The sequence below is a fragment of the Hyperolius riggenbachi genome, chromosome 1 (assembly GCF_040937935.1).
Source record: "Hyperolius riggenbachi isolate aHypRig1 chromosome 1, aHypRig1.pri, whole genome shotgun sequence".
In the NCBI taxonomy this organism is placed as follows: domain Eukaryota; kingdom Metazoa; phylum Chordata; class Amphibia; order Anura; family Hyperoliidae; genus Hyperolius; species Hyperolius riggenbachi.
The window spans coordinates 230,629,984-231,135,334 of record NC_090646.1 but is presented as its reverse complement, the minus strand read 5'-3'; the positions used below and the strand labels follow the sequence as shown (position 1 = coordinate 231,135,334).

General features: G+C 42.0%; 3 protein-coding genes across 11 annotated transcripts; 1 reads left to right on the top strand and 2 right to left on the bottom strand.

Moving 5' to 3' along the window:
• Positions 1-53,307: 53,307 nt before the first annotated feature.
• Positions 53,308-383,874, bottom strand: TBCK (TBC1 domain containing kinase). 5 transcript variants are annotated; one of them, XM_068231246.1, is made up of 27 exons: positions 383,734-383,874; positions 383,447-383,520; positions 381,569-381,795; positions 361,560-361,632; positions 328,294-328,408; positions 322,926-322,999; positions 318,885-319,026; positions 314,717-314,777; positions 309,781-309,842; positions 306,442-306,503; positions 303,727-303,875; positions 303,498-303,636; positions 299,260-299,359; positions 291,176-291,225; positions 289,913-290,039; positions 287,747-287,845; positions 284,373-284,435; positions 281,412-281,538; positions 277,399-277,449; positions 274,710-274,793; positions 273,301-273,386; positions 217,380-217,416; positions 185,902-186,063; positions 157,952-158,127; positions 103,762-103,937; positions 90,707-90,866; positions 53,308-53,673 (listed from the first exon to the last, which is right to left on the bottom strand). In XM_068231246.1, the coding sequence occupies exons 3-27, from the start codon at positions 381,762-381,764 to the stop codon at positions 53,563-53,565; spliced, it is 2,682 nt and encodes an 893-aa protein (XP_068087347.1). In that variant the 5' UTR covers positions 381,765-381,795; positions 383,447-383,520; positions 383,734-383,874; the 3' UTR covers positions 53,308-53,562. The 5 variants fall into 5 exon arrangements, with proteins under 5 accessions (XP_068087347.1, XP_068087356.1, XP_068087365.1 ...); XM_068231255.1 differs by having other exon boundaries at positions 383,745-383,874; XM_068231264.1 differs by lacking the exon at positions 383,447-383,520.
• Positions 383,875-385,038: 1,164 nt separating this feature from the next.
• Positions 385,039-479,438, top strand: AIMP1 (aminoacyl tRNA synthetase complex interacting multifunctional protein 1). 5 transcript variants are annotated; one of them, XM_068270644.1, is made up of 8 exons: positions 385,094-385,135; positions 391,054-391,106; positions 419,468-419,598; positions 424,861-424,974; positions 426,682-426,834; positions 450,552-450,757; positions 466,735-466,903; positions 479,165-479,438. In XM_068270644.1, coding segments are annotated over exons 2-8 (942 nt in total). In that variant the 5' UTR covers positions 385,094-385,135; positions 391,054-391,104; the 3' UTR covers positions 479,332-479,438. The 5 variants fall into 5 exon arrangements, with proteins under 5 accessions (XP_068126764.1, XP_068126745.1, XP_068126783.1 ...); XM_068270682.1 differs by having other exon boundaries at positions 385,121-385,135; positions 391,054-391,086; XM_068270663.1 differs by lacking the exon at positions 391,054-391,106 and having other exon boundaries at positions 385,039-385,135.
• Positions 479,439-485,090: 5,652 nt separating this feature from the next.
• GIMD1 (GIMAP family P-loop NTPase domain containing 1) lies at positions 485,091-499,388 on the bottom strand. The gene is made up of 2 exons (XM_068278839.1): positions 499,002-499,388; positions 485,091-485,369 (listed from the first exon to the last, which is right to left on the bottom strand). The coding sequence occupies exons 1-2, from the start codon at positions 499,386-499,388 to the stop codon at positions 485,091-485,093; spliced, it is 666 nt and encodes a 221-aa protein (XP_068134940.1).
• Positions 499,389-505,351: the final 5,963 nt, after the last annotated feature.

Sequence of the window (505,351 nt, the reverse complement as noted above, 5' to 3'; positions counted from 1 at the left end):
CACATCGCGCCCTCAAGCCTCGTACAGCTGATAATGACCTACCTCGTGATATAATATGCTGCCTGGCCTCATTCCCAACAAAAGAGGAAATTATGCGTGCTGCCAGAAGTCAGGATGAAATCCTCTTTAATGAGACTCAAATTCATTTATACCAAGACCTTTCCAACATCACCTTAGCTAAAAGGAGGGCCCTGAAGCCACTTTTAAAAGCCATTAAACACAAGGGCCTTACATACCGCTGGCGCTTCCCCTTCGCTTTGACGGTCTTCACTGGAGGCAAGATGTTCGCACTCAGAGACAACGCCGGCCTAAAAGACTTCTGCCTGGACTTAGAGATTCCTGTCCTCAAGATTCCTAACTGGGATGGCATGTCGCAGACCCCCACTGTGGGTCCCCGGGACACGCGTAAGCCGAGTGATTTGACGCCAATAGATGCTTCCTGTTCTAATGCCATGACAGAAGTAGATAGGAATGCCGTGCTGTCGTCGGAGCAACAACTGGATCTATCTGACGAGGATTGACTACCTTCTAAGAATTGTGGCTTGTCCTGATCCGGGTGAGACATTTCTGATCCTGATATACTCTCCCCGGGTGACCTGAGACTGGATGGTAAAATGCTCCCTATGCTGTTTGTCACTTCACTTCCCGCTTCCCACCCCCCACCCCTTCCCGTTACTATTTTAGCTCTTTTTCCAGCTGTCACCTTATCTGCCACCATGCTTAAAGCCCCCATTCCTTGGGGATAGCTTCAACATCGAGACTGATAAATACGCAAAGGTGAGACTGACCTACTACACCTCCTCCCGATGTATCCCGGATCTGATGCCAGGCTTACCCCCTCTACGCCCATGTTCCTCTAGCTTAGTCTCCCCTCTCAGGAGAGAGCACAATGATGACTTACTTAAGCTGTGGATGGGGATGATTCTGTTCTTATATGAATGGGGACTGCCGCATTATGTTTGTACTGTACACACTGGGATGCTTGGTAATTAGCCTGGAGCTCTCAAGTGACCTCCTCAGTTCATTGCTCATTGGGACTTCTTCCGCTCCGCACTGTATCTGGCCTTATTGTTCCGGGTAGTGGGCGGAGCGAGATCTCACAATCAGCGTTCCTTGTATGCTTCAACGTGGGGGTGCATCGACGGGTTTCAGGGGGGGGGGGGGGAGGTTATATAGCCATACTGGTTCACAATGTTGTTCTTATATATATGCATGCTTGCTGATCGCTGCCTGGTGACTTATGCTGGGTGCTGCCAATGGTTGGGCTTGGTTTCTGTTTTTCTGTTATTTGTTTCTCTCTTTTACTCTGGCCCGGAGCTGTGGCACATAGAAGCTGATACAGTGGGTGGGGAAGGGTTCGTGTTCGGTCTTTGGTACCACCTCTAGCTGTTATCTGGTTAACCCCCCACACAGTGTGGAGATATTCACACTGACGAGACATACCACATTGGTTTCGGGTATACTCATCCATAGTATATCCGAGTGGTTGCTTTATCCTTCCTCTGTTGTGTCCCTTAAACGCAAGAGCCACACACCGCTACCCAACTTCTGTGGACTGTCCCTGTGGCTATCCATGAACCGGATCTCTTCCTTCTTCTTCTTTTTTCTTCCTCTTATTCCTCTTTCTACACCTTTCCTACGGTCACCTGACCCTCTTCCCCACTTTACTGCTCCATTTAAAGTGGGAAAGTACCTTACCTACACAATGTCTCATCCCCAACAAGACACCTCCAAAACCTCGAGTGGCCCAGTTGCCTTCAAGTTTATGTCACTAAATGTAAATGGCTTAAACACCCCTGAGAAACGGTCAATGGTCTTTGACTCGGCCCGTAGAGATAGGGTGCACATAGCCTTTATGCAGGAGACCCACCTACGCACTAATCACATTTCCACTAGATTCTCTCGAGACTTCCCAATGGCGTTCCACTCCACGTCCCCAACCTCTAAATCTAAGGGAGTTTCTATTTTCTTCCATAGAAGTGTTCCCTTTGTAGTGGAAGACTTGGAGAGGGATCCGGAGGGTAGATACTTGTTTGTGAAGGGTAAGATTGGCGAGAATTGTGTCACACTCGCTTCACTCTACGCCCCAAACAAACAGCAGACGTCATTTATCAGTGCCGTAATCTCTAGACTTACGACATTTTACAAAGGTATACTCCTGCTAGGAGGCGATTTCAATATCCCCCTTAACCCACTGTTGGACTGCTCGGACGGTTCCTCCTCTCTCTCCTACAAAACTCTTCGCAATGTGAAGACCAAATTACAAAGCCTGACGTGCATGGATGCATGGCGGGTGGGTCACCCACGGGACAAGGACTACACTTTTTTCTCCTCACTACATAATAAACATACCAGAATTGATTACTTCTTTGTTGCCCAAAGAGACCTTGGTCTCGTGTGTGACTCATCCATAGGCTTCAAATCATTCTCTGACCACGCCCCGATTTTTCTCACCCTACGTTTTCCAGATAAACAGTCCAAAACTTGGTGTTGGAGATTACATCCAGGGCTTTTAGCCGAAAAACATAGAACTGAGACAATTTCACGTGCCCTGGAGAGTTATTTCCACACTAACAAGAACTCAGAGGTTTCCAATCTCACCATCTGGGAAGCACATAAACCAGTCATTAGGGGTCAACTCATTGAAATGGGATCCAAATTAAAAAGAGAGAGAGAGGAGGGTATCCAGACACTCTCCACAGAGATTATGAGATTGGAATCGCTTCATAAACAATCTCTCGCCAATCAGACCCTAGAAGAATTGACAACTGCCCGCCAAAAGTTAGACTTTCTTTTGACCTCTGAGGCTAGGAGGAAGGTGATGGTGGGAAAGAAAAGAGTCTGCCAACAAAAGTGGGAAGTATTTGGCCAAAGCACTTAGGAAGCAGTCGCTTCAATCCCACATTCCCTCCCTTGTCAATAAGAACCAGCATAAACTTCTTAAATCTGAGGATATAGTCGAGGAATTTCGGGCTTACTACGAATCCCTGTACAATCTTAAACATACTCCTACCAACATCGAGCAATCCAATGATAGAGACTCTCTACTGACTGATTTCTTGGCAAGACACTCTACCCCCTTTCGCCTTTCGGATTCAGATAAGGAGGATCTAGAAGCCCCTATCACCCCAGATGAGTTTCTGACGGCGGTTAAATCACTAAAACCTGGGAAAGCTCCTGGCCCTGACGGGTTCACAGCACAATACTATAAATATTTCAGCTCTATACTGGCCCCAGCCTTCGTGTTGGCCTTTAACTCTATCTCTCCCTTGCAAAACCCCTCCAAACAATTTTTAGAAGCATATATCTCGGTTATTCCCAAGGAAGGGAAAGATCCCCAGTGTTGCTCCAACTACAGGCCAATCTCCCTTTTAAACCTTGACGCCAAATTACTAGCAAAAATTCTGGCCAACAGACTACTCTCCTTTGTACCTGATCACATCTGCCCTGACCAGGCTGGTTTTGTACCAGGTAGAGAGGCCAAGGACAATGTGATGCGTACAGTGAATATGATTGCTTATACCAAAAAAAGATCAATTAGGGCCTTCCTTCTCTCTACTGACGCTGAAAATGCCTTTGACAGGGTGGCGTGGGACTATATCCGTGCCACCCTGTCAAGTCTAGGCCTTGGTGACTCAATGAAAAACTGGATTGGTCTCCTGTATTCTAATCCCTCAGCAAGGGTCAGAGCAAATGGCTTACTCTCAGAGCCATTTACAATCTCTAATGGAACCAGACAGGGCTGCCCCCTGTCCCCTTTGATTTACATACTCACCCTGGAACCCTTCCTAAATGCGGTGAGAGCGGATAGCTCTATTAAGGGGATAAAGGTGGGCAATTCTTGCCAACTTATCTCGGCATTTGCGGATGATCTCCTCTTTTACCTCCAGGATCCTCTGACCTCGCTTCCCAATCTAATTCATCATTTTGAAGAGTTTGGGAAAATATCCAACCTAAAAATTAATCTCCACAAATCTGTCGCCATGAATATCCTCCTACCGGAGGACTTAGTAACTGCATGCAAAAATACCTTTAAATTTTTATGGGCTCCCACCTCGCTTCGTTACTTAGGGATCAACATCACCCGTAACCTAAACGACCTTTTTTCATCTAACTTTGGGCCTCTTGGAGAAACATTGGGGACAGACCTCTCGAACTGGGGACAGCAGAGAAACCTTTCTTGGTTTGGCAGAATGGCATCTGTTAAGATGAACATCCTGCCACGTTTTCTATATATTAGCCAATGCATCCCTATAATCCTCCCACCTTCTTTTCTTAAAAACCTCCAGGCCCAAATCAATAAATTCATCTGGGGCCACAAACCTCCTCGCATTAAACGAACAACTTTATTGCTGCCTAAAGACTCAGGGGGCACAGGATTACCAGACCTGTTCAATTACCATCTGGCTTCACAATTATGCAGAGTGGTGGAGTGGTCTCAAATGAAAACCCCTAAAAACTGGGTAATCATTGAACAAGAAACTGCTGCATGTGCATCCTATGCCTTGGGCTGGGCAGACAGACCCACAAAGACGATCAAATCATGGGAAAATCCCATCATGTTGGCAACTGTGAAAAACATGAGGAAATTCCTGCCTGCTCTGGCCCTGGCCTCGTTGCCTGGCAAACTTTCCCCACTAACTGATAATCCACAATTTCCTGCCGGCAATGAGATACCTTTTCTCCAAAATTGGCCAAAGGGGGGCGGGCCTAGAGTCAGAGACTTCATTTCCCATGGGAGAGTCATATCATTCACTGAAATGGCTGCATTGAGAGAGGACATTCCCCTGGCGCTTTGGCAATTTTTTCAAATCCGACATTTCCTCAACTCCCTGAAATCCCAAACTAGTTGGTCAAAACAACTCACCACTTTCGAATCGTTGATTGTTAGTGAAGGACCAAACAGGCATCTTGTGTCACAGCTCTACCAGATGATTTTGGTAGCACCCTCACCAGCTAAACTCAAGTTCCAGATTGATTGGGAAAAAGACCTAGGTATCTCCCTTGATGATGAGCAATGGGGCAAAATTTTTCTCATCAACCACAAAGGCTCCTTAACCACTTGAGGACCTAGGGCTTTCTACCCCTTAAGGACCGGCCACTTTTTTTCCATTCAGACCACTGCAGCTTTCACGGTTTATTGCTCGCTCATACAACCTACCACCTAAATGAATTTTGGCTCCTTTTCTTGTCACTAATAAAGCTTTCTTTTAGTGCTATTTGATTGCTCCTGCGATTTTTACTTTTTATTATATTCAGCAAAAAAGACATGAATTTTGGCAAAAAAATGATTTTTTTAACTTTCTGTGCTGACAGTTTTCAAATAAAGTAAAATTTCTGTATACATGCAGCGCGAAAAATGTGGACAAACATGTTTTTGATAAAAAAAAACCCATTCAGTGTATATTTATTGGTTTGGGTAAAAGTTATAGCGTTTACAAACTATGGTGCAAAAAGTGAATTTTCCCATTTTCAAGCATCTCTGACTTTTCTGACCCTCTGTCATGTTTCATGAGGGGCTAGAATTCCAGGATAGTATAAATACCCCCCAAATGACCCCATTTTGGAAAGAAGACATCCCAAAGTATTCACTGAGAGGCATAGTGAGTTCATAGAAGATATTATTTTTTGTCACAAGTAAGCGGAAAATGACACTTTGTGAAAAAAAAAAAAAAAAAAAAAAAGTTTCCATTTCTTCTAACTTGCGACAAAAAAAAATGAAATCTGCCACGGACTCACCATGCTCCTCTCTGAATACCTTGAAGTGTCTACTTTCCAAAATGGGGTCATTTGTGGGGTGTGTTTACTGTCCTGACATTTTGGGGGGTGCTAAATTGTAAGCACCCCTGTAAAGCCTGAAGGTGCTCATTGGACTTTGGACCCCTTAGCGCAGTTAGGGTGCAAAAAAGTGCCACACATGTGGTATTGCCGTACTCAGGAGAAGTAGTATAATGTGTTTTGGGGTGTATTTTTACACATACCCATGCTGGGTGGGAGAAATATCTCTGTAAATGACAATTTGTTAATTTTTTTTACACACAATTGTCCATTTACAGAGATCTTTCTCCCACTCAGCATGGGTATGTGTAAAAATACACCACAAAACACATTATACTACTTCTCCTGAGTACGGCGATACCACATGTGTGGCACTTTTTTGCACCCTAACTGCGCTAAAGGGCCCAAAGTCCAATGAGTACCTTTAGAATTTCACAGGTCATTTTGAGAAATTTCGTTTCAAGACTACTCCTCACGGTTTAGGGCCCCTAAAATGCCAGGGCAGTATAGGAACCCCACAAATGACCCCATTTTAGAAAGAAGACACCCCAAGGTATTCCGTTAGGAGTATAGTGAGTTCATAGAAGATTTTATTTTTTTGTCAAAAGTTAGCGGAAATTGATTTTAATTGTGTTTTTTCACAAAGTGTCATTTTCCACTAACTTTTGACAAAAAATAAAATCTTCTATGAACTCACCATACTCCTAACGGAATACCTTGGGGTGTCTTCTTTCTAAAATGGGGTCATTTGTGGGGTTCCTATACTGCCCTGGCATTTTAGGGGCCCTAAACCGTGAGGAGTAGTCTTGAAACGAAATTTCTCAAAATGACCTGTGAAATTCTAAAGGTACTCATTGGACTTTGGGCCCTTTAGCGCAGTTAGGGTGCAAAAAAGTGCCACACATGTGGTATCGCCGTACTCAGGAGAAGTAGTACAATGTGTTTTGGGGTGTATTTTTACACATACCCATGCTGGGTGGGAGAAATACCTCTGTAAATGGACAATTGTGTGTAAAAAAATCAAAAGATTGTCATTTACAGAGGTATTTCTCCCACCCAGCATGGGTATGTGTAAAAATACACCCCAAAACACATTATACTACTTCTCCCGAGTACGGCGATACCACATGTGTGGCACTTTTTTGCACCCTAACTGCACTAAGGGGCCCAAAGTGCAATGAGTACCTTTAGGATTTCACAGGTCATTTTTGTTTCAAGACTACTCCTCACGGTTTAGGGCCCCTAAAATGCCAGGGCAGTATAGGAACCCCACTAATGACCCCATTTTAGAAAGAAGACACCCCAAGGTATTCCGTTAGGAGTATGGTGAGTTCATAGAAGTTTTTATTTTTTTGTCACAAGTTAGCGGAAATTGATTTTAATAGTTTTTTTTCACAAAGTGTCATTTTCCGCTAACTTGTGACAAAAAATAAAATCTTCTATGAACTCACCATACTCCGTACGGAATACCTTTGGGTGTCTTCTTTCTAGAATGGGGTCATTTGTGGGGTTCCTATACTGCCCTGGCATTTTAGGGGCCCTAAACCGTGAGGAGTAGTCTTGAAACCAAATGTCGCAAAATGACCTGTGAAATCCTAAAGGTACTCATTGGACTTTGGGCCCCTTAGCGTACTTAGGGTGTAAAAAAGTGTCACACATGTGGTACCGCCGTACTCAGGAGAAGTAGTATAATGCGTTTTGGGGTGTATTTTTACACATACCCATGCTAAGTGGGAGAAATATCTCTGTAAATGACAATTGTTTGATTTTTTTACACACAATTGTCCATTTACATAGAAATTTCTCCCATCCAGCATGGGTATGTGTAAAAATACACCCCAAAACACATTATACTACTTTTCCTGAGTACAGCGGTACCACATGTGTGACAATTTTTGCAGCCTAGGTGCGCTAAGGGGCCCAACGTCCTATTCACAGGTCATTTTGAAGCATTTGTTTTCTAGACTACTCCTCGCGGTTTAGGGCCCCTAAAATGCCAGGGCAGTATAGGAACCCCACAAGTGACCCCATTTTAGAAAGAAGACACCCCAAGGTATTCCGTTAGGTGTATGGCGAGTTCATAGAAGATTTTATTTTTTGTCACAAGTTAGTGAAAAATGACTTTGTGAAAAAAAACCAATAAAAATTAATTTCCGCTAACTTTTGACAAAAATAAAATCTTCTATGAACTCGTCATACACCTAACAGAATACCTTGGGGTGTCTTTTTTTCTAAAATAGGGTCACTTGTGGGGTTCCTATACCGCCCTGGCATTTTACAGGCCCAAAACCGTGAGTAGTCTGGAAACCAAATGTCTCAAAATGACTGTTCAGGGGTATAAGCATCTGCAAATTTTGATGACAGGTGGTCTATGAGGGGGCGAATTTTGTGGAACCGGTCATAAGCAGGGTGGCCTTTTAGATGACAGGTTGTATTGGGCCTGATCTGATGGATAGGAGTGCTAGGGGGGTGACAGGAGGTGATTGATGGGTGTCTCAGGGGGTGGTTAGAGGGGAAAATAGATGCAATCAATGCACTGGGGAGGTGATCGGAAGGGGGTCTGAGGGGGATCTGAGGGATTGGCCGAGTGATCAGGAGCCCACACGGGGCAAATTGGGGCCTGATCTGATGGGTAGGTGTGCTAGGGGGTGACAGGAGGTGATTGATGGGTGTCTCAAGGTGTGATTAGAGGGGGGAATAGATGCAAGCAATGCACTGGCGAGGTGATCAGGGCTGGGGTCTGAGGGCATTCTGAGGGTGTGGGCGGGTGATTGAGTGCCCTAGGGGCAGATAGGGGTCTAATCTGATAGGTAGCAGTGACAGGGGGTGATTGATGGGTAATTAGTGGGTGTTTAGGGTAGAGAATAGATGGAAACACTGCGCTTGGGTGGTGATCTGATGTCGGATCTGCGGGCGATCTATTGGTGTGGGTGGGTGATCAGTTTGCCCGCAAGGGGCAGGTTAGGGGCTGATTGATGGGTGGCAGTGACAGCGGGTGGTTGATGGGTGGAAGTGACAGGGGGTGATTGATGGGTGGCAGTGACAGGGGGTGATTGATGGGTGATTGATAGGTGATTGACAGGTAATCAGTGGGTTATTACAGGGGAGAACAGATGTAAATATTGCACTGGCGAATTGATAAGGGGGGGTCTGAGGGCAATCTGAGCGTGTAGGCGGGCGATTGGGTGCCCGCAAGGGGCAGATTAGGGTCTGATCTGATGGGTAACAGTGACAGGTGGTGATAGGGGGTGATTGATGGGTAATTAGTGGGTGTTTAGAGGAGAGAATAGATGTAAACGCTGCGCTTGGGTGGTGATCTGATGTCGGATCTGCGGGCGATCTATTGGTGTGGGTGGGTGATCAGATTGCCCGCAAGGGGCAGGTTAGGGGCTGATTGTTGGGTGGCAGTGACGGGGTGATTGATGGGTGATTGGCAGGTGATTGACAGGTGGTCAGTGGGTTATTACAGGGAAGGACAGATGTAATTAATGCACTGGCGAATTGATAAGGGGGGGGTCTGAGGGCAATCTGAGCGTGTGGGCGGGTGATTGGGTGCCCGCAAGGGGCAGATTAGGGTCTGATCTGATAGGTAACAGTGACAGGTGGTGATAGGGGGTGATTGATGGGTGATTGATGGGTAATTAGTGGGTGTTTAGAGAAGATAACAGATGTAAACAATACATTTGGGAGGTAATCTGACGGCGGGTTTGCGGGCGATCTAATGGTGTGGGTGGGTGATCAGATTGCCCGCAAGGGGCAGGTTAGGGGCTGATTGATGGGTGGCAGTGACAGGGGGTGATTGATGGGTGATAGGTGATTGGCAGGTGATTGACAGGTGATCAGTGGGTTATTACAGGGAAGAACAGATGTAATTAATGCACTGGTGAATTGATAAGGGGGGGTCAGAGGGCAATCTGAGCGTGTGGGCGGGTGATTGGGTGCCCGCAAGGGGCAGATTAGGGTCTGATCTGATAGGTAAAAGTGACAGGTGGTGATAGGGGGTGATTGATGGGTGATTGATGGGTAATTAGTGTGTGTTTAGAGGAGAGAATAGATGTAAACAATGGATTTGGGAGGTGATCTGATGTCGGATCTGCGGGCGATCTATTGGTGTGGGGGGGTGATCAGATTGCCCGCAAGGGGCAGGTTAGGGGCTGGCTGATGGGTGGCAGTGACAGGGGGTGATTGACGGGTGATTGATGGGTGATTGACAGGTGATTGACAGGTGATTGACAGGTGATCAGGGGGATAGATGCATACAGTAAACAGGGGGGGTGGTCTGGGGGGGGGGGGTCTGGGGAGAATCTGAGGGGTGGGGGGTGATCAGGAGGGGGCAGGGAGCAGGGTGGGGGATAAAAAAAAAAATAGCGTTGACAGATAGTGACAGGGAGTGATTGATGGGTGATTAGGGGGGTGATTGGGTGCAAACAGGGGTCTGGGGGGTGGGCAGGGGGGGGTCTGATGGGTGCTGTGGGCGATCTGGGGCAGGGGGGGGGGAAAAATCAGTGTGCTTGGTGCAGACTAGGGTGGCTGCAGCCTGCCCTGGTGGTCCCTCGGACACTGGGACCACCAGGGCAGGAGGCAGCCTGTATAATACACTTTGTAAACATTACAAAGTGTATTATACACTTTGTATGCGGCGATCGCGGGGTTAACATCCCGCCGGCGCTTCCGTATGGCCGGCGGGATGTTGCGGCGGGTGAGCGGCGCCAGGCGGAGGCGGAGGATCGCGTCACTGATGACGCGATCGCTCCGCCCATGCCCCTACAAGGACCGCCGCCAATTGTCAATACGGCGGTCCTTGCGGGGTGCACTTCCCGGCCGCCAATTGTACATACGGCGGTCGGGAAGTGGTTAAACACTAATACCCAAGAGCTGGGATATAAGATTCTCTCTAGGTGGTATAAAACCCCCTTTATTTTACATAAGATCTTCCCATCCTCCCCAGATTCTTGCTGGAGATGTAATGCCTCACAAGCCGACATTTTCCATATATTTTGGTCCTGTCCCCAAATAAAACCCTACTGGGTGGAAATACACCAATTGGTTGAGAAGATCACTGAGAGTGCGGTGGCATTCACACCCAACACTCTTCTTCTGCACGACACTCATGAGCCTATAAAGTCTTATAAAAAATCTCTGACAGTACACCTCCTCAATGCGGCCAGAAGCATGATTCCTCTCCACTGGAAATCTCCTACTCCCCCCTCAATTAAATATTGGGTCAGGAAGGTTGACTCCATTGACAGAATGGAGCATCTAATTCTACTTTCACAAGACAGGTCTGAACAATATACAATAACATGGTCACTCTGGTCAGAGTTCCAGACTTCCTCCCAATACAAAACCATCTTATCCACCTGAGTTGTTGGGCCCTTATAAAGGACTATTTTTGCTTCCTCCTACCCTCCTTCTTTCCTTACTCACCTCTTCCTACTCCAGGCTTCTTCCCTCTTCTTCTTTCTCCCCTTTCTCCCTTCCGGTCTCATGGAATATATAGAGATGTCTGGTACAATGCTCTATATCTATAACACACTGAGGAAACACTATCTAGTTCTCAAAGATATCATAACTTCTCAGCTTATCGTTTTATGTGTTAATGTTGGCAACCTGTAGACATTGCAACAGTGTTTTGATGATTCCCACCTAACAAAATGTCTTTTTGCTATCTTGTACTGCTAATTAATCTTCAATAAACGTTGATTGTGAAAAATAAAATAAAATGCAATGGCAGCTTTCAGAGCAGATAAACTGTACTTTGGGAACTTGTATATTGTAAACGGACAATATTACGTGTGCACAAAAGCAAATATAATAACTGTATGGGTAATAAAAAGTAGGAAAACACATTTTTATTGAATGCTATGTCAGAATTTCAGACCACTTTAAGTTAGAACTGTACAAACTAAAGGGAAACTACAACTTATAAATGGCCAATGCTATGTCATGAGATTAACTTAAATACTGTGGATTTACTGCCACGACTACAAACCAGAAGGAGATCTAATTAATCTACTACTTTTGAACTCAAGAATCTCTTGAATTGCCTTTAGAGATTTAACCACTTGAGGACCCACCCTTTACCCCCCCTTAAGGACCAGCGCTGTTATTTGTGATCTGTGCTGGGTGGGCTCTACAGCCCCCAGCACAGATCAGGGTGCATCTAGAGCGATCAGATCGCCCCCCTTTTTCCCCCACTATGGGGATGATGTGCTGGGGGGGTCTGATCGCTCCTGCCTGCCGGTGTTGCGGGGGGGCACCTCAAAGCCCCCCTCCGCGGCGAAATCCCCCCCCCCTCTCCTACCTGGCCCCCCTGGTGTTAAGGGCTGCACAGGACGCTATCCGTCCTGTGCAGCCAGTGACAGGACGTCCCCTGTCACATGGCGGCGATCCCCGGCCGCTGATTGGCCGGGGATCGTCGATCTGCCTTACGGCGCTGCTGCGCAGCAGCGCCGTACAATGTAAACAAAGCGGATTATTTCCGCTTGTGTTTACATTTAGCCTGCGAGCTGCCATCGGCGGCCCGCAGGCTATTCACGGAGCCCCCCGCCGTGATTTGACAGGAAGCAGCCGCTCGCGCGAGCGGCTGCTTCCTGATTAATCAGCCTGCAGCTGGCGACGCAATACTGCGTCGCTGGTCCTGCAGCTGCCACTTTGCCGACGTGCGGTATGAGTGCGCGGTCGGCAAGTGGTTAAAGGATACCTGAGGTGACATGTCACATGATGAGATAGACATGGGTATGTACAGTGCCTAGCACACAAATAACTATGCTGTGTTCCTTTTTTTCTTTCTCTGCCTGAAAGAGTTAAATATCAGGTATGCAAGTGGCTGACTCAGTCCTGACTGACAGGAAGTGACTACAGTGTGACCCTCACTGATAAGAAATTCCAACTATAAAACACTTTCCTAGCAGAAAAGGGCTTCTAAGAACAGGAAATAGATAAAAAGGTTTAATGGTTCATATATTTTAGCTTTGGTATACTTTAATGAAGGTGTCATTGTGCAAACACAATAAAACAGTTGAAACTTAAAAAGTAGATTTAAGCATACAATAAAACTGGAATATCTTAAAAAGTCATTTTTAGGAGAAGGAAGATAGATACAATCGTTCATTTCATTAGTTTATTTTCACCTTGGGTGACCTTTAAAGACACCATCATACACATGTATCTACAATGTTATAAATGAATATCATTAAATACAAAATGCGCTATAGCTTCTTCTCTGATAAAGAGATTCTGTAAATTATCTAGATATGTTCAGCACGTTCTTATTCTCTTTTTGAAGTTCCTGCATATAATGTGCTTAATTTTCCATTATGTTTTTTTTTTTTATTTATCCCATTTACCACTTCATTTTGTAAGGGGAACCCAAAGCAGGAAAAAATAGCGCTGCCATAGACGCATATAATAAAAGCCCAATTTTGCAGCAAGAAAAGGAAATTTGGGTGCATGGCGGCAGCTGCTATCTGGCACCTCTGGGCGCCAAAATGTACCTCCTTTGCCACAAATTGCGGCTTTTATAATGGTGCAGAAACCTGCCTTTTTTTGTTGCATGCCGTGGCTCTGCGGCAGAGGGGGGTTATGGTTTAGGGGGGATTTAGAGTTAGGCGCCACGGGAGGGGGTGGGGGGTATAAGGTTAGGTTTAGGCACCACTAAGACGAAGGGGCTAAGGGTTAGACACCACCAGAGGAAGAGGTTAGGGTTGGGTGCCACCAGGTTGGATCTTAGGGTTAGGCACCACCGGGGGGAATAACATATTTCAGGCAAACAGCCCTCACTCATGGTAAGCCTGGTTATGAATAAACAGTACCAGGTAAACAGGATATCAAAGGAAATGCCATCTATTTTTTTTTTTTATGAGGGCGGGGGGGGGGGGGGGGGGGGTAGTGAAAGGAATGAAGGTCTGTTAAAAAGAAAATTATGTAATCATTGGATGATAAATCACATCATATCCAGATGATTTATATAACGAGTGTGGCCTGGCTGTCTAAAAAAAATACTTAATACAGTATGTTGATCAAACATGGCTGAGCAGAGAAACTATAGCAATTAAATGTATTTTGTATTCCTCGTTCTGTTGATCGGTCTTCACATTTTGGATACGTACCGGTGTATATGCTGGTCCATTTAACTACTCTAATAACACTCCACATCAATGGGCGTGGCCGCAGCGGCAGCCCCAGGACCGCCTAACGCCAATTGGCGTCAAGTCCTGGGGCTGCAGGTTGCAGGAGAACGCGCGCAGGCTGTGTGCACATCTCCTGCTCGAGGGGTGGAGCTCCATCGCGCCTTCAGTCTCCGAGCAGGGGTGGAGCTCCAGGGCAGGCTCTGTATTCTTCATATTTCAGATTAACCACTTGCCGACCACGCACTCATAATGCGCGTCGGCAAAGTGGTAGCTGCAGGACCAGCAACGCACATCTGCGTCGCCGGCTGCAGGCTAATTTATCAGGAAACAGCCGCTCGCGTGAGCGGCTGCTTCCTGTCAATTCACGGCGGGGGGCTCCGTGAATAGCCTGCGGGACGCCGATCGCGGCTCGCAGGCTAAATGTAAACACAAGCGGAAATAATCTGCTTTGTTTACATTTTTACAACGCTGCTAACAGTAGCAGCGTTGTACTAGATCAGCGATCCCCGGCAAATCAGCGGCCGGGGATCGCTGTCACATGACAGGCAGGAGCCTGTTAGAGGCTGCACAGGACAGATCCGTTCCTGTGCAGCCTCCGATCTCCGGGGCAGGGAGGGAGAAGAGGGAGAGGTGGAATCCTGCGGTGGAGGGGGCTTTGAGGTGCCCACTCACCACCCACACGCATGCAGGAGCGATCAGACCCCCCCAGCACATCATCCCCCTAGTGGGGAAAAAAGGGGGGCGATCTGGTCGCTCTGCCTGTTATTTGATCTGTGCTGGGGGCTGTAGAGCCCACCCAGCACAGATCTTCTAAATCAGCGCTGGTCCTTAAGGGGGTAAAGGCTGAGTCCTGAAGTGGTTAAGTACAGACCTGCTCTGCTGGAGAAACTTGAGCCATGTTACTCCTATAGTGCCAAAGGGAAGGGCATTAACAGATCCAATCATAACATCAAGTGTGACATTCATTAATGAGCCTGACCCCACAATGGATATTTGTGACACCAGGGGCTTGATGCTCTAAACTCCAATAACTGTGTGATGATGGCACTTCAATTACTACTGGCTACATGATTCATTATTCTAACATGGAGCTGTAGCTCACATGCAAAGTGCCACAGTATGGCACCGTACCACTCTATATGTGCTTCTCCCGCTGAGACTTCTTGCTCAACTACTGCAGTACATGAATATTTCTATGCTGTTGGATACATTCAGCTTTGTGGAAAGCAAAACAAAAACGGCAGGACACCCTCCTTCTAAAGGAGTTGGTAACAAGCAAAGAGAGACCTTACTATTTTGAGGGCCCCAAACTCCATAGCAGTAGGTGGCAGTGACTCGTCTGGAAAGTATCCTAGCCACACCTTCTAACAAATACAAAACACCATGCTCATCACTGGTGGGCACAGGACCTCCTTAAACAAACCCTTTCCTGGTGAAGTGCCTATATAAGGTACAATTATTTATGGTGGTATACGATCATTCAAAAAATCAGATACGCACTACCACTTGGGCTTATGTGTGCAGGGAGCTACCAAAGCTCGGGTCAATAAACCATTCTAAAGTTGTAATATACAGTATTTTTTGAGCTGTAACTTTATACAAGACTGTTAAGTTCTTTTCTGGGACCCCCCATTTTAGTCCGTCATTTCTCCACAGTCTGGCTGCTGCCCTGTTGCTTGTATTCTGCCTCTGGAAGGTGGTCCATCCACTTGGAGCTTTTCACTCATGTGACTTCCTGCAAACAGACATAACCATTTAAAGACTTTGCTGAGGTCAGACGATAGGTGATGCAGAAGGCACATCAGCTGTGGTTGCAAATGTGTAGGTTTCAAATTAGTCACATAGCTTATTCAGTCTTTCGTATGACTGAAGAGAAACTAGAGGGAGTCTGTCCTCTAAGACCACTCCTGGCCATTGTATATTTGAATTTCCTGACAGAAGTGATGTGGCCAAAAGGGAGCTGCAACAGAGGCGGGGCCAGTGGAATGAAGTCAGTTGAGTGAAAGAGCCAGAGCAACTTTTAGAGACTCTTCAAGAAAGCCAAAGACAGCAGTAAACACAGAAGACTGAAGGTAACAGATAAAACATGAAAACAGTGTGGTTGATTGACTGATTTTTATCCACTTGTCACCAGCATAAAAGGAAACCCAAAGGAACACCTGTGAACATTAGAAAGAGAGGAAGTGCTTATCTAATCATTCTGACTTCTGGTAAATTAGATAGCAACATAAAATTTCACATTACTGGGCACCCCACCAGAGTAGAGTGTCTAATGCTGGGAATAAACCATAATTTTTTTTGGCAGATAATTTCCAACAGGTCCGATCTGATTCTGATCATTTTTCTGATCGAATTTCTCATAGAAGCGAATAGAAAGCGATCAGAAAAGCGATTGGAAAGTAAATCTGCCAGAAAAACTCATTGTGTATTCCCAGCATAAAGATCTCCTGTCCCCACCAGCAGCGGTGCATGGTGCTTTACAAGGACAGGGGGCGCTGACAAAGCACTGCCATCCCTTATCGATGGCCATAGGAGTTATCTATAGCAGGAATGACTTCCAATGCTGAGGAGAACCTCTCTGCTTGTAACTAGCACCTATAGTTTGGACTGGGCCATTCCACAAAGCTTAACATATTTAGTACCCTGAAAAGCTACTTGGGCTGTAGTTTGCTGAGCAACAATGTTCAGGCAGTTGAAGTACATTATGAGAGCCTACTGTGTCAAAATGCAGCAGTTATCTCTGGAGCAGGACTGGTGTGAATGGAGGAAGGGGTAATGTTAAAGAGAAACCGTGACCAAGAATTGAACTTCATCCCAATCAGTAGCTGATACCCCATTTTACATGAGAACTCTATTCCTTTTCACAAATGGATCATCAGGGGGCTCTGTATTGCTGATATTGTGGTGAAACACCTCCCACAGGAAACTGTGAGGACCATTTTCCTGACAGTTTCCTGTCTGTGAACCTCGTTGCATTGTGGGAAATAGCTGTTTACAGCTGTTTCCAACTGCTAAAAAAGCAAGCAGCAGGTATTTCCAGTGGCATCACCTGCCAGCAGTAAAAATGTCACCATGTGATAAATGTTAGAATGTAAATCAAGGACAGGAAAGCTTTTACAATGGGCAAACACTGACATCATTTATACATAATCATTGTAAAAATAAAGCACTTTTTTATTACATTATTTTTACTGGAGTTCCTCTTTAAGCTTTTTTTTTTTTTTTTTAATTCTGTTAAAAACAGTTTGGAGATATTGGAATGTTTATTCAAATTAACAGAAGTACTGATCTACTGTACCTTAACAGGTAATATAGTCCTTAGGCCAGCCATGCAAAACATGGCTGGCTTAAGAGATTCATTTATCAATACAGAATTCATATAATTCATGCATATTTGATGCCCACGTGTGTTGATTCATGCACCTAACTAGGTGTGAAATTAACATAATTGTTCTCTCATAGTCATTTACTCTTTGTGAATAATGGAGTAAAGTGAATTCAGCGAAATCCTTGAATAAATGAGATAAACATTTAGTGCATCTTTCATCATTACACTGCAAGCAAAAACCTACTATTCTTGAAGTATAAAGCCCCTTACTTACTTTGTAAGTGGACGGCATTGCAGGAAGTGATGACAATGGAACGCAGAAGAGGTGAGTCATCCACGCCCGCTGCCTCTTACCAGTAGCGACTAAAAGCTGGAGGGGGAGCGCAGATAGGGGGACCCAGGCAAGTAAGGGGGTTCCAACCCCCACCTCTGTGCCCATTACCCCCTTCCTGCCCACTACCCCCTCCAGCTCGGCAGCCCCCCACCCACGGCTTGGGGGGGGCGGCAATTTTTCCGAACTTTGCCTCAGGCGGCGAAAAGTCTAGGGCCGGTGCTGCATGTGTATCAGATGGCAGTGGTACAGAAGGACAAGGCAAGAGCAAGAGGCAGGCAAGAGGTTGGTACACAGATAAATATACAATAAGATGTTACTTCAAAATATTACAATAATATATAATATAATTATAAAAAGCAAGACTGACTAACTACAGTACATATATATTGTGCATCTACACAATATATTAATGTAGCTCTCGAAACTCACTGACTAGGCCAAGAACCAGCAAACTGATTAGTATCAAGGCCAACGAGCAAGTGAATACTCTGGCCTTAAATACCCAGGAGGCAGAGCACAAGCCCTGGTCCCAGAAATGACAGCACCTCCTGCAAAAAGGTGTCAGCTGATGACATCACCGCTGACACCCCATCAGACACACCTCCTCAGCCTATAAAGACAGCTCTGAGCTGCGCGTGTCCTGCCAGAACCAATACGCGACCTACATCTATAGGGGAGCCGGGGATGCCATCACTCACTCACGTCTACGGGGATGCCTTTGATCAAAGAGGGAGAGAAAGCTTCCTCCAACTGCTCCAAACTATCAGAGCAGCTTGCAGAGACCACACCAGGTAAGTTTGTTACATTTACCCCCCCCCCCTCGAGGGGTGGACTCCGGACACTCCCCACCTGGCTTACCAGGATGTTGACAATGGAATTCCTGAATTAATTCATTGGCATGAATTTGCCGTGCAGGAACCAAGCATCTTTCTTCAGGGCCATATCCCTTCCAATCCACCTAATACTGTAAAGAACCACAAACTTTTTCAGTCCAGAATTCTCTCAATTTCATATTCGGGTTCACCATCCACCTCAACAGGAGGAGGAGGAGCCGAAGGTGAAATGGTGTTGGAAGCTGGTTGCAAAAGAGACATGAAAATAATTAATTCCCTTGATAGACTGGGGTAGTGTCACCCTGAATGGGGTAATAAACCTAGGACCCAACTTCACAGATGGTTGGCGTAGCGGAATATTATGGGTAGAAACCCACACAAGGTCTCCTGGGGAAAATTTAAACTCAGGTGAACGTCAGGCATCGGCATAGAATTTCTGGCGAGAAACGGCATTCTGCAAATTCAGCTGAACCTGAGGCCAAATCTGTTTAATGTGAGTGCTCCACTCCTCCAAAGCTGGGAAAGGAGAAGGAGAGGATGGGAAGAAAGTAAATTTATGATTTTGACCAATTACTATCCAAAAAGGTGACAATTTGGTAGATGAGTTAGGTTATTAAACGCAAACTCAGCAAATGGTAGATACTGTACCCATGATTCTTGACAGTCCGACACAAAACAGCGGAGATACTGCTCTAGTGATTGATTAGTTCTCTCTGTCTGACCATTGGTTTCAGGGTGAAACCCAGACGAAAAGGACAGCTTGATACCCAAGAGACTGCTGAAAGCACGCCAGAAACGTGAAATAAATTGAACCCCCCTGTCTGACACTATATTCTCAGGAATTCCATGTAGGCGAAATACGTGTGTAATTCATAGTTTAGCCAATTCCTGAGCTGAGGGTAGTCCAGGGAGAGGTACAAAATGTGCCATCTTACTAAAACGGTCGATAATGACCCAAATTACCATTTTACCTCCAGAGGAGGGTAGGTCCACCACAAAATCCATTGAGAGATGGGACCAGGGTCTGGATGGAATGGGTAATGGCATAAGATGGCCCCGGGGGGACAGCCGGTGACACCTTATTTCTGGCACAAGTGGCACATGCTGCCACAAAAGCTTTGCAGTCCTTGTTAATAGAAGGCCACTATACATGACGGGACAGGAGATCTAAGGTTTTAGTTTCCCCAGGGTGCCCTGCCAATTTAGAGTCATGAAATACCTGAAGTATCTGAAGATGTAAGTGCAAGGGTACAAAATCAGCTCGAGGAGGGCTATCTTGTTGGAAAGACTTGAAATTAATCTACGGTAGTAATTGGCAAAGCCAATAAACTGTTGAATGGCTTTGAGTCCTCTGGATGGTGGCCAGTCCAGTACTGCTGACAGTTTTTTCTCATCCATAGACAAGCCAGTGTCAAACAGGCATTTCTCGAATTTAGCAAATAAGGAATTCTCCCTCAGTCTCTGTAGAACAAATCTTACATGACTCTGATGTTCGGACAAAGAATTAGAGTACACTAGAATGCCGTCCAAGTAGACAACCACAAATCTCCCCAAAACATCCCTGAATATGTCATTTACAAAATCTTGGAAAACAGCGGGTGCATTACACAGACCAAAGGGCATCACCATATACTCATAGTAACCGTCCTGAGTGTTGAAGGCTGTCTTCCACTCGTCCCCTTGACGTATTCTGATCAAATTATAAGCACCCCGCAAATCCAGTTTGGAGAATATTCTATCCCCTGATACCTGAGCGAATAGGTCATCGATCAAAGGCAACGGATATCTATTTTTTACCGTAACTTTGTTTAACCCCCTGTAATCAATACATGGGCGTAATCCACCATCTTTTTTTTCTACAAAGAAAAAGCCAGCGCCAGCTGGTGATGTGGACTGTCTAATAAACCCCTTTTTTTTAAAAAATGTTCCTTAATGTACTCTTTCATTGCCAATTTTTCGGGACCTGTGAGATTGTAAAGATGACCTCGCGGGGGCATAGTCCCAGGTAATAGGTCAATGGGACAATCGTAAGGTCTATGCGGAGGTCATTTGTCTGCGGATTGGGGAGAAAATACATCATAAAAATCTAGATAAGGTTGCTGTAGAGCAATTTGTTTAACCTCTAGACTAAGAAGAGGGACACCCCTTAAACAAATGTCCTGACAACGACATGACCAGATGGTAAGTTGTCCTGTACACCAATCTATGTGAGGGTTGTGATACTGCAACCAAGGTAGTCCTAATACAATAGGACTGGACGGCATTCTGAGCATATACAACTGAATTTTTTTGTAATGCAAAGCTCCAACTTGTACTGATATTTCAGGTGTTATAGAAATGGGTTTTTTTAGTCTGCAACGGAGTATCGTCAAAAGCTGTGACATAAAGCTTGCTCTGCAGAGGAATGGCAGGAATACCCAGATTGGCAGCAAAAGTGGTATCAATAAAGTTACCTGCCGCACCACAATCAATAAAGGCTTCTGATTGGAACGACTTAACTTCCCAATGTATAGTAACTGGCAATAAAATCTTTTTTATTTTGAGGGGAAAAACTAGCTCGCCCAAGTGAATTTCCCCAACTTCACCTAGGCGCTGGAGTTTTCCAGAGCCTTCTTTGCAGAGCAAGTTTGAGCAAAAATGACCCTTCTCACCACAATACATACAGAGCCCCTCCTGCCTTCTCCTAAGCTTCTCCGCAGGGGAAAATCTGGAGAAGCCCAGTTGTATGAGTTCTTCACCTGACCTGAGGTTCCCTGAAACGGAATAGACTTTTCCCTGACGTCGGTGTCTAATTCGTCTGTCAACCTTGATGGCCAGAGAAATAGCATCCTCTAGATTCCGAGGCTCAGGATGGCTCACTAATACATCGTTTACAGAATCGGCTAGACCGAAAAGAAATTGGTCTAACAGCACTGCCCCACCCCATTTAACGGATACAAACCATTTCCTAAACTCAGCCGCATACTCCTCAACAGTATGCCTACCCTGACGTACGTCTCGTAATTTACGAGTAGCTGTGGCTGAAATATCAGGATCAGCATATATGGTTGCCATGGCATCAAAATAACTTTCAACCGAGGTGAGAGCTACATGATCTGGATTTAATCCATAGGCCCAGGGTTTGTGAGTCACCCTGCAGTAAGGTCTTAATCAGCGTAATCTTCTGGGACCCTGTTCCCGAAGATCTAGACCTGACCTCAAACTAGGACATACATCTGTTACGGAAATTACTGAAATCAGAACGTAAATCTGTAAACTTTTCTGGCAACGGCATTTTAGGCTCCATAATTGGTGGAGTAGGAGCCAATGGAAGAGTTTGCTGATTATTGACATTAGCAGACACATTTTTTTGAGCGAGTGTGTTAGACAGCTGGGTCAACTGTGTTTGCTGATTAGCAACTTGCTCAGTGAGGTGGTTAACAGCACCTGCGAGTGTCAAAATCTGGTCTCACAACTCCTCCATTATATGTTTTAATGGGCCTTGAAAATATCACGCTGATACGTGATGAGGTAACGTACAAGTGTATATGTTACGGCCAGAACCCGAAGTTTGGCCACTTCTAGTTCTGGCCGGCCACTTCAGGTTCTGGACGGCCAATTCGCGAAGTGCCCGCTGCGCTGCGGCCAATGTTAGAAACGGATCGTTTACTCTGATATGAATGTATCTTCTGGCCGCAGCGCAGCGGCCAAACGTATTAATTTGTTGCAATTAAGCCGGCGGCAATGTAACGATTCAAGCCGCCGGCTATTTATCTGCCTCATCTCTCTCTCTCTCCTCTTATGGCCAGCCGGCGGGGGGGGGGGGACACGCGAGTCCCCCAGAGTCGTTCGTCGCAGCAGGGGCAGCAGAGCGGGGAGGCTGCAGACATTGCTTCTGCCAGCACCCGCTCTGCAAGAACGGCAGGCTTCCCTGCCGCGACGAACGACTCCGGAGGGACACGCGTGTCCCCGCCCGGCTGCCCATAAGAAAGAGAGAGAGAGAGAGAGAGGGGGGGGGGGAGGAGAGAGAGGCAGATGAAAAAGCCGGCGGCTTGAATCGTTACATTGCCGCCGGCTTAATTGCAACAAATTAATACGTTTGGCCGCTGCGCTGCGGCCAGAAGATACATTCATATCAGAGTAAACGATCCGTTTCTAACATTGGCGAATTGGCCGGCCAGAACCCGAAGTGGCCGGCCAGAACTAGAAGTGGCCAAACTTCGGGTTCTGGCCGTAACATATACACAAACAGTAATATGTAAAGCGTAGTCAAGGATTAGGCCGTAGTCGTACACAAAGTCAGAGGTATCGAGGTACAGAGGAGTAGCAAGCCAATATCGTAGTCAATAAACAGGCAGGGTCATACACATAAGTCAGATGTCAGTCGTATTGTAAGGATCAGGCAATAACGAAGTCAGGGACAGGCCAAGTCGAACACGTGTATCAGTTGGCAGTGGTACAGAAGGACAAGACAAAAGCGAGGTCAAGAAGCAGGCAAAAGGTCGGTACACAGATAAATATACAATAAGATGTTACTTCAAAATATTACAATAATATATAATATAATTACAAAAAGCAAGACTGACCAACTGGAGTATACATATATTGTGCGACTACACAATATATTAATGTAGCTCTCGAAACTCACTGACTAGGCCCAGAACTAGCGAACTGATTAGTATCAAAGCCAACGAGCAAGTAAATACTCTGGCCTTAAATACCCAGGAGGCAGAGCACAAGCCCAGCCCCCAGAAATGACAGCACCTCCTGGAAAAAGGTGTCAGCTGATGACATCACTGCTGACACCCCATCAGACACGTCTCCTCAGCCTATAAAGACAGCTCTGAGCTGCGCGCGTCCTGCCAGAACCAACACGCCGACCCACGTCTATAGGGGAGCCGGGGATGCCATCATTCTGACTCACGTCTACAGGGAAGCCGGGGATGCCTTTGAACAAAGAGGAAGAGGAAGCTTCCTCCAGCTGCTCCAAACTATCAGTGCAGCTTGCAGAGGCCACACCAGGTAAGTTTGTTACAGACATATTGGCAACACAACCTGCACAGTGTGTAAGGAACTCAAAGGCAGTAAGGTTGTTTGCTCTCTGAGCTTGATGTGTTGGTTAGGCAGCAGAAGGTGGGCACAGCCACATGTGAGATCAGTCTGAATGAAGTCATATCAGTCTGCTGTGCTTGTTTGCTAGAAACCTTAAGCTCCACTTTACAAGATGACCATAAATGATAACAGGACAGGCCTGAGAGTAAATAACCACAGACAGAACTCACTTCCCTTTGTCCGGGAATGCCATTAGAGTACAGTCCTCGTCTTCCCCTCAGTCCAATTCTGAACCAAGCTGGCTGAGCCTTCCGTACAATAAACTTGCTTATATGTAAAGAGGCCTCAGTTGGCATCTGTCAGCACGTGAGTAAACACCATGACGGCTGGGAAGCCATGCCTTAGCCACACTCCATTCCAAGAGCAGTGTTGTCAGAAGCATTCTTTTGTTATGAATCCTCATATTCTGGCAGATGGAGGTTTTATGACCAGCCTGAGACATGAACATGTTCCCAGAACCGCTTTGTTTATTCCTTTGCTTTTTCATGACACTTTGCCAAATGATGTAACGTGCACAACTTATCACGTATAGCATTTTTATTACGACACCTTTTATGCTTTTCTAAACAGTAATATAAACATGCACAAATACATGCTTAGGAATTTCTCTGTAAAGATAGAATAACTCAGTCAGGAATAGGATGTTCAGTTAAGGTGCATCTCTGCTTTTGTAAAGAAAAAACTGGGACCATTTTGTTAAAATGATTCCCTTTTCCTCCGTCTGCTTTTTTTGATTTACTAAATATAAATTAAATGATTAAAATGATTCTTCCTTGCAACCATGGCAATAATGCACCATTTGTTAAAAACAGCCACAGATTCCCATTCCTCTGCTTTTGTGACTGGCTTAGAAAGAGGAAAAACCTCTCATATCCTTAGGTTTTTGGTAGGCAAGAGGTATGTATGGCATGCAAACAACTAGTGGTAGGCTAGAGATGCTGTTTTTATGGAACAACTCTGCAGAGCCGGGACAAGGTCCTCCAGCACCCAATGATGAGACACCAAAGTGCACCCCTCCATCCCTCCCACACTAATCGCTATTAGACTAAGAGTCACCCCAGGGCACCCAACACCTTAATCTCTCGTTATCTGGTTTGCAGTCACTGCCATGTATCCCCTTTTCTTATTTCTCTCTGCTTCAAACACAATAGGGGAATGATAGCTGATTGAGTTGTGCGCCCCCTCCTACAGTACGCCCTAAGACTGGAGCCTCTCTTACCTCTGCCTTGGCCCTGCAACCCTGGTTGATCCTGTGTAGACACTCTCAGCTACCACTTGACACAAAAAGGGCAACAGACAGATGAGTTAATGATTTTATGTTTGCTTATGTATTTGTAGTATACAAGGCATTATTATGTATTATGTATGTATGTATGTATTTGCAGTATACAAAGTATTTCAAAGGGCTACATCCTTTTCCAGGATTACCTATAAAAATGCAACAAGGCTTAAAACCCAAGAACGGTTGTTGATTGTTTGTAGAAATTGGTCAGCATTTTTCAGCATCTGTGCCCAGTGAACAGTCGTCCGATCTGAGATTTTCTTTCTTTATGGAAGATAAAAATACTTTCACTGTGCATGTGATATGTTCAGAAACATCACACTCAATTCGAGTAGTCTGTAGTGGTCAGAGTAATATAGCATTCAGCCACACAACATCTGGATTAGTATACACATATTGTTATCACAATATTAGTATACACATAAGTCATCATTCGAAAATCGATTCATTTATCGATCGGGAACAGATTGGACATGTACATATGATACAACTTCCCGTCCAATCACCTGCCAATCGGACAGGAAACTGCATTGTGTGTTTCCAGCATTACAGAGAGGGGTTGTTAGCCACGCACAGCTCACTGCTTGCAAAATGACACATAAGCAAAAGTACCAAACCAGCCAAAACTATCTGCACCTGGCAACTGTCATTTTATGTCTGCAGTTAGCACCAAGGTATGCTTGCCTATATGCAGGGTTAAAGAGAAACTCTGACCAAAAAATGAACTTTATCCCAATCATTAGCGGATACCCCCTTTTCCATGAGAAATCTATTCCTTTTCACAAACAGACCATCAGGGGGCGCTGTATGACTGATATTGTGATGAGACCGCTGCCACAAGTAACTCCTCCCACAAGAAAAAGTTTGATCTTTTGGCAGTTTCCTGTCTGTGAACCTTGTTGCAATGTGGGAAATAACGGTTTACAGCTGTTTCCAACTGCCAAAAACCATGCAGCGGCTACATCACCTGCCAACAGTAAAATGTTCACTGGAGTTCCTCTTTAAGTGGAGAGTACTTCTAACACACAGATATCCATTCACTTAGGAAGTGCCAGCTGCACTAAAAAACCATCATTAGCTGCAGATCAATTAACAGCTAGTTTCTTTAATTTGCTAAAGCAGCTTCTGGGTCAGTGGAAATTTGCATGTTAGGAAAATTACTTATTGGTACCACAACAGGTTTTTAAAAAAAAATTTCAGGATAAGCAGCTAGTATTACTGGGTTGACATTTGAGCCTGACCTCAAGCGGCCAGCAGGAGCGGATAGTGTAGTGTCCACTCTGATGGTCCATTGCGGTCACTTATGGTCCGGTTGAAGCCCAGGGCAGATGCGTTTCAACGATAGGCTATATAGGAAAAGCATCCACTCTCTGGGAAAAAAAAACACACACTGTACAAAAGTGCGGTCCACTCACTGCAACGGTTCCAACGGGCTATTTTGAAAATAGGATCTGTTCACTGTCAGTTTTCCGATGCGGTTAAACAGACGAAAAATGTCCATTTCCACTGTTGTGGGAACAGAGTTTAAAACAACCACAATTACATTTTTAGGGGCATAATGAAAGATTTAAGATGACATATCTCCATTAAAAAATGTGCAAATGGTTTAGGCCTGATGGGATCATGTTACACTCAAGCTATAGAGTCATAGGATGATAAAGCACAGTATGCACGCTAACAACTGTCCTGATATTTTAGTCCAGATAAAGGAAATAGCCTTCATGGAGGAGGCAAATGCTCATATATGCATAGAAACAACAACACTGCCAAATGATAATGTTCTTTCCACTTTAAAAAGAAATTCCCAGCTTCTGGATAATCTTTCATACATATGTCTGATCCACCTCTGATTAGACTTTAAGGCCCCGTTCACACTGCACGCGTTTCCAGACGCGTTTTGGAAACGCGTGCAGGTGGCCGACACGCACGACATCAGACATTGCATAGAGTGCAATGTCTGATGTTCACACTGCATGCGTTCCAGACCTGTGCGGTCCGGGAACGCATGCTGCACGCATTTTTTGTAAAAACTCGCGGCTGTCCCATTCACTTTTCAGTGATGGGATCAGCCACGCAACGCACACAAACGCGGATGGCGTGCGTTCGCATGCGTTGCGTTCCGCATGCGTGGCCATCCGCGTTTGTGATGTGAACGGGGCCTAAAACATGGGCTATACTACCATAGGAATCACTGTGCCCCTCTGAATGCCCCGCTGCTCAGTAACATACAGTTAACTGTTTCCAGGCTCCAGCAGTGTACTGTGAACAAGATAGGGTCTGTAAAAATACTCTCCATGTCAGCCTCAGTCTATGTAGGCATTAGGTAAACCAAGGGTCTTATCCATTTGCCATAAATATCTCACAATCCTTGCAAGATCCCTTGTAATGAATGTATCTGGATGACATTTATATTTGCAAAAACAAAAAATAACAACAACAAAAAAAAAACAACAACAATTCTCTACCTCCTCCGGATTGTATGTTCTAACATTGTTAGACAACAGGAACAAAGTTTGAAGAAGGCTTACAATCTGAAAGCTTACTGTTTTTCTGTTCAACTATCCAGTAAACTAAAGCGTGTATACTAGAGCTTGTGTTTTACAGATAGGAAGTTTTGAATCAGGATAATAATCCTGATTCAAAACTTTCTGTCTGTAAAATTCAAGCTCTAGTCTCCAGCAATGCTTAGCTACTAAGATAAAGAATTACACACACACGGTGCTTCTCTACCTCTTGCCTCTTCCTCCTCCTCTTGCTTGTAGAGTCGTGAGACACAAGCTGAAGGCTGGGATGATTTGTCTGTGATCTGTCCACACAGGAGCAACTAGCTAGCAAGTAAAGTTTAAAGCATGCCAGAAAACTAGCCAAGTACAACTGTAGGTAACTTTTCTTCAAAAAATATATTTGGACAATCTGTTTTGCTCAAAAGCCTCTGAGTTCTGTTTGTGATGTTTACAATTTGGTTCCTATCATTGCTGAACTAGTTAGCCTTAATTTTATCACCTGAGGTAGGCAAAAAATATCTAAAGCTCGCCATACAAACATTGATTTTGATCACCGAAATGGGCCCCACCTGCCAGTCATTGTGCCCCCTTGCCCCCCCCCCCAAAAAAAATGTTAAGCTGGAGCCACCACTTCTTTAAAACTATCAAAAGTAAAGTTTGCAGATACCTTGGATCAGTTTTGTAAAATCTGATGACTGAAAGTCTATCACCACTTTACTATCCTAGCAGCAGGGTGGTTATTGGGGGTATGAGGAGGGAATGGCTGTGTCCTGCAACTGATTGTTAGGTACAGGGCTGTTTCTACTGTTTATGTACTGCCTGGGACTTTGCAGGTCAGAATATTGTCCAGGAAATCTAGAAGAGTGGCAGCAATTAATCCAGACCAAATCTGAAACAATCACAGCTAGATGAGCATGTTAAGAGCACCTGTCATGTCATGCTATTCAGGCCAGCTTTGTTATACTAATTAGCAGCACCAAATACCATCCATCCCTTTATTAATGTAAAGCAAAATGCAATATATTCACAATACACCGGTAATCTTTGTGTGTGTAGGTAGCACATGCAAATTTTACTAGGAGTTATGCAAATGACATAATGTGTTACATAATTTGTGTCACTTGGGGTAAATATGCAATGTCTACATTGCTTATGGAACAGACAGCATACTTTAGGCATTGCATGCATAATGCGACCTATACAAATTATTTGATGGGTTATGAGAGTTGTGTAAAGCCTGGTTAACATTACCTGCCCTATCTGTGCATGTAAAACGGGAGACTAGTGAATATACCCCAATGTACTAAGAAAAGTTCTGTTGTAGCCCCCTTCTGCAGTTTTCACCCAAGGCATCTGCTTGGTTTGTCTGTGCCAAAAAAAGCTCTGGTTAGGGAGTATACCTATCACATGATCCCTGGTGACAGACGAAAATGCCTCATTGTCAGCGCTAATGTCATATTGATGTTTTATTGACCACTGGGCGACAACAGAAGGAGCAGAACTACAGTAACTACCGTTTCCATGCTGATACAGAAAGAGTGGCCATTTTGATTTTGTCAGCAACTTTTGGAGGGAAATACCAGTGAGTCCTATTTTTTTTTTTAACTTTACTTATTCTCATCAGCATCTTTCCCTAATTACTAGTATGTGAAAACCATAGACATAAGAAAGGATTCATCCTCTAGCTACTGCATTTTCCCTTTCATGCTACAACCTGACCTAGAAAAAGAGTATATGGAATCTGATTAGTTGCCACGGGTAACAGTTCTACTGTTCTGCCATCGCTCAGAATGTGACAAGTTACTTTGACTTCACCTTCCATATGATTACACACGGCAGTAAGGCGTAGCACAAATCCTTGTTATTAAATAATATGCTTGGCCACTGGATACAAACTGCTTAGCTTTTACAAATCCCTCTCGCCTTTCAATCTAGGAGATTAATTAATTTATATTCACGCACTCTACCGTAGAGATGGAATAATTAATCCCGCTGAAAGTAAACTGCAACATTTTTTGTTAACCCTTATCTAGCCACTTCTCGTACGCATGGCGCCGCCGTCTTCACGCCAGTTATACCCCCAAAGCACGCTGGAGTGTTAAAAAGAAGGTTCTTCTTCTGATTTGCAGCTTTAATGGAAGGCAGATACGTTAGTTGACATTTGCTTAGCTTTGACGTGCTTAGAAAAAGCCGCAAACAGCGATGCCGGATAGACTGCGCGGCTAACCTAGCAAAACGACACAGCTAAATAGCTCAATTACATGCAAAGCCACAGCTCTTGTTTAAATGCAAATTTCTCTACTCCCAGACATCGTTATGGTCTAATTAAAAGCCTCATTAAGCAGCTCGAGATTCATTCACACACGTTCATCAGCGATGAATTATATGGAATTGGATGTGGCTTAGCACCAAAACAGATGACCAGTTGGAAAATTAAAAACGTAATGCACTAATCACACATGGTGTGCATGAAAAATGCCGCAATACGTGGCTAGCGCGGGGAGATTAATCATTATTAAAAGGAGTTAAGTACTGTGTTAATGAGAATCATGTAATCTGATTGGACGAATGTAGCGAGCATTACTCTTCCCCAAATGTGCCTTATTGCTCACATGCTTCACATTAGCACGCCGAGAGCGGAAAGGAAGGAAAGGACATTACATTTGGGTGCTTTTCATGCTGTACACCGAGACCCAATTTGGAATGATGAAATGTTCCTTATAAAACTAGATGGTATTTATTTGCCAGTTAAAATGTACAGTTGGTGCCAGAAGATCCTTAAAAGGGCAATTTAATTCCCAGAGTGTGATGTGGTGCTTTTCATGTCCTAATCTGCATAAAAGATCATAGATCATGAGAATGTAAGCACTTTCATAGATGTAAATATAAAGTGCAGGGTAGTAGGAACTTGGGTGGCTGTGTCTTGGTGAGCTTAATGGTTGTGTTATTTTAAATGGCAAAATACAACTCTCAGGATCTCTCCTGTAGCATGTTCTGTCACTTGCAGTGGATCTGCAACTGGGCAGTTCTGACTTGTCTGCTTGCATTCGGTTGCGCATGCGTAGTAAGTCTTATTGTCATTTGCAATCACTCTGCAGTTCAGGATGCTGTCAGGATTCCTCCTATGGTTTGCTGCAGTTGAACTGCAGCCAGATAGCCCTGAATTTCCTGCATGCATGTTATTGCATAGTACTGCATGCATTTGTTATGATAGTCTTTCAGCCAGCAAATGGTAATCAAGCCAGCTCAGGATTGAATGATTACCATTCAGCTGTGTGGGAATTTGCATGCTTGCATCCATTGGCTGATGCCAGTATAAAAGTCTGCCTCCCATTTCAGACCCCGCCCGACATAGCGTTCAGCTCTCTGAGTTGTCATTGGGTCTATGCTGTGAAAGTTGTTATTGTAAATGTATAATGCGGTACAAAAGGTAGAAAAGAGGTGCACAGAGCTGCCAGACTGGGTCACTCCGGAGTGCTCAAAGCCCAGTGTAATAGCAACACATCAGCAAACTGTAGAGATCCAAGCGGCTGGGCACATCCAGTAAGAACAGTCCTTTATTCAAAATTCCATTTAAAAGCACTACATGCAGACACAGCAATTGTCAGCCAGGAGAGAGGGGACAAGCAACATAAAGATGGTCTACAGCTGTTTCGCACTCGGCTCAGGAGTGCTAGGAAGCACTCCTAAGCCGAGTGCGAAACAGCTGTAGACCATCTTTATGTTGCTTGTCCCCTCTCTCCTGGCTGACAATTGCTGTGTCTGCATGTAGTGCTTTTAAATGGAATTTTGAATAAAGGTCTGTTCTTACTGGATGTGCCCAGCCGCTTGGATCTCTACAGTTTGTAAATGTATAATGCCTTGCTCTGTATTGTCACGTTTGCTGGACGTTTGCTGACCTGCGGAGGTCAGTGAAGTCCTTCTGATCCTGATAGTTAGATTCTGCCAGCACCACGTTGGTGACTGGTAGTATTCCTTCTAAACCAAAGACAATGAATTTTGGTCTCAAGTGTAATACAAATGTACAAATACTTTATTTATCAAAAAGGGAAAGATGAAATAGGGGACATAAAAATTAGGGAAGGAATGTTGCAATATAGATAGCAATATTCATGGCCGGCCATACAGTCATAACATTCCACTCACTCCAAGCATACCAAACCCCTCTATCTAACCTATTGAGTCTCAGCGCTGAGATAATTATCATAAAATAGTGCAGCATAAAGCAATTCCACTGATCTTGATATGTGAATCCAGGTGGTTAGTTGATTTTCATGCAAGTGTTCATGAAGCAAACATAGCAATAGATGGTAATGGGAAACAGCGTTCATCATACAGAAACATGCGCAGCACGATAGATCTCGTTGGTAAAGCTCCAGCAAACTTCAATAGTCAGCACATAGCCATGCATGAAGAGATAGAGATGTAATAATTCTCAATTAAGCTTTTAGCAAGTGTCAGCAAGCAACGCATAAACATGCATGTCATAATAGTACAGGATGGATCTCACCAATCTGGATGCAAACCTCCACAGCGCTGTTTGGATGCTCATAGGTTAAGTGGGTAAGTGGATTGGTATCGTTGGGGGCCCCCCTCGCTAGGTCGCCATATATTGAAAGCAGTCAGCAGGCTTGTCGTGGGATTGAGGCTGGCTGGCGTCCCAGCTCAGCTAAAGCAGCAGTCTCCACGCTCCTCCGGATAGGACGCTCGCTCTGCTGCCGGCAAAGGCTCCTGGGTAGGGTAGTCCCATGTGAGGAGTAGTCAGGACGGCCAGACGTGGCTTTGACTCCGCCCACCGACGCGTTTCACGCCGTGGGCGATTCTTCAGGGTGTAATTCCCTCCCCCCCTATGCAGTCACTTATATCTCACCAGGACCTCCTCCTCTGTCGTCTCCATTCCACCGCTATTGGTCAGTCTCCGCCACTATCATAGTAGCTGTTGGCAATCAGCGGGGGCATAAATAACTTTCTCGAGAAGGGGACTCTCAATATTACTTATAGAATCAATGAGGCAATAAGGTATTGATCCGGCAGAGCGGGAAGCAATTCCACACAAAGAATGAATCATTTGCCATAATGGAACGCTCCCTTATGGAGCTTCAACGGCTTGTTTTTTGGCTGCACCTTTATTGCATATCACACATCGAAAGGGGACCTCACACATAAAAATCTGTTGACAATTCTCGGGCCAGGAGATGGGGCATTCTATAACTAGCTCATGGACTATCACACAGTACAATCTCAAAACATACATCCTATCAACCATACGCATTTAAGCGCAAAAATGCTCTCAAGTCCAACTCCCTGTTGAGGCCATGCGGATACAGGGTATTTAACCTATATATCCACATGACCTCCTTACAGTAAAGTATATCATCCTAATCACCCCTCCTAATATTGAGAGTCCCCTTCTCGAGAAAGTTATTTATGCCCCCGCTGATTGCCAACAGCTACTATGATAGTAGCGGAGACTGACCAATAGCGGTGGAATGGAGACGACAGAGGAGGAGGTCCTGGTGAGATATAAGTGACTGCATAGGGGGGAGGGAATTACACCCTGAAGAAACGCCCACGGCGTGAAACGCGTCGGTGGGCGGAGTCAAAGCCACGTCTGGCCGTCCTGACTACTCCTCACATGGGACTACCCTACCCAGGAGCCTTTGCCGGCAGCAGAGCGAGCGTCCTATCCGGAGGAGCGTGGAGACTGCTGCTTTAGCTGAGCTGGGACGCCAGCCAGCCTCAATCCCACGACAAGCCTGCTGACTGCTTTCAATATATGGCGACCTAGCGAGGGGGGCCCCCAATGATACCAATCCACTTACCCACTCAACCTATGAGCATCCAAACAGTGCTGTGGAGGTTTGCATCCAGATTGGTGAGATCCATCCTGTACTATTATGACATGCATGTTTATGCGTTGCTTGCTGACACTTGCTAAAAGCTTAATTGAGAATTATTACATCTCTATCTCTTCATGCATGGCTATGTGCTGACTATTGAAGTTTGCTGGAGCTTTACCAACGAGATCTATCGTGCTGCGCATGTTTCTGTATGATGAACGCTGTTTCCCATTACCATCTATTGCTATGTTTGCTTCATGAACACTTGCATGAAAATCAACTAACCACCTGGATCCACATATCAAGATCAGTGGAATTGCTTTATGCTGCACTATTTTATGATAATTATCTCAGCGCTGAGACTCAATAGGTTAGATAGAGGGGTTTGGTATGCTTGGAGTGAGTGGAATGTTATGACTGTATGGCCGGCCATGAATATTGCTATCTATGACTCCGCAACATTCCTTCCCTAATTTTTATGTCCCCTATTTCATCTTTCCCTTTTTGATAAATAAAGTATTTGTACATTTGTATTACACTTGAGACCAAAATTCATTGTCTTTAATTAAGTTACTATTAACTGGTTGTGTTAGTGGCAGATTGATAGATTTGTATTCTTTACATTGGAGCCGGAGGTCTTGATTATAGGCCCCATATCCATGTTTATCGAATCTACCTCTGCAACAGATCCCCGATTGCTTTTTGATAGTATTCCTTCTAGCCTTGTTCTAGAGGAAGAACTATAGCAGCGGTTTCCATTAGTTCGCTCCAACATGTTAGTCTTGTCTATCTCAGTGTGAATGTTGCCGTCGCTGAAACAGCGACTAGATTGGCTGAGCATTCCGACTGTCTGTCTGTTGTCTGTCTTGTTAATTGTAATTACTTGTGCTTTAGCTAGTGAGTTATTTGAGAGATACATTTCATATATTGCGCATCAGCACGATATAAATGTACTCTAGTCAGTTTTGTAATATTGTACAGGATCTTCTAAAAAAAATAGCATATTGTGATAAAGTTCATTATTTTCTGTAATGTACTGATAAACATTAGACTTTCATATATTTTAGATTCAAATACAAACAACTGAAGTAGTTCAAGCCTTTTATTGTTTTAACCTTTTGCCGACCGCGTCACGCCGATGGGCGCGGCCGCGGCGGCAGCCCCAGGACCGCCTAACGCCAATTGGCGTAAAGTCCTGGGGCTCTCTTTTGAATGAGATCGCGCGCACGCTGCGCGCGCATCTCATTCTCGGAGGGCGGAGCTCCGCCCCCTCTTCAGTCTCCTGACTGTTAGACGGCGTAATCGCCGTCTAATTACCCGTACAGCGCTGCGATCATCAGCAGCGCTGTACTGGGGACAGTCCCCTCCTGAGCCACGGAGGTGATCGGCTGTCATAGGCTGAAGCCTATGACAGCTGATCACAGGGATTGGCCAGCAGGGGGAGGGGCTATACAAGAGAGGAAAAAAACACTGTTTTTATTTAAAAAATAAATAAATAAACAAACAAACACTGGGGGGGCCATCAGACCCCAACAACAAAGAGCTCAGTTGGTGGAGAGAAAAGGGGGGAGGAATCACTTGTGTCCTGTGTTTTGCGGTCCTGCAGCTTGGCCTTAAAGCTGCAGTGGCCAATTTAATGAAAATGTGCCTGGTCTTTAGGGGGGTTTAACACAGCAGTCCTCAAGAGGTTAATATTAATGATTTTGGCATACAGCTCATGAAAACCCCAAATTCCTATCTCAAAAAAATAGCATAATTCATCCAACCAATAAAAGAAAAGTGTTTTTAAAACAAGAAAAGTCAACCTTCCAAATAATTATGTTCAGTTATGCACTCAATACTTGGCCGGGAATCCTTTTGCAGAAATGACTGCTTCAATGCGGCGTGGCATGGAGGCAATCAGCCTGTGGCACTGCTCAGGTGTTATGGAGGCCCAGGATGCTTCGATAGCGGCCTTAAGCTCATCCAGATTGTTGGGTCTTGCATCTCTCAACTTTCTCTTCACAATATCCCACAGATTCTCTATGGGGTTCAGGTCAGGAGAGTTGGCAGGCCAATTGAGCACAGTAATACCATGGTCAGTAAACCATTTGCCAGTGAGCAGGTGCCAGGTCGTGCTGAAAAATGAAATCTTCATCTCCATAAAGCTTTTCAGCATATATATTGTATTGTGTACTGACCTTTGCTTGCCTCTACGAATCTGCCTAATACTTCCAATATGATTGACATCTGAATTAACGTGTATGACCCAAGCCTGTTACCGACTACGTCTGTTGTGTATTGAATCACATAGCATCTAGCCTGATAGGCGGCCCAGAGCTGCAGTTGCTCTGGGTAATCTTGCTCCCTTGTTCATTACTCCTGTGTCCATCTGTGGAGCCTCTTCCATTATCCAGCTACTTAGCCTTGTTGCGCTGGGTGGTCAAAGTATGGCCCCCCAGCATTACAACAACCAAATACAGTATAGCAAAGATAATTGTGGGCCCAGTGGTATCATTAGCATGTAATAGCACGTTATATAGCTGTATGTCTCAGTTCTACCTGCTGCACTATAGCAGTTGGTGCAGTGGTTGAAGCTTGCGGTCAGAGCAGCCAATGAGAAGATCTCTGTTGATCTGCAGTGCACTTTTAGGCTTTGTTCAAAATTCCTGACGGCAGCGATTTTCGATTTGAACTTTTTTTCCCCCCTCTCGGTGCTTACCTGCGTGCTTTGATTTTGTATAATACACTTTTGTAAGTGCTTTTGCAGGGCAATTCCATTTTTTCACTTCCTGACGTCAATTCTGTATAATACCTAAAGACGAAACTTACAGTTTTGAAAGTTTGCAAGGGCATCTGGTACAGTTAGTTATTAAAGGTATCACCTAAACAACTTTTGGCCACATTAAGGCCATGTTCACAGTGGTGCACTGCGGTGCATCGGCCACTTTGTAACACGGCTTTCTGCACTGCAATACACCACATATGGGACTTTAACAGTGTGGTGGGTGCATTGTGGTATAGTAACTCGCTGCATGCAGTGTGTTACCAGTAAACACGCACAGTAACAGTAGATTTGAAGCTTAATTTTCATTGACTGTATGCTTCACTGTACCTGACGCAATGCAAGCATAATGTGTGGCACCGCTTACTCAATACTTTGCCTTCCTGCTTTTACAGGGAACGCAACGCAATGGCCACTGGAAAAACGGCCTTAGTGTCAGTTCATACTCTGCCAGACTTTTTTTTTCGGACCAACGAACATGTAGAATGGACACATGTGATTAAAGAGATGACTCACCACTGGGGGGTGGGTGGTGGGGGGGAGGGAGGATGATTGATCTGCAGGGGGCCCCTTGGCACTTTTGCTGTAGCCAACGAATTTATGGATGAGTTGCTGTTGCTCACAATAGATTGGCTTGGCCCCCGGCAAGAAGACTCTAACTAAATTGTCGTGTAAAAGGTTAATCTGTGCTCATATTGCCTTATGGTGTGAACAATTCCAATTTAAATGTCCTCCACTGCGGCAAACCACCAGAATATCATCCGCCTGCAAAGGATAATAGATGGCTGGGAGTGTCAATGTAAGGGAAGATCTGCAGGCACCTATGGGTATTGCTCTTGAAGATTATTTCTTACTTAGGATGCATTATCCATGTAAATGAGCTGCACAGACACATCAAATAGACTTCAGTGTGACATCTTGTAAGTGGAGTGTCTTAATACTGCTTATTCTCACTGGCATTTTTATACACACATTAATAAATAAAAAGAATTCCAGTATTTATTTAAATAGATGAAGCAACATATGCAGGTGAAGGGGAAAGGCACCTGTTTCCATAAGGATGCTCTAATTTACACAGGCCTACAGTACACTCAGCCCCATGTGAAGCTGTGAAATAAAATATTTACATTTAGTACATTATTTATTAATTTTGCGTATTTACCGCTTAGGTCACAGTGTATTGCAATTCATTAATCCCTTACTATGGTATTTCTTTTTAGGGATTATACTGTCTAAGTTATTGGTAGTAAAAACTCATTTTTCCAGTTACAATGACATTTTATGAAATGCAATAAAAAAGGTTATATACATACTGTTTATACTGCCTAATAATAATAGTGTATTCACTTACATCTGAGTAATTTTCTTACTTTTCCCAGTTATCACTACAGGTACTTCAGGATCAGTACATTCTGCATCCTGCCCTTATCTAAAATGGCCAAAGCAGTTGTATTCTGATTGACATTGTACAAATCAAATGCAGCAATTGCACCAATCTATTGCATTGTTCACAAACATTTAACAGCCAAGACAAAAATGTTACATTCATTTAGTGCCTAATCATGTACATAAATTAACACACACGTCTGTAACGCATATATACTCTATTGTACAGTGCCACAGAAGAAAATTGCACTATATAAAATCTATATAAAATCTAAAATAATAATACATTTTTATCTGCAAAGATGGCAGATGACATGGTAATTTCTGTGTTGAGGTTACGTGCCCATATACCTAAGTGTTTTTTTTTTTTTATCACAGGGCACAAGTGATCCAGCTAGCAGAGCGTGCGTGTCTCCAAGCACAGCAAAGAGCAGAGACCTGAGAAGAGAGCATGACTGGATGAGGAAGGGCAGGAATGGGAGGGAAATAGGCCTACTAAGTGGTGCTAGCCAGCCTCTTATGGTTTACAGAGTCTGACTGTGGAGAAGTCAGATTTCTCACAGGGGGATAATGTGGGGTGCTAATCTAAACTCAGGTCAGGTACCCTGTGTCCTTACCTCGGAAGGCTCTGGATCCAGTTGAGGCTTGCCCGTCCTCCTCCGTCCCACAGTGGCCTCGCTGGGCCCCTCTGAAGCCACAGACAACAATTTGTCAGGCTGTGGCACAAGCGGAGTAACGCCTGCAATATTCACCTTCCCCAGCTCCAGCGCAGGGACAGTAATGACTCTCTACTCGGATCAGGCGGAAATAGTCAATCCCATTTGCGCAGTAGAGTGGATCTGACTGGGATCAGCTATTTCTGCCTGATCCTGAGCCGAGAACCGCTACTGCACCTGCGCTGGGAAGGTAAATATTTACATGGCCGCCATTCGGAGTGGCCCAGCGAGACCAACGTGAGACGGAGGAGGACGGGGGAAGCCTCAACTGGACCCAGAGCCTTCCCCCTTCCGAAGTAAGTACCCCATGGGGGGGGGGGCTTTTTTTCAATACAGGGTTTCTTTAAGGGCTAGTTTAGTAGCTGCACTTAACATATGTTCACTGACAACATGCAGCTGCACTTTTATCATGGAAAAAAGAAACATTGTTGCAGTTCAGATGTGGATTTTTTTTTTGGTTACAGAGTAAAGCCTGGAACCTACTAGCAGCACTATTGTAAGTGCTTTTGATTTTAAAAGCTCTTGCTAATGTAATGCCATGGGGAATTTTTCCACATCCATGTGTGGGGTCACACCCATAGCATTACATTAGCAAGAGCTTTTCAAATCACAAGTGGTCAGAAAAGCGCAGTTAGTGGGTTCCAGGCCTAAAGAAAAAAAGAATCTCCACTCAGGTGCCTCCTGTTTTCACTGATCATCCTTGAGATGTTTCTGCAGCTTAATTGGAGTCCAACTGTGGTAAATTCAGTTAATTGGACATGACTTGGAAAGCACACACCTGCCAATATAAGGTCCCACAGTTGACAGTTCATGTCAGAGCACAAACCAAGCATGAAGTCAACGGAATTGTCTTTAGATCTACAAGACATGATTGTCTCAAGGCACAAATCTGGGAACGGTTACAGAAAAAAAATCTCCTACTTTGAAGGTCCCAATGAGCACAGTGGTCTCCATCATCCATGAGTGGAAGAAGTTCAACCATGCACAGTTCATCACCAGGCCAATTCCATCCCTACAGTGAAGCTTGATGGTGGCAGCATGCTGTGGGGATGTATTTCAGAGGCAGGAACTGGGAGACTAGTCAGGATAAAGGGAAATATGACTGCAGCAATGTACAGAGACATCCTGGATGAAAACCTGAACCAGAGCGCTCTTGAACTCAGACTAGGGCTCAGAACTCAGACTTTCAGCAGGACAACAACCCTAAGCACACAACCAAGATATCAAAAGAGTGGCTTTAGGACAACTCTGTGAATGTTCTTGTGTGGCCCAGCCAGAGCCGAGACTTGAATCCAATTGAATATCTCCGGAGTGATCTTAAAATGGCATCCTACCTGAGAGGTACTGCAAAGAGGAATGGGTGAAACTGCCCAAGGATAGGTGTGCCAAGCTTGTGGCATGATATTAAAAAAGACTTGAGGCTGAAATTGTGGCCAAAGATGCACCGACAAAATATTGAGCAAAGGCTGTGAATACTTAAGTAAGTTGCACTACATAAGGATATTTAGTGTGTGTGTGTGTGTGTGTGTGTGTGTGTGTGTGTGTGTGTGTGTGTGTTGAGAAGGAGCACGGGAGAGTAGGAGGATGCATAGTGTGATTGGGACTCCATGTGGATGGAGTATTATAGTGTATAGCTTAGGTTAAGGGGCCCATACACTGAGCCGATTTTCTGGCCGACCGATCGATCCAGATCGATCGATCGATTGAAAATCGGTTGGCCAATCGACCGATTGATGGACGATTTCGATCGATTTCGATGGATTTCTGTCGAACTGGCAGGATGGAAAATTTAGGTCGATCTGATGAGATTGCTTATCATTTTGCATTGGCCTTAATGGAAATCTGATGGCAAAAAATGAAATCTATCGGAATTCTATCCTGGTAAAAAATGTTCTAAAAACGCATCAGATAGATCATCAGATGCATTTCTTATCTATCTGCTGCCAATCTGATGAGTGTATGGGCACCTTTAGACCTGAACTGATTAGGGGTTTAGGAGTTAGACTGGAGCTACATTAGGTTAAACTCAGGACCTGACCCTTAAGGGTTAGATTTGTACAATTCATTACTCTGGACAACATTATGTTCATTTAGCTGGACACTGCAGGTCTGACACTCCAGGACCCAATAAGCTAAGCCGTAAAAAAGCCATAGGTGGCAATGATAAGAGCCACGATTAGTGACAATAGTCAAAAATGTGGGTGCCCGAAGGCTTTGGGTCTGCTCGCTATACAAATTGCAGCTATAAATAATGGATGCCGTCTATTGCTGCTGTTTATCATGTGCCCCAATATCCATGGATTGCAGCTAATCGTGACTTTGGGCTCTATTCATAAAACATTTGCGGTAAAAAAAATCTTGGAGGGAAAACACTGCATCGGTATTTTACACTTTTGTGTGCTAATTCATAGAAATGTTTACACTTGCGATAATAGGTCGGGGAATTCCCGCACTGGTGCTGCTGAGTTGTTACATTTGCTGGCTGAGTTGATAAATTTTCTCCTGCAGAGACAGCCTTAGTATAAAGGAGGCAGCCCCAGCATCCCTTTACACAGGGGCGTAGCAATGGAGGTCGCAGAGGTCGCATTCGCGACGGGGCCCGCCGCCTGAAGCCTTGAGGGGGGGCCCGGCCGCCGGGCCCCCCCTCCCTGTTTGCATAATGTAACGTTTTGCCTTGCGAGGACGAGCAGTGTGTGGGTGCTGCCGGGCCGGCATCCTTACTAATTACAGCGCAGCCGCCGGCTCCGGCAGACAATCTCATCTCTCTCCCTCGGCTCCGCCTCCCTCCTCCCCAGCGTCAGCAGCAGACAGCAGTCATTAGCGGCGGAGCCACTGCCAGGCGAGTCTGGCGAGATGAGTGAGTCATGTCACTGCAGCTTTCTCCTAATATTTACGAGCTTGGCTGCTGTGCACTTTCCTCGCTCTGCGCGCTTTAGATGTGCCCCACTGGAACACACGCCTGGAGAAAAACTGTTACAGGTCTGTTCATCTGTGTGCAGTGGTCGCTTTGCCCCATGGCATTCCTGTCTGCACGTGCATGTGTGTATCTATGTGTACATGTGAGCGCTTTGCCTGAGGCGTTACATTCTGCAGCGGCCACGTGCCAGAGCGTGATGGGTTAAACACTCAGTTTAAGAGCTTTGCTCTGTGTTCTGCTATTTGACTGCAGTGTGGCTCAGGCAGGATGAGCGGCAGAGCCAATCACGCGTGTATACTGACCGACAGGCATCGGGTGTCCTCGGCCATGTAACAGATTCACTGACAGTCTCGTCAGTATACACGCGTGATTGGCTCTGCCGCTCATCCTGCCTGAGCCACACTGCAGTAAAATAGCAGAACACAGAGCAAAGCTCTTAAACTGAGTGTTTAACCCATCACGCACTGGCAAAACGCTGAGATCAGCTAGTGGGTGCGTTGCACGTGCCTGGATAGCTTACTGATTGAAAGACCTTGTCCTTTGTGGAGGCACACACTCCTGACATGACCACGCTACAAGGTTCACAGTCATTGCTTCTGAGGGACCTGATTAGCAGTGAAGACGCTCACATGAGCTTCTCTTCCCAAATATGCAGATCTACCGTTTGTGTATGCCAGACATGGCTGTATCTGGGCATACATGGAGAGCTAGGTTACCACTGTGTTTCAGGTACTCTGTGTTGTAGGTTGTAGCCTGGCCCTGTAGCACTACTTGGTGCATCCCTGTTCCCACCAGTGACATAGCAATAGGGGGTGCAGAGGTTTCGACCGCATAGTAGGGGCTAAGGAGCCCTCCCTCAACTCAACTGCAGATTTAGCTCTTTATTGATCCTGTGCTCATAATAATCACTTCTACAGATACTTTGAATAGTGGTAATCATTAACAAGCTGTTTCCCATCCCCCTTCTTGCACCTCTGACACTGTAGTTGCCATTGGCAGGTTTTGGTGCGCCACATCAATTGTTATGTATATAGTGCTCGCGGGGGGAGGGGGGGTGGGGGGGCCCAATGTAAAACTTGCATCGGGGCCCAGAGCTCGTTAGCTACGCCACTGCCTTTACATGTGCATTTTCTGCCTCTCCTTCTCCTGAATCTGTCTATTAGTCTTCCTAAACAATCTATTTAATTGCTGCAGCTTAGAAGAACTTCAATAATGCAGGCTTTCTGATGTGACATTTATCTGAAAACAGGTACCCAAGGGGTTAAAAAAACACAGCCTTGGTATTCTGGAATGCCTTGTCTGCTCTCCTCTCACTTCAGCTGCGTGAGAGGTCTTTCTCATTCACTTGCTGTTATCTTGACTGTTACCCCTGGCTTATCGCCTTATCTAAACAGCCGGGTTTCTCCGCACACATTCCGCCTGCTCTAATCTTTATATATTAACCTTCAGTGACATGTGTTGTGATAATCTCTGCACAAGGCGGTAATTTCCCGCACTGCACAGGAATATCAGATTTTCATGTGGAAACAGCCTTTATGAATGCCCACTTTGCTAAATGGTCGGAAAAGTCAGCTGTTTTAAGCAGAAAACTTGCATTAAAGTTTTATGAATAGAGCCCTTTGCGGTAGGAATTTGTAGTGTTAGGCGTGTGTGTGTGGTCCTCAGGGGTTAAGGTTAGGCACCACAGAGGGGGAGAGGGGAGCATGTAAAGGTTAGGCACCACTGGGGGGGTGTCTCAGGGTTAGGCATCAGTAGAGGGAGGGTTTTATATAAGAGTACAATTAGGTTAGGCCATAGTAAATTATCGAGAAAGATGACCAATATTTTACTATCGGAATGAAATAGAATATCAGTATTTTATCAGCTGCCCTTTTTTCAGGCACCTTTTTTACAAGCACGCCCCAAAAAGTACTTAAAGCATACCATGCAGGGCTTTTCTGACACCACAAAAAGAAAATATTTTCAAATGACAGTTAACCGGAAGGTATATGTAACCATAAACGTCTAGTGTGTACTCTGACATACAGTATGCTTTATGTTTATGCATAACATTATTTTAAAATATTAACCTAATTAAAACTGCACATTAAAGCTTTTAAACCCAATTTTTTTGTAATCCGAGGAACAGCGAGTCACATGTATGTTTCTTTAAACAACATTGAGTGATAATCTTGTGTAGCCAGAGGAGCCCATTAATGATAAACGTACTTAGAGTAGAGAGACAAAAGGCAGTCTGTGAGGCTTAAAGCAATAATCTGCCTCTGGTACCAGAGTTGTACAGTGATGATTGTGCTGAAACATGACAAATGAATCACTACATTGTACGTCTTGATAACATTTCCGAGATGCTACAATAACACGACTTAAGCCTTTCCTCGCTGTAGGGCTTCAGCTCTGAGGTCTCCTCAGTGGCTAAAGGTAGGAATCCCAGTCCAACGTAATGGTTAAATATGAAATATAATTGTCAGGTTTGGGAAAGTGTAAGTGTGCTGTAATTGCATAAATTAAAAGAACAGCAACAAAGCCCAAAATGGAAGCCTGCTATAAAGGCGTAGAAGAAGATTTAAGGAATAATACTAGCTTTGTTCTGTGGCGCCTGAAATCTGACCAATCCCCAGTAGTCAGCAACAAGATAAAACACTCCGTAGGATGTTTCTCTCCCGGTTCCTGAGATTTGGAGGCTTCTTTGATAAGCCACACACAAAGAAGTACTGCTTCACTCTTCTACATTTTAGATTATAGAGAGAATATGAAAGGAGAATTCCCTACGCAGGACAGTGAATGTCCCATCCGGCACTGAAGAGTCATAGATGAACAGGAAGACTCCACTGTAATACTGCATGCAATGCAAGCACAGCTCACATTCCTCCAACTTCCAGAAGAATCTGTCTGTGCAAACGTCTAAAAGTTGCAAAACAATAACTTAAGTGTAAAAGAAAAGAAAAAGAAACCAAGTTTATGAACTTTGAGGAAACTTTCGCTACCCTTTGCAAATGAATAATATATTTGTTTTGTCCTGCTTTAAAAATTATTTTATCCAACAAATGTATTATTTAAAATGTACAGTAATATGCACACCATTGTATATAATGCAGAAAATAGATATTAAACATAAAGTTCTCTAAATATTTTTTTATACTGTATATCTTTTCTTTATAACATGTTGATATAAAGATCCCTTAGATACACACAATGAAATTTCCCTTAGTTCGATAATTTCCAACGTATCTGATCTGCTTCAGACTGAGAAAGTGATCAATTTTGTGATCATTACTGCATGAAATTGATCAGTTTCTTGATTAGAAGCAGATCAGACATGATGGTAATTATTGAACAATGGGAAATTTCCTGTCAATTTGATGGGAAAATTGCATGGTGTGTACCGGGCATTTAGCAGTATTTTTTATATTACATATTGTGCTGTTACTGACATATAGTGATGGTCATGTCTAGGAGAACTAATGAAGAAGCATGTGATTTGTCTGATGAGCAAAGCTCTAATTTGCTGTGATCACATCCTGCTTTAGCACATGATCCTGACTAACAAATCAGGGACTTACATCTCTATCACCTGACAAAACTGATCACATGCTTCTCCATGAGTTCTCCTAGACATGACTATCACTACTGACCTTTATCTGCTTCTGGGTGGATGATGAGTGTCTTCAGTTGGGCTTATGGGAGTTTAATAAAGACATAAGATTGGACAATCTGATTTCTGAGTAACTGACCTATAACTGACTGGTGATGCTGCCCAACAGCTTACTGTTCATTTCATTTTAGCATAATGATTTATGGTCCACCTTAAAATTATGGTTTCCTCCCTGCAATACTGATCCTCTGACTAGAATACTCATCTGCATTAAGGTGGCCGCTAACAGTCCAATTTCTAGCGAAAAATCGTTAGAGCGATCAGAAATTCTGATCGGGATGGTTGTAAATAATCTCCATTGGTGGACACAATCGATTATGAACGAGTGAAAAAAATGTTGTCCAAATGAATTTTCGTCGAACCAAAATTTGGATTTTCTTGTTGGTTGTGATAGATAGGAAGCAAAGATTGCTTTGTTAATGGTGTAGTGAACGATGTATTACAATATTTCACTTCCGATCAGAATTTCTGATCGCTCGAACGATTTTTTGCTATAAATTGGACCGTTAGTGGCCAGCTTTAAGGGCTATCAAGATCACCTGATGAGTATTCTTGTTCCAGGTGGAATATAATTTTGCCTTCTTTAAGGGAACCTGCGACGGGGGGTTATAAAAAAAGATTATACATATATGGGGCTTCCTCTAGCCCCCTCCAGACTGACCGCTCCCTTGCCATCCTCCTGTGCCGTCTGGAACCCCTTCAATTTGGCCCAAAAAGTCGTTCTATCTGAGGCATACTGTGCGTGCCCCTGGGAGCGTTCTGCACCTGCGCAGTACTACTGTGCAGATGCAGAAAGCTCCTGGCCATGGAAACGCGATGGTGGAGCGCAACGGAGAAGCGCTCGCAGCCAGACTGCGCCTCCGCTGCAGGACTTTTAGAGCTGAATTGAGGAGGATCCAGGTGGTGCAGGAGGATGGTGAGGAAGCGATCAGCCTGGGGGGGGGGGGGGGGGGGGTGCTGGAGGAAGCCGCATATATGTATAATTTTTTTATACCTCCTGTCTCAGGTACAGGAACAAAGTTCATTTTTTATTTGATCAACAACTAAGGCCTATAATGCAACACTTCTGAACATTGAGGGAATATGCACCTCATTTCTGTATGTCCCTCCAGACAATCATCCAGATCCCCTGGTTTATAACACACTAAGGGCCCTTTCACATGGGCAGTTGAGCTGTGTGCTCACCAAGCAGTTACTGAGCAGCAGTGAACAGTTACCAGGCAGCAGCGAGCATTTGAAAGGCAGCAGCAAGCAGTTGTGAGAGTTTGACAGACTTTTCACTGCCTATCAACTGCTCGTGTGAAAGGGCCCTTATAGAGTACACTAATACGGCAAGGCCATTTAATCCAACGTGCAGGTGTTTCAGGCTGGTTTAGTCTTGTCAGTATAAACTATGCATTGGATGTGGCTGTAAGGGCATCAGGTGAATCATGTGGAACATGCCACATGGAAAGCAAGTGTATTTCAGGCAGAAAATTTGGAACATTTTGGAGAATCTTCCATGTCATATCTATCTGTATTAACCCTTATCGGACTATGAGAGGAAATGAGGGGAAAACTATGCAATAAAGGGTATAGACCGCAACAGAAGCCTTGCAGAGGGTTTAACCACTGCATTATATTTGTAAATCCCTTCCTACTATTGAGCAACAACTTAAAGGGAACCTAGACTGAGAGGGATACGGATGTTTCCTTTTAAACAATACTAGTTGCCTGGCAGTCCTGCTAATCTCTTTGGTTGCAGTAGTATCTAGATCTCACACCTGAAGCAAGCATGCAGCTAATCCAGTCTGACTTCAGTCAGAGCACCTGATCTGCATGCTTGTTCAGGGGCTGTGGCTAAAAGTATTAGAGACACAGAATCAGCAAGAGAGTCAGGTAACTGGTATTATTTTAAAAGGAAAAATCCATATCCTTCTCAGTTTAGGTTCCATTTAAAACCTACCTGCATGTGCCTTGTGGTACCTAGCTCCATGACTCGCTGACTGGCATGCCGCTTCTAACTATTACTAATAAATCAGCTTATGCTTTTTGAGATAACGGTCTTGCTCTCACCTCCTCCAATGATTCCAGCAGCTGCTAAGCTGATCATGTGACTTTCTTCAGAGCTGCAACAGTCAACAAGTTGTGAACCTGAATCTTGCTCTTTTCTATTACTGTCTTTTACCATGCATTCCATCAATTATCCATTGAGAAAGAAAAAGCTGACCTATAGGACTCATTACATATCACATCCAGTGGCCAGATGCCCTGTGCTACAAGGCAGCCACAGAACTCCCTGAACACAGCATACATCAGTCTGGAAGGCCTGATAACAGCCATCACTTCTTCAGCAGTATTACAGTCCATTTAGTGTGGCAGTAACCCCCTGGAAGTCAGGAATAAGGCAGGTGTTGTCTCACATAAGTTTACAACAACAGTGGTGTACATTCTTCATGCTCCATGCAGGTATACCATTCAATAAGGATAAAAGGATGATTTAATGTTTCTTTTTATTTGTCCCACCTCTCACTTAAGTCTGGTCATTACAACAGTGACAATAGTTAGTGCTGCACTAATGCAAAGTGGACCATGTAATAATTTGCCGTCTTCACCACAATGGAAAGTATCAATTAAATATAGCATGAAAATCACTATGATAACATAATTCTCACAGCAGATAATCATAATTCTGAGTTCAAAATGATGTAATCTTTTCTGAAAACACAGTTTGTAGAAATATCATAAACCCAGAAAATAGAAACCAAACACATGGCAAAAATATTAGCTTAAGTGAAAACCGTACGTCTGATTGATCTGTTGTGAAGTTACTCTGGTGTAGGGCAACTCATGGACAAGCATGTGATCAGTTTGATCAGGTTATGGATTTATATTGTAAGGTTCTGGTTTGCTGTATTCAGTCCCTGCTTTAGTCTACACAGGAAACAGAAGTGATACATGAGGGCTGGTTCACACTTGGCGATTTTTCAGTGCTTTGCTGCAATCAGCAATATACTAATACTAATGTATCCGTATAGATACTTTCACACTGCGATGTTTGGGATTTCGATCACTCGCAAATGTACTGCATGCAGCATTTCGGGGTCAACTGCGATGTGATTCTCACTCCATTGAACAGGAATCACAAGTGCAAATCGCGCTGAATTGCAAGATTTGCCCGCAAAATCGTGTTTGGGCTCTGCGATCGCAGGCAAGTGGCGCTCCAATCGCCAAGTGTGAACTAACCCTGACTGTGACCAGCAAATCAGGATGCTACAAATGTATTACTAGGATAAACTGATCACATGCTCTTCCACAAGTGTTGCTATACCTGAGTAACTCTAATCAGTGGTTCCAGAGATAAAGATTGATGAAATCAAGAGGAGAAAGTATTGAGTTCTTCAGCACCCATACTTTTCAATTCCCTGGAGAGGCAAAAGGCAGTTACAAGCAACTTTCACAAGAAAATGTGTAATGTACATGTTACTTCACTGACCTATATGTCTGGAGCTGTTTTGACATGTGGTTTTCAGTAAACGCGAGCGTAGATTATGCATTCTCCATGATACATCAGTGTAAGCTGCAACCATCTCTCTCAAGTTTATGTTCTCTGACAATGCAATTTGTTTTTTTACAATACCAGCTAACAAAAACATTATAATATGTATTGTTTGTTCGGACAGTGGAGCAACATGAATCGTGTCAGTATAGAGATATAAAACTGAATTTCATAAATGCAGTTTGTGGACATTTTGTGGACATGCTGAGTAGTGTTTACTGTCTCTCTGTGTAACACCTGTGCATCATATATGTAGACAAAGCCAAATATTTTAAGAACACGTTTCTAAAATAGGAGTGTTGGACTGAAACAAAACATTTTAATAGAAAAAAAACATCTATACATAATAATAGATCAACATTCAAAATATAATTTTTTAGGAAACTAAAAATATCCCTGAACATATTTCACATTTTATCTTATGTCCCTTTTAAGTATTAGCTGTGTAACTAAAAATCACAGCATTATCATTAATATAGCGCTGACATCTGCAGCACTGTACAAAGTACATAATCATGTCACTAATTTCCCCTCAGCGGGGCTCAAAATGTATTCCCTGCCATAGTCATATATCCATCAGCGTCTAGGGTTAGTTTTAGGGGAAACCAATTAACTTATCTGTATACTTTCCCATGTGGCAGGAAACTCACACAGGCACAGGGAGAATATAATAACTCCTGGCTGGGATTGTCCCGGGGACACAACGCTGCAAGGCAAGAGTGATATCTATGTTACATCTGTATTGATGAACAATACAATTGATTGACAATCTGGCATATGCAGGGGTCTTAAAACATTTTACGATTTAAAATGTACTCTCACTGAATGCAATAATAAGTATTGGTATATTCAAGCAGAAATACAGGTTTATTAACATTTCAACCTTCACTCCACCCTATCCATCCCACCCTTACACATTCTACTAATAGGCATCTTGCACATTAATACACGAGAATACCTTAATATTCACACATGATCAAAGGTTAGGCTTTCCCATTTCTCCTGCTTTTGGGAGGTTGAACCAACATTATACAGTTACTCTATGCTACCCAAAGTGAGTAATAGAAAGGAAACAGGCCAGACTGCCATGCACCCCCCCCTACACAGCACAGCACTTTGAGAAGTTGTGTTACAGACTGCCAGGCTGTGAAAGGGGAAGGATAAAACCTGGAAGACAGAATAAAGACCATAAAACAGTCTACAGTCACAAGACTAAAAGTTAAACCTAACAATTAACATATGTGCATTCTTAAATGCAGCAAAGGCTTGGTTCTTCAATATTCTGAGGGCAAACTTGATATTTTCACAAGGCTAAAATGCCTCATTAAAGCAAACCTGAACAATTTGTTCTTCAACTTGATCTATCTCTGCCATAGTCTACATATTTAAAGGGAACATTAACTGAACGGGGGGGGGGGGGGGGGTAAAGAGTTTCACTTACCTGGGGCTATTACCAGCCCCCTGCAGCAGTCCTGTGTCCTCGGAGCCGCTCTGGAATCCTCCGGTCCCCCGCTGTGACTTAGTTTCGTTTTTGACGACTCACCAGTCTTATTGGACGCATTCCCTACTGCAATTAGCGCTGTTGCGGACCGCAACACGTACAAAAATACGTGTTGCTGCATATCTAAGCGTGCGGAATGCGGCAACGCATATTTTTGTACACGTTGCGGTCCGCAACATCGCTAATTGCAGTAGGGAATGCGTCCAATAATACGCATGACGGCCAGCCGACTGAGTCGGTAAAAACGAAACTAAGTGACAGCAGGGGACCGGAGGATTCCAGAGCGGCTCCGAGGGCACAGGACTGCTGCAGGGGGCTGGTAATAGCCCCAGGTAAGTGAAACTCTTTACCCTCCGTTCAGTTAAGGTTCCCTTTAAACTAATAGTTGTGTACAATGTCATCTCACCTTGCTGGTCATAGCTGGATAATCTGCTGTCTTTGTTTTGTTAAGGCAGTCATTTTGCTCTTTTTTGAAATTACTTAATAACACAGCCTGATTTACTGAGTGGCCTCCAAGAATGCAACTGCGGACATTAAAAGGATATCTCCATGTCCAAGCTCTCCTGACAGGAGTATGTTTACACTAGAGAGTCAAAGTAAAGTCAAGCAGTCAGTCAGTGCTGCTGCTGAGTCATCCAAGGCAATTACAGTGAGACACATTCCAGGGAAAAATAAGCATTTCTCCAGAATAGAGCCTCAGATTAGAAGAAAAGGTATGTGTACAATAGTCTTTGAGATAGGAACCCACCAATGGTTTTTGTTAGAAAAAAATCCTGATGTCAGATACATTTTAAAGCGACAGGTACATGAAATCTTACACAGCAGCCGTAGCTCTCTTTCTTCTGCCTATATCAATGGAAGGTCTGGTGAAAAATCCATACTTATGATTCATGAAATCCCACAAAGTACCATTACTGTAGGGTACCAGTTTTGATAAGCAAAGGAATTAACAGAAAGATAATTTAGCGGCTTTCCAGCCAGCTAAGAATGACAACCAAACATCAGTTTATCCTGCAGAAACACTTTCCTATAGGGCCCAATTAACCTCAAAGACAGATTGTGAGTGGTTTGCTTAAACTCATAGAACAAAGATGCTGGGTCTCTACCTGGATTTAAGGCCGGCTGGCCAATTTTATTGCAAGTGCCACAGTGCATAGCATAACGTTTTGACCGCAGAGGTCTTTCTCAAGTGCTTGTGGTCGAAACATTGTGCTCTGCACTGTGGCAAAAAAATTGGCCAGCCGACCTTAAAACCAAGTAGAGACCCAGCATCTTTGTTCTATGTGTGGAAGTAACCCTATGGTGGATTAGGGGCTTTGCTGGTTGAGTCCCTGGTGCTGTTAAAAATTGGGTTGCAGCGTTGGGATATCTGTATTGCTTTGGTTTGCTTAAACTCCCATTTCAGCTCTGCTCACTACAGATGACAGCAAACAGGACTCAGCCACAGAGCAAATGCTTGTAACCCCTTGGTCTTATTCAATTTATTTCTCAAGAATACATTAATGGCAATATCTTAGTGGCATGATTAGAGGTTCCCACTTTCCTAGGAGACAGGCTCTGTTATTACTATACATAATAAGAATACGTCTGATTTTGGCAGGCAATACGTTTAGGAAAACCAGCCATTGTTACCAGTCTTGCTCTGTCCATGTCTTTCAAGGCTCTGGAAGTGTCCAATGGGAAATGAGCTGATTGTGATTGATAAGATGGGGAAGTGCAGACAAAAATATTTATACATAATAATAGCAGTGACGTAGCAATAGGGGATGCAGAGTTTGTGAATGCACCGGGGCCCCTGGACTAAAGGGGCCCACTAGGGGTCCTCCTTCATCCAGCTTGTTAGCTTTTCCTTGGTGCTGTGCTGGTAATGAACACCTCTATATGTACATTGCATTGTGGTAATCCTTAACAAACTATTTCCTTACTCTCATTACACCTCTCTGACACTGCAGCTGTCCTTGGTTGGTTTTGGGGCTCCATGTCAAACAGTGGTTGGGGTCCCATGTAAAGCTCGCACTGGGGCCCCAAGCATTGTTAAGCCACTGATTAATAGTAATCTACAGGATGCCCACATAGACAGAAGACAACTTGTATCCATAAGCAAAATGTTTCACATTATCTACAGACATGAAACAGTAACTCAAGAACTTATGCTGGAAATATACCATACAATTTTCTGTTAGATTTTCTGTTAGATTTACCTGCCAGATAGATAATTTCCAACATGATCTATCTAACCATCTATCTGCCTAGCAATTAGGCATTGTTCTACGCAGCAGGAGATAACCAGAAGACAATGCACCAGAGATAATGACCAGTCGTCTCTACAGAAAATCTAAAGGCGGGGCGGATCGTTCAGGAACAGCCTTATCAGTCCGCCGACAGTGGCGGAACGATCGGGCGGGGGATCAGTCATGTCGGAAATTATCAATCGAGCCATCTAAATGGCCAAAAAACTTAACGTGTATTCCCAGCATTAGGCCCTTATTCAATTCACATTTACTCCAAAGTCTTCTCCAAGGTGCTATTTTGTTTTACACCTTTTCAATAAAATGTCATTTAAGCTAGCAAGCAAAAATATACTCAGAATAATTTTCACAGTATTTTTTCACCTGCTTATTGGGACTCTTAACCACTTGCCGACCGCGCACTCATAACGCGCGTCGGCAAAGTGGCAGCTGCAGGACCAGCGACGCAGTTCTGCGTCGCCGGCTGCAGGCTAATTAATCAGGAAGCAGCCGCTCGTGCGAGCGGCTGCTTCCTGTCAATTCACGGCAGGGGGCTCCGTGAATAGCCTGCGGGCCGCCGATCGCGACTCGCAGGCTAAATGTAAACACAAGCGGAAATAATCCACTTTGTTTACATTTGTACAACGCTGCTAACAGTAGCAGCGTTGTACCAGATCAGCGATCCCCGGCCAATCAGCGGCCGGGGATCGCTGTCACATGACAGGCAGGAGCCTGTTAGAGGCTGCACAGGACAGATCCGTTCCTGTGCAGCCTCGGATCTCCAGGGAAGGGAGGGAGGAGAGGGAGGGGGGGAATCTCGCCGCGGAGGGGGGCTTTGAGGTGCCCCCCCCCCCCCCCGCAACACCCAGGCAGGCAGGAGCGATCAGACCCCCCCAGCACATCATCCCCCTAGTGGGGAAAAAAGGGGGGCGGTCTGGTCGCTCTGCCTGGTGTTTGATCTGTGCTGGGGGCTGCACAGCCCACTCAGCACAGATCAGCTAAAACAGCGCTGTCCTTAAGGGGGGGTAAAGGCTGGGTCATCAAGTGGTTAATTGCAGAGTGAGGAAAAGTTATCCAAAAAAAAAAAAAGATGAATAATGATCTCTTAGGAGAAAACTTAGGGGAAAAAGTGAATTGCATAAGGGCCTATGTATCAATAGCATAAAGGGATTGTAACAGTTTTTTTTCTCTGAACAGCATTTCAGTGTAAAAGACCATACAGAAATTAGACTTTGTTGGTCAAATGGATAGTTCATACAGACATTCTCCGTCTTCTGTGTCAAGCAAAATACAGGCAAATAGCAATTGGCACAGTTGGTGCTTTCACCCTCCTGCTTCTGCTTCCCCTCTTCTCTCTAGACAAAGTACTCGTAGTGCAGACCAGCCAAGCATGTATGATTGCCAGAGGCTGCTGGGCTGTCTATTTCACAAAACAACAATCATTTTGTGCAAAAAAAAGACTAATGTCTGGAAGGTCCTAAAGTAGTAATTAATGATGTTTAATTCTACGAGAGCTCATGGAGAAGCATGTGAAAAGTTTATTCAGGTAATTGAATTGAAAGACTTTGATTTGCTGGCTAAGTAGTAAAGCAGGAAGTGGTCACAGCAATGCTTTCGAAGCCTATCAAACTGATCATATACTACCCATGATTTCTTATAGACACAGACCTCTCTCTTACAGCTGATACTGAGACAGTGCTTAGTGTGCCACTACACACAGAAATATTGGCCTTTGTGCTTATATCTGTGGGGAGGGGACAGTCAGCAGGCCAGTTGGCTTCATCTTGTTGATCCCACCATCCAGAATACAAACTCGAGGATATCCCAGCTTCACAAGATGTGCTGCAAACTGTAAGACAAACAGTTACTGTGTCAGTAATATACTTTCCAGTCTGAGCAATTTGCAAACATACATATAACCTGCATCTTTATGCATACACTAAAATATATCCGCGGAGTCCAAAACATCAAGCTTAGTAAGTTAAAATGATGTGTCTGCATAAAAGAGAAACCTAGAAACAAAGAAAATGCCTCATTACGATACTTGCTCTACATTGTACAGTCATTTGTGCCTGTTAGCATATTCATTTATACCAGTTTAACCAAAGGTATGTTCACAAGTCCCCACTCTGTCTTGCAGATGTAATTCTGCACACAAAAACTAGGCAACCATCTCCCAAGTCTGTAATGCACCCCTGACCATGACACACAATCTCAGCCAACCATCCTGTGAGATCGAGAATGTTAAGATCAGAATGATTGCGTCATAGTCAAACTTTCTGATTGGCAGCCATGATCTGCTTTATTTACACAAGTGATAAGAGAATAAAACGTGTGTTTACTTTTCCCTCCATCAAATCTGTGTGTTCCCTAATCACAATGCTGATAATTTGATGGAGCGTACAGATCAAGAGGTTTATATGAAATGCAAGTGATCTGTATACTTTGCTCACAGTGACTCATGAAGAGAGAATTAAAGCAGTATTACACCCCAGAGTCCATCAGTGTTCAAAAAGACTAGTTGCCCGTTGTACCCTCCCTATGTACTCTGTATTGATGAATTATGATAAAGTAGAAGAAAAAAATAAGGTACCTCGTTGTGTTTTAGAAAACATTTTGTTAGTGCAAAGAGCATCTTCAGTTCAGTTTGGGGTGAAAAAAAATGCACTGACTATTGTAATCCACCCATTCCGAGGCAAACAAATCATAGATTTGAGAGAAGTTGGACTGGTTCTGAGCAAATTCTTAAACTGGAGGAAATATGGATGACTGGCTGTTCTGTAAAACAGCAGTCAACTGGCTGTGTCCTCTGTCATTTGCAGTAGAGAAGATGGTCTGCATACTCAGTCGATTATGATTACCGTATTTTCTATTCTTCTAATTCCATCTCTCTCACTTGTATCTGCATGATTAACAATTATTAACTGTCACCTAGCATGGCCTAAAATTACTAAGACGGGGCAACAATATTCTGATGTCAATGAGTACTTATAGGGCTGTATATTCTAAACCCCGTTATTAGAAAAGGGAAAATCCTCATCAATCACTGTAATACATAAGGCATCTGCCAATCGATGATGTTGTACAAAGAATGTCTGGTCTGCTACAGCTGGAAAAAAAAAAGAATGTAAAACAAGCCAGAAAATAAGGATGGCAAGAGCCAACTAAGCCAGAAGCCAAGAACAACAGTTACGACACAGGCACAGAAGGCAGAAGTGAAAACTTAGTCTTCAGTTGTAAATGCAAGACAGGGGTTATGGTTGGTTTATGTAAGCTGCAACTTCCTCTAGTGAGAAGCAAGGACAAAAATGGCTAGGCGCAGGGCAAAGGAAAGCATTGGACTAAGGCACCAGGCACCGAGGACCTAATTCACTAAGCCAAAGGATCACCTGCTACAACGCTTCACCTTACTTTGCCCAGGTGATTGCTGTGGCTGGTGATGTGCAGAGAACCTCAGAACAGATCAGGATCCACAATCAGCTCCCATCAAATAGACAAGTAAAAATACACCCCCTTAAAGTGAACCTCCGGACTAAAAATCGACTCAGCAGCACTGAAAAGGTTTGGTGTTTCTTTAACAGTTTCACAGCATCAGAACTTTGTTTCTGTTATACAAGCCTGATTTGTAGCTGCACAGAAGAAAACTGCCCGGGCTTTTTTCCCCTGATGCTGTGCAAAGCATGATGGGATTTCTGATTTTGCTGTTCTCGTTCTGCTGTTTTGGTGCAATTTTTTTTTTTTTACATTTTGAATTTGACATTTGAAGCCTAGCGCAAGCAGCTGGGAGGGGTAATCAGGACACAGGACAGTTGGAACTTTGTCTCCTGCTCCTTGTCACCTCCTTTCATCCAAAAAGATGGCTGCCCCCATGACAAAGATGGCAGCCCCCATGAATCACAAACATTTGCCTGTTCTTTTAAAACAGGGTGGGTAAGAGATTATATTACCTATCTATTCTAATTAACATAACTAATGTAACTTGATGACATGTTTGTTTAGGCTGAAGTTCGCCTTTAACGCTATAGATCAGAGAGATGCACGTAAATGTATTGCAGATTGTATCCAAGTTAGAATTTGACCAATCAAAATCAATAGGTAACACCTATTCACCATTGGTGCAGTTCCAAGCTGCATATGGTTTACTTCAATTTGCATGGATGCTGAATCTATGAAAACCACATACTTGTAAATAAGGCGTGGGGAAATTTTGGTGCAGGTTGAAGCCAAATGACGGTGCTCCCTGAACTAACTATTCCCCTGCCTAATTTTGAATATATTCCCCTACTGTATCCCTATTCCTAACCTTCCCACAGCCTTTCTTACCCTAAATCGGGCTCCAGCTATTGCCAGGACCCAAATTACACAGTAAGTGCCCCTATAGCCATAATTCCCATTTAACTGGAAACAACCTCTACTACATAAACACAAACACTGACTACACTGGCAAGGACACAAGAATCTAACATGGGAAGTTCTATGAACAGATGAGTCCAAGTTTATAGTTATTGCTTCTGTGCAAATTCTTGAACTGAAGAGAATATGGAAGAACTGTTCTGGGGCAGAGAAAGTTAACAGCTTTCATTGTGTGAATGGCAAACGGAACCAGGATGGCTGCCATCTTATTCTGCCCCCCCACGCCATTTTTGTTTTCCCAATCAGTGACTGACTAGTGCCAACTTTGCTCTTCCACAAAACTAAGATCACATTTTGCTTCCAAGCTGTACAAAACAAATATGAAGCTAAAGAAAAATGTATATTTCAGTGATTAGCTGTATTCTTCTCAGCAGTTTTCATCTCCTCCGGGCCCTGAACACAGGTATCATGGTCACAATGTTGACGTTAAATAAAAGACATTGGCCTCGATTCATCATTCTCTTTGAGAACTTTTTCCAGTTTGTTAAATTACTGAATTCGAAGTTTAGCGATTTCTAGTTGTATTCATCAAGGTTTTTCCTCATCCAGTGTGAATTCGGTAACCATTCGGTAACATGTCAATATTTCCATTTTACAGTGGTAATTTAACACAAGGCCATAAGATTCCCATGGAATTGTGGGTAAAAGGCAGTCCTTTGAACACTACGTAGCAACATTCTGAATAGGGCTTAACACCTGGACCAGGATTCTGGAAGTGGCTTGGGACAATCCCACAATTTGATAAGAGCCTTTTCTAAAAAAATATAGTGCAGCTAGTAAATTAGTTAACCCTGGCACTGCCTGTGTTTTCTTACAAGATGATTCAAGAGAAATGCAGATGTCCTGTTATAGCAAATAAATCCATTCTCTTGCAAATTGATATGATTGTAGTCCTTATTCTTGCCCTTCTGCGCCTTTGAATCACTCTCAGCTCATACATAACCACTTCTAATGGCTCCATCTTCTCTGTCAGCAATGATCTGACAGGAATAACGACAGAGCAGTGAAGGAGATAACTAATCCTAAATGTAACGCTAAAGTACGCCCACTTTCATTTTCATGAATTGCACTTTCTTCCGTTTTAACGCATCACTAACGGATTATTACCAAATGCTCGCTAACAGCTGTAGATAAATTTGATGAATCCTGAAATCAACTTAAAGAATTCGGTATTTTACCAAACTGTCGTTAGCAAATTCGATAAGTCTTGATGAATTGAGGCCATTAAGGTTTTACATTTTGGCAAATATGCATTCTTAATCTTTTGCAGTAGAAAGCGAGCAGATGACAAATGCATGAAAACATAGAGGCTAGCACTCCCCACTTCATGGGACTGGAGTCCCAGGATCAAAATCTTACGCAGGATACTAAGTGAAGTTTGAATGTAATCTCCATATTTGTGTGGGTTTTCTCCTACATCTCTAAAACATGCAGTCAAACTGATAGTCTACCCCTAGACATAGTGTCCCGAGACTGTGGTAGGGATATCAGCTATGACTATGGTAAGGATATTAGACCAACTGTGGTAGGGACATTTCATAGTGAGCACATTTGAGCGACACTTAGTGACATAAATCACTGTACTCAAATTACACTTGTGATTAGTCACAGATGAGGGTGAATTAGGCTAAACTCTCTAAATAAAATAAAACCTACAAGATGCTATTAACATTCAGACTTATCAATAAGGATGGTGGATGGATCCCCTCTCACCTAGTGACCCCGAAGCACGTAACGACGTCTGCTGGCACGCAGATGATAGGACCCGCCCACAGCCACCGCTTACACTTCCCTGTCCCGTGGAGATCCTTATGCCTGCTCCGCTAGCCACGGGTGCATGAGGGAGACTGCGAGAGGCAAGAGGGGATCATCCGCCATCCTTATCGATATGCCTGAATGTTTTTAGCATCTTGTAAGTTTTATTCATTTTCATTGTAGACAGTAAAATAAAGTTGAATGCACTAAAGAGCGCTACTGTCTCCTCACACAGATTGCTTACTTTCCCAGTGTAACGATTGTGGAATCGTCTCCGTGGTCAGCGCACCAGACGTGCGCTGACGCGGCGGATTTCCTCCACAAGCGTATTATTGTGGACACCCAGGCTAGGTGCTATGCACCCGCAGAGGGCAATTCCCACCGGCAGATGGCGCTGTGGAGTGCAGGCGAACACAGCCACTGCACAGCCACAGATGCCAAATGGGAATTGTACAGATCCGGGACAAGGTACAATCAGGCAGGGCTGGATAGCCCACAGGGAACAGAGCAAAAGGACAGAACCAATGTGTGCCCACCAAATTAGTCGCCACCCAGCGACGGCGAACACACAACGGCGGAAACGAAGTAGGAAACGCAATCGCAAGAATGGCGATTGCCAAAAGCGACACAAGACTGAGCAGGACAGAGCACAAGGGTAGCAAAGGCACAGCAAATCATACAAAGAGAAAGATAAAGAAAATAACAAATGCTAGCTGAACGCGAACACCGCACTCATTCGCAACAGTGCACGCGTTCGTGCGCGGTCTCCGCGTGTTACGCACAACAGAGACAAGCACGCCTAACTAACCAAAGACAGACAAACACGAAACAGAGAACGCGAGCGCTTGCTTAACGGTTACCTCACCGAGCCTACAGCAAGCGTTTCGAATCAGACAAGACAGACACACTAAAACAGGGACAAGCGAGAGATAGGATCCACAGCACTAGCGAAAAGTGGCTAGCGCGATCCAGGTACAGAGTAGCAGAACAGAAGGGTCCTCAGCACTAGCGAAAAGTGGCTAGCGCGATCCCAGAAGACAGAACAGAAGGATCCCCAGCGCTAGCGAAAAGTAGCTAGCGCGATCCCAGAAGACAGAACAGAAGGATCCCCAGCGCTAGCAAAAAGTAGCTAGCGCGATCCCAGGAGACAGAACAGAAGGATCCCCAGCGCTAGCGAAAAGTAGCTAGCGCGATCCCAGGAGACAGAACAGAAGGATCCCCAGCGCTAGCGAAAAGTGGCTAGCGCGATCCCAGGAGACAGAACAGAAGGATCCAAACACACGGCAGACAGAACAGATGAGGTAGGCAGAAACACCCGCTGTTCCAACCTACACTCCAGACTCAATCAGAAGGATCCACAGCCGCTAACGCTAGGGCTTGTGCGATCCAAACACAAGACAGACGGAACAGGCAAAACAGATAATGCAATCCTAACTGCACTAGGGAACTGCCTAGTGCATCCCCACGAATTACACTAAGATAACTTCAACAAACGAGAATGGCTGACACTCCAGCAGTGTTTATCAGGAACAGACCATGGAAGGGAAATGTCCAGCAAAGCATTCTGGGAGCAGAATGCTTTTATAGTGCCAGTCATCAAAAGAAGGCAGGTAACGGATTTGCATGACTAATGTATGCAAATCCCTCAGCAACACAAGCTGCACAACTGACAGAAGGTCTCCTTTCCAGAGTCCTGCAGCAAGCAAACCTAAACAATGGTCAAAAGGCTGCCTGCCTGCGCAGGCAGCTGAGCGGATTCTCACAGTACCCCCCCTCCTAGGGTCGAATTCCAGACGACCCTCAAAACTGATATCTCCAAACCACTCTAAGGGCTGGTTCAGACGGGCGTTTTTGTGGCGTTTAACGCAGCGTTTCAGATGCAGCGTTTTTTGGGATCTACTGCCATCCCATGCAAGTGAATGGGAGCGTTTAGAGCTGGCTTTTGCAGGCTTTCATGAAAGCCTGGCAGTAGATCCCAGCGTTGCGTCTAGTCTCAAAAGCAACATGCTGCTTTCAGAGGCAGTAAACGCGAGGAAACAATAGCAGAGACCAAAACTGCTAGCCTTGAACGCTTTTCAAAAGCTTTCAAAAGCTAGCTTTTAAACGCTGGCGTTTAAACGCTGGCGTTTGAACGCAATGCCAAGCAAAAGCTCAGCAGACGCCCGTGTGAACCAGCCCTAACAGAAGACTCATGAAGGTCGGGGCAGCCCGACAAGGTCCAATTCCAGAGTCAGTCCACCCGAAACCGACCTCATCGGAAACAGAAGCCACCGAAACATGCCCATCAGTACTACCAGTCTCAGTATGACACCCATCAGGACTGTGAACGCCAGAGAAGAAGCCATCAACACCCTCCAGACAATACCCACCACCTTCCAAGGAGCGTCCGAAAATACCAAACCTGCCACAATACCTGTTCGAAGTGTCCCTTACAACACAAAAGCCACCGTTGATCTTATCCAGGGTAACAAGCAAAATCTCTCCCGGAATCTCCCAGAACCTTTTGAAGCTCCACAGAGATCCCAAGAGGGTAGAACAATCACCAGGCTCACATGGAGAATTACCAAGAACCCCCATGGAACCAATGACAATTCCGGATTCAAAATTACGAGGACACCCATCAAGATCAAGACTTTCAGGGACCACTTCTGGGCATGCAAGCAGGCAGGCCATATCAGAGCATGTCTCCACCGAGGAAGCATCTGAGTACGCTGGTAACCGAGGCACACTTGGGCTTTCTGGGTCACAGAGCACACTGGGGTACACCAGCACAGGAGAAACCTCAGGACATGTCGGGGAACTGCCAACCTCAGAGTCCGGCACGTCAAGACCAAAACCAGTACTGGGCAGAGAAACATCATGAGTGGAGGTCACAGGCACTGGACTTTCAAAAGAAGACTCGGAAACAAATTCAGAAATTTCTGTGACAATAATATCATCATTGACTACACAGGCGTGAAGCTCCATCAGAGCTGAAAAGGTAGCCAGCAAGGCAGCAATGCCTACTGAAGTGGGCAACACCTCAGAAGGACTTGGGGGGCAGGAGACGTCTTCTACAAGTTCTGCACCCTTTGGGAGGAACTCGGAGATCTCCAGGAGGTCAGACAGGACCTCAGGAACATCCTTTTTCAAGTTTCCTAAGAAGGATTCTGAACTATCCATGTTACAGGGCAAGGCTTGAACTTTATTTTGTGAATCGGGCAGATGTCCCAGGGAAGGTTCCACCATAAACTGAGACTGAATTTCATCATCAGGACAGGGATACACAGAAATATCTAGTGAAACTAACTCTGGCTTTCTGAGTTTCGTTTCACTGCAGGGAAATTCCTCCATAGCAGTCAAACCAGACTGCAATTCCAAAATAGCAGAGAAACAGGTAACAATGGTTGCAATACCTAGACGAGCCTCTAGGGACATTGCAGGAGATTATAAAAAAGGTAATATTGGCTCATCCAGATTACTGGGTGGAGAGTCAGTACTTACTTCAGAATCAGACTCGCAAATGTCAATGCGAGTGGACCTAATGTCTTTATTCATGATACAGGGCAGGCTCAGAGACATCTTCTCTGGACAGAGCAAAGGTGCTTCAGTATCAGGTTCACAAAACCAAAGTGCTGTCTCATTCTTAGACTCGGGTAACGATGTCGAATCCGAGGAGACAGAACGCAAAATTTGCGAATCCACAATCGCTTTAGGTTGCGAAACCGAACACTCCAAAGACAGGGATTCTGAGGTCTCCCGGCTGGATTGCTGGATCTCAGAAACGCCAGCTGACAATGTACCTTTACAAACGTCACCTGAATGACGTACACGTAATTCATTCAGAATCATTTTCCACATACAAATCAGCGGACTCACAAAGTCAAATTCACACCCCTTTTTTTCTCTTAAGGCGGAAGCATAACTTATACATGCTCTCAAGACAGATTCACTTCTGGCAATGTAGTACTCACAAAACGACTCTGAATCGTTCTCCAATTCATACGTCAACGCTTCGAGCTGTTTTTTCTGGAACGGGGGCTCCCATTCACACCTGACTAGGTCTGAGCATTCATACTGAACCATGTTAGGAGAAGTTGTGACAACAACATGAGGATCATATTAATTTTACTCTTGAAACTGCATAGTTTGGGAATTTTCCCCATAGCAAGATCATAGATGGAGGATCTTAAAGTAGTACTGAGAGAAGAAGATCTGTTTTTACATGACAAGGGATCACACAAATCATTGACAAACCTGACACACACACGCCGATCACAATCGACAGGAACATCTGAGAAACCGGCATCAGATCGCACAGATTTAACCTCTAAACAAACGGGAGAAACTCCATCAGAATTCACGCAGGTGTCCACAGTCGAGGCACACCCATTCATTTCAGGTCGCACAGTGTCCAAACTCACTTGCTTTACCCCAGAAAGACAGGAATAATCATGTGACAATGGTGTCTTTTTATTGGAAATAATTGGTTGGTGTGTGTGCAATTCGTACAAAATAGTCTGCCACACATAAATCACCAGATCCACATCACACTCATCACATTCATCAGAATCGATCAAAAGGTACATAGAGTCGAGACAATCATTCAGGTCATCCGCGCTCTTTGCGATATAAAAATCGCAAAAGGCTTTCCAATCGAAATCAAACTCTTCCAACAAGGCCCCAATCTCCCATGAGGCAAATGGCGGTTCAAACAACCCAGTATCTAGGTAATCTCCATATGGGTTGGGGTCAGGAACGAGGACAGACTTTTTAACTGCTTTAATGTAGTGTGCGATCCTACCTATAATAGGATCCACATATGCCTTTGCCTCAGGCAATCACATCTGAACAAAATTGAAGGTTCCCTCTGCCCTGGGAATTTTGGTTTGGCTGGACATTCTGTAACGATTGTGGAATCGTCTCCGTGGTCAGCGCACCAGACGTGCGCTGACGCGGCGGATTTCCTCCACAAGCGTATTATTGTGGACACCCAGGCTAGGTGCTATGCACCCGCAGAGGGCAATTCCCACCGGCAGATGGCGCTGTGGAGTGCAGGCGAACACAGCCGCTGCACAGCCACAGATGCCAAATGGGAATTGTACAGATCCGGGACAAGGTACAATCAGGCAGGGCTGGATAGCCCACAGGGAACAGAGCAAAAGGACAGAACCAATGTGTGCCCACCAAATTAGTCGCCACCCAGCGACGGCGAACACACAACGGCGGAAACGAAGTAGGAAACGCAATCGCAAGAATGGCGATTGCCAATAGCGACACAAGACTGAGCAGGACAGAGCACAAGGGTAGCAAAGGCACAGCAAATCATACAAAGAGAAAGATAAAGAAAATAACAAATGCTAGCTGAACGCGAACACCGCACTCATTCGCAACAGTGCACGCGTTCGTGCGCGGTCTCCGCGTGTTACGCACAACAGAGACAAGCACGCCTAACTAACCAAAGACAGACAAACACGAAACAGAGAACGCGAGCGCTTGCTTAACGGTTACCTCACCGAGCCTACAGCAAGCGTTTCGAATCAGACAAGACAGACACACGAAAACAGGGACAAGCGAGAGATAGGATCCACAGCACTAGCGAAAAGTGGCTAGCGCGATCCAGGTACAGAGTAGCAGAACAGAAGGATCCTCAGCACTAGCGAAAAGTGGCTAGCGCGATCCCAGAAGACAGAACAGAAGGATCCCCAGCGCTAGCGAAAAGTAGCTAGCGCGATCCCAGAAGACAGAACAGAAGGATCCCCAGCGCTAGCAAAAAGTAGCTAGCGCGATCCCAGGAGACAGAACAGAAGGATCCCCAGCGCTAGCGAAAAGTAGCTAGCGCGATCCCAGGAGACAGAACAGAAGGATCCCCAGCGCTAGCGAAAAGTGGCTAGCGCGATCCCAGGAGACAGAACAGAGGGATCCAAACACACGGCAAACAGAACAGATGAGGTAGGCAGAAACAACCGCTGTTCCAACCTACACTCCAGACTCAATCAGAAGGATCCACAGCCGCTAACGCTAGGGCTTGTGCGATCCCAACACAAGACAGATGGAACAGGCAAAACAGATAATGCAATCCTAACTGCACTAGGGAACTGCCTAGTGCATCCCCACGAATTACACTAAGATAACTTCAACAAACGAGAATGGCTGACACTCCAGCAGTGTCCATCAGGAACAGACCATGGAAGGGAAATGTCCAGCAAAGCATTCTGGGAGCAGAATGCTTTTATAGTGCCAGTCATCAAAAGAAGGCAGGTAACGGATTTGCATGACTAATGTATGCAAATCCCTCAGCAACACAAGCTGCACAACTGACAGAAGGTCTCCTTTCCAGAGTCCTGCAGCAAGCAAACCTAAACAATGGTCAAAAGGCTGCCTGCCTGCGCAGGCAGCTGAGCGGATTCTCACACCCAGAAGTCTTTGTTGGAGCAGTATATATAGTGCTATAGTTCTTTTCATCTGGGTGGTCTGAGTACAATACCAATCGGAATTTTGCTTGCATCTGTTAAACCCTCTAAATACATACAGGGTGGATTTCTCTCTGTTTTTCTTCTGTCCTGTGCAAGAGTTCATGTCCACGTTGATGACTACTGTGTGCACTAGTTAATGGTATGTGGAATTTGGAGGGTAAAGAAAACATGATTCATTAAGGCATTTTTCCATTGCTGCTTGGTCCAGGTTCAAAGCTTATATCTGGCCGTTCAGGTCCCGATGGGCACTCTTAGTGTTCTGTGGCTACCCAGCCCCTTAGGCTATGGAGTGCATCACACCTAGCTACTTGACAACTCTTTCTCTAATGGCAAGTATGAAGTTTTTTCAGTTACAGCTTGGATGTACTTTTACTGGTTAACTGTTTGCACTTTCCTGGACCACTTTAAGTAGGTGGTTAAACACTGCATACCCTGAATCAAGACCTGGTGATTTGGAGATGTTCCGGCCCAGTTTTTTAAGCTATCACTATCTGGCCTTTAGATCTTTACGCTTATACATCTTGTCTGCTTCCAACACAACAGCTTCAAGAACTGTTGTCAGTTGCTGTCTAATACACTGTTGCCCAGCAAAAACATAAGTCTGTAGGTGGTTTTAATATCACAGCTGATCAGTGTATGTTCTTATAAGATCCAGATAATGGTTGCAAAACTTTTGGTAGCTAACTGTAGATGTTTTGTTGTTGTCTAATGTATGTTCTTCAAAGTTTCCCAACATTCCCCACCCATAGCAAATCAACCCTAAGGGTAGTACAACAGGACCCCACAGTGTCTGTTCGAGAATTTCACCAAAGTACTGTACAGTGAATTAACACTGTGCATTTCTCCATTCAGATTGTCATATTGACATCATTATTTCTGTAAGTACTGTAGCTCCAGGCCGAAGCATTTGTCAACAGAAACACCTAGAAATTACTTCACTTTATGTCATAATTGTTTCCAGACAATATAACTGATTGATGAAAGAATCTGACAGCTCATCTAGAGTCAGTTTCATGACAAGCACAGGCAAAGGGTTTAATTTCTCCTAGCTACAACTTTTATACTAAGGATAGGTTTTATGAAAGTATTTACTACAACATAATTCTGTTAATACTGAGCCAACAAAAACATATATATTTTCTACATTATAATAAATCTATAAATATATATTATCATCACTATTAGTGGAGGGTAACACCCGAGAACTAAGACTGAGTACACATGGGTTCGCTGTCACCGGACTGCCTTGTTCACGGTTGCTCTATCGGACATCATCACTCACAGGATGTAGCTATTAAGCGGGCATCAGGCAGTATTTTCCAGTGATCACAGTGCCGTCCCTGCCCCAGGAGGTAGGTGGGGTCAGGTAACCGCTCTGTGCAAAGGAAGAAACTACCAATCCTCTATACAGCTCTGGGTCATGTGACCGACTTTTCCAAAGGGAATTTGTCTGGAATAGTTGCATCAAATATGAAAATTATGTGAATAATGGCACAACCCACTATTCACCTTCCTGGAAAGTGAACTAGGGCTTAAAACTACCAAATTAAAAAAAAAAATATTAAAAAAACCTAAAATGATACTTGGAATATTTTAAAACAATTTTGTATAATCAGATCTGAATTTTCCACCTCTCCTATTTGATAAAATGTTTGCATTTCAAACAAATATAATTGCAATTACTGGAATAACAAATGTGAAGTGAAAAAAATAGATGAAAAAATAGATACCTCCGTAGAGGGAAGCCTCTGTACAGTCCAGAAGGTTCTCAGATCCTCCGGGTGACCACCATTGCAGGACTGGGTCCCTCAAAGCATATCCGACAACAGATATGCCACGCTCCTATCCAAGTACGAGCTTCATCTTACAGGGCATGCTCGAGTATGGTCTTGCACATGCCCTGTAGATTGAAGCCACTCCTGCAAGGCTTTTTCCAAGCCAACGTCATTCTACTGGGCATGTTCACACCATTCTCATGCATGCCCCATACAAAAAAAAATCTACTTTTACGGGAGCAGGGCCACAAGGAGAAAGGTAGGAAACAGGTAGAAAAAAACTAGAAAGGTTTAAGCATATAAGGAGTTAATGTTGTAAAAGGAATACTGCCAACATTCTAAGACAAATTAGTACCTGTCAGGCAGGATGTCATCCCTGGTAATTTCAGGGGTTAGAGGTGCACTATTGTGCGTTTCCCACGCCAGTGACAGTTAAGGCCACAAACTTCACACACTGTCAAAGATCCTGACTGTAGCCTCTATTGTTTGTTCGATCATAAGTGATCTCCAAAAATAGAACTTTGGTTTTGCCTACAGTTATACGTTAACACAGAGTTTGTGTCTCAAATAAAATAAGCTTTCCTTGTCACCCAGAATACACTACAGTAAAATAAAATCCCCAAAAATGGAAAATGTTACCTAAATTAAGTCAGAGGAGTCACAAGATCCCAGACTAGATGAGATAAACGTATTGAGCCTGATCAAGCATGATTTTTATCTTTAAACTGAGGCCCATGAAAATGTGATCAGTTATAGCTGTAAATGGCATTATCTGTTGGGCCAGGTCTAATGCCCTTTTTGCCAAGCTATTAAACACGCAGTACTCAGGAATGAGAAGTGGCAGAACAGAGGTTCTGAATGCCACCTTTACAAGCTCCGTGTCCCCAGTGTGCAGCTGCAACAGAATGAAGCAGTGAGATGCTGCCTGCATAATTGCAACAGCAAGAACAAATGGAGCTTTAACTTATATGGTTGTGGCTTTAGCAGAGCCTTTGAAATGGAAAATTCAAGCTAAGTTGGAATGGAGCTGTGGCTTTAATCTCACATTATTTACATTCTCTTAGCAGCTCTTAACTTTCCCTATACCAGGCTGCTAATGCGTGTTTGGCACAGGGGTGGCAAAGCCATAACAAAAGCTTCCATCCGCGCCAGAACAGAAATAGAGCAGGTTTTTTGATGTACACATTCTCTACTCCTTACTAATTCCCTTAGCATCTGACTTCAAATGAACTCTGGGGTTCCGCTCTTAGCGTTAGGACTGACTACAGCTAAGGCTGAACTTTGAAAACTGCTCCAAGTTCTTACCTAGTGGGGGGACTCCGAAACAAGAGATCCATGTGATGCCTTTAAAACGATTTAACACAGTAAATGTACGCTGCAGTCGTTCAAAGACATGGCAGCACAATAAACCAAGCCACGGGAATCTCAGAAATTCTGGAAGCGGTTCAGCATATTTTCTGCCTTATCAATCCTTAAATGTCCTCTAAATCATTATCAGTTTGACTCGAGCCAAAATGAGTCATGCTAAATCGGACAGGGTGACTTGTGGGTCATGTGATTTTACAGGCCTTGCGACAGTTGTGTGAGATTCTAGCCTGTGGGTTCTAAATCATACTAAAGAAATGAAGGAAGTACTCAAACAATACTCATACACTTTAGACAGCAAAAAAAAAAAAAAAATTCTAACATTTGGCTGCCTCAGGCTCATTTCACATCCACAGCGGATCTTGAATGGCCAAACGGAGTGGACAGTGAAGAGTCTGCTCCAATGGTCCACCATAGGCTTCTATAGGAAATGCATCTACTTGTCCAAACAAATTGTGCTGGTCGCTAGTTTGTGACAAGTGTGAACGGATACTACAGTATTTGAGTAATTCTGCTCATAAAATGATATGTTTAATTATTTTCCTGCTCTTCATTTCACTGAGCTACACAACATATTACTCCTGAGTCCTGACTAATAGCCTAAATTGCCCATGGCAATTATGGTTAGTGTCCATTATTTTCAAACGTCCACTGGAGTTATGAGATTGGTTGTTGTTGACATAAGACACTTAACTGTACACATTAGGCATATACTGTAGATTCTGGCGTATAAGACAACTGGGCGTATAAGACGACTTCTCAACTTTTCCAGTTAAAATATAGAGTTTGGCATATACTTGCCGTATAAGACTACCCCTCTTCCAACGCCCACCAAATAAAAATTTTAAAAAATCATACACTGGTGCTACATATGAACAGATACCGGTGCTGTGCTGTATGTGGTACCCAGTATTTAACATTATATAGGTGATTGACTGTTTGGATTAGTCAACTCTCCCTCTCCATAAGTGGATTGGTCAGCTCTCCTTGTCTCCCTGTTTTTTAGAGCGGTATGGAGGAATAGATTATGCTGTGCCCATAAAACACACCTCGTTCACCCTTCTGGCCCACAATTGTATACTATTTACCTCCTTCTCCGCCTCACACACATGTGCGCCTGAGCCGCTTCACTACAGTCCTCAGCAGCAAGATCTGAGAGGCGGTAACAGGATAGGGTGGGCCAGACAGGTGGAAGAGGCATGCTTTATGGGCACAGCGCGACCTCTTTCTTCCCTACCCTGGGCGTCCCAGACCTTGCAGCGTGAGCGATGAGCTCCCCCCAGCATATGCGGTGACTGCCGAATCTCCAGAACACAGTCATTAATCATTAGCATGTCGCATATGCGCATCACATATCAGCATTGCGTAAACATCAGCATGTCCCGTATGCGCATCCTGTATCAGCATTGTGTATCACTCGGCATTAAAGACTCCCAGTGTATAAGACAACCCCACGACTTTTCAGAAGATTTTCAACGGTTAAAAAGTAGTCTTATACGCCAGAATATACGGTAATTTATATATGCATGGTAGCCCCACAAAAACACCTGCCCAGTCTTGTTTACATCTTCTTAGTACTTGACTTGAGACGGGAAGTTAAAATTATGTCACGGCACGTGGGTTATTGGCTCAGCACATGGTTTGAGAGTGTCAGTTGGTGTTGACAGTTAAAGAGGCTACAGCAAAAACCTTTCTTGTATCTTTATTTGGAATCCTAGTGTTTTTTCTAACCCATTTCATTCATCAATAGCTCTCCAGTGTCAGTGGACACCTCAACAATAGAAAATACCAAAACAGTGTCCACTCAGCACTTCTCATAAGCAGACAAAAGCTGTATAAGGAATTGTTTTTGACATTCATCCACAGCTTCTGCTCTCAAAAGCACACAGTTATGGTTCATTTGAAAGTGACACTCCAGGTTAGTAGATTAATGTGAACCTGCAATGTGCTGAGCCCCAGTAAACTTTACATATGCAAGACTTTGCTGAGCCCTGGTTATAAGTCATCATGGTGCTCAACTACTCCTCTAAGTGATTGCTAGCTGGCTTCAGTAGCCATAAGTCACACAGAGACCACACAAGGATGTCATCAGGGGCTGCCAGGGGTGTGGAAAGCCTGGGTAAAGGCGTGGCAAGTGGTGGATGAAGTCAAAGCAGGTGCAGGAGTGGAGAGGACTGTGCTTCTGTATAAGGGGAGCTCAGCTAAGGACTAGCACTCACCCAAGCTCACAGACCTGACAACTTTACAATTCCTGAAACTCTTAAGAGGCCCATACACAGGTCGATTTCAGCCATTGATTGATCGATTCTATAGAATCGATCGGAAATCAATTCTTTCAAATCTATCGATCGCTCGATTTGTGGCTGATTTCGATGGATTTGATCTATCTGACAGGATGGAAGATCTAGGTTGATCCACTGCTAGTAGCAAATCCATGGCCCATAGAGTTGCATTGGATCTAATGGTCCAATAATGCATTTAGATCTATTTCCAATAGATTTCCAATCATTTTCATTCTGAAATATATTGGAAATCTTTTCCTAGAGTGTGGCTCACATCAGATAGATTCCTGTCAGATTTGACTTGACAGGCATCTGACAGAAATCTATCTGATGGTCGAATCTGCTACAAATCTATAAGTGTATGGCCACCTTTTAGCTATGTAACAACATAGATATGATCAAACCATATCTATGGTAGGAATTCGATTCTGAGGGACAATGACATAAGTATAGAAAATCTCAGCATTATATAAATGCATAACAACAGTATACTGAGCAATGCACTTTAAACTAGTTTTTACTGCATGCTTTAGTGTTGTATTTTATGATTTTAATGCATATAATATCTAATTGAAAAGGGTTGTTTTTCCGAAAAACATAAAAACAAAAATGTACTTTAAAACACATAGTGTAGCCGTTGATTGCTGCTGCTTTCCCTTTCTGATCACTTCTCACTTTTCTTCCCTGAATGCAGCCAGTCCCTGTACTGACAGCCATACCTCCCAATTGACCATGAAGGGAGGTATGGCTGAAGGGAGAGGTGAGAAAATGTCAGTGCTGAGAAGTGCAACAATCAGCCTTTTTCACTACCAAGCGCAATCACATCCGCGATGCGTTTGCGATCGCACAAGCTGTTTTTTCCACTTGCCACGATTGCAGCATGCAGCTGTCGGGAACAGGGCGTGATTGCAGTACGAATTAAACAGGCCAGTGTTTACAATTTGGTAAAAAGTGAACCATGGAAGTGAAAAATGAGCACCACAATTTACGTTATCACAGTGCTCATTGTGATTGGAAAAACTGCTGCGATCCACTTTTTGAGGCGGATTGCAGTTCGTGGGCAAAGGCCCTTACACCATGTATTTTAAACTTTTAATTGCAAAAAAATTTTTTATTAGATGTTATATGCACTGAAAATGTAAATTGCAACACCAAAAAAATGCATTCAGAGAAAAGGTTTCTGAAGTTGGACTTTAAAGAGGAACTCCAGTGAAAATAGTGTAATAAAAAAAGTGCTTCATTTTTACAATAATTATGTATAAATGATTTAGTCAGTGTTTGCTCATTGTAAAATCTTTCCTCTTCCCGATTTACATTCTGACATTTATTAGATGGTGACATTTTTACTGTGGGCAGGTTATGTAGCTGCTGCTTGCTGTTTTGGCTGTTGGAGACAGCTGTAAACAGCTATTTCCTGTCTGTGAACCTTGTTACATTGTGGCAAACTGTCAAAAGTACAGCGGTCCTCAGAGCTTCTTGTGGGAGGGGTTTCACCACAATATCAGTCATACAGCGCCCCCTGATGGTCTGTTTGTGAAAAGCAATAGATTTCTCATGTAAAAGGCGGTATTAGCTACTAATTGGAATAAAGTTAAATTCTTGGTTGGAGTTTCTCTTTAATATCATACAGTTATCCAATCCAATCACAAACAACTGGATGAAGCAGCTTTCATGCTATTGTCTTTACAAGGCTTTACAGACATGGGATGGCAAGGATCAGAGCCAACACTTGTTTGTACATTTAGCACCACGATCAAACAATTCAGCCGCCCTTTGTTTCCTCATTAAACCTGCTTTGAATTCTTATGCTACAGACATGTTAAATCCGCAATGTAATGTATTTTTTTGCTTTCTCAGCTTACTATATCATTTAGTTTTAGTCCTTTAGCAGCATTTTCACAGCCTATAAATCTGATACATCTGCCATTCAGAGAATGAAGAACAGCTCGATACAGAAACTCTGTTTTGTATTTATATAATACTGAAAGACTACATTGACTGTTACAGATTATTCCAGAGTGCTTATCTCCTGGCATACCCAGGGCCCCTTACTGGCAACCAACATGTTTCATATGTGCCATGACAGCAAAAGCCAATGCCAAGCAGATTATAAACATGGAGAAAAAAAAACTGTTGCGTGTGGTACACATAATATTGCTGTTTTTACAAAGTGTCTCATGTTTAGATTAATTCTACATGGAAAAAATGCATTTATTATAGTGCTGCAACAGCCTGTAGCATACCAGTTTGGTTAACAACGTGGAAATGGACCAGACTACCACAGTTGGATTCAAGCTGCAAGCAATTTCAGGGCCCTTTTACAGTACTGCATTGTAGTAAAGTTGCAGTAAGCGACGGAAGTAGTCAAATCGCCGCAATCCCAGCGTAAAGTCAACAGTGTGTTACCGCATGATCCATACCTACCGTACAGGTTATGCAGTAATGCAAGTAAGACGCAGTAAGTGTAAACGACGGAGTGTGGTGAGATGTTGCACACAGGTGAAGAACGACGGGAATCCCGGGGATGTACCGCCTGTTCAGTAGGGAGTACGTCACTGAACAGGGGCGGGTCTATGCATAGGACTCTGTCGGCGCACTGTGCCGCAGGGTCAGATGAAGTATGTATTGTGTGGTGTGGTGATCCCGTGGCTGGCTCCCCTGCTGTGCAAAAGTATAAAGGCAGCCTAAAAGAAAAACACTATTGTATTTACAATGAAAGGATAATACAATATTTGAGGTCTTTTGGCTCTATGAGCTCTACACAGCATTTTGGCAACCTTGAAGCAAACCTAAACAGAGAATAAACCAAGGAGATAAAGAATTTCATCTATCCTCCCACTACTAAATATCACTTACTATTTAGATATCCCAGTTTTGTTTTGTGTTTAAAAGCAAAAAAAAAAAGGCTTTGGGTCCATTCACACTGACAATCAAAAAACGCTAGTGATTAGCGCGGCGATTTTTACGTGATAGACCCCTATTTGTCACTGTACAGTCTTGCAATTTTATTGAGCGATCGCTATTAGCATTTCCTAACACTGTAATAGCAGTTGCTCAAGAATCATGAGAAAGTGCTGCAAGCACTGAGTTCGCATTTGCCACTAATCGTCAGCGATCGCGGCAGTGAGATCACTGCCATATACTTTTTATTGCACTAGAGCTGTAAAAAGTGTTTGCAATCATCGTTGATTGGGTGATTAGCGGTAAACGTCCGCTAATCGCCCAAGTGTGAATGGGCCCTTAATGTTTTATTGTATCAGCTGAATGCAACAGTTTTAGAATTCCAGAGCTACAAACTATAAACTATTGACCTTTATTTATCTATTCCCTGCAAACTGAAGTTTTCTGACAAGAAAGACAAGAGTTTTATGGCTGTAATCAGTTATCAGTTACCTCACTTTGGGTCCTAGAGGAGAAAAACACTTTACAAATGTTTTGTTGTGCCATAGGTCTAACTAGAGAGAAACTGTAATTTGCATACCTGAATTTTTAACCATTTCAGTGAGAAAAAAACAACATATTAATACGCAGGAATGGCACTGTACACACACATGTTGATCTCATCATGTCATGTCAGTTCAGATACCTTTTAAAGCATACCCAAGATGAGGTATATGGAAGCTGCTATATGTATTTCCTTTTAAACAATACCAGTTGCCTGGCAGTCCTCCTGACCTTGTGTGTCTAATACTTTTAGCCTTAAACCCTGAACAAGCATGCAGCAGATCAAGTACTCTGACTCAGCTGACTCAAGTTTTACTGGATTAGCCATATGCTTTTTCCAGGATTTTGACTCAGACTACTTATGTCAGAAGAGCAACAGGGCTGCCAGGCCTCTGGTATTGTTTAAAAGGAAATAAATATGGCAGCCTCCATATACCTCTGACTTCGGGTATCCTTTAACACCTGAACAAAGATATGATATATTTGGGGTTCAGTCTAGGATTATTATCCTGATTCAAAACTTCCTATCTGTAAAACACAAGCTCTAGTATACACGCTTTAGTTTACTGGATAGCTGAACAGAAAAACAGTAAGCTTTCAGATTGTAAGCCTTCTTCAAACTTTGTTCCTGTTGTCTAACAATGTTAGAACATACAATTCAGAGGAGGTAGAGAATTGTTGTTGTTTTTTTTGTTGTTGTTGTTGTTTTTTGTTTTTGCAAATATAAATGTCATCCAGATACATTCATTACAAGGGATCTTGCAAGGATTGTGAGATATTTATGGCAAATGGATAAGACCCTTGGTTTACCTAATGCCTACATAGACTGAGGCTGACATGGAGAGTATTTTTACAGACCCTATCTTGTTCACAGTACACTGCTGGAGCCTGGAAACAGTTAACTGTATGTTACTGAGCAGCGGGGCATTCAGAGGGGCACAGTGATTCCTATGGTAGTATAGCCCATGTTTTAGGCCCCGTTCACATCACAAACGCGGATGGCCACGCATGCGGAACGCAACGCATGCGAACGCACGCCATCCGCGTTTGTGTGCGTTGCGTGGCTGATCCCATCACTGAAAAGTGAATGGGACAGCCGCGAGTTTTTACAAAAAATGCGTGCAGCATGCGTTCCCGGACCGCACAGGTCTGAAACGCATGCAGTGTGAACATCAGACATTGCACTCTATGCAATGTCTGATGTCGTGCGTGTCGGCCACCTGCACGCGTTTCCAAAACGCGTCTGGAAACGCGTGCAGTGTGAACGGGGCCTTAAAGTCTAATCAGAGGTGGATCAGACATATGTATGAAAGATTATCCAGAAGCTGGGAATTTCTTTTTAAAGTGGAAAGAACATTATCATTTGGCAGTGTTGTTGTTTCTATGCATACATGAGCATTTGCCTCCTCCATGAAGGCTATTTCCTTTATCTGGACTAAAATATCAGGACAGTTGTTAGCGTGCATACTGTGCTTTATCATCCTATGACTCTATAGCTTGAGTGTAACATGATCCCATCAGGCTTAATCCATTTGCACATTTTTTAATGGAGATATGTCATCTTAAATCTTTCATTATGCCCCTAAAAATGTAATTGTGGTTGTTTTAAACTCTGTTCCCACAACAGTGGAAATGGACATTTTTCGTCTGTTTAACCGCATCGGAAAACTGACAGTGAACAGATCCTATTTTCAAAATAGCCCGTTGGAACCGTTGCAGTGAGTGGACCGCATTTTTGTACAGTGTGTGTTTTTTTTTCCCAGAGAGTGGATGCTTTTCCTATATAGCCTATCGTTGAAACGCATCTGCCCTGGGCTTCAACCGGACCATAAGTGACCGCAATGGACCATCAGAGTGGACACTACACTATCCGCTCCTGCTGGCCGCTTGAGGTCAGGCTCAAATGTCAACCCAGTAATACTAGCTGCTTATCCTGAAAAATTTTTTTAAAAACCTGTTGTGGTACCAATAAGTAATTTTCCTAACATGCAAATTTCCACTGACCCAGAAGCTGCTTTAGCAAATTAAAGAAACTAGCTGTTAATTGATCAAGTAGGATATGCTGAACAGTAATTCAATATATGCATATGCTCAACAGTATTTCATGGCAGAATAATCATACATTTTCAGCTTTTGTTTAAAAAACTTTTCAGTACTCTGCAACTGAACTGAAAAAGTATGAAAAAGTAGGTGAACAGGTACTGTCAAAACTACTCTGAGTATTTTCTTGCTTGCTGGTGGCTTAAAGGGACTCCGAGCAGTGCAGAAACTATGGAAAGATGGATATCATTTTAAAGCTCTCTTTCTCCTCTTTCTGGCGACACCTAAATCGTTGCCCTACCCCTGTTAGTTTTCTCTATTTTCGCGATTGTAATCGCGGCCGCGGCAATTTCAATCGCGAAAATAACGAAAACTAAAAGGCGTAGGGCGGCAGTTTATATATCATTGGAAAGAGGAGAAAGAGAGCTTTAAAATGACATGCATCTTTCCATAGTTTCTGCACTGCTCGGAGTCCCTTTAAAAGGCATTTTATTGATAAGGTGTGAAAATATCAACAAAGAGAAAACTTAAAGAGAAAAAATTGCATATGGCCCCTTGTCAACAAATTGCCTTTAAAACCAACAGCAAGCAAAAAAATATTTAAAAAATTTAAGGTAATTTTTCACCCACTGTTTGGTAAATTTTCAATTGCAAAGTACTGAAAAGTTGAGAAATTATCTCTTAGGAGTTAACTTGGGAGAAAAGGTTAATTGTATATGGGCCAGGGTCCCTTATCCAAACTTTTCTCCAGTGTTTTTTCACAGGAGATACATTTTCATCTAAAGAATATGTTTTCAAGTTTCTCCTAGGAGATAATTGTTTCATCTTCTATTTAGAATACCTTTTCAGCACTTTGGTAACTGAAAAAGTACCAAACAGTAGGTGAAAAGTACTATCAAATTTATTTTTAAGTATTTTCTAGCTTGCTGATGATTTTAAAGGCATGCTAGTGACAAGTTTGAAAATATCACTTAGGAGAAAACTCAGGAGAAAAGGTTAATTGCATATGGGCCAGTGCCCCTTATCCAAATTACAGCACTTAGTTATTGAAAAGTACTAAAAAGTAGGTAAAAAGTTATTGTCAAACTTATTTTGAGTATTTTCTTGCATGCTGGGAGCTGTAAAGGCATTTTACAGGTAAGGTTTGAAAACATCTCAAAACTCAGGAGAAAAGTTAATAGGCCAGTGGCCCATATGCAATTAACTTTGTTTCCCAAGTTATCTCCTAGGAGATCACTTTCATTTTCTCTTTAAAATAACTTTTCAGCATTTTACAATTGAAAAAGTACACAAAAATTGGTGAAAACATACCTTTAAAATAGTTTTGAGTATTTTCTTGCTTATTGGTGGTTTAAAAGGCATTTGATGACAGGGTGTGCAAATACCACATGGGAGAAGACTCAGGCAAAAAAGTTAATTGCATATGGGCCAGTGTGTCAAAAATAAATAACTTCTGGATGACCCTCGTAATTATAAAATGTGGAACTCTTACTACATGTTGAGGAGTTTAATAATTTTTATTATCTTTCATTTGCATGGCGAGTGGCCGTTGACCACGTGGTGATGATGGTGAAGCTGCAACACTGGAGCTGCAGTTCAGGTTTTTGAAAACACATCTGTATATCACCTGCTTTCATTTAAGTGTCATTTTTTAGTTGTATAAAGATGCCGGTGCCCCGGGAACTTAAAACACTGGACACTTACTTATACAAATTTTACCATTCGCTTTTGAAGTCCAACTCAAACCCACTTCCCATGCCATAATTCATCGTAGCTACATTGGCTAGCATCAGAAGAAAGCAACAAAAGGCAGGAAAAAGTATGCGAGGAGCTCAATCAATCATTACAAAATAGATAACCTCAGTAAAGGTCAAAGCCATCACTTCAAGAGTAATTTGCAATCATTTGTCTTGGCAGGACTTTTGTCTTATATACAGGTTCAGTGTTTACCTGTGATTCCAAAATACTAAAGAAAAAGGTTGACCTAATATAGGACAGTCAGATTGCAGAGTTGCTGAGTGATGAGCTCACATTCTGTATGGGTCATTCTGATCGAAGACAACATGCATGGAAAACAATGCAAGAAAGGTCTGACCTACCGCTTATCTCAAAAAGCCATACATCTACCATACAACATGAATAGCAGTCTGTAAAGTCATCAACTACTGTATCAAGTACCAGCTTAATTGCTTGTTGCTGGTACAAAAAAAACTGGTGTAAAATAGAAAAGCAGGATTAGCTTTCATTGGCTAACAGAGTGCATTACAACTGCAAGGGAAATTATTTAATTACTAGTAAAAAAGGCCTGCCCGTTAAAAAACAGGCACTAGGTCACAGCCGCTACCCCCGCAATGCACGCATATACGCGCCCGCTTGCTCGTTCCCCACCACTGTCTGAAGTATATGCACACAGGGAGCTGCTTGCTTGGCAGTTGGAAAAGGCTGTTATTTCCCACAATACAATGAGATCCTCTGTGAACCACACACAGCAAACTGTCAGATCCGGTGTAATGTCTGATTGCGCTGCCCGGAAGCTCCCTTTCACACTGAGTAGCACGCATGCTCAGTGTAAAGTTAATGATGCTGCTGGAGATAAAATACGAAATATCTCCGCTCCCACACCTCTTACACTCCCCAAATTTTGAGGGTAGGGAGGGGACCCCCCCGAACGACCTTTATGCCAAATTGCAGCCCCCGAGACCCGCTGGTTCAGGAGATAGATTAGAGAAATCTATCTCGGGAACCAGCGGGTCTCGGGGGCTGCAATTTGGTATAGAGGTAATTCGGGGGGTCCCCTCTCTACCCTGAAAATTTGGGGAGTGTAAGAGGTGTGGGAGCGGAGATATTTAGTATTTTACCTCCAGCAGCATCATTCTATAGGAAATGTGGCCGCACAGTCTCCTACTGCGCATGCGGGGCAGCGCAAATCCGCAGGCAGCGTAATCAGACACAACACCGGCCCTGTGCCCTAACTGCCCTGGCTGCGCACATGCTCAGTACAAAAAAAGCCAGGGACACACAACCATTTAGTTGATGACGCAGGGATACTTGCATTTTATTGTATAGGATGTACTAAAAGGTACAAAATGAACCTTGGTTTTCAAGCATAATTCGCCCTGGAAACATGCTTGTAATCTAAAGCATTCTTATATCAAAGTAAATTTCCCCATAAGGATTAATGGAAACTCAGATGATTTGTTTCACAATCCAAAAACATTTATAGAAAAATACTAAAGTGAATCTGAGGAAAAAAAACAACAGATACCTAAGGAGAGTGAAGGCTCTGGGTCCTTATAAAGCTCCCTCATTCCTCCTTTCCTCTCATGGTCCGCTAATTTCAGCGCAGGATCCCCAGTTCAAATCCCATGCCACGGAAGGCTTCGGCAGTCTTCCGGGAAACCTAGTGCTTTTAAAGACAGGTGGCTCTTGTACTGCTCATGCACGAGTGTGCAAGAGAGCATGCTTGTGCATGTGCAGTTTGGAGCGGCCTGTCTTCAGGATCACTCAGGGATTAGGTGCCCACGATTGTGACTGAATCCTCACAGGTACTTAAAATTGACCTGAGGAAGTAGGCTGATCCTTTGAAATGTGTTGTCTTATGTGCATCAATAAATGTATCTTTTCACTTACCTATGGTTTGTTCTTCTGAGAAGGTAAGACGTTACACTTCTCATTAACAACTGCAACCAGCTTATATCATCAAGGGCACCTCCACCAGTCTTTATTAGTGTAGTTATACACTTAGGGGTTTCAAGTCTCAAGGACCTTGGTGGTCCTCAGTACTTATCCCTGGAGTGCGACCTGCCAGCATCTGCATGGAGTATAATTCTTACATAGCATTACTAGCTCCTTGTCTAACGATACTACACCATTGGGCTCCTGGTATTTCTCATAAATTTCTGGAGGTTACGGTTAACCATCAAGGATCAACACCTTTCTACTATATACAAGACCGGTAAACTGATTGTAATGTACCGTAAATAAGTTACAGCCAGCTATAGTATGCTATTACTTCTCATTCCCCGTGTTAGATGGCATAGGCTAGCAACGGCAGATGCAGACAATTGCAATTACCTATTGGAATGGTTCAATCAAAGACATCATAGAGCGTCTACAATTGAATGGTCTCAGCAAGTCCAGCAGGGTAATCCTTGTAGCAACCGTTCAGTGATGTCAGCAGAGGACCTAGCTGAGTGAGGGCTTAAAGCAGTATCATCACCATAAAAATCTAATTTCAACAGCAACTGGTCTGAGTGTATTAAGTGATAAAGATGCTATTCCTGCATTCAAAACTTTCAAAACTTTTTCTGCTGTTATGATTTGGAGTTATCATATACCTTAGGAGCACTGGCTCTTTAGTAGTCGGTGCCAAAGAATTGCATGCTGGGGGTTCTTTTTATCTATAATCTATTCCTCCTCTTCCCTTTATTTCCCTGCCAGCTGCTTATCTGAAACCTGATCCCCTACTCATTTGTGTTTACAAGCAAGGCTGAAGCTACTCAGTGATTGGAGGAGACAAGAAAAAAAATAAAGGGCAGAAATGACATCAGGAGTTAGCCTTAACTGTGGGCAAAAAACATGGCCCACACCACTAACGGAATTCTCGTCATTTACTATATAACATTCACTGAAATCAAAACGTGAACAGTATAATACATGCGTTATGCAAGTAGCTCAAGTATTTATCTACTTATATATGTGTTTTTTTCCCCTGGCATAGTATGGCTGATCGTACTGCTTTAAAACAGTGATACAGCAATATGTCCTGAAGTATCCCTCAAATACTATCTTTATGGTTGGAAGAATCTACTCACCAACATGAGATGGTCCGCACCTTATTTGGGCAACATATCCCTACCTTTGACATCATGAAACACCATTAATTTTATTTTAGGGGAAACAGTTGTCCATCACATTGGATACTTTGGCAGATTGCTACTGTTATTTTAGAACGAAGCCAGAGCCAGTGGCCTCCTGTCTAACCTTCAATATCCTAAGCATACATGCTCAAGGGACCCAAATGTGTATTATTATACAATATGGATTGCCTATGATCAACACAGTGGGGGCTGGAATGAACTTCGGGATCGTACTTCAGCTTTTTTTCAAAGTGTGTCCAGAGGGTACAGTGGAGTTTGATTATTTTTCTAGGGAAAACATGAAATGAAACATAAGGCTTTTAAAAAATGTTTTATTTGTTTGTGGACCAGGGTTTCTATAACTCAGAGTTTCAGCGAATTGTAAAAAAAAAAAAAAAACGATCAAAATATAGTTTTGCTTCTTTTAAAAGGAAGACCTACCTGTATATGGAGTTATTATGATTAAATTGAGCTGCCCAGGGGAAAATAAACCCTTAAATATGCTGCGGCACCTTTAATGATGGTGACAATGGGTTACAAACATTCCGGCGAAAGCTGAGAACGAGAACCAAGCAACCTCGCTCTTATGAATAATAAAACCTTCAAGAAGCTGAACCTCTGGTTCACATGTAATTATTATGGAACATTAACTTGCAGATTGCAATCATGAATTAGCTAAGCTATAAAGCTGGCCAGAGAAGCATGTAACAGGAAAAGTTAAATATCCATACTGAGAACAACTGTTATCTTTGCAGATGCTTGCCCAAAGCTAATCAGCTTCTAATTAGATTTTTCAATAAATGCATTTTATAATCATTGGAAAGACCAACAGCCAATATTTTTTACCTCTGAGCCAGGTACGGGGGCTGAGAAACTCAATCTGGAGCAGATACACTGATACAGTTTTCAGCTAGACAGTTTCCATGAAAGTTCTACACCATACAGAGCCTCTTGTGAAGAGGTCAGCAAGTCAGTGACCGAGAAACCATTGCTGCATGAAGAAAACACAGCTAGGCTTTCTCTTGGCTAACTCCACATATACGCTTCTACAGGCACGATCCCAGCATTATCCCCATGAAATGTTCTTTCCCAGACACAGGACACAGATATCACTTGCCGGATAAACAGATAAGATTAATAATAAAGAATTACTTGAAGGACAGAAAGAAATACAAATAAAACTGAGTTCTGTCATCCAGCTTGGATTAACTCGAGAGTTAAGCTGGCTACAGATATTCAGCTCCATGTACACGGCTTGGAGAGGGCAGGGCAGAAAAGAATAGACTTCCGGAAGAGAAAGTGGCTGCTTGGAAACATCCCACGTGGCGATTTGCTTTTCCCTATACGTAATTGTAGATGGGGTACTGAATGAAGGCTGGTCAAGCCTAAAATCATTACATAATTTACAGAATGAATTTTATTTTGACATATATTTTCTCAGCACATACAGTTAAAGGCCAAAAGCATAATCACATAATATCCATAGGTGTCAATAGGAAAGTGAAAGCTAAACTACAGCATGACGTCAAAGTTCAATGGGTGGTATTGTTTCCAAGTCACAGGTCCACAATATAAACCTATGCAATGCCCTCACAACACGTTTCATACAACTAGAGTACGGTCGAGACAGAGGCTTGATAGGCTCCAGCCTCCGGTTGCACAGCTTCAAGTGTGGAGGTAGGGGAGCCTACATCAATACTCCTTCCTTCTCCTCTCTCTCCTTGACTCCCTCCTGCAGTGTGTAGTGCTTGTGCGCTACCCCCCCCCCTCCCCCACACACACACACTCCCACCCTCGTTGTATGGAGGCATTGGGGAAAGGCACACACTCACCTCTTCCTGTTTCCAGGTGTTGCTCGTTCCTTCTGTCTGTCCTGTAGTGTTGGTGCTTTGCACTTCCTGCTTCTAAGTTTGGGCTTTAGTGCCCAATTTGAGAAATAGGAAATACAGAGCAGCAACACCACTGAGAAGGAGGGGGGTACATATGGCTACTTTACTATGGGGGGAGGGAGGAGTAAGAACATCTGACTACTATAATGGAGAGGGGGCACATTTGGCTATCATATTGGTGAGGGCTGCTGACTAGTACTGTAAAGGGGCACATATGGTTATTCTACTGGGTAGAGGGCTGCTTAATACTTTAAGGGGGCACATATGGCTTTTGAACTGGGGATGGAGCTAATACTGGGGGCACGTTTGCCACCTATACTGGGGCAAACACAGTTTGGGGGGAGATGGAAGCCCCCTTTGGAATATCCGCCTCTAGTGTTTCAGAATCTTGTCCCGGCCCTGCATACAACTACTCTCCAATAACTAGTATATGAGGCTAAGTTAACCACTAATCTACTGGTATCTGCCACTATTGAGCTGTACAATGCAACTGAATGACCGGGCTTATGACACACGCTAAAAGGGCATTCAGGCTCATTAGAATTCCCACACATTAAGTGGAAATGCAATTTTGCATATCTATTGTACTTCAATGGCATCGCATTTGACTTTGATATTTTTCATGCATTTCGCGTTTTTTTCAGAATTTTTAAATTGTGCTACAGTGATGCTTTTTCCCCCCATGTGCAATTTGTGATTTGCATGTAATGTAAATCAATGGCAATGTAGAAAAATCGTATATGATTTTGAAGTTAAATAGATACCATTGTCATGTAAATTAACTTCAATGGCACGCATAGAAAACATTTGCAATCCCCCCAAAAACACAAATTCACAGAGGAAAAGAATCAAATGACAAAAACCCGAAAAAGGCAAAGTACAGCAGTGGATGTGCAGAGAAACGCACATGGAATTTGCATGGATAAGTGTGAATGCTGCCTTACATTTTGCAGAATCTGTATCATGAACATTTGAAAAACAGCCAGAGGTTGAAAATTATTCATAGCTTAAATGAGACACAGATTTCCTTGTAATTGAATTGACAGTTTTGCTGATGGTTGATATTGGAAATAATGGAAACTGGCTTACAACAGCTGTTTCCATTTTGGTTTATCCATGTTTACAGGAACATTTTATTCCTAAAATACATAACCATGTAACTCTTACTTTTTGAGAGGAAATATTATGGGGCTGAAATCAATGATGTCAACTAAAATTAAAGGAACACTTCAAAATCATCCATATTAATATATGTACGGTATGTCTTGGGGAGAATTGAAATAGGTGGACAAATGCCCAACATTCCATAATCTTTTCTTACAAGCTATGGAGTGTAAAGTCTTATGTGTTCTTTAAATCCCTTGCAGTATGATTATTTCAGCAATTTTTTGCAGGCTTTAATCATGCTGCTAGATAGCCTGCAGCAGCCCCTTCACTTGCTCACATCTCTGGGATCCAGTGATGTAATTTTCACTCTGTCCTCCAGGTGGCGCTGTAACCCTGTAGTGAGATGGCTGGCTGTCATCATGACGACAGATGACAATATTACCAGAGGGATGCGGAGCCTCGGAGGACAGGAAAGAGAATGGCTGCCGGCATCTGGATCCTGGAGGAGGTGAGTTAAAACATCTGCTGCGCGCTATGCTCTGCACAAGGCTGCCAGCAGCTACCATGAGTCAGGCTCGGGGTTACTGCTCCTAGCTGCTTTTCCCACCCAGAGTCTGACTCGGGGATGGCACCAGGGAGGTTAATGAGAATTACATGTTCCTGCCTGATTTAGAAGAAACTGGAAGTGGGGTAAATATGAAGACTGTTACTTTTACTTCCTTTCAAAAATTGGCCACAATAACTAGAACAGGGCTCTATGTGAATGGTGTTATCTACAGGTTCTCAATTTTAGACATACATACATCGTTTTTCAATATTTTCTACAAACTGCAGATATTTATTTAAATAATATTTTATGTATGGCTCTGACTATTTATGCAAGGGCCACATGAAAAAGATAAGACTGTTTCCTCCTGAAGAAGTGAAATCATTTCACAAAACATATCCAGGAATTCTACAGGAAAATCTTTCCAAATCAAAACACATACTGTATTAGTTGCTATGTTCGTACTAGGATTCTATTATCTCCCAACAAATATGACTTTATGAGTCTTTATGCTTATTTGACTACAATAAATTTGAATTTATTGATTTTGGGACAATTTATGTATTCTGACTATATACTCTACCACCACATCTATGTACATTTGTTTATTTTTTTAATTTAAACATTTTTTTTTTTCATTAATCACTGTAAAAAAAAATCACCTAAATCCTTCTTAAACTGTAGTGAGAGGGATATGGAGGCTGCCATATTGATTTCCTTTTAAGCTATACCAGTTGCCAGGCAGTCTTGCTGATCCTCTGCCTCTAATACTTTTAGCCATAGACCCCGAACAAGCATGCAGCAGATCAGGTGTTTCTGACATTATTGCCAGATCTGACAAGATTAGCTGCATGCTTGTTTCTGGTGGTGTTTAGACACTACTGCAGCCAAATAGATCAGCAGGGCTGCCAGGCAACGGATATTGCTTAAAAGGAAATAAATATGGCAGCCTCCATATTCCCCTCACTTCAGGTGTTCTTTAAGGGCTACCTTTCCTTTTTTCCTATCAAAAATTGCCACCTGCTTGTCTATCTTTTTGCTTGAGTCACACATCTGGAACTAGCATGGAGCCAGTGCAAGCAGCATACAGACCTAGTCTGTATACTTGTTTTGGTTTACTGAAAGTATTACATACTAGCTGGTGGCACGCGCTCTGCTGTGTGGGGCAGGAGTGCACGTGCCATCTGGCCGCAAATGCATGCGCATCAACCCATTACATGTACACCCAATCCCTATGCACACAACGCAATCAGTACCACAGCAAATTACAGCATGGTGACTGGCGGACGGACACAGCACACGACCAATCAGAGTGGGGCTGGCAGGAGGGGTCGTGTGAGGGATAAAAGGACACACATACATAAGGCGGACAGCTTGGAAATTACTATCAAAGATTACTGGCAGAGAATCAGCACAACTGACAGGCAAGTAGAATATTTATGTCTCTTGCTCTCAAACCAATTTGGGCCATGACCCAATGCCACCATTGTGCAGCTCCAACACTTGTGGGTAAAAAAAGTGCATTAACCAATTTTAATCAACTGCAGTAAAAAAAACAACAACTTACAGGATATAAAATAATATTGTGCATACCACAATCTGTGGAGTGTGGATCTCTCTTCCCCTGTCAGTCAGTCACGAGAGAGATCCACCCTTATTGCTCACTCCACTCTCCCAGACACAGAGATACCCATGCTGCTGGCTACAGTGTGTGTGTGTGTGTGTGTGTGTGTGTGTGTGTGTGTGTGTGTGTGTGTGTGTGTGTGTGTGTGTGTGTGTGTGTGTGTGTGTGTGTGTGTGTGTGTGTGTGTGTGTGTGTGTGTGTGTGTGGTGTGTGGTGTGTGGTGTGTGGTGTGTGGTGTGTGAGTGTGGTGTGTGAGAGAGAGAGTGAGAGAGAGAGAGGTACAGGTAGAGGGATCCAGACTCCACAGATTGTGCTATGCACAATTTTGTTTTTTTTGTGGTTATTTTTTATTTTTTTTGGGGGGGAGGGGGAGATTTACAGCAGTTGATAAAAACTGGTAAATGCACATTAGAGTGCTCCTCTTTTCCTTCAAGTAGGATATTTATAACAGAAATACATACGGATGCCTCCATATCTCTACGCTCACCCGCTTAAACAAACAACTTTCACTTCATTGCATTGGAGAGAACATATTAATGTGGCAAAAAAGAGCAAAACATGCAATCCATTAAGTGCTAATAAGTAAAGGAATAGTTAAAAAGTATAAAAACAACATTTCTAGCTTTACAGGGATTAATCTTGTTATTTCCAGGTGTATCTTAGGAGCGCACATTTTTATGTGAGAGAATACCTGAAGGCTTTCTTCAGAATTCCTTCATGCTGACATCAACCACAATCTCAGCATGTGACACCTCATCAGCTTTCCTATAACCTAAACATTGAGGAGGTTATGTAGGTTCCTGGGTCTGCCGGATGTGGTGCCTTTCAGTGGTTTCTCCCTAGCTTCCTATATCACAATATGCGTGATACATGATATAATCATCTTGTCATAACACAGGAAGGTGGCAGGGTTATGTTATGGGGAGAATACAGACACTGGCTAATTACTGATTATTAGAATATAAATGAATGGCAGTTCTATAGAAATAGAAACTTCTATGGAATAGAAACTTACAGAAATATAAAATTTACGTTAGTTCCATGAATCATAAGCCTGCACATCCTCAAAAAAACAGGACTGTTATTCCCATTTTAATTTTCTTTGAGAGGCATTGTATATAGTTAAGGTACACCTGACGTGAAAATTCAAAGTAATTCAAAGCATTTATGCATTCTGAGTTTCTTCCAATGTTTTTCTTGTTCTAAGAGAAATAGATTTGCACCAACAAATCCCAGTGATCCTCTTTTCTTTGTATTCAACTATGGGGCAGCCCTAATACAATTTGAAGGACCTCTTCAGCTATACTCCTGTAGTACAGCCATGGCTGTAAATGAGCACATTTTTACTGAGCATGCTCAAGTTCAGGAACCGCACATGCCTAGCAAAGAAAGCCATGCAAGTCTTCTTTACTTTGTGCATGAGTGGCGCCTTATACTGGGCATGTGCAGTTTATGAACCCATGAGTCATACAGCTCATGAAAAATATTAAATAAATTCTCTCCTGCAGACTTTTGCAGTTCATTGGTTCAGAATGTTTTATTCTGATTATTTGAACATGCGAGATGTATCTCAAATATACAAAAACAGCTTGCAAGTCTTTGTATATACAACAGTCCTGTGGGTAGATAACACAGCTTTGGTGTCAGCTGAGCATATGCATACTTTAAGTGAACCTGAAACAGAAACAAGCCTAGTATGTCAAACACATGTAAAGACATAAAGACAAGTTGTGGGTGTTTTCTTGTTATCCCTTGTCTTCATTTTTGGTTATTCATTTATATTTGTGTGTTGTCAAGAGCTGTAGCCCCGCAACTTCTACAGAACACGGCATGTGGAGTCAGAAGACTGCTGTCACAATGCATTGGGCACCAAAAGTCAGAAACCTCATATTATGGTGAAAGAGAGGATAAATCAAAGGCGCCCCTTTATTCTTAAAGGACCAAGACACTAGTTTAACTAGGTTAAACTAGTGGCAGGTGTACTCTACTTTAGGTTCACATAAAGGATGGAGAGCCTCACTCATTCAGCTTTTTGGTGTTTGAATTTCACTGGCACGTTTGTAAGTTTGCTGCAAATCAAAAAATTGAAGAGCTAGGCCTGAATTTACAAGACACTTTCAGGTAAATGGTTCCACCAAACTATACTGAAATAAAAAGAACGGGCCCATAGGATTGTATGGGCAGTGAGCTGACATGCAGAATGATTCTGCAATGCAGCTGACCACTGTAAACAGGGCCTCAAAAGGGGGAAGGGGGTGATGGTATGGATGGCTGGACAAAAGACTCTCTCCTGTGTCCAGCAGTGTTGTTTTAACACTTCCTCTGCCAGAGGGCGGAGTTGTAAAAAGAGCTGGTGGGGTGTGCCTTCTCCCGCCCTTTGTCATGACCAGCAGAAAGAATAAACAATAACTTTGAAAGGTTATAACGTGGCGACAGCCGACTACAACGCGTACAGAGTGACACAGGTACGCTGCTGGCGTTCTCTGTGTCACACAGGTACCAAACGTGTGTCCTGGGGTATACCACTGCGGAGCACACTGTTGCTTACTTTTGGAAAGGGTTAGTGTCGTGCTGAGTGGTCTAATCATACAAAATAATTTCTAATAATTGTCTACTAATTTTGAAATGGCTAGCATTGACAGAAAACTGATTAATTTAGTAGAATGTCTGAATGACTTATTCTTTCAGCTCAAGGTGAATTAACCACCCTGGCGTTCTGATTAAATCGCCAGGGTGGCTGCGGGAGGGTTTTTTTTAAATAAAAAAAAAACTATTTCATGCAGCCAACTGAAAGTTGGCTGCATGAAAGCCCACTAGAGGGCGCTCCGGAGGCGATCTTCCGATCGCCTCCGGCGCCCAGAATAAACAAGGAAGGCCGCAATGAGCGGCCTTCCTTGTTTTGCTTATATCGTCGCCATAGCGACGAGCGGAGTGACGTCATCGACGTCAGCCGACGTCGTGACGTCAGCCGCCTCCGATCCAGCCCTTAGCGCTGGCCGGAACTTTTTGTTCCGGCTACGCTGGGCTCAGGCGGCTAGGGGGGCCCTCTTTCGCCGCTGCTCGCGGCGAATCGCCGCAGAGCGGCGGCGATCAGGCAGCACACGCGGCTGGCAAAGTGCCGGCTGCGTGTGCTGCTTTTTATTTCATCAAAATCGGCCCAGCAGGGCCTGAGCGGCAGCCGCTGGCGGTGTTGGACGAGCTGAGCTCGTCCAGACCGCTCAGCTGGTTAAAAGTCATTTTCTCTACTCTGGTCAGGCTAGTGCAGAAATGTGGTGCTTAGTGACTTTTATGATGCTTCCCTGTATCCTGCTTCTTATCTGAAGTTCTTTTTGAAGTAGATCTGTGCTATGTGGAGGTTCTGTTTTTGGGGGTTTTATTGGGGCTCTCAGGAAGTATAAACAAACCCTCACATCACCCAGTGCAGGGGTGGTGAGCTGGACTAGCACTGATTTTCTAAAAGCAGGCTAAGGAATTTAAAGGGGTACTCCAGATCATAGTTTGTGCGCATTTTCCTGCCCTTGCCGCAATGGCGTTCGCAAAATTGTGACAATAACATAATGGAATAACTGTACAAGATGTGGAATAGAGAAGTGACATAACATCAACACTGATAAACACAATGGAGTTCAGAGAGGACATTTGCCCAGCCAGACAAATCAGTTGTGAAATCCACATGTAATATAATGGAGCAGTGCACACTGGCTGCAGTAATTTGTGTCTGCCTGACTGTGTATTTACGTCATCCATATTGTGCTCTGGAGGCTGTGGCTAATGTTTTGCTTACATTGGAAGTTAGTAAAAATATTTGTGAAAAACAAAGTCATTTTTAAAACTACTTTAAGTGTTTTTCAAATATTTCACAGGCATGTTTAAAGAATTTGGCAGATATTCATGATTCAGCACAATTGGCTTTTACCTTGCCTCTGATGAAATGCACATTCAAATGTCAGGAAAACGTTGGTTTTGATTTGGTTATATTTTAATGACACCTGACATTCCAACTACAGTGAACTTAGCCATAGACAGGCTATTTAGCCCCAGGTAGGATGTGAAGGTTCCCACATGGGGATCCCTTAAGTAAAGCTGGGAAGCGGAAAGTCTATATGTAGGGTGATACAAATAACTGTTTACAATACAGGAAAGATGCATGACTGATATACGTTACATCAAACCAGAACAACTACGTAACACAATGAAAACACAAGACATGCAACACAGAGATCCAGCACCATGTGGGCCTGAGAAATAGCAAGGCAAATTAACACAAGCTACAAAACTACAGGAAAATGAGTGTGCATAGGAGAAAATGTTCTGTAAGTTAAGTAAGGAGAAAATGAGTTACAGTAGTCAGGTATGCTGAATACAGAAAAAGACACCAATGTATAACTGGGGAGTGGTTCAAAAATATGTTGGGGCACTAGACAGAGAGAAATGAACATGAAATATTCCCTGAAGGTTAGGAGTACAAGAGAAGGAACTGCAAGTAGACACTTGCTGGTGAGTATTGGCAGTGATGATAGAAAAGCTAATTAGTCCCACCCAAGATGAAGAATTTAGCCAATTACAACTTCTGGCAACTGATCTATTTAATCAGCAATGTGGTACCCCCCCCCCCCCCCTCCAAGTGGAGCTAATTTATAGGTTAAGATTTTTTTTGTACATGACTAATAAGTTTGTTCCCGAAAAGTATAAGGGCACCAGAAGGTGACAGGTCGTCTGGTACTTGGCAAAGGGTCATTTTTTAAAGGAGTCACTTTCAGCAAAACATGCTCTTATGACCAGGGAAGAGCTCTAAAGCCCCCCTCCCCTTTCATCTCAGATGCTCCATCCCTTCCTGTATCCTTAGTACTTTGTTCACCCCTATAGGAGCTGGGGGTTTAGTAATATGAAAAGCTGAAACTTACTTTGTTACATCCAGTGCCAACGCTACCTTGGGCCACTAGGTGCCACTACTGAATAGAAAGAAGGCAGCCTCTCTACTACATTTGAGAGCTGGTCTACTTTCTACCTCAAAATCTAGTGGCTAGGGCAGAGCAGCACTGAAGGAAGTAAATGAGCACGCTCCAAGGTTCTGATTATTCTCAATACACAGGGTCTGGGCAGGGGCCACGCAGTATGTTGAGGGGCATCCTGTATAGCTGTACTTGAATAAGTGGATCATGTTAACTTTATCTAGTGGATACACATATCACATACATCTCAACTTATTAAAACTTAGACGAGGAGCACCATTTCGTGAAAAATATTCAGGCAAAGAAAATTCTTGTTAAGGGAATTATAATAAATACATGAGCAAAAGTCAATTAATTTTATAAAGAAGGCTTTACCTCTGCTGCATTTGATGAAACATGTCCAACTGTCACAATGACTTTGCCCTTGAAACTTTGAAGGGTGGCCCCGGCTGGACCTGGTACTAATTCTCCATCAGCTGTGAATGCAGAACCAAAGGGCATATTGATGCTACCAGGTATATGGCCACGGTTAAAGCTGAGATAACCAGTTAAGGTGTAATAAGATACTGGAAAAAGATTCAGTAGATTCATCTGTAGATCAAATAGTAATAAAACACATCATGTATGCAAACTATGCACTCTCTCAAGGGCTTTTGGATTATTGTCACTGACTGACTGGATACAATGCAGCATAATGAAGCAGGTAACACAGCTGCGTACATTTGAAAAAGTCGCGGTCAAATTTAGGCGCGATTTATCGGGAAAAGAAAAATATCGTAATTTAGAAATATTGATAATTTAACGGTATTTGTAATGTAAAATCGATAAATCTGACTATTATTATTACAGGTATAAAACTGATGTGAGATGAAAACGAAAATATAATAACGTTAAATATTGTAATGTAATTCAACAACACCGCTTAACCCAACCCTAGTCTCACACAGAACCCTCTCTTGGTGGTGCCTAACCCTAACCCCCCATGGTGGTGGCTAACCCTACTCTGACACAGAACCCTCCCTGTACCTATCCCTAACCCCTAGACCCCCCTATTGGTGCCTAACCCTAACCACCCCCCTGGTGGTGCCTAACCTTAAACCGCCCCTGGTGGTGCCTAACCCTAACCGCCCCCCTGGTGGTGCCTAACCCTAACCACCCCCCTGGTGGTGCCTAACCCTAACCACCCCCCTGGTGGTGCCTAACCCTAACCACCCCCCTGGTGCTGCCTAACCCTAACCACCCCCCTGGTGCTGCCTAACCCTAACCACCCCCCCTGGTGGTGCCTAACCCTAAAACTCCCCTGGTGGTGCCTAACCCTAACCACCCCCCTGATTGTGCCTAACCCTAAAACTCCCCTTGTGGTGCCTAACCCTAACCACCCCCCTGGTGGTGCCTAACCCTAAAACTCCCCTGGTGGTGCCTAACCCTAACCACCCCCCTGGTGGTGTCTAACCCTAAAACTCCCCTTGTGGTGCCTAACCCTAACCACCCCCCTGGTGGTGTCTAACCCTAAAACTCCCCTTGTGGTGCCTAACCCTAACCACCCCCCTGGTGGTGTCTAACCCTAAATTATCGTAAATACTTTATATATTATCGTAAATAGAAATGGCAAATATCGGTATTACATCTGTACAGTGAATGTTATATTTTCGTAATTACAAAATTATATGTATTTGGACAGAATTTGCTTACATTCCATCATTAAACATGTTCATTTACCGTTATTACACCAAAAGACTTTTTAAGTAATCGTTATGACTGACATCGTTTTCTTTATTTAGCGTTATGATATTCGTTCTGATATATTATCACAATTAGGAATATTAGCGAGTTTACTTTATCGATTTACGTAAAATATCGATTTTAGGCACTTGCGTCCAAACATATGCAAAATTGAGTGTAAATTTACAAAAACGATAATTAACATTAGAAATATAGCCGCGCCCAAATCTATTAGCGCTATTTTTAGCTGATCCGTTATAAACATTCAGTTGTCATTAAGTGGTTAAACTCCTCCCGTAAAGAAAACATACCTCCCTGACAAATATCACTTTCCTGATACTTACCCTTAATGCCCCTACTTAATGTAAATCTCCTATCTGAAAGATAACCTTGAATGTTTAATTTTCCACTTACCACTTCCTAACCCTCTTACTTTCAATGCTTAGTCCTAACAGATATTCACCTTTTATGGGGTCTAATCCACTACCCATCCACTGTAATATTTTCAGGCATCCTGATGAAGCAGTTTTGGCCTCAATATCAGGAGGCCAATCCCCTTGCATACAGATGGCATAGTCCATGTATGTCAAACTCGCAGAGCCATCAAATTTGAATCCCAAGTGGTTTACCCACTTTGCATTATGTTTGGCCCACTCTAGACCAGCAGGAAAACTATATTGGAGTCGAAGCCCTAGGTCACAAGTGAAGCTATGAGGGGAGGGAAAGCACTAGACAGAAGGGAACTGTATAGGAGAGGGAGGGGGGCCACTAGACATCAGAGTACTGTATAGGGGAGAGGGAAATTAGACACCAGGGAACTGAATAGGGAGGAAAGAGGGCTACTAGATACCACAAAACTGTATAGGGGAGAGAGGGCATTAGACATCAGGGAACTGGATAGGGGAGAGGGGGCATTAGACACCAGGGAACTTTATAAGGGATGGAGGTGGCCACTAGACATTGAGGTTGTCTCCCGACTTGGTCCCAATTTCAGCCCACTTTGTGTTTTAGTTTGACTACACCCCTGGTGTAGTCAAACAGCGGTGGCTCAAATCTCTGGCCTTGCTTACAAGACTCCGTTGTGGCCTACTTTTTGCAGTGAGATGAAGCAGAAGAAAAATATGAAAATACATTTTCCTTAACATGTATGAAATATTTATTGTGTAGGTTTCTTATCAGCTAAGGCACCACTTGCAAATTATGCAACTATAAAACTGACAAACAATAGCAATGTATCTAAACATGTGCTGTGTACATTAGATTTTTACTATAAATACTACTATACTATAAATCTGACTTCTTTACCTCGGTACGCAGAAGCACTGTCAGGTGTGTTTCTACTCATCTAGGAATTTCTAAACAGTAATATTCAAATGAAGTGATCTTGTTGTTACTTGAAATTAGCACATTTTCTTCAGTCATCCTGTGGAGAAACAGTGAGATGAAGTCCTTTGCTGTTGCTGTATGAGGCACGGCACACACACAGCACACTTCCACATTTATGGCCCTCAGGCCATATTATTTAGTTTGCTTTCTAGGCTCCTCAGGAAACTGATAAATGGGATACATCTCTGACAAGCCTGGACTGGCCAGCAATTTTCAAGATAAACTATGTGGGTTTCTTCAATTCTATACAAAATTACAGAGGTGTCCTATACAATGTCTCTAATGCAGCCAGCAAGCCGAGGCCTGTATTTCTAGGAAAGGTGCAGATAAATCTGCAATTCCAATATGATATATCTTTGCTTCTTCAGCTTCATATTTGCAGGTGTTGGAGGGCTGTAAAGTGTGTTCTCATTTTCACATCCAGGCTGCTTTACCTGCAATAAGCTCTGTGACACAACATTTTATGTGATGCTTCTGCGGTTATCCCAATATCTAAGGAGCATATTTATTATGCCAGTGCAATGACTGAGGGCCAAGTAAAGACATTCATTCCAGGTTATTAGATTTCAGTTTACCCTCCTCTGGTTACTTAAAGATGGATTCTGGCTGGGTGCTGAACTTTGCCTATCGTCATAAACTTAGTGCATGGGGATATATAATCAGGAATCTTGGGAACTATTTGGGTACCAAATGGGTCATCCAGTGAACAACACAATCTGGCCACTGTTAATGATCTTTATGAATAATGAGATAGGCCATTGTATTTCTCTAAGGTGACTTGGGGGATGAGTATCTGGCCCTATAACGGTCCAGGGCCCTTATTCAATTAATGTTTCCCCAAAGTTTTCTCCTAGGAGATAATTTTCACTTTTTGTTTATAAAAACTGCCAACACACTTTAATTGAAAGTGTACCAAAACCCTAGTTAAGTATCTGGCTTTTTTATAAGGTTCCCATTGACTTTAAAATGCATTTTAGTGATAAGATGTGAAAATATTAGCTAGGAGGAAACTCCAGAATTGAATAAGGGTCCAGGTGTTCTAAGCAATTATTATTATCCTAACCAAAGGTTTATTGAATGTTTCTCTATACTTAAGGTGGCTCAATTCAAACAATTAGTAACAGACATGATTTGTAAGCAGCCCAAATAAAATAGCTGGCTCACGACATAAAAAGCAGGAGGTGCACATCAAAAGCAACCTGGGGTTCAAAAATTCAGGTCTGCCCACAAACCGGAATTACAATTGCCAAAAGCACAATGGTCTCAGCAGTGCCCAATACCACGCTGATGAGGTAACACCCCCAACCCTGTCTGATTCAGTGATTCAATGGTTCTGCTCCAGCAGTAATGTAGGTTCACATGTTCTTTCATTCATTCCATGCATAATCACTGGAGAAATAACTACAACCTCTGTGATTAAACGTCCCTTTGATTTATACCATCATTTCTGAGTTTCCTCCAGAAATAATAATGGTGGGACTGCTTCTTTTAATTGTAAGCAATAAGCCTGCATTACACAGACATGTCTCTGTTTAGCATTTTCTTGATGTATGTATTCTAAAACCATAACACTGAACTGTGCTGCGTTCTTCTGAAATAATGCTATGATTAGGTTGTTGGAAATGATAAAAGCAGATTTCTCGTGCAATAATAGCCCTGGTTACAGACAATCTAGGGAAGTGAAAGCTGTGTTACCATGTTTGGAGGTTGTCAAGCACCATCAAATCTCTTAGTTGGATAATATACCATGTTGTTTTATCACACTGATGATTAATGTGGAATTAACCCAGCCAGCAGGTATTTAACAGATCAGTTACCTCATGTGCTAAGTTCTAACAAGAATCTATTTACGACTCACATGGAGTGGAAAAACAATAGCAACCATGTAATAACTGCTGGTACAAACTTTTCTTGGTACCTTTTCCATTAAAGCGGGATTGTCACCTAAAAAAAAATAAAAATCAAATTTCAACAGCAACTGGTCTGAGTGTATTAAGTGATAAAGATGCTAATCCTGCATCAAAACTTTGAAAACTTTTTCTGCTGTTATGGTTTGGAGTTATCACATACCTTAGGAGCACTGGCCCTTTAACCACTTAACGACCAGCTAACGCCCATAGGCGTCGGCAGGTCTTAAGTGGTTTACCATGGAAACGGCCGCTCGAGCGGCCTTTCCATGTCAGTTCACGGAGGGTGTCTCCGTGAACAGCCGGAGAGCTGCCGATCGCGGCTCGCCGGCAAAATCTAAAAATGCGGCAGCAGCGCCGTAAGGCAGATCGGCGATCCCCGGCCTCTGATTGGCCGAGGATCGTCGGCATCTGATAGGCGGAAGCCTATCCTAGGATGCGCAGGACGGATATCTGTCCTGCGTATTACACTGCATGAGGGAGAGGAATGTAAGGAGCGTGAGGGCGGAAATGGCTGCGGAGGGGGGCTTTGAGGAGCCCCCCCCCGCAAAACGCAGATGGCCGGCGGCGATCAGACCCCCCCAGCAGGACATCCCCCTAGTGGGGAAAAAAGGGTCTGGTCGACCTGGCTTCAAAGTAATCTGTGGTGTGGGCTGGAGAGCCCACGCAGCACAGATTGGACCAGCATAGGCTGGTCCTTAAGTGGTTTTAAGTGCCATTGCCAAACAGTTGCGTGCTGGGTTTTTTTTTATCTATAATATATTCCTCCTCTTCCCTTTAGTTCCCCCTTTTTCTAATGACATAAGACAGTGCACTTCCTAGTATAGACCTCAGTGGGAGTGTCTGAAGACTCTGGGAGGAGGGTGGGTAACGAATACACAATTCGCAAGAGGAGAAAAAAAGTGAGAGAGGAAATGATGTAATGAGGTCAAAGGTAACAAAGATGGAAATTGCCCAGAAAAGGATTTTCTGCTTTTCCTTTATAAAATTCACAGGAATAACGGGCACAGTGCAATATATCTGTTATGTAAGTAGAACTAGTATTTATCTACTTATATATGTGTTTTTTATTTCTAGGTTAGCTTGGGTGTCACTTGTTCTGTAAGTGCCTTCTGAACCTGAAAATTTGACTGCACGCAGGTTTTCAGTAAATCGCAGGGCACCGTGATTAACACTCTGATGGTGGAGCTCCACTCCGCCTTCAGTCTCCCAGCGGCGATCACCGGTGGGAGACTGTTAGATGGCGAAGCCGCCGTCTTTTATTGCTGTACAGTGCTGCAATCTAAGGCAGCGCTGTACTAGGTAGGGGCAGCCGTGTGACACGGCTGTCCCCTCCAGAAGCAGGAAAGTTATCGGCTGTCATAGGCTGCAGCCTATGAAAGCAGATTACGCTGATTGGCTGGCGGGGGGAGGGAAAGAGGGTTCACTATTAAAAAAAAAAAAAAAAAAAAGGTATATTTCTTTAAAGAGACACTGAAGCAAAAAAAAAAAAAAAATATGATATAGTGAATTGGTTGTGTACTATGAATAATTACTAGAAGATTAGCAGCAAAGAAAATATTCTCATACTTTTATTTTCAGGTATATAGTTATTTTTCTAACATTGCATTATTCTATAATATGTGCAGATTACACAACACTCAGCATTCAAAATGAGTCTTTCAGAGCAGTCTGTGAAGTAATGACCTCTCCTCTAGCAGAGGAAAAGTAAATAGTCCAGGAACAGTTGAGATAATAAAAGTCAGATAACAGCCCTCTCCACGACTAACTTAGTCGGAGAGCTTAATGGCTTGTTTGCATAGAGATAACAACTGGAGTTTCTCAACTCTTCCTGTACTGGAAACAATAACACTGATGTATCTGATTAATGTTTTATTTCTTAGCTGTCCTACACATACAAATCATAATATCATCATTTTTTTTTTTCGCTTCAGTGCCTCTTTAAAAAATAATCAAACAAATATTTGTAAAAAAAAAAAAAAAACATCTGGGGGGTGATCAGACCCCACCAACAGAATGCTCTGTTGGTGGAGAGAAAAGGGGGGAATCACTTGTATGCTGAGTTGGACAGCCCTGCAGCGAGGCCTTAAAGCTGCAGTGGCCTATTAAAGCTGAATATAACCCTGCATTTCAACTTTGCTCTAAAACATTATTTACAGCATATTATATGCAACCAGCATTTTTTTTCTAGACCAGCATTGGAAGGGTTAAACACAGAGGTTTAAAGTTCCGTGGAGAGATATGCAGAAGTTCAGATAGATACATTTAACTAAATAGAATGTAACAAGTGAGAAATGTTACACAAATGTTACACACTCTTTGGCTGTCCTCCAGCTCCTTCTCAGTCAGAGAGAGTGAGTCACATTCCACACTTAGATACATTTATGTAAACAAAATGTATCTATGTAAGCTTCGGATGCGTCTGCAGTTCTCTCCAGGAACTTTAAAGCTCTGTGTAACCCTTCCAATGCTGGTCTAGTAAAAAAAAATGCTGGTTGCATATAATATACTGTAAATAATGTTTTAGAGCAAAGTGGAAATGCAGGGTTATATTCCGCTTTAAGTGAAAAATGGCCTAGTCTTTAGGGGGGTTTAACACTGCGGTCCTCAAGAGGTTAAAATACATTAGAATCTTGCTATTGTAAACTCAGTATAGTATAGTAAACCTCTGGATATAGTAAACTCATTCCTCAGGTCCCAGCAAATGCTTCTGTATACAGTGGGTTGCAAAAGTATTCGGCCCCCTTGAAGTTTTCCACATTTTGTCACATTACTGCCACAAACATGAATCAATTTTATTAAAATTCCACGTGAAAGACCAATACAAAGTGGTGTACATGTGAGAAGTGGATCGAAAATCATATGTCATTCAAATTTTTTTTTTACAAATAAATAACTGCAAAGTGGGGTGTGCGTAATTATTCGGCCCCCTGATCCAATACTTTGTAGAACCACCTTTTGCTGCAATTACAGCTGCCAGTCTTTTAGGGTAACTTTGCACATCTAGAGACTGAAATCCTTGCCCATTCTTCTTTGCAAAACAGCTCCAGCTCAGTCAGATTAGATGGACAGCGTTTGTGAACAGCAGTTTTCAGATCTTGCCACAGATTCTCGATTGGATTTAGATCTGGACTTTGACTGGGCCATTCTAACACATAGATATGTTTTGTTTTAAACCATTCCATTGTTTCCCTGGCTTTATGTGTAGGGTCATTGTCCTGCTGGAAGGTGAACCTCCGCCCCAGTCTCAAGTCTTTTGCAGTCTCCAAGAGGTTTTCTTCCAAGATTGCCCTGTATTTGGCTCCATCCATCTTCCCATCAACTCTGACCAGCTTCCCTGTCCCTGCTGAAGAGATGCACCCCCCGCGCATGATGCTGCCACCACCATATTTGACAGTGGGGATGGTGTGTTCAGAGTGATGTGCAGTGTTAGTTTTCAGCCACACATAGCGTTTTGCATTTTGGACAGACAGTTCCATTTTGGTCTCATCTGACCAGAGCACCTTCTTCCACATGGTTGCTGTGTCCCCCACATGGCTTGTGGCAAACTGCAAACGGGACTTCTTATGCTTTCTGTTAACAATGCCTTTCTTCTTGCCACTCTTCCATAAAGGCCAACTTTGTACAGTGCATGACTAATAGTTGTCCTATGGACAGAGTCTCCCACCTGAACTGTAGATATCTGCAGCTCGTCCAGAGTCACCATGGGCCTCTTGACTGCATTTCTGATCAGCACTCTCCTTGTTCGGCCTGATAGTTTAGGTGGATGGCCTTGTTTTGGTAGGTTTACAGTTGGGCCGTACTCCTTCCATTTCTGAATGATCGCTTGAACAGTGCTCCTTGGGATGTTCAAGGCTTTGGAAATCTTTTTGTAGCCTAAGCCTGCTTTAAATTTCTCAATAAATTGATCCCTGACCTGTCTTGGACCTGTCTTGTGTGTTCTTTGGACTTCACGGTGTTGTTGCTCCCAATATTCTCTTAGACAACCTCTGAGGCCCTCACAGAGCAGCTGTATTTGTACTGACATTAGATTACACACAGGTGCACTCTATTTAGTCAGTAGCACACATCAGGCAATGTCTATAGGCAACTGACTGCACTCATATCAAATGGGGCCGAATAATTATGCACACACCACTTTGGAGTTATTGATTTGTAAAAAATGTTTGGAATCATGTATGATTTCCGTTCCACTTCTCACGTGTACACCACTTTGTGTTGGTCTTTCATGTGGAATTCCAATAAAATTGATTCATGAATGTGGCAGTAATATGACAAAATGTGGAAAACTTCAAGGGGGCCGAATACTTTTGCAACCCACTGTAAATATACAATGCATGACTGATTCTGATATAGTAAACTACTTTTCCTGGTCCCTTGGAATTTACTATTAAAGCGATTCTACTGTAAGCCCAGTTTAGGTTTGCCACTGTGGTGTGTTGGTGCTTTATGCAGCCAGGAAAGTCTCTTGTGACCTCTATAACAATCCAGGAATACTCATTTGCTTTGGTTTCTCCGCAGCAGACCATCAAAAAGACAAATGACTGAATTTCAACCAGCTTTCACTTAACTCTGAAACAAGCTCACATAATAGCTTCACGTATTAATAAATACAGACAATACAAATGAAACCAGTCCAACATATAAACTGATGCTTCATTCCTTTAGCACAGAAAAGTATATTACTGAAACCATTATTATTTTTCCCACTGCTTTCAATTAACTAAAGTTACAGATATTCCTGCAGATTAAAGGAGACCTGAATTGAAAGAGATGTGAAGGTTGTAATTTTTGTTAATCTTTTCGATGTGCCACTTGCCTGGCTATCTAGCTGATCCCATCTTTCACATTCAGGTGCGATGGGGCCTGGGAGCTATGGGGATCCACATCTCTGCCCATTCCTACTTGTGGCTGTGTGTAAATATATTTACTTGCTCTTGTCACGTCGGGTCTCCATTTCCTTCCAGGAGCCCATCTCTCTACGTTGCCTCTTCTAGCTCCCGATCACATGACATGCATCATCAGTTGCAGCAGAGGAGGGAGCAAGGTGGGGCCAGACACAACGAGACCAGGTAAATATATTTACATAGCTCTATTGCGCTCTGCCCGTTATGACCATTCATACTTTTTGCATTACTAACTCAGCATTTGTATTAAGATTAGGGCTTCCATCTTCCCTATCATTCCCAAACTGTTTTTGAGTTCCATATGTGTGACTACTAAACCAGTAGGCACAAAATCTATAATATACCGAAAAAAGTTTAAATTATTTTATTGAAGTGATCATAGCTATCATATTGCTCTTCATTTAGGTTCCCCTTAACATGAATCATGACACATAACATGACCAAACCAACAATAATTCCAAAATGTAGGAACACCACAACACATTCAAGTGCCCATAATTATCATGTCAGAAAAAAAAGGCTTTCATACATTCCTGTACCGATATGTGGTGTCTAGTAACACCATTCTTCCAAGAAAAGGCAGCAGTGAATTGAAGACTGATCTAGAGATGGTTACTACATGACACTCCCCTGAGTTCTGGCTGAGTCTTTTGTCCCTCTTCAATGAGGCTGCCCTTTTGACCTAGTCAGTCTATGGTGTTGTAATGTGATATTTACCATTGTTAAGGTCAAGAGAGCAACAACACAGAAGAGGCAGTGACACCAGTGCTGATTTGTTCAAAACATGTAATGTTTAACCACTTGAGGACCCACCCTTTACCCCCCCTTAAGGACCAGCGCTGTTTGTTTGGATCTGTGCTGGGTGGGCTCTGCAGCCCCCAGCACAGATCCGCAGCCACACAGAGCGATCAGATCGCCCCCCTTTTTTCCCCACTAGGGGGATGATGTGCAGGGGGGGTCTGATCGCTCCTACCTGCAGGCATGTTGCGGGGGGGGCACCTCAAAGCCCCCCCCGCGGCGACATTCTCCCCCCTCCCTCTCCTACCTGCTCCCCCCGGAGATCTGGGCTGCACAGGACGCTATCCGTCCTGTGCAGCCAGTGACAGGCTGTCTTCTGTCACATGGCGGCGATCCCCGGCCGCTGATTGGCCGGGGATCGCCGATCTGCCTTACGGCGCTGCTGCGCAGCAGCGCCGTACAAATGTAAACAAAGCGGATTATTTCCGCTTGTGTTTACATCTAGCCTGCGAGCCGCCATCGGCGGCCCGCAGGCTATTCACGGAGCCCCCCGCCGTGATTTGACAAGAAGCAGCCGCTCGCGCGAGCGGCTGCTTCTTGATTAATTAAGCTGCAGCTGGCGACGCAGTACTGCGTCGCTGGTCCTGCAGCTGCCACTTTGCCGACGCACGGTATAAGCGTGCGGTCGGCAAGTGGTTAACATAATTCAATTTTGTACACCTGGTGATCTCCTGCTTCATCAATGCAAGAACACCTCAACCTTCCAGTCTTATACAAGACAAACATCAAAGCCCAAACTGCCATTAGTGGCAGTTTCATGTCCAATCTTTCAGTCAATGCATGCATCCAATCAATTTTCCAACTGATAATTGATCAAATGGGAATGCCAAACCAACAAACACATACTGTATGTATGGTAACACTCCTGTCTGATATGTTGTTTCCAATGAAGTTCTGTCCTGTTTTGCTATGTTGGATGAGGTTTCACATTTACCAAACGTGATCAATATTTACACACATCTGATCATTCAACAACTAACCAAGTACTCAGTTATTGATTGGTCTGCAGAAAATTTACTTCTGAATCTCAAAGAATAATGTATAATTATTTAATTGGATATTGTGTAGATGTCTAAATACTGGCTTGGGTATGTGAGGGGTATGATTGACATCAGCACAGATGAACTGGGTGCACACTGCTGTCAGGCAAAGAATTACTAATCCTCTATTTAGGCTTTGCAACTGTGTTTTTATCTGTGCTTTGCTGCATATTCTACATTGAGCAATAATCCTTAACTGATCCCTGCAGCAGTAAATCTTCTGCACACCTATCCCCATCCTCTACTATGAGACAAGACAAATAACATTTATATTGCGTTTTTCTCCTGGCAGACTCAAAATGCCAGTCGGTAGGCAGTAGCAGTGTTAGGGAGTCTAGCTCAAAGACTCCTTATTGAATAGGTGCTGGCTTACTGAACAATAAGAGCCACGATTCAAACCCAAGTCATTTGTCACAGTGACAACGCCCTTAACCATTATACTGTCAAGCCACTATAAACTATATCCTCCTCCTTATACCTAGCCCTTTACCTAAGGATCTTAGTCTGTCCTGACACCTTCTCCTGACTCTGAAAATTAAACTCAAAGTGATGCCTAACCCCAACCTCACCTGTATGTTAACCCCTTCCTGAAGCCTGACCTTCCCTTTAATATTAACCTCTTTCTGATTTCACAACTGGTACCTTGCTCTCTGCTAGGTGGCAAATTCTAACCCCTCGTTCTGTTAAGTCTGTAATGGAAAAGTTTATTTCTTAGATCAAATTCATGTGGTTCAGTCTGCCTCTAGCCAAAATGAGTGAGCGAGAAGTATTGCTTGGGACAATTATCCAATTATCTTTTTCTGGTTTCCTATTAGACCAATTTTGAGCCAAAGAGGGCATAAGTAGGGCTCATTGACATAGACAAGTGTTACTAAGAACAATTATTATGGCAAAAAAAGAAGTAATTTTCAGATAAATATAAAGCATCACCAACAAAACAGACTACGGTCCTGATTCAATTGCTCAAATTGCCAGCAGTAAATGGGTGCATATAGATGGAAACGGAAACACTATATTAAAGCCAATGAGAATACATTCATCTAAGATGGGCTCGCACATGAGATGCAGATTGCTTTTTATTTCAAACACGTGAATTTAGCTCAGGATAAACGGCTCAGCTAACGGCTGCAGCCCTGCCTCCAGTCGCGTCTATCAGACGCGCATCGCCGTCTCTCCCCCGCCCCTCTCAGTGAAGGAAGACTGAGAGGGGCGGGGGAGAGGCAGAGATACGCGTCTGACAGACACGCGTGGGGCAGGGCTGAGGCGGTTAGCCCTGCTCCAATGCGGAAGCGCTCCCCCGCTTTACGGAGGGGATTTGGGGGTAAAGGGACCCCCGTTAAGCCGCGGGATAGCGGCGGTTTAGCAGGGGCACACATGCCTCTGCTATCTATGAGGTCTGAAGCGAGATTTATTCTCGCTTCCGACTCTCTTTAAGTATGGAACGATGCAGCTGAAAAACTTTCTCCCAATCAATTTATAGGGAAACACTATACAATTAATTAATAGACAAGTGAGGTTTGTTATGTATCAACCTTTTCAAATTTTCTAAAGTTTACTTTTTTTAAATAATAATATTAATAATATATGTACACACACACATACATACATACCGTACATATATATTTTCTTTTTTTTTTGGAAGCATTATAATGTTATTAATGGAAGGATACTCTTCACTGTTACGAATATCCAGAACAAGTAGTTTGGGTTTGCTGGACTTGGTCTTCTTGATGTTAGACTTTGCATGACTAGGCATAGTCAGCTCACACAAGTCAATGAGATCCTCTGCTGAAATTCTAGGAGACACCTCTGCCTTTAGTTCGTTTAATTGGATAGGTTCTCTTCCCTTAAAGAAAAAAAAAGGAAACATTTAAGTCATTTTAGGAAGATTTTTTAACTAATACAAATATCATGAAAAAAATACATGGTTTTATAGCATGCACTGTATAATATGCATAATTACCTAGTTATAAAAAAGTTCAATTCTGAAGCCTAAATATACCTTAATTCAGTGAAAAGATAAACCACAATGATGAAAATGATTCATGCCTGGATAGAGGCATTGCCTCCCGACACCTAGTTATTATAGCTGAGGATTACTGTCAAACTAAGAAAAGCATCCAAACCCCTTTTAAACACAGGGGCCCATATGCAATTAGCTTTTTCTCCTGAATTTTCACCTAGGCGATATTTTCACAATATATCAATAAAAGGCCTTGTAAGCCACCAGCGCACAGGAAAATACTCAGAATAATGTTGACAGTTCTTTTTCACCTCCTTTTTGGTACTTTTCCAATGGATGGCTAAAAATTGATTTCCTAGGAGAAAACTTAGCAAAAGCTCCCTCCTGTGGTAAGACATTCAAGATCGTAACCACTCTTACAGTAAATAACCCTTTTCTAAACAAGAAGTAAAATCTACTTTCCTCCATTTGTATTTTCCATCATCTTTTATCGTGTACATACCTGGGGATAAAAACCTAATTTACCAAGCTTTTATTCTGTCAGTCAGTGCAGTCTATGCTTTATCCTTGTGAACTGCACACAAGTAGGTGAAATACACAAAGCATGCCTATAGTGGGTATGAGATCTTCATTTCACATTCTTAGTAAGTGAAACCCTCCATTCCTTTGATTACTTTACAAGCACATTTTTGTACTGGTTCAAAAACTTCTGTGTTATTTCTGTGGTGTAGTGCCCACCACTGTATCCCATACTCCATTTGTGACCTCACGAAAGAGTTACACAAAGGAGGTAGCTTTTCCTGATTTTATTTCACTTTAAATGCATCCTCAAATTTTTATTTTACAATAAAGAATTTTTTTTACCGAGCTCCACTTTTGACCCCAGGTGCATCTGCATTCAAAAGGGGTACCATTCACCTGTTTCATTTTGATTTGATAACTGTGCACCTTGGCTACCATCTGGCCAGTGTGACAGCCCACAATGTAATGTATAGGGAAAGGTGCATGTGATAGAACGGTTTCCCTATTTATTTAAGAAAAAAATAATTTTTAAGTATAAAACAAAAATAATTTCTCATTCAAACACAACAAAGACACAAAAAAGATTAATATGGTAAATTTGCAGAAATCTGTGCCACATACAATCCTTTTAAAATGTATGGTATATATCATCCTACTACTCAAAGACATGAAAGCACTGGGCTGTGAGCATGTGCTTTGGGTTAGGATGTCACCAGACCTCTACAATGACCTTACAAAGCTTCAGGTAATCCAGAGGCGTGGGTGAGCAAGCAGGGCCACACACACTGATATGAGCCTGCACTTTGTGTCACCCACCCTGTGAAACGAAGGAGTACAAGGGCCAGTTAAGGAACATGTAAAAATCTTTGGCCAATTAGCTTTAAAAAAGTAAGAGCTAGGTAACTGTGGTATGCAAGTCTTTCATTCCTTACATTTCTGGGAAGCTAGATAATCGTGTTGCTTGAGTCATTTTATTTGCTCATTCACTAAGCAACAAGATATCAACAAGAACATCACAGTAATAATGTGCTCTGACAAGTAAAATTAGATTTTCTGTAATATATGAGATCTCATTAAAACGGGCATGTAAAATAAAACATAACATAAAAACATAGACTATAAATTGGCCTTTCTAAAACTCTGAAAAATATAGATACACGTGCCACTGAACGAAAATGGAGGAAAACTCGACTTAACGAGGATTTCCTACAGTACAAGACTAACCTGCTGCAGTTCCACACTGCCCTTGCTGATGCGAAGCAGGAATACTTTACCAAGCTCATCGGAGCACAAGCTTCCAATCCCCGGCGTCTTTTTGGCACCTTCAACTCCCTGCCTAACCCCCCCCCCCACCTTACGTTTCCTCCCTCTCTGCCACAGATTAAGCCATCCCCACTTCACCAACAAAATAGTCTCCATCCGCTAGGAAATATCCAATCTTCAATCTTCACCTCTGACCCCCTCACAACCAACTCCTCCTCCACCCTATCCTCCCCTCACCTCCTTCACTCCTACTACCACTGAGGAAGTCAACCACCTACTGCAGACTTCCCATACCATTACCTCCCCCCTTGACTCCATCCCTTCTGATCTGCTTCAGACTCACTTCTCAGATTTGGCCCCAGTCCTCACTACCCTGTTTAACCTCTCCCTATCCACAGGCACCTTCCCTTAAAGATTGCAAGCATGCCACAGTACTGCCCCTGCTCAAGAAACCCTCCCTCGACCCCTCGCTATCCTCCAAATACCGCTCTATATCCCTCCTCCCCTTTGCCTTAAAACTCCTTGAGCGTCTGGTTCACAAACACCTGACCCAGTACCTCAATGCCAACTCACTACTAGACCCACTGCAATCTGGATTTCGGCCTGCCCGCTCAACCGAAACGGCTCTCACCAAAGTGGTCAATGACCTTGCCTTAGCTAAAGCTGAAGGTAAATACTGCATTCTCCTCCTCCTTGACCTTTCAGCAGCTTTTGACACGGAAGATCATCCCCTACCCCTACCCCTCCAGTCCATGGGCATTCACGACCTCGCCTTGACCTGGCTTTCATCCTACCTCTCCAACTTCTCCTTCACAACCTCCTTCAATGAGTCCTCGTCCACCCCCAACCACCTCTCAGTGGGAGTCCCCCAAGGCTCGGTCCTTGGCCCCCTACTGTTCTCCCTATAAACATCCTCCATTGGCAAGGTTATCTCTTCCATGGGTTTTAACTATCATCTGTATGCAGATGACACCCAAATCTACCTTCACACCCCTGATATATCAACCACTACCATGGACAAAGTCTCCTTCTGCCTATCAGCCATCTCCTCCTGGATGTCCGCTAGGTTCCTGAAACTAAATCTAGAAAAAACGGAATTTATGATATTTTCACCCCGGTCATCCCTGAACCTCCCAGATGTGCATGTCACTGTTAACCACACTATCATTGCTCTACCTCTCAAGCCCGCTGTCTGGGTGTCACCCTGGACTCCGCACTCTCCTTCACTCCCCACATGCAAAACCTCACAAAGTCCTGCAACTTCCACCTTCGTGACATCTGTAAGATTCGCTCTTTCCTGACCTCTGCCACCACTAAACTCCTCATCTATGCCCTCATAATTTTCCGCCTCGACTACTGCAATGCCCTTCTGTCTGGTCTCCCTATGACCCGAATAGCCCCACTGCAGTCTATCATGAATGCAGCAGCCAGAATTATCCACTCCTCCCATTGCTCCACCATAGTGGCTCCCCTCCGTGAATCCCTCCACTGGCTTCCTATCCAGTTCAGAATCAGATTCAAGATATTGTGACCTACAAATCTTTCCACAAAACCTGTCCAACCTACATTTCTGATCTTACTCAGAGATACACACTTAGCCGCTAACTCCGCTCCTCCAATGAACTTCGCCTGACCGCCCCCCGTATCACTCAGTCCCATGCACGCCTCCAGGACTTCTCAAGAGCTGCTCCAACACTATGGAACTCCCTACCTCCACCCATTTGGGCAGCCCCCTCCAACATCTTCAAAAAGGCCCTCAAAACTCACCTTTTCACTCGGGCCTACCACCCCTCACAATTGCTTTAAACCCACAGCTGAACTCTGGTCCCCTACCTTTAGTGTACCTACCTCTCCCTCTACATTGTAAGCCTTTGGGCAGGGTCCTCCTCTTTTTGTGTCCTACCTGATCATGCACCTCCATTACTGTGAACCCATGCTATGCATTTGAGTGAACCTAACTTGCCTAATCTCCATGCTCCCCTCCAGTGACTGACTAAGCATTACCTTGTACTCATACTGTGCTGTATGATCTGGTTTTCTTGTATTCCTGTATTGTCATATTGCTGTATGTCACCCCTAAATATTGTCTGTAACCTAAATTAATGTCCAGCGCTGCATAATATGTTGGTGCTTTATAAATACAATAAATAAATAATAAAATAATAAATAATAATTTGTAAGGATTCATAATCCAACCTTGTTTAGATGCAAATACTATGAGTACCTTTATTCTATACTATATGGTTTCTTGTGACGTCAGGAAACCCCCAATGTCATGGGCATTCATGGTGTAAAAGCCTGAATTTTGCCAGGCTCCTGCCTACTTGTCCACAAACCACTTACAGTGCAGTTACTGACAGCTGAAGTGACCTTAAGGCTTCATGTTTCACAGTGAAAGACAGAGCAAGATAAATAAATCAATAAATCATAAAACTGACATCTGCACCTGGAATTGGGGAGGGTCTGGGGCCTTACTTAAGGTATAAGAATTGATCAGCACTTAAAGGGTAGGTTCAGGGAGGGTGGGTAAAAAATCAAAATCAATTTCCACTTACCTGGGGCTTCCTCCAGCCCGTGGCAGGCAGGAGGTGCCCTCGCCGCCGCTCCGCAGGCTCCCGGTGGTCTCCGGTGGCGCGCCCGACCTGGCCAGGCCGGCTGCCAGGTCGGGCTCTTCTGCGCTCCAAGGCCCGGAACTTCTGCGTCCCACGCCGGCGCTCTGACGTCATCGGACGTCCTCCGGGCTCTACTGCGCATGCGCAGTAGTTCTGCGCATGCGCAGTAGAGCCCGGAGGACGTCCGATGACGTCAGAGCGCCGGCGTGGGACGCAGAAGTTCCGGGCCTTGGAGCGCAGAAGAGCCCGACCTGGCAGCCGGCCTGGCCAGGTCGGGCGCGCCACCGGAGACCACCGGGAGCCTGCGGAGCGGCGGCGAGGGCACCTCCTGCCTGCCACGGGCTGGAGGAAGCCCCAGGTAAGTGGAAATTGATTTTGATTTTTTACCCACCCTCCCTGAACCTTTCCTTTAAAAAAAAAATCACATTCATTGTCAGCATCTATACATCACCTTTATATCACAATATACTCTAATAGCACTAATTTGCCAAGAGACAAAGTTTTATTTTAAATAATTGCCTTGAAGTAGCCAAATAGTGACTTTGTCTAGGCAATAAAAAGTAGAGCGCTCTCACAGTAAGTAATTCTACTTAAAGTAAATACTGTTCAAGACAGGATACTACTACATCAGGTGCACATATGCTAGTCAAAACTCCACATACTCTGTCAAGAGTAAAGCATGTGTACAGTCAGCTCGATGTGTCACCAAAAGATCTGGAGTGTCGTATCATCTTGGCTGGGCAAATAGTTCCCCCCTCCTAACTCTATTGTGCACAACTCATCTCTTCACACCCTCCGCCCCCCCCATCTAAGCAACAGAGCAAGGCATCTATACAGCATTCAGCCCCAAACTCCACCTTTATTTTCAAGGTATTATGACACCAATGTCGTTATCCAGTTTTACAACCAGTTCTACAGGTTATCCCGGGGAGTATTTTAAAAAGACTTAATAGGTACTACAGTAGAATAAACACATCTCAGAATTAAAGTTGAAATGGTAAAACATTTTGTTATATTTGGCAATAGAAAGCCAGCAGAAGGAGCACCGTACAAGTTTATAGATCAGATTAGCTGAAAGTGGATACTAATAAACCAATAAACACAATTGTGTTAATGGAAATGTATACTGTAGTCTATATTGTGAAACTATTTTTAGTATATATTACAAATAAAAAAACTATTAAATATATTTAAAGTACCACTCGCTAGTTTGATTTTGTAAGTTCAAAATGTATTTTTGCTGCAGTGTAGTACAGTACAGTAAATTAAAGGCAGCTCTAAAAAGAACAAGAGGGCCTAGTTAGAAGTAACCTAAGGTGTGCACACAAGCACAAATGTTGTCACCAGAAAGGATTGGGACTCAATCCTTCGGGCAAAAGTTTATGGGCCGAGCACTATATAGACGTCTCTACTGCTATGGGAGGGGCAATGCCAGGTGCACGATGGAGCATGTATCAGCAGTAAAGGGAAGGAGAGGCATGGTAGTTTAAAGATGGGGTGGGTGCTATCTTGTTACCCCGCCATATGTGGGCGACCAATTAACCACCTCCCACTCAAATGAGTAGGTGAACAGGTTCATTTTATTATCAAACATGTTGGATTTCAAATATATTAAATTCCTGTATTATAATCTGTGTCTTTTTTCAACATTCTTTACAGCATCAGGCTATTTAAATCTTCTACTGTGTCGTTCATTTATTAATGTTTTTATTGCTCAAAAAGAATGGTTATCAATATTCTGCTTTGTAAGACAAGCAAAAGTTTTACTAAAATGTTTACTTGATATACAAGCAACGTCTTATTGTACAAGCAAAAAACATACGTGTATCACGTCATCACAAGTGAGCCGATGGTTCTACTCCAGTGGTTTTCAACCTTTTTAGCACGTGTACCCCTTTGTGAGTCATCCCAAGGCAAATGTGCCCCCTACCGAAAAGAAGCGCGCCGTGATGAAAAAGTGGGCATGGCAATTACATGATGGGGTGGAGCCAAGCTAAATACTAGCGAAATACAGGTCATCACTGGTTAACAAATGAGATAAGGACCGTGTCCATTTTTAACCCAAATCCATTCTCTTTTGTCCCCGTCTGTTCTCCCTGTGCCTCTTTTGACCCCCTCTGTGTCACCTCTGTTCACCATGTGCCCATTTTCTCCCTCTATGTCTCTTTTGTCCCCCTCTAGGTCCCCCTATCCTAGCTAGGTATAGGTGCCCCCATATAGGTATCCAGGTATAGGTTCCCCAGAATAGAGTAGCAAGGCATAGGTGCCCCCAGTATAGGTATCCAGCCATAGGTGCCCAGAGTATAGGTTAGCAAGGTACAGGTGCCCCCAGTATAGGTAGTGAGCTATATGTGCCCTAGAATAGGTAGCCAGGTACAGATGTCATAGTGTAGGCAGAGAGCTACAGGTGCTCCAGTATAGATAGCCAAGTACAGGTGGTGCCCCAGTGTAGGTGGCAAGCTATAGGTGCCCCAGAATAGATAGTCAGGTACAGGTGGTGCCCCAGAATAGATAGCCAGGTGAAGGTGGTGTCCCAAAATAGATTAGCAAGGTGCAGGTGGTGCCCCAGAACAGATTAGTCAGGTGCAGGTGGTGCCCCAGAATAGATTAGTCAGGTGAAAGTGGTGGCCCAGAATAGATTAGCCAGGTGCAGGTGGTGCCCCAGTGTAGTTAGCGAGCTATAGGTGCTCCAATATAGATAGCCAGGTAGTGCCCCAGTATAATCTTATGTAGCCCTGTTCCCGCACAGACTCCTCGTCTCCCTGGGCTCTCCTCCTCTTGCCGCGTCTTCCCGCGATGGTTAATTCTGGCAGCAACTCTGACGAGAGGCTGCCCGGTAACCATGGCGACAGGATGCGAGGCAGCGACAGGAGGAGAGCACAGACAGGAAGAGAGCCCGGCGACAGGAGTCCACGCGGGAACGGGGCTAAGTAAGTTGCTGCGCCCCACCGACACTGCCTGCCCTACCTGGGGGTGAGATCCGCCATTTTGTCTGCGGCCTCTGGGGGACCCACTGACAGCTGCCGATGGAGCTAGTAAAAAAGGGCGCACAGGGATAGTGGACAAAAAGGACGCCACCATAGACTGCAATGCAAAATATCGGCTATTCAGCGCCCGACAGGAAAAAAGGGCGCCCGAGAAATAGCGGTTACAGGGATCGTGTTAACAAAAGTTTTCGTTTACAGAATAAGGTTTATAACAAATATCGTTTACAAGTTCGTTTTGAGTTTGTGTTATACTTATTTTTTCATTTTTAAATTTTGCTTATATCAGTTTTTACTTATTTTTTCGTTTTAAAAATTTCGCTTACAAAAGTATAACAACTAAATTTTCGTTTACACTTCTTTGAACATTTAAAAATTTGTTTTCATATGTATAATGCGTAAATACCGTTTTCAACCTTATTGTATTAGAAATACATCGCTTTTGGTATTAACTTTGTTTTTACACTTATAATGCGTTGATTATAGTTACTAAAATATCGCTTTTAATGTTACTGTTATTTTAAGATTTCTAATGCTTGTAAGGCTATCTATTGTATTGTATAGATTTATATATACTTTTCTCTATTTATAATATTAATGTATACGTGATTTTAAGGCCATTTTAAAGGTATTTATTCTATTACAAATATATAAATTATTGTATTCATGTTATTTGTAGAGAAGTATTTTATGGATTAAATATATTATTGTTTATATGTGTTTAAGGTGTTTGTGCGGTGGGGATGGTTAGGTTTAGGCATTACCAGGGGGTCTAGGAGTTATGGATAGGTACAGGGAGGGTTAGGTATAGTTACAGTATAATATACGCAATCGGGGGGTGGTTAGGGTTAGGCACCACCAGGGGGGTCTTAGGGTTAGGCACCACCAGGGGGGTCTTAGGGTTAGGCACCACCAGGGGGGTTTTAGGGTTAGGCACCACCAGGGGGGGTCTTAGGGTTGGGCACCAACCGGGGGGGGGGGGGTCTTAGGGTTAGGCACCACCAGGGGGGTCTTAGGGTTAGGCACCACCAGGGGGGTCTAGGGGTTAGGAATAGGTACAGGGAGGGCTCTGTGTGAGAGTAAGGTTAGGTATAGTTACAGCACAATATATGTAATATATACAATTTATTTAATTATATATATTTAAACAAAGAGGGGTCTAGGGGTTAGGGATAGGGAGAGATCTGTGTGAGCCTACAGTTTGGTATAATTACAGAAAAATATCTGTAAGACATACCATTGCATTGCTGTGCTTAATACAAGTGTAAATATCATTTTTCTTATAGACGATATTTGACGTTTCTTTTCAGAATTCGTTTGTTGTTATAGACGGTATTTTGCCATTTCATTTCCGTTTATTTACCCTATTTAGCACTAAATTTTCGGTTACAACCCCTTAAAAGAAAAATATGGTTTTGAATTAAAACTTTCGGCTATACCCCGCGCCCTTTTTTCCAGGCGCCCTTTTTTGATACACGCGCTGCCGATGGACCCCAAATTGAGAACCACTGCTCTACTCCCTTTGAAGCTACAAGGCTGTACTTAATCTGATTGAAGGGATTGTACAATCTTACGTTTTCTTGAAATCATCAAAGCTAGGCAAAAGCAACTGTCATTGGATAAGTTTCTTGTTAAAATCACATACAAAAAAAGGTTGGTGTGATTCAGTGGTTGGTGTACTGCAAGCACTGTGGATACAGAAAATGAAGTTAAATATACAGATATCTGATCTTAATTTTCAACAGTATTGAAAACTTTTGGCTACTGTTTAGAAAAAAAATGTAATCGATCCCTCTTTCCAGATTAATATTTTCAAGTGTACAAGGTTTCATCCACCTGCCATCTTGCCCAGGCCAGGCTGTCTCAACAAGTTCAGCTCAAAAGCAGAATGCAGAAGGGTGAATAAAGTCCTTAAGACCCCCATAATTGAGGTAATTGTTCCACACTTTTGCTCACCTGTCAGGTCCAAATAGCTTAGACCGCTGCCGGTGCCTTGAACTCCTGCATGTCCACCACTCCTGCATATACTTGTACAATAGAAAAAACGGAGACGGCACACCAATGGCTCAGCAAACAACTGTATTGAGTATGCAGAGGCACAGACACGACATGTTTCGGGCGTAGCCCTTCCACACCTGAGGAAGGGCTACGCCGGAAACATGTCGTGTCTGTGCCTCTGCATACTCAATACAGTTGTTTGCTGAGCCATTGGTGTGCCGTCTCCGTTTTTTCTACCCCCATAATTGAATCAAATTCCCTATAGGTAGCTCTCTCACCATAGTGTTGTCATAAGGCAACTGATTGTGAGATATGCGATAAGGAAAAGCCAAAAATATCATGATAGATTGGTTTACAGGCGCAATTTACACATCCAAACAGAATGCTGCTGACACCACTGTGTTGATACACGTGGTTCTTCAAAGGACCTTGCCACTATAGAGCAGTGGCAAGAACCTTCACACATGTTGTCTTGTGAGGCAATGTAAGCAGTTAGGCTGTGCCACTGCCTCCTCCTCACAGGTGAATCAGTTAAACATATATAAAATAAAAGTAGCCCAGCATCAAGAATTTCCTACGAGGGGGTGCACTGGCCCAAAGCCCACTGTGAAAAGCTGCAGCTTACAAGTTTACTGTAAAGGAAAGTAAATCAAAAAAGCACATTAAAAAAAAATCAGCTGAATATAATACTGTGAAGCATACACCTTAATAATGTATGCAGAAATGTGTGTATACATTCTTATTTTTTATTTTTACCATAGTTCTCTTTTAATGTAAAAAAAAAAAAATGCACGTGACGTACTTTGCTTTCTCACATGACAATAGATGTCTCAGCAATAGTCCTTGGAATACCTTTTCTGTCAGACAGATTGACGCAGACATCATCATGGAAAATAACCAAGTGACAGGATAATTAGTTCATCAGATACCAGTAAATACTGTACTTATAATCTCTCTGCTCCCATCAGGAATAAAGCATTGACAATAAACAATATGGAGAAATGGTTACGCGAAAAATATTTTAACAACGTGATTGACTCTGTGGGCCAAATGTAATTTGAGGTCTTATCACCTGACATTGCTCAGGATTTATCAGCAAATTCCACTTCCGGCTTCACCTGAGTGATATCGAGTGTAAAGAGCAAATAGTAGCTATCAGCCTGAGCGATGTGCCTGTGTGCCAGGTGACAGAGGAACGAGGGTTTTATGCTGGGGTGCTGTCATTCAGCAACACGGCACTGCTGCCCCGAAGCAGGTCATCTCGGCGCCATGCACCAGCTGCGTAGTGCCTGAGTTGGGTGCCGCTATAGCAGCAATGCTATAGTTTGTGCACGGGTAATTTGGGTTTATCGTTCGATCGCTGGACCCCAAATTACTTCTCCCTCCAAGTTGCTACAGCTCGGAGAGGGAATAGAATTTTACACCACCTGGAATTTCAGCAGAGTGAGCCATCGCTTGGCATGCGGCTGACTGTCAATCTAGTGCCCATTTTTTAAAACGAGCCTAATTGACTATTTATTTAAGCATTATTTAAGATTTTTTAACTTGCCAGTGTTTGTTGCTGACAAGAGTTAGGTAATAGTACCACTTATTTCATAAAATACTTCTCACCAATGGTTTATACAAAAAGTTTAGGTTTTCCGAGGATGTTCATTGTACATTAGCTATAAAACCTATATAAATGGTTGTAAATTACATAAAAGTCTTGATTAGATACAAAAAAAATATATAAAAAAAATGGCTCAGTCAGGATACTCTAAGCTCTAAAATGTAAAGCATCATGCATATACATGTATAGCTCGCATTCTGCTGCCAAACATGCAGTCTCAGAAGCCTGAGAATTTCAGTGCAACATTACAGGAAGAAAGGCAACTGTTTGTCTTGCTTAAAGCAAGAAAACTTATATGCAGATGACCATAAGCGATGTTCTGCTCAGTTGAATATTACAGCTGAGCAGTGCGGGGACCACAGGGGTAACTGGAAGGTGGAACATCATTAAAAACAAGAAAAAAAAATACATGGTTCATGGGTACTTTAAACTATTGCCCTATTAGACCACCGAGAGTTTCACAGGGTAGTGTACCCCTCAGCCTCACTGGGGAGCTCTTTTCATATCCAACCATGTTAATGACGTGTTAATTACCTTATTTTTTGTGAAAGATTACAGCAGGTTTTTTTGTTTTTTTAGCATTGCATAGCTATTTAACCCTATTGTTACCCTTGTTGTAGTGTGGTTTGAAGTGTGTGCTGGTATCATATTCAACATCTAATCAAATCTCTTTAAAAAATAATTTCTTAACTGCTTGCCGACCGCTCCACACCAATTGGCGTGGACGCGGGGGCAGCCCCAGGACCACTCCACACCGTTTGGCGTGAACGGCTCTCTACCGGGCTAGCAGGAGATCACGCGCGCATCTCTGCTTGGAAGGCGGTGCTCCGCTCTGCCTTCAGTCTCCCAGCGGCTCAGAGACTGTAAGACGGCGGAACCGCCGTCTAATAACTATGTACAGCGCTGCAATCTAAAGCAGCGGTGTACTGGGGACAGCCCTGGCACTCACTAAAGTGATCCGCTGTCATAGGCTAAAGCCTATGACAGCCAATCGCAATGATTGGCTAGCTGGGGGAGGGAGCGAGATAGAAAAAATAAATAAAAAAAATAGCTGATTTTGTTAAAAAAGAATCAAATAAATATTTATAAAAAGAATAAACATTCGGGGAGTGATCCGACCCCACCAGCAGAGAGTTATGTTGGTGGGGAGAAAAGGGGGGGGGGGGGGGGACTTGTGTGCTGTGAGGTGCAGCCCTGCAGCTTGGCCTTAAAGCTGCAGTGGCCTATTTCAGTAAAAATGGCCTGGACACTAGGGAGGTTTAACACCACAGTCCTCAAGTGGTTAATTTGAACATTTGCTATGCTGTCTTTGAACTATTTTAATTAGGTATTGGGTTTATATTAATTGCAAATGATTGGATCCAGCTTTCAACATTTTACATTTTTCATAGTATTACATTACATTATTTTTGGAAATTAAGTTGTAAATTCACTGTGGGCATACATTTTTACTTGCCTATAAAATCTAACACACTTTGAAAAAGAATCATTGCTTATGAAGATAGGGGAACAATGCATATCTTAACATTAACATGTGTCTTCTATGCTGGACAGCTGTTCTCAGATTCACAGACAATATCATCTCACCTGCAGTGGGCCATGAAAATGATAAACAAACTATGATGATATGTCAAGACATTACAATGTGTCTGCTGGTTTACTAAAACTGCACGAATGATTCTTGTCATTTAACTAAAATGGTCACATAATTCAAGGTTCATTCTTTCCCAAGAGGGTACTGTCTGCAGAAATGCATATTATGCTTTCTCAAGAAAGAATGACATTTTTCCCAGTTGCTCACAGAGTATGTTCATATTTTCAGTGAGGGCATGTTTGTAAAAAGCTGCAAACAGTACAGAATAGCTTACATTTGAAGTCCTGAGTCCAGATCACTATCAGTACACCGCTAATGCAAAATAAAGGTAATGAATGGAACACAGGTATACCGTATATGGGTCTGCTGCTGTTAGAAACTGCAATGCTATTTATTTACAATGTTGTGGACAATGTTTGCAAAAGGCAATTTGAGAAACAAAAAGCATATAAAACCAAAAATAGAATCTCAGAGATGTTTAATATGGTTTGATTTTCAAATGTGAAAAACATTGTAAATAGTGCTTTCTTCAAGATCCACTGGATCCTTAACAGCTGTTGTGTAATTGTACAATGAAATAAAATTCAGGGGTATTTCCCTGGTCTATTTCCAACTACTGGAGGTTATGTACTATAAATCACACATCAAACGACGTCCATAGACCAATGGTAGGATGTGGGTATGTCTGAGCTTACTTCATTACACCTGATCTGAGGTGAATTGGATCGGGCCCATTATGTGCTGGTTTGGCCCTTTCTCTTAGCACTGTCTTAAATGTGCTACATGCTTTCCCCGCTTGAAAAACCAGGAATAAAAAGCTTCAAGTTTCTTTTTTTTAGCAACTCTTGCTCTGGGTTAATATTAGATATCATAATCTCAAGTCAACACAATGACATATAGGAAAATGTAATATATTATTCAGGATACCAAATATTGTGTTAAAGCAAAACTAAAGTGAAAATAAACGTATGAGATAATGGATTGTATGTGTAGTTTGGATAATAGATAGAACATTAGTAGCAAGGAAAAAAAGAGTATTGTTTTCCAGTACAGGAAGAGTTGTTATCTGGGCAAAAGAGCTTCTCTGAGCTTGTGGAAGAAGTCAGTCCTGTTTCCTGAAGAGTAAATGGTCATTACTTCTGCTTTGTGCAGACCTAAAGCTATAACTGTGACAGTATAATGTTATAAAAAAAAGCTATATAACTCAATATAAAAATATGAGCCTGTTATCTTTTGCTATTAATGTTCTATTTATTATTCATACTATGCATACAATTAATTATCTCATAAGTTTATCTTCGGTTCAGATTTGCTTTAACCAGTTCACCCCCAAGGGTTTTTATCCTAACGGACCAGAGCAATTTTCAGTTGTCAGCGCTCCTCCCTTTTATTCCCTAATAACTTTATTACTACTTATCACAAGAAAATGATCTATACCTCGTTTTTTTCGCCACCAATTAGGCTTTCTGTGGATAGTACATTTTGCTAAGAATTTTTTTATTCTAAATGCATTTTAATGAGAAAAACAGAAAAAAAAAGAAAAAAAATCATTATTTCTCAGTGTTCAGCCTTTATAGTTTTAAAATTAAACATTCTCCTGTGGATAAAACAAACACGTTGTATTTGCCCAGTGGTCCCGATAATTAAACCGTTTAGATTATGTCCCTACCACAATGTATGGCGACAGTATATTATTTTGAAATATAAGTGGTTATTTTTCTGTTTGTTCTGGCCATAATTACAAGCCCCTATGTAATAAATTAAAATTAATTTTCCCCCATAAAATATAGAATAAAAAAAGCTGAGTCCCTAAGGCAACTATTTATTTTTTTTTTTAAGCTGATTTTTTTTTTTACAAGTGTTTTTTTTGGGGGGGAGGGTTGGAAGTGTAATTTTATTAATGATGTGTATATACTTGAAAATGTATGTATTTTGTAAGTGTAATATACTTTTTGGCCACAAGATGGCGCTGGTGAACACTCATAGGACGTGTTCACTTTTTTTTTTTTTTTTTTTTACACACTTTATTAAACTGTTACATTTCCTGTTTATGTGAATGGACGTAGCCGCTGTTCGCGGTCACGTCCATTCACTCCAGGCACTGCGATTGGGTAGAGGACTGTTCAGTCCTCTTCCCCAATCGCCCAGCACGGGATCCCGACGGTAATGGCGGCGGTAGCGGCGGACACACGGCGGTAGCAGCGGCGGGAATGCGCGACGTATTAAAACGTCATGTTGCTGTTAATAGCGGTAAGCATGACGTTTTAATACGTTAGGATGGCGGTAAATGGTTAAATATTGCTGAATATTGGTATGTAACCCTGCCCTCCCAGTAATCTTCTAACCTAAGCTATGATGTGTGGCACACACTGAAGCTGCTCCAGAGAGCCAACAGGTGGGAAAAACAGGTGGCCTTCATGCCCCAGCTGCACCAGAGGCCCAACTACAAAAAAAGTGGTGTTGGCCTTTTGGATTAAAAGTATCATTGCCCATTCCCCATTGCACACCTACTGGCCCTGACAGTAAGGCCAGCATCCCCCCTCCCCTTGAAAAAAAACCAGTGGCAAAGAAAAATCAGACCTGAGTAGTATAAAATTGTTGGTAAGTTTTTGAAAGGTTATGTGAACCATTTGGGTGCAAACATATTCTAGTGATCTAGGTTTTAAATGTATTTACTTAAAGCGGAATATAACCCTGCATTTCAACTTTGCTCTAAAACATTATTTACAGCATATTATATGCAAAAAGCATTTTTTTTTACTAGACCAGCATTGGAAGGGTTAAACACAGAGGTTTTAAGTTCCTGCAGACATTCAGATGGTTACATTCTATTTAGTTAGTGTGTAACTGTTTATCAATAGATACATCTCTTTGGCTGTCCTCCAAGCTCCTTCTCAGTGAGAGAGATGAGTCATAATAAACACATATTTGTAAACAAAAAGTATCTAACTCAAGTTCGGATTCGGTTGCAGAAATCTCTAGGGACTTTAAAGCCCTGTGTAACCCTTCCAATGCTGGTCTAGTAAAAAAAAAAATGCTGGTTGCATATAATATACTGTAAATAATGTTTTAGAGCAAAGTTGAAATGCAGGGTTATATTCCGCTTTAAATGACATATACAGAAAACACAATCTAAAACCTCTCCTTCATTTGATCATCTCATGGTCTCCTCTTTGCTGTGATACTGAAATAACATTTTCCAACTAATAAAAACTTTAGGATAGAGAGAAACAATTTTTATATGCGTTTCATGGGGGCGACTATCTTGCTTTCTACAAATTCTGAAATTGACTTTACAGTTTTTCTGACTTTGAACAGTTAATTTCTGCCTCTAGGTGTCTTAAGGTGGGTACACATGTCAGATAAAAGTCTTTGGAAAATGAAAGATCTTAGACCAATGTTACCCCATTCTATGTTGTATGAGAGCCGTACCTACACAGTCTATTCTATGGAGCTGAACTCCCCATCAGATAAAAATCTTTGCAAGATGCTGAAAACAAGGATGCTGTACACATGCAACAAATCAATATCTGCAAAAGATCTGTTCTTGCAAAAGATCTGTTCCTGCAAAATGCATTCAAAGTCTATTATATCTGCAAATCTCATACACACCTTGTTTAACGGACAATTATCTGCAGATCAGATCCACCAGGTTGGATCTTCAGATCTGCAGATAATTGTCTGATCTGCAGATGATGGTCCGTTAAACAAGGTGTGTATGAGATCTGCAGATATCATATACTTTGAATGCATTTGCAGGAACAGATCTTTTGCAGGAACTGATCTTTTGCAGATAATGATCTGTTGCATGTGTACAGCATCTTTGTGTGCAGGATCTTGCAAAGATTTTTATTTGATGTGGAGTTCAGCTCTATAGAATAGACTGTGTAGAGTATGGCTCTCATACTACATGGAAGGGGGTAAAACTGGTCTGTGATCTTTCATTTTCCAAAGACTTTTATCTGACGTGTGTACCCACCTTTAGATAAAAATGTTAATACCAGGGGGACCAGAAGTTCTGAGAGTTGGCCACTGCTGTGGGCTGCATGGAAATAACCAAGCAAAGAGGAAAACAATTGAATGGGACTTCACGGAGACAAAGTAAAGTTTTGTAGATAATCGTGCTTCAGAGGGGAATATACAAAGTCCTTTTTTAATAAAAGATGTATAAATACACTTTAACAATACCGATATTGTTCTAAAAAAAATCTCAGTCTTTCATGTCACATTCCTTTCATAACGATTACATTTTTCCCTTAGTATATTTCAGTAACTGCACAAAGTCATAGCACTCATTGTACGTTATTCTCCTCTCCTAGCATAAACTCACAAAGGCAAATAAGCCTCTTACATTAATATTACTAATCAAAGCCACCTAGGCATTCTTAAATTAAAAGCTAAGCTCCTACAAGATTAAAGAGTTTAGAGCAACACTGGACGGCAGGTACACAATTAGAGATGTCCATTTCCTTTTGCATCGTTCTATAATCTCTTGCTGCCATTTCACCAAAGCTTTCATGTAATATCAAATATTTCACAGCACGTCTTTCATATGTTGTGGCCCTTGACTTTTTGAATAAAAGCCACGCACATGAAGGATAATGAGAAAAGCATAGTTTCTTAAATGCTTTAAAGGGGTTTCCAAACCACATCTTAAAATTATTTCTCCTGGACAGTAGAGCAGATCTTAAACGTGGCTAATTCACAGGCCGGTTCAGCACTAGCCCCATCTATCAAGCAGTGTTCACTTCATAGGGCAAAGGCTCAAGTTTTGTACAAGGGAAATATCACTGATATAAAATTAAAAATAGAACCACTATGGCAATAGTGAGTAGCTTGTAATGTAAACTATTACATATTAACTTTAACTCACAGATATGAGATGAAGTACCAAATTAAGGTGGCCACACACGATACAATAAAATGATCCGATTTCACGGCAATTTGATAAAAACGATCGCATCTCCCGAAAAAATCGAAAGCTTTTTTTCATTCGACTGAAAAATCCGATCGGATTTACCATTTTCTTCAATTTTTATCGATCCGGAATGCCAGATATTTTTATTCAATCTTTGTAAAGATTGTATGGTGCGTGTTAGATTGTCAATTTATTAATATACACACCCTAGCAATTTTCTCAGAGTTTCCATCATTTTTATCATAATTGAGGAAAAATTGAACATGTGTGGTACATTGGTCATATTTTTGAAATGTTACAATCAGTCAGAAAAATGGATTGCAATTCTTAAATTGAACAGATATTTAAAAGATTGTATGGTGTGTGGCCACCTTTAGACTGATTTTTGCTTCATGAGGTGGATGCAGCAGCTGATGCTAGCTGGCACTTTTAAAGGAGTGGTCCAAGCAAAATAAATAATAAAAAATCCCACTTACCTGGGGCTTCTTCCAGTCCCTGGCATCCGTCCAGCTCCGGTGGCTCCCGGGCCCCTCCGGTGGCAAAGCCGACCTCAACAGGTCAGCTTGCGCGTCTGCTCTCTTTGCGCTCCAGCGTGTGGTTCACTGCCTGCACAGTACAGTCCAAATGACATCAGTGCGACTCTGAGAGCCACTCATGCAGGTGCAGTAGGAATCCTGCGCCGAGGGGACACAGGACCAAGAGCGTGGAGCGAAGCTGTGGTGTGGGCACCGATCGGCAGGCAGAGGCTGTATGAAGCCCCAGGTAAGTGGATTTTTTTATTTTTATTAAGCTTGGATGTGTCTTTTCAGAGGAAAGTCTAATCATTACAGAGTATCTGCAACATGCTCTATGACTTCTCCATAGACAATAGCACAAACGTCTGACAAAATTATTATTATACAGTCAGTCCCCAACAAACAAACAACTTGAGTTACAACATTTCAAAGACACACAGTTGTCTTCATTCACAAAATATAAAGTACTGCTTTTTATTACATACTAGCAGAAGACCCAGTGTTGCCAGGGTATGTATTTGGCTGTTGTTGTTGGCTCTGCCCACCTTTTGTAACCTTAAAACAGACACTCGATGACCAAGTCTGTGAGCTTTCAGGTTCCTCTGCATCAATAATTTACATTTTCCCATAGAAATTAAACAAACCCGATTAGCGGTTTGTGGCTCAATCCCCTTTTCTGAATTTGAACCCCAGTCACCCAATGACAGATGGTACCAGGTTTGAGGCATCTGCTATTAACAGTGTAAGAATGACAGCAATTTAAAGGGAACCCAAACTGGTAAGGATATGGATTTTTTCCTTTTAAAAGAATACCAGTTGCCTGACTCGACTGCTGATGCTGTATCTCTAATACTTTTAGCCACAGCCTCTCAACAAGCATGCAGATCAGGTGCTCTGACTGAAGTCAGACTGGATCAGCTGCATGCTTGTTTCAGGTGTGTGATTCAGCCACTACTGCAGCCAAAGAGACCAGCAGGATTGCCAAGCAACTGATAATGTATAAAAGGAAACATCCATATCTCTCTTAGTTAAAGTTCCCTTTAAATATTCTCCTTCAAATTCAATAAGTGAATTTTGATTGGCTGTTGTAGGCTCCACCCACTTTCCTGAATATTAATCCCAATCTCCTAGTGACCAACTATGCAAAGTTTAAGAACCCTCCCATTAGCAATGTAAGAATGGCTGCAGTTTACATTTTCCCAGTGAAAGTTTTTTTTGTTACCTCTACCCATTGTTTTGTGACCTTGACACAAGGTCACTCAATAACCAAGTGAGTGAGCTTTCGGGTTCCTGGCATAAAAAATGTGTGAATGCAAGCAGTTTATCCAAAGAAATTTGATGGCTAGTTGTGGCTTTGCCCCCTTTTTCTGAAAGTGAACCCCAGTCCCTCAACGACCGAGTGTAGCAAGTTTGAGAATTCTGCTATTAAAAGTGTAAGCATGAAAAAAAATTAAATATTCCCCTTTAAAATCAATAAGTGAATTTTGTTTAGCTGTTACAGGCTCCACCCACCTACCTGAATATTAATCCCAGTCACCCAATGACCAACTATGTGAAGTTTAAGAACCCTACCATTAAAAGTGTAAGAATTACTACAGTTTACATTTTCTCAGAGAAATGTTTTTGTGCTCTGTCCAGTTTTTGTAACCTTGACACACAGTCACTCAATGACCAAGTTTGTGAGCATTCAGGTTCCTGGAATTAAAAATGTGTGAATGGAAGCAGTTTATCCAGCAGAGAAATCTGATTGGCTGCTTCTGGCTCAGCCTCTTTCAGTGAATTTGAACCCCAGTCACCCAATGACCGACTGTAGCAGGTTTGATGCCTCTGCTATTAAAAGTGTAAGAATAGCAACAACTTAAATAATTCCTGTTAAAATCAATAAGTGAATTTTGATTGGCTGTTGTAGGCTCCACCCACTTTCCTGAATATTAATCCCAGTCACCAAGTGTGCCAAGTTTGAAAACCCTGACATTAACAGTCTAAGAATGGCTGCAGTTTACATGTTCCCATTGAAAATGAATTTCTCAAATTTGATTGGCTGTTTTATGCTTCACCCACTTTCCCTGAATTTGTCACCTCGGTCACCAAGTGACCAACTGTGCCAAGTTTGGGGACTCTAGCTTTATTGCTGTAAGAATGGAAGCCTTTTCCATTTTTTCGATTAACCTGAATGGGTGAAATCTGATTGGCTGTTTGTGGTTCCGCCTAGGTGTGCAGGGGGGACGCAAAACCCCCAGAACCTATTATCCCACATAGTAAGGAATCTTTATATCAAGTTTCATTGAAATCGGTCAAGATGTTTTCGAGTGATCATGGCACGCACACACACATACACACACTGTACATAAAATACATTGTATTGATTAAGTTTGAAAATATGACCTAGGAGACAACTTAAAGCGGAATGAAACCCAGCATTTCTTCTTTGCTCGAATAGATTATTTACAGCATATTATATACAACCAGCATTTTTTTTTTTACTAGAACAGCATTCAAAAGGTTACACACAGGACTTAGAAGCTTCCCTGCCAGCAAAACTAGATGCATCCGAAGTGTAGATAATGTTATCTTGTGTTTAATTGTATCAAGTGAGGAAGGTAAATAAACACTTCTCTGACACTGCCAGATCTCCTGAACAAAGTCAGACAATTTAGAAAGCATTTCTGCTTGTTAGAACATGTATAAAGCAGTTATAAATAAAATGCAAAGTCAGCTTTCAGAGCAAAAAAGGTATACTTTGGAAACATATGATTTCTAAATGAATACTAATACTTATGCACAAAAGCAAATATGATAACCGTATGGCATATAAAAAGTAGGAAAACATGTTTTTATGGATTATGATGTCAGGGTTTTGTACCGCTTTAAGTTGGCCACTAAGGATACAATCATTTTAATCCAATCTTACCATTTCTATAAGGTAACTGCCTAAATTATCCATTCAATATATTCACTCAGTTTACCCTTATACTACTGTACATAGATTTGGTAAAATTGGATGAAAAAGATTGTATCATTAGTGGCCAACTTTAAAAGAAAAAGTGAATTCAATAAAGGCCATTGTATTTAGCAATACTAAAGACTAGCTTAACTGAGATAAAGGGCTCTTTTACACTACATGTGATTCCGATTTCCAATTTTGATGCCACTTTGAATGCAAATCCGATTCTTGACGCGATAAAAAAAAAAAAAAGTCCTGCATGCTGCAGGGTTTTTTTTCTAGTGTTCGGAATTGCAATTTACAGTGTAAAAGAAGCCTCAAAAAGGTTAAGCTCCTGAGCTGCCCTTCTGCCCATTGTACCGAAACATAACAGTATAAAGACTAATAGGGAGACCAGAAAGGTCAAAGGGAAATACTTCCTAATAACAATCTTAGCAACAGTAGGCTTTTCCCAGGGTGTAGCTCTGTAACAAAATATTGGGATATTGTTTTCACTGCTCCCCAGTCTAATGATGGTTTTCCTAACCTCAGACTATACAGTATTTTATCATAATATGTGCAATTTATCTTGTCCATGTTTACTTCAGAGTCATTGTCAGGAGATCACATTCACATACATTACATGAAATCAATAAATAAAAAGACTACAGGCCATTTTAAATGACCACTGTCAAGAAAATCTTAACATTTAAAATATATGTAAAAATATGCAGGTAAGAATTACCTCGCCAGGTCGGCATCTTTGTACACCTGCGCGAGCACGCCGCTTGTGATAGCGCTCACGTGGTCTGGAGCGCTATCACATGTGCAGGCGCCGTACTTCTGCCGCAGGAGATGCCAACCTGGCAAGGACGGCATCATAAATGGAGGGGGCCCCGGGCCACCGGTTGGGAGCAGAGCGGAGCTGCGGCAAGGGTCATATCGACTGCCAGGGGATGGATATTCCCTTTATGTTCTGGTCTTAATTAGCCACAATGATAATAGCTATAATAATTGTAAGCACATATGCATGAAGACAGCCTTGGAAAGGACTTGTTACCCCTTATTGGGTATGGGAGTCCCAAGAATGTAATCATGCACAATCATGGATCATCTGTAGTGTGTCTTCCTATGACTGTTTATAGGGGAGTGCTAAAAGGAGGACTTCATTTTACTGCAGTACATACATGGTTCAGAGGCAGTGAACAAAACTATATCCTGAAAAAGAAATAACAAAAATAATACTGATTTATGTGAACACCATGAGGAAGGTCATTATTAAAAGTCAGCGAAGTGGAACTAATCTCCTAAACATCAAATTGATGTCATACTACATGTCTTAAAATGGCCAAGATACACAATCCTTTATACTACATAGGGGAATCTGCCTATTCATGTATATGTTCATATTGTTATGACATATGGAAAGAGTCTCTGGGCCTGGTGCAGTTCCCAGAGATAGTCTCTCTGCATGCGATTAAATTTTAAAGATAAAATTCCCAATGTCTGTAAGAGATTAGCAGCACAAGTTTCACCAAACAAATCACCTTGAATGTTCCCAGGTGGACTTAAAGCGAGAAGCTGGATAATTTCTAAGCAAGATCCTGAGCTTGGAGTGGTCTACTGTATCCAGCATCGTTTCTCACCTTAGTGCACGAGTGACTCTGGCTTACTGCGCAGGCACACCCATGCTTGTGCAGGTGCAATATGGCTGTGCTCCTGCTTGAAGAGGAGCATGGCCCAGATCAGATTACAGACAAGCCCTTGTCTGTAAATTTTGGTGACGAAGAAGCCTCACACCACACAACCCTAGTACCTTTACGGCCACCGCCGATACTGCTGTTCTCCCTCCAGTCATTTTTGAATAAAAAGAAGTTAGAACTAGATAAGTAAAAATGATCCACACCATGCTGAGATAAACAATATGGGATTCCTCTGCAGGAAGGAATACACTGATTAGTACATTGGCCAATAGTAATTCCTAGCAGAAAATGTCAAATGTTTTTTGATGGAACTTCCTTATTCCCCTTCTGTGTTCGTACAATAGTGGTTTGCCAGAGGTCAGCTGTACTGCAGTCTGCAGGGGCGCCTCTAGGCATAGGCAGTATAGGCCATTGCCTGGAGTGCCATTGGTCCTGGGGGGCGCCATGTTCCTGGATTAAGCCCCACCCCCAAACTAAGCCCCGCCCTGGACTAATCCTTGTCCCTGTGGGTGTTCTATTACTTGCTTCTGCTGCATCTACAGTACTTAGTGTAAGTTGCAGGCAGTTGCCACCTCTGTGCCTTGTGTATCCTTCTTTCTGTGCCCCCTTATGTCCCTTTTGTGCCTCCTTCTGTCTCCTTGTGCCTCCTTCAGTCTGTTGTGCCATGTCTGACCTACTGTTTGTCCTTCAGTCTCCCTTTGTGCCTCCTTTTTGTCTCCACGTGCCTCCTTCAGTCCCCCTGTGCTACCTCTGCCTCCATCTGTGCCTCTTTGTGCCTCCTTCTGTCCCCCTGTGCCTCCTTATGTCTTCTTTGTCTTTATTTGTCCCCTTGTTCTGCCTCTGCCCCCCTGTTCCTCCTTCAGTCCCACTCTGCCTCCTTCTGTCCCCCTATGCATCTATCTGGCTCCCTGTGTGCCTCCTTCTGTCTCCATGTGCCACCTCTGTCCACGCGCCTTCCTCTGTCCCACTGTGCCTGCTTCTGTGCCCCTTTGTGCCTACTTCTGTCTCCCAGTGGCTTTTTCAGTCCCCATCTGCCTCCTTCTGTGTCCCTGTGCCTCCTTCTGTGTCCCTTTGTGCCTCCTTCTGACTGGCTGGGTGCCAGGCTGACCAGGTGGTCAGCAGTGCTGTGCAGGGGGGGGGGGGGACCGCGGTCACCCCCCAGCAAGATGTTGTGTCCCCAGGTGGTGAACAGGCTGGCGGCGTCTAATAGATGCGGCGCCAGTTCACTGGCTGCAGCCCATAAGCTCATTCAGGTGAAACGCTGCCCGCATTGAGTATTTTCTGGTGAAACGCTGCCCGCATTGAGTATTTTCGTGTGAAACGCTGCCACATTTACATGTATTTTCTGGTGAAACGCTGCCGCATTATGATTATTTTCTGTGGAAATATTGCCGCAATACGATTATTTTCTGGTAAAACGCTGCTGCATTACGATTATTTTCATGGGGGGGGCGCGTGATTTTGTCGCCTGGAGTGACGAAATGGCTAGAGGCGCCCCTGGCAGTCTGGCAATGTTAATGGTGTTGTGGCGGGTGGCAAAAGCAAGCAGGATATAACAAGGAAGAAAATAAGTGTAAAGGAGAAGGATGATAATTCTGTAAGAGGATAGAATGGGTATTTGTGTTATCTACAGACATTTGCAACTTTTTCTTAATGAACATGAAATAAACTCAGGCTTTACTCTAATATTGGCTACAGAAGGCATATGTCTTCATCGTATTAATATGAAATGAATTCTGATTTCATACAAACTGTAAATGAACACTGCTGTCATGCCACCTGTTTGCAGAGAGCACAGTAAATATACAATGACAGTACTTTATGGCAGATGGAGATGATGGGGATTCTCATGGTCTCACATTACAAACCAAACCACCACCTTTAGCTAAATGCATTGACCTGTGACCTGAATATAAAATATGTTTTACAACTCCCATAACAGATCGCCCCATCTTCTGTTCATAAGAGATTTATGATGGTATGATGGCTGTGGTCTGCCTTAGGTAACAGCGTGTTAAAAGGAAGCATAAGTGTTTTATGCAGACTCTTACAATTCTAGAGAAGCACAGAAAATATCTTGATATAGTACTTACATGTATTGTACAGTACTGCTAGACATGAATATATGGCACAATACATTTTATTTAAAAATCATGTCCAAACATGGACACATTTGTTGGCACCCCTCCTCAAAAAAATCAACCAAACAGTCTCTGAAATAGCTTGAAATTGAAAAAAGTAACAGGCAACTATCATTGTTTATTCCGTATTTAACAAATCTAAAGTTGGCCACACACCATACAATAAAATGATCCAATTTTACGGCAGTTCAATAAAAATTACGAGCTTTTTTTTTTTTTAATTTGTTTAAGAAATCTAATAAAATTTCCTGTTTTTATTCGATAAAAAAAATATAAAAAGATGATCTGGATTTTTCTGATCAATTTTTATGGAAATTGAATGGTGATTGTCAATTTCTTGAGGTACAGACCCAAGCAATTTTTTTTCTGAGTTTTCAATCATTTTTTGAGGATGTAACATGTGTGTGGTACATTGGTCAGATTTTTGAAATGTTACAATCAGTCAGAAGGATTGATTGCAATTCTTGAATTGAAAAGATATTTTTTAACTGTGCTATACAGTTTTTTATCCAACAGAGTGTTTCAAATATTAAAACAAATTAAAATGAGCAAATGTTTTGGGGACCTAAACCTAATGTTGCCTATATTAATGAGCATCCAGGATGTGATTTACCAACTTATCAACCTTTCCTTCCTCTTGCAGAGCTTAGCTACTGTCTGCAGCAATGACCTCTACCAATCTGGGCACAAGACTGTAGTGTACCTGTGCACCATCCAGTGCCTCCCATCTACTCAAGAGCCCTGCCCTGAAAAGTGATAATAATACAAAATACTTGCATTTTAAAAAAGGAGAAAAAAAACACATCTGTTTATCAAATATATGATACAACAGGCTTTTATCAAATATATGAAACAACAGGCTTTTATCAAATATATGAAACAACAGGCTTTTGAATGAGCAGGTAATATTATTATTATTATTATTTTTTATTTATATAGCGCCAACATATTCCGCAGCGCTTTACAAAGCACAATAAGACGACAAGGGGAACATAGATACAACTAACAAATATACAGCAGAGTTCCAAGCAGCACAAATATTGTTACAAAAACAGTAAACATTAGGAGGATGACCCTGCCCTTGCGAGCTTACAATCTAATGGGTAGTGGGGGACACACTAGGTAAGGGGGTGGAGGATGGATGAGGCAGTGATTCTTTGCCTCTGATTACATTGTGACAAATAAGTAAATAAAGGGCTATAGAATGTTATAAGCTTGTCTGAAAAGGTGTGTTTTAAGAGTGCGTTTGAAGATGTCCAGGTTTGGAGCATGACGTACAGGCTGTGGAAGAGAGTTCCAGATAAGGGCTGATGCTCGTGTAAAGTCCTGGATGCGAGCATGAGAGGAGGTGATCAGCTTAGAGGCCAGGAGAATTTCTTGGGAGGAGCGAAGGTTGCGGGAGGGACAATATCTTGAGATTAGTGAGGAGATGTATGGAGAAGACAACTAGTGGAGGGCTTTGTATGTTAGAGTCAGGAGTTTGAACTGGATCCTCTGGGTAATGGGTAACCAGTGGAGAGAACGGCACAGTGGGGCTGCATCGGAAGAGCGTGTGGAAAGGTGAATGAGGCGGGCCGCTGCATTTAGAAGGGATTGGAGAGGAGCTAGCCTGTTTTTTGGTAGGCCACAGAGCAGGGTGTTGCAGTAGTCTAGGCGGGAGATGATTAAGGCATGAACAAGCATTTTGGTGGCCTCTTGTGTGAGGAAGGGACGGATACGGAATATATTTTTGAGCTGGAAATAGCAGGTGGTGGTTAAAGAGGCAATGTGAGGTTTAAAGGAGAGCTCTGAGTCAAGTATAACCCCCAAGCAGCGGGCCTTAGTGGTTGAGGTTATTGGGGTGTTGTCTACCGTTATGGTTGCAATTGGTGGGGGTGTAGATAGCAATGGTGGAAAAATCACAATTTCCGTTTTAGTCATGTTGAGTTTGAGGAAGCGGGAGGACATGAATGCAGAAATGGCACGTAGACAGTCGGGGACTCTGGATAGTAGTGAGGACAGGTCAGGAGCTGAGAGATAGATTTGGGTGTCATCCGCATAGAGGTGATACTGGAAGCCAAAAGAGTTAATTAGTTGTCCCAGGCCACGGGTGTAGATTGAGAAAAGAAGTGGCCCAAGAACAGAGCCTTGAGGTACACCAACAGACAGTGGGTGTGGAGAGGACTTGGTGTTAGAGAAGGAGACAGTGTAAGAGCGTCCAGAGAGATAAGAGGAGATCCAGGAATGTGCTTGTCCCTTGATTCCTAAAGATGACAGTGTCTGCAGAAGCAGAGCATGATCAACCGTGTCAAAGGCAGAGGAAAGGTCAAGGAGTATTAGAATGGAGAACTGGCCTTTGGATTTAGCTACCAGTAGGTCATTAGCAACTTTCGTGAGGGCAGTTTCAGTGGAATGGTGTGTGCGGAATCCAGATTGAAAGGGGTCAAGTAAGGAGTTGGTAGAGAGAAAGGCAGACAATTCTGAATGGATGTGACGTTCCAGCAGTTTAGAAGCAAAGGGGAGGAGCGAGACAGGACGGTAGTTAGATAGAGAAGTTGGATCAAGAGAGGGTTTTTTGATTAGTGGTGTGATGATAGCTTGTTTGAATAAGGAAGGAAAAGTGCCAGTGGAGATAGAAAGGTTGAATAGAGTTGTTAGAGCGGGATTAAAGGAGGAGGAAAGCTGGGGGATTAGATGAGAGGGAATGGGGTCCAGGGCACAGGTAGTGAGATGTGCTTTGGAGATTAGTGAGGAAAGACACTGTTCAGTTAGTGTGGTGAAAGATGTTAGAGTGGGAGACTGGTCTTGTGGAGCGGGGGGAAGGCAGTTAGTGGTGGGTGAGGGTGCAGGCGGACAGAAGGAATTTATAGGTGACGGCTGTGCTGGTAAAAATGGTTGCGCGTTGAAGCTATTACGTATTGCATCAATCTTGCTTGTAAAGTATGATGCAAAGTTGTCGGCTGACAGACATGTGGTAGGGGGAGGAGGTGGGGGGCGAAGTAGGGAGTTAAAGGTGTTGAACAATTGTTTTGGGTTGTGGGACTGTGAGGAAATGAGCGAGGAGAAATAAGACTGCTTAGCAGAAGTGAGGGCATCCCCGAGCTCCTGCATAGTTTGTTTATAGTGATTATAGTCTTCTACAGCAGCGCTTTTTCTCCAGCATCTTTCTGCCATATTGTTCAGTTTTGCTTGGCATGAAGTTGAAGTTCTTCCTTTAACTGCTTGTTTCCAGTATACGAGTGCAGCAAGCGCATAGACGTCATCACCTGATGTTCCCACCGATGCAGAGTCTCAAACTCCTGCTGGCTGCATTTTTTGTCCATAATGCAGACCAGTCCCAGTTGGTGTGACTGTATGGAATTAGTGCTTCAACAGATAGTAATGTAAATGCCATGTATTACTGTATAACACACAGCTACTTGTGTTGCATAGTGTGTACAAGTCCTTAGAAATGTAACAAAAGCAATGATATGGAGGAAAGACCCATTTCACCTATAAGCATAGTGCAAGAGATTTGAAGCCTGGTCTTCTGTGTCAGAGGCAGGGCCCTCAATAAGTGTAGGAAATTTTAGACAATCCCAGATAGGCAATATTTTTTCAAGAACATTGCGCACTGACTATCTAATAAATACAAAAGTTAATGTCTAAAAATGGTTTGATCTACCAGGCAACCTATTAAGGACCATTCCCTTCAATAAATTTTGCCTGTTTTACCTTATAAAAGCACACAGAAATGTAACTACTCTTAAGACATTGTCATGATAACTATGGCAAAAGGGTCACAGCGACTCTTCTGAAAGAACAAGATGAACAAATTACATGATGGGTTGATAACACAAAGAATTTATCACCATTGAAAAGTCTTACAGACAGGCCATGAGGAAATGCGCAAAGAAGAACCATTATCTTAAAATGCACAAACACAAAGGATTCTAAAAAGAATTTGCTTTAAGCAGCTTGTAGCTACTACACGGCAAAGCTAAAATGTCACTATGTAATGATATAACTTGTTTATAGTGCAATAATGTATAGAAGAATATATGGTGTATACTAGTAACTTCAAGTGTACCTGTCACTAGAAGTGCAAAATGCAAGGTTATACATGGTAACAGAACAAGGTTACAAAGCCACATAAGAATCCCGGTTGTGGAAAATTACCATAGTAGTGGGCGAAGTCAGGCTACACGTGTATTGCGTGGTAGTTACGAGAGTACGCTACAGGAATATTACTGTGCGCTTTGTAATATTACCAGGTGTTGTGTATGCATGGTGATATTAATGCAATTTCATGAATCAACCCTTATGGGAGCTAAGTTAAAAATAACAAAGCTTTTATATTGATTTTACAGTTATTGCTTTAAAGCAAGAAAATGTGTTTTTTTAGAACGTATTTATGAGTATTTTAATCCAGTAAGCTTTCCTAAATATATATGTGGAGTTCTTATTTAAGTTGGTATCCTTAAAACAGCATGGGGCCAACTGGAATAGTAGCACAGCCTGTTACAAACTGCAGTCACATAATTATCATGAACCATGGGTCACCTCAAGTTAGTTCATTATCAGTAAACACTCATTAAATGAATTAATTCACCGAATTCCTACAGTAATAAGGCAAGACGATTACTCACATTTTTGCCTTTGCTAATTGATGCAATTGTTAAGCAAGTCATTTTACAAAATCTAGGCAACGTGTTGATTGTGTCATTAATGGGATAAGCACATGTTATCATTTTGTATTGGTTAACATCTGTCTAATATTATTAACAAATGAGTGATCTGATAAGCATGGCTCAGTAGAAAGAGTGTAGGTGGTCTCACATGCACAAGAGAAAGATTAACTTCACAACAAGCCTCTGGACATGATTGAGGCACTCTTCAACAGTGCCATGGATATTTTCCCGCCCACTGATTACCCTTTATCATAGTCAGTTTTTCACACTGGATGGTTTATAATCTTTATATCAAATTAACAAAAATGTGACTGTTTGGGACCGTGTAGAGAGCGAGCGAGAGTGAGAGAAAGAAAGAAAGAAAGAAAGAAAGAAAGAAAGAAAGAAAGAAAGAAAGAAAGAAAGAAAGAAAGAAAGAAAGAAAGGTATCAAAGACAGGTGGGATAAAAGGACAAAGGCAGACAAATGTGGAAGAAACTAAGGGAAAAAAAAGTGACAGCAACAGTAGACAGTAAGAGGTATAGCAGCAGCAAACTGAGTGAACGTGTTGGTGAAAAAGAGTGCTAATAATGCCAATAGTGATTGTGGCAGGAGAGTATAAAGTGAGGACCTGGAGACGTGCAAAGACTAAGGTAGAAGAGAATGGACACAGACCATAAGGTAGGAGAGAGGGCAGTAGAAGTATAGCGACAGTCAGATGGTATTCAGTGTAGACTGGAGTGAATAGAGAAAACAAAGGAAAACAAATTGTTTATCCAGTTCAGGTTGGGTGGATCATTTAGAAGCACTGGAGATGCTTGGAGACCTCCAGAGGTGCCTTAATAGGGAGCAGGCAAAGAAAACTGGCTGGAAGTGAGTAATGGATAAAGTTGCTCGCAGACAAAAGATTGTTGCCCAAGTCCCTTCTCTTGTCCAATAGCAGAGTGGCAGGACTGACCCAATGCTCTGTCTTCTAGGTGCTGCGTAATCTTACTCCATCAGTAGACAACGGCGGCTTAGGGCTCAATTATCATGTATTCAAATTCCAGATATCGGCGGAGGCAGCAGCAGAGCCAGATAATCCACAAGGCAATCCTAGGCAGTTGCCTAGGGCCTGGAGATGGTCTAGGGGCTTGGTGGATGGTAGCCCCCACCAAATCTTACTAAAAAAACTAGATGACCATCAGCGGGGGGCAAAAAACTGCCATCATTCCCAGTGCCCCATCCTTGACCCAGAAGCAAAAGTCCACAATAGCCGCCGAGCCTGCACAGTTCCCATGGCTGCGCATGCAAATGCTTAGGTTGAAGGCCCTCTGAAGCCACTGTCCTGTCTTCCAGACCGCCGGAAGCAAGGATGCAGTGGCGGAGGGCTTCTGACTTGCGCAGGCCCTTGCGTAGCCATGAAAACTGCGCAGGCACGGCGTCTATTGCGGACTACTGCTTTCGGGTCAAAGCTGCCGATCCAGGGGAGGGTCGGAGCCCGATTCAGACACTTTAGCATTCATTTGGAGGCAGTCAGGGGTAAAGGAGGACGCAGACCGCGTCCCAGCAAATTTAAGCAGCTAAATATGTAATTATGTTTTTTTACAACCTGTCACCTCGGATATCCTTTAACCCCCTTGGCGGTATTATTCTTTTCCAGATTTTAGGGTCTAAAAGCGGTACAATTTTTTGCACCCTTTCAGACTCTAAAACCTGGAAAAAGATCATGCTGCCAGGGAGATCTGACAAAGCCCCAGCAATCACTCACCTCCCTGGGCTCCAGCGCTGCAGTTATGCCTCCATCCTCCAGGTGCCGCTGCAACGCTAAAGTGAGATTGCTGCCTGTCGTCATGACGACAGCCGGCGAACTCACCAGGAGGAAGCAGAGCCCCGAAGCAGAGGAAGAAGAATGGCGGATGACATCGGGATCCCTGGGAGGTATGTAGAAACGCTCCTGCTGTGCGCATTGCTCTGCATAGAGCCTCCGGCGGCTACCCAGAGTAGAGGTCGGGATTACTGCTCTTAGCTGTGGTTTTCCGCCCCGACCCTAGCTCGGGATTACCGCTAAGGAGGTTAAAGAGAAAACGTAACCAAGAATTGAACTACATTCCAATCACTAGCTGATACCCCCTTTCCCATTAGAAATCTATTCCTTTTCTTAAACGGTTCATCAGTGGGCTCTGTAAGGCTGATTTTGTGGTGAAACCCCTCCCACATGTGATGTCAGCGCCTCACAGCTCTGAGGTCCTGACATCACACTGTGGGAGCCTTGTTGCATTGTGGGAAATAACAGCTGTTTCCAACTGCCTAAAAAAGCAAGCACCATCTCCTTTCAGTGACATCACCTGCCAGCAGTAAAAATGTCACCATGTGATACATTTCTGAATGTAAACACTGACTAAATCATTTATACATAATTATTGTAAAAATTAAGCACTTTTTTATTACTTATTTTCACTGGAGTTCCTTTTTTAGGAGCATGTGAAAAAGCACCAGGGCTTTTGCAAAATTTTCACATTTTTACATGAATGCAATTTTGGAATGTGTGTGAATGGGATTACAGAAAATAGGATTAAAGTTGGTGTTTTAAAGAGACGGCAGAACTTTTTTTTCCAAGACAGCTCTCTCCTTTCACTTTATGTGTTCCAAAGTGGCAATTAGCTGACAGAGGAGGGGGATGGAACAAGCAATTTTTTGTGTGTAATGCTGAGTCTACGCAAACCCTATATTTTTCTAATGATCATTGGCAAAATAAGACAATTTGCTGCTACAAGACCAGGCTGAGTCAGAATAATTAACCTGGGAATATGTGTAGGAAAAGTAGTTTAATAGGGGCAGCAAATTAAAATGTTCCTTATTCAATTAGGATCAGAAGATGGAGGGTGGGTAATTACGCTGAACAAGGCCTAATTACAGAACAATTAAAATGATGACATGGCCTAAAACTTCAGTAAACCGCTGTGTGTTTAACATGGTTACATCGCTTCCATATTAGGATTGAAGCGCTCTGGTTTCACTCTACACAAACGCTTTCACTGAAAGGACAAGCTTGGAAATACAATTCTGTTTCTTCTACGCTACCACTTCCATCTTTACATGACATCTAACATAAACACAGCACAAACCAGGGATTATTCTACACATGAGAAAAGACTGCATTCCTCTTGCAGGGCACCTGCCCTCCTGGCTGCTCTTGGCGATCAAGACCCTTTTACTTGTTATTAATCCCACTAAGGCTGCTTGCAGCCACTGGCATTGCTTCAACGTTAACAAAATCCATAACGAAAACACAATAGAGGATTAAATTAAAAGAAATATCAACAGTTTTTCTTTGTATTCTTTGCTCTCATCAAAGAACTGTTGCTTCAAAGCGAACTATAAATATAAACTTTGCTCCCAAAAAAAGCTTTGAAAAAAGCCCAGGCTCAATAATGCAAATATATTGCATTATTTGTCTTTACTCCAGTAAATAGATGGGAAAAACAGGACCACATTGAAAAACATGGGAAAACAAAAAGAAACAGAAGTGAGGGTTTATAGGTCTGTAAGTAATAAATACAGTATTATAAAATGTACATTTTAATTACAATAACGTCCGTAGACAGGTATGACAGACATCCAAGTTGTTATGTCAGTTGTGATGTCAATGTGCAGTGACTGGCCCGACGCACATTTCTCAGTTTTTTTAAGGAAGCTGCTTCTTCAGAGGCAGAACCTCATTGTATGCGACTAGATGAAGCGATTTCTGCATACCTGTTTGCACTCCCAAGAACTGCACTTTTATCAATAAAAGGCTCAAACAGATGCTAGATAAAAATTGGCCGAGATCATCATTTGGAACGCATACATGCAAAAACAGTGCCAGGAAATTTGGGCGCACAGCAGAATGTCTCACCCTGCTCCTGCGCAAGTCCCAGTGGTGTTAATTACTATTTCCCCTCCAGGCCGCCATGGACTCAGGGAAAGTACGATATATGCTGTTTTTAACGTAAATTGGCCTCCATCTTTTGACAGCACACATTACACCTATGGCACACCTAGGTTACAGTTTTAAGAAAAGAAAGAAAATACATCTAATTGATTGCACTGAGTAATCGATTTCCCTTTTTTTCCATTATGATGTTATGTGAATGGTTCCTTTTCTTGTAAGCAATGTGGTTATTGAAGAGAAGTGATAATAAAACTATCAAAAAGCATAAGTTCCTTCTTAAACCTTGTACACACATACAAATACTGTCACCTTCACGGATTAGCACTAAATCCCACAGTATGGTGCCGAGTGCTGTACAGACGCATCATTAGCCTAGAGCAGTGTTTCCCAACCTTTTTGAGCCCGGGGAACACTATCGCGACCAAACTTTTCTCTGGGGCACCCTGGGGGCGTGGTTGGGGGCGTGGTTAGTGGCGGCGGCAGCACCCCCCTTTCCCCAATTTTGAGTATAGTTACCCCCAATAGTTAGTATAGTAGTTACCCCAGTACAGCAAATACAGTTAGCCCAGTATAGCAAGTATAGTTACCACAGTACAGCAAGTACAGTTAGCCCAGTATTGCAAGTATAGTTACCACAGTACAGCAAGTACAGTTAGCCCAGTATAGCAAGTATAGTTACCACAGTATAGCAAGTACAGTTAGCCCAGTGTAGCCAGCAGTTAGTCCAGTGTAGCTGCTAACTGCTGGCAGTGTACTTGCTACTCTGGGCTAACTATGTAGCCCGGCCTGCCGCCGTCCTGTAGGTCGGATGTGGAAGGTGTCACAGAGGGGACCGGGGGAGTCTCATGGGAGCGCGTGCGGGACCCGTCCTGAGGCCTAACACCGTGTGCTGTCACACAACTAACTGCTGTGCCAACCCCACTTACGCTTTCCGTCCTCCAATTTGACTCTCGCCGGCGCCGCATCAGCCAATAGGAGAGCCAGGAGGCGGAACTAGGCAAATGTAGTTTCCATGTTACGGCGAGCCCGATATGTGCGTTGGCGTCCACTCAGCGCTGCCTGCTAATACTGTGCACGCACACTGTGCACGCATTGCCTGCCACCTTCCCACATACTTATGACGTCACCTCGCCTCCTGTCACGGCACACCTGATAACCTCCCACGGAACAGCAGTGTGCCGCGGCACACTGGTTGGGAAACACTGGCCTAGAGGCTGTCAACTATGGAGAGGGGACATGACAGATCGGCTTCTTTTGGACACACTGAGTAGGAGAACAATGCACTTGAGAGTGGTTCAACCTTTGGATGGCACGGATCTGGCATGGTGACATGGGAGGGGGGCTGGGGGTAGGGGGTGCTCATCTAATTTCTCGGACAAGGAAGTCCTTCACTTGGGCCGAGTTTAATTCACCGTGTGTACATAGCTTTACCCTTGCAAACAGGCAGTACTGGCTGGTGTTTTTATGCCCCAAAAAGTGATCCTGTCAGGATCTCTCCTGTAGCATGTTTTGTTGCTTTCAGTGGAGCTGCAACTAGGCAGTTCTGACTTGTCTGTTTGCATTCGGTTGTGCATTTGCAATGAGTCTCATTGTCATTTGCGATCGCTCTGCAGTTAAGGGCAGCTTAGGATGCTGTCATCATTCCACCTATTGCTTGCTGCAGCTGAGCTGCGGCCGGATAGCCCTGGATTTCCTGCATTCATGTTGTTACATAATACTGCATCTATTTCTTATGAAAGTCCTTTGCATTCACAGTCAGCAAGCAAACCAGACCAGCTCAGGATTGAGGGATTACCATTCAGCTGTGTGGGAATTTGCATGCCTGCACTCATTGGCTGAGGTCCACATAAAAGTCTGCCTCCCATTTTAGACCCCGCCTGACATAGCGGTCAGTACGCTGGTTTGCTGGGCACTTTGTTACTCTGTATAGATCTGTTATTGTAATTCAATGCCACCTTATTACTTGTGCTTTAGTTAGTTTTTGATAAATACATATGCAGACTTGCTAATATATATTTATCCGTTGATCCGTTTGTTATTTTTCTGTATTATTGTTTATTGCCTAGTTTCCATGCCTGATGGATGTTCGCTGCATCCGTGGTGGGTCAGTGAAGCCCATTATCCTGATAGCTTGGATTCTGCCATCACCACGTTGGTGACTGGTAGTATTCCTGCTTCTCTAGTTTCTGGGAATGTAACTATAGGCTGTGGTTGCTATTAGTTACGTTCCTTCCTGTAGTCTTGCCTGGGTGGATGCTTGCTGGTGACTGTTGTAGCCTGCTTTCTCTGTTTCTGTGGATGTGACTGAGCTGCGGTTGCTACTAGTTGCGCTCCAATCTATAGTCCTGTCTTGCACCTGTCTGAATGCTTGCTATCACTAAGGCAGCGCAACATCGCACTGCGCTGCCATTGTGATATTGTGATAGCGATATCGGATGCCCAGAGCTGCAGTTGCTCTGGGCAGCCTGTGTAGCCTCTTCCATTATTCAGCTACCAGCCTTGTTGCTCTGGGTGGTCAAAGTATAACCCCCAGGCATTACAGATCCATTCATTTTCCTAACCTTTTTTTCCTGTAACTTACAAAAATATATCAAGCAAGGGTCCAGTATACATTTCGAGAATAATAAAAGCTTGAGACACAAAATCAAATCAAAACTAAATTTCAAAACTACTCCCCAAAATCTAATATTAATATTAAATAGGAGCGCTGGGTATGTAATCAATAAATCATTTATTTCTATTGTATATTAAGGCTGCTTTCACAGTGGGACGTTACAGGTGCTCGTTAGTGCAGCCTGTAACGCTCCCCCAGCGCACAGCAATGTAACACAAGTGGGCTGTTCACAGTGCCCACGTTGCGTTACATGTAACACTGCACGCCGTAGTGAAAGTGCAGCATGCTGTGCGTTCTACGCGGCTTTAGCCGTGTTAGACTGTTTGCACATGCACAGGGGGGGCGGAGAGGAGGCGGGGAGATGCCGCTACAGTAGCCGCGCACATGGCTACTTAATATGCACTGCACTGGCGGCTGCTGATTGACCGGCGGGACCACGTGATGCGGAGTGTCTCGCTTATGCGGATAGAGCCGCCTAACGCGGCTCACTCTAACGTCCTTTCCCGCACCACCATGCGTTGCGTTAGGGGCACGTTATGCGACCATAACGTCCCCTAAAATGCAACGTCTTAGTGTGTAAGTAGCCTAAAAGGAGCAAGTAGTGGTAGTGCTCATCCACATCACAAACTTACAACCACAATCTCACACATGCCAGTGTACACTGTTTCCTCAAAAATTCCTTAAAAGTGTGTATACACAATGAAAAAAACTTAAAAAGGGTAAAAAATATAATAAAAATAAATATACAAATTTTAATTCTATTTTTATTCTATTTTTTTTTACCTTTTTTACGTTTTTGCATTGTGCATACACACTTTTAAGGAATTTTTGAGGAACCAGTGTACTCTGGCATGTGTGAGATTGTGGTTGTAAGTTTAAGATGTGGATGAGCATTACCACTACTTGCTCCTTTTAATATACAATAGAAATAAATGATTTATTGATTACATACCCAGCGCTCCTTTTTAATATTTATATTTGATTAGCTTTAAGGGGTGGGACACGGGATATCCCGCCAGAACAGAAAGCAGCGGGTGGAAGTAACTGGTCTATTGTGATTAGGCTGATTGGGGTGTGTTAATTGAAGCCCCAATTTTAGTAATTATTGATAAGAGTATATCCTTTTGGCAGCGCCCCTTGTTGCATACTTTGTCTTCTATACTCCCCAAAATCTGATCATTTACACTTCCAAGCTGCTGCTACTCAACCGGCACGAATACAAATGGAAAGGTAGCCATACATCTAGCGATGATTGGCAGATTCAACAAAGAGACAAATCACTCTCTGATTGAATCTAATTGGAGAGAGAGATCTATCTGCTGTTCATACACCACCAGCTTATTTCCTATCAATTTCAGCTTGAAATCTCTTGGGAATAGGCCAAGTCGGCTGTGTCCTCCGCCTTCCCGCTGCCCCCTAGTGTATAACTGCCCAGCCCCCGCCATGTGTGTATTTATACATTACCTGTCCTGTGTCACCCACCTGTGGCTATTTGTCTTTGGAATCCCCCACGGGTTACTGTATTGAATTCAATATGAAAAAAAAAAATGTTGCAGCCAGATGTTGATGATGCTGCGTTACCCTGGCGTCACCAGGGAACATGTCACTATCGGAGGGATCATCACAGCATGCCAAAGGTGAGTATATGCCGTAAAGTGTGCACTGGAAGCTAATCTTCAGCTTCTAATCAGGGTTAGTTTCTAGGTTAAATTGCTCCCAGGGCAAGGGTGTAAGCCCCCCTGTGGAATTGAGAACGTTATTTGCGATGCAGTATTTAGCCCCCCAGTATAGAAAGGCGCGTATCGGTGCCCCCAGTATAGGTTTTCAGATATAGGTGCCCACTGTATAGGTAGCTAGGTATATGTGCTCCAGTATAGGTTAACCAGCTATAGGTTCCCCAGTATAGGTTAGCCAGCTATAGGTTCCCCAGTATAGGTTAGCCAGCTATAGGTTCCCCCAGTATAGGTTAGCCAGATATAGGAGCCCCCAATACAGGTAGCATGATATAGGTGCCCCCAGTATAGGTAGCCAGGTGTAGGTGCCCCAAGTATAGGTAGCCAGGTATAAGTGCCTCCAGTATTAGGTAGCCAAATATAGGGGCTCCCAGTATAGGTAGCTAGGTATCGGTGCCCCCAGTATAGGTTAGCCAGGTATAGGTGCCCCAAGTATAGGTTAGCCAGCTATAGGTGCGCCAGTATAATTTAGCCAGTTATAGTTGCTCCAGTATAGTTGCCCCACCTACAGCGATCCCCACCTCTGCAGCCATTCCCTTCCCCTGCAGCCATCCCAGGTGCTGTGTCTCAGTTACTCACTATGCCTATCTCCAGCGTAGATCTCACCAGCTCCGCCGTGTACAGCTCCAGTCTTCTCTGTTCAGAGCATCGGGCTGAGTAACTGACGCACAGCGCTGGGGATGGCTGTGGGGGGAGGGTGTGTCACTGCGGGGGGGGGGGGGGGGGGGGGGAGCACCTATACTGGGACTCCAATGGGTGACTAACCTATACTGGGGGGCACATGCTGCAATTAAAAAAACCCTTTCAGCTCATTTTCCACCCTGAAGGATAATGTATAGTGTATAGTTTGCTGATGGCAAAGTGCAGGGAGCAGCATTCATTTGTGACTTGATCCTATATGGTGGGTGGAGCTTTTCATGGGAGTGTGGATAGGTGGAGTGTGAGGGTCTCTGGACCCGGTAACTGTGTGGGGTAGACACAAAGGCCAAATATGGCTACTCTTGTGGGATTATGTGTAGTGTGCATCTCTGGGCCTATGAGTGTGTGTGTGTGTGTATTGGAAGGGGCTGAACTTAAAAGATGGCTGCAGACACTGGGACCATTGTATTCTTCCACTTCCTCTTCTCTCCTGCTTTTAGAAGACTACGTGATTTAGAATGAGTGCTGTGGAAATACACATTTTTCACCTTTGAGTTTAGGTGGGTTTTAACTATAAATTGTTATGATGCATTTACTTTCACATTATCCCTTGAACCCATCAGGACCTTTTGTACTGCACTGTATATTCCTATATGTGCATATACAGAAGGACGTTAATATATTAGTCAAAGGCAAAGGACACCATTAAGCCCTGAAAATCAAAGTTGGTTCATATTTAATGAAGCACAACATACATTACTCTCCGATTAAGAAAACCCAAGTCATATAAAAAAATAAAAACACAACTACGGCTTGATTAAGAAATGGGGCATACATTTCACAGCAAGCACACAGTCCCTAGGCACATTGTTAGTGGGAATATCATTACTGGCTCTTAGCACCTCAATTAGGAAGTAAATGCCTATTAACTGCACATTAAAATCTGCTGCCAGAGCATTACATCCTCCGGAAAAAGTAACTATTTCAGCACTGATAGACTACACATTCGCTGGCATTTTTTCCCCTCTGTATGAAGTACAGTGCATGCTTGTGAATATTAAATGTATGTCAATGTGGACTACAGCATGCAGGTATATTGCCACAGGCAAATAAATGCATGTTCATTAATCATGTAGGGGATGTAAAAAGGAAGTCCTCAGCAATGGTTTGGGTAGATGCTAATTTTTATACATAGCACCACTGGGCAGATAAGGGAGTGAAGATTAACAGATATAAGATCATTACTTTTTCATGAACCTCTGGATATAGTAAACTCAGTGTCTGTGTCTTGCTCTGAAAAAGTTTCCCTAACAAGAGAAAATAGGCATTGTCTCTACAACATGGGCAGGACGGCAACAGACAAGGGGCTTGATTCACTAACACTAACGCAGCGAAACAATGCTAGTAAACCCCAGTTATTCGCGCTAATAAATTACCACAATACTTCACAATCATCTCCACTACTACATTAATTAACTAGTGACAGCGTAGAGTGAGTTACTTAGCAACGGCCAATGCTTCACCTTGCCGTATGGTAGTGACATATCACTACTACGATACTTCCCTAGCATGGCCACTACTACATTAATTACTGTAGCACGCTATGCTACCACTAGCACGTGTAGCGTGCACAGAGATGTGAGTAAGTCGGGTTAATTCATTAGTGCGAGTAACAGGAGTTGTTAGTAAATCAAGCTCCCAAACTTTTTTTTTTAACTACGGTCTCTCCCTTGTTGTCACAGGAAGACTACTGTATTTCAATTATTGGTTGGTTTGCCAGTCGTATCTGCCTGCCCCGCCCCCGGGAGGGACCGTGTACTGCGGCCGGATTGGGCGGCGGTTTGCACTTAGCCACTGCGTCATGCACAGAGGGACACGCCTCCTGAAGAAGTCGGCAGAGCCGGCAAAATCGATTGAGGACGCCGTCCTCCACCATGATGGCGTTTCCCCCGCTCTCCAGCACACTCTGACCTGGGATCCATCTCCTCAGCTGCCTTGCACTCAGCCATTCCTTTCATTCAAGCTTTGATGATCCATATCAAAGGGAGAGCTGGGCAACCCAAATGCCAGTTGGCTTCTATGCCATATACAGTATCTGCTTGCTGCTTTGCTGAACATGTGCCAGTGTGGGATTTACATCCAATCAGGCTTGCTTGCTTCATATGCTGAACGTATTGCTCCACATGCTGAATGTACAGCAAAGGGAAAGAGGTGGCCACTATATATAAAACACTTTAAAATCAATAAAATAAAGAAGGTTGAGATGGCTTACTTCATAGACGACAAACTCACTTAATTAAGGAAGTTTAATGGATAATTAGGCACAGGCAACGCGTTTCGTGGGACTATACCCACTTCCTCAGGCCAATTAAAAGTGCCAGAGCCATCTATATGCCAGACTCTGGGCGCCTCGAGTAGTAGATTAATATGAACTAGTAATAAAGCGAGTTTGTCGACTATGAGGTAAGCCACCTCAACCTTCTTTATTTTATTGATTTTAAAGTGTTTTATATATAATTTGGGCACCTCTTTTCCTTTGCTGTACCCCACTCCCCCCCACCTATCCAGGAGGGGGGCCTTGCACATCAGTTTTGGGTGCGCAAAGTTTTTTTGCTAAGAGAGCGACCGAGTCCAGGACCGCTGGCAGACCTGAGTGGAGTCAGGTGTAAAACACTCCACGTGCCTGAAGTGGTCGGTTGCCCCTATTGCAACCCACCTTTGTGAGTACCCTTTTTCAGAAGTACTTTTGATACTCAATACTTGTGACATACTGCACCATTTGGGCTCTCGTATGTCTTTGTCTTTTCCTTCCAGTACTGTACATGCTGAATGTACTAATGCTTTCTCTGATGTGCTGGCTGCTTCATGCATACTGTGACATGATGAAGTATCTCTGTCATGAACTGTGCCTTTACTAACAAGATTTTCCCTCTGGGCATGTTATTTGTATCGATACCTTGATATTGCTGAGTACGCCCTCGGGCGGTGATCAAAGTAAATTTTTGCAAGCTATCAAGAGTACCCATGTTCTCATAGCAAGGTCCCAGTGTGGCCATCACAATTGGAATGGCGTGTTGCTTGTATTATTACTCTGGCTGAGTTAGCAAGGCTTCATCTCTGCCTATTGCTTGGCTCTATAAGATCTGTGCTATATTCTCTGGATCCTATATTATCCTGCTAACATCCGGACGTTTATAGCTTTTTGATGGTAGGATGCGCAGCCTTAGTTTTTGATTCATGTGCACATGATATAAAAAGTCATCATTAAGAGCTATAGGACAATTTATGTGAGAGGCATTGGGGCTTAGGGAAAGGGTTGCTGGTGGGTTGTTGGGGTAACTTGCTGTTATATGCTTTTATGTCAAAAATAGTGATTTTTCAAGTAGTACCGGTAAATAAAGTTTTGTATTTTTATAATTAATACATTTGTATTCAATCAGGACATACCCTTCCTTTATTCTATCTCAAAGTGTTTCCTCTGTATTTCATTATAGTTACGGATGTCCCAGAGACAGGAAACCGTGGAAAATCTCCTTAAAGTATAACTGTCGGGCATAAAATCAATTCTTTATTTTTATCTGGTAAACAAGTAATAAGGATGCTAACCAGGCAATCCAAAAGTTGAAATCACTATTACTTTTCTTGTTGATAAATTATCATTTTACCTGATTCTTATTTGGTACACACCAAATTTGGTACACAAAAAGGAAGTTGCAGGGCATGCTGAGTTGTTCTTTTTTTTTTTTTTGCGTCTCTACTTCCCTTCAGACTTAACTAATGCAGCCCGATTGGCTGAAGCCTCTTTCCCTCCTGTTTTCCCCTCCCACACCTCTGTTCCTCTCTGATTGGCCAATATTTCTCATGCTGAGACAATGCACTTTCTATAGTGAAGGGAGGGCAAATTAGGCAGAGGAGAGTAAGGGAAGAAATGACTTCAGGATTGGCTTCAAAATAGCCACAGTTACAATGAGAAATGCTAAGAAGGATTTTCTCTTTTTTTACTGTAGAAAAATCACTAAAATCAAAACACTGACAGTACAATACACATGTTTTGTAAGTAAAGCAAGTATTTATCTACTTATATACAGTATGTGGTTTTTCTGAGATAGTATGGCTGACAGCTCCTCTTTAATTGGGGCACAGTAATAGTATTTGCACAATTTACAAGTTCGTATACATTTGGGGCATCATGCAATGTAAATATATATACTTCTAGCAAATTTTATTTTCTTCTATTATCCCCACTTCTGGTCTTTCTCAGCAGACAGAGGAAGAGATTCCAAAGTGCCCCTTCCCCAAATTGTGCACACCCCCGTATAAGTTGCAGATGTGTCCCCAGTATTAAGCAGGTTCTCCCCCAGTAAAGGTAGCCAGATGTGCCTCCAGTATAGATAGCTAGATGTGACCCTTAGTATTAGGTATGTTACCCCTGAACCAGTACATGTAGCTAAATGTGCACCTAGAATAAGGTAGGTCCCCCGAGTATAAGTAGCCATATGTTCCCCCTGTATTAGGTAGGTCTCCCCGTTATAGGTAGCCAGTTGTGCCCCCACTATTAGGTAGTCTCCCTCTCTGGTATAGATAGCTAAATGTGCTTCTAGTATTAGCCAGCCCACCCTCCCCAGTATAGGTAGCCTGATATTCCTCCAGGAGTCACGAGTGGCTGGGGGAGGGGAACACCTAGGGCGGCACAGGCACACCCTCAGGGCTCTGCGCCCAGGGGGTGACACCTCCCAAGCTTCTGCCTTGGCCCTTGGAAAAACAAAGCGTGTGTTAGCATAAGCTTGATTCCCATCAAATCCATCATGTTTATTGGTGTTTCACATTCATCAGCTCATACAGATTTGGCTCTGTAATTTGTGTAAATGAATAACTGCAAAGTACAAATCTGTCTTCTTCAGAATGTCAAAATGTACTAACAAAAGCATAAACACTGATTAAACAAGCTAACGTACTTTTAGAAACTAATGAAAAACTAAATGAAATTTGTGTCAAAAAAATTAAAAATCACAAAGGCACATATACTCATATGTGTTGATTTAATCAACCGCATTTCCAAATGACTTATAAATAACAGCCTGATAAGAAATACCAGAGGCATATTAGATTTAAAAATAAAATTAGAGGAAAATATATATGCCTTCCTATGGTCCATCTGCACATATGAATAAGGAATAATTTCAGCTGAAATGTGAACAGACAAGTAAACCCAGCAATCTATACTAGCTGGACGCTCACATCCGCATTATATGATAAGGCTCGCCAAAATGGTTTACTCTCAATCACATTCACTACCCAGGAATCCAATGACACAGTTCACTGTCATGAATTAAAAAGCGATGCTCCCCGTCCACGGGGGAATCATGGCTCCATTAATTCTATTATCGTTGCTGCCTCATTTCAATAAATCTTACTTTCCTAGCAGCGCTGCGGGAGCGCCAATGAGCCCATCAAATAGCTGAACGCATGGAAAAAGGCCGGAATACATTATACATAATCCATAAATGATAGCTCCATTATTATTTATGGATAAAATGAGACCGAACCCCATCCTGAGAATAAAAAGAAGGAGCCTGCTGGAAAACAGAGTTAGTGAAGTAAGGAAATAAAAAAAAAAAAACTGCCCAAACAGGTTTATCAACAATTACATGTGGCCAATTAACCATAATCACCAGTACTAAATTATGTCAAATGTACATTAAGCAAGTATTATATACCTGGTGCTCTGAGTTTAAAGCCCTCCATATGGCTAAGATCAGTAAGAAATATTATAAAGGAAAGAGAAAAAATTGATTACAGTGAATTGGGGTAATTTCCTTTCAAGTCACATGAAGTTGTATTTTCAATCTATCAGCTAAACAGCAGGTGATGCATAAAACTGGAATGACTGAGCAAAATTCTCAATGCAAAAAGTCAGGACTAAAAGTACACACAGGAAGAAGAGGACAATCACTTTCAAACCTCTGCTCTTATAGAAGGGTTGGTACTGGTCACAAAGGAGGAGTGGGCAGCCCTCAAATAATCAGGGTGATGAAAAGCATCCTGGTGGATTCACCTATTGTATGTACCAATGGGACTCAGTACGACACAGCTCTAAAGATAAGGCTCCTGACCCTGTGATCACTGTGAGCCAATCACAGTGATCACGGCATTGGCACTATCTAGATGGCATAATCACATGATCTGGAGCCATAGGTTTTTAGCTTTCTCTCACAGTGAAAGAAGAAAAAAGTAAACAAATAAATGCTGGAAACGGCTAGTGGTTTTCCACCAATAATATATACCACATCTAACCATACTAAACTGGCAGCAAAGATAAAGAGGCATTTGCTTAATATCTGCTGCATAAAACCCCCTGATATTGAGACAAAGACATTCCATATACCCAATAGAGCATGTGTATAATCACTTTGGGATTACTCCCCCACTAGAAGTTTAATCGAATTTATGCTTTGCTAGTTGGCAGGTATAGTTGCTCAAGGAAGCACGGTCAGTCTTTGAAGTTACAAACATTAAATGAAATTAAATAAAACTAGTAGTCCACCCCAGTAACTAGAAGACAAGATGATATTTAGGAGAGCTTGGCACAAGATTAAAAAGAAAAACAAGCATTCAGTAATGTCAGAGACTATTATAACACAACCCCCATTAGAGGACGCAGCAACAATAACGGCTTTCAAATCGATCAGCCTCATTAGCACAGCGTCAGGGCTGACAGTCCTACAAGGAAATCTCCAGTCTGCTGGTTTTGTAGGACTTGTAAGATGCTCTTCTTCAGATGACACCATAAACCTATAGGCAGTGTTAACAGTTACAGGAATTTTTAATTCCAATAAACAACTATTATTATTATTTAGTATTTATATAGCGCCAACATCTGCTGTAGCGCAGTACAGAGTATATTGTCTTATCACTTAATGTGGAACCTCCTCCCTGCTCTATAAGATCAGCAACAGCATAATAACGTTTAAAGAAAAATATATTTCTTTGTTACAGCTGATACAAATCCTGCAATAAATCTGCAGTGTATCAACGTCCTGCTTTCATGGAAGCAGACATATTGTTAACATCCTGTGCTTTCAAATTAGCCTGTCTGCCATGGCAGTCAGCCGACACAGCTGAGGGATTAAATTACAATTTGTGATTAGACACAGATGAGGCGGAATTAGACAGGGTAAACTCTTTAAATTCCTTTTGTGTCCTACCCGATCATGCACCTCCATTACTGTGCACCCATGCTATGCATCTGAGTGAACCTAACTTGCCTAATCTCCATGCTCCATCCAGTGACTAAGCATTACCTTGTACTCATACTGTGCTGCATGATCTGGTCTTTCTTGTATTCATGTATTGTCATTTTGCTGTATGTCACCCCTAAATATTGTATGTATCCCTATTTATTGTCCAGCGCTGCGTAATATGTTGGCGCTTTATAAGTACAATAAATAAATAAATAATAAATACATATAGGGTAGATTTCTCTAAGTTTTCCTTCTGTCCTGTGCAAGAGTTCAGGTCCACTTTAACTGTCTCTCAGAGGGGGCTCATAATCTAATCCCTACTATGTATGTATCGTGTAGTGTATGTATCGTAGTCTAGGACCAATTTAGGGGGAAGCCAATTAGCTTATCTGCATGTTTTTGGAATGTTGGAGGAAACCAGACCAGACCAGACAACCAACATTGGAATGAAAACTAAGATACTGTTATCTCCAGTTTGGATGCAAATTTGAAGCTGAATAGCAGGACAAAGTGCTTTGTTTAACCATTTCAGTGATGATCTGCTAAAAAAAAAAAAATGTGGGATAGTAGCTTTCAAGTTGTGGGGAATCTTTTAGAGCAAAGTAGAAATGCTGATTTTCAGACCACTTTAACATGCAGACTGCCTAGTCAACAAACATTGTTTAAGCTGTCTCAGCACTCCCCCACATCCATCTGTGGAAGCAGATGATGTCCTCACTTAACTTATATAAAGGAAGGAGTAATATACATAAACTAGAACTGGAGTATATATATGGAATGATTGTGTGGAAAATAAAAAAAATTGTTCCTGTAAAGCAGAAATGGTTAAATCAGACATGTAAAGGTTAAGTGCATAATGAAGGTTTCATGAGGAGCATTGCTGAAATATGTTTATAATTTAACTAAATCCAGAAGCAGCTGATTATAATCCATGGCCTGTTTGGAGACTCTTATTTTATCTAGGCATAGATTTTAATCTCCTGTTAAAAGTCATTGGCTCCACACCCTGTGACGAAAAAAAAAAGGCTTACGGTGCTTATGGGCCCCAGATGACCCACCAGTTAAGTTACACTCATTGGGCCCTTTATTAGGTTATCTGTGCTAGTACTAGGTTGGACCCCCTTTTGCCTCCATAACTGCCTTAATTCTTCAAGGCATAGATTGAGCAAGGTGTTAGAAACATTCCTCAGAGATTTTGGACCATATTGACATGATAACATCACAGAGTTGCTGTAGATTTGTTGGCTACACATCCATACTCTGAATTTCCCATTCCACCCCATACCAAAGCTCTATCAGATTGAGATCTAGTGATTGGAGACCAATGGAGCACAGAGAACCCATTGTCCTGTTCAAAAAAAAGTTGTTTGGGATTATGTCAGCTTTGTAACTTGTTGCATTATCCTGCTGGAAGTAGCCATTCAAAGACAGGTACACTGAGGTCACAAAGGGATGGACATGGTCATCAACAACACTCAGAAAGGCTTTGGCATTTAAATGAAGCCCAGTTGGCACTAAGGGATACAAAGTTTGCTAAAAAAATGTCCCCCACACCATTACACCACCAGTCTGATCTATAGAAACAAGGCAGGTTGGATTTAATGTCCAGCGCTTCGTAATATGTTGGCGATTTATAAATACAATAAATAAATAAATGGATTCATGCTTTAGGTTGTCTACGTTCTGACTCTACCATCTGAATGTCACAGCTGAAATTTAGACTCAGCAGCAGAGCCAGGACAAGGTCCTCCAGCACCCAAGGCTGAGACACCAAAGTGCGCCCTCCATCCCTCCCACCCCAGCTGTCACACACTGTTTGCTATTAGAATAAGAAGCGCCCCAGCGCCCCCAACTCCTTCATCTTTAGTTATCTGGCTTGCAGTCACTGCCATATATCCTCTTTTATTATTTCTCTGCTTCAAACACAGTAGGGGAATGATAGCTGATTGAGTTGTGTGCCCCCTCCTACACTGCGCCCTGAGGCTTGAGCTTCTCTTGCCTATGCCTCGGCCTGGCCCTGCTCATCAGACCAGGCAATGGTTTCTTTTTGATCTTCTTAAACCAGTCTGATCATTCTCCTTTGACCTCAACAAGGCATTTCCAGCCTCACAACTGCCACTCACTGGATAATTATATCTTTTTTGGATCATTCTCTGTAAACTCTAGAGATAGTTATGCAGGAAAATCCCAATAGATCATCAGTTTCGGAAATACTCAGACCAGCCCTTCTGGCACCAACAACCATGCTATGTTAAAAATCACTTAAATCTCCTTTTTCCTCCATTCTGATGCTCTATTTAAACTTCAGCAACGTGTCAACTCCATGTCTAGATTCCTAAATGCACTGAATTACTGACATGCGATTGGTTGATTAGCTATTTGTGTTGACAAGCAAACTGAACAGGTGCGCCAGTGAGTAAATATCCTGCATCCAAAGAAAATGTTAGATCTACTTTTGGACAGAGGGAAAAATGTCGCAACATATTTTGGATTTTTACAGCTATTTGTGTCAACAATTTCAACAGAGACAGATATAGCGATAGAAAAGTATTTCTAAATAGAAAGCAAAAGGCAGAAGATTTGGTGGGTGTTAACTGCTAATGATCACCACTTTTCTTGGAGACATCCTTGGCTCAGAATAGAAACATATTAGAGCAATTAGTGTCAGGAGCAACAACCTGGCAGAGAATCTAAGTCTTTCTCGTTATATCCACAACTAAAAAAGTTTTTTTAATTGCATTTTCCTCAGTTCACCAATCTGTGTTGCTGGTGAGGTGACTCAGTCAATATATAGTATTGTTGCAAGTGGAAAGGCATTTTAATTCAGTGTCCCCCCTCTACTACTGTGAAAACATACAGCCATGCTATACCTACACTGTCATCTCTGATGTAAATCTGAACTCGTCAGAACATAAAACGTTCTGTGCACACCTTGCTACGGCAAAATCACTTTTCTACCAGTCTACCACTAATGTCATACAAACAATCATTAACCCTCTGCATTCATGACACTTACATCAAGCTGGAACACTAGAAGCATTAAAAACAACTTGGTTGCAAAATTATGCAGTTGACGAAAGAGAACATTCACTTACAAAAAGGATTGCATGCAATAGCATTCTGTATTAGACTCTTACACCAGGGATTAGGTTTTTCCCATTATGGTAAGGAACCCTACTCTGCCCTTGCATTCTGAGTGATATAAGTAGAGTAGGGTCCCTTACCATGATGGGGAAAAACCTTATCACTGGTGTAAGGGTCTAATACAGAATGCCATTGCATGCTATACATTTTGGAAGTTAATGTTCTCTTTCTTCAACTGCATAATTTTGCAGCCTAGTTGGTGTTAATGCCTCTAGTGTCGCAGCTTGATGCGAGTGTCATGAGTGAAGAGGGTTAATTGATTACGAGTAAATTGACTATTCCCATCGACACCTGCGTTTCCATTTAAAATCATGTTCCCTAAGCAGGTTTAGCATAGCTCCTCCTTTCCTGTATGTAACACTGATGTCATGTGACATCTCCAGAGTTGTCTTGCTCTCTCGGTCCTAGTATTGGTCTGAAAAGGCTGACCCTGCAGTGGTCAATGTGGAAGTAAAGTACTATTGACAAAGACCATTTTCCAGTGATGGAGGAGTTAACAAAAAAAAAAAAAAAACACAGTGGCTGGAGCACGTAACTACAAAATTCTAATTTGCCGCAAAATATGTTAAAACATTTGATTTTTAATTTAAGGAAGAAACTTGGGTTTGTTAGTGCTCTGTCTGAAGCTTAGTGGAAGCCAGTTTATGCACTACTGTGCTTTGGAATTATGGGAGGAAGACAGAGCACCTGGAAATTTAAACAAGGGTAGAACACACCGATGCCACATTGCTTGCTACATGCAATATTTATACTACTTTTTGACTTTCTAGTAGATATAGAGAGCCTGAGCTGCAGTCCCTGACATCACTAAAAGGCCACAAGGTATAGATCCAGCTGCCCTTCACTGGCCCTGTGTTTATGCTCCAAGTTTCCAGCAATACATTTATGAGGGTCGTCCAGAAGGTAACAGCCATTTGCTTTTATCCGCCAATTTTTCCTGTGTAATTTAACTTGCATCCTTCATCTTAGCCTCTCCTCTTACTGCACCACTTGTCACATAAAATTCATTTACTCATAAATAAGTTTATTTTCACTTCAGGTTCACTTTAAATCAAGGATGTGATAATGTGGAGAAATAAGCAGAGGATACAGAGGCCATTATTCAATTCAAGTTTTCTTCTAGGTGATATTTTCACACCTTATCAATAAAATGCCTTTTAAGCCACCAGCAAGCAAGACAATACTCATATTAATTTTCGCTGTACTTTTTCACCTACTTTTTCAATTGTAGAATACTGAAAAGGAGGAGTTCTGGTTCACCGTGAGATTGCTGGGTAATCTGTAACTCTGGTTGTTTCAAGTCCTACCCCGTAGAGCCACATTTATCCATGCCATGCACTGATGAGGATCAATCAATCCTAAACAGTCTGTATAAATGTTGGATTAGTGTTGCTCTCTACAATTAACAAGCTGACACATCATTGCATTCCAGTGATTGGAGGTGTGTTAAGTTATCAAGCACAACGAAGGAATAATTTGCATATTCAGCAGTGATGCATTGTGGGCCACCTCAAATGCTCACTCCAACCTGAATAATCACTAATACCTTCTGTTTTAAGAAGGCAAATTCTGCTTTACATAGCATTTTTAGTTAGGAGGATTTTTGATTGCCTTCAGTCTCTTACACACTCATAGGAGTTCTGTTCTGGTTCACCATGAACTTGCTGCGTAATCCATAACTCAGAATACTGAAACGTTATTTATAAGAAAAGATGAAAATCATGAAGAATTATCTCGTGTCTATAATTGATTTTATTCCCTTATGGGCCAAAGAGCATAAAGACCACACAGTAGGTGCCAGGGGGTTTCAAGGTATAAATGTAATAATTATTGGTTAATACTGATGTGTCTCCATAGTTTATCTTGTATGATACAAAGTCCTACTCTTTCCATATTGTTCATAACTGCAAACTGTCCTCTTAACCAGACTAACAAACAGAAAAAGCTAATCACGATGATTAATAAGAAGCGCTATAAATCTTTTACAATTTCAGCTTATCTTCAGAAGTGGAAATATCTAGCATTCCATGAGTGCTTTTTGTAACTTTTGCCTTAGATCCTTTTCCAAATGCATTGCTAATGTTTGGCTAATAACCGTCAATTTCTCAGTATTGCAAATCCAATTAAGTTCATTACAGACATGGTAGCTATTTGAACTGATCCAGAGCAGCTTGCTCATCTTCTTAGCATACAAAGCAATGCAGCTCAGAGTCGCACATATTGCATTTACATAGCACTGACATTTAACGTAGTGCTTCACAGTATACAGTGAACAACTGAGGTCCCTAATTATCTCTCTAAGGAGGTCACAAATCTAAGGTCTCTACCATAGTCATAGCATAATGTTTTATCATAGTCTAGGCCAATTAACCTAGTCTGCAGGATAAAAACCTTACAAACATATGAGAGCACACAAGCTCCTTGTTGTAGATAGTACCCAAGCTGGGAATGGACCCTGGGGCAGCAGAACTGCAAGGAAGGGGTGCTAGCCACTTAGCTATCATGCTGCTTTACACAGTGCAGCCAATATGCCTAATGTTATGTATTTTCCAATTGTGTCACAAAACATCTCAAGCCCATTGAGGCATAGGCCCATATGCAATTCACTTTTTCTCCTAAGGGATAGTTTCACAACTTGTAAATGAAATACATGCTAGCAAGCAAGAAAACAGTAAAAATAATTTTGATAGTACATTTTAATCTACTTTGTGGTACTTTTTCAATTGTAAAATGCTCAAAAGTTATTATAAATAGTACATGAAAAATGATCTACTAGGGGACAGGATATCAAACAAAACATGATTCACCAGACTGAGACTTCACTGCTCCCCGATGCTGATGAATTCTGATGCTCACATGGCCATTGTAGGTGTTTTTCGTGATGGATGTGGTCAGAACAGGCACCATGACCATGTTCTGCAGCTATGCAGCTTCATATGCTGCAAGCTGTGATGCACTGTGTGCTCAGTTTGTTCTGAACTGTCTTTGCATTGATGAAGATCAACCAATCCGAAACAGTCTGTATGCATGTTGGATTATTGTGGCTCTGTATATTTAACAAGCTGCCACATCATTGCATTCCAGTGGATCTGGAGGTGTGTTTAGCTTACAGGGACAACAATGGGTGATTTGCATATTTCAGCAGTGATGCACTGGGAGACACCTCAGAGCTCACTTCAACCTGAATTGTTGCAAGTACTTTCTGTTTTAACTTCTCCAGGACCGCACCACGTCAACGGGCGTGGCCGCGGCGGCAGCCCCAGGACCGCCTTACGCCAATTGGCATCAAGTCCTGAGGCTGCAGTTTGCAGGAGATCGGGGGACAAGAGAGCGATCGGCTGTCATAGGCAGAAGCCTATGACAGCTGATCACCAGGATTGGCCGGCTGGGGGGAGGGAGGGCTTTCATTAAATAAATAAATAGTATAAAAATAAAATAAAGATATAAATATTTATTTAAAATAAATAAACAACTTGGGGGCGATCAGACCCCACCAACAGAAAACTCTGTTGGTGGGGGGAAAGGGGAGGGGGATCACTAGTGTGCTGTGTTGTGCGGCCCTGCAGCTTGACCTTAAAGCTGCAGTGGCCATTTTAGTAAAAACGTGCCTGGTGTTTAGAGGGGTTTACCACTGTGGTCCTCAAGTGGTTAAGAAAGCAAACTTTTGTTTTCCTGAACTGGATTTTCCACGCAATACGACTAAATTACCTAGCCGTTGCTTTCCACACACACATCAGTGAACATTTGCCACCCATAATACTCTCTTGCCATGAGCAAGCAGCTAACTTTGTGCATCATCGTTCCCTATAATGTTAAACTGAACATATAAAATAAAATAAAACATTTTCTTCATTAAATAAAAAACAAGTAGGCAACATGTCCCCTAAATAAGGATAGGCAAATTCCAACAATAGTCCCATAACATCAAGATTTCCCCACCTTTGTCAGGCTGATTTCGAACTAGTGTTCCCCTCAATCAGATAAATTGCTGCCCTCCCCCCTTTTTTTTTTCCAATTATATCCCTTTAGCCCTCTAAATGCCCCTTTTAGTGCACTCTACAGGGTTCCCTCACCATATTGCCACAAGTAACAACATTCCCCTTGTGTCCTCCACAATGACAGGCAGGAAGCACGCACCCCACATAGCACTTAGGCAATGTTTCCTCCAAATAACATAAGTAGGGAATGTCCACCTACCAGCAGTAAGGCAGTGACTCCCAAAATAACATAATTAGGCAGACTGTCCCCTAAACATCGGTATTCAGTGGTGCCAATACAAGTAAAGACAAAAAGGTCAGGCCTCTCTGTCCCCCACAGAATCAGTCCTTCTGAAAACAAAGCTGGAACTACAAGGAAAGCATTGAGTGATCCAGCTTAACTAATGGAACAGAGAGTACATTCGCTGCATCCAAGCAAATATGAAGCTGCGAGTGTTGGTTCTACTGTAGCCTGCACCCTTAAATTAAATAAATATGCTTTGAAGGACAGAAAAAAGGCTTGGTAGACCAGATTCAGCCTGGGCCGTAAACTTTTTTCTTAGTTGATTGGGAAACCCACACTTGCAAATCTCCATGAAAAAATTGCAAGTATCGGAAAACTGATGTTGTTTTAATGGCAAAGGATGGTCACACCAAAGATTGACCAGTTTCTGTTTAGTAGAGAGCAGATCTACATCCTTTGAGAATTAATCTAAGCTGTAGCTAAATGCACTCAGCAATTAATGAGCACAGATCATATGCAGTATTTGCCTGTGCTCAATATCCCCAGGTATCAAAGACTGATCAGGGAATCCCTCTGTGATGTCTGATCCCCTCCCCCCAAGCATAGACTGGCAGTCAGAAGCAATGTTGAAGTAAATATCATCTAACCTCTCTCTAGTTCCAGCAGAGACTGTTGTTCCTGTGTCCCATTCTCATAGTTACATAGGTTGGAAAAAGGCATATATCTGTAAAGTTCAACCTCACTGCACCTCAATCCAGAGGAAAGAAACACAACAAGGACAGAAACTATCTTCCTGACTAGATCAAGTCATCTTTCCAAATGTAGCAGTCACAAGACAAGTATTCATCTTTAAAAATGTGAATACGCACACACACACACGCACGCACGCACGCACGCACACACACACGCACACACAAGATATGAAAAATTACATACAACAAGTTCTTAAGTCAGAAGTAATTATCATATTATCCAGACATACCAAGTCAGTCTTAGAGGAGTCCTGGTAATCAACAGTAAAGCTAGCTGGGGGTCTGCTCATCCCGTTGTTGTCACTTGCTGGCTTTGGTAACTGGGCATGCTGCCTGTAAGTAGCACTCTTTGGTGTCCAGCAGAAAAGGTTGATTGACTCTCTGACACATCGCTCAATGTCAATTTCTGCGAAAAATATAAAATACACAAAACATACAATTTAGAATGCACGTTTTCTCTTCTTTCTGCAACAATTATATTCCAACTACGGTTTAGATTGCATGCACCAATTAAACAAAAATGCATACTTTGTTTCTTACTTAGCTTCTCGAAGATTACTTATACCAGGAACATGCTTCAAGACTTGTTCTGGTAGATGGAACTAATACAAGAATACAACCCATGATGGCTGAATCACTTACCGTGTATATACTGGAATATAAACCCAGATACTGGGACCCTCGAAGCATGGCCGCACTGCGCCTGTGCAGTAGCACAGACCCGCTTTGGCTCCAGCAAAACGCCCCAAAGCCTGATTGGGTCTGTGCTACTGTGCAGGCGGCTTGCACAGTAGCATGGACACGATCGGACTCTACTGTTAGGGCCTGAGCCAACTAACGTAGTTGGATAGGGAGCCAGTGCTGGGATTTACAGAGGGGGTGTGTGGCTGCAGAGCTGTGAAAAGAATGGATGAGTCAGGCAGCCACGTTCATAACTGATTGAAGGGAGGAAATGCAGGTCAAGGGGAGGCCAGACAGAAGGGAGCTGTAGGGAGTTGATATCTGTGCTTCATACACTTATCTGTAGTGTCAAACATCAAATAGGTTTTCATAAAAATTTGATAAAATTAAGACAAAGAAAAAAATGAAAATGTTGTACAACAATGATAGACATGTGATGTAAAAAATGCTTTTTTTCATCTGTTTTAGGAATTTTTGTTATAAGGCTTTCAAATACTCAAATAGTTATATTTCTTTTTTCTTTAAATCTGACAATATTGTAAAGGGTTAATCTGTGGCCTTGCTCAATACCACTTGCATTCAGTCACAGCCAGCAATGTTAAAGCACTCCAAACACAACACACAATAAAGAGAATCAAGGACAGTGCTTATTAACCACTTCGCCATATCTGGACGCATATATCCGTCCAGATAGGCAGTGGTGCTGCAGCCGTGTGGTGCGCGCGATCGCGCGCGCTCCCGCTGCCTCCCGCTGCCCCCCCGATCAGTGAATGGGAATATAATTCCCATTCACCGATCTAAGTCCCCGGCAGAAATACCGACGCTTTCTCATCAGAGAGCGTGGTATTTCTGCCCCCAGGAAACTTCTTATCTTCTTTTTAGTTCCTAGATGCGACATCGTTCGCATCTAGGAATTTTTTGAATGTGGCCATCTTGTGGCCAAATAGTAAACTGCACCCACATACCTGTATTGAATAAAAAAATACATTACATTACATCTAAAATTGGCTATTTACCTCCCAAACTAAAATTACCCAAATACATTTTTGTATTAACCCTCCTGGCGGTTTGCAAAAAAATCGCCAGGGGGCAGCAAATCTTTTTTTTAAAATTTTTTTTTTTTTTCATGTAGCGAGACAAAGTCTCGCTACATGATAGCCGCTGCTCAGCGGCATTCCCCCAGCCCCTCCGATCGCCGCCGGCAATCGGAGATCCGGAGATCCCGTTCAAAGAACGGGATCTCCTGGAGGGCTTCCCCCGTCGCCATGGCGACGGGCGGGATGACGTCACCGACGTCATCGACGTCGTGACGTCAGAGGGGACTCCGATCTGCCCCATAGCGCTGCCTGGCACTGATTGGCCAGGCAGCGCACGGGGTCTGGGGGGGGGGGGGGGGCGGCCGCGGCGAGAGGAATTGCGGCGGATCGGCGGGTAGCGGCGGCGATCGGGCACTGCACGCAGCTAGCAAAGTGCTAGCTGCGTGCAGCAAAAAAAAAATTATGCAAATCGGCCCAGCGGGGCCTGAGCGGTGCCTTCCGGCGGCATAGCCCGAACTCAGTTCGGGCTTACCGCCAGGAAGGTTAAAAAAAAAATAAAAAAAATTACAATTAAAAAAAAAAAAAATTACATAAATAGTTACCTAAGGGTCTGAACTTTTTAAATATACATGCCAAGAGAGTATCTTATTAATTTTTTTAAAATTATAAGCTTGTAAATAGTGATGGACGCAAATTGAAAAAATGCACCTTTATTTCTAAATAAAATATCGGCGCCATAAATTGTGATAGGGATGTAATTTAAATGGTGTAATAAGCGGGACAAATGGGCACATAAAATGCATGGGTTTTAATTACTGTAGCATGTATTAATTTTAAACTATAATGGCCAAAAACTGAGAAATAATGATTTTTTTCCATTTCTATCTTAATCTTCCTGTTAAAATGTATTTACAGTAAAGTGGCTCTTAGCAAAATGTACTACCTAAAGAAAGCCTAATTAGTGGCGGAAAAAACGAGATATAGATCAATTAATTTTGATAAGTAGCGATAAAGTTATTAGCGAATTAATGGGAGGTGAACATTGCTCGGATGCATAAGATTTTCGAAGCTGTAGGCTGAAGTGGTTAAATAAAGCCATATTACATTGAAATTAGCCAATCTATTTACATAGGGCATACAGTAGAAGCAAAACAAATATTTGTGTACATGGTCACAATACCGAGCAAGAGAAAAGTAAAAGCAAGCATGAGAAAAGTAAAAGCAAGAAGTTTAGTCCTTGAGGTATAAGTTTTTCCTTTTTGCATGTAGTCAAGAAAAAGATGTCGCTGTCCAGTTGAAAAGTAAATCTTACTTCTTATTGTACGTCTTTGTCACTGCTATGGTTTTTTTCTCATGTTTCTTTCCTTCATAAGAAGCCAGCACATTTCTGTGGATATTCTGGACAACTGCTCCATGCAGGCCACAGCAACATGAAGGGTGTAGCAATAGGCTTTCCAGCTTTTATTTTTTACAATTCTGATTCTTTTAACCTCTTGACGACCAGCTAACGCCGATTGGCGTAAACTGGTTGTCTGCGGGTTTCCATGGAAACGTCAGTTCACGGAGGGTGTCTCCGTGAACAGCCGTAGAGCTGCCGATCGCGGCTCGCCGGCAAAATGTAAACACGCGGGGAAGAAATCCCTGCTGTTTACATCATACGGCGATGCTGCGCAGCAGTGCCATAAGGCAAATCGGCGATCCCCGGCCTCTGATTGGCCAGGGATCGCCGGCATATGATTGGCTGAATCCTATCCTACAATGCATCCGTCCTGCGTCACTCAGAGGGAAAGGGAGAGGGAGGGAGCGCCGAAAACGCTGCGGAGGGGGGCTTTGAAGAGCCCCCCCCGCAAAGCGCAGCAAGCTGGCAGCGATCAGACCCACCCAGCAGGACATTCCCCTAGTGGGGAAAAAAGGGGGTAAGTCTGATCGCCCTGGCATAATCCTGATCTGTGCTGCAGGCTGGAGAGCCCACGCAGCACAGATCAGACAGAAATCCCCTGGTCGTCAAGTGGTTAATGCATGTTCTGTACATATCCATCATAAATATCAATGTCAGTAACATTTATCGAAAGTGAAACTTGCAAGCTCTCACACATAACTTAAAGGAATACTATCGATACCCAAGTGTTCTAAAATGACAGTGTGCAAATAATGTCTAAATAGCTGTGTAAACATTTTCCTACTTTTCATGTTAAATATCAGAGGCAAAAACTGTAATTTATTGAGGGTAGGATTTAGCTATATTGGGACAAATCAATTGCAGAAGGGGTGTCTGCTTCAATGCACAGCCAGAGTTGCATATCAGACTACAGAAAGCAAATATCAAACATATCAAACTCTGAAAGCAAAAACAGTATGAAAGGCTGTGACATTTAGTTACATTTCCTCTGCTCTCTTCAGACAGGTCAGTCAGAAACACAGGACACAGGATCTGCAGCTGTTGGGAGCTCTCTTCTCTGTCACACACAGAGCTACACATAGAGTTAACTGATCAAGTGTGAGGGGAATTTCCCCTCTCCTCATGGCTCAGTCAGCAGTCAGTTTTGGCGTCAGTAAACTTTGAATGTATTTTGCTAACAGTAAACAAAGAAGTTGCTACTAAAATGTATACACCAGTACAGGGTCGGACTGGGACACTGGGGGCCCACCAAAGAAATTTCAACCTGGGGCCCACACATCCCATGATTGCAGTGAAAAAAGGGCGTGCCCATGCACCGGAAGGTGGGCGTGGTCATGATGTATTATGGACAAGGCCAAATGTACATGATCTTAGCAGCATTGTAATTCAGAGACACTGCTGCCCAGCAAAACTTTGCATAGAGTCCCCTCTTTCAATATAAAGTAATGTCCTATTTTGCAGAGGTTGCGACCACAGAGGTTGCGACCGCATCGGGGCCCTTGGGTCAAAGGGGCTCCGACTGGCCCTCCCTCAACTACAGTATTACCTCTCTATTGGTTCTTTTCTCATAATTATCACTTCTATAGATACTTTGAACAGTGGTAATCATTAACAAGCTATTTCCCATCCCCTTCTTGCACCTCAGACGCTGTAGTTGCCATTGGCAGGTTTTGGTGTGTCGTATCAATTGTTATGTATAGAGTGCTTGGGGGGGCCCCATTGTAAAATTTGCATCGAGGCCTACAGCTCCTTAGCTACGCCACTGCTCTCAGCATGAGTGATTACAGCACTGAGAAGAGAATTTTTGTGCTGCAGGCTCTGTGAGAAATGGAGGGGGGCCACCAGAGACCTGGAGGGGGGCCCACCGAGGGAAAAAAACTGTACTACTGTGGCCCAGTCCGACCCTGCACCAGTACTTAGCAGCACTTCCCAAACAATTCCTGTGTCAATTGAAAAAAATATGTGAATCGATAGTATTCCTTTAAAGGGAACCAGAGATGAACGATTCACACAAAATAAACATATCAGTTGATAGCTTGTAAAGAATAAATGCTCTACCTGATAATTTCGCCACTCTGGTGTGACTTTTTGAGTGTTTTTTATCCATTATTGCTCCAGGAAATATCCAATATGGCCGCTGGCTCATACCTGTTCTACCTCTGGATTATGAGTTGTTCTGGATGTGCTGTCTAGCATCTGAGACTATAGACAAGCAGGGCTGCTGCAGCCTTTCATCTGTCTGCTTTCAACTATTATTCTGGTATGCTGTGTGGCTGCCTGTAGGAAGTGTCTCTGATAGAAATGAAACTGCATACAGTAGATAATAAATGGCTGCGCACTGCACACAGATACACTGTTTCAGAGCTTCTTTCTCGGCAGCAGCAGCCCCTCCCATGTCAACAGCTCTGAGTAAGGAAATCTGATCCAGGAGGTGGCAGGTTTGGGCTTGAAAAGACTCCACAGAAGAGTGACTCAGCTATAATGATTCCAGGTCAAACCTCGACTGAATCAGTCGGTGGATTCTTATCACAGTTGATAACAGATAGATTAGACTGAGAAGAATAAAACTAAAAGCAGGGTAGGTGTTTACTATTTCACAACATAGATGTATGAAGATCCGGCACTGCTTCTAGCTTTAAAAAGAGCTTTATTGCCAGCGGCTCTTTCAATATGCAAAAAAGTTTCCAACAAGTTTCCAACAAGGTAGTCAAGAAATATTTATGCGGTAAAAACATGCAAGGTGCACATACCCGTTGTGGTTAGTGAAGGCTGTGGGGCATGGTGGTAAGAACGGCCCGCCTAACGTCCGTTTCGCTTCAGTAGCGTCTTCAGAGGCAGTGTGGCAATTCACGACTGTCCGTTTCCAGGTTAAATACTGCATGAGGAATCATTTCCGGGTCGCATCGTCGCTTCTACGCGTACATAAGTACGCATGCTCCCACTAACGTACGCATGGATGCGTAATGACGTCAATGGAGCATGCGCACACTTCCGGAACTTCCCTGCGTCGTTTTATGCTTACGTAATTACGCATACAAACATCGATGTACGCATGCAGGCGTATAGACATCGATGGGAGTACGCGAACCATGCTTAAGATTGCCGTTTACAAGTCGGATCTAGCAATCTGCTACATGGCCACAAGGTGGCAGCACAAACGGGTATGGGCTCGTGTGTTAACAATTTAAAAAAAATAAAATATATAGGGGAATAAATCTGCACATCAAGAGATGCAAAAAGCTCCCACCAAAAAATTGTTGAGGGCTTCATGGAGCTAAGACTGGGCAGTGGCCCCCCGCTGTCAGGAATTCGTTTAAGAGAATATTTTCTACTAATTAACATAATCAAACCAAGTCGGAGACCCACGTCCCAATCAGCCCCATTATAGCACTCCCGATGCGCAGAAATCGCCCCTACCCTAAAAACAACAACACTTCTTACAGTAAAGACATACAAATGGACCTACTCTATACTCTCAAGTTTTAAAGCTAAACTATACTTTAAGGATCCAGGAAACATGCCATTTCTATATTTTCGTTCAGGCCTAAAGGGCCCATCGCATCTGTTTTTATGATCCAATTGGATTCCTTTCTTAAGAGTAATCGTTCTCTATCTCCTCCTCTATGTGGCACTGGCATATGGTCTAAGCCAGCAAAGGTTAGGCAGTTCGCATTGCTTCCATGAGGCCAGTATCAGGAAATACATTCTTGCATCGGACCAGCTAAGAGCCGCTGGCAATAAAGCTCTTTTTAAAGCTAGAAGCAGTGCCGGATCTTCATACATCTATGTTGTGAATGAGCTTGATATCTTCGTTTCTTGATCCTGAGCACGCTGTGCTGTACATGTGCGGATACCTGGTGGAATCTATGCCTTTTTGTTTTGCAAGCTGTGACATATTTTGAGTGCCGCCGTAGTGCCAGTCGCTGTACCCTCCATTGTTACTAGCTGTTTGTATCTTTTCTTTTGACTTGAGCACACGGCATGCAGCGGAGAGACACTTGCAATGATAATGTATCTAATGATAATGATAATGAAGATTTGGATCTAAAAGAGGATTTCTCAGATTCCAGTGGGGAAAGTGTAGTAGAAGAAGCTGTGGAAGCCGGAAGGCAGGATGCAGAAAATTTGTTTGACAACCCAGCTGTCTTGACTACGCGGAATAAGGTTGTGGGAGCTAAGGTGGCAGAAATCAAACTAGGGAGGCTGTGTGAAAAAGTTAAGATATTTTGGACAGTAACTACTCTTAAAAAATATAAAAGTAAGAAAATTGTGGCAAGAGGGTTCAGGAAGTATCAGGAACCAGCAGAATACCAAAATGATACTAAGTTCATGGAAAGATGGCGTGAAGCACATCTAACATACGTAACAACTTTACAAAATATAGTCCTAGAAAGGACCGAAGAGGAGCATACAGGGATCCAGAAAGAAATAAGAGATCTGAAAGAGCAATATAAGGGTCTCGTAGACCAGGAACGCTACAGTGGAACCCTAAAGAAAATCGATAAAAGGCTAGCCCCAATTCAGGAGGAAATAAAGAAAAGGAAATTACAAAAATATCTTAGAGATACCGACGATTTTAAGGGTGGGAAAGAGTTTAATTGGGGTTTTACCAGACCACGGTTTGGCAGACCTGGAGGTCCGAGACCACAACGTCCTAAGAAAGGTTACTGGACGACAGACACAGAGACCAGTGAAGAAGAGACTGCAAAAGTAATACCCAAAAATAATAAAAAAGGCAATCTTGAAAATAATCAATCAGAATGTGCGTCCAATCCAAAGAGTGCCCCTTTAGGGAAAAAACACGCAGAGGAAGGGGCCGTCTCAAAAGGAAAAGGAGGGAGGCAGCTAACTTTGGAGGACAGCCAGAGCAATCCAGTCCAACAGAAATCAAAGAAAAGGAAGTACTACAGAGGGAACAACAAATAGAAATAGTCAACTTGAGCAAGACACCACTACCGATAGCATGCAAATCAATATTGAAGAAAGGACTCAACTTTTCGGTCACACAGAAATTTGACTTTTGCCGTTTTAAGGTGGATCTCTATAAGGGAGTGAGAAAGATGAGCATAAAACATTTTTTTCTGAAGAGAGAGACCTTTCTTCAAGCTAAAGCCGAAGAAGCGTCTGTGGGCCCTCTGGGGTTTACGCCAAATGCATCTTGGACAGATGAGGATCTGGGGAACTTGAGGATCTTGGAGGAACTTCTAACAGATAATAGGGAGCATAGTGAACAAACCCCCCAAATAGAGGATCACCTAGAAAGCCAACAAAAATTTATACCTTGTAAATCAATCAAACCATTCCCGGTGACCCAGGGATCAGCACTTGATATCTTTCAAAGTCTAGTGGAGAAGGACATTAAGGCCCTCACATACACCCAAGCAGAGCCCAACCTAAATCAGGATGAAATGAAAGCTCTACAATGGTTTAAGGAAAGACCGGAATTAATAGTCAGAAAAGCTGATAAAGGGGGAGCGATAGTGGTACTCACAGCAGAGCAGTATAACAAAGAAGCTTTACGCCAGCTAAATGACCCAACAACGTATAAAAGATTAGCAGGGGATCCAACTTATAGGTTTCAAAATGCTATGAGGTCGCTACTGAGAAGGGGGGTGGAGGGGGGCTTTCTGTCCAAGAAGCTAGCAGAGGATCTTTTGCCAGAGTTTCCTAAAAAACCTATCTGGTACCATTTACCAAAGATCCATAAGTCCCGGACCAATCCGCCGGGACGTCCCATTGTATCGGGTATTGGTTCCCTCACCGAAAGATTGTCTAGGTGGTTTGGACCATCTCCTGAGGCCCTTGTTAGGACGGGTGCAGTCCCACCTTAGAGACACATTGGACGTGCTTGAAAGCATAGAAGATGTGATCTGGAGAGAAGGGGATGCTTTGGCAACCATAGACGTGGTGAATTTATACAATCGCATACCGCATGATATCGGAGTCTTTGCTGTAAAGACGTTCTTGTCTCAGACTGACAAAGATGAAAACTTCATTGATTACATATGTGAATGCCTCTATTTTGTACTTACGCACAATGAGTTTATGTTCGATGGGAGGTGGTACTGGCAGCTGTCCGGCACAGCTATGGGGACCTCGGTATCATGCACATACGCCAATCTTTTTTTGGCATGGTGGGAGGAGAGGTATGTGTATGGTACCGATGTTCCCCATGGGGGAGGCCTCAGGAGATGGTCCAGATACGTGGACGACGTGCTGGTGTTTTGGTCCGGGACTTATGAGATGTTTATGCAATTTATGGGCTACTTGAATGATGGAAAAGAAAACATGCAATTTACGCATGAATTCAGTAAGGACAAGGTAGCCTTCTTAGATCTAGAATTATGCATAGTAGAGAACCAACTAGTAGCAAAGGGCTACAGGAAGCCAGTATCAGGAAATACATTCTTGCATCGGACCAGCTATCATCCATCTCACGTCTTCAAATCACTACCGTATGGCCAGTTTTTACGCCTGCGCAGAAACAATACCACATTTGATGATTTTCTTGAACAAGCAATGGACCTTAGAGCAAAGCTATTGGATAGGGGTTATACTCAGATAGAATTAGACCAAGCAATACAAAAAGCTAGCTTGATAGATAGGAAAGATATAGTGAAAAAGAAAAAGAGGAAAGAAACAAATAAAAACATAGGAGAGAGGTTAGTGTTCTCATTTGACTATAATCCAATGGCAGACGCAATAAGGCGCAATATTTTAGAGAAATGGAATATAATAAAACAGGATCCATCCCTGAAAGATATTTACAAAGAGCCACCCCTGATAACTTTTAGACGAGCCCCAACCATAGGCGATAAAGTCACCTCCAGTGAGTTCACGATGCCAAGGGAACTTAACTGGCTAGAAAGAGGACAGACCAAAGGTAATTATAGATGTGGGCATTGCTCAATTTGCCCACAATTAGGCAGAGGGAGAAACGTACGAGTAGGTCCTGTAGACACGAAAGTACAACACTTTTTTACTTGCCAAACAAAGTTCGTGGTTTATATAATATGGTGCCCATGTCATCGGTTTTATATAGGTATGACAACTAGAGAAATGAAAACGAGAGTGTTGGAGCACTTCAGATCTGTGGATTCAGGGAAAGGATGCCCAAGGCTCATAGAGCATGTCAGGATGGCTCATGGAAGCAATGCGAACTGCCTAACCTTTGCTGGCTTAGACCATATGCCAGTGCCACATAGAGGAGGAGATAGAGAACGATTACTCTTAAGAAAGGGATCCAATTGGATCATAAAAACAGATGCGATGGGCCCTTTAGGCCTGAACGAAAATATAGAAATGGCATGTTTCCTGGATCCTTAAAGTATAGTTTAGCTTTAAAACTTGAGAGTATAGAGTAGGTCCATTTGTATGTCTTTACTGTAAGAAGTGTTGTTGTTTTTAGGGTAGGGGCGATTTCTGCGCATCGGGAGTGCTATAATGGGGCTGATTGGGACGTGGGTCTCCGACTTGGTTTGATTATGTTAATTAGTAGAAAATATTCTCTTAAACGAATTCCTGACAGCGGGGGGCCACTGCCCAGTCTTAGCTCCATGAAGCCCTCAACAATTTTTTGGTGGGAGCTTTTTGCATCTCTTGATGTGCAGATTTATTCCCCTATATATTTTATTTTTTTTAAATTGTTAACACACGAGCCCATACCCGTTTGTGCTGCCACCTTGTGGCCATGTAGCAGATTGCTAGATCCGACTTGTAAACGGCAATCTTAAGCATGGTTCGCGTACTCCCATCGATGTCTATACGCCTGCATGCGTACATCGATGTTTGTATGCGTAATTACGTAAGCATAAAACGACGCAGGGAAGTTCCGGAAGTGTGCGCATGCTCCATTGACGTCATTACGCATCCATGCGTACGTTAGTGGGAGCATGCGTACTTATGTACGCGTAGAAGCGACGATGCGACCCGGAAATGATTCCTCATGCAGTATTTAACCCGGAAACGGACAGTCGTGAATTGCCACACTGCCTCTGAAGACGCCACTGAAGCGAAACGGACGTTAGGCGGGCCGTTCTTACCACCATGCCCCACAGCCTTCACTAACCACAACGGGTATGTGCACCTTGCATGTTTTTACCGCATGAATATTTCTTGACTACCTTGTTGGAAACTTGTTGGAAACTTTTTTGCATATTGAAAGAGCCGCTGGCAATAAAGCTCGTTTTAAAGCTAGAAGCAGTGCCGGATCTTCATACATCTATGTTGTGAATGAGCTTGATATCTTCGTTTCTTGATCCTGAGCACGCTGTGCTGTACATGTGCAGATACCTGGTGGAATCTATGCCTTTTTGTTTTGCAAGCTGTGACATATTTTGAGTGCCGCCGTAGTGCCAGTCGCTGTACCCTCCATTGTTACTAGGTGTTTACTATCATGTTCCCACTGATAAATGTAATAAAATACATGAGGGTGCTTAGTCTCTGGTTCTCTTTAATGAAGTCAGGTTTATTTACCAGAACAAATGTGTTAGGCTACGGTTCCATTAGACAGGTATTTGTATGCCGCAACAATCTCCACAGTGTGTTAATGCGAACTTGCATCCAAAACTCCCCGCCGTGACATTGTGCAGTTATGAAGATTGATTCAGATGCAATGTCTGTAAAAATTCAGCAGGCTGCAGTTACCCCCCCCCCCCCCCCCCATGTGAATCAGAAGCAGACTATTTCTTTAAATAAGCTGTAATTCTGCATCTGCATTCATGCATTTGCCAAATGTCGGGGGTAGAAAATTGACAACTGTACAACAGAGTAACATGCATACACTTAAAAGCACTGCGTGTAATCTGGGCTCAAGATATTGCCAATAGTAGAATATGGTTAATGTTAATGATATTCTACTATCGCCCTATCTCATACTATCCTTGTCAAATAAAGTGGATTCTGATTCAGTAGCTGAACTCCACTGCCGCTATCAGTGCTGCTACACATCGATCTTCGGCGCTCCCACAGTAGTCACTGCCACTACTAAGAGTTTGGCTAAACAGCAGCCAATCTCTGGAGCTCCTGCCGCATTCACCATCGTTACCCAGAGTTCAGCTATTCTATAGCCAAAACGCAGCACTCAAACTACTACCCAATGTGACCACTATTTAATTAAATTTACATTGGTATCGCTAATATCTGTGCAGTGCTCAATTTCTGGGCCTCGCCTCATGCCCAAATTACCTGTTTCAGTGATCTACAGCCTAGACAAAATATTCCATGGTAAGTGTCTAACAGAAGCTTTGTGTGAGTACAATGTCATTAAATACTCAAAACCCTGGAACACCCTATCTGAAAATTTGACTATAGCCGAAATTTAAATTCTTCAAAGAGTGATTACGTAAACCAAAGGTGAACGAGGAAAGGAAAGACCAACGTTCAGAGGTATGTGGATCCAGCCTCTATTTTTTTATATATAACTTTTTATTCGAAAAGCGGATATACATATCAACTACACAACATAGTATCACAGAAGTATCAACATGTACAAGAACGTGCGCATCAGTCTATCGCACAGAAAGTAAGTACAGTACAAAGCCAAAACAGCCAGTTGGAATTAGCCGCCACAAAAAATTGAATGGAAATATCAATGCTAAACAAGGGAAAAGAACAAAGACATGAAATCCATAAGTTCAGAGTATCCATACAGTTTCAATCAATACTGTCATATTCCTCTGCAGTCCACCAGACCTCCCAAGGCTGCCAAATGTCAGTAAATTTATCTAAGGAATTGTTCAACGTGGCTATAAGTTCTTCCATTCGCTTTACCTCCAAAATTCTATTAATCAAAGCTCTTGTTAGCGGGGTCTGGGAGTACCATAATACCTCAATGCCTTTTAGCAGTGTTGAGAATAATGGCCATAAGTTTGCAGGCCAAACGTGATTGTTTCAGGAGTGGGTAGAACAATAGCATGATTCTATTTGCTTTTTCCCATATCCAACAAGGGAGTTGATTAATTAAAACTAGCGTGCTCATCAGCGTGAGTTATTTTTCAGGAACGCAAGTTGATTTCAGCACACACTACACGCGGTCCTCTCTGCGTAGTGTGTTCTCTTAACTTACGCGAGCTAAACCTAATTGCTGTGCGATAGCATGTAGCGTGGCCGTGAAAGCCCACTAGTGCATCCGCTACTACGTTAATTAACATAGTAGTAGGCGCGTTAGTGAACTATCGCAAACGCACTACATGCTGTCGAGCAGCAATTAGGTTTAACTCATGCAAGTTAGGGGCGCACGCTAGGCAGAGAGGACCGCGTGTAGTGTGCGCACGCTAAATTTAACTTGCACTCCTGCAAATTAACTCGCACTGACGGACATGCTATATTTGATGAATGCACCCCCTAGATTCTCAGCGACTAGGTCTCCAGAAAGGAATAATGCGTAAACACTCCCAGAAAATATGGAATAGAGTACTCAGGGCTGTCTCGCATCACCAGTAATACTGTAGTTTTTTATCAGTTTAATACACAATGACCTCATAAGTTATATATAGCCATATATTTAAATGACACAACATGTAAACGCAAGCACAAAATAATTAGGGGTTTTGGGGTTTAACTAAAAAAACATCAACTTAGAAACAGTGCAGCAATAGGAATGTTCAAACTATCGTTTTATTTTTTATAAAAGGAAGTAAGACTATAAAACTGAAAAGGATGTGCTTGCGTACACACCCTGGGAAGATTTATTATTTCAGCTGAAGCCTGTTCCTTTAATCTGTCCCCAAGTCACCTTTTGCAATCCATAAATCAGTTATTGTCCATGGTCAAGGTAGTAAAGGCCTGACAGCGTGAATAAATGACCTGCTTTACAGCATTTCCCAAGCTGCTCTCACAATCATTTAATAATTTGCGTCATCCGATCACAAAGCCTGCATGACAAAGATCACCGTGGCAACCACTTGGAACGCTCCTGGACAAGGCCCATCAACATTTTCCGTTTCCTTGCCAGCGCAGTAGCAGTTTTATTTCAACCAAGTTATGTTCATGAATTTACAGCATAATGGGTTAGCTCACAACGTGCCCTTCATCAACTGTATTTTTTCACACTCCCAGAAGTGTCTACGCAGTACTGTAAATACATTACACAATATAAGGACTCAAGGACTTTACTAATTAAATAAACACTATTCATTGTGTTACTTAAAACCAATGACCCTGTTGGCAGAAATCAGTTAGCATGGCAACAAAGATTACAAACAGTCTAGCTGCACAAGATAAAGCAAAATATAAAATGCAACAGATCCAGAAACCTAGCTTTTTTTGCTGTTGTGTACTGTGATACGGGGGCGTTGCTAGGGCCTTTGATCCGGGGCACCGGCCTGGAACCTGTTGCCATGGTGCCCTGGATCTATTTAGTGGCAGGAGGGGGCACTGGGCGGAGCGGCGGGGATGACATCACAGAGGGCGCTGTTACCAATGCGAGGGACGCCACGGGGAGGAAGTCGGAAGCACATGTAAGCTGTGCCTGCGGCGATCTGAAGACACGTGAGTTTTTAACTGCCCGCTCCCTCCGCCGCTCCGCCCAGTGCTCCCTCGCACACTAGGGGAAGCTGCCTATGTAATCTACGCTGGGGGAACCTACCTATCTAACCTATACTGAGGGAACCTACCTATCTAAACCATACTGGGGGAACCTACCTATCTAATCTACGCTGGGGGAACCTACCTATCTAATCTACACTGGGGGAACCTACCTATCTAACCTATACTGAGCGAACCTACCTATCTAATCTATACTGGGGGACACTGCCTATCTAACCTATACTGAGGGAACCTACCTATCTAATCTATACTGGGGGAACCTACCTATCTAATCTATACTGGGGCAACCTACCTATCTAACCTATACTGAGGGAACCTACCTATCTAATCTATACTGGGGGAACCTACCTATCTAATCTATACTGGGGGAACCTACCTATCTAATCTAAACTGTGAGAACCTACCTATCTAACCTATACTGGAGGCACCTACCTATCTAACCTACGCTGGGGGAACCTACCTATCTAACCTATACTGGGGGAACCTACCTATCTAATCTACGCTGGGGGAACCTACCTATATTAACCTATACTGGGGGAAGCTGCCTATCTAACCTATACTGGGGGAAGCTGCCTATCTAACCTATACTGGGGGAACCTACCTATCTAATCTATACTGGGGGAACCTACCTATCTAATCTAAACTGTGAGAACCTACCTATCTAACCTATACTGGAGGAACCTACCTATCTAACCTACGCTGGGGGAACCTACCTATCTAATCTACGCTGGGGGAACCTACCTATCTAACCTATACTGGGGGAACCTACCTATCTAATCTACGCTGGGGGAACCTACCTATATTAACCTATACTGGGGGAAGCTGCCTATCTAACCTATACTGGGGAAGCTGCCTATCTAACCTATACTGGGGGAACCTACTTATCTAATCTATACTGGGGGAACCTACCTATCTAATCTAAACTGTGAGAACCTACCTATCTAACCTATACTGGAGGAACCTACCTATCTAACCTACGCTGGGGGAACCTACCTATCTAATCTACGCTGGGGGAACCTACCTATCTAACCTATACTGGGGGAACCTACCTATCTAACCTACACTGGGGGAACCTACCTATATTAACCTATACTGGGGGAACCTGCCTATCTAACCTATACTGGGGGAAGCTGCCTATCTAACCTATACTGGGGGAAGCTGCCTATCTAACCTATACTGGGGGAAGCTGCCTATCTAACCTATACTGGGGGAAGCTGCCTATCTAATATATACTGGTGGAAGCTGCCTATATAATCTATACTGGGGAAGCTGCCTATCTAACCTACACTGGGGGAAGCTGCCTATCTAAGCTATAGTGGGGAAACCTACCTATCTAACCTACGCTGGGGGAACCTACCTATATTAATCTATACTGGGGGAAGCTGCCTATATAATCTATACTCGGGGAAGCTGCCTATCTAACCTACACTGGGAGAGGCTGCCTATCTAACCTACACTGGGGGAAGCTGCTTATCTAACCTATGCTGGGGGAAGCTACCTATCTAACCTATGCTGGGGGAAGCTACCTATCTACAGCCAAGCAAAGCCCCAACCCAGCAAAGCAGAGCCCTCAGCAAAGCAACCCCCCTCCCCTCCCAGGCTAGCAAAGCCTTCTGGTCCCAGTCCAGCAAACCATTCAGCCAAGCAAAGCCTAGTAAAGCCCCCAGCCCAGCAAAGCCCCCAAAATGCCCCCAGCAAATTGCCCAGCCCTGCAAAGCCCCAGCAAGTCACCTAGCAAAGCCAGGCCGGCACAGCATCACCACCAGCCAGGCCGGCACAGCATCACCACCAGCCAGGCCGGCACTGCATCACAACCAGCCAGGCCGGCACTGCATCACAACCAGCCAGGCCGGCACAGCATCACAACCAGCCAGGCCGGCACAGCATCACAACCAGCCAGGCCGGCACAGCATCACAACCAGCCAGGCCGGCACAGCATCACAACCAGCCAGGCCGGCACAGCATCACCACCAGCCGAGTACAGCGCACAGGCCAGCCAGCCGAAGGCAAGGCAGAAGCTAGGTGAGGGGCTTAAATACGTGAAATACTGCCTATTGAATATATTTAAGTTACGCCACTGCTATGTTCAAGTACATTTGGCCCCACCTATGACCACGCCCACTTTACGCAACATGACCACGCCCATTTTTCACAGCAATATGCATTTTTACATCTTTGACATATCCTAAACCAGCCTTTCTCAGCCTTTTTTACCCTGGAGGAACCCTGCAAATAATTTTTGGATCTCAAACACCCCTTCAAACCCTTTTTTTTATCTCAAGGAACCCCTGCATTTATTTTGCAGGAGGCATGGTGTTTAAAAGAAGGTGTGGCTGTTTATTTCACTACCCCCATTACAATGCCCCTCATTATACTGTCTCCTTATTCTGGTGCTTTTCATTAATGTGCTCATTATTATTTTGACCCCTAATTTAGTGCTTCCTTTTACAGTACCCCCTATTATGTGTTCTTTTAGACTTCCACCATGATGGGGAGAAATGCCAAGGAACCTCTGCAGAGTACTCAGGGAACCTGGGGTTCAAGGAAAACCTGGTTTAGAAAGCCTGATCTAAACTTTTGTATATAGTAAATTAATATAAACCTTTGGCCAGTGGAGCTTAGTATCTACTGTAGCTAAAACAGGCACAGAGATGCACACAAACGAATAGTTGTTTTTTTTCCTTTGAAATGCATATTTTTTTTAGAATTAGAATAAAAGTTCCAAGGGGCGTTGCTTTAGGTTGAATATAAAATTATATGGGAACAATTACACTCTAAATAACACACATACTGTCTCAGTATCTGATTCTGATGTGTTCCACGTATAAAAGCTTCTTCCTGCTGCAACCAACTAGGGTGAGATTTCCCCTTTTCCCACCGCTCTAAGAAGGATCACCTGAGATTAGCTAAGAAGGTGCACTGGACATATATCATTCATCACCACTTAAGGATCAGAAAGCTTTATTTGTACAATAGCTATTCCATAATATGGGATAATTATGGGAAACCAGTATGCTCATGTATGAATGGTTGAATTAGTGAATTATGAGCATAGAGTATGGAATATCTATTGTACAAATAAAGCTTTCTGATCCTTAAAGCGGAATATAACCCTGCATTTCAACTTTGCTCTAAAACATTATTTACAGTATATTATATGCAACCAGCATTTTTTTTTTACTAGACCAGCATTGGAAGGGTTACACAGGGCTTTAAAGTTCTTGGAGATTTCTGCAGACGCATCCGAACTTGAGAGAGATACATTTTGTTTACATAAATGTATCTAAGTGTTGAATGTGACTCATCTCTCTCACTGAGAAGGAGTTGGAGGACAGCCAAAGAGTGTGTAACATTTCTAAATATATACATATAACTAAATAGAATGTAACTATCTGAACGTCTGCATATCTCTCCACGGAACTTAAAACCTCTGTGTTTAACCCTTCCAATGCTGGTCTGGTAAAAAAAAAATGCTTTTTGCATACAATATGCTGTAAATAATGTTTTAGAGCAAAGTTGAAATGCAGGGTTATATTCCGCTTTAAGTGGTGGTGAATTATATATGTCCAGCGCACCTTTTTAGCTAATCTCATTTTTTAGAATTACACACTTCTACTATATAGTTCAGTAGTAGGAGTGTTCAAAACTGCATATTTTACAAAAGGTGCGTACACACACACACACACACACACACACACACACTACTGTAATAAACAATGGGTCCGTCAGACCCTCCCGCTGGACGGGCGTTCTGCCGACAGTAGTGTGTTTTTTTCCCTCACTTAACAACCACTTTAATGAAAACCTGTCAGGAGAAAAAAGTGAACGTTAGATACTTACCTAAGTAATGTGAAGCCTCTGGATGCTCTGGAGCACAAAAGAAAAGGCTGTATATGAGAGACTATGTGCTGAGAATATACAGTACGACTGCTTTCATACACAAATGGAGAACAGCGAAGGGAGCAGAGGGTCCCAGTGCTGGATCAGTGGGCTCGAGGGTGATGCGGGAAACCTCTGGACCAGTGTTGAGCAAACTACGGCCTGTTGGTGTTTGTAACCCTGCTGATTTCGGGCTGGATTCCTCTCCTGGCCTCCCCTCTCATTCCCTGCAAAGTTATGTGCGATGTATAATGATAAGTTTAACTTGCCCAAACAGACTTTCCAGCACAGACCACCATGGCCACATCGGTGTCATGTGACCCACCGTTACCATGCCAGCGTGTCACATGATGGCACTGAAGACACAGATTGCTGCTGGAAGATGCGATTGGGTGAGTTAAACCTATCATATCGCACCGCTTGCAACTCTGCAGGGAGGGAGGTAGGAGAGGAGAAGAGATGCATGAGGGCCACTAGAGGAATATGGCCCACAGAGGAAAAAAGTTTGCCCACCCCTTCTCTGGACTATCCAGAAGCTTCCATCCACTGAAGTAAATATCTTACTTATACTTACTTTGATTGCAAGAATGACTGGTTACTAGCATGACTGGTTATGGATTTGAACAGTTTCTAGAACAGACTATCATCTGACGATAGGTCATTTAAAAAGGCCAGCATTTGTTCCTATAATGTATTTTTGGATCACGTTACACCTTAGTTGCTTCAAACTCTATGATTATAACCCCAAAGTGCATGCCCAGTGTTTTAAATAGAAATCCACCACTTGCTATTTGAACAGCATGCTAATTTCAGCAGCTGTCTGGTAGGTAGTTTAATAGTACACCCTCCACTGAATTAATTAATTGAGCAACACTTAGCAGGGCTCAGTGGGAGTTCAGTACTGAATGAGCATTATCTGTTCTTTTGAAAAATAATAATGATGGTAATTTGTAATTCCACCAGGTCAGTGCCTCCAGGCTTTTCTAGCAGAAAGAAAAAACACAGCCACTGTACAGGCAATACAATGAAAACACAGAATTCTGCAAAAACAGCTAATTAAAATTTAAGCCAGAGAAATATTACGTACAGCGGTCATAGTAAAAAGCTTCATTAAAGCAATATGCAGCCCTATCACACCAGCAAATTGGATTGTTTAAAATGCAAAGTATCACTGATGAACAAGGAGTGAACTGCAAGGGCCAAATCTCAGAACCCCAAAATCCCAGATGAGAAGACACCAATCCCCCATTGTAAATTGCACCTGTCCAATATAATCTTCCTTGTTCTGCGGTGGTGGGGGAAGATCAGTACCCACAGACATGTAAGGGTAGGTCATGGGGGGACTTTAGTGGGAACCTAGAAGCCCCATTTTTATAATAAAGGGCCCCTACATGACCTCTTCTCAAATATATAGAAGTGGTTCTTTCTTTAACTCTTTCGGTAGGGTTAAGTGCAAAAACCTTAATTAAAATTAAATTACGTATTTAAACAAATAATAATTAAAGTTTGTTATTTTTCATGTGTTTTTTTTTACTGTACTAATCTATTTTCGACTTTATCTATATTACACTTTTGTAACCACCTCTATTCTTCAGTATACTTCTAATTTGTGACATTTTTTTTCTTCTGTAAATATATTTTATTTATATTCCTCTTTTTTTTTCTAGTTTTAAGTTCTTCTATTCTTGTTTTTTTCTTTTTTTGCATTATTTTTTCTAATAGCTTGCTTGAGTGAGCATAGCAGCTACCGTAAGTCTTAAGGTACCCATTAAAAGCACATTTTTTTGGCGAAACACCTTATTTTTGAGAAAATCTATATCCTCTCCACTACAGAATACAACCTGTGATCATATATTTAAATGATTCTGATTATCTCCACCAGTTATGACCATATCTATGAAAAGATCTATCAAGCAGAACAATCATTTATTTAAGGAATTCATTTAAGGAAGCAATCAATTTGGCACTTAATCAGGATTGATTGGGCACATTAGTTTCTCTGTTTTACTATAATACAGAATAATCTGATGAAAAATACCATCCTTCATTAAAAATTGTACAATTAATGGGCACCTTATGAATGTCCCTCAATGATACAATCTTTATTGTACAATCTTACCAAATCTATGCAGTAGAAGAGTGAACTTAGTGAATATACTTTGAATGGATACTTTAGGAAGTCTCTCATATTACACAGAAGAGGTATGATTATACAACAAGATTGCTGCTGCTTAGCTTATTTGTGAGGTTGGTGGATAAATAATGCAGGAATTTTTTTTAAACATACTATATATTACTTTAATTTGTACATTGTATTACAGGTGTCAAGAGGTTGGGTAGTGTACTGGTTTCGGGCTCTTGCCTGTTCAGTAGGCCTGCACCTATTCAGTGAGGAGACTGCCTAGAAAGCACACTATAGTGGCTGCAGCTCTAGAGCTTTGAGTCCTCCAGGAGAAAAGCACAATATAAATGTTCTGTGTCTTATCATGGTTGATTTTCTTCACTGCTTGCATATAAAAAATGCCCCAACTGATATGTTACTCTGTCAATTCTCAACTTCTTATCTCCTTAATGTACATTTTATCTTCAGCCTTACTCCAAGCAGTTACAAAACTAAACGAATAAGCTCACTCTGGTGTTAACTTATTACAATTACATTCAAACTATGTGGAACAATATTCAGATGATCTCTGATAACAAAAGGAGCAAAACAGAAGGGGCTGATAAAGCAAAAATTGTAGGCAAATAAACCAGAAGTACCGCACATTAACACTAAAACATAAAATCATTAAAAACTTAGATTTTCCTTAACAAAAAGTTAATATATATATATATATATATATATATATATATATATATATATATACAGTGGTGTGAAAAACTATTTGCCCCCTTCCCGATTTCTTATTCTTTTGCATGTTTGTCACACTTAAATGTTTCTGCTCATCAAAAACCGTTAACCATTAGTTAAAGATAACATAATTGAACACAAAATGCAGTTTTAAATGATGGTTTTTATTATTTAGTGAGAAAAAAAACTCAAAACCTACATGGCCCTGTGTGAAAAAGAAATTGCCTCCTGAACCTAATAACTGGTTGGGCCACCCTTAGCAGCAATAACTGCAATCAAGCGTTTGTGATAACTTGCAACAAGTCTTTTACAGCGCTCTGGAGGAATTTTGGCCCACTCATCTTTGCAGAATTGTTGTAATTCAGCTTTATTTGAGGGTTTTCTAGCATGAACTGCCCTTTTAAGGTCATGCCACAACATCTCAATAGGATTCAGGTCAGGGCTTTGACTAGGCCACTCCAAAGTCTTCATTTTATTTTTCTTCAGCCATTCAGAGGTGGATTTGCTGGTGTCTTTTGGGTCATTGTCCTGCTGCAGCACCCAAGATCGCTTCAGCTTGAGTTGACGAACAGATGGCCGGACATTCTCCTTCAGGATTTTTTGGTAGACAGTAGAATTCATGGTTCCATCTATCACAGCAAGCCTTCCAGGTCCTGAAGCAGCAAAACAACCCCAGACCATCACACTACCACCACCATATTTTACTGTTGGTATGATGTTCTTTTGCTGAAATGCTGTGTTACTTCTACGACAGATTTAACAGGACACGCACATTCCAAAAAGTTCAACTTTTGTCTCGGCGGTATTTTCCCACAAGTCTTGGCAATCATTGAGATTTTTTTTAGCAAAATTGAGACGAGCCTTAATGTTCTTTTTGCTTAAAAGTGGTTTGCGCCTTGGATATCTGCCATGCAGGCCGTTTTTGCCCAGTCTCTTTCTTATGGTGGAGTTGTGAACACTGACCTTAATTGAGGAAATGGAGGCCTGCAGTTCTATAGATGTTGTCCTGGGGTCTTTTGTGGCCTCTCGGATGAGTTTTCTCTGCACTCTTGGGGTTATTTTGGTCGGCCAGCCACTCCCGGGAAGGTTCATCACTGTTCCATGTTTTTGCCATTTGTGGATAATGGCTCTCACTGTGGTTCACTGGAGTCCCAAAGCTTTAGAAATGGCTTTATAACCTTTACCAGACTGATAGATCTCAATTACAGTACTTTTGTTCTCATTTGTTCCTGAATTTCTTTGGATCTTGGCATGATGTCTAGCTTTTGAGGTGCTTTTGGTCTACTTCTCTGTGTCAGATAGCTCCTATTTAAGTGATTTCTTGATTGAAACAGGTGTGGCAGTAATCAGGCCTGGGGGTGACTACAGAAATTGAACTCAGGTGTGATAAACCACAGTTAAGTTATTTTTTAACAAGGGGGGCAATCACTTTTTCACACAGGGCCATGTAGATTTTGAGTTTTTTTTCCTCACTAAATAATAAAAACCATCATTTAAAACTGCATTTTGTGTTCAATTATGTTATCTTTGACTAATAGTTAACGGTTTTTGATGAGCAGAAACATTTAAGTGTGACAAACATGCAAAAGAATAAGAAATCAGGAAGGGGGCAAATAGTTTTTCACACCACTGTGTATATATATATATATATATATATATATATATATATATATATATATATATATATATATATATATATATATATATATATATATATATATATATATATATATATATATATATATATATGTGTGTGTGTGTACAGTGCTGCCCATAATTATTCATACCCCTGCAAATTTTGACTTCAAGTTACTTTTATTTAACCATTGATTAAATTTCTGATGGCAAATGACATAGGTGTCTACCATAGGGGTATGAATAATTATGGGCACCACTGTACATATTTAAGATACTGGTCCTTTAAGGGACCAGCACGCTTGTCCCAAAGGAGTTAAGTAAGCACAGCTGAGCTGATTCAGGGAATGAAGTAAACATTTTAAGCATCTAAAAGAAGTCTGAGCTTCTTATTAAATCTTATTCATATTAAAATGATAATATGGGAAAATTTAAAGTCATTTGGTCTCCATGGGTAGAGGAATTGAATGCTATAGGTCTTTATTATACTATAACAAATTTGTGATAAGCTTTGTTTTAACTTTACTAGTCCAATTTTATATTTTACTTGATATAGTCTTGTGGAAATAATAATTAATTGTTATGTCGATCAATGTTTTATTGATAGCCTAACTGTTATGGCAATCATATGTTATGTATTGTTTTAAAATAATTTGCTATTTAAAAGCATATTGTTGTTTATATTTATGTTTACTGCTAATAAAGTTCTTTGAAATATAAAAGAAGTCTGAGCACTCAGAACTTTACATGTGTGTCCATATATGAAAGTCAACAAACCGCAATCTTACAGATGCCTAGGTGAGTTAATAAAGGTGAAGTTATTTGTATGGGAATTAAATGTACCATTTTACAGAAGCATTCCTATGAAAATCTGGATAGTATTACCGTATGTAAGACGGCATCCAGCCGTCTCTTGATTTCATATTCAGGAATGGCATGGACGGAAATTGACAGGGCACCGCAATGTCACGTAAGCACGACTTGCCTTTGCTAATGCTTTTATTTTTCACTGATATTAATAATAATACAAGCTACCTGCTCTACCTGATGGATTTGTTTTCATTTCCTCTTCAAACGGGACAGAGGACTCCAGTTGGGGCCATCTGGATCTTCAGACACAGGAATGTGCTCTGGGGTAAAATACAACCAGTCCACAGCTGAGCGTTACCTGCTAGCAGTGCGTTCCTGATCTCCTGCAGGCAACATACTGCTCACCCAGCAACCGCAGTATCATTACAAAATAAATGAGCGAATGTAAATATAATGTAGAAGTCATGCCGAGATTTCACTTTCAGCCTCAGCGGGTTGCAATATCTACAACTGACAAATTCAATATTAACCACTTCCACACCATGAACTTTTATGCTGATCTGTGCAGCGTGGGCTCTCCAGCCCACAGCACAGATCAGCTAGCAGCCAGGGCGATCAGACTTCCCCCCTTTTTTCCCCACTAGGGGGATGTCCTGCTGGGGGGGTCTGATCGCCGCCGGCTGCTTGCGCTTGCGGGGGGCTCTTCAAAGCCCCCCTCCGCAGCGCTTCCTGGCCTCCTTCCCCTTCCCTCCCTCTCCCTTCCCCCTGTGAGCGGCGCAGGACGGAAATCCGTCCTGCGCCTGATGGGATAGGCTTTAGCCTATCAGATGCCGGTGATCCCCGGCCAATCAGAGGCCGGGGATCGCCGATCTCCTCTACGGCGCTGCTGCGCAGCAGCGCCGTATACATGTAAACACCGGGGAAGAACTTCCCCGTGTGTTTACATTTACCCTGCGAGCCGCCGATCGGCTCGCAGGGTGTTCACGGAGACACCCTCCGGGAACTGACATGGAACGGCCGCTCATACGAGCGGCCGTTTCCATGGTATACACTTCTGGATTCAGGGGCGTGTATATACGCTCCGAGAAACCGGAAGTGGTTAAAGAACGTTTTCTTTTCTTCCTGGAGCTCCACACACTTGTAACTGCGTTGTGGTACCTTCAGTCCATATTCAATATCACATAGTATAGAAATCAATAAGGCCCCATTCACACTAGAGTTTTGCCGCGATTTTGGCAAAATGCTCAAACGCTAGCATAAAAAGCATTAAAAGCGCTAACATAATGAAACCCTATGGGCCCGTTCTTGGGTGATTTTCGCAAATCGCCGCAAATCGCCCAAAACCTGGCAAAAACGCAAACGCGTCGCCTGCACCATTTTCAGGCGATTTCCCGGCGATCCCGTTTCAGTGCTATAGAAGCGCTAAAAGCGATCGTGGCAAAATCGCCGCACTGTTCAGTGATTTTTCCGCGTGAAATGGCGGAAAAATCACTCCTGCAGAACGCCGGAAAAAATCTCCGGCGGTTTGCGTTTCTAAGTGTGAATAGGGCCTTAAAAGCATAAAACGTACCAATATTTAAACTAGTGCCACTTGTATTAAAAGCCAATCAATGCAGACCTGTCACATACATTTCAAGCTGACTAGTATAAATTGTTTATACATAATAATGGATGCTCATCAAAGCTCCTTATTAGGAAGACCTGTACAGCTGCTTATTCGTGCAGTTACTTAATCAGACTACCATGCAGCAACAAAGCAATACAGATACAGGTAAGGAGCTTCAGATAATGTTCACATTATCGCTGTCACTCACAGTAGCTAGTGAAACTAGTCCATCTCCTCATAGGGGATTCTCAGGTATTTCTTTATTTACTTTACACACTTTGAAGGGCAAATTTAGTTTGCTAATGCAATCATTAAAAAATGATGTCTTTCATCAACCTCAAAAGTCAATGGGACAACAGCCTCACATCCTGCGCGAGTTGTCTGCATAGTAGAGTGGACCCGATCGTGCTCGCCTGCACAGTAGAGCGGACCCAATCATGCTCGCCTGCACAGTAGAGCGGACCCAATCGTGCTCGCCTGCACAGTAGAGCGGACCCAATCGTGCTCGCCTGCACAGTAGAGCGGACCCAATCGGGCTCGCCTGCACAGTAGAGAGGACCCAATCGGGCTCGCCTGCACAGTAGAGAGGACCCAATCGGGCTCGCCTGCACAGTAGAGCGGACCCAATCGGGCTCGCCTGCACAGTAGAGCGGACCCAATCGGGCTCGCCTGCACAGTAGAGCGGACCCAATCGGGCTCGCCTGCACAGTAGAGCGGATCCAATCGTGCTCGCCTGCACAGTAGAGCAGACCCAAAAGTGCTCGCCTGCACAGTAGAGCAGACCCAATCGTGCTCGCCTGCACAGTAGAGCGGACCCAATCGTGCTCGCCTGCACAGTAGAGCGGACCCAATCGTGCTCGCCTGCACAGTAGAGCGGACCCAATCGGGCTCGCCTGCACAGTAGAGCGGACCCAATCGGGCTCACCTGCACAGTAGAGCGGACCCAATCGTGCTCGCCTGCACAGTAGAGCGGACCCAATCGTGCTCGCCTGCACAGTAGAGCGGACCCAATCGTGCTCGCCTGCACAGTAGAGCGGACCCAATCGTGCTCGCCTGCACAGTAGAGCGGACCCAATCGGGCTCGCCTGCACAGTAGAGCGGACCCAATCGGGCTCGCCTGCACAGTAGAGCGGACCCAATCATGCTCACCTGCACAGTAGAGCAGACCCAATCGTGCTCGCCTGCACAGTAGAGCAGACCCAATCGGGCTCGCCTGCACAGTAGAGAGGACCCAATCGGGCTCGCATGCACAGTAGAGCGGACCCAATCGGGCTCGCCTGCACAGTAGAGCGGACCCAATCGGGCTCGCCTGCACAGTAGAGCGGATCCAATCGTGCTCGCCTGCACAGTAAAGCGGACCCAATCGTGCTCGCCTGCACAGTAGAGCGGACCCAATCGTGCTCGCCTGCACAGTAGAGCGGACCCAATCGTGCTCGCCTGCACAGTAGAGCGGACCCAATCGTGCTCGCCTGCACAGTAGAGCGGACCCAATCGGGCTCGCCTGCACAGTAGAGCGGACCCAATCGGGCTCGCCTGCACAGTAGAACGGACCCAATCGGGCTCACCTGCACAGTAGAGCGGACCCAATCGTGCTTGCCTGCACAGTAGAGCAGACCCAATCGGGCTCGCCTGCACAGTAGAGCAGACCCAATCGGGCTCGCCTGCACAGTAGAGCAGACCCAATCGGGCTCACCTGCACAGTAGAGCAGACCCAATCGGGCTCGCCTGCACAGTAGAGCAGACCCAATTGAGCTCGCCTGCACAGTAGAGTGGATCCAATCGGGCTCGCCTGCACAGTAGAGCGGACCCAATCGGGCTCACCTGCACAGTAGAGCGGACCCAATCGTGCTCGTCTGCACAGTAAAGCAGACCCAATCGTGCTCGCCTGCACAGTAGAGCGGACCCAATCGAGCTCGCCTGCACAGTAGAGCGGACCCAATCAAGCTCGCCTGCACAGTAGAGCAGACCCAATCGTGCTCACCTGCACAGTAGAGCAGACCCAATCGTGCTCGCCTGCACAGTAGAGCAGACCCAATCGTGCTCAGCTGCACAGTAGAGCAGACTCAATCGTGCTCGCCTGCACAGTAGAGTGGACCCAATCGGGCTCGTCCGCACAGTAGAGCAGACCCAATCGTGCTCACCTGCACAGTAGAGCAGACCCAATCGTGCTCGCCTGCACAGTAGAGTGGACCCAATCGGGCTCGCCTGCACAGTAGAGCGGAACCAATCGGGCTCGCCTGCACAGCAGAGCGGACCTAATCGGGTTCGGCTATTTCCGCCGGAGTCCAAGGGAAAGCTTATACTGCACCTGCCCAGGAGCGCCGATAGGTAAATATTGCTTTGTGCTGAAGCCCCTACTGCGCCTGCGCTGCCCGGCGGTTTTTCAGTGGCTGACAGCGATGGATCCCCGAAGATGAAAAGGATGGGGGAAGCCTCATTAGAATCCAGAGGCTAAGCACTCCATAGGGGCACTTTTTTCCTTACAGTGTCTCTTTAAGCAGACAATATTTCTCTGCTTAAAACTCCCTCCATCTACATCATGCCACTGACTATGTGCCGATCTAGCTGCTCTGTGAGAAAAGAAAACTGCCTCCCTGCATATTTTAAAATATGTTCCTAACATTGAACATAATATATGAATGAGAATACATTCTTAACAGAAAAAAAGAGAATTTGCCGCTGAGCAGCGTGAGGTTTCAATGAAAATTATGTTTAAAATCAATGCAGAGGCGTACCTGGTAAATCAGAGAAGAGCAGAATACATTCATTAAACCCATTTGCAAGAAGCCTGACTCTGAGTTGCTGTAAAATAGCCACTCCAATGCAGAATGGGAATGAGGCATTTCCTAGAAGCAGCGTGTCCCACAAATGGAATATCTTGTGCAAAGGAAAAACATCTGTAAAAAACAAAACAAAAAGGGGCATACTGAATTATGTAAGAATTACACATCATTATAACTTCTAATAAGCCAGAAATATAATACTGCTGGTTGTGTTATGACCTCACATTATTGTATCTAAATACTAACAGAATATTTATGACAACCATAGTAGTAGGGCAAGGAAAAACATTTGTCTTACTCTATATTACAACCACTAACACCAACATGAAGAAAACAAGTTTAATGTATTAAACTTGAATTCAAACACAATCATTTTCTCAGAAAACACAAGCATTGTATTAAACATCGTCTTATTCCAGTCCTTCCCCAATCCTGTCCTCAGGGCCCACTATCAGTGCATGTTTTGTGGAAATACACAGAGGTAGTTAATCAGCTCTGCTGAGACACTAATTGCCCCACCTGCACATGTTTGTGGGCTTTCTGCAAAAATATGTACCATTGATGGGCCTTGAGGACAGGTTTGGCAACTCTGGCCTACTGGATTCTCTTCTACAGATGACACTAGAATCCCAACTCTATGCTTCAGCTCTGTGTCTCCTAAACCTGTCTCCAAGTGCCATCAACAGTGCATATTATGCAAGTAACCTCCTAGAAGGACTGGCCGGGTCAGTGGCATAGGGATCACCATAGCATCCATAGCACCTGCTATGGGACGCGGAGCCAAGGGGGGGGCAGTGGCAAAGGTTGAGGATGATGATAGAGTCCGCAGTGGACCCCCTGAAATGGAGAGAAGAGGAAGGTAGAGAAACTATACTGGGTGCTACCTAATACTGTGGGTCCCTCTGGCTACCATTCTGGGGGGCACCTCTGGCTGCCTAAGACTGATGTGGGTGGGGGAAGAGGCCCAAAGTTGCCTTATCATTTTTTTTGAAGGGGGGGAGGGGGGAGACAACCAACATTTTGCTACGTGGCCCCATGGTTTATTGCTACTTTCCCAGCCGTGTGCATTAGCTACATGTGTGGATACTTACAAAACATGCATTGCTGGTAGAACTTAAATAGAAACCATGACCAAGAATTGAACTTCATCCCAATCAGTAGCTGATACCCCCTTTTACATGGTAAATCTATTCCTTTTCTCAAACGGATCATCAGGGGGCTCTGTATGGCTGATATTGTGCTGAAACCCCTCCAATAGGAAAAGTGTGAGGACCTTGGTCCTGGCAGTTTCCCATCGGTGAACCTCATTGCATTGTGGGAAATAACAGCTGTGTTACTGTTTACAGCTGTTTCCAAGTGCCAGAAAAACAAGCAGCATCTCCTGTCACTGACATCACCTGCCAGTAGTAAAAATGTCACCATGTGATAAATGTCAGAATGTAAATCAGGGAGAGGAAAGAATTTACAAAGGGCAAACACTGACTACATCATGTATGCATAATTATTGTAAAAATGAAGCACTTCCATTATGTTCACTGGAGTTCCTCTTTAAGCACAGGTTTGAGAAACATTGGCTTATCTCAAGCTGTTGTAAAACTAAGCTTTGGGGAGATCTATCCTTTTGGGGTCTTCAAGAGTTTGAAAAAAACCTCTCCTCCAATCAATCCAATTCAGTTCTCTAACTTATGCAACACAGTATCCGTGCATTACACAGCAATGCATGGCACCTGTATTCCTCTAAATTGAACCACTGATCCCATTCAGTGACAATGAATAGAACAGGGCTACAGACAAAAATGCATGCAGTAGTTTGAAGCTGCAAGAATGCACTGCTGTTCCAATGCATGAGTGGGAACATCAGACAATGTAGTTTATGCACTTTCTCAAGTCCTTGCACATTGCACACTAATTGCATTGCTGAAATGCTCACAGTAACTTTTACAGTGGGCATGAGGTATAGATGAGAGAAATGTACCAGTAAATTATTCAGGATACCCACTTTTACATGAAATATCCTGGTTTTAGCATCAGAAACACTTCCAATAGCCATGTATTGCTATATATTGGTTTGAAGACTCACCCTCCCACTGAGGCTTAGCCTAGGCTATTTATTGTGTGGAATCCCCCCCCTCCTAACTAGAGCATTCTGGGAGACCAGAGATCTTTTCTACTTGCTTTAGAACTCCCAGTGAATGAACTTTTTACAAAGTTTACCTGCCAGTACTAAAAATGTTCCTGTCTGTGATATATTTCAGAAAGTAAATTAGGAAGAAGGAAAGATTTTACAATGTGCAGACACTAACTAAATAATTTATAAATTAAAATTGTAAAAAAAATTAAAAAATAATTTATTAAGTTATTTTGAATACAGTTCCTATTTAAGTTGCCGTTTCTGATGCATATATAAGGCAACAGCGGATATTGAATGCAAAGATTTAGACATACTTGCCAAATACAAATACTGAATGCAACTTAGAATAATTTTATTTAGAAAAAGTATTAGAGACTCATTTAATGGAGTTTTCATTATCTGATTTTGGGGCTAGCATGAAAAACAATCACATTTTAGTCCAAATTCACAAAGAAATATTAAATATTCAAAAGGGGTTACAAAATTTCAAAAAGTATTTAGGCAAACACACTATGAGGATTTATCATACACAGATGATAAGAAACAAAGTATTGTCTAAGCAAGAGAGAACACTTAAAGAGGAACTCCGGTGAACATTTTACTGCTGGCAGGTGATGTAGCTGCTGCATGGTTTTTGGCAGTTGGAAACAGCTGTAAACAGCTATTTCCCACAATACAGCAAGGTTCACAGGCAGGAAACTGCCAGGAGTACGTACTTTTCTTGTGGGAGGGGTTTCACCACAATATCAGTCATACAGCGCCCCTTGATGGTCGGTTTGTGAAAAGGAATAGATTTCTCATGTAAAAGGGGGTATCAGCTACTGATTGGGATAAAGTTCAATTTTTGGTTGGAGTTTCTCTTTAAAGGTGGGTCTAGAAATGCACTGCTCTGACAGTGCATAGTCAGTGCAACTCCCCTTTCCTGCCATCCAGGCACCCCCTACCCATACTGCAGTAGAGCAGCCCAGCAAAGTGAAAGGCTGCAGAGAACAGAAGAGGAGACCAATCTCAACAATTGAGCAGGTAAATATTTCACTTCTCCACTGTGCTACTCTGCAAACTGAGGGAAAGAACTAGAGAGGGAAAAGAGAATGGGGTCACCAAGTCTTGTTGCAGGTGATATCCTTATGCCCCTGAGTCCTGAATTCAATAACTTGAGGGCAAGAACACCATGGTGAAGGCAGGTATCCTAATATGCCCTCAGTTTAACAGTATTGTTTGTGCTAATATGTTCAGGTTAACCACTGTGGCATGAGATCGTTCTGTGAAGAATGCCACAAGAGGACTGTGGAATATTTTCCATTTGTTAAATGGTAATCAATCAAACCTATACTCTTACTGAATATTTCATCTGTGGCTAAAATAACCACATCACTCATTTTTTTATAAGGTAATAAACTAGTCAGTAATTAACCTTACAGTCACAAAAATGCCAAGATTTGTAGTTGCATTTTACTGAAAGCAGTTTGATAGAATTACTCCAAACTGTAACTGGTATTTGATATCTATTATTGCAAAAGTATTCAATTGTTATCTAAAGCTATCCTCAAGAACAATCATCACATTTCCCCTATGTATGCTACTGAATCCCAACTGGACTACAAGGCCAGAGAATCTTTCAACTGCTCTCATAAATGCTGTGTCTCACCTCCATGCATTTATGCCATGCACCAATGAACACAAAGGTCACTTCTAGTGATCCATACATCTCTCCTCTCAGCAACACAGATGCTTTTCTCCCGCTGAGTGAGGGGATGGTAAGTATAAGAGTTCAATCATTAATTCTGTGTTCAATTATTAATGCCTAGGATTCCTTGAAGAAAAATAGTCTTTCCTGTCCGTTTTTGCAACTTTAAAATACGGATGTGCCTGGAGAGATTAGTTGAAACATGAAAACCCTGTCATAGGTGTTCTGTATTGTGAATCCTCGGGTTTTCAATAATGAATGAAGAAAAATACTGCCTACTATAAAAAGATGTATATAAACAGAAAAGGTTTCCATACATTTTTCAAGGCTGCTGTGCATCAGTGCCATCAGTATGTTGCCATTCTGCATAATTAAGCTAAGGAAAATAGTATGACGTATGACTTATAAAGGGAAAAAACAGGAATAATTTATAAATGTACTAAGAAATTCGTCCCTTTTGTATCGATTACATCCTAAAGTCCAATTCTTTCTGTTGGAGTCAAGTCACACTCCTAGTAAAGGTGCCTGGCCTAGACACAAGAGTCCTTTGATGCTCTCCGATTTCTAAGGCTGCATACCTGACCTCAGCATAGAATCCTCACCACCCTATATACTTTAATACTCTCCCTGCAGCTCTTTCAATAGAGTACAACCACATTTTCATATTCTCAACTCTTCTTGATAGGCATGCAATAATTCCCTTGATAAGCAGACAGGTGACTCTGCACCATCTGATCCCTCTGAATGGGTCCCCTCAGAGGAAAAAGAAAAGCTCAGCGGATCTTTCAGAAACTGTCTTATCAGTCTGCCGACAGACTGCACACACATCCTACTGTCGGCAGAACGTCCACCCAGTGGGAGGGTCTGATGGACCCGTCGTTTGCTAAAGTATGGCGTGTGTACGCACCTTATAGCTAACCACTCTGCATCACTCTCCAGTCCTCTTGATGAATAATCAAATGTCCATTGTCATTGTCTGCTTATTTGAATAGATCTCCTATATGTAGAGAGAACACTGAGCTGAACAAGTTATATTGCCCAAGACTACCAAGTCAGCAAACAAAACAGGTAACAAAGCCATTCAGAGACTGTCAGACTTTACACTGACCATATAACCTGCATTGTTTGTTAGGGGATTAAAAAAGATGTACATGTTTATGTCTATGTAGGTGTTTTTTTTGTTTTTTTTTTTACTTTTCTCTGTCCTTTAAGTTTCACAGACTTCAGCATCTGTAAGGAGTTTTCTTTTGATGGAAGGCTAGGAAGAAGTTAACATTAGGGGATATGGTTAGGGACAGCCATTGACAAGAGTGGATTTAGTAATGGAGATCAGTTACCAGTAGACTGATAACAGGAAGCAATAGCTGAAAAGCATAGCTGAAAAAAATGTGTCTACCATTAGAAATAAGAGGAAAAAATTATAACTACATATGAAGTGTGTCAGAAGGAAACCTGTTCTGTCCAATAAGTAATCAGAGTGAAAGCAAAGTTTACTAATGAACAAGTGTGAAAAGATAAGGTCTTCTGAAACACAGTGCTCTGAACATAAAACTAAAGTAGAGTAATTAGGCCAGAGTACCTGAACATACATTAAGGAAAAAACAAACACAGCATTTTACTAAAAGAAACAAATACCAACTGTAAAAGCATGGTGGTGCACAAATCATGATTGGAACTGCTTTGCAGCATCAAAGCCTCGACAAACATTATACTATGTATGCTTCATTGCATAAGAGGCTAATGTGAGACCATTTGTCAGAAGACTCAGCTAACAGTGAAATTTAGCACACAATAACCTTACAACATTCCAATCAATCCATTAGGAGGTTAGAAAGAGGATGTAAATGCAAGAAACCCCTCAAAAATCATAAAGCTAATACATTTCTGCTTGCAGGAGTATGTAATACAATTCTCTAAGTGGATGTCCAACACAGGTGCAGTATACCAAGTATTAAGACATGTAGACAAGTAGACCTCGTAAAATTACTGCCAACAGAAAGGATCAGAGCCTCATCCTCCAACAGACAGATTGAGGGCTTTGTTCTGTATAGATGCCTCATTCTTCTACAGCAGAGCAATGCATCTGTTTCTATCCAGGGGGATGAGTGAATGCAGTGTGGCGCACAGTGTTGCCAACTCATCCCTTTAAATACGGACGCTTATGAATTATACATGTCTTGTGGCTAGTTAGATGCAGTTTAGGCACTGAATATCTGTGAGAAGCCCCAGGACCTGTATAACTTAAATGTGTCAGTACTTAAAGGGATGAGTTGGCAACCCTGGTGGCGAACTATGAAGCAGCCTCCGATGGAAGGGGTAAGAAGGGAAACAATGGGGTCCAGGGCCACTGCCAGTTAAAAATCCAGATTTTTAAATGAGATCAGGGTACAATGAACATTTGATTCTCAGTCGAGTCAGCCAAGAACGGCCGCTTCGGCCATGTTTCATCTAGCATGTGTATGCACCTTTAGAGCTAAGGGTGTGCTTGCTTTTTCCTGAATAATTATTTGTTGTTAAATAAATAACTTAATGTCAATTATCTTAGTTTTTTTTTTAATTACATCATCTTAATCTTGAGTACATATTGTGGTGGTGCAACACAGTTCGCGCCGAATAACGGGGCTCCCTGCTGCCGCTAAACTCAGAGGCGGCGTTAAATACTATTCCCTCTCCCAGTTGTCGCAACTTGGGGGAAGATGTAATTCGGGGTCTGGCAGCCACCAGAGTTACCGCTACGTGCGGTGCACAGCATAGCATTGCTGCTATGATGGTGCCCAGCTTTGTTTAATCTTTAATTATTGTATGAATGAAGACTAAATGTTGAAATAGGAGAAACTTTACAAGAGGTGTGCTTATTTTTTCACATGAGTGGATATTAAATGCAATGAATGCAACAGTGGTAGCCTACAGGAAAACAGATTTTCAGCATAACACTTTTTAATTTATGAATTACTGATTTGGTGCATATAATAGAAAATTATACAAAAAACACAGTTATATAAAATAATCACAAACTTAGCAGAACTATAACAAAGAAAATATCTTGATGAATTGTAGTGATTGGCAGGTTGCTGACAGATGAAATTCAGTGTTGGTTAGTATAAGTTCAAACATCTGCTAAAAAGGCTGTCCAACATAAAGTGATCTCCATGTCATGCCAACCTTTGAAGAGTACACGTTAAAGGGCATGGAAGCACTGGCTGGGTATAGTTATCTAATCCTGAAATAACCAGGTGTTTTTTCAGGGATCAACTCTCATGTATATGCTTCCACCGTGCATAAAATATGACAGCTTGCCAAAGTAGAGGTAGACGTGAAAGATAAACCACATAAGAGGCCCCATTTGTCTTGGAATCTATTCCAGTCCAGCACCTGCAGGCCTAAACACTGCAAGGGCAAGGGTGGATTGGAGGTGAGTACGAGGATCAGCAAATTATGATTATATTAACACAATAACTATGAACTATGCATATTAAACAATTTAACTGCCTACAAATAAGAAGCAGAGGTGCAGGTGTCTGAACCAACAAACATCTAAAGACCATCTAAACAGAGAAGTTTTTCAGAGTTCATGCCCTCTTAAAGAGACACTGAAGCGAGAAAAAAAATATGATATAGTGAATTGGTTGTGTACTATGAATAATTACTAGAAGATTAGCAGCAACTAAAATATTCTCATATTTTTATTTTCAGGTATATAGTGTTTTTTCTAACATTGCATCATTCTATAATATGTGCAGATTACACAACACTCAGCATTCAAAATGATTCTTTCAGAGCAGTCTGTGAACTAATGACCTCTCCTCTGGCAGAGAAAAAGTAAATAGTTCAGGAACAGTTGAGATAATAAAAGTTAGAAAACAGCCCTCTCCATGACTTTGAAAGTCATAAAGCTTAATGGCTTTTTTGCATAGAGATAACAACTGGAGTTTCTTAACTCTTCCTGTACTGGAAACAATTAGACTGATGTATCTGATCTTAATGTTTTATTTCTTAGCTGTACTACACATACAAATCATAATATCATAATTTTTTTTTTTTCGCTTCAGTGTCTCTTTAAGCTTATTGTGTGATGCACAACCAGTCAAAAATTTTAGAACATTTTTTTTTTATAAAATTCAAACAGTTCAAGTCCGGTGATTAGCTTTAAAGAGGAGCTGTTAGGTATAAGGTCTCAGAGAAAATAAACACATATATCAGTAGCTCAAGATTGGCTGTACTTACATTACATATGCATTTCACTGTCCATGTTTGTACTTCACATAATTTTTATATAGTATTTGCAGAGAATGATGCTCCTGACAGCTCATGGCAGGTTCCATGTTTGTCTGTCTCCTATGAAGCCAAATGTGTCGTCATGTCCTGCCTGCTTCCTGATGATTCCACTCTCACAAATGCTGGTAATGAATAACACTACTGTGCAGTGAATATTAATTAGCCATGTGGCTAGGAACAATAGCGGACTCCTGCAGTGTACTCTGCCCGAGATTTATTAGTGCTGTGAGCTAGACTGTTACATGCTGTTGAAACTTGAGCCTCACTAGCAGCCAGGGGAGGGCCCCAGAATGCTTTTCAGTATCTGTTATTCGGCTTGCGTCCTCCTTAGGAGCCTGGGAATATGGAGCCTTGCTGTCAGCAAACATCTAAAGTAAGAGAGATTTTTAACTGCAGTATTGCCTTTTTGGCTTCCTTCTAAACTGTTTAACACAGGAGAATAGAGGTTTAAATTAGCTTTTGCAGCCTGACAATTACTCTTTAAGGGTACAAAGGTAAGTGGGGGACTGCCAGATGTAAAAAAATTTAATGGAGTTTTCATTATCTGATTTTGGGGCTAGCATGAAAAACAATCACATTTTAGTCCAAATTCACAAAGAAATATTAAATATTCAAAAGGGGTTACAAAATTTCAAAAAGTATTTAGGCAAACACACTATGAGGATTTATCATACACAGATGATAAGAAACAAAGTATTGTCTAAGCAAGAGAGAACACTTAAAGAGGAACTCCGGTGAACATTTTACTGCTGGCAGGTGATGTAGCTGCTGCATGGTTTTTGGCAGTTGGAAACAGCTGTAAACAGCTATTTCCCACAATACAGCAAGGTTCACAGGCAGGAAACTGCCAGGAGTACGTACTTTTCTTGTGGGAGGGGTTTCACCACAATATCAGTCATACAGCGCCCCTTGATGGTCGGTTTGTGAAAAGGAATAGATTTCTCATGTAAAAGGGGGTATCAGCTACTGATTGGGATAAAGTTCAATTTTTGGTTGGAGTTTCTCTTTAAAGGTGGGTCTAGAAATGCACTGCTCTGACAGTGCATAGTCAGTGCAACTCCCCTTTCCTGCCATCCAGGCACCCCCTACCCATACTGCAGTAGAGCAGCCCAGCAAAGTGAAAGGCTGCAGAGAACAGAAGAGGAGACCAATCTCAACAATTGAGCAGGTAAATATTTCACTTCTCCACTGTGCTACTCTGCAAACTGAGGGAAAGAACTAGAGAGGGAAAAGAGAATGGGGTCACCAAGTCTTGTTGCAGGTGATATCCTTATGCCCCTGAGTCCTGAATTCAATAACTTGAGGGCAAGAACACCATGGTGAAGGCAGGTATCCTAATATGCCCTCAGTTTAACAGTATTGTTTGTGCTAATATGTTCAGGTTAACCACTGTGGCATGAGATCGTTCTGTGAAGAATGCCACAAGAGGACTGTGGAATATTTTCCATTTGTTAAATGGTAATCAATCAAACCTATACTCTTACTGAATATTTCATCTGTGGCTAAAATAACCACATCACTCATTTTTTTATAAGGTAATAAACTAGTCAGTAATTAACCTTACAGTCACAAAAATGCCAAGATTTGTAGTTGCATTTTACTGAAAGCAGTTTGATAGAATTACTCCAAACTGTAACTGGTATTTGATATCTATTATTGCAAAAGTATTCAATTGTTATCTAAAGCTATCCTCAAGAACAATCATCACATTTCCCCTATGTATGCTACTGAATCCCAACTGGACTACAAGGCCAGAGAATCTTTCAACTGCTCTCATAAATGCTGTGTCTCACCTCCATGCATTTATGCCATGCACCAATGAACACAAAGGTCACTTCTAGTGATCCATACATCTCTCCTCTCAGCAACACAGATGCTTTTCTCCCGCTGAGTGAGGGGATGGTAAGTATAAGAGTTCAATCATTAATTCTGTGTTCAATTATTAATGCCTAGGATTCCTTGAAGAAAAATAGTCTTTCCTGTCCGTTTTTGCAACTTTAAAATACGGATGTGCCTGGAGAGATTAGTTGAAACATGAAAACCCTGTCATAGGTGTTCTGTATTGTGAATCCTCGGGTTTTCAATAATGAATGAAGAAAAATACTGCCTACTATAAAAAGATGTATATAAACAGAAAAGGTTTCCATACATTTTTCAAGGCTGCTGTGCATCAGTGCCATCAGTATGTTGCCATTCTGCATAATTAAGCTAAGGAAAATAGTATGACGTATGACTTATAAAGGGAAAAAACAGGAATAATTTATAAATGTACTAAGAAATTCGTCCCTTTTGTATCGATTACATCCTAAAGTCCAATTCTTTCTGTTGGAGTCAAGTCACACTCCTAGTAAAGGTGCCTGGCCTAGACACAAGAGTCCTTTGATGCTCTCCGATTTCTAAGGCTGCATACCTGACCTCAGCATAGAATCCTCACCACCCTATATACTTTAATACTCTCCCTGCAGCTCTTTCAATAGAGTACAACCACATTTTCATATTCTCAACTCTTCTTGATAGGCATGCAATAATTCCCTTGATAAGCAGACAGGTGACTCTGCACCATCTGATCCCTCTGAATGGGTCCCCTCAGAGGAAAAAGAAAAGCTCAGCGGATCTTTCAGAAACTGTCTTATCAGTCTGCCGACAGACTGCACACACATCCTACTGTCGGCAGAACGTCCACCCAGTGGGAGGGTCTGATGGACCCGTCGTTTGCTAAAGTATGGCGTGTGTACGCACCTTATAGCTAACCACTCTGCATCACTCTCCAGTCCTCTTGATGAATAATCAAATGTCCATTGTCATTGTCTGCTTATTTGAATAGATCTCCTATATGTAGAGAGAACACTGAGCTGAACAAGTTATATTGCCCAAGACTACCAAGTCAGCAAACAAAACAGGTAACAAAGCCATTCAGAGACTGTCAGACTTTACACTGACCATATAACCTGCATTGTTTGTTAGGGGATTAAAAAAGATGTACATGTTTATGTCTATGTAGGTGTTTTTTTTGTTTTTTTTTTTACTTTTCTCTGTCCTTTAAGTTTCACAGACTTCAGCATCTGTAAGGAGTTTTCTTTTGATGGAAGGCTAGGAAGAAGTTAACATTAGGGGATATGGTTAGGGACAGCCATTGACAAGAGTGGATTTAGTAATGGAGATCAGTTACCAGTAGACTGATAACAGGAAGCAATAGCTGAAAAGCATAGCTGAAAAAAATGTGTCTACCATTAGAAATAAGAGGAAAAAATTATAACTACATATGAAGCCTGTTCTGTCCAATAAGTAATCAGAGTGAAAGCAAAGTTTACTAATGAACAAGTGTGAAAAGATAAGGTCTTCTGAAACACAGTGCTCTGAACATAAAACTAAAGTAGAGTAATTAGGCCAGAGTACCTGAACATACATTAAGGAAAAAACAAACACAGCATTTTACTAAAAGAAACAAATACCAACTGTAAAAGCATGGTGGTGCACAAATCATGATTGGAACTGCTTTGCAGCATCAAAGCCTCGACAAACATTATACTATGTATGCTTCATTGCATAAGAGGCTAATGTGAGACCATTTGTCAGAAGACTCAGCTAACAGTGAAATTTAGCACACAATAACCTTACAACATTCCAATCAATCCATTAGGAGGTTAGAAAGAGGATGTAAATGCAAGAAACCCCTCAAAAATCATAAAGCTAATACATTTCTGCTTGCAGGAGTATGTAATACAATTCTCTAAGTGGATGTCCAACACAGGTGCAGTATACCAAGTATTAAGACATGTAGACAAGTAGACCTCGTAAAATTACTGCCAACAGAAAGGATCAGAGCCTCATCCTCCAACAGACAGATTGAGGGCTTTGTTCTGTATAGATGCCTCATTCTTCTACAGCAGAGCAATGCATCTGTTTCTATCCAGGGGGATGAGTGAATGCAGTGTGGCGCACAGTGTTGCCAACTCATCCCTTTAAATACGGACGCTTATGAATTATACATGTCTTGTGGCTAGTTAGATGCAGTTTAGGCACTGAATATCTGTGAGAAGCCCCAGGACCTGTATAACTTAAATGTGTCAGTACTTAAAGGGATGAGTTGGCAACCCTGGTGGCGAACTATGAAGCAGCCTCCGATGGAAGGGGTAAGAAGGGAAACAATGGGGTCCAGGGCCACTGCCAGTTAAAAATCCAGATTTTTAAATGAGATCAGGGTACAATGAACATTTGATTCTCAGTCGAGTCAGCCAAGAACGGCCGCTTCGGCCATGTTTCATCTAGCATGTGTATGCACCTTTAGAGCTAAGGGTGTGCTTGCTTTTTCCTGAATAATTATTTGTTGTTAAATAAATAACTTAATGTCAATTATCTTAGTTTTTTTTTTAATTACATCATCTTAATCTTGAGTACATATTGTGGTGGTGCAACACAGTTCGCGCCGAATAACGGGGCTCCCTGCTGCCGCTAAACTCAGAGGCGGCGTTAAATACTATTCCCTCTCCCAGTTGTCGCAACTTGGGGGAAGATGTAATTCGGGGTCTGGCAGCCACCAGAGTTACCGCTACGTGCGGTGCACAGCATAGCATTGCTGCTATGATGGTGCCCAGCTTTGTTTAATCTTTAATTATTGTATGAATGAAGACTAAATGTTGAAATAGGAGAAACTTTACAAGAGGTGTGCTTATTTTTTCACATGAGTGGATATTAAATGCAATGAATGCAACAGTGGTAGCCTACAGGAAAACAGATTTTCAGCATAACACTTTTTAATTTATGAATTACTGATTTGGTGCATATAATAGAAAATTATACAAAAAACACAGTTATATAAAATAATCACAAACTTAGCAGAACTATAACAAAGAAAATATCTTGATGAATTGTAGTGATTGGCAGGTTGCTGACAGATGAAATTCAGTGTTGGTTAGTATAAGTTCAAACATCTGCTAAAAAGGCTGTCCAACATAAAGTGATCTCCATGTCATGCCAACCTTTGAAGAGTACACGTTAAAGGGCATGGAAGCACTGGCTGGGTATAGTTATCTAATCCTGAAATAACCAGGTGTTTTTTCAGGGATCAACTCTCATGTATATGCTTCCACCGTGCATAAAATATGACAGCTTGCCAAAGTAGAGGTAGACGTGAAAGATAAACCACATAAGAGGCCCCATTTGTCTTGGAATCTATTCCAGTCCAGCACCTGCAGGCCTAAACACTGCAAGGGCAAGGGTGGATTGGAGGTGAGTACGAGGATCAGCAAATTATGATTATATTAACACAATAACTATGAACTATGCATATTAAACAATTTAACTGCCTACAAATAAGAAGCAGAGGTGCAGGTGTCTGAACCAACAAACATCTAAAGACCATCTAAACAGAGAAGTTTTTCAGAGTTCATGCCCTCTTAAAGAGACACTGAAGCGAGAAAAAAAATATGATATAGTGAATTGGTTGTGTACTATGAATAATTACTAGAAGATTAGCAGCAACTAAAATATTCTCATATTTTTATTTTCAGGTATATAGTGTTTTTTCTAACATTGCATCATTCTATAATATGTGCAGATTACACAACACTCAGCATTCAAAATGATTCTTTCAGAGCAGTCTGTGAACTAATGACCTCTCCTCTGGCAGAGAAAAAGTAAATAGTTCAGGAACAGTTGAGATAATAAAAGTTAGAAAACAGCCCTCTCCATGACTTTGAAAGTCATAAAGCTTAATGGCTTTTTTGCATAGAGATAACAACTGGAGTTTCTTAACTCTTCCTGTACTGGAAACAATTAGACTGATGTATCTGATCTTAATGTTTTATTTCTTAGCTGTACTACACATACAAATCATAATATCATAATTTTTTTTTTTTCGCTTCAGTGTCTCTTTAAGCTTATTGTGTGATGCACAACCAGTCAAAAATTTTAGAACATTTTTTTTTTATAAAATTCAAACAGTTCAAGTCCGGTGATTAGCTTTAAAGAGGAGCTGTTAGGTATAAGGTCTCAGAGAAAATAAACACATATATCAGTAGCTCAAGATTGGCTGTACTTACATTACATATGCATTTCACTGTCCATGTTTGTACTTCACATAATTTTTATATAGTATTTGCAGAGAATGATGCTCCTGACAGCTCATGGCAGGTTCCATGTTTGTCTGTCTCCTATGAAGCCAAATGTGTCGTCATGTCCTGCCTGCTTCCTGATGATTCCACTCTCACAAATGCTGGTAATGAATAACACTACTGTGCAGTGAATATTAATTAGCCATGTGGCTAGGAACAATAGCGGACTCCTGCAGTGTACTCTGCCCGAGATTTATTAGTGCTGTGAGCTAGACTGTTACATGCTGTTGAAACTTGAGCCTCACTAGCAGCCAGGGGAGGGCCCCAGAATGCTTTTCAGTATCTGTTATTCGGCTTGCGTCCTCCTTAGGAGCCTGGGAATATGGAGCCTTGCTGTCAGCAAACATCTAAAGTAAGAGAGATTTTTAACTGCAGTATTGCCTTTTTGGCTTCCTTCTAAACTGTTTAACACAGGAGAATAGAGGTTTAAATTAGCTTTTGCAGCCTGACAATTACTCTTTAAGGGTACAAAGGTAAGTGGGGGACTGCCAGATGTAAAAAAATTTAATGGAGTTTTCATTATCTGATTTTGGGGCTAGCATGAAAAACAATCACATTTTAGTCCAAATTCACAAAGAAATATTAAATATTCAAAAGGGGTTACAAAATTTCAAAAAGTATTTAGGCAAACACACTATGAGGATTTATCATACACAGATGATAAGAAACAAAGTATTGTCTAAGCAAGAGAGAACACTTAAAGAGGAACTCCGGTGAACATTTTACTGCTGGCAGGTGATGTAGCTGCTGCATGGTTTTTGGCAGTTGGAAACAGCTGTAAACAGCTATTTCCCACAATACAGCAAGGTTCACAGGCAGGAAACTGCCAGGAGTACGTACTTTTCTTGTGGGAGGGGTTTCACCACAATATCAGTCATACAGCGCCCCTTGATGGTCGGTTTGTGAAAAGGAATAGATTTCTCATGTAAAAGGGGGTATCAGCTACTGATTGGGATAAAGTTCAATTTTTGGTTGGAGTTTCTCTTTAAAGGTGGGTCTAGAAATGCACTGCTCTGACAGTGCATAGTCAGTGCAACTCCCCTTTCCTGCCATCCAGGCACCCCCTACCCATACTGCAGTAGAGCAGCCCAGCAAAGTGAAAGGCTGCAGAGAACAGAAGAGGAGACCAATCTCAACAATTGAGCAGGTAAATATTTCACTTCTCCACTGTGCTACTCTGCAAACTGAGGGAAAGAACTAGAGAGGGAAAAGAGAATGGGGTCACCAAGTCTTGTTGCAGGTGATATCCTTATGCCCCTGAGTCCTGAATTCAATAACTTGAGGGCAAGAACACCATGGTGAAGGCAGGTATCCTAATATGCCCTCAGTTTAACAGTATTGTTTGTGCTAATATGTTCAGGTTAACCACTGTGGCATGAGATCGTTCTGTGAAGAATGCCACAAGAGGACTGTGGAATATTTTCCATTTGTTAAATGGTAATCAATCAAACCTATACTCTTACTGAATATTTCATCTGTGGCTAAAATAACCACATCACTCATTTTTTTATAAGGTAATAAACTAGTCAGTAATTAACCTTACAGTCACAAAAATGCCAAGATTTGTAGTTGCATTTTAATGAAAGAAGTTTGATAGAATTACTCCAAACTGTAACTGGTATTTGATATCTATTATTGCAAAAGTATTCAATTGTTATCTAAAGCTATCCTCAAGAACAATCATCACATTTCCCCTATGTATGCTACTGAATCCCAACTGGACTACAAGGCCAGAGAATCTTTCAACTGCTCTCATAAATGCTGTGTCTCACCTCCATGCATTTATGCCATGCACCAATGAACACAAAGGTCACTTCTAGTGATCCATACATCTCTCCTCTCAGCAACACAGATGCTTTTCTCCCGCTGAGTGAGGGGATGGTAAGTATAAGAGTTCAATCATTAATTCTGTGTTCAATTATTAATGCCTAGGATTCCTTGAAGAAAAATAGTCTTTCCTGTCCGTTTTTGCAACTTTAAAATACGGATGTGCCTGGAGAGATTAGTTGAAACATGAAAACCCTGTCATAGGTGTTCTGTATTGTGAATCCTCGGGTTTTCAATAATGAATGAAGAAAAATACTGCCTACTATAAAAAGATGTATATAAACAGAAAAGGTTTCCATACATTTTTCAAGGCTGCTGTGCATCAGTGCCATCAGTATGTTGCCATTCTGCATAATTAAGCTAAGGAAAATAGTATGACGTATGACTTATAAAGGGAAAAAACAGGAATAATTTATAAATGTACTAAGAAATTCGTCCCTTTTGTATCGATTACATCCTAAAGTCCAATTCTTTCTGTTGGAGTCAAGTCACACTCCTAGTAAAGGTGCCTGGCCTAGACACAAGAGTCCTTTGATGCTCTCCGATTTCTAAGGCTGCATACCTGACCTCAGCATAGAATCCTCACCACCCTATATACTTTAATACTCTCCCTGCAGCTCTTTCAATAGAGTACAACCACATTTTCATATTCTCAACTCTTCTTGATAGGCATGCAATAATTCCCTTGATAAGCAGACAGGTGACTCTGCACCATCTGATCCCTCTGAATGGGTCCCCTCAGAGGAAAAAGAAAAGCTCAGCGGATCTTTCAGAAACTGTCTTATCAGTCTGCCGACAGACTGCACACACATCCTACTGTCGGCAGAACGTCCACCCAGTGGGAGGGTCTGATGGACCCGTCGTTTGCTAAAGTATGGCGTGTGTACGCACCTTATAGCTAACCACTCTGCATCACTCTCCAGTCCTCTTGATGAATAATCAAATGTCCATTGTCATTGTCTGCTTATTTGAATAGATCTCCTATATGTAGAGAGAACACTGAGCTGAACAAGTTATATTGCCCAAGACTACCAAGTCAGCAAACAAAACAGGTAACAAAGCCATTCAGAGACTGTCAGACTTTACACTGACCATATAACCTGCATTGTTTGTTAGGGGATTAAAAAAGATGTACATGTTTATGTCTATGTAGGTGTTTTTTTTTGTTTTTTTTTTTACTTTTCTCTGTCCTTTAAGTTTCACAGACTTCAGCATCTGTAAGGAGTTTTCTTTTGATGGAAGGCTAGGAAGAAGTTAACATTAGGGGATATGGTTAGGGACAGCCATTGACAAGAGTGGATTTAGTAATGGAGATCAGTTACCAGTAGACTGATAACAGGAAGCAATAGCTGAAAAGCATAGCTGAAAAAAATGTGTCTACCATTAGAAATAAGAGGAAAAAATTATAACTACATATGAAGTGTGTCAGAAGGAAACCTGTTCTGTCCAATAAGTAATCAGAGTGAAAGCAAAGTTTACTAATGAACAAGTGTGAAAAGATAAGGTCTTCTGAAACACAGTGCTCTGAACATAAAACTAAAGTAGAGTAATTAGGCCAGAGTACCTGAACATACATTAAGGAAAAAACAAACACAGCATTTTACTAAAAGAAACAAATACCAACTGTAAAAGCATGGTGGTGCACAAATCATGATTGGAACTGCTTTGCAGCATCAAAGCCTCGACAAACATTATACTATGTATGCTTCATTGCATAAGAGGCTAATGTGAGACCATTTGTCAGAAGACTCAGCTAACAGTGAAATTTAGCACACAATAACCTTACAACATTCCAATCAATCCATTAGGAGGTTAGAAAGAGGATGTAAATGCAAGAAACCCCTCAAAAATCATAAAGCTAATACATTTCTGCTTGCAGGAGTATGTAATACAATTCTCTAAGTGGATGTCCAACACAGGTGCAGTATACCAAGTATTAAGACATGTAGACAAGTAGACCTCGTAAAATTACTGCCAACAGAAAGGATCAGAGCCTCATCCTCCAACAGACAGATTGAGGGCTTTGTTCTGTATAGATGCCTCATTCTTCTACAGCAGAGCAATGCATCTGTTTCTATCCAGGGGGATGAGTGAATGCAGTGTGGCGCACAGTGTTGCCAACTCATCCCTTTAAATACGGACGCTTATGAATTATACATGTCTTGTGGCTAGTTAGATGCAGTTTAGGCACTGAATATCTGTGAGAAGCCCCAGGACCTGTATAACTTAAATGTGTCAGTACTTAAAGGGATGAGTTGGCAACCCTGGTGGCGAACTATGAAGCAGCCTCCGATGGAAGGGGTAAGAAGGGAAACAATGGGGTCCAGGGCCACTGCCAGTTAAAAATCCAGATTTTTAAATGAGATCAGGGTACAATGAACATTTGATTCTCAGTCGAGTCAGCCAAGAACGGCCGCTTCGGCCATGTTTCATCTAGCATGTGTATGCACCTTTAGAGCTAAGGGTGTGCTTGCTTTTTCCTGAATAATTATTTGTTGTTAAATAAATAACTTAATGTCAATTATCTTAGTTTTTTTTTTAATTACATCATCTTAATCTTGAGTACATATTGTGGTGGTGCAACACAGTTCGCGCCGAATAACGGGGCTCCCTGCTGCCGCTAAACTCAGAGGCGGCGTTAAATACTATTCCCTCTCCCAGTTGTCGCAACTTGGGGGAAGATGTAATTCGGGGTCTGGCAGCCACCAGAGTTACCGCTACGTGCGGTGCACAGCATAGCATTGCTGCTATGATGGTGCCCAGCTTTGTTTAATCTTTAATTATTGTATGAATGAAGACTAAATGTTGAAATAGGAGAAACTTTACAAGAGGTGTGCTTATTTTTTCACATGAGTGGATATTAAATGCAATGAATGCAACAGTGGTAGCCTACAGGAAAACAGATTTTCAGCATAACACTTTTTAATTTATGAATTACTGATTTGGTGCATATAATAGAAAATTATACAAAAAACACAGTTATATAAAATAATCACAAACTTAGCAGAACTATAACAAAGAAAATATCTTGATGAATTGTAGTGATTGGCAGGTTGCTGACAGATGAAATTCAGTGTTGGTTAGTATAAGTTCAAACATCTGCTAAAAAGGCTGTCCAACATAAAGTGATCTCCATGTCATGCCAACCTTTGAAGAGTACACGTTAAAGGGCATGGAAGCACTGGCTGGGTATAGTTATCTAATCCTGAAATAACCAGGTGTTTTTTCAGGGATCAACTCTCATGTATATGCTTCCACCGTGCATAAAATATGACAGCTTGCCAAAGTAGAGGTAGACGTGAAAGATAAACCACATAAGAGGCCCCATTTGTCTTGGAATCTATTCCAGTCCAGCACCTGCAGGCCTAAACACTGCAAGGGCAAGGGTGGATTGGAGGTGAGTACGAGGATCAGCAAATTATGATTATATTAACACAATAACTATGAACTATGCATATTAAACAATTTAACTGCCTACAAATAAGAAGCAGAGGTGCAGGTGTCTGAACCAACAAACATCTAAAGACCATCTAAACAGAGAAGTTTTTCAGAGTTCATGCCCTCTTAAAGAGACACTGAAGCGAGAAAAAAAATATGATATAGTGAATTGGTTGTGTACTATGAATAATTACTAGAAGATTAGCAGCAACGAAAATATTCTCATATTTTTATTTTCAGGTATATAGTGTTTTTTCTAACATTGCATCATTCTATAATATGTGCAGATTACACAACACTCAGCATTCAAAATGATTCTTTCAGAGCAGTCTGTGAACTAATGACCTCTCCTCTGGCAGAGAAAAAGTAAATAGTTCAGGAACAGTTGAGATAATAAAAGTTAGAAAACAGCCCTCTCCATGACTTTGAAAGTCATAAAGCTTAATGGCTTTTTTGCATAGAGATAACAACTGGAGTTTCTTAACTCTTCCTGTACTGGAAACAATTAGACTGATGTATCTGATCTTAATGTTTTATTTCTTAGCTGTACTACACATACAAATCATAATATCATAATTTTTTTTTTTTCGCTTCAGTGTCTCTTTAAGCTTATTGTGTGATGCACAACCAGTCAAAAATTTTAGAACATTTTTTTTTTATAAAATTCAAACAGTTCAAGTCCGGTGATTAGCTTTAAAGAGGAGCTGTTAGGTATAAGGTCTCAGAGAAAATAAACACATATATCAGTAGCTCAAGATTGGCTGTACTTACATTACATATGCATTTCACTGTCCATGTTTGTACTTCACATAATTTTTATATAGTATTTGCAGAGAATGATGCTCCTGACAGCTCATGGCAGGTTCCATGTTTGTCTGTCTCCTATGAAGCCAAATGTGTCGTCATGTCCTGCCTGCTTCCTGATGATTCCACTCTCACAAATGCTGGTAATGAATAACACTACTGTGCAGTGAATATTAATTAGCCATGTGGCTAGGAACAATAGCGGACTCCTGCAGTGTACTCTGCCCGAGATTTATTAGTGCTGTGAGCTAGACTGTTACATGCTGTTGAAACTTGAGCCTCACTAGCAGCCAGGGGAGGGCCCCAGAATGCTTTTCAGTATCTGTTATTCGGCTTGCGTCCTCCTTAGGAGCCTGGGAATATGGAGCCTTGCTGTCAGCAAACATCTAAAGTAAGAGAGATTTTTAACTGCAGTATTGCCTTTTTGGCTTCCTTCTAAACTGTTTAACACAGGAGAATAGAGGTTTAAATTAGCTTTTGCAGCCTGACAATTACTCTTTAAGGGTACAAAGGTAAGTGGGGGACTGCCAGATGTAAAAAAACTACTACTACTACTACTACTACTACTACTACTACTACTACTACTACTACTACTACTACTACTACTACTACTACTACTACTACTACTACTACTACTACTACTACTACTACTACTACTACTACTACTACTACTACTACTACTACTACTACTACTACTACTACTACTACTACTACTACTACTACTACTACTACTACTACTACTACTACTACTACTACTACTACTACTACTACTACTACTACTACTACTACTACTACTACTACTACTACTACTACTACTACTACTACTACTACTACTACTACTACTACTACTACTACTACTACTACTACTACTACTACTACTACTACTACTACTACTACTACTACTACTACTACTACTACTACTACTACTACTACTACTACTACTACTACTACTACTACTACTACTACTACTACTACTACTACTACTACTACTACTACTACTACTACTACTACTACTACTACTACTACTACTACTACTACTACTACTACTACTACTACTACTACTACTACTACTACTACTACTACTACTACTACTACTACTACTACTACTACTACTACTACTACTACTACTACTACTACTACTACTACTACTACTACTACTACTACTACTACTACTACTACTACTACTACTACTACTACTACTACTACTACTACTACTACTACTACTACTACTACTACTACTACTACTACTACTACTACTACTACTACTACTACTACTACTACTACTACTACTACTACTACTACTACTACTACTACTACTACTACTACTACTACTACTACTACTACTACTACTACTACTACTACTACTACTACTACTACTACTACTACTACTACTACTACTACTACTACTACTACTACTACTACTACTACTACTACTACTACTACTACTACTACTACTACTACGGTTAACCAAATTTGGAAAATAATGTACATTTCAGAAATATACAAGATGGCCTTTTGGAGAGAAAAGGAAACAGGTTAACAACTTACAGCTTTTCTGAAGCAATAGAGATTGATCAAGCCTTGAAAGTTGTTGCTATCAATTTCTACAGGTTTCCCAACTTTCCCTAATGACTGGCAACCCCCTCTGTCTGCATAAAAGCAGTGTTTCAATGCGCACTTTTGAGTATTGTCTGAACAGTATGGCAGAAAAGAGTGTGTTGAATAACAATGGCAAAAAAACCCCCAAAACAATGAACAATGGAAGAGACACGGAAAATCATTAACATTTAAACGTGTAGGTCTTTCCAACAAATAATTTATCAAGAAAGTCAAGGTGTCAGAGTACAGTACAGTCTCCTTCACCATTAGAAAGCACTTGGAAACTGGGGAAACCTCAACAAGAAGAGGTATGGCAGGTATACAGCCACAACAGCTTCAGAAGACAAGTTTGTGGAAGGAAACAGCTTGCATAATAGGCAGCTCATGGGACCACAGCTTCAACCACAGCTTATCCGTTGTCATAGAAAGCAAGTCTCAGTTTCAACTGTAAGGAGAAGACTTTGAGATGCAGGTCTGTAGGTAAAGAAAGGCCTTTCTTCTAAGATGTCATAATAAGAAAAAGAGAATTGCCTGGCTATGAAACATTGGCACCGGACTACTGAAGACTGCAAGAAGGTGTTATTGACCTATGAATTAAATTTATCATCTTAACCATACAGGATTCTGTGACATATGGAGGAGGGAGTTTGATGGTCTAGAGTTATTTTGCTGGATGCAGTACAGAGTAAGAGGCACACTGAACCAAAATGTCAACCCCAGTATTTTGTAGCACCATGCAGCACACTCCAGGAGTTTATCCTACAGAAAGATAATGATCCAAAACATAATTACAAACTATGCCAGAAGTATCTTGGGAAAAAAAGAACACGATGGTAAGCTTGTAAAGATGATTTGGCCAGCACAGTCGCAAGACATAAGCCATTTGAGCTGGTTTTGAGTGAACTGGACAGAAGAGTGAAAGAAAAGAAACCTGCAAGTGCCACATATTTATGTGAGCTGCTCAACAGAGCTGGGAAGAACTTTATGAAGAATATTTGATTTCCATTGTAACCCAGGAACACTAAATGACTTATTCAGCTCAAACAATAAAAACATTAGTTACTTTTTCAACTTTTTAACACAAAATTAGACTATAATAATACTCTACTTTTAAAAGTAAAAGACATCCCACTGCTCCTCCTCAACCTACTCAATGAAGGATTATCACCTCACATGCTATTAACCACTTCAGCCTATCTGGACTAATATACTCATCCAGATAGGCTGCACTTACTGCCGCTTGCCGTGTGCGCTCCTGCCGTTAGCCCCCCGATCAATGAATGGGAATATAATTCCCATTCATTGATCTAAGTCCCCTGCAGTAAAACCAACGGCCTCTTATCAGAAGCAGCAGTCTTTCTGAGTAAAACAAAGTTTCCCGTCCTCATTCTAGTTCCTGGAAGCGAGATCATTCCTTTCCAGGACTTTTTTACTGTGGCCATCATGTGGCCAAATAGTAAGACTACACCCATATACATTTTTTTAATAATAATTAAATACATTATATTACATTTAAAATTAGCTGTTTACCTCCCACACATAGTTACCTAAAGGTCTGAACTTTTTAAATATGCATGTCAAGAGAGTATGCTAATATAATTTTTTAAATTATAGGCTTGTAAATAGTGATGGATGCAAATTGAAAAAATGCACCTTTATTTCCCAAAAAAATATCGGCGCCATAACTTGTGATAAGGACAGAATTTAAACGGTGTAATAACTTGGACAAATGCGCAAATAAAATACATGGGTTTTAATTACGGTAGCATGTATTAATTTCAAACTATAATGGCAAAAAAATGATAAATAATGAATTTTTTCCATTTCTATCTTAATCTTCCTGTTAAAATGGATTTAGAATAAAATAATTCTTAGCAAAATGTACCACCCAAAGGAAGCCTAAATGGTGTCAGAAAAAACAAGATATAGATCATTTCAGTGTGATAAGTAGTGATAATGTTATTTGGCGAATGAATGGGAGGTGAAAGATGCTCGGATGCAAAAAGTGAACAGCACTGTGGGCGGAAGTGGTTAATCTTTTGATTGATAAACTGCACGAAATTGATAAGGTTATGGATTAGCCACAAAGAGGTCAATTGGTCACCGGCAGATGCCTCAAAAACAAATAAAACAAAACACCACGATCCCTTTAGCATTCACGGTTTGGATATTTAACTTATGTCATATTATATTACAGTAGCATTGGCTCCATTAACAGGTGCCAGGCACAATAGGAAGAATTTCTTATCCAAATATAACTACTGGCAGAGCACATCACTCCAGTACTAAATAAATAATTTTAGAAGTCTCAACATATACCTACAGTTAGAAAAAAAGAACTTTAGTAAACATATAGAATGTCAGTATACAGTACTGGAGGGGAAAAAACACAAGGACAACGGCAGCCCAAATGGTGCAGTATGTCTCAATAGGTGTTCAAAAAAACTTCTGAAAAAGGGGCACTCACAAAGGTGGGTTGCACACGGGGCAACCGACCGCTTCAAGCAAGTGGAGTGTTTAAACCTGACTCCACGCAGGTATACCAGCAATCCTGGGTCTGGTCGCTCTCTTAGCAAAAAGATCCTGCGTACCTTGATTACCACAGGTGGTGGGATCCCACCTTGGTTTAGGTGCGTAAGGTTCCCACCCAGGCAAGTGGGGGGGAGATGGCACAGAAGTGGCAAAGAGGCGCCCAATTTTTATAAAATACTCTAAAATCAATAGATTTGATTTTTTGTTATTTTATTAATTTTAGAGTATTTTATAGAAATTGGGCGCCTCTTTACCACTTCTATATATAATGTCAGCTTTCGTTGTTACTACTTCAAAAACAGTAAATGTTTCATCAACAAAACCGGTTGTGAAGTCCTCCAAGGTATGGTCAAGCGAGGCTAAGCTCAACCTTCAAGCCTGTTTTGACTGTACGGACTGGGAAGCCCTGGCAGCCCCTGACCTGGACGAGTGGGCGGATAACGTCACCTCATATATCAGCTTCTGTGAGGCCTCCTGCGTCCCAACCAAATCCTTCAAGGTCTACCGAAACAACAAACCGTGGTTCTCCAACAAGCTACGGCTATTGCGCAAGCGCAAGGAGGCGGCGCACAAGGATGGCAACCAGGAGGACTTCAGGAAGGCAAGGAACGCTCTGAAACGAGAGCTGAGAGGCGCAAAAAAGGAGTTCGCTGAAAAGTTGAAGCAGAACCTGCGCTCGAACGACTCACGAGCCGTGTGGCTAGGGCTCAAGGCCGCCACCAACTACAAGCCCCCACCGCAACACGCTTCACCCAGCTCTGAGTTAGCTGAAGAACTAAGCAGATTTTACTGCAGGTTCGAGAGACAGGCTGAGCCCGGGGGACACCCAACACCTCCGACCCTCCCCCCAGTCCACGCAAATAGTGACACAAGTAACGAAGACCCACTCCCTCTGGAGGTGGGCGAGGCAGATGTCCGGCGCCTCCTGTCCAAGCTAAAGGCCAGGAAAGCCTCGGGCCCCAACGGTGTGTCTCCAGCCTGCCTCAAGACCTGTTCATGGCAACTTGCTCCCATCCTTTCCGCAATCTTCAGTAAGTCACTGGCAGAGGGCAGAGTCCCTGCGTGCTACAAGAGGTCCACCATCGTACCCGTGCCAAAGAAACAAGGCATCACGGACCTCAACAACTTCAGGCCTGTGGCCCTGACGTCTGTCATCATGAAGTCACTAGAGAGAGTGGTCTTATCCATCATCAAGCTATCCACCCTGCCCCTTCTGGACCCTCTCCAGTTTGCCTACAGGGCAAATAGGTCTACTGATGACGCCTTAAACATCTGCCTGGAATACATCCTTAACCACCTCGACAGACCAGATGCGTATGCCAGAGTAATGCTACTAGACTTCAGCTCGGCTTTTAACACCATATGCCCACACATCCTTCAGAATGTCCTGGCCACACTTGGGGTTCACTCCACCCTACGCTCATTGATCACGGATTTTCTTACTGGGAGATCCCAAGTTGTCAGACTGGGGGACATCTACTCCAGGGAAATGACAACCAACACAGGGGCACCCCAGGGCTGCGTCCTGTCCCCACTGCTGTTCTCCCTCTACACAAACAACTGTAGATCCACGGCGGACTCTGTCAAAGTCATAAAATTTGCCGACGACACTACCATTGTTGGTCTCGTCACCAAAGACAATATCCAGGATTATCAGCAGCAGGTGGAGAGAATATGCCACTGGTGCATAGAGAACAGTCTGGTGCTCAACAAAGCCAAAACTGTCGAGCTAATAATTGACTTTAGGAAATCCGCTCCCACTCCACCTCCCATCTACATCGACAGCGCCGAGGTGGCCAGAGTGCCCTGTGCTTGCCTTCTAGGCACCACCATCTCCAGAGATCTCAGTTGGAAGGCCAACATTACGGCAACCCAGCGGAAGGCCCAGCTGAGGCCGTTCTTCCTCCGCCAACTGCGGAAGTTCGGCATGGCGCAGGAGATTCTAACTTGCTTCTACTCCTCCATCATCGAATCGATCCTCTGCTCCTCCATCTTGGTCTGGTATGCGGGAGCCACTGCCAGTGACCGACACAAACTACAGAGGATCATCAAGTCGGCGGAGAGGATCATTGGGAGACCTCTGCCTCCACTTGACCTCCTGTATAACACAAGACTGGGTGCCAGGGCGCTGAAGATCGCAAGTGACCCCTCGCACCCAGGCCACGGGTTCTTCTCCCCACTACCATTTGGCCGGAGACTTCGGGCCATCCCCACTAAGACCACCAGACACAAGAACTCCTTCTTCCCTGCAGCCGTCAGCCTCCTGAACTCCCGTAACATTCTCCCACCCTCTATCTGTGCCTTACCACCTGCACAGGAGCGGTCTGTAATAAATACGCTTTTCGAAGCAACCTGCCATCACCCCTGAGTGGACTTTGTCCCTGCACCCTGGTTAGAATCCAGCAGTGTCCTGGAATAATGCTTACGTCTGCTGAATGTATATTTGTGTACATACATTTCCTCTTTCTTGAGTGCAATATTCCTGAGTACGATGTTTTTACTGTCTGTCCTTTTGTATTGCACTGTATCTGTGATGCTCTCCTTTGCCTATGTACCTTTCAGAGCTATGTATTGTGCCAAACCCAATTCCGGGCATGACCCAGTCATGCTTGGCGAAATAAAACTATTCGGATTCTGATCAATTGTAAGGATGGAGAGAATGCACTTTTAGATGACAATGCACTAAGTGTTGTGTCTATTTAGTTACTAGAACCATGGCAACAGCCCACTGGCAGGCATTATTACTTGCTAGTGGTCCAAAACTTGAATGTTCAGCCTCACATAAGAGGTGTCTGGACTTTCATTATTTTAGACTCTTGAAAGAGCAAGCACATTCAACATAGCCAACTTCACTCATGACAAAAACTCTGGGCTGCCATTATGGAGATAATTCATAGAGTAGAAATAATTTGTCAGTCAACGTCTGCATTCAATGTGTACAGTTCAGCTCCCTCAAAGCCCTGCGCCTAAAAGTCTCATACTTTTATTTCATTTTGTTATGAGTGGTGGTAAATAGTGTTGCTGTTCGAAGCCGAGTTTTCTTATTTAGAAACCTGGATAATATCATACACAGCATTTCAGGACCATTACTTGTGGAGAGAGTAACCAAATTGTGTTCGATGTCACTGTTCAGGTGACTCTGATGTGTCCTAAGTTGGAAGGGGAAAGCATTGGAGTTCCATGAAAAGTGACATGTAATGCAGCATCTTGACCCTTTCCTCAAGCAATGGTCCTGAAGTGCCATGGATGGCATTATCCAGGTTTCCAAATTGGGAATACCAGATTTAAACAGCAACACCAGTGTGAATTATGTGTAACTTCACTCCATCGCCACACAAAATAGGATATACAGTATGTTCCAGGGAGTCAAACCAGTAAGGTTCAGATTTCTGGTTATCCACGTAAGAGCCACAATGTAAGAAAGAGACAGACTCCACAGCTGTGAGAGTAGCAAATTTTGCATTATATCACGCTAACAGTAACACTTGATGAAGGTCTTGATGACTGAAACTTTGTTCTTGTGGTTACTGTGATGTAAATAATGCAAAGTTTGCAGTTCATCCAGGTGGAGTCCCGGTTTGTTATGCCATGTTGGTAAATGATGCACCTGTACAACATAAATGAAAAGTATATGAACTGTATGAATGACAGTTTATACAATAACAGCCCAATTTTTATTGAAAGTATCACTATTACAAACAACTGGAAAATGTTAAAAATATGTGTACACATACATAACAAATGCATATTTGTCTCAGAATAAAATGCACTGTAAATTACATTTTTCCTATGTTGCTCTCGTGTCTAGTTGGTATTATTAATTTGGTGACTACTGATGACAGGTTATAGAGACTTCTATGCCTCCTCATAGGGGATTTTCAAAAATTCCCTTATTCTTTTCAAAGACATTCTCTGAGAAGGCCCTATACAAAAACTGTCCAGCCAGGTTTCCTACTTGTATGTACACTACTCTGGTAGTTGTATATTGCCACTGTCATTCATGGAGTACTTTTGAAAATAAAGGAAAATAAAGGAAACCTTGAGAATCTCCGATGAAGAGATGTACTAGTCTGAAACTTGTCAGCCAGAATTATAGAGAGGTCAGAATAATAATGCCTACTTAAAGGGAACCAGAGATGAAAGTAGACCTAGAAAATGAAAAAGCTTTTCTACATACCTGGGGCTTCCTTCAGCCCCATCCGCGCTGACTGATCCGACGCCGCCGTCCTCCGCTGCCTGCATCTACGAGAACTGGCTCCTGTCGCTGACGTCATCGGAGCCAGGCTACGCAGGAGAAGTGCGCCCTCCACGTATCTCTCCATACACTGCTGCAGAGATACACAAAGAGCGCACTTCCCTTACGCTCAGACTGGCTCCGACTGACAGCAGAGCGGGGAGCCGGTTCTCATAGCTGCGGGCAGCGGAGGACGGCGGCGTGGGATCGATCAGCGCGTATGGGGCTGGAGGAAGCCCCAGGTATGTATAAAATCTTTTTCATGTTCAGCTCTGAGTCCCTTTAAAAAGAAATCATAACCAAGATTTGAACTTCATCCCAATCAGTAGCTGATGCCCCCTTTCCCATGAGAAATATTTTCTTTTTCTCAAACGGATTATCAGGGAGCTCTGTATGGCTGATATTGTGGTGAAACCCCTCCCACAGTGTGATGTCAGGACCATGGTTCTGACATCACACTGTGGGAGCCTTGTTGTATTGTAGGAAATAACAGCGGTTTCCAACTGCCAAAAAAAAGCAAGCATCATCTCCTTCCACTGACATCACCTGCCAGCAGTAAAAATGTCACCATGTGATAAATGTCAGAATGTAAATCAGGGAGAGGAAAGATTTTACAATGTGCAAACACTGACTAAATCATTTATACATAATTATTGTAAAAATTAAGCACTTCTTTCATTACGTTATTCATTCCTCTTTAACGTAACAGCTACATAGGAAAAAAATAATATTTTACAGTGTATTTAACTCTGGAATAAATTTTCGGTAAATCTCACTCATCTTTTATTATAGTGTTCCTATAAAAGAGCGCGTGCAAAATACTGCAGACAGAAGCGCTTTGCTGTATGTCTGTCGTATAGCACTTCGGTTTAAATTCATCTGGTAAACTTTATGCCAAATGATTTCAACTGAATTATATTACAGAATTAACAGTAGCATTTTACACATGAAGCCTTAGACTAATACTGAAACCATTTTTTTTCCTACAGGAAAAAGCAGTGCACATTAATCAGATTAATAGCTTTCAAAACAGATTAGTCAGGTAACCGAGCCCTGATCATTAAAGAAAAGAGATTTCAATCAATACAAGCTAAATCATTAAGATAAATGAAGCATTCTAAAGACAGGGCTTAATCTATCAGTAAGTCAATGAGGAATATAATTAGAGTATACTGTATTCTACAAATTGTATGCCACCACCAACAATTCCAGCCACACAGATGCTGCACTGACGGGTATGAGGAGTCAAGTTACATACAGTATCTATGAATAAAAACTCAAAAGAAAGCATGCATTTTCAAAAAGTAGGCTGTTCATTAACTACATTATAGACAATAATTGCACAACTGTAGTTTCAAATCAGCTGAAAAAAAAGGTTGCTAGTTTCTATTATAAATTCAGCTATCAAAGATATCCACCCTAAGCAATTATATACAACATATATAATGGCCGTGCAAATCATTTTGATACAGAATGCCATTAAATACTGTATCATCTTTCGACATCAGCCTTTAGCTACTATAACTTTTTTTTTTAAAGAAAATTTGAAGGAAACCATGGCAACAGTATACAGTAACTAGGTGTAAATATACCCAGAGTTCGCCCTTCTCTGTTCTTCTCAAAGGTTAAAAAAGTCTGTACAAAGCATAAAGATAAATGCACTGCACTTTTTCATCTCCTTGTGCTTGTTTTCTGTAATGACACAAGCATTCTTCAGAGTGGATAAACCTCACATCCGTGTTGATTCTGGAAAGCATACACATCATTTGGGAGTAGTCGCTTCCATTTCAGTAACAGGTGACAGAGATGCAAAGCACGTTTCCCTTAGTTACTCACAAAGAAGAATATGGAAAGGTTCAAAGGAGGGAGCAGAAGGAAAAAAAAATAAAAAAGTAACCACCACAGGGCATACATTTGAAAGTGTAAACCCCCACCTCTGGGCCCCTCTGCAATCGTAGGCACTGCTCCCCTGTAGTTACACCCCTGCTCTCTGGCCATCTTAACTGCACCATCGGATAAGTGTGCCGAAAAAAGTGTCACCGACCATTACTTTTAATGCACATCAGCTCCTGCCTGCATTTGGACACTGTATTGTACTGTTACAGTAGCACTGCTAATCTCTCACCTCCAGAGGAGTGATAAGTAGCTGGGAAGCATTAGAACTTCATAAGTGAAAAGTAGCTTTCCAAAGAGAGTTTTAGCTACTGATAATAGTAGGGAGATTCCCTTATTCTGTGCTTGAAAAAACATAGCCTACTGTACTTGCAGATTTTGCATCTTCTTGAATGATGCAAGCCATTCTTGGATTTAGACATTCATTGTTTAATCAAGCCTGGCAAGCATTCGTCACTTGACCTGCTCTCTGCATGAGAAACTGGTAGAGTTATAACACAGGAAGCCTTCTGCAAGAAAGCGCCAGATCAGCAGGCGTGAATGCGGCCTCATAGGTTTTAATCTTCCACCTTGATTGAACTCCTATTACACCAAAGTCTTCTCATTCCGCTGAGACGCTGCTTATTCCTTCTCCGCTACACTCCAGCTCTCAGTTTCAATTACACCTTCACTTCCATCTGTCTGCAGCCTTTAACCCTTTGTATCCAGTCAGGATGTGTTTTAACTGACAGCCTCTGGATGTTTGCTGACATTTAATATCTGTGATCAGAAAATATGACATGTCTAGCTATGAAGGGAGGCAACTGTTTATATAAAAAAAAGCTGTAGACAGAAGAAAAAAGTAGTACAAAGAGACAACATTGAACATAAGAACAAAATGACAAAGCTGTGACTTACGTGTGAACATTGTCAAAAACCACGGAATTGCGTACAGCTGGAAGAGAACAAAGGGAAATCAATCTGTGAGCAATCAGTTCTGGATACCAACATGTATAGCCACTATGCCACATTAAATGTCAGCTAAGCTACATGTCTCAGATGTGATGAATGGTGCCTCTACATTGACAGAATGCCTTGACTGATCAAACCATCTATCACATTCTCTACAGATCTTTCTATTAGACAATTGAAAAAAAATAAGGAGTTTAGCAGCCAACTCCACCTTAAAGAGTAACTCTAGAAGTGTGACCACACAGCTGTCATCATGGCCAAACTGAAGCCTATTACTTCATGTAAACATTTCCCTTCAATTCAGCTACTGTAGTCCAGAAACTGCCATACACAAGCTTTGTGTTATGAAGTCCGACCCCAAAGATTCCAGCAAAGCTTTGGGATAATTAGGTCAAATGCATTTCTAGCTGTAACCCATCCTATTGCATCTAATTTCCTCTGCTAAACTTGCCTTCACCTCTCTTGATACATTCAGCAATGCACACATGGATGCAATCGACTTAATGAAGGCAGTATCATACTACACTGGAGAAGTCTTTGAACCTCTGGAAAAAAAGGGGGGGGGGGGTTGCATTCTGCAGTTTTTCTCTAAGTGCTTATCAGTTGGATGCAATAGTTATGAAAGTCTGGAGGTCACATGATTACTATTTGTGACGTTGGGAAAGGGGTGGAAAAAACGGATCAGCTTATTTCGGCGTGAGGCTCTCAAAGTCGAGAGCCATGCGCCGAAACTGGGCGCCCCATAGCAGCAATGCGCGGGGCGCGTAGCGGTAATTCGGGGCTCTGGCGCCTGCCACACCCCGAATTACATCTCCCTCCAAGTTGCAACAACTCGGAGGGGGAATAGTTTTTAACGCCGCCTCTGAGTTTATCGGCAGCATAGAGAGCCATCATTCAGCTCTCACCGAAGTGAGCGGTGCCGAAATAATACAATATAGGCTGAACAGAGGCGCCAATAGAATAAAAACAGTAATTAAAAAGTTAAAAGTTCGCTAAGGAGGCTAGGGTGGCTCCGCCCCCTCCAAGCAGACACAGAAAACTGTGTAATGTAAGCAAAATAAATTTATTGGTACACTCCAGGGTAAAAAATATACAACGCGTTTCGCGGGTATGAGCCCGCTTCCTCAGGCAGTAGAAGTAGGAGTACACTATTGGGGGGAAAACAAACACAAAGGCACGTATTGGTGTGTGGTAAGACAAAAATGCTCACATGATCGTTAATCTGCTTGTTCTTAAATATGCGTTAATTGTTACAGAGGGCTATGGGGGAGTGTTAAAGTGATTAACATGCTGCGGGGGATTATAGGGTTTTGGTGTGCAATTGGATGGACCCGGGGTGTGGGGAAGGTATGGGGAAAAAGTGAACTTAGGAAGTAGGAAAGGACCGGCTCGGATAGAGTGGGTTTGGATAACAGGGAGGAGTACATGAGGGAAGAAATGTGCCTGCAATTTAAAACGAGGGGAGATAGGCTGCTCCAGTGGATAAAATTCATGGTTTTCAAACAACCAAACATCAGAGTAAAAAACTTTAAGTAGTCTGTCCATAAGGGAGGGATAGGGTTTTGTATCCAACACTATGTCGCATAAAAGCGATAAATGTGCAGACGGAATTAAATGAGAAGAAAAATAACTTACCAGCAATCTGTCAGCAACACACCTGGCGCCAAAGTGCCTAGGTGTTGTTGCCTGGTCCCTTAAATAATGACTGCATTGCTCTTGATCGATAGAGTGGGCGGGCAGTGTCATTATGGTAATGATGCGTGTCATCAGAGGGCGCTGAGGTGTTGCCCTGACAACGCATATACGGAAGTATGAGGCACACAGCTGCGTCTAGACTGAGTGCCCGCTTCCGTATTTGGGCGGAGCTGAACGGACAGCGTCATCACTACCCAGCTGGAGTCCGAATGCAGGCTGGGAGTGGGCGCTCAAAATGCGCATGTGTAGGGCAGTGGATGACATGTTTGAAAAGGGCAAAACGCCAGGAGGGGTGTTTGTGGTTACGGAGCAGGGCTGAGGGGAGTATATGCCCAAGGTAAATAAGTCGGGGCCTTCGGTTGGGTTATAACAAATTGCTTGTTACAGTGTATTTCAATAAACAACCCCAAAAGATATGTACGTAGTTGGTTGCTGGTAAGACAGTGACCCCATGTGGCCAAAAAACGGTACTGTAGGTGGGGAAAACATGCTTTAGCTTGTAAGGACACAAAAGTTCATCAATAAAATAATGCAACAAGTAATGTGTGTACGTACAGATACATACATGTTTTCAATAAAAGTCAGAATGATGTACAGCATAAAATTACATTGAAATAACATTAAAAAGACGTTAAAAAACAAAAAGACGTTAAAAAACAACCATACTTAAAATTCAAAAAAACAAACACGGATCACAATAATGAGGTCTCACAATGATTGGATAAACAAGTATTCTTATAGTGTTATAAAGGCGATGCTTAACATGTATGGTTGAACACGGGGATCCGAGATACGGGAAGTTAGCTGTTAGTGCCAAAGGAATCAACGTATATGGTAGAGAGATAGATAAATACAGCAAAAAGGTTGTGATCATATTTGGAATTGATAGACCATCAGGTAAAATTACATACGTGAACAGAACAAATAAAAATGTACCAATAATAGTAAGACAAAGAATGATAAAAGAGGCGACTGAATAAAATGAAAATATTTATGGTGTTGTTTAGTAGATTTTTTCTAACTGTTCATTGAGGCCCTCAGGTGTGAGGGTTTTTAGTATTTGTATCCAGAACATCTCCCTCGCCCTCAATTTTTCAAAAGCGTCGTGTTGATGTTGTGAGATGGATTCGATAAGGGTGATCCGGAACAAGGAAGGGTCGCTGTGATGGTGTGTGCCAAAGTGTTTTGATACACTGTGGAGTGGGAAGTTTTTGAGTATATTTCTTTTGTGTTGTCCAATTCTGCTACGTGCTGGTTGAGTGGTACGCCCCACGTACTGAAGGTGACAAGGACAAGTGATGATGTAGATGACATATCTGGAGGTACAAGTTAAGTTGTTTTTGATAGAATATTGTAATTTGGTGTTAAGGGATTGGAACATTGTGGTGGTTTGTACGAATGGGCAGGCCATACATCTAGTCTTATTGCAGGGTGAGCATCCGGGTTTGGGTGAGTCGTTCATGTCATTGTCCGTTGTGGGTATTCTTAACCGGCTGGGTGCTAAAATGCTTTTCAAATTAGGAGCTCTTCTGAATGTGATGGCGGGATTAGGTGGGATGATTGGACGGAGATATGGATCTTGTAGCAAGACATCCCATCTATTCTTCAGGATAGAACGGATTTGGGGATGCTGGGCATTGAATTGTGTAATGAAACGAGGGCAATCAGAAGTGGGTGATGGTGTCTGATCAGGAGGGGGGTTGGTGTTTTTGGGTTTTTTCGCTTTGAATATAGCATCCTTTATCAGTTTTTTGGGGTATTTGCGGTTCTGGAATTTGTCTGCAAGTAATTTAGATTGTGTGTTGTAGTCGGTAACATCAGTGCAATTTTTGTGAATTCTTCTAAATTGACTGTAGGGGGTATTAATAGTCCAGGGGCGATAATGGAAACTGTCAAAGTGTATATAGTTATTGGCATCTACCGGTTTGAAGTATGTTTTTGTTTTGATCTGATCGGATTCGGTGAACAATGTTAAATCTAGGAATTCAATGCTCCTCGTGTCGTGATTGGATGTGAATTGTAGTCCGGCCTGGTTGTGATTCAAATGTTTGAGAAAAAGGGGAATGAGATCGGTATTGCCTTGCCAAATGAAAATCAGGTCATCAATATATCGTTTGTAGAATATGATATTGTTGGAGAAGGGGTTATCGGATAACATTTTCTGGATTTCCAAAAAACCCATGGAAAGATTTGCATAGGAGGGGGCGAAGGACGAACCCATCGCTGTCCCGCTGGTTTGATGGTATACCTTATCCCTGAAGGTGAAGATATTATTGTGTAGGATGAATTCGGTGCAATTAACTAGGAAGGTCTGTTGGCTGGGGGGCATTAGAGGATTTTTGGACAGAAAATGAGTGATGGCCGAAATTCCGTAGGTGTGGGGTATGTTAGTGTATAAAGCGGTGACATCACATGTGAGCCATGAGTAATCATCCTGCCAAGGTATAGGACTGAGGAGTTCAATGAGGTGTGTGGAGTCTTTGAGATAGGAACTGAGTGATCTTACAATTGGTTGTAGGTGTTGGTCAACAAAACGTGAGAGGTTGCTGGTGAGTGAATCAATTCCAGAAATGATGGGGCGCCCTGGAGGGTTTCTCAGGGATTTGTGGATTTTTGGCAGGTAGTAGAAAAAAGGGGTTTTGGGATTTTGATTGATAATAAAATTTCTCTCGTTTTTGGAGATGATGTTGCTGTAGAAGGCCTTATTGATGAAGGTTTTAAGATTTTTGCTAAGTTCAGAGGTTGGGTCTGTGTCAAGAGTTTCGTAATAATTGGTATCGCCGAGTAGGCGTTCTGCTTCCTCCAGATAGTCTTTGGTGTTGAGAATGACAATCCCTCCCCCCTTATCTGCTGGTTTGATGGTGAGGTTGTGGTTGTTCTGTAGTGTTTTGATGGCTGTCTTTTGTTGGCGGGTGAGGTTGGATGGAGGGTTAAGTTTGTTTGTGTGGATGTTTTGTAAGTCCTGTAGGACTAGTGCATAAAACGTATCAATGAAATTTCCCTTGGATGCTAAGGGATAAAACCGAGATCTTCCTTTGAGTTGAGTGGTGATGAAACGTTCTGTATTGATCTCAGAGGTGGATATGGTACATGTTGGTATGGAGTCATTATTGGTAGTGATAAGGGTTACGGGGTCCTGGGGGGCTGGGGGAATCAGTTTTTTGATGGCAAAATGTCGTTTCAGAGTTAATTTGCGTACATAGGCATTCAGATCTGTGAAAATTTGGAACATATTAGATTGGTTGGTGGGACAAAAAGATAGCCCTTTCTCGAGGAGGGTTGTTTCGTTGTGGGATAATTGGTAATCGGATAGGTTAAATATGCATCTGGTTTGTGTGAGTTGGGGATTAGGAACTGTTTTTATTACTGTTTGTTGCGTTTTCCTTTTCCCACGCTTTCCTCTTTTTCTGATTCTGGGAGGGGTCTTTTTTTCTTTGGTTGTAATATGGTTCGTGATGCTATTGGGCTGGGTAATTGGGTCGTGAGTATGTTTTGGGACAGGGTTGCAGGAAGGTCTAAAAAAGAGGAGGTGAGGGTGGTGTCAGCACTGTTGGGATTGAGGATGATTTTGGGCGTTAAAAAACAAAAACATACTTCAAACCGGTAGATGCCAATAACTATATACACTTTGACAGTTTCCATTATCGCCCCTGGACTATTAATACCCCCTACAGTCAATTTAGAAGAATTCACAAAAATTGCACTGATGTTACCGACTACAACACACAATCTAAATTACTTGCAGACAAATTCCAGAACCGCAAATACCCCAAAAAACTGATAAAGGATGCTATATTCAAAGCGAAAAAACCCAAAAACACCAACCCCCCTCCTGATCAGACACCATCACCCACTTCTGATTGCCCTCGTTTCATTACACAATTCAATGCCCAGCATCCCCAAACCCGTTCTATCCTGAAGAATAGATGGGATGTCTTGCTACAAGATCCATATCTCCGTCCAATCATCCCACCTAATCCCGCCATCACATTCAGAAGAGCTCCTAATTTGAAAAGCATTTTAGCACCCAGCCGGTTAAGAATACCCACAACGGACAATGACATGAACGACTCACCCAAACCCGGATGCTCACCCTGCAATAAGACTAGATGTATGGCCTGCCCATTCGTACAAACCACCACAATGTTCCAATCCCTTAACACCAAATTACAATATTCTATCAAAAACAACTTAACTTGTACCTCCAGATATGTCATCTACATCATCACTTGTCCTTGTCACCTTCAGTACGTGGGGCGTACCACTCAACCAGCACGTAGCAGAATTGGACAACACAAAAGAAATATACTCAAAAACTTCCCACTCCACAGTGTATCAAAACACTTTGGCACACACCATCACAGCGACCCTTCCTTGTTCCGGATCACCCTTATCGAATCCATCTCACAACATCAACACGACGCTTTTGAAAAATTGAGGGCGAGGGAGATGTTCTGGATACAAATACTAAAAACCCTCACACCTGAGGGCCTCAATGAACAGTTAGAAAAAATCTACTAAACAACACCATAAATATTTTCATTTTATTCAGTCGCCTCTTTTATCATTCTTTGTCTTACTATTATTGGTACATTTTTATTTGTTCTGTTCACGTATGTAATTTTACCTGATGGTCTATCAATTCCAAATATGATCACAACCTTTTTGCTGTATTTATCTATCTCTCTACCATATACGTTGATTCCTTTGGCACTAACAGCTAACTTCCCGTATCTCGGATCCCCGTGTTCAACCATACATGTTAAGCATCGCCTTTATAACACTATAAGAATACTTGTTTATCCAATCATTGTGAGACCTCATTATTGTGATCCGTGTTTGTTTTTTTGAATTTTAAGTATGGTTGTTTTTTAACGTCTTTTTGTTTTTTAACGTCTTTTTAATGTTATTTCAATGTAATTTTATGCTGTACATCAATCTGACTTTTATTGAAAACATGTATGTATCTGTACGTACACACATTACTTGTTGCATTATTTTATTGATGAACTTTTGTGTCCTTACAAGCTAAAGCATGTTTTCCCCACCTACAGTACCGTTTTTTGGCCACATGGGGTCACTGTCTTACCAGCAACCAACTACGTACATATCTTTTGGGGTTGTTTATTGAAATACACTGTAACAAGCAATTTGTTATAACCCAACCGAAGGCCCCGACTTATTTACCTTGGGCATATACTCCCCTCAGCCCTGCTCCGTAACCACAAACACCCCTCCTGGCGTTTTGCCCTTTTCAAACATGTCATCCACTGCCCTACACATGCGCATTTTGAGCGCCCACTCCCAGCCTGCATTCGGACTCCAGCTGGGTAGTGATGACGCTGTCCGTTCAGCTCCGCCCAAATACGGAAGCGGGCACTCAGTCTAGACGCAGCTGTGTGCCTCATACTTCCGTATATGCGTTGTCAGGGCAACACCTCAGCGCCCTCTGATGACACGCATCATTACCATAATGACACTGCCCGCCCACTCTATCGATCAAGAGCAATGCAGTCATTATTTAAGGGACCAGGCAACAACACCTAGGCACTTTGGCGCCAGGTGTGTTGCTGACAGATTGCTGGTAAGTTATTTTTCTTCTCATTTAATTCCGTCTGCACATTTATCGCTTTTATGCGACATAGTGTTGGATACAAAACCCTATCCCTCCCTTATGGACAGACTACTTAAAGTTTTTTACTCTGATGTTTGGTTGTTTGAAAACCATGAATTTTATCCACTGGAGCAGCCTACCTCCCCTCGTTTTAAATTGCAGGCATATTTCTTCCCTCATGTACTCCTCCCTGTTATCCAAACCCACTCTATCCGAGCCGGTCCTTTCCTACTTCCTAAGTTCACTTTTTCCCCATACCTTCCCCACACCCCGGGTCCATCCAATTGCACACCAAAACCCTATAATCCCCCGCAGCATGTTAATCACTTTAACACTCCCCCATAGCCCTCTGTAACAATTAACGCATATTTAAGAACAAGCAGATTAACGATCATGTGAGCATTTTTGTCTTACCACACACCAATACGTGCCTTTGTGTTTGTTTTCCCCCCAATAGTGTACTCCTACTTCTACTGCCTGAGGAAGCGGGCTCATACCCGCGAAACGCGTTGTATATTTTTTACCCTGGAGTGTACCAATAAATTTATTTTGCTTACATTACACAGTTTTCTGTGTCTGCTTGGAGGGGGCGGAGCCACCCTAGCCTCCTTAGCGAACTTTTAACTTTTTAATTACTGTTTTTATTCTATTGGCGCCTCTGTTCAGCCTATATTGTACTTTACATCCACCCTTGGTGGAGGGGGATACCCCTTTTTTCCTCATCTACAGAGAGCGACTTTTTAATCCTGAGTGGGGACAGATCAAACTCCTCACCTGCTTTTACAGTGGTTACCTGGAGGTAACCCTGGTTTGTGAGTATTATTTTACTCTTTAATATTTACCAATTTTTTAATACCTACTACACCATATTGGGCTCTCGGTTCTCTCCTCTCTCGGTGCCGAAATAATATGCACCCTGGAAAAAAAAGGTATTTGGGTGTCGTAATTTTAGCATATACACACTAGTTACTTTGCCTAATGGGGATACCATAATTTTAAAAATAATCCATACATTTTACACTTCAGTTCTGAGAAACGATCTAATACTGAACTATTTTCTGGCTTGCTTTTGTTCATATCATCATCTTGACTTATAATGTCTTGATTAATATTATTTTTTTTACTATTTCATTCAAAATCATTTAAGGATTGTGGCTGCATTATCTGGTTCTATACTAACGATGACAGTTGTGACGAGCTGATCATTTCAGAAAGAATATCTTCACCATACAACATTTAAAGTGTACCTGGGGTGACATGTGACATAATGAGATAGACACGTATATGCACAGTGCCAACCATACAAGTAACTAGGCTGTGGCCTTTTTTTATTTCTCTACCTGAATGAGTTAACATCTAGGTATGCAAGTGACCGTTTTATTTTATTTTTATGGGGTTGTTGTTTTTTTTTATAAGGGCTCTCACTGTATACTTTTGCAAAACATGTCTCATCAAAATTATCACTGTACTGGAATTACAATTCTCCATTGTCAATTAAATAAAGTCCCCATAACACTATTGTATACTAAAACATCTAATCATTTAACTTTTTACCAAGAACTTTAGCAAGCCTGCCTGATTCTGTCCTCTAGAAAAACAGATTCAGTACTACAAATACTAAACACTCACTGAGTACATACAAGGCTGTCTTGTGGGTGTGTGACTTCAAGGTCTTCAGACTAATAGTATTAACATTTAGTGTAAAGGGAACACAAACGTCTACAAATTTGAAGGCTCCCATCTTTATTCCCTTTATTTAGAACTGATTTAAGCTGGCCACTAACGGTCCAATTTCTAGCGAAAAATCGTTCGAGCGATCAGAAATTCTGATCGGACGAAAAATCGTTCACTACACCATCAACTAACCAATCATTGCTTCCTATCTGTCACGACCACCAAGAAAATCCAAATTTTCGTTCGACGAAAATTCATTCGGGCGACATTTTTTTCACTCGTTCATAATCGATTGTGTCCACCAATGGAGATTATTTACAACCAATCCGATCAGAATTTCTGATCGCTCGAACGATTTTTCGCTAGAAATTGGACCGTTAGTGGCCAGCTTTACACTGATTTTTGTTGTTAGTCACACACCTGGAACAAGCAGAGTGGAGCTGGACAACATAATCTGCATAGTCATTGTAGGTGAGTGACTGAGAAGGCAACAAGATTAGTGCAACAGCCAGGTATGCACCAACTTTTAAATATAAGTCAGCAAAACCATTATTTGTATTCCTATCACTTTACATTTCCTTCATACAGAGGCTAGAGCTCCCGAAGATGCACTCTTGTACTTGGTTTAATTGTGATGAGTGAATACACAGCCACTTGAGGCTAAGCAGCCACCTTTTGGCATAATTAGTGAGTCAAAGAACAATGTACACTGTGCAATAACCAAATAACCCATCTAATCAGACCTGTTTGCATGTGACCTTGCTGCTAAAAACACTTCTTTCTGAAGTAAAAGATCCCCCCAAAAAGTGCTATATAAAATACATACAAAGATTATAATCATCAGAATGTGTAGCTTGAAAAAAAAAATTCGACCCCGTGATACTCTGCAAGTATTGGCTATGGCAATCATCAGGGATGTGTAATGGTTTGGCGCTATATAAAAAAGGATAAGGATAAAAATATGGCAGCTTGGTAGAGGAGAGATAGGCTCCTGAAGGAAATAAGGCCTGCTTACTACAGTATATTCTGCTAAGAAAACATGGCAAAATGGCCAATGCGATGGAAATGCTTCAAAACATTTTGAGGCTTTGGACAAGAGCCTTGAAGAGCACTTGTTAGATAATATGTACAGGAAATTTTTTCCTTCTGCTGGCATTGAAAGAAACAGAAGCTTTACCGATACAATGTTATTTTGAGGCATTTCGAGGTCTAAAATGGAAGCAAAAGGCCATTATGTAAAATAATAAGCTGTGGGATCGATTATCATGTTAACTTCCTTTCAGTTTCTTCTTCAACATAACTGTTCATCTGTGGCAGAAACATGGAGAAGCATGCGGTGAGTCTGATGAGGTGATATATTTGTAATGTTAGCCATATGCTGGTTGATAGCTGATAGATGCACCAAGGGACCAATCAATTGATTAGGTAGCTGCAATCAAGCCACTGTAACTTATGTTACAGTGCACCAAGAGAGCTTGTGGTGACTCCAAACCACTAGAAAACAAAAGGAACCAAGAAGCCTTCTTACTAAAAATGCAGTAATAAATAGGAGTCTGCATACTTAAAAGGAATCCGAGGTGTGAGGCGTATAGACGCTGCCATATGTATTTCCTTTTAAACAATACCAGTTGCCTGGCAGTCCTGCTGATCTTTCAGATCATTAGGGTCTAAATCACACACCTGAAACAAGCATGCAGCTAATCTTGTCAGATTTGACATAGACATCTAATCTGCATGCATGTTCAGAGTCTATGGCTTAAAGTATTAGAGCCAGAGGATCAGCAGGGCAGTCAGGCAATGTGCATTATTTAAAAGGAAACAAAGAGGTCAGCCTCCATATCCTTCTCACCTTGGAGTCCCTTTAAAACAGAAGGGTTTGCACTTATTCCGCTTTATGTGGGCAAGAAAGATCTCCCATGGTGCATCACTGCTGAATACGTAATGCCATACTAATTTACTGAGACCTACTAATTCAACATGCCTACAGCTGTTTCTGAGTTTGTTTTCCTCATCAACACATGGCATGGATTAATATGGCTCTATGTACTGGGACTTATTCAGTTGAGTGTTCCAGAGCACCAAGATAGCTCATGGTGACCAAGAACAACTCATATTGAACAGTGATGAATTTGCAAGTTCTTTCTGTTTTAAACAGGCAAAATTATAAGTAGCATTGCTTTTTTAGTAAGACTGCTTTTGTCAACTGTTTTGACTGAAAAATTAAGGATACATAAAAGAGTTCCTATCAAATGTTTGAAATTGGAAGCCAAACAAAATAGAACAGCAAATACTAAAAACATCATTGTAATGGTGTAATGTAAAAGCTCTTATTGCCTCCTTTTAAAACAGGCCCAGCAGAGAAAAGCTGAAAAGCTGTCCCACAAGAGAGAAGGAAATGTGAAGGAAAGTGCTTCTACTCAAGCCATTTGCCAACCAGTGAGAACATATGGATGGCCAAATCTTTGGTCTGTTCAGTCTTTGGTTTGTTCAGTCATCTACCATAAATTGGGTTGGATATTTATAAGACTAAGGGCATAGCTTAATATTTACGCAAAGGTGGATCAGCGCATCACCAGGCCGCCTCTGAATGGCCACCAATCAGAGGTGAGCTTAGCTCTCCCAAGAAACTACAAACGCACCTTGAAACCAAACAGAAGCTCTGCATAAACATCAATAAGCAATGGTATTAAATGGGAGCAGCTGACCAAAGTTACTTACATTTGTACATGGCGAGGAAAGGAACAGCGCTACTTAAAAACAGATTGCATCCTTATGACTACCTGCTTGAGAGTGCAAGCCCCACTAGTGGGATAAAATACACACCCAGCATTCAAATAAAATGCACCTGTCTACCATTGGAGGATGTTGGTTTCCGTAATAGCTTGCATGCAACTTATTAAGTACTTGTCCCTCCCACTGCGAAGAAGTCATCCTCCATGGGAGGGGCCCTAACACTAACTAATCCTAAATTGCATAATTTAGCATTAGTTAGTGTTAAGGGGCCTCCCATGGGGGATGACTTCTTCGCAGTGGGAGGGACGAATACTTAATAAGTTGCATGCAAGCTATTACGGAAACCAAGTATTCGTCCCTACCACTGCGAAGAAGTCATCCCCCATGGGAGGCCCCTTAACACTAACTAATGCTAAATTATGCAATTTAGGATTAGTTAGTGTTAGGGCCCCTCCCATGGAGGATGACTTCTTCGCAGTGGGAGGGACAAGTACTTAATAAGTTGCATGCAAGCTATTACGGAAACCAACATCCTCTAATGGTAGACAGGTGCATTTTATTTGAATGCTGGGTGTGCATTTTATTCCACTAGTGGGGCTTGCACTCTCAAGCAGGTAGTCATAAGGATGCAATCTGTTTTTAAGTAGCGCTGTTCCTTTCCTCGCCATAGCTTAATATTTAGCAGATAGACTAAAGGCACAAATCGTTAAAAAAAACCTGACAGCCGGGCTAGTTCTGTGAATCCAATGCTGCTCTGCCTTTCTTCCCTTCCAAAACTCATAGATATGAGAGTGGGTGGGCTTCCTCCACTCACTAGCATCTGTCACAACTGTCAGTTTGTAAAGTTCAGATGACTGCTCCTGTCACACACCCAGCCAGTCAGAGCCCTCATACACTAACAGTCAGTGTGTGTAGAGGCTCATGGCTCCAAGCTCTGACAAGCTGACTGCGTTGTTGCAGCCATGGTTGAAGATTTCTGAACTGAAGGATGCGGCAAGCAGATGCTGGAAAGAGGTACGGTATTAGCCACAAACCCACTACACAAAGCCCTTCTGCCTTTCTCCGATTTAGGCTCAAAGGCAGGAGTTTCCAATGCTGACCCCTCAAAAAAAATCTATTTATATTCAGTACTGAATAAGTCAGTGAAGTAATAATACTACTTCCATTTGGTTTTGGTCATTGACTTAGAAGGTATTAAATGCAGAGCTCAGCATGACAGGCAAAACAATAACAATGATTTGGAAGGACCATAGCAATCTGATTTATTTAAAGGACCACTATCGCGAAAAAAGTAGGCAGTTAAAATCTGACAGAATCGACAGGTTTTTGGCCAGTTCATCTCTTCATGGGGGATTCTCAGGGTTTACTTAGTTTTAAACAGCATTTCCTGAACAGCAGTTTAAAGAGACACTGAAGCGAAAAAAAAAAATGATATTATGATTTGTATGTGTAGCACAGCTAAGAAATAAAACATTAAGATCAGATACATCAGTGTAATTGTTTCCAGTACAGGAAGCGTTGAGAAACTCCAGTTGTTATCTCTATGCAAACAAGCCATTAAGCTCTCCGACTAAGTTAGTCATGGAGAGGGCTGTTATCTGACTTTTATTATCTCAACTGTTCCTGGACTATTTACTTTTCCTCTGCTAGAGGAGAGGTCATTACTTCACAGACTGCTCTGAAAGACTCATTTTGAATGCTGAGTGTTGTGTAATCTGCACATATTATAGAATGATGCAATGTTAGAAAAAACACTATGGCTTCAATTCATCAAGCATTACCGCATTCGGTAATGCTGAAAACAACATTTTACTAAGTGCTCCGTAAAGTCAGCTAATTCATCAAAGCAGTTACCGCATGAGAAGCAGACATTCCTGTGCAGAGAGATAAATTACCGACTTGTTAAGTGATTACCTCAACACATGTCAGTAAAATGTCAGCAAATGTTAATTCATCAAGCTCACAGCATTCGATAACCTGTGCGGTGTTTATCTTCAGCTCTCCCCTGTCGATAAGGAGCTTGGAATGCCTTATCCGTGTGTGACAGGACCATAGAAACCTCCCCTGTCCCCTGCAAGTGCTGCTGATAGGTTGGCCAGGCTTCTCGGGTGGAACAGACCCTGCCAGGCAGCCAGGGGAGAGAAAAGAATTAAAGTTATTTTCCAGGCACCCTTCGGTAGTGTAACCCCTTGAGTGCCTGTTTAACCACTTTCCCCTCCACTACAGTATATCTACGTCAGCTGTGGCACCCTCCAAGCCACAGCCACGTAGATATACTGACCTGCTTGCAGCGCTGTTGTGCAGGGACAGGTGCGCTTCAGAGCGCACCCCCCGTCACTGTCAGCTGCCTTACTAATTGGCAAAAGGGAACATCTTCCCTTGTAGCCAATTAGTGACCCCCCCGCGGATGAATGATCACCGCTGTAGCAAACAGCGTGATCATTCACCTTTCCCCCTCCGTGGCCAGATCGTAAAAAAAACACCCCTGCAAGGTGAATATCTTACCTGAACTGGTTCCTGCGATCATCCTGCAGCTCCAGCCTCCATTCTCCGCGGTGCACTCAGCCCTGTGACGCTGAATATCCGGGTCCCGGCTTGATGACGTCATCAAGCCGGGACCCGGATATTCAGCGTCACAGGGCTGAGTGAGGAGCGGAGAATGGAGGCTGGAGCTGCAGAATGATCGCAGGAACCAGGTAAGGTGAGATATTCATCTTGCAGGGGCGTTTTTTTTTACGATCTGAGGGGGGGGGGGGGGGGGCATCGTGATAGGGGGGAGGGGCACATCAGGCTGCCCATAACAGAGGGTGGGGGTTTAAAATCTGAAGGGGGGGTTTGAAATTATTATTGGGGCCCATCAGGGTAATGGGGTGGGGGATTTTATAATGGGGGCACATCTGATGGTCCTGAGGGACATAACTTAATGCTGGGGGGCACATATGCAATAATGGGGTGGGGGCGCTAATCCTGGGGACACATCTGGCTATAACGGGGAACACTGATCCTGGGGACACATCTGGCTATAATGAGGGGTGCTTATTTGTGATACGCAGCTGTATAAATATATGTGGGGGGGTCACAAATGCAGGGGAATATCTGGCTATACTGGGGGGCTGATATTGGGGGCACATCTGGCTATACTGGGGGGGTCTGATACTGGGCACACATCTGGCTATCTATCCTTGGGGGACTTAATACTGATGGCATGTATTTTACCTACTGTAGCACTTTGTATTTTTTACTAGAATTGAAGAAAACCTGAGAAATAATGCAATTTTAACGTTTTCCCCTCTTTTTTCCCGCTAAAATGCGCTGAAAAAAAAATTATCGGGACAAAATACCCGCCAATGAAAGTCTAGTTTGTCCTGAAAAAAACAATACCTAGATCATTTAGGTGTCGTGAGTAGGGATAAAGTTATGGCTGATTAAAAAGGGACACCGCTAAAGCGTCAAAACTGCTCTGGTCAATAAGGGGAAAACAAGGTCTGGATGCGAAGTGGTTAAATATGCAGGGATGCAAGTGGGAGCTCGTGGCAAAATGACCTAAGCAGGGAATGTGTAATGTTTCTCAGCAGTTCATCTAAGCTGTGGCAAGTAAATAGAAACTTAAGACTAATGAGACAGATTCAGCAAGAGCAGAGGCAGCACAACAAATATAAAAGGCACATGTATAGGGATGTCGGTGCTGCCTCTTTCCTATTGTAATGCCGTCACTGCACGGACCTCTTCGGTAACTTACTGAACATCTACCACATGTGTGAAAATATTGATTAATTAGCACAGTGAAGTGTAAAATACCGAATGCGGTATTTTAAGGACTGGGATTTTGTTATCGAACACCCTTTGATGAATTGAAGCCTATATACCTGAAAATAAAAGTATGAGAATATTTTCTTTGCTGCTAGTCTTCTAGTAATTATTCATAGTACACAACCAATTCACTAGATCATATTTTTTTTTCCGCTTCAGTGTCTCTTTAAAGGAACTCCGAGCAGTGCAGAAACTATGGAAAGATGCATATCATTTTAAAGCTCTCTTTCTCCTCTTTCCAATGATATATAAACCACCAACCTACGCCTTTTAGTTTTCGCTATTTTGGTGATCGAAATTGCCGCGGTCGCGACTTCGATCACGAAAATAGAGAAAACTAAAAGGCGTAGGGCGACGATTTAGGTGTCGCCAGAAAGAGGGGAAAGAGAGCTTTAAAATGATATCCATCTTTCCATAGTTACATTGTATTACACGGGGCGACTTTTTCTCAAAGTCAGCAGCTCCATTCAGCAGAAAAAGTCGCCATGTGTAATACAATGTAACTATGGAAAGATGAATATCATTTTAAAGCTCTCTTTCTCCTCTTTCTGACGACACCTAAATTGTCTCCCTACGCCTTTTAGTTTTCTCTATTTTCGCAATTGAAGTCGCTGCCGCTGCAATTTCGATCGCGAAAATAGAGAAAACTAAAAGGCGTAGGGTGGTGGTTTATATATCATTGGAAAGAGGAGAAAGAGAGCTTTAAAATGATATGCATCTTCCCATAGTTTCTGCACTGCTCGGAGTCCCTTTAACTGCCAAATAGTAAGATAACAGCCACCCTCACTACTCACTTGCACACTATTTTGTCAGTTAGACTTTGCAACTGCTGTTCAGGAAATGCTGTTGAAAAAGACAACCCTGAGAATCCCCCATGAGGAGATGGACTGGCCCAAAACCTGTCGGTTCTGTCAGATTTTAACTGCCTACTTTTTCATGATAGTGGTCTTTTAAGAGACAACTATAGTGAGAAGAATATGAAGGTTGCCATATTTATTTCCTTTTAAACAATACCAGTTGCCTCGGAGCCCTGCTGGTCTATTTGGCTGCAGTAGTGTCTGCATCACACCAGAAACAAGCATGCAGCTAATCTTGTCAGACCTGACAATGTCAGAAACACCTGATCTGCTGCATGCTTTTCCCAGTGTATAACTCCCTCTGTTGTGATTAAATAGGTGTGGGGGCTTCCAGGCCATGTAGGCAGCAGTATGGCCGCTAATTTATGTGCCCCGCACTCCCCGATCACCCCCATGCCCCCCGATGCAGCCGCTATATACATGACCAGGCCTTGCTCCAGCGATGGCTGCAGTTTCTCCGCAGTCCGCATAGCTCCAGTATTCTTTGCTAAGGGGAGGAATGAGAATGACGTCTGTGACGTCACCGACTTCGTGACGTCATTCCCAATCCTCCCTTTAGCGAAGAATACCGGAGCTGTGCGGACTGCGGACAAACTGCAGCCATCGCTGGAGCAAGGCTTGGTAATGTATATAGCGGCTGCATCGGGGGTGATCGGGGAGTGCGGGGCACATAAATTAGCGGCCATACTGCTGCCTACATAGCCTGGAAGCCCCACACCTATCTAATTTATAAATAAAACAGGGACAATAATGGAAGACATACACATCTACCTAGCCTATAATGGGGGACATGCACATCTACCTAGCCTATAATGGGGGACATCCGTACCTACCTAGCCTATAATGGGGGGGCACCCGTACCTACCAAGCCTATGCAGAGCGACACCTGTACCTACCTAGCCTATACTGAGTGAAACCTGTACCTACCTAACCTATACTGGAAACACCTGTGCCTAGCTAGCCTATACTGGAAACACCTGTGCCTAGCTAGCTTATACTGGACACACCAGTGCCTAGCTAACCTACACTGAAAACACATGTACCTAGATGGCCTATACTGGGGACACCTGTACCTGGCTAGCCTATACTGGGGACACCTGTACCTGGCTACCTACAATAATCTGCGGGGAATTCTGAAAACAGATGGGCACTGCACGGTGGGTGACACAGGAAAGGTAATGTATAAATGCACACACGGGGGTACATTTATATACCGGGGGAGCGGGGAGGCAATGGACGCGGCCGATTTCCGAGAGATTTCATGGGGAAATCGATCGGTAATCAGCCTGCAGTGTATGGGCAGCCGAACGATTTTTCTCTAATCAGATTCCATTAGAGAGAGATTTGTCTCTTGGTTGAATCTGCCCATCATCTCTAGATGTATAGCCACCTTTACATTCATGTTAGTGCAGGTTGAGCAGCTGCAGCTTGAAAATATTAAATGATTATAGAGATTTTGGGGAGTCATTTTAAAATTTAGTTTAGATTTTGTGTTTCAAGCTCTTAATAAACTCAAAATGTATAATAGACCTTTACTTGACACATTTTGGTAAGTTACAGGAAAAAAAGGTTATGAAAATTAATTGGATCACTTTTTGCACAGAAATCCAGGAAAAACTGAATGCCAGGGAGGTTAAAAGGAAATAAATATGGCAGCCTCCATATCCCTTTCATTTCAGTTGTCCTTTACATTTCTCTTACTATGAGTTTTCTGTAATACCAGATCTCAAAATTACACTCAAACCTTAATAACTAGGCTCAGAGGCTACCTCTCCTTCCCGCCTCTCTTTGAAGAATAAAGTCTACAAGGAGTTATAGATATCTTAACACACAGCACAATGAATGGACCTTACTGTTCCCATCAGTTACATTTATACATGTGACTGGCTACAGTATGAAGTGAAAGCTGCATGAGTGTCATAAGTAAACAATTAAAACCATGCAAATATTGTCTGAACATACCTGTTATAACTATCATACAAAAATGACAATTTACTAACACTGTAAATATGTTTACAAACAGATGGTAACAACCTGAACCAGGTCCCAAATCCCATTAATAAATTGTCATTTTAAGTTGCCACGATAGGTCAAATACTATAAATTGCTTTTCAGACCTACTATTATTTAAACAATAACATTTACATTTTACAGCTTTCCGAGATCTTATTCTTGGTAACAGCTAACAATTTTTTACAACTAAAAATGTGTATGATTCATCTTTAAATTGCTTTTGTAATATTAGCAAGGCGGTTTTTAACAGGAAAGCCATCAGCTTTTTCATTGTGTACCACTTTAAAACAAATTTTATATTTCTTACAATAAACAGACAAGTTGGCTGCTTTTATTGTACCACAGTGCCCTCTAGCAGCAAAGGACAGTAAATATAATGTTTTAAGATTTTCTAAATAGTGAAACCCCACTTAGCATGAATTTTAACCTCTTAGTGCACAAAATACTACCAAGCATTATACAATAAAATGGAAAAAGGCTTCATTTTGCTCAGAGATGCTATACTGCACATTTTACAAAACACATACTGTATGGCTCAGCAGTATATTAGTCTTTCAAGGAATGTGACAGAATGCACAAATTATGTTCTGTTTATCAATGGCATGACTATGATCGTAAAATTACCTGTGAATAGTCACAAGGACCTCTATCATACATTTTGTGCAGGGGTTGTTACATAGTTAGGTTGAAAAAAGACATCCTTCCATCAAGTTCAACCAGAAAAAAATAAATAATAATAATAATAAATAATAATAAATAAATAAAAAAAAACCTTCCTGAACCTGCACATATCCCAGGTTGATACTGGCCTTACAAGGCCTGGGCCAATTAGTCTTAAAAGAAAAAATCCTTCCTGACTCCAGATGGCAGACAGCTAAATCCTTGGATCATCTCTTCTGGGAATTACTGTATATTCTGGCGTATAAGACTACTTTTTAACCCTTGAAAAACAACTGAAAAGTCAGGGGTCGTCTTATACGCCGGGTGTCATTGATGCTGGGTGATACTCCCTATCCGGTTACCAATTCTCAGATCTCGCTATTGAGGATTGTAGTGAAGCAGTGCAGGCGTCCATGTGCGAGATCTGAGAGGCAGAGGAGGTAAATAGTATACAAGGGTGGGCCAGTAGGATGAAAGAGGCTTGTTTTATGGGCACAGCGCAATCTATTCTTCCATACCGCTCTGATAAACAGGTAGACAAGGAGAGCTGACCAATCCAACCAGTCAATCGCCTTTATACTGTTATCTACTGGGTACCACATACAGTACAGCACCAGTATCTGTTCATACATAGCAGCACTATGTGCTAATGTGGAACAGTAGAGCGAGAGGGATTGAATGCTGATCTCACCTATAGCATTCTGGTATGTCTTTGTAGCCCCTTGAAAACCTTGCAGAACTTCTGGCAGGTGATATTTTCAAATATAAACTTTATCATTCACAAGTAAGAATGTACAAACCAGTTCATAGTTGCAAAGGTATAGAGCAGAGCTTCAAGGAATAATGCAGGCAAACAAGAGGAGGGGAGTATGACTTAAAGGGACTCCGAGCAGTGCAGAAACTATGGAAAGATGCACATCATTTTAAAGCTCTCTTTCTCCTCTTTCCAATGATATATAAACCGCCACCCTACGCCTTTTAGTTTTCGCTATTTTCGCGATTGAATTTACCGTGGCCGCGATTTCGATCGCGAAAATAGAGAAAAGTAAAAGGCGTAGGGCAACGATTTAGGTGTCGTCAGAAAGAGGAGAAAGAGAGCTTTAAAGTGACTCTGTAACAAAAATTACAACGTTTTTTCTACCATCCTACAAGTTCCTAAACCTATTCTAATCTGTTCTGGCTCACTGCAGCTCTTTCTACTATAACCATCTCTGTAATAAATCAATGTATCTTTCCCCTGTCAGACTTGTCGGCCTGTGTCTGGAAGGCTGCCAAGTTCTTCAGTGTTGAACTGTTCCTCTATGCACACTCCAGTGTGTGTTTTATTTACATAAGCCAGCAGCTTCTCTGCTATCTTATCAGTGATAGAAGAGAGCTGGATAAAAATCCTCCTCTGGAGGCTGTGAAAGGAGCTGGTCTGTCACATACTGAGGAATTAACGACATAGGCAGAGCTGTCTGCAGGAAGCCTGTAATGTTCAGTGCATGAGAGAAGCTGGGGACAGAAGGTAAACACACACAAGTGATCTCTTGAGATTCAGAAGTGAGGCTGTATACAGCCTGCTTGTGTATGGATGTATTTTCTATGTGTGGACATGCTGTACATCAACCTACTTCCTGTTTTGGTGGCCATTTTGTTTGTTTATAAACAAACTTTTTAAAACTGTTTTTGACTACTTTTAATGCGGCGGGGAGCGGTGAAATTGTGACAGAGGGTAATAGGAGATGTCCCCTAACACACTAGTATGTTTACTTTTGTGCGATTTTAACAATACAGATTCTCTTTAAAATGATATCCATCTTTCCATAGTTATATTGTATTACACAGGGCGACTTTTTGTCAAAGTCAGCAGCTGCATTCAGCAGAATGGAGCTGCTGACACTGGGGAAAGTGTCGTCCTGTGTAATACAATAAAACTATGGCTTGATGGATATCATTTTAAAGCTCTCTTTCTCCTCTTTCTGACGACACCTAAATCGTTGCCCTACGCCTTTTAGTTTTCTCTATTTTCGCGATCGAAATTGCGGCCGCGGCAATTTCAATCGCGAAAATAGCGAAAACTAAAAGACATAGGGTGGTGGTTTGTATATCATTGGAAAGAGGAGAAAGAGAGCTTTAAAATGATATGCATCTTTCCATAGTTTCTGCACTGCTCGGAGTCCCTTTAATTCCTCTAAACAGGAAATCAGTTTGCATAAGCCATTTCAGGGTTAAGGCTCGTTTTCTACTGTACAAACTTTGCTACGCTGTGCAGATCATGTACAATCTGCAAAAGGCAAAGGAACGGATTATCAGAAATTGTGATGCTTTTTTTCCCAGTGATGTGGTTACATTTTTGCCAAAGCCCCTATTTGCATTTAATGCGCTGTGTTGAGTTGCATCGCATTGCATCTCATTTGCCAAAATGGGACGCAACACATCGCAACGCATAAAGTGTAAATAGGGCCTAAACATAAAACCTACCGGTAATGCATGCTGCATTTTTCAGTATTCACGTTTGGGTTAAAGTCAATGGCAGTACAAGAAAAATAGCATATCAAGAGTGGTGCTATGCCATTTTCTTGTGATTTTCACATTTTATTTTTACCAAGAACTTGTCAAAAACATAAATACGCAATTGAACCATGAATATAAATGATCAAATGAAAATCGCAGCAAAATACACACAAAATGCTTTGTGCAAAAAGACAAAATTATGCAACAGAAATGAACCTACCGTAAACTGGTACCTTTTGAAAATGGCAGCAAGATAGTGTGAAGATTTAATTTGTAGTAAGTTAATGCTTTATATCATGACTCAGAGTATTTCATACCTTGGTAATGTGAACAAATGCATACATTCATACGCTAATATGAATGTATGCATTCAACTGCTAATATCTTTTTAACGGTTTAGTATGTTGGTGCAAAAGCTGCACTGCTACTGGGGGATGGGCAAGGTCGTCTTTGTTCACAAATTTTAAAAAAGGTTTTTACTTTTATTTTTTTGTATTAGTTAGGAAAAATATGTTAAATATTAGCGGAAAAAAAAAAGATTTTCTTCAATTCTTATTTTTAAAAAATGCCAGCAGTATCAAATAATACATGCATACAAATTCAAACATTTAGCTGGGTGGAACAGCTCCTGGAAGGCCAAGCATGGGTTTCTGCATAACAAGCATTTATTATGGTGCCCCCAAATAAGCATAAGTAGATTTATACGAGGGCATTTTGAAGTTAACCATAAAGAAAGAGTAATCACTCTAAAAATACCAATGTGCTTTATCTACAGCATCGGACAACTAAATGTATTTATCTATAAATGTTTTTGAGTAAGACAAATTTTTAACATTTTAATTTTTATGTTTTATTACCTAATTTTTTACATTATGAAACTTTTTTTTACTTGGGCATTGTCTTACTAGACGACCGATCTCCCAAAGCAAAGCTTGTTTGCAGATTTCATTAGTATGTATCGGGCTGCAATCATTCTATCCACTTCCTATAGCATGACACGTATGCTCCGATGGCATGTTTCTCAACACTTCTCATGTGCACAGTTTAGTTAAATCAAACATAACAATTAGTTTTGTGGGTAAATTTAAATATCTTAAATGCTAACTTGTGATTGTTTTGCCTAAAAATATAGCAATGTAAAAGAATCACCCCTCAATATTTATTTTTTTTAAATTGGCTTGTTCTTACCTAAAAAGGAGCGTACATTTGTTAAATGTGCCTGTTTAAAATTGAGCAGGATAGCGGTAGTAGAATATTGGCTAATTTACCGATATTCACTTGCTGATATTCTACTTTCCTCCTTTATATAGTAAATTATCGGTAACATTTACCAATATTTTACTACGACCTAACTTCACCCTACTCTCACTCTCTCTCGCCTCCCAAACAGAAAACTATCCTTAACGCCCCCCCCCCCCAGTATATGCCTATAATCGTAAACCCCTCCCCCTGTGGGTAACTAACCTTAATTCCCCCTCCCCCCCCCTGCAGGCCACTAACCTTAACATCCCACTCCCACCCCAAAGTGGGTGCTCAACCCTACCCTGTTTAGATGTATCCTGTTTACAAGGATGTTGGGGCATGTATGTATTATTGTGCTGCCGGTTAGCTGGGTGCAGGGTTAGCCAAATTATGACTCACCCTGCAGCCACTCAAATCCCTGGTGGTGTTAAATACTATTCCCCCTACGAGTTGTAGCAACTTGGAGGGAGATGAAATTTGGAGTCTTGCGATCATCAGATCCCTGAATTACTCTGGTGCAGGTTGCGTAGCATAGAACTAGTGCGATGGCGGCACCCAGCTTTGCCAACGAGCACTAAAATGACCTGCTTCGGCCAGGGCCACACACTATGCAAACTGCAGCTGCAAGAGAGCCCTTTTAAACAGGATGCATCTCGCACCATTTTCACCTGCTACTAAGAAGGATGCATTCTGCTTCTCCCCACCTTGTTTCATGGAACAGAACATGTCATTCAGCCAGACCAAGACTCTTAGGCCACATACACACATCAGACCATAGTCTTTTGAAAATGAAAGATCACAGACCAATTTTACCCTGTTCCATGTAGTAGGAGAGCCATACCTTCACAGTATTTTCTATGGAGCTGAACTCCCCATCAGAAAAAAAAATCTTTGCAAGATGCTGCACAGACACAAAAGATCAGTATCTGCAAAAGATCTGTTCCTGCCAAAGATCCGTTCCTGCAAATTGCATTCATAGTCTATGATATCTGCAGATCCTCACACACACCTTGTTTAACTGACATTCATCTGCAGATCAGACAATCATCTGCAGATCTGAAAATCCATCCTGGTGGATCTGATCTGCAGATGAATGTCTGTTAAACAAGGTGTGTATGATGTTCTGCAGATATCATAGACTATGAATGCATTTTGCAGGAACGGATCTTTTGCAGCAACAGATCTTTTGCAGATACTGATCTTTTAAATGTGTACAGCATCTTTGTGTGCAGCATCTTGCAAAGATTTATATCTGATGGGGAGTTCAGCTCCATAGAATAGACTGTGTAGGTATGGCTCTCATACTACATGGAAGGGGGTAAAATTGGTCTGTGAACTTTCATTTTCAAAAGACTATGGTCTGATGTGTGTATGAGCCTTTAGAGGCTGCTGAGCAAACTCAACAGACACAACTATGAATGATCCAGTGCAGGGCTTTTCAACCTGTGGTACGCGTACCACCAGTGGTACTTTGCTGTTGGCCAGGTGGTACACACCAGGTTTGTCTGCCACTTGTCATCATCCCATCTTGCCTCCACAAAGTTCAGCTTCCCTCGTTCGCTCCCCGCTGTGCTGCCCTGCGGCATACTTCAGACCTCAGATCAGTGGCGAAGAGACAGCCAGGCAATCGGTGCACACACACCAGGTTTGTCTGCCACTTGTCATCATCCCATCTTGCCTCCACAAAGTTCAGCTCCCCGCTGTGCTGCCCTGCGGCATACTTCAGACCTCAGATCAGTGGTGAAGAGACAGCCAGGCAATTGGTGCACAGTGACAGTGGGGTTACTGCTGATCTGGGGTCTGAACTATTCTGCAGGGCAACACAGCGAGGACCTCGGGGGCTAAAGAGGCTTCCACCTTCCTCCACAGTAGAGGGGATCCAGCAAAAGGACGCCCAAAGATCTCCTCGTCAGCATACCCGCATACGCCATAGCAGCTCTCCGCTTTGATTTTGGTGGAAACAGCCGAGCCTGATCGGGTCCGCTCTACTGCGCAGGCCCACGGGTGGTACTTATAAATTTTCAGGTGATAAAAGTGGTACAATTAGTGAAAAGATTGAAAAGCTCTGATCTAGTGGGTGTCAAGTCTAATGTTTGTTCCGCTCATCAGTTAAAAGTGGATTTCTTTTTATCACTCTACCATAAAACTGCCATTGGTGAAGTACCCAGGCAATAGCTGTGCATGCATTGCCTGCATTACCTCTCTAATTTCAGTCACCGTGTCTCTTCCTCACTAGTTTCCTTCTTGGACAGTCACTCATTTTTGGTAGATGGTCCGTTCTAAATAGATTTAACATACTTTTTCAATTTCGTAATGACTGAATAAATGTACCATTAACAATAAGTGATTTGCCTATTTTCTAGCATCAATGCCCTGACTTGTGCTTTTCAAACATCCTTTCATGCAGGGGCGTAACAATAGACCCTGCAAGGGATGCAGCCGCGGGGGGTCCCAGAAGCCACAGGGGGCCCCGTGGGGGAGAAGTTTATATTCCCTGTCCTGAGAGACTGACAACTAAGGACACAGAGCGAGAAAAACTTTCTGCTTTCTGCACAATTGTTCTAATGACTGCATCTGCTAAGCCACTGATAAGGAATCATACAAAGTTTTGCAGACAAACATTTTTAGACAGTCCCTATTCAGTGTTCAGTGTGCAGAAAGCATGGGGGAGGGGACCCCATCGAGTTTCGCAAGGGGGCCCAGTGATTTCTAGTTACGCCCCTGCTTTCAAGGGTGCTACTTGGAAGGTTGATCAGTTTTCGTGGTGCAGGTTCTGTCACTACTAAACTGTCTCACCAGAAGTTAGACCTGAATTATTGAATTATCAGTACTCTGTGCATATTCCTTGTTCCTGTATGTGCTCAGGAAGCAGGAGAGACTTTCACAGGAACAGGAAGCATAGCTCAGTGCAGTGATCATATCTGTTATACATGCTTTCAAACAAGAAAGCAGAGATATTACAGCTGGTATAGAGTATACAGGCTGCTTTGCAGGGAAGTGTATGGAAACAACATGCAAAGAAGGTCCTCAGATTTGTTCAGGGAAAAAGATTCACGCATTATAATAACATTATTATTTAAGAAGCAATCTGTAGAAAACTAAACACATTTAGGTTTCAAGCACACTTATACTTTTATGAAAGTCTTTTTCTGCTCAGAGTAAATGAAATTAACACAGTAATTTGACTACACTGCGTTTCATTGTTCACTGATAACAAAACATGAAAACGTCAAAAAGGTTGAATACTTTTTAAGGCATTATTTATAATACATCTGATTATGTAAATATAAACATTTGAATAACTAAAGAATTGCACACACTTTCAATGCATGCTACCCTTATTGATTCTTGCTTAATTGTCAATGCGACATTTAGAGGAACAAATGCTGTACAGCTATAGCAAAATAGCGTGTGTTGCTCATGGGAGAGGGAAGGAGGGACGAAGGATCAGTACAGGAGTGAGCAGCGTCAGGGAGGCAAGTATGGATGAAATGGGATAGTTCCTCACCCATCATTTAGTGTTCATCCGTGGCAGAGGACAACTGTGCCCATGCTAGATTCATGCCTACTAAGTGCCCGAAGCTTTGAAGCACAAAGGCTTTTCAGATTAAAAAGGCATTTTTATCAGATCACCTCCTTTCAATGCTATTTCAGTGACACAGTGAGTTATCCACATATATTGAACTATGATGCAAGTAAAATCTTGATTACCAAGTTTTATTTCATCATGCTGTGTGATTTTTTTTTTGTTATTTTTAAGCATAGTATATGAATAATTTGTGAATAAGTATGGGGTCAAAATGACACTTTTCAATTATTATCCTGGGTAGGGATTATAATCATCCTCTTAATAAGGAGTTAATCAGATAGATTGATAAACCTCCATATAAGGGCAAGGGTGCTTTGCAAAAGGAGGATTTTATGCAACTTGCAGAGGCTTAAAGGTTTGGAAGAAAGCTATTGCTTCATGTCCGGTGATTACATTTGCCAAGTTGTACCAAAACCAAAAGTAAATCATCGTTTAGTCTCCAGTTTTCAGGGGAGAAGGAGATACCTAAAGCACCAAGGGATCCTGTCATAATCTGATGGTCAGACCACACACAAGGATGGATATCTGATTGTTTGGCATTGGCTAGGAGTACAGGTTGGAGAAACAGATAACCTAATCTAGCATACATATCCTGGGGGTGGGAACAATATGTATAGCTGCGATCACCAATGTGAAATGTCCTCCATATGTCTGTCAACTGATTGGAGGCAAAAGCCCTTTGGTGAATATGGCAACATATCCAGTGCATTTCAGTGGAACAGTTTTACACAGTTTTTATTGGCTGTCCCTGACCTTTTTGGCCCAAGGACACTTCCCTGTAAAAAAAATTTGGGTGGGAAAATTAAGGTATGTGAAAAGGTGGTGGTGGTAGTGGGGGGGGGGAGAGGAAACTAGATCCGGAAGGGCAGGGCTTGGAAATGGGCCCCCCTGTCTACACACAACCATATTTTAAGTGAGTCATGGTTTCCCTCAAATGGCAACTAGTGAAGCATGGTGGGACGCAACCTTACTTAACTGGTTTGTGTTCCACGGTTTTCACACCTTAAGGTTCATGACATTATTAACACTAATTTTCACATGACACGTTCCACAGTTATAAAAACACATAAAAATATATTTTTTGGCCTTTCCCGGTTAAAATGATACCCCATATGCCATATTTTATTAATAGCTGAGCACATGGCAGACCATTATCCCCAGCCTGCACGTCTGTGGCTATAGGATGCATTCGCTAGGGTGACAGTTCGAGGGACAGAGCTGTACAGATGCATCGCGAGGCAACAGCAGAGCGATTCATCTGTAGAGCCCTGGGGGTCTCTCTTATCTAAAGTACCTCTTGACATTGCATTTATCAGTAAAACATCCTAATTACAAATAAATAATTTCCAGGAATTCCATAATTTTTTATGCACTAAAACACTTATAACATCCTTATTGAACCCAAGTATAACATAACAGAAGTGGGTCATCCATATTGACAACCTTGCTAGACTTAAAGGAGTTATCAGGGAAAAAAGTCCAAGTGAGCTTTACTCACCTGGGGCTTTCTCCAGCCCCTTGCAGTCGACTGTCCCACGCTGTCGCCTCCGCTCCCCGCGACTGTCCCACTCTCGCCGCCCGGTATTCAGGCCGACCGCGGAGTCAGCCTTACTGTGGCTGCGCTAAGCGCCGCTGTCAATCATGGCCACGTGGGCCATGGCGAACTGCGCAGGCGAGAGCGGGACAGCGGCGGGGAGCTGAGGTGACAGCGTGGCATAGTCGGCTGCAAGGGACTGGAGAAAGCCCGAGGTGAGTAAAGCTCATTTGGACTTTTTCCCTTGATAACTCCTTTAAGTCAAGCAGTGGTCCAGTTTTGTGAAAGCATTACTGACAGTTTTTTCTTCTTAAACAGTTCTAACCAGTAGTGAGAAAAGTTCAGTATGATAATAAGAACATTTTTAAATCCTACAAAATAGCGGCAGTTTAATAATAATCGACCGTAAATTATATTTAATGCTATTATAACTTCTCTTTTGTGTATAAATACAGCAGATGCATTGGTTACCTCAGCAATAGCAATTTCCCTCACACACTGCACTGTCTGAGAAACCTTCCTAACTGCTCCTATTTAAGAACAGTTTAAGAGGGAAACTGCACTATTTAGTGATTTCTAAGGCTGTCTGAGACAATTCTGCACGGATTTCTAAAAACCCACAATATTTTGTCTCAGACACTCTTGATAAACGTCCCCCAGTAATTTTACAATGCTTCCCATAGGTAGACACTAAAGTACTAAGCTTCACCAGTAATTTACTGCATTTTTTATACATTTTCTTATTGGGATATTGCTATAATTAGATATGGATTTCCACAGAGGATGGAAGTACATTAGAAGTGACTTTATTCATTATAGGTAAAATTGATTTTGCCGTTACAGAAAAGCCTAAAAAGCTGAGCAATGACTGAATTCTGATCCTCTGTGTTTGGAGTTGTTGCAGTTCAAGGCTGGTCCCAGCTGGTGCTGGCCACTCACTTTACTATGCTCTTTCTGTTTCCATGCTCGCTGACCTATAACGGGGTGTAAATTGGACGAATCTAAAGGCATTGCAGCTGGAATGAAAAGCATGCAGCAAATACGTTACATCAAAACAGGTTTTGATGCTTTCTTTCCTAGCGCTATAAGTTTAATCTATTCTGCTACAAGAAACATGTTACAGATGTTCGTTACAGAGCTTGTTCATGGCAGGAAAGCAGCAGGATGAGAGCAAAAATAATAATAGAAAATATCCACAGTACAGGATTCAAACTTTGACTTCAAATACCAAGACTTAAAAGTTTGATTAATGTGGTAGTCAGCGTAAAGATTAATGATAGACTGTGCAACCTAAACTACCAATAGCATTTAGTCAAATGCCACATTATAATTTAGTGGGAACACTGGTAAATTATTGGTTGCTATGGGTTACCTCTTTATGCACATATATTGTTGTCTTCTTACAGAAGCCAAGAAGACGTATATACTGTGACAAGTGCAAGGGGGGTATTAGGTTTAAGTAAAATGGATCCATTTAAGAGACTACAAGGATTAGTTAAACATCTTCCAAGTGGCACAGCAAAAAATAATAAGGCAAGGGCTGTATTTAGAGATCTGGCTGCCAGATGCACACATAAATAATCATTTGTTTCACCAGTCGTATAATCATGGTGGTGTGACAAAGCATTTGTCAATGATTTCCCTTATAATTTTCACTTCTTTCACACTGAATAATCTCTGATCCTGAACGTGTAACAGTAGACAAAGAAAGCCTTTTTAGACACGTAAGGCAGGGTTTATTTTGATAAACTATTTATGTTGTAAACCCATATGAAAAAGTAGACGCACTGGCAATGTACTTCTGGCGTTACTCCACTTAAGATATACAGGTAGTCCCCAGTTTCCAAATCTTTGATATACGAAAAGGCCTGAAGTTACAAAGTAAGCCCACCACTGCAATGATCTCATCTCCACGTGTTGGCGCCAGTCAAGACAGAGACCTCAGCAAGCATTGGAGAGGTGTAGCTATGTCTGTGTGGTGGGACAAGGGTGACACAAGGGGGGTAGAGGCAGTACAGGTGGCAAAAATGGGGGAAAAAGTGGTCCAGGTGGCACAAATGGGGGAAGAAGTGGTCCTGGTGGCACAAATGGGGGACAGGGTTAATTCAAAGGTGGCAGGGGAAAACAGGTGGCACAAAGGGAGCACCAAGGGGGGAGAAGAGAATCGGGACACAGGTAGCATAGCAGGGGCAGTGGAGGCACACAGTTCACATTATGGATGGGGGCTACCACAATAAAACAGCTGCCGAGTGGAGGCACAGAGGGGGCTCAGGTGGCACAACGGATGCAGTAGAGGAACAGAGGGAGCACTGTCAGATTTGCTAATAATAGAAGAAGAATATTCCCAATCCCACTTACAAACGGAATCCAGTTAAGAATGGACCTACAGTCCCAATCCTGTTTGTTAATTGGGGATTATCTGTAATGCTATATTAAAAAACAAAAAAAGAGTAGCAATAGTTTCTCCAGTTACTAAAACAACGGTTTTCTTTATTTTTATTTTCTTTCCTTCTGTATCAATATCGCGCTCACGTCAAGAAGTGGCTTGACACTTCCCCAAACTCCCGGCGAGTGCAGCCCGCAGCGTTGGACGAGTCGAAACGCTGTCCGTCCTCTATCGCCATCTGCTGGCTCTTGTGCTTGGCAAAACTCTGGGGTTCATGTATGTCACATGACATACAGGAAGTATTCCATGCATGAGAGCCTGCAGGAGGTGAAGTGGATAGACGGGCATCGCTGGACTCGTGCTTGAAGCTATGTTCAGAACTGATGCAGCTTGGGGGACAGAGGAGGCACAGAGAGACACAGAGCAGGCACAGAGACACAGGAAGCACATAGGGGGCACAGAGAGAGACACACAGAAACAGAGCGGGCACAGAGACACAAAGGGGGCAAGAGAGAGACCCAGAGGAGGCTTAAAGAGGCAAAGGGGTCACAAAGAGAGACGGGGACAGAGAGGTAACAAACAAGCAAAGAGGGGGAACAAAGCTTGATTTGAAGGAATTCGTGAATCAAATCGAAATCGCAATTTCAAACAGAAATCGCTCAATGCAATTTTTTCCTAAAATCGTTTAGGCCATTCAACCATGGCTGTGAATGAGCGAGTAGGGGATGAGTAGGCCTGGTAGAATGAAGTGGCTCATGCATGGCATTTTCCCTCCGTGCACATGCGCCTTGATTCTACTGGACCTGTGCAACCATGTGCACTACATCCACGATCACACTCTGAAGGCACTTCAAATCACACTTGAAGACTTCAAATTAATGAAAAACTTAAAACAAATATGAATTAGAATCTCATGGGCAATCTTTACTTGTGACTTCTTGCAACCTACTTCCCGCAATAAATTTCTGCAATTGAAATTAACTACAGATGTCCAAGACTTGGTGTTGGCTAAAATGAAGTAACACGATACGACGACAGCTACAGTATTAAATAATAATTACATTTAAGGTTCGAAACACATCCTTTAGTATGAAATGCAAGTCCAACATATAAAAAACAAACGTAATTTTTTTATCATGAAAAAATTACACGCAAACCGTGGTTGCTAATATTTTGCCCGCAAAATAGACAGCAGAGATTGAGATAGAAAATTAATTAGGATCTGCTTAGCCTCAGTGCTCTGTGTTTCTGCACGACAGCCTGCAGCCTGTGTGATAGAACATGAATATGAACGCATCCCCAAGGGAGTAACGGCTGTTATGCTCGCTGGTGACTCGTAGCAAGTCTACAGCCTGATCCTTGGGGATTATACGATGCAGCACACTCATAATCATACACATCGCATATCGCTCTGCCAGTTTCTCCATTTCCTGCTTTAGCTTTCCCTTCTCTCCTCTCTGTCTCTATCTGTTCTGTGAAACTCAATGCTATTTCATTTTCCATTCCTCCTATTCCTTCTAATGGTATATTTTCCAATTTATGGCTCTCATCATTTCTCTTACTACTAGTAATAATGTAAACATTTAGAATAATCATCAGAAAAAACCTGTTAACCCCTTAACAACCTCTGCCACGCTTATCTACGCCCCTTTAAAATTCACCTGAGTAACAGGGGCGTAGATAGGCAACTCCTGTTTATTTTCCTGCTGTGCGCAATCGCGTTCACGTGCACGATCGCGTCCACGTGCACGCAGATGCGCATACGCGTCGGGCACCCGCTGGTCCGTGATTGGCTGATGTGAACATGTGTTCACAAAGCCAATGACAGTGCTCATTCATGCAGAATGTGTGTAAACATTGTATCAGTCACTATGCTGTTACAGTTACTGAGATCACTCGTGAGAGGATCTCAGATAACTAACACAGCATTAGTGAGTGATCAGCATCAGTGAGGTTTTTTTTTTTTTTTAAATAAATTATACCCCCATTAAGGCCATTAACCCTTGCCTCCCTTAAATGTGAAAATTGCTGTGGTTTTTAGGTGAAAAACCCTGTGGTTGAGAAGTGGTTAACCCACCTACTGAAGCTTGTCGCAAATATAAATGGTTAATTTTCCTACTAAAGGTCTTAACAGCAAATTATAACTTTTCCCCATAATCTGCTTAACCTGCTGAGCGGTCTGGACGAGCTCAGCTCGTCCAACACCGCCAGAGGCTGCCGCTCAGGCCCTGCTGGGCCGATTTCAACCAAATAAAAAGCAGCACATGCAGCCGGCACTTTGCCAGCTGTGTGTGCTGCCTGATCGCCGCTGCAGCGCGGCGATCCGCCGCGTGCAGCGGCGAAAGAGGGTCCCCCCAGCCGCCCGAGCCCAGCGTAGCCGGAACAAACAGTTCCGGCCAGCGCTAAGGGCTGGATCGGAGGCGGCTGACGTCCATGACGTCACTCCGCTCGTCGCCATGGCGACGAGGGAAGCGAAACACGGAGGGCCGCTCATTGCGGCCTTCCGTGTTATCTCTTGCCGCCGGAGGCGATCGGAAGATCGCCTCCGGAGCGCCCTCTAGTGGGCTTTCATGCAGCCAACTTTCAGTTGGCTGCATGAAATAGTTTTTTTTTTATTTAAAAAAAACCCTCCCGCAGCCACCCTGGCGATTTAATCAGAACGCCAGGGTGGTTAATGTGGAAATTATCTGAAGTCCTTCTCGGTTTTCCAGTACAGGAAGAGTTTAAAAAAACCTTGAGTTGTTATTTTTGTAAAATAAGTTATTGAACAGTTTGTGGAATTCAGTCCAGTTTCCTGAAAAGGAAATAGAAGCTAAAAGCGTGTTATCTGTGAGGGGGAAGACATATATAATAATGTTTTAGTCCAGGAAAGTTAAAAGGGTCATTACTTCTGCTTATATTTAAGTTTAAAAGGCAGAGTGTGTATTCTAAACAGCAGCTGTGACAGTCTGATGCAATCTTAAAAATAGCTATAGAACTGAGAATAAAAATGAGACCCTTTTCTATACTACTTTTGTTCTATTAAACATCCATACTACACATACAATTAATGAACTCATAAGTTTACTTTCACTTCAGGGCCACGTGGATCAAAGGTCAGCAGTATATTGTAGACCAAAGGAGCAACTGGCTCCTTTTGAAATAAGTTTCAAACTTTATCTTCAAATTACAAAAATAAAAAGCACGAAAAACAAGTTATGTAGGCTGCCCAATTATTTCCACATACTACTTCTATCAACATATTAGTTTTAATACGTTTAACTGTCAAATTAAATAATATACAGAAACATTTTGAGAAGCAAAATAATGGGTATACACATCACATTTAGCTATATAAACAAAGTTTGTTACAGTTTATTTCTCAAGACTACTACTACTGTATACCACTCACATTAGTCCATGCCTGAAGGAGCTTGCAGTCTTAATTTCATAGCACAATCATTTAAAGAGAACCTGAGGTGGGGATCTTAGAGTTAAATCTATACACAGAGGCTGGGTCTGGCTATAGTGCCCAGCCTCTGTTGCTAGTTGAATATTCCCTAAATCCCCCCTGTGCTCTGCACGAGCCCATAAATTACAGCCGCACTGTCGGGCTCTGTTTACCTTTCTAGTGTCACTCACGCAGCTCCCCCCACCTCCTGCAGAGCCCTGGTCCCTGCCCGAGTCCCTTCCCTCTAATCAGCGGCGAGGGAAGGGACGTGGGCGGGGATCGGCGCTCTGCAGGAGGCGGGGGAGCGGCGTGAGTGGCACTAGAATGGTAAACAGAGCCCACTGCGACAGGCTCAGTGTCGCCAGCGCGGCTGTAATTTATGGGCTCGTGCAGAGCGCAGGGGGGGATTTAGGGAATATTCAACTAGCAACAGAGGGTGGGCACTATAGCCAGACTCAGCCTCTGTGTAATGATTTAACTCTAAGATCCCCACCTCGGGTTCTCTTTAAATTTCCCAACACTCACTGTAGAGGCATTTTGGTATAAAGCCAATTCACCTACTGGGATTCATTCAGAGTAGAATGGGCGTGGCCTGGAATAATTAGAAAGTTCATAGAAAATCTTTATTAAAAAGCAAAGATTTGAAAAGTAGTAATGTTAACAGAGAAAGTCAATGAGCTGCTAATCATTTTAAGTTGATGCTAATATTTTGTTAATTGTATGCAAATATGTGGAGCATAAAACTGGGCCAATCAAATGCAGTAGTTTAAGATTTTGCATATTCCAATTTCAATCTTCATAAATCTGTATAAAATGACATAATATTTGCATCAACTCAATTATTAACATCTTACTGACCATCCTTAAAGTGGATCCGAGATAAACTTTTACTGATTGCATAATTGTGTTCCTTTCATATAGTTTATAGGGCATTCCTCAAGCCAAGTACTTTTTTTTTGTTTTGTTTTAATACTCTACTTCCCTATAAACTAAACATGCCTCGCCCGCAGCTCCTTTTGTGCCTTGGCACTGTAGCAAGGGCTTATGGGAGCTCAGTCTGGGCAGGAGGAGGTGGAGGTTACTAGCCATTGATTTCAGAGGGGAGGAGGGAAGAGGAGAGGGGACTGAATTTACACACAGACAAGTTGATAGCATCTCCAGCCCTCAGCCTGTGACAAATAGAACATGGCTGCCCTCATTGTATCACAGGAATAAATAATCATAAACTATTGAAGCTGTTTGCAGCTAGATATGCTGTGTAAACTATATAAACTTTAGATAAGATATATAGACAAATTACTTGTTATAGTTAGTTCTTCATCTCAGATCCGCTTTAAGGCCCCTTGCACACTGCGCTGCACCGCGTTACTCTTCCCCACTGCAAGAGCCATGCATGTCTATGGAGACATATAATGCAACACGGTGTGTTGGAAGTATCCAATACCGATGCAAAGGCTGCAGCACGTTACCGCATTATTCGTGCTTACCGCACAGATTATGCAGTAATGCAAGTCAATGGGAGACGCAGTAAGTGTACACAATGTGAGCGGGGTGCAATGTGGATGTGCGCATTAATGGGAATTCCAGTGACGTACTTCCTACCCAGCAGGGAGTACGTCAATAGCCGGGGGCGGGACTATGCATATGACCCTGTCGCAAGGGGTCATATGAAGCCTCATATCTGCGGTGCATTGCAGAAATCAAGTGTAAAACTGGCCTTAATGTTAATCATTAAGCTGTCAGCAGAAAAAAATACAGTGACCAAAATGAATTAAAGATTATTGTTCTCCTGTTCATTAAATCAATCTTGTAATGCTAGTGTTATATTTCTTATACCTCATAATAAGAAATAATTTTCTTATCACCAATTGTGATAACTTTATGAATGAACACCTCGTTCATTCATAACGTTATCACAATTGGTGATAAGAAAATCTAAGTTTAATTAACGCTTGTAGTAATGTAACAGGTGATCATGGTGGCACATGTTATATGAGCAGATCAGAACTATTCTTATTATTATGGAAGGGATGTGTTAATGACAACTCCAAGTTTGCTGTACAAACCATGCAGTAAGAGAGGTTAATAGAGCTTGAGACATTTAAACACACTCATTTAAGAAGCCATTTGAAAGATAAATTTACCAAAAATAAAAAGGTGTTTCCATGGCAACACCTTTACGCAATGTACAGAGACAAGAAATCGTAAAACGTAATGGTCATTATTATGAAAAAATAGTAACTAAATCATGAGGCACAGTTTAATGAATACCAATCAGAATCTTGAACTAATTTGTGCTACCCACTCTAGCCACAGCTGGATAACAAAAGGACTTTAAAAACAAACAAACAACTTTTAATCAGTATACAGGCTTATTTGCAGGGCCGCCTTCAGAAATATCTGGGCCCCATACTGGGCAAAGCAACTGCCCCCCACCTGCCCCTCCCCCCGTTTTACAAATGAGAGGCCTTACATTGTTTCTTTATGGTTGCCAGATTACTACTGCAGCATTAATTGTCCCCCAAAACGCCCCGTTTGCCCGCAATCAGCTATAAGTGGTCGGTGGTACAAGTGGTTGTTGGTACTACAAGAGGTCGACCTTTGAACTGGATATATTTTGGCCCTCGCATGAACATTTGTCTAGAGCCGCAGCTGTGAGTGCCCTCCTAGCACAATGACATCACGCACATGCGTAGAGCGCTTCCGCCCACGTTCACATGCTGTAGGACACGCGCAGCTGGGCCAGCGCAGTGATGCCCGGCTCCGGTGACCCAAAAGAGGGTGCCAGAGGGCAATTAAGAGCATCGGAGGGGCAGGATGGAGAATGGGGGGAGCAGTGGGCATCAGGACAGTTTACCATACATGCCAGCTCCAATCATTTCTACTATTTATTTCGGCTATCGTGTCCTTTAACAATTGACATTAAATGCAGAAAGGAGGAGAGACACGTTCAACTGGCACAATAAAAGTCCAATCTTTATTTGGAAATCAACATGCTGGACATACAGATTAGCTTACGTGTATCGGAGCCACACAATCGCTTCTTAGTCAAGCTATGACTAAGGAGCGATTTAGTACTGTGGAGCCTGGCTGCCCGTGGTCCTGCTCCTGGTTGAATTGGTGGGGTGGTGAGCGGTGTTTTTGTCTATGGTATTAACATTAAAGCTATGATGGAACAGGTATAGTGAGGATTACCTAATTTACATTCCTTAAAGTGAACCGGAGATGGTTCACAAGCGCTTATTTATACTTACCTGGGGCTTCCTTCAGCTCCATGAGCAGTACTGAGTCCTTCGCCATCTTTCTCAACCCCTCTCGGGAATTGCGTATGTGTGGCTCACCTGCGCACGCACCCTTCGTCATGCTCCTGTCCCCTGGAGCATCCTGCACAAGCGCAGAAGGTTTCAGGGGACAGGAACAAGTGTATGTGCAGAAGAAGTCCTCGACTGGCAGCTACTGACCGGATTACCAGCAGCCGGTCATTGCATCGCCAGAACGGAGGGGCCGAGGAGGATGGCGAGGGACTCAGCGCTGCTCATGTAGCTGGAGGAAGCCCTGGGTAAGTATATAAATTAAACCTAGTGTACCATCTCTGGTACACTTAAAGCTTTAACTGTGTAATCAGCACTGCCAAGCACTCAGAAAGCATTAAAGAGGAGCTGTTAGGTATAGGGTCTCAGAGAAAATAAACACATATATCAGTAGCTAAAGATTGGCTGTACTTACATTACATATGCATTTCACTGTCCACGTTTGGATTTCACAGATTTTGTATATAGTATATGCAGAGATAGATGCTCCTGACAGCTCATGGCAGGCTCCATGTTTGTGAAGCCAAATGTGTCGTCATGTCCTGCCTGCTTCTGATCACAGATAAGCTCGTTCTTGAACAACACGGTGTGCAGTGAATATTAATGAGCCATGTGGCTAGGAACAATAGCTGACTCCTGCAGTGTAGTCTGCCCGAGATTTATCAGTGCTTTGCGCGCTGGACTGATTAGAAGCTCCTGTACCGTCTCATTAGCAGCCGAGGGGAGGGCCCCAGAATGCTTTGCAGTTTAGCTGCGGCTTGCGTCTTTATGGGTCTATAACAGACTTTAAGATAAGCACACATCAAAGGTAACTGAAATGTTTATCTTCACTAATGGCTTTTGAGCTTCCTTCTAAACTGTTTAACACAGGAGAATAGAGGTTTAAATTAGCTTCTGCAGCCTGACAGTTACTCTTTAAGTTATATGATGCATCGTGACTACGGTTCTGAGCAATAATGCAGGAGTAAGATCCATTATACCACCAGTATATCTTTCATACAATCCTGGGGAATCCACTGACACTGCCCAATGAGCCAGGGTGCTAGGGGAACACCTCGCTTGCAGTAAGAATGGGCAGGTAGGGGTTGGTGAAAGAAGCAGGGATCAGATTGCGGGTAGCACCAGTGTAGCTCTGCAGGAGAGAAGACATTACAGCTCACGCAGACTTTCAGTCCAGTGCTGAGATACCGGAGACCGTAGTGTGTTAATGGAGAACAGGATGGGTGATGAGACTGCCTGGAATGTGCTGAAAAATGAGAGAGGCAGTGGGAGGTAGAGAGAACAATGTAAAGAAGCATCTGAACCAGTGGGGGGTTACCAAGCCAGAAACACAGCCTGTGTTTCAAATATGCGCGGGGCTGCAGTTCTCTTCTCACATCTCCTCTGAGTATGCGCTACACAGGGAGGAGGGACTTATTCCATCCAGCAGTCAGTGAGAGCCTCCTATTATGGGAAGCAGGAGGGATGTAGCTACGCCTGCTGAACACTTCATTAAAAACTGTCTGGCGACACCACCAAAACAGCATGACTGCAGTAAGTTTTACATAGCTATGCAGGGAGGAGAGGGAGTACATTACTGCTGCTGCTGGGGCCCGGTGTGTGTGGCGCTGTGTTCATTGTGCCCCAGAAATATCTGGGCCCCTCGCTCCCATCCTGTCTATCATGGTCTATAGGCGGCCTTGCCTATTTGTACTAAATAGATTGATGTAGAATAGAAGTCTGGGCACTGGGTTATGTAATCCAGCACTGCCTTGTACAACTACAATTTGATCTGTGAGTGCTAATACACTGGATAAAGATCTCTGGGCTGATTTGGTGCTTTAAGTTGCTACATATATTCCCCTCATCTCTCTTATGGGAATGAATTTTAAAAGGCCAGCGACACCTGTCCAGGTAAGTGTGTTTTTCTACTGATGTGGCCTAGTACTGGTGAACTCTTTTCTTCATTGATTGTACTAGTGAATGCACCTCAGCTGAACTACAAAGCTTTATCACACAATAAATAGTTAAGGTTAAATAAAAATTATGCATGAATGCAGGGCCGTTTTTAACCAAAAGCATTCCAAGCCATTGCCTGGAGTGCCATTGGCCCTGGAGGGTGCCATGCCCCCGGATTAAGTCCTGCCCCTGAACAAAGCCTCGCTCTTGCACAGGTGTTTGATCACCTGCTTATTCTGAGTGTGCAGCAGTAGGAAGTTTGGTGTCCTTAACCACTTAACGACCAGCTAGCGCTCATAGGCGGCGGCTGGTCGTTTTTGGTTTTACATGGGGCCGTTGCATGTCAGTTCACGGAGGGTGTCTCCGTGAATAGCCTGCTAGCATCCGATCGCGGCTCGCAGGCTAATTGTAAACACGCGGGGAAGAAATCCTGGCTGTTTACATCAATGCGGCGCAGCAGCGCCGTAAAGGAGATCGGCTATCCCCGGCCTCTGATTGGCCGGAGATCGCCGTCGTGTGATAGGCTGAAGCCTATCAGAGACGGCGCAGGACGCATCGCCGTCCTGTGCCGCCCAGGGAGGAAGAGGTAGGGAGGGAAGGAGAGGGAGGGAGGAAATGCGCTGTGGAGGCACCAGGCAATTCAAAAGTTAAAAATCACTATTACTTTTCTTGTAGAGGATTATTCCCCAGTTCAACTGACTCTAATTTTGTGCATTTCCGCACAAAGGAAGTTGCAGGGCATGCTGTGTTTACTTTTATATTTCTTTACGTCCCCCTCAGACATAACTAATGCAGCCCGATTGGCTAAAGCCTCTTTCCCTCCTGTTTTCCCCTCCCACACCTCTGTTCCTCTCCGATTGGCCAATATTTCTCATGCTGAGACAATGCATTTTCTATTGCAGAGCTGGGTGGGAGTGCCTGAAGACTGGGAGGAGGGCGGGCAATGCATACACAATCAGGCAGAGGAGAGTAAGGGAGGAAATGACATCAGGATTGGATTCAAAATTGACACAGTTAAAATGTAGAAACCTAAGAAGCATGTTCTTTTTTTTTTTTTTTTTACTATAGAAAAATCACTAAAATCTAAACATGGAAAGTACAATACATATGTTATGTAAGTAGAGCAAGTATTTATCTACTTACATATGTGTTTTTTCCCTGAGATAGTATGGCTGACAGCTGATTTTTAAGAGCAGCAACTAATCCCTGGAGAGCAGAAATCACAAGGTTGCAGGAGCCTTTAAATTGTATGGTTCCACCTTTCTTTTCAAATTGTGCTCATAAAGGAAACAGAGTATCATCTGACTATGGATATCCGATTCCATAAACACTAACTGGCCACTTTATTAGGTACACCTTGCTAGTACTGGGTTGGATCTCTTCTGCCTTCAGAACTGCCTTAATGCTTTGTGGCATAAATTCAGCAAGGCGTTGGAAACATTCCTCAGAGATTTTGGCCCATATTGACGTGATCACATCAAGCAGTTGCTGCAGATCTGTCAACTGCACATCCAAGATGTGAATCTACTGTTCCAACACATTCCAAAAGTGCCCTAATGGATTGAGATCTGGTGACTCTAGCGGTAATTGGAGCGCAGTGAACTCATTGTCATGTTCCAGAAACCAATTTGAAAAGTAAGCTTTGTTACATGGTGCATTATCCTGCTGGAAGTTAACAACAGAAGATGGGTACATAAAGGGATGGACATGATCAGCAACAATAATCAGGTAGGTTGTGGCATTTAAACCATGCTCAATTAGTACTAAAAATCCCAGGCCAGCCTTACTGGCACCAATGACCATCTAACATTAAAAGCCACTGAAATGCCCTTACTCCCCATTCAGATGCTTCTGATGTTTGACATTTAGCAACTCATCTTCACCACATCTAATGCGTACATACACTGAGTTGCTGCCATGTGATAACTTATCAGCGATTTGTGATAACAAGCAATTTTATAAGTAATGTATGCCTTCCTCTACACAGCAAAAAGAAAAAGATCAAAAAGTATAATGTATAAGCTGCTAATAGTCCAATCACTCAATAAAAAAGGAAAGATCTTTTCCCCCTTCAGAAAAGATCTCATAGTAAAGAGGAATATATAACGATATATGTGTATAGAAGAAATACTGTATACGAGGTGAGAAACACAGCAGTCAGATCCTAATGTTCAAACGTATAGGTCAGACTTCTGCAGGCAGTGTTGGTGGCTTAAGAAACATTCAGAATTCTGAGAGCTTTTTCAGTGACCCTGAGCGAGCAGAAGGTTGCCAGGAAACGCAATCCTTCCTGCAGCGAGACACTGCGTTCGGGTGATGAAAGATTAATCAGTTTTTACTGATACTGGATTACTGCTCAAGCACGAAAATCAGGTTCAGGGCCTATTATCAGCTTGCTGATATGTTGCCATGACCGGACACAGGCCATCTTGTTTGAGCGGAAAACAATCTCTTTTATATTAGGGCATTTTCTGCAGCAGCAGGTTGCACACGAACCTTGACAACCAGAATTGCAATAACGTATGTAAGATCACATTACTAGGAGGCTGCGATGGTGCCCCTTACCTCTTGCCAGATATATATACAGTAAAGCAAGGGCTTAGCTTTCCTATCATACACATTCATATCCATGTCAAAAGCAACATCTTTTTGGAATGTGTTAAAGCTTGAATTCTGAACATTTCAGGAAAGTAATCAATTTTTAAAAATTACTAGACTTAAGAAGAAGTCAAATAGATGTAATTATATTAAAGTATTCGTGCATTCATATATGTATGTGTTTAAAGTGTCTTAACAGGAAGCAGTATAATATTTTTGCATAATTAATTTTTGCTTGGTTTTAAAATATCTGCACATGACTCACATTGTTTACATCAAGAAAGAACTAATGAAAAGTTTCTACTCCCAGCTCAGTTTGTACCATGGTTGATGATATTAACTACCTGTTTGTGGTACATAAGTATATGTGAGGGGGGAAACTTTTTATGGTGACCATGGTGGCTATTTTGAAGTCGGCCATTTTGAATCCAACTTTTGTTTTTTCAATAGGAAGAGGGTCATGTGACACGTCACACTTATTGGGAATTTTACAAGAAAAACAATTGTGTGCTTGGTTTTAAAGTAACTTTATTCTTTCATGAGTTATTTACAAGTTTCTCTTTGTTTACAGCCATTGACATGTTGCGGCGATTAACACCTGAGGAGCGGATAGAAATTGTGTTGATGTCTGGTGAACGCAGTAACTTGGTCATTGCAGCAGATTTCAATGCAAGACACCCTACAAGACCACCCATCTCCCATGGTACAGTTATCAAACTGCTTGCTAAGTTTCCTGAAACTGGTTCAGTGTTGGATTGCCAAAATGTGGACGCATGAAATCTGTCACTAATGAATAAACATCAGTGGTTGTCCTAGCTTCATTCAGTAAGAGCCCACAGCGTAGCACTTGCTGCATGTCACTGGAGAGTGGCCTTAGTCGAACATCCCTTCAGCGGATATTAGCTACTCACAAATGGCACCCTTACAAACTCCAGCTACTGCTGCATCTCAACGAGGATGACCCAGATCGGCGCACTGAATTTGCAGGATGGGCAAAACAAAAATTGGAACAGGACCCTCAGTTTACGCAGAAGATTTTGTTCAGTGCTGAGGCAAACTTTATGTGAATGGTGAAGTTAACAAACAAAACCACCGCTATTGGTCTGACACTAACCCACATTGGATAGATCCCTCCAAGACTGTTGGAACAAAAAGATTGATGGTATGGTGTAGTATATGGGGTACAAAGATAGTGGGGCCATTCTTCATCAATGGAAACCTCAAGGCCAGTGGATATGCGAAATTGCTACATGATGATGTGTTTCCCTCTTTATGCACTGAAGCTGACACGTTCCCTGAGTTTTTCCAGCAAGATGGTGCACCACCACATTATGGGTGTCAGGTCAGAGCATTCCTAGAGGAACAGTTACCTGGAAAGTGGATTGGTCGTCATGGGGCATGTTGAATGGCCCCCAAGGTCTCCCGATCTGACCCCCTTAGACTTTTATCTTTGGGGTCATCTGAGGACAATTGTCTATGCTGTGAAGATACGAGATGTGCAGTACCTGAAATTACGGATACTGGAAGCCTGTGCTAGTATTTCTCCTGCGGTTGTTTATTGTAGTTCTAACTTTTACTGAGCGGTTCTGGAGGTGCAGTCAGGGACAACAGAGAATGATTTGCATATTCAGCAGTGATGCATCGTGGGAGACATCATATACTCACTACAACCTGTATATACCTTCTGTTTTAAGAAGGCACACTTTTGTTTTACTTATTTAAAAAAAAAATAGAACTCCTATCTCCTGTCTACAAAGAAAGAGGTGATAAGATATCAATACACTGCTATTGATAATTTTATCATATAAAAGGGTGAGCTAACTCTGAAAAGACACAAAGAATTCACAGGGGTTTCCAAGTTGCTTTAAAAATTGCTGATGTAACATGCGGCGGGGATACCGCTGCGGCGGAGATACCGCCGCGGCGGAGAGCGGCATGTCCGCCACTTCCGCACCTCAGCCGGCGGCAGTCCCCGCCATGCGGTCATACAGTGTGGGTCCTTCAGCCGCACATAGAGACAGGGCTACGCGTGCGCGCGCCCAGCTGCAGGACCTTTATTTCCTGAGGAGGAAGGTCAGCTGACTCTCCGGTTAGCTGACCTCGGGAGGCTTGCCGATTGGCTGGGCTTGTGGGTGGCGCTCCTGGATGATCCTTAGCATTTAAGGATCCCTTGCTCAGTTGCTCTTTGTCTCCTGTTGCGAATACCTCGTGTTAGCGCTCAGACCTTTGATAGCTATAATTATCATTATTATTGTTGATTTACTGTGTATGACCCTCTGCTCGAATTTCTGACTCCGACTTCTGCCTTCTGACTCTGTACTCAGCTATCTGATCTGTTGCCGATTTTCTTCCTGTTCCTTTGAATCTGATTTGTGCCTCCTGATTCTGTACCTTATCTGCCCGACCCGTTGCCGACCTCAGCTTACTCCTTGACTAGGATTAGCCTGACGATTCTGTACTGCTGCTGACTGATGCTTACCGACTTTGTCTGTATGACCACTCTATTAGTGATAGTCCCTACAGCCAGGTGGCTATCACATAGGAGTACTCCTGTATACTGTGCACTAATCACCTGTGATCACACTCTTATTAAAGTACTGATTCTGCTAGTGAGCCTTCCGCTGATCTACTATCAGTAAGATACTGATTGCTTTAGTCAAAATATATCTGCATTAGTGGTGATACTGCAGATCACCACATAATCAGATATTTGTGCTCTCGCTGACACCTTGTTACAGCCGACATTCCAAACAAGATGTCAGCCATGCAGACAAAAAACAAAACAAAAACAAGTAACATAGCTACAGGGAAGGTTGTTTTTTCTTTTTGTTTGTTTGTGTTTTGTTATCGCTGGCTGGGTGATCACTCTAGAGCAGTGGTTCTGAACCTTTTCAGCACATGTACCCTTTTGCGGGTCATCCCTAAACAAATGTACCCCCTAAAGAATATTGTGCGCCGTGGCGAAAAAAGTGGGTGTGGCCATGACATGATGTGGGTGGAGCTAAATACTAGCGAAATACAGGTAGTCCATAATTAACAAATGAGATGTGGTGATGCACTGGGCAGGGGTGACAGTACGATTGCCTTGCACTAGTCACGCAGTATAACAGCACACACAATAAAAATCTATGGGCTTCAGCAAGGGAAAAAAAAAAAGAACAGTTTTTTTCCACCACCACCACCAGCCTACCTATCCACTTAACAAGAACATCCTCCTTCTCCTAATAATAGCTTTTATAAAAGCTTTTGGGATCAGTATTTATGATACAGTTACAGTGGCTTGCAAAAGTATTCGGCCCCCTTGAAGTTTTCCACATTTTGTCACATTACTGGCACAAACATGAATTTTATTGGAATTCCAGGTGAAAGACCAATACAAAGTGGTGTACACGTGAGAAGTGAAACGAAAATCATACATGATTCCAAACATTTTTTAAAAATAAAGAACTGCAAAGTGGGGTGTGCATAATTATTCAGCCCCCTTTGGTTTGAGTGCAGTCAGTTGAGCATAGACATTGCCTGATGAGTGCTAATGACTAAATAGAGTGCACTTGTGTGTAATCCAATGTCAGTACAAATACAGCTGCTCTATGACGGCCTCAGAGGTTGTCTAAGAGAATATTGGGAGCAACAACACCATGAAGTCCAAAGAACACACCAGACAGGTCAGGGATAAAGTTATTGAGAACTTTAAAGCAGGCTTAGGCTACAAAAAGATTTCCAAAGCCTTGAACATCCCACGGAGCACTGTTCAAGCGATGATTCAGAAATGGAAGGAGTATGGCACAACTGTAAACCTACCAAGACAAGGCCGTCCACCTAAACTCACAGGCCGAACAAGGAGAGCGCTGCTCAGAAATGCAGTCAAGAGGCCCATTGTGACTCTGGATGAGCTGCAGAGATCTACAGCTCTGGTGGGGGAATCTGTCCATAGGACAACTATTAGTCGTGCACTGCACAAAGTTGGCCTTTATGGAAGAGTGGCAAGAAGAAAGCCATTGTTAACAGAAAAGCATAAGAAGTCCCGTTTGCAGTTTGCCACAAGCCATGTGGGGGACACAGCAACCATGTGGAAGAAGGTGCTCTGGTCAGCTGAGACCAAAATGGAACTTTTTGGCCAAAATGCCAAACGCTATGTGTGGCGGAAAACTAACACTGCACATCACTCTGAACACACCATCCCCACTGTCAAATATAGTGGAGGCAGCATCATGCTCTTGGGGTGCTTCTCTTCAGCAGGGACAGGGAAGCTGGTCAGAGATGATGGGAAGATAAATAGAGCCAAATACAGGGCAATCTTGGAAGAAAACCTCTTGGGAGTCTGCAAAAGACTTGAGACTGGGGCGGAGGTTCACCTTCCAGCAGGACAATGACCCTAAACAAAGCCAGGGCAACAATGGAATGGTTTAAAACAAAACATATCTATATGTTAGAATGGCCCAGTCAAAGTCCAGATCTAAATCCAATCGAGAATCTGTGGCAAGATCTGAAAACTGCTGTTCACAAATGCTGTCCATCTAATCTGACTGAGCTGGAGCTGTTTAGCAAAGAAGAATGGGCAAGGATTTCAGTCTCTAGATGTGCAAAGCTGGTAGAGACATACCCTAAAAGACTGGCAGCTGTAATTGCAGCAAAAGGTGGTTCTACAAAGTATTGACTCAGGGGGCTGAATAATTACGCACACCCCACTTTGCAGTTATTGATTTGTAAAAAATGTTTGGAATCATGTATGATTTTCATTCCACTTCTCACGTGTACACCACTTTGTATTGGTCTTTCACGTGGAATTCCAATACAATTGATGCATGTTTGTGGAAGTAATGTGACAAAATGTGGAAAACTTCAAGGGGGCCGAATACTTTTGCAAGCCACTGTATACACAATGAGAGAGCTCCCTCTCACACGTCCAGCCACATGCAGCAGCAGTCTGCAAATGGCGCTGCATCACAGTTTACATTTTAATAATACCAGGCAGCTGTTAAATCTCCTACGTAGCGCCGCTATGTCCCATTCACAGGCGCTTGTGCGGGAAATGTGTAGTAGCCTATAGCTCTCTGATTGGCCCAAATGCTGTCTGTCACAGCAGCGGCTTCAATTGGCCGTGATGGTGGACAGACAGCAGCACGATGCTGTCTGTCACAGCAGCATGCGCTGCTGTGACAGACAGCATTTGGGCCAATCAGGGAGCTAGGCTACTACACATTTCCTGCACGAGCGCCTGTGAATGGGGCATAGCGCGGCACTACGGGGGAGATTTAACAGCCGATGCAGCGGTTCTCTGCCATTTTGTCCGCGGCCCCTGGGGGACCCCCTGACAGGTACTGATGTACCCCCAGGGGTATGCGGATCCCAGGTTGAGAACCACTGCTCTAGAGAGTTTAACTTACTTCATGTTCCTATCACCCACATCACAACAGAAAGAAGGGGGGGGGGAGAATCTTTACAGCAAAGACATGGTTATGCATGTATATCTAGAATAGGCAGGGCTTGAAAATCTGTCTGATTTTTATTGCCATCTGTGTCCTTAGTAATTTATTTTCTGGCTCACTGGAGGCAGGAAATTCAAACCGTCCCCTCTGTGATTAAAACTAAAAGGTTTTGAGTAAAGTTGAGCTTAAAGATGACCCTGAAGTAAATATGAGCAATATGATTTGAACACCTTAGGATAAACTGTATAATCAGATGACACCTTTATCAATGTAAATTTTTCATCATTTTAGCATTTCGAGAAGATGTAAAAATGAAAATTGTAAAATGATCTTAACATATGAGCTTCCCTACTGGTCAAGGATGCCATTTCCGTCATTTCCAGAGACAAAAAGATGGTGTGATTCAGAGAACAGACCGCAACAGACAAGTCTTGGATCCTATGTTAAACATAGAATCCATTCAAACATGCTGACGCATCAACATGCTTTGTTTGACTTGTGCAGGGTAGCAGTATGTTTCTATTGTGAAACTGATGCAACTCTTACAGACTTCTTGTCATAAATTTTACTTTTAAAGCAGAACTCCAGCCAAAACTTGTCTTTAGTTTCAGATAGAGTGAGGAATGGTTAAAATATCTGTTAATTTATCTTAACTTCCTGTGCCAGAAACAAGGCATGAGAGGAAATCTACCCATAGGAAGGTAAAGTCACACCAAAGAGAGTTGTCACCAAAACATAAATTGGAGAAAGTGCAACTGGGGACAAATACTGTTATCTTATATTTAAAATCATTGATGATGTTGCCAAATCTCAATAAACAGAATCTGCCAAACTCACAATTTCTAAAATAGTCATTCTAAAATAGTTCTCTTCCTTGCAATTTACATGGAAAGATTATTAAAAACAGTCTTTCCTGCTTCAGCACTGTAGAAAGTGAAATCCGCACGATGTCGGTGGAATCAAGATGGCTTTATTGAATCAATACACATAACAGGCTAAAATCCAGCATGTGGTGTTGGATTTTAGCCTGTTATGTGTATTGATTCAATAAAGCCATCTTGATTCCACTGACATCGTGCGGATTTCACTTTCTACAGTGTTGGATCTGAGGTCTTAGCAGCCCGTTTTCCTGCACTGCCGGTGGATGGAGGTTGTGAGCGGAGTTCCACCTACTTTGTTTCCTGCTTCAGCAATGGAGAAAAATGAATAATTATTCACTTACATACCTCTATTGTATCTTCAATGACCTACAACTTTTTTTTCTAGGCAAAACTAACCCATTAAAGCTTAGTACACAGGTACGAGGACTGTTGCCTGGCACAGATCAGGACTCCATCCTTTAGGTGACAGTTGGAGGTCAACTCTGTACAGACAGTCTGCTTATTATTGTGGGGGGAAGGGGGGGGGGCAATGGCTGGTAAACAATGGAGCAAGAGTAAAATCCATATACCCTCATGCCTGTGCTCGACTGAGACGATCCACCAGGCAAGTTGCTGACTGACACACTGAGGGGAATCCGGGACTGCTGTACACAAGCTTGGTTCTCAGTAGGGACAGCCTCGAACCATCACCTTAGTTGAGAATTATCTAGCGTGTGAACTTGGCTTTATTCTTTTGAACTGTCAAGAAATCTCTCTCTATAGCCTGCTATCTGGCTCATTTCCAGGGCATGCATGAAAAAGCTTGGTGACATTTCAGCAATTTACAGCTGATAACTTTTGAAGAAAAAAATGTCTAAAAGGTAAATATAAAACACAATATTCTTACATATTCAATCCAATTGAAGGTTATTGGGTTTATCTTTATAAACTTTAACTGACACAGCATGTTCTAATTGTTATGAACTTGATAATATTAGTGTTACATGAAAAGAAAAGAACACACCTTAAATGCAGTGGTAAGCGCCAGAAACAACCTACAGGGAACGTAAGGCTATACACAAGCAGCTTTACAGTCCCCAACCACTGCCACCTGGGGCAATTACTTGCAAGTAGAGTGCTCGGTTGCCCCCCTCTGCCTCCTGCGTGTCCTGGGCTTTACCGTCCCCAACCACTGCCACCTGGGGCAATTATTTGCGAGTAGAGTGCTAGGTTGCCCCCCTCTGCCTCCTGCGTGTCCTGGGCTTTACTGTCCCCAACTACTGCCACCTGGGGCACTTATTTTACTTGCGAGCAGAGTGCTTGGTTGCCCCCCTCTGCCTCCTACGTGTCCTGGGCTTCAGTGCATGTATGACTACACCACCATGCACTGCATGTAAGGGAACAGTCTCCCATGCCAGGCTGTTCTAGTAGTACAGACAAATGTTGTACTAATTAGTGGGTGGAGAAGCCAGTCATATCAGAAGTCATATCAGCAGACATGGCATAGCCTCAGAGTAAGTAGGGAAGGGGGGGGGGCAGCACTTGGGGACACAGATCTTTGATGCAGAGCAGCTTCTGGGGCAGCAGCAATAAAAATCACAGCTGGAAGAATAATTGATTTGGTCAGGTAAATGTGTAATATATATATATATCTTGGTCCACTTATTAGTCCACTTTAATGACACAATTGCTGTACAGGGAGTGAAAATACTGCTCATTCAGAGAGCTGGTGAAACCTGTACATAAACCTAGCTTCAGTTATTCTGCATCCCTGACTACTGAACACAACAGTCATTAAAGAGAAACCGTAACCAAGAATTGGACTTCATCCCAATCAGTAGCTGATACCCCGTTTTACATGAGAAATCTATTCCTTTTCACAAACGGATCATCGGGGGCTCTGTATGGCTGATATTGTGGTGAAAACCCTCACAGTGTGATGTCAGCGCCTCACAGCACTGAGGTACTGATATCACACTGTGGGAGCCTTGTTGCATTGTGGGAAATAACAGCTGTTTCCAACTGCCAAAAAAGCAAGCAGCATCTCCTTCCGGTGACATCACCTGCCAGCAGTAAAAATGTGACCATGTGATAAATGTCAGAATGTAAATCAGGGAGAGGAAATAGTTTACAATGAGCAAACACTGACTAAATCATTTACACATAATTATTGTAAAAATGAAGCACTTTTTTATTACAATATTTTCAATGGAGCTCCTCTTTAAATAATGGATAGTAAAATAATTATGTAACATTTTTAAGATTGTATAAGAGGCCCGTTCAGAGCATGCTGTACATTCATCTATCTAAAAGTGACAATAACCTCTTGGATAGGTTTATCTTGATTTTTTTTTCATACATCCCATATCTGAGGTTTATACGGGAACATCCTGAAAGATTTCTTGCTACAGGAAACAACAGAAGACAGAAAAAAAATATGTCCTTTTTTATATAACAGACTTGGTGTTATTTTACTCTAGATTTGAGAAAAGCTGAATAGCTACCAAGGTCCAGGCCATGAAGACCTTTGTAGATGATGGAAAATGACAGCCTAAACTACGCAATGAATACTACATATGCTGGGAAAAGGGGTTGCCCTGCTTTTGTGTAGAGTGTAAATAGACTTTTAATGCCATAGGAACAGTAGAAATATTCTTATGGCCTTTAGCTTCCATCAACATGTACATTCCTTTGTGCTAGGAGGGAAAAATACACAAACACACACACACACACACACACACACACACACACACACACACACACACACACACACACACACACACAATGAGGCAGTGTGGCTTGCTTCCTGTGCTCTGTAGATTTAGCCGCTGAGCAGGCCAATCACCCACATATTGCAAGTTTAACTAAAAGTTTAACTTAAAAGGCTCAAAACGTGTGAGTTATGTGATGCTGAAAAACAATTCCAGTATCCCGGGATCTTCCATGGTTTGGTTGTTCTTTCATTTGTGGGGAAAGAACTGGTGTACCCTTATGTAACAAATGTTTTAGTCTTGCAAATCTTTTCATGGCTGCAGTTCACTGTCAAAGCTACCGGTATACCTCTCTATAGTTTTTAACAGTTGTCTGTACATGTGCAAGAAACTGTGGACTGCACTGTGCTAGTGAACTCATGTTTCAGGTTTCAAAACGCTCTAGGTTTTCTGGACTTGCTTTAATACAATAAAACTTATGACTAAGAATTCTCATGTCTTTAACAACTCATCCAAAAGCATTTGATCAATTTGATCAGCAGCTAGATTTTCAGAGCTCTGATTTGCTGTATTCACTTCTTGCTGTAGCACATGACCATGACTAGCAAGTTACAGCATTACAAATATACTCTCAGATCATAACTGATCAGATGCTTCTCCTTGAGTTCTGATAAACATTAACATCACTATTAATGACAATATTTCAATGTGCAAATCTGTAATTTTTTCCTCTACAGACAGCATGTCCTGAAAGGTTTTTTAGATATTACAATGATCAGATTCTGTCTTCAGTTTTCTCTTCTCAACCCATACAGGTGTCTCTGACAGCACACATCACTTTGCCTGGTCCTTGCTGGACTTCCTTTTCCTCCACGCTTACATCCACCAACATATACACAAAGGGATATATAGTCATTACTTTCAAGTTTTAATGCAAACAATGCATAGATACACCCATGTGCCGGACAGCTAGATAACATATTTATACGATTTTAAGATTTTACAGTACAGAGGCATGTTGTGATGGCACCAGTCTGTTTTGGTCAACAACGGGGCCTTTTTCAAAAAAGAAAGGATGCAATACAGCAGATAATCCAGAAATTACAATATAGTGTAGTAAAGGGTACTATACGTTGTTTGCAAAAAAACTATATAACTTTGTGCATACATTTATATTCTGGTGTACGGATCACCGGTGGAATTATTATTTATCTACTACCATTGAAATGACTTACATCTACCAACACCTTACATTTAATTGATTATAACATGCCTGTAAAATGCAGAATCACAAAGGCGGAAATCTATTAGTATGATTAAACTGCATATTAACCGTGATATGGCTTGTTTAAAGCACAATGGCTATCTAGCACTTTGGATTTGCCCAGCCAAAAAATAAAAATGACAAAAAAAATTGTAGAAATGTCAAGTATTCCCTCTAGTGACATAAAGTCCTTTACTTCAGTTATATGCAGGGGAAAATGTCTATAAGCAGTTATGTTCACAATACCTCTGCTTGCTAGCTAGGGTTACTCTGGAAAATGGCCCTGACATCTGATTACATCACAACCATTGATTACACTCAATAATTCCTCAGAAGTGTTGCAGAGTCTTCAAAAAGATTAAAAATACACAAGTGACAAAATTGCTGCAATTTGGCTGCAATCAGGGAAAGTGGTGTGCAAGCCCACAGCTCCGGTAACATAATTTCCGCACTGATGAACAAGGCCTGGTAAAAGTAGATCTGATTGAAAAGAGCACATCCAAATTAAAAAGAGCAACTTCGAAAAATAAGTTTATGAAAAAATGTCAGCATTCTTAAAGTAGACCTATAACCATCAATATAACACTATGTCAAACAAATCATCCTGCAGGGTAATGATTACCAGCATAAAACAGGCAGATGAAACATTCTCCTTGTTCCACCAGTCCTTTAAATTTCAACTATGGTTATGTAAATTTAGTTTAAATAGAGAAGAGAGGAAATCTCCCCAACAGGGATATAGGCCACAACAGTGTTGCACATGTGCGAGTATGATCCGCCCAAGCCCACTAGAACAAAGCCAATAATGCACGGAGGAAAAAGACATGCATGAGTGCCTTTGTTCTAATGGTAATGCACAGGCAGTAATTGCACATGCCTAGTATGGTTCTGCTTATTCATAGACAAGAGCATGGCCATGAGAACATATTCGGCAAGCTCTTGTTGAATATGGTCAGAGGGACCCATGGCTGGAATAACGTGCTTGAGGAGGACCGAGGAAGTCTCTGGACTAACCAGAGGGTTCGTACTCCTGAGGTATCTGGGTCTTTTTACACTTATTCTGCTTCAAGTATGCTTTAAAGAGACTCCGTAACAAAAATTGCTTCCTGTTTTTTATCATCCTACACGTTCCAAAAGCTATTCTAATGTGTTCTGGCTTACTGCAGCACTTTCTGCTATCACAGTCTCTGTAATAAATCAAGTAGTGGCTGGATAGTGTACTGGTTAAGGGCTCTGCCTTTGACATGGGGGATCAGGGTTCGAATCCTGGCTAGGTCAAGTACCTATTCAGTAGGGAGTTTAAGGCAAGACTCCTTAACACTGCAGGGTGGCCTCTTGAGCGCGTCCCAGTGGCTGCAGCTCTTGAGCGCTTTGAGTCCGACAGGAGAAAAGCGCTATACAAATGTTTGGATTATTATTATATTATTATTTAACTTATCTCTCTCTTGTCAGACTTGTCGGCCTGTGTCTGGAAGGCTGCCAAGTTCTTCAGTGTTGTGGTTCTGCTATGAACTCCCCTTTATGCACACTGCCTGTGTGTTATTTAGGATTAGAGCAGCTTCTCTCTTCTCTCTCTTATCTTTTACAAGCTGGATAAATCGTCCTCTGAGCTGGCTGGGCTTTCACATACTGAGGAATTACAAACAAGGGCAAAGCTGTTTGCAGGAAGAAAAGAGCAGCCTGAAACTTCAGTGCATGGGGGAAAGAAACACACAAATGATCTCTTGAGATTCAAAAGGAAGGCTGTATACAGCCTGCTTGTGTATGGATGTATTTTCTATGTGTGGACATACTGTACATCAACCTACTTCCTGTTTTGGTGGCCATTTTGTTTGTTTACAAACAAACTTTTAAAAACTGTTTTTAACCACTTTTAATGCGGCGAGGAGCGGCGACATTGTGACAGAGGGTAATAGGAGATGTCCCCTAACGCACTGGTATGTTTACTTTTGAGCGATTTTAACAATACAGATTCTCTTTAAGAAAACTGTACTTATCCAAAGAATTTAGCAGGTACATGGAGGATTAGGAGGTTTGCTGCCCATAAGTACAGTTATACTTTAAAGATTATCTAAAGTCAAGAAAACGAAGTTGTAGTCAATATGTTATGAAAATCTCTCATTATACTTTTGTCACAAATTAATCTAAAATGTCACTTGAAGTGAGAGGTGTATGGAGGCAGCCATATTTATTTTTCTTATAAACAATACCAGTTGCCTAGCAGCCTGGCAGGCGGATCTCTTTAGCTGCAGTAGTATCTGAATCACACACCTAAAACAAGCATGTTTAGTAAGAAACATTTGATCTGCATGCTTGTTCATGGTTTATGGTTAAAAGAATCAGAGGCAGATGATCAGCAGGACAGACAGGGAATGTGGATTGTTTAATAAGACATAAATATGTCAGCCTCCATAGTCTTCCAATTTCAGGAGTGCTTTAAAAAGTCGGAATAAGTCTCCGTGTGTCAGGAGGAAGTCCCTCCCCTCTAACGTTTCAAGCCTCCCTAGTGACCCTAGATAAAAAGCTTCACTCACTAGTAGGCTCTATGGGAAGTGCTTTATTACATTTGCTTTTTAACCTCTTGAGAACAACAGGCTTACACCCCCCTAGTGACCAAGCTATTTATTTTACAATTCAGCACACTGCAGCTTTAACAGTTTATTGCAAGGCCATACGACTTCGCAGCCAAATGAATCTTGCCTCCTTTTCTGCCCACCAACAGAGATTTCTGTTCGTGGGATCCTATTGCTGCTGCAGTTTTTATTATTTTTTGTTTTATTAATTTTATTCATCTTTTTTTTGTTAAAAAAAGTCTACTTTATTTTTAGTAATAAACTCTCCCTTCCCCCTGAGATCCAATCAATGCGATCACCTCTTATAGGCATCAGCCTATGAGAGGGATTGCGTTGTGAGCCACTCAAGGGGACAGCCAAGTGACAGGGCTGTCCCCAGTACAGCGCTGCTCTAGATCGCAGCGTGGTACAAATGAAAAATAACTGGTTTCTATACCTAACAGTCTGCCAGCTCCGATGGCAGCTGGCAGGCTGTTTACGGAGCGGAGCTCTGTAACTCAGTGGGGATGAGCGCGTGGCCACGCTCACGATCACCGCTAATCTCCGCCTACAGGAATTGACGCCGATCAGCGTTAGGCAGTCCTGCAGCTGCCACCCTCCCACCGCCAATGGGCATTAGGCGGTCAGGATGGGGTTCAAGGAAACCCAAGGTGAGAGGGATATGGAGGTTGCCATATTTATTTCCTTGTAAACGATGCCAGTTGCCTGGCAGCCCTGTTGATCTTCTGGCACAAGTAGTGTGAGACAAAACCCTGGAACAAGCATATGGCTAATCCAGTAAAACCTGAGTCAGCTGAGTCAGAGTACCTGATCTGCTGCATGTCTGTTCAGGGTCTATGGCTAAAAGTATTAGAGACACAGGGTCAGGAGGACTGCCAGGCAACTGGTATTGTTTAAAAGGAAATAAATATGGTAGCTTCTATATATCTTTCACCTCAGGTATCCTTTAAATAAAGAATGGACAAGCACCATATAAGATCAATATTACATAAGTAATCAATCTGGGAATATACTCCAAAGTGGGAGACATATGCCTAGATATAGAGCGGGATGTGCTAACGGGTCATAAATCAATTGTAAAGAACCACAGAAAAAAAAGAACCCAAAAATACACCACCAGTTTAGCATACAGTTTGGTGCTGTATTTTTATTTTTTTCTGTGGTTCTTTACACTTGATTACATTTGTTTCAATTTCTGTAACACCTAAAATTGTAGTCATGCATTTACAGTAGGAATTCTCTGAATGTGTAATATTTCTTCATATATAATTATGTTTTACATATTACCTAGGTTTGCTTCAGGGTGGCTTTTGACATGTAATACAAACATATATAACACAGAGATTCACTTCAGTGTAAGGTAATATAGACTCTTCATGTCTGTCAACTAAACAATTTTTGCTGCCCCAGTTATCATTCTGGTCTAGTTGGAAGTATTTTTTGTACTTACGTCTGGAATGAAGCCAATCTCATTGAGATGGTTGCTTAGTTCCGGGTCGTGAAATGCGATCATCTGGGAGAACACAGTCAGGTACTCTGAAATTGCAACAAATATGCAGAAAGAGTTCAAAAGGGAAACACAGTCAAACTAATTATATTCTACAAACTAACAATAAAACATTATTGCATCAAAGTTTAATTTTTAATGCAAAAAAACAGTACCTAGAATCTATCAAGAGACAAATCATATGGAGATCAAGAGACAAGTCAACTTGTGGAACCACATTGCTGTTTTTGATTAAGAAATTAGGCGAGTTGTATCTTGTATTTTCACATTACATTACTGAAAAGACTGTGACTAAGACACTATGCAGCCACTGCAAAGACAAGCAAACACAATACAGCAAAGTACCCGTTATCCGGAATTCAGGCAACCGGAAGTCTCAACTAACTGGCATGCATGATCAAAAAACTCACCGAGCCTCTACCGATGTCCTGCATCCCTTCTCGGGCTCCTATCGGCTTCCGACGTCTATGAACGCAAATCGGTGTGTCACATGACCCAATGCGGGTCAGCTGACACTCCGGCTTTCGTGCACTGGGGAAGTCGGCAAGCTGCTACGAGCCTGCAAGCTGATGCAGGACATCGCTGGAGGATCGGTGGAGGCTGAGGGAGATTTGTGGTCTTGGGCTGGTTGTTAAAGAAACTGGAAAGCACATGTATCCGGCATCAGGCGATCCCCAACGGTGCCGGATACTGGGGACTGTGCTGTAGTTGGACATGCATGGTTTGTATACCACAGCCAAGGTAGGTATCAGGCACCCTGCAGCTAAATCTGCTCTCACACTTTTCTATTTTGTCATATGCCCCAGTAAGGATACTGTAATTATTTTAGTGTTGGAAGCAAGGGTGACAGAAAAGACTTTACACAGTGCTCACTGCACTAAGATTTACAACTGCATTCAAAGTGATGTGTACCTTTACTGAATAGCTATCTAATGATTGCTACCACAATAAAAATATCAATTTGTCTGAAAGTGGCTTTTGTTTGACAGTTGTTTGGCAGACTAGCATGGATACAATATGGTTTTGATAAAATAACAAAATATTTTTGATGCCACAGCACAAAATTCTCTGAGAACTTCAGAAGGGCACAGTGGAAAACTGGACTGAGGAATAACTACAATTTTACCAGCCAAAAAGTTCCCTGAACCAGGAACAACCAAGCTTCAGAGTAAAAGTCATCAGATCTACTGAAATCTTTTCATACAAGGTAAATGTCACGGGCCTAGACAGGCTTTTAGTAATGATATCAAGGTGAAGCTATTTTTCTAGATCTGGACTTTGCCAAGAGTTGTTTTTATTTTCCTCAAAGGCACCTGTAAAGAATATTGAAAAGGAAGAAATAAGATGCTTACCTTGGATAACATGTGAATTATCTTTCAGAAAGAAGTTATGTAGGTATTTTGGTATAAAGGCAGACATACAGGCATAGGCCAAAGCTAAAAGAGAACAGAATGAATAAAATAATTCCATAATCTACAAACAATTGGCTTTAGAGTGATGCTCAGTGTAATTTGCCTTCTTAAAACAGTAGGTATTTGAGATTTCCCATGATGCAGCTGAGCAACTGTGGTTTCCCAAGAGGCATTGCTGCCAAATATGCAAATCATCCCTTCATGCACCCAAAAGCAAGGCTGCACATCCAAAAATGCTGGTGTATAGTGAGCCTACAGCAACACTCCTAAAACTGGTAGTAAATTTGTATACTATGCATCCTTTCCACCTCAGCAGCACTTACCTCTAATGTGGTTCTCAGGTAAAGGTAGTCTAGATATGCACACACACCTGTCCATGCTACATCTCCACACTCCTTCTGCACTGCTCTCACATCTTACAATGCAGAGGTCAGGACTCTGTCACATGGCGGGAGTGTGAGGGCAGAGCAAGTGCTTGACAGTCAAATTTATAGATAGATTCTCATTTGGTGACTCCCAGTATTGAGGACCCGTGACAGCACCCCCTAAAAAAATCACCAATGACCATTCCAAGCTAAAGTTAACTAAGAGTCTGTATGTTTTTTGTAAAACTCTAGAGGATTCACATTCATCCTTCACATCCATTACCCCGAGACCTGAGAATTCAAAACAGTGAATACACTTACCACAGTCTTAATAAAAATATAAAGTATATAAAAAGTATGCAAAAGTACTGAAGAGAGCCAGTCATAGAAATGTTTTTTAAAGGGGAACTGAAGTAAGAGGTATACGGAGGCTGCCATATTTATTTCCTTTTAATCAATACCAGTTGCCTGGCAGCCCTGCTGATCCACTGCCTCTAATACTAGTAGCCATAGCCTCTGAACAAGCATGCAACAGATCAGGTGTTTCAGACTTTAAAGTCAGATCTGACAAGACTAGCTGCATGCTTGTTTCTGGTGTTATTCAAATACTACTGCAGAGAAATAGACCAGCAGGGCTGCCAGGCAACTGGTATTCATTAAAAGGAAATAAATATGGCAGCCTCAGTATACCTCTTACTTCAGTTCCCCTTTAACAATCTGAACCATTATGAAATTCATTTAACCAGACTTGCATAAATTGGATGGATGGTTACATTAACTGACCTGTAATAATCCTAAAACGAACTAAACAAACAGTGCCCACACGAACTAAACAATCTTAAGGTGCCCATACACGGTACAATGTTTTAATTTTTTAATAATTTAGTTCAATTATTCTCTTAAATCGAATATAAAGATTTTTCCAACATGTCGGATCGGATTTTTATTGAAAAAAAAAAAAACAGACAATCATTCGTTTTTCTTGATCGAAAAAAATGTATTCAATTTGTCTTTTATTCAATTTGATCGTTTTAGTCAAATAAACAGGAAAATCAAACGTTTTTATTGTGCACAGGTACAATTAGGCTCATACACACGCATAACTTAATGCGCAACCAACCGCACAACATGACCAACCGTACAAGTTGTTTACTTGACAAGTATGTACACAAGCACACACACACCAACCAACCAACCAACCAACTAAATAACCAACTCACTTAAATACTATGCTGCACAACATGTCTGCATTCCAAAACAACAAAGTTGTTCAAAGACTTGTACACAAATTCCAAACTGCATGATAATTGGTCAGATTGATCCACTGGTTGTATCTGGCAACCAACCTGTTATCAGTTGGTTGTCTTGTCGTTTGCCTGCAGTACACACACCCAAACTTATCTTACAACAAACAAGTTTGGAAGATAGTTGGACAGATTGTTGGTAGGTGTGTATGAGCCTTTATGCTAGTCATGCACTAGCTGATATGGCAGATTTTTGTTATATATCCAGAATGTATCAACAATGCAGGTAGTTTACTGAAGCAAATGTGCAGCAAAGCTTCAATGTGCTGACCTCAAACATCTCATCAGATGCTCATACAAAAGCATGTTTACTGCACATGTCAGTCAAAGAAAGGCCTCCTCCCCACTGCGCAATGCAGGTGATCAGACATTATACACATGGCACTTGCATTACACTCCATTCCAGTGCTGATCACATTCGGTGACAGCATATGGCATAGTGTTGTGATGCAAACAAAAATTCAGTGGAGATTTGCATCGTAGGAGAAGTTTCTGCTCTTTACTGACCCATGTTAGGAAAAAACTGACATTTAATAATGTGCCTGGTCATCTTTCGCCTGCTAGTGTTCACCGATTCCAATGATGGTCAGTTGTGGTAGACACATGCCTATAAAGCAGTTGGTTTCAGTAAGAAACATCTTCATCATTCAAAACCCAACAAAATCAGGCCCAATTCTGTTTAACTTGGAATAAAGCATGTGATTTCAACCATCACATGTCATTCATAGCTGTTAGATACTGTATAAACAGCTAAACCTGGGGTTTGGAGTCTTGTTTTCCTAAGATTGGCTGGAGATGTTTCATGAGTGGAAGAACCTGCCTGGGTGGGCAGACAGCACTATTTGACTGGGCAAATTACAGGTAACAGACAACTATAAGTGCAATAAAAACACACATTCGCACAACCCATTATCTAAGCAATAAGCATTACACACTCATTTAGAAGAAGTAGACCCTTACCTTCATTGTTAAAATTCAAGTAGAGGAATGGCGCACACAACGAATCCAGACCTGATGAAACAAAAACATTTTTTTTTTTTTTTAAAAAAAGGTTATTTGTAGAGCCTACTTTGTATCCCCCTCATTAACTGTTGCTTTCGCGCCAATTACCTGAACAGTAAAAAAAAAAATTAACTGTTGAACAGGGACAGAGAAAGCAAAATAAATCTTATAATCTTAGGCATCCTTCACATTGTTACAATTTTTGGTTATTTCTTCCTGTTGTGTTAACCCCAGTGACCTGGACTGTAAGGGCTCTTTCACAACAGACAACGCGTGCAGGAGTCGTTCTCCTGCACGCATTGAATAACCTGCGGCGTGTGGTCGGGATGCTGTGGTGCAACACAATCAGCGCGGCAGCTATTAATTCACCAGATAGGAAACCGCCGGCTCAAGACGCTCCCAGGTGCGTCATACCGCATCGCATCGAAACGCAGCGTCGGGTGTGAAAGGTAAAATGAGACTATGGACTTTCATTTTACCTTGGTTAACGCAAAGTTTCGACTTTGCATTGAAACGCAGCAAATGGGCTCTAGTGTGAAGGAGCCCTAAGGGGTAGTTCACGCAATTTTTCAACGCTTTGCTGATCACCGGTGATCAGCAAAGTGCTGCTACTAATGTATCCCCATAGATACATTCACACTGCAGCGTTTGCGATTTTGACCAATCGCAAACGTGCTGCATGCATCGTTATGAGGCAATTGCGCTGTGATTCTTGTTTTATTGAACGGGAATCACAAGCACAAATCGTGCTGAATCATGAGATTTTGCCCGCAAATCACAAACGCGGGACCAAACGCGGTCGCGGGCAAACAGCACACCAATCGCCGAGTGTGAACTAGCCTACTGTAGTAGTTACGTAGTTAGCACTCTGCATGGTGTGTGTGTGTTCTTCCCATGCTTGCCTGGGTTTACTCTTGGTGGTCTAGCTTCCCCCCATAGCTCAAGAATAGGACAGTAGGTTAAACTGGCACTTATGTGGTGCGAACATTACATTTAAAGGGAATCTGAAATGAAAATAAACTTATGATATAAAGATTTCTCTATGTAGCACAGCCAAGAAATAGAACATTAGTAGCAAAGATATGAGCCTCATATTGTTTTCCAGTACAGGAAGGGTTAAGAAACAAATGGTTATCTATGCAAAAGAGTTCTGTGAGCTCTGCAACTTTATAAAGTGGTAGAAAGCACTGTATTTTGAAGCACGTATCTTAACTGTCTCTCAATGTTTCTTCTTTGTTTTTGGTTTTTCTGCAGCGCAAAGTTCAAAGGGTAATTAGCCTGCTCTGTGAAATCATTTAAAATGCTGGGTGTATTGCAGAAACTGCAATTATTAGAGAATGATGCAATGTTATAAAAAAGCTATATGCCTGAAAATAAAAATATGACACTATTTTCTTCCTACTAATGTTCTATTAATTATCCGTATTACACAACCAATTTATTATATCATGAGTTTTTTTTCGCTTCAGTGTCATTTTAAAGCCTCAATCAAATGGTTATCTCAATGCACACTGTGAGGGCTCGTTAACATTGCGTTCCGCTCGCGTTAGCGTTGAATTATTTTAGCGATTTTTTTTTCGATTCCCGGCGCTTTGGTGGGCATTCTGTTTTTGTAAAAAGCGCTTTTCTAAACACTTTTGCCAAGCGGTTTTTTAATTCACTCCCTGACGCAACTCAGGAAGTGAACTCTTTGACCTGGAAAAAAATAAATACGATGTATTTATTCTTTAAAACATGAACGCAATCGCCCCACAAAGTGTTTTTGTGAGCATTTAGCGCTCTTTCTATACCTTCCATTATAGCAAAATCGCCCCAAAAATGGTCCAGGCACCGCTTTGCTGAGCCCACAGCGTATGAACCGCGCTGATATGAACCTTCTCATAGACATTCATTGCACAAACGTTTTGGGGGCGGTTTTTAAATATCACCTACGCTTGAAAAATGGCTGAAAATGCCTCTAGTGTGAATAAGCCCAAATGCAGAAAATATTGGTGTTCCAAAAAAAGTATAAACAATAATGATACCTCCTTAGTGGTAAAGACAGCAGTAAAACTTGTCGAAGCTGTTGATGGTGACAGTATGCTTGCTTTCATGTAGCACATTGCACACTTTTACCTTCAACTGTATTGCACTAAAGGCTGCTATGGAACCGAACTCCCAAAATGACCTGCTATCTGTTACAGTGCACAACCCCTCGAAAATATTTCTGTTTCCATGTACCAGTGTGTTATTGTATGACAAGGGCAGCACGGTTGCGTAGTGGTTAGCTCTCTCGCCTTGCAGCGCTGGGTCCCTGGTTCGAATCCCAGCCAGGGCACTATCTGCAAAGAGTTTGTATGTTCTTTCCGTGTCTGCGTGGGTTTCCTCCGGGCACTCCGGTTTCCTCCCACATTCCAAAAACATACAGATAAGTTAATTGGCTCCCCCTAAAAATTGGCCCTAGACTACAGTACTTACACTACATAATATAGACATATGACAATGGTAGGGATTAGATTGTGAGCTCCTTTGAGGGACAGTTAGTGACAAGACTATATATATATATATATATATATATATATATATATATATATATATATATATATATATATATATATACACACACACATATATATATATATATATATATATATATATATATATATATATATACACACACTGTACAGCACTGCGTAGTATGTCGGCGCTATATAAATACTAAATAATAATAACATATCATTACTATTATAGTTTATTGGATTTATATAGGGCTAACATATTATGAAACGCTGGACAATAAATAGGGTTACAGACAATGATAATAGGGGTAACAGACAACACAATACAGAGAATAAGCAATAAACTACACAATTCCAGATCATACACTGGAGTAGTAGTTCAAGTAATTCAAGTTCACATTATTCTGTGAGCAGGATGTGCGATCAGGTAGGATACAGGGATCGGGAGGCTTACAATCTAAAAAGGAGCGAGTAATGACATGGTAAGAGGGGAGGCTGCATCAAAGGTTCTCAGAGAGAGAATTAGGGCATCAGGGGCAAGGATGAAAGGTAGTGGGAGAGAGTTCCATAGGATAGGGGGTCACTCTAGTGAAGTCCTGTAGTCGTATCAAAATTCTATATGCAAGTACTAACTAACAGAAATAACAAGTGTCACTCAAACGGTTCAGAAGCATTTGAGTGCTGGTTCAACTAGACTTGTTGCACTAACATGCATTCATTGAAAATGATACATGTCTCTGGTGCATTGTCAGGTGTGGAGGCATGACGTTCATTTGATGAATGAAAATGCTGTTTGCAGTCTGGAAAAATATGCAGAGTTGCTTTGTAATGTTGCACACAGAACCGCAACGCATCAGGGTGATTATATATTCCAATGATGGGTCCATGGAGCAGTGAGTGATACCAATACTGCTTCTAGTGGATTCTTCATAAACATGGAAAATAAACACTATATAAAATAAAATAAATATTATATCAGGGTGCAATAGTATGCTAGGTGTTGCTAGGTCAGGAAACAATTGACTGCAGTTTCCCATTCTATCCAACACTAAAATAGGAAGAACTTCTAGCATACACTTTTTTTCGTTTAAAGTAAAACTGAAATTACATTATGGTTCAGTAAATGTTGCAAGACAACTACACCATGTATCCTTCTAAGGCTGTCTACAGAATTACAGTGTGCAATTGTTCTGGCCTCACACTATGCTGTCTTTTCTCATAAGGCAGCCGGTGAGCATAGATCATGAGAGTCCCATGACTTGTAGTAATCCCTCAGTTCCTTTCATGACTCTGGTGGGAATTTACATTTTCTCATAGACAAATAATAGAGTGTGTCTGCGCGTCTATTATTGTTTAAGATTCATGTCTACTTGCTGCACAAGTTAGAAATCTGACAGTGAACTTCTGACAATTAGCCAGAATCCAGATGGTTTTTTGCACAGAACAATGAACATAATGAGCAGGGTAACTCACCTTGCCAGTACACCAGGTTTGGATGAGATACCACCCATGCTTTTAGCACCCTTCGAAACTTTGCATGCCCTTCAGGTGAGGAGAGCAGTTCATCATACTGGTGACAGCGTGGTATATCTACTTCTATCTAAAAAAATGAAAACAGCAATATGAACCTACATGGAATTTTAGTTGGTAAAGGGTGTTTCAAAATGACTAATCTGTCACAGTATTGAAGATCATAAACTTACCCTGTAGTACCACAAAACTCTTACCAAGCAACAGAAGTGCAAATACACCTGGAGAAGAATTAGAACAGTGATTTAGGGCAAAAACAGCTAATTTTTTTGTTAACCCTTTAACAGCCAAATAAAGTAAAACGTTATTTGGCTGCAGGGCCGAAATTTTTCCTGCTGCTGGGGAAGTGTTTCTTCCCCAGTCTGGCAGGCTCCGCAGGGTATGTGGCGGCAGGGTAGAGTAGCAGGAGGGAGCTCTCATACATACCTGTACGGATGGCTGGATTGGCTTCTTCCTCCACCGCAGCAGCAACGTACTCTCGACATGCCTTCTCCGTTCCGATCACATGATATGACATGTAATCGTGATCCAGGAGACCATGGCCTCGATTCATCATTCTCTTTGAGATAACTTTTTCCAGTTTGTTAAATTACCGAATTCGAAGTTTAGCGATTTCTAGTTGTATTCATCAAGGTTTTTCCTCATTCGGTGTGAATTCGATAACAATTCGGTAACAATTCGGTAACCATTCGGTAACGTGTCGATATTTTCATTTTACAGTGGTACTTTAACACAAGGCCATAAGATTCCCATGGAATTGTGGGTAAAAGGCAGTCCTTTGAGTACTACGTAGCAACATTCTGAATAGGGCTTTACACCTGGACCAGGATTCTGAAAGTGGTTGGGACAATCCCACAATTTGATAGGAGCCTTTTCTAAAAAATTATAGTGCAGCTAGCAAATTAGTTAACCCTGACACTGCCTGTGTTCTCTTACAAGATGATTCAAGAGAAATGCAGATGTTGTGTTATAGCAAATAAATCTATTCTCTTACAAATTTATATGGTTGCAGACCTTATTCTTGCCCTTCTGCGCCTTTGAATCACTCTCAGCTGATACATAACCACTTCAAATGGCTCCATCTTCTCTGTCAGCAATGATCTGACAGGAATAACGACAGAGCAGTGAAGGAGATAACTAATCCTAAATGTAACGCTAAACCATGCCCACTTTCTTTTTCATGAATTGCACTTTATTCCGTTTTAGCGAATCGTTACCGAATCGTTACCGAATGTTCGCTAACAGCTGTAGATAACTTTGATGAATCCTGAAATGAAGTTAACAAATTCGGTATTTTACCAAACTGTTGTTAACAAATTTGCTAAGTGTTGATGAATCGAGGCCCATGTCAGCGTAACAGCGCCACCCGGTGGTGAAAGAGGGGTGATGGAAGAGTCAGGACCCATGTGATTGAGATCCAGAGGACCTGCTATAAGTTCATAGCTGCCGGAACTAGGCAGCCAAATGAAATATGCCGACAGAGGCTGTCACTGCACCAGCAGCTTTCAAACTAAGATTTTTGTTTGAAGCTGCTATTGGATTAATAAAGGTCTTGTTAAAAAGTGCATTGGTTGTCCTAGACAGCTACTCCACTTGATGTCCAGATTTCTTTGCACTTGCCTTCATAAATCTGCACCAGTGATCCTTACCTCCTGTGACTGGTGATTCTACCTTGCAATTGGTAGCACTAAAACTACAATATAAATCATATTTGAAAACGCTTGTAAAGAAAAAATGGAAAAAAAATGTTTGTTGCCTATTGCAACCAACATATTTTGTATTCCATTTTTAAAATCAGTAGTATAAAAATGACAGATAAAAGCAATGTATCAAGGCAAACAAAAAGAAAAAAAACCCTCTGCTGTAGGACTGTAGTCTAAAGATGCCCATGAACGATCCAATTTCCCGAACATACAACTGTGTGATCATTGCGATTGATTGGAAATGATTGTTCAGACTATAAGAATCATTCCAAAATTCAGAACAAACAATGATCAATAAGACGATCATTTGTCCTCTATTGGCACCATTTTACAGTCTAACACTTGGGAGTTTGCACTGTTAATGAACAACATAACATCCTAAACTATAAAATCCCTGTGTTGCTGCGTCCATCCGTCAGTGCTTTTTAGCACTGCGCATGTGCAGGGACAAGACGCAGAGACACCGTCGAGAGCCTGAGGAGGACGGGGCCTGGAGGGGGGGCGGGTGTGTGTGTGCACGTGCGCGACAGGTGCGCAGCAGGCGCGCGCATTAGGAAAGGACTTAACTAGTGTAGTATAATGGTTCTTAAGACCTTTACAAATGCTCAGTTACCATTGCCAAGAACAACTGTTGGGTGGTCATTATGAATGGGAATTTTATCAACAATTGCTGTACAGATAAGCAGCTCTACTACAGCCTATTCTGCTGCATGGAAGAGGCAGGAAGGTTGAGTTATGGATAAGTGGGCGGTACCAAACAAATGCAATCACTTCTGATGACCATTTAGTGATTCCATAATCTTGAGTATTTCCTTACTATAATTTAAGTATTGTTTTTTAAATAACAGTAAATTACAACTTATACGTGCAAGAAACACACATTTATAAAAGTGACTTTTTATTATAATAAAATCTTAAAGGGGACCTAAGCATATGAAAAATATGGCATCAACATAAAATAAATTATTCAAAAGTTTAGATATACAATGCAATGTTTTAAAAGAAAGTTTTTACTATTACTATGGTTCCTAAATAGCTCCAAAGATCCATGGACAGATTCCTTCTACATTTGCTTCCAGTTATGGATGTAACAGAATTGCGAGAAGGAATCTGTTCTAGTGGAAAAACTTCTTAAAAATGTCTGAGATGGTAGATATTGTTTCAGTAATCAGAAACCCTAGTAAACAATGTGAAAACATACCTGGCGATCGGTAGGTATTGGGGTGTCCTTATCTGTAGCATCATACTTTTCTTGAATAGCACCCTTTAAAAGAGAGTTTTAACAAAAGCGTAAAAAAGTAAAAGCAATGTGCAACAATGCATGCAAACATAATACTATTAAAATTCAACATTAAGTATTTTTCTCTTAATTACTCTCTGATTAAAGATGTGAAGGCAATTTGGATAAGACTATTTCATCATCATCAATATTGAAATTGTAAACCTAACTACCTAAACTTATATAAAGACCTATAAAAACACTGTTTGCTTAAGTGAAATGGCCAATGTTGTTTGTTTTGTCTAACTATTGTCTGAGAGGATGGCTAAGCAATGAATTTTTGTTGAACACTGAAAACTGATATGCAGTGATAGCTATTGGATGATATTGTATGCCTAGATTTTCATTAGATATTGGGTGAGCATTGTGTGCCTAGGCATTGGCACACTTTCAGCTGAATTTTGTCAGATGAAACTAGTGCAAATAGGTCCAGTGCTAATTTATAGTCTAGAGTGCAGATAATATGGCAGCAAAATATTCTATCCAGTCCGTCAAATGTATGCTAAAATGTAAAGTCTATAGTTCGTTTTGTATGATTTGTTGGGGTTTCCAACTCGACAAGACCTCTCAAATATGCATTTGAAATAGACTAACATTTTTATCCTAGAAATTACTTTTTTTAAGCTGTTTCCACTCCAGTATTATTATGGAATAGCAGAAATAATGTTTTTTCTTAACTTAAAAAGTTTTGTTATGCAGTTAGACCAGATTGTTTACATGCTTTTTGGTCTTGTCCAAGGCTTAACTATTTCTGGTCCAGCATTACAGATATCGCCAGATGTAAACCTCTCACACTATCTAACAACATGGTTACTGCAAACCAAACATTTGTTAAGGAGGAAAAATTTACAGACATGTTTGTTGGTTCAACTAGTGAATGCCACGAGAGTTTGTACAACCTCCATCTGGAAACAGACTTAAGGCACTGAATTATACAGATTTTGCATTTCTAAGTAAATTAATGATATTATACACACGGGAGACCAAACTTCTGTGATCAAGGGCACTGCGGACAAGCACAGGTACAGCTAGTTCTACTGCCTTGTCTTTATTAACTCCCCAGAATACACAGAGTGTAAATCACTGTAACTCCCTCCCCCCCTCCACGTTTCTCATTTTCACTCTACCTTCTATTTCCTGTCATACCTTTTCTTCCCCTCTGTCTTTTCAAACATTTAGAATCTAAATGATTACGGTGAATCACAAAGGATATTAAAAAGGAATATCTAATGACCATTTAAATAGGTTGGGAGCATGCACTGAAATGATTTGAATTTTGCTGGTGAGTAATAATCTTTACATTTTGCACTTTTGTTGTACTGCTACCCTTCTGGTTAAAAAGAAAAAAGCTAAGTCAGTTTATGAGTACAAGACATACTGAAGTTGGTTTAAAAAAACAACTAGTTTGTTTACAAAATGTGAAAGACGGTCAGTCTCTTCTAACACTGGCCATTAGATCAGTGGTCCTCAAACTAAGGCCCGCAGGCTGAGTGCGGCCCACAGAGGCTTTTTCACTGGCCCCCCCAAACACAAAATGTATAACTTATAGATGTAGCCCACTGTACATGTAAATATTGATATATAGAATAGCAGTGCTGGCATCACCCATCCATATACTGTAGAAGCCAGTGAGCAGTAATTCGCTGGCTTCCAATCCAATTCTGCATCAGGTGACACTGCTGTCCAACTTCTCTGCCTGGTGCACAAAGACATTCTTTTCGGCGCCACATGACTGAATGGCTGCTGCTGGGAGTTCTCCTCCAGGCATGATTAGGGGGGAATCAATACCTAGATTCAATGTAATAATTTTCAACATCATTTTATGTATGTTCCAGCCCCCCAGCAGTCTGAAGTATGTTGACCCGGCCCTTGACCGAAAAAGTTTGGGGACTTCTGCTCTAGATATACCTTTTCTCAAATTGAAGAATTCATCGTACTAAATGTATTTACTTAGGTATCTGTAGGGAGGCTCTCACATTCTCTAATATACATTGGTCACGCACAGAGCAGGCCTTTCACAGTAAAGAAACATTTTCAAGATCAATGATGAACACTTGTAGATTCTACTTATACTAAATGTAATATATTGTAAATCTGACACAACCTCAAAATACACCAAGGTCTGTTGTATTTAACAGTATGCTTACAACATACTTTAAATGTGCCCCTCATTAATTTTCATACCAGCATCGAGTCGAATGTCCAGATTTTTGTTAAGTAGTACTCTCATCCATCACCATTGTGAAAATGACTAACCAATCATATGCTGCATTTCAAGGAAAAACTCCCACCTCTTACACTTTAGCTGTTTTAGTGGCTGCTTAGCTGGTCATCAAGATTCTTCTCGTAGTAGAATCTGTTGTCAGGATAATTTAATGTGAAGGTGTCATAAGTATTCTAGAATATATTTTATCTCCAGCTAGGATAAACAGTGGATAAACAATTTGTTTCATGCTCAAATCTTGAGTTAGCAAATCAAAGCTGCTAGTAACCAATTAATTACAGGTAGCTTGGAGCTATAGTAATTAATCAGCTCCTAGCTATTTGAACAGTAATCAGTGACTGATTTGTTAATTGCCACTTCACTTTGTTGGTAAAGCTCAATCTACACGATACGATTTTTTGTGCGATTCGATGATTCTATTTACGATCCGATTAAATCCGACATGTCCGATTGGGATACGATTCAATTTGATTTGCCATTGCAAAACAATGGCAAATCGAATTGATTCGAATCGAATCCTGATCGGACATGACGGATTTAATCGGATCGTAAATAGAATCGCACAAAGAATCATATCGTGTAGATGGGGCTTAAGACTCAGTTCCATTCTTTTCAGAGCGGACAGTTCAGTGTCTGCTCCATTTTCTCCTTGGGCTTGCAGCTAGAGCGAATACGTTTCTGCTAGAGGTTTCTATGAGAGACACATCTGCCATCATGGAAAAATGCAGCAGGAAGGGACTTTGCATTTTCTTTACAGAAACACAGCACACAGATCCCTTTTAAAATGCAGAGGCAAATCCTATTTTATACATACAATCTGCTACAGAAACTGTACTGAGCGGTTACATTTTCTGTTGTAAGTGGGAACTGAGCTGCACAGAGATTTTTATGTAACACTAATTCTCTACTCATCCTTAATCCAGATGATTTAACTTACCTTATGACTATTGTTCTGTTATGTGGTAGTGTGACTGTGTTCTTTGCGGAGTTTGGTGTTGTAAACTTTACCTACAGACCATAAACTCCGATTTGAGTTTTCTAAAAAATCTAGGCATGAAACAAAATTTCTCACCTCTACACCTAACAGTGCTGCCCATGTTAAACCTCTCAAAAGTGGAGGAATATCCACTCTGGCTTCTTTCCAAATCAAATTTTTCTTATATGGGTAGGCCTTAAAAGCAAATGCAAAACATTATTACAATTGTTATAATGCATTTATACAATCTTCCAGAGATATGTACAGAGTATATATTCATGTCACTATCTGTTCCTCAGAGAAGCTAACAATCTAATGCCTAAACATGTGAATCTCCTATATAAAAAAAAATTACTACACATTTTAAAGGTACAAAACAATAAAAGGTGTCATTCGTAATGATATGTGGTTCTCAAACTACCGTACTTAACTGACTTAACAACATTGTAACACCTTGGCGGCAGTGGAGCTGCCAGGAAGGCATTTCTATTAGGTCTAACCGCAACACACAGAAGGTCCATCTCAACTTTGCGATGCGCAAATTAGATTTTTGGGTTGTATTAACTAGTGTGAAGGTTACAAGGGGACCGTTTCTGATGCATGCACTTTAACTGAAAAGTATGACAGTTCACTTTACGGTCTCTTTTTTCTGCTAAGGGAATATGATTTGTAGTTGATACCAAGCAGGTTTGTAAAATCACAATCTAAACTAATCTGAAGCTTCCTCCAGCCCACCGTAGGCCGCTAGGTACGGCATCCTCCTGGCTCCTCTACCGGTCCTGCTGGTGGCTCCATTAATTGGCAACGTCACGCCAGCCGCTACACGTCATCACGCTGGCAGGCGTGAGAGTCCTGCACATGCGCAGTTCAAAATTAGAGAACCGCACATGTGCAGGACTCTCACGCTGGTCGGCGCGATGACGCGTGCTGGCCAGCGTAACGTGCGCCACGGGGACTCGTACTGGTAACTTCAGGTGGAAGTCACCAATCAGCATGGGGATCTACACTTTACATTGATAATATTGCACAATGATTGTTTTATGACTTTATTGAGGAATAAACAGTATTTATACTATGGATGTCAATGAGCCATTGTGATACATTTTAAGCCGCAACCCCACCTGGATATAGAGGTGGCTACTTAGTCTGGTGAGTCTCATTTGGGATCTACAGAGTTACAAGTGTGAGCACATTTTGCACCTGCACAAAGGGAAGTGTGAGTGTTGGAACTTTTGTTGCAGTATTACACTGGGTATAGAATTGTTTATAGGTTTAACACCGGTCAAGATCTTGAGCACAGCCAACATATTTACAGAACATATTTAGATAGCTATGACAAGTGCTTACTATTTTGTGTGATATTTTTATACAAATTAAATTTTGGTGTGCTATAAATAAAGCTACTTTTAGGATGGTGCCGGCCCATTTAGCTCATCCAGAATCCACATCTATGCACACACTAAAAGCTAGGAGCATGCTGGGCAGAATTGCTAATGCATGCATTTTTGCCCATAATAAAAGTCTATGAGCTGTATAAAATAAAAAGACATATTTCTGCATTGTACAATGTGCGTTTTTCAAAATGCACAACTTTTTTTTTTATCGCATGTAAAACGCACATACATTTTTGACGCTTCTTTATCAAGTAAATATGATACTGTATTTTACTCCATTGACAAAGGAAAATATTGAAAAAAACACAAATGCACTTAAAAGTGTAGAAACACACATTGCAAAAAAAAACCTCATGGTTTTCTGCACAGCCTAGTGTGCTCCCAGCCTAAATGAATATCTGTAATACTAATCCACAGTTTATAATTATGCACGGACCTGGAAGATGAGAGATCGCCATGGCTATCTGGCAAGTGTCTTTTCTACTAGAAGAATTTTGACCAGTATTATTTCAAATTCCTCCTACATACTACCAAAAGGTTGTAAATGGGCACGAACCCGAAAGCACCTGTGGAAGGAGGCTCAGTGTGGATGGAGCAGTTGTGGGCAGTGCAGCTGAGGGTGGTGACTTAGTGTGGGCGGCAGCTTAGTGCAGCTGTTGTGGTGTGCGTGCGCAACTGCGGGTGCATCCGTGCCTGTGGGTGGAGGCTTATTGTGGGTGGCGCAGTTTTGGGGTGGTGACTTAGTGCGACGGTTGTGGTGTGCGCACTACACGCAATTATTTTTCGAAACTTGAGGTTTCTTGGTAACTGACTGAAATAAGGGTAATTAGAAACGGAGTAGTAAACTACTGTGTAGTACGGTACTTACTTTAAGCAGCCTATCAAATAAGACAATCCTGTTGAGCTGATACTCTGTATCTCTTTCTCTGATAATGAGAGGAAGTGTGGAGGTAGACAGCTCGTTGTTACTACCAGAGTGAGGAACATTTGACTGGCTGAAAAGTGATTAGATAGAAAATAAGAACTGACATGTTAGTTACATAAGTGCATATCCCATCTGCTGCTGACATGGATGCTAACAATGTCTTTTCTGTCCCTGTCATGTCACCTCTAAGGTATTATTTGTACATAAACGTAATGAAGTGATGTTTAACCACTTAACCAACCACCGTTTTTTTTACCCTTAAAAACCAGAGCAATTTTCACATCACGCTCCTCCCATTCATTTACCAATAACTTTGTTGTTACTTATCACACAGAAATTGATCTCTATATTTTTTTTGTCACAATTTAGGCTTTCTTTGGGTGGTACTTTTTGCTAAGAATTATTTTGTATGCATTTTGCAGTGAAAAATAAGAAAAGAAATGAAAAAAAAAAACATTATTTCTCAGTTTTAGTCCATCATAGTTTTAAAATAAAGCTGCTGTGGATAAAACTTACACATTTTTTGCCCATTTGTTATTGCAATGTTTAAATTGTGTCCCTAGTACAATGTATGGCAATAATATTTTATCTGGAAATAAAGGTGTATTTTTTTCTGCTTAGTGATTTGTAATACTATATCACTTATCACAAGCCTTTATTTGCAAAACAGAAATACAGTATATATATTTTTCCTGCAGCTGGCGATGATATCAGTCAGCTTTATTGAGAAGCAAAAGCCATCAGAGCAGTCTTATGGTGCCCATACATGGTACAATTTGATCAGATAATTTTGTTTGATTATTCCGTTAGATCAATTATAAAGATTTTTCCAACATGTCCGACTGGATTTTTATTGCAAAAAATGAGTTAATCCTTTGTTTTTCTTGATTGAATTAAAAGGAAGTCATAAAGAATCTATTTTTTTTCAATCTGTTCGGTTGCATAAATGGGTAAATTGAATGATTTTATTGTATAGTGTATGGGCCCCATTCTAGGGTTTTATATTCAGTTTTTTAAGTCAAACCCTATATCATGTAAAGAAGGTGGCATAAACATGTCAGTAATTTGAGGAATTCTCTTTCTATATGGATGATGCAAAAACAAATAAAAAAATTAAAAACACATATTCAGAGTGAACTCATGTCACCGCTACCAAACATATGCTAAATTTTATACCATGAAAAAGAAAAACAAAGTCATACTTACTCTTCCCCTAGTAAAGGGTAAAATGCTTCTCCAGGCACATCTTTTAATCTCTGAAGGTTTGGAAAATGGGAATAAACACCAGTTACTAAAGCACTAACATTCACATTTACAAAATACCAACACACTTGTAAACAGGGCTGATGTACTAGATCTCACTAATACATTCAGTCTATAATTCTCGAAAGTAGACTGCTTAAAGAGGAACTTTAGCAAAAAAGGTGAAAAAAATCAATACATTACAAAGTGAGAAGTAAAAAAATAGAGAGATCAAAAAATGATTGCTGCCATTATCAATAACCACACCTCCCAACAATGCGATAGGCTGAAAGGTTTTTTTTTTTTTTTATAGATATACCCATGGACAGAGGAAGGTACTAGTTGTGTGGCAGTTGGAAATAGCTGTTATTTCCCACAATTCAACAAGGCTCCCAGACAGGAAATTGTCAAGACCAAGGTCCTGACATCACACTGTGGGAGGGGTTTCACCATAATATCTGCCATATAGACCCTTGATGATCTATTTGAGAAAAGGTAACGATTTATAATGGGAAAGGGGTATCAGCTACTGATTGGGAAGAAGTTTAACCCTTGGTTTCAGTTTCTCTCTCATCTGAGATGAAAGTCTCATGTTTAGTGGTATTACACCGCAGCAGCATTAAAACAAAATGACTTAAAGGGGGAAAAGGTATTGCTTTGCATTAGAAAGTGTTCGGTGAGCAGATGTTACATAGTTACATAGTTACTTTGGTTGAAAAAAGACATACGTCCATCGAGTTCAACCAGTACAAAGTACAACTCCAGCCTGCTCCCTCACATATCCCTGTTGATCCAGAGGAAGGCGAAAAAACCCTTACAAGGTAAAAATTCCTTCCCGACTCCAGATGGCAATCAGATAAAATCCCTGGATCAACATCATTGGCATTACCTAGTAATTGTAGCCATGGATGTCATTCAACGCAAGGAAAGCATCTAAGCCCCCTTTAAATGCAGGTATAGAGTTTGCCATAACGACTTCCTGTGGCAATGCATTCCACATCTTAATCACTCTTACTGTAAAGAACCCTTTCCTAAATAAATGGCTAAAACGTTTTTCCTCCATGCGCAGATCATGTCCTCTAGTCCTTTGAGAAGGCCTAGGGACAAAAAGCTCATCCGCCAAGCTATTATATTGCCCTCTGATGTATTTATACATGTTAATTAGATCTCCTCTAAGGCGTCTTTTCTCTAGACTAAATAAACCCAGTTTATCTAACCTTTCTTGGTAAGTGAGACCTTCCATCCCACGTATCAATTTTGTTGCTCGTCTCTGCACCTGCTCTAAAACTGCAATATCTTTTTTGTAATGTGGTGCCCAGAACTGAATTCCATATTCCAGATGTGGCCTTACTAGAGAGTTAAACAGGGGCAATATTATGCTAGCATCTCGAGTTTTTATTTCCCTTTTACTGCATCCCAAAATTTTGTTAGCTTTAGCTGCAGCGGCTTGGCATTGAGTACGATTATTTAACTTGTTGTCGATGAGTACTCCTAAGTCCTTCTCCAAGTTTGATGTCCCCAACTGTATCCCATTTATTTTGTATGGTGTTAGACCATTGGTACGACCAAAATGCATGACTTTACATTTGTCAACATTGAATTTCATCTGCCATGTATGTGCCCATATAGCCATCCTATCCAGATCCTGTTGCAATATAACACTATCTTCCTTAGAGTTGATGATTCTGCACAATTTTGTATCATCTGCAAAAATAGCAACATTGCTCACTACTGTATCCACTAGGTCATTAATAAATAAATTGAAGAGCACTGGACCCAGTACAGACCCCTGTGGGACCCCACTGCTAACAGTCTCCCATTTTGAGTATGATCCATTGACCACAACTCTTTGTTTTCTGTCCATTAGCCAGTTCCCTATCCAAGCACACAGACTCTTCCCCAGTCCTTGCATCCTCATCTTTTGCACCAGACTTTTGTGGGGAACAGTGTCGAAGGCCTTAGCAAAGTCTAAGTATATCACATCTACAGCATTCCCAATATCCATATTAGCATTCACTACCTCATAAAAGCTGAGCATGTTAGTCAAACAGGACCTGTCTTTAGTAAACCCATGTTGATGCTGAGAAATAAGATTATTTTCTACTATGAAGTCATGTATAGTATCTCTTAGTAACCCCTCAAATAGTTTGCATACAACTGATGTTAAGCTTACAGGTCTATAATTTCCTGGATCTGATTTTTTGCCCTTCTTAAATAATGGGAAAACGTGGGCTGTACGCCAATCCACTGGGACTCTGCCAGTTGCAAGAGAGTCACAAAAGATAAGATAAAGGGGTTTATCTATAACTGAACTTAATTCCCTTAGGACCCGAGGATGCATGCCATCCGGGCCAGGTGCCTTGTCTATTTTTAATTTATTTAGTCTTGCCTTTACTTCTTCCTGCGTTAAGTATTTAATATTACAGTTAGAAGATTGAGACTCTTCCGCCTCTAATTTGCAACAGTGCTGTTTCCTTTGTAAAGACAGAAGCAAAGAAAGCATTTAATAACTCTGCCTTACCTTGGTCATCCACCATTGAGTTTCCACCTTCATCCTTTAGGAGTCCTATACAGTCAACCTTTCTTTTTTTAGAGTTGATGTACTTGTAAAACTTTTTTGGGTTAGATTTGATATCCCTAGCGATTTGATTTTCAGCTTCGATCTTTGCTAGCCTAATTTCTTTTTTACAATTTTTATTGCACTCCTTGTAATTGCTGAGTGCAGCCTCGGACCCCTCCTGTTTTAGGACCTTATAGGCATTCTTTTTCCTCTTCATTTTATCTCTAACCTTTCTATTCATCCATAGAGGCCTTTTTTTATTCCTAGACATTTTGTTTCCATATGGGATATACATACTACAATATGTATACAATACTACAGATGAACAACTCATCTGAACTACAGTACATCATAAGCCTGGCATGTAAAAAAGACTATCCTGCACAGCACAAGTATGGTGCCCCTTAAGTTGCAAGCCTATTTGGCAGGGCCTTCCTCCCCGTGTGCTCTTTTCCCCCACCATGCGGATTCAGTGACTCGTCTTCTATACTTATCCCTAGCTTGCAATCTGCACACCATTGATTGTTGTTACATCACTATTTTGTGTAACATTGTTAAACATGGTAATGTCCCTGTGTAACAATGTTTAATGTTGTAATGCCTCCCCTATCTATTGTACAGTGCTATGTTTATAAATAAAGTTGAATACTATTTATTATTAATAATAGACGGTAAGCCTTTAGTTATCCAAGAATTTTAAACAAAACTTAGGAGGTCAAAGATCAATAACAGCCATTCACTGGAAACAACACTTGTGTATTACTCAACACTGCAGTGTGGTACAAGCTACAAGATAAATGTCTATCCTTGATCAATACTGATAAAAAAGAAGTTTAAAGTCCATGAAATTTGCCACACACAGAATGTATAATAGTCCATATCATCAAATCAGATTTGTATAAGAACAGGATAGAAGCAGTTAACTGCATTATCTCAGAATATCCACCTATTTTTGTGGACTGGCTTCCCTTTAACATTTCTTTTTAGCAAACATGACTGGCTAGAAAAGCATGTAATCTGCAGGTTTACAAAACACATATTTTTAAAACAATTGCCTCTCTGCAAAATAACATCTTTATGTGTCCTGCTGAGTTCAGACGCAGGGTCACTGATACATGATGAATGAAATGACAAATACCTTGCTCCATCCTCATAGGTTACATTACTGCATCTTTTGTGTTGCAGTATGCGAGAATTTCAATGTTCTGCATTACACCTCCTGTTTAAGTAATTTTTTTTTTTTAAATATGCATTAAAAAAAAAAAATTAAAAATGTATATATATATATATATATATATATATATATATATATATATATATATATATATATATATATATATATATATATATATATATATATATATATAGTTTGCATAAGTAGTCCTGCAAAAAAACCCTACTTTTTATTGAAAAATAGACAAAATCAAATTGCAGTTACTATAAAAAGTGGTGTATCCTGCATGTGTATGTGGCCTTCTGCTGGGACTCCCTTGGAGCCTTTAGCCTGGCCAAGGCTTCAGGCAATGTTGTTCCATGACAAGGGAGAAAGAGGGCGGGGCTGTGTCTGAGCATACCAATTACATCACAACGTGTTTGGACGTTTAACTCGCTGTTGTCAGGTCAAAGGGAGGCTCATAGCTGTGTCAGCTGAAGTCAGGCCTCCCTCATGGATAATGATAGCGTCACACTGACTTGAGGGTAAGGACTGGTCAGGCTGCTGAGGATTGGGGAGGAGGAAATGAGACGCAGGTTTTATTTAGCAAAAACTGCAATGTCTCACAAACCAGTTAATGCATAATTCATACAGAATGATGTTCTATTAAATGCACATAAAAAGACTCTGCCTGAACCTGGGCTTCAATGTGCAATTAATTCCCACCTTATATTATTTTTACATTAAATAGCCTAGAGTTAAATGTGCTGCCTAGTATTTTCTGTTAATTCATTAGCTAGGCTAGGAGCTTGCCTAACCTGAATTATTGAAATATTTCCACCGTATCCATTTAACAAGGAGCTGCTCAGTGGGCATGAAAAGACAATGCGTGGCAACCAGAGGCTAGTAAACACATAATGTATGTTTGATTATAAAAGGGCAAGCGCATAAGGAAAGATTTGGTATTTATTTAATCAAATGAAGTATTTTTTAATGCAGTATAAACATAACAGAAGGTAAATGGCAAGTAACGCACCAATGATACCACATTTCATGTATTAAGCATTTAAAGGACATGAAGCTTTGAGGAGGGATATTTAACGGGCCAAACCATGGGAAGATTCCTGAAAGGTCTCCCTCGGCTAAGCATCATATAACGGTTATGACCTAATGCATCCAAATACATTATACCGGTTTTCTATCTCTTCGATAGCAAGATTGCTATAGTGTGATGCCATTGTCATCATGAACCACCTAAATGTGAGGCAGAGATAAGAGTGTATGTTCCTGAGGACAGTAGGTGACATGAGGCAGGGAATAGATTGTAAGCTCCTGAGAACAGATAGTAGTATGAGGCAGGAATTGGAAAGTGTAAGCTCCTAAAGAGAGTAGGACAGTTATCGGCATGAGGCAGGGATTAGATTGTAAGCCCTGAGGAGAGTTAGTGGCATCAGGCAGGGATTAGATTGTAAGCCCTGAGGGGAGTTAGTGGCAGCTTGCATGGTGGTACCCACATATCCCTGACAGTCTAGTGGTCCCCAGGCTCCCCCCCCCCTCCATTCCTTGAAGCATTATGCTCCCTGGGCTAACCTTCCTCTGTCTGTCCAAGGTTTTAACCTCCTTCTGATGCAGAGTTCGGCCCAGGAATCGTCTCTTACTTTGTCACTCACCCTCCCTGTAGTGGCGGCGGATCTCCTGCGACCAGCAGTGTACTTCTCTATGTATCTTTAGGGTCCTTGGTTGATGACTTTATAGTAGAGAAGTACACTGCCAGTGTACACAGCAGAGCCCCCGCTATAGTACCAGAAATGTAAATCCTTCCAAAAAGGGTTGCATGAAAAAAAATCTGAAAAAACAGACGTAATAAAAAAGTGACAATGGATAACCAAATTCTCATTATTAAAAGGATTTTGTTGCAGGGTAAAGAATGAAAGAGGAACTAATGATGTCACCTCAGCCAGGGCCAAGCCAGCTTTATCAACTGATTCCACTAAAGCAACTTTCAAAGCAAAAAGCCGTCAGCTGTAATCAGTGTCAGGAAGGGGAGGGGGGGGGGTGGATGCAGAGGGCCCCCGGTTCTGAGACAAGGACAGCAGAGAAGCGTCATACATACATTACCTCCTACCCACCTACATGGCCTCACTCCTCCTTTCAATGTAGCCACTGTATTCTCTGTCTCCCTGTGGCTTCTGTTTCTGCATGTCAGGTGACATGAAGGAATGTGAATGGCAGGGAGATGGCGGCCGCTGGCCCGCTGAGGGGCTCACTGGGATCACAGGACGCCTCTGGCTGCAATGTCCTACATTAGTGGTTCTCAACGTTGTTATTGAAAATTACTGCCTGAGCCCATTATAAGAACTCCCTATGTGTACCGCATGTTGAAAGCCAAATCCAAATCCAAAAAAGCTTTGTTGGCAGGACCAAATACATTTAGCATTTCAAAAGCAGAACAAAACATTAACATAGGGAGGGGAGATTGTGGGAATAAGGGAATGATATAGGGGGTTGGGGTATATAGTCCATAGGTGTGTAGAGGGTGTAAGGGACAGTATGGGTGACTGGAATATACAGTCCATAGGGGGTATTGGGGGTATACAGTCCACGTGGTATCATGTTCCTCTCAGTTGGTGGCAGGCTATGACAGATCGGGCAGCTATTTGCATGGTTGTTTACTCCTCCCCCAGGAGGATGTAGAGTTTCCTCTCCTCATCTGTGGAGGTAAAATCATGGATCTGGTCAGAGAGTCTCTGGAAGTGGACAGTCCTCACAGGTGCGTATTTGCTGCAGTGTAGCAGGAAGTGGGCCTCATCCTCCAAGACCCCTTGGTCATATTGTCTGCACAGTCTCTCCTCCCGGGGCTTCCCTGTCTGTCTGTGGCACCCTGTCTCTATCTCCAGGCTGTGGGCACTCAGACGGTACAGGCTCAAGGCCGATCTGTCTTTGTGGTGGTGTAGCCTCTTCAGAGATGGAGCCATTGTGTACTCCCTCAGTAGTGATTGGTAGACAGAGAGTTTCTGGGAGTTCTTTATGTCACTTCTCCATTCCTTTATGTATCGTTCCTTGCAGCTTTCTATAGTCCTTTTTATTTCGGCTTTTGTCAGCCTGTGTTGGTGGTCTTGGTTGGGCTGGCTGCTGATGCTTTGCTTGAGAACGCGTGGTATGGCCTCGCCCCCCGGGCTCAGTGAGGCTTTATGGTGGTAAGTGTTGGGGCTGCTGCTCTGTGTATGCGCCAAGTATGAGAGCGCCCTCTGCTGGATAGTCAGCCATAGTGGGAATCTGCCTAGCTCTGCCCTGCAGGCTGAGGTGCTGCGATGGACTTGGAGAAGATACTTGCAGAACTCTAGATGGAAGATTTCTGTTGGGCTGGAGTCCCATTTTGATTGGTCAGGGTAGGTGACCGGGCCCCATACCTCACTGATATAGAGCAGGATTGGGGTGATGATGATGTCGAATATCTTTACCCGGACTCTCACTGGTGGTTTTAGGTGGTAAAGCTGTCTTCTGATGGCATAAAATGTTCTGCAGGATTTTTCTTTTAGGGCTTTTACTGCCGGTTTAAAGCTCCCTGATTGGTTAATCTCCAGCCCCAGGTAGGTGTAGCTGTTGGTGGACACCAGTGGGGAGATATTTAGTATAAATGAGGAGGTGGGGTTTTTATTTCCATTTTTCCTCTGGAACACCATCACTTTCGTCTTCTTTGGGTAGATGGGCAGTGCCCATGTGGTGCAGAAACTCTTCAATACTGCCAGGCTATCCTGTAGCCCTTTCTCTGTTGGGGAGAGCAGCCAAAGGTCATCTGAAAGCCTAGGTTTTACCACACTCATGAACCAAATCCCCTCCTCACATGTTGATGCAAGGGGAAGGTGAGTGGGGATTTACATCACACAAGGGCGGAGATTGGCACTGTATCTGCTCTGAAAGTTGGATTTGCAGTAACAGCATAACTTGCATAAATTTCCAGCAGTTTCTGCTAATGCTATGCACTGGAAATGTTACTAGCTATGTCTCACTAGCAGCAACTTAAAGTTCCCGAATAGAAAAAGTCAGTAAGATGCAAATAATTCTGACTTACCGTACAAGCATATTTAATGCACATTGTATGCAGCTTCAGTTTGGGCCAATCAAATGCACTTCCTAACAATTCTGACTAGCCCAGTTCCTAGCTGCATACAATTTACAAGATTGCATTAGCGATAAAAGTGCTAAAGGTTTACATGAGGTACTGTGTTGCTACAAACCTCTGTATGTGCAATAAAGCCCTATCTCTGTTCAGATATGAAAAGAAACATTGACACCATATGCTTAGTTAAATGAACAATACATGAATTCTCTTACATTTCGTAGCTGACATAGAGATAAAGTCACAGTTGTGTCATCCAAGAGTGAACTTCTGTCTCTACCTTGACCAAAGCTTTCTCCATCTTCTAATAAGAGGCTATAGTAAAATGAAAAAAGTATAGCAATTAAGGAAACCACATATCAACCAAATCGATAAAATGCTAGATCTCCATTTGAAAAGGTTTGTAGGAATATCCTATTTAACTGTGAAAAGGATGGATATAAAAACACATTCAGGCTGATGTATCAATGGAGTTGCACGGAAACATAAAGCATTGCAGAGACGCCTGGAGCAACCAATCCAAAACTTTGTTTCACAGAACAATTGGCTTCCCAGTCCTCATGCAAAGAAAAAGTATGCAGATTTTGAGGTGGTGATTTATATATATTTTTTGATGAGTCAATGTTAGGGTCATGTAAGGATACATACATTTTCAAATATCTTTTCTTGTGAACAGGATTTCTAACAACTATGAATTCTTTGCACACAGCTTCTGACCATTCGGCACCTGTAGCCAAGTCATGATAGTCAAAAGTCTTGTCAGGTGGTGCAAAGTAAAACATTTTTAGCTATAGAGTAGGAAAAGGCTACTTGTTCTAGAACTTGGTACATTCCAAACATGGGCATGAAGAAAAAAAAAACCCTGAAAAAGTTTTGGTTGGAGAGATTGTAAACTGTGGACCAGTTCTAGCAGTCCTTCCAAAGCATATAGCCTGGCTTGTGGTCACCAGTCTGGATTTACAGAATATAGAATAGCAGTGGCAGGTCTCTTGCTGTATTGGAATTGGTTGCAAACAAAATATAGAGAAAACATTGAACACTGACTTCCTGAAGTGGTGCTAAAGCTTGAAATTAAGAACATAAAACTGGAGGATAGGCCTTATGAGTGCCTCAATGATAGACAGTAGGGCCCTTGTTCAATTAACATTTCTCCTAAGTTTTCTCTCAGGAGAAATGTGCACCTCTTCAATGACAATTTTGAAAATAATTTTACCAACCAACTAATTTTACCAATCTACCAACTAGTAAGAAAATACACTGAACAAGTTTGATATTTCTTTTATTTTTACTTTTGGGTACTTTTTCAAATTACTTAGTAGAGAATATGAAAAATTATCTCCTGGAAGAAAACTCAGGAAAAAAAAGTTTACTGCATATGGGTCTAGGACGCACTCCTTCAGTACTGTAGCAAAGTCTGTGTTAATTCTATTAGGATCATAAGCTTGCCCGATTCTTAGTTGGACCTTCTGGTTTTGACTTCCACTACCTGCACTATGTGTTTCTGCCCGTTACCTGCCCCAACCACTGCCCTATTCATGAACCAGTCTCTCCCAATGAGTGCTTGGCCAGCTTACTTGGCTACTTACAAGCTTTCAACAGTGTACAAAGCTGACATTAATGATCTGGAAGTAGCTATGCAACTATCAACCTTTTTTGGCAGAGATAAAACAGAAGCCTGGACTTTCCTAATTTCTGGTCACTGTGCTATGGTGAACACTCTATATCCACATTATCCTATAGCACCTGTAATTTCTTCATAGCATGTTAATAACTACAATACAGATGTGCTTTTGCAGTGAATGAGAAGCACCCTACTGCCATCCAGTGGTCCAAAATTGTATAAAAATATACATCATAAGCTGTTATCTTTTTCATATCCGAATGCATTTTTTATGCTACAAGATCTACTTAGCGTTGGTGTTCAAATTCAAGATATTGAAGTGCGAAATGAAGCACTTCAAGCTATTTTTTTGTGATTCCATTCACTTGCTTGGGTGCTGAAGTGTGGTTTTTGTGATCATTTGGGTTTCTAAATTCAATATCTCAAATTCAAATACCAATACTAGTTCCAATTAAAGAGGAACTGTAGTGAAAATAATGTAATTAATAAAATTATCAATTTTTTTTACAATATTCATTTATAAAATGATTTAGTCAGTGTTTGCCCATTGTAAATCTTTCCTCATCCCGATTTACGTTCTGGAATTTATGACAGGTGACGACATCTTTAGTTCTGGCAGATGATCTCAGTGCACAGAACTCTCAGGGCCTGAGCCCACTGACGCAATTGTGTCAGCTTTTCAGTTACACGTCAATGTTACAGAAGCTGAAAAGCGGACAGAAGTGGACACAACTGTACTAGTGGGCTCAGGCCCTCAGGAAATGAACATTCTGCAGAGGGAGATATTGAATGCTTGACAGTTGGAAACAGCCCTTATTTCCCACAATGCAAGGAGGTTACACAATAAAGAGTCAAGACCTTAGTCCTGACATCACACTGTGGTGGGTGGGGTTTAAAGTGTATTGTCACCATAAAAATCTAATTTCAACAGCAACTGGTCTGAGTGTATTAAGTGATAAAGACGCTAATCCTGCATTCAAAACTTGCAAAACTTTTTCTGCTATTATGGTTTGTAGTTATCACATACTTTAGGAGCACTGGCCCTAGTTCCAAACAGTGCCAAAGAGTTGAATGCTGGGAGTTCTTTTTATCCATAATATATTCCCCCTCTTCCATGTATTTCCCTGCCTAGCTGCTTATCAGAAAACTCTCTGATTACTTGTGTTTACAAGCAAGGCTGAGGTGACTCAGTGATTGGATGTGTAAGTAAAAAAAAGACAGTGCAGTTGTTAGTATACACCTCAGTGGGAGTGTCTGAAGACTCTGGGAGAAGGGCAGCTAATGAATACACAATGAGCAAGAGAAGGGAGGGGGGAAAACAAGAGTGAGAGAGGATAGGATGTCAGCATTAGCTTGGCAAGATGGCAGGATTTTCTGCTTTTCCTTTATAAAATTCACAGGAATCATTATGTGGATAGCACAATGCATCTGTTATGTAAGTAGAAGTAGCATTTATCTACTTATATATGTGTTTTTTATTTCTAGGTTAGCATGGGTGTCGCTTGTTCTTTAACCACAATATCAGCCACACAGACCCTTCTGATGATTTATTCAACAAAAGGAAAACATTTCTCGTGGGAAAGGGGGTATCAGCTACTGATTGGATGAAGTTCAATCCAAGGTTAAAGCCCCTCTTCAACACAGTAATTCCAGCAAATCATTGATTAAAAATTAGTGGCAATGTTTAACACAAAGCTTATGTTGCAGTGGTGGCATTATGCAATGAACAGTTGTCATGAACAATTCACAGTAATTACTTTTACACGGCATGTATAATTGCATCTAAATACTGTAAGCTTTGCCTGCAAATTTCATGGATGCGATGCACAATCCCTAGTAGATACTCAGTAGCGAGATATGTGAAATGTAACCCACCGGAGGAAATAGGCAGATCTCAGCAATGCCTTTAGTGTTAATGAGAAAAGTATGATAATATATCCACAATAAGCATAAGGCAGCAATAGAAACGTAACAGATGGGCTGCGCTATTGCACTGCTGCATGCACTTTTCAGCAAAAGTGCAGTGCTGACCCATTCACTGTAGTGAATGGTGTCAGCAGCACAACACACGGCAGCGCAGATGGCGCACAATTGTGGGTGTTCCGTTCGGATTGCACAACTGTCTTTGCTGAGAAATGTGAATGATGTCTTAGTGTTACATTAGTCAATGTGTTCAGGTGAAAGAGGGATTTAAAATTACCTGTCAGTTGTACTTGACTGTGTACAAATACATTCAACATACTTTTTATTAATCTCTATATGTTCCAGCCATTGAAAAAAAAAACTAAAAACGAGCGTCAGAAGTAGCCTTAGAGCGGATTTCCTCTAGCCACACTGCGATGATCACATTGCATCGGATTTCACTTGTATGGAACCAATGCTAGTCACTGGAGCAGTTTCCATTGCTTGTGAGATGTGCGATCCGATGCGACCTGGGAAAAGAATCGGATGCACACTTCATATTCTCGCAGCATCCATCCGATTCCTGCAGGCAGCAACTGACAGCCGCATCCGGACTTCTGGAAGTCAACCGGAAGTACCTGCGGCTCGATACGATGATCGCATCGTTCCTATCGCTAGTGGAAATGGGCCCTATCTAACTGATATTCTGTAGAACTTCTGCTTAAAATTTGCACTTTGCACTATGAATGTGCTTGCATGTAATGTAACAATATCCCGGCATAGCATCATACTGCCTGGACAACACGTCTGAGTACAGCAGAGGTTTCTCATGTCCTATTTGTTAAACAAATTAACATTAAAATTCAGAATTAACTACCATATATGATTATTCTCGATTGCATTGCAGTCTTTATCATGATTTCCACTTACTATGGTAATGTGCAAACAGGTGCTTTGGATCTAATAATGCCCTTGCTGACCAGCTCTTTTTCCAGGTCTCCTCCAGCCAGACACCACAGGTAGTAGACTTCTTCAATTGATCTTTCAGCCAAAAAGTCACTGTCGTCATCTATAAATGTTCAAAAGACAATACATTCTCACTTAATTCAGCCCGCATGCGCTATTTGTAATGTATCTCGCAATGTAAAAGTCACTGCACCTTTACACAGGAGACTAATGTCTTCAGGCAGGTCAAGGTCAGCACATCTCAAAGCAGAAGAGAAGAGACTGGCAGGCTGGCGGAATGGTGTGTAAGTGGGAGACACAGCACTGAAAACATCATCCGCAAGTAAATCGGCAGCTGTGGGTCTACAGACAAGAGCATAGAATAAATCACTATCATATTTATTCAATAAGGCAGTCGCCTAGATTAGAGCATCTAATAGATCAGTGCAGTTAACCTGGAGCATACAAAAAGAAATATCAGAAATTATTAACTGGCTATCAAAACCTGAAATACTTTGAATACTTTATTAAATTAACCTGCATGCATCGTCTGCATTTTTAACAACCAACAGATTTTCTGCAGTACTTTCTCTAATTGAGGTACAAGGCACTCAGTTATAAAGAATCAACCAACATTTTTTGTATTTAACAAAAGGATTTTAAAGTCTTTAACTAAAAATACTGCAAACGTTTTACCTTGTTAAAGTGTAAAGAGAAGATTATCTGCACTCATGCCCCACCAGTGTGTGCTAGGGCTGTTATAATGTACTAAATGTGAAAAGGAGGGAAATCAGCCCTTAAATGATAGCACTACACCCAATATATGCAAAAATGGAAAAAAAGTTTATTATCTAATCTGTAACACTGCAATACATATCTAAAATCAATTCAAAAGAGATAAATAGGCACCAAACCAATGTAATATATCCAAATGATCATATACATTTATAGATAGATAGAATCAACTCATATTAATATAAGAGTATATCTCTAGTGGCCATCAGGAAGCTCAATTTTGAGCTATCCTGGGCCCAGAACCCAGGTTCATGTATCAAGGCTAATTAAAGTGCATGACAGTGAATATAGAAAGTGCACAAACACAATAAAGATCATTGTATATATCAAACCTATGCATATAAATAATGGTGATCAACCCTAAACATGAGGACTTTGAGTGAGAACAGACGTGACCAAATAGTGGGACACAAAAGAGATAAGATAGCAATGATACTTAGCCAGGCCAAGGATGAAGAAACCAATGGTGAGGTGCCATATATATGATCATGTGGATATATTACATTCGTTTGGTGCCTATTTATCTCATTTGAATTGATTTTAGATATGTATTGTAGTGTTGCAGATTAGATAATAAACTTTTTTGTATTTTTGCATATATTGGGTGTAGTGCTATCATTTAAGGGCTAATTTCCCTCCTTTTCACATTTACCTTGTTAAAGAGTTAAGCCTAAAAAAAAACTGTTTAAAGGACCTGTGTCGCGAAAATCTTAAAATTTAAAATATACAGTATGTAAACTTATACAATTAAGAAGTACGTTTCTGCCAGAGTAAACTGAGCCATAAATTACTTTTCTCCTATGTTGCTGTCACTTACAGTAGGTAGTAGAAATCTGACAGAACCGACAGGTTTTGGACTAGCCCAGGGGTTCACAGGGATGACTTTATTTTCAAAATGCACTTAGTGAATAGCAGTTGCTCCGTCCAACTGCCAAAAGTGTGTACGGTGAGCAGGGAGGCTGGTCAGTATCTTTGTATAAATCTTTTCCGGGAGTGTCTTTATAAAGAATCCCCTATGGAGAGATGGACTATCCCAAAACCTGCCGGTAATGTCAGATTTCTACTACTTACTGTAAATGCCTGCAAAATAGGAGAAAACATTTTTGGCTCAGTTTACTCAGGAAGAAACATACTTCTTATTTGTATGCGTTTTAAATTTTAAGATTTCCGTGACAGTTCCTCTTTAACCACTTGAGGACCACAGTGCTAAACCCCCCTAAAGACCAGGCCATTTTTTGCTTAATTGGCCACTGCAGCTTTAAGGCCTAGCTGCAGGGCCGCACAACTCAGCACACTAGTGATTCCCCTTCTTTTCTCCCCACCAACAGAGCTTTCTGGTTGCAGATTAAAGGCTGGAACATTTTGGAGTGGCCATCACAGTCACCAGACTTAACTCTGATTGAGAAACTCTGGTGGGACTTAAAGAAAGCAGTTGCAGTGCGCAAGCCTAAGAATGTGACTGAACTGGAGGCTTTTGCCCATGAAGAATGGGCTAAGATACCCATAGATCGCTGCAAGACACTTGTGTCAAGCTATGCTTCACGTTTAAAAGCGGTTATAACTGGAAAAGGATGTTGTACTAAGTACTAAGAATGAATGTCACTTGGGGGTTGAATAAAACTGATAATGATGTGAGCACAGAAAAGACATTTGTGGTTATTTCATTATAAATGTTATGTTATATTTGTCTGACTTACAAGTGCTTGTTTGATTTAATTGTAAACAAGATGACTGAAATGATCAAAATCAATGTCAAACTGGCCAAAACACGCAATTTCAGTGGGGGTTTAATAATTTTGAACACAACTGCAGATTGGCTTTGAGAACATATGTTTCCATTCACCAATTGGTGCACTACCACGGGAGGGTGCAGGTAGGTGTGCGCCGAGCATAAACCGTGAGGGATGAATATCCATGCTCCTGGGAGCTCAAGTGCGGTTTTCAGGGATGTAGATACTTGTCCCAGGGCAAGTGGTTTAATTTGGAAACAACAACGTCAACTGATTTTCTCATTTGCCCACAGCGAAAGGCAGAATAATGTAATCTCCCCCCGCCCCGGAAAAAAAATAATCTTTATTTGTATTTTATTCCACTCTGTTCCATTCCATAGTCTGTACTATGAAATTGCACTCACCTTTTAGATGGATGGTATGTGAGGCATTTTCGTAGTAATGTCAAGACATTCTCTGGAAGGTTCTGAAATAAATACACGTGTATGTTACATGCACAGTCAATTTAACATTTATAATATATGCATACTTCAAAACACTACATCATACTGCGGCTTTTACTCTGAGGCAAAGTATAATGTGCAATTGCCTAACAGCAATTTTTTTTCAATGCTCAGACTGCTATAACCAACGAAGACATATGTATTCAGGGGCATAACTACAAATCATAGGGCCCCCCAGCAAAATGTTGATTGGGCCCCCTAATATTCTCCACACCATTTCCTTTGCCCCTGGTGACTCTCACAGCTTGACCTCACCATCTTGCAAGGGTCATAAAACAAGTGTGACCATCAAAATCTTCACTAGTGTAGCCACAAAAACACCTGCTCTGAAGGATGGACCTCTTTATCGGAAGGAGTGAAGTAGTAGTTGAGGCCCCCTTACAGCTCTGAGCCCCCCTGCTGTCGCAGGGGCTGCTCCCTTCTAGTTAGACCACCGTATGAATTCCTGGCATCCTTTGGAAACACGTTAAACCTCAAAAACACTTTAAATTACTTTAAAAAAGTAAAAACAATGTAATAAAAAAGTGCTTGATTTTAACAAAAATTATGTATTTAGTCAGTGTTTGCCCATTGTAAAATCTTTCCCCTACCTGATTTACAGTCTGACATTTATCACATGGTGACATTTTTATTGCTGGCAGGTGATGTATGCAACAAGGCTCCCACAGTGTGATGTCAGTACCTCAGCAGTACCTCAGGGCTGTGAGGCACCGTATTTATCGGACTATAAGATGCTCTTGACCATATGATGCACCTAGGTTTAGTAGACAAAAACCAGGGGTAAAAACATTTTTTCTAAACCTGGTGCATCCATAGTGAAGGGGCATCTTGTGGATTATACCCACTTTGTACCTCATGCCCCCTTGTACCTCGTATCTCCCCTTGTCCTCCACTGTCCCAATGTGTCTGCCTCTGTCCTCCTCTATCCCCTTTTGTGTCTTCATTGTGCCCTCCTCTATGCCCCTTTGTGTCCCCCTGTGTCCTCTGTTTGTCCCCCTTCATGGGCACAGTACAGGGAGTCCCTGGCATTGCGGCGAGTTGGAGGTTCATATTTGCAGGCGTTCATACGTCAAGAACTCCCTTCATTTGGACTTTTTTTTTCTCACTTTTGGGGGAGAAAAAAAAGTGAGTCTTATAGTCCAAAAATACAGTACATCACACTGTGGGAGGGGTTTCACCACAAAATCAGCCATACAGAGCCCCCTGATGATCAGTTTGAGAAAAGGAAAAGATTTCTTGTAAAAAAGCGGATATCAGCTACTGTTTGGGATGAAGTTTATTCTTGGTTATGGTTTCTCTTTAACCACTTCACCACCACGGGTGCGTGTATCTATGCCCCTTTAAACACCCTTTGACCACCAGGGGCGTAGATACACGCACCCCCCCGCCGCTACCGCCGCTGTCTGCGCTCCCGCTCCCTCGTGCGCACGCTTCCTCGCTCGTGCACGCCGCCGCCCGCTCGGAGATCAACGAACGGGAAAAAACATTCCAGTTCGTTGATCTCAGCCCCCCAGCAATGATCGGCTGCTTTTATGAGAAGCAGCGCAATCATTGTGAAGAAAAAAAACAAGTTCCCCAGCCTCCCTGAACTTCCTGCAAGCGTACTTCCTACGCTTGCAGGATGCATTTACAAAAAATTTACTGTGGCCATCTTGTGGCCAAATAGTAAAACTACAGTCATAAGCGTTTTTCATATACAAATACATTATTTTACATTATAAATTAACTCATTAAAGCCAATGGGTACCGGATTCAAAAAGAAAAAGTCAGATACTCACCTAAGGAGAGGGAAGGCTCGGTCCTAATGAGCCTTCCCTCTCCTCTCCCGGTGCCCTCGGTGCTGCGCTGGCTCTCCCGTTCGCGTCCGCCGCCGCAGGGACTTCGGAGGTCTTCGGGAGCACTCGGGCTTCCGAAGATGGGCCGCTCCATACCACGTACGCGCGAGTGCGTCATAGAGGGCGCTCGCACATGCGTAGTATGGAGCGGCCGCGTCATCGGGAGCCCGAGTGCTCCCGAAGGCTTCCGAAAGCTCCCGAAGGCATGCGGAAGTGGAAGTATTTGACCGAACTGGTCGAATACTGCCACGGGGGATCCTGCGCGGGACCGGGCACCGGGAGAGGAGGGGGAAGGCTCATTAGGACCGAGCCTTCCCTCTCCTTAGGTGAGTATCTGACTTTTTCTTTTTGAATCTGGTAAACATTCACTTTAACTCCCACACTCCCCAATTGTTACCATTTTTTTTCTGTAATAAAAAAAAATTACAATAATGAAAAAAAAAAACAGAAATAGTTACCTTAGGGACTGAACTCTTAAAATATTTATATCAAGAGGGTATAACACTGTTACTTTATAAACTATGGGCTTGTAATTAGGGATGGACGCAATACTGAAAAAAAATGCACCTTTATTTCCAAATAAAATATTGGCGCCATACAATGTGATAGGGACATAATTTAAACGGTGTAACAACCAGGACAAATGGGCAAATACATTTCATGAATTTTAATTACAGTAGCATGCATTATTTAAAAACTATAATGGCCAAAAACTGAAAAATAATTATTTTTTTTCCCCACATTTTTTCCTATTTTCCCATTAAAACACATTTAGAATAAAATAATTCTTGGCATAATGTCCCACCTAAAGAATGCCTAATTAATGGCGAAAAAAACAAGACATAGTTCATTTTATTGCGATAAGTAATGATAAAGTTATAGATGAATGAAGGGAAGGAGCGCTGAAAGGTGAAAATTGCTCTGCTGCTCAAGGGGTAAAACCCCTCAGTGGTGAAGTGGTTAAACTGCTCTTTTTTGCCCACAATAATAAAGTATTGAATAGTATTTAATTTAAAAAGAATATTTTATTATTAGCATTAAAAACATACTATTACTATTGTAACATCAACGGGTATAGAGCCGTTACACTGACATTGTTTCACAATGAATGAGGTAATCTTGTAATCTTTTGCACAGTCATTACAATTCATTGTCTGAGCTGTGTGGCATGAAACAAATATAACAGGCATTTATAGTAAGTAATCACAGCCACAGAAAATGGATAAATTCAATTGCATCCCTGTTATAGCTGATTTGAAACGTTACTATGTTAAAATCCATCAAATGTGAATTACATGCGCTCTACAGCACCATCTAGAGGGAATACGGCAAACCATCGCCTTTTAAAATGCATGTCACTAGCTCTAACAGCAATTTCCTGGGAATAGCAAAGTGATTCACACACCTTTATCACTTCCACACATCCATGTTCTTCAGCAAGCACGGTCACGATGTCATCAACACAGCCTGAGGGAGCAAAATAACTAGAAAATGAAGACCCAAACATACAGACACAAACACTAGCAGCAATGTATAAACAGCAAGCTGGGAATTACATGGCAAGTTGGAATGACAAAACTCTCAGAGAATAAAAATCAAAATCTTATGATTTAGTGCAGATATAGGCGTTGTTTTTATTTTTTCGTTTTTGCCATAAAAGAAGAACATTCCACAGAACTCATGGAGGAGATAAGAAAGACTCCGATTTGCTAGACTACACTCAGAGCTGCATGCACGAGCAGTTTACGTATCTGTGAACATGGACCAGCACATGCGAGGTACGTCCGCACTATATGCCTGGATGGACCTTCGTACACAGCAACGGTAACAATGCAATAGTTTAAAAAAAAACAAAAAACACTTGAGCATGGAACGCAAATGCTATGGTATCTATACAAACAAAAAGTCATGTGAGCTCTACCAAAACTGTCCTGTATACATGCTGGGGCACAGAGGTACAAAAGTACAAAATTGTGTGCAAAATTGATTTGTGTCTGGGAGCTAGGACGCTTTCTATACACTATAGTCTTTATACACTATAGTCTTTATACTGAATTTATCAGTGTTTTCCTAATGCCTAATATACACAAGATTTTCTGGGAGATTTCTTGCCAGATCGATTTTTTCAGGACGATCTGATTTCCGATCGATTTTCCGTTCACTTCTATGGAAAATCGATCAAAAATCAGATCGGACATGCTAGAAATAATCGATCTGGAAAGAAATCTGCCAGAAAAATCTCATCGTGTTTATTAGGGATGAAAGACATAACTCTGTCTCTTTACGCTGTGACATCACTTAAATGAAAAAACTGTGTTTGATTCATTAAAACAGGAACCAGTATGTCATTAAATCCTAATTAATCATCTGTCAACTTGAATCCATTTTTGCCATGAGATATATTCTTAAATGTCATAATTTAGTAGTGCAGAGTGGGGACCTTCCACCTTGCATTTTGGAAATTAGGTAACCACTTTACCTGATGTTCCCCAGTGATATTTGACAACTGCTGCAGACACTCAAGGGTTATCTTTGCCTCTACACTCACCTTTCCCCTACAAAAGTTTGTTTACGCTAGAGGGGACATCAAGATCGAGCACACATACAATGCAATTGACTTCTTCAAAGATACTTTGTGTAAAATTAACTTTGTAAGAGGAGCTGAAACAGAGCTTGTGTGCACAAACCTTCCTGAGCTTAAACATTACATTTTCTCTACACAACCTTTCAACTTTTACTCCAACGTTCTATATTCCTGTCTTGATACATCTATCCCAGTGTGAGATCTAATAGTACTCATTGCACCTCACATGTAATCTGATTATAATGTTTATATGATAGAATAGACATCTACTATTATGTCCTGTCCCACTTATCACGCTTTATGTGGAATCAAGCCCAATGTGTATTGTACATTGCATCGCACAAGTTGTACAGGAACCTTAGGTCTATTTATGCTTTAAAGCGGACCTAAACTCAGAACTTCCTCTCTGTGCTAAAAGATAGCAACAGCATCATAACCTTTAAATAAAAACATTTCTTTGGTAAAGCTGATACAAATCCTGCACCAAACCTGCAGTGTCTATACTTCCTGCTTTCATGGAAGCAGACATATTGTTAACATCCTGTGTTTACCAGGGCCGGATTTGTACTTTTTATCGCCCTAGGCCCACTGTCGCCAGCTGCCCCCCCCCCCCCCCCCCCCCGAAAAAATAAATAAAAAACATAAATCCATATTCTAGCACTGTGTCCCTCTCTGATCAAATAAGTTGCTTCATTGTGTGGGCATGTCTGTACTGGGGAGCGCAGGTTAATGTGGCCACTAATGATCCACTCTTTTTCAACCAATCTTACCAAATCAGTGTAGTAGAAGACTAAAGAGAGTGCATATATTGAATATTTACTATAGGCAGTCTCTTAAATTAGGGCCAGTGCACACCAAAACCAGCTAGCAGATCCGCAAACGCTAGCGATTTTTGAAGCAGATTTTCAGAGCGGTTCTAGGCATGTTTAGAGCGATTTTCTAAACATGCCTAGCGTTTTTGGAGCGTTTGTGTAGCAGATGTCATATTTTGTTACAGTAAAGCTGTAACTGAACAGCTTCTGTAACAAAAAAACGCCTGGAAAACCGCTCTGATCTAGTGTTTTTCAGAGCAGTTTTCCATTTTCCTATACTTTACATTGAGGCAGAAACGCCTCAGAAACCTAAAAAATGCAGCAGGACCCGAGTTTGGGGGAAAAACGAACCGCTCTGGTGTGCACCATCCCATTCACTTTCATTAGCAAGCACTTCTCACCCCTCAAGCTTTTTTAAAAACGCTCAGAACCGCTCTTGGTGTGCACCAGCCCTTACATAGAAATTATAAGACTGGGGGGAGGGATATAAGGGTGGAGAGGAGCAGTAACTGAAGAGGTGGCCAGGGTGAGGAGAGATCAGTGAGGAAAGAAAGGATGGGGGGGGGGGGGGGGGGGGAGGGGAAGGTTGGCAGGCAGAATTAATAACAGGAAAGAGGGTGAAAAAGTCAGAAGGGTAAGGCAAGAAATGAGGGGATAACCAGGGCTGGCGTTTCCATAGCGGCAAACTGAAAAACACTCACTGCGTACCTCCGTCTCTATAGAGACACCACAGCTGCCAGGCATGCCCCTACCCCTCCACAGAGGCACCACAGCTCCCAGGATGCTCCTCCCCTTCCAGAGGCACTGCAGTTTCCAGCATGCCCCTGCGTCTCCATATAGCACTGGGTTGACCCCCAGAGCTGGCTGCTGGGCCCCCAGGCCTCCTCTAATGTGAATAGCGGTCCCCCCAAGGCCCCTGTAGAGTCATGTGTTGCTGGGTCACGGAGATGAGGTGTCTGTGAGGATAAAGCACAGAGGAGCGTTATGGACATGTAAGTGCGCTCTGCTGCGATTACTCTGCAGAAGCTCCAGGGGGCCATTTATCATCTTGCGGGAAGACCAGGGCCCGGGGGTTTGCCAGCTGGCCCTAGGTGACAACCCAATACTACATAGAGTAGGAGGGGCATGCTTGGAACTGTAGTGGCTCTATAGAGGAAGGTGGGGCTTGCTGAGAGCTCTGTTTGTTGCCTCTATAGAGAGGGAGGAGCATGCTGGGAGCAGTAGTTCCTCTATGGAGGGGCATTCTGGGAGCAGTATTGCCTCTGTGGAGTGGGGGACATGTTGAGAACTGTAGTGCCTCTGTGGAGGGGCATGCTGGCAGTATGGATGGGCATGCTGGGAGTAGTGCCTGTATGGAGGGGCATGCTGGGAGCAGTGGTGCCTCTATGGAGGGGCATGCTGGGAGCAGTAGTGCCTGAATGGAGGGGCATGCTGGGAGCAGTAGTGCATCTATGGAGGGGCATGCTGGGAGCAGTAGCGCCTGTATGGAGGGGCATGCTGGGAGCAGTAGCGCCTGTGCCTGTATGAAGGGGCATGCTGGCAGCAGTGGTGCCTCTGTGGAATGGGGAGACATGCTGAGAGTTGTAGTGCCTATAGAGGGGGGTGGGGGCACTTGGAAGGAGCTGTGTGGTGCCTCTATATAGGGGACAAAAAGACCACCTAATGCTGCTTTGGGGGTGTGGAGAAGTTACATGCAGTTACAGTCAGCAGCTACTCACATACTTGCAGTTACAGCTTGACGTTATCCCCAGTCAGGAACCAGATCTTCCTGCTTTGTGGTGCCTCTCCTCGGAAGGCTGCTCTAAGAGCCATGCTTCTCCCAGTGTGAGCTCAGTCCTGATCAGCTGATCACTCTTTCACTCTCTCCCTCCCCCGTACTTTGCTGTCGGGACTCGGAGCAGCCAGAGGGGAGATGGGACAAATAGCTGCCTGCTGTGGTACTCCTCCTAATTTGTGCATGGAGGTCTTGCTCTGTCTGTCTGTGCGCCCTGAGGGTTTCTCTGCAGCATGGTAAGACCTCCATGCACGTTGCAGACGCCTCTGTTCCTTCCTACGTCGGGTCGCTGTGTTCGCAGCAGCTAATTGGCTACCTTGTTCCCGACTTCTCTGTAGCTGCCCGCTGGCTGCCTGCACGCACATACACGCACACAAGGACATGCTGCGGTGTGCAAAGCGGGCGGCTGCGGATGGACAGATCTGCACACCTGTGGCATTGTGGAGATGCGAACTGTCTGTCACGGGTGGCTCCCCACCCGCCCCAAACATTTTTCCGCCCTAGGAACCGGCCTAGGATGCCTGCCCATAAATCCGGCCCTGGGGTTTACCAATTAGCTCTCTACTATGGCAGTCAGCTGACACAGCTGCAGGATCAAATTACAACTTGTGCCTAGTCACAGATGCAGGGGGATTAGACAGGCTAAACTCTCTAAATACACACAGGGTGCTTTTCTATATGTTTTCCTTCTGTTCTGTTCAGGTCCACTGAGTTGCTATAAGTGTATACTGCAGGGGGGCCCACATTTTTTTTTTGGCTCGCGAGCTACTTTACAACCTGCAGAGTCTACGAGATCTAATCAACTCCCCCCATCAGACATAGGAATTCTTACTCCCCCTCCCCCCCCCCCCCCAAGCTTAGCGAATAGCTGCAGAAGCTAGTAGCTTAGCGAATAGCTGCAGCTCCACAATCCTCCCTTGCCTGGCAACCTGAAGGGGAGAACATGCTGCACACGCAAGAAGCCTGGAGTCACACAGCCTGGAGGAGAGGAGACCTCTCCCCTTCAGCCACCCCCCCCCTTTAGCCACGCCTCTCTCCTCTTCTCCCTGATGCTGCTAAGGCAGCGAAATCTTCTGATCATGACAGGACGCGGGCAGGCGGTCGTCAGATAGATCGCAATCGACCTATTGGGCACCCAGGGTATACTGTATAGGAAATAACAAGCACTTACCTACAGTAAGTATAAATTTCAGTTTCTCAGCTATGTCTAGGCTTTGAAACAACTTTCTGCCCTGTGAGAAGATGAAAGCACTTATTAGACAAAAATACATGAAGAAAAAAAATCACCATAGAGTTAGTACCATGAAGAATGTATTTATTTTATTTATAAAGCGCCAACATATTACCTAGCGCTGGACATTAATTTAGGTTACAGACAATATTTAAGGCTGACATACAGCAAAATGACAATACATGAATACAAGAAAGGCCACAGTATGAGTACAAGGTAATGCTTAGTCACTGGAGGGGAGCATGGAGATTAGGCAAGTTAGGTTCACTCAGATGCATAGCATGGGTTCACTGTAATGGAGGTGCATGATCAGGTAGGACACAAAAGGAGGAGGATCCTGCCCAAAGGCTTACAATCTAGAGGGAGAGGTAAGGACACGAAAGGTAGGGAACCAGAGTTCAGCTGTGGGTTTAGAGCATTTGTGAGAGGTAGTAGGCCAGAGTGAAAGAGTGAGTTTTGAGTTCTTTCTTGAAGATGTTGAAGGAGGGGGCTGCCCTAATGGCTGGAGGTAGGGAGTTCCATAGTTTTGGAGCAGCTCTTGAGAAGTCCTGGAGGCGTGCATGGGACTGGGTGATGCGGGGGGTGGTTAGGCGAAGTTCATTGGAAGAGCGGAGTGAGCGGCTAGGTGTGTACCTCTGAGTAAGATCGGAAATGTAGGTTGGACAGGTTTTGTGGACAGATTTGTAGGTCAGACAGTATCTTGAACCTAATTCTGGACTGGATAGGAAGCCAGTGGATGGATTCTAGGAGGGGATCTGCCATGGTGGAGCGATGGGAGCAGTGGATAATTCTGGCTGCCGCATTCATGATGGACTGCAGTGGGGCTGTTCGGGTTTGGATGTGGGGAGTGAAGGAGAGTGTGGAGTCCAGGGTGACACCCAGACAGCGGGCATGAGAAGTAGGGCGAATGGTAATGTGGTTAACAGTGACATGCACATCTGGGAGGTTCATGGATAGCCGGGGTGGGAAGATCATAAATTCCGTTTTGTCTAGATTTAGTTTCAGGAACCTAGCGGACATCCAGGAGGAGATGGCTGATAGGCAGGAGGAGACCTTGTCCATGGTAGTGGTGGATATGTCAGGGGTGTGGAGGTAGATCTGGGTATCATCTGCATACAGATGATAGTTAAAACCCATGGAGGAGATAACCTTGCCAATGGTGGATGTGTATAGGGTGAACAGTAGGGGGCCAAGGACCGAACCTTGGGGTACGCCCACCGAGAGGTGGTGGAGGGTGGACGAGGACTCATTGAAGGCGGTCATGAAGGAGCGGTTGGAGAGGTAGGATGAAAGCCAGGACAGGGCGAGATCGTGAATGCCCAGGGACTAGAAGGACTGGAGGAGTAGGGGATGATCTACTGTGTCAAAAGCTGCTGAAAGGTCAAGGAGGAGGAGAATGGAGTATTTACCTTCAGCTTTAGCTAAGGCAAGGTCATTGACCACTTTGGTGAGAGCAGTTTCGGTTGAGTGGGCAGGCCGAAATCCAGATTGCAGTGGGTCTAGCAGTGAGTTGGCATTGAGGTACTGGGTCAGGCTTTTGTGAACCAGACGCTCAAGGAGTTTTGAGGCAAAGGGGAGGATAAAGGACTTATTAAAGTTAAAGGACTGTTATCACACATTTTTACAAAACAACTTAAACTTAACAATGTAGTAATTTTCCTGTTTCAAAAGCATTTTGCATTTTTAATGCCATCCCTTTGATTAAACACAAGTGTACTGTGCATGCACCAGTGTAGGGGACTTTACAGTAAGTATTGACGACACTCTAAACCAGGGGTCGCCAAACGTTTTCCGTCAAGGGCCGGGTCAAAATACTTCAAACTAATGGGGGGCCGGAGTATACATGATATGATGTAGAAAACATTACATTGAACCTAGGTAGTGTAAACTATTACCTGTTTACACATGCAGCCCTTTTGTCTCCCATTTAACCAAAGCAGATATTAAACACCCAATACAGCATGTGCAGATAGTAAAAAAACTATTTTCGCCAAACAGTGAAGCATACACGGGGAGCAACCTGTCATCCCATTGGACAACAGTGTCGCCTGATGCAGAATTGGATTGAAAGCCAGCGAATGACTGCTCGCTGGCTTCCCTGTGGATTGATAGTACCAGCACTGGTATTCTATCTGCGAGACAACAATATTTAAAGATGCATTGGACCACATCTATAAGTAATACATTTTGTGAGTGGAGTGCCGGTGAAAAAGCCTCAGGGGGCTGCATTTGGCCCGCGGGCCTTAGTTTGAGGACCACTGCTCTAAACTGTCCTGTCCACTAGGGTTTACCCACTGTTGATGATTCTCTCCCGACTTCTAAATACAAACGTGAACAGCCACAATGCTGACATGCAGCTCCTGATCATGTGCAAACATTGCCAATTTCAGGATGTGATTTTATACTAGGCTGAGGGCAACACCTAGATCAGGCACCAACATTAACCAAACACAGACACTCTAGGTGCCTGATCCAATTCACGTTTTCTCCTAAGTTTTCTCTTAGAAGATGATTTTTAATCTCCTGTATAAACTAGCTTTTTGCCATTCTGCAATTGAGAAAGTACCAAAAAGTACGTGAAAAAGTACTGTCAAAATATTTTCTTGTTTGCTGGTGGCTTAAAAAGAATTTTATTGATAAGTTGTGAAAAGATCACCTAGGAGAAAACGTAGGAGAAATAATGAATTGGATCAGACCCCAGGTCACCCACAAGTTGGCTGCAACAATCCCTGTCTTTAATAGTCTTTATAATCACAGGTAGCAACTTCATTTGACAAGTACCAGAGAATGACTATTAGAGACAGGGATTATGGCAGTAAACTGGAGGTGACAGGGAGTGTCGGTCCATTATTAGTTGGCTAAATCTGGTTTGTGAGCATGTCCTGGGATTAGCAATGCTTGAATTCTGCAGCCGGCTATAGCAGGGCGATCTGGCAACCTCAGCTATTTTTGGGCATGATTATCTGATATACACATCCTGCTATTATAGAGGATATTACCTTATCTCATCATGTCACATGCTGCCTCGGGGACACTCTAAAAGAACCACTATCACGAAAAATTGTAAAATTTAAAATGTGTGTATACATATGTATAAAATGTACATTAGTTCCAGCGCAAAATACACTTTAAATTACTTTTTTCCTATGTCGCTTATAAAAATAAAAAACACAACTGACAAGTTTTGTGCTAGTCCATCTCAACAGGGGGGATATTCAGGGCTTTCTTTATTTCAAACAAGACATACTGAAAGGCAGTTGCTCAGTATATCTGCAAAAATAGTGTTTAAGTGATTAGGGAGGCAGACCAGTATATTTATATAGATTTTTTTTTCCATGGGATGCATTTGCACAGGAAATACGGAGAATCCCCCATGAGGAGATTCACTAGTCCAAAACATGTCAGATCTGTAAAATGTTTACTTCCTACTGTAAGGTCGCATTCACAGTGCCACGTTGTGGAGCTGCATTATAAGTCTTACTGTGAATGCGACCTAAATGACAGCAAAACAGGAGTAACACTAGTATTTTACTTTTTTTTTTTTTTTTTGCAATTGTGGTCCTTTAAAGATCCTGAATCAAAACCATCTCATTTTTGTTGTATAGGAAAATGTATTTTTTAGTTGTGCCAAATATCTTCAGAGGACTTTCATTAACTTTCATTAACCTAGATCTTTAGAAAACTTGCATTAACCAAGCACTTTTGGAATCGACGACAACAGCTTCTTGCTTTTACAAATTGTAACACAAAATATAATTCTATTACATGCCTATAAAACTCTGTGCCTAAATCAGAACGTTAAGACATAACAGCAGTGCTGTTACAAAACATAGATAGAAACACCTGTGGTTTCCCAGTGGGTGGGATGAGACAGTCAGTCTGACAGCAATTTTAGATCATTTTTAGCATATGACATTACTGAGATAAATAACACTCCCATTGCTCTTGAGTTACAAGTTGCTTTTCAGCAGATAAATCACACCCTTTCCAACGTTTAACCGCAGAATTCATCAGCTGTTTCAACACGTCTCCCATACCCACTTCTCTATGAACATTAGAGACAATGCTCAGATGCTAACAACAAACTGCACAATTTTCCTTTACATACCACACATAGCTCGAATAAAATCACACCCAATGACCACACATCTGACTTTGGTCCAGAGCGGCGAGGTCTTTCACGCTGAGTGGGATCTTTTGGCTTTACAATACCCTGAGCAATGACTTCTGGAGCTAAGTAAGATGGGTATCTAGAGAAGAATAGAGAGTATAGAGTGCAGATCTTAAAATCGCATGTAGGACTGGACACATCTAAAGGATATATTAATTATATTTCTGCTTATTCATTCAGATATACAGGATCTTCTCAAAAAATTAGCATATTGTGATAAAGTTCATTATTTTCTGTAATGTACTGATAAACATAGGATTTCATATATTTTAGATTTATTACACACAACTGAAGTAGTTCGAACCTTTTATTGTTTGAATATTAATGATTTTGGCATACAGCTCATGAAAACCCAAATTTCCTATCTCAAAAAATTTGCTAATTTCATCCGACCAATAAAAGAAAAGGGTTTTTAAAACGAAAAAAAAGTCAACCTTCAAATAATTACCGGTATGTTCAGTTATGCACTCAATACTTGGTCGGGAACCTTTTGCAGAAATGACTGCTTCAATGCGGCGTGGCATGGAGGCAATCAGCCTGTGGCACTGCTCAGGTGTTATGGAAGCCCAGGATGCTTCGATAGCGGCCTTAAGCTCATCCAGAGTGTTGGGTCTTGCGTCTCTCAACTCTCTCTTCACAATATCCCAATATATACCCAGGAAGACTGGGGAGAGGGAAATGACAAAATGCCTGAAGTCCAGTGTCAAGTACCCACAGTCAGTGATGGTCTGGGGTGCCATGTCAGCTGCTGCTGTTGGCCCACTGTGTTTTATCAAGGGCAGGGTCAATGCAGCTAGCTATCAGGAGATTTTGGAGCACTTCATGCTTCCATCTGCTGAAAAGCTTTATGGAGATGAAGATTTCATTTTTCAGCACGATCTGGCACCTGCTCACAGTGCCAAAACCACTGGTAAATGGTTTACTGACCATGGCATTACTGTGCTCAATTGGCCTGCCAACTCTCCTGACCTGAACCCCATAAAGAATCTGTGGGATATTGCGAAGAGAGAGTTGAGAGACGCAAGACCCAACACTCTGGATGAGCTTAAGGCCGCTATAGAAGCATCCTGGGCCTCCATAACCCCTGAGCAGTGCCACAGGCTGATTGCCTCCATGCCACGCCGCATTGAAGCAGTCATTTCTGCAAAAGGATTCCCGACCAAGTATTGAGTGCATAACTGAACATAATTATTTGAAGGTTGACTTTTTTTTGTTTTAAAAACACTTCTTTTATTGGTCGAATGAAATATGCTAATTTTTTGAGATAGGAAGTTTGGGTTTTCATGAGCTGTATGCCAAAATCATCAATATTAAAACAATAAAAGGCTCAAACTACTTCAGTTGTGTGTAATGAAACGAAAATATATGCAAGTCTAATGTTTATCAGTACATTACAGAAAATGATGAACTTTATCACAATATGCTAATTTTTTGAGAAGATCCTGTATATCATGCGCCATTGAATCCTTTTTATGCCAGCTCTGTGTAAACAAACTGATAGGCACCTGTACATAAATGAAGGGATCCTGTAATTTTCCCCCACATAATTAAATTTACATTTTAAAGCAAGGGATGTTCAGTATCTTGACCCAGTTCTTGTACCGCAATGGACTTTCATTGTGAAAACACAAAGATATGAAATTAGGCTTTTGAATGGTGCTTTTGGAGAACAAACATTGTGGTTGACTCACAAAGGTTACTTATTTTTCACCCTAACTTTAAAGAGAACCCGAGGTGTTCTTTTTGCAAAAGATAATAGGACACAGAAGCATGTGCTCCGCACAATGATATGCCTCTATGCCCTTACTGTGCGCTGCTAGTCCCCCCCAGCTCTGCTGTCCCCCCCTGAAAATAGCGGCAGGTTAGCTACAATCTGCTTTTGTCCCACCCTGAAAATAGCGGCAGGCTAGCAACAATCTGCTTGTCGCTAGCCTGCTATTTACCTTGCACTTGTTAATCGCTGTCTCCTCTGCCTCGCACCACATTGCCTCCTCCCTCGCATTGCTCCCCGCCTCTTTCGGCTTCCTCCAATCTGAAGCTAAGCCACAACCCAGGTAGTACTTCCAGGGTCACGGCTTAGTTTCTGATTGGAAAAGGCTTAAAGAGGCAGGGAGCAATGCGATGGAGGAGGCAGGGGAGACAATGCTTTGGGTGGAGGAGTCAGCGATTGACAAGTGCAAGGTAAATAGCACACAGTAAGGAGACAGAGGTATGTCATTGTGAGGAGCACATGCTTCTGTGTCCTATTATCTTTTCTCTAAGTAGTGCTAATGCATGAGATAAACAGATAAGAAGAGCTAAACCATGAGTTATGTCAAATAAAGAGAGCTAAACCATGAGTTATGTCAAATAAAGAGAGCTAAACCATGAGTTATGTCAAATAAAAAGAGCTAAACCATGAGTTATGTCAAATAAGGAGAGCTAAACCATGAGTTATGTCTAACAAGGAGAGCTAAACCATGAGCTATGTCTAATAAGGAGAGCTAAACCATGAGTTAAGTTAGATAAAGAGAGGTAAATCATAAGTTAAGTCATTTAAGGAGCAATAAATTGTGAGTTAATAAATAAGGTGAGATAATTTAACAGAAAAGCTTTGTGAATAAAGCCCATTGTGAAAAGCCTCATCATCACCTATCGCTTCTCTTAGGTCAGGGCTTGGCGAACTTTAGACCGCATGCCTAACATTTTTCCTCCTCCCTCCCTGCAGAATTGCGAGCTGGATGAAAGGGAATGGTTAATGCACCTAATCGCTGCTTCCTGCGTCGGGTCTTGTGTAATACGCTGGCACGTCCTGATGGCGTGTCACATGACGTTGCTGTGGCCATGGAGATCCGACACTGAAAGCGGCGATTAGGGGAGTGAACCATTCCCTTTCACCCCGCTCACAACTCTGTAGGGAGGGAGGGAGGAGAGGAATCGGGCCATCCAGCGACGACCCGATTTCCGGTACACGGGCCGTGGTTTGCTCAGCGCGGTCTTAGATCATTGCAGACGCCCTTCTTCCTTGTCACTGTGTTATCACACGCTTCAATTTGCCAAATCAAAAAACAAAACAAAAACATGTAGTATGAGAGCCAACAGATTTTGTATACTATAAACAGATTATGTAGGAAACCACCCATAAAACAAAGAGGTGATAAAATTGGTCAGTCTCTGGCCAATCAAAATTAGATGTGTACACGCACCTATACCCTCTTAATTCTCATGGAAGAGGCAAGAATGTACTTCAGCTTTTAGAAAACGCTTTTGCAGTTTGCTGTAAGCCTCGTACACATGTACGAGGGAAGTCACCCTGCAGTGTAGGGGCGATGCTGTGTTGTAAGCCTGAAGGCTAATGACATGTTCTGCTGCTATGCGGGGAATAGGGGAGAAAGAGCTTATGGAGTGTCAACGAGAAGCTTCTCACGCAGGCAGGGTGAGTGAGGAGACCAATGCTCTAGGCCGTCAGTCGGAGGCATTAACGGTCTCTGTATACATACTAGGTTCATGACAGTAGTGGAAAAAACCACATGGTATGAGGCAGAGATCAGAGCAACTTTATAAAAACTTGACCACAAGCATGGAGAGGACAATGACCTCTTACAAACATGTCTCACTGTTAAAAACGGTAACTGATCTATGCCCATTGACTTTAATGACCATACAACAGCAACAACTTGTGGATTTATTGGCAATGGAGTAGCGGATTATGAAAAATATTCAAATCTGTTATCCTCAGACATCTTTCGGCTTGATCCGTATTGTTTGACACTTTTGGTTTAAACTATAAATGTATACAAAGACAACAACATACACAAAGCTTACAGAATTGGTGACAATATGAATTATAAATAAAGTAATGGTGTTAATAAAGTGAACGCTGCCCAGACCTTGAGTGAACAAAATACATTTTAAGAGCTGCAATTCACGTTTACATCGAGCTTCTACTGCCATCTACTGATCATTTATAGGAAGGAATAAGAAAAGTATTTTACATACCCTATAGGAAAATCGACGTCTGCTCCATGATCGGTTATATAATAAAGACCAAATTTAGCCATTTTGATATGTCCCTAAAACACAAGATGTATTAAACCGAATGTAAAATAAGTTCAATAATAGCTTACTTACAAAAACATGGTTTTAACAGTGCACAGTGTCATCTCACCTTGCTGACAATAGCTGCAAAACCTGCTCTCTTTCATGGGTCTGCTACCTTGCCTTTTCTTAAAGAGAAACTCCAACCAAGAATTGAACTTTATCCCAATCAGTAGCTGATACCCCCTTTTACATGAGAAATAGAATGATTTTCACAAACAGACCATCAGGGGGCGCTGTGTGACTGATTTTGTGCTGAAACCACTCCCACTAGAGGCTCTGAATACCGCGGTACTCCTGGCAACTGTAACAATGTTCACACACAGGAAATGGCTGTTTACAACTGTCTAACAGCCAGAACAGCTAGAAACAGATACATAACATGCCCACAGTAACAATGTCACCATGTAATAAATGTCAGAATGTGAATCTGGGAGAGGAAAGATTTTACAATGGGCAAACACTGACTAAATCATTTATACATAATTATGGTAAAAATGAAGCACTTTTTTATTACATTATTTTCACTGGAGTTCCTCTTTAAAATAGGCAGAGGAGGAACCTCTGCTCCAACAACCCTGGGACCTGCATGTGTACTGGACCATTATTTTATTTTCTCTTGTTATTTCATTTTCTCTTACATGGAACATTTTGACTAGCTTTATAAAGTTAATTGCCTTTCAGTGCTGTATTTGGTTTAAACGCTTCCTAAACTGAGCACTGAAAATATGTCATCATTAGTGAGTAGTAGTATTTATTTATTTATTTGTTTGTTTTATTTATAAAGCGCCAACATATTACGCAGCGCTGGACAATAAATAGGGATACATACAATATTTAGGGGTGACATACAGCAAAATGACAATACCTGAATACAAGAAAGATCAGATCATGCAGCACAGTATGAGTACAAGGTAATGCTTAGTCAGTCACTGGATGGAGCATGGAGATTAGACAAGTTAAGTTCACTCAGATGCCTAGCATGGGTTCACAGTAATGGAGGTGCATGATCAGGTTGGACACAAAAGGAGGAGGACCCTGCCCAAAGGCTTACAATCTAAAGGGAGAGGTAGGGACACGAGAGGTAGGAGACCAGAGTTCAGCTGTGGGTTTAGAGCACTTGTGAAGGGTAGTAAGCCAGAGTGAAAAGGTGAGTTTTGAGGGCTTTCTTGAAGATGTTGAAGGAGGGGGCTGCCCTAATGGGTGGAGGTAGGGAGTTCCATAGTGTTGGAGCAGCTCTTGAGAAGTCCTGGAGGCGTGCATGGGACTGAGTGATACGGGGGGGGGGGGGGGCGGTCAGGCGAAGTTCATTGGAGGAGCGGAGTTAGCGGCTAAGTGTGTATCTCTGAGTAAGATCAGAAATGTAGGTTGGACAGGTTTTGTGGACAGATTTGTAGGTCACAATATCTTGAATCTGATTCTGGACTGGATAGGAAGCCAGTGGAGGGATTCATGGAGGGGAGCCACCCTGGTGGAGCGATGGGAGGAGTGGATAATTCTGGCTGCTGCATTCATGATAGACTGCAGTGGGGCTGTTCGGGTCATAGGGAGACCAGACAGAAGGGCATTGCAGTAGTCGAGGCGGGAAATTATGAGGGCATGGATGAGGAGTTTGGTGATGGCAGAGGTCAGGAAAGAGCGAATCTTACAGGTGTTACGAAGGTGGAAGTTGCAGGACTTTGTGAGGTTTTGGATGTGGTGAGTGAAGGAGAGTGCAGGGTGACACCCAGACAGCGGGCTTGAGAGGTAGGGCGAATGATAGTGTGGTTAACAGTGACATGCACATCTGGGAGGTTCAGGGATGACCGGGGTGGAAATATCATAAATTCCGTTTTGTCTACGTTTAGTTTCAGGAACCTAGCGGACATACAGGAGGAGATGGCTGATAGACAGGAGGAGACCTTATCCATGGTAGTGGTGGATATGTCAGGGGTGTGGAGGTAGATCTGGGTGTCATCTGCATACAGATGATAGTTAAAACCCATGGAGGAGATAAACTTGCCAATGGAGGATGTGTATAGGGTGAACAGTAGGGGGCCAAGGACCGAACCTTGTGGGACTCCCACCGAGAGGTGGTTGGGGGTGGATGAGGACTCATTGAAGGCGGTCGTGAAGGAGCGGTTGGAGAGGTAGGATGAAAGCCAGGACAGGGCAAGATCGAGAATGCCCATGGACTGGAGGGACTGGAGGAGTAGGGGATGATCTACTGTGTCAAAAGCTGCTGAAAGGTCAAGAAGGAGGAGAATGGAGTATTTACCTTCAGCTTTAGCTAAGGCAAGGTCATTGACCACTTTGGTGAGAGCAGTTTCGGTTGAGTGGGCAGGCCAAAATCCAGATTGCAGGGGGTCTAGCAGTGAGTTGGCATTGAGGAACTAGGTCAGGCGTTTGTGAACCAGACGCTCAAGGAGTTTTGAGGCAAAGGGGAGGAGGGAGATAGGACGGTAGTTGGAGGGTAGCGAGGGGTCGAGGGAGGGTTTCTTGAGCAGGGGTAGTACAGTGGCCTGCTTGAAGTCTGAGGGGAAGGTGCCTGTGGATAGGGAGAGGTTGAACAGGGTAGTGAGGACTGGGGCCAATTCCATGAAGTGAGGCTGGAGTAAATCAGAAGGGATGGGGTCAAGGGGGGAAGTGGTGGTATGGGAAGTCTGCAGTAGGTGGAGGACTTCCTCGGTGGTAGTAGGAGTGAAGGATGTGAGGGGAGGATAGGGTGGAGGAGGAGCTGGTTGGGAGGGGGTGGAAGGTGAAGATTTGAGATTGGATATTTCCTGGTGGATAGAGACAATTTTGTTGGTGAAGTGGGTGGCTAAATCTGTGGCAGAGAGGGAGGAAATGGAGGGTGTGTGTGGAAGGGGGGGGGGGGGTTTAAGCAGGGAGTTGAAAGTGGCAAAGAGACGCCGGGGGTTGGAAGCTTGTGCTCCGATGAGCTTGGTAAAGTATTCCTGCTTCGCATGAGCAAGGGCAGTGTGGAACTGCAGCAGGTTTGTCTTGTACTGTAGGAAATCCTGGTTAAGTCTAGATTTCCTCCATTTCCGTTCAGTGGCGCGTGTTTCCCTCTGGAGGTTGCGAGTATGGGTAGTGCGCCAGGGCTGGGGGTTAGGGGGTCGGTTGCGGCGAAATATTGGTGGAGCAGCTTTCTCTAGGGCTGATGAGAGAGTTTGGCGATACTGAGCTGCAGCAAGATTAGGACAGGTTAGGGTGGGGAGAGTGGAGGAGAGGGCATGGAGGGGGTCAGCGAGGACGCTAGTGTTGAGCTTGCGTAGGTCTCGCTGCAATCGACCAGGTGGGCGGGCGGGTAGTTTGGAGGTGCCTTCCGTGAGGAGGTTGAAGGTAAGAAGGTGATGGTCTGAGGGTGGAAAGGGTGCGATGTCAAGGTCTGCAATAGCGGTGGATTTAGTGAATATAAGGTCGAGAGTGTGACCTGCAGTGTGAGTGGGGGCGTTGGTGTGTTGTACTAGTCCAAGTGAGTTGGCAATGGTGAGTAGCCGGGTCACAGCGGAGTTCTGGGCTTCATCGATGGGAATATTGAAATCCCCAAGGATGATGGTGGGGAGGTCAGAGGAGAGGATGTGAGGGAGCCAGGAAGCAAGGTCATCGAGAAATTGTGGGGTGGAGCCTGGAGGACGGTATAAGACCGCAACAATGGCAGGGAGGGGGTGGTAGAGGCGGATGGTGTGGGCCTCAAATGATGCGAATTGTAGGGAGGTAGGTGGGGTGAGGACACGGAAGGTGCTGGATGGGGAGAGGAGCAGACCCACCCCTCCCCCGGTCCTGTTGTCTGGTCTGGGGGTGTGACTGAGGTGAAGCCCACCATAGGAGAGGGCAGCCTCTGCGGCAGAGTCAGAGGGGGTGAGCCATGTCTCAGTGAGTGCGAGGATGGTGAGGGATTTGGTGAGGAAGAGGTCGTGGACTGCTGTAAGTTTATTGCAGACGGATCTGGCATTCCAGAGACCGCAGGGTAGGGGGGAGCATGTGTTTGTGGGTGGGATGGATGGAAATAAGGTTGGAGCGAGGATGGGTGTTGAGGTTATTTGTGGACAGAGGGCTGTGAAGTGTATGAAGCAGGTCAGCAGGGGATGCCTGTCTGGAAGAAGGCTGTGGTCCAGGATTGGGTGATATATCACCAGCTGCAAGTAAGAGTAGGAGGGAGAGAGTAAGCAAATGTGAATGGGATTTAAATGTTTGTGAGGTTTTTGAGCTGCTGGAGGGAGAGAGAGATTTCAGGAGAGCTAACAGTTCATGAGAAGCTGAGTAAGGTGAGGAAAGCAGAGCAGGTGAAATGAATATGGAGTGTGGTACACTGGGAGGATGCATATTGCAATGCAACTTGTAGATATTTGCAGACAGGCAGAACATGAGAAAAAGTGCAGTAAACATAGTAATGGTCTCTGATTATAACCAGGAAGTAGTACTGGTAAATGTAGTAGTAGTAGTAGTAACAAGCTGCTACAAACACTAGGCCATCTCTGCTGCTACCCTTTCAGAAGTTTGTTTACACTTTTCATCCTCGTTGGAAAACCAAGCAATGCTGTTGACTTCAAAGAGACAGCAAAAAAAATAAAAAATAAAATAGAATATAGGAACTGCAGCAGTGCAAAGGAAAGGTAGTATGTGTGGAATTGTTTGTCAGAGGACTTTAGCTATAGCTTTTGTTTGCAACTGAGATCCTGAGTTTTGGTATTCTTATAACTTTCAAATGTCTATCAACTTTCAAAATTCAATAAAGCAATGAAAATAAAGGTCTAGCACTAGATTATTTTAAATATAAGCATATAATAAGCCCAGTGCATTTACTGCCACAAAGTATTACAGCGGTTGATGGAATATTACAACATACCTTTCAGGTGTCTTATGCACCTTATTATTCTCTAGAAAGAGAACTACATACGCATACGTGTAAAGATTTGGGCACAGGATGAAGCGGAAAAACATCTCAACCTGCTACTGCACATTTCCCAGCAGCATTAATTACTAGTCCCCCTCCAGGCCGCCATGGACTTAGGGGTAAGATATAATTCAGCTGCCAGCTACCGCTGGCAAACGAATTAGGCTGTTTTTAAAGTATTTTGGGCTCCGTGTTTTGACAGCACCCATATTACCCTCTGAGCGCCGCTATATCCACCCAGATATCCGGCGCCCTTCTCGCTAGATACACCTGTGCAAAGCACTACATCCATGTGCCTATCATGTTGGTAAATGAACCTTTAGGACTTTCACTTATCAATATCCCATGAAATGGTGGCCCACACCCCTCAATGATGGCGTCAGTTCTTACCTCTTCATCCAGCAGGATATTGTGAGGAGAGAGAGCTCGGTGGACCATGTGGTGACGGTTCATATATTCTAACCCCTGAAGGGCTTCGAAGGCCAGATGTAAAATCTTCAAAGGACTGGTGGAGAAAAGAAGTACAGTTTTTTTCACCAATTAAGCCAATATGTCATAACTTCTTGTACATAGCTGTGTTATCTGCCAGAAATCAAAGCGTTAAATGAAAAGGTTTATAACAGCTTTTGCTTACAGGGAGCTTATGTTTTGAATGAATTTAATTCACACAAATTCAAAAATAAAATCTGCTGGATCAGGTATCTCAACTGAATCACATGAGTGGTTAGTTAGTTTTTCATCTCGGATCCACTTTAACAAGTAACTTGTCTGTGTATCTTATTTAATGTTTAGATAGTTTAGCTATCAATAGTATATGATTATTCCTTCCTGTGATCCAATGAGAGCAGCCATATTTTGCTTGTCATAATTATACACAGGCAAGCTGCTCTGCAACTCTACCCCTCAACTTGTGAAAAATCCACTCCTCTCTCCGCCCCTTTGCCTATAAAATCTCTTGCTGGTAAAGCCTCCTTCTCCTCTTTCGAGAAAACCTCTTCCTCCCCAGACTGAGCTCCCATGAGCACTTGCTACATGGGACTCAGAATGCCTAGGCGCTGGAGGAGCTGTGGGCAAGGATTGTTTACTTTATAGGGAATTAGGGTATGAAAACAAAAAAAAAAAGTATTTGGCTTGAGGAATGCCCTATAAACTATATGTAAGGGGCACAATTATGCAATGAGTAAAAGTTTATCTTGGATCCAGTTTAAGAATAGGACACGTTCAAGGGTACATAGTGCTTGCCTATGTACACTTTCTATTTTATTTTTTTTTGCTTCAAAAAAAACTTAATAAAGCATAGCTTTAGTATATACAGTGGCTTGCAAAAGTATTCGGCCCCCTTGAAGTTTTCCACATTTTGTCATATTACTGCCACAAACATGAATCAATTGTATTGAAATTCCTCGTGAAAGACCAATACAAAGTGATATACACGTGAGAAGTGGAATGAAAATCATACATGATTCCAAACATTTTTCACAAATAAATAACTGCAAAGTAGTGTGTGCGTAATTATTCAGCCCCCTTTGGTCTGAGTGCATTCAGTTGCCCATAGACCTTGCCTGATGAGTGCTAATGACTAAATAGAGTGCACCTGTGCGTAATCTAATGTCAGTACAAATACAGCTGCTCTGTGACGGCCCCAGAGGTTGTCTAAGAGAATATTGGGAGCAACAACACCATGAAGTCCAAAGAACACACCAGACAGGTCAGGGATAAAGTTATTGAGAAATTTAAAGCAGGTTTAGGCTACAAAAAGATTTACAAAGCCTTGAACATCCCACGGAGCACTGTTCTCGAGATCATTGAGAAATGGAAGGAGTATGGCACAACTGTAAACCTACCAAGACAAGGCCGTCCACCTGAACTCACAGGCCGAACAAGGAGCGAACTGATCAGAAATGCAGTCAATAGGCCCATGGTGACTCTGGACGAGCTGCAGAGATCTACAGCTCAGGTGGGGAAATCTGTCCATAGGACAAATATTAATCGTGCACTGCACAAAGTTGGCCTTTATGGAAGAATGGCAAGAAGAAAGGCATTGTTAACAGAAAAGCATAAGATGTCCCGTTTGCAGTTTGCCACAAGCCAGGTGGGGGACACAGCAAATATGTGGAAGAAGGTGCTCTGGTCAGATGAGACCAAAACTGAACTTTTTGGCCAAAATGAAAAACGCTATGTGTGGCGGAAAACTAACACTGCACATCACTCTGAACACACCATCATGCTCGGGGGGTGCATCTCTTCAGCAGGGACAGGGAAGCTGGTCAGAGTTGATGGGAAGATGGATGGAGCCAAATACAGGGCAATCTTGGAAGAAAACCTCTTTAAGTCTGCAAAAGACTTGAGACTGGGGCGGAGGTTCACCTTCCAGCAGGACAACGACCCTAAACATAAAGCCAAGTCAACAATGGAATGGTTTAAAACAAAACATATCCATGTTAGAATGACCCAGTCAAAGTCCAGATCTACATCCAATCGAGAATCTGTGGCAAGATCTGAAAACTGCTGTTCACAAACGCTGTCCATCTAATCTGACTGAGCTGGAGCTGTTTTGCAAAGAAGAATGGGCAAGGATTTCAGTCTCTAGATGCGCAAAGCTGGTACAGACATACCCTAAAAGACTGGCAGCTGTAATTGCAGCAAAAGGTGGTTCTACAAAGTATTGACTCAGGGGGCTAAATAATTACGCACACCCCACTTTGCAGTTATTTATTTGTAAAAAAAAAAAAAAATGTTGGAATCCTGTATGATTTTCGTTCCACTTTTCACGTGTACACCACTTTGAATTGGTCTTTCACGTGGAATTTCAATACAATTGATTCAGGTTTGTGGCAGTAATGCGACAAAATGTAGAAAACTTCAAGGGGGCCGAATACTTTTGCAAGCCACTGTATAAACCTGTAGGAAGTGAGTTCCGCACGATGTAGGTAGAGTCGAAATACCTTTATTGAATCAAACACTGTATAAACGTGGTAACAAAACAGCACAGTAATTGAACCCAACCTTGGCTCTCCTGAAAAGTAAATAGAAGGCATGAGATTTTTATCTGCCTGCACAAGGACTACTGATAATAACAGTACTGGAAAGTAGTAAGTAATGCTCTTCACTAAGAGATGAATAAAATAGATTCTAATAACTAGAACTAAATTTCAGCCCTTAAATTAAAAAGAAGAATGTGGGCCTGCAGGAACGTTCTATTTAACTTTACTACTACACATTCAATTCAGCATCTAATACATCAGCTCAGGTTTACTTTAACCACTTCCCCTCCAAAGGTTTTTCCCCTTAAAAAAAAAAACAGAGAAATTTTCAACTGTCAGCAATCCTTCCATTCATTCACCTCAACTTTATTACTACGGTACTTATCACAAAGAAACAAAACTAGATCTTGTTTTTTTTCGCCTTTTCTAACTTTTTGCAAAGAATTATTTTATTCTAAATGTGTTGTAACAGGAAAAATAAGAAAAAAATTGAAAAAAAATTCATTTCTCACTTTTCGTCCATTATAGTTTTAAAATAATATATGCTACCATAATTAAAACCCAAACATTTTATTTGCCCATTTGTATGGTTACTGCCACGTTTAAAATTTTTCCCTAGCACAATGTATGGCGCCAATATTTTATTTGGAAATAAAGGTGCATTTTTTCAGTTTTGCGTCCATTCCCAATTACAAGCCCATAATTGGTGCTGCATGACATGCCTCTGTGTGTCCCCCGCACTGCTCTCTTCCCCCCAGAACCGCGTTATCACCCCCCGAAATTGCTGATATGCAGCATGTCGACATCTCGAGGGGGTAGTGGGAGAGAAGCACTCCCTGCTGAACACCCACTGGGGGTGTTCCTGGAAGGCTTCCCCAGCTGCCATTAAGCAGATCTGTCTCTCCCCGGGTGCTGCTCCTCGCCTCTCTGCACTTTGCTCTGTGTGAGACACAAAGAGCAGCTCTTCCAGCAACATGACTCCAGGGGCCTCGACACCAAAACTAAAGGAGAGCAGACTACAGAAGCGGCAGGGATTGCGACTATCTGTCCAGCCAGCCCTCCGGATCAGGTAGCATGCTTTGTACTAGGTAAAATCCCCACCTCAGAATCACTTGAATAAAGTATCTTTAAATGGATTTAAAGCCAAAATAAATCGAAAGTCCCTAAAGGATTTGCGATATTGGACAGTGCCTTTTTGCTGGCCACAGTTTGGGTTTTCACTTTTAATAGGTTAAAAAAAGAATACCCTTCACTTTTACAGTTTTTTTGTTGTTGTTTCAAACTCCAGGTAAATTATTTGAAAATCAAATTCAACCTAAGGTATTAAATAATGTGCGTGAATGGCCTCATGATGGCAGTAGACTACTATATTTTACATAGCACATCAAGAGATGAAGAAGGAAAGGGGGAAAAAGACAATTCAAAAAAAAATAAAAATCACAAACCGATGAAAACCAATTGTAAAAGACAGTACATATTTAGCATTGTTTATTTTTGCCTCTATCTCTCCATTTGTGAATTAATGTTTCTTCCTTGCTTGGAAGAATTGTTAATGCAGCTAAGTAATTACAGTGGATGTGTGTGAGCAAATCAAGCACAAAGCAGAGAGAGCTAAGTTCTACATTTGTCAGTATTCAAGGATAGTAAAGGTGAGAAGGTATTTAGTAGGTGCCAAATATGCAGCCATCCAACACTACTGTCTCCTGAAACTTCATACTTTTCATTATTTGTAAAATAACACAGGGGGAACATGTTGACAAGTAAATCTGTAAGGAAAAAAACTCATCCATGCAACTCTTACCCCCAGAGACTATGCTTACAGCCATGCACAGGTTCATGTTTATCAGTGTTGAGGTCAGTGTCTGGGAGCATGTTAATGTGTACAATACATATCATGCAGTTCCAGAACAAGCTCTCTTTGTGATTTTACATCCACTTTTAACTACCTAGCACTTTGCAATCTGAAAGTGATCAGAAATGGATCACAAAACACTACTAGTGTAAAAGAGCCCTGAACCTGCTTCTTCTACATCCAGACATAGCCGGCAGATAGAGCCTTCCTCTGCCACACCTGTAATTTGTGATTGTGCTTCCACTGGTGCAATGTATTGAGATTTTTTTCTGAATAGGAGGCAACACATTTTTTTCTCCATCTGTGAGTTGAGCCCCCTTGTCCTTTGCTCAAGCCTAGGGACAAAAAGCTAATCTGCCAAGCCTTTATATTGACCTCTGTTGTATTTATACATGTTCATTACAGTAGATCTACTCTTAATGCATCTATTCATTAGATTAAATAAGCCCAGTTTATCTAACCTTTCCTAGCAAGTGAGACCTTCCATCCATCTGAATTATGCTAGCATCCTAGGTTATTATTTAGTATTTATATAGCGCCGACATCTTCCACAGCGCTGTACAGAGTTTATTCTCATATCACTTAAAGGGAACCAGAGAGGAATGGCCAGCCAAAATAGAAAATGATTTTATACATACCTGGGGCTTCTTCCAGCCCCATAAGCCTGGATCGATCCCACGCCGCCATCCTCCGCTTCCTGGATCCGCCGGTACCTGACCCGTCACTTCCGGTGGACGCGGCCAATTGTCCGCATCACAGGGGCTCCCTCCGTACCCGTACGCATGCGGCTGCGCAGTAGGCAGCCACATGCATATCTGTATGGAGAGAGCACCCTGTGATGCGGAGAATTGGCCGCGTCCGCCGGCCGACTCGCGGCAATGACGGGACCCGGTGGGGGCGGATCCAGGCAGCGGAGGACGGCTGCATGGGAGCGATCCGTGCGTATGGGGCTGGAGGAAGCCCCAGGTATGTATATTTCATCCTCTCTGGTTCCCTTTAACTGTTCCTTTTACAGGAGGTCACAATCTAATCCCTACCATAGTCATATGTCTATGTACTGATATTAAAAAAGTTTTTTTCTCTTTTATTGCATCCCAAAATCTAATTTGCTTTAGCTGCATCTGCTTGGCATTGAATACAATTATTTAACTTGCTGTCAACCAGTACGCCCAAGTCCCTCTCCAAGTTTAATACCCCATCTGTATCCCATTAATTTTGTATGGTGCTTGATTTTACATTTTTTTCTTTGAACTTTAAAATTCATCTGCCATTTATGAGTCCACATAGCCATCTAATCCAGATCCTTCTGCCATACGCCACTATCTTCCTCTGTGTTGATAAATCTGTGAAATGTTGTATCATCTGCAAAAATAGCAATATTACGTTCTACTTCATTTACTAGGTCATAAATAAACACAGACCCAGTACTAGCACCTGTGAGGCGTAGTGGCTTGCAATAGTATTCGGCCCCCTTGAAGTTTTCCACATTTTGTCATATTACTGCCACAAACATGAATCAGCGTTATTGGAATTCCATCTGAAAGACCAATACAAAGTGGTGTACACATGAGAAGTGGAACGAAACTCATACATGCTTCCAAACATTTTCTACAAATAAATAGCTGATAAGTGGGGTGTGCGTAATTATTGGGGTGTGCGTAATGAGTCAATACTTTGTAGAACCACCTTTTGCTGTAATTACAGCTGCCAGTCTTTTAGGGTATGTCTCTACAAGCTTTGCACATCTAGAGACTGAAATCCTTGCCCTTTCTTCTTTGCAAAACAGCTCCAGCTCAGTCAGATTAGATGGACAGCATTTGTGAACAGCAGTTTTCAGATCTTGACACAAATTCTCGATTGGATTTAGATCTGGACTTTGACTGGGCCATTCTAACACATGAATATGTTTTGTTTTAAACCATTTCATTGTTGCCCTGGAGTTATGTTTAGGGTCATTGTCCTGCTGGAAGGTGAACCTCCGCCCCAGTCTCAAGTCTTTTGCAGACTCCAAGAGGTTTTCTTCCAAGTTTGCCCAGTATTTGGCTCTATCCATCTTCCCATCATCTCTGATCAGCTTCCCTGTCCCTGCTGAAGAGATGCACCCCCCCGAGCATGATGCTGCCTCCACTATATTTGACAGTGGGGATGGTGTGCTCTGAGTGATGTGCAGTGTTAGTTTTCCGCCACACATAGCGTTTTGCATTTTGGCCAAAAATTCCATTTTGGTCTCGTCTGACCAGAGCACCTTTTTCCACATGGTTGCTGTGTTCCCCACATGACTTGTGGCAAACTGCAAACGGGACTTCATATGCTTTTCTGTTAACAATGGCTTTCTTCTTGCCACTCTTCCCACAAGGCCAACTTTGTGCAGTGCACGACTAATAGTTGTCCTATGGACAGATTCCCCCACCTGAGCTGTAGATCTCTGTAGCTCGTCCTGAGTAACCATGGGCCTCTTGACTGCATTTCTGATCAGCGCTCTCCTCGTTCGGCCTGTAAATGTAGGTGGACGGCCTTGTCTTGGTAGGTTTACAGTTGTGCCATACCCCTTCCATTTCTGAATGATCGCTTAACAGTGCTCCGTGGAATGTCCAAGGCTTTGGAAACCTTTTTGTAGCCTAAGCCTGCTTTACATTTCTCAACTTTATCCCTGACCTGTCTGGTGTGTTCTTTGGACTTCATGGTGTTGTTGCTCCCAATATTCTCTCAGACAACCTCTGTGGCCATCACAGAGCAGCTGTATTTGTACTGACATTAGATTACACACAGGTGCACTCTATTTAGTCATTACCACTCATTAGGCTATGTCTATGGGCAACTGACTGCACTAAGACCAAAAGGGGCCGAATAATTACGCACACCCCACTTTGCAGTTTTTGATTTGTAAAAAATGTTTGGAATCATGTACGATTTTCGTTCCACTTCTCACGTGTACACCACTTTGTATTAATTTTTCATGTGGCATTCCAATAAAATTGATTCATGTTTGTGGCAGTTATGTGACAAAATGTGGAAAATTTCAAGGGGGCCGAATACTTTTGCAAGCCACTGTATGTGTAATAAGGGCTCCTGGAAAAAAAGGGCACAGGAGATTGCCGCTAGTAGAATATCGGTAAAACTACAGATAATCTACTACTTAATTCCGATTTACCAATATTTCACTATGACCTAATGTAACTTTACTCTCACTATGCTACCTATGTCTAACCCTTACAGGCCCCCCCCCCCCTTCCCCCAGTAGTGGTGTCAAAACCTTAACTCCCCCTCCCCCCATTTCACCTAAACCTTAACCTATTCCTGCAGCAAAGTAGCGATTTGTGGCAATGGGTGGAAATTTCGGCACCTGAAGGTGGCAGATAGAATAGCAGGCACTGTACTTACCGTAATTCCCTTAGCACTCAAGGATGTATGTCACCCAGGCCCAGTGCCTTATCAGTTTTGATTTTATTTAGTCTTGCCTGCACTCCGTCCTGCATTAAGTATTTAATATTTCAGTCAGAACACTGGGAATCTTCCTCATCTGTAATATTCAACAAATAGGTCTTCCTTGCAAAGACAAAAGCAAGCACGCAGTCAATAGCTCTTTCAGTAAATATCTTATTTATTACTAGTGGACCTAAGCTTGTTTAAAAACGGGCTCGGTCTGTCACTGCGCATGCGCCCACCGCGCACGCACATTTCCGCCTCGTGTGCGCTGGACGCGATGTGCCCACCCGCCGCCCGTCCCTTTGGCCGTCATCCTAGCCGCGCATCACTCTCCCTCAATGCCTCTGCGTCCCTGCACATGCGCAGAGAGCATGTGGGACACACACAGGGACATGGGATGCAGAGACTGTAGGGTTTTATTATAGAGGATTATAGATTTTACAACTTATGCTACGTACACACATGCGACAACGATCGTTCGTTGTGAACGACGAACGAACTTTTAATTGATGAAAGAACGACCTAAGTAAAGTTATTTTTTAAATGTGTGTAACGATCTGATCGTTAGAACGAACGTTACATCACGTAAAGCAACTATTGCGCTTGCGCATAAAAATGAGAAGTTTCATGAAGAAATAGCGAAATGCGCATGTCAAGCCTAGTACGAACGACCGTTTCCAACGATGTACTACTTTTACAAACGATCGTCGTTGGAAAAAACCCGCCAAGCTAGATCGTTCGTTTTTAACGATCTAGCTCGTCCGTCGTTAGACTTAATGATCGTTGGTTGCTTTTTTTTAAATGATCGGGGAACGATTGTTTCAAACGACTATAGTCGCATGTGTGTACGCACCTTTAAACTCATTTTGATCCAAGCATTATTTTAATATGGCATGCTATTAAGCATGGGACTTTTAGAGATGCAGGATATGATACTACCTAAAGGGCTTCAATCCTCATCTGTCCCCAATGGAAAGATGAATACAGTGCAATGAGAACAGAACATAAAAGTGTGTGCTATAGAGCTGCATGTTAAAGCATGATGCTATGAATAGATGGTGCCTTGACGTTAATAACATGGGCTGCAAATACTTCTAGGAATTATATAGAAATAACTGTGCTGCTGCTGGAAAAAATGGCATTATACATTTAATCAGGGCCATGTTTAGATATAGGCAAACAAGGCAGATGCCTGGGGATGACAGCTGCAGGAAAGAGCACCACAGAGCTGCGGTCAATGTTTGAGTGTTTAGCACCCTGTGCTTTATGGAATTGCTAGCGCTATTAAGACAGATGAATGCTAATTTAAAGGGAACCTAAACTGAGAGGGATATGGATGTTTCCTTTTAAAGAGACACTGAAGCGAAAAAAAAAGATGATATTATGATTTGTATGTGTAGCACAGCTAAGAAATAAAACATTAAGATCAGATACATCAGTGTAATTGTTTCCAGTACAGGAAGAGTTGAGAAACTCCAGTTGTTATCTCTATGCAAACAAGCCATTAAGCTCTCCGACTAAGTTAGTCGTGGAGAGGGCTGTTATCTGACTTTTATTATCTCAACTGTTCCTGGACTATTTACTTTTCCTCTGCTAGAGGAGAGGTCATTACTTCGCAGACTGCTCTGAAAGACTCATTTTGAATGCTGAGTGTTGTGTAATGTGCACATATTATAGAAAAAACACTATATACCTGAAAATAAAAGTATGAGAATATTTTCTTTGCTGCCAATCTTCTAGTAATTATTCATAGTACACAACCAATTCACTATATCATATATTTTTTTTCGCTTCAGTGTCTCTTTAAACAATAACAGTTGCTTGGCAGTCCTGCAGATCTCTTTGGTTGCAGTAGTGGCTGAATCACACACATGAAACAAGCATGCAGCTAATCCAGTCTGACTTTAGCCAGAGCACCTGATCTGCATGCTTGTTCAGGGGTTGTGGCTAAAAGTATTAGAGACACAGTATCAGCAGGAGAGTCAGGGAACTGGTATTATTTGAAAAGGAAAAATCCATATCCTTCTGAGTTTAGGTTCCCTTTAAACACCAAAATAGGCACTGCAGATTAGCATAACAAAAGAGGGTTAAATAGCATAACAATGAATAGTAAAAGCTGTGAACTTACTGGGGACAACAGGCTCTGAACCTTTTAAGGACCAGAGCCTTTTTTCTCAGATTTGCTCAGTGTAATCACTGTGTTTGGCTCACACTGATCAGGAGTCAATGAAAACGGCTCCTGACTGATGTGCTGGAGGGGACCCGCTATTGCGTCCCATACTCAGGAGCCCCCATTATTAAAACACCCCCACATCTGGCTTAGGCGAGTGTTCTCCTCAGAATTGTTTCCTGTCGGGCAGCATGAAAAAGTAGCCAGGTGAGGAAGGTCACATTGGGTGTGGGGGAAATCGCATTTGGTGCCTTGGGAGGGTAAGGGGGAATTATGTTGGGTGCTACTGGATGATACTAGTGGGGTGGGGAAAGGGGTTAACACTGGCTGCTACTGATGGATGAGGGGTAATCTCCCTGTGGACGATGGTGAGTGGGGGTCTCACACTAACTACTGCTGTTGGGGAGGGGCATTCTCAGTCAAGGTGCTGCTAGTGGATAGGAAGATCTCTCTCAGTCCTATCCACCAGCAGCACTCCGAGAATGTCTCTCCCCAAGAGCATTGCATCACTCAGTGAGAGACCCCCCCCCCCCCCTTCCCAAAGATTACTGGTAATCATTACATTTTAGTGTGGGTGGAAGGATAGAACTCAGACGGACTAGTTTTCAGAATACTTCCTTTTATTCGGTACATAGTGAAATAGTTGCATTAGCAAAATAACAGTTCAATCCTGATAGCTTAGATAGTACAGTCACATCATTTACTGCCTCATTTGCTTACCCAGGACATGTTAAATACAATTTAGGCCCCGTTCACACTTGCATTTTGGCAAGTAAACGAAACGGATCCTGATAGGATCCTGACCTGATCCTGATCAGAACCGTACGGTTCCGATCCGGATCCGGTCCGTTTGTATCAGGCATGCATCAGGCTGCCATCCGGATCCGTGGGCAAAAAATAGTTAAAATTTAAATAAAAAAATGTTGGGGTCAGCAGAAGGTGCACCTGGTGCACCTGTACAATCAGGTTCCTCCGCTGTAGGCCTCACCTCCACCTCCGACATTCTGCCAAGCAGCTCCAGCACGTCTGTCACTGCTGCTCCACTCCAGACATGCTTGGCCCATGTGTCCCCATCCGAAATGGCCGCTTGGATACGCATAGGAAGTGGGGTAGAACGTCAGGTTTTTGTAGGCAGTGTGTTCTGTGCCTTCCGTTTCCCATTGATTTCTGTGTTCCGGATGGTGCTGTCAGGCTCAGGTCCGGCTCCGGTCCGGGTGCGTGGGCCAGAGATCCGGACCCAAAAAATAGCGCATGTTGGAAAAGAGTCCGGATCCGATCCGGCTCCGATACGTACGGAACGGACGCGTGTGAATGTCCGCATAGACTTTACATTGCTATGCGGAACGTACGTTCCGTTTGTACAGTATGCGGTCCGGATCAGATCCGGAAAATCCGGATAGCGAACGCTAATGTGAACCGGGCCTTATATATTAGGTATATTGTGCAACATACCTGATCTGACCTATTTTTAATATGCCACGAGACAGCACAGACTTAGGGCAGTATATGCAGACAGACTCCTCTGTAGCTGTCCGCTTGTCTGCCGATGCTAATGAGAGATATGCTCTCTTGCACAGAGGTCCCCTCGCTTGCTCGCTGCAATGCCTATGCAATGACCAGCAGATCAATCAGCGGCACTGGTGGCTGACAGTGGTGACAAGAGCAAGCGGTGCCCACTGACCGCACCATGTACTTCAAATATAGGAAGTGAACAGTGATGTCACTTCCTGTATATGGCATGGTCACTGGGCACCACTCGCTCTCGCCACAGTAAGCCAGCAGCACCGCTGATTGATCTGCAAGTCTCCATATGGTTTGCAGCAAGCGAAGGGATCTTTGTGGAGGAGATTTGAGCATGTCTCTCCTTAGCATTGTGAGCAGTGTGGGCAGGCAGCAAAAACAGCTCTGCAGTTGCCAAAATTAGTGGAGCGTCTGGCTTCAAGGCTCTGGGGAAAACAGTGTAGGCAGCCACAAGTGCGGCATAGTTTTAACTATCGGTGGTCCAGAACCGATGATTGTTTTGGATTTGGTCTAAATTGATGTTGTAACTATCCTTAATATTTCAATTTGCAAGGACCATGGTTGCACAAGTATCATTTTTTTTTCTATTAAGTGGCAGCACACCCCTCATAACAATTATAGAAAGGGTTCATTGTATGTGTGCTGTGAAATTGGGCTGGTGAGGTGTATCTGCCCTGGTAATAGTGTATTTATCATTGATGGCTTTGTTTTGAGAAACAATATTTTTGGATCTAATCTATCAATTTGTCATTGGTGCCTGCAAAACTAATTCACGTTGGCTACAACCTTCAAATTCATAAGATGGGGAAGGGGGGATGAAAATGTGCATGGGGCAAAATGGCAAGAATTGCATTGGCCCTGCATTTAATAGTTTGAAAACCAAGTAATAATTATTCAATTTTTTGTTTTACTTTAATTTGTTTTTTTATCTCAAATGTGTCTCTAAATACTATCTCAGAATCTATGAAACAAGCTAGCTACTGCACAATGTGAAAAATAGTTTTGAAGCACTAAAAGAGTATATCTGCAGTTAACTGCAGTAAGTAAAGACAGAGCAGTAAAAAGCAAATGACTTTCCAGGCTTGTGTAACATTTACATTCTGTATCAGCTGGTATGACATGATGAAATAGACTAATCATAGCTCGTTCTAATAGACTAATCATAGCTCGTTCTTACACAATGATTTCCCAAAATTACCTTCATTCTGCATGTACATTTCTATAACCAAGATCAGAACTTACTAGTCTGTTGGTGGCCTACAGACCACCAAGCCCAAGCAAGCTGCTTTAAAATGCTAAGACAAAATGGAAAATATCCAGGTGATGCTGGTAAGGAGCCAATCACAAGCCTGTCTTATTTCCAGTGAGATAATTTTCACAGGTGGCCTCCAAAAGTGATCTATCACTAATGCATTCTGGATAATCTTTATAGAGGCAATTTTAAACACATGTGTACTGCATTTGCTGGGATTAACATCTATTTCATATGAGCGTCAGTAATGCAAATGCACATATTAGTATGTTAGCATGTCAAAATACTTTCCTTTATATCACAATTCAGAATATGTATATAGTAGACATTAAAATGTATTCCTGGGAACACAAGCAGAAACCCACAATTCCCTGAAGACCAGAGTTAACCACTTCTAGAAGTTGGCAATTGAAATCTACGCCCTGTTTGGGACCTGTTATCCCTGCCAGGGCGTAGATTTGTATGACTACCGATTGTAGCACTCTCCTGTCACTTAGTGTAGTGTAGCTTAGCTGGTGGGACAGTAGGGATTAGTGTAGTGTAGTTTAGCTGGTGGAGCAGCAGGGATTAGTGTAGGGTAGGTTAGCTGGTGGGGCAGAAGGGATTAGCGTAGCACAGTGTATTTTAGCTGATGGGACAGCAGGGATTAGTGTAGTACAGTGTAGTTTAGCTGGTGGAGCAGCAGGGATTAGTGTAGTGTAGTTTAGCTTAGCTGGTGGGGTAGCAGGGAGTAGTGTAGTGTAGCAGCTGATGCAGCAGGAATTAGTGTAGTACAGTGTATTTTAGCTGGTGGGGCAGCAGGGAGTAGTATAGTGTAGTGTAGCTTGTGGGGCAGCAAGGATTAGTGTAGCACAGTGTATCTTAGCTGGTGGGGCAGCATGGGTTAGTGTAGTGTAGTTTACCTGGTGGGGCAGCAGGGATTAGTGTAGTGTAGTGTAGTGTAGTTGTAGTGTAGTGTAGTTTAGCTGGTGAGGCAGCAGAGATTAGTGTAGTGCAGTGTATTTTAGCCGGTGGGGCAGCATGGGTTAGTGTAGTGTAGTTTACCTGGTGGGGTAGCAGGGATTAGTGTAGTGCAGTGTAGTGTAGCTTAGCTGGTGGGGAAGCAGAGATTAGTGTAGTGTAGTATATCGTACCTGGTGGGGCAGCAGGGATTAGGGCAGTGTATCTTAGAGTTTTTTAGAGACAGCTCAGTGGGGGGGGGGGGGGGGGAGGTCTGTAAGACGTCCCTGCACCATAGACACACCAGGTTTAGTAATTTTCTTTCCACTAATTTTTGCCTTGTAAACCTAGTCTTATAGCCTGAAAAATATGGTAATGTGGCAGCCTGCATGTTCCTCTCAGTTTAGGTGTCATTTAAAAACAGCCTGATGCAATCATGATTCAAAATGTCCTGCCTAATATGGTACAGCATTTTACTGCTACTTTCTTATAGAAATGGTAAATTACATGATTGTAATTTTGCAATGATGCAAATGGTATGTTAATTATAGGCAAATTTATGAAACAGTAACTTGGAATCAAACACAACAGCTAATTGTCCATATTTACATGTCTAAATTGCTTTCATATTGCAGTACATAATAACAGTATTCTTTTGCCATGAAAGATCATGGGGTATATTTATTCTCAGCTGCAATCTTGGCAAGGGCTTGGTGTGTCCAAATATAAACTAACTATCTATGCAACATTTGTAAAAATCAGTAACTACCCAGTTTTTATTTTAAAGTGACACTGAAGCAAAATAAAATTATGATATAATGAATTGTATGTATAGTACAGCTAAGATATAGAGCATTAGTAGCAAAGAAAAAAAGTCTCATAGTTTCCATTACAGGAAGAGTTAAAAAAAACAAAAACTTCACTTGTTATCTATGCACAAGAGCTTCACTGATCTGTTCGACTCAACTTGTGTTGAATACAGTCATACAGTCCTTTTTTCTGAAGCACTTAAACAGCCAAGAAACAGTGAGAGATAGCTGAAGATAAGGTTTTGCTGCAAAAAACTTCAAATGGTCATTGTTTCTGATTTGTTCTACAACTTAAAAGACAGAGTGTGGTTTTAAAACTGCAACTGTGACAGAATGATGCAATGTTAAAAACAGCGATAGAACTGAAATAAAATATGAGACTTTTCTTTGGTACTAATGTTCTATTCATTATCCGTACAACACATTCAATTCATTATATCATAGGTTTTTTTTTTGCTTCAGGTTTGCTTTAAAGAGGAGCTGTCAGCCATACTATCTCAGAAAAAACACATATATAAGTAGATAAATATTTGCTCTACTTACATAACATATGCATTGTACTGCCCCACGTTTTGATTTTAGTGATTTTTCTATGGTAAAAAAACAGAAAATCCTTAAAATTCTCAATTTTAACTGCGTCTATCTTGAAGCCAATCCGGATTTCATTTCCTCCCTTACTCTCCTCTTCCTGATTGTGTATGCATTGCCCGCTCTCCTCCCAGTCATCAGGCACTCCCACCCAGCTCTGCAATAGAAAGTGCATTGTCTCAGCATGAGAAATATTGGCCAATCAGAGAGGAAAAAAGGTGTGGGAGAGGAAAACAGAAGGGAAAGAGCTTCAGCCAATCGAGCTGCATTAGTTAAGTCTGAGGGGAAAGGAAGAAGCAAAAAAAAACAAAAAAACAGTATGCCCTGCAACTTCCTTTGTGCGGCAGATGTACCAAATAAGGAGTCAGGTAAACTGGGGAATGATCATTTACCAACAAGAAAAACAACAGTGGTTTTTAACTTTTGGATTGCCTGCTTAGCATCCTTATTACTTGTTTACCAGAAAAAAATAAGAATTCATTTTTGATTTTACGCCCGACAGTTATACTTTAAGCTGTGTGGAAGAACAAATCCTATTGCATGTATAAAATAAGCAAAAAAGGGATTTGGAAGACTTAAAATGACATATATACAGTATATGGAATGACGCTGTGAGGCCTAGAGTAAGTACAATATTTCCTCTTTTGGTTATATCTATGTTTTGCCTTCCTTTCGCTTCTTTTATACTGTATTTGCCAGGTGTTTCTCCTCATTGGATAATAACAATAATAACTTTCCTCCTCAACAGTAAATACTCAACATTGTGGTCATTCCAACTTTACAATTCACCCTTTGCTCTACTTCAGCCTCCTGAATTTACATGGAATGGAAATACTAAAAACTTCAGCATTTGATTTTAATTATATGAAACACCATTTCTTCCAACTGTAAAATATTTTATTATTAATATTTAATAGAAAACAGATATTTTTTGCAGTGTACGAATCTAGACATAAATAAGTTTGGCCGCGTAACATCAGCCTGCATCCCTGCTGAATCCCATACTAAAGGGCAACTTTTATTTCCCATTTTAGGTTAATACAAGAGGAATGTAGTGCGCTGCATAATGTTAAATATAACCCTGTGTGAAAGTTACAAAGTGCTACGCATGTATCAGTACTTCTTAACATTAAAGGACAAGTATCATAAAAAGAAAAGGTTTTTTGCTAGTACTGTATAAGGTTTATCATCATTGTCATAATCACAGAGGACACTTAGCTTTGTAAAATATTTGCTTTATTCTATAAAATCTTTCAGTCAGTTCTTCTGTGTACAAAATGCAATACTATAGAAACCAGGGCTGTGAAGTCGGTACAAAAATCATCCGACTTCAACTCCGACTCCTCAGCTTATGAGACCACCGACTCCAGGTGACCAAAAATGCTCCAACTCCTCAACTTCAACTCCTTAGTCTAATACTTACCAGGGCTTGGGATCTGGTACAAAAATCATTCAACTCCAACTCCGCTCCTCAGTTTATGAAACCACCGACTCCGACTCCAGGCAACCAAAATTGCTCCAACTCCTCTACTCCGACTCCTTAGTCTAATACTTACCAGGGCTCGGGATTTGGTACAAAAATCATCCGAATCCAACTCCAGACTCCTCAGTTTACGAAACCACTCCAACCAACTCCGACTCCAGGTACTCAAAATTGTTCCAACTCCGACTCCCACAGCCCTGATAGAAACAGGACTGTGCCACACATGAAGTAGAAAAATATAGAGACTGCCATATTTATTCCTTTTTAAACAATACCAGTTGCCTGGCAGCCCTGCTGATCTATCTGGCTGCAGTAGTGTCAGAAACAAACCAGAAACAACATGCAGCTATCTTGTCAGATCTGACAACAATATCAGAAACACCTGATCTGCTTCATGCTTGTTCAGGGTCTATGGCTAAAAGCATTAGAGGCAGAGGATCAGCAGGACAGTCAGGCAACTGGTATTGCTTAAAAGGAAATAAATATGGCAGCCTCCACATCGCTCCTTAATTTGACCTTTAAATGTAGAAGCTTGAACACACACACAAAAAAACAAACTTTTACAGTCTGCTACCTACATACACCTTGATCAGAGCCTTAGAGAGAACTGTGGACTATCTCCCACTTTATGGATGCTTTCCCTATACATACACATGTGGAAAAAAGATCAAAATGTGACTCAGAGAGGAAGGCTAGCCAGCTCACATGGGTGGTCTCAATTATCAAGGTGTGAATCACTGACATTCATACCTTTTCAGCACCATTCAGAGATGTGAATTGCTATATAAGTGAAGTAATAGGTTTTCATTAAGGCAAGGTCAAAGTCTTGCAGTCCTGCACATATGAAGTGAAACACAGTAAAGCTTTACAAGACACCCACGTTGGCCGGCTTAAACCAGAAAGCAAACATTCTGGACTTTGAGATTGCAACTAAAGTAAAGGAGTAGAAGACAATTACTGCATGGTTACTGATATAAAGAGATGAGTTCACTCCAACAAACTAAATAAGCACTTTACGCTCAACAATTACCTACACATGCACACTTCCAAGGATGCAAGCAAGACCCAAATACTAGGTCATTTTAAAACATCACGAAAAATTGTAAAAATGTTAAAGGGACTCCGAGCAGTGCAGAAACTGCAGAAACTATGGAAAGATGCATATCATTTTAAAGCTCTCTTTCTCCTCTTTCCAATAATATATAAACCACCACCCTACGTCTTTTAGTTTTTGCTATTTTCGCGATTGAAATTGCCGCGGCCGCGATTTCGATCGCGAAAATAGAGAAAACTAAAAAAAAAAAAAAAAAAACTTTCCCCAGTGTCAGAAGCTCCATTCTGCTGAATGCAGCTGCTGACTTTGACAAAAAGTCGCCCTGTGTAATACAATATAACTATGGCTTGATGGATATCATTTTAAAGCTCTCTTTCTCCTCTTTCTGACGACACCTAAATCGTTGCCCTACGCCTTTTAGTTTTCTCTATTTTCAATCGCGAAAATAGCGAAAACTAAAAGGCGTAGGGCGACGGTTTATATATCATTGGAAAGAGGAGAAAGAGAGCTTTAAAATGATGTGCATCTTTCCATAGTTTCTGCACTGCTCGGAGTCCCTTTAAATGTGTATGTGTACCTATAAGATGTACATTTGATGGAGAGTAAAATGCACTATAAATTACATTTTTCCTATGCGTTCAACCAACCGGGGGTCTCAGTGCGACACTAACCCCGCAGAGCTCTCTCTCACACTAACGCAGAGCAGGGCAAAACACTTACCACAGCTTAGGGGCCATCTTCTTCCTTTCTTACTGCCAACTGCATTGTCCTTCTGGCTACCAATGTGTGCATGTGACCCGATGCATGTCAGGTGACACACACTGGCAGCCTAAGGAGGATGCAGCGGAACAGCGGGCAGCTGTAAGAAGTGAAGAGGACCAGCTCCCGGAGCTCTGACGTGTGTTGCTGCTGTGTGCTGCTCTGCATTAGTGAGAGAGGCACACATCCATGGCATGCACAAGTGCTGGTTTATTAGGGGTCCCTGCTTCTCGAGTTTCGGTTAACTGGGACTCTACTGTAATTTATAGTGCATTTTATTCTAGAACCAATGCACAAATTATATGTATGCATATACATGTATTTTAAAGGACAACTGAAGTGAGAAGAGTATTGAAGCTGCCATATTTCTTTCCTTTAAAACAATACCAGTTGCAGGGCAGCCCTACTGATCTATTTGGTTGCAGAAGTGACTAAAGAACACCAGGAAAAAGCATGAAGCTAATCTTGTCTGATCTGACAATAAAGTCAGAAACATCTGTTGCATGCTTGTTCAGGGTCTATGGCTAAAAGTATTAGAGATAGAAGATCAGCAGGACAGCCAAGCAACTGGTATTGCTTAAAAAAAATAAATGTGGCAGCCACCATATCCCTCTTGCTTCAGTTATCCTTTAACCTTTACAGTTTTTCATGATAGCGGTCCTTTAAAGAGAACCAGAGACGAAGCACCCTCATGTATTTTACCATATATATCAGTGGGAACATTAGAGAAAACACCTACCTTGCTTTCTGTTTCATTCTGCACTTCACAGCTTGCTTCTAATCAGCCATGATAAAATCCCCGACTGAGCATGCAGTCTGGCTTTGCTCAGGAATATTTATAGCTCAGTCTGTGTTCTCTCATGTCTTTTCAAGTCCAAGCCTGCCCCCTTGTGGCTCTGCTCAGGAATCATTATAGTTGAGTCATTATAGCAAAGCCAGACTGAATGCTCAGTCGGGGATTTTATCAGGTCTGCTAAGAAACAAGCTGTGCAGTGCAGAATGAAACAAAGAGCAGGGTAGGTGTTTTCTCTAATGTTCCCACGGATCTATATGGTAAAATACATGAGGGTGCTTCATCTCTGGTTCACTTTAAATGATGATGTTGTATCCTGTTGTGAAAAAAAAAAATCACATCCTTGAAACAAGTTAACTTATTGCACATTTATGCAATATAAGCCTTTGACAGCCATGCCCCCACCCTAGAAATGTAACTATAATTTATATTACAATTTATTAAAGATTTTTTTCTCCCTCTCAGTGATAAGAGACCCTGCACTGTATACAGTAGTGCTGTGTCTTCTGTGAACTTTTACCTCTCCCTCTCCACTTCATACCGAGTGCAGATTAAGGTGGCCTCACACATTACAATAAAAAGATACAATTTTACAGCAATTTGATAAAACAAACAGTTGTACCGAAATATCAAAAGTTATTTTTTTCAATATAAAATGACAGAGTGGCTGATTTTTCTGATCAATTTCATGAAAACTGAATGGCGTAGGATAGATTTTCAGTTTCTAGATTTATAGACCCAAGCAAATATTTCAGAGTTTTCAATATTTTTTTTTTCATAATTGGGGGGGGGGGGGGGGGGGGGGGGGGGGAAGATTAGCACAAGTGTGTGATACATTGGTCAGATTTTTCAAATGTTAAACTCAGTCAGACAAATTGATTGCAATTCTCAAATTGATAAGGAATATATAAAAGAAACTATGATGTGTGGCCACCTTTAGGTCTCTGTGATGAATTTCCTTCCTGGCTATGACTAGATCAGACCTGACTAGCACATGGCTGATCAGAGACATGGTAAGCAGATCACAGATTTACAAATCATTGAGTGGGGAGTTTGTTGGGCAGAAGGAAAGGTAGGAGATGTTGGCACTAACCACAGAACTCCTTTTATACTGTGTACAAGCTACAAGCGATGTGAAAGTCCTCCCTTTAGTCTGGTAGCCATTGCAATTAAATATACAGCTGGCACCTTTTTATGCCCTTTTCATTGGCTCCTGGTATTTATGGGAGGCTGTAACTTGTGTCACCACAGTTATACTAGCTAATAACATTATTTATTTTTCCAATCATTTGGCATAAACTGGCATTGTGTACTTAGCCAACGTACTGAATTAGGCATTATACTTATTTAGCATGCACAGGGATCACATGGTATAAAACAACATTTTCAAATAATTATAGTTTCTGGAAGAACAAGTGTGTGTCCCTTGGATACGGGGACCAGCTTAAAAAGGAACTGTAATAAATGCAATGAGGTTCACAGACAGCAAACTGTCAGGACCATGGTCATGACATCACACTGTGGGAGGGGTTTCACCACAATATCAGCCATAATGACCCCCCTGATGATCAATTTGAGAAAAGGTAAAGATTTCTGGTACAAAAACGGGTATCGGCTACTAACTGGAATGAAGTTCAATCCTTGGAGAAAGCACCTCTTTAATGGCCCATACACACGGGGAACAACTGTCGCCACAAACACGTGGCACGCGCATGTCTGGGCGACAGTTGGCCCGTGTGTATGAGGCGCAAACCCTGAACTGATGATTGAAAAGTTCAATCGCAACTTCTGTCTCCACAACTGTCACTAGTCCACCACGCGTACTGCGTGTGTATGTGCGGACTAGCAACAGGGACCCACAGCCAGAAGGGGGCTTCCGGCGGGGAGGGGGCGAAACTTTCAGCGACAGCTTTTGCCGCATCTCTGTCCCTCTGTCCCTACGCGTGTACAGCTGCCGCACAAAGGGACCTGGCGACGAACTGTCGCTGCTTTTTTTTTCCTCTCTTGTCTGCAACATTTGTGCCTCATGTGTATGAGGCTTAAAAGACTACTGTATATACCAAAGAGCAGCATACTTGAGCTGCCGTATCTGTCCCATCTGACAATTGACAGTACAAGAGCCTAGATTCAAGCTAAACCTAGTGAATGAATGGCCCTCCTGAATCTTCTAGGAAACACCCGATTTATACAATGGCTGCTTCCATCACTGCCTAGTCTTACAGGTGTTTTGCTTTCCAGAGTCCCTTTAAGATTTACTTTGCTCTAATTTCAGTATAAAAAAGCAATCTGCCTTCTGGGGCTGTTCCAGTACATCAGGTTTTAATAGATGACACCTGTTCTCCAGTGCAGCCATAAAGGTAGAGCACATATTGCATATACATTCCACTGATGATTGCTCCAATTGTCCTGGAGGCCACTTTCTGATTATCCAAAGCTTCCAGGAAGTGTAATAAAATATAGTAGGAAAGAAAACAGTTATATTTAAGCTGTTTATATAGTTTATAATAAAAGCAAAAAATACACTATACAGACAACACAGATCAATGCCGTTCTACAATCGTCAAGAGAAAAAGACCACAATACATAAAACTTGTTGAGCTATCCCATGCAGTTAAAAGTAATTTCTGGGTGGGAAAATTTGTCTCATAAGTAATAAAACCCCATGTAAGTCTCTAAACACTAAACTAAAATTCACGTAGGAAAATCAGACAGTGTAATGATAACAGACAACCTAAGAGTCTGCCAGCTGAAATAAACGAATCCCACGCAGAACATATGCAGAGTATATTGACTTGAGCATGGGTGGATCCCAGGACCAATGACTAACCTTCATCAGAAGGGCAAAGGAAAATCATTCTCAAGTGGCACAGAACATGTCTAGACCTTGTTCCTTGGTTCACAGAAAGTGTCCACGTGGCATCTCTTAAAGGTGTTTTGGACTACCAATGATATTATAGAGAGAGTTACTGATTTTACAGATTGCTTAAAGGGACTCCGAGCACCTCTCATGGGTATGCCTTTAAAGCAACTCCGACCAGTACTGCAAAGTACTTAAAGATGCATACCTTTCTGTAGCTTGTGCTCTCCTCTTTCATTTGATGCCTGAATCGCCGTTCCACGCCAAATAGTTTTTGTTCTATTTCAATTTAAAAATCGCGGCTGCCATCTTGGCTAGGTTATAACTTCTGGGACACCCCTGTCTTCTCTCTTTGAGAAGTGCATCACTGTAATGAATCAGAAAGAGGAAGTGACACGCATGGCCATTGCAAGGGGCTCCTCCAGAGGGGTCAAAGCACGACTTGTTGGAAGGCGTCTGGCTTAAAGGCATGCCCATGAGAGGTGCTCAGAGTCCCTTTAACAGCAGCAATGCTAAGTCTAAAACCTCTTTCTTACTGAATGCTGAAAAACTGATGCAGTTTAAAGAGGAATTGTAACCAAGGATTGAACTTCATTCCAATCAGTAGGTGAAACCCACTTTACCATGAGAATTTTTTTCCTTTTCTCAAATGGATCATCAGGGGGGTCTGTATGGCTGATATTGTGGTAAAACCCCTCCCACAGTGTGATGTCAGCACCCAGGTACTGACATCACACTGAGGGAGCCTTGTTGCACTGTGGGAAATAACAGCCGTTTCCAACTGCCAAGCAAGCAGCATCTCTTTCCACAGACATCACCTGCCAGCAGTACAGATATCGCCTTGTGATGCATTTCAGAATGTAAATCAGGGAGAGGAAAGATTTTACAATGGGCAAATACTGACTAAATAATTTATAAATAATTATTGTAAAAGCACTATTTTTTCATTACGTTATTTTCACTGCAGGTCCTTTTTAACTGATAAGTTGTTCTACTGCACTGAATTGTGAAAAATGCAAATAATGTGAACTGACCCATAGGGAAACACAGACATTGGACTGCATATTAGTTGTCTGCTCAGTTATAACTAAGAGCAACTGATACAGTTTGAATGGACCACAAGCCCACCTTGCTCCAGAAAAGAGCAGGTTTCATCCAGCAGGACTGAGGGGCTTTTGAGTGCAGCTTCTGTAATTTGCCTCCTGAGACCTATGACTATTGTGGGAACTGTGACCCTTTTTCTTTGCTACTTCAGGGCAGTGTGGTTTGTGGTTAGCCCACATTAAACATCTATTTTGCATTAAACATCTATTTTGCAAACAGAGTTTTACCCTTATTCTGAACAGGATTTGTGTGTATTAAAGAGAATCTGTATTGTTAAAATCGCACAAAAGTAAACATACCAGTGTGTTAGGTGACATCTCCTATTACCCTCTGTCACAATTTCGCCGCTCCCCGCCGCATTAAAAGTAGTCAAAAACAGTTTTAAAAAGTTTGTTTATAAACAAACAAAATGGCCACCAAAACAGGAAGTACAATAAAAAGAAGAAGGAGTTGATTGGCACAAGATGCTTGCAGACTGTAGACAGGCAGGGGGTAGCAGGTCACTCTAGCTGTGCCTCCAGACAAATGAAACTATAATCCACAGAAGTAGAACAAAAAGCATCCGGGCACCAGCAGCAGCAATGATGCTTAGTAAACCTTTATTCCATCCCCATACCGCATGACATACAAGTGCAATGCCTAACGTCGTTTCACAGGATAAACCTGCTTCCTCAGAGGCAACCTCAGGGTTATTGGTTGCCTCTGAGGAAGCAGGTTTATCCTGTGAAACGACGTTAGGCATTGCACTTGTATGTCATGCGGTATGGGGATGGAATAAAGGTTTACTAAGCATCATTGCTGCTGCTGGTGCCCGGATGCTTTTTGTTCTACTTCTGTGCAAAACAGGAAGTAGATTGATGTACAATATGTCCACACACATAGAAAATACTGCTGCTGGTGCCCGGATGCTTTTTGTTCTACTTCTGTGCAAAACAGGAAGTAGATTGATGTACAATATGTCCACACACATAGAAAATACATCCATACACAAGCAGGCTGTATACAGCTTTCCTTTTGAATCTCAAAAGATCATGTATGTGTTTACCTTCTGTCCCCTGCTTCTCTCATGCACTGAACATTACAGGCTTCCTGCAGACAGCTCTGCCTGTGCCTGTGTTTGTAATTCCTCAGTATGTGTCAGCCAGCTACTTTCACAGCCTAACAGAGGAGGATTTTTATCCAGCTATCTTCTATCACTGATAAGATAGCAGAGAAGCTGCTGGCTTCTGTAAATAAAACACACACTGGAGTGTGCATAGAGGAACAGACCAGCAGGAAGAACTTGGCAGCCTTCCAGACACAGGCCGACAAGTCTGACAGGGGAAAGATACATTGATTTATTACAGAGACCGTGATAGTACAAAGTGCTGCAGTAAGCCAGAACAGATTAGAATAGGTTTAGGAACTTGTAGGATGGAAGAAAAAACGTTGTAATTTTTGTTACAGAGTCACTTTAAGTACCATTGAATGGTAGCACATTTTATAAGTGGAATTATCCACTCACTGCCTCAGAGTTGCAGCTATTGACTTTGATTCACCCGCACAAAGGGAAAAGCAATTCAACCTGTATCATCCTGCATAAGATTTGCACTAAATTTTATTTATTTATTTATTTAGCTAAACGAAATGAATGAAGAAGCCTGCAGTTTATTAGCAGGTAAATTACATAGCTTTGCTTTTACATTTTTGCTTTTTACTATTGGTCGATTTTGCACACTTTTTCATGACCGTCCCAGTTCCTTTTTCCACTGCAGTGAGTGGAGGCAGTATGGTTGTGGTATGATTTAACGTGCGAGTGACTGCAGTTACTTACCTATATAAACGGTTAATTTATTTATCCATGCTCTTTCTAGTTCAATAAATTGTTACATAGTGGTGTTTTGAATACACTTAGCGCTTTTTTGATTACTAAAACATAATGTCTTAATGAGTAATGTCCTATCTGTATAATATTGGACAAACAGGGCCAATATTATTGGCCAATGTTATACAGACAGTATAGCACTCACTGAACACCCAGACGTGCCACGCTTAGACTAGTCAGCACTCCATCTCTTCATGTAAAGCACAAAAAACGTGCATCTTGTGAAATATGTGCCTATGCTATTTTTTACATAAGGAAAGAATGATATTGATGGTATTCCTTTTCTTGTGGAATGACGGCTTTTTTGTTTTTGTTTACTTTTGTTTATTTATTCTGGCTGCATGGGAGCGGCCATCTTGTTAATGATGTAAGCACTATAGTGATCACGGTTTCATGTGATCAATACGAAATCTAATTTGAGCAATATTCACCTGTCCTACTATCCTTCCTTAGTGCCCCTGAGCCCCAATGTTATTTTGCTACCTGGGTTTCAACTCAGATCTCCATGTTTCTGTCTCTGCATTCACTGCTGATGAGTCACAGGCTTTGTTGAGACACTTGATACCTTCCAGCAACACTGTTTCTGGGCTCCCTGTCTCTGAACCTTATTTGCATTAAATAGTGCCCACAGCTGCTGTGCATTTTAAAGACTCTGAACACATTCAGAGGCCTACCAGTTCATCAAGGTTTTGAGATTCCTGGCTACGTTACCTGTATTCCTGACCTGGTCACCTTGTTCCTGCTGTTCCCGACCCTTGTCCAGAATCTGTTCCTGCCTGCCCTGTGATACTCTAGTTGAATACCTGTTGTGATGTGGTTTGTCCTGATCTCGACTTGTCTAGACCACAAGTTGATCGCTGCCTGTGCTTGACCTTGGCTAGTCTTAATCTGGTTTATAGTTACCAGCCTGCTTTCTGCCTGCACTCTCTTAGTGGTATCATCTATTCTCTATTTCATTGGTGGTGCAGTCCTGTGAGTCGGCAGCAAAGTCTGTCGCCCACTAGGGGTTCCAGTCCATCATCCCATGCAGGGTGCTCTTGTGAAGACCAGTAGCCACTTAGACACCATACCCTGGGCGAGCCCACACTTACCACCAGTGCAAGGGTCAACAGTATACCAGACAATACCCTCATCAGAGCCTAAAAATCAGCTACTGATTTTATGTCAGACTAAAAATCAGCTACTGATTTTATGTCAGACTATGGCCTCAATTCACTAAGCTTATCTCCTGTCTTTAATAACGTTTCTAGAGTTATCACCATGGTGATAAGGCATGGAGCATTTAGGAAACATTTTACCTCAGGAAAACATAACGTTAACTCTTCAATCCTTAAAATAACTCCAGAATTCTAAAGTTAAAGACAGGCTGTTAATTAACTGCGTGTGAAAATAACTACAGAGGAGGTAACTTAAGGAATGAAGAGATAAGATAACTCTCTCACTGCGTGGTGGCAAGTTATCTCTTGCTTTATTATCTCCAGCATGATCTTAGTGAATTGAGGCCTATGTCACATAATGGCATTTTCCCCCATAGCACCAATGTTGGACATCGTCCGGCATAGGAATAACTGGCTGCCACTGGATGGTGCTGTTGCCAAAAAAAATCTTATCTCTGTCCTTGTCAGATACTCTGATCATTGCCAGCACCCTCTGACTCTCTCTCCTGCCTCTCAACTGCATTTATGCAGAGATTGTGGTGGCGCTGTTGACAGTTCAAGTCCAGCACAGCAACCTACTATGTGGATCAAAGTGTTGGACAAAGTCTGACACTTTGATCCTCTGTAACAGCACTGAGTGCTGTGTAATAGCCAAATTACTCTGGTGCTTGTGCAAGTAGGAGGGGCTAATCCATGGCAGCTGGTGCTGGCCTCACCCCACCATTGATGCTGCCCTCCATCACTGATGCTACCTATGGAGCCCCCCAATGCCTGTGCCCTAGTCCTTTTTCCCAATCACCCACATCCCCCCCAGCACCCTGAAAAAAACAGATGCTGGCGGGGCCTGGGTGATTGGGGAAAATAATTGAAAAGAGTTAAATGGAGAATTGTTCATTTTTCAGTGCACTTACACTGCCTATGGGCAAATCACAGTACATGGGCTTTGCCAGACCTGCCCAAGCAACTACCCCCATAACACAGAATCACTTGTCCTACTATACTCAGTGACTCCCAGTACAAATGACCTATGCTACTATCCTCAGTGCCCCCCCTAAACCTCATTAGCCTGTCCTACTATCACTATCCTCAGTACTCTCCAACCTCAAACACATATCCTACTATCCTCAGTGACCAGCAACCCCAATTGCCTTGTCCTACTCAAGCCAAAAGTCTAACCTGTGCTGTATCCAAGAAGCACCAATTTTTTACCATGTGCAGAAGGTTTTAAACTCGAGCTCACACTAAAACATTTGCATATAGTATGATCTCAAGAATACACAAAAGGAAAGTGAACCATATTTCAGTCTGTACAAACTACATTTAGCCAGACCTAAAAGGACGTTCCCTGCTGGGCTTGAATGTAGGAAGCCTACAGGTGCATAAAGTCTTTTTGTTCTTGTTTATGCTCTTGGCAGTTGTTAGATAGATTGATCTCTGAAGCAGATGAAACTCTGTTTTATGGTCTCTGAAATGGAACAAGCATTGTGCAATTGAAATAACATGCCCCTAAAATGTCATTGCCAAGTCACAGTGTGGTAAATCGATCCAGCAGATCAGTTACAAAACCAGTCACTGAACAAGAGTTTTAAGACAGTTTCATGCTTTACAGTGCAGTTACACAGTGTGACACAAGGCAAACACAGGAGAGCTGGTATAATCGGGAGAAAAAAGAAAGATCAGTTCTCATATGTAGTGAAGACAACATTAACCTCTTAAGGACCATAGGCTTACACCCCACTAGTGACCAGGCATTTTTTTTACGATTCAGTGCTCTGCAGCTTTAAGAGCTCGCTGCTGAGCCATATAACTTAGCACACAATTACCCCCCCCCCCCCCCCGTTTCTTCCCACCAACAGAGCTTTCTGTTGGTGGGCTACGATTGCTGCTGCAGGCTTCATTTTTTAATAAATGTATTTATTTTTAATCATCTATTCCCCCCCCCCCCCCCCAAAAAAAAGGGAAAAATAAGCAGTGAAAAAAAAGGTTTGCTGACTAAATAGGGACAGCTTAGACCGTTAAAAGTACTCTAGTCCATCCGGTGAAAAGAAAGTATAGGTACAAAAATCTTTAAGCGGACCTGAACTAAAAAAGGCGTTATTCCTCATATACAGTGGTTTGCAAAAGTATTTGGCCCCCTTGAAGTTTTCCACATTTTGTCATATTACTGCCACAAACATGAATTAATTTTATTGGAATTCCACGTGAAAGACCAATACAAAGTGGTGTACATGTGAGAAGTGGAACTAAAATCATACATGATTCCAAACATTTTTTACAAATAAATAACTGCAAAGTTGGGTGTGCGTAATTATTCAGCCCCCTTTGGTTTGAGTGCAGTCAGTTGCCCGTAGACATTGCCTGATGAGTGCTAATGACTAAATAGAGTGCACCTGTGTGTAATCTAATGTCAGTACAAACATAGCTGCTCTGTGACAGCCTCAGAGGTTGTCTAAGAGAATATTGGGAGCAACAACACCATGAAGTTCAAAGAACACACCAGACAGGTCAGGGATAAAGTTATTGAGAAATTTAAAGCAGGCTTAGGCTACAAAAAGATTTCCAAAGCCTTGAACATCCCACGGAGCACTGGTCAAGCGATCATTCAGAAATGGAAGGAGTATGGCACAACTGTAAACCTACCAAGACAAGCCGTCCACCTAAACTCACAGGCCGAACAAGGAGAGCAGTGATTAGAAATGCAGTCAAGAGGACCATGGTGACTCTGGACAAGCTGCAGAGATCTACAGCTCAGGTGGGGGAATCTGTCCATAGGACAACTATTAGTCGTGCACTGCACAAAGTGGGCCTTTAAAGAGTGCCAAGAAGAAAGCCATTGTTAACAGAAAAGCATAAGAAGTCCTGTTTGCAGTTTGCCACAAGCCATGTGGGGGACACAGCAAACATGTGGAAGAAGGTGCTCTGGTCAGATGAGACCAAATGGAACTTTTTGGCCAAAATGTAAAACGCAATGTGTGGCAGAAAACTAACACTGCACATCACTCTGAACCCACCATCCCCACTGTCAAATATGGTGGTGGCAGCATCATGCTCTGGGGGTGCTTCTCTTCAGCAGGGACAGGGAAGCTGGTCAGAGTTGGTGGGAAGATGGATGGAACCAAATACAGGGCAAACTTGGAAGAAAACCTCTTGGAGACTGCAAAAGACTTGAGACTGGGGCGGAGGTTCACCTTCCAGCAGGACAACGACCCTAAACAAAGACAGGGCAACAATGGAATGGTTTAAAACAAAACATATCCATGTGGTAGAATGGCAAAGTCCAGATCTAAATCCAATCGAGAATCTGTGACAAGATCTGAAAACTGCTGTTCACAAACGCTGTCCATCTAATCTGACTGAGCTGGAGCTGTTTTGCAAAGAAGAATGGGCAAGGATTTCAGTCTGTAGATGTGCAAAGCTGGTAGAGACATACCCTAAAAGACTGGCAGCTGTAATTGCAGCAAAAGGTGGTTCTACAAAGTATTGACTCAGGGGGCTAAATAATTACACACACCCCACTTTGCAGTTATTTTTTTTTATATATTTGGAATCATGTATGATTTTCGTTCCACTTCTCACATGTACACCACTTTGTATTGGTCTTTCACCGTGGAATTCCAATAAAATTGATTCATGTTTGTGGCAGTAATATGACATAATGTAGAAAACTTCAAGGGGGCCGAATACTTTTGCAAACCACTGTAATTGCCTAAGAAATTCACTTCTCTGTGTTCTGTATTTGTTTCTGCAACTCAACCTGTCTAATTAGGTCTTATCAGCAACTGTGAAAAGTCTGCAGGAGAGCTCTTTAGATGCAGCTCTTCATATAGTAAACAATGAAGCTTAATCTTTTCTGTGCCTTCTGCAAATGTGAAACCAAATAAAACCTCAGGGTGTTTTTAGTTTTTCCATTCAATCATAATGATTTTTTTTTTTACATAAAGGTTATGATGTTGTGGCTAATCCTTTGGAGCAGAGAGGAAGTTCTGAGTTTTGTTCCACTTTAAGCAAGATTTGAATGTTATACAAAATTGCTGGGCCACACTGTATCTAGAGCTCATTTTAATCACTGCTCAGTCTGCACTTTTATAGGTTTGATTTGATTTTTGGATGATTACCATAGTTTAGTTTGTGAGGTAGGATTGTTGTTAATGTTTTTTTATTTCTCAAGACACTGTCACTATGCACTAATCGAAAAAGAAATTGACCAAACATTATTATAAGTGATCGCTTCTAAAGACTTTTTGATGCTCGTTTGAGCAAACAGTTTGTTTCATTTTGCATTAAGATGTACCAATGTCTTGTTGATCTTTTCCTACCGACAAAAGAGTTCTGAAAAAAGTGTTATAATTGGGTGCTGATTAATAATGTAGTATAAATGCAGCACTACTGATTAGAATACTGACATGTGATCTTCAGTATGTGCTGATACTGTGCTTCAAACAAACTAGAGAGTGTATACTGATCTCTCACTTCTAGAGACTCTCCATACTTCTCTATACAAAACAATAGAGCAATATGTAACTATCCAAAACAATAAGGAAATCTGGGTGTTTCAAGTCCTACCCCATACAGCCATATTAATCCATGCCATGGAATGACGAGGATCAACTAATCCAAAACAGTCTGTATGCATGTTGGATTATCTAGGCTCTGTTATATTAACAAGCTAGCACATCATTGTATTCCAGCAGTTCTGGAGTTGTGTTTAGCTATCAGGGACAACAAAGGAATGATTTGCATATTCAGCAGTGATGCACTGTGGAACACCTCAGAACTCACTCCAACCTGAATAATAGCAAATACCTGGCAACATTCTGTTTTGCATAGCATTTTAGTAAGTAGGCTTTTTGGTCTCTTTTAGCCTCTTACACACTCCTAGGAGTTCTGGTTCACCGTCAGCTTGATGGGCAATCTGTACTTCACTATCATAATCTGTTTCTGTGTTTTCCTTATCATCCCTGTGCATGTTTTAGAAGCAATTCAGCACACACTGAGAATGGAAGAGTAAATACTAGAGACAGACAATTCTTACTATAAATAGTAGGAGTTACAACCATGCATGCTAAAACAGGGCCAAAGTGATTCATGCAAATATAGTACTGATCATGGCTTCTTTTTAAGACTTTTAAAATACTCTTAACCATAAGGAAATCATGACTTCATTTTTGCAATGTTCCCATGCCCTTTTGAAACAGGAAGTATTCAAAAAGTATAAATGTTTTGCCAATGCCTTAATATACTGTGAAGGATTATTTCTCCATGAATAATTAGGATGAATGAACCAAGGATATATATATATATAACATATATATATAGATATATAGATATAGATATATATAGATATATAGAGATATATATAGAGAGATATATATAGATATAGATATATAGAGAGAGAGATATATATATATATATATATATATATATATATATATATATATATATATATATAGATAGATAGATAGATAGATAGATAGATAGATAGATAGATAGATAGATAGATAGATAGAGAGAGAGAGAGAGAGAGAGAGAGAGAGAGAGAGATATATATATATATATATATATAGATATAGATATATATATATATATATATATAGATATATAGAGATATATATATATATATATATATATATATATATATATATATATATATATATATATATATATATAGATAGATATATAGAGAGATATATATATATATATATATATATATATATATATATATATATAGAGAGAGAGAGAGAGAGAGAGAGAGATAGATAGATAGATAGATAGATAGATAGAGAGAGAGAGATATATCTCAATATCAAAGAAATAATTTGCTTTTGCGGCATTGGAAATATTTCCTTTGCCACAGTGAGGATTAACTTTCACACCACACTTCTGGGTCAGCACTGTTAGAATGAATAACCTTTTTATGAAATGGATTGGTTTTGCCTTCTTTTCATCCTCAACCCACTAAACTGTTAAAATGATCCTGTAGCCAGAAAACACACACACATAAAGCCTCTGCTACAATACTGTAGGCAGTAGAAACTTGTACATGATCACTCTCTGGCGTCCCTGTGATCTCGACGCTGATACTTGGGCGCACGATGCAGCCAGTATATGGCTTATCCTGCTGCTACTCCCGCTTCCAGTTCCCGGCGGCGTTAGATACTATTCCCCCTCTAGGTCCATGTGGATAGTGGGGAATTATGTAATTCGGCTTCCAGCTATTGCTAGTGGCCGAATTGCAGTGTTTTAAAAGTAACTTCCACTCCGTCTTCTGGTGGGGCCAAAGTTACTCACTGCGCACCGCTATAGCCGTAATTCCTATTACGGTCTATAGTGGCGCTGGCTGCACCGAAATCTCCTGCGCTGTTATTACAGTGCTCGAGACTCTGTGCTTGCAATGTTGTTTTTAATAATATTGCATCATTCTGTCACAGGACTGTATTCGACCCGGCGGTCGAAGAGCTCAGAGAAGTTCTTTTGCATACAGAACACCTGCAGTCTTAACTCTTCCTCTACTGGAAAACAATATGAGACTCTCCTTTGCTACTAATGTTCCATGTCGTAGCTGTACTACACATACGATTCATTATATCATAAGTTTATATTTACTTCAGGTTTGCTTTAAGTAAAAATAACGTAGGAATGGCAGAAAGCTCTTGTAATTGTCAAGTGAAGTTTACAAACCTGGAAACTACAGTACAGACATCTCACCACAAGAGGAGCGAGAAATAGAACAAGCATCAGGAGGCCTGAAGCAGAATCTACCAAAAACTTGCATATTAGTCTTCTGCAGAGCAACTCTTGAATTTTACTTTGACAGAATAGAATATGGTAGCCCAATAAGTACAAATAGTATATATTTTTTTAATTTTTTTTATAACCAATGTACATATATTTATGATGGAACAAAACATTCAAGTATGAACATATACGTTAACATGTAACATTATCTGTCTATTTGCAACGAATGCACAGCAAGCAGAAACATGTCCATGTGTTTTTGTTAAGCAGTCTTTAAAAATAAAGATTTAGTGAATGGGGAGACATTACCTCACAGGCTTCCTGCCCTGTAGCAAATTTTCAAGACTTTTTTCATAATGTTCAGCTACCACCACCAGCCTCTCTGCGTAGGAAACACAGGATCAATCAGAGACATGAACATTTATTAGACATATAGGCAACAGGCTAACTAGGCAGAACAAAATAATCATCTCCTACTAATCAAAATACAATTCAGATAGTGCAGGATATGACATTAACAGCCAGAAACTTCTGGAGAATGTTAATGAAATAAAGCTGAAAATTCAAATGTGCTTGCTATGAAAGGGAAATTTATACCAGTCTTGTGGAGATAAATGGACAGAAACATAAGCACACAGACAAAAAGACTAGAGTGTATATCCACCCTAAAGTGATGTCATAATTAATGTTTTAGGATCGTAATTTGTTTCCAATTTTTTGTAAACACAACAAGTGATACCTAACAACTAAGCAGTCTGTTACTTCATAATATCATCATCATCTAATCTGATGTGTATTTTGAAATTAACCAAAGTTTATGATAGATAGAGTATATATATATATATATATATATATATATATATATATATATATATAGATAGATAGATAGATAGATAGATAGATAGATAGATAGATAGATAGATAGATAGATAGATAGATAGATAGATAGATAGATAGGAGAGAGACACCATATCAGTATGCAAGGTCCATGAAATAAAGTTGAATCTACAAGAGAGGGGTAAAAATCATTCCCCTCTCCTTCAAAGATCCCATCCCTATCAGGTTCTGTTCGCACTAGAGCGGAGAATGGACTTTCTTTGTCCGTTCTCCGCTCACTGCTAAGCGAAGAGTGAACGGGTCCTATGTGTTACATTGGAGCCATTCACACTTATCACACTGTGACGGATCCGTGGCAATAAGCAGACCGCACTTCTGTGCAGTCTGACATGATCCTGAGCCAGCCGGATGCGTCCCCCATAAAGCCTATAGAGGTAACGCATCTGCCCTGGTCTCAAGCCGGATCACTGAGGATATTATATTGCCCACTCCCCCTGGCCACATGTGATTCGGAAGCAAGTGGGAAAACAGCCTCAAGAACAAGTGGCTTTTTTTCACCTTGTGGTAGGGAAGGTGGGGGCAAGTACTTCCCCATGCATGAGGAGTAGGTCTTGGGGAAGGAGGGGCTTCTAGTGGAATTTGGAAGACCGCTTTAATATGAAAAGGCCCTTAGCCCTTCAAAGAAGATAAATACCATATCTGTTGGGAACTCAGAGAAGACTCTTCTAAATTCCATTGGTATTTTCTGAACCAACTTATTTTTTCTACTAGGATAATAATGAACTACACCATATCTGATTCTATAAAACAAAAACAGTAAAATGAAAATACCAAGTAAAAAGTGAAATCTCACAATATTACATAGTTTGGGAGTTTACAAAGTAATTGTATAGAAGTAATAGATAACATCTGCTCTCAGGGTTAGTCCACATTGCTCAGCTATGTCTGCTTGAATGCATCAGCTCATGACCGGCTTTGTTACTCTTTAGTTAGTGCCACAAGTGGAGGAATATCCTGTTATAGAAGTAGAGCAGTCCAGCATTTCCACTTGCCTTAGTTTTTCCAAACCCTTCCCAACCACTTTAATGATTACTGTTATCAAAGCTCACAAGAGTGTTTGCGGAGAATAACAACAAGATATTATGTCATTATGAAAGATCTTGGTCACAGATATAAAGCTTTTTTTCTCAACGGCACAGTCGCTGGAGACATATCAGTACATAGCATACTGTTGTAGGGATTTAATGTTATGTAAAATAAAGCACAGCATACCTGTTGTCATAAAAAAAGTGGATATGCACCAAGACCTCTATGGGAACCCAGTTAAAAATGTTTGTTTTTTTGTTGTTGTTGGAATAGTCAATAAGAAGCAAATTATTCCAAACTGATGAGAATTCTATGCAGCTTGATAAAAATGGACCAATCAAACAGCAGCTGCTGAAGTAAATTTGTCTGACTGTTGGCATCACGTGTAAGAATGGACCCTAATATCACAGTGCCTCTCTCTTATCATAATGTACCTTAGATTATACAGACTTTCCCCAACCTGGCCCTTTAAATACCACATGATTGCACCGTCTCAGAGCACAACCAGCACAGTGTTGTACTGTAATAGTGCAGCCAGATAGGGGTCAAAGCTCGGTATGAAAAAGTATGAAAGTTGGTATAATCTGTATTTTATGAAAGGGAGATACCCTGTCATTAAAAAGTGTACCCGTGCCAAAGCTGAGGTACAAAAATAGATATCTAAATAGAAGGTAGCCTCTGGATCCTAATGAGGTTTCTACTGCTGTCCATCGGTCCCCTGTCGCTGAGTGTGGACCCCCAGAGGTTTGCAGACAAGCCGCAACTACAGGGGAGAAGCTCCTGTGACTGCAAAGGGGTCCAGAGATGTATGGGAGCCCCCAACTACTACTTCCCTCCCACCCTCCGAAAAGGGGTCTTCAGTTCAGATGTTTTTGTGGCTACACTTGTTATGGGTGTGAAGGATATGATGTCCACACTTGTTTTATGACCTTTGCAAGATGGTTCCCCAGGCTATGAGGGTCACCAGGTGAAAGCAAGAGATGAGGTGTGAGCATTAGGGGGCCCCTCAAAGTGTTGCTGGGGGCCCAATGATTTGTAGTTACGCCCCTGCATTGGCGTTATGCTCGTGACAGTAAAGGAGTGTGGCCCAATGTAATAACCTGGGTTCTCAGTGCAACAACCTGAAAGAGGCTGCAATCACACCTTCTGATTTAGTGACCTTTCACCAACATTTTCTATGATTCCGTAGCATCCAGATGATAGCTGCATTTATAACACAAGAGTGGTAATGGTCAACGGACCATTAGTAACATAGAAAAGAGATTCACATTTTATTTTCAGTTTAAGATCTGAATTTTTAAAGGGAACCTGAGACCGGCTACATGATAGTATTTATACTTACCTGGGGCTTCCTCCAGCCCCATGGGGTCCGTGGGCTCTCTCGATATCCTCTCCGGTGCCTCTGTTCACTGGCAATCCCCTCCGGTATTCTGACTGGCCATTCTCGCAACCTCCGTCACTCTCCTGCAACCTTTTGAGCCTGCCTCAGGTGCAGAATGGTGCTAGGGATGGGCACGCAGTGGGGGCGCACGTGGCCAAGCCACGCATGCGCTGATGGGGCACGACTAGCCAGAATACTGGAGGGGATTACTACTGAACAGAGCCATCGGAGAAGATGCCGAGAGAGCCCACGGACCTCATAGGGCTGGAGGAAGCCCCATGTAAGTATAAATACTGGTACATTTTACGACTGCATTCTAAACAGCAGCCATGACAGTCTGATTTAAAAGTAATTATCCATTACATTTCCCAGCACTAAAATCTTATCAGCATTGTTTCCTCAGCCAGGTAAGAATGGTTTGCCTTCTATTTATTTGTCAGGACAGTAGGGTAAATTAGATTTTCTCTTTGACTGTCTAATTTGCATAGATAACAAAACTAGTTTTTTTCTTACTTCAGAATCAGAATCACTTTATTTCGCCAAGTACAACGGGAGTTGTACCCGGAATTATTTTTGGCACATACAGGGTCGGTGATGGTACAGTAAGCATTACAGTTACAGTAAGCATTGCATGTACAGTACAACATAAGAAGGCATTTGCACAGTACATAATTATCGTGAAGGAAGGACTAGAGGTGTGGTCTGAGTGCTAAGTGAGTGGAGCTGCCACATTAACCTGCGGCGCTCAACGCTCTGCAGCAATTTCAGATGCCTGCTGTGTGTCCTTGGGACAGAAAGATGAAAGAAAAGAGAGAGAGAGAGAGAGAGAGAGAGAGAGAACAGAGAAAGAGAGAAGGGTAGACGGAAAGTGAAGAGAAAGAGTAGAGACAGAGGGAGAGAAAGAAAAGGAGAGAGATGGAAAAAGTCCTCCTGGAGTTGGTGGTGATCTGGTTGGCTACTGGCATGGTTGGCTGGCTGGTCTAGTCTGTAGACTGTCCTAGGTACATGGTGCGGTCGGTCAATGGTCGGAAACAGGCAGTAAGACCTCAGTCTTACTTGCTGTACACAAAAACAGAAAGAGACAGCAGACAGTTTCTTAGTAGGACTAATACTACATGTACCTATGTTAATCTCATCATGGGCCTGATGCTCGAAGCCGAAGCAAAATGGCAAGCAGTGCACAGGAATTTTTACCGGTACTAATGGCAGGGGGGCAGCGTGCGTAAGTATGGTAATGCATTGCAAAATAGGTTAATGCACAATATCTCCTCTGCTGTTAGTACCAGTGGCAATTATACTGCTATTTTGTGTCACCATGTCACATATCAGTGCAGGTGCCCTTTAACAGGAGATGCTTGGAGATGCTAGGCATGCTAACCTAGAAAAAAAACAAATATATAAGTAGATAAATACTACTTCTACTTACATAACAGATGTATTATGCTATCAACGTAATGATTCTTGTGAATTTTATAAAGGAAAAGCAGAAAATCCTATTCTAGGCAGTGGCCATCTTGCCAAGGTAATGCTGACATCATATCCTCCCTGACTCTTGTTTTCCCCCCTCCCTTCTCTTGCTCGTTGTGTATTAATTAGCTGCCCTCCTCCCAGAGTCTTCAGAGACTCCCACTGAGGTGTATACTAACAACTGCACTGTCTTATCCTCCAATCGCTGAGTTACCCCAGCCTTGTAAACACAAGTGAGCAGAGGTGTTTCAGATAAGCAGCTAGATAGGAAAATAAATGGAAGAGGAGGAATATATTATAAATAAAAAGAACTCCCAGCATGCAACTGAATGGCAATGACAATTAAAGGGCCAGTGCTCCTAAAGTATGTGATAACTTCAAACCATAAACAGCAGAAAAAGTTTTGCAAGTTTTGAATGCAGGGTTAGCATCTTTATCACTTAATACACTCAGACCAGTTGCTGTTGAAATTTGATTTTTATGGTGACAATACCGCTTTAAAAAAAAAAAAAGACTACAAAACATACTATCCAATATACTAAAATGCCCTATGCTACCAATACACAGAATACTATACTGTAAGTAATAAAGGTGTTTCAAGTGCGATGACTGTGTTTGCCGTTAGATTCATGACAAACCCCAGTGTAGCCCAGTCCTATGATTTTACCAGGATCTGGAAAATATATGCACCAATTAAACATTTTACTACAGGCATTGAACTGGATTTGTCTCCCAGAGAGGAGTAACTCACATCAGCACCGGTCTATGTGTTCTGCCTCTCTAGCCTCACTAACCTATGCAATGTCTCCACCTAGACACATTACTGTTTTACAGGTCCCACTTGGCCTAGAAAACATTGAGAATTTCTCAGCACATATTTTTACAAGTGCTAGGAGGAAGCAGTTCCTATAACCCAAAGATATGGATATGTTTCTTCTGTCAGGGTGCGGGGCCTTAAAGTGTTGGAGTATTTATAAGGATCATTGACAAAGGTGAACATGCTATGCAAATCCCCTGCTTGCCGAGAACTAAATATCAGTTGGCATAGATCTGATAGCAAAAAGGTAGCTCCAAGTATCGGAGTAGTTTTACCATCAATATTGCCATATACTGCACATCTACTAGTCTGAGGATGGACTGTCCATAGAGAATCATGACACATTTACCATTCCTTATGAATCTAAAGCAAGAATTAAGCTGTCTTCCATTTGCTTTAAGGCACACATGGACTGTAATGGAAGCTGGGAGTGCGCAGGATGGCAAACACTACAAGTAAAATCTCCTTTCCACAGCAGCTAGTTGGACAATTTGGTTTGAAGCGGTATTGTCACCATAAAAATCAAAGTTCAACAGCAACTGGTCTGAGTGTATTAAGTGATAAAGATGCTAATCCTGCATTCAAAACTTGCAAAATTTTCTGCTGTTATGGTTTGGAGTTATCACATACTTTAGCAGCACTGGCCCTTTAATTTTCATTGCCATTCAGTTGTATGCTGGGAGTTCTTTTAATTTATAATAGAATTCTCCTCTTCCATTTATTTCCCTATCTAGCTGCTTATCTGAAACACCTCTGCTCACTTGTGTTTACAAGCAAGGCTGAGGTGACTCAGCGATTGGAGGATAAGACAGTGCAGTTGTTAGTATACACCTCAGTGGGAGTCTCCGAAGACTCTGGGAGGAGGGCAGCTAATGAATACACAACGAGCAAGAGAAGGGAGGGGGGAAAACAAGAGTCAGGGAGGATATGATGTTGGCATTATCTAGGCAAGATGGCCACTACCTAGAATAGGATTTTCTGCTTTTCCTTTATAAAATTCACAGGAATCATTATGTGGATAGCACAATACATCTGTTATGTAAGTAGAAGTAGTATTTATCTACTTATATATGTGTTTTTTATGTCTAGGTTAGCATGGGTGTCGCTTGTTATTTAACAAAAGTTTTATTGCATGGTAATCCAAATACAAACAATATAACATATATGATCATCAGCAAGTGTATCTGTTGCATAAAAACAGAGGCTTATTTTACACTGCAAATCGCAATTCTGATTAGCAATTCCAATTTTTACTGAATGCTAGCAACATAAGAAAAATACAGAAAAACACAGAACACACTATTTTTTTTAATAGCATCAAAAATCGTAATCGCATGTAAAATTGCAACAAAATTGGAATGGCCTGTAGTGTAAAAGAGCCTATATGTAAAAACAAGTTACATTGGGTAGTTAGCAGCAGCCCAAAAAGCCAGTACCATGGTAGAGAACACATCATACTAAGAAATATTCTTCATAAAGATGATCTAAGTCACATTCTCTCAGTACTAGGATGAGTGTTCACATTGGATCATGCAGTAAAACAAAATTCAATTCAACAACAAAGAAGAAAAAAAAGACTGAAACAGAATGCCCAAACCTATAAAGATAAATGCCCCTTATGGAGTAGTGATTAAGATGGGTGTCTGTATTCAGACCACCGCTTCCAGTGAAGTTGGAACTTGCTATAAGATGGTAATAATTAAATCGACTCCATATCTCCATAATTAAATCAACTCTTTCCTACATTTGTTGAAACAGAATTCCAATGCACCATAGTAGTCCAACTGGCAGCCAAGAAGAGAGGTAAAATGTAGGTTGGCTAAGTTATGTCTGTCCCAAACTATATCAGCTAATAAAAGTACCCTCTATACCAGGGCTGTGGAGTCGGTCCAAAAATCCACCGACTCCGACTCCTCAGTTTAGGATTCCACCGACTCCGACTCCTCTAATTTGCATATTACAATCTTGTTGATTGAAAGTATGTAACATGAAATTTGTCTCTTAACTGCCAAAGCTTAGGAATTTTAAAAGACAACTGAAGTGAGAAGGATATGGAGACTGCCATATTTATTCCCTTTAGTCATAGACTAAAACTAGTCCTTGGTAAGAGTACTTGTAAAAAGGTACAGGCCGGAACAAAGAACATCTATCAGGCCATAGGCAATGTAACTGTGGGTACATGTAAGAGTGATGTGCAGGTACTCTGCAGGGGAATAAGGAGATTCTTCCTCTATTACACATTCTTCATGCACAATCTGAACCAGGTTTATGGGTGATAAACAACACCTCTGTGTTCAATGTGCACAACATTCTCATTGGATTCCCTGCAGCTCTGTGGAGAGTGCATATGTAGAGTATAGTACTACTGTGTAACAAAGTAAACCTGAGACAGATGAAATTAAAATTTTATACATACCTGGGACTTCCTCCAGCCCCCTTCAGGCTAATCAGTCCCTTGCTGTCCTCCCGCCACCTGGATCTTCTGCTATGAGTCCAGGTACTTGAGCCAGTCTGGCGTAGTGCGCATGCACACACTCCGCCGCCGGGGGCATACTACAACTGCGCAGCACTGTTGCGCAGGTGCAGAGCGATCCTGGCTGTGGAAGCGGCATGCGGCCGGACTGCGCTGACTGGCTGAATTACCAGGACTCAAAGCAGAAGATCCAGGTGGTGGAGGTGGACAGCGAGGGACTGATTAGCCTGATGGGGGCTGGAAGAAGCCCCAGGTATGTATAAAACTTTTTCTTTTCATCCTTCTCAGGTACCATTTAATTCGTAGTCACCAAACCAAATTTTAACAACAGATCAAATTATTTGATTTCATGAGCAAAGAGAGTGCGTACATTTGCATAAATCAGAATCAACGCAGAATTATTTCCATCTCATTGACCATCTCTATTAGTGACACGGCTACACATTAGGCTTTATACTTACAGCATATATGTTATTTCGTATATATGAGATTCCTGTCTACACATCATATATACAGTCACAATCAGATGTGTACCGTATATCTGACTTTAAAAATACGGGGACTGCTTTATTGAAGCAGCACAAGTAACTCATTTTGATTGGTTTATTTCATTTTTGTGAACTAAGCACAGCTATTACTGTATGTATAAATTATTTATGATGACTATTATCTGAGAAATAGAACATTTTATCATATTTTCTATTTTAATTACAGTTTAAATTCATTAGGAGTCTGAGTCGGTGCATTTTTCCCCGACTCCGACTCCAGGCACCCGAAATTGCCCCGACTCCGACTCCACCACTCCGACTCCACAGCCCTGCTCTATACAGACAAAAACAAGTCAATTATCCAAATTCTGATACCATCATCCAATAAAAAAAAAGATATTTCTACCATGTAAAAGTAATTAATTAAATACATGTGCACAAAAATCTGCAGTAAAAAAAAAATTAAAAAAAAAAAATCTGCTAACACTCCACAGAACCTCAGTAATAATTACATATACTGTAAATGATATGTCCAACTTGCACACCGTACGGTATTAATGGACGAGTTGCAGTGTTGCATTTGTGATGCTCTCTTAAAGCTCTTCTTTTAACCTGTGTATCAGCCTGGAAGAATTACGGTCACATAAATTGTTGAGACCTGCAAACACTGTACATCTGCACTAAATAGTATTTATGGCTGGGATAAGGGAAGAATCCGCTGTCCCTATTATTAATTTTAAACAGGTCGTAACTTTAAGCTCTTGAAAGGCAGAAACCCAGCACAGAGCTCAGACTGAATGTGCAGCCCGAGATAACATTGTAGAGAGAGGTGACATAATACAGTAAGGAGGAAACAATGACTGCAGGAGTAGGAAACACAGCATTCACAAAGAAGTACTGGTAAATACATTGTAAAAGTTCACCAGCAGAAGTAATGTAGGTAGATGCATGAAATGTATGTTTACTTTATATAAAGGTTATAAACTATGCTCCCAATAGAGGCACCGTATGATGCTAAAATCACTGCTGGCATGATGAGTTAGAGTAGAGACTAGTTTCAACAACGAAATCTTAATGGATGGTGAATCTGGTAACCTATACAGCATTTGCTGGTGGCCTAGTGGGCCCCCTCCCCATACATTTCCCCAGTGTCTAGTGGTCCTCTTCCCTCCCCATATGGCTTCCCTGGTGTCTAGTGGTCAGCCACCCTGTGCTCCTTGCCATCCTGTGCCCCCCCCCCCCACCATTGTGCTCTCTACCATTTTGTACAGACTCATGCTCCCCCTGTCGTGTGGGAGCTTCCCCCTGTCCAATACAGCTTCCCCATCCCCAGCCCACTATATACAGGAGAATATATATATGCAGCGGTAATGCTTCTTTCATCTCCTCCTGGCGCACAATAGATGTCCATCTTCACACCTGCTCTAGTGCCTGCTTCTCCTCCTGCATTGCGTGATTAGACGTGATGCGAGGAGATTGAGATGCAAGGAAGTAGAGTAAGAGGTGAGCAGATGGAACTTCAGTACTGGAACCTGGAGAAGGTGAGAGAAGCCAGGCTACCGCTATACATATATACTGGGCTGGGGGAGAACAGGACAGGGGGCTGCAATAGGACATGAAAGCCAGTACACACTCACTCTGCAGCCAGGCGCTCACCTAAACTATATAGGGTCCTAAGGACAGCCCTGTGCAGTACAGAGAAATAAATGTTTGCTCAGGTAGCAACAGGCAATGTATCAATATTAAAAAAAAGCTCCCCTACCACTTTATGTGGGAGGTACTAGTGTGAACCACACCGATGTTCTGGGGGCCTTGCTGATGCCCCACCTTCCTGTGTGGATGTCTCAGGGAGGGGTGTAGCTATCCAGCACACAGGTGGGACAAGGAGAGCGCAATACAACTGGGTGAGTAGATAGGTCAGAGGGGCAGTGTTATCAACCACCTCAGGTCTTGTGCAATACTACTCACAGCAGTTGTGTGCAATACACTGCTACGTCCTGACGTCACGTCATGTGACGTCCTGTTGCCATGGAGAGGCAAGACATCAGTGAGCGAGGTGAGTTTCAAACCACCAGTGCACGCTCAGATGGAGGGAGGGAAAGAGGGGGACCCGACCATCTATCGGCGGGCCAGAGGAGCAGCGCACGCAAGCTGGATGCGGCCCGTGGGCCGTAGTTTGCCCAGCGCTTGGCCAATGGGTTGTTTCTACTGACTTAGGAAAACTGTAAAACATTTTGCAGTGAGGCCCCTACCAGCAGTAAAGATGTAGAGACTTGTGATAAATGTAATAATGTAAACCAGGGAAAGGAATTATTTTACAATGTAGCTGTGCACGCAGGCACACTCTGGTAGTTCAAGGGTACAGACGCTTGTGACCACGTGTCCATCCTACTCTCTCTGTCACCAGTGCCGCCATCTGCTATGAGCTCCTTAAAAAAGGAGCCTATGAGGGCATTGAGGAAGGGAGGTCTGACTGGTGCCCATGATGTGTGGCCTCTGCTGACTGGTGAGTGGCAGTATATGCCTTGCTTCTGGTCAGTACAAGTTGCCCATGATGGTGTTAGTTTCATTGGCTAGCTGCTGGGTGTATGTTACGGTTTGATCTTCTGTGTTTGACCATTGCATGATCTGCTGTCTACTCTATTGGGCTGCCGTTTGGACTGACCTTGGAACTTGACTACTCTTCTGCTTACTCCCTGATTTCAGTTTGGATTGATCTTATGTGAATGAGCCCTAGCGTGCAACTTGAGATTGAGTTGTTTGTTCCTTCTCTGAAAAAAAGTTGTTTACCTGTGTGTATGATCCTGGACTGTCTGACCACTCTTTTCTGCCAGTGAATTTCCTAGTTAGGTCCTGGGGGTACCGCTGCCTACTTACATTCAGTCTCTATAGCTTGCACATTAAAGGCCTGGGTGTAACCGTGTGCTGGGTAAATGTGTGAAGTCTTGCGAGGCTAAGCGGCGACATACCACATAGAGTGGAGACTCCAGTGAAACTGGGGCATAGGGACTGAATTGAAGGCAGGGGATCAGTCAGACCTGTCATCCTCTCTAAGTGGTGAAGAAAGGCATGCCATATGAACTAAAATGTCACTTTTGCTTAGCAGTCATGTCTTTTTGCAGAAGTCACTGAGAATAATGTCTTATTCAGCAAGGGATCTGCTGGTCTGACAGAAAAGATTCAGTGGGCACAACTACCAGTATTTTACTTTGCGCTACAGTACATATGCAGGCAGCTGGATTAAAATAAACAAATAAACACATGAGAGAAGTGTAGTCAAAGCTAAAATCAATCATTGTGCGTTTTCCTCAACTCCGGTAATCCATGGTGAGGATTCTCATCCATAGCAAGAAGGGAAATGACTGTAAAATGTAAGTGGAACAATAGATGACTGAGCCTCTAATAAAGACAATTGTCAGTGAACATTACGCGAGCTCAGTGTTGTGGAGATGATGAAAGTTTGTGTATCTGGAAAAGCTATTAGAAAGTAGTTCTGCTGTAACAGATTGCCATTCCTCAGTTACAAATATGCACTGCTTTCCAAGGCAATGAAGGGGAGATATTTGGTTTATATAGCCTGAAAAAAATCCCTCACTACAGGGAAAACAAAAGGACAACATATGCACCAAAATCCCAGAATGCTACTGTCATTTTATACTAAACCATAGCATTTCAACCATCTTTTTTTGAAAAATTGTTATACTACCCAGAATTTGTGTTTATAGGGAAGCTTAAGTGACAAGATGAGATAGACATTTGTATGCACAGTGCATAGCACACAAATATGCCGTGTTGCTTTTATTCCTTCTCTGCCTGAAAGCATTAACGTGAATTTCCAGACTAAAAATCTACTCTGCAGCACTGAAAAGGCTTGGTGTTTCTTTAACAGTTTCACTGCATCAGAACTTTGTTTTTCTTACCAAAGCCTCATTTTTAGCTGCACAGAAGCTAAGCTCCGCCCCATCAAAGAAAACTGCCTGGGCATTTTCCCCCTGATGCTGTGCAAAGCACGATGGGATTTCTGATGCTGTTCTCGTTGCCTAGCAACTGGGAGGGGTAATCAAGACACAGTTGGAACTGTGTCTCATGTTCCGTCACATCCTTTCAACCAAAAAGATGGCTGCCCCCATGAAATCACAAACATTTGCCTGTTCTTTTAAAACAGAGTGGTTAAGAGATATTACCTATCTATTTTAATTAACATAACTAATGTAACTTAATGACAGTATGCTTGTTTAGGCTGAAGTTCCACTAGCTAATCAACTGACCGTTTTTCTCCACTTGGAACCCAGCCTATAGAATCCCTCACTGATAAGGAGTTACTGCCATAAAATATTTCCCTGGCGGAGAACTTGGCCTCTGAGAGCAAGGAAAGATAAAAAAGGACAATACTGCATATATTTTAGCACTCTGAGACATGAGATAGACTGTTTCATTGAGCTGAGACAAAACAAATATACTTTCTTAAACTTTTAAACATAACATAAAACTGTGGGATATTTTAACCACCCTGGCGTTCTATTAAGATCGCCAGGGCGGCTGCGGGAGGTTTTTTTTTAAATAAAAAAAAAAAAAAAAACTATTTCATGCAGCCAACTGAAAGTTGGCTGCATGAAAGCCCACTAGAGGGCGCTCCGGAGGCGTTCTTCCGATCGCCTCCGGCGCCCAGAATAAACAAGGAAGGCCGCAATGAGCGGCCTTCCTTGTTTTGCTTACATCGTCGCCATAGCGATGAGCGGAGTGACGTCAAGTACGTCAGCCGACGTCCTGACGTCAGCCGCCTCCGATCCAGCCCTTAGCGCTGGCCGGAACTTTTTGTTCCGGCTACGCTGGGCTCAGGCGGCTGGGGGGACCCTCTTTCGCCGCTGCTCGCGGCGGATCGCCGCAGAGCGGCGGCGATCAGGCAGCACACGCGGCTGGCAAAGTGCCGGCTGCGTGTGCTGCTCTTTATTTGATGAAAATCGGCCCAGCAGGGCCTGAGCGGCAGCCTCCGGCGGTGATGGACGAGCTGAGCTCGTCCATACCGCCCGGCTGGTTAAAGTAATTCTTAAGTGTAGGGGGATAGATACAATTGTTTTTTTCATCAGCATATTTTCACGGTTTCACATTTTTATTTTTTTTTTTTTAATATTAAGTTCCGACAAGGACCTAGGGTCTAGGCTTCGAGGACAAAAAAAACAGGAAAAAAAAAATACTAACCCTGGTACGCACATGGTACAGGGACATCTTGTAGATTTTTATGTCCCCTTTAAGAAAATGTGAGTCTTATGGTCTGAAAGTTACAGGGAGTTTCACTTTTAAGCCCATGACAGGCCTACAATGTTTTTATTGGCAACCTCAGACTTAATATGGAAGGGAGTTGCATATATTATATAAAGAACGTATCTACCAGTTCCCAGCAAAATAAGTAGACCCTCCATGTCACTGAGAGGGCTATGCAGGGCCGATGACACTGGAGACAGCGGACTGGGATTTTCAGGCCAGTATGTACACAAAAAAAGGCACAACCAAAACAAAGTTCAAATTCAGGGTTGTATGCAGGTATGAGGTATGCCAAAGCTCATGCAGACATGAACGTCTGTGAAGGGAGCTAAAGTTTTGAGTTGCAAAACATCAGTCTTAAAATCTTACTGACTTGGAGATGATCAACAAAGAAGAATGGTCCAAAATCCCTCCTGAGATGTGTGCAAACCCGGTGGCCAACTACAAGAAGCGCCTGACTTCAGTGATTGTCATCAAGTGTTTTGCCACCAAGTACTATCATCTTTTGATAGGGGAGCAAATACTTATTTTATTCATTACAATACACAATAAGCTTTGGGGCACTGAGTTCTTAGAACTAATGCTGGGAATACACGTTTCGTTTTTGCCTTCGTTTTAGCCTTCGTTTCGATTGTGCCTTTTGTCCTTTTCGTTCCCTAAATAATCGAACGTACGGTTAATATCACCACCCACGGTTTCGTTTTTTTTTTCGATTCTGATGGTTTTGTTTTTCCAATGATCAAAGGCTGCAAAGAAACGAAACGAAAATCCCTTTTTACAGGGACGGACTAACATAAACGAACATATAATCGATCTGAACAGCCATCAAGCCTACCAATGGCTCAATTAGATGGATAAAGAGAGATAATATCAAACATGTTCGATCACTAGTCGTTCGTTTTTGGGGTCTATTAATCGAAACTATAATGAGATTATGACTATTTTCACATACGTTTTCAACACTCGATTCATTTACTGAACGAATCGAAGGCTAAAACGAAGGCAAAAACGAAACGTGTATTCCCAGCATAAGAGTGACAAGAACCATAATTGGCAAGGTTATTAAATGTAGACATATTTTAGTATTGGCAGAGTTCTCAGAAAAAAGAAGGACATAATCAGGACTGCAGGGATTTAAAAACTGAGCAGGCAGGATCCAGAATGGATAGTGTTCTCAAAATGTAGCAGACAGGAGCTGGAACTAATAGGGCCCAGGCGGGCAGGAACTAGGAATGTCAAGGTTGCTTGAAATGAGGAATTAGGAACCAGGACTTTCAGAACTTAGATGGCAGGATTCTCTTTAAACACAATTCTGATTCCATGTATACACAATGTATGTATACACAATTCTACGCCTATTATAGGAGACTAGTCAATTGGCAGGATTCTCAGAACCAAACAGAAAGAAGCCCAGACTGACAGGTTCTGAAAACTGAGCTCGCCGTAACCAGGCCTGAGAGAGTTCTTGGAGCTAAGCAGGGAGGAACAAGGTATGGCAAAGGCCTAGAAACAGACACGTCATTTCTATTATTGTTCAGAACACTGGTGAAGTGAACTCAGCATTTTTTTAAGTGAACCTGAAGTGAAAATACACTTATGAGATAATGAATTGTATGTGTAGTACAGATGATAAATAGGACATTAGGAGTATAGAAAATAAATTCATATTTATTTTCAGTTTTATAGCTTTATTTTTAAGATTGCAGCAGACTTTCACAGTTGATGGTTAGAATCTACTGTCAGCCTTTAACTCATAAGCTGAAAAAGATACAGAAGTGATGATCATTTTTCTTTCCTGCAATAAAACCTCATTACCTGTCTTCTCCCTGACAAACAGACAAACAAGCAGAGCTAATGACCCTTTCAACTTCCCTGCAGTAAAAATCTTATCTAAATCTGTCTCTGACTGTTTCGTTGATGTATAAGTGCTCCAGAAAACAGGGACCCAAGCTGGGTCAGAGAGCTCAGAGAGGCTCTTTTGCATAGATAACAAGTGATGTTTCTTAACTCTTCCTGTACTGGAAAACAATATGAGACTCATATCTGTGCTACTAATGTTCTATTTCTTGGCTGTTCTACACATACAAATTATAATCTCAGGTTTATTTTCACTTCAGATTCCCTTTAACAACTTAACGACCACTCCACGCCAATTGGTGTTGACGCGGCGGCGGCAGCCCCAGTACCGCTCAATGCCAATTGGCGTGAAGTCCTGGGGCAGGGTTCAGCAGGAGATTGCACGCGCATCTTTGCTTAAATGACGGAGCTCCACTAGGAGACTGACTGATGGCGAAACCGCCATCTATTTACATTGTACAGCGCTGTGATCTACAGCAGCGCTGTACTGGGGACAGCTGTGTGTCGCGGCTGTCCCTCTGGGAGGCAGGAGAGCGATTGGCTCTCATAGCCGGATGCCTATGACAGCCGACAGCGCTGATTGGTTGGTAGGGGGAGGGAGGGGCAGATATTAAAAAAAAAAAATCAAATAAAAACAGTAATATTTATTTAAAAAAAAATACAAATAAAAAAAATAAATAAACAAACATGCCGGCGGGGATCAGACCCCACCAACAGAAGGCTCTGTTAGTGGGCAGAAAAGGGGGAAGGAAATCACTTGTGTGCTGTGCTGTACGGCCCTGCGAGGCCTTAAGACTGCAGTGGCCTAAATGTTGGAAAATAGCTTGGTCACTAGGGGGGTGTAAGCCTACGGTCCTTAAGTGGTTAATACAATCTTACAGAGGGGAATGTTTGTCTACTTTCACTTTAATGGCTTCTTTTGCACTGAAACGGTAGATCCCTGCACAGAGATAAAGCCTTAATCTAATTGCAGGGCACTATAACCTACACAGAAGGCAATATTTCAGTTCATTCATTAGGAAATCTGGATCAGTGGCACTACTGCACTGAAAGCACAGAAACTAGCCATAGGGGATACATTTGGTGGCCCAGTTAGAGTTAAAAATATACCTGCAAGGACTGGAGTTGGTGGCGGGTAATTTATGTTAATCTTGTGTTTGCAAATGACCAACCACAACCATCCATGATTTATAGATCCAAGATCTACCACCTCTATGGCAGTGAATGTTGACCATGAGGGCCATATGTGTCATCATTAATATTATGCACAAAGACATCACATTTATTCTCAGCCCCAAACCAAAACTCCAGATCATCAGCTACAGACTTGGATTACTTCCTAAGCTGTGAGCAAAAAGGGTTGTAAATACAATAAATACAAGGTTCCTCATAGTAAGCTAAAAAAAATTATGGCTTATGTACGTGTAACTGCAGTCCCCATACCACTGATCACATGAAAGTATTGTGCATCAAAACAAGCAAACAAACAAAAAAAATCAAATATATGACCATAATACTCAGATTTCTTATTACCCTTGTAAAAAAAGGACCTTACTGTGGTCACAACATGATTGTGTAGTGTGCAGCTGTAAAGATTAACCACGTCTGTCATCCCCAACATGTAACATGTATGGCAATTAAGCCCCCTGTAGAACATCCAGAGTATTCTCCAAGTGGAAATGTAGGGCATGGCCCAGTTATTGCGTCAAATGTTCTTTGACTGAACACAATGCGTTGTCCAGGTTGATTGGTCCAAGACTTGTGAACCTTCAGTAAAGAGTATTGCACTGCTAATCATGGTGTAAGTGGGGCCCCTCCTAGTCAATAAGTAAGATACCTGACCTTTGTTGTAAGAAGTTGTGTGCAAAACCTTCAAATAACCCATTGTGGAGCAGGTATATAATGCAACATATATGGTGTTATCTCCTGACTCATGGCCTTCACACGATACTGCACATTGGTCATGAGTTTCACTTCATAACCTTTTTCAAAATGAAATCAGTTCTTTTCTTTAACCACACCAAGGCTTGTCGTTCACTTGTTGTGATATTTAATTCTACAGTCGGTTGCAAAAGTATTCGGCCCCCTTGAAGTTTTCCACATTTTGTCACATTACTGCCACAAACATGCATCAATTTTATTGGAATTCCACGTGAAAGACCAATACAAAGTGGTGTACATGAGAGAAGTGGATCGAAAATCATACATCATTCCAAACATTTTTTTACAAATAAATAACTGCAAAGTGGGGTGTGCGTAATTATTCGGCCCCCTGAGTCGATACTTTGTAAAACCACCTTTTGCTGCGATTACAGCTGCCATTCTTTTAGGGTATGTCTCTACCAGCTTTGCACATCTACAGACTGAAATCCTTGCCCATTCTTCTTTGCAAATCAGCTCCAGCTCAGTCAGGTTAGATGGACAGCGTTTATGAACAGCAGTTTTCAGATCTTGCCACAGATTCTCGATTGGATTTAGATCTGGACTTTGACTCGGCCATTCTAACACAGATATGTTTTGTTTTAAACCATTCCATTGTTGCCCTGGCTTTATGTTTAGGGTCATTGTCCTGCTGGAAGTGAACCTCCGCCCCAGTCTCAAGTCTTTTGCAGTCTCCAAGAGGTTTTCTTCCAACTTTGCCCTGTATTTGGCTCCATCCATCTTCCCATCAACTCTGACCAGCTTCCCTGTCCCTGCTGAAGAGATGCACCCCCCGAGCATGATGCTGCCTCCACCATATTTGACAGTAGGGATGGTGTGTTCAGAGTGATGTGCAGTGTTAGTTTTCTGCCACACATAGAGTTTTGCATTTTGGCCAAAAAGTTCCATTTTGGTCTCATCTGACCAGAGCACCTTCTTCCACATGGTTGCTGTGTCCCTCAAATGGCTTGTGGCAAACTGCAAACGGGACTTCTTTTGCTTTCTGTTAACAATGCCTTTCTTCTTGCCATTCTTCCATAAAGGCCAATGTTGTACAGTGCATGACTAATAGTTGTCCTATGGACAGAGTCTCCCACCTGAGCTGTAGATCTCTGCAGCTCATCCAGTCACCATGGGCCTCGACTGCATTTCTGATCAGCGCTCTCCTTGTTCGGCCTGTGAGTTTAGGTGGATGGCCTTGTCTTGGTAGGTTTACAGTTGTGCCATACTCCTTCCATTTCTGAATGATCGCTTGAACAGTGCTCCGTGGGATATTCAAGGCTTTGGAAATCTTTTTGTAGCCTAAGCCGGCTTTAAATTTCTCAATAGCTTGATCCCTGACCTGTCTTGTGTGTTCTTTGGACTTCACAGTGTTGTTGCTCCCAATATTCTCTTAGACAACCTCTGAGGCCCTCACAGAGCAGCTGTATTTGTACTGACATTAGACTACACACAGGTGCACTCTATTTAGTCATTAGCACTCATCAGGCAATGTCTATAGGCAACTGACCGCACTCAGATCAAAGGGGGCCGAATAATTATGCACACACCACTTTGCAGTTATTTATTTGTAAAAAATGTTTGGAATCATGTATGATTTTCGTTCCACTTTTCATGTGTACACCACTTTGTGTTGGTCTTGTGGAATTCCAATAAAATTGTTGTGGCAGTAATATGACAAAATGTGTAAAACTTCAAGGGGGCCGAATACTTTTGCAACCCACTGTATACAGTAGTCCAATACATTAAAGCTTTCACATTCCTCTGTAAGGTGTTGGGAAGTCTCAATACTGGAGCCAGAATTGGTGGGAAAATAGTGAGTGTATTGCTGCTAATGTACTTAAAGTTCTGCTGTTTAGGGCTATTTTATGTTTAATTTAGGTCTTGCCTTTCAAAAGTTGTTAGCTATAGAAATTAAGCCAGCTGGAAAACTATACTATGTATCAGGAGATAAGCATAAATCATATACTTATGGCTTTCGGCCTGTTAATATCCTGCTCCTGGAATCTGCAGGCGGTAATTAAACAAATACATTATATACAAACTATGGAATACCTTTCCTTCCTAATTCATGACACTAAATTGTCATTCTCAAAAGTTTGGGACTTTTGGGATACAAACTATGAAATGCAACAACAATTACTGGGAGGAGGGAGGAGGAGCCCGACAAATGTAGGTGTGTGGATGTGTATAAGGAAGTGGGTAACCCAAATGAATAACACATTTTTATTAGGAACCAGACATTTGACAGATAACGAGTTTTGCAGTCTGCTTCCTCAAATCAGTTCAAAAATCAAGTATCTGGTTCCTAAAAAATGTTTTGAGGTCTTTAGAAGATTGTGATGTGCAAATTGTGGAATTGTGGTTTGCAGGGTGTGTAAGAGATGCAATCTATGGAAATGGAAACAACTAACTCTAAAGAGACAGGTGAGCCTTGGACACCATTTATCATCCACATACAATGGTGTTCAATTGCTTTTAATCTCCCTTCTGGATTTTTCACTATTTATAAAAAGGTAAATAAAGCTAATTATACACAATAGGGAGCAATGGAAATGAATGGCCACACAATAAGCTGTTTCTACTCAGTCAACGTTAACCCACTCCAATTCATTGTGCTAACGGTGAATGTACACAAGAAATGGCTCTGTGTGCTGCAGTCCTGGAATTGTGACAACAGGAAATTCTGACCATAGCTTAACCTGCAATATGATCATATTTTGTGCTTACCATGTTTTCCCCGAGAGATGTCCACGTACTGGCAAAGCCTTGGATGAACTATAGTCTTGAGGATCTGAAAGCGTCCCAGGATTTTGATGGAGTTTGGTGTGAGAGGGAGCCCATTGCTTCCGCAAACATCATGTGGGAGTGCAGATGCAAAAAAGGTGAAGGCTCCTAATTTGGCATCTTTCATTGGAGGCATCATGCAAGATCAGCAAGGATGTGAGAAGAAGAAGCTACAATGAAAGTGTACAAGCATTATTGCAGAGCAAGAAAAAAACTGATCATATTTCTAGATCTTTAATGGTTGTTCCTCTCAAGCTAATAATTCAGTCTGGGGTTGGTGCTGGAATAAAGAATTTCTCCCTCCACAGAGCAGATTCCAATGGCTGCAGCCATCATTAGAAGATCTCACTCTCCCTTTCACAGTTCTTCAGTTAATTTACCTCAAGAAGAATGCAGCATGGTATGGAGCCTGACTATACTGAGCATCATCTCTAGAAGACAGTGGTGGACATTAATCAAAGATCCAACCCCCAGCCTCTTACATTGAGCTACTGACATTCTAACCTGATCCTAACAATCAGTTAAAGTATTGGATTATGGGTACTACTGTGTGAAATCCACTTTTTAGCTCACATTACAGAGCCGGAGACAACACCATTTTCTTTACTATCACTCACAAGAGCTATAGGACCCCCAGTCCCCTGGCAGCTCATCTGAGCTGCACTTTGTTTCATTTTAATACTTTGTTTCATTTTTCTTCACATTGGGAATCCAGCGCTGGCAGCCCCCGTTATGCGCATGCACACTTGCGGCTCTCCACTCAGGCTCCAGCGGAATTAACCAAACCCAATTGGGTCCGCTCTACTAAGCAGGCAAGAGGCGCCAGTGCCTGCGCAGTAGAGCGAACCTGATCAGGCTTGGCTTTTTCCGCCAAAGCCTGAGCAGAAAGCCGCTAGTGCACATGCCAACAAGTTCCCAACAAGGCGATCTTCGGGGCTCCCAGCGCTGGATCCCTTCTGCTGTGGAGGACGGGGGGAGGCATCTTTAGGATCCAAGGTAGTGTTCTCCCCAGGATTATTTTCCAGCCAGATGGCATGAAAAAGTAGCTGGGTGGGGCACGATGGGGGAATGCAGAGCTATTATTATTATTATTATTTATTGTATTTATAAAGCGCCAACACATTACGCAGCGCTGCACAATAGATAAATGGGTTAACATACAGGTAGAACATACGGAAACTCACAATAAAACAAGATCATGCAAATGATTTGATAGCAATACAGTGAATCTCAGAGCTGGTGAATCTCTGCTCATAGCATAGGAGGGGGATAAGGAGGCAAGCCGATGACAGCCGGAACCTGGGGAGAACACTGCAAGGCTTCCCCCTCCCCAGGTAAGTCCATCCACAGGTGCACTTTTTTTCCCCCCTTACAGGTTCACTTTAAACCCTCATCCACTTTTTATTTCCTCTACTGTTATACGGTGCATTTACCAGACAGCATACACGTTTACAGTGGCAGTGAAGCATACTTCTATGTACTGCATGTGCCACATCACACTTCTAATGCACAAAACGACTTTTCATCAACGTTGCATTGTGATTATACCACAAAACAATATGCATAGTATGAAAGTAGCAATTATACAATTAGTAATTATAATACAATTTTAGCAAACAATTGTCTTTCATTTCATATCTCTATTTATGAATCATGCTGCTTTGCACACTGTCACAATGTGTTTCTACTGTAGTGTGCACTCCTTGTGGAAAAACACTCTTAATAAATGTCCCTCATCAAATACTATATTAGCAGCATTCATATTAGATCTCTCATATGGCATTCCAATGAATACAGTCAGTGAAATGTGTATACATGTACCTTTGAAGCCGAAAACCTTCTCTTGAAACTGTTGGTCAGCTGATAATTGTGTTCTGCAAACCCTTTTCAGTTCCCTGAAAAGAGTCTACATTTATATTTACTTTGAATATGTTGCATATCTAAATCTGAAAATGGATTACAAAATCGGGTCTATGCTACTATTACAATGTATTCATTTATAATTTCACTGGTAAGTTAATGTTCAATTATCAGCATTACTAATGATCACTAGAAGCTATCACTATAACAGAAGCTTGAATGTTTTCCCTCCAGCCTGTGCAGCCCACCTCCTCCTCACCCCCGGGTCGGGTCCTCCTGTGCTGCTGGTCTCTGTCTCTTCCAGCTCACACACTCGCCATCACTCCTCTTCTATAAATTATATGCATTTCTCCATTGACAGATATTGTCACATGACCGTGACATCAGTGCCCAGCGACAGTTCGGAAGTGATGCCGCACGTGTAGGAAGGACGGAGTTGGAGATTCCTTATTTAAACCAACATAGGCAGAATCGCTTGTTTTCAGTGTCATTGTAAACACATTTATAGATACATTTATTTATTGATAAATAGTTCTGTACAGCAAAGCCAGAAATATTAGATGAGATATTTGCTTTTAGATGAGTCAGCGAGTCCCCCTCTATTTTCTGTGAGAGAATTTGCCTCAGCCAATTACACGTAACACAACATACGTTTTATATTTTTTAATTCCACATTGCAAATATATGTAGTCTCTCCCTCGGTCATCTGCCTAGGCAGCGCCATCCGAAGTTCGTGCTCTAACCACAGTCTGACTCTGCAGACCCACTAAACTGCAGCCTAGTAGTGTTGTCCGGATCATGAACGATTCGGATCTTTGATCCGAATCTATTTTATGAGTCGATCATCCGAATCATCAAAATGAACGATTCGGATCGCAAAAGGGGCGGGGCCAGGAGCGACACGCCCCCTCTCAGCGGGCAGCGGGGTCCTGGAAGCAGGGATCGCTCTGTTGGAAGGGAGGCAGCCTTGCAGGGAGACAGGTAGATGAGAGAGAGGGGACATGGGTGCCACTGCCAGATATGTGTAGAGCACACATACTGGCTATAACGTGCTGCCCATTATAGGCTGGCTGTTCCGTAGTGCTGCACAGTGAGCACATTGGAAGCTTTTGGCTCAGCACAGCTCAGTAACTTTGCAGACAGTGTGATTGAAAGGCAATATAATCCTCCTGCACTCGGCACTAAACAGCTGCACTTATCTTCTGGAAATGCTTTCTTTCACTGTGACGTTTGCTTTCAAAGTATACAGATGAGCATATAGGTGAAATATATGTAAAGCATGTGACTTCAGCATGTGGGTATTACGTGCAAACATCTCTGCTCTCTGCTCGTCCCTCCTCCCTTCTCTGTCCACTCCCTGCCCTCTGTCCATCTTCTCCCCTTCTCTGTGTGTCCACCCCCCTCCCCTTCTCTGTGTGTCCACCCCCCTCCCCTTCTCCTGTCCACAGACCTGTCCTGCTAGTCATTTCACCCCCCAATGCTTCCGGTAGTAAAATGATCCGAGATTCGGATCAAAGATCCGGATCTCTTCAATGATCCGATTCGAATCATCCGGATCATTGAAAAGATCCGAACTTCCCATCTCTACAGCCTAGTATCATGCGCGACGTCATCACACCGCGCCGCTCCTGCCAGGAAGCCCAGGGAGAGGTGAGGACGGCTGAGAGTGTGTGGCACTAATGAGAAAAGAATGAAATGATGATGAGAGTGGCACGGTGCGTTACTGGCATCAGGCGGGAGGTGGGATATGTGCCGGAGGCGCTTGTAGAGTTGAGATTAGGGCAGTCGGAGCCCTGTGGTACTACGTGACTGTCCAGCTCGCCCCTGGGATCATGGAGTATGATGTAAACTCAGCACAGGGCTATTTCTGCTGACAGCACGTCTGCTCAGATCATATTAAGGATGGGACTCACTGAATATGGCTATTACTTACTACGACTCATCTTTTTGTATTTCGAATGCTTGTGTGTTGTGAGACTTTGCTTTATGCACTATAAGATTTCATTAGATAATTGCCATGTCGGTAAATTTACCAGCAGTGCAGGTTTGCTCTAGCAAATGTGTACTGAAACTTCTTTGTGTTTTTTTTTCCAAACAGCCAGTCCATAATTATTCATACCCCTGGCAAATTTTGACTTAAAGTTACTTTTATTCAACCAGCAAGTAATTTTTCGATGGGAAATGACATAGATGTCGCCCAAAAGAAAATAAGACGATGTACAAGAGGCATTAGAGTGGGGGAAAAATCCTCAGATTTTATTTACATTTGAGCAAAAAGTGTCCAGGCCAAAATTGTTCATACCCTTCACAAACTGTCACAGCCTGTAGGAAAATCCAAAAGTTCTATACTATTCCAAATAGTCCAAGCTGTTCTAAATCATCCCAATTACCCTAATTAATTAGGAACAGCTGTTTTAATCAACTCGACATCAGAAAAAACAGCAGCTCTCTGCAGTTGGTTTGTGGACAGTCATAGCTAAGACAAAGGAGCTCAGCGAGGACCTGCGGCTGCACATTGTGGCTGCTCACAAGTCAGAAAAGGGCTATAAGGCCATTTCTAAATGTTTTGAAGTTCCAGTGGCTACAGTGCAAAGTAATATTAAAAAATACAAGCCGTTCTGCACTGTGGAAAATCTCAAAGGATGTGGTTGGAAGACAAAAGTGACACCTGTGCTGGCCAGGAGGATAGTGAGAGAGGTGAAAAAGAGTCCACCACTAAGGCCATCCTGGTTAACCTGGGCTCTGCTGGTGGCAATGTCTCAAGGCAGACAATCCAACGAACACTGCACACTGCTAGGTTCCATGGATGCAGACCAAGGAGGATGCCACTTCTCCAGATAAGGCACACAAAAGCTCACTTGGCTTTTGCAAATGCACATCTGGACAAAGAAGAAGATTTCTGGTTTTCTGTGTTATGGTCAGATGAAACAAAAATTGAATTGTTTGGTCACAATGTTTACTTTATTTGACGTAAAAAAAAGAGACGTCTTCAATCCAAAGAACATCATCCCCACTGTGAAATGTGGTGGGAACCTAATGCTTCGGGGGTGTTTTTCAGCCAATGGACCGGGAAACCTAATCACGGTAAATGACACCATGAAAAAAGAGCAACGTGAGGATTTTCAACGACATCAGGCAGTCTGCAGAGAAAATTGGCCTTGGGCACTAGTGGACATTTCAGCATGACAATGACCCAAAACACACAGTAAAAGTGGTGAAGAAATGGTTAGCAGACAACAACGTTAATGTTTTGGAGTGGCCCAGCCAGAGTCCTGACTTGAATCCAATTGAGATTCTGTGGAGGGAGCTAAAGATCAGAGTGATGGCAAGAAGACCCTCCAACATTAAAGATTTGGAGCTCATTGCTAAAGATAAATGGGCAAAAATACCAGTGGAGATATGCAAAAAGCTGGTCTGCAATTATAGGAAGCGTTTGATTGCTGTGATAGTCAATAAAGGCTTTTCTGTTGATTGAGAAGTGTATGAATAATTTTGGCCTGGACACTTTTTGCTCAAATGTACATAAAAGCTGAGAAATGTTTTTTCTCCCACAATAATGCCTCTTGTACATTCTTATTTTCTTTTGGAAGACACCTATGTCCTTTCCTATCAAAATATGACTTGCTGGTTGAATAAAAGTAACTTTAAGTCAAAATTTGCCAGGGGTATGAATAATTATGGGCAGCACTGTACATAAAAACTCTCAAAGACTTTGAAGATCTCAGTGCTGCCTGCTCCCCCCCCCCCCCCTGGCCAGTTTCACTTACTAGTGCCATCAAGGGTGAATATGGTCAGGTGGAGAGCGGGCAGCACCTAGATTTTCACCTTTGAAAGCCTTCCTGTCCTTTGAAAGGAACACTGCCTATTAATATTCTGATCTTGATGACCCTGTTTGTGTCCATATAACCTTTTAACTCGGGTTGTTGCAGGCTTTTAACTCGGGTTGTTGCAGGCTGGTAAGCCTCCTATATTATTGTGGTGGTTGCAACTTTTTGAGATTGAAGATCACAGTGCTGGTGGATACCACAAGTTGTATTTCTTAATATTTATTTTTAGCAACACACACAGATATTTTTGTGGTGTGCTTGTTTCTCTTTTATATTTAAGAAATATTGTAAGTGTTGAGATGTTGCGAGTGTACTTCAGAGACAAAAATGCTTTACTAGATATTCAGTGTCCAAGTCCCAGGTTCTGAGAGGAGTCTTGTATTCGTCGTGTTCTGTAATTTATTATTGGGTCCCATGAGGTGCTTGGGGTCCCTCAACGTCCTCCCAGGCGTGTGGTTAAGATGTTCTAATTCCATCATGCTTAAAGAGGAACTCCAGCCTAAACCAACATACTGTCATTAACTTGTCAGTATGCTTGTTGCAGGTGTTTGACTGAGAAACTGCTAAACCCTAGAGATCAAACAAGCAGTTTGCCTTTTGTTAGGATGATGTCAACAAGGTTAGCTTTATTTACTTTTTAAATTTGGGTCTCCTTCGCATCTGCACGAGTGCTGCATCTGTCTCTTAGTCTTACTTCCCATTCACTAATAAGTAGTATGTGTACATTCAGCTGACTGAAACTGTCGCAGCATGTCTGAGTGTTAGCTTTCTATCCAGCCAGATAATCAGAACATACAATGTACAGCCTGTTGGTACATTCTACAGTGCAAGCTGGTACAGTGGTACAGTTCACTTACAGGCACACAGTCAAGTCTCATTATGACTACCTGCTAATATCCAGGACAACTGCCTCAGGTCAGATACCGTGGGATTAACGGCGCTAGATGGTTGCGAGAGGCTCTAAAGCCATGCAGGCTGCAGTGATAGTTGTTGACGGGTGCATTCTGGTGGATCCAGTTGTAGAATGTTGATTTAGATTGTTCCAAATGTGTTTGATTGGGTTACGATCTTTGGAATTTGGAGGCCAGATAACTGAGTTTTTAGGACATGACTCATCTGCGAAGGCGACCCTGTACAAGTCTATACTTCTGTGAAAATTGAAGCTGTTTTTTTGTGATGAGCTTTTGTGAGCATGGGTGCAGTCAACAGCCATCTTCTCCAGAGTGCTATGCTCAACAGCATTTACTGCACAGTATTTTTTGACACATTTGGATGCCCCATGGTACAGTTAGCCGTTGATTTGCTTCACAGTACCATGCTTGCCGTCTCGCACCAACCTGCACACCTGACGTTTACCTCTCAATTCAATTGCTCATACTGCCCCACAGTGGCATATCAAAGGCTAATTTTGCCCCACAGATACCACCTTGGGTTTTCACAAAGGTTCAAATTGTCCATTCACAGCTACCTTCGAATATTCTGCCAAGCAATTGATGATCATGCCTTTTTCAGTGTCTTTTTCCCATTATTGCTATGTTGCTGGCATCACTTCTTATATACCCACAAACGCCCAAATATTATAGAATTACCAATGTGAATGACTAGAAACTCTGGTCTAAGCACTGGTAAACATTGAAAAAAGAAAAAAAAGTCTTGAAGCCAGTATAGTTGCACTTATGAGAAGTATTTATTCATGTAGTCTAGAACAGTATTGGCCATTATTATGGCTAAATGTGCATACAAAGCAGGGCTGTGGAGTTGGAGTCGAGGAGTCTGAGTCGGGACAATTTTGGGCACCCGGAGTCGGAGTCGTGGTTTCAGAAACTAAGGAGTCGGAGTCGCATGATTTTTGTACAAAATCCACAGCCCTGTTAAGTATTAGACTAAGGAGTCGGAGTCAAGGAGTCGGAGTCTGAGCAATTTTGGGTACCCGGAGTCGGAGTCGTGGTTTCAGAAACTGAGGAGTTGGAGTCGGAAGATTTTTGTAACGACTCCACAGCCCTGATACAAAGTACAATGTTTACTGTTGAACTAAGTAGGAATCTCTAAGTCTTCAAACATTAACAATACTAACAGATAGCGCCATCAACAATTACCCCTCTAGTTCAAAAGAGCTAATAAGATGCTTAATCCAAAAAACTGGAAATCAAAAATCATAAACCGGGAAGTTGTCAGTCCATCCAGACTATGATTCTCTGGTAAGTTATAATGAATCTAGTAACAGTGTCCAGGCAGTGCCATCCCACTCCAAGGGCAAGAAGGCTGAACCAGATGAGACCTAAATAACACCAAGTCCTTGGGGATATGCACAATCAACATAATTGAATACATTCACATCCACAAAATAGAACAATAGAGTATACGACCTGGAATATGATTGTAGATGGTCACAAAGTAAGTGCCCATGTGTAACCTGGATCCAGTGGTCAAAAACAGTTCTCCTTTGAGAGGGCCCCTTAGCAGGCCATAGTTTCTTAATAAGATCCGGTTATGATAGCTCAAAGTGCGCATACAAATCTCTCAATCAGAGTTCCTTGAAGAAACAATGTCTTCCACTGAGCACTCACTACCACGTGGAGCCAAGTCAATGCATTTCTTTACCCACCTGCTTAGGGCTTCTTCAGGACATGCTGCGAGCTGCGTAATGACGTTATACATTGTATCATATTTATAACCAAAAATGCTTCCTGGAATATGCCCACCAGCGATAATTATATCAGTTAGACTTAATTTCTTTCACTGCTACTGCCATCTTGTGTTCATTTTTCAATATCACAACTGTTATTCACAAAATTATAGAAAATAACTGCTATATTTGTGTAGGGAATATTTGTTGGTTCCACGATGAAGACTATACTTTGTATGCATTAATGGCCTATCCAGTGTTCCCCAACCCTGACCTCAAGGCCCACTAACAGTGCATGTTTGTGGATATCCACAGAGGTAGTTAATCAGCTCTGCTGAGGCACTAATTACCTCACCTGTGCATGTTGGTGGTTTTCTGCAAAACATGTACTTTTGGTGTGCATTGAGGGCAGGGTTGGTGAACACTGGCCTATACTCTTCTAGACTAGAGTCTATGCGAATAAATACTTTTCTCTTTAGTGCAACTATACTGGTTTCTGTTCTTTCTTTCTTTTACATGCCCATAAATTTGCAAGTGACATGTGAATTCTTTCATTGGCTGAATGTGTCCCTGATGTCAGGTAGGCAATGTCCATAAAATGTGACTCTGCAAGTGGTGTGAAATGTTTGGGCTGAAGTCGCTGACATTTGTTGAGTTCTGTGGCAAAAATTACAATTTTTATATTGAATTTAAAGTCAAACGAAAGGATTTTTGAGATGGAATTCAAGTGGTATCCCAAAACCATGCTGAAGGGCTCTATATTTCTTCTCAGTAGGGTGTTTTAGGTCAGAATTATGTGTGTTGTAAGATAATGTGAATGTCTTTGGCTGATTTTGTCCAAGTACGTGTTAAGATGTAACAGCTGAACGTTACTGGGGCTATTTTGTAATGGAGTTCACAAAAACCGTATGAGAACTTTTTCACATAGAATATTCACAGTTTGGCAGCTAGCTTTTTGTACTTAGTAATTTCAGCATTTCCAGACTAATAATGTAATTGGAGCATCGCTTTCTTCTGCTCCCCAAAATTATCCAAAGCAGTTTGCTGGCTACAGTGCTACTATGTGGAAGGGCTGATGAAATGAAAAGTAAAACTGTTCTGGTCTCTGATTCTAGATCTCCGGCTTCTGTGGGAAAATCCATCCGCAGGCAAGTTACTGTTGATACATGTAAGTTTCCCGGGTTTTCTCTTTCAACAAATGTCTGTGGTCGTCTTCTTCTACATGCCCGATAGGTTTTTTAAAACTATTTCAGTTGGAGAATATATGTAATCCTTTCTTTAGGTGTAGGAATAGTTTTTAATCTGTGAGCCAACATATATTTAAAGTGTAAATTGCTGTGTTAACAGTTGCTGCTTATCACCAGGTAGATGGTTTTGTTTTGTTCTTGTTTTTTTTTTTTTTTTTTTTTTTTAGATATTTGTTTACTTTTTGGATGTTGTATTCCGTTTTACAATGTTTCTTTGGTGCACAGTTGAACTCATCTAAAGCCTGGTAAACGCATCCAATTTTTGTGTAGGAAAGCTCTCATGCTATATAGAAGTGGTGAAATTGACCAATTCATCTTTTAGCATCCAAATAAAGTAAAACTTTGACTGCAGGGCTGAAATTTTTCCGCCTCTGAGGAAGTGTACCTTCTACAGCCTGACAGGCTAGGGAGGGTATGCAGAGTGGTGCAGGGAGCTTTTATTGTTATCTGTTCCAGACACTGGACCGGCATCCTCTCTTCCTCCATCCGTGGCCCCTGGGGGTGGAAGAGGGGTGATGGATTTCTATTACCTCTCCTCAACCAATGGGCGGTGCTACACCTTTGACACTATCCTGTGAGCCCCGATCACTTGTAATAACATAATCGGAAGTCAAAAGAGGATGTCAGGAGTGTATTGCCGCGGGTGGAGGAAGAGGAGAAGCTGGTCACACGTCCGAGATTAACATGAGTGCAGCATCTTCAAACTAAATATCTTGTTTGAAGATGCTAACGGGTTAATGGCCGATCAGAATGGAATGTGTGTATTAGGCTTAATTCCTGTCACCTACTGAGATGCTAGACAGACTTCTCCACTGACCTGATTGGCATCAGTGATCTGGGTGGCTAGTGTACTGCAGAGCACAGCTATGTGCACATGTAGGATTTTCACCCATTTGGGTTTATGTAGAATCTTGCCCACATGGGTAATTTCTCCTAGTGGAAGAATGAAGAAGTAGGCATTGCAATGCAGTCACATATGGATGAATGAGCTAAGGTTGCTTCCACATGGGAGGCTTAAGGCCGTGATTTCTCTGTCTGTCAGCTTCTCCCGTGCACCAGCCAGTGGACTGCTAGTACTTGGCATGGGCAATGGAGATGTCTCCGTTGCATTGAGTCACATTTGTGTTGCGTAGGACAATATAATCACATTGCTAATGCGATGCAATTATTGTAATTTAGTATGTTAATTATATGTAGCTTGAAAATGGACCAGTCGAATTCCACCTTGGCGGGATTTGATTGGTGCATTTTCAAGCTACATAAATTTGCTTACAGAATTTGCATAATTCTGCATCAATTCAGAATTATTTGCATCTCATTGACCATTCCTGCTAACTAGTAGAAATGGCTAATGTGATGCTAATAATTTTGAGTTCATGCAAAATTATGCAATTTTTTGTTCAAATGTATGCAGCTTGAAAATCGCAACTCATTGACCATTTCTAAACCTGACTAGGGCTCTTTTTCGGCAGCATTGTTCTCTCCACTTAACCCAGCTGCTGCCTGATATCACACCTGTGTCGCTCCACTCTCTGGCCCTCTGCCCACGCTCCATAGAGCAACAGAATGTACTGCTTGCCTGATCCCCACCAGGTGACATGCCTTGTACTTTTAAGAACTGTGATGTTTCCTGTGGCTTTTTAAATTCTTTTTACCCTCCCACCCCACAAGTGTGACCAAATGTAACACAAATGATTAGCGTGATACTGCTACACAAAGCTTTAGGACGCGTCTATACACTAATCCTGCCTATTGCACTAATTAACTACATAGCATAAAGAGAGGTTTATACTGAGTGTGTAATGTCACAGGAAACATAGGCCCCACTCACGTAAGGAGAACTCTACAGTTAAACCCTGGGGGAGCATACACCGCGTGGCCACTATTTGTAACTTGAATAAGTCCACTACCACCCCCACACCACTATTTGCAATTCGAAGAATAAAGAAGACTAAGAGCTAATTAGTCACTGGTGATCCAGCAATTCAACGTAGGACAGCTGTACATGGTAGATTCTCAGCTGACATCTTGCAGACCGATCATCTCAGCTGTACAAGCCTCTCAACTTAGAGCTGTGGAGTTGGTACAAAAATCATAAGACTCCGACTCCTCAGTTTATGAAACCTCTGACTCCAAATCCAGGCACCCAAATTTTCTCTGACTCCTCGACTCCGGCTCCTTAGTATAATACTTACCAGGGCTGTGGAGTTGGTACAAAATCACCTGACTGGGACTCCTCAGTTTATTGAAACCTCCGACTCCAGATAAACAAAATTGTTTCGAATCTGACTCCTTGACTCTGCTTCCACGGCCCTGGTTTTAATACAGTATTCTTAGGCGCAAAATCCTTGTTTCACCCATAAAGGCAACTTTTGGACACCAATTTCGGATTTATTATATGTGATATCTAGAACAGTACCTGCAACTGGCCTTTGAACAGATCAGCATCTCTTGAAACAAGACAGAAGGGCGCTTTGTTTCTGCTTTATTACTTGTGATTTTGCCCAACAGACTGAAGTTTAAACTTTGAGTGTCAATGCCTGCAAATATTTTACTGAATAGGAAATAAAACCTGAAGAACCCAGTGTGTGTCACCTGTTTTTAATATATGAGTAGTATTGGTTAGTTCTGTTTGTGCTGAGTGTTAAACATGTTAGCTGCATGATATGTATATGAACTGAAGCCCACCCAATTCCACAGCATTCATTCGTGACCATCCAATGTTTGAGACTATTTAACATTTCACCATGTAGTGTTGTGTTTATATGAACTGTGAAACTTGACTTAAACACATGCCTGTAAAATAAATATCAGAGACTCCTAATTGTCATGAAACGGGATCATTAGGTAGATATGTAGTTTAAAGTCTGGGAAGTTCAGCCATTCACTTCCAAAGACCGGGTGGCTTCTGTTCTTTTTCCGTATCGGATCACATCGAGCTGGTGCAGCCAGAGGTATCTTAGATGTTGAGCAGTCAGTGATGTCGGCACAAAATGGACACAGGACAAAATAATGAGCTGCTGAATACATGTGGCTAATATTCAACTGTGGGTTCATGAAAGCGACTCATAAATAGTGTTTTGTTCTCAAACATAGAAAAAGAAATGTAAAAAATATGTAGCGGTTTAATCGTAGTAGAATCTCTGCACTGCTTCCCTGATACAACGTTACACTTTGAAGAAAATCCTAAAAGAAAATAACTTCAGGGTGGTCATGTAAAATGGATTAGATGAAACCTTAACTGCAACGTTCAAATTCAGAAGGTGTTAACCTTGGCTGCGGGAGTATCATAAAAAGCAATATCTCAAGGTACCCATCAGATGAATAACAGTTGTTTGTAAAGGCTTTGGCACCACAGTGCTTATTTGGCAGTGACAGACATGAAGAAAGGTCATTGTACTGACACTGGTGTTTGTGATGTAGAGAAAGGGAAATTCAGTATGGAAATAGGTGTTGATATTGAGATGTGAATGAAAAGAACCAAAACCAGCTGGATAGGTTAATAATTATAATCCTAACATTTGTGTAGCGCTTTTCTCCTGTTGGACTCAAAGCCCTCAAGAGCTGCAGCCACTTTGCTGAAGGGGCCACCCTGCAGTGTTAGGACGTCTTGCCCAAGGACTTCTTACTGAATTGGTATTGGGTACTAACCTTAGCCAGGATTCGAACCCTGGGTGCCCATTTCAAACGCAGAGCCCTTAACCAGTACACTTTGTTTGGTTGCACATACAAAAGCAAAATCTCAAACTCACCCAAACGGTGAGAACAGCACATGCACTAGCAGCCTATATCCCAGGTATTTTTTCCTACCCGCTCAATGCCTACCTAACAGAAATGAGGGCTCTCAGGAGACTCACAGATGTTCCAGGGATGATTGCACATTGGGGATTACAGTGGAGGCTCCGCTATCTTCTGGAGGAGCCTAGGTCTCTTACATTCACTTCTAGAAGGGGATACTGGCAAGGTGCTTTTGTCAGTCACCCGTTCTGTCGTAATTTAAATAGAGGTTCATTCCTAGACATTAACTATCCCAATCTGTCATTTGGCTGGGGTGTGACAGTGATAGTTCTTGATTACCGGTTCAGGTGTACTGAGATGCTCTTGCTACAGCTGATGAACAGCCTGTTCTTCTTTATGGAGAGAGGAGGGCGAGAGGTGGACAAGTGAGTGGTGCCCTGCATAGGGAAGAACAATAGAGATACGTAAGATCCTCGGGGTATTCATGGCGGCGGAGCGCCGAGACCCACGCTGAGGTGCAAGCCTCTCTGTCTCGGCAGACCGCTGACGTCACTGGAGCGCATGTTGCTCAGCTCCCATTGGATAGGCGGCAGACGCGCTCTCAGTACGCGCTCTGCCGCTGTAAACAATAGCTGTGTGCGTGTATGGCATGTCAGCTGACCTGCTGACATGCCGCAATGTCATTGGTTACTTTGGATGCTTTTGCTTTCTGATTGGCTAGTCCTTGTATTCAACTCAGGTGAGTGCCCCCAGACATCGCCCATGATAGCATTTCGCTTTTGCTAGTTGCTGGGTATGCGCTCACAAATATTGGATTACCTGTTGCCGACTCTGCCTTGTATCTTTGACCACGCTTATTGGATTACCCGTTGCCGACTCTGCTGTGTACCTGGACTTTGCCTGTCTGATGCCTGGACCAACACTGGCTACACTGACCACATTGACCACATTACCTCTTAGTGCCAGAACTGCATCCAATTCTACCTTCTAACAACCACCTGACTCTCATCTGGATTGCTTTATCTTCCAGGCTTCAGGTGACTATCATACCTGTTTATACAGTGCCTTGCATTGTACCTTAGGTTCTGTTTGGTGGATACTATCTGTCAGTCTATATGCTATATCTACCTGCAGGGTTATTGTAGTTCTGTGTTAGGTAGGAGTTTTGTGCAGGTGTTACGGGCTGGGCTATAGGTCAGTCATATGGGCATACAGCCTGACCTATATTCATTGACCAGACAAGCCTGACAAGATGATGTGCATGTTCTCTGAGATCCGTAATCAATGTTGTAAGACAGGTGTACTGACACTAGATTCCACACAACTCAATCACAAATGATCATCTGTAACAGTGCTACAGCAAAGAGAGTCTAACGGTCGTACATACTTTAACCGGTTCAGCACCGCAGTCCGAAAATCTCATGCATCCGAGCAACGTTCACCTCCCATTCATTCGCCTATAACTTTATTGCTACTTATCACAATGAATTGATCTATATCTTGTTTTTTCCGCCACTAATTAGGCTTTCTTTGGGTAGTACATTTTGCTAAGAATAATTTTTTCGAAATCTATTTTAACAGGAAGATTAAGAAAGAAATGAAAAAAATTCATTATTTCTCAGTTTTTGGCCATTTTAGTTTGAAATTAATATACGCTACCATAATTAAAACTCATGTATTTTATTTGCCCATCTGTCCCGGTTATTACACCGTTTAAACGATGTCCCTATCACAATTTATGGTGCCGATATTTCATTTAGAAATAAAGGTGCATTTTTTCAATTTGCGTCCATCACTATTTATAAGCTTATAATTTGAAATAATAACATATTCTCTTGACATGCATATTTAAAAAGTTCAGACCCTTGGGTAACTATTTATGTTGTTTTTGTTTTTTTTGTTTTTTCATTTTTAATAAAAAAAAAAGTGTATGTGGGTAATTTTTGGTGTGGGAGGGAAACTGCTAATTTTAAATGTAAAATAATATTTTTTTTTTTTTATTAAAAATGTATGTGGGTGCAGATTACTATTTGGCCACAAGATGGCCACAGTGAAAAGTCCTGGATGCGAACGATCTCGCATCCAGGAACTAAAATGCTGGGGAGAAGTTTCCTGGGGGCAGAAATACAGCGCTCTCTGGAGAGAAAGCGTCGGTATTTCTGCGGGGAAGTTAGATCGGTGAATGGGAATTATATTCCCATTCACTGAACGGGGGGCTAGCAGCGGGAGCGTGCCCAATTGTGCGCACCAGCCGGCGGCAGCAGCAGTGCCTATCTGAACGAGGAAGCTCGTCCAGATAGGCTGAACTGGTTAAAGAGGAACTGTTGCGAAAATTTTCAAATTTAAAACACATACAAATACGACGTTCATTTCTTCCAATGTAAAATGAGCCTTAAATTACTTCTCTCCTATGATGCTGTCACTTACAGTAGGTAGTAGAAATCTGACATTACAGACAGATTTTGGGCTAGTCCATCTCTCCATAGGGGATTCGCAGCATGGCCTTTATTCTTTATAAAGACATTCCCTGAAAAAGATTTATACAAAAGATGCTGGCCAGCCTCCCTGCTCGCTGCACACTTTTGTGGCAGTTGGACGGAGTAACTGACATTCACTAAGTGCTTTAAAAAAAAAAAAAAAAAACCTGAGAACCCCTCCCCCCTCCCATGAGAAGATGTGCTAATCCAAAATCTGTAAGTAATATCAGATTTCTACTTCTTACTGTGACAGCAACATAGTAGAAAAGTAATTTATGGCTCATTTTACTCTGGAAGAAACGTACTTCTTATTTGTATATGTTTACATGTATTAAAAATGTTAAGATTTTTGCAACAGATGTCCTTTAAGCATCTGTGAGATAATGCTGATACACAGGAAGCAAATGGACTGTGTAGAGGACAGCCACTGCTGACAATTGAGGGAATTGGAAAAGTAGGAAGTGAGAATACTTGAGTAATGGGACAGCACAGAAACAGTCTAAAAGTATGCAAATAATCTTGCCTCAGAGAAAAAGATGGAAATATTTTTTGTTTAAAAAAAAAAAAAGTCATCCTAGGCTCAGGTACCTGACTTAACCACTTCCCGACCGCCCCCAGCTGATGGGCGGCGGCAAAATCCGGGCCCAAACGACCGCAATACGCCCATCGGCGGGGGCGGCTGCGGGAGTGGCTATGCGGCGATCGTGTCATTCGTGACGCGATCAGCCGCCGGGGACTGGCTCCGCCCACTGTTCGCTGTAACCCGCCGGCCGTTCGGAAGCGCCGGCGGGTTACTAGCACCCGGATCGCCGCTGCACGTATGTATAATAGGCTTTGTAATGTATACAAAGCCTATTATACTGGCTGCCTCCTGCCCTGGTGGTCCCAGTGTCCGAGGGACCACCAGGGCAGGCTGCAGCCACCCTAGTCTGCACCCAAGCACACTGATTTCCCCCCCCCCTGCCCCCTGATCGCCCACAGCACCCCTCAGACCCCCCCCTGCCCACCCCCCAGACCCCCGTTTGCACCCAATCACCCCCCTAATCACCCATCAATCACTCCCTGTCACTATCTGTCAATGCTATTTTTTTTTTAGTCCCTAATCTGCCCCCTACTCCCTCCTGATCACCCCCCCAGCCCCCCCCCCGTGTACTGTATGCATCTATCCCCCCTGATCACCTGTCAATCACTCCCTGTCACTGCTACCCATCAATCAGCCCCTAACCTGCCCCTTGCGGGCAATCTGATCACCCACCCACACCAATAGATCGCCCGCAGATCCGACATCAGATCACCTCCCAAGTGCAGTGTTTACATCTCTTCTCTCCTCTAAACACCCACTAATTACCCATCAATCACCCCCTATCACCATCTGTCACTGTTACCCATCAGATTAGACCCTAATCTGCCCCTTGCGGGCACCCAGTCACCCGCCCACACGCTCGGATTTCCCTCAGACCCCCCCTTATCAATTCGCCAGTGCAATATTTACATCTGTTATTCCCTGTAATAACCCACTGATCACCTGTCAATCACCTATCAATCACCCCCTGTCACTGCCACCCATCAATCACCCCCTGTCACTGCCACCCATCGATCAGCCCCTAACCTGCCCCTTGCGGGCAATCTGATCACCCACCCACACGCTCAGATTGCCCTCAGACCCCAGCCCTGATCACCTCGCTAGTGCATTGCTTGCATCTATTTCCCCCCTCTAATCACACCTTGAGACACCCATCAATCACCTCCTGTCACCCCCTAGCACACCTACCCATCAGATCAGGCCCTAATTTTCCCCGTGTGGGCTCCTGATCACTCGGCCAAACCCTCAGATCCCCCTCAGACCCCCTTCCGATCACCTCCCCAGTGCATTGATTGCATCTATTTCCCCCTCTAACCGCCCCCTGAGACACCCATCAATCACCTCCTGTCACCCCCCTAGCACTCCTATCCATCAGATCAGGCCCAAAACATCCTGTCATCTAAGAGGCCACCCTGCTTATGACCAGTTCCACAAAATTTGCCCCCTCATAGACCACCTATGAGGGGTCATCAAAATTTGCAGATGCTTATACCCCTGAACAGTCATTTTGAGAAATTTGGTTTCCAGACTACTCACAGTTTTGGGCCCGTAAAATGCCAGGGCAGTATAGGAACCCCACAAGTGACCCCATTTTAGAAAGAAGACACCCCAAGGTATTCTGTTAGGTGTATGATGAGTTCATAGAAGATTTTATTTTTTGTCACAAGTTAGCGGAAATTGGATTTTTATTGTTTTTTTCACAAAGTGTCATTTTTCACTAACTTGTGACAAAAAATAAAATCTTCTATGAACTCACCATACCCCTAACGGAATACCTTGGGGTGTCTTCTTTCTAAAATGGGGTCATTTGTGGGGTTCCTATACTGCCCTGGCATTTTAGGGGCCCTAAACCGTGAGGAGTAGTCTAGAAAACAAATGCCTCAAAATGACCTGTGAATAGGACGTTGGGCCCCTTGGCGCACCTAGGCTGCAAAAAAGTGTCACACATGTGGTATCGCCATACTCAGGAGAAGTAGTATAATGTGTTTTGTGGTGTATTTTTACACATACCCATGCTGGGTGGGAGAAATCTCTCTGTAAATGGACAATTGTGTGTAAAAAAAAATCAAAAATGTGTCATTTACAGAGATATTTCTCCCACCCAGCATGGTTATATGTAAAAATACACACCACAAAACACATTATACTACTTCTTCTGAGTACGGCGATACCACATGTGTGACACTTTTTTGCAGCCTAACTGTGGTAAGGGGCCCAAAGTCCAATGAGTACCTTTAGGATTTCACAGGTCATTTTGAGACATTTGGGTTCAAGACTACTCCTCACGGTTTAGGGCCCCTAAAATGCCAGGGCAGTATAGGAACCCCACAAGTGACCCCATTTTAGAAAGAAGACACCCCAAGGTATTCTGTTAGGTGTATGATGAGTTCATAGAAGATTTTATTTTTTGTCACAAGTTAGCGGAAATTGATATGTATTGTTTTTTTTTCACAAAGTGTCATTTTCCGCTAACTTGTGACAAAAAAAAAATCTTCTATGAACTCACCATCCTCCTAACGGAATATGCACAATAAGGGAAAGAGGCGCCCTGATTTGGATAAAAGCTTTTAAAACCAGTTTAAAAACGAAAAAGAAAAATGAGGTATCTTACCTCAATGACGAAATCTCTGTAAACTTACAAAAGATTTTTATTTGAGCACAGGCAACGCGTTTCGCGGGTCTGAGCCCGCTTCCTCAGGCCAATACAGTGCCAAATGACAGAAATCATGTAGCATAGGGAGGCTCATTTTTCTTTTTCGTTTTTAAACTGGTTTTAAAAGCTTTTATCCAAATCAGGGCGCCTCTTTCCCTTATTGTGCATAGTTATACCCCCGTACATGTTTGTCCGAGGGGTGGTGACAGAACACCCGTTGTTTTACCACGGTTAATGTTTTGTGCATCCTTTTTCATCTAAGAGAGCGACCGCAACCAGGTCCGTCCAGGACCACCCCGAGTGGAGTCGGGTTTATGGTCTCCACCTGCTTCCTGTGGTCGGTTGCCCCTTGCAACCCTCCTTTGTGAGTAGCCCTTTCAATCAATTGATTTCTCCACACACCTACTATTGACATACTGCACTATCGGGCTCCCTTTTTTGTCTCCTGTATCTTTTTTTTCCCATAGGGTGCCAAGACACCCCAACCACGATTCCTAACGGAATACCTTGGGGTGTCTTCTTTAAAATGGGGTAATTTGTGGGATTCCTATACTGTCCTGGCATTTTAGGGGCCCTAAACCGTGAGGAGTAGTCTTGAAACGAAATTTCTCAAAATGACCTGTGAAATCCTAAAGGTACTCATTGAACTTTGGGCCCCTTAGCGCAGTCAGGGTGCAAAAAAGTGCCACACATGTGGTATCGCCGTACTCAGGAGAAGTAGTTTAATGTGTTTTGGGGTGTATTTTTCCACATACCCATGCTGAGTGGGAGAAATATCTCTATAAATAGACAATTGTGTGTAAAAAAAATAAAACAATTGTCATTTACGGAGATATTTCTCCCACCCAGCATGGGTATGTGTAAAAATACACCCCAAAACACATTATACTACTTCTCCTGAGTACGGCAATACCACATGTGTGGCACTTTTTTGCAGCCTAACTGCGCTAAGGGGCCCAAAGTCCAAAGAGCATCTTTAGGCTTTACAGGGGTGCTTACAATTAGGCACCCCCCAAAATGCCAGGACAGTGAACACACCCCACAAATGACCCCATTTTGGAAAGTAGACACTTCAAGGTAATTAGAGAGGAGCATAGTGAGTCCGTGGCAGATTTAATTTTTTTTTTGTCGCAAGTTAGAAGAAATGGAAACTTTTTTTTTTTTTTTGTCACAAAGTGTCATTTTCCGCTAACTTGTGACAAAAAATAAAATCTTCTATGAACTCACCATGCCTCTCACTGAATACTTTGGGATGTCTTCTTTCCAAAATGGGGTCATTTGGGGGGTATTTGTACTATCCTGGAATTTTAGCCCCTCATGAAACCTGACAGGTGCGCAGAAAAGTCAGAGATGCTTGAAAATGGGAAAATTCACTTTTGGCACCATAGTTTGTAAACGCTATAACTTTTACCCAATCCAATAAATATACACTGAATGGTTTTTTTTTTTTATCAAAGACATGTAGCAGAATAACTTTCGCGCTCAAATGTATAGGAAATTTTACTTTATTTGAAAAATGTCAGCACAGCAAGTTAAAAAAGTCATTTTTTTGCCAAAATTCATGTCTTTTTTGATGAATATAATAAAAACTAAAACTCGCAGCAGCAATCAAATAGCAGCAAAAGAAAGCTGTATTAGTGACAAGAAAAGGAGCTAAAATTCCTTTAGGTGGTAGGTTGTATGACCGAGCAATAAACCGTGAAAGCTGCAGTGGTCTGAATGGAGAAAAAGGCTCTGGTCCTTAAGGGGCGAAAAGACTGTGATCCTCAAGTGGTTAAACGGATACTGTAGTTTTGTTTTATCTATTGAAAACATTTTCTTCCATAAGGACTGTGGCTTCTCATAATGTATTTCCAGTCTGGATCTTTTGTGTCTGCCTTTCAGAAATCCCAACAAAAATACTTTGAGTCTACACTTCATAGTGTATTTTATTAACACAAACTGAGGTAACGTTTCAAGACTGTCTGGATCTCTTTCTCAAGGCAATACATATGCAGGAAGATACAGAGAATGGCTGCCTCAACAGCAGCACATGATGCACTTGCAGGAAATGATTTGTATTCTGTCAGTTGCTCTTGAATATTCAGCATACTGATCATTCTGTTCAGGTTCGGGTCAATGTTCCCCTTCTGTGGATGCCCAAGAAGACAACAACTGTCTTCACAGAATCAATAAACTCTTTGGTGATGGTATTGTAGACTTGGTATTGTAGCCTTTACTTCAGGCTTCAAGCTCCCCCTAACGTTCTCCCACCACCGGCTTCTGTACTTTTCTGGTGATAAAATGATTTGTTTTCAGTTTGCAACCATCTAAAAGTGGCCACTTACCATCCCATTTCTAAAGAAAAATCATTTGAGTGATCAGTTAATTCAGATGGGAAGTGAAATCATTCACTACACCATCAACGAACCAATCTTTACTTCCTATCTATCACAACCGACAAGAAAAAAAATTTTGGTTTGACGAAAATCCAATCGGACGACTGTTTTTATAATTGTTCGTAATTGATTGTGCCCATTAACCTCCCTGGCGGTATGATAAATGCGGCTGCGCGGCCGCGGGAGGGTTTTTTTCAATTTATTTTTTTTTAAGCATGTAGCTAGCCTAGCGCTAGCTACATTCTTCCCCCCTCCCTGCGGCACCCCCCCCCCCCCCCCCCCCCCCGTACCTACCGATCGCCGCGGGACTTCCTTGAGCGCTTCCCCCTGTCGCCATGGCAACGAACGGAGTGACGTCACAGGGAATCCCGATCCACCCCATAGAGCAGCCTGGCCACGATTGACCAGGCTGCGCAAGGGGTATGCGGGGGGGGCCTGTTTCCGCGGCGGGTAGCGGCGCGGCGGGCGGCGGCGATCAGACCAAACACGCAGCTAGCAAAGTGCTAGCTGCGTGTTTGAAAAAAATTTATGTAAATCGGCCCAGCAGGGCCTGAGCGACACCCTCCAGCGGCTTACCCCGTGTCACACACGGGGTTACCGCCAAGGAGGTTAACGGAGAGTATTTACAACCAATCCGATCAAAATTTCTGATCGCTCGAATGATTTTTTTGCTAGGTCTAGGTGAGGAGAGCCACTTAAGGGAAATTTAGAGGTATGGGATGAAAAATTATGGATACAGTACCTACTCCAGGAAATTTATATATTTAGTATAGTGTAAAAAAAAGTGTTAGATCTGCTCATGTGCTTTGATTGCTGTCCACATGTGGTAGACTTTTCCTCTCTCAGGAAATTAGTACATTTTCTCCAGCAGGACTTGAAGCCTTGGCCCTCTCTATCTGTAGAACGCAGAACAAATAAAATGCATGTAGAGATAGGCAATTCTTTTCATCTTTCTGTAAAACAAAACAAAAAATTGAAGTGGGGGCTGGGTCAGAAATCTGCATCATAAAGCTATTGGTTAACCAGTACGTTGATTAATCAAGCTGTCAGTTACTTAATCAGCAAGTTATGAAACAGATTAGTGGCATACAAAAGTCTGGTTTAGCCCCCATTCGTTCCACTTCCTATAGAGAAAAAAAAATACAGTAAGTCAAATAAAAAGCGAGTCTCTGTTATGGATTATAACCTTCTATATGGACGTCAGTTGAGAAGCTCAAACATTAGGTGGTATCTGAAAATGTTTCCTTGCATGCTGACCATGGCTGTGGAGTTGGTACAAAAATCATCCGACTCCGACTCCTCAGTTTATGAAACCTCCAACTCTGACTCCAGGTACCCAAAATTGCTCCGACTCCTAGACTAATTCTTACCCGGGTTGTGGACTTGGTACCAAAAGCATCCGACTCCTCAGTTTATGAAACCACCGACTCCAACTCCAGGTACCCAAAATTGCTCCGACTCCTCGACTCCAATTCTGACTCTACTGGCCTGGTGCTGACTCCCAGAAAGTCTTATCCCCACATTATGAAAATACCAACTATACTCTATCTGCTTTTCTTGATGTGAGTAACTCCTCTTTGTTTATGAATGAAGCCCCAGATACCTATATTGGGGAAGGCGCAGTACTTGTGCTGGGCACGTCACTGACCAGCTGAATCAGAGTCTACTTCAAGCACGGACAGGCAGCTGCATGCTGCATTTGATGCTTTACCACTTTTCTGTGGAAGTGCCAATCTTCCAGTTCCCTGTACTTTGGCTGCTTTCCTGACACTGTGTTTATTTTTCTGGACCCTTAAAGTTTATGTTGGAAACACCTGGGTTTGTTTACTTTGATTAGCGCTAAAATTGGCTACACATTTGTATTTGCTTATCAGGTTTGGGTACAGGCTGATTGAAAAGCCACAGAAACTTCCTGGAAAAAAGGGAGGAGAGGGGGTCACTTCATAATAAATTAGTGTATTGCACACTAGATGAGACCTAGCTATAAATTATATAGTAAATGACATTTAGCTCTGGCTTTTCGAGTTCTAACTTAAATTATGAGTTCCTCTTAAATGATTGCGAATATATATATCAGTAGTGTAAGCAAGAGAAGGCATACTATCATGGAACAAACTGATTCTATGTAGTTTTACTTCTTTCTCAGTAAAGAACCACTTCCACTACTTCTGAGGTGAGTATCCATGTGCCAGCAGATAACTGCTGGTTTTAGTTATGAGGAATGGGCATGGACATTACACCAGTACTGTTATTTCTTGCATTGGATCCGATCTGGCAGTTTGAAGTCCAAGCCAGGTGCTCTCACATTTGTTTGCTTAGTTACTTAGCAGCAGCGCCACCAGACATTAATCTTATGAGCATCTCCTTATATTTCTCTAATAAGCCTTGCTGTACTGATGCAATTTTCCAGTTTTACTTTCACTATGACACCCATAGTGACACTTGGGACCAGTTCTTCAGTAGACTTTCAGCCAACTACAAAAGTGGCTCTGCTTAGGCTGGGCTCACTGAAATAAGACCTCTAGCACATTAATAGTTTACTGTTAGCTGATTGATGATTTACAACACCTATTTCCTGTTAACGCATGCAGACACATGATTTGTACCACTGTATGAGAATGCTGGTACATGTAGTCTAGCTTTTGTAGTTTTTTGCACTTTTTGGGCTCGATTCACAAAGCGGTGATAACCCAGTTAAAGACTTTAGGCGTGATAACCATTTTTATCATGCCTAAACTGAGTTTTTAGGCATGATAAGTTTAGGCATGATAAGTTTAGATCGCGCGCAAAACTCCCGCACGCAAAGCAGCGCCATTAAACTCTATGCAAAGTGCACCAGACTTTGCTAGCGCAAAACTTTTTTGATCAGCTGTGCACTGCGGTGCTAACCCAGTTGGTGCTTAAACTTATCACGCCTAAAAACTTATCACGCCTAAACACTTATCACGCCTAAACTTATCATGCCTAAACTGAGTTTAGGCGTGATAAAGGGCTTTTCCACTAGCGTGCTAACTGTTAGCACCGCTTTGTGAATCAGGCCCATTGTGTGACATGATCACACCAGTTCACCCACCCACTAGCTGAATTTGGTTAGGAGGGAAAATTAGCTGTGTGCAGTTTGCCAAACACATTTGGCTTCTACAACAGTTATTCTGTTCAACACTGCTCAACCTGATTGCTATTAAATTGTGCGTTTGTTTGTGCTTTAAAGGGGAACTTCAGCCTAAACAAACATGCTGTCATTAAGTTACATTAGTTATATTAATTAAAATAGATAGGTAATATAATCTCTTACCCACCCAGTTTTAAAATAACAGGCAAATGTTTGTGGTTTCATGGGGGCAGCCATCTTTTTGGTTGATAGGACGTGACAGGGAGCATGAGACACAGTTCCAACTGTCCAAGTGTCCTGATCACCCCTCCCAGCTGCGCGCTAGGCTTCAAATCTCAAATTAAAAAAAAAAAGCATTAAAACAGCAGAACGAGAACAACAAAATCAGAAATCCTATCATGCTTTGCACAGCATCAGGAAAAATGCCCAGGAAGTTTTCTTCTGTGTAGCTAAAAATGAGGCTTGGGTAAGAAAAACAAAGTTCTGATGCTGTGAAACTGTTAAAGAAACACCAAGCCTGTTCAATGCTGCTGAATAGATTTTTAGTCGATTATCACTGCTCATTTGTGGATGGGTAAAGAGTTGGGAAGATCAATAGTTCATATATTTTAGCTCTGGAGCACATAACAGGCTGCCATTTAGCAGAGACAATAAAATGTTAAATCTACTTTGCAAATGTTTAAATTTAGAATACAACAGGATTTCTAAAAAAAATAATAATAAAAAAATCATTTTTAGGAGTAGGAGGATAAATACAATTGTTTATCATCAGTTTTGTTTTTCTTTTCACCAATTTAAGTCTAGAGTAATTTAAATAATTAACCAATATGTTCTTTAAAATGTAATATTTGCTCAAGAAATATAAATAAAGCATGTTTCAACATGGAATACTATTAAGGGAATATAATTGGCAGGCCCCATTCTCTAGGGCTGCCCATCTGATTGGTGGATAATTGCATACAGTTTATAGTATCTTTGGAAAACCTTTGAAAGGTGTGATGTGCCTTTTGGGTGTATCTTCCTGAATGTAAATGTGGAAAAGAAATAACTGATTAGAGTTCATTCCAATTTTTGGGGAAAAATCTCTGTTTTGTAGATTAGTCCTAAGTTATGTCTCCAATTCTGCTGCTTTCACATGTAATTCTCTCCTTTGTCTTTCCAAGCTGGATTGAGATCTGGCACTGATGGACTTTCCAGGCTGGCATTTGTGTCACGGGATGTGCCTCTTAGAAGCATTGCCATGTGATTTATACACATTTAATTCTTCCTATATTAAACATCTTGATGTGGAATATATTTCTATTTTAGTTTTACTAGTTATAGGACTAAAAGTGTCTGTGCATTGAATGCAATTTGTCATAGAGATAGGAATGATCCTACAAATCATATTATGGATTGATGCTTGACCTGAGACAGAGAGATAAAGGTGACTTTTACTTACCTGGTGCTTCTTCCAGCTCTAGTCTGAGGTCCCTCAGTGTCCTTCTGGGTCCCCTCCATAGCACCGCTGTCACCCCAATTGCTACGGCACATGTGCTGTCCTGACCCTGTACCTCCTTAGTCGTGCTCCCATAGCCAGGAACATTTTGTTTATGCACAGTTCATAAAGACTTGCAACTGCACATGCATAAAATGCTCCTGCCTGCAGGAGCACAATTGAGAAGGTGAGTGGCCAGTACAGCGCATTTCCTTTTAAACAATGCAGAATTACTGGCTGTCCTGCTGATCATCTGCTTCTAATACTTTTAGCCATAGACCCTGAACAAGCATGCAGATCAAGTATTTCTGACTGAAGTCTGACTGGATTAACCGCATGCTTGTTTCAGTTGAGTGATCCAGACACGACTGAAGCGAGAAACAGCAGAACTGCCAGGCAGCTGTTACTGTTTAAAAGGAAATAAATATGTCCTCCATATTTCTCTCACTTTAGGTGTCATTTGATGTCCTATTGAACTTGCCTTAAAAAAAAAAAAAAAAAAGAACATTCTACTTACTTTACAGATATTTTTACAAGCCGTATTGCACTGCTATAGAGGTACTGTATTTGTAACTGCTCTGGAGTTCGGCATGTGTTCAGTTTAGTCATCTACCAGGCAGATATTGACAGTTCCGGAAAATTGGTAGTGAGAAATGATAATTCAGATGGATCACAACTAGCGAGGCCCTGTCTTTGGAATCACACCTTGAAAAATCCTCTTCCCCGCCTAATTCACTCCCCTTAAGAGGAGGAATTGTGAGGGTGAAAGGATGAAGTATCACAGTGAACTTGCTTCTTCCTGTCTGAAAAGGGATACTGTAGGGGGGTCGGGGGAAAATGAGTTGAACTTACCGGGGGCTTCTAATGGTCCCCCGCAGACATTCTGTGCCCGTGCAACCACTCCCCAATGCTCCGGCCCCGCCTTTTGTTCACTTCTGGAATTTCAGACTTTAAAGTCTGAAAACGACTGCGCCTGCGTTGCCGTGTCCTCGATCCCGCTGATGTCACCAGGAGCGTACTGCGCAGGCCCAGTATGGTCTGTGCCTGCGCAGTACGCTCCTGGTGACATCATCGGGATTGAGGACACGGCAATGCAGGCGCAGTGGTTTTCAGACTTTAAAGTCTGAAATTCCAGAAGTGAACCAGAGGCGGGACCGGAGCATTGGGGAGTAGCTGCGTGAGCACAGGATGTCTGCGGGAGACCATTAGAAGCCCTGGGTAAGTTCAACTCATTTTCCCCCGACCCCCTACAGTATTCCTTTAAGTCAAATTTTTAATTTATGTAATTATGGACACCGGGGGAAACAAAGAGAGGAACAAACACACAAAGGTATGTGGATCCAGCATGGCATTCCTCTGTGATTACCTCAGGTAGCTTTGCCTCAGATAGGTATCCTTTTAAGCAGCCCTGAAGTTACCTAAAATGAGCTACTAGCCTATAGAAAAGGAAGGCTCTAACCTCCAGGTTCAATACAGCTTCAGCCGTCCTCTGGCTGCCTTTGGAAGTAATCCTATACCCCAGTACTTCTGAAGACGAGTGACTCCTAATGCACACGTGGAAGTACGGGGACATGCAGTATGGATGGATCCGTTTTCCGATGCGCTACATGGCGCGAGTGCTTCTGAAACCTTTAGAGGACTCCCGAAGGTGGTAAATTTGACTGGGGGACAGCAGAAGAGTGAGGACACAGAGAGAAGATCGGAATGGCTGTATGAGATCCAGAGCCTTCTCTCTCTCTAAAGGTGAGTATATTCTTTTTTTAGATCGCATCTCGGTTGCTTTACAACTAGATGGCCTTCTGCTTTAAACAGACCCAACATTAAAATAGGTTTAGTTTTATCTGACCACATATCAATTTTAAAGCAGCCTTTCTTGTTGACTCTGAGCTTAAAAGGTCTAATATGTATTTGGAGTAGTGAGATCCTTCTAGCAGCTGTTGCTAGTTTCTTAAGCAGTGTGTTTGTGTGTGTGTGTGTGGGGGGGGGGGGGTCATTGCGGTGTCCTTTCAGCAGCTAGTTGTAGAGTCCTATGCCCGTGACGGATACCTGCAGAAAGCCTTTTGCTTGTTCCACCAGCTGCCCCATTCAGCCTAAGAAAATGTTTTATCCTGTGCCAAACAAGGCAGAAAAGCATTACTCCAATTGCTTGCAATGCAGTCATTTTAGTATTTTACCCTAGCACAAGTTAAAATAGTTAAATATGAATATATAATTTATAGGCCTGTAAAATGTATGGTGCACATTTGAAGTCCTTTTTTTGCTAGTACACATGGTGACTGTGGTCTTTAACAACTGCAGATGTTACTGTTCTTAGAAGAATTTTCTTCTAAGAAATCAGGTTTTGCTAGATAGAGTTTATTGTTCAGAGAATTGACTTAAATTTGTTTCTCTGTAGCCTCGCTTGGATCCTAAAAAAAAGCTATGTCTTAAGAACTATTTGTATTTTTTCACTATCGTTAAATTGTGTGAATCTGATGCAGAACATCTTTTGGGTTACTGTAATTTAAACCATGTTTATGAGCTGTTCGATCACATTGTGTATTTGCTTTAGCTGTAGTAGACAAAGATGCATAAGAATGTTTTATGCCTTTGAATGCTGATTTAATTAGCTAAATATCATTTTCTTGTGAAAGCAGTTGAATGGAAAGTCACTTTATAGTTATCATGCATTGTGGTTATCATACATCAGCTCTGTGCCTGATCAAAAACCGAAGTCAGACTTGAATCAATGGATAGCTAAATATTCCATGGTGTAACAGCACATGGCTTACATTCACATTGTGATACTTAGGCTAGAAGGCTTTTTACTCTGTTGATATGACAAGAAATACAACGTAAATGATTGTTTTTTTTGGTCCAGAAATTGGGCACTGTATAATTTGGTGTGAGGATTTGTGAACTATACTTTGTGGCTCATGATAAACTGGCACCTCTATACTATAGACTCAGTTTACCTACTTGCTGTTACACCTGAATGGGGATTTCTTCACTCATAACAGAAATCATTTTCAGAATGAAATCTATTGGAAATCTATTGACAATCGATCTAAATGTATTATTGCACCATTAGATCCAATGCAACTCTATGGGCCATCAATTGACCTAGATTTTTTCATCCTGTCAAATTGATCAAAATCGACCACAAATCGATCGATTGGATGATTTCAAAGAATCAATTTTTGATCCTATGGAATCGATCGATGTCTGAAATTGACAAGTATTTGGGCCCCTTTAGTCCTGTGTTTTAACCCTATGCATGCTGTTTTGCTTAAAAAAAAAAATTGTGGTAGTATATTATATGTTGTAAATAAACTTTTAGAGCAAAGAAGAAATGCTGGGTTTTAAACCACTTTATACCACTTTAACTTGTGTCCAGCGCTGCGTATGTTGGCGTTTTATGAATACAATAAATAAAATAAATGCGGTTAATTGAGACTTCCGGTTGCCTGAATTCTGGATAACTGGGACTTTGCTGTATACAGTTTGTAATTTAGTACTGTTTTTTTTTTTATCTAGGCCTATTTTTTAAGATTGACTCTGAAGCAACCAGAAACTACACTTATCCGGCATCAGCCAACCATCATTAGTGCCGGATAATGGGGGTTTTACTGTACATCTTCATCTCCACTAAGTTGCCACCTATCTTTGTGCTTTTGCTTCTTTAGTGTAGTTGAGTGTTTTAGATAAAGGGTGGGTATTAGGTCAATATTACTCTCGTTGTTAGTATAGAATCTTAATATTTCCTCATCAGTAAATCCTGTGTGGAAAGAAGGTGGCAGAATCTACTGCTACTGTCACCTGTCCTAACAACATGATAGGTGTAGTAAGTCAGCCTCCTGCAAGATGCTAAAGTCAGCAAACAGGCACAGTAAGCATGGTTACCTAAAAACTCTTTCTTAAAAAAACAAAGTGGCTGCTGGCTTTCTCAGCTGTTAACATGAAGTGCCACCTGTCACTGTCACTTGTGTAAAGCAATGTGCCTCGAAAGTCTCACTGCTGCCACCTGCTGCAATAACATAGTATGCATGGCATTTTTAGAGTCTAGTTGAGTAGTAGGCTCTCGGGTATGAAGAATTTGTCCAGTTCATAGTACGACTCCTTTCACTAGAGAGAAACTGAATGCTTGTGAACTTATTTCTTCAGCAGCTAGAGCAGCATACTACAACTGTAAAGGTTTCAAAATGGCGTGTGCGCTAACTTATCAGACATGTTTCACAGCTGCTCTTATTACAGAAATAAACAAACAAGTGAGTGATTAGTAGCGGGGCTATTTTGAAGCAATGATATGGTAGACCTGGCTTGCCTTGCAGTAAAAGGAATGAACACACAAGTTTTATTGCTTAGCTACCTCTAGATCTCTGCTGCAGCTGTCTTCCTTTGGGTGATGTGCTTTGTGATGAGCATGTATAGACTTTCTCAAATGCCAGTGCAGATAGCACTGTGAAGCCTAGCACTGTTTCCTCTCTCCTGATTTACTGTGCTTAATGATTCACATACAACCTCAGTGTTTATTTCATTGTAGTCTCATTATGTTTGTCTCAGATATTTTCGGCCAGTCATATAATGTACTCCTTGTTTTATTTTTACTCTGGACTAGGTCATTCCATCTTTTTAGTGTAGAATAGCTCATGGTGACCCAGAACTTCAAGGAAAGGGTAAGGGCCTCAAAGGGACAAAAACCCTCTTACCATAAAATCAGTGCAAAGTAGAAATATGTCTTCTTAAAACAGAAGTTATTTTCTATTAAATAGCTCCATGTGAGAAAGATCTCCCATGGATGCATCACTTCTGAAGGTGAAAACCATCCCTTTGTGTCCCTGAAAACCTATGTGGCGTACACATTTTACAAAGCCATACTAATGCAACATGAATACAACTGTTTTGGAGTTCTTGCTCTTTCTCAATGCATGGCATGGATTCATGTGGTGGGAGTTGTTCAATCAAACGTTAACGAATTCCCAGATAGCTATTGGCCAAGAACCTGTGTCAGATTACCAACCAAGCAATCAGATCAATTGATTGGGGCTGCAGGAGGTCAAGGAGGACCATACAGATTTATAGCCTCTGTTCATGTAGTCCTTAAAGGAAATCTAAAGCCTGAAAAAAGCATTTTAAAGCATGTTCACTTACCTGGGCCTTCTTGCAGTCCCCATGCAGTCATCCTATGTCTGGGCTGTCCTTCTGGGACCCTCCAGTCAGCCCCGGCAATGTGAGCACGATCAGGATGCGCATGCACAGGGCTGCGACTGGTCATGACCAGCGAGCTTTGAGGGGGTCGCCGCTGCTGACTGGAGGGTCCCGGAAGGACAGCGCAGGCACATGGGGACTTTTTTTTCCCCAGGCTTTAGGTATCCCTTTAAATAACTTTTACTGTGTAAACAATCAGGGTGTCTGCAGCAATGCTCTACTACAGAGATAAAAAAAAAAAATTATCCACACAGGCACACACAGTGTTACGCCAGACACAGGCTGGGGGCTGGAAATCCAGAAGATGACCCAGCACCATCAAGGTAATGTATAAAGCTCTTTTATTTAAGAATCAGAAAAAGAGGCAAATAACAACATGTACAAGCGGCCAATGCATCAATGGAGCTGTTATTTGCCTCTTTTGCTGAGGCTTAAATACAATAGTTTTATATATTACTTTGACAGTGTTGGGTCATCTTCTGGATTTCCACTTTGCTGCAATCCCTGGAGGGAAAGAATTGGGATCTGCAAGCACGTCGACCTGATCTGGTGGTTGCAACCTGCATCTTGGCTGTCTACAGGCTGGGGGCTTAAATGTGTCTGTGATCTCTCCATACAGGAATAGCTTGCTAGCAAGGGAAGATTGAAGTCTGCCCGGCAAATACATCTGTAGTTAACTTTTCTTCCATAATAGAACCATCATTTGGACAATCTGCTCTGCTCAAAAGCCTATACGGTCTGTGATGTTCACAGGTGGTTTTGGTAATTGCTGAACTGAATTTTTTTTTTTTTTTGTAACTCAATTTTTATTAATGGATTATACCAAACTAAGAAATATAACAACGTAGAAGAAGGAAAACAAGGTTCATAGATGGACTTATCACATAAAACAATGGAAAACCATAGCATCTATAATATGACATGCAACCCATCTCAAAGAAAAAGATCATGACCCAGTCTTATGTCTCTCCTCCCAAGTGGGGATATAACTGCTAAATAAACACTATCCTAAGTACAATGCTTAATGAACCTTAAAGAGAATCTGTACTCTAAAATTCTTACAATAAAAAGTATACCATTCTATTAATTATGTTCTCCTGGGCCCCTCTTTGCTGTTTCTGCCACTTCCTGCTGCAATCCTGGCTTGTAATTGCCAGTTTTAGGCAGTGTTTACAAACAAAAGACATGGCTGCTAACCAGCATGTGATAGGCTAAGAGAAGCTCAGTCTGTGTCTCATACAGAGCCTAGAGGGGGTGTATAACTTCTACATATCACAGCAGAGCAGCACATTCCTGCCTGAGCCGACAAAGCTGACAAAGGAAAGAAGATTAGATTATATAACAGGTAATACAGCCACTGTGCAACCAGGAACGGCTGCAGTAAGACGGACCACATTAGAACAGGTATAGGAACTTATAGGATAGAAGAAATAAGGCTGAAAATTTTGTTACAGAGTCTCTTTAATTTTATCACAGAAGTAATTATTTTTCATTGCCTCTGTTCTTTTAGTCCCTTAAAGCGGGCCTGAACCTTCTTCTTTCTGCTCTAAAAGATGCACAACAGCATAATACCCTTTAAACAAAAACATTTGTTACAGCTGATACAAATCCTAAAATACATGTGCACTGTTTCTACTTACTGATTCATGGAAGCCGACATATTCTCAACATCCTGTGCTTTCAAATGAGCTCATCTGCCATCTATGCCATGGTAGTGACGCAGGAGAGATCAAATTACACATTGTGATTAGACACAAATGAGGAGGAATGAAACGGGCTAAACTCTCTAAATACATACAGGGTACATTCAGGGGTGTCTGTGTCACTAGGCAACTATACATTTTTGCCTATAGCGCCGTGGGTGGAAGTGGGCGCTCTCTCGCCGCTCTATGCGTGTGGGTTTTTTTTTTTTTTTGCTTTCCGGTCCGCGCCGGCTGTGACAGGCAGCTCAGCCTCTGCCCGGTGCCGCCTACTGGTCCGCCCCCTTCCTCTCCTCCTTTCAGAGCGAGCAGCACGCACATTAGTTTATATGTGTGGTTCCGCCGCCTACTGGTCCGCCCCCCTCCCTCTCTGTGCAGAGCAAGCGGCCGCCACACGCTAGTTTTACACATCGGCGCCGCCCCTAACTCCGCCCCCGCCTGTCACACGTGCTTAAAGGCACCATGTGACCAGTGCTACCGCCGGCTGGCTACAGTACTGCGCAGTGCGCACAAACTATCTGCAGAGGTGACAGAGGCGACACCTCACAGTGAGTGCCCTCTGCTGCTCTTGACAATTTTTTTTGTATGCCCTCCTGGCTGGCCATGAATTCCCCCCCCCCCCCCCCCCCCCCCCCGCCCGCCCATATCACTTGGCAGGCAGTGGCTGGGATGGATATTAAATAATATATATATAGGCATATAGCAATACGATTATTTCCTGGTGAACGCTGGCCACATTACGATCATTTCCTGGTGAACGCTGGCCACATTACGATCATTTCCTGGTGAACGCTGGCCACATTACGATTATTTCCTGGTGAACGCTGGCCACATTACGATTATTTCCTGGTGAACGCTGGCCACATTACGATTATTTCCTGGTGAACGCTGGCCACATTATGATTATTTCCTGGTGAACGCTGGCCACATAAGATTTATTTCCTGGTGAACGCTGGCCACATAAGATTTATTTCCTGGTGAACGCTGGCCACATTACGATTATTTCCTGGTGAACGCTGGCCACATTACGATTATTTCCTGGTGAACGCTGGCCACATACAATTATTTCCTGGTGAACGCTGGCCACATTACGATTATTTCCTGGTGAATGCTGGCCACATTACGATTATTTCCTGGTGAATCATTGCTGCGTTATGGTTATTTTCTGGTGAAAGATTGCTGCATTACTTTTACTTTATGGTGAAATTGCTGTGTTACGATTATTTTACGGTGAAACATTGCTGCGTTACGATTATTTTCATCGCCGGGGGGGGGAGGGGCTCCACAGGTTTTCTCGCCTGGAGTGACAAAATGGCTAGAGACGCCCCTGGGTACATTTCTCCGTTTTCCTTCTGTCCTGTACAAGAGTTCAGGTCCACTTCAAGTAACTCTTTCAGTCTGTAAAAACCCAAGTTCTCTGCAGCAATGCTCTACTACAGAGATAATAAATTATACACACAGGTGCACACACACGCCCCCTTCCCTTTATGACATTTTGCTCTGCTCAAAAGCCTATGAGTTCTGTTTGAGATGTTCACAGTTGCTTTTGATCATTGCTAAACCAAGCCTTACTTTTATCACCCGAGTTGTAAAAAAAGATGGAAATGAAGGAATTGTGTAAAATGCTTTAGTTGCCTCACATTTTTGTGCAGTTGTTTTGTTCGCCCCACTGAATTAAAAGTGAAAGTCTGCACTTCAGCTACATCTGAGTTGCTTCGTTTAAAATTCATTGTGGCAATGTACAGAATAAAAATTAGAAAAGTGTTGTCTGTCCAAATATTTTTGGACCAAACTGTATGTTCATGATGGATCCGCAATACCTCTGCTTGCTTATCAAGACGTTGCTTGCATACCAAGTCAAACATTTCATAAATGTCTTTGCTTGTCTTGTGGTCCAAGGTTTTACTGTGTGTGTTAAATGTATGTATGTGTACACACAGGCGCTCGCTCGCTCAGCATATGTTGATAATTGTGTCTGTGAGCTCCACTTGTGTAATCTGTCATCTTTCCCCTGCTTTTGGGGTTTTAGTGGCTCAGGCATGTCAGGCCCTTAGCACAGCAAGGCACAAGTGCTATCTGTTCTGGGACTGCATACTGTGGAATGTCACCTCTTGAGTGACAAGAGCCAGTTGCTTCTAGCCACAGATGAACTTAGTGTGATCTGCGAATAGTCTTACTTTTTCCCTGCTATGTGAAAGAAGCCCTTCACTGCTTTCAAGGTAATATGAAAATGCTTTTGCACTGATGGTTTGCTGTCTGTAAGACAATAATTTAGTTGATTGTAGAGCCCTGGTTTATAGAATGTCAGTTACATTATATGTTGAATGCGTAGTTTGGTGTTGTACACAAAAGCAGCAGACTTCTGATCTGTAGCTGTAGTAATTTTATGGACAGTTATCGTTTCCATTGCTAAAGGAAAGGCTCCTTGTTTCAGAATCTTCTTGTGTTTCCAGTATTAAATATTAGCTGCCAAAGTAGCAGGTCTAAGTTTTAAACGGTTGCTCTTTTTACAACTGTTCATTAATAGCATTTGGCTTCCTTTTTGCTCCATGATTGATCACTAAACCATGTGCTACTCATGGGATCTTTAAGTTCCTACTTGTAGAAATGGATTCTCTGACATCCACGCATAGTAAAGCTGGCTACATCATTATCACATTGATTTATAAAGTACTATTACTATATGTAATGTTTAGGTATTGCATTACAAATGCAATACAAGTTTTGGCATTATTTCTCAGATTAAACTTGCTGTGTGTTCTTGTATTGTGGTGCAGAATCTGCAGTTTGTTACAAAACATGTGCTGCTTGTGTTTAACCACCTGCACTCACTTCAAAGTGAAGAGATTAAAATGTCTATGAACATTTATAGCATTGGTAAAAAGTTACTTTGGGTGATCTTGTCTTTGTAGTTTAAGAGCTAAGTTAACTTACAGCACAAGTATTCCAAATTATCTCCTGGACAATGACGTAACTATGTTCTTTTGCTGCTTTTGCTTCCCTAGAAAAGGAGGGGAATTTAGTGGGGGCCAGAAGGGTCTCTTGGTAGTAAAGAGTGCTGACCACTGACTGAACATTACTCCAGGTGGGAAAGGCTTGTGGTAAACTGAAGTGTCAGGAAGTGCCCCAAAAATTATATTCAAAAGTTAAAATAGATCTACAGGGTAAAAAGCAGCTACCTCACTGATGATGCGTGATAGATAAAATAATTTGCTTAAATAAAATACACTTGATGGCACGTTTTGCAGAACACTTCTTTCTTTCTCAGGACAATAGTAGTGTCTGGAGGGAATTGCAGTATGGCTTGGAGCACCTATGAGCTTATTATAGCTTCAAATCATACTGAACTTCCCCTCCAGACACGATAATTGACCTGAGGAAGAAGGCTGCAACCCGCAAAATGCGTTGCCATGTGTGTTTTATTCAAATTATTTTTTCAGTCATGTCATCAGTGAAGTGTTTTTTGGGGTGCCCTCTTCCACTTAAGTTTATCTCTATAGTGTATGCTTACTTCAATTCTCTTGTGACAAGTGGTCCAAGTGTGAAAGCTGCTGCTAAACTGAGGCACATGTAGTTGATATATTTATTAGTGTGTATCAGAAGAGTAATTTTAGTTTTGAAGTGGCTGTTTATTGTGGCTGTTAATAATTGGATCATAATCATTTAGTTACAATCCTATAATGTAACAGTGAGTTATTAATAATTAGCCACCTGAATGAATTTTAACTGTAGGTGTGCTTATTTTACTGAGGACAACTGATCCGAGAGGGAGGCTGACATATTTATTTCCTTTTAAACAATACTGGCTGATTCTCTGCCTCTAATCTTTTTAGCCGTAGACCATGAACAAGCCTATGCAGATCAGGTGTTTCTGACAAGATTAGCTGCATGCTTGCTTCTGGTGTGAATCAGACACTACTGCAGCCAAATAGACCAGCAGGGCTGCCAGGCATCACTTAAGCTGTCCTTTAATGTAAATTGCAGTCAACATTGTATTGTATTACTACATAACAAGCTAACTTTAAAAAGAGCAATGGCATGTTTGCCTGTTTTGTCTATACTGCATTGATATATGCTGTTTGCAATCCAATGCATGCTGCATAAACTGCCTTTTGTATTGTGGTTTTGAAAATGTAATAAAGATGAAGGTTAAAAAAAGAGCAATTGCAAAAGACAAGCCATATTTAGGTTAAAAGTGTACACTAAGTTCAGAGCTACAGTACAACTGTAAACCTGCTAATTGCCACACTGATGCTACGGCTTGAAAAAAAAAAAAGACTCTTCCATTTGCCACATTCACCTAGATGCCAGTTCTATGTTCTAAGGCCTCGTTCACATCAGGGCCGTTTCTGTGCGCTTTTCACAGCGCACTGCCCTGTGCGTTCAGCAAGGTATTCATTTTCCTATGTAATTAATCGTGCCTGGTTCACATCTATGCCTGCGCTGAGCAGCGTTACAAAAACATAGGGTTGAATGCATTTCTGTGCGTTGAGCTGTAAAGCGCAAATAAATGCAAGTGAATGGGTGCACTTTTTAAGCGCGTACAAGCGCATAGAAGCGCGTGCGTTTTTTACCCCTATTTGGGAAAAAAATACATTTACGTAGAAAAACAAAGCTTTATTGACAACTGCTACATTAAGCAAAACGTACCTTAAAGAAGCGCAACGCACAGAAATGCGCTAAAGCTTTCAAATGTTTCTCAGCGCAGCAGATGTGAACGAGGCCTAAGAACATACCCAGTGCTCATGGTGCAGTGCTGAGCAAATCCTGTGTCCATTTCAGCTTGCTTTCAACATATAAGTTCTAATGGCAGGCACTAACTTGCTTTAATAATGGGACTTAATAAGCATCAAGCTGCTTATGTGAAAGCAATGCAGTGCTTTGAAGTCAGGCTGTAAGGACAAAAAAACATACTGTAGTACTAGTAGGAATGGATGTTCAGTACCTTAATGTTTTATTTCTTCTCCTTTTATGCAGGTTGGTTGTGCGGTCAATCCGAAAGATGGCCAGTGACCCAGTTATAAACCGGCTAGAACAAAGAGCCTCAGAAGCTGATCAAGTCATTGAGTATTTAAAACAGCAAGTTGCACTTCTAAAAGAGAAAGCAAGTAAGAAACATTAATTTGCTAACTTGATTCGTCCTTGTTTGTGATGTTCATTTTTATCTCTTCTAGGTAAGCGCATCTTGTTCTTTTTTTATTTTAGTTTCCTTACTAGAAAAATGTACACTAAAGCTTGAATTTAGCAGCTTGGTTACCAGTATTTTCATATCAAGATGTTGGAAGAATTTGACAAGAAAAGTTATTGGAATAAATCCTTAGTTGTGTTCTACTACACCTATACACCTACACTACACATCAATAAATTACAAGAATTTAGAAGTAAAAAGAGAGCACTGGAAACCAATTGCAAAAATAGTCTTATCTTTAAAGGGAACCCCGAGGTGAAAGGGATATTGAGGCCATATTTATTTCCTTGTAAACCTTGCATGGCAGCCCTGTTGATCTTCTGGCATAAGTAGTGTCTGAGTCAAAACCCTGGAACAAGCATATGGCTAATCCAGTAAAATCTGAGTCAGAGTACCTAATCTGCTGCATGCTTGTTCAGGATCTATGGCTAAAAGTATTAGAGACACAGGGTCAGGAGGACTGCCAGGCAACTGGTATTGTTTAAAAGGAAATACATATGGCAGCCTCCATATACCTCTCACCTCGGGTATCCTTTAATTTTCAAAAGTGCAATAATATGCACAAAACTACTCTTTAGTAGTGATAGACAAATCCATTCAATAACGATAATAAGCAACCTAGGCTTGTTAAAGCTTAATTTGATACAAGGGTTTATTTTCTCCCTTTTTTTCCACCATGGCTGGGAATCCAAAAACTGTGTGTATATTGGCATCCAAAAGCTGGGTGATGCATACTACCTTTGTTAAAGGTAAAGTGTAAAAAGGTTGTGCTGAAAGTACGGTAATCTGAATTGTATTTAAATAAGCTTAAAGAAGAATTATAGTATGGCGTACTTTTTGTTGCCCATACAGTTGTGATTCTTACACAGATAACATTACTTATGGACAAGAGCAAGCAGCCCCCAGCTCACAGAACAGGAAGGAATTTAATGAAATTAATTAGTATTTGTTAGTATTTGTTTTTGGTGACAAAAACAATTTATTCTGTGTTTATGCAGAGCTGTTAAAGTGGTCTGAAACGCTGCATTTTTTCTTTGCTCTAAATGATTGCAGCCTTAAAGGACACCTATAGTGAGAGGTATGTAAAGGCTGCCATATTTATTTCCTTTTAAACAATGCCAGTTGCCTGGCAGCCCTTTTGATCTATTTGGCTGCAGTAGTGTCTAACACCAGAAACAAGCATGCAGCTAATCTTGTCAGATCTGACAATAATGTCAGAAACGCCTGATCTATTGCATGCTTGTTTAGGGTCTCTGGCTAAATGTAATAGAAGCAAAGGATCAGCAGGATAGCCAGGCAACTGGTATTGCTTAAAAGGAAATAAATATGGCCGCCTTACACATACAGTGGAGGAAATAATTATTTGACCCCTCACTGATTTTGTAAGTTTGTCCAATGACAAAGAAATGAAAAGTCTCAGAACAGTATCATTTCAATGGTAGGTTTATTTTAAAGAGACTCCGTAACAAAAATTGCATCCTGTTTTTTATTATCCTACAAGTTCCAAAAGCTATTCGAATGTGTTCTGGCTTACTGCAGCACGTTTTACTATCACCATCTCGGTAATAAATTAACTTATCTCTCTCTTGTCAGACTTGTCAGCCTGTGTCTGGAAGGCTGCCAAGTTCTTCAGTGTTGTGGTTCTGTGATGCCTCTCCCCCCTCCAGGCCCCTCTCTGCACACTGCCTGTGTATTATTTAGATTAGGGCAGCTTCTCTCTTCTCTTATCTTTTACAAGCTGGATAAATCCTCCTCTGAGCTGGCTGGGCTTTCACATACTGAGGAATTACATACAGGCAGAGCTGTCTTTACTCTGCAGGAAGAAACAGCCTGACACTTCAGTGGAAGATAGCTGCAGGGGGAAAGAAACAGACAAATGATCTCTTGAGATTCAAAAGGAAGGGTGTATACAGCCTGCTTGTGTATGAATGTATTTTCTATGTGTGGACATACTGTACATCAACCTACTTCCTGTTTTGGTGGCCATTTTGTTTGTTTATAAACAAACTTTTTAAAACTGTTTTTAACCACTTTTAATGCGGCGAGGAGCGGCAAAATTGTGACAGAGGGTAATAGGAGATGTCCCCTAACGCACTGGTATGTTTACTTTTGTGCGATTTTAACAATACAGATTCTCTTTAACAGTGGCAGATAGCACATCAAAAGGAAAATCGAAAAAATAACCTTAAATAAAAGATAGCAACTGATTTGCATTTCATTGAGTGAAATAAGTTTTTGAACCCTCTAACAATAAAAGACTTAATACTTAGTGGAAAAACCCTTGTTTGCAAGCACAGAGGTCAAACGTTTCTTGTAATTGATGACCAAGTTTGCACACATTTTAGGAGGAATGTTGGTCCACTCCTCTTTGCAGATCATCTGAAAATCCCTAAGGTTTCGAGGCTGTCTCTGTGCAACTCTGAGCTTGAGCTCCCTCCATAGGTTTTCTATTGGATTAAGGTCCGGAGACTGACTAGGCCACTCCATGACCTTAATGTGCTTCTTCTTGAGCCACTCCTTTGTTGCCTTTGCTGTATGTTTTGGGTCATTGTCGAGCTGGAACACCCATCCACGACCCATTTTCAGTTTCCTGGCAGAGGGAAGGAGGTTATCGTTCAGGATTTCACGATACATGGCTCCGTCCATTTTCCCGTTAATGCGATTAAGTTGTCCTGTACCCTTAGCAGAAAAACACCCCCCAAAGCAAAATGTTTCCACCCCCATGCTTGACGGTGGGGAAGGTGTTTTGGGGGTCATAGGCAGCATTTTTCTTCCTCCAAACACAGCGAGTTGAGTTAATGCCAAAGAGCTCTATTTTGGTCTTATCAGACCACAGCACCTTCTCCCAGTCACTCACAAAATCATTCAGGTGTTCATTGGCAAACTTCAGACGGGCCTGCACATGTGCCTTCTTGAGCAGGGGGACCTTGCGAGCCCTGCAGGATTTTAATCCATTGCGGTGTAATGTGTTTCCAATGGTTTTCTTGGTGACTGTGGTCCCTGCTAATTTGAGGTCATTTACTAACTCCACCCGTGTAGTTCTAGGATGCTTTTTCACCTTTCTCAGAACCATTGACACCCCACGAGGTGAGATCTTGCGTGGAGCCCCAGAGCGAGGTCGATTAATGGTCATTTTGTGCTCCTTCTATTTTCGAACAATCGCACCAACAGATATCACCTTCTCTCCCAGCTTCTTGCTAATGGTTTTGTAGCCCATTCCAGCCTTGTGCAGGTCTACAATTTTGTCTCTGACATCCTTGGACAGCTCTTTGGTCTTTCCCATGTTGGAGAGTTTGGAGTCTGCTTGATTGATTGATTCTGTAGACAGTTGTCTTTTATACAGGTGACTAGTTAAGACAGGTGTCCTTAATGAGGGTGACTAATTGAGTAGAAGTGTCTAACCACTCTGTGGGAGCCAGAACTCTTAATGGTTGGTAGGGGTTCAAAAACGTATTTCACTCAATGAAATGCAAATCAGTTGCTATCTTTTATTTAAGGTTATTTTTTCGATTTTGCTTTTGATATGCTATCTGCCACTGTTAAAATAAACCTACCATTGAAATGATACTGTTCTGAGACTTTTCATTTCTTTGTCATTGGACAAACTTACAAAATCAGTGAGGGGTCAAATAATTATTTCCTCCACTGTACCTCTCATTACAGTTGTCCTTTAAACCTACTATCAGAAAAAAAATTGTAGCAGAACAGCGTTCAAACATTTAAACTCCTGAGCATTACGCCTCTCAGGAGGTTTTACTAGTTTGTGTCCCCATGCTTAATTCATTTGATCAAATGGCTGCAAAACCTTTAGCTAGCACTAGACTAGCTAGTACAAGTGTCCGGCACCCCTGATCCCCCATTTATACATTACCCAGTCTGGCTTTAGCGATCAGCGCAGCCTCCCCACGCATCTCCGGTCTTCGCTATGGGGAAGATCGCACATGACATCATGATGTCGCCAACGTCATTATGTCATGTGCAAACCCGATCCTCCCCATATAGAGAGACCGGAGCTGTGCGAAGATGCTGCGCCGATCGTTGGAGCCAAGCTGGGTAATGCATAATCAGGGGGGATCGCAGGCGATCAGGGGGTGCCAGACACTTGTACTAGATAGCTTAGTGCTAGCTAAAGGTTTTGCAGCCGTTTGATCCAAATTAATTAAGCATGGGGGACTCCAGAGGCAAGCGAGCGGTATGCCCGACACAGTGTCGGCCATACCGCTAAGGAGGTTAAAGACAGCACTTTGTTTTGTAGTGGAAAGCTCCTTCAGCTTGTGATCCGCATCCAAAGAGGTGAAATTGTTTGTTTACATTCCTCTGTTGATACAATTAGTTACAGTCAGCCACAGAACTGTACTGAGCTGACAAGCAGAGACAGATGAGACATTTTCACTAGATAGCTGCTGTATTTATATATTAAAACCTGTGAATAAAATACAATGGCAACTTTCAGAGCAGATAAACTGTACTTTGGGACCTTGTAAATTGTAAACAGGCAATATTACTTGTGCACAAAAGCAAATGTGATAACTGAATGGCTAATAAAAAGTAGAAAAACACATTTTTTATGACTGTTATGTCAGAGTTTTATTCCACTTTAACCCCTTCAGGACCAGCACCCTCTGCCCCCTTAAGGACCAGAGGGTGCTGGTCCAGCAAACCGCCGCTTCCCGACGAATCGCCGCAATAATTTGATGCTCCCGCCGGACACGCCGCTCTGTCCCCGCCGCAGGCTGCTCTCTCTGCCGTCGCTATGATGGCAGAGCGCTGTGCGCCGGTCAGAAGCCGCTTTCATTGGCTCCTGACCCTGTCACTCCCATGTAAGCCAATAGGAACGGCTTACATGAATGACAGGGCCAGGAGCCAATGAAAACGGCTCCTGCCCGGCTCACAGTGCTCTGCCGTCATAGAGGCGGCAGGGCAGCATATCGCATTGTGGCGGGGGAGAGCGGCGGGGGCACGCGGTCAATGGGACGTAGAGTTCTGGTCAGAACCGCAGCGCCCCCTGCCTGCCGTAGATTCATACTCGCTCGGTCCGCAGGTAGTTAAGTTACTGATTTTTTTTTTTTTTTTTTCAGAATAAAAACTCTGCAATTAATGAGATTGAACAAACATGTAGCAGTGATAGTATTCAGACAATTGTCAAAGTGGCCAGTTACTGATTTCTGTGTCTTGCCTTTAGTTTTGCAGGCTTCCTTAAGAGAAGAGAAGAAGCTTCGTGTAGAAAATGCAAAGCTCAAAAAAGATATTGAAGACCTTAAAGAACAACTAATAGAAGTTGAGATAAGAAATGGAGGTAAGTTTTGGAATACAGTGGCAATTTTTTTTTTTTTAAATCGTCGTGACTTCAGGCTTATTATTAGAAATTTAAATATATAATCGGTGCTGCCATGCCCCTTGGAATGAATGTGTGTTAATATTCTCCTTATGTTGATGTAGGAGACCCAGAAAGCCTGAATACCCAGGAGGAGATGGGTCCATATTCTTCACATGAGCATATAGTGGTCACTACATATGTAGCTATTTTGCAATGGATTTTTTTGTTGTTTCTTTTTTTTTTTTCCTCTCCTGAACTTTTCTTGAGTTAAAGCATATCTGGACATGCCTGGCAATGACACTATTTTTTTCAGTTGTTTAAAAAAAAAATATTAATTGTACCTCCCCATAAATACTAGATTACCACATCAGGCAAAAGAGCTGGTGCCACCATAAGACAGCTCTAAGCATATATAATTATTTTACAGAGCACTGTTCAAACAATTACAAAGGGTGGATGGATTTAGGGGCTATTTCTTATTAAATCATAGGATTGCTCAGATGATTGTACACATCGGTCATTGTGACTTGGCATTCTGTTTTAGCAAACACATGACTCTCCATATTTACAGTGCTGAAACAGGTAAATATAATAATATAACAGTTAGTCTTACTGATGTGATGGAAACATATTGACAGTTTGTTGGCACTTTATAAATCAATAATAATAACCGTGCAATACATTACAGTCTGTGTTTTCCATATAGCACAAAGGTGTACTTTGAGGTAATCCTACAGCCGTAGCTTGTTTGGAAAACTGCCTTGCATACAGGTTTTCTGTTGAATTGAATGAGAAGCCATACACAAAGCAGTCTGAGATTTATTATTAATGAATTTATTATATTGGGTGCATAGGAATTTTATCATATTTTACATAAATTGTATATCTTTAAAAGGAAGCCAGAGACGAATGAGGATGAAAAATGGAAAAATATTTTATACATACCTGGGGCTTCCTCCAGCCCCATCCGCATGGATCGCTCCCACGCCGCCGTCCTCCGCTGCCACTGTCGCCGGTCCCGTCACGTCACTTCCGCCAGACGCGGCCAGTTGTACGCATCCACAGGGACCTCCAGCTCGCCGGCGCCTGCTTTACATATGCGCCTGCGCAGTACGGAGGGAGCGCACTGTGCTTACGCCGACTGGCCGAAATGACGGGGCCCGGTACCGGTGGATAGAGGCAGAGGAGAAAGGCGGCGTTGGAGTGATCCATGCTGATGGGGCTGGAGGAAGCCCCAGGTATGTATAAATCTATTGTTTTATTCGTCTCTGGTTCTCTTTAAAAACCTAAAATGAATACACTATCTATACATGCTGTAATAATAGTCCCTGAACTTCTCCTTTAACAAGGCTCCATTTGGCTGCTGTTCTTTTGTGTTTTCAGTCCTGAGTCTCAAGAACAGCTGAAAGTGAAAGCTGTTACAGACCGCTAGGAATGCTAAGGAAGGCATTTTACACGGACATTGTTGTATAGTGAAATCACTTTACAATAAATTAGGGCCCTTTTAAAAGTTTTTTTATAGTTATTGAAAGATTAGGGTTACATTTTTTCATGCAGTCAGGAAAATAGTACTTGTAGGCTGTCATTCAGTTATCCAGGCAATGTTTCATCAGTTTACCTTGAATAATAGTCTGTTTTGTAATGGTTTTCATAGTATATTTTTACATTTTCTTTTGGCTGCATCAGTGAAACAGATTGGTGTCCCTGCTAGTGCTGCTGCTGTATCCAGCTCCGCTACCTCACAACCTGCTGCTGAACCAGATCCTGTGAAGCCATCCCCTGCGGTGCCAAAAGCAGGGCCAGAAGAGAAGAAAAAGAAGGAGAAGCCTGAAAAGAAAGGTAGGCATCAACCACACAGGACTACTGATACCAATCAGTGGAGAAAGATTCTCATATGGAATGTAAATTGACCAGACTGATGTTACTACAATAAAAACGATAGGACACCATAAAATGAATAACAGGACACCATAAAATGAATCAGTCTTTTGTTAAAGTGTTTCTCTTATTTTTCTAAGAAAAATAAACCTTTTGATATCTACTCTGAGTGCCCAAAAATCAGAGACACCCCTTATTTGAAAATAAACCAGTCCAACAGTGACGTAAAAACTCGGAGTTGTTATATAAGGAACGTTCAACTTTGGACAACGTAGTTATCACAGAAGTTGTTGTCAAAATGGGTAGGACGAAAGATTTACCGTAAGTGACTTTGAATGAGGGATGATCATCAGTGCAAGAAGAGCTAGGATCTCTGAAACAACAACTGTTGTAGGATTTTCTCTCCCAACAGTATCTTGGGTGTTTAGAGAGGCAATACCAGCTGCCCGGCTGTGCTGCTTATCCTCTGCCTCTAATACTTTCAGCCATAGAGGCCCCACGTGTCCTGAGGAGGCGTGCTTACACGCGAAACAGCTGTAGACAGGGGGCATTTGTTTGTACCTGAGTTCCGTGGCTAAATAAAGAAGAAGTTGATGGAGAGTGCCGTCTTCTTTTTGCCCTTTCAGTCATACACCCTGAACAGGCTTGCAGCAGATTAGGTGTATCTGACATTATTGTCAGATCTGACCAGATTAGCTGCATGCTTGTTTCTGGGGTTATTCAGACACTACTGCAGCCAAATAGATCAGCAGGGCTGCCAGGCAACTGGTATGGATTAAAAGGAAATACATATGGCAGCCTCCATATCACTCTTGCCTTAGGTTCACTTTAAAGCAAATCTGAATTAAAAAGCTTAATATTATTATACTAAATATTTACCGGTAAGTCAGTAGAGTCAAACCTCTGGATCAGAGGCTTCCCTGATTCTCCTTGACCCCTCCGCTGGCAGACGGAACACTCTTCTTTTTTGCAGCCATGTTCCCCTCTGTGTACTAGCGTGGCCACACTGCCCAGGCACCAGTAAGGTTCAGACAATATTTTCAAATACAGTGGTGTGAAAAACTATTTGCCCCCTTCCTGATTTCTTATTCTTTTGCATGTTTGTCACACTTAAATGTTTCTGCTCATCAAAAACCGTTAACCATTAGTCAAAGATAACATAATTGAACACAAAATGCAGTTTTAAAAGATGGTTTTTATTATTTAGTGAGAAAAAAACCTCCAAATCTACATGGCCCTGTGTGAAAAAGTGATTGCCCCCCTTGTTAAAAAATAACTTAACTGTGGTTTATCACACCTGAGTTCAATTTCTGTAGTCACCCCAAGGCCTGATTACAGCCACACCTGTTTCAATCAAGAAATCACTTAAATAGGAGCTATCTGACACAGAGAAGTAAACCAAAAGCACCTCAAAAGCTAGACATCATGCCAAGATCCAAAGATATTCAGGAACAAATGAGAACAAAAGTACTGTAATTGAGATCTATCAGTCTGGTAAAGGTTATAAAGCCATTTCTAAAGCTTTGGAACTCCAGTGAACCACAGTGAGAGCCATTATCCACAAATGGCAAAAATATGGAACAGTGATGAACCTTCCCAGGAGTGGCCGGCCGACCAAAATTACCCCAAGAGCGCAGAGAAAACTCATCCGAGAGGCCACAAAAGGCCCCAGGACAACATCTAAAGAACTGCAGGCCTCACTTGCCTCAATTAAAGCGGAATATAACCCTGCATTTCAACTTTGCTCTAAAACATTATTTACAGTATATTATATGCAACCAGCATTTTTTTTTTACTAGACCAGCATTGGAAGGGTTACACAGGGCTTTAAAGTCCCTGGAGATTTTTGCAGACGCATCCGAACTTGAGTTAGATACTTTTTGTTTACACAAATGTATCTAAGTGTTTATTGTGACTCATCTCTCTCACTGAGAAGGAGTTGGAGGACAGCCAAAGAGTGTGTAACATTTCTAAATATATACATATAACTAAATAGAATGTAACTATCTGAACTTCTGCACGGAACTTAAAACCTCTGTGTTTAACCCTTCCAATGCTGGTCTAGTAAGAAAAAAAAATGCTTTTTGCATATAATATGCTGTAAATAATGTTTTAGAGCAAAGTTGAAATGCAGGGTTATATTCCGCTTTAAGGTCAGTGTTCATGACTCCACCATAAGAAAGAGACTGAAGGAGAATGTCCGGCCATCTGTTCGTCAACTCAAGCTGAAGCGATCTTGGGTGCTGCAGCAGGACAATGACCCAAAACACACCAGCAAATCCACCTCTGAATGGCTGAAGAAAAACAAAATGAAGACTTTGGAGTGGCCTAGTCAAAGTCCTGAACTGAATCCTATTGAGATGTTGTGGCATTACCTTAAAAATGCGGTTCATGCTAGAAAACCCTCAAATAAAGCTGAATTAAAACAATTCTGCAAAGACGAGTGGGCCAAAATTCCTCCAGAGCGCTGTAAAAGACTAGTTTCAAGTTATCGCAAACGCTTGATTGCAGTTATTGCTGCTAAGGGTGGCCCAATCAGTTATTAGGTTCAGGGGGCAATTTCTTTTTCACACAGGACCGTGTAGGTTTTGAGTTTTTTTTCTCACTAAATAATAAAAACCATCATTTAAAACTGCATTTTGTGTTCAATTATGTTATCTTTGACTTATAGTTAACGGTTTTTGATGAGCAGAAACATTTAAGTGTGACAAACATGCAAAAGAATAAGAAATCAGGAAGGGGGCAAATAGTTTTTCACACCACTGTATGTATAAAGGGTCCCAGAGCAGGAACACAAAGGTGTAAAGAGATCAAGGAAGCCTCTGTACTATCTATAGGTTTTCTTTTATTGAGGTAAATTATCAAGTTTTTTTTTGTTTTGTTTTTTCATTCCAGTTGGGAATGTGGCATGGAAATTATACATTTGAGGCCAACTGTTACAAAGACATGATACAGGAAGAGATACACACCCTCTTTCTTACCCCATTGAGAACCCCCACGAATAGATCTAAAAGCTGAGGTTCAGAGCTTTCAGATTCATACTACCGTATATACTTGCATAGAAGCCGAATTTTTCAGTACAAAAAATGTGCTGAAAAGCCCCCCCCCCCCTCGGCTTCTATGCGAGTCAGCTGGCTGTGCCCCCACTATGTGTGTCCTTCCCATGCCCGCAGCAGCGTTAGTGCAGCAGTAAACAGACTGATGCTCCCCAGCGCTCCCAGAGCATGCAGCATGACAGAGAGCAGGCATCCTTTTGATGTAACTTTCACTGCGTTTACTCCGCTCCCTCCCCACACGCTGAAGCTGGGAAATGTACAGTTGCTTCTTGTACTCTCAATGCTTCATCCTCCGTTATGTGGCTGCCTGGCACATAAACACATCTATTGGCACATAACAGCACAGCCTTGCCACGGAGGATGCAGCATTGAGAATACAAGAAGCAACTGTACATTTCCCGGCTTCAGCGTGTGAGGAGGGAACAGGGTAAAGACAGTCAGTTACAAGTAAATTCAAGAAACTACATCTCTCTGCATGCTTTGCTATCTTCCGCACATGCCCAGTAGATGGCAGCAGTCAGGAAGACAGCTTGTGAGTGCACATGGAGATGAGACATGCAGAGGAGAATGAAGTTATTCATGGCAGATGTGGGCTGTGTCTCAAGGATCAGGTACATTCTCTGCCTGCAGCTTTGCAGATCAGTGAGAAGCACTTAGTGTCCTGGTGAGTCCAGCTTCACCTCACTGATTTGTACAGTGTTTGTCTGGTAATAGTTATAATCTGCCATCATGGGGAAATACACTCCTGTTAGCAGCATTTAAGAGTCCAGACTCCATGGTGTAGAAGATTTGTCTTGGGCAATGTCCCTGGTTGTCAGCAGGATGTGTGTCTAGAAGAGGCTGGGTGCCAAGCAGATGTGAGGGGCAATTAGCAGAGACATGGATGCACATCTGGCTATGGTGAGGTCGGCTGCTTCATACTGGGGGCCTATTTGGCTTTGGAAAGGGGGGGATGTCTCATAATGGGATCACATTTGGTCATTTATCCTGAAGCTATAATGGGGAGGGGGCTTATATGCGACTCAATCACTTTTTCCTGGTTTATGGGGGGAAAGTGGGTACCTCGGCTCATATGCGAGTATATACGGAACTTACTTTAAGTCACAACTACCGTACATTGGAAAGAAGCAATTTAGAGTGCATTTTTCTCTGGGACGGATGTGCCCTGCAAGGGACAGTGTCTTCCATTGATTTTATTGATTGTGCTTCCACCAGGGTGGTAAGAACTGTAAGAGAGAAAACAAAGTGTTATACTGTGGACAGAAATGAAAGCAGCCGGCACCAATAAACTGGTAAAAAGGGAGAGTTCACCTTCTAATGCCTCCTTTAGGCTCCAATACCTGCTCCACCCCCTTTCAAACCCTAAGCTATTAGAATGAGTGCTCCAAAGAGCCATGTCTTTCTTTGGTAATATTCAGCAACAATGGCCTAGCCATTGGGACTACTCTAAACAAAAAGACAACCTCTCTACTGAAATAAACAGACTGGTTTCTACTCAGTAGAAGAGTAAATAAGGCACTGTATTTAGTCTTTTTTCAGTATTACAGACAGCAGTACCCTGATGCATTTTGGTATGGACGAGTGGGAGAAGGGGAGGGGGTACATTCTTTGAGAACTGTATTTTATAAGATCCGTTACTATTTAAAGAGAACCAGAGATGAAGCAACCTCATGTATTTTACCTTATAAATCAGTGGGAACATGACAGTAAACACCTAATCTGCTCTTTGTTACATTGTTCTCTGTTTAATTTGCCTGTTATCACCTCTAAGATAAGAATCCCGACTAAGCAGTCGGTCTGGCTTTGCTACAGAATAATTATAGCTGAGACTGTGTTCTTTGCTGTCTTCAAGTCCAAGCCTGCCCCCTGCTGGCTTTGCTCAGGAATTATTATAGCTGAGTCATTATAGCAAAGCCAGACTCAATGCTCAGTCCGGGATTCTTATCTCAGCTAGATCACAGACACTTTTAGCAGTGAGGATGGAACAGAGAGCACGGTAAATGTTTTCTCTAATGTTCCCACTGATTTCTATGGTAAAATACACAAGGGTGCTTCGTCTCTGGTTCACTTTAACACTGTTTTAGGGCTATTTTATATTACACTCAGTTTTGCTTCATTTTCCAATCGTATGCAAAACACAAGGAAATCAGTAGAAAAAAATGAAAATCACAGGAACCATTTCATACTAGTATGAAGTGATTGCGATGCGATTTTGCCTGATTGCTAAAGTCCTGCATGCTGAATTTTTTCTGAGTTTTCTCCATGTGGCCCTAGCATCCAATGAATATTGCAGCTAAATCAATCTGTAAAATCACAACAAATTTGCCCTGCATTTGCAATTTGCAGTGTAAAAGTGTCCTTATAAATATGAAAAGTCAGTAAAAGACTCAGAGTACTGAATCATTTTGGGCGAGCGCATAGTTCCCCTTCTTACCCTACCCCCTCTCCTCCATACCAACTTGTAACCGAGGGATGGAGTCCTGATCCCTGCAGGCAACAGTTGCTGTGTGTAAGAAACCTAAAGTTAACCTGAGGTGAAAGTAAACTGATGAAATAACCATTGTATCTATCCTCCTACTCCTAAAAAAATGAGATTGAAACTAGATTTAATGTTCATCAGTTTTGTCTTTGCTCAGTGACACAGTCTTTCAGTGTCTCAGAGCAAAATAAGTGAACTATTGACCATTTTCCATCTATCCCCAGCAATCACTTGCATACCTAAATGTATAACTCTTTCAGGCAGAAAAAGAAAGAAAAAAAAAAAAAGGAACACAGCCTAGTTATTCATATGCTTGGCACTGTACATACACATGTCTATCTCATCAAGTCACATGTCCCCTCAGTTACATTTTAAAGCGGTATAAAACCCTGACATAATAATCAATAAAAACATGTTTTCCTACTTTATATATGCCATACGGTTATCATATTTGCTTTTGTGCATAAGTATTATTATTCATTTAGAAATTACATGCTCCCAAAGTACACTTTTTTTGCTCTGAGAGCTGACTTTGCATTTTATTCATAACTGGTTTATTCATCTTGTAATTTAAGCAGAAATGCTTTCTGAGTGTCTAACTGTGTTCAGGAGAGTCTGCACAGTCAGAGAAATGTTTACTCAATTGTATCAAGTGAGGAATGTAAATGCAAAATAACATTATCTCCAGTTCGGATGCGTCCAGCTTTCCCGGCAGGGAGCTTGTAAGTCCTGTGTTTAACTAGTTGAATGCTGTTCTAGTAAAAAAAAAAAAAAAAAAAAGGTGGTAGTATATAATATGCTGTAAATAATCTTTTAGAACAAAAAAGAAATGTTGGGTTTCATTCCGATGTAAGTCGCTGTGTGATTAAGCTTTTCCTTTAGAGAATGACCCTGTATTATGATTGTCAGTTTCTAGTTTGGAGAGAGCTCCAGCAAGAATAGCAGTTGCACCCTCTCCCTACGACATTGCCAGTGTCATTGTGGTGGTCATGTGACTCCTGGGAACATGAGATCAAACTGACTAATAAAAGGGGAGGAGAAGGTTTAGACAGATATGTCTGTATCGGTAAATTACTCCATCAGTTGTTTTTATTTAATTATGCCTTTTTCTTTAAAAATAAATGCGTTTATGCAAATCATTTAAAGAGAACCTGTACTGAGTAAAAATATTTAAAATAAACACATGAGGTAACTTCAAATGAACATTACATAGTTACCTTGCCATCATTTCCTCACAGAAGCTCACCATTTTTTCTGACAATAATCCCATCCAGTTCTGACAATATTTTGTCAGATCTGAAATATAACAGTTGCTGTCAGTAAAATATCAGTTGCTGTCAGTTATAGCTGAGATGAAAACTGATGTACCAGGTAATGTCCATGTTTCCCTATGGCTCAAGTGGGCGATGTTACAGTTTAACTGTGTGCTGACCAGAAAGCTGTTATGGGTATTGGCTATTTTCAAAATGGAGGACAGAAAATTCCCTTGATCACAGTGAACAAACAGGACGCGGGACAGGAGTAAGACACTGAGGAGTAGACTACATGGAAGGTAAGTATGACTGGTGTATGCTTATTTTGACTTTTAATTTTCAGTTCAGGTTTTCTTTAAATACATTGACATTTTTTTATCAAAAACACAAAACTCTTTTTAGTTTGTTTGTAAACCAGTGCTGTAAAGTTATTTCCTCTGGATGCTTTGAAGGGAGGTCTGCATAGACAAAAATCTTGAGAGCCTTTGTATTGTACTTATGCCTTTTCACTTTCCATGCTCTGTAGTAGCCCTTGATTCCCATGGGGGAAGAGATATAAAAGATTTAGCTACTGCCAAATATTCTGTGTAAATTAAGGTAATTCAGAACACAAAGAATGAAATTGCAATCTGTTAAATCTTAAGTAAAACTTGTTAAAGCTTTTGATTAATGACAATTTCCTTTCCTTTTTATCTGGAGAGTGATCAGGTTCTGGAGCTTGCTTCCAATGGAAGTATCCGTTTTCATCTGTAAATCAAATTTCAGATAACATTTGACAAGGTGCCTTAAGGGCACGTTTCCTTATATAATCATCCCTCACGGATGCTTTTCAAAACCATTCAAACTCAATTTACACTTCATTTTTTTATTTTTACACATAATCTCTCTATTTTGAAATGTTAAAATATCTAACTGATTGATTGCATGTAATGGTGTTTAGTTAATTGTTTTGTGGCTGCCTCTTAAAGAAAACCTGTAACGACAAAAAGTTCCCCTGTTGGGTACTCATCTCGGTAGGGGGAAGCCTTCTGGATCCTATCAAGACTTCCCCCGTCCTCCTGTGTCCCACGGGGGTCTTGCTCTGGCCCTCCGAACAGCGGGGATGTAAATATTTACCTTTCCGACGCAGGTGCAGTATTGGCTCTCCGCTCGGAGATAGGCGGAAGTAGCCGATCACTGTCGAACCGCTCTACTGCGCAGGCGCAAATCTCCTGCGCCTGCGTGGTAGAGCGGACCCGACGGAGATCGTCTATTTCCGCTATCTCCATGCTAAGAGCCGCAACAGCACCCCCGCTGGAGCCAGGGAAGGTAAATAAATGTAGCTTGTCAGGCTTTTCGAGCCTGGATTACTGGAGACTTCGGGGGAGCCAGCGCTGGATTGCCTGCAGCTACAGCGGAGGGGGAAGCCTCATTTTGTTACAGGTTCTCTTTAACAGTTCTTGTTGCTTGGCAGCAGTGTGATTTTAAGCCATCAAAATAAAGTTCGCCATGCACAAGTACATTTTTCAAACAGATTTGATTACTTTAACGAAACCGGTCGGGGGTCTGTTGCCACTGACATGCCCAGTTGATCAACTTTCAATCTGTTTGAACAGTTTATTGGTCAGAAGAGTTGATATGGCTTGTTAGAAAATCTCCATTAAGTAGGTTGTGGGGAGGAGGGATGGTGAAGCAATAGGTATATTGTGTTGTACTTTAATTGTGTGGCACAGTGATTGTGGTTTGATCAATTCTCCGTTTTCTGCTAAAACCTAATCAAGATTGAGTAAGCTAGTAGTATTGATCAATTTTCTATAGTTTGGATAATCATCAGCACATGCATGGTTAGTATAAAGGTGACCATGCACCCATTTGAAAGGTCAGATCTGGCATTTGTCAGTTGTACACTGTTGAATGGTTGTTAAAACGCCAACTAATACATAGACTGAAACCATGCAAGTACGGGCAAAGAAAATAACATTTATTATTAAAACAAAACAGCAATGTCCCATTGAATGGTTATTTCAACAGTTGAACTCAGTCCACCCTAAGAAATTGTCTTGCTGTTATATCCATTCAGTGGCTGCACCCTTATATTACCATAAATACTCAAGGGCAGCCAGACATGCAGGTGTCATCAGTCAGCCCTATCTTCTAGAGGAACTGTAGGGTAAATAACATAATGCATACATTTGCTTGTTTCCAATATTCATTTATAGATTATTTTGTCTGTGTTTTCCCTTTTTGAAGACTTTCCTCTCCCAAATTCACATTTTGAAATGTATCAATGGTGGTGACCTCTTTAGTTCTGCCAGGTGATCTGTACGGAATGTTTGTTACTGAAAGTTCTAAGCACAGAAGGAGATTGCTTGCTTGGCAGTTGGAAAAAGCCGTTATTTTCCACAATGCAACAAGGTACACAGACAGGAAACTGCATGTTTGTGTGGTGGCAACTTTGTAAGAAGTAGCAATTGCAATCAGCCCAGGCTTTTCTAACCCATTTGAAAAAAAAAAAAACTCTCTAACATGTCGAGCTCTTAATTCAAACATCATCCCATTTGCACTTAAATCTGGATTCCTGACAAATAAAACTTTTGAAATATGTAAACGTTTACTGTTTCACTTGACAAATTATTTATGTTTCTGTCACTCCTCCTCTGCCAGACTACTAAGTATCGCCTCTGTGCTCACTGGGCTGAGAATTGAGAGCGTGGTGATGCCTATTCTGTGCATAGTGACAAGCAATGTGCATGTTTGATTCATCTCTCTACATCCATGCCTGCAGGCAGTGTGGCACATATACGTTTGCTCAACATCTCCGGATGTACATTCTTATATGATGTGAGGAGGGACTGAGAGCAGACACTTCCCATTATCGAGACTTCATCCGTCAGGCGACAGTTCGGGTCCAAATTATTTCCAAGCACATCGCTATTCTAGAAGCTAATGACACATTCTGTTACTAAGCAGAGCAGTGGAGGACTGGCGGCACACTGCCTGACGCAGCAAGAGGGGTAAAGGGGAGAACATTAGGCTCACATTGCCTTTGGCCAAGAGGATCTGGACCTCTGGCTCACACATCAGGGCTGCCATACACATGCTAGATTCTCACCCTCAAATGTGTATTGGCATAAGTATTGGTCCTATGTTGCTACGCAACACAGAAGTTTTTTGTGATTATTCAAATTTGGAGTGCGCTCTGAGGTGTCCCACAATTCAGCACTGCTGAATATGCAAATCATCTATTTGTTGTCCCTGATAGCTAAACACGCCTCCAGAATTGCTGGAATGCAATTATATGTCAACTTGTTATTACAGAGCCAAACTAATCCAACATGCATACAGTTTTTGATTGGTTGATCCTCATCAGTGCATGCCTCTTATGTCCCTACCACAGTCTAGGGCTGCTTTCAACCTAACAGTGTGTTTTAGGAATATAAGAGGAGACTGGACTGCCTCAAAGACGTACATGAAAATGCACAGGGAGCATACAAACGTCATGCATATTCTGTCCTGGTTGAGATTTCAATCTGCGACCCTAGTATTGCAAAGCTGGAGTGCTAACCATTTAGGCATTGTGCTCCTTCACTCCCCCGTAATAGTTTATTCCAGAGGAGAGAATAGCATCGAGGTAAAGTTTTAATCTTTTTACAGTGGAATTTAACTTCCTTCACTCAGTCTCTTTCCCTAAAATTGGCCAAGGTGTGTCTAGAGGTGTCATAGACAGGAAATTATGTTTGGATCTGGCCAAAGCAGCTGTATCACGATGTAGCCATGCGGCCAACTTTAGGCAAATACTTTGAATTCTTATATCTTACATTTCGTAAAAATGTTTTCTTTGTGGTTGAAAAATGCATTTCTTAATATATCTAATGCTCACCACACATATTGGACCTGCCAGATTTTTTTTTACAACAACTAATTGTACCTACAGTGCAGGTGGTTTGCAAATGTGCAAAATTATCACGAAAAACTTAAAGCGAACCTGAGCTCTAAACCTCCTCTCTGCTCTAAAAGATAAACCGCATAATAACCACCTAAAGAAAAACATTTACATGTTACAGCTGATACAAGTCCTGCAACAAAGCTGTACTTCCTGCGTTCATGGAAGCAGACATATTGTTAACATCCAGTGTTTACCAATTAGGTCTCTACCGTGGCAGTCAGCTGACACAGCTGAGAGATCAAATTATAACCTGCGCTTAGTTACAGATGAGGGGAAATTAGAAAGGCTAAACTCTCTAAATACATACAGGGTGTATTTCTCTGTTTTCGCTCCTTCCTGTGCAAGATCATCATGTTCAGGTCCACTTTAACTGCTCTTCTCTGCACAATTACTACAATGATCACCTGCCCTATTGGTACTGTAGGTTCTGTTAATCTGACAAACGTGCCAGATCATGTGCCAAAGTTTGCCCAGCAGTTCAGTGGGGCAGTATAAGTAGTATGCATCGGTGTCGGTGCATTAAGGCACTGGAGAAGAAAAAATAGACACGGAACTGCTGTCAGGGCTACTATTTACCTATTCAGTTCACAAAGGGGTTTTTAATAGTCAGGAATGATATGTACTTAAATTTCATCAAGCTAATTCACACTTGGAAGGCTCTGCTTCCCCTGGAAAGAGGATCAAAATAAATACCATCTGGAATACATATGTCATAATTATAAAACTGCACTCATTGATTGTAATCTAATAAGTCAATTATGAAGCCGAGCTTGTTTATATCTCCAGCAGTATTTACCGAATGTGGACTGTTATAGTCTGACTTCTCCAAAAAAGGAAATCAATATGCCACAATACCCTCTCCACTCCCAGCAGGGCTTTTTCCTCTTCACGCTTGCTAATTCAGTGAAAAATGCCATTTAAGTATTTTGGCTTGTGTCAAGTGAGATTTCCTCTGTAAAATCTAATTTTTCAGCACATTAAAAACTTTAACTTTCCAGAAAGGAAGGGACTAATAAAGTTAATATTGATGACCTCTTTTGCCGGCGATCTTTCCATTCCTCTTTTTCTAAAATTTAGGTCTGAAGTGTTCAGAAAGTATAAGTATAAAAAGCACGCCTGCATGTCCTGTGCTGCAGGTTCCTAGGAGAAGAATGTGGTACACATGGCTGGGCAGAAAGTTGGGCGCTCTTTGCACATTGTGCAAGAAGATGTTTGGGTAAAGGCCATTTTATTAAAGGGGCACTATGGCGAAAAATGTAAAATATGTGCAAACCTAGACAGATAAGAAGTACTTTTTTTGCCAGAGTAAAATGAGCCATAAATTACTTTTCTCCTATGTTGCCGTCACTTACAGTATGTAGTAGAAATCTGACAGAAGTGACAGGTTTTGGACTAGTTAATCTCTTCATAGGGGATTCTCAGCAATGCTTTTATTCTTTATAAAGATATTCTCTAAAAATGATTTTAGCAGTTATGCTGGCCAGCTTCTCTGCTCGCTACACAGTTTTTTGGCAGATGGACAGAGCAACTGCCATTCATCACTAAGTGCTTTTGAAAATAAAATAAATCCCTGAGAATCCCCTATGAAGAGATGGGCTAGTCCAAAACCTGTCGCTTCTGTCAGATTTCTACCACCTACTGTAAGTGACAGCAACATAGGAGAAAAGTAGTTTATGGCTCATTTTACTCTGGGAAAAAATGTACTTCTTATTTGTATATGTTTGTACATATTTTAAATTTTACAATTTTTAGCCATGGTGCCCCTTCAACCAATGATAGATTGCTGCTTTACCCCTCCTTGTAATTACTGCAGTTCAAGAAAAACAAACTGTAACCTTTTTCTAAAAGACAGATTGGTTATTACACGCCACACACACACACACACACACGTTTAATTTGAGGACCTGTCACATATAGTTATTTCCCTGACTGTGTCAAAAACTACCTCAGGAGCTTCCCTGGTATATGACAGGATGAGGCATGCTACCATAGCAGGATGGACTTGACTCCATTGCTTTCTTACCACAAATACTTGCGGAATGTGTAGTAATATGAGAAAGCAGTGTTGAGTATATGTATCTCTTGACACTACTGACGATAACATACGTGATCTGTAATGGAGGATCACCAACATCCAACCTCTATTGGTCATATATTGAAGTCAATGCAGGGGAGCTACTCTCATTTGTCCTTTTCTCTTAGCCAGTCTGGCAAGTCCATGCTCATGCATAATTTAGGAAGTAGGTGGGATTGTTAAAGAATATTCCTTTTCAGAAGGCGCCACTTACACGATGTCACCTCATTCGGGCATCCACCCTTCAGGATACAGTGGGGTATGCATTACTTCATTGTATGTAGGAAATCCTTTAACATGGTTCTCTTCATGCACATTGCTGGCCATAATTAGGTGATCTGGCAAGGGAACAATTGTTGGTGTCTTCTGGAAATTCCCATTATATATATCTAAGAGTATTTAAACAGTTCTCTTTTTCACTGTTCCCGTTTTGCACTGTATGAAAAGACCGGTAATTTTTTCCAGCTGACTGTACAGCTCTACTGTTATGCCATTAGGGTTCAGATATATCGGTCTGTCTATACTGCCTGTTTGGCAAAAAATGAGCTCAGCACGTTCTTTCCATCGTTTTCTGCTATACCAACCTCTGGACCGGACTTCCAAACTTCAGAAGAGCAATCCCAACAATACCAGTTGCCTGGCAGCCCTGCTGATATATTTGGCTGCAGTAGTGTTTGAATAACATCAGAGACAAGCATGCAGCTAATCTTGTCAGATCTGACAGTAATGTCAGAAATACCAGGTCTTGTGCATTCTTGTTCAGGGTCTATGCCGAAGGTATTAGAGACAGAGGATTAGCAGGGCTGTTTGGTAGATGATATTGCTTAAAAGGCAATAAATATGGCAACTTCCATATCCCTCTCTCCTCAGTTGTCCTTTAAAGGGATACTGTAGGGGGGTCGGAGGAAAATGAGTTGAACTTACCCGGGGCTTCTAATGGTCCCCCGCAGACATCCTGTGTTGGCGGAGCCACTCACCGATGCTCCGGCCCCGCCTCCAGTTCACTTCTGGAATTTCTGACTTTAAAGTCAGAAAACCACTGCGCCTGCGTTGCCATGTCCTCACTCCCGCTGATGTCACCAGGAGTGTACTGCGCTGACACAGACCATACTGGGCCTTTGCTGTGCGCTCTTGGTGACATCAGCGGGATCGAGGACACAGCAACGCAGGCGCAGTGGTTTTCAGACTTTAAAGTCTGAAATTCCAGAAGTGAACCGGAGGCGGGGCCGGAGCATCGGTGAGTGGCTGCGCCAACACAGGATGTCTGCGGGTGACCGTTAGAAGCCCCGGGTAAGTTCAACTCATTTTCCCCTGACCCCCCCTACAGTATTCCTTTAAGTTATATTCAGAGAACATGTAGGTATTCACATTAGCTTGAGTGACCAAAAGAGGTCACCTGATATATCTACCACTGCAAACTAAAACACATTATACTGGTAAGCTGAACATACTAGTGCTCTTTTGGATTGTACATGGAAAGCAGAATAGAGGAAACTCACACAAACAACATAAAACGTCTGTGCACACAGTGTCCCTGTTCCTGAGCACTGCGAGGCCATAGTGCCAACCACCATGAACGTTTTTATTTCCAACGAAACAAACCAGAGAAGTGACTGTTCTTGTGAAGCTTGGAGAGTTCTCTAAATACTTCAGACGCAGCTCACTTCTCTTATTTTTCCAAATGCTTTATTCTCAAATGAGATGAGATTCCTGACATCCTGGAACATTTCTGAAGTCACGCCACTGATTTCCATTGTTCTCATTACGGCCTTCGGATCCTTGTCTCCTATATACCCTCTGATTATTGCAAAGAATGTTTAAGGCTGTTGCATCCATTCTATGTACAGAATCACACACTGATCTAGATCACTGCACACGAAATTAAGGCTTTCCATAAAGTCCTCCATATGATTGAAGACTCACGTTAAACTACTCTTGTGCACACATTTTAGCTTTGCTAAATGTAAGCTTCCCTTCATTTACTTTAATATTTACACATGGTTTCTCTTAATCACCTGGCTTTTTGCTTGCAGTCTCCAAATCGTCAAAAAAAATGTTCTGATGGTGTCTCTTTACATTCAAACAACAACATTGAGGGGCAGTCGCAATCACCATATGGTACACCGTAGTATGGTTTTAATATTTTAACATGATTTTCCTCTTGACATACCCCATGCTTCCCATCTGATTGATAAAGGTAATGTTTCAAAAGCAAAGGAAACCCACCCACTAAGTGTTCCTTCCACTATAAAATCACATACATGCTCTGATGCGTATTAAGTTTCTGCCTTTCCCCGCACTGCTCATTGGTATTCTTTAGTGCAGGGCTGCTCTGCTTAGCAAACATTACTACAACTGCTAGTTTCAAGCTTATTCTTAATGCTTTCTGTGTCTAGCAAAGGCCCAAAGTTTTCCCCAAGTCGTGGGGAATTTTAATGGTTGTGTCTGGCAGCCATAATGGCTGAGAGCACCACCAGAATAAAGCTTCAGTAAATCCTTTTATAAGCTGGAGAACCTTGAAGTTTTTCAAGTCAGAGGGTCTTATCTCTTGTAATGGTTTCTCATTATGTTGTAAACCTGGGACTGTCTCATTTTGGCATGGGTTTGATTTGGCTTGGAAGTACACTTTCATCAAAACTTATCACATTCTTTGCCATTACTTTATTTGCCCAGCGTTCTGTAGTATGCACTTTATGTTCATCATATTGCATTCATCAATGTTCAGCACAAGCTGAGGCAAAGCATGAACTAAAGATCGCCTGTCCAACTATCAGCTAATAATAGGGAATTTCTTTGACTTCAGATCATAATTTTTTTTAATACGTTCTGGAGGCAGCAAGTCTACATGGCCCCAGCAAATTAACATCTTTCCTTACGGGGTATAAGGTTTCATTTCCAGATATTGGATCATAACCAGCTACACTTTGTTCTTTATTTAATACTGTGTTGTTCCCTCAAATTACAACCAACACTCCTGCTGGATTTTAATACAGAACCGGCTGAAAGCTTCTGCTTAAAGGAGAATTCCAGGAGTGGTATTGGATTGAGCATTGAATATAACTTAAAATTGATTTTGTCCTCCAAAAGTTATTAGCTGCACAAGTTTTAAAAACACTTTTTGGCCCATATGCAATTAGCCTTTTCACCTGGAAGATATTTCACTGGCCCATATGCTGTTAGTTTTTTTTTCTCCTGTGTTTTCTCCTAGGTGATAGTTTTTCATTATGGCTCTGTACATATTACCAAGCTGACACATCATTGCATTCCAGCGGTTCTGGAGGTGTGTTTAGCTTCTAAGGGTACAATGGTTAATTTGCATATATTCAGCAGTGGTGCTCTGGGAGACATTTCAAGCTCACTCCAACCTGAATTATCGCAAATTCTTTCTGTTTTAGGAAAGCAAACTTTTGTTTTTCTTAACATCTTAGTAAGGGGGCTTTTAGGACCATTGTAGTCCCTTACACACCCCAATGAGTTCTGGGTCACCATGAGCTTACTGGTTGGTCTGTGCCTCTCGGATTTACAAGCCCTACTCCATAGAGCCAAATTAATCCATGCCATGCACTGATGAGGATCAAACAATCCGAAACAGTCTGTATGCATGTTGGATTATTATGGCTCTGTACAATTTAACAAGCTGACACATCATTGCATTACAGCGGTTCTGGAGGTGTGTCTAGCTTCTGAGGGCACAATGGTTAATTTGCATATATTCAGCAGTGGTGCCTGGGAGACATCTCGAGCTCACTCTAACCTGAATTATCGCAGATTCTTTCTGTTTTAGGAAAGCAAACTTTTCTTTTTCATCTTCTATTTACTCTTTTTTTTTTTTTTTTTTTTACTTTTCGGCACCTTGAAATTGAAAAAGTAGCAGAAAGTAGGTGGAAAATTATTTTCAACCCCATGTTAAGTATTTTTGTTGCTTGCTGGTGATTTAAAAGGCATTTTATTGACAAGTTTAAAAATATCACTTAGAAGAAAACTCAGGAAAAAAGTTGATTGCATATGGACCACTGTCTCTTTAAAATAACTTTTCAGCACTCTGTAATTGAAAAAGTACCAATAAGTAGGTGAGAAAGTACTATCAAAAATATTTTGATTATTTTCTAGCTCACTAGTGGTTTAAATGTGTTTTTATTAATAAGGTATGAAAATATCACCTTGGAGAAAACCCTGGAGAAAAAGTTAATGGCATATGGGATTCTCTCTTCAGTCAGCTCACTTACCTGTTAAAGGGAACCTTAACTGAGAGGGATATAGAGGTTTCCTTTTAAACAATGCCAGTTGCTTGTCAGCCCTGCTGATCACTTTGGCTTCAATAGTGGCTGAATCACACACCTGAAACAAGCATGCAGCTAATCCAATCTTCAGTCAGAGCACCTGATCTGCATGATTGTTCAGGGGCTGTGGCTAAAGTATTACAGACACAGGATCAGCAGGAGAGTCAGGCAACTGGTATTATTTTAAAAGGAAAAATCTATATCCTTCTCAGTTTAGGTTACACTTTAGATTAACCCTGGCTTACAATTACCACCTCTGCTGAAAATCCAGCATGTGTACAGCAGCCCCCCACTCCACTTGGCTGCTCGACGCCCAATCTGCCTGGCGTATCGTAAAGGCTGAGAGCATTGTCCTCCCCACGTACCCCGTCTGCTGCATGATGGTGCTCCTGCGCCACTCTGCACCCGCCCTCTCGCATAGGAACAGAACGCATTGCTTGTCTCTCTGGTTCAGTATGGGTCTTCTGTGCATGCACGGACCGTCTGCACATGTGCAGTAGACCCAGACTGACGGGACTGGGCCTATTACCGAGACTGAACGGGAGGACGGCGTGAGACTCAGATGGGTTATGTTGCAGGAGGAAGCTGCGGGTGAGTATCAAATCTTTATTTTTTTACAGCTCTTGTTTACTTTAAGTAGGGTTATGTTAGCGCAGTGTTTCTCAGCGTTTTTAACCCCGTACACACCAAGTACCCCCTAGCATAGTAAACATTATCACAAGTACCCCTTTACAAATGTATATTTAATCGTAGAACATAATTGGTTCTAAACAATTTCCAAGCATTTACTATTGCTTTTAATTAGCTAAAATACTAATTTGGTATTGTTTAAATAAGATTTATCATTTTATAAAATTTGTTATTTTTGGTTAAGTATAACAAACCCTAGTTACCCCCTGGAACCATCAGAAGTACCCCCTCGGGTACGTGTACTACACGTTGAGAACCTAGATGTTAGAGAATATAGTGAGGGGAGATTTAAATTGGATTAAGATCTTAGTGTTAGGAATTAGGAAAGAGTATATGTTAGTTTGTTAGAGTTAACGGTTAGTCGTTAGGAGGAAATTTGCTTTAGAGCAATATTAGGTTTAAGCATTTGGAAACCGTATATGTTCCTGTGGGAGGTTGGGATTAGGCGTTGCAAAGAGATGATATGGTGAGGAGGAAGATTAAGGCTAGGCATGGTGCAGAGCGTTGTTAGGTTAACACACCAAGCTGAAATGCAGTCGGGGGGGGGGGGGGGGGGGGGCTGGTCCATTTGTGGAGAGGTATCAAATACTCTGATTAAAAATTGTTCCTTTAAGTTTTGTTTTTTTTATATGTTTCTATAAAAACACAGATAAAAATACTAGTTGGTGTCTGTATGCGCCATGATTTGAGCACTGGTAATGATATACAGAGATCTGTTATGAGTTGCCCTTAAATGGAAGACTAGGCAGCAAGGATTGTTCTGCAAATGAAAGGCTAATTGCTACTTGTAAGCATATTGTATATGGTACACTCAGAATTATATAGAACAAATCTTGGTGTCTACAGAAGATTTTGACTGAGGAGAAAAAAAAATTGATTAAAGGTCTGACAGGCAAGAAAATCGGTGCCAAATATTTAAAAAAAAAAAAAAAAAGTTTATAGCTCTGAATGTGTTTGGCTTTGCCTAACTTCTGGCAGGGCATCATTCAATTTTTATTGCAAATCACATAACAAGTAACTATGTTGTCTAAGGAATTGCCTTGTTCCACTCCTCTTTTACATCTTGCCTGTCAGTATGCTTCAATTAGGGACAAAATGGCTGTCAGATCATTTGACACCTGGCTCAGTAGTTACCCTCCAACTTTTTAAGAGATTGTTTCTTGATATCACACGGTTTTGAGACATATGACTCCACACTTTAATTCAATCTCTTGAATAAATAGCCCCTATATTTAGCATGTGAGCTAGCTAAGAACCAATTAAGAATATGTTTGTAGATAATGTTAGAAGATATTCCAAGGTTTCATTTCCTTTGTAATAACATCAAAACGGTACGCTTTTTGCTATTTTATTTGCAGTGTTCTTTTTTTCTTTTTATATTTTATTTTTACTTGTGTATTGTGACCCTAATGGGATTTTTTTTTCGGGTGGGGAGGGGGGGGTTGTGTTTTGTTCCTTTTTTCATTCAAATTTCTGGATGATTAAATAGTGAAGTTCCCTTCTCACGGTGAAAGTGTAACTGTTTTGTCTTATGCATTTCTAAATTCATTTTTTTCTATTCTAACTGAAAATGCATTTAAAGCCTATTTCAGACAACTGAATACATCCTTTCTATAGGTCTGTACTGAACTAATCTTTTTTTTTTTTTCACTGATTCAGCCTCTATGGTTGAACAGATCTTTTTTTTTTTTTTAACAGGTAAGTTTTTATTTATTTTTCTTGTTAGCACAACAGTACAACATAACATTTGAATACAACTGTCAAAAACATAACTTATAACAGCTACTTATAAGTAGGTCAGGGCCCTTGAGGGGCACAAGAGAGGAAGAAAGAAGTGAAAGAGATGAGGAAGGAAAAAAGGCAATCCTGAGCAGAATTTGTTAACATTGTATTATACCAGAGAAGAGAGAAAATATTAGAAAAATTTCGATCAGTATCACGTCACATGTGCTTTTTTTTATAATATTGCTATACAGAATATTCTTGAATATCATTCTGACCTGGATAAAGAGAATATCAGGATAGTTAAGTTTATATATCTACAGAATAGTTATAATTCTGTAATATAGGAACACCACGTATTATACTTTATTCTAAGTGAGAGTATTTAAACATCTACCCGAAGATTTCGACAGTGCTTATCACACCATCTGGACCAGATATTATCACATTTTTTGGAGCAGTTTCTGCTTTTATATGTCAGTTTACACAGGGGTAACATGTGGTTAACGAAAGAGATCCATTTGGCCTTGGAGGGTATCACTGGTTGGTTCCAAAGATCATGGCTTGCTTATATTTATTGTAGCTGTTTTTATCAAAAATTCCTAACATTGCCATTTTCACATCAAGATTAAATGGAAGGTCCAACACTACCCCAATAGTTTTCCCCACCTGTTTCCAGAACCTTTCCAGTTTTGAGCATGTCCAGAACATATGTAGATAGGTTCCCACCTGTGCCCCGCATCTAGTACAAATATTAGAGTGAGCATTATTGATTTTGTGTAATCTGCTTGGAGTGAAGTACACTCTATGAAGATATTTTAAGTGCATTAACCTGTCCCTGGATGAGATCAAGACCCCAGCTCCTCTGCCCACCACCCCCTCCCATTCTTCATCCTCTATTTCCCTAATATCATTTACCCATTGTGCACACATTTTGTCAGTGTTGTGGCCCATTTGAACCAGGAGATCTGCATATATAGCCGATATAAGGCTTTTCCAAGTTTTCTTGTATGAGTAGTGACTCCAGCGGATCAGATTCTAGCTGTATACCCTCTCTACCAAACTGGGCTGTGTACGCGTGTGAGAGTTGTAGGTACCTAAAGTACATCTGCCGAGGCATGTTGTAAGTTTGCCTAAACTCTATGAAGGGCAATAAAATTCCTGTCTTGGTAATATCTTTTAATATTTTAATTCCATATTGTGCTCAGAGTGCCGGGTCGGGTATAGAAGAGAAGTGCGGAACATTGGGATTACCCCACAGGGGGGTGTATGGGGACCATTTCAAAGGTGTAGCAAATTTTTTGGGGAAGTATTGCCACGCACGGATCGTAGTTTTCATTACTACAGTGATATACGGGGATAATTTTGGGCCTCTAAATGGGAGGTTTAAGAGGGCTTCATAAGAGCCCATAATTGCGGCCTCTACCACTATCGCTGGGTTGAGTTCATTGCGCGAAAACCACCACGGTATCGTAACAAGTATTGCTGCCAGAAAGTAGTAGAAAAAATTAGGCATGGATAACCCACTTTCTGTGGTTGGGAGGGTCAGTGTTTTTAAGGACATACATGGAAGTTTACTGGACCATATGAAAGGAATTAAGATTTTATTTATTTCAATAAAGTGTTTTTTAGGAATCCAGACTGGGGAATTACGGAATATATATGTAAATTTAGGTAATAGCATCATCCTAATTGCATTGACCCTGCCTATTAGTGTTAGGCCCGGTTCACATTAGCGGTCGCCGTCCGGAATCGCCGTGGCGGAGCCGGACCGCATGCGGAACGGACGCACGGCATAGCAATGAAAGTCTATGCGTCCGTTCACATGCGTCCGTTTCGTCCGGACCGGATCCGGACTCTGGCGTAAGACCCAGCATGCGCTATTTTTTGGTCCGGCTCCTCTGGCAGACGTATCCGGAGCGGAGCCGGACTGCACCATCCGGCCAATACAAACCAATGAGAACCGGAGAGCGCACAACACACTGGCTATAAAATCCGGATGTTCTACCCCACTTCCTATGCGTATTGTAGCGGCGATTTTGGATGGGGACACATGGGCAAGCATTTTGGAGTGGAGCAGCAGTGACTTTTCCATGCTGGAGATGTTGGCAGTATGTCGGAGGTGGAGGTGAGTGCTAAACAGCGGAGGGCCTGATTCCACAGGTCCACCTTCTGCTGACCTCCCAGACCCCAACATTTTTATTTTATTTCTACTATCTTTTGCCAAACGGATCCGGATCGCATCCTGATGAACACCTGATGCAAACTGACCGGATCGGATCCGGATCAGAACCATACGGTTCCGGTCCGGATCCGGTCAGGTCATCCGGTCCGTTTGGCAGAGAACCGCAAGTGTGAACCGGGCCTTAGAGGTAAGTCTTGCCAGGTGTTGCGTTTATCTCTAATCTTTTTAATAAGAGGGAAAAAATTATTTGTTAAGAATAGCTTAGTATCTTTATGAATCACTATCCCCAAATATGTGAATTTGGTTGACCATTGTAGTCCCGATCCACTGGAGTCTCCGCCAGAGGCATTGTTATCAAGAGGGAAAAGGATGGATTTCGTTTTATTTATTTTTAGTCCTGACCATCGACTAAAGTGTTCTATGATGTTACAAAAAGGGAGGAGCCAGAGTCTGCAAGATAAAGTAGTATGTCATCTGCGTAGAGTGACATTTTTTCCTCTAGTCTTCCCAGTTTTAACCCCACAAACCCGGTAGAAAGTCGCAGCATTATGGCCAGAGGCTCAATGGCTATAGGAAACAGACTCGGCGAGAGGGGACCCCCCTGTCTGGTACCTCTGAAAAGCGAAAAGGGTTGTGATGTTTTACCGTTGATACGTAACCTGGCGGAAGGGTTTTTGTATAATCGTTGTACCATTTTAATAAAGTTACTTCCTATACCAAATTTGCTCATCACCTTCCAGAGGTATCCCCACTCGACCGAGTCGAATGCCTTCTCATTAGCTAATGAAGCCAGAACCCTGTCTCCTTTATTGTCATGGTTAGCAACCAAATTAGTATGCAACCTTCTAAGGTTGATATCGGTGCCCTTTCCAGGCATGAATCGTGTTTGGTCCTGATGGATTATAGTGAGAACACATTTATTGAGCCTGTTAGCAAGGGCTTTCGCTATTATTTTTGCATCAACATTTATAAGTGATATAGGTCTGTAGGAAGTGCATAAAGTAGGATCTTTACCGGGTTTTAATATCAGTGTAATGCTTCCGACCAGGAGGCAGCGGGAGCGTCATTGGTAAGTGATGATTTCTGGACTGCTAGCAATTTGGGTGCTAGAACAAGGTGGTAGTGCTTATAGTATTCTGACGGATATCAATCAAGGCCGGGGGTTTTCCCACAATGCATGTCTGCAATAGCATCTGTGATCTCATCCAGGGTGAGAGGTGCATCCAACATGGTTGAACAGATCTAAAGACTGTATAAACTTGCAATAATGGTAGTCTGAAGTGAACTGATCATTTGAAAAATCACAATGTGTATGACCATCTTAAGGAGGAACTTTACCCAAGGATTGAACTTCATTCCAATCAGTAGCTGATACCCTTTTTCCAACAAGAAATCTTTACCTTTTATCTACTAGATCATCAAGGGGGTCTGCATGGCTGATATTGTGGTGAACCCCCTCCCAGTATGATGTCATGACCAAGGTCCTGACAGTTTGCTGTCTGTAAACCTCATTGCATTGTGGGTAATAATGGCTTTTTCCAACTGCCAAGCAAGCAATATCTCCCTCTGTTCATAGTTGTAGCCTGTCATAGGTCTCTGAGGATTGGCAAATGTATGCAATTACTGTGCATCTGCTAGGTCTTGATATCGCAGTTGCAATAAAAATTTATTTAAGAGAGTTTGTAGTGAGGAAAAATATGGGCAAGGCATGATGTCACAATGTGGGCAGTGTCATTCTGCATCCAAGTCATGCTCCATATGACCATGCTTGCATCAGGGGATACTACACTGTGCTTACAAGACTCAGATAACTGGCGGCACAGGCTACAAGTACAAATGGGGCCTGACATGAAGCTGTAATTACTGCTTCTTGACTGCAAAATTCCTTTTAAAATGTTCCCTAGTTTAATAAAACCAGAAAGTAATACGATAATGTTTTCTATGTGCTGTGTAAAGCACTAATGTAGAGTACATATTCTATCTTGGTTGCTTAACTATTTTGATTTGTACTTAGGAGAGAAAAAAGAGAAGAAGCAAGCAGTGGCCGATGATGATGCTAAAGCTGTCGATGTTTCTCGCCTGGACATGCGTGTTGGCTGCATTGTTTCCGCCAAGAAACACCCGGATGCAGATTCTCTGTATGTGGAAGAAGTTGATGTGGGAGAAGCCTCACCAAGGACTGTTGTCAGTGGTCTTGTCAAGCATATTCCTCTTGAACAGGTAATTGGATGTATAGTGTCCAAGTTACATTTTAGGGATCTTTACACACAGGAGAATGTGACCCACATACAATTAACTTATTTTCCTGATTTTTCTCTTAGGTTAGATTTTTAGACTTTGCAAAAAAATGTATTTTAAACCACTAGCAAACAAAAAAACAAAAAATAATTTTGACAGTACTTTTCTACTACTGGTACTTTTTGGTACTTAGTTATATTATTGGTAAAAGTTATTTTAAACAGAAGATGAAAAAAGTATTTCCTAGGAGAAAAGTCAGGGGGAAAAGTTAATTGACACCGGACCGGTACCGAAGAGTGTGAAGACTGAGGACGGCGGTGTGGGAGTGATTCATGCGCATGGGGCTGAAGGAAGCCACAGGTATGTATAACACTTTTAAATCCATTCAGCTCTGGTTTCCTTTAAAGGGAAGGTCCAAGCAAAAAAAAAAAATGAGATTCACTTACCTGGGGCTTCTACCAGCCCCATGAAGCCATCCTGTGCCCTCGTAGTCACTCACTGCTGCTCCAGTCCCCCGCTGGCAGCTTTCTGACCTCAGAGGTCAGGGCTGAATTGCGTACATTTTTACACATTCCCGCTAGTGCAGGAACATTAACGCATACATTTTTACGCGTTAGTGGTGCAACGCGTACATTTTTGTTCCTGCACTAGCTGGAATGCGTAAAAATGTATGCAATGTGGCCCTGACCTCCGAGGTCAGAAAGCTGCCAGCAGGGGACTGGAGCAGCAGTGAGTGACTGCGAGGGCACAGGATGGCTACATGGGGCTGGTAGAAGCCCCAGGTAAGTAAAACATTTTTTTTTTTGCTTGGACCTTCCCTTTAAGCCATGGCCCACTAGATGCTCTGTACTCCATAGTTAAAATTAACTGTTACTCTTTAGGGAATTTCTGGCATTTCCGCGAATCTCCTTAAATTGTTAGGAAACAACTAGAACAAATGCAGAACTACCACCCTATCATTTTTGTGAGAACCTTTATTAGAAACTTCAGAATAATGGGTACCACTTTCACTTTGCAGTGCTAGGGTCCCCGGATTAAATCTGGGCCAGGATACTATCTGCATGATGTCTGTATGTTCTCACCATGTTTGCATAGGTTTCCTCCAGGACTGCTGTTTTCCTTCCAAACACAGAGCTTTACTGGTTCTCCAGAAAACAAGGCCTGTGCACACGCTATATTAAAGTCAGCTGAGGTGGCTGATGATGACTGCCTATGCCGATAATCGTGTGTAAAGCAGCCCCCACTGGCTGCCTAGCCACCAATCCACCAGGCGGATCAGCTTGGCCAGGCATCAGCCAATAGGTTTGTTCTTGCGGCCTTAGCCCACCAATGTTCTTCGAGGGATCGGATCCTGATCCCCGTCGGGTGACATCAATCAAAAGTGGGTACAGGCATTTAGACTAATATATAAGAAGATAAGACAATAAGTGACGATGGTAGAGGTGAGATCCTCTGAGGGATAGTTAGGGCTCAGCCAAACTATAAGCGCTTTTCTGAGCGCTTGTGATTGATTACCCACAATGCGTACGCGTAAAATCGCTGTGATATTTACCACGATTTTAATGAAAGTGAATGGAAGCGATTTTTAAAAAGCGCTCCATAAAGCGCTAATCAATCACAAGCGCTCAGAAAAGCGCTTATAGTGTGGCTGAGCCCTTTCGTGACAGGACCATATACACTCTGTAAAGCACTGCAGAAGATGTCAGTGCTATATGAATACACAATAACGATATTATCTAGACTCCTATTTTATATATTCTATTAAGTTGATACTAGTTTTCATTCAAATTGTCTGCCTGTAATGCTGTCTGATTTATTAGTCGACCTAATATAGGTGCTCTGTGGATTGTAGTAATGATGCAATTACTGTGAATATAATAAGGGCCCTTTCACACTTCCTGCAGTCCCTCGTTGCACAAAAACGCAACGTCCCTTTGGAGAAGTAGTGATAGTCCTATGGGGCTATTGCATTGAACGCAGTGCAACGGGATTCATCGTGTTGACGCATGAGTAACTGCATAGTGTATGTTTAAACTAGAAGTGAGGCATGCTCTCATTGGAAAGTATGCCTCACTGTATGGTCGACCTTTCAAGACCAATGTACTTGCAGTAAAATCGCTCCATAACAAACATTTAAAGCATGGAATGGGCCGCAGTCTTGATATCCCTGCCTTGGCACATATGCAGTGAAAGTGCATTTGCAGTGCAAGACTGTTAAAGCTTGGGAAATTCATGGAAATCGGATAAAAGAACTCCAATGCAGGCAATTGCTATTTGCTTAGTGGCTGTGTGGGATATGGGAATATGCCTGTACAGACTTACGGCTGTGTCATGAGCCAGTTACAGACAACTGATTCTGGCAATCGCAATGTAAGGTATCTACAAGCCTGTAGAGGATATTGAAGACAAGGGCCAATCTGACAACCAAGAATTGTTTAGGAGCAGATTTAAAGTTATTCTCAATGAACATAACAAAGAAATATGAAAGTAGCACGGAAGAGCCCAAAGCCAAAATAAAAAATTGCTCTGCGTAAAAGAAAACGTTCATAAATATTCAGATTGTTTCACTCACCGCTAATGTGTAATATATTACTTTCTGTCATCTTTTCAAATAACCGCTATTTTAAAATTAACATTGTAATATCAAACATTGTTTCCTTGTATTAAAGCAATGATTTCCAGTAATATTATTTTTGTAAGTGCTTTATCCTTGTTTTATGAAGCCCAGAATATGGAAAAATAGCATCTAATTTGAAGGCTATTTTTTGTGTTTCATATTTTCCCCCGCGGGGACCGGTCTTTCATAAGCATATCCTTGGTGCCAAGATTAATGCTAAGCATGAGAAGCATTACAGACGGCTGATCAATTCCTAGGAGTCCGGCAGGGAGGATCTGTGCTGGGCCAAGTTATTCCACTAATTAGATAATTGTCTCTGATGTTTGCTTGAGATTTAAAATAAATACATGCATAAATAATAAGGAGCACCTGGGAAATGAAGAAAAAAGTACGCTTGATATGATTCATGTCTTCTTAAGTACAGATATAAAAGTACAATAGAAAAATAAAACATCTGGTCAATTACATTTTATAGTCGTACATCTTCATCATAACTAAAAATATTCAGAGTAAGGTATCTATCAAGGAAAATCATTTTCCAGCCTAGGAGAATATAGAACATTTTATTGCTTCTATGCGCAGTCCAAGTCAAAGGCTTAAAGTAGTATATTTCCCAAAGCTTAACATTTACTTGAGCATGTTTTTTTGTTTTTTTTTAGTAAAAAAATTCTACCACGAGCCAGAGAAATACAGTTTTTGGGCTCTCCTACAGAGCAAAGTGGATTCCAAAAGCTAGATTTAACTTACCTGGGGCTTCTTGCAGCCCCTCACAGTCATCCTGTGCCCATGCCGTCCTTGCGTGACCCTCCTGCAAGCAACGGTAACCCCCTAAAAGCTGGCCTGTTGTGGCCAGTCGGAAGCTACTGCACATGCATGGCCCCAAGCTGTGCACGCCCTGATTGGGCTCCCATTGCCGGGAGCATTCTGTGCATGGGATTTTCCTGTACTGCACATGTGCAGAACACTGCCGTGCATGGGGACGCGATTAGGAGGTGCTTGGCCAGCCAGCTTTCAGGGGGTCAGCACTGCTGGCCGCAGGGTTCCAGGACGACAGCGCGGGAAAAGGATGACTGCGGGGAGCTACAAGAAGTTCCAGGTAAGTTGAACGGTTTTTATTTTATAACTTTCGATTTCCTTTAAGCATTGCAATATGGGGTACCATGTAGCTTTTTATTCTTCCACCTCATTAAAGAGGAACTCCAGCCTAAACAAACATACTGTCATTAAGTTACATTAGTTATGCTAATTAAAATAGATAAGTAATATAATCTCTTACCCACACTGTTTTAAAAGAACAGGCAAATGTTTGATTTCATGATGGCAGCCATCTTTTTGGTTGAAAGGAGGTGACAGGGAGCATGAGACACAGTTCCAGCTGTCCTGTGTCCTGAGCACCTCTCCCAGTTGCTAGGCAACGTGAATAACAACATAGGAAATCCCATCATGCTCTGCACAGCATCAGGGAAAAAAAGCCCGGGCTTTTTTCTTTGATGGGTGGAACTTAGATAAAAATGCAGCTAAAAATGATGCTTTGGTAAGAAAAACAAAGTTCTGATGCTGTGAAACTGTTAAAGAAACACCAAGCCTTTTCAGTTCTGCTGAGTAGATTTTTAGTCCGGAGGTTCACTTTAAGATTACTGCAACACATGCTGCAAGGATGTTTATTTATTGAACCACTTCTCTGTGCCTGCACTCTCATATGGACCTAGAGTGTGTGTGTGTGTGTGTGTGTGTGTGTGTGTGTGTGTGTGTGTGTGTGTGTGTGTGTGTGTGTGTGTGTGTGTGTGTGTGTGTGTGTGTGTGTGTGTGTGTGTGTGTGTGTGTGTGTGTGTGTGTTGCCATCAGATGTCTTCTCAATTAACTTGATAGATGTACGTCTTTTTTCAACCTAAATAACTATGTAATTATGTCTTCTGTTTTCCAATGGCATAATGAGTGGAGTACAGGGATATCCCAGTAAATATCAATATCAGTCAGGTATGAGTTTACTTGATCTGAAGACTATCTAAGAATGTATGGTAGCCTTTAACCTTGAATCAGAACTATGACTCCTTTCACCACATTTTTCCTATATCACTTGTCTGTGCCTACAAAAGACCTGCGCTAAACATATCTTTATGCTTAATGCTTTTGTTTCAGACCAGTAAAGCAGGTGTCATTCATCGGAACAGATTTATGTAATCTGGAGCTTAACTCAAACTGTGCGGCAGCTGGTCCTCTTTATCCCCACATACTACATTATAAGAACTACTTATTGGCCTCTTTTGCACTGTTTAACACTTTTTATCATAATTGTACACCTGTGGCTAGCATACTATTTTGTTTTGACATATTGTGCAGTGTTTTTCACTACTATCCCATACTCAATGGTTTTGCTGATAGCTGATTGCTTGGTTGCATGGTTGTATTTGTAGTTAAGGAGAGGAGGGTTTTGTTTTTAAAGGCTCATACACACCTACCAACAATCTGTCCAACTATCTTCCAAACGTGTCTGTTCGAAGATAAGTTTGGTGTGTGAACAACTGACAAACAACCAGATGACCAACTGATAACAGGTTGTTTGCCAGATCCAATCGGTGGATCAATCTGACCAACTTTCAGGTGGTTGGAATGTGTGTACAAGTCTTTTGAACGGCTTTGTTTTTGAATGTGGACATGTTGTGAAGTTTATCATTTACAGTGGGATGCGAAAGTTTGTGCGACCTTGTTAATTATCATGATTTTCCTGTATAAATTGTTGGTTGTTATGATAAAAAATGTCAGTTAAATATATCATATAGGAGACACACACAGTGATATTTGGGAAGTGAAATAAGTTTATTGGATTTACAGAAAGTGTACAATAATTGTTTAAATAAAATTCGGCAGGTGCATAAATTTGAGCACTGTTGTCATGTTATTGATTCCAAAACCTTTAGAACTAATTATTGGAACTCAAATTGCCTTTTAAAGCTCAGTGACCCCTGTCCTACATACACAGGTGAATCCAATTATGAGAAAACGTATTTAGGGGGGGTCAATTTAAAGTTTCCATCCTCTTTCAATTCTCTCTGAAGAGTAGCAACATGGGGTTCTCAAAACAACTCTCAAATGACCTGAAGACAAAGATTGTTCACCATCATGGTTTAGGGGAAGGATACAGAAAGCTGTCTCAGAGATTTCAGCTGTCTGTTTCCACAGTTAGGAACATATTGAGGAAGACCACAGGCTCAGTTCAAGTTAAAGGGGAACTTCAGCCTAAACAAACATACTGTCATTAAGTTACATTAGTTATATTAATTAGAATAGATAGGTAATATAATTTTTTACCCACCCTGTTTTAAAAGAACAGGCAAATGTTTGTGATTCATGAGGGCTGCCATCTTTGTCATGGGAGCAGCCATCTTTTTGGTTGAAAGGAGGTGACAAGGAGCAGGAGGCACAGTTCCAACTGTCCTGTGTCCTGATAACCCCTCTCAGCTGCACACGCTAGGCTTCAAATGTCAAATTCAAAATGTAAAAAAAAAAATTTGCACCAAAACAGCAGAACGAGAGCAACAACATCAGAAATCCCATCATGCTTTGCACAGCATCAGGGGAAAAAAGCCCGGGCAGTTTTCTTCTGTGCAGCTAAAAATGAGGCTTGGATAAGAGAAACAAAGTTCCGATGCTGTGATACTGTTAAAGAAACACAAGGCCTTTTCAGTGCTGCTGAGTCGATTTTTAGTCCGGAGGTTCACTTTAAGGCTCAAAGTGGCAGACCAAGAAAAATCTCGGATAAACAGAAGCGAGGAATGGTGAGAACAGTTAGTGTCAACCCACAGACCAGTACCAAAGACCTACATCATCTTGCTGCAGATGGGGTCACTGTGCATCGTTCAACCATTCAGCGCACTTTACACAAGGAGATGCTGCATGCGAGAGTGACGCAGAGGAAGCCTTTTCTCCACCCACAGCACAAACAGAGCCGCTTGAGGTATGCTAAAGCACATTTGGACAAACCAGCTTCATTTTGGAATAAGGTGGACTGATCAATCCAAGTAAACAACACCTGCTACCTACAGTAAAATATGGTGGTGTTTCCATCATGTTGTGGGGCTGTGTGGCCAGTGCGGGGACTGGAAATCTTATCAAAGTTGAGGGACGCAGCAGATTCTGGAGACCAATGTCCAGGAATCAGTGACAAAGCTGAAGCCGGGTCTTGATCTTTCAACAAGACAACGACCCTAAACACTGCTCAAAATCCACTAAGGCATTCATGCAGAGGAACAAGTACAACGTTCTGGAATGGCCATCTCAGTCCCCAGACCTGAATATAATCAAAAATCTGTGGTGTGAGCCTGGGGAGAACACTGTAGCCCTCCATCCATATCCTAGCAATCCCTCCCAAACCATAGCTCTATCCTCCCCTCTGCCCCAACCATTAAAAAAAACACAAAATAACTACCTTAACATATGTCAAACTTGGCACAAACCTCTCTAGTGCTGGGAATCCTTGATGTCAGCACCAACAGCAAAGCCAAGTTTACTACATTACTATGTAATCTTAGCACCTGCTGCTTTACAACTATGTTGTGTACCTCATTCAAATAAAATGGAGTGTCTGTGCCATAGACACAACAGTCCAGCATCAAATTCACCTGTCTTTGGGCTTTTAGCTTGATAATAAAATAAAACACTTTGTAATGCTGGTTTATGATTTACATTTAAGTATTCTTTATTTCATCTTACACCATTTCACTCACACTGAAGCATCTCATGCAAGTCACTATTTTTTGCTGCATAGTCTCTCAGATGGAATGAGGATAAGACTGCCAAGTCCCTTCTCAGACCGCATGCCCAGTAACCCTATCTATGATGCCTCCTGTCTTTTATCCTTCACCCTCCACTGTTAATACAACCTGAAAGGTGGGACACAAAGAGTAGAACCAAGTTTGAAAATAGGCAAGTGAATGTAACCAGCGGTATACAGTGTGATGAACCTAGACAAACCAGGTAAATATTAAATATAAAATTACTACAGTAAAGAATGAGTTGGTTGGCACCAGATGCTGGCTGTCAGAAGACACAGTGTATTTACCCCTCCTGGAGTTGTGCTCACATAAACATGTCAAACTTGTAGTGAAGAGAAGAGATGAAACACCAGCTCTGCTTGCTAGGGTTTATTGTAAATACAAAGGCAATACAGGCATACCAAGTAGGAGATAGGTGTGGATACCGGTCGGTATCCACACCTATCTCCTACTTGGTATCCCTGTAATGCCTTTGTATGTACAATAAACCCTAGCAAGCAGAGCTGGTGCTCCATCTCTTCTCTTCACTACAAGTTAAATATAAAATCAGTTTATTAAAGATGAACTTTAACCAAGGTTTGAACTTTATCCCAATCAGTAGCTGATAACCCCTTTCCCATGAGAAATCGTTACCTTTTTTCAACACACACACGCACGCACACGCACACTCTTTGCTGTCTTTGAACCTTTTGTCTGTGAAGCTTTTTTCCAACTGCCAATCTAGCAGTATCTCCCTCTGTGCATAGAACTCTCAGTAAGAAACATTGCACAGAGATCACCTGGCAGAACTAAAGATGCCACCACCACTGCTAAATTTCAGAATGTAAATCAGGGAGAGGAAAGATTTTACAATGGGCAGACACTGACCAAATAATCTATAAATGAATATTGTAAAACAATAAGCAATTTTATTCATTGTTATTTTCACTACAGTTCCTCTTTAAACCTCAAATTTAAAAAATGAAACGCAGAGTGGCCAGCTCAGATCAGCCGCACACACCCACAGAAGACGTTTAACAACTGTTTTGTGTTTGTTCATGCTCCCTTAGTCCAAAGTTACATTTTGTTCAGGAACCAACCATTCTGAAAATCATGCAGTAATAAGGGAACACAAGGAGGAGACAAATGCCTTTTTTGTTACAGTAGTGCATACTGCAATACATTTGTGCTCATGTTTGAGACTTTGGGGTTCCCTTAAAGTATTGCTTTAAATATAGGCAAGCTGATATTGCTAAGAATAGTAAAAACTGAGGATCATAAATAACAGATGTTGATGTTTTATGTGTAGTTTTACAGAGTCAGGAACAGAAGTAGTTCATATGCTTTGAAACCAAGATGTTTAGTACATATTATGTGTCCTGAAATTAGCTAAAAAAAGGTTGGTAGTATTAGAACAGTAGCGTGCACAGCTGCCTAGCAAATGTCCATAGAAGAATCTCTTAAGTTTGACCTACAGTTCAGGACTTTGCACAGCAGACGGGACGTAGATTTCACCTCTTCCGATCCAACCGCTCCCGTTGTGATTGGCTCCCGTCACTGCTGATGGCTGAGCTCCATGCGTTGGTCAGGATGCTAAGCACTGTGAGCCAATCACAGTTGTCATAGGCCCATATGCAATTAACTTTTTCGCCTGAGTTTTCTCCTAGGTGATATTTTTAAACTTGTCAATAAAATGCATTTGAAGCCACCGGAAAGCAAGAAAATACTCAAAATAATTTTGACAGTACTTTTTCACCTACTTTTTGGTACTTTTTTCGTTGAAAAGTGCTGTGAAGTTATTTTAAATTGAAAATGAAAAATTACCTCCTAGGAGAAAACGCAGGTGAAAAGGTGAATTGCATATGGGCCATAGTGTTAAAATAGAAAAAAGGCTCTGGTCCTTAGTGGGACCAGAGCAGTGCAGTCCCCAAGAGACAAGTGTAAATATGTTCTGAAAGATATTTATAGCTGGTCTGACTATAAACCTTACACACCATGCAGTTCGTTTAAATGTTGGCTATATCTATTACAGTACAATATATGTTAATGCATAGTTTACATTATGCATGTTTACCTTTGAAAGTATTCTTCTTGGTTTTTGGAGTGTACATGAAATGTGGGGAAAAAAAAGATAGTCCTGATCTTCTTACGCCTCTCTGTTCCTGCGCTGCGACCCTTTGAAAATATTCTACAATTTTGTCAAACCTGGTGCTTGTAGCCATGCTCTCTTCCGTGTGACAGTTCAGATACATGTGCCTTTTAATGACAATTAAGCCTCGTACACATTAGACACACGCCTCAGCCGATAATCAGGCATGTGTACAGAGGTGCCCGACCTGTGATGCACAAGCAATTAGTCCAGCGTATATACTCACAGCTATGGCCGATTACTTTGTGCATGCCGCTCCTCTGCCTGTTCCATGACATCACACATGCGCCGTTTCACTGTCCTGCATAGCAACAGTACACTTCGTCAGCTACGCAGTTGACTCATGTCTGTGCAGCCTGAACCATCGATTTCGCCCTTCAGGGATCAGGTCCCGATCCCTGAAGTATAAAATCCATCAAAGGTGTGTACCCACCTTTAGAGACAGGGATTGTTGCAGCCAGCTGAGGACCTACTGGAGTGTCTGTCTGCGTATTGTTGGTTAAATTGCTTGCCTGATCTGGGTGTGGCCCTTAGGGCTGGTGCACACTACAAGAGCTTTTGCTCTTGCTAATGCGATCCTATGTGTTGTTGTTGTTTGTTTTTTTTGTTTTTTACAAAATCACATCGCTCCAGTGAGAACACTCACATTTAAAATCACAAAGCGCTTAGAAAAGCTCTTGTAGTGTGCACCAGTCCTGGGTATGGTTTATAAGCATAGCTTGGAATTAGCATTGTTTTTGTTGAGGTGAATGAAGCAGAGTAAACAATACAGAAAAGCTTCTGCTGTATACTGTAGTTGTTTTGCATTTTTTTTGCAATAGTTGTTAACATTTAATAAGATTGCTTTAAAAGTACAGTTGTGACCAGCATAAGCTTACGTGTCTATACAATGCATTCAGTAATAAGGCTTTTTAGAGTCGCAGAAGTAAACCCGAGTGAATAATTACGGTATGTAATATGCTGCACATGTGGATATAAAATGGTCCTACAAGCATGTGAGTGTAAACACATCTGCTTGTGACCTAACTAAAAGGAGTTGGTGTTTTGTACAACCAGGCAGTGACAGTTTAGTTGCCCATTCTCAGCATTCACTATCATCTTCATACATACAAGTGTCTGACTGCAATCGTACAATGAGGTGAGTTGATTTAAAGGGGAGTCAACAATACTCATTTTTTTTATTTGTGAATGTACTTGAATGGCATTAGTACTCTACAATTTAAATTGTTTAAAAAAACAACATGATCCTGACATTTGCGTTTTTCTACGTATAATCATCTGTGAGGGGAATAAAAGGAGATGGATGCTATGAATTAGTTTTCCTTCTGAAAATAACTTCAAGGGAATTTTCCCGCTGTGTGCCATCATAAACTGAGCATTAAATTACACGTAAAGGAAGAGCTCATTTTCATTCAGATGTTTTGGAAGTTTTTTCAGCCCCATAATAAAACCCGGTTATATCTTATTTCTGGAAGGAGCGCATGAAAGTACAAGGAATGGCTGGATCAATACTACCCAAACCTGCTTTGTGTGTACTTTGGCAGTTTACGACTTTCCCAGAACATGTGCTGAAAAATTTAGCACTGCTATAGCCATCAGATTTGGGCACATGTAAGAGTTTTGTGTTTTGCTTTGTTGACACTTGTTTCATCCATAGAAGATGAATTATGTGCCTAGCCCTGTCCTGTTAACAGTAAAACTTTATCCTGCTTACTAGCTAGTAGAAAACGACTTTAAGAACACAGCAATGAACAATTGGTAAAAATCCCCGATTTCTCCATTACAGCTGTCTGTATCACTGGATTGTTTCAAATACGTCCTTATATGAACTTTATGTGCACCAGGCACATAGAAACATGGCTGTTTTGTGGCTATCGCTTTGCCCATAACACAGCCTTGGAAACGTGCATTCACAAATGCAATGAACAGCAGATGTACTGTGTTGTAGAACTTCGGTCTGTCTACATAGATCTATGGTGATGTTAAAGCCCCTTCTTACCTCCAGGTATGTTCCCCCAATCCTAACACACACACACACACACACACACACACACACACACACACACACACACACCTACCTTCCCCCTTGGGTTTGGCCTCCTCTACTGTTCTTGGTGGGAGAGGCAACTTGGCTGCACCCACTCACATTCTACTTGAGTGGAGTGGTGAATTCTAGCTTGCTCATATTTTCCGCCTTAACAAGAGAAGGCAGTGGGACAGCAGTACTGGTGGGACTGTGTATGGTCGGGACCTGGGAACTGAGTATACTATAGCCATAGATTTACAATGTCAGAGTTTACTATAACAAAATTATACTGGTGAGCTGGGCTGTAATAGTTTTGTGGTGGGGGGGGGGCTAAGCTCTTTCAACAAAATGACAGTGTAAATAAACCATATGAGCAAAGTTACTCACTGATTTTTAGCTGATTAGTGGCAAAGTTAAAGCCTACAGATTATTAGTAGAAGAGCTGTGATCACTAAGAAAATGCAAGCTATGCAGGTGAGTTGACTTTTGCACAGTTACGAGCAATTAATTTCAAAAGCGTACTGTGGTATAGTTTGCCCACTGTGGTATAGTTTGCCCAAGTTTCCTTTTCTACCATACTAATGCAACAAGATAAATCAGTGTAATACTGGCCGCACTGTTTACCTAGGATGGGGGGAAAGATACCAGCCTCACGGCTTACTGAGCAGGTGGAGTGGATAATTGCTGCACTTGGGGAGCAAGAGGGTTAATGTCTTAATGGGAACCTGAAGGTGTTATTGGCTGCACTTAAGCTGGCCATACACTAGGCCGATTCCCCGCCGATCGACAGTAGATTCGATCACTGGGATCGAATCTGCTGTCACATCGTTCATGCTACACGTTAATTTTCGATCTATTTTATCCTGAAATAGATCGATCCCGTTGATGGCTCCGTGCGGGAAATTACCGTCGATCGCCCGTGGGTAGGAAGCACGTCGCTAGCGGCGTTCAAGTGCCCGAAGACCGACGCAATAGAGCGGCAATACATTACCTGCTCAGCCGGCGTGACTCCCCAGGTCTCCGCTGTCTTCTCCGCTCTGCTCTGGTCTGGTCTGGTCTCCGGCATGCTTCACTTCTTCCTGCCCGGCAGGAAGTTTAAACAGTAGAGGGCGCTCTACTGTTTAAACTTCCTGCCTGGTAGGAAGAAGTGAAGCATGCCGGACCCGGAAACCAGAGCGGAGAAGAAGACAGCAGAGACCTGGGGAGTCGTGCCAGCGGAGCAGGTAATGTATGCGGGGGGGGGGGGGGGGGGGGCGCGACACCACCCTCACAGATTGTGAACGGTTTCAGGCTGAAATCGGTTCACAATCTGTTTGCAGTAAAGGCAGCCATACGATCCCTCTCTGATCAGATTCTATCAGAAAGGGATCTATCTGTTGGTTGAATCTGATGGCAAATCGACCAGTGTATGGCTACCTTTAGGGTCAGGACTGGTTAATGACTTCAATACGTTATGCAGCGTAGCTATTAACCTCTCCTCGTCCCCAAGTTCAGCCATTACCTTTTCTGGATAGACTTATATATACGCGAGTTATAGTAGGCCCCTGCCTTTGCGAGCTTACAGTATAGAGCAGGGTTTCTCAACTCAGTCCTTAAGTACCCCCAACAGTGCATGTTTTGCAGAAAACCACACATTTCAGTGGTGAGGTATTTAGTGTCTCAGCAGAGCTCACTAACTACCTATGTGGATTTCCACAAAATGTTCACTACTGGGGGTACTTGAGGACCGAGTTGACAAACCCTGATGTAGAGGGTAATCTGAAGTAAGATTAATACAGAGGTTGCACAGTGCTAACTCCTATTTAAAAATGAGAATTGTCTGCCTGTCCTATTGATCTTTTGGCTGCAGTAGTGTCTAAGGTACAGATGGAGATAGCATGCATCTAGTAGTCAGGATTGAATCAGAGCACCTTATCTGCATACTTGTTCTGGTTCAGTAATTCAGAAAATATTAAAGGCTGAGGATCAGCCCAACACCCAGTCAAGGGACAATTTCAAAAGTAAGTCAGTAATTGCTCTTTTTTCTTTTAAAGACCATTATGATAAGACCAAAACTGCTGTAAATAGTTTAGAAATGTAATCATTGTTTTTAATTGCATAGCAGCTATGCAATTAAAAACAATGATTACATTTCTAAACTATTTCCCAGTGTTTTTGTCACATCCAGATGTTTGTCATTCCCTTTGAAAAATTCATTCAGCAATTGCCATGTTATAATATTCACAGCATATACAGCTTCATTATTCCATAGTGGCCTCTCAGTTTCGAAGTTTTGGGGTCTTCAGCTATTCTCAATTCAGCCACCAGCTGGGGCTACTGATCTTACAGATAACCTAACAAAAAATCTGCTAAAATTACATATCATGGTCATCATACTGTTTGCGGTTTCTAAGCTAGTTGATCAATTCAGTATTGCTTGTGAATGCATAAAGTGCTTACACAATAAGTTCCACCCCTCAGGTTCTAGCTCAATCCTGCACGAGACACTGTGAGAATAAGCACGGTATAGACCAAAGTGACATGTGCTGCCTCTATGGGGGTGGAAGGACACATGATGGAGCCTTATCTGCAAAACTTAGGGCTTGTTCACACTGGGTGATTTTGCAGCGATTTGCTGATCACTGGCGATCAACAAAATGCTGCTGCTAATTCTAATCAATGGAAGTGTTCACACTGTAGCGATCGCCAGTGATTAGCAATTTGCTGATGGTGCATGCAGCATTTTTGTAGCGATTTTGAAGTGATTGATTTTCAATGTCATAGAATCACAAAACTCAATCACTCCTAAATCGCTTTCCTGTACAGTGAAAAAACAGCTTGTTGCTGATGGCCAGCGATCAGCAAAATGCTACCAAAGCGCCCAGTGTGAACTAGCCCTAAAAGTTCAATTTACCATCCTTCCACCCCCACTCCAGGATCAGAATTTAAGGCATAGTTCTTGGGTGTTTAAACTTTGTGTACCGTATATACTTGCATACAAGCCGAATTTTTGACCCCCCAAAAAAGGGGCCGAAAGTTGGGGGGTCGGCTTGTATGCGAGTCTTGGTCCGTGGTGGTCGGTGGTCCGCAGCCCCTACTCCCCCCGCGGCCGCCGCTTCTATTACCTACTCAGCCGGCGGCTGCTTCCTCTAATCCGGGTTCCCCTCTCCAACTCCATGCGTATAAGTGTTTCACAGCAGCGCGCCCGGCGCTGCTGCTGTGACAAGGCAGGTGGCAGGAAAGAGCGGTTCCCCTGGTAACTGCGATACACATCGCCGCTACAGGAAGCCGCGCTCTTTCCTGCCTCCTGCCTCATCTGAACCACTTATACGCATGGAGTTGGAGAGGGGAACCTGGATTAGAGGAAGCGGCCGCTGGCTGAGCAGGTAATGGCAGCGGCGGCCGTGGGGAGGGGGGGGGGGGCGCTATACTGGACACTACCTACCTATACTGGGCACTATGCTATCTATACTGGACACTATACTAGCTATACTGGGCACTATACTAGCTATACTGGGCACTATACTAGCTATACTGGGGCACTACCTACCCATACTGGGCACTATACTGGATACTACCTACATATACTGGGCACTATACTAGCTATACTGGACACTACCTACCTATACAGGGCACTATACTAGCTATACTGGACACTACCTACCTATACAGGGCACTATACTAGCTATACTGGGCACTACCTACCCATATTGGGCACTATACTAGCTATACTGGGCACTATACTAGCTATACTGGGGAACTACCTACCCATACTGGGCACTATACTAGCTATACTTGGACACACTGGGGGGATCGTGCGGCCGGCACCAATCCAGCATTGCCTACCCAAGGCTTATATGGGGGTCAATCCTTTTTTCCTGTTTTTTCCGGTAAAAGTTGAGGGGTCGACTTATATGCGAGTGTATACGGTACTTTTAATCAGGGCTGTGGTGTCAGAGTCGAGAAGTCGGAGCAATTTTGGGTAGCTGGAGGTGGAGTCGTGGTTTCAATAAACTGAGGAGTCGGATGATTTTTGAACCAAATCCGTAAAAATTAGACTGAGTCGAGGAGTCAGAGCAATTTTGGGTAACTGGAGTCAGGTTTCATAAACTGAGGAGTCTGGAGTTTTGTGTACAGTTAATTGCATTTTAATACAGAAAAAGAAACCTTTGTGTAATTAAATGTAAATTATTTTTTTTTGCAAAAAAAATAGCTGCATTCTGTCAGTGGTGGTCAACTACTCACTCAACAGCTTACAGTTGCCTCACACTTGTTTCTTATTTTCTTATGTATTGTAAAGCTCAGATGTATGCTCTCCTAATAACAATGTTATTTAGTATTTGTTACACACTGTCACCTTTTGATGGCATTCTTGTTTTCTTATGGAAAATGATCTTTTATTTGACTCTGCATTGTTTTTTTTATATGTTTTTATAGATGCAGAATCGAATGGCTGTGCTGCTGTGCAACTTAAAGCCTGCAAAGATGAGAGGTGTTCTTTCTCAAGCCATGGTTATGTGTGCAAGCTCTCCGGACAAGGTGGAGATACTGGACCCACCAAGTGGGGCGGTTCCTGGAGATAGAATTACTTTTGAAGGATTCCCAGGTAACTTATGCTTTATCGGTAAGGGGTGGGGAAGCGATAGATGAATTGCTTCCAGAATTATTTTGAAATAACTCTTTGGCACTTTCAAATGTTTGGAAGGAAATTCTCAGGGGTCATGACACTTGTAGAATAGAATTCAAGCAATGCCTTTCCATGCATGCAGTTGCTGGACTTTTAAGTACAACTGAATCAAGAGTTATATGGAGGCTGCCATATTTATTTCCTTTTAAGCCATACCAGTTGCCTGGCTCTCCTGCTGATCCTCTGACTCTAATACCGTAGTTTTCGGACTATAAGACACACTTTTTCTCCCCCAAAAGTGGGGAGAAGAAGTTACTGCGCCTTATAGTCCAAATGTAACGTTCTGGTACTTGTTTCCTAGGACCGCAGTGGGGTGGCTGCAGCGCAATACATTCTGAGCTGCATATGAAAAGCCGCTGTAATCATCCCCAATGCTGGCCCTTTGATCTGTAATCTCACCTAGCAGTGTAACTTAGACATCTTCGGGGGAGAAAAGGTCCATAAGACACTCCTGGACCATGGATGCACCCAGGTTTAGTATATTTTTTTCCCCCTGGTTTTTGCCCTTTAAACCTAGGTGCGTCTTATAGTCCGGAGCGTCTTATAGTCCGAAACATACAGTACTATTAGCCATAGACCCTGAACAAGCATGCAACAGATCAGGTGCTTCTCACATTATTGTCAGGTCTGACAAGAGTAGCTGCATGCTTGTTTCAGGAATGTGATTCAGACACTACTGTAGCCAAATAGACCAGCAGGGCAGGCAACTGGTACTGTGTTAAAGGAAATAAATTTGGCATCCTCCATATTCATTTCACTTCAGTTGTCCTTAATATTAATTTTAAAGAAAACCTGAACTGAAAATTAAAATAAGCATACACAGGTCATACTTATCTCCTGTGTAGTCTACTACTCAGTGTCTTTCTCCTGTCTCGCATCCTGTTTGTTCACTGTGATCAATGGAATTCTCCGTCCTCCATTTTGAAAATGGCCATTACCCATAACAGCTTTCTGGTCAGCACACAGTTAAACTGTAACATCGCCCACTTGAGCGATAGGGAAACATGGACATTAACTGGTACACCAGTTTTCCTCTCAGCTATAACTGACAGCAACTGATATTTTACTGACAGCAACTGATATATTTCAGATCTGACAAAACATTGTCAGAACTGGAAGGGATTATTGTCAGAAGAAAATGGTGAGCTTATGAGAGGAACTGATGGCAAGGTAACTATGTAATGTTCATTTGAAGTTACCTCATGTGTTTATTTTAAATATTTTTACTCAGTACAGGTTCTCTTTAAGGACATTGAATTTGGTAGTACTGGGTGCATTTGTGTTTGTCTAGCTACATTTATGTAAATGCACCACTACCAGTAAGAAATCTAGAGGGGGGGGGGGAGGGAGGGAGCAGCAATAATCCCACAATATAGAGCTATGTGGCTTTTCCTTGAGGTACCCAATTTTAGCACCAGCAACTCCATGAATTCAGCAGATTTACTGTATCCGAAATGTACTCTCCATAAAATCTAGCCACTCTGTTGAACTGATTTATCAAGACAGATGCAAAGGAAACTGGGACAGTTATCCAGAGTCACCAATGAGAATCTATTCCTGTCTCTTTGAAGTTCCATGCAGCTACTCTGAGGAGCTTAAAGCTGGGCTTAAAATGTAGATTTAAATAAAAATTGTTAGCCTTTGTTCTTTTGCACATTTATATTAAAAATACTCCTTCTATGAGGAAGCAGTGTGGGGTACACAACACCCAAAATTCACATCTTTCTGAATATATAAGTGGGTGCAAAAAGCAAATAAAATGTTAGCATCGCTATGAAAAAGTTTTCTTCAGTAACTGTTGCTAATTGCTATGGAAGCACGGGGTGCTAGAGATGCTGCTATTTGTATGTTTCATAAGCTTTCATAAGTGATGTACTAAGACATTTCTCTAGACTTGTTAAATCTACATATCACATGTCATATGGCAAGAAGGAGGATGAAGGCACTGAGCTGCAAAAAATATACCTTTAATCCACGGTGGGAAGACACATCAGGGTATACAGTGGGGGTGAGGGAGGCCTGACAGCAGTTTCGCTTTAAGACAAAGCTTCCTCAGAGGCCAAAAGAAACCTGTTCTTTCTTTTGGCCTCTGAGGAAGCTTTGTCTTAAAGCGAAACAGCTGTCAGGCCTCCCTCACCCCCACTGTATACCCTGATGTGTCTTCCCACCGTGGATTAAAGGTATATTTTTTGCAGCTCAGTGCCTTCATCCTCCTTCTTGCCATATTATAGTGCTTTGTTCTGAGGTGCACGTGCATGCTATGAATACAGAATCCGGTGAAGCGGACCTATGCCTTTCTGTTAACATCTAGTGCCAGTCCTTTTTCCCTACTGTTGTGCTACATATCACATGTCGTCTTATTTTTCACCCTATGACATTTATCTGTTATATGGCTATTCCACATTAAACTTAATTTCATTTTTTCCTAGCGCCTAGCTTTCTAACCCATGACTCATTGCTGTATGGCTTTCTGCCTTCTTGAATGGCAAAAATAGCCGTAAGCTTTATGATTCTTTCTCCATCTAGACCACAGTTGGTGTTTAATGCGGTACCCAGTTTTTGTTCAAGCCAAACACAAAATATTAAACAAAGTATTAAAAAAATTCACTTATATATAGCATTTAACACCAATGTTGCTTTAAAGTGAATTACAGTACATTATGAGCACAATAAATATCAATCATAACCACTTCCGGATTTCAGCCTGATCTGTGCTGCGGGGACTCTTCAGCCCGCAGCACAGATCAGATAGCAGGCAGGGCGATCAGACTCCCCCCCCCTTTTTTCCCCACTAGGGGGATGTGCTTGCTGGGGGGTCTGATCGCCGCTGTGCCTAGCGGGGGGGACTCCTCAAAGCCCCCCTCTGCAGCGCTATTCCTCCCTCTGCCTCCTTCCCTCCCTCCCCTCTTCACTAAGGGTTGCGCAGGACGGAAATCCGTCAGCCTATCAGATGCCGGCGATCCCCGGCCAATCAGAGGCTGAGGATCGCCGATCACCTCTACGGCGCTGCTGCGCTTCAGCGCCATATGTATGTAAACAGCGGGGAAGATCTTTCCCGCGTGTTTACATTTACCCTGCGAGCCGCAATCGGAGTCTTGCAGGATGTTCACGGAGACACACTCCGTGAACTGCCATGGAAACCGCTTCAGGATTCAGGGGCGTACTTATGCGTACGCAGAATCCTGAAGTGGTCAACATCTCTAAGCAAAACTAAAAATCTTTAGTAGACTGTAAGTCTGTATATAATGTAAAATGTACATGTGCTGATGTGTTGGAATTTGTAATGCAGCACCAAAAGAGTTACCAACAAGGTTTCCTGCCTGGCAAGTCTCAATCAAAAAGATGTAGAGAAGCACTCCTCTTACTTGCTGTGCGATGTGCCTGGTCCGCCTGTCAGCACTACAGGCTATCTTCTGCAGCAGAATAAGAAGCCGGCACCATCTGTATTATATGCTCTTTGTTTTATTTAAAAAGTCCTGTACTGCTAATGACAGTGACGTTTCGGAAATAACATCCTTTCTCAAGCTCAGCAAAGTACAGACTGACAATACACATATACCATACGTTTTTATAGTGACATAATCAGCAGTAGACCAATCCTGGCTGAGTACTCTCACAGCCGATCATGGTGGTCCGTGACTTACCGGGCCACCCCTTCAGCGTCCTTCACCGCAGTTCCCCATCTGGTACATCTGACAGGCGGAGATGGGTGGAGCGGTGTTGGATTTCTGTGCGCAGATGCCGGTGAGACACGTGCGGCCTTTACACGCATCCCTCTGTGTGGGAGGAGGAAGTTTGGCATTTTGAATATGGCGACCAATGGGCAGTGGACAACATAGTTCCCTATCAGGTCCGGTAAGTCACGGACCACCATGATTGGCTGTGCGAGTACTCAGCCAGGATTGGTCCACTGCTGATTATGTCACTATAAAAACGTATGGTATATGTGTATTGTAAGTCTGTACTTTGCTGAGCTTGAGAAAGGATGTAATTTCCGAAACGTCGCTGTCATTCGCAGTACAGGACTTTTAAAATAAGAAAAAGAGCATATAATACAGATAGTGCCGGCTTCTTATTCTGCTGCCTGGCAAGTCTAAAATAGGTGAATTATGCTGAAGGCTGACATTTTAAGTTCCTGAATGAGCTGGGAAGAGAGGAGGGTGTGTGAGGATTCAAATGAAGCAGGAGTGAAGCTTCATACTCTAGGCGTGTATTTGCATGATAACACTAGAAAGGAATGTGTACCTGTTTGTCTCTGCATGTAAACATACATACATGGACAGTATTTCCGTATATATGTTACGGCCAGAACCCGAAGTTTGGCCACTTTGGGTTCTGGCCGGCCAATATGCGAAGTGGCCGCTGCGCTGCGGCCAATGTGAGAAATTGAATGATTCCTGTAACATTAATGTATCTTCTGGCCGTCTTGCTGCGGCCAAATTTATCAAAACTTAGTTAAAGGGATACTGTAGGGGGGTCGGGGGAAAATGAGCTGAACTTACCCGGGGCTTCTAATGGTCCCCCGCAGACATCCTGTGTTGGCGCAGCCACTAACCGATGCTCCGACCCCGCCTCCAGTTCACTTCTGAAATTTCTGACTTTAAAGTCAGAAAACCACTGCGCCTGCACGCCCGTGTCCTCGCTCCCGCTGATGTCACCAGGAGTGTACTGCGCAGACACAGACCATACTGGGCCTGCGCTGTGCACTCTTGATGACATCAGCGGGATCGAGGACACGGCAACGCAGGCGCAGTGGTTTTCAGACTTTAAAGTCTGAAATTCCAGAAGTGAGCCGGAGGTGGGGCCGGAGCATCGGTGAGTGGCTGCGCCAACACAGGATGTCTGCGGGGGACCGTTAGAAGCCCCGGGTAAGTTCAACTCATTTTCCCCTGACCCCCCTACAGTATCCCTTTAATTTAACAAAATGAAGCCTGCGGCAATGTAACAGATGAAGCCGCCGGCTTTTTCTCTGCCTCTCTCTCTCTCTCTCTCTCTCTCTCTCTCTCTCGCTCTCTCTCTCTCTCTCCTCCCCCCCACCTCCCCCCCCCGCCTCTCTCTCTCACCTATGGGCAGCCGGCGGGGACATGCGTGTGTCCCCCAGAGTCGTTCATTGCAGCAGGGAATCCTGCCGTTCTTGCAGAGCAGGTGCTGGCAGAAGCAATGTCTGCAGCCTCCCCGCTCTGCTTTCCCTGCAGCCACGAACGACTCTGGGGGGACACATGTGTCCCCCCTAGCTGCCCATGAGAGAGAGAGAGAGGCGGGGGGAGGAGAGAGAGGCAGAGCAAAAACCGGCGGCTTCATCTGTTACATTGCCACCGGCTCCATTTCATTAAATTAACTAAGTTTTGATAAATTTGGCCGCAGCGAGACGGCCAGAAGATACATTAATGTTACATGAATCATTCCATTTTTCACATTGGCCGCCGCGCGGCGGCCACTTCGCACATTGGCCGGCCAGAACCCGAAGTATTCGGCCAGAACGAGAAGTGGCCAAACTTCGGGTTCTGGCCGTAACATATATATCGTAAAGTATATTGATGCTAAAGTTTTTAATCCAGCATCAAAAGTGCTGTAGATATTGTTGCTTTTTTGTTTCTTGCCTATCTGATCTTTAAATCTGAAGTATATTACTCTTGCTTCTGGATGATATTTCCAGCCCCCGTAAGAGCTGACAGTAGAGTGTAAGAAGATGCAAATGAAGTAGGAGTGGAGGCTCACACAGCTGTTGATGCATGCCCTATTGTGTGTGTGTTTGTACACGCCTGCATATTAAAGTTGACCTGAACTCTTGCACAGGACAGAAGGAAAATGGAGAGAAATGCACCCTGTATGTATTTAGAGCGTTTAGCCTGTTTAAAGTGGATCCGAGATAAACTTTTACTAATTGCATAATTGTGTTCCTTTTTATATAGTTTATAGGGCATTTCTCAAGCCAAATACTTTTTTATTTTGTTTTAATACTCTAATTCCCTATAAACTAAACAAGCCTCGCCCATAGCTCCTTTTGTGCTTTGGCACTGTAGCAAGGGCTTATGGGAGCTCAGTCTGGGCAGGAGGAGGAGGAGGTTACTAGCCAGAGATTTCACAGGCAGAGGGGAGGAGGGAGGAGGAGATGGGACTGAATTTACACACAGGCAAGCTGATAGCATCTCCAGCCCTCAGCCTGTGACAATGTGACAAACAGAACATGACTGCCCTCATTCTATCACAGGAATAAATAATCATAAACTCTTAAAGCTGTTTGCAGCTAGATATGCTGTGTAAACTATCTAAACTTTAGATACGATATATAGACAAGTTACTTGTTATAGTTAGTTTGTCATCTCGGATCCGCTTTAATTCTCCCTCATGTGTGTCTAATCACAAGTTGAAATTTGATCTCCCCCTGTGTCACATGACAGCAAAGATGGTAGATAAGCTTATTTGAAAGCACAGGCTGTTAACAATATGTGTGCTTCCATGAATCAGAAAGTATAAACTGTGCAGATTTTTGTAGGATTTGAATCAGGTGTAACAAAGAAATGTTTTTTTGTTTAAAGGTTATTATGATGTTGTGTATTTTTTTAGAGCAGAGAGCAGTTCTGAGTTCAGGTCTGCTTTAATCTAGTAATTAAAACCATATACACCCTAATACTTATACCACCTATCTAAGCTTGTGCGGACCAGTTTAGCACTGCTCTATAAGTCTTAACTCATAAAGCATAGTTCCTCTGTTGGCCCTGATCTTTGCTGTGGTAAGTGCCCTGTTGCCAAGACCATGGCACCTTGTGTTCCAGTGCCTACTCCTTCAGTTTTGGATGCTAAACGTTAACATTTTCAATGCTTACACTTCATAACGTGCCATAAAATGTTGGGTGCCATGACATCAGTAAGAAACACCCAAAAAGGTTGGTGCTGTATTCACTTGGGAGAAAGGGTGGTGGGTGGCTGCTGTGGTAAAGATCAATCATCATCATCCCTACCAATGGAAAAAATGCACTGCTGTGTGTTTATTACATGGAGGTTATCAGGGTTCTGCAATCAAAAATAATCTGATCATAGTAATAGGTCTTTAAACCTGGAAGTAATGTGAGAGGACCTGTCTATTCAAACCAGGATAGATGGCAATGGTAGAAAAACAAAATAAACTTTACTGGTGCGAGACACAGTCACCTTCATTGGATGCATGTGGTAAAGGGAACATGATTTGTTTTGGGGGCAAAAGAAGCTTCCTCAGACAAGACAAGAATTGCAGGGCAGCACTGACTTATTCACCTGGGTGGTTTGATTTAAGGGTTTAGATGGGATTTAACATTTCCAACAGCTCCTGAGAATAGTGCACCAACTATTATTGGTTTATATATTGGCCCTTTAGTTCAGAAGTGCCTGGACCAGTGAAGGTACATTTCAAAGTAAATACACTTTCTATTTCCTGTGTGATGTATATTCTCCACCACCACCTGTCAAAAGCAGCTGCTTACCAGATGTTGTGACCTTATATTAGAAAGATCTAAATATGGCTCAGATCCTTTGTCCTAGTAATATTCCAGCATCTGAAGCGTGTCCAATCCTATAATGGGTTATTGGATTTAAGAGTGTGGTTCATCGCTAGGGATAGATAACTCCAACTGTCACTCAAAAATGAATTTAAAAAACTCTCATAGCATACAAGGATTGAGGTATTTATTTATTTATTTATTTATTTGTTGTATTTATAAAGCGCCAACATATTACGCAGCGCTGGACATTAATTTAGGTTACAGACAATATTTAGGGGTGACAATACAGGAATACAAGAAAACCAGATCACACAGCACAGTATGAGTACAAGGTAATGCTTAGTCAGTCACTGGATGGGAGCATGGAGTTAGGCAAGTTAGGTTCACTCAAATGCATAGCATGGGTGCACAGTAATAGAGGTGCATGATCAGGTAGGACACAAAAGGAGTGAGGACCCTGCCCAAAGGCTTACAATCTAGAGGGAGAGGTAGGGACACGAGAGGTAGGGATTTATATAAGTAATGTGTTCAGATATCATGCAGCAATGCCCTAGTCTTTGTGGCGTATTTCATGTTCCTCCATGTTCCTCCAGTATTCCATGTCTCACCAGTAGAAAGGTAAATAGCTGGTACCTTGGCAATCATTTAGACTACCATAGGGCCATTTATTTTAATACAACAAAGGAGAGATGGCCGCACATCCTTAAACCATCTGTATTCTGTTTTGTTTTTTGGGGGTTTTTTTAAATTTGTATACCATTTTTATGGCCAGCCATTTCCAGGTTCACACTATGCTTATTTGGTAATTGCACAATACGTAGTAGAAGGGTGCACAGATTATATACTCCATACTCTTATACTCCAATAGGATATGTTTGCCTGTACACCTTCAATTGCCTGTGTACCTTTTAATGAGATTTTGAAATAAATCTGTTTTTAACAGTGGATGTGCACTCTGCTCTGCTCTCTATTTGAACTGCTTATTTGGCAATTAGTTACAGGTTAGGGTCCCTTCCAGAAGGATGGCCTCATTGCAGCGGAAGGGTCCAGTATGGAAAACTCTGCATGCAAACGGTTTGTGGAAGCTTACATACTACATTAATGGTAATTGCGTGCATCTGTTTTCAATGCAAGATGTGTACCCTGCCTAAAAATTTGGCTCTGCACACCTATGCTGTTGGTCACTCAGATGCAGCTTGTCTTGCTAAGTGCTGCCACCTCTCCCCTTCCATTTATTTTAATGATGATGTTAAAACACCAGGGTTTTAGTGCTATTAGAGACTCCATATTTAGGGTTGAACAACATTACGCCCCATAAGGTCATCAATTTGAGTCCTTCATTAGAGCAGTTATTCTGTTCATGTTTATTTTCATCATCAGAACTAATGTTTGAAATCTATGATTTTGTAGTGTGAATGTATCTTTATAATACATTGCAGATTTTGGAAGACAAATACCACCTTGAAGTAATTTACACTGTTCTTGTTTTCACTATTGATGGATTGTAGCTTTACAACTACCAGCTGACAATAGGGTAACATAAACCTGCAGCTGTTTTGCTTATTCTTTTCCAATATAAAACTGATGATTTCTTGGAAGTCTTGGTTACAATTCATTTTTTCATGTAGTCTCCCGGTGTTTCATGTCCAGAAGGAGTTGGTATTATTAGATAGGACTTCTGCTAAACTCTTTCTGGCTAGGTATAGGGAAATACCTTTCCATATGTTCTCAACATCTGCATTTTTCCTCATCTCATCGGTGTGTAAAATTATTGGCACAGACTTTGCATTTCCAGGATATCGCTCACCAAGCTGAGGAGCTGTCTGCTCTTTGTATCGTTGTACTGCTGGAATGGAGTGGAGCTTCTGCCCCTCACAAGAAAGAAGTTTCTGCACCCTTTATTACCCAGTACACAGAGCAACTGAATTCAGGCCAAGCCAAACACAAATGTCTTTAGATAGCTATGGAGGCCACGTTCTGCTATTGACTTATGAAGACTGAAGCAGTGTTTCTGGTGTAGGCTTCCTGAGGCCTATACTTTTTGTTGCAGCCTGTTTTCTATAGTGTTAAGTATGGGAGAGAATTTATAGTCAACACTAAAGTTATGTTAAGTTTTGGATAGGAAACGTATTCAGCACTAGTATATTGCAAATGTTATCACAGGTGAGTTGGGGAGAGGGGGGGGGGGGGGATATTCTAGTATTTAGAACTAGGGAATTATGTTGGATTTGTAGAGAAATAGTATTTAGCACTGAGGTGCATGGTTATACAAGATGGAGAATAGTGTTAGGCACAAGTGTGGGGATTATGTTAGAGTTTGGAAGGAAACAGTGTTGAGCACTGTGGAGATTGTTGAGCTTGTAGCTCTGGAGGAGGTTATGTTGCGTTTGAAGAGGGCGTAGCATTTAGTATCTGAAGGGATTTTGCTAGGTTTAGAGGGAGTAAAGTAATTTGATGGCTTCTGTTGCTGACATAGAATAGACACATCACTGAGCTGTCAGAGAAACATTGAAGCTTCTGAATATGGAGGAAAGGAGGACTCTGGGTGGGGCTTAAGCCTCTGGATGACGTGGGCTTACTGACTCTGGCCTGCCTCTTTAGCTATATCTCTACATTCATACTGGTGTTGGTGGTGAGAAAAAGGTGCGGATACCCAAGTACAAGATCACTGACCTACATCATCTTTTTACATCCATGCATAGCGATAGTATGCTCATTCCATTAGGAGGCTGGACAAATTACTTTTTCACAGGTGCTCTTGTCAAGAAGACAGACCGTATGGAAAGCCCTATTTAGATCAGATTTTGCTCAACTGTCTGTCAAAATATGGACAGTTGGCAACTGTCACAGCCTGAAATCCCCTGAATTCAAAACCAGCCTCCAGATTAAAGCTTACAAGCTCCCCTCAGCACTACCTTTCATTTTGCATATCTCTGAAAGGCATGTACTGTAGTAAAAGATGTATAAAATGGGCTTGTTTGAGCTTCAGCTTGAAGTTCAGGTCAGTAGTTGCATATGGAATTTTATATTTCTAGGTCAATGGGAAATGTAGCAATCAAATTGATGGCATGTACAGGTAGGATCAACCTTAGGTCACATAGAGCACTTGGCAGGTGTTTTTTTTGTTTTGTTTGTTTTTTGGTCCCCTCTCCCAGTATTTCCTGGCCAAAGCAAAGGCATCAAAGTTTGGTACTGTAAACCCCCATACCTTAATCCTGTGCACATGCTGCTATTCTCTAATCACACAAATGTTGTGTTTCCTGTGCACACACATAGCTGCAAAAATCAATCAGTAGCAGAGGTGAATCCACAATGCACATGCTGCCGTCTGAGGATAGGAGAAGGAATGTCACTGTTACAGTATTTTGATTTTTGATTTTAGGGAGCCTTGCTGCTGCCAAATGTAGTATGATCACAATGTAATGCAGTAGAGAAATGTGACCTCCTTAAAGTGGACCTGAACTCAGAACTTCCTCTCTGCTCTAAAAGATATGCAACAGCATAGTAACCATTAACCTCCCCGTTATGGTTATTTATGGATTTTAGGGGCTGAAAGCGGTGCCATTTTTTTACACGCTTTTAGACCCTAAAAATCATACCAATAGATAGATCTGCTGCAGCCCTGCACATTACTCACCTCCCATGGATCCAGCTCAGGGTTATAACTCTGAGCTATGATTTTTACATCTCAAGCCTGACTCTGGGTTACCGCGTAAACAAAAAAAAATTATTTGTTAGGGCTGATACAAATCCTAAAATAAATCTACACTGTTTCTACTTCCTGATTCTTGAAAGCAGGCGTATTGTTGACATCCTGTGCTTTCAATTGAGCTTATCTGCCATGGCAGTCAGATGACAGGGGAAAGATCAAATTACAATGTGTGGTTAGACACAAATGAGGGAGAATTAAACAGGCTAAACTCTCAAAATACATACAGGGTTCATTTCTGTACATTTTCCTTCTGTCCTGTGCAAGAGTTCAGGTCCACTTTAAAGTGGACCCAAATTAAAAATACAAGATTTCAGAAATAAAATCTATTTTCTAAATTATAATAATAAATAGCAGCCCTTTTTCAGCAGCATGATGACAAATATATAATATTTTACATTTATTGGAGGAACCCCTCCCTACCTTTCAAATTGCCGGGATTTTTCCGGCAAACTGGTGGAGTAGATGGTGTCCGGCAATGGAGGAATTGCTAATGGCAGCCCCCAGTATAATCCTAGTTATGAAAAGAGAAGGGTGAAAAGCATGCACTGAAATGCTCATAGGTTTGAAGGAGTGTTTATTTATCTTTGTATGTGTCAGAGTGGTGCAACTAAATATTTTTAATTAAAAAAATGTTTGGTTTGGGTCCGCTTTAAGTTTGTTCTATTAAGTGCCCCGATGCTAAAAACAGTACAGAGTGATACCCAAAGCTCTGCGATGCTGCTGCCTGGACTTCCACAATTAGTTAACTAGATCTAATCAAACTGCATATGAGATGGTACTGCACTGTATAAAATGCATCCAGTTACTCTTTAAATGATGGATACAGGCAACCTCATTCACTCATCTTGCATCGGGCCCTATTGCTCTATACCACACATAGACTCATGTTGTTAGGTGTAACTCATTTCCTTTTAATGTATGACTTTTTTGGATGGCTGAATGAAGCTTTTCAACATGTTTATACTAAGCTGCTGTCAACTGTTGTTACAGGAGAACCTGACAAAGAGTTGAATCCCAAGAAGAAGACATGGGAGCAGATACAGCCAGACCTCCTGACTAATGAAGAGTGTGTAGCAACATACAAGGGAGTACCATTTGAAGTTAAGGGAAAAGGAGTGGTCAAAGCCCAGACCATGTCCCGAAGTGGCATTAAATAAAGTTTTTCTCTTTTCTTGGATTTATATAAGGAGTGAATTATCATGTACTAATGAGATCTCCAAGAGCTACTACAATAAAAGCTGAGAATTTGTTGATCATTACAAAACGTTTCTGGTTTTTGTTTTTTTCAACAGTGTTGTGGCACGTGAGTTCTTTTTGGTAGAGTTGTATACCGAGACACTTAAAAATGAACTTTCAGAATTTAGAATAACCACCTAAACTACCCCTCACACAAGAAGCGGGCAAAAGTCACTTTTAAGCAGTTCTATGGAAGTACTGCATTTAGCTGCTAATCTTCATGCGAACATACCAGCTCCACTATTTCACCATTCTATCTACACCACGCTCTGGGTGTGGCTAGGCCCAGTATCTAAAGGGTATCATGCAGTGCAACATACATTAGGAGGTGGGTAGGTTACATGAACTCTTAAAATCTTTTTCCCACCTCTGTGGTGTAGGCACCCTTAAAGTACACCTGAACTGAGAGGGATATGGAGGCTGCCATATTTATTTCATTATAAATTATATCTGTTGCCCAGCTTTCCTGCTGATCTCACACACCTGAAACAAGCATCTGGCTAATCCACTCAGACTTCAATCAAAAACACCTGATCTGCATGCATGTTCAGGGTCTATAGTTGACAGTTTTGGAGGCACAGGATGAGCTGGACAGCCACGCAACTTGTATTGTATAAAAGAAAATAACTATGCAGCCTCCATATCCTTCTATCCTTCTCAGTACAGGTGTGCTCTAAAGCCGACCTAAACTCTTGCGCAGCAGACAAAGAAAACACAGAGCAATTCACCCTATGTGTGTTTACAGAGAACAGCCTATCTATTTTTCCTATCAGAAATTGTAAATCAGGGCTGTCAGCTGTGAACTGTGCTGAGGTGTTCCTTTGTTCTGGGCTAATATGTAAACACAGGAGGATAACTCTTTCCATGGTCCCAGGAAGTAAACACTGTAAGATATCTGTTGGAGTACTGTAAGTTGTAACCAAGGATTTTTTTCTTTAAAGGTTATTATGATGTTGCTTATCTTTAAGGGCATATAGCAAGCTCTGAGTTTAGGTCTGCTTTAAAGGACTTACGAGGCAAAAATCCCCCAAAAAGTTAAATACCTATTATTTTTTTCATCCTTAGGGGACACCATCCACGCTCCAAACTCCATTCCAAACTCCCCCGACCCCCGTTCATTCTGCCATGTCTCTATTGTAAGTCCCAGACTCCGGCGGGGTCCCGACCCGATCCATCCGGTCATCTTTAGCAGCCCCAATTAAGATGGTGGCCAGGTCCTACCGCGGCTGCACAGTTCTTATAGCCTCAAGTGCGGCTGCGCAGCTCGGGTAAGTCCTCCTCCAGCTCTGACCTCGTTCCTGGCTGTCTCGTGTACGTAAAACACGTGATACAGCCGGGAACGAGGTCAGAGCTGTAGGAGGACTTAGAGCTGCAAGTATTAATTTTGTAATTGAACTTTCACATATGAAAATGTATAGTGATGCTTGCCTGCAGCTGTACACGGATTCATACAAATGCAAGATCTATGCAATGGTTGACTATTGTCCACAAAGGGAGGCTTTACTATTCGAACACCGTGAATCCAGCGCAGGAGACTTGTGCGCACAGGGAGTAACTTCGGCGCCGTCAGAAGACGGAGCTGAAGTTACTTTTAAAACACAATAATTTGGCTTCCAGCAATTGCTGGAAGCCGAATTATTTCATTTCCCACCATCCATGGCAGCCTGGAGGGGGAATAGTATTTAACACGGCCGGGAACTTGTGCAGCAGCAGGATCAGCCATATACCAGCTGTATCCTGCGCCCAAGTCTCCTGCGCCGATTCCTCTTGTACGCTTACAATTCCACTATCTTTAAAGTACAAATCTAAAGCAGGCTGTGTCATGATTATGGTGATTGACATATGCTCCTGACCATTATTATTCTTATTCCTATTTATTTATACACAGAACATGATGGCACTGTACAGAGGGGCAATACAAACATTGGTACATACAAATACAGTTATTGGTACATGTGGAGATATATTGAGGTGCTGATGATATTAAGGATAACAGGAACATATTCTTTCATTTTTTTCTGCCAGAAGGGAGCAGGTTACCTTGAGTTGCTTGGGGCAAGGAAATGGGTGATTTGTCTTGACCATATCAGGTGCTTTGAGTCTGTATGCAGTTCCTCTGAGAGTGCTAATGGGATTATCTGCCTGACTGTTTGAACTCAGGAGACGGCCCATTGTCTCAATACACAAAGCCAGAGGACCAGAGTCTGGAGACTAACACAGGAACGTTTGAAATGTACATGACAGGCTATTAGAAATGGGTGAAGTCCTGTTGATACCATTTTTTACCTGTGGAAATTAAATCATTAGTGGAGGTGCTAGAGTACCCTTTTCATGTATGTGGATCTCTGGAAATCCCATTTATGTCTGAGAACTGAGACAGGAAAAAGCCGTAATCAAGTTTTCACCTGGAGTTGAAAGGCTCACTTCACAATCTTTGATGTATGGACTTTTACCTGGAAATGGAATATGTCTGAGATTTAATTAAAACCTAGTTCCTCCCCTCCCCAAGGAAGTTGCAGCCTACAGGCGTAGCTCAGAGTATAAAAAGCAGAGGCGGATGCCTAGTGACTGTCTTCTCTCGGAGGTAGCGAATAGCTAGGGAGGATTGCGACTCCTGGTCGAAACGGCGTCCTCCCGTCAAACAACGTTCTAACCTAAGCTGGTAACGTTCTTTTTTCCCCCGTTTATTTTTACGCAAATATCCGTGTGTGTTATCTTTGTAACTTTTATCTTGTAACTATTTTTACTTAGTTTTTTGTAATCTTTTTGTATATATTAAGTTCTGCATTGTTCTATGTTTTTCTAGAATATTAAATTATTATTTAATAAGTTTGACTTCTGCCGTACTAAACTAACACTCATAGCCTAGAAGAGACTGAAGTGTAACCGTGTATAAGTTCATGCCTAATTGTACGCTTGAGCAACACTACCGTATGAAATTGTAATTGCATTGTGTGTGGGGGCGTTTGTCATACGTTGGCCTAAGCGCGCAGCTGACCCAACGTACGAACAACGCCAGTGCGAGTAGCGACAGCAGAGTGGCTAACAGTATCGTTCGAAACGACTGTTAGTGGGTCTTTGCTTCACGACAGTGTAAGATTGCAACTGTGTGTGTGTGTGTGGGTGCGTGGCATTCCCGTATTTGGCCTAAGCGCAAAGCTGACCCAAATACGAAAACGCGGAGTGCGCGCTGAGGACTCGACAGCAGAGTGGAAGTGTCTAGCGAACCGCTAGTGGTGGCAGTGAGAGGTGTTCTGAGGGGTCCCAGCCTTGTTTTAGCTTGACTAAGGCTGCTTCCCCTCTCAGTCTGGTCAAACCCGCAGTCGGGAACCGTATACGCAGGCGTGCCGCGGGCCGGTTCCTGACAGTACATAATACAGAAGCGGTAAAAAATGGCATTTGCCATAGTGATTAAAAAGAATGTACCACAAAATACAAGATAGAAAAGAGAAAGATCTGCTCTTGCAAGCTTGCAATCTAAAGGTATAGGGAGAATACAAGAGGTGGGGTGATACATATGATTTTCAACCAGGAATGTTGTGCTATTGCATTATATTCAGGAACATAGCTTGTCCAGAGACTGAAAGTGGAATGACCTAGGCCAGTGATGGCTAACCTTGGCACTCCAGTTGTGACAAAACGACAAATCCCATCATGCCTCTGCCTCCCTGAGTTATGCTTAGAGCTGTCAGAGTATTGCAATGCCTCATGGGACTTGTAGTTTCACCACAGCTGGAGTGCCAAGGTTAGCCATCACTGACCTAGGCTAAAGTGTATGCCTGTCTCAAAATTGTGTTCTAAGGGTGCACCTGAAGATAGCAAGATTGGGAGAGTGACAGATGTATATTGGAAGGGAATTCGAGAGGAGCGGTATGTATGTGAGAAATCCACGTGAGTACTAGGAGGTGGTTATGGAGGATAAAAGGTAGAAGGTCGTTTAATAGAACTTTGAAGTGAATCCTGTGGTTAATTGGCAGCTATTGAACAGCTTGATAAAGAGGAGCAGCAGATGAAGAGGCGAATGAGTTGAATGACTGAGTTCAATATAGACTGGAGAGATTCAAGTCAGTAGGCCATAATATCACAGTAGTCAAGGCAAGATATTATTAGGTAGTTTCATGGTTGAAAAAGGGTCAGATCTGCGATGCTCATCTCTTCTACATAAAGATGATGAAATGGGTAGTGAAGCTAAGGAAATACATGTGCAAACTGTCTCCATTCTCCATCCTTGTCACTGCTTTAGTTAACAACCTCAGCAACTGGAAGTCTACAGGGGGCAGGAAAGAAGTTGTATTGCGATGGTAAGCATATTTGACTCAAGAAAGGTATTTTTGCCCACCACTTGTCTTCTATGCTCTGTTTATAATAATTTATCAAGCCAATTGCTATTAGAATTTGCCTTGTTTTATTTTGGGTTTAGTTGAGCTTAGATAACATTGGTGTCCTTGCAGCTGTTCTACAAATAGTATATTATTATGCTTTTCTACTTAGGGTGCCCATACATCTATCGACTTGGCCAATTGGCCATCCGATTCAATAATTATTGAATCAGATGAAAATTGGAGCCACCAAGTGCATGCCCAATGCCGCTGTGGTTGATCGGGTGCACAGCAGTGACAAGCAACATCTGGACAAGCGACAAACACGTGGGTTTGTGTGTGATGTCATCCATGTGCCCATATTACTCTGGCAATCACGTGGGGCGCGTGTATGGACGGAGCCAGCTATGGACACAAACGGGTAATGTATACTACACTGGGCGACATTAGGGGGGACAGCGTCGGGCTGTCGAGGCAGCAGATGTTGCTGACTCCCAGTCAATTTCAGTATGAAATTGATCGGTAGGGATGATCACAGATATGCAAATTGTTTCAAGTTGATGCAAATGTATGCGATTTTTTTATGCAAATATATGCAGCTTGAAAATGGACCAATCAATTTAAATCTGGACACTTTTACTTGATTAGCCGCACCCAGGCTATGCATAACTATAGGTTAGGATTTAGTTAGTGTTAGGCCCCTCCCATGGAGGATTGACTTCTTCGCAGTGGGAGGGACGAGTACTTAATAGGTTGCATGCAAGCTGTTACAGGAAACCAACATCCTCCAGTGGTAGACAGGTCATGTGTATGCTCGGTGTGTATTATATCCCACAAGTGGGGCTTGCACTCTTTTGCAGGTAGGCACTTGCCTGTTTTTAAGTAGCGCTGTTCATTTCCTTGCTATGTACTAATTTAATTTGTTTTTGGTCAGCTGCTCCCACTTAACAGCCATGCTTTTGGTGTATATGCAGAGCTTCTGTTTGGGTTCAAGGTGCGTTTGTAGTTCCGGGGGGGGGGCTCAGCGCATCTCTGATGGAGGCCATTCAGAGACGGCCTGGTGTCGCGCTGATCCACCTTTTGCGCAATTTAAATCTGGGTTTAAATTGATTGATCCGTTTTTAAACTGCATACATTTGCGTAAAAATTAGCATAATTTCGAAAAAATTTGCATCTCATTGATCATCCCTATTGATCGGGAATCTCCTGCGGTGACAGGCTGACAGATCTCTAATCAGATCCGATTAGAGAGAGATTTGACTCCTGGTCGAATCTGCCCATCATTGCTAGATGTATGGCTACCTTTACTAAAAGTAGATGAATCATCCATCTATGTAGAAAGAGTTTCTTTCAGGAGCGTGTCAGTTATGGGAATGGGAATTCTTAACCTGCACCGTTTGATAGCTGTTTTGTCTGACAAAGTGCAGGATATTATTAGCCAGGTCTGTCCTCTCTTCATGCAGAGTTTTATCAATGGTGTCTCTAAATATGTATCGTCCATGTATAGTCTCCAGTAAAGCCGATAGACCTGCAGGAGCAGACTTCAGAAACTCCTCTTCGGTCATCTTCTCCTCCTGTAACACATCGGTGTGAGTGAATACCACGGCGGTGAAAAACGTCCAATCTGAGCCCAGAAGATCCTAGACAAAAAAAAAAATTATGATCGGTTCCTCCTTATATGTATCAACAGATAAAATAAACACTTAGGGGGTAAATTAAAGTGACCCTGAAATAACATGTATGTATATGTAGTACAAATCTTACTTGGAAGTTCTCTGTTTTAACCTTTTTGCCATTTGGTTGTAAGGGTAAAGTCCCATACACACACTTAACAGCGGTCTTTTAGGCTCTCACAACTTTTCTTGTGAAACACCTAAAAAGATCTCTTGCTATTCAAGCAAATCCAAATGTTGAATTGACTTCTTATCAGTCTTAGCTGCTTGAACGATAGCAAGAGATTTTTTTGTTAGGTGTTTCACAAGAAAAGTTGTGATAGCCTAGAAGACCGCTGTTGAGTGTGTGTATGGGGCTTAATAGATCACTGTGTTAAATCTTAGGCTCATTTTTGAATCCTAAAGGTGGGTACACACATCAGATAAAAGTCTTTGGTAAATGAAAGATCACAGACCAATTTTACCCCCTTCCATGTAGTATATAAGCATACTCTACACAGTCTATTCTATTGAGCTGAATTCCTCATCAGATAAAAATCTTTGCAAGATGCTGAAAACAAGGATGCTGTACACATGCAAAAGACTTTTATCTGATGTGTGTACCCACCTTAAGTCAGATGCAATCCTCTGATTTTGTGTTTGAGGATAAATGCAATTACTAGGTAGGTTGTAAAGTAATTGCATCCCATCTGGCCCACAACATTATTATTATTATTATTTATTGTATTTATAAAGTGCCAACATATTACGCAGCGCTGGACATTCATTTAGGTTACAGACAATATTTAGGGGTGAACATGGCACAGTATGCCACTTACTGTGAACTCCTGTGCCTTTATGCATGTCAGAAGCTGTAATCAGGACAACAAACTGGAATGTGTGCATGCACGGGTATGTTTAGAGACAATAGTTCCTCATTCGACTATGCAAATTGAATGGCCAGGAAAAATCTACCAGGCACACAGCTTCTTCCTAAAGCCAATAATGACTCACATGAGTGTTTACACTAGAGCAACCTTGTGGGGGAGAAGGAAATCCTACCCCTTTCACAAGCTCTGTTGACCAATGATGAATGACAAAGCACACTTACCCATTCCACGTCCCCTCCAAGAGAAGGTGGGAGATAATTGAATGGGATGGATTTTGGTGCTATCTGGCTACCACCTTAAGGTCACCTCACCCAGATGAATATGTAAAAGTTGTTATTTTCTGGCCCTTTACCAATTCACATAGAGGATAAAAATGAAATTCCTTGCTTGACTGAAGAATCACTGACCACCATTTTTATTTGCTGTATCTCTACCTCCAACTGCCCAGGAACCCAGGATATAGTATATTTGATTTTTTTTCCAGGGTTCTTACTGAAACAGAGGGCATCCTCAGCATCAAGTAAAAATAAGCTCTGGTGGAAAAAAGTAGGGGAAAAAAAAACCTGAAGGAGGAGCTTTTTTGAATTGGTCACCAAGAATCTCCATTGACAGGACCTTCAAATATGCCACATCTTGGGTTCCTACTTAGTCATGATAGAAAAAGTTAGCAAGAGTAGATTTCAGTCAGCTAATCTTCAATCAAGCAACAATATTACAGAGGCGAAAAAAAAGATAATGAAAGAAAAATGAATGATTTGGCAAACAGACAAGGATAACACTACTAAATTAAAAAAAAAAAAATGCAGGTATGCGTGTCTTTGTACACAAAAAAAAAAAAAAAAAATTAAAAAATGGTATGGTTCCTATTTAAAATGTTAAACCACTTGTGCGAACAGGTACAAGGCCGTAAAAAAAACTTCTCTTAGATGGTTGACACTATTTACGTACCCTCTTATTAAGGAGGTGGTCAAACAGCACTATAATCCTCTGTCAATTACCCCTTGTTTCTTTTTAGGGAAACATGGAGGTGGAGAAGAGCCCCTAGTCCCCCAACACTGAAACATAGCTGTTTTGTGTGAGTGGGGTAGTGTGGAAGAGAGAAAACATGGTGGGATATTATAAGATATATATATGTATGTATGTATGTATATATATGTATATATATATATATATATATATATATATATATATATATATATATATATATATATATATATATATATATATATATATATATATATAAAATTTGTAAATTGCTTAGATATTTATATAATACTTATTGGAGGTTAAAATGACTGCATGTTTCATGTACAATTTTACTAATAAAATCAATGATTATCTTTTAAGCAAGTAATAATGTTTAATTATTGATTTTCCTCATGTATATTTTAACCATGAGCTATATTGAAAACTACTGGTTGTAATATCTGTGCTGATAAATGTGTTACTTTGCATATTGTCATACGCATATTCTATGCTACTTGTAATGAAAATGCTCACGCTATTGCACGGATACATGTTGTATTCCTTTTCATGTGCTTTGTACAGTAAAACTGTTAAAAAAAACAATGGTTAAGTAGCATCTTCAGCTATTTGCTGATAAACGCCTGGGGTATAAAAAGACATAAAGACAGGGAACAGTGAAATATACCTCCAAACTGAGGTTGTGGGCATTCCTGTCTGCAGGGAAGAAGCAAAGTAAGAAAAGAGAAATTTGTCAAACTATTACTCATGTTTAAAAACTCAACAAACATGTTATTGTGGCTGCACTGTTTATTGAGGTCTACCGTATATACTTGAGTAAGTATTTATTTATTTTTAGTGGTCACGTCTGCTCGAAGTGGCTCTGAATTCTACTATTAACATGAAAAATGTGGAAAAAGTGTGAACGAACACCATACACAAGATATTCATAAAATATGCATAAAACATTTACTTCAGCTAGGCAAAGGGAGGAAAGAGAAGTTTATTCTCATTAAGAGTGCATCACCGTACAGAAAACTCAAGTGGTGTCCTCTGTAGAAACACTTGACAGAGGTTACATACTTTTCTTCTGAGTTCTCAATAAACACATTTAAAAATTATATTTTATTTGAGGGTGCCTATATAAAGCTTGCAAGCACTCATGTAATGAATGAGAGTTGACATGTCAGGATATGATCACGTGTCTGCCCTGCTTTTACCATGTGATTAAATGATTGTATCCAGAAATACGAAGGCACGACTCACATTTCACGATCTTCAAGAGTGTTTTCATTTTTAAGCAAATTGTGGAAATTATGAAACCCAATACAGCACAGTTCTGGCACACAATACCATAAGCTTTGGAATATGAACATATGTTAAAGCAAAAAAGCCCACATTTTAGAAAAGTAATGATGTTTTATTGCATGAAATCTCATATTTTTTGGGTACAATTCATTTGATCACAAATATAAAGACATCCTTTTAAGTGTCTTAAGCTATGTGTTTGAAGTATGCCTTAAAAGAAATGTTTTAAAGAGTTATAAGACCCGGGTGGTTCCATTAGCTTAGAACGGAACCCTGCTGAATGATGCAGCTATACAAATATGTGACTATACAGAGAGGCTGACATTAGGGGCATTCCATGTGTTGCCCTTATCCTGTACACAATGATATAGTCACCCACCACCGACATGATTTACGATATGTAAAGTCACATAGACAAAGCTTTACTGTGGCTACTATTTTGTTTTGAAGATTTACCGCTACGCATGCACACATATAATAAAGCTAATTTCACCTATAACCCTATTATACATATTTTTATACAATATGGCCAACATAACATTGCCAAATTAGATTTTTCACCTGCTGTCAGGTTAGGATTGCCTTACTATGGAATTATGAACTGATGGGCACGTTCAAGAATTATGACTTGACCCACAAGATACCTCAATCCTGTGATGGTGCCAAGTGCAGGTCCACCTTTTCATGGTTCTCACATTGTTTTACTTCCTTATTAGAGTTCGCCTGAAGGTATTCAATTATTGGTTATTTGATTACAAACAATCCAAAAGCAGAGAGTTCCTTCATATTTGGAGCACTATTGGTAAATGACTACTGTATAGTTGTACCTAGAACTCTGCGGGCCCCCAGAAAAACTGAACCAGCCATGCTTCCTTCAAGTTCCTGACCCCTCCTAAAGATTAAAATTCCGTCTGGGCCCACTCTGAATGCTCCCCCCCCCCCCCCCCCCCAAATATAGCAGCGTGCTGCTGCAGAACTTCATACATAACCAGCTAACAGCAGAGTGACTCTTCAGCCTTGCCATACAGCCTAACTCCTTGCAGCTCCTGTCTCTGCATGTCATGTGACATACATCAGGCATCGGTAAGAGATAGACTGTACGGCACAGCGGAAGAGACAAGTGAGTTGATTGTGTTGCTTCACTGGAAGCCGGAAGACACGAGTGATTGCTTCACTGGAAGCTGGTATGCTGCTCTGCTGCCACACTCCTCACCTAACCAGGAGCAGTCCACCTGAGCCGCTGGGTTGCAGCGCTATTGTTGCCCCCATAATGTTGTGCACAAAATTTAATTTGCAGTTCAGTAACAATCAAAAAGGGAAACAAGCTGAAGACAAAATAACTTTTTTTCCATGGTTATGTTCCTCACACATTATCTGCCCTCCTTTTAAATTCATGTAAAACGCAGTCTACATTAGGTGCGTTATTTCTCTTGTGCCTGGAATGCATCTTCCCAGTACCCACAAGGCTGTAGCCTTTCTGGACAGCACCTAGTTGCATTCATGAAAGAGCTCAAATTGACGGTCACTAATCAATTTCAAAGGAAAAATGAAATCTACAGTATTGTTTTGTACTATTTTTACAGATGAGTAAACCGAGTGATACATTTTTGTTAAGCTGACCCTTGTTTTTGATAAACACCACATTTATAGGTTGCCTGAATATGTGCCTGCATATGTGCTCCACCTGAAGAGGATGATTCAGTTTATTAAATCATAATTGTTTGGATGCATTATGCAGGAGAACAGAGGTGCCAAAAGGATAAAAGGAAGCTAAATGAGCTTAAAAACCAAATTCTTGGTAAATAGAGGAGGTAGTGGTGGACTTACCTCCTCCAAGTAGACACACAACGACTGTAGTAAAAACAGTCAATATATTTTATTTATGAACTCCAAATATGCAACGCGTTTCGCAGGTTTGATCCGGCTTCATTAGGCAAGAACAACTCTGTTGTTATTGCCTGATGAAGCGGGATCAAACCTGCGAAATGCGTTGCATATTTGGAGTTCATAAATAAAATATATTGACTGTCTTTACTACAGTCGTTGTGTGTCTACTTGGAGGAGGTAAGGTCACCACTACCTCCTCTATTTACCAAGAATTTGGTTTTTAAGCTCATTTAGCTTCCTTTTATCCTTTTGGCGCCTCTGTTCTCCTGCATAATATTGAGTCCACCCTGGGTGGAGGGTTGAACACCCTTTTTTCTCATCTACAGAGAGCAACTTCTTATTCCTGAGTGGGGTCAGGAAAATCTCCCCACCTGCCTTTACAGTGGTTGCCTAATGGTAACCCTGGTTTGTGAGTATTAATATTTATTCTATCTAGTAACCATCTACCAGTACATATTACACTATTGGGGCTCTTGGTGTTCCTTGTTTTTATCTTGTTTGGATGCATGCATTTCTTGTTAGCAATATCAGAAAGGATAGTTTTCAAGTAAATCCATAGTTTGAATTTTGCCAAAGATGATTTGATTTCATGAGATCACTTTATTTGCCATTTCCTCATTTCTATTGGATAAAGCAGCACAGAGCTGTTTTGGAGCAAAATCAATAACTTCTTGAGCTATTCTGAAGCCACAACCAAGGTCATTAGGGCAAAAGTGCTAATCTCAGCGCTCAATAAACTGACCAACTGATATTAGGAATATTGGCACTTCCAATACTGATAGGTTAAAGACATCTGAGGGATCAAGAAGATGAGGAGCATATAGGGTTGAAAGAGTAACATAAGTGCCTTAGGCTAGAAATAATAATAGATTGTGAGATAAATTAGGCAGCAATGTAATTGAGATTAGGCCCAGGGAAAAGTTCAGGTTAGTGATTGCAAGACAGTGTTGGGGAATACAGCTTTCACAGAGTCATGTATATTTTCGTAAACTAATATTGCTGAAGTTTAATTAGCTTTATGGGCAGGAGCTGTATCTTGAGTTGCCTGCATGTGTATGGCCGGTGTGCAGTTAGTCTCTATGTACTTGAGTGTGCAAAGGGTTAATTGAAATTACTTTTGAGGGTTAGTGTTAGACAGTTGGCAGGGAAAGTGGTAAAGTTAGGCACTGGTTAAGAATAGGGTTCTGTGGAGTAGCAAAAGGAGAATTGGGAGATGAAGTGTAGGCACAGGTTGTGAGGTTAGGGTTAAGCTAGTTACAGTGTTAGGAATAAATCAGGTTTCTTAGGGTCAAGTAATAAAACATGTAGGGACAGCTCCCTAATACATGTTAAATGAATGGGTTTAGCATTTATTTACAGTAATCGCCTAAAAACAAAACGATAGCTCAGTTATAAATATAAAATGCAAATAATGTAAACCACAAAAGGTAGTGTATTCCTCCATTCCACAACAGAGAAGATGCTTGTCCTCACTACAGACTATTCATTTTATCAGCTGCAGTAAAATATGACTGCTAACCCCAACTAATAAATTACGCAGCCTAATCCACCTAACATGTTTCACCCAGTAGGGGGTTTCATCAGGGGTATGCAAGTGCAAAAGGTGACGCAGTATGTAGCACCAGTAGTTAGCTAGGGGTTTCGTTTGCTTTTTTGGACACTTGGGCCCATATGCAATTAAATGTTTCTCCTGAGTTATCTCCTGATCTCTTTAAAATAAGTTTTAAGCGCTTTACAAATGAAAAAGTACCTACAAGTTGGTGGCAAAGTGCTATTGAAATTATCTTGAATATTTTCTTGCTTGCTGGTGGTTTTAAAAAGCATTTTATGACGAGGTGTGAAAATATCACCTAGGAGAAAACTCAGGAGAAAAGGTTAATTGCATACGGGCCTTGGTGCATAAAGATGCCATTAGATATGTATAGAACTGAGAGAGTGTGTTCCGGGTAGAAAGCTTGATGCAGTGTTCACACGTATCATTCTGATAAACTGAAAGTTTTTGCCTACGCAGTGTTTCATGCTTTTTTCATGTCCAACTTTGCTGTCGTGTTCAAATTTTTGTATGTAAGTTTTTTTCCCGCAGTTAATGAAGGTCAATGGGAATCTGCATGCAATGTGCGTATTTATGGTGCAATATGTCCTGCAGGGAATACACAACGCGTTTCTGCCGCTCGATTCTGCGATAGATCGATTTTGCCACTCGATTCTCTTATCTTCCACTCATTTTTCTTATCTTTCTCCATTCACTTCTATCAGTAATCGAGCGGCAAAACGATCAAACGGGAGATCGGACATGTCGAAAATTATCTATTGAGCCATCTATCAGCGGCAGAAACGAACCGTGTATTCCCAGCATCAGGTGTTGTTTTTTTTATTCTTGCAAAAAAGTCAAAACACAACAGAAAGAAATCAGCAGTTGTACAATCAGAAATTCTGGATGTAAAAAATAGGTAAGGTGTTTTTTTTTTTTTTAATGCATGTGAAAACACAGGCACAGTTTTGTGGAATTTTATCAGAATTACAATTCTCCATTGACTTTCATTAAATGTATGGCAAATGCGTGTTCACACATCTAAAATTCGCAGGGGATTTGAATTAGTATGAACGCTTTCTGAAGATGGAGCACTGCAGCTGTAATGAAGCCTGCATTCAGTTTGGGAATGAGAAGCACAAACATAACTGAAGGAAAACTGTTATGGAATGCTATAGAATGCTTAAATTTACGGTACGTATTTAAAGGTATAAACGGAAAGCGCTAACATTACAGGATTAGTGAAATCTGAACTGACAAGACATTTTCTTATAAGGTAATAATGTTCAGAACATAAAAAAATTCAGTTAAAGGGAGAGATTTGTAAAATGTTAACAATTGTTTTTTAATCTTTTTTTTTATTATTTTATTTATTTATTTTTACAACAGTAGAATACTTTTATTGGGAACTCCAAGGGACCAGGAAAAGTAGAAGTTTACTAACTCAGAATTGGTCATATATAGTATATTCATACAGATGCAGTTGTTGGGTCCTGAGTACTGAGTTAACTATAGCCAGAGGTTTACTATATCAGAGTATACTTTAATGGGATTCTATTGTAGTTCTGAAATTCTGTTTTGGTCACAGGCTGGCACAATGACTTATAACAAAAGAAGCAATGATAGAGATACACTAAAGAAATTGTGTGGAGGTTCTGGGGATGTAAATAATCAGGTGGGGTACTGCAATTTACATTACCAAATGTCACGAAATGCCTTATTTATCTTCAATTATGAAATCACATCCGCTGCTATTATATTGCTTGCAGTCTATGGTCTCCTTGCATCAGTGGAGAAAAACAGCAGCAGAAAAGCCAACTATTACATCATGTAGGGAGTATAATTATGTAAAAGAAAGGAAATTCCAGATTGCAGATTACTGCAGGTCTTTGATGAGTTTCTTTCCTGTTCTGCTGACTATATCTTTACGTTGTAAATACTACCATGAATGCATGTCCCTTCCAATAACATTGTAGGGGATTGGAAACAAAATCTGTCATTATCCATCCCTGTGCTCAGTCTGGATCCCTAGACTGCTGGGAACACTGTCATGTTCCACTCTCAACAAACAGGAATAGTTTAATAACATTGCTGTGTGACTTTGGTGACAGTACATTGCAAGATGTGGCTAGAAGGCCCAAAACTATTGATAGGACTGTGCACAGCAAGCCACTGAGGAGAGGTAGCTCATGTATCTCAAGCAAAATCGTATCTGAAAACTGCTACAACTTGTATGGAGCAGTAACTCCAGTTACCTATTAAAGAGTAACTGTCAGACATAAAATCAAAAATCAATTCTTTATTTTTATCTGGTAAACAAGTTATATGGATGCTAACCAGGCAATCCAAAAGTTGATAAATGATCATTCCCCAGTTTACCTGACTCTCATTTGGAACACTGCCGCACAAAGGAAGTTGCAGGGCATGCTGGTCTTTTTTTTGCTTCTTTATTTTCCTCTCAGACTTAAATAATGCAGCCTGATTGGCTGAAGCCTCTTTCCCTCCTGTTTTCCCCTCCCACACCTCTGTTCCTCTCTGATTGTCCAATATTTCTCATGCTGAGACAATGCACCTTCTTTTGCAGAGCTGGGTGCGAGTGCCCGAAGGCTGAGAGGAGAGCTGGCAATGCATACACAATCAGGCAGAGGAGAGTAGGGAAGGAAATGACATAAGGATTCAAGATAGACACAGTTAAAATGGAGAAGCCTAAAAAGGATTTTCTCTTATTTTTTTTTTTACTATAGAAAAATCACTAAAATCAAATTGTTGACAGTGCAATACATATGTTATGTGAGTAGAGCAAGTATTTATCTACTTATATATGTGGGTTTTTTTCTTAGATAGTATGGCTGACAGCTCCTCTTTAATTAAATGTCAAAACTGAAAAAGTGTTGCATATCTATAATTAGTCAGTCAATAAATCAATCAATCAATCGATTGTTTAATCATTCAGGCATAGCTTTTTTATCATTTACATTTTTCCTGTTTAGCACTGAGTGTCTTTTAACCACTTTGTTCTCCTTGATGTAGAACTATGTCAAGGAGGTCATGTGCGCTCCCGCGCCAGATCGCACGTGTGCACGCATGCTCCCGGGCGCGGATCATTAGCCCAGGAATCAATGAATCGGGCCATGGTGGCCGATCACTGAATCCTCTTCTCCGCAGGAAAAGTGACCGCTTCTCTCGGAAGCTTCGCTTTTTCTGCCTCCTATGTCCCTCTAAGCGTCCATTGTCAAGGTTGCCAGCTTGCGGCCAAAAAGTAAAACTACATCTAAATGTAAAAAAAAATAAAAATACACATATATTTACTCAAAACAAATACTATTTACATCCCACCCTCCATAAAAATACCCACATAAAATGTTTAATAATAAAACAAAACATTACAATAAAAAAACACATAAATATTTACCTAAGGATCTAAACTTTTTAAATATCTATGTAAAGATGAAATATTCCTATTTTTTTTTATAAGCTTGTAAATAGTGATGGATGCAAAACGGAAAAAAATGCTCTTTTATTTCCAAATAAAATATTGTCGCCATACATTGTGATAGGGACATAATTTAAATGGTGAAATAAACGGGACAAATGGGCAAATACAATACGTGGGTTTTAATTATGGAGGCATGTATTATTTTAAAGCTATAATGGCCGAAAACTGAGAAATAATTAATTTTTTCAGTTTTTTTCTTATTCTTACTGTTAAAATGCATTTACAGTAAGGTAGCTCTTAGCAAAATGTACCACCCAAAGAAAGCCTAATTGGTGGCGGAAAAAACAAGATATAGCTCAGTTCATTGCGATAAGTAGTGATAAAGTTATAGGGCTCGATTCAAAAAGCGGTGCTAACCCAGTTAGAGACTTTGGGCGTGATAACCATTGCACCACGCTGGTGAAGAACCAGTTTAGGCGTGATAAGTTTAGGCATGATAAGTTTAGATCGCGCGCAAAGTCCTGCACGCAAAGCAGCTCCATTAAACTCTATGCGAAGTGCACCAGACTTTGCTAGCTCAAAACTTTTGACCAGCTGTGCACTGCGGTGCTAACCCAGTTTGTGCTTAAACTTATCATGCCTAAACTTATCACACCTAAACTTATCATGCCTAAACTGAGTTTAGGCGTGATAAAGGGCTTTTCACCAGCGTGCTAACTGTTAGCACCGCTGTGTGAATCAGGCCCATAGGCTAATGAATGGGAGGTGAACATTACTCGGATAAGTGAAAACGACAGAGGGCTTAAAGTGGATCCGAGATGAAAAACTAACTATAATAAGTAATTTGTCTATGTATCTTATCTAAAGTTGAGATAGTTTACACAGCAAATCTGGCTGCACACAGCTTCAACAGTTAATGATTAATTATTCCTGTGATACAATGAGAGCGGCCATGTTCTGTTTGTCCTAATTACACAGGTAATCTGCAACTGCATCTCTAGCCCTCAGCTCACTCCCTCCTCCCCTCTGCCTTTAAAATCACTGGCTAGTAGCCTCCTCCTCCTCCTGCCCCAGACTGAGCTCCCATAAGCCCTTGCTACATGGTTCTGAGTGCCTTGGCGTTTTGGAGAAGCTGTGGGTTAGGCTTGTTTAGTTTATAGAGAATTAGAGTATTAAAACAAAAAGAAAAAAGTATTTAGCTTGAGGAATGCCCTATAAACTATATGTAAGGAACACAACTATGCAATGAGTAAAAGTTCATCTCGGATCCACTTTAAGTGGTTAAAAATCCCCAGTGCTCCCATCCTTAAACCAGCAACACAGTACACCTGAAAATCTCTATATGTCCCACCTTGTATCAACGTTAAGCTTTTGCGAGATGAGTACAATGATCCTTTTGTCTGTGACCAAAGCCACTAAAGTGTCCTCACAAATATTCATATTCCCAAGGCTGGATTTTTATTCTTAACTCTCCTAAACCAAATTTCTTTTGTCTCTCCATGTGAAACCCCACCCCATTTTCACGGCTGGTGCTACCATTAAGGCAAAGGGGGCAATTGCCCCAAGGCCCCCAAATGCTGCCGCCCCTCTCCCCGTGTGCTGGTGTCTTACCCTGCAACGTTTTTGGCTGGATTGCAACTCACCTGTCCCGGCGCACTGCTCTGTCCATGCTCCCCATTTTCACCCATGCTGGCTTCACCTTCTCTGTGACCCATCGCATTTCATTATGCATTACATCCGCCAGGTCACTGAAAATGAAGATAGGGAGCACAGACAAAGCACCGTGTCGGAACGGGTGAGTTACAATGCTGCCACAAATTGTGCAGCGGCCACAGGGAGCTGCAAGGGGGGGGAAGCAGGTTACCTTTGCCCCAGGACCCAGTGGAGTTTATTACCGTATTTATTTTTATTTAAAAAAAAAAAAAACAGTGCTTTGCTCTTTACTGCTTTACCAGAAGAGCACAATACACTACTTCTATATTTGCATAATTATATTGTTGGGTGAATTCTGCCTAATTATGTTTGGGTGCATATACCACATGATTATGCTGTTCGGGGGAGCAAGCTGCTTAAAGAGAAACCGTGACCAAGAATTGAACTTCAACCCAATCAGTAGCTGATACCCCCTTTCCTATGAGAAATCTATTCCTTTTCTCAAACAGATCATCAGGGGGCTCGGTATGGCTGATTTTGTGGTGAAACCCCTCCCACAGTGTGATGTCAGAGCCTCACAGCTCTGAGGTCCTGACATCACACTGTGGCAGCCTTGTTGCATTGTGGGAAATAACAGCTGTTTCCAACTACCAAAAAAGCAAGCAGCATCTCCTTCCAGTGACATTACCTGCCAGCAGTAAAAATATTACCATGTGATAAATGTCTGAATGTAAATCAGGGAGAGGAAATATTTTACAATGGGCAAACACTGACTAAATCATTTATACATAATTATTGTAAAAATTAAGCACTTTTTATTATTACATTAAGTAATAATTCCGTTTCGACAAACCCTATATGTACAGTTAAAAGATGTAACTTTATTCCTATAATACAAATGTATGCAAAAGGTATGTATATATTCACATTAGGCACTGCCTAATCATGTTTTTGGGGGAAGACCTGATGACTAATTATGTTGTTTGGGGGATGTGCTATTTAATTATGTTATTTGTGGACATTACTAATCATTTCAAGGATATGCCAGTTATGATCTAAGAGAAGTGATTATGTTTGGCCATGTTCGTACGCGGACAGAGGCTCGACCTTCACCCAGGTGAGATGATCAGGCGGTCCAGCTTTCTCACTGATTCATCAGGATTCGTGTTCACACACTAGATTCTTGTCAGAGGCAGTCCCAACTGTCCCCCTCGGCCAAAAACCATCTAGCCTGTGTATGAAGCCTTATTGCTATTATTGACTAATCCAATGACACCTCATGGAGTTCTCCTTTAAGCTCACTATTTTCCAGCATTTTCTAGCCCTGAGAACCACATTAAATCAGGCCCAAGGAGACACTGTAGTATATAGCATATGTCAGAAAAGAGTGTGTGGGTCTATACAAACCTATTATTCTAGTGCGATTATTAATGTTGTTTAAATGTTCAGATATTTTTACATTTATCATATGAACATCACTTTTTGTGTCTCTTGGAAAACCATTTGCAAATAACATTATTATAGCATAAAAGGTCATGAAGTAGATTATTTTTAAAGCAGATCCAGCACTCATTCTCTTTGTTTTAGACTCCTAATATCTTTTGACAGAGTGTATGTGAATAGCATAACCTGGCCTGGCCTCACTGGAAGTAAGGGAGATAGAGCACATACTAGCTGTTTCATCTGGCAGCAATTAACAGTTTCATTCAAGATTCTGAAGCACATACAAGGCAAATCTCCTGATAAGGGATTAAAGATAGAGCTCTGTAAGCCTGGACGGGTCTGGCAAAGGAATGGATAATTCTCCCTCGTTCGACTGATAGAGATTTCCATGTGTCTATTCTTTGGTTTCTCAAAGCAATTGATAAAGACGTGCACACAAAACAGGCAGGGAGGAGGATCGCTCATCTTTAGAGAGTGACAGAGATTACTCATCTCATTACATGAATTACCTCGGCTAATTTGACAGTGTGCTGGTTATCTTCTTCACAGAATGGAATGTCAGCCCTTAGGACAAGTAGGGCCATATGTAACCCCTGTGAAAAGTGCTGCGAGAGTCCTTTTCTCAGTCTCCTCTTCACCTCACCCTGGTTTAGGCTGCTGTGAGGGATCCCAGGTGTATCTAGCACCTGCAGTCTCAGGCCCAGCACCCTCCCCATCCGCCAAGCGAAATCGCCGATCCGTATTCTGCACAGTCGGCAGTCTTTGGTCACAGAGTGTGGGAAAAACTTGCTCTCAAATTCATAACTCCCCAGCAGGCTGTTTCCGAGAGAACTTTTACCGCATTTTGTCTTTCCCAGTAGAAGCAGATTAATGGTGATCTCATTATTATCATCCATTTCTCCTCTGTCAAAATAGAGTAATCACAGGACAGATGTTAATATAAGCAGCCTTAGGATTTATGCATTGCAGGTTACATCTAAAGAATGCCTATAAATGATCAGGTTGCATGCCAAGCCATTACTTCTAGAGTACTATGACATAACAACAGTACGTCCTGATGGCATGTGGGGAGGATTTTATGATGCACTTCAAAAACAACATAAAAAGTATATTAAGTTCTTGAGTTTGAATTCTGTCTTGCTTTGGGTTTTACGGTGTGATTCACACTGTGATCAGAGAACGTACATGGCATGTGATGAAAAGTAGATCAATTCGCGTAGTGTGACCAAAGGGAAAGCTGAACATGAATTTGTTAGGTTATAATTACATTCACACACTTCCCAGCCTGCGATTATGTTGGACTGCGGAGCTTTGTTTTATCTGGTGGCTGATTTTGACAGCGCAGAATTCATGCACAAAGAGATTCATACAATAACAGATGGGATTGCTAATAATAGATCCTCTAAATCAAATTCTGGTTTATACCAGGCTTTAAAATAATGCAGCAGTTTCCCATTACCATCATTTTTGGCTGCCACCATCCATATTATATACTGGGTGGGAGGCGCCCCAATATGAGTGTCAGAAAACAATATATTGGACACCGGTATAAACATACATAGATACATACATAGTTTGTATTGGTACAATTAATGTACTCTTTATCATCCAGATTGAGGTAAGATTATTCCTTAATAACACCAACATTGTCTTCTGACACTCACATTAAGGCGCCTCCTCCCACCCAGTATAGTCTATCTTCTCTGTTAGGAGCCGTCCCTGCAGCCAATCATCAGTGGTTCCAGTGGACATTTTTCAATGAGTGTGTGACCCAACTCTGGAAAAGGACTTTACACCCCAGTGAAGATGGATTTCTCCACATGCTCAAAACAGTAGTTACCTAATAGCAACCCATGTTAAGTAGTATTTTTTGTCGAATATTTTCCCTTATTTGTAAAAAGACGACACTATTGGCGCTCCTGGTCTGTTTTCTCTGTCTTTTTCTCTTTCTGGTCACTGGAGTTCCATCTTCATCTCATCAGACCGGACACCCCCCATGTACCATCCATATTTGTCCACTTTTCCATTACTGATAAGGAAAACAATTGTCCTTACAGATTAACTACCTTCATCCTGGAAGCAGAAGTTGGGGCAAGCAAATCACAGAATAAAGGTGGACATACATCTAGGGATTTTGCGGCCAGGTCAACCATCCAATTTTATTGAATCACTTTATCCTCGCACTTTGATTGGCCCAATTGCCTGCCTGTCAAGTTCCCTGTCAAGTGACAGGCAGCCTATTGGGCCAATGAAAGTGCGGGTATAATGTCCTTTAAAGTGGTTGGACCTGCAAGGGTTTAGGGCAGGATGAGTGGAGCTCTTGTCATTGCCAATTAGCAGGCATAAGTTCATAGCGCTCGCTATGCTACTCTGATAAGGTGTGTTAACTCTGACAAGGCGTGCTAACTCTGATAAGACGTTGCTCGCTATTATACACCATATTCTATAGTTAAAGGAATACTATCGATTCACATATTTTTTTCAATTGACACAGGAATTGTTTGGAAAGTGCTGCTAAGTACTGGTGTATACATTTTAGTAGCAACTTCTTTGTTTACTGTTAGCAAAATACATTCAAAGTTTACTGACGCCAAAACTGACGGCTGACTGAGCCATGAGGAGAGGGGAAATTCCCCTCACACTTGATCAGATAACTCTATGTGTAACTCTGTGTGTGACAGAGAGAGACAGGACACAGGAGCTGCAGCTGTTGGGAGCTCTGTTTCTGACTGAAGTGTCTGAAGAGAGCAGAGGAAATGTAACTGTTTTTGCTTTCAGAGTTTGATGTTTGATATTTGCTTTCTGTAGTCTGATATGCAACTCTGGCTGTGCGTTGAAGCAGACACCCCTTCTGCAATTGATTTGTCCCAATATAGCTAAATCCTACCCTCAATAAATTACAGCTTTTGCCACTGATATTTACCATGAAAAGTTGGAAAATGTTTACACAGCTACTTAGACATTATTTGCACACTGTCATTTTAGAACACTAGGGTATCGATAGTATTCCTTTAACAATTTTCCGAGTACAGATTTATGTAATAGACTTTATCAGTCAATACAAAACATCATAAAAAACAATACTGAATGAAGACAAGTTTTCCTTAGTTTTCTTTGGAGCTGTTGTAACAAATTAGCCCTTGTGTGTCTTTTCCACCTGCAGCAGTAGTGTAGCTACAGAACCAATGGCTCCAATACACATTTTTATGCTTGGTCTTCCACCCCCATTGTTTAACATTGCAAGTGCTAAGCATTGTGTTTCCTTTTGAAAGCAGGGAATGCCCGACCATCATGTATTTGACAGTCTTTGCTTCTGCTGGAATCAGCTAATAAAAAAGGGTCTAACTATGGTTTGCTGAAAAGCATGAAAACTTAAAAAAATCCATGAAAGGACACTTGTACTGTTCATCAAAACATTAATTTCAAGATATATTAATATTTAGGTAAATCCAGCAGACTTGGATGAGATTTTTTAATTTCATTTTGTACTGTAAGGGTTATTTTCCACTAGCAGCATTTTGCGTTAGTAATCGGATCACAAAATACTAGGTACATTTGAACTGATTCAAACAGTGCAGGGATGCTTCCATTAGTGTGCTGTGTTTGCGACATGAATTTTCCCAATTGCAATTGTGGTGCCTGCCGCATTACTGTGCAATTGGCCTTCTATACAAAGTATAGTACCACAGGAAAGGTCCATAACTAGGGTGCAGCAATGAGATTTTTCCAGGATTCAGCAATTCAAATGTTTTCATTTTTGTCTCCCGTAGCATATTGCACATGCAAGTGCAGTGTTTGTGTGTGTGTTTGTGTGTGTGTGTGTGTGTGTGTGTGTGTGTGTGTTCTGAATGAATAGTAAAGAAGTTGTGCTCCTGTTGTGACCAGCAGTCACAACAGTGAGAACTCTTTATTTATAAAAAAAAGAAGGGATATCCTGGACTTTCTAAATCTGTTGCTTTGGGTAATAAGAATGCAATTACACAAACGGATTAATTAACCTTTCAGAAATCCTCACTGTATTCTGCCATGATTCCCCCAGGGAAGGACTGCAAACTGTTTCCACTTAATAGCAGATGTTTGTTTATTTGTTTGTACATTTAAGCCCAGAATTGCTACCTTAGTAGATCACCACATTGTTCCATCAAAGACGACAGACTCCTCATCGCTAGCCGACTTAGGCCGATCAGCGGTAAAACAAGATCCAATGAAGATCATGATTTTACTAACTGGCATGGGATGTTACAGCTTACGGAGCTGGATTCTCTTCTGTGTATACCATCATAGCTCTAATAGCAAAACTCTACTCTTTATTAGTACCTGCTGTACTAAAATCTAATATAGTGTTTGTAATCAGGATCATAACATTACACGATGGTTTGATTTCACACACCAATATCCATTGTATTCAACTTAGGCCCAGTGCATACCAAGCGGATCCGCCGGCCGCATCCGCCTGAAAATCCGCTTGGCTAATGTAATTGAATGGGCTGGTGCACACCGGCGGTTTGAGGTTTTTAGCAAACCGCAAACGTGCCTCCTGCTGCACGTTTCCGGTTTGCAAAAAAACTCAAACCGCCGGTGTGCACCAGCCCATTGAAATAAAACTGCCACGTGGATTAACAGGCGAATGCAGCCGGCGGATTGCATCCAAATCCGCTCAGTTTGCACTGCGCCTTTAGCTCATACTCCGCACCCAAAACCGCTAGCGTTTTGTGGATCTGCTAGCAGTTTTGGTGTGCACTGGGCCTTATTACTCACTGACCTAAGTACCATATGAATGTATCTGAAATAGGATAAAATTCGATTCACGGGAATCTCCATATTAAAAACTAGTTTGTAATAAGTTAAACATGGAATAAGCAAAATTAGAAAGTGGTTGCTGCCAACATAAAAAAGACATTTCACAGTAGGCTCATCTAATCTAACAATAATGAAATGTACATAGTATGGCAACCTGTTACAATAAACATGACATTATCAATGTTCTAATTGAATTAACAATAAGCTCTCACCATGCGACTGAGGGCTTTAAGATGCGTGTGCACGCATCCAATTATGATTGGCCAATTTTACCACTTACATGTAGTATGAGAGCTTACCTACACAATCTTTTCATGGTATCAAAATCTGCTGGCCTCTCACGCTACACAGAGGTGGTAAAATTGGTCAGGGATTAACCAATCAAAATTGGATGTGTGTACCAAGCTTCAGGTTATGTTTCTTTGTTGTCCTTTATTCATTAAGCTTGCACCAGAGTAATATCTGATATCTGACTGCAGGAGTTATAATATCTAGGGTCACCAGTGGGTGATAATATAAGGAGATCCCAGGCAATAAGTAAATGTATTTTTCCACCATTATGGTATTATTCCTCTTGGTCAGATATTTTTCCTTTTGCATTCTTAAAACCCATATACAGTAGTTAGACATGTAACAGTTTCAATTAGAATTTAAACAAACTAAAAAATGCTTTTCTGATTTTTTTTTCCTATAGGTTAGCAGCATCTGCTTACCGTGTTTCTTCAATAGGGTGAGATGTGAAGAGTGAACTTTGACATGGAGATGATGCTGTCCCTGGTACCACTCTCAGGGCGGTACAATATCTTTGTATGAGTTAATATGTTACAAAGGGATCAAAGTTTATGGATGATAACTGGGAATGTGTGTAGCACTGCAGGGCCTGAGCTTCATATAACCCACTCCTCACAGCGTCCGGACTATCCCTACAATGTCCTTTGGTAAAATGATTGTACACTAGTTTGCTTATCAGGAAATACATATATCCAGGCACATCGCCTCTAGTTAGGACATTAAATAAATTATTAGGGAAAGGGAGGTGCTGAAGGGGGTGTGGCTAGAAAACAGCAAAAATCCATTAACCCTTCGCACACTCACATGCAAATGTTCAAACAAATGCATTCACAGATTCACTCATCCAGGCACAACTGTTATCCCTACAGCTAAATTAAAAGCCAGGGTTTTAGTTCACAGAAGAATGCATTCTTATGCTTAGTCACCTATACTGCGCAGAAGTACCCAGGTAAACATAAGTGTCCTAACTCTGGCCCTGTAACATGCATAGTGCAGACATGCAAACACATTCATTGCATCAAACCTATCAATGGATTAGGAGCACACATCCTAACTTCCTCTCCTGGGAAAGACGGTGCATCTTACCAATCGCACAAGGGAGCTAACGTTATGTGTCCACGTGCACCATGCGCATACACCAGCATAAGCTGTGTGCATGCTGACAAATACATACAGGGGAAGGAGGGAGTGCACTGAATTGGACCCTAGCCACAGGGGTCAGTAGTAAAATGGAAATACATATATCCAGGCACATCGCCTCTAGTTAGGACATTAAATAAATTATTAGGGAAAGGGAGGTGCTGAAGGGGGTGTGGCTAGAAAACAGCAAAAATCCATTAACCCTTCGCACACTCACATGCAAATGTTCAAACAAATGCATTCACAGATTCACTCATCCAGGCACAACTGTTATCCCTACAGCTAAATTAAAAGCCAGGGTTTTAGTTCACAGAAGAATGCATTCTTATGCTTAGTCACCTATACTGCACCTATAAAGTCATCTGGGACGATACTGCTAGACACTCTCAGTAGTTTATACACTGCTGTCGAGCTGCTCACACTCAATTCAGTGCACTCCCTTCTTCCCCTGTATGTATTTGTCAGCATGCACACAGCTTATGCTGGTGTATGCGCATGGTGCACGTGGACACATAACGTTAGCTCCCTTGTGCGATTGGTAAGATGCACCGTCTTTCCCAGGAGAGGAAGTTAGGATGTGTGCTCCTAATCCATTGATAGGTTTGATGCAATGAATGTGTTTGCATGT

What these genes read in the sequence shown, in the direction of transcription:
- TBCK (XM_068231246.1), bottom strand. Translation starts at nt 381,764, where the DNA reads ATGATGCCTCCAATGAAAGATGCCAAATTAGGAGCCTTCACCTTTTTT. An exon ending in GACGTCGATTTTCCTATAGG is followed by an intron (nt 319,027 to 322,925) that starts GTATGTAAAATA and finishes ATTCTTCTCTAG; the next exon opens with ATACCCATCTTACTTAGCTC. An exon ending in TTTCATCAAATGCAGCAGAG is followed by an intron (nt 53,674 to 90,706) that starts GTAAAGCCTTCT and finishes TTTGTCTTACAG; the next exon opens with TTTGCAGCACATCTTGTGAA.
- AIMP1 (XM_068270644.1), top strand. An exon ending in GGAGAAGCCTGAAAAGAAAG is followed by an intron (nt 426,835 to 450,551) that starts GTAGGCATCAAC and finishes ATTTGTACTTAG; the next exon opens with GAGAGAAAAAAGAGAAGAAG. An exon ending in AGCATATTCCTCTTGAACAG is followed by an intron (nt 450,758 to 466,734) that starts GTAATTGGATGT and finishes ATGTTTTTATAG; the next exon opens with ATGCAGAATCGAATGGCTGT.
- GIMD1 (XM_068278839.1), bottom strand. Translation starts at nt 499,388, where the DNA reads ATGGATGATAATAATGAGATCACCATTAATCTGCTTCTACTGGGAAAG. An exon ending in ACACTGTCAAATTAGCCGAG is followed by an intron (nt 485,370 to 499,001) that starts GTAATTCATGTA and finishes TTTTTTGTCTAG; the next exon opens with GATCTTCTGGGCTCAGATTG.